The sequence below is a fragment of the Ochotona princeps genome, chromosome 11, assembly GCF_030435755.1.
Source record: "Ochotona princeps isolate mOchPri1 chromosome 11, mOchPri1.hap1, whole genome shotgun sequence".
In the NCBI taxonomy this organism is placed as follows: Eukaryota; Metazoa; Chordata; class Mammalia; order Lagomorpha; family Ochotonidae; genus Ochotona; species Ochotona princeps.
Window position 1 is genome coordinate 37,542,391 of NC_080842.1, and position 576,716 is coordinate 38,119,106.

The 576,716-nt window shown below is 41.6% G+C and overlaps 4 protein-coding genes and 1 non-coding gene across 5 annotated transcripts; 3 read left to right on the plus strand and 2 right to left on the minus strand.

Moving 5' to 3' along the window:
• Positions 1-50,416: 50,416 nt before the first annotated feature.
• DOCK5 (dedicator of cytokinesis 5) lies at positions 50,417-247,679 on the plus strand. Its single transcript, XM_058670037.1, has 52 exons — positions 50,417-50,712; positions 107,665-107,748; positions 123,920-123,960; positions 130,037-130,092; positions 135,081-135,177; positions 145,307-145,455; positions 148,113-148,248; positions 149,462-149,619; positions 150,704-150,785; positions 154,193-154,322; positions 156,389-156,461; positions 159,438-159,580; positions 160,625-160,750; positions 164,653-164,777; positions 166,163-166,261; positions 168,666-168,738; positions 171,010-171,113; positions 172,114-172,297; positions 178,362-178,459; positions 178,695-178,784; positions 180,403-180,503; positions 182,432-182,566; positions 186,312-186,423; positions 187,455-187,525; positions 188,091-188,197; positions 189,208-189,344; positions 193,997-194,092; positions 196,683-196,781; positions 200,216-200,310; positions 201,411-201,489; positions 203,326-203,426; positions 205,523-205,581; positions 205,932-206,086; positions 207,199-207,284; positions 209,221-209,377; positions 210,121-210,161; positions 210,793-210,883; positions 213,172-213,291; positions 216,763-216,852; positions 218,325-218,429; positions 224,683-224,824; positions 226,055-226,136; positions 226,676-226,760; positions 227,185-227,271; positions 229,522-229,698; positions 232,669-232,752; positions 234,028-234,165; positions 237,055-237,221; positions 243,018-243,186; positions 243,812-243,950; positions 245,046-245,149; positions 245,710-247,679. The coding sequence occupies exons 1-52, from the start codon at positions 50,670-50,672 to the stop codon at positions 245,812-245,814; spliced, it is 5,607 nt and encodes a 1,868-aa protein (XP_058526020.1). The 5' UTR covers positions 50,417-50,669; the 3' UTR covers positions 245,815-247,679.
• A 2,528-nt stretch (positions 247,680-250,207) lies between these two features.
• On the minus strand, positions 250,208-255,163 carry GNRH1 (gonadotropin releasing hormone 1). The gene is made up of 3 exons (XM_058670483.1): positions 254,955-255,163; positions 252,862-253,060; positions 250,208-250,278 (listed from the first exon to the last, which is right to left on the minus strand). The coding sequence occupies exons 1-3, from the start codon at positions 255,105-255,107 to the stop codon at positions 250,208-250,210; spliced, it is 423 nt and encodes a 140-aa protein (XP_058526466.1). The 5' UTR covers positions 255,108-255,163.
• A 5,449-nt stretch (positions 255,164-260,612) lies between these two features.
• KCTD9 (potassium channel tetramerization domain containing 9) lies at positions 260,613-282,122 on the minus strand. The gene is made up of 12 exons (XM_004579065.2): positions 281,814-282,122; positions 276,514-276,635; positions 274,725-274,768; positions 269,769-269,865; positions 269,104-269,162; positions 268,800-268,928; positions 266,925-266,992; positions 266,741-266,836; positions 265,902-266,051; positions 263,104-263,209; positions 262,285-262,418; positions 260,613-261,922 (listed from the first exon to the last, which is right to left on the minus strand). The coding sequence occupies exons 1-12, from the start codon at positions 281,859-281,861 to the stop codon at positions 261,806-261,808; spliced, it is 1,170 nt and encodes a 389-aa protein (XP_004579122.1). The 5' UTR covers positions 281,862-282,122; the 3' UTR covers positions 260,613-261,805.
• A 748-nt stretch (positions 282,123-282,870) lies between these two features.
• Positions 282,871-332,079, plus strand: CDCA2 (cell division cycle associated 2). The gene is made up of 15 exons (XM_058670038.1): positions 282,871-283,114; positions 283,436-283,499; positions 283,595-283,768; positions 285,740-285,897; positions 293,432-293,582; positions 302,737-302,924; positions 304,497-304,581; positions 308,233-308,441; positions 310,909-310,990; positions 311,417-311,658; positions 313,962-314,037; positions 315,448-315,530; positions 316,270-316,407; positions 327,904-328,078; positions 330,773-332,079. Exons 1-15 carry the CDS (start codon positions 283,058-283,060, stop codon positions 331,945-331,947), a joined length of 3,057 nt encoding a protein of 1,018 aa, XP_058526021.1. The 5' UTR covers positions 282,871-283,057; the 3' UTR covers positions 331,948-332,079.
• LOC131481498 (small nucleolar RNA SNORA61) lies at positions 315,978-316,106 on the plus strand. The gene has a single exon (XR_009246357.1). It is a non-coding gene; the product is annotated as a small nucleolar RNA SNORA61 (small nucleolar RNA).
• Positions 332,080-576,716: the final 244,637 nt, after the last annotated feature.

The window sequence follows — 576,716 nt, forward strand, 5'->3', positions numbered from 1 at the left end:
AAGTACTTCACCAGAAAGTGGACTGAGAATTATAAAATTCCATTTACACATAAGTGACAAAATGTGTTGCCATGGTGAAAGCAGGGTAATGTTCTGGCTCATTTGAAATTTATCAAAGCCATGATTATCTGATATGAAGGAAATAACTTCATTTTCATAGTCTGTGAGATCTCTGGAAAAATAGTGAAAAGAGCAGGTAATAACCTAAAATTCTGAATCACTCTTTTCCAGATGTGTGTGTGATGTCACCTGGAAACTTTTAAAATGTACCAAAGTTCAAGTTCTTTCTCCAGAGACCCTGGTTTCATTGGTGAGGGGAAGCCTGGCTATTGGGATATATATGTATATATACCTGGAATTGAGCTGATCCAAAGCCAAGAACCACATGGGTGCAGAGTCCCAAGGGTTTGGGCCATCCTCCACTGCTTCCCAGGCCACAAGCAGGGAACTGAATGGGAAATAGAGCAGCCAAGACACGAACTGGTGTCCATATGAGATCCTGGTGCATTCAAGGTGAGGACTTCAGCCAGTAGGGTGCCACACCAGCACCAATTGGGATTCTTAAAATGCTGCCAGGTGACTTTGCTTTCCCACAAGTTGGAAAAGCACTGTAGCTGATGACACATCCCTTCATCCAAAGAATAGAGTGACAGTGGAAACTTTAATCACAGACTTGTGACTTCACATCAATGGGCACTCTATTTTGGAGCTAATTGTATTAGTGTGTCTAAAGACAAGTGAAGAACAGATATGTAGAAACAGGATGGTGTTTAGTCTTTCAGTTCAGATACCCATGTCCCTTTTCCCACATCTCGCATCCCCTGTTTTAGGTCCTGGCTCCAGCATCCTGCTAAAGCAGACCTAAGGACCCTGTCCCAGGTCCTGGCTCCAGCATCCTGCTAATACAGACCTAAGGAGACAGCAGTGTCCAGGAACTCAATTCCTGCCACCCATGTGAAAGACCTGGCTTGTGTTGACACATTCTGGCTTCAGCCCAGCATAACTGCTGCTGTCATGAATATTTGTGGTATGAACCAGAGGACCGGAACTCTCCTGCTCCTTCTCTCAAATAAAGAGGAAGCCTTTTCATTTTTAAAAAGAAGGAAATATAGGAAAAGAACAGAAATAGAGCAACTACCACTATTATATGGTTTTTTATAATTTGAGTATTAATATAAGATATACTATATTTGTACGCTTATAATATTTGTTAATGGAATAATTAATGAACATAATGTAATAATAGATATAATCTAAGAGTTTACAAAGGTTTACATCCAACTAGATTTGATCAAGCCTATGTTAATACACAATGATAAATAAAAATTTTCCTGAGAAATATATGCATTTTAAATGCAACCAGTTTGCTTCCCTGGTAAAATCAGGCTGTAAGCAGGTAACACAGGTAGTTTTCGTACCAGTTGAGACAATAGATTCAGGTTCCTTTCTATATGAATTATTTAGTTTTATTGACTCTATGGAGTCAAACTATTATATAGATGTTAGCTCAAATTTTAGCCAGTTATCACCAGTGAGAAAACAGTTCAGTGGTATCAGATTTTATATACTCCTTCATAAAGCACTTACTATTTGCAAAGTAATGATGAGTTTTGTGCAAATGCAAGCATGAGAAGTCCAACTGTTTCTGTAAAGTTTGATTACTTCAGACAGATCTGAGTATCAGCCAGTCTTGCCATGTATCAGAATGGTGGGTGAATACATCTGCTATGATAGCCCTTATTCATATTAAATTATGGCATTTAATAAAAGTGAAGCATGGACTCTGAAGAACTCTGTAATCAAGGAGATAGAATAACAAAGTCATATAGATCAACTCAGCTCCAGCTGTTATGGCTGTTTGAGGAGTGAACCAGCAGATGGAAGATCTCTTTCTCTGTATAAATCAGATGGAAAGTTTCTCTTTCTCTCTATAAATCTGCCTTTCCAATAAAAAAAAAGCTTCCCCCATAAAAAAATTCATTGAATGACAACATTGTGAGCTTGAGAGTAATAGGTGGTACCTGGTAGAGCAGTGTATTTTTCCTTACAGAAACAGCACAAAGCAGGTGTTGAATGGTCAGCTTTCTACATGGTAGTCTCAGGACTTGTTCTGTCATCTCACAGGTCTGTCATTTCCTACAGCCCTTGGACCCTTCCTGATTCCTCAGGATCCAGCTGGAATTCTAGAACAGATTAGGAAATTACAGCAAAGGGTTTCTTATAAGCTACACTTAGACCCTCATGCATCATTTCTGCCACACTGTTTTCTTGAACCCAAACAGGTGGCCACTCCTCAGTGGAGGCCCCGGGGAGCACAGTTTAGCTCTTTGTCCAAGAATAATGAGAAAAGTGTTTACTGAACTAACTAGTTATGTTAATGTAGCATAAGAGAGAATAAATGAGGTGATGTGGATGCATAGAGCAAGGAAGCTGTTTAGAAATATGGCTGTTCAGAAATGCAGACAAGGGGTTACCTTGTACAGGCAGTAAAGCACCCACCTGCTATGCCAACACCCCATATGGGCCCTGCTGGACCACTTCCTGCCCTGCTCTCTGCTTGTCAATGTCCTAGGGGAAAAACAATGGAAGATGGCCAAGCTGCTTGGGTCCCTGTTCAGCAAGTGGGAGGCCCACATAAAACTCCTGGATGTAGGCGTGGCTTCAACTTGGCCCATCTTCAGTCATTGCAGTCATCTGGGGAGTGAATTCTCAGAAGAAAGATTCTTTCTCTCTCTCTTTCTCTCTCTCCCCTTCTCTCTGTAACTGACTTTCAAGCTGATCAAATAAATATTAATACATGCACAAATAAATTTTATTGTGGAGGGGCAAGAATTATGACAAAGGCAGCGTATAGAATATATGCAGCTCATAGGAGCCAAGAAGACAGAGCAAAGGGCAGAGTGTGGCTAGGCTGGACTACAGCCTGGCTGCATTTACAGGAGGGCTCTGCAAGATGCAGAGAACAAAGCACCTCTGTTGTCAGATGAAATGCCTGGCTGTCAGAAGCCACCAGTCCCAATGCCTTGGGGCCCATATGGCCATCCCAGCCACCAGCTTCCCTAGGCTTCCCCACTGTCTGGTTACCCAGGGACAGCTTCTAATGCCTCAGCACCGTGCCTCAGTTCTGATTCCCTGGTACTTGGATCTGACCAACTGCTGTGTATGTGAACATCATCTCTGAACACTGGATCACAAGAGGCACTCGCAGCAGGATTTGAAGGTGTGGGCTGAAGCCAGCTCACCATTGTTCTCAAACAATGCCTTAACTTGAAGTTCATATTTTACTCATTAAAAGGCAGGAATGTGATCATTAGAGACTTTCCTTAAGTAGGCAAGTAATATGACCAGAGCTCTGTCCAGAAAGATGATTCTTAGAGTGATATAAGGCGAGAAAAAGGACAAGCAAGGATTAAATGACTTTGTGAATGAATGACACCACATTATTAAAACTGCAGGAAGGCTACTAGTAAGTTAGTCATTACAGTTGTAAATAGAAGGTAAATATAGCCAACACACCAGATCTGACCTTGTTATTTCAAGTATCAAGATGTATAACTGTAAATACTATTATAATATGGAGGTGTTTATTATTCTGATATGTGTCCAAGGGCTTTAATATCAAAATCCTCTGTATACTGATCTTTCAATAACTTGCTTGTTCTTCTTACTATTTGAGAGAAATAACCAGGATTCCCTCCTGCCTTTCCAAACATACGGATATGAGCAGATGCATACATGCATACGGAGAAATACATATATATGAGCAAGAACACACACATGAACAAGTGGACAAGCATACACATGAATAAGCACACACATACAACCAGATCGGTACATGCATTTACACACAAATGCAGACATCAGAACACTGGCATCTATAAGAGGACTGAATACTTGCTGTGACCTCGTAATCGCAATCCACTTACTCAATATTCACCATTCCCACAATCCTAGATAGACACCATTTCCACTCTTTCTAGTTTGCAGACTGTTCATCTTGGATTTACAAATCAAAGCCCGTTTGTTCAGACCGCATCATTACACAATATTTCCCAGCGAGGCCACACATGGTTCATCCCTTATCATAGATGGGACTCACCCTCTTCTGTCCCTCCCACTCAAACGTTTGAATAAGCTGTGTTTCCCATGCCCTCGGTTGGGGTCCCTCCACATCCTCTCTGTCCCCATGAACTTGGTAAGCCGTCTATCCCAGCACACAGATGCATTAATTACTCTGGAAACTTTCCAGACTCCATAACTTTAGGAGGTTTCATTACAAAACATTCTATGAGAAAGTAACTCCAGTACTTTTCTTTTCTTTTTTTTTTTATTCTTTATTTTATGACACAATTTAAAAGGCATTGGGGTTTCCCTTCCCAACCCCAATACTTTTCAGACAATTCCAAAATATTGAACAGGATGGAACTCGGCCAAACTCTTTTTATGAGGCCAGCACTACTTTGATACCAAAGCCAAACAAACACAACACAAAAGATTTCATTACATGGTCATGGTTGATTCAGTCTTCAGGCTTCAGTGATTAACTCAGTTTCCAGTCTGTTTCCCTTCTTTGGAGGTCTGAGGTACAGTAACTGATTATTCCAATCCTTTAATCACACTGAGATCTTTCTGGGACCAGCCCCATCCTGAAGCTGTCCAGCAGCCCACCAGGAGTAGTCAACCTCATTAGAGCAAAATGTGGTGCTCCTGTAATCTAATAAATGCCAAAAGACTCTGGAGGTGTGTTCCAGGAGCCAGGGAACAAAAACCAAATGCATATTTTTCACACTTACTCTAATATCAATTAGTATAGGAAAATTGCCACTATTTATAAATATATAAATTGATATTGTAGCTGTGCTGGCTTTTAACAAAACCTACCGCTGGGTATAATAGTGTTACATACAACAAGGTGCAATCAAGAAATCAGAGACCATGTTAGATTTTTCAAATACAAAGGATTTAATTCGAGGAACTGGTTATACAGGTGTTGGAAGGTTGAGACATTAGTAACTACAGGGAATCTCACTTGCAGGGCTGTGGAAACCAACTTGAAGAAGAGCAGTGAGGGTAGTTGGTTAGATCTGTGGTGAGATTTCAGAAGGAGACAGAGACCTCAGAATGTCAGGTACCATGCAGCAGGTTCTGGCAGTACTTTTAAAAGCTTGGAGGTTGGTAAGATGCTCACAGGAGGCAGCAGCAGGCTGTCCATAACCTTCCCATTTCAGTATCTCCTACCAAAGGCCTGCTTGATGGCATGTCAGCAGGCAAAAAGACACCAGCACTTGTGGTTTGCTAAGTCCCAGCCCCAACAACAGAGAGTGGAGCACCACGGGACAAGTTTTGGGCCAAGATAGAACAAATGAACAACAGGCACAAACACATAATGCCACAAAGATAGCTGATGTCATTGTTACTTACACTGAAGCTTGACTGAAGGTGTCTGATTTGAAATTGTAAACACTGGGGAGGAAGAACCATAGAATAATGACGAACACACCTTTCAATTTGGCAATTAGGCTTCCCAGCCCCCAATTTTTCATTTCTTATGATGATCTGTTTCAACTTAGAGAGGAAATCAAATTGCATATAAACAGGTTTGACCTTAAAGTTTGTTATGTCCTTGCAAACAAGGGTATTGGGAAAATACCCTTGAGACTGAGTGTATTTCAGGGAAAATACGTAGTTTTCATTGCTGTATTAGAATGTCAAAAATGATACCGCTTTTGGCCCACTCCTTTGTTTTATAAGTATGCAAACTCTCCTACAGCACCTCTTTGTTTCAAACATTATTCATATGCAAAGAGTTTGGAACATGTTAAAACTTAACATAAATCCACATTCATTCTTTCAAAAGAACTCATTTCTGAGTCTAAAAAATGAAAAACAGATGGTACATATTTTCCCAAAGTGAAAAGAGACACAGTCCAAGAATCCCAAGTCTGGTCACTTTTGCTTTGGTTCATCAAATGGAATCTCTCAGAACTGCTCTTATTTTAGTGCCTTGATTCCACCGAGGGAACATTACTTAACCTTAGCATGTCAGGTCTTACGGTTCCAACATTCTGTACATCTATAAGAAATGTGACGTTTCTGGGCCCAGATCCACCTGGCTACTCTTTGTCCTTCGCTTCCACAGTACGTTTCTGTGCCAGTCTTCACAGTCAGTTCCTGGCGACACAGAGCTCAAGGAAGACCGAAAACTTCATAAATTTTGCACACCATACGAGCCTTATAAGTCATAGTATCTGTTTCTGAAAGCCAGTGTTAGCAGCCATGCTGATGGCAAGGCACTTGGAAAATCTTCTTGCTGTTGTTAGGAACTCAGGCAAATGAGTGTATAAAAGAAGGCCAAACTAAAATGAACAGAGATGGCTCAGAAGCAATGACAGTAAAATAACATACATGCATATTTGTCCTTTAAAATTGTCACCCTGAGAGACCATGCACAACAGTGAAGCCGTCATTATACCAGTGTTTAGGAGACCATCCCAAAGCTTTTGTTTTTGTTTGTTTGTTTTTTTCAGTACTACCTTAAGAGACACACACACACAATTTAGTCACTTTCTTATCAGGATTGTTTTGGGGGATCAAAGTACAGTGTGTTACAAGAGTTGGTCCTGATTTTTTATTATTGTCAACTTTTAACAGCTGTCCTGGAAGCTAAACATGTATTTATTGAGAATACCTCCTTAAAATAATGTTTTATTTTACTGACAATAAGCCAAAATATTTGCATCTTGGGTAGAATGCAAGTGTTTGGCGCCAAATGTTTCTAAATTTTTTCAAAAGGCCATTGGAGTGTTCAGATGATAGTATTTTATACAACACATGCTTTGTCTGAGCTTTAAGGGCCATTCAACAGTGTACACCAGCATTGCACTTCCATGACTGTTTTTATTAAATGAGAGATTCTTCCAAGACAAGATTTCCAGTAATTTTAGTAATTTTATTGCACCTACTTGCACTTCACAAGATTTAGAATGAATAAAACCTCACAGATTTTGAATAACTTTTATAATTGTTACATGAGCACTTGACTGTAATGTAAACTCTCTTATCCATTACTCTCAATGAAATAATTGCTCAACAAGCTAAGTACCCCCAGGGACACCAGTGGGCCAGGAAAGTGAAAATGCATCCTACAGATCCATTGTGCTAGTGGTAGCATGTGCACCACACCTCTGTATCAGTCAGTTTGGGCTGCCATAACAAACATCACCAACCGCATGGTGTCAGCAGCAGAAATGTACTTCTCACTCTTCTGGAGACTGAACACACACACACACACAAACACACACGCACCCCAGAGGGAGAGAGAGTCCCCATCTTCTAATTCATTCTTCAGATGCTGACAATACCCCCCGCCTTGCTGGAACCAGTTCAGGCATCCCACATGGCTGCCTCGGAGGATCCCATGAACAGGACACTGGAGTTGGAAGTGGAGCTGGAATTCCAATTTAGGCACCCCAATAAGAGATGGGGGCGTCTTAATCGGCTTCACCACTAGATCAAATGCTCATAACTGTCTTATAAGGCATTCACCCTTTTGCCTTCTTCATCTGCTCTCAAAGGTCCTACCTCTAAATACAATCACCTTAGAAGATAATAATTTGGGGGGAACCCAAATGTTCATATCACAGTGCCCTTGCTTTTCTACATTGAAGTCATTTTCCCTGGGATCAAGATGTAGGTTGAAGTGAAGATAAAGGGAAGGGTGAGACCACACTGACAAAGTGATCCACTAGAAGTGATGTTCTACTGGCCAGACGTAGGTCAGAACAAAAATCAGAATCCAAAAACAAAGTTGGAAGGCACACATAGGTGTCAAACTGCAACAGCGATGTTTAGGCTTGTACTTACTTGAAAGTGGATAAAGTTAGAGGGAGAATCCAAAAAGAATAAGTAAAGTGAGACTCAACTATCCACCACCCTGTCAGAGTCCAGCAAGCTTTTACTACCACCACTGGACTCTGTGTCCTGGAATTTTGGGATGTTGTCCTTGGCAACTGATTTAGTCTCCGCACCCCTCACCACAATCAGTCTCCTAGTCAAGGTCACTTTCATAGCCTCCCAAGGACCCTTCTGGTATAATACAAAAGTCAGGTCCATTTTGGAAATACTTGAAGACCAAGCCCTTTCTTCTATTTTCGCTCCCCCATCCTCAAAATATTTTTGTTGTTGCTGCTGCTTTTAGTTTTTGGATTGAATCTTTTTTTTTTTTTTTTTTTTTTTGAGTTTTATGACTTGTTTTTTTTTTTTTTTTTTTTGATAGGAAAGTGGGTAATGCTATTATGTCCATATTGTTTCCATCACGTATCTGAGGTAAAGGGGGATATTGAGGGAGAAGCCCCACCTGGTTTCCCGCCCACCCTAAGTCCCGGATGTGGGGCATGCTCTGAGATATGTGCTCGAGTGGTGTTAATAGTTCTGCAGTTATGAATCGCTGCCAGTTTCGCTCGATGAGGTCGTCCACCAATTGATATGGTCCATCATAAAGTCTCTGTTTGCCCCATAATTTGCTGCCAACATATAGCTGAGATGAATGATTGTCCTGTTCTGTCTTCTGTCTTTTCTTGGTTAGAGTTCTGAGTCCAGCAGTTCGATTGGGGAGATCTCCAAAGATACTTTGAGGTATTCCCAGACTAGATTCTTATATGTTCTAGCAAGCACAGGGCCCGGCACAGTCCATCACCCCGATCAGCTGGTGGTTGCAATTGCTGGGTTGGTTCTGTTTTCAGTCCCGAGTTGCACTGGAACCAATGGGTGTTGCAGTCCAGTCTGGTTCGGCCCTTACATCAGCCAGTGGGAGCTGCAGCCTAGTAGGGGCGACCCACAATAACCCCCACCAAGCCCGCCCCCTGCCCTGGTTTGCCAGTATGTATAGCAGAAGACCAGTCTGTCCCCCATCCCATTTGGCTCTGGTACTTGTCAATGGGTATTAAAGCTTAGTTCTATCTAACCAACTCAACCATCCAGCCCTCACAGATGTTGTTGAGTGCCTCTCTATCTAGCCATCCCAGCCCCCGTCCTAGTTTTCATGCCCTCCCACGGGAATAGTGACCCAAGAAGGGGGAACCCACTTTTCCCTCCCAGGTCTCTCTGTCCCGGTTTATGCACTCTTTAGGTGGTCCTGAGATTTGACTCGACAGAATTAGTCCCCAGTGCCAGCTTCTGCCAGCTGATGCTGCGGCCCTGATCTAGTCCACATGCAGCGCACAGGTGTTATAGCCTTGCTTGGTCGGGTCTGTCTCTATCCCAACCAAAACTCTCCAGTGGGAGTAGCTGACTGGTAAGGGGACCAGCCCCTTGATCCCCCCGCCAGCTCTGCCCCTTCCTTCCTGGATCTCACGTGTGCTGGTTGGGTGCTGCATTCACATCCAGTACAGGCAGCCACGCCCTGGCATTCCATAATGTGTACTGGTTGTGTCGCATCCAAACCCGGCCCATCCCACACTCTGTTCTGGCGATCGGATTTGCCAGTGGTTGACATGAACTGATTCAGCCTGGTCTGCTCCTGACCCATGCCGAATGTATGCCAGTGGGAAACTTTCCATGGCCTATTCTGGGCTGTTTCCTATCATGCTTCTTGCGCTTACCTGCAGGGACTGTGTCCTGCCAGAGGAGTTGCCCAGGCTCCTCCATCAGAACCCCTCCCAATGCCAGATTTTGCGCTTGCCAGGGGGTTCTTGAGCCAACCCTACTCAGTTCACCTCCTGTCCTAGCAGGAACAGTGGTTTTTCCTGGCTGGCTTTCACCCCATTCTGGTTCTTGATGTTGGATGTTTCAGCCCAGCCATGGCTCGTCCATACCCACAAACAGCTCACACATGGCTCAGAAGAGGAGTGAGACCCAGCCTAGTCAGTCCCACATCTACCCTGGTTCTCCATAACACCAGATGGTGTTGGGATCTGAACCGGCCTGGTGCATCCAATCCCAGCCCACACTAGTGCCTAGGGTGACTACAACTGTTTCCTAGATAGAACGCAGCCCCCATTCCAGCACATACACTCCTTGGTGGGAGCCTCATCCCAGTTGTGGTGTCCCCTTACCTCCCAGATTGGGCCTGTTCCTAGCCGTAAATCCCACACCTGCCCGTGGTTGTTCTGAGGAGCATTAGCTGCAAGCCTCAAGTTCATTTGGGATTCCCTCATTGCCAGCATTCTGTTTCCTCCATTTTGATTGAAGGGATCCCCAAAGAGACTTTGAGGTGTTCAGAGATCAGGTTACTAGCAAGCACAGTGCTTCATGCCCCAAGCACTATGGGTTCAGGAGGGAGCCTCCCAGGCAGCAGGTCAATGAACCAAAAGTCAAAAACTCTCTGGCCGGGCGGCCAGCAGGCGGAGCCTGGCGCCAAATGGCGCGCTGGCCACCCTGGAGCAGCTCCCCACGTGTACGTGGTAGCTACTGTGTGTTCCCAGGCTTGAGGCGAGGCCATCCCAAGGCCCCCCGGCAGGCAGCAAGGTAGCTGCCTGCCGGAAGTTCAAGTCCTTGGGCCCCAGTCCCACCCTTCCTGGCTCCTCCCCCCAGCTCAAGCCACATGGCGAGCAGTAGGGGAGGCCCAGACCCGCTACACAGACCCCCGGGACTCACCCAGAAAAGGGGTAGCCATCGAGGTTCCGGCAAATCTGGGAGCAGCTCCCCACGTGTACGTGGTAGCTACTGTGTGTTCCCAGGCTTGAGGCGAGGCCATCCCAAGGCCCCCCGGCAGGCAGCAAGGTAGCTGCCTGCAGTTTTTGGATTGAATCTTCATCACTTTCTGTGGTTGATGAGTCCATTGCATGACTCTTGGTGACTGGTAAGATTCATCTGACCATGGAAATCCAAATTTGGACATTCATTTTCTTGGACCAAGGTAGCTGTCACTTGGGCATGGACTAGGTTTCAGCCCATTAGATGTTCCCACCAGGATTAAGTGATACAAGAAACCAGCGCCCCCTAGTGGTGGTGCCAGCAGCAACCTGAACATGGCATTTCCTTCCTTTGGCTACAACAGTGTTGGATCAGGGCCTAGTCTCAGCAGCTCTGGCCTCTAACCCTTGTCTGTTTGGACTATTGCATGATTTCAGTTTTCTCCGGCCCTGCATCCTCCCTTCAAGCCGTCTGATAGCCTTCTAAAAAATTCCATTTTTGCCTCAGCTAATAAGATATGACCTCTGTGCACGACTAAGAAACCTCAACAATGTAGTGCCCCTGGCTGGGAGAGTTGGAATGGAAGTGAACTTTTCAGCCAGAAGAACTGAGCATAACAACAACCACTAAGTAATAAAGGCAGACACAAACTTGATTTGGAACCAATTAAAATACAAAAGCAAAACAACTCATAAATAATTCTTTTGTCCCTGGGGTTTTGTGAAGGTCAGCACACTTTTCAACAGTTTTTCAACAGCACTCCTTGAATCTGAATTTCCTTGTTTAAAAAAAAAAAGAATCCTTTCACTTGCTGCTTGGCTGATTCTTTAACCCAACTCTGCAGTGCCTCACAAAGGCTAAGCAAGTTTAAAAACTGTTACAAATTGCTTCTGAAGTGCAAAAGTTAGCCAAGTTTGCAGGAGTAATTTATTCACAGCCTGATGTGTTCCATCAAATAGGAGCCCAAGGGTCTCCTTCGGTGTCAAGGACAAATGGGCTTTGGTGGATTCCACAAAACAAAGACATTTTGGGAACGATTTTAGGGAAACATTCACAAACTTTCTAGCACCACAGGGCCTCATTTGCTACTGTATCCAATTTCAGCAATCCTAATTTGGAGAGTTTTACAACACCTGCTGGTAAAGCCATGAAACTCTCTCCTACTGAATTGATAAGTAGGTAAAACAGAATGTGCTATCAAGAGTTGAGTAATCAGAAAACTCAGGGAAACAAAGATCTATGGCCTTAGAAGCCCACGCAAAACAGCATGAGAGGTCTACATTCTCACATAGACTATTTAAAACTTCTTGGACCTTACCTCATTAGACTGATTGCATCTGAGCTAAGCGTTTTTGGAGACTCCTACAGTCAACATGATTAAAATACAGAATATGAGGCTTGAGTTATTGCCAGCTTAGGAGATGAGTGCCTCTTTGTGTAGTCAAGATTGGCAAATATGTGGTGAGCACATTCACGTTTCCTGCCTGACTCCACCACTGTTCATTATAAGGGGGTAGACCTGCTGGGTAGAAACAAGAAAAGCAGGCATGAGCTGGTCATAGTGTATGTACTGATGCTGCTGCCTTTAATTATCAATACAAATAAGAGTTCTGTCTGCAACTTTCCAAGCTTTTACTGCTTCCCTTTAGTCTTGATTTTAATCTCCATTTATTTTGTATAATAATTAAAATCAATAAGCTTCTTGGGGACTTGAGAGAGATTCCTACTGGAGTCTGACACACTCGATTTTTCTTTGAGATTTCTGTTTTATTTTCTCTCTCTTTTCTAGTGCCTAAAACAAAATGTCCCATTAGGTAACAGGAAATCTCGGGCTCAGTCAGGCTCTGCCCTGGAGTCTGATTCCCTGCGGCTTGCTGGTGGGCAGGAAGCCCACAGAGATTCCAGCCAACATCATGACCATCCCTATGAACACAGGGAACACTTCAAAGGGACCCTGGTGATGACCTCAGTGGCATCTTGAGGAGAGACAGAGCACAAATGACCAAGCAAAGTCAGTGCTGTAACACACTCTGCACCAAGAAGGGGACTGACCAGCCATGGCTGCTGGGTCACCCAAGGGTGGCAAGATTTGGGAGGAGAATGCAGTTTTGGAAGTGAAAAGCTGCATTATGAGAAGTAGAGGTCAGGTCATTACAAGAATTCTGTGTACAGTCAAGAAGAAAATAATAAAAGGCAAAATCCTGAAAGTGACTCAGAAAGTTTAAAAAAAAAAAAAAAAAGAACCCAGGTGCCCTGTTCTTATGTACAATGCAAGGCAGAACTCTACCCTCAAGGCGTTTCAGCCCAAGTACCAATTCTGGGCACCCAACCTGAGAGGACATGCTGAGGGTTTGGCCTCAACAAGGCTAAAGAGAGAGAAAAAGATGGCCCAACAATGTAAGAGCTCTCTCTCTCTCTCTCTCTCAAGATTTATTCTTCTTATTGGAAAGGCAGATTTCAGAGAGGAGGAGATACAGAAAGAAAGATCTTCCATCTACTGGTTCATTCCCCAAGTAGCTGCAAAAGCCGGAGCTGAGGTGATCCGTAGCCAGGAGGCAGGAGCTCCTTCTTCCAGGTCTCCCACGTGAGTGCAGGGTCCCAAGGCTTTGGACCATCCTCTACTGCTTTCCCAGGTCACAAGCAGGGAGCTGCAAGGGGAGTGGAGCAGACAGGACATGATCCAGCACCCATATGGGATCCCAGTGAGGGCAAGGCAAGGATTTAGCCACTGAGCCATCATGGTGGGCTCTATAAGAGCTTTCTTAAGATTTGGCCTAGCAGCTCACACAGCAGGAAGCATACGTGTTCACTACGCAGGAGTCATTGGAACACATTGCCATTCCAGGTACTAGGGCTGGGAATTTGTTGCCTGCCTTCTAGCTTACCATTGTTTTTCTTTTTGCTATTTAAGCTGCAATAATAATAAATAGGTAGGAATCTTGGGCAGCAAGCAATTGAAATAAAATCTGATTGACAGAATAAAAACTAATTGACTCAAAGGGCATTAAGTAGTTCACAGAATGACTAGGTGATTGCAGAACTAGACCAGAAAAAGTGTCCCAAATCCCCCAGCAGAACTGGCTCCCTCTTGTCACCTGTGTTCCCCTGCAGTATGTACTGCAGGCTGCCCATGTATTCCTGCTGCCATGGAATCTTGAGCTTGTAACAAACATCGGGCACCACCAGTCCTGCAGTCTGGCTGCTCAAAATACACCTGACTCAGGTTCTGTCCCCTGTGCTCTCTTCTGGTCCTTCTCCTGTAAATAATCCCACTTCTGAATGATGGCTATGCAGACCCAAATGATGAAGTGTTCTCCTGTACCTTAGGACCTTCGCTCTGTGAAATCACATAGTAGGACCTTATAGGTGATTAACTACTCATGGATTGAGCCCGTGTATATATGATCCCTGCCCAAGCTCATGTCTTAATGGATTATATTGAGCTAGATATACTGAATTATTTAACATATATTTTACTGAGTAGCAAAACCCCCAACCAGTCATCCTTCTTGAGCGTACCTAAATTTTCAATAACCTGAGTTAAGGTATTACTTTAGAATACTTGCCTCTTGAGTGCACTTTCATAAGAATTGCCATAGATCTGACAAGAAGCTTGAAGGAGGAAAAAGTGGTCATAGCAGCATATGCACAGTGAGGCCGGATGTTCCTTGATACAAGCCCTTGTTAGCCTAGTCCCCAGGCAGAGGCTCGGCAGCCCTGTGGCTAAATTTCTTCAGTACTGTGATACTGTGAAAATTCTAGTGACATACCTCAAAATGCAATTAAAAGAGACTGCTCAAGAATGTTTGCTAAGCCCTTTTGCTAAGCAAAATGCTGAGTAACAACCCAGAAGCATGTCCCCATTCAGAAGGCCAATAAACCCAGCATCAAGTCATTCTTAAAGATCAGGTATAGTTATCTGGTATCCGTTTTAGAAGCATTCCCTGCAGAGCCGCAGAACAAGCAAGGAGGTGGGTTCCCAGAGTGCAGAGCTATGGAGTGAACCCAGGACAGGAGAGCTATTCGATCTGTGGCCAGAACCAACTGATCAAGTGTCTCTGGGGACTTGGTAGGATGTCATCTTCCACCCCTCTGGCTGTGGGAGAACTCTGCACTGTGACCCTGCATTTGTGAGTCTGTCTTCTTGTGTGGGAAACTTTGCGTGCTGCTGTCTCGGAACCTCATGAGCACAATGTTTGGAAAGTAAAGAAATCTAGGAGACACAATGACAAATCATTCATCTCTAAAGAAGAATGGAATCCTGTTTTTTTGCAGGAATGCATGTGGAACTGGAGGCCATTTACTGGGTGAAACACACACACAGACACAGACAGATGTTTGTAGAAGCTGAAAAAGTAGGATCATAGAAGCAGAGAGTGGACTTAGGGACACTGGAAACTGGGAAGAGGGGTGGCAGAGCAGAAGGAGGTCAGATGACAGGTACCAACACTTCATTACACTGGAATACTATGGTAGAGTTCTGCAGCATGGCTGGATCAATGCCTGTCGTCCTGGTCGAGTTAGGTCCCCTCTCTGGACTTCTATTTCTGCGTTTCCCAGTGAACGCAATGGAGATGAGGAACTCTAAGGTGTCTTCAAGCACTCCCTTTCTGCCTACACTCTCCAGAGAGCTGTTTCCCTTCTCTGTGGTATCCAGTCTTGGCTGACATGTGAGACTTGGGAATGAAATACAAGAAAGCAAACCAAATACTTTTATCAATGTCTATAAATTATATGAGCTTATTTTGTATCACAAGAAAAACATAGGCATTTTTTGTGATATGTGGCATATTAATGGTGCTGAGAATATGAAGAGGCTCTGGCTATGTACCTGTGGTAATTTCACTACTCAGGATTAGGGTGAAAATTAGAGTTATTAATTCATTTCTACAAGCATTTTGAACACATATACATATGGATATATGTTTTTCTGGTAGAGTCTTCAAGCATGTTTCTGGCTGAAATTAACATTTGAATCCATGCATTGCAACTCCTTAGTATGGGTGGGCCACATCCAACCAATCTCCTTCTGCCTAGTTGCCTTCGCTCAACGATGTCAAGTATTCATTACTTGCCTTTGGACTCAAACTGAAGCATTGAGTCTGGCTACCATCAGCTTTCAGATTGGAACTCTGTTGTCTTTCCTGGGTCCCCACCTGCTGACTACACAGGTCTGGAGATAACATACCCACCTTTAAATGGGTATGATACATAATGGGTCTGTTTGTCTGAAGAATCTTGACCAATCCATGTTTTGGTATCAAAAATCACTCTAGAGAAATGATTTTAGCTATGCATTCTCTGAATTGGTTGTTGAGTTTCTAAAATTGATTTTCAGCTGAGTGTGCATAGAGGCACCAGTGACTGTTCCTTGAGGAAAGAGAACATTGATAAATGGATAGTCTTTGTCATCCTCTGGCAGCAGACAAACATAAAATTTCACCATTGGATATCACGCAACAATCCTTTAAACAGCTTCATAATTGGGTAGCTGTGCATATGATGTACTCAAACATTTTTGGAAACTAATGAGATTGGATGGCTACTCCTAATGTCTTTGTACAAAGAAAGTGATGTCAAGGGTGCCTGGAGAAAGAAATTGACCGTTATCCACAGAGTGGTTCATCCTACACACATGATTATTAAGTACTTCTCTGTGTAGGTCACTCTGATGGGATACAAATATTTTTACATCTTTTTTTAAAAAGATTTATTCATTTTATTACAGCCAGATATACAAAGAGGAGGAGAGACAGAGAGGAAGATCTTCCGTCCGATGATTCACTCCCCAAGTGAGCCGCAACAGGTCGGTGCACGCCGATCTGAAGCCAGGAACCAGGAACCTCTTCTGGGTCTCCCACGCAGGTGCAGTGTCCCAATGCATTGGGCCATCCTCAACTGCTTTCCCAGGCCACAAGCAGGGAGCTGGATGGGAAGTGGAGCTGCCGGGATTAGAACCGGCGTTCATATGGGATCCCGAGGCTTTCAAGGCGAGGACTTTAGCCGCTAGGCCACGCCGCCAGGCCCAATTTTTACATCTTTTACATGCAAACATTAAATATAAATATTTTCACATCTCAGATCTACACTCATAAATTTTCCCCAAATATCTTTGTCCACAGTTTTCTGATCATGTTCCTGACAAAACCCTTGGCTATAGCTCCTGCATCTGTGTATAATCTCACATCTGGTCAGTTCTCCTTCTGAGTAAAGTATGTTGCCCAAAGTTTTCCCATTGAAAGCTGCTTTCACCATTGTCCTCCAGGGATGTTCCAGAAAAGGGCCATAGTGTTATAGTTGCCCACATTGATGTGATAGATGGATAAATAAGGCCCTCATTGTCTTCTCTCTTTTTAAAAGATTAATTTTTAATTTACTCATTTATTTGAAAGGCAGAATGATAGAGACAGGAGGACAAGAGCTTTTCCAATCATTAGCTCATTCCCCAGATGATTACAACAGCTAGGTCTGGACCAGGTAGGATCCAGATACTGCATCCTGCTCTCTCACATGGGTGGCAGGGGCCCAAGCACTTCAGCCATCTTCCAGGAACATTAGCAGGAAATGGAATCAGAGAGGAAGTAGCTGGGACATGAAACAGCGTTCCGATATGGATTCCTTAACTCATGGCACAATGATACCGGCCCCAGTCCTATGAGCTGAACATAGGAACTCCCCACGAGTAATAGGTGCAGTCCTGGAGTGAGAAGACAATGAAATAGGAGTGAGAAAAGCAGGGATGTTTGGGCCTCCTCTGCATTAGCGCATGCCCAGCAGTATGGTTTAGAGAGTCAGATAACACCCAGTTCATGACAGGTGGCTCAGATCACATGATATCTTATTGGCCCATCTTGAATCATTGAGTTTTTATAAGGCCCAATATGTATGAGCCCTGAAGGGAATCACTGTTGCCTTGTCTGGCAATTGTCTCTGGGGAAACCAGGCCTTCTTCCTCAAGGATTGTAGCTAATCCCATCAGAGGTGAAAAAGTTGGTGTCACTTTTGGGGGAAGTTTTGAAGGATTCCATTGCTTTCTGGCCTGTGGAAATTCTGTTTTGCTACTTCAGAGAATGGGGAGGTTGGTTTGAGGAGCAGAGGAACCAAATCCACAGGCAAAGAACTGGGGGTCTACTGGCTCCAGGCTCATTCAGGTCCTCCCTCATGTTCCCATCCCATCTTACACAATCCCATTCTCATTTGGCCAGTGCTCCCACTTCAACAATAGACACCACACGTCTTGTGCTGTATTCCAGCCAACTGCATGATGGGGAATTGTGTCTGAAGTTTTGGCAGTCTGGAAAGAGTCTGACCCAGGACCCTGTAAGAAGCTGTTAGGACATTTATGCAGACGTGAAACTCAGAAATCTTATCCCTGGGCTCATATTTCCTTTCATTGCTTGTCCAATGGGGACAGGAGTAGCCAATGCATATTCTCCGTTTCTCAATGAGTATTCCAAAGTTCTGTGTCATTAAATTCTAGGCTTTACAGGGGCAGCGAATCAGAGAAATACAATATATTTATCTTGCAAATCTCTACAATATTTTATGCTATGAACTATCACCATTCTCTACTATTAGAAGGAGAGGCCATGGGCTAACAGTGTAGCACAGTGCATTAAACTGCCACCTGCAGTGCTGGTGTCTCGAATAAGCACTGGTCTGAGTCCCAGTTGCTCCATTTCCCTTCCAGCTTCCCACGAACACAAATAGGAAAGCAGCAGAAGATGGTGCAATTACTTGGGACCTTGTTCCTACATAGGAAACCCAGATGGAGTCTCAGGCTCCTGGCTTTGGTATGATCGGGTTCCAATAGTGCAGCCATTTGGGTAGTAAGCCAGAGGATAGAACACCTCTTTCTGACTCCACTTGTTTCTCTGTAATCCAACTTTCAAATGATAAAATCCATTTTTAAAATAGAAAATTAAAGATCTTAACATTTTTTAAAAATTTATTTTATTCATTTATTTATTTAGGAAAGTCAGTATACAGAGAAGCAGAGAGAAAGATCTTCTGTCTGCTGGTTCACTCCCCAAGTGACTGCAATAGCCAGAGCTGAGCCAATGCCAGGAGCCAGGAACTTCTTCCAGGTTTCCCACATGGGTGCAGGGTCCCAAGGCTTTGGGTCATCCTCTTCCACCTTCCTAGGTCACAAGCAGGGAGCTAGAAGAGAAATGGAGCAGAAAGGATACTAACCAGTGTCCATATGGGATCCTGGTGCATGCAAGGCAAGGACTTTAACCACTAGGCTACCGCACCAGGCCTGAGATCCTAGCATTTTTGTATCTAATCAAATTAAAATATTTCTAGAAGTTATCTGTTCTAGAAATCTTAGAATATCTAGGTTTCTAGATATCTTAGAACAGGTATCTTCCATTAAATTGAGCTATATTTACTGATCTCTTGTTATGACTCTAGATGCTAAGAATGCAGCAGTGATCAAGTCCCTTTGTTCATGGAATTTGTGCACTGAGAGAGAGATAAATAGCAACAGTGTTCCTATGGTATTAAACAAGTACATCGTAGTGTCATGGAGCAAATAAACAAGTTGAGAGACTAGAGGGACAAGAGCAATAGAGGCTTTTTGAGACAAGAAATGGGTTTTCCAAAGGTGACACTTGTATTTAAATGTGAATGACAGTAGGTGCATACTTTATGAACATCTGCGTGGTGGAGTAGCGTGCCTATGGGGAAAGACAAGATGAGAACCCTGGGCTGTAAAAGAGCTCGTGTGTAGGACAAACGGGGAGACTGAAGAGTGGGATTGGAGGGGAGAGTGGCAGGAGACATCACAGGGGCAGAAACGGAGCAGATCATGTGGACCCTTCTGAGCCACAGTGAGGGGTTCACCTTTCATTCTAAATATGGTAGCAGACCAATTAAAATGCTGAAATAGAAGAATGACATTAGTAGATTCTACTTCAAGGGAAACAATACATGCTGCATTTAGATATTATACAGCTGTGTTCATAGCAAGGTTACCCCAAAACTTCCTTTTCTCATATTGTCCTTGAATGACTTTATTGTCACGGTTGTAATAGTACCATGAAATGAACTAGAGAGAATTCCTTCATCTTTTGTTCTCAGGAACATTTTGTGTAAGACTAAAATTAGCTACCCCTTAGATAATTTACAGCTATTGCCTGTAAATCTGTCTGATCCTGATGTTAATTTATGCTTAGATTTCTGCTTCAGCTTACCTAGTGCCTGTGTCTTTCCCTATGTTCTGGTTGATTACTTGGATTTGGCAAGTTACATTTTTCTAAAAAAATGTACCCCTTTTCAGGCTTTTTTCAAATGTGTTTATATAACCTTGCACTTATAATCAGTGTGGAGTAAAAGAGCACCTAGAGCAACCTTCTCTTTGAACACAATGTATGACTCAAAGAATTGAACACTTTGAACATTAGATAACAGAGAAAAGTGGCTGCTGAGAAATGGAAAGCCAGCCAGTTACAACTCTGGTCCGCATGCTCACAGAGTTAGATAAAAGATCAAACATAATAAGCAGAGGTATAGACAACAAGAAAATACTCAAAACACTGAAATCAAATGGCCGCATTGAGGCACAGTGCTAACCAGAATGCCAGTTTGAGTCCAGAAGCTGGGCTGGTCCAAAGAGGATCCAGGAGCTTCCTCTGGGTCTCTGATGTGGATGCAACAGCCCAAGCCCTTGGGTTATCCTGTACTGCTTTCCCAGTCACATCTTCAGGAAACTAAATTATAAGTAAAACAGCTGGCACATGAACTGGTGCCCAGATGGGACAGTGGCAGTTTTACCCACTGTGTCACAGAACCAGCCCCACAGTGACATTATTTGAAAAAAAAAAAAAAAAAAGACACAAAACCCTATAAACAGCATGTTCCCTGAAAAAAAAAAAGCAAAACATTCAGATTAGGTTTTAACAGATCAGATTGAAGAGCATATGAGAATATGTCATGATCAAGTGGGCTTTATGTCAAGAATGTTAAGTTGGCTTAATAGAGAAAAACCAGTCAATAGAGGGGCAGCTACTCTATCGAAGAGAGGTGAACACTAGGACTGCCAGTTCGAGTCCTGGATGCTCCATCTCCAGTTTCCAGCTGATATGCCTGGGAAGTCAGCAGAAAACAGTGTAGGTCCCTGCCAAACACATGGGACACCAGATGGACTTCTTATCTCCTATCTGCAGCCTGGTCCAGTACCAGGCACTGTGGCCTTTTAGGGAGTGCAACCAGCAGACGGAAGATCTCTTTGCCCCCCTGTCTTTTCCTCTCTCTGGATTACCCTGCCTTGTAAATAAATACAGTAATTTTTTTTTTGAAAAATCAGCTAACAAAATTCATCATGTTAACAAGCTAGGAAAAAGAGACTTGTCTCAATTGAAACAGAAAAATATTTGAGAAAGTCACATTCATTCCTAATTTAAAACTCAGGGGGAGCATTTGGCACATCGCTACCTGGGCGCTTAGCTTGAGTCCCAGCTGCACCAATTCCTCTCAGATTTCCTGCTGTTGTGCACTGTGGGAGGTGGATGATGGTGGCTCAAGTACTTGGGTCCTTGCCATGCACATGGGAAACCCAGATTGAATTCCAGGCTTCTGGTGAGGTCACTTAGGGAGTAAACCAGCAAATGGAAATTGGATGTGTTTGTGTGTTTGTGTGTGTGTGTGTGTGTGTGTGTGTGTGTGTGTGAGAGAGAGAGAGAGAGAGAGAGAGAGAGAGAGAGAGAGAGAGAGAGAGAGATAGAGACTGATTCAAATTTGTGTATGAGAAAGGTTCAAATTAAAGAAATTTGAAAAATCTTTTTGCTAAGACAAAGAACAAGTCAAGGATGTGAACTATTGTCTCTCCCATCATACTTTGTGTTGGAAAATATAGCCAGTGCAATAAAAAGCAAAAAACGAACCAGATACCTATTGCTACCCACAGAAATAAGGCACTTTTCATTCAGATATGCACATAGGCTGGCTGAAAACTGTGGCTTCCACTCCCATCTGGTGGTAAGAAGGTGGCAGCTTCCTCCTTCCACTTTCAAAGTGGTATCTGAGGAAACCAGTTACATAAGAAAAAATATAGGTATATGTAAAGGATTTTTAGTGAGGGACCTTTGAACATTTCATTGAAATGCATACAATTCATATTACTAAAACTATACATAAATCTCCCCAAATTACACCAAAATTAATATTTTAATCCATTTTCTATGTATTTTTCAAAGCAGCCTCATATATATAGAATATATATATATATTATGGATATGTGTGTATGTATAACAGTTGTTGAAATAGCTCTGTAACTGTTATGCAAAGAGGCTGTTTTTTCTACATGTTAGAAAAAGAAAAACAAATTACTTTGAGTGCAGGCCCCGGTCTCCCAAGGATTAACTCCACAGCTTAGCTTGTTTCTCAGAGCATAACAGGATTGGCAATTTTGGCCTGATACATCTAGCCACTGGCTTAACCACAAGTTCCTGCTTCCTATTTGTCAAGTTATCTGCCAAGGGATTGGATAAAACTCAAGGGATTTAGGGTGGCCACAACAGGATTGGATAAACACTGGGAGGAACTCAAGGGATTTAGGGTGGCCACTACTGGGAGGAACTCGAGGATTTAGGGTGGCCCCTTGAGGACTGGATAAATACTGGGAGGAGCTAGGGAGAGTATAAAAGAAAGCCTGGAGTTGCAATAAAGATGAATCTCTCATCGATCGGCATTCGGTGTACTGCGTGTTGTGTTGTCTCTGTGCGTGGTCTTTTTTGTAACCCTAGTCCCTCCGCTCGGCTCGGGGTACTTGGCGACGCGGGCGTTGCCAACACTTGAGGAGACTGTTGGGAGACGTACAGAAGTTAGGATGTTTCTAAAGAATCTTTGGAAACAAATGAGGAATATGAAAACTGGAGGAAAGTCGGTCTTTTTTTTTTAGTGACAAAAATTTGGATGAATATGTTCTGGTGTTTTTGTAGAAAGAAGGTGGGAGACAAACTTGGATGTGGAGCTGAAAAGCCTCCAAAGGAAAGTGTTGTAAATACAGACTGGTTGCTCATAATTAGTTACAAAATACAAGAGAAGAGACAGATTGAGAAGGGAATTGCTAAGCAAAAAGTAATAACGAAGACTTGGAAAATTCTTGACCTTAGAGTGCTGGGGAGAGAACATCTAGGTTGTGGCTGGACAGTCATTTGATAAAGGGATTATAGCTGTAATGTATGGATCTGCTCAGCCATGCGTGCAAGCAGAAACCAGGAATGGAAATGACGACTGTAGTACCACTGCCAGCTTGGATGAACACAGCCAGAGACAGGCCAAAATGAGGAAGGCTGTCAAAATAATGGGATTCTAGAACAATCTGGCTGCGAATGGTAGAACTATGTATGTTCTCTTTCCAGAAGTAGGGACAGATCTCAAAGACAGGGCCATCTCATCCTTAATTCCAGGGGACTGTGCCGCATGTTGGGGAGTGAACCAGTGGATGGGGATCGCTGTGTGTCTTCATCTCCTCTCTAACTCTGCCTTTCAAACAAATATATCTTTACAACTAATGAAGGTAAATCATTTTTAAAAATGAGATCATTATATTGCATGTTCTTCCAACTGCAATTGAATATAGCTAGACATCAATAACTGAGTTATTAAAAATAACCCCCAGCCACTTTAAAAATAAACAACACATTTATCTATTCTCCTGGATTAAATAAAGTCTTAAAGGTAATTAGAAAGTGTAAAATTAACTTATTGAAAAATGAAAATCAGTTAACAAAGAATTGTTTCTTAGAAAATATCAATAAAATTGGGCCCGGTGTGGTAGCATAGCAGTTAAAGTCCTCACCTTGCACAAGCTGGGATTCCATATGGGAGCCAGTTCTAATCCCGGCGGCACCACTTCCCATCCAGGTCCCTGCTTGTGGCCTGGGAAAGCAGTCGAGGACGGCCCAATGCATTGGGACACTGCACCCATGCGGGAGACCCAGAAGAGGCTCCTGGCTTCAGATTGGTTCAACTCCGGTCGTTGCGGTCACTTGAGGAGTGAATCATCAGACAGAAAATCTTCCTTTCTGTCTCTTCTCCTCTCTGTATATCTGACTTTCCAATCAAAATAAAATAAATCTTTTTTTAAAAAGAAAATATCAATAAAATTAACAAAGTTCTAACAAGGCAGACAACGAAGGTATAAATTGCCGACATCAGGAATTAAATTTGGAATATCAAATAAATCTGGAAGATACCAAGAAGATTATAAGGACAGACCACAGGTGTTTTTACACACAAAAATGTGACAGCTTAGAAGAAATGAATCCATGTCCTAAAACGCACAAGTATCACAACGCAGTGTGGCTCAGTGAATAAAGCCTCCCCGTTGTCCACCTCCCTGCCCATGTGCCTGGAAGGCAGAGGATGACGCCCCAAGTGTTTGGGCCCTGCCGTCCATGTGGGAGACTCGGAGGTAGTCCCAGGGGCCCTGCCGTCCATGTGGGAGACTCGGAGGGAATTTCAGGCTGCTGGTGTCAGCCAGTCTCAGCCCAAGCCACTAGGACACGTGGGAACCAGCAGGTGGAAGATCTCTGTCTCTCTCTACCTCTCTCTCCCTATAATTCTGCCTTTCTAATAAGTCTTTTTGTAGAAGCATTTATAAAAATCCTGCAGCTAACATTGTCCTTGACCCTGAAAACTAGTCACTTTCTCCCTAAGATTGAGAACAAGGAAACGATGTTCTTTCTTGCCAGTCTTCCTCAACATAATGCTAAAAATTGTCTTCTTATAACAGGCAAGAAAAGGAGATAAAAGGCACTGAGGCTGGAAGAAAAATAAACAAGCTTGAGTTTCAGATGGCATGTGTTTACAGAATTCAAAGACTCAAAAAAATTACACTAGAACTAATGAGTTCAGCAAGTTCATGGAATGCAAAAATCTAATAGTGATATAAAGTGAAAAAAAATAATGCTCAGGTATAGCTCTGAGATATGCATCCAGACCTGTGTTCTGAAAACTATAAAACGCAATGAAGGAAACCCAAGGCTTTATTAAATGCAGAGATATACTGTGCACAAGCAGCGGACGAGTGTAGCAAGTTTGTCAATCTTTTTTTTTTCTGATGTATAGATGTAACACAATTCTTATCACATTCCTTTAAGTTATTTTTGTACTTATAACAAGATTATCCTAAAATGTATATAGAAATTCTTCCTCTCTGCTCTCATTCTGGTTGTTCTTTTCTTTCAAATAAACAATTGGTTAGTTAATTATTTGTTAAATCCGTAAAGAAAGTTTATTCTTGATGTCTTTGTCAGTAAACTTCAAATAATTTAAATCCTTTTTTATAAAAAATGAGCTTGTATTAATTCTTTTAGAGAACAAGAAAAAACCCACCATAATTCTCAGCTATAAGTGAATATAATTTTGATGCCAAAACTTGGTAGTGACATTACGATAAACAAATAACAGATTAATCGCTCTCATTATAGAGGAGTGAATATTCACAGGTAAATAAGCAACTGAAAGCCAGCGATGGATAAAAAGGAAAACAGATAACGCGCAAGCTGAGCCCATTCTAGAGATGAAAGATTCATCTAACTTTTGAGAATAAAACTATGAAGTGTAGCATATCAAAAGAATATAAAGGAAATATAATGTAATAATTGATAATCTGAACTTGCATTCATAGAACTAGAAAAGGAAAGTAACTTCTATAAGATGAATTAAAAAGATGTTTAAAATGAACAGTAACAGTTAATATTTTCCGTAATATTATATTTAAAATTTTCCTTTGAGTTTGGGAACAAATTAAGAAAAATATCCATTCTTGCCTACTATGATAAAGAGAAAGAAAATTTTAAAATACAAAAATTAAAAGTAAAAATGCTCATTTTTGTCAAAGGAAATGACCATTCTTTAAATTCCTGTCCAAAAATTGAAGATCTACTTTTGGAATTAATAAATTAATATGTATTGTTATTAATTTTGCTATTAGCCCATGACATAGGATAAAAGATTAACATATAAAACTTACTGTATTTAATATGAAAGCAGACAACGTTTAAAAACTGAATTCTTTAAGAGTATAAATGCAATTTTGAACAATGTCCAAAAAACCAAATACCTGTAGCTGACTTTGTTGGCAGTCATGTAAAATCACTATTGCAAAAAACCACAGAGCATTATCGAACAGAGCTAAATAAAGCTAAACAGTGGAAGGACTCAGTACTATACACATAGTACTTCTCCTGGGAATTCATCTATGACTTTAATACAATTGCAGCTTTGGAGGAAGTTGGAATATTGATAAAAAATTTTAAAGTAAACAATTAAGAAAAAGAAACTCTTAAAGACATTGCAGAACTTACACTGCTAGACTTAGAAAGCCACACACACGCAAAATGTCTGTGGCGTTGGTAAAAGAGTCAATGCAGAAACACCTCCGTGCTTAGATCCACTGGCTTTTCAAAGGGACTCAGAAAGTACAGGCTTGTGGAGAAGGGGTTAAATGCCAGGTGAGACACCAGCACCCCACATGGATGTGAATGAGTTCAATTCTGGGCCTGCTCCTGAGTCCAGCTTCCTGATAATGTATACTGTAGGAGGCAGTTGGGGATGACCCAAGTACCTGGCTTCCTGCAGCTGACATGGGACACCAGGCTGGAGTTCTGAGGTTCTGACTTTGGCCTAGTCCTGCCCTAGCTGTTGCTGGTTATTGAGGAGTGAAGTGAATCTGTCTGTCTGCCTTCCAAAGAAAGCAAAACATAAATAAATAAATGCAATGTTTTAAAAAGGACCCAAGAAACTTAAAGAAGCTTTCATTAGTCAAAATTGGACAGGGTGAACATTGGTAAGGGAAAAGAGAACACTAAAATATAATAAATGTGATCTTTTTAAGAAAGTATCTCTTTGAAAAAATAGTAAGACAATTTAGGAAATGCTGAAAAACAGTGCGCATTCTTATGTATGCCAGACAGCTTCTGCATCCCAATCAGCACTCATGCTGATGCTTTTAAAATTTGGCTGCTTTTGAAGGATGATAGGAGAGCAACAGATTATTTTTTAAAACTATCTAAAATTAAAGATTCATTGCTCTTTTATGCAAGAGACAGCAGAGCCAGGCATTCCCCCTGTTGCACAGAAGCTGACATGAGAATTGCTCATTGCACCTATGTCAGTATGGAACATGGCTGTACTATGTGATTCCTTGAAATTAGTATTTAATCAATTCAGTTTGAAATTTTGAGGCCAGATCACTTTCTGCTGGTAACAGCACCAGGACAAAGACTCATCTCCTTCTGCTAATACGCATGCAAGTGCACATACTTTGTTGTTCAGAAATACACCAGTGAGTGTAAATTCTAAAACAGCAGAGAAATGCTTTTCACGTAACTTAGATACGGGTCATTTCTAGTGGGCAGCTGAAGGCTTCTCTTGGACTGGCTGTGCAGGATGGATTAGCCTGCGGGTGCAGCCATCCCCAAATCCCACAGCCTGGGTGGCTTCAGCAACAGGCGTTCATTTTCTCACGCATCTGGTTGCTGGCGGTCCAAGACTAACACAGACCTGCTGGCTGCTGAGATCTCTGCATGGCTTGCAGATGGTCGGCTCCCCTCTTCCTCTCTGCACCAGAATCTCTGTGTTCTCCTCCCCTCTTACAGACATCAGTCACACACACGGGGTCAGAGCCCCTTCATTGTGACCTCACGTAACCTGAGTTACGTTTTCAATGACTCTGTCACCTGACGACAGAAGTCACATTGGTGGTGAGGGCTTCACCATGTGCATGGTCGGGGAGAACCAAATCAGTCCCTGACTGTGATGGGTCGGGTTGTAGTCCTTGAGGTAGGGGTTTAGTTCAAAGCATCCACATTCTAATAAAACTTGATTATGTACCATGTTTTCTATGGTTTATGGATCTATGCTATTCATCAAAATAATAGTATATGAAGTTAGGAAGTATTTGAGGAAGGGGGTTTAAAGAGGACTTGAAAGTTTGGACAACATGGTGGCGTTCTGATTTTTTTTATCTAACTGGTGGTTACATGGGTGTATATTAAAGTGTGCCAAAATATACCTCTTTGATTATTGACTCTTCCCTGTGTATTTAACTTTAGTAACAAAAACTATTTTAAAAGTAAAAGGAAGCCAGCCTAAGAGAGTCTTTCTTAGCCACTGCTTCATTTTGCCCTTCGTTTTTTATTTTAGGAAGTATTGCCTTTTGGTATCATCTGTGTCATGGGAGAAATACATAATTTCATACTCGATTTAGAAAGAGTCCAGATGCTGTTACATTATTTAGTTGGCGCTGTGTTGGAAGTGTTGCTTAAAGAGAGACTTTGCTGCCAGAAATTTCCTTGCAATATATCATGCTAAACACTGTTGATTTGTGTTCTAAATGCTGCCTAATGGTTTTTGTAGTATGTGAATTCTTACTGTAAACTATGAGGGCTATCTGCAGGGACTCCAGGCCTTTCCTGTGTCTCATTTCCTTCACTTTTGGAGATAACATCACAGTACAGAAAGAGGGGACCCAGTTCTTTCCAAATCCATAGATTCACTGGAGCTGGGTAATGTCAAATCAGCACCTGAATAAATAAAACATGAGCCCATTAGTGCAAGCTTATGTGACCTGTCAGCATCATTAGGCTGTGCTGTGCACAGGAAGCCAGCTGGGATCAGGCCTTTCGTAATGATGGCATCTCTCTCGAGAGCCTAACAAATCCAGGCTTTGCTTTTTGAATAAGCATGCTGGTGTTTACTTTCCAGGCAAGGGTCTCACTTCATTTTCAGGTTGCTGTAATTCAAACCCTACCCTCCCAGCCATCCTTCCACCCTGCTGTGAGTGGATGCAACCAACCAGGGTTTGTGGAAAATCAATTCTCCAAGCAGAAGTTGCATGTTCACCAGGCCTCGCTGATGTTGAGATTCTCAAAGGCCGTCTCTGCAAGGAACCCCTCCTATGATAAGATAAACTTGTTAGCTTTACAATTCCAAGTTCATGAGGGGCTGCAAATGTTTCAGAGAACAAAGTGTAGGAATGTAAATCTGGATGCAGTCTGTCTAGACTGAGACCCCAGCCTTGCTACTCAGCAGTTGGAAGACCCTGGGCAAGTTAGCAAACTGTTCTGGGCCCCAGTTACTCATCTGTAAATTATGCAGGTGATAGTATCTATTGCAGATTTGGGGTGAGAATCGAAGGTGCTGTATCTAATGCCCTTAGAAGATGCACATGAAGGATATGGCAGTCTATCGGAACCTGCAGAGGATACCTGGACCACAATTGAAGACAGAACAAATCAATCAACTACCCCGTTCATATGTTGGCAGTGGAAAACTGGGCAAACCGAGACTCTAAGGTGGACTATGTCCATCAGTGGATTCTGAATAGATTTCATTGTGTTTGGAATGGCAAGATTGACAGCAATTCATAACTGTTGAACTATCAAAACCACCTGAGCAAGACCCTCGGAGCATGCCCCACATCGGGAACCTGGGATGGGTGGGAGACTGGGTGGGGCTTCTCCCTTTATCTTCCCCTTTACCCCAGAAACAAGAAAAAAATGTGGAAATAATAGTCTTACCCACTTTCCTGTAGCCCCTGAACCTTTGTGCTCTAATTAACCATGTAAAGATTGTCAAAAATAAAAAAAAATCTTTCTAAAAAATGAGAAGAAGATGCGTATAATAAGCATTTGCTTCTGATTTTCATGCTTTTTGCTCTTATTTATTTGGAAGACACAGACATACAGATGGATACTCCCATCCGCTGGTTCACTCCCCAAATGCCTGTAACCCTTAGGGCTGGGCCAGGCTGAGGTCAGGAGGCCAGAACTCAGGGTGTCCCGTGTGGATGGCAGGCACCAGGTGCCTGAGCCATCAGCTGCTGCTTTGCAGGGGCACCTAAGCTAGAAGCTGGAATCGGGAGCAGAGCCAAGATGCAGGCTAGGCATGCTCAATGGGGGACGCAGGTGCCCCAAGGAGCATCTTACCAAATGGCCCTCCCCTGATGATTACGCTCATTAGTTATGTCAGATTGCACAATAACTTGAACTTCCTGGACTTTAGTTTCCTCACTTATAAAAAAGGAAACAACATAAGCAGTACCTTGTGTTGGGTAGGTTTGTTGTAAGTTCTGCTTTAAGTCATTCATGTACATTGTCTAGTAAATAGTATTCTATTGGCTTTTATTTTCTGAGCTCTTTCATTTTCTTATCTATGGAAGTGTAGGTAGGAAATTTGACTGAATTGATGCATCACATTCATCAATTTCCAGGAAAAAAAATGACTAGTTCCTTATGTTTTTCATATTATAACAAAATGCATTTTATGTAACATTTTAAAGGCACAAAAAATAAACTGTCACATCTGTATATGCATTTATACACTTTTGTATATTTTACAAATTTTTTTCAATCCCTTTTCTACCATGCACAAACTTAGAGCTCGGTAAAAGAAAATAATAGTTTTGACATTTAGTCCCTGATTTTCTGTTACAGGAGAACTGTCTCCCTTTAGCATTAATAATATCACTTAAGTGGAAAGTAAAACTTATGCATTAACAACACGGATACATGAAGCTCAGCCATTTAGTAGTCGGAATAAGATGTAATCTTGAAGCACAGAGCAGGCAAAGTTTGGAGAAAGCAGAGAGGAAGTTTAAAAAATCAAAGTGATCTGGCTGGTGTTATGGCCCAGTGGATTAAGCTGCTACTTGGAGCTCTCCCATCCCATAACTGGATGCTGGTTTGAACCCCAGCTGCTATACTTCTGCTCCGCATCCCTGCTAATGCTCCCAGGAAGCAGTAGATTACTTGAAATTTCAGTACACTTAAATATTTCAAAAGGAGATTTGATGATGAGTGTTCTTATCACATACACTCCTTACATACTCTTATTACATAACCTCCTTTCTTTTTGAATATAACTCTGTGAGACAAAAACTAGCCAAGGAAGCCATGGGCCTTTATAAGGAAAACAAAATGTGGACTTATTGTGAGTAGTTGCTGAAGATGAAACTATTCCATTGAATTTTGTGCTTGAGATCTTCCTTCAAGAAGTACGTGTTATCAATTTAAAAATAGTTATCTGTGGATTCCTTGATTTTAACACACTCATCTCCCTTCTCTTGTTCCTTCAGCGATGTAGGTCTAATCACCCTGCCTGATTCCTCAGTAATTAAGAGTTTCATAATAAGTATATTAACATTTCTATGTATACTCAATTTTGGGATGATTTATAGGCAAAATTCATACAAGATTTAATTATAATTATAGGAATATAATAATTGATTTTGAAAAACATCACAAAGCATAAAGAATAAAAACAAAAATTAATACCAATGAGCCAAGGATAGATGAGTAGGGTAAAGATGGAGAGAAGGTGTAGGGACAGCAAATTTTATTTCTGCTATTAGGGCAGTCAGTTGAGTGTGCCAGAGTGAATGTCACAAATTATCTAATGTGTAGTTAAAAGGCTGTAGCAGTGACAGGCAAGAGAAAGATGTGTGAAATTTAGCCTACCTATAGATACATTTTTTTCAGTGAATAAGAAATAGAAATAGAGAGTTATTTGGAATTTGGTGGCAAGCAGGTACTTGGGCCCCCAGCACCACATAGAGACCTGGATGAAGCTCCTGGCTTCAGCCTAACCCAGCCCTGGTCATTGTGGCTACTTCGGGAGTGAACCAGTGGATGGTAGATCTCTCTCTGTCTCTGTCTCTCTGTAAATAAATGCATAAATATTTCAGACAGTAAATGTGTTTCAAGCCACTGAATGTATGGCAATTTGTTACAACAACAAGAAGAAATGAATACATCCACACTGACCTGTACTCCTTTTTTTTTTTTTTAAAGATTTATTCATTTTTATTACAGCCAGATATACAGAGAGGAGCAGAGACAGAGAGGAAGATCTTCCGTCCGATGACTCACTCCCCAAGTGAGCCGCAACGGGCCGATGCGCGCCGATCCGAAGCCGGGAACCTGGAACCTCTTCCGGGTCTCCCGTGTGGGTGCAGTGTCCCAATGCATTGGGCCATCCTCAACTGCTTTCCCAGGCCACAAGCAGGGAGCTGGATGGGAAGTGGAGCTGCCGGGATTAGAACCGGCGCCCATACGGGATCCCGGTGCTTTCAAGGCGAGGACTTTAGCCGCTAGGCCACGCCAGCGGGCCCTGTACTCCTTTTAAAAAGAAAATAGAAACAACCAGAGAGAAATCTGCCAGTGGGTGAAAGGTAGGATGTGGATTGAAATCCCATTCTTTGTCCTTGGTGAAGGCAGGAAAGGCGCTGTGTTCATTTGGTACACATTAACCTAAAAAGCTATAAGCAGACTAGCACAACCTCAGGACAATGCTATTCCAGCCAGTGCTGCTGTATCATACACGTGTTGTGCTGAAAGAGTTGCAGTGGGGCAGAGCTCCTGTGTCCTAGCCTCGGATCACCTGGACTGACCCGGGCAGCAAAGCAGACAGAGATATCTGCAGGTCCTACTGCAGAGTGGCAGAGGGCAGCCCCACCACCTGACATGCCATTGCCGAAGAAGTCACACCAGTGACGAGGAGATGGGAGGCCACAGGAGGCATGGGGCAAGGCACTGCTGCAGGCAAGTAAGGGACACCCTTCTCTCTTTACAATTCTGCTCTACTGTGCCCTCGGTGGGTCGCGGGGAGGAGGTATGCCCACTTTGTGCGCTCCAGTGTCAGGACTTCACAGGAGTGCCCAACAGGGTGACTGTGCACTTCCAGCACCCACATCCTGTGATGTAGACAGCACCACAGCTCCTGGTCTCCCTGGCAAGGCTGCTCACCTCAGCCCCTCACTGATTAGCACAACTACATCCTTGGCAGTCTCAGCTCAGGAAATCTGCTCAGAGTAATTCAAAAGAACTGCAGGAAAGGAGGGTGGCCAGGAGGGAGCACTGAGATGTCGCATAGTTTTGGGTGGTGCAGCACTGAATAAGAGCACCACAGTTTCTTTTTCGAATCTCTTCCATCCAGACACCCAATGCCACTCCAAAGGAACTGTCTGCATAATGCCAATGCTTCCCCTGCACCCGCCAATCCACTCCCACAATGTCACTCTTCCTTTCAGACAATGGAATCATTCCATACAAAAGTGGAATGGGTGGGGCTTTGCACTGCTTTGGTTTGTGGAAGAAACATTCATTCTGGGTGGGGTCATGTTTATCAGGTTGTCCTGATAAATACATACCAGGACAAAGAGAAGTTTCCAATAAAGCGTGATGACAGGTGATGAGATCACCCTAAAAACAGACTTTTAAAAAATTTTTTTGTTTATGATACAGTTTACTAGGATTTCCCGTCCCCTTACCTAAGTTCTCTCCCCTCCCCTCTGTCCTTCCCTCTAGTCTTACAGTGGGTGACTTTCATGAATTTTCACAAGTTCACCATGCTGCCACTGAGGTGTCCCCCAACAATGAAGGAGACTATCGGTCATTTTGTTGTAAGTCCATGCATGAGGACTTACTTCTCTCCTTTTCCACCTATGAACATATTCATTTCTGCTACTTTTCTATAATGCATACCCTTTAGTAGAGTCCACCACAAGGAGAGAAGAAAATAATGAACCTTCATCCACATGAAGTTAACAAACATATAACAAAGATAACAATGTGATGCTAAGGTGGTGAAAAAGAGTGTACAGCCTTTTCACATGACCCAAGGCACTGGTGAAGGTACAGTGAGGACTAGATCCTCATTACTTACGGCCAGTAGCAATAAGAGTGATAAAAGGGGCATTGACAATCTCAGGTGATTACAAGCAATCAGTCTCTTATGGATAATTGATTAATGGGTTACATTGCAAGGTCTTATTTTGCAGGGTACAATAAGATAGAATTAATAAGGTAAAATCCCTACATTTTACATTATATTTTCTTATACTAGAGCAAACATATTATATCTGACCTTTTGTTGCTAATTCATTTCCCTTAGCATAATGGTCTCCAGTTCAGCCCATTTCACCACAAACAATTGCATTTTTTTTAATATAGCTGAGTAGTATTTCATAGTGTAGATGAACCACAGTTTCTTTATCCAGTCCTCTGTTAATGGGCATTTAGGTTGCTTCCATGTTTCTGCAATTATTGATTGTGCTGCGATGAATGTTGGGTACACATTGCTTTCTTGTGTAACAAGTCTTTTGTATATATTCCTAGAAGTGATATTGCTGGGTCATGTGGTAGGTGGATTTTCAGTTGTCTAGGTATTCTCTGTACTGGCTTCCATAGTGGTTGCACCAGCGTGCAATCCCATCAGTAGTGGAGTAGGGTTCCTTTTCCCCCACAACCTCTCCAGCAGGTGTTGTTGGTAGTTTTCTGTATGTGGGCTATTCTCACTGGCATTAAGTGGAACCTCAGTGTTGTTTTATTTGAATTTCCCCTATTGTCAGGGAGCTTGAGCATTTTTTCATATGTCAAAATAGGCATTTTGAAAAGGGTTGTTGGATAATCGATCCATGCTGTATGACAGTGGGATGAAACGATGCTGAGAAACCAGCATACGTCCATCACTAGAGCCTATTTCTTAATGAAGAAAGTTATGCTAAATGAAGCTTGAAACCTGACCTGACCCAAGGCCCATCAGGCACTAAGTCGAAGAGCCAGAAATTGAGTCCAAATTTCATGACTCCAAGCCCAGCACTTCATTCCTATCAGGAGGACACCAGTTCTCTTACCCATGGGTTATGATTTAGTTTGGATGTGGTGTGTACGCATCACTGCTGCTCATGTCTTATAAGCCAGAGCAAGCCACTTCTCAGTAAGCAGGATGTGGGATGCTCTGGCTGGGAAGACAGTGAAAGCTGCAGGCAGAAGCACAGTCTGCAGCACCTCTTCCCTGGTGCCCTCTGCCCAGCGGTGGCAGCAGCTGTTGGTCATCTCTAGGTGAGCTCACTGCCCTCCGCTCGGCTTCTGCGTCCACTGTGTAACCAATCTCCTGCATTGGTGTTTCTCTGTTGAAATCCCAAGTGGCTTCTGCTTCTGAGTTCAGCCAACAGTCACTGCCACATCCACATTTGAGTACTGTGTGTTCGGGTGAGCTGGGCAAGGAAAATAACAGGTGCTGAGAGTTTTTAAGTGGGAAATATAAACCCTCAGGTGAAGAATAAGCGTAAGGATCACCTTGTATCAACCAGGATTTGGATCCATTCTGAATGACACACAGTCCAAAGGCAATAAAAGAACTGTTGCTCTTGGACATGGCTGTGACCCAGAGACCCTGAGAGCTGATCTGACCACTGTGTGATCACTGGGTACCTGGCACTGTCTCTTAGCTGCCACTTCATACTCCGACATGCACTGCAGCAGTGACCACAGGTCAGGGGTTCAGTATTCCAGGAAATAGTCTCTGTATCTGCTCCTCAGTTATTTTGAATAAATTTCTTGTATTGATTTATTTTTTAATGTTTTGTTTAAAAAATACGTAGATACTGCTTCAGTTCTACAGCATGGCACTTGACTATATCCAGCTATCAGTGATAGACTGGTCTGTATTCCAGGAGCTTATGTATTCAGCTAAAAATCATTAGCTGTGTTATAGTGGAAGGGGGTGGGAGAATGGATATCCCGGAAAAACTCACTAACCCTGACACATCCCACAGATGTTCTTATCTGTTCACAGGCCTTGAGTAATCACTTCTGTGGTTTGTGGTAGCTATAAGCCTCAGACCAAAAACAGGCATTTTCCCCCAAAATTTAGTCTTCACAACCATTAAGGAGATCTGGTAAAGACACCTGCTGTCTCCAGAGTCATGGAGAGACAGAAAGAAGATAAAAAAAAAAAGTTGAAATAAAATTTGCTAGATTTACTACTCAGTGATCATCATGAAAACTAATGTAGTTAATATTTTTGTAGCACTTTTAAAAAAACCTTACAATCATTCTCATTAAATCCTCACCAAACACTTGCAATCTCTGTTAACACCCTGATTTGACAATGAAAAAGCTAAAATGAAAATGATGTAAATTATTAACCCCCACATTTTTAAAACTTTTAAAAGGCAGAGTTAACACACAAAGAGAGAGACAGAGGGAGATCTTTTATCTGCTGGTTGACTCCCTAAATGGCTGCAAAGGCTGGAGTTGGCTTGATCTGAAGCCAAGAGCCAGGAGCTTCTTCTAGGTCTCCCACATGGGTGTGGGTGCCCAAGAATTTGAGTTATCCTCTGCTGCTGCTTTTCCAGGCCATTGGCAGGAAGCTGGATGGGAAGTGGAGCAGTCAAGATAGAAACCATCACTCATTTGGGATGCTGGTACCATGGCAGAGAATTAGTCTGTTATGCCAGGGAGCCACCCCAGTTAATCCACATTTAAAAAAAGTTGGAATGTTAGGACTGACACTGAAGTCTTTGGGGCCAGAGTTTGGAATCTCTGCTCTTTCCTCCCCACTGGCACTTGGCCCTTTAACAAATTTGGAAGTGCACACATTTCATCATATTTTGAAGGTAAATGATAATATCCCTATTCTGAGTGGTCTTTGAGGACCCTGGAGAACTGAGTCCTGTGACTTGTGTGGGTCAGCGAGGGGAAAATCAAGCTCCTGTTGCAAGGCTGGATGCTGGAGTCCAAAGGCTGGCACATCTTCCGGAACACAAGTGCTGGAACCCACTTCCCAATGCGATGGTGTGAAGAAGTGGGCCGTTTAGAGGACTGATGATGTCTGGAGGGCACAGTTCTCATGCGTGGAATTCATAGCCTGACAAAAGAGTGTCCCTGTCCTGTCCCCTTGTGCCACGTGAGGACAGACATAAGGTGCCATCCTTGGAGAAGAGTCGGCCCTCAGCAGATACCAACTGTCCTCCTGGCACTGACGTCACCGCCTCCAGAAGTAGGAACAGTGAGTCTCTCCTGCTTGGAAATGATCCTAGTGAAGGTCCTTTGCTGCAGCAGCCAGACCAGACTTAGCCATGGCCATCCCATCAACCAGCAGTCAAGTAAGTAAGGTTTTCCAGAGAAGAACTCTGCCCCAAGAATCCATTGCTTGGAATGCCCATCTAAGTTGTAATCAGGTAACTAAACCATTGCTCTTGAGTGCACCATATTTAATAAGATTGGAACTGAACAACTGAACTTGTCAACTGTTTGCAACTAAACTGAATCACAAGCCATTAGTGCCACATTTATAAGGAGACCAGCAAAGAAAGAGATGAATTAGGACACATTATTGAGTACTCATTGCACACAACTGCTCAGGGCTTCTTATACCAAATGCACTGGATAAGTCATTACTCAATTTGAGTTGGTTGGACCGTAATACTATCTGGTGTTGACTCACTGGCCTTCAGAAAATTTCTCTTAAACAGTGCACACTGCCGGGGGACCCTGATCGCCTGTACTAGTTGGCCTCAACCCCAGAGGCCTTCAACAACTTGCATAGCTCAACATGTGATCTAAGACCCTTCTTCCTGCTCCCACTACTCCAGTAAGTGGACCCCGGCCAGGCTGTCTTCGTTTTGCTCCTGGAGTTGCCTGTGTTTACTTCTGGTTTGTCCCCTCTGCTCCACTGGACTCCAGCTATCACTCTACTTTTCCAACAACTCCATCTTCTTTGTGTTTTAGGTTTCCAAATTCTGGACACAAAATACCATTACATTTAACAACACTTCATAGGGTTCATGAAAACACAGTGGTAAGAACTTTAGCACCTGTATGCAATCAATAAAAGTTAGCAAGTCATATCTAGAAAGAACCAACAGTCCATTCCAATACAGAAATGCAATGATTATACAATCCTCAGTTTAACGTAATGCCTTTCAGAGAAAGTCTAATTCTTTGACAATATTTAAATAAGAGTGATTACTGTGAGCCATGAATATAAACACAAAGATTTATCAAGGCCTAACCTTGATAAGAACCTCATGTATTAAAACATGAAAGTGTGAAATAACCTGCAGTACCTCTTCTTGGTACTGATAGCATTTCCTAATATTTACTTCTACTACTAGATGAATCATTTTGAAGAGAGCAAACAGAGTGTGAAGCAATGGAGATTTGTATTTCTGAAGGATCTTCAAAAAGGGACATTGCAACATAAGACAATATGGCCTAGAAAGACTTGCAGGTTGGACTCCGTATCAGACAGCTCAAGTTCTGCCACTCACCTCCTGCATGTCCTGAATAGCAGATTTAATGATTCCCGAGCTACTTTCTGTTCATCCATACAACGAGATTACAAATAAATAAATAAATAGATAATAACTCACTCACTCACCTACCAAGAGAACTGTGACAATAAAATGAGAGAATATCTCTGAAACTCTTAGCACTGAAGTTCTTTGCACACAGTAAGGTAAGTGGACATAACAGAGGCAGCATAAAGCTCATAGTTTCAGCTGCAACTCAGCTAAGAGATAGATGCAATTTAAACATCCAACAGCAGGTGGCACTAGCACCATATCTATCTGGTACTGGTACTAGGGTGTTTTTTGCTTTGAGATTTTTTTTTTTTTTTTTTTGGTTTTGGTTTTGGCTTTTTGTTTCTGTTTTATTTTGTATTGGTCATTTTTAGCTTGCTTTTCCAGGAATAACAGCATTTCTTCCTTGCTCTTTTAATTTTTGTTATTCCTTCACAGTGTCATAAGCTATTTGAAGTAGTTCAAGGAAAATTATTGCTATTTTTAAAATGCAGACTAAATTTGCCATGGACTGACTTCATGAAATTTAGGAATTTTCTTTGGGGTTTTGCTTTCCCTCTCTAAAACATTGTGTAAATTCACTGGCATTCTACCATGGATCTTTGAAAGAAAAATAGTTTACGTTTGCAGTGTTATTTAATCTCAACGAAGGCCCAGCCACTTGCCTTGATGCCATAGAACATGTGTGTATCAAAAGGAATACTCAAAGGAAAGCCTGTGAGCCCTGCATGAGAACTGCCAGTGGTTCTGGAATTCCTGCTAAACGGCTTGATGGATTTGTTCGTGGTTAATTTAGTAGCAATCACAATTACACCTTCCAGTTAAAGTCCTGTTGCTCACACAAGTATCTCTGCATATTAGTCTCCTGTGCTGCTGCTTTTGTAACTAATGACAGTGCACTACCCGGCCCAGACACAGGTTTCATGCTAACTTGTGCACCCTGTGCTGTAGGTTTGGGGCGTCCCTAAAGCAGTGGATGAACTCTGTAGCTAAGGGCAAGATGCCGGCTCAGAGTTCACCTTAGGCAAACAGAAGCCCTGAGCAACATGTATCTTTGCAGCTACTGCCCCGACAGTGTCACTTGCAAGCAGACCTCTGTGGTTAGCTCAGCAAGGGTCATGCTGCCCGAGATAGAAACACCTCCCACCACAGTCAGGGCTGTCAGCACCTCTGGGCTGGGAGGGGAAGTGTGAGGTGCTGCAAGTGCCTTTTCTGGATGTCAGGGTACAGTCCTTCTGGAAGCATCTTGAGTGGCCCCCCCACCCCCACCCCCAGAATCCATTGCCAAGGCTCGTTCCACCTGGGAGAGTCCCTCAAGGAGCAGCTAAAGATCAACCCATTCAGATGTTTCCTAACAAATTAAGTGAGTTGAAAGCTAGGTTCCTTTCTGTTTGAGGATGCGCCCAGGATGGGTGGGAGAGCAGGGACAGACTGTGCAGCAACTGGAACATCACACTGTCTTAGTCTGTTTTCCATTGCTACAACCAGCAAACACAGAGTGGGTGATTTATGAAGAATAGAGCTTCCCGGCCTTGCTGTCCTGGGGGTTGGCAAGTGCAGGAAGGTGGAGCTGGCATCTGTTCAGCGTGTGGTAAGGGCCTTCCTCCTGGGTCCTGAGATGGCAGAGCGGGCATGCTGGGGAGAGCCATGTCCACAGATCCATTCATTCACAACGCGATTAGTTCATCTGCTATGGTCCAATCACTCCCCAACCGTCCCACCTCTCATCACAGTAGCCCTGGGGAGCAGGTTTCCAATGCATGAAATTTGGGGGACACATTCAAATCATGGCACACACATTAGTGCAGAAAAGCAAATTTGATGAAAGAAAAGAGTTAAATGTTACATGACAAAATCCCAATTCAGAGGTCAGTATTACGGCCAAGTGTGTGGCAGTCATGTGCAGTACCGGCATCTCCAAAGGGCACTGGGTTTAGTTCTGGCTGCTCCTTTTCCAGTTATGCTCCCTGCTAAAGGGCCTGGAAAAACAGCAGAAGATGACCTAAGTGTGAGGACCCTGGCATACAATTTGGAGACCCAAATGAGGCTTCTGGCTTCTGGCTTTGTCCTGGCCTAGCCCTGGGTATGGCAGCTCTTTGGGGGATGAACCAACAGATGGGAAATCTCTCTCTCTCTGTGTCTTTTTAATAAATGTAATAATTTTTTAAACATCTGAATCATTGCTGCCTCTGTTGTCAGTTATGTCAGCAGCTAATCTTTGTGGTCTCCTGCACTTCTCGCCTCTGGTTTCCTCCATTGAACAGAGCAGGTTCTGAGGAGAAAGGACGTTCATTTGTTATTTCTGATGATGAGCAAAACATGGCACTGTGATGCTAGATGCTGGCTTCTTGTAGCTACTCCTTTCGACACACAGGGCTATGATTTGTTCTGAATTTACCAAAGCCTTGGCTCAAGATGGAGTGTTAATTTCGTCAAACATAGTTCATACATCTAACCACATGATCATTATGGGCTTTTTGGCAACATGATTTCTGTTAATAACTTTCTTATATTTCTAGACTGAAATTTATTCTGTGTTCTTTGCATGCAGTGATCAAGTTTGTTTTGCATCTCTGTTAAATAGTTTTGTTTGCAATTGTACGTTCACTTACTATTTACATGTTTTGTAGGTTGAGTTTACAGTAAGGGTTATGCTGGTTGCATAGACTAAATTAGGAAGCATTCCATTTTATTTAATGAAATAATTTATAATGCATTTAATTGATCTATTTCTTGAAGATTCAGACTTTGGTCTGGATACAATATTTTGACTGTGTTGTCAATTCCTTTTACACTGCTGGGTCAGCTCAAGTTTCCAACATTTTGGCTCACTCTGTTCACTTACATTTTCCTGGTGAATTCTGCCTTTTCTTGTGATTTTTACAGGTTATTTGGTAAGGGCTACATATAATATTATTCAGTAAATTTACTTCTCTGTATCTATGATCCTGTCCCTTTTTTTTCATTCCAAATTGTATTTATATTTTCCTTCTATTCTTGAACAAATGAATGAGAATTCTATTCATTCTATTGTGTGTGTCTACTTAGAATATCTTATAGAATATTAAGTAACATATATGGCCATTTATAGTGCCATTCTTGCATTCTAGGTAAGCAGGTAGAATTCCATATATTCCAACAACGTGCTTTCCTAAGGAATACCTACATTTGTACCCAGATGCCAAATTACAACAATGGTACAAATACAGAGTTCAAGAGAGGCCTTTTCCAGTAAATTACAGGGTAAATCAAGACTGCTGAGGCGGGCTTGGTACTTCTGTGGACCAAGACCCAAGTTAGCAAGGCCAGACATTAGCAGTCAAATTATTTCTAACTGGAGCTTGTATCCAGAAAGAACCTAAGTGAATTTATTTCTCCTCCTCCTTTTCTGCATGTGCTATGAGTTGTCGTGGGGAACAAACTCTGAAGCATACTTTTATGGGAGGGAAGGGCTTGGTTAATGAAGAACATTATGCCAGGACTAAGAAATATGTCAGTGATGAACGGCAGGGCCCTGCTACCTGCTGTGGAGTATTTAGAGGTAGCTCATTATTCGGAAAGAAACAAATTCAAATGTGAAGCATAGCAACTTTGAGAAGGAAAACTAAGTTACTTTCGTAAGATTGCCAATCATTTAATATTAAAGATGTGTGATAAGATATGATTCGTGAGTTTGACAATCCCATAGTTGTTTTTCCCAAGTACCTTCTAACCATAATTCACACTCTTACATTCTGACTAACCACCCATTGCACTTGGAGCCACTTCTATTGTTCCTATCACTGGTTTACACTAAATGTAGTTTCTGCCAAAAAGATAAAAGGCTTACAGTCAAAAAACTAAATTCTGTGGTGAGCAGGTGCGACTAAATGTAATAAATAGCTGTGAAGATGAAAGTATTAAAGAATATTAGCTGGCTCTGCAATTTTGAGACCCTTAACTCACTATCATTTTCTCTCCAAGCTCCTCCGGACCATCTCAGGGTGTATACCCCAGTACTCACAAACCAATGTGGCTATTTTGTTTTATTTTCCTCTACCCTTTACTAAATCTTCACCAGTGTCCACCTGACTTTGAATGCTTTCTTGGATGTATTCTCACATTTCCTAGCACCATGTTATCTGTCAGGTATACCCTGTCTTCTCTTAGGATACCCTTCAGAACGCCCCTGTCCCCTCTTCTCCTTGTTCAGTGGGCACAGAGCAATGGCTTGTGTAATGCTGTCTTCCAGGTTGTTTTTTTCCCTCTAAGATCTGGTTTATTTTTATTGGAAAGTCGAATATACAGAGAGAAGATGAGAAAGAGAGGAAGATCTTCCGTCCGATAATTTACTCCCTAAATGGCCACAATAGCCAGAGCTGAGCTGATCCAAAGCCAGGAGCCAGGAGCTTCTATCAGGTCTCCCACATGGTACAGGGTTCCCATCCTTGGGTCTTTGGACTGTCCCCATCTGCTTTCTCAGGCTACAAGCCAGGAGCTGAATGGGAAGCAGGGCTCCCAGGATTAGAACCGGTGCCCATATGGGATGCTGGCGCATGCAAGGCAAGGACTTACCAGCGGGGCTACCATGTTAGGCCGCCGGGCCTGAGGGTTTTTGTTTGTTTTTTATATATAGCTGCTATCATTTGAAATAGACCTGAGAGGGGCAAGGGCAGCAGCCAGTTCCCACAGATACTGCTCTCAGAAGTGACACCCTCCCTTCTTTTCTTTTCTTCCAGATTTATTTATTTATTTATTTATTTATTTATTTGAAGGACAAGAGCACAGATGGGGAGTGGGAAGAGAAATCTTCTATGCCCTGGTTCACTCCCCAAATGACCACAACAACCAGGGCTGGGCCAGGTCAAAGCCAGGAGTCAGTACCTTCATCAGAGGTTTAAACACTTAAGCTGTCTTCCACTGTTCCGAGGCCTGTTAGCAGGAAGTGCAGAAGTAAGGACTTGAACTGCCACTCGTATGGGATGTTGGCCTCACAGGTGACAGTTTAACCTGCCAGCCACTACCCCCTAGCCCCATTTATTTTCTATGGTAACCTTTACTAACTGAGGTCTTTCTTTCCCAGTGACTTCTCCAAGAGTCCCTCCTATGCTCCAAGCAAATAGAGTTCCAGGAGAAAGTTGGTTCCATCATGGGGACTACTTCATTATCCTGTCCTTCCTCTGGAGTCCTTGAAATTCCCACTGCTTAAAAGAGATGGCAATCATAGCTTAGAACAGGAGTTGGAAAAAGAAGGTCCTTGGGCTAAATCAAGCCCACCGCCCATTTCTGCATAGCCTGAACGTTAGGAGCGTTCATTTTTTTTCAATGATGAATATTTCATGCAAGTGAAAAGATGCCAAATTCAAATGCCATGTCTTCAAATAAAGTTTTTATTATGTAAATCATTTATTATGTATTTCATCCATAAAATGCCTCTATCAGTGAATTATTACATCAAATGATAAGTGCATTTGCACATTTTATAATAAGGGTGTTTGTAAATTATATAAATATTACCAAGTTAACCTGATTTATTAGAATTTTGTTGATATTCCTTATCTTAGTTGTATTAAGTTTTATCAGATTTGTCCTTAGACTTCCTAATTTAATAACACTAGTTTATTTAAATTTTTTTTTAGTTTTAGTTTTTATTTTTAATTTTGAATTTTATGGTACAATTCCATAGAGTCTGGGATTCCCTTCCACCAAATTCCCACCTCTGACTGATTTTCCCCATATTATTACAATAGTATAGTCCTTCATAAGGAGTTCTATTTCTATCAGTCTGTTATTTAAGAGTACTCCAACATTGCTGGCACAGACAATGTCAGACAGTCCAGCATTGTCTAGATATGTCCAACAGTTCCATTTTGGAGCCAATCTTTGATTTGGAAGTAGGGATGCATATTGTATTGTATCTTCACATCTGGATATGGTAGTTTCTATTATTCCATTACTATACATATCCTTAAGTGAGAAGCCATGAAATAAGGTCAACAATAGGTATGAAGTTAAAACAACAACAACAACAACAGCAACAAAAAAATTACGCCATGGAGTCGAAAAAAAAACGCATCACTGAATAACCAACACATGGGTGATGAAAAGAAAACACAAAAGCCTGCTCTTTTTTTTTTTTTTTTTTAAAGATTTACTTATTTTATTACAAAGTCAGATATACAAACAGGAGGAGAGACAGAGAGGAAGACCCTCCGTCCGATGATTCACTCCCCACAGCCGGTGCTGTGCCGATCCGAAGCCAGGAACCAGGAACCTCTTCCGGGTCTCCCACGCAGGTGAAGGGTCCCAAAGCATTGGGCCGTCCTCGACTGCTTTCCCAGGCCACAAGCAGGGAGCTGGATGGGAAGTGGAGCTGCCGGGATTAGAACCGGCGCCCATATGGGATCCTGGGGCGTTCAAGGCGAGGATTTTATCCGCTAGGCCACACCGCTGGGCCCAAAAGCCTGTTCTTTTGAAAACTATCTGTTCATTACCTTTGCCCATTTTTTCCACAAGGTTGTTTTTTATTTTGTTTTTACTGTCCCTAGGTTTCTGAAGCTCTTTGTAAATCCTGAATATTAGTCCCCTATCACTTGTATAGTGTGGCAAAAATTTTCTACCATTCTGTTGGTTGCTTCTCCACTTTGTTAATTGTTTCCTTTGCGGCACAGAAGCTTTTTAGTTTGATGTAGTCCCATTTGTTTATTTTGTCTTTGACTGCCTATGCTGTTGGTATCTTTTCTAAGAAGTATTTCCCCATTCCCATTTCTTGGAGAGTGCTTCCTATGTTTTCCTTTAATAGTTTGATGGTTTCTGGGTGCGAATTTAAGTCCTTGAACCATTTAGAACTGATTTTTGTTTAATGTGATTGGTGTGGGTCTTGCTTCATAAATCTGCAAGCTGCTATCCAGTTGTCCCAACAGCATTTGTTGAAGAGACCAGGCTTTTTCCCTGGATTGTTTTCAATTTTCTTATCAAAGGCTAGTTGACTATACATGTGTGGACTCCCTCCTGGTGTTTCTATTCTGTTTTCATCGTAGAAGCCTTCCACATCTTTGGTTAGGCTAATTCCAGGGTATCTGAGATTCCTCTCCACTACTGTATTTACTTACAATTTCTTCCTCAGCCATGAAATTATTTGTGTACACTAGTGTGATCGATTTGTGTTCATTAACTTTGTATCCTGCTACCCTGCCAACGTCTCTTAGGAGTTCTAGTAGTCTCCTGACTGAGTCTTTTGTTTCTCCTATGTAGAGAATCATGTCATCTACAAATAGAGATATTTGTATATTGCTTTCTGAGTCTTTGTCCATTTAGAGAAGTTTTCATTTATTATTTTGTTGAATACTTTAATCCCAGCTTCTCTTTCTGTGCCTTTTGGAACTCCCATAATTTCTTATGTTGGACTTTTTAATCGTATCTTTCAATTCATGGATAGTTTTTTAGCTTTGCCTAGCTCCGCTTCCAGCTTTTTGTTTGTTTCCCTCCGGTGACAGAAAATATTTTCCCATTCTGAGATTCTTTCTTTTGCTTCATTCATTTTATTTTTGATACTCTCCACTGTACTTTTAATTTGCTTCGTTGTATTCTTAACTTCTGAAATATCAGCTTTCATTTGATTCATTTCCTGTGTGACATATTCTTTAAATTTCTTGATCTCCTATATTATTTGCTTCTCATTGTTGATCAGAAGCTTTATAATGAGTTTTCTGAAATCTTTGTCCCCAATTTTCTCAATGTCTTCCTCAGTTAACTTGAGGGTGGTAGAGGCTTTTTCTCCTTTGCAGGGGAGTCTTCAGTAACATTCATAGTGTCTCTGTCTGTTACTTTTTGTCATTGCAATTCTGGTTGGTGGTTCTTCTCCTTAGTGCAGGTTTCTAAGATGTATTACCTACAGATTACGAGTCAATTTTTGTGTTCGATCAGTAACCCAAATTAAGACGATGCCAGTTGTCCTAAATAACTGATTTGTTGGCAGCACTGATCTTGTCCACACGTGCTGGCCTTTAAGTCTGAGGGCTACCTGCATTATTTTGGGTGAAGTCTGTAGAGTGCCATGTTGGAGCTATTTTATTCTGAGGCTCCTGTGCGGTGTTCTAAGCTGGTAAGTGATTTTGGTCCCAGCTTAGCTCTTGCACAGCTCAGCTGTCCTCTCTTCAGTCTAACAATGCATGGTACTATGAAAATGGCATTTTAGCTCTACTGATTTAGTGCATGCGCAGTTTACCACTGCTCTTCCTGATCTCTGAGCCCTTGCCCCTCTGTGCAAAGTGGTGATCTGGGGCTGTCGGCTGTCAGATCTTGAGGCCGCACAGACCCTGCACAATGCAAGGCTGGCGCTGCTTTTCCTGTGAGGTTAGCTCATAGAAACAAGCCCACTCCAGACCATCCCTTGTAATCTGCACTCTCTGCCCCACTACACAAGATGGTGCCCAGCAGGGCACTACTGGAGCATCAGAACTGCTGACTTTCAGATCCAGGGACAGCACAGATCCTGCAGGATGTGAAACTGGCCCTGCCCTCCCCTTGGGATCAGCTCTCTGTGATTGGTCAGAAACCAACCCACTCTGGGCAGTCCCCTCTACTCTGCATGCACTGCCCCACCACACAAGATGGCGCCCAATCTCCCAGCTGTGAGTCCCCTCCTGCCACTGATCTGCCCCTTGAAGTCTGTGGCTCTTTGTTGTTGCTGGACCAAACTATTCAGCTGGATTGGCAGGTCTCAGACTGCATTTGCCTCCCGAGCTCTCTGCACAAACATAAGCTCCCACCTGGCTGCCACAAGAGCCGATTCACAGCTGCCTCTGGATGCCCAGCTGTTGCTGGTGTCTGGATCTCTGCTTGCAGGCTGCTGATGGGTTTTCTGTTCACTACAATACCACTTTGCTGTCGCTGCCGCTTTCCCTTGTCCAGGGGGTCTCCAGGTACCCTCCTGCCAGCTTCCTGACCCCTATCTTTTCCTGTAATCTGCTCCTTGTGCTTAACTGTAAAAGGACATTGTGATCCTAGAAAGCGAGCGAGCACAGGATTGCAATTGATTGGAAGAAAACAGGGCATTTTTTTTCTTTTTAAACAGAATCCATAACCTGTGCCAGAAGACCCACCAAGTCAGCCAGATTTGGCCAAATGAGCCTGAAAATCAGCAGAGACAGCAAAGCCTCTGCCAGTCCATCTATTCTGTTAGGCACTGTAAGGGGCTGTCACAACATTCATGTAAAACCAACCTCTGACTGACTTGTTCTCATTTCTCTGCCCAGGGCTTCTGCGAGCCAAGCGTGCCATGCGTGCGTGTGCATGCTGATGTTCGGGCTCTGGAGTTCAAGTGTCTCTGGACATGGAAGATATCTTTTGTGAAGATATCAGAGGAAAGAGAACAGGCTATTTCTGGGGGGAATGCCATGACTCCACCTCCCCATCTGGCTGACTCTTTAAAGCCTCATTTTAATAAAAGACTCTGGATGGCTCGGGTTTTTATCATTTCAGTGGAGTTTCAAGCTGTGATTGAACACTCCTGATACAACAAAGTGGGTGAATTTCAGTCCTCAGAGGGAAAAGAATAAACAGACTGAAAGCAGTAATTAAAATTTTCCATTTTCCTCCAACTCTTCTAAAGGAATTATTGCCATGCTGGAAACCTCTGAAGCTCAAATGTAGTCCTCTTATTTTGGACAAAGCCTGCCATGCACAAGTGCGGGGAGGCAGTTGGAATTAAGTTGGGGAAGAAAGGTGGCTCCGCTGGCTGAGAGAATGAACACAACGATGTGTCTCATGCTTTCAGTTGTACCTGTGCGGTTCCTGAATACAGGTTGGCGTAAGGAACTCCGTGTAGCCTCTGTAAGGAGGTTTCAATCCAGTCTTGAAAGAAAACTTCAAACAACTCGAGTATGCTAAGTGCATACCACAGAATCCCAGGAAAACAGCCACCCTTCTAACTGACCAGTGGTTCAAGCCCCAAACTTGCGTGTTACTGCGGACGCACTGTCTCACACTCCAGTGCAAGAGCCAGAAACATTGCTATGGCCTGAAGGTTATCCAAGTGAGAAGACAGGTGCTTAAAAGGATACAAATGTTTCATTTTGGGGAAAGAGGGCAAAGTTTCCAAAAACTTCAGCTGACAGAGCACCCTTGGGGCCACAGCCCTCTGTCCAGGCAGCATTTTTGCCAGCTCTCCCTTCAGTCTCTTGCAAGTACTCAGGCTCTTCTTCACCTCCTTCTCTGCCAGGCTGACCCAACCACCTGCATTTTGTGCCTGAGCCACTCGTATGGCACCCACACTGCACTTCCTTGCCCCTGTGCAGCCTAGTCATACCACAGCAAGCAAGTTGGGCCATGGCCCCAGGCAGTTAAGGCCGACCCAGGAGTATATGAAGTCCTTAGGCCAGTTAGCCCTACTCCATCCTGGCAAGCCTCCTGGGCGGGTCTTCCTTTCACCTGTTATTCAGCACTCACGGCAGGGGGGGATTTCTGGCTGGTCTGCAAACCTGCCTAACGTGCCTGGTGGCCCTTGCCTAGCCATACCTGCTGCCTAAATTACCATCCTGGGATCGTGTCCAGCTTCCCAGAGCACCCCCCACCATCTTCCCTGACATAGGACAGGGATTTTCTTTACTGTGGTGCACCCTCCCCTCTTAGAACAATGTCTGACTCTACTAGGCACTTGATTCAGATTTGTCACAAAAGAGAGAGAGAGAAATAAATAAATAAATTACCTTCCCTAGGACTCAGGTTAATTATGTTATTGATAGAGGGAAGTTAAATTTATTCTCAAGCAGACAGTGGAATTCCTTCTGATATCAAGACTATGATAAGGGAAGAATTTTTTAAAGAAGATTTATTTATTTTTATTGCGAAGTCAGATATACAGAGAGGAGAAGAGACAGAGAGGAAAATCTCCTGTCCAATGATTCACTCCCCAAGTGACCTCAACAGCAGGAGCTGCGCCAATACAAAGCCAGGAGCCAGGAGCTTCTTCCAGGTCTCCCACATGGGTGCAGGGTCCCAAGGCTTTGGGCCATCCTCAACTGCTTTCCTAGGCCACAGCAGGGAGCTGGAAGGGAAGTGGAGCTGCTGGGACTAGAACTGGCGCCCATATGGGATCCCAGCATGTGCAAGGCAGGACTTCAGCCATAGGTCACCCTGCCGGGCCCAAGGGAAGAATTTCTTAATTCATGATGCCATATGATTAAACATGAAATCCTTGATGGGAAGAACGTAAACTTCAGGATTTACTCACTAACGGGTCTTTTTTCTTTTCTTTTTAAAAAGATTCATTCATTTTTATTGGAGAGGTAGATTTACAGAGAAATAGACAGAAAGAGCTTCCATCTGCTGGTTCATTCCCCAAGTGGCCACAACTGCTGGAGCGGAGCCAATCCGAGCCAGGTGCCAGCAATTTCTTCTGAGTCTCCCATATGGCTGCAGGGTTCCAAGGCTTTGGGTCCTCCTCTACTGCTTTCCCAGGCCACAAGCAGAGAACTGAATGGGAAGTGGAGCAGCCAGGACACGAACCGGTGTCCATCTGAAATGCTGGCGCTTAGCAAGTCGAGCATTTAGCTGCTAGGCTATTGCGCCGTGCCCATGAACGGGACTTTAAATTAATTAAATTTCAGACTGGTGTTGCACAAAATCGCCCAAAACGCACTAATGCGCCCAACGAGCTTAACTGTATGTTTAACTTCCTTTCTTTTCGTGTTCTAAATAGGCAGGGAAACCTTGGAGATGCATTTGCTTAGCCGGTGACTATAGTTAAGCTGCTTATTCGCTCTGATTGCGATTTTCCTCTCAAGGGTGAGAGCCAGGGCGCGCTGCACGCCGATGCCTCACCTCCTACTTTGGCAGCCTAGGACTCCCCAGGAAAGTGAGTCCGAGTCGGGGCATCCGCCACGGCGCCGCCTGGAGCCCAAGCCAGCTTCCACGCGCCCCGCTCGTCTTTGCATTCTCTTCCACAAAATAGTCTGTGCGGGATCCTCTTCTCCGCAGGGATGCTTTCTGAGGCTGCTGACCAGTTGGAAAACGAACGTCTGAGGGTGGACTTTCCCCGAACTTCAGAGTCTGGGTTTCTTCAGAAAGGGGGCGGAGCCTCAGCGATTTGGGGCACAGGAGTTCCAAATTAGAGCTTGCTCAATCATCTCCCCACCGGGGCAACCTCCCGGAAGCGATCTGAAACTTCGGAGGAACCTGGTTCTACCTTGCGGGCTAACAGTCCGGGGCTTCGGGAGATCTCGCCTGGCAAGGAGTACGCCTTCCGGCTCTGGCGGTGCCGGTGGAGATTCTAAGGGAGGGGGGGGGAGCGAACGCAGTAGTCTACTTCTCATTCATTCAACAAATATTTACGGAGCGTCCTCTGGGTGCCAGGCACTGGCGGTGCCCGGGAGGCAAGAAACCACTCTTGCCAATTCCTTCTCCGCCCCTCGCGCCGCGGCGTGCAGAGTGGGAGCGCAGCCTTCAGGACACTGGCAGCGGTCCCAGCCTCCGAGAGTTTAACCTCAGTGGGAAAGGCGGGCCGAGAAGCAAGCCACAGAGAGGGGAGAGCCAGGGCTCAGTCGGCCTCGGGAAGCTGCTCCCGGGAAGCGCGCAAGGCGGAGCCGCAGCCAGTCCCAGCACTGAGGGAGGCCCGGCCGCTGCCGCCGCTCCGGGTTCTGAGGCGGCCTGGGCGGCCGGCTGAGGGCGCGGCCGGCGGGAGGGGCCGGGGCGGTGCCTGGAGGGGCGCGCACGGCGGCGCGGCCACCCGGTCCAGCAGGTGACCGCTGGCGCGGCCGTGGTCGGAGGGAAGCTTGGTGCCGGCGCTAGCTGCGCGGAGCCGAGACAGCCCAATAGTCTGAGGGAAGTTTGCCGGAACATGGCGGAAGAGCCCGGGGCGCCCTGCAGAGCGACGGGGCCACGGACGACGTCTGAGGAGCTGTAGCCGCCGCAGCAGCCACCGCTGTCGCCGCCGCCGCGGGGTGAGGTCGCCGCCATGGCCCGCTGGATCCCGACCAAGAGGCAGAAGTACGGGGTTGGTGAGTGCTCCTCCCCCCCCCCCCCGCCCGCCCCGACCCAGCCGCGGCGAAGTTCTCGGGGAGCGGCCCTGTTAGGGTTGCGCACAGTGGGGCGGCGGGCGCTCGGCCACCGGTGCGCGCCTGGTGCAGGGGCTCGGGGTGTCTCCAGACTGGCTGCCCTCGCGGGACAGTCTTGGGGCTCAGCTTCAGCTGCTGTGACTCGGGGAGCCCTCTCCAGGGAACGCCGTTGGAGTGTGTTTCGAAAACCGGAGTGACTAAAAGTGTAGTTGGGCTTCGGGACTGTTCTCCGCGGTTCCCGAGCCCCAGGCTCCGGTGCTGTGCAGATTAGGGGCGTACTCGGCTGAGGGAGCGCGCCTGTTGCACACTGGGGACCCCGAGTGTGTCGCGCGTCGCATCGCGCAGATGGTCTGCGGGTGGAAATCTTGCTCGCTGCGTCTGCTTTCTGGCTCCCCGCTTCCAGGGTTCTTTCTCTGAAGCCCTGAAATGAGGGGCTGCGGGTAGGAAACCTCCATCCCGCGTTCCTTCCAGGACCGGGGGCGTGCTTGAGGAAACAGTTATAAGTGGGGAGCTAACACGGTGCGGAGGTGATGGAGAGACAGGAAGTGAGTGAGGCGCGGAGGTGGCCGGCTGCTGGGGCTGTGGGTGCCGAGCCGGTCCCCCTAACGGAGCGTTTCTGGAGAAGGTGTAAGTCGGCCTTCCCAGAGCTGAGTGCTATCTGGGGTAAGATGAGGATACATGACCTGAAATTCGGTAGCAGGTCGCAACGGCGGGGCGGGTGCGCGGGTGACTGCGGCGGGGTTGTTCGTGCGGCTCCGGAGCCGACGCCAGAGATAGGCGGGATTGGGCCAGGTGAGGAGCCGTGGGCTTGATTAAGTCTTAGGGAAAGGTCTCTGCCCTTAGCGAGGGCTAAGGCCGTGGTCGGCTTCTGAGGGAGTCTCTAGAATAAACAGTTTTATCGCTTCCTCCCAGGCTCATTCATTTGGTCTACGTGCCATTTACTCTCGCCTCCCTTCCGCACCTCCTGGTTAGTGGGGCTGGGTCTCAACCACATTACTGAGTGCTTAAGTCAGTTTCAGGGACACTCAACACCTGTAAGTGCTGTTGCAACTTTTGTAGCCTGGAGCCACGTGTTTTTAACCCTGTTATTTGCGACATTTTTTCTTATACTGTATTCCATATTTAGTAATTGTATATGCTTCTGTCACAGAGGATTCTTTGTTTTCTGTCTCAGACTTTTTTTTAAAGCACATTGACAATTTTTACACAGCTCGTAATGGGTGGTTGATGTCTGCTCTGTCATTCCCAGGTCACCAGGTTGTGATCTGTTTAATGAGGCTTCAGACAGAGGTACTAGCTAGTGAGTAGTGGTGATGAAAGTGAAAAGTCCCAAAACAGATGAAACCCATTTATTCATTTTGGAGTATTACTGAGTACTCACCACTAAACGAAAGCATATTTAGTCATGCCTGCTCACTAATTGCTAACCACAAAACAGTAATCTGTTCTCATTTGAAGAGAATTAAAAGCTGTTTCCAAAGATACTATTACTTGGCGTAATTAATACAAGCATGCTCTAAGAACATGGCTTTTATTTGCATAGTCATTGGAGCAATTATGATATTTAAAAAAATTTTTTTTCCTGCTCTGTAGTCAGTTTACTGTGCTGCTTGTCATCAGTCAAGAAAATACTCATTGCATTTCTGGAGCTCAGGTATTAGCAGAATTGCCCCCAGGCTGTACCTTGGTAGCTCACTTCAGGAGACACATTAGAGTTGTTGGGCATGGGGTTTGATGTAGTTAGAACCTATGGCTGAAGCAGTGAAGGTCTGTTATCTGAAAATGCATTGTTGTTGAGCAGAGGTGCAAGGCAGCTTTCAGCAAACTCATAATCTGGTTCCTCCTGTCTTCCACACTGTCAGGGCTTCTTGCTTTTACCTTCCTGTGCTGACAACACACCCTCTGGCTCTTGTGCAATATGCCCTGGAGAGTCCCTCCTTGGGGACTTTGACCCGAGTTGTGTTTGTCTCCTGTCCAGGGTGCCTTCCAACCCTGTATTGGAGACTTAAGCTTTTACGTCAGGGTTCAAATCCTTTCCCACTGCTCCCTCCAATTTGCTATTTGCAAACACCCATAGTGGGTGCCTGAAACCCTGCAGGGTACTGAGGCCCATGGGAGTATATACTGTGCTTTTTCCTATTTATGCATACTCATGATAAAAGTTTATCAGAGCAAAGATAACACTGAAATAAATGTTATATGAATGTGGCCTCTGAAATAGTTTCCACTTCATATGGAACTTCAGAACATTGGCACTCAGGGTAAGTAAAACTGAGGAAAGTGAAGCCGTCATAAGGGAGATTACTGCCTAGGGATTCCAGGCCATAGCCTCTGGATTCCCTGAAACCAGCGACAAGGCATGAAGCAGTAAAATAAGGGATCTTGCAGGGAAGGTGAGTCAGGGGTGCAAAAATATGTGTGGGGAGGAAAGCTGTTGATTGTGTAACTTGTCCTTGATGTTGGGGTGTCCTAAAGTTAATTTCTCTGGTAATTTGATGTAGTTCTCTTACTAAACTTTAGAATTTCATCCCCTTCTTTGAGATTTATTTTGTTCAGTGAGAGCAAATAAGAACCCGTGCTCTGTATTGTTGAAGTAAAAATGAAATGCTCTTAACAGTTTTTTATTTTTGGAGGGAACAGGTGCCTCCTCACTTGCTGGCTCACTGTCCAGATGCCTGCAACAGCAGGGACTGGGCTGGACTGAAGCTGGGGCCAGGAACAGTCCATGTCTGCCATGAGGCACCAGTAACTCCACTACCAGAGATGTCATTGTTGCCTGCTGGTGTGTGCACATTAGCAGGGAGTTGGAGTAGGATCCAGAGCCAGATCTTGAACCATGTCCCTCTAATATGGGGCGTGAGTGTCTTAACCTCCAGTCTAAACCCCTATGTCCCCAAATGATAAGAAAACCAGGAACCTTGGACTAGACAGACTGGTCTGACTTTGGAAAATTGCCTTTGTTGGTTGGACATCTTTGGCATGGTGATCACTCTGTGTGACTAGGTCAGATTTGGCTCAGCTTGGAGGGGGAGGGGTAAGCAGAGAATAGCTGTTAGGATACATTGTGGTGACTCAGAGCCAAGGGTGATTAGGCCTGTTATCCCCCAGAGAGCCAGGCACTGGAGCTTTGGCTTCTGATTGGGGCCTGGTGAAGCTGGCAGGCTTGCCTCTCCTTTCCTCTGGGTGCCACCTTTGGCTGTTTCTGACCTAGCCCAGATTTTTCTGCCAGGACTGAAATTCAGTCAGTCTGGGTTTTTTTAGTTCTTAAACAGCAGTGTTGACTCAGTCTCTGGCACTAAGTGGACCTGAGTGGGCCACGTGTTACCAAGTGTTACCAGGTGAGAGGACTGATGGAGTGCCATCCTAAGGGAGGCCCAGTGCAAAGTGCTTAGGAACAAGCACTGGCCCCTGAAGCCTTGGAGAACTCTTTCCTTCCCTTCCCCTTCTTTTTCTTTCTTCTTCCTTATCTCCCCCCACCCCCATACTTATTTTTTTGTTGATCATGGAGGAGGATGTGAATGTGTATGACACTGTTGCTTAGATTTCAATCAAGTGTAAAAGGTGAATGTCTAGAAACTTCTGATTGTTGATGTACTTGTTTTTAAATCTGCTTCTATGCAAGCTATTAATTCAAGAGTAGCGCCAGAGATGCTGATGTATTTGCCAGGCAATTCATTACTGTACATTGAGATTAGTGTTCTATATTTTTATTATGTGAAAACAGTATTTATAGAAATTAACTTCATTATTAGCTCTGCAACTGGTTAGTGGTGCTAGGCCCATTTAAACCAAGAGACTTAACTTTGTTGGGTAGATCCTTGGGTGCTGATTTAGACTGAAAGCAGACTCTGCGGCTCTTTGTTAATGTGTTCGGGTGTGGTAGTTTTTCTTGGCCCCTAGCTTCATCACAGTGGGCACCATGTCCGGTGTGCTGTAGCAGGAGTGTTATGATGGGGAGCCTGGGAGAGCTGGTTCAATTTCCTTTTAAACAGAGGAGCATGGTGTCTGGAGAGGCAGTGACTTGCTTAACACAGGTGTTCCTACTTTCTTATTTTTAAAATTTAGTTTGTTTACTTATTTGAAAGGCAGAGGTACAGAGAGAGAGGGAGAGACAGAAAGAGAACTTCCATCTGCGAGTTCACTCTTCAAATGGCAGAAATGGCCGGAGCTGGACCAGTCTGAAGCCAGGAGTCTGGAGCTTCTTCAGGGTCTTCCACGTGAATACAGGGGCACAAAGGCTTGGGCTATCTTCTGCTTTGCCAGGCACAGTAGCAGGAAGCTGTACTGGAACAAGCCCCTACATGGGATGCACACCAAAACACCTGCCCTGACCCTCTTAGTTCTTGGCAGTCTGTTAATGCCACTGGACCTTTCCTCAAAGTAATGTGATTAATGCATAAAGTAAAATGCAGAGATTGAAAATGGAACCCATTGTGTTGAAATACAGTTGTCAAACAATCTTTAAAATGCTTTCATATTGAGCTACATAGACTTCTTTACTGGTGCATTCAATAGCAACATCTGGTGACTGATTTAATAATGGGCACGGTTTTGAATTTGTGGTGAGTGTATATGGTTTTTTGGGTTATGTGCATCATCATGATAAAAAAACAAAGCAATGGTATATGCACTACCAGTCCAACCATGGTCCAGTTGCCTATAGTCATAACTAAAGTAGATGGTGGCAGATTTCCTATTGGAGTTCATGGATCCTCTGAATTGAACAAAGTGAGGATATTTTCCTGACATCCTACATCCAGTTATAGAACTATCTGAGTGACAACCAGGTAACACTTATTGATGACCTCTGTACTGGTGACATTGCTGCCTATTTATTGAATTACGGTGACTTGAAGTTCCCGCCCTAATGTTTAAAACACTGAAGGTCAGAATAAGAGGAAAAGAGGTTGATAGCTATTAAGGATTTAGCTTGTAAGGGATTATTCCACACCTTTTCTGAACAAGTACTGTTGTGAACTTATTTGAGTACCTTCCAGGGGCGTGGGGGTATATTGGAGATAACTTTGGGCCATTTACATCATTGCTGTGAGAAGAATGTTGAGATACTTGGCTTTTTCCTGAGTATGTGGCAGTCATTTCAGAGGCTCTGAAGAGGTCAATAACAGCAGAGCTGAGAAACCAGCTGCCTTTTGTGAACCCAGACATAAATGAGATTCACAGATGGAGAAAACAGTACCGCTCATCTGAGTGTTTTTTGTTTGGAAAAATAGTTGCCTCAAAATGTGTATCTTTGCCAACATGTATTGGGTTTGTTATGTTTGTTTTTAAAACACACCTCATTGAACGTCAGTCTGCATTTCTGATATGGCAACTGGTGATAAGTATAGCTCACATACTCAGAGGCTCTTTGCAAGGCCTCAGTAACGGTTAAGCACTGAAAGGGGTGCTGAGACGAGAAAGTTTCAGTGGAGCTGCTGTCTATGTTACTGCATGAGCTCAGGTTGTGCCATGAATGCTGTTGTCACGCTAAAGGAAAGGGATTTATTGAAGATAAAGTTCTTAACCACAGTCACGGATAAGAACTCCTTCACCAAATGTCTTCCTGTTGTATTTCCCAAATTCCCAGTTGTTCATCTGTCACCTTAATCTTGGCCATGTCCACATGTCATTGTGTGTTTGTTTCCTGGCTAGTACCATTTGTATTATATTGTAGGTAGAATTTTCTTTAGCTTCTTTCATTTTCGCTTTTTTTTTAAACTTAAGCAATTATGGAGAAAGAAAGCCTCCCATTCCCACTGTCACTTGCCATGGAAAGAAGCGACTATAAAAATCAAGGCAGCAAAATATGAGACGAGAGATTTGGATTCTGGCTACCTACCATTGCCTGTCAAGGCTGGAGTCTGACTCTTCCTTGATTACAGATGGAGGAAGCTGGTGGCCAGCTAAGCCTTGCTCTTTGATGTATACTGCCATTTCTCCTTATTTGTGGTACAGGTTGGGTAGCCATAGCGGAAACATCTAAAATGTTCCAAAATCAAAAATAATTCTTAAAGATTTATCTCTTACTATTATTTGGAAAATATACACAGAGAAGTATAGAAGGACATTGTGACTCTAGAAGGTCAGCGAGCATAGGATTACAATTGACTGGATAACATTTGTATGAGAACAACTGAATGGATACCAAGTCCATCACTGCAGGATAGTGACAGAGGAGGAGGAAAGAGAGAGAGAGAGAGAGAGAGAGAGAGAGAGAGAGAGAGAGAGAGAGAGAGACACTCACTCTTCTATCTGCTTAGTTCACTTCCCAAATGGCTGCAATGACCCAGAGCTGGGCCAGTCCAAAGCCAGTGACTCTGAGCATCTGCTAGGTCTTCCACATGGCTGCAGGGGCCCAAGGACTTGGGCTGTCTTCTGCTTTCCTAGGCATTTTGGCAGGGAGCTGGATTGGAGGTGGAACAGCTGGTTTTCAAACCAGTGCATTTATGGGATGCCAGCCCTGCAGGCTGAGGATTAACTTACTTTGCTATGGCATTGGTTCCCCAAACCAAAAGGTTCTTGAGAGCCTAGATCAATCGCATTAAGTAGGAAACTCTACACCAGACCTCCTGTGAACAGTCACAGTTAGAGCCCAGGTGCACTGAAATAATTGTGTAAAACTATTTTCAGGCTATGTGTATAAAGTGTAGATGAAGCATAGATGAGTTTGGTGTTTAGACATGGGCCCCATCCCCCAAATGCCTTATGTACGTGGCCAAGTACTCCATGAACTTTGAAATCTGAAACACCCCTTGTCTTTGGGATAAGGGCTGCTTGGCCTGCTATTGGATTCTGTCAAGTTGTAGTAAATATTGAGTTGGTGCTGCCTGAAGAAAATTAAGTTCCTGTGAACCTATGGTGACAACCTTTGCATCAGGTGATCAGTACATAGCCTTATTTTATGTATTTCTGTTTAAAGACACTGTAAGATTGTATACATATATATTACAATACACACAACATAGATATTTATATCTAACACTGTAGTAATACATAGTTTATTCCTGACACTGAACTCATGGGAAGCAGCATTGTAACTCATACCTGAAAGTAGTTTATGTTGCCATGTGATTTCTTGGTCAGAGGTATCATAGCCTTTTTGTGCTTAGGATCACAAGACAGTACTGAAGCACTGCACTTGGGGGCAATTGTAAACAGCAAAATTAGGATCAAAAAGCGTATAAATGAGGACAATTTGGCAGCAGCTCCCCCATCCCCAAATGGCTGACTGCAGTATGAGAGCTAAACCATGGTGCAGTGTTACCTTGTTCAGTGTCAACTTGGAATGTGTGTGTCCTCCTGCACTGCTTTGCACATGTGTGCAAATGATAGCAAAGCTCAGAAATGTTAATCTGGAGTGTACAAATGCATTTTGGTGACAATTCATAAATACTCAGTGTACTAGTTATTAGGATCACATGAAGTTAGGTGAAAAGAATGAAAATGGAATCATTTCTTTTCCATGTATGTTTTGTGTTGACAGATTTGATGCCCTTGACTCTTTCCTGCTTGAAACACTTTGTTCTCTAGACTTCTGATGCTGCCTTTCTATGGTTTTCCTCCCTCGGTTCCAGCCTCCCTCTGTCTGCTGTCCCTGTGCTATCTCAGGTTGCTTGGTGTTGGCATGCCCCAGACTGGCTTTTGTGCCTTCTACCTCCCTGCCACGCAATTCCATCAGAGGCTGTGGGCTGTGGCTTAACATCTATTTCTTTCTGTTGCCTTCCAGGCTTCAGTCCCAGCCTAGCCTCTACCCTCTCTTCTCTGTGCTTGCTCAGTTGCGCACCAGGCTTTCTTTTTGGCACTGGGATATGCAATTCCTTCTATTCACCTTTTATTTATTCTATTTATTTTTCAATTGTTTTCAATTTAGTTGACAGGCAGAGAGAGAGAGAGGGGGGGAGACAGAGAAGGAGGGAGGGAGAGAGAGATGAAGAAACAGATGTTTCATCTCTTAGTTGACTTTCCAAATGCCCAGAATAGCTAGATGGAAGCCAAGAACTCAAATCTGTGTCTTCCATATAGATGGTAGGCACCATGTACTTAAGGCATCATCTAATGCCTACTAGATTATCAGTTAACAGAAAGTTGGTTCAAAAGTGGAAGATCCAGGACTTGAACCAAGGGCTGATGTGTACAAGCAGCATCCTAATCGCTGCTCCCAAAGACCACCTGACACATTCCCGTCCTAACAGTTCTCAAAGACTCGATTGTCTCTTAAGCCCTAGACCTGCCTGTTCTTCATTTCTGTCTTACCTTTTAGGGAGACAGGCCAAAGTTAGGAGTTGCCCCACGTTCAGTCTACCATTAACTTCTGTCTGTCCTAACACTCTACCATCACTTGTTACCCTTTGCTGTTTCTGTTGCAGTACAGGCCAGCACCATCTTCCCCATTGATACTGTTCTCACTTTCTACCTGGTCTCCTTGTTCTTACAGCTTTTTTTGGGTCATTTTCTAAACATCCAACTAAACTCTTTAAAGGCTTAAATCCTTCCACTGCAATTGGGATGATTTTGAAACTCTTGGCCATGGACTGCAAGGCCCTGCATGCTCAGGTCTGCTGTCCACCTGTTGATCTTCTCTCCCTCTCTGCATTCCAGCCCCTCTGGCTTTCTTTCTGTTTTTCAAACTCAAGCAGCACAGTTTGACTCAGGGCCCAGGCATGTACTCCTCCCTCTTATGGAATGAGCATCCCCATGTCTTTAAGTCACTGGTTCTCTGGTGTTAGATCTTTTCTCAAATAAACCTTAACTAGAAAGATCCTTTTCAGGGATCCTTGCCCTCATCTCTGGATACCCCACTCTTTCCTTTTAGTTGTTCATGTTGACCTTTGCCTGCTATACTGGAGTTGGAAGTTAAGAGGACTGGAACTCTGTCTTTTTTATCATGTTCCTTGACCCTGGGAAGAGCTCCTAGTTGAGAGTTGACACTTCAGAAATACATGCTAGGTGTTTGCCTTAGTGGGTAAGGCACCCATGTCCCTTTTCTGGATTTGATTCCAAATTCTGGCTGTTGAATCCAGCTTCCTTCTAATGCAGAGTCAGAATGGTAGTGATGCCTTGAAATCAAAGTGACTGGGTTCCTACCATCCACTGGGGAGACCTGAACTGGGGTCCTGGCTCCCAGCTTCTGCTTAGTGTTGCCCTGGCAGTTGCAGGATTTTGAGGAGGTAGAGCACTAGATAGAAGCGCTCCTTCTCTTGCTGTTTTTTTTGCCTCTCAAGTAAGATTTGAACGGTAAACAGACATGCTGAATAAATGGAGGGTGTGCTCATCATCTACTTAAACTCCTCTTCCCTATCCTAAGAGGGAGTTGCTCACACATTGGACAATCCTGCCCCATATGTGCTTGCTGTGAAATAAAATTATAACTTGTAAGAGCAGGTAGGTTTGATAAACTCTGTAAGCAAAGGATTGCATAAACAAAATGGAACGGGAGATTAAGTGTAAGTATTGATTATTAGGTAGGTAAAAAGGGATTTGCTTTTATCATATTTGTATAGGCTTCGTGGAAGAAGGTACATTTTAGGATTAGCTAGATGGATAGAATAAGTGTGCCCACAATGGTGAGTGGAATTTTCAAGACTCTGAGTCACTGGGTTGGTGCTGTGTGAAGCACATGAGTTGGAAAGGAAAGAAGGTACTGTCTAATGGCAGGTACAGGCCGTTAGATTTAGGTGTTTATTCCCACTGCCAAGGATGGAGTTGAGACATCTTGCAATAAACCATACAGGCTTATATACCCTAGACTAGTGAATTGAAGTTAACAGACGAAGTCACAAGCAATGGAAAGAAGGTAACTGATTTTGTGTACTGGTGCATGGCTTTGAAGTAAAGGTGGTAGTTATCCAGAACCCAGTTTGTGTGGTCATTGACATAATGTTGCTATCAGGTCGGCTAAAAATTTAATTTGTGCATAGTGGTTCAGATATCGATTTGAAACTTGACCCTGCACGGCTGGCACACACAAGATTCAACTCTGAGGTCACCCCAGGCAAGGTTTTTTGGGGGAACTCCCCAACTGGATAGCTGGAATCAGATTCTAGCCACAGGGAAAATCAGAGCTGTGGTCCAATCATGGAGGACATGTACTGGGATCAAGCTACTCGGTTGCAGTAGACAGTTGGCCAAATGCACACAGAGCACATGACAGCCAGCTCTCCTGGGCTAACAGAGGATATTGAGTGTCTTGGCAGAGGATGGAAAGCAGGAGTTTGGACAACTCCCCTGGCCAAGCTTTGCATGCAGGTGTCTGGATTGGTGAATGCATACTGAGTTGGACCTTGTCAGTCAGTAAACCTTGGGGAAGATTTTCTCAACCCTGGTGTGATGAAGCTGATGACGTCTCAGAATTATCAAAACCACTCAAGTAACACTCTCAGAACACTCCTCCCCCCACACTGGGGTCTCCAAAGCACCATCAAATAACTGCCCCCCATACTGGGTGCTGATGTAGTTTAACAGCAAGGAGCGGCCCCTCCCTTTACCTTCCAGCAGACAAAGGAGAAAACAAAAGAACTGAAACATTTGTCCCACCTTCCTTCCTCCATACCTCAGCCATTCCAGCCCTAATCAGAGGCCCACATGGATGTGCAGTCCGCTCAACTGTGTAAACAATGTTTAAAATAACTTGAAAAAATCCCAAAGAAAAGAAAAACAGCATAGTAGGAATGACAGTAAGGAATTAAAATCTCATGACAATGATTATTCCCTTAAAATTGTTTTCAGCTTCTGGATTATTTCTGTACATATTCAGTATAACAAAATTATAAATTCTGGGCTTATAAAATACTGTAGTACTTTCAAAAGAATGAAAAAACAATGATGCAATGGAAATCAGTTGTCAGGGACTTGACCTGTATGCTCTGAGTTTCCAGAACCTGACAAGATCATGTAGTTTGTTCTTTACTAAATATTTCAGTGCAGGAAAAAATAGCTTTATCCTTCATTGTATGGGTAAACTTGCCATGACCTGCTTCCTCTTCGTGGGCATTATAGGGTATAATGCATCCTTTGAGAAACCTTTGACATTGATTTTCATTTAGTCTATAGCGTACAGCAGGACTAGTGGGGGGGTTTACTGTTAAGCCTTTAAGAAGAGCTTTGGAGACATTAATTTGAGCCAGAGATGTGGATGAGTGAGGGAAGGCAGCGGATGAGCGTGTTGATTGTGTTTTTCCTGTGATGTCCAGGCCATGTCCTCTTGGAGCCTGGGCCGGTGTCAGCATTCACTCAAGCGATTGTCTGAGTTGCTGGCAGCCACTTTCCAGAAGGGACAATAGTGGGCCTTGTCTTTCTCTATGCCATCAAGCATCCCCTGTTGTTCAAATGGCCTCAAAATCATTACCCACTATTTTTTCGTTTGTGCTGTTCTCCCTCTCATTTCCACATGTCATGACCTCTGCGCACATCTAATGGCTACTGCATCCCCAACTCACCCTCCTTGGGAACCTGGATTTTCAGTCCTTGACCCTTGGAACAGGTTGGGGGAAGGAGATTGCAGTCAAGATGGGCTGATAGTAGCTCTTGTCTGACACAGCAAGGATGTGGCTCCTCATCTGTGTACCTGCAGCAGGGATAGCTGTACGTGGTTTGTACCTTGCATGAGCCTGGAACGGTTACTTTCACACTTCATTTGTTCTTGCCAGTGACCAGTTGTCAGATTCAGTTAGAAAAGTTTTTACAGTCAGGATGTGTCACTGACTGGCATCACTTCTTAATGAGTACTCTGATTTTATAGAAGGAAAAAAATATCCCCGGAGGGGCATGTACAGAAATCATGGAGCAAACTTCTGTTTCTACTTGCTGTCTTTTACCTGATCCCTTTTTGTTTATGCCCAAGGAAAGAGCATGTTTCTTTACTAGATCTCTTTAAAAGTTCTGAATAAGTTTGTACCCTTCCATCCTTAGGCAAAAAAAAAAAAAAAAAAAAAAAGACTGTCTCCTTGGATTTCTTGTACATAGAATTGGTATTACCATTGAGATTCAGCTCTGAAAACATCTTCCCTATTGTAAGAGTTCTGGGAAGGAAGTGTGTTTTGTGAGGCTTACGCCTGCAATGTGGAAGTTACCCTGTGGGTTCCATGGTTTGGCCCCTGACATTTCACGGGGGTGCAGGCCTGCGTGGGTCCTGGGGGGTCTTCAGTGTTGAAGCTATCTTGACCCACAACGCCAATATTACTCAGTCTTATCTCAGCCTGGTGCTATGGGCATGTTGTAAAATTAGTAAAATTAGTTGTGTACTGTGATCACCTCATCACATCAGAGGCACGCTTGAGAATGAGTTTGAATGTTTTCGCAAAATGTGGAGAGCTGAAGGAAGGGGTTCATATTGATACCAGGGGATTCTGATAGTGTTGCGGAAGTCAGAGAGCATTGTGTTTTCTCTAGACCTGAATATCAGGCACAAAAACTGTTGCCATAAAGTGCAAGATTAAGAAATGTTTGATTAAGGCTCTCCATTCTCCCTGGGGTTCAGCTTTTCCTGCTTAGTTTTCCCTGCTGGGAATAGTTAACATCACCCTGGTAGAGAAGATGCAACCACGTCTTGTGTGGAAACAGCCCCTTCCCTACCCTTGCCCGAGCAAACACGTCCTGGAGCAGGGGGTGGTGGCCATTGACCTGCCACCAGGGCCGTGCTTTCTATACCTTGAGTTTCCTTCAGAACAGAGAGAGTTGGCTGTGGCTGCGTGCAGTGGTAAGCAGAGAGCCCGGATAGCAAAGTGTGCTTGTTTTTATCTTACAGGAATTTAAGCTGCAGTTCCTGTGAACTTGATGTTTCTGCGTGTTTTCTCTATCAGAGGATATTAAAAGCATATTTACATATTGGTTGTCTTTGAGGAAGGGTTCTAAGACTTAAAATGCTTGGCATTTTAGAATAATTTGAAAGCTTAATTGCTGTAAATGGTAATAATACTAGTTGATAAGATCTGTTATTAAAATGTAAAATGATCAGAGCCCTTGATTTAGCACATTCATTTTTTTTAAAAAAATTATTTGTTTACTTGAAAGATAGTAAACAGGCAGTTCCTTCTCAAGTGGCCATAATAGCCAGAGCTAGGTCTGGTTGAAGCAAAGAACCTAAAATTCCGTCTGGGTCTTTCACGTTGGAGGCAGAGGCCCAAGCACTTGGGACGCTCTCTGCTGCTTTCCCAGGTGTGTTGCCAGGGGGTTGGATCGGAAGTGGAGCAGCCAGAACGACAATCATTGATCTCATATGGGATGCTGGTGTCCCAAGCAGTAGCTTCATCCTTTACCATTACTGTGCCATCTCAGTGATTTCTTTTCCATGAGTTTTGCCTACACATATAGTTTTGAAATCACAGCATTGTTTATAGTAAAAAGTTGCATGCTCGTGAGTCAATCAATTGGAGATGGGCTTCTTGAATAGTATACAGCCATGAAAAGAAATCGGGTTCAGTGACAAACAACCTGACAAAAATGACTCTGGCATGCAGTGGTTAAAGATTTTTTATTTGTTTTCAAAAAATAGTACTGAGTCAGTTGCTTATCTGTATGGGGGAGAAAGTGTACCCTTTTTGAAAACAGCAGGATCCCTACTTAATATTTTAGAAATTGACCCCAGATCTATAAAATGTAAAGCAAGGAATTCTCCTGGAAGAAAGCATATGAGCATTTTCTCATGAACTTGGAGTAGGCAAGAGATTTCTTTAGGAAATTTTAAAGATTTCTTTAGATTTCCTTTAGGTAATCTCAGGTTCTACTAACTTTAAAAGATAAAAAACTTATGACTAAAATTGATTTTAAAATTAAGAGCCTCTGTTATCCAAAAGTCACTGTTACAAGATTACTCAGAGTGGAGGAACGCATGCCTCATGCGCATGTCTCAGCAATGCCTATCACTGAGAATTAGAGTTACGAGTCAATAAGAAAAAAGCTGACAACCCTATGGGAAAATGTATAAAAGCTTAAAATATAAGCTTCACAAAAGATTTCCAGATTTCATGAAGCATGAGGAAGGGTGCTTATCTCCACTTGTCATTAGAGAGACGTCAACACAAACCCGGACTCTTAAAACCCCATCAGACACATTGAATTGAATAAAACAACAAAACGAAGAAGTAAAAACAAAAATACCAATTCTTTGAAGATGTGTGGCAGTGGGAAGTTTCATGCACTGGTTAAAGTGTGAATTGGTACAACCACTTTGGAAAACTGGGTAGTAGTTGCGAATACTGTTTACCATATGCCTGTGTAGCAGTTCCATCCTTATGGAAATGAAAATAGTTGTACAGGAATATCATGTTGGAGGCACTGGCCAACTGTTGGGGAAGCTTAGGAAAAGTCCATTGTCATCTCTGTGGTCCTCCCTTCTTGAAACTACTGTTACCAAGAAATGGTGCAGGGAAGAATTAGAAATAGATAAAAATTAGAAATAGATAAAATGAGCAGTGTATTCTGCCATTCGTGTATGTCTTTATCTCATTGCCTTTGGCACAGCCTTGAGTGACAAACTTGTATACTTTTGGAAAGTGAGGTTTGTTTTCTTATAGAAAATGTCATTCCATCTTTGTAACTATTCAGAAATCCTGAATCAGAAACCACTCATGTGCTGACAAACAGTTGAATGGATACATGCAGTGTAGTTTTCTCAACATAGTGGGTGAAACCAGGGGGCAGCGAGAATGAATGATTAACAGACACATGCAAAACCATTGCAAATCTCACAAACACAAGGCTGAGCAGGCAGACACAGAAGAGAACATACTGTATTATTTCATTTAAATGACAGTGCAGGCAAAGCTAATCCAGGTTTTTAGAAGTAAAGGTAATGGTTACTCTGATGTCTGCAGGGCAGGGCAGGGTAGTGGATATGTTGGAAAGGAGGCCCGAGGACATTTGCGTGATGGGTGATTGTCCTGTTTCTTCAGCTCATGTTGAATTTGTGAGCAGTTACTATATGATGTGTGAATGTGTTAAGCAATTTTAGGAAGAAAAGGAATGAGGCAGTTCACTATATACTGCTGTGGTTTCCCTGGAAGGTATAGTTGAGCAAAAAAGCAAGGTGTAGGGCTTGGCGCGTTAGCCTAGCAGCTAAATTCCTCGCCTTGCACGCAGCCAGATCCCATATGGGTGCCAGTTCTAATCTTGGCGGCCCTGCTTCCCATCCAGCTGCCTGCTTGTGGCCTGGGAAAGCAGTAGAGGATGACCTAAAGCCTTGGCACCCTGCACCTGCGTGGGAGACCTGGAAGAAGCTCCTGGCTTGTGATTTCAGATCAGCTCAATTCCGGCCATCGTGGCCACTTGGGGAGTGAATCATCGGACAGAAGATCTTCCTCTCTGTCTTTCCTCATCTCTGTATATCTGACTTTCCAATAAAAAGAAATAAATATTTTAAAAACAAATAAAAAAATAAAAAGCAAGGTGCAAAAATTGTAATAATACAGTATTCTTTCCATTCATGAGATTTTTGTTTAACAGTGCCTGCTATATGTCAGGCATGAATTCAGGCAAATAATGTAACAGGAAAAAGCATATATTTGTGTTTGCTTGTAATTTTTGGACAATTTCTGAAAGGATATGCAAGAAATTGCCCACTAATGATGAAAGTGAATGGGTGGTCAGGGGTCATAAGTAGAGCATTTTTATTGAACATTTTCCTACCAGTTTAAGTTTGAAAAAATCTGAAAGGATTACCAATCTAAACAAATAAGTAAATTGAACATAACAGTCTTGTTAAGGGTTTGGGACCCAGAGGAGACAGGTGTTACCACAGTGCTGTAGAGATGCACCAGTTGAAACACAGCACATTGATGGTGTGTCCCAGGTCTCACAGACTATCTTGGTTGTGTTTGGCAAGTAGATCTTCTGTGCTATGCTGACTCTTGCACATTCCAGCAAAAGCCTAACTTTAGTTGCTTGATGACCGTGTATAATTTAGTACACTTTGCCTTGTACCATGCAGTTAATTATTTATGACACACTCCATCTCTTTGTTTCTAATCAAAAGCCAAATCCAAGATTAATTTCCTTGCTTAATTCTGATCTCACCTCATTATCATCCTGAATTTTGAAACTTGGTAGAATCATACCTCATTAATTTTAATTTTAATTTGTTGGTCTTTTTAAGACTCTAAGTGGCTATCTTATGGTAGATAAACTATTAGTCTCAGGGTTTGACTTTGCTGTGTATGAAGGTAATAAAGTATGATGTAATGGTCATATTTTCATAGGCCATGGGTACAGAACACCTGGTCCTACATTTACTAAAGTCTATTAATAATAAAATAGCATTTGCATCTAAGTGAATTTCTGTAGTCCTACCAGAATCATCAGTACATGCCTTTAACCAAGTCTGAGTTCCTGAGGAAGATCAGGACACAGATGTTGATTTGGTCAGTGCCATATGTGAAGATGACATTAGAACCAGTAACAGCTTCTATTTCTGCAGACTGTGGAACCAGACAATGCTTGAAGTCAAAGTTGTGCAAGGAGTTGCAAGTGCAGTGAAGTTATTGGAAAGTGGCTTCTTGTGGCTGGGAATTTTTAAAGCCCTGCTCTATTACTTTCATTATTCTTTACCTTTGTGAAGTCATTTATAAGGTTCTAAGCCAAAAGAGAAGATACGAATAAGACTAGCACACTTCCTGGTACGGGGTGTGATCATTATCTCAGTTTGCTAGGCAGCAGCTGCCTGACAGTGTACAGTCCAGCAATCAGGTGGCTTTGTTTGTAAAGCTGATTCAATTACTAAGTGGTTAATATTGGGTGATTCTAAATCTGTTCTTATAGGTCCAGGCTAGATTTGAGTATATTTCTGACATTATAGACCATAGGCCAGAAATCTGATCTTGTAAAAATCTCCCTGGAAAATGTCTTAATTTTCAGGGTTCTCTGAGTGACAGGACTTTGCCTCTGTGGTCCTGTCTTTGTGGGATAGTAGTCACTCACTGACTGAAAAACTACCTGGGGTTCTAAAAGGGAGCAATGAAGGAATGGGCCTAGAGTGAATGAATCAACATGGAGATTTGGAGTCTTGCCGAGTGAAGTGTAGCTCAACCTGTTGACTCTCTTGTGTGGAAGTCCACATTCACTGAGCACTCTGCCAGTGATTGGGTTGTCATGAGGATTGTATAAGGTAAGGAGTATGTAGAAAGCATATATATCTGGTTTCTTCCCAATGGCTTGCCATGCGCCATAAAATACATCTCCAGCCTCTTGGGCTCATAGACATTTGTGACCCATTTTTGGCCCTGCCCCCAGATAACCATAGAATTGGAAGACTGTAATCAGTTGAGGACAGAATCCAAACAGTTATATGCCCATGAGCCTGCCTTAAAGAAGTCTGATGCTTGCTTGAGTCAGAGAGCCATCTATCTTTAGAATACCAGGCTCATTTTTCAGAAGACACTTTGAAGCCTGACAGAAGTCGGTATCCAGTTCCTCTTTGGCAGTTTTAGCATTGCTGCTCAAGATTATTTCCAAATTGTTTGATAGCTTCAGGGAGGTCTACTCGTATGCTCAGAAATTAAGAATGGTTTGAATCTATAAAAGAATTCTTTTCATGTTTGAGCTGTTATTTAAGCCAACAGTCCAGGAAATTTTGGATGTCTCTTAAGTTTTCTTTCCAGAATTAAATATGGATCTGCTTGCTCTGTTCAGATTTTGACAGTAAAAGTTGCTGCAAGCAAATGGCTCAGTCTGAAATGCCATATCCCTTGTCATTTTCTTCTTTGGTGGAATTTTGAGTCTAACTTAAGGCAAAATTTCAGACCATGAATGGACTGTTCCCTATTTGTTGTCCAAAAGTCTAAATTTTTGAAAAATCCCTGATGGTCTGTGTTAGGGAGGTTCATATGGATACCTTAGGTTTTTGTTTTCACTTTCTCACACTCTTTCTCCGCCTGGCTTCTTTATGTTTGACTTTTTCTTTTTTTTTTCTCCTTTTTAGATCCTGTAGGCAGAATACTATGTTTGGGAGGCAGTAGTTTATGGTTGGGGAACCTTAGGAATAGCCCATTGTTATGCGGTCCTGTCTTTCTGCAACTACTCTTAACAGGAAATGACACAGGGAGGAAATAAAAGTGCATAAAATGTAACATGTCATCCTCCATTCATATATGTCTTTGTATTCTGGCATATATCAAAACTCTAGAGTGACAGGCTTGTATACTTTTGAAGATTAGAAGGCTTATTTTCTTGCTGAAATAGTCATTACATCATACTCTTGTCTATTTTAATTTTTGAGAATTCTTTGCTAATTTATGAACAGCCAATGTTTGAACTAAGTAAGCTTCAAGAATTATCCATTTCATGAAGATTATTTGCTGTTTATATTCTTTGGCATTTGGGTTTAGAGTGTAATGGGAGGAGCCATACTAAAAGAGAAATATTAATACCAGGAATAGGAGGCAGGGCTTGTGTTTCAGTCTGTATTAGACACAATCTGGAGATTGATACTGTTTGGCTTGACTTTTCCATCTGTAAAACAGACATAGTATTTCCTGTTACTTTCTAGATTCTCAGCAAAGTAGTGCAGTAAAGGTTGCATTCACTGGCCACAAAGATACCAAGATCTAAAGTCACCATGCCGTTGATCTGACCACCTGAAGACTTACTTGGAACCTTTTTCTACGAACATCTTTGTTGCAAAAGCTGTTACTTTATTGCCAACTTTCTTGTCCTGCCAGTCACAATCCAATAGCTTTCCTTCTAACTTTTTAGCTAGCTTTGATATACTCATCAGTCTGATCCAGGACATGAATAATTACTTTTCTCCAGTTGACTAAACATGTCTTGTTCTTCTTGTGTCCAGTTCTGAGATTAGCCCAAACGTGCCAGTCATCTTCCCCAAGATATTTAGCCTGGTGTTAACAGCATGGTGTGGACTGAATTATTTCCCCTTACCCCTGAAATGCATATGTTGAAGCCCCCAGTGTGATGATATTTGGAGTGGAGCCATGGGGAGAAAGCAGGTTTAGATAATTCCCCGTGAAGAGACTAGAAATGGAGAACTTGTTTTATCTCTGCAAGAGCACAATCATTCTCATCCCAAGAAGAGAACCCTCGTCAGCAACTGACCATGCTGGCCCCCTTGGATTTGGACTTCTAGTCTCTAGAGCTATATGAAAATTAATTGCTAATTTTTTCAAGCCACCTATTCTGTGGTGTTCTGTAAAGAAAGACTGAGCTGACTGAGACAGTGGGTTAGGTGTGATTTGATGTTTAGCTCCATTACCAGATTGGAGTTTAATCATTGTGGTTCAATACCTGAGTTTCTCCACTTTTCCAGGCCATGGATCTAATGAAAGTAATTCATACAGACACATCAGGTACATGCCTTGAAACAGCCTTCCAGCCTAGTCTCCTGTGTTGTGGACTGAGTTGTCAGGACTCCCATCAGTATATCTGAAAGTATATCCATGAGTTAATACAGCTAGAATAGTATATACAGAAAAGTGAGGGAGAGATGTGTTCCTGGAAGCTTAAGAAGTAAATGCTCTGTGTTCATTTTCATACACATTCCAGGTTACTAATTGAGGACCAAGTTTGTGATGAGCAGAAAAGTGGATATAGATTCTGTTCCTGGGAAATTTAAAGTGAGTATGAACTTCACAGTCCATATGTGACTGTTGTAAAAGACTGAACCTGAAAGTGTTTCCAGAACAATACCACTGGGGTTATGGAAGTTTCAGAAAGCAGGCGTAATTCTGACTGGGAGAGTTGGGGAGACTTCAGGGAAGACCTTGAACTTCACAGAGACTGGCATTCAAGTGAGATAAGCTCCGTAGGAGCGTTTGACTCCACAGCAGTTGCTTGTGGCCAAGTGGAAAATGACAACATTTTCCATTCTAGCCAGGGCTAGGGGTGGGTGAATGAGTAAAGAGGGAAGTGATATTGGTTGTGTCAGATTGTGGGGAGACTTGTTTACCTTGAAATTTTCTTCCTCTTTATATATGTTACAGTGATCTGCTATTAGCTAGCTCTCCAAATACTTGTCCTCCCCCACCCGCCCACCCGAATCTCCAGATTTGTAGCAGTTGCCAGTGTCTATGGTGTAGATACTCCCATCATGGCCAATTGCAGACTGAATGAAAATCTAACAGCTGGCTCTTACAAACCAGCAGAAGTCCTAGCTACTAATGAAAAGCCTGGTTTAGTTCTTCTGACAGTTACCCTACCTGTCTGCCCACAGTCTCGGCAGAAGACTGAGGGGGGCCCTATGTAACCTTGTTTTGTGCCAGGTAAGCTTCCTACAGGCATTGCTGATTGGTGAACACACAACCCATGGGAGGCCATTTCATATCCTGACAATGACGTAAAGTTTGGCACAAAAAGAAGTAACAATCAGATTCCTCCTCTTAGGTGTTTGAATGAGGAAATCGGCAAGGTATGTTTTGCAACAAAGGCCAAGGCTAAAACAATGCTATTTGAGAGAATTAAGTCTGCGGTAACCTCAAACCAGGCAGCAGCCAGTTGTAAATGAAAGACATGAGGAAGCTGACTGACAGAGGGAAGGGAACAAGAGTGAAGACACCCTTCAGCCTAGGTGAAGGAACCTCCAGCCCTGGGACACCTCTGTTTTTAGCAGCAGGTCCAAAAATGTCCTCTCCCCTTAGGTAGCTTGAACAGGTCTGTGTTTCTCACACTAGGATGGCCAAACACTGAAAGTGTCAGTGGCCCTCAGAGAAGCTTCCTTTCAATGAGCACAGCAGATTTCTGAAGCATGTCGGACAAGTTACGTGCTTCTGCTGAGGATAGAAGCTGCCCCTCTCCTTGATTTCTTGGCCCCCTTCTCCCAATTGGCTTGTGAGTGTTGTTTTGTCTTTTTCTTCCCTGGCACGACTGGTTTGGAATCCACGATATTGAAAGAACAGCCAGTAGGACATGTGGTGGGTGATATTTTGTTGTACTTGCCATGAGAGGAAATCACAAGAAAATGAAAGACATGAGCAGCAGGAAAGGAAAATGAGTTCTTTATTTGCTGAGGGCCTCTGGTGAGGGAAGGTCTGTGATGACTATGCCTGGTATGCACTGCCTTGGTGTGAAACACCATTGGAAAGAGGCTTAGGGCAAATTTGCGCCTTTATCCTCTCTGATGTTCTCATGCATGCAGATTTGTGAATAATTAGATTGTTCGGCAGGGGAAAGTCGTGTTGGGTTGTTGGGCCTGAGGCCGAGTCATACACACAATGAGGTAGCCGCTGTGGGAGATGAGCAGTGCAGGACAGCAGTCTGGCAAGATCCAGGAAGGAACCTTGCTTTTTCATTAAGAAATGTTGCAGGGGAGTAGGGAGGAGGCAAGAGACCACGTCAGAATCCGCAACCGTGGATTCTGCTGGAAACTTGGTCATGTACCTGCAAGTCACCTTACATAAGTTGCTTCTTTGGGAAACTAGTTTCTTCATCTTTAATGATGGTTTTACTGGAAGGATTTCAGTGTTCTCTTTGAATTGAACAAAAACTATGAATTCCATGGAAAATTGTGCATGTGTGTAGGTGACGTTTCTTATATAATTTTATGAATTGTACAAACCTCTGGGGTCTCATGGTCACCAGCTAAAAGTCAGAGATTCAGTGATGTCTGAGTGGTGGTATTCCCTTGAAATTGCATTGTTCTAAGCCTTCGAGTCTTAGGAGGAACTTGGAAAATCAGCATGACCTCATTTTTGTTTCAGAAAAAGGCAGATCTATTCTCCAGGTACCTCAGAGACAAGACCAGCATGGGAAACTTTTCTTTTTCAAAGAATTTTTCAGAGAATCCAGAACCCAGAACCCCTTGAAGTGGACATTCGAGTAAGAAGAATCAGACAGCAAATCAGAAGCACATAGAACATAATGTCTGTGATAAGGGCTACACGTGGTAACACTTAGAGAAAGACAGTGTGGTCAGAGTGAGGATGACTGGAGATGTGTGTCACAAAGGGGTGACATTTGGGAAGAGATCCAGATAAAGAAGAACTGAGCCATAAGTATCTGAAGTTAGAAGGTTCCAGGCAGAGGCCTTGGAAGGAGCAGTTAGAAGGACCAGTGGGGCTGGACCTGAATAAGGGAGATTAGAATGGGGAGGGAAGGAGTGAGGATGGCATGAGAGGTTAGTGGAGTTGGGGTGGAGATAGTTCTGTGTCCATTAGAAAATAATTACCTGTATTTGAGTGATGTCCCATAATTGTGGTTACTGATCACACTATCCCTTTGGTAAGCTTGGTTTAAGGCAAGGAGCTAATTAATAAATAATGCTGTGATCCCTAAAGCTAGTAGTGCACCAGTAACACCTGGGTGACCCTTTAAAGACAAAGGCTCGGAGCCCCAGCCAAGAGCAGAAATCTTTAGGGTTGGAGACCCAGGCCACCGTGGGTTATGTTCTAACAATTCCCCAGCAGAGTCTAATATACAGTTTCTGGACCTCATTTTGGGAGTGCTTTGGGAATAAGATATTCCTAACTTCAGGGAGCTGAGCAGAATTATTCAGTGGAGATCAGAATTATTTGGTGTACATAAGAAGATAGGCTGTGTTTCTTAGGACAAGCAAGCAAAGTGCTAAATAGAGTTTCCAAAGAGGAAGTTTTGCCATTGGGGAGGTCAGGGCAGGCCCCAAGGTACAACTAAACCAGTTTTATCACTCAGAGTAATGGGGCTGCTATCAGACCCTATTAGAGAGTTGTGAGAACAGAAAGAATCAGTGCCTGCAAAGCTTTCAAGGCAGGGCCTGGCACCCTTTTGGTAAGTAAACATAGATGCAATCATTTGAGGCCTTAAAGGATGGTTAGAATTCCTGAAATATAAAATGCTATTATATCATTATTTAGTAAAGATATTTTTGAAAGTTATCACTTAAAATATCACCTCAGTGTAAACAACCATTCAGATAGAAATAACCAGTTACCTAATAATAATGAAAACTGATGATTTGGGGTTGGTATGATATAGCAGGCTAATCTTTCACCTTGTAGGCCAGCATCCCATATGGGCACTATTTGTGTTCTAGTGGCTTCAGTTCTGATCCATCTCCCTGCTATGATCTGGAAAAGCAGCACAGAATAACCCAGGTCCTTAGGACCTTGTACCCATGTGGGAGACCTGGAAGAAGCTTAAGGTTCCCAGCTTTAGATCAGCTCAGCTCTCTGTTGCTGGACTGTTTGGGGAGTAAACCAATGGATGGAAGACCTTTTCTCTCTGTGTGTACTTTTCTCTGTAGAAATCTCTTTTCCAATAAAAATAAATGCATCTTTTAAAGGATTCATTTATTTTTATTGAAAAGGCAGATTTACAAAGAGAAGGAGAGACAGAAAGATCTTGCATCCATTGGTTCACTCCATAAGTGGTTGCAACAGCCAGAGTTGAGCTAATCCAAAGCCAGGGACCAGGAGATTCTTTTGGTCTCCCATGTGAGAACAGAGTCCCAAAGCTTTGGGTCATCCTCCACTGCTTTCCTAGGCCATAAACAGGTGGGTGGGAAGTGGAACAGCTGGGACACCAACAGGCCCATATGGAATGCTGATGCTTGCAGGCCGAGTATTAGCCTCTGATCCATTGTGCCAGGCCCAAAAATAAAGAAGTTTTTAAAAAGAACTGAAAATTTGCTTTAATAGTTTTGATTAGCAAGAGGATCTAGACTTTCCAAATCTAAATCCATCTGTATGACCTTGTGCGGGAAACATTGTTCATGATATCAGTTGGTGAATTGCTTTAATTAAAAAAAGAGTATTACTTATTTGAAAGGCAGTAAAATGGAGAAACCTTCCCTTCACCAGTTTATTCCTGAAACGCTCCCCAAGGCCAGAGCTAGGCCAGCCAGAAGTCAAGAGTACCAAACCAAATCCTGATCTGCATGTGGGTGACTGGGAGCCAACTACTTGAGCCTTCATCTGCTGCCTTCCCAAGGTGTGCATTAGCAGGAAGCTGGAATCTGAAGAGAAGCCATTCTGATACAGCATGCTTGCATCCAAAATAATGACTTGCCTACTGCATTTAATCCAATAAATCTAAAGTCTCTTCATTGAATTTATTTATTTCATTTCTTAGACCCGCTTTTAAAGATCAACTGTGAGTCAAGAATCACTCCAAAAGTAGAGGGCAGACTTTGGGCTAAAGCCTAGAGCAGCTTGTGTTATAATAGGTGACCTAAGATACACAAGAGAGTCAAATCAGGTTGAGTCTGTATTTGGTGGGTACCACCTGGTGAAGGAACTGGATGTTTTGCCTGCAACATCTGGATTCCATTTCAGTTGGAAAGTGTTTTGAAAGGAAATACCCAAATTTGCCATGTGACTGTGACCAATTTATTTGAAGTGGGAGTGTCTGAATGATTGTGTTTGCAGCCATGTCTGTGAATGCTGAGGGTTAAAAAAATCCCTTTGTATTGGATTATAGGAAAAACAGGTCTGCATTTGATCTGTGGGATTCCCAACAAGGCTGATAGCCTTCTGTGCTCCCTCTAGACATTGCATGCAAACACTCAGGAAAGAGATGAAGGCAGTAGGGCTTGGCTTGCTTTGTTTGATTGTCCAAGCCCTGCACAGGGATGAAGCTGCAGCTATAAATAGTATTCCCAGGTGGATCCAGAGAAAATTTCTGGATTGCTAGGGGGGAAAAAAAGCACCATAGATAGTGAGCAGGAGTCTTGGAGATTGTTCACAATAGTTGTGGGTGGGTGAGTTTGTTTGCAAAGGCCCCCTGCCTGATTTCTTGGTGGAGCAGCAGGGTGTATGGGTTGGAAAGAAAGATGGAAAGTTAAACCCTGGGCTCAGTGGGAGTCTAATCAAGGGAGAACTTTGCTGTGGATCAGACCCAGACCCATAGGGCGGGGGAGGCCTTTGTGTTTCCGGCCTGAAATGACTTGGCAGGATGGCTGGCCAGGATGGGATCCAGTCACTTCCCTGGAGCCCCTCTGGTGTCCAGGGCTCTCCTGGCTTAGACAGCTTGGTTTCATACAGAGTCGGGAAGTCGGGAGCTGAGGGAAAAGCAAGCTTGAATGTAGCAACATAAAGCTGATAATCTCTAGGTCTCAACCCTCTTCTGGCTGTTGAAAGAGGTTTGTAACTTTTCCTTTGTGTTGTGGGTCTCTTAGTGCCTCTCTGTTCTGAAGGGTTTCAAGACAGAGAAACTGGAGACTCTGAGGTTTTTTTAAAAAAATTTTTATAAGTGCTAAATTTGAGTCTGCAATCTCCATTTTCCTCATGCTACATCAGGGCTTAATTAGCAAGGATTTTCAAGTAGCCTTCTGGGAGGAATAAACTTTCCTTGAGACTACATCCCCACCCCCAAAGAGCAGCAAGGATGCAAGCTAAATGCATATCCAGAGTTGCAGTCCTTGTAATCCTGACATCATCAATGCATTTCTGCTTGGCTGTGACTGCCGTGGAGTCACGGAGTTTGTGCTTCTCTCTGTGGCCAGGGCAGAATGTCCACTTCCAGCACATTCACAAAGAGTGGGAAGGTTATGCCTTGCTTAGTATCTGCTCTTTGTAAAAATTTTTAATTTTTTTAAGGATTTAATTATTTTCATGTAAGAGGAAGAATTACAGAAAGAGGATGAAAGAGATCTTGCATTTGTTGCTTCATTCCCCAAATGGCCATGGTGGCTGGAGCTTCCTTTGGGTCTCCTTTGTGTGTTCTTGGGCCCAAGGATTTGGGCTGTCATCAGTAGTTTTCCTAAGCCATTAGCAAGGAGCGGTGTAAGAAGTGGAGAAGCTGGAGCATGAATTGGCACTCATATGGGATACCAACTTCCCAGATAATAGCTTAGCTCTCTATGTATGCGACAATGCTGGCGCCACTGGTCCCAATTTCATTCTTAGGCTTATGTCTTCATCATCCCTGTGGATGACATACATTGTTAGTATCTCAAGTTATGCCCTTTGGCTGTCACTCTAGGAGTGTTTACAGAAAGGAAAGTACCCTCAGTATATGGCTTTGTCATTCACTATGCTTCCCCTTCTTGGGCAGTTTGCAAATGTGAAAGCAGGCCAGGAGGCACTGGCTGTGAGACTGACTTACAGGCTCCTCCTCCAAGCTGAGGGCACAGCACTGTGCACTAGATGGGAATGAGTGTTCCTACCCTCTTTGTTTTTATCCTGCAGTGCACAGCTGCAGAGTTCCTCTTGCCGACAGCAAGCTAGGAACTAGAATGGCCAATTTCACCTAAGTCTGGCCAGACATTCAGTTGGAACTTTTGTATCTGCAGGTTTCACATCTGTGGCCTAACCAATAGCTCAAAATGTGGTTAGGTCTGTGATGGGTGCTTCTCTACAGAACATACATAGGCGTATTTTTGTTGTCATTATTCCCTAAACACTTCAATATAATAACTTTTCATAGAGTGTTTCTGTGGAAGTAATTTAGAGATGTAAAAGTAGAGGGGAAGGTGTGTTCGGTTATTTGCAGACCAAAGACATTTCTCTCCTGGCTGTTGGTGTTTGTGGGGATTCTGGAACCAATTCCTCGTGGATGCTGAGCTGGGACTGTATTTCCCCAATGCATCAGCGGATGAGCCTTTTGACGGCTGCGGTCTGACCTGTGACTCGCACTCTGGAAAAACAGACTGGGCATCAAGACAGGGGAATTTGGGACTCTGTTTCAGAGAGCGAGTCATCCTGTTCACCATCAGGATATGGTTCTCCACACTAGGGAACGGCCTCACAATGGCTCGTCTGGGCCCTTTGTGTCAGTTTGAAAGGCGTGGAGGAATTGGGTGACCAGTTTGATTGCAGCTTTAAAGCTTGGATAAGCTAGAGTGACACTCATTGCTCTGTGCATATTCTGCAGGAACAGAGCACCTTTGAACAAGACTGTAGCACACTTTGGGGCCTGGCGTGGGAAGTGATATTCCTGCCAACTCCGTGGTCTGGATCCATAGGTGTTAAAGAGAGACAAGGACAGAATTTGGAGTTCTTCAGGTGCAGGAATTGCATCTTTCTTGCCTCCTGAACCCCAAAACTGAGACCGTTTTTTAGCAGGAGCAGAGTCAGGTCTCCATGACAGTGTGTATGGTGTAAACTGTGTCATTCATTGTGAAGAAGGGACGATGGATAGAGTGAAATGGATTGTCCTCTGCAGGCAGAGCATTTACAGTCTGTTCAGTGTCTTGCACTTCATGCTGTTTCTATGTCTGATTGCAGTGTACATCATTGTGATTTTTCCTTAGGCAATAAAAAGATTTTTATTAAAGCGTTATTAATAAAATACATTTTTTTAGAATAAAATTTAACTTGATTTTATTCATCACTTGACAGAGGTTAAAATTAAGAAAAAAATGGAAAAGATGGCAAGAGAGAATTAGTGCTACGAGAGAGATGGACTTCTGTTTATTTAACAAATATAGGAAGATGAACTCAGAATGTGCTTTACTGGAGAGGAAATTAAGACCAAAATAATGTGAAACAAATCCAGGAAAATTAGTATTAAAACAATTGGGGTATCAGATGTAGATTTAGAAGTAACAAATCAATTAAGTGTGACAATTTCAGAAGAATAAAATACATTTTTAAAAGAGGGAGGGATCCAGTTGTGGTGTAGTGATTTAAGACCCCGATCTGAGAAAGCAGCGTCCTGTATTGGAGTGCCAGTTTAGGTTTTGGCATCTCCTCTTCTGATCCAGCTCCCTGGCAGTGCACTTGGGAAAGCAGCAGAGGGTGGCCCTAGTAATTGAGCCCCTGCCGTCCACATGGGACATCCAGATGGAGTTTCAGGCTCTTATTTTCCACCTGGTGGAGTACTGCCTATTGCTGCCATTTAGGGAATAAAGCAATAGATGAAAGATCGCTTTGTCTCTGTCACACGTTTGTTTCAAATAAAATGTTTTAAAAAACAGCAGCATTCTGGTTTTAAAGACTACAGCACAGAAAGTGACAGCTATAAACTTTATCGCTTCTCAGAGTTTGGATGACAAAGAAGTTATTGATATTTCTTTATTACTCCTAATTAAAAATAACACATTATTAGATAATACTTATTAGATTTTTCTCTTAAGTGAATAATGGCCATCTTAGATTTCTAGCCCTGGAAGTAGATAGCTAGTTTGTATTATTGGGAGGGCATTTAAAAAAAGGTTTTTTTAAGTAAGTCATCATATTGATAATAGGTACCTTAGTAATGAGCATCTTAAAAAAGGAATTGACTTCAGAATTCAGTCTACTGAATTTACTTCTTGTAGGACTTGCCCTGGTGAAGTCCAAGTGAAGTTTGCTTATTTGAGAGTTTGAGGTTCTTCTCCCTGTGCCAACTGCTGTTAGTGTTGAATAGGCCAGATATCAGGCAAATATCCATGCCGCCTGTTTAGTACTTTCAGTTCTTATGCTCAAGAGTGTAACAGCCACTCTTGGGTGCTTGTTGGGTCAGATCTGCTGGTACAGAATAGGGATTCGAGGCATCACTTGGAGACAGATGCTATTGCCGTTGAGTTCAGAGAGCCCTTAGGTCATTTTAGAAGGTGCAAGATGCAGCTTTTCTCTAACATTGGATCATATAGTGAGGGACTGACTCTGTTAAACTTTTCACTCAGTGCTTCTGATTTCACCAACTGGGAAAGCTGGAGGGATTACTGGTAACACCTCCCAGGCCTGGGAACTACTGAGATTGTGCCTCTGTTCCAGGTACCTTTGATGTAAAAGTGGCAGCACTGGCTTTAAAACTGCAACCAGGGAATAAACTTGAACGAGTACTTTTCCACTGAACTCATAGGAAGACAGTAGAGAGAGTGGATGATATCACAAGCAATAGATTCATCACACTAAAATCTTGGAGGCAGTCCATGAAACAAAGCAGTTGGGGAGATTTTGATGGGTATGATTGGCATTTCTGGGATTTTAAGATGGATTTGATGTGCCTCCTAAGAAAGTAATACTATGGTAGGGCAGACTTTTCATGAATTAATTCAGTGACTCTATGGCCTGAGTTGACAGGAACAGTGAGTGGGATGGAGAGTAGAGCACCCAAGATGGGAGGTAAGCTGTTGTAAAGTTCCTGACTGTTCAAGGCAGCCTGGTAGGGCATGAGTAACTGGGAGTTGAATGGTGGCAGCTGCAGATCCCAGCTCTGGTGCTAAGCCACACGTGTGCAGCCATGGCCATGGTGCACTTGTGGTCCTTTGAGTGCCGTACTACTGCATTGCTTCCCTAGGAAATGTGGTTCTCACCACAATCCAGGGAAGGCTAACTCTCTGGTCATTTTCTGTGAGAAAAATACCTAAAGTTGCAGACTTTACAAAGGAAACAGCTTCATTGAGCCTATGGTTTTGAGGGCTGTAGGTCAAACTGTTGAACCCATTCTGTGTTCTAGTGAGAGCCCTCAGGCTGCATCATAAGGTAGCAGATACAGGAAAGGACCAGCCACATGTAGGAGAGCCAAGGAGTGGGGTGGCCTTGTTTTATAGCAGCTCATAAGGGCTGACTTGCTACAAGAGATCTTCTGATGTCAGAACCCCCAGTGGCTGAGTCACTTTCCACTAGGCCCCATAACTTTACTGTTCCTCCACCTTGGAGGAACACATTGGAGACGAGGATTCCAGCTCATCCACCCTTGGGGGATATACTTAAACTATGTCCAAACCACAGTATCTGGGTTGCTACAAGGGGGCTCAGCCATAGAACTCAGTGGCGGCATTGAGACATGTCATGTCCCTCATCAGTATGATTTCTTTTTAATCCTTCCAGTGGTATTTAGTTGTGATTCAAGTGTTGGCTGGGGACAGTGAAAAATCCAGGAGTTGATGATAGCAACATTTACTCTCCAGTTGTGAACATAACTCTGTGATCTTTTTAATCCATCCAGTGGTATTAATCCATCATTCAACTGTGGAGTGGGACAGTGGGAGGTTCAGGGGTAAAAGATAATAACATTTGCTTTCCAGTTGTGAGCCTAGATCTTCTGTAGGAGACAATACTGCTTATTCATCCCAGGTAAGGACTGTCTCTGTAGTGTTTTCCTGCCAATGCTGTAGCTCTTATAGGGAGATGCTTGCAGGCTGGTGCAGTCAGAGCAGTCCCTCTGCAGAGTGTGGGTGGCACAATTTGAAGTCCAGGTATTTGAAAAAAAATTTTTTTGACATGTAATATATGCATATTGTTTAAAAAATTCAAAGGGCCTATCACAGATTAAGTAATCCTTCCCCTCTTTCTTACCCAAATCCTACTTGATGCTTCTGTACCTCCTATTCTACAGAGGATTCTTTTGTTACTCCTATTGATAATTGTACAATATACCTATCTTGCTATACCTTGATTCATTGGCTTTAGCCATGGTCTTACTGTTTCCTGTGGCTGAAACAGTAACAGATTATATAGAGAACAGAAATGCATTTCTTAAAGTTAACGATGCTGGCCTATGTGAGGACCTTCATGCTGTATCATCTCATGGCGAAAGGTAGCAGGACAAGTCAGAACAAGAGTGAAAGCACAAAAAGGGCCAAGCTGTTGGGTAATGCTAATAATCCATGCAGCAGGCCAGAAATTTCGTCACTTCTCTTGAGGTCTGTATCTCAACACTGCTGCACGAACACATTCAGACCACATGAGGCATTAACTTAATGCCCTCCTTTATCCACTGCGAACAGAAGATTAGCTCTCCAGTATGGCCAATCATTCCCTGACCTCCTGTATGATTTTTTTTCTCATTAAATTCATATTCAAAGCTTACATTGTTGTGCCTATGTAGATGTTCTTGGCTGAATAAGATGTAGTAGTATGACCATGATTTTTTCCCAATACCTATTTTTTTTCTAGACTTAATAATGGCTTTCTTTCTGTATTTTCCAATATAGCCTGTCACATACTCTGTCAATAGCATGTCTTTTTAGAGACCTTAATCTTACTTTTTTAGTCTTGCTCCTGATACCTGGTGACAGCTGTTATTCAAGACCTCCTGTCCCTTCCATTTTTTTGACTTTTCGGTAGTAGATTTTGTCTTTGTCCTTCTTAACTTACTAATTTGTCTGAATCACATACTACAATAACTCCTTGGACAAACTTTCCACAGTAACCTTTTTGAGAACTTGTATATCTGAATATGTATTTTATAGATGACTGATAGTTTGATTGTAGAACTCTAGATGAAAATAATTTTCTTGCATAATCGTGTGAAGTAGTGTTTCAGTGTCTTCTGGCGTCTGCTTTCTTTGAAATGTGTGTAACCACTTTGAACTTTCTGTTCCTTTCAAAAGTTACCTGTAGGAGCCTCTAGAATCATCTGTGTTTCTCATTACCATGTGTTAGTGTGAGCCTTTTTAGTTGTGCTAGGTATCAAGTGATCTTGGTAACTTTTTGATATTGTTTAACTTTTTTTGGGTAACCATTTTGTACCTATTTTGAGAATTCCTTCTGAACTTTCTAATAGATTTTTCTGTTCTCTTTGTTTCATGGACGTGAAACTGTTGGGGTGCAGCCTGTGATAGCCAGCACCCATTGACAAGTGGACAAATGAAATTTGGCTGGGTCCCCCAACCTCTGTCCTAAAGGTGGATCCTAACAGCAATGGAATAGTAATTGCATCCTCAACCACTTCCCCCACATCCTAAATGAGCCAGGATACTGGAAGTCCAATTAGTCTAGGTATTTTTAGCTACCAGCCCTGTTCCTGTTCCTGTCCATCCTAACGAGCACTAGTCAACTCCTTAGCCCACAACACTTAAGTATTTGCTCCTGCCCACCTGTGACTCACCTATCAACTGAGAGGGGACGGTATTGTGTTGTGTGTAACCACTCCCCTCACAAGCCCCTTTAAAAAGGCCCATGAAGCAGGGGCTCTCTCTTTCTGGCTAGGTGCTTCCGTAACTCTGGCACCCTGACTCTTGGCTGACCCAGGACAGGTAATTCCCTGAGCATGGTCCCTGTGTGCTACTTAGATGGGACAATGGTTATTACAATGTTGTTTCTGGTTTGTGTGCTATCTGGAGTTCCAGGAGGGGTGAGGCCTAGTAGTAGTAGAATGTGGGCAGAGAAGCCAGGGAAAGGTGAATGTCTGCAGCTTTGTAAGTGTGTCCAGGTTCTTTGTGAGTGTGTCCAGGTTATTTGTTGCATGTCTCTTAGGATAACATGTATTGTTGGGGAAGCTGGGACATAGGTCTTCAGCTTAATGGATGGACTTAAGGATGATGACCATTTGTTTGGGGATTATGATTGGTTGGATTATGATTGGGTGGATCGCTGTATGGACTTGTGATTTCTACTGTGCTCTATTATCACCAAGCTTGGTTAATAAAGACTCCTTAATAAACCTTAGACATGTCTGGTGTGATCTCGCTCGCACCCTGCAACAAAACCTCATCTTATTTCTCTGGGGACATGAATGGTTTGTTATTATTGTGAGTTTAGTTTTTCTTCTGATGCTTGTAGTACCTCCCCCTCCTCCAGGACCCTTTTCTTTCTTTCTTCCTCCTTGTTTTGCTTTGTTATCTTTTTTCAATTTTTGTTCTCTTTCTTGCTGTAGTTTCGTGTTGTAGAATTTTTTTTGGTTGGTCATGCCTAAGGATGAGAAAACCAAAGTAAGTGTTGTGGCACAATGCTGGATTAAGCCACCTCTTGGGACACTGGCAGCTCATATCCAAATGTCTGGGATGAGTGGTGACCCTGCTTCTTGTTACGCCTGGGAGGCACCAGATGATGATTCAAGTGCTTGGGCTCCTGCCACTCATGGAAGGCCTGGGTAGATTTCCTGACTTCTGGCTTCCACATGAGCAAGCCCTGACTGTTATGTGTATTTGCGAAGTGCGCTAGTGAGTGGGAGAACTCTCTTTCCCTCTCTCATCTGCCTATCAAGTAGATAAGAAAATGTTAAAAATGAACGAGAAACTAAAAGCCAACTAGATATTCTGTGTGAGTCTTGTTGGGCCATGTTATGTTGTTGGGCTTTAAATTGCATTTGTATATTCTTTAAAGAAAGTCTAAGTGCCTTTGTCTATAGAATTTTGTCTGGACGAAGGTTTTCCAATCTCATGCCTAGGCGCAATCAGCCTTCTGCAAGGACTCTTGGCTTTCAGTGGGGAAAAGTCGGGCGTCATTGGTGCAGGTCAACATTTAAATTCCTTTGTCCTGATTGACCCCAGCACTTCATGCATGTCTGCTGCCAGGAGTCTGAATGCTCACGGTTAGTTTTTTCAGAGGATGCTTGCCCTGTCTGCTTGCCGGTAGAGGAGAGATTGTTATCTGGATGAACAGAAGGAGTAGATAGGCTTGGCATTAATTTACCTCTTCCCAAAATGTCCCTATTTCTTGATATCCTACCTCTCTAGTCTGTAATTAATCAGAATTGATCGACCTAAGTGGCTTTATTTTTATCATTTGTTTTTCAAAACCCCTGGTGTTTGGTAGTGAGCTTGTTTACTGTTTCTCCTTGTTTAAATCAACCCTCTTACCTGTTTATGCAAAGAAATATTTCCATCCATTGATGTTTTGGATCAAAGAGTGTTTGGATCAAATGAGTGTTTAAAATATTTGAAGTTTTTCAAAGTGCTAACTGAATTTTGCCAAATCTGAAATCCAACTTCCACTACTTGTCACCATTAGTTGGGCACTTTGAGGGGCTGTTTGAGTACTTTCTGTTCTCATCTTGTTCAGTCCTCACCACAGTCACGTGCAGAATGCATACAAAGTCCTGAGTTTGGCAGAGGAGAAATGGAGACTTAGAGAGATTGAAGAACCTGTCCACAGCCCCAGGGATAGTAGGTGGTGGAGCCGGGGGTTCATATGCAGACTCAGCCAACAGCACAGCTGTGCTGATCCCGTTATGGCCCGCTGGAGTGCTGTCCCTGCTGTTGTCCCCCATGGCTCCTCCTCCCGGCCTTTGGAAGTGAGGGAATGTGCTCCTGTCCTCCTCCTCCTAGCAGGGAGCATCGGCTTTTGCTGGGCTCTTTGCTGTTTTTGAGGACGCTGCCTTTTCTTTGAAGGAAAAACAATGAACTTTTCTTCAGGCAGAACTGTTCTGTGCCTTTATCATGTAGAAAAACTCCCAGGCTCTGCCATAGGATGGTGTTTGGTCTCTTTTCTAGATTAGACGTGGATTTTTCTTTGAATCATTACAATATTCAGTATTTTGAATAAGATGGTTCTATTCAAAAAGAGGAAAGCCAATTCTTATCACTTTTGAATAGTTCCCAAATCCCATCTTAAAAATACATGGAAATGTAATTTGGTCACCTTGTGTTCACTGTGGAGTTGGGGTTGGGAGGTCATGCTCACTCTCCTAGGAGACAAGTGGCCTGAATATGCCTGACTCAGACAGTCCTTTATATTCTCAAAGATAAATAAGAGCATGATATGCCTCATCTGTAGCTGTTTCACATAGTTCCATAAGAATGAGTAAGAGATATCTGTGCTCGTCTTTTAGCCTCTAATCAGATAGGACAGAGGCCAGGGATCATAATTACTGCTACATGAACATGGAGGTGGAGCTCATTAGAAGCCATTCCATTCTTCCCCTGTTCCCTTTCTTCCATCTGTGCTCGGCTTGCAGCACAGCCTCCTGGCAGCCTTGGAATGATGCCCCTGCTTATCTGGACCAAGCACACAGACTACATCAGCTAAAGAGGCTTTCATAAAGTCTGCAGGCCCTCTGTTTTGCCCTGGCTGGAAGCAGGCTTCCCATCAGCAAAATAGATGAAGTGTGTGAGAAAACTTGTATCTCCCACACTTGGTAGTCTTGACAGCTGCCTGCCCTGCAGACAGCATCCTCAATAACCCCATTCAGAGAAGACTTCTCATTCCACCTGGACTGGTTCTTCCTTAGCCCACGCTCTGTGTTTCCAGCTCTTTCTGTTGAAAGTCGTGGTCAACCTGAAGGGTATTATTTATTCATCCTTTCTCAAGCCTAATGACGTGCTTGTCAGGCAATTCCTAAATAGAGGTCCTTAATAGAAGCCATAATCCCTAAATAGAGGCCACAAGGTGGATTGTTTTACAACTGAGAAAATGAGCAAGTGAGGATTTTTAGTTTATTCAATACTGAGGCATAAACAGTAAAATAAGAGTAGATGGCAAGGATGACTTGCTGTTGTCAAGAGAAGTAACTTTAAAATTTTTTAAAATTTATTTATTTTGAAAGAGAGGGACACAGAGAGAAAAAGAGAGAGATTGATGTTGATCTTTTGTTCACTAGTTCATCCTCCAAGTGGCCACAACGGCTGGAGATGGCCCCGTCCAAAGCCAGGACAGCTCTCCCATATGGGTAAAAGGATCCAAGAACTTGGGCCCTTCTCTGCCTAGATATCAGTAGGGAGCTGAATTGGAGTGTAGCTGCCAGACTCAAAATGGCACACTCATATTTGATGCTGGTATTGCAGGTTGAGGACTAATATGCCATACTACAGCACCAGCCCCAAGAAGTAACATTTTTAAAAATTTTTATTTATTTGAAATACAGAATGACAAGAGTATGAAGAAGGAAGAAAAGAAAGGAAGGAAGGAAGGGAAAGAGAGAGAGAGAGAGAAAGAAAGAAAGAAAGAAAGAAAAAAAGAAAAGATTTTTCATCTGTTGGTTAATTGCCCAAATGGTTGGGACAACAAGGCTGGGCCAGGCTGAGGCCAGAAGCTAAGAACTCCATGCAGGTCTCTCACATGGGTGGCGGGAACTCAAGTAATCGAGCAGTCATCCGTTTCCAAGGTACATTAGCGGGAAGCAAAATCAGGTGCCAGACAGCCAGGTATTGAACCAGAACTCCCACAGGAGATGTCCGCCCCACCAGCAGCAGCCATGATGCCAACTCCTCCCAGCAGTCTTTCCACAGAATATGTTACCTTCTAACTTTTTCTTTTGTAACATTAATTGAAATAAGGCAAGGTTATATTCGGTTAATATTTGTTGAATGTATACATGAAGCATTGTTACTATAGCCTTTTCATGCTTTCTACATTTATATAAGCCTTGAGTTTCAATATTCTTGGTCATACCTACATATATATATATATATATACATATATATATATATTTAAAGGTTTATTTATTTTTATTACAAAGTCAGATATACAAAGGAGAGACAGAGGAAGATCTTCCGTCCAATGATTCACTCCCCAAGTGAGCACAATGGCTGGTGCTGCGCCGATCCAAAGTCAGGAGCCAGGAACCTCCTCCAGGTCTCCCACTCAGGTGCAGGGTCCCAAGGCTTTGGGCCGTCCTCGATTGCTTTCCCAGACCACAAGCAGGGAGCCGGATGGGAAGTGGAACATCTGGGATTACAACCAGTGCTCATATGGGATCCCGGGGCAGTCAAGGTGAGGACTTTAGCCGCTAGGCCACGCTGGCGGGCCCGGTCATACCTATATTAAAACACCTCATTTTCACCCTGTGGTCCATCTTATTATGACTTTTTATATTCATAAGAAAAAGAACAAAGGGCCTGTCATTCTGAATCTTATTTGTTTTTGGAAAAGGTACAAATGGAGGAAGAATAAAGCTGTCTTCAGTTAGGGGAGAGAAACTTTCATTTAAAATAAATGAGTTGGAAGGCAGGCTGAAACCCATTAGGGTTTGGCTTCAGTCAGTGTGTGTGTGTGTTTTAAGATTTATTTTTATTGCAAAGTCAGATATACAGAGAGAAGGAGAGACAGAGAAGAAGATCTTCCTTCCGATGATTCACTTCCCAGGTGACCTCAACGGCCAGTGCTGCGCCGATCCAAAGCTGGGAGCCAGGAACTTCCTCCAGGTCTCCCATGCGGGTGCAAGGTTCCAAGGCTTTGGGCCATCTTCGACTGTTTTCCCAGGCCACAAGCAGGGAGCTGGATGGGAAGTGGAGCTGCTGGGATTAGAGCTGCCATCCATATGGGATCCTAGCACATTCAAGGTGAGGACTTTAGCCGCTGGACCACCACACTGGGCCCAGTATGTGTGTTTTATAGCAAAGCAAATAAAATTAATGTATAAAGAAATAAGGCACAGCCTTCACCTGCCAAAGACTGACCCTGGGCCATGCTAGCTGCCTTCTTGGTTGACTGGTGTTAAGAAAGCCATCAGTCCTATAGCACAATCCAAACCTTAAGTAACCCAGGTAACACATGTGAAAAGGTTTTGAGTAGACATCTGTCTGAAGTAGACATACAGATGGGCAAGAAATACAGACATATTTCTTCATGTCATTGGTAAGAAGATTTCCATCAAAAGCACAGTGAAATGCCCCCTGCATACTTGTTGGAATGGCTGCTATCAAAGAAGTCAGAGAATAGGTGTTGACAAGGATGTGGGCAAATTGGAACCCTTCACCCTCTTGGTGGGAATGCACAATGGTGCAGCACCCTTGACAAACAGTATGGCACTTGCTCAGAAAATTAGAATTACCATGTGATTCAGTGTGTATCTCTATGTATAGACTGTATATACATATATGTATATATACATATATTTGAAATCTGAAAAGGATTTGCAAGCAAGACTTGAGGAAATATTTGTACACCTGTGTTCACAGCAACATTGTTAACAATAGCCAAAAGGAGACAGCAGCCCACGTGGTCCACCAATAGATGAACCAGTAAGCAAAATGTGGTATTACCCATATAATGAAATATTATTCAGCCTCAAAAAGGGAATAAGTTCTGCCTCATGCTACAATATGCATGAGCCTTAAGAATATTATGCTAAGCTAATAAGCCAGTTACAAAAATATAAATAATATTCCACCTTTGGGAGGTCTCCAGAGTGCTCAGATTCTTTGAGACAGAAGGAAGAATCTTGGACCAGTGTGTAGCACACGTGGTTAACCTTCCACTTGGGATACTAGTATCCCGTGTCAAAATACACACCTTAGTCCTGACTTCTCTGTTTCCAATCCAGCTTCCTGTCAACGTGCCGGAGAAGGCAGCGCATGATGGCCCAGGTGCTTGGGCCTCTGCCACGCATGTGGGAAATCCAGGTGACTTCTGCCTGGCCTAGAGCTGACTGTTGTGGTCACTTGAGGAATGAACCAGTGGAAGGTATCTGTCGCTCCTCTGTCCATCACTCTGCCTTTCAGAGAATCTGGAGGAGCAAGAAGGCAGAATGTTGATTGTCAAATGCTTATTGAGTTAGATTATCAGGATGGGAAAGTTCTGGAGAGTAATTATACAGCAGTATGAATTTGCTTCACGCAACTGCACTGTATGCTCACAGGTGTCGAAGATTATGTGTATTTGCCACATTTGGAAATTAAACAAAAGGTGACATAAAGTTTAAAAAGAAGGTAGTATGCCTGACTCAGTGGTCCTTTGAGCTAAATATGTGTGCATTAACTGTTTTTGCTTCCTGCTTGCTTTGTAAATGCAGAAAATAAAAATTAATCATATTACACACATTACTTAGCAGCTGTTCTTTTTTTCCTTTCTTTCTTTTTTTCTCCCTACCTACTTACCGACCTACCATGGCATCTTTCCAGATCAGCAGATAAGGAGGTGACTCACCTGCTTTCAGGGGTGACTAGTTCCCCACACTTGTTCCCCACGGGATGTGTGGACTGTGACTTCTTTCATATTTTCCTTTTTCTTTAGGTTACTCCAGTTCGTTGCCACTGTACAATACAGATTTATTCCTGTTTCCTTACATATGGATGCTCTGCTTTCTGCTGAATTTAAAAACTAGTTGCTAAGTCAGGAGGCTTGTCAGATTATTATCCAGAAAGCTTGGAGCAGCTCCTGTCCTCACCCACTTTCAGGAGAGGGCTGTTACTGACCGCTGGCTGGGCCACATGTTGTAGTAGGAAATGACCCCTGGGATTTGTCAAAGGTATTGTGTAGCGAGATTGTGTATCCTTTACAAATGCAATACTTGCGGTTTTTATACATAAGATAGGAAACTGAATTTTGTTCACATTTTAGCCTGGCTGTGTTTTTCACTTTTTGATGCCTGGCTGAATTTTGTTCACTGTTTGATGCCTAGCCAGTTATACCAGCACTATTTATGAAATCACTTTTTCCACTAAATTAAAATGCTGCGATCACTTGCATTTGATTATTTTTCCAGGTTTTTGATTTCAACTATTTGTTTTTCTGTTTCTGTGAGCACATTTGAGTTTTGAGTATATGGAAACTTTCTAGAAATTTTTAATGTTTTGAAAGCCTCCTAAAACATGCACTCAGATTATATAGAGTAAAAACAAGTAGTTTTAAAATACACATTATCTGTAGTATCAAGAGAATGGATACTTCTGAGGAGGAAGTTGAAAAAGTTGCAAGAATAAAGTTGCTAATGTGAGTAGCTATTATATGTGTATGCTCATTATTTAAAGTTAGCTTTTTAAAAAACATTTATTTTTATTAGAAAGGCAGATTTAGAAAGAGAAGGAGAAAAAGATTCTCCATCCATTGGTTCACTCCTCAGGTGACCACAGCAGTTGGAGCTGAGCCGATCTAAAGCCAGGAGCCAGGAGCTTGTTCTGGGTCTCCCACTTGGGTATGAGTTCCCAAGGCTTTGGAACATCCCCAGCTGCTTTCCCAGGCCACAAGCGGGGAGCTAGATGGGAGGTGGGGCCAGCGGGATTAGAACCGGTGCCCATATGGGATGCCAGGTTGCAAAGTATGGACTTCAGCCATTAGGCTGCTGATCTCCCATATGGGTACAGGATCCCAAGGCTTTGGGTGGTCCTCAACTGCTTTCCCAGGCCACAAACAGGGAGCTGGAAGGAAAGTGGAGCAGATGGGATTAGAAACTACGCCCATATGGGATCCTGGGTTGCAAGGTGAGGACTTTAGCCACTAGGCTACTGCGCCAGGTCATTGTTATTCTTTTTTTAATTCATGTTATTTGAATGACAGAAAAGAGAGATCTCCTCTCCACTGGCTTATTTTTTCATATGCCCACAGTAACTGAATCTGGGCAATGGCAAAGTCAGGAGTCAGAAATTCCATCCAGATCTCTCTTTCCTGGTGGAAGGGACCCAGCTCCATGAGTCACCACCTGCTGCCTTCCAGGGCCGGCTTTAGCAGGAAGCAGGAATCAGAAGCAGACTCAGAACTCCATCTCAGTCACATGTGGCATCTTAGCTGTTGTGCCAAATGGTATCTGAAGTATAAATGAAATATTTGTTTACAATATAATGCCTACTTCCAAAATGTTCTCCAAGCAGAGGCCTATCCATCTTCCCACAGCAGTCTTTGGCAATGCCGGCCTCCCACACCTGCCAGTACTGGGCATTGCTGTATTTTGAATTACTTCAGAAACCAATAGGAAAAATACTGTCACTTTATATTTTATGTTTTTATATTGGTGAGTATGAACTTTCTTGTACTATCATAAAGCATGTATATTTCTTCTGTGATTGGCCTATTTCTGTTCTTTGCTCTCTCAGATAAAAAAAAAAAAAAAACCTTCCCCTTCACTCATGAATAGTAACTTACATAGTGTATCACTTTCTTTTCTTTGTCATATCCATATGTTTTAATTTCTTTCCTGTTTGTGTTTTATTTCCTGTGTCATATAGAGCCTTTCATCCTATACAAGTTTTTATTTGACTAGTCCTGCTTTTTTTTTTCTTTTTGGTATATAACCAGGTATATAACCTGGTTATCAACTATGAAAACCCTTTTTTTTCCAAAGTTCTATTGTCCTATATTTTTCACATTAATACTTTTATGATTTGTTACTTTCAATACGTAGACTATCCAGATTTTTCCCATTTATTTCACATGAAACTTACTTTTATTCACGAAAATATCATGTGTTGAAAATTTATACAATTATATTTTGAGTTGCCAGTTTTATCACATTTGCCACTTTTCATAGTTCTGTGAGTTTTGCAAATTCATTCAGGAGTGTAACTGGTATCACAATCAAAATATAGAATACTTTCATCACCTTCTCTCCAGAATTGCCTCATGCCCCTTTGAAGTCATTGCCTTCCACTCTAGCCTTTGCCTTCTTCCCTCAACATAATTCTACACTTTCCAGAATATTTTGTAACTGGAATCAAGTGTGTCTATCATTTTGAGTTTTACTTTATTTAATAAAATGCATTTACAGTTCATTCATGTGTATATCCATAGTTGTATTTTTTTTATTGCTAAGTAGAATTCTAATGTATGGATATTCCATAACTTGATTTTCCATTTTCTCATTGAGGCTCATTTTGACAAATATGAATAAATCCTCTCTGTATAGAGAATGACCGTTTTCCTGTTACCACAAGAGGGAAAAGCAGAAAATCAAAGCAAGAGACAAAAAAAACAAAAGCTAAAAAAGAAATCACAGAAAACAAAAAGCAAAAATCAGATGGCAAGAATGAGATTTGAGTATTTGTAATACTATTTCTCAACTTTCTATTTAATGACAGAGTTGAAAGAGGAAATGGCTTTTAACTAAGACAACTAGTTTTTCCACTGTTTCTTTAAAGGATTAAAAAAAAAAACCTATTGAGAACTCCTAGCATCACCTCTCTTTCGGGGGAGGCACACCATGCATCTTCTTACCTTTAGCACATTTTCTGCCAATGAGGTGCAGCCAGGATCTGAAAAAAGATGCCATCTAGAATACTCTAAGCTTCCTTGGGAGAAGGTTCAGAAAGGGGGATAGAAATGAAGCTGCCTTTGACTGCTGAGCACTCCCTTCCAGAGAACCTGTCTGAGGAAGCCCATGAACTCACTGGGTCTTTGCAGACATAAGTCTTTGGTTGTGGGTCTCCCCTGGGCATGGAGCCTTAGATGAGACCAAGGCTCATCACCCTCCACCAGGGAGTTATGTTGACTGAGTCTTAAGTTTCAGGGACATGAACATTGTGATGCACCCAAAGCTGGGAGAACCAGGGAAAGCTTGTGGTTGCTTCGTTTTGTAGATGTAGTTTATGAACAATGTTTGGTCCAATGGAGTTAAATGAAGAACTATTCAAATTAGAGCATGATTATTAAAGACTTGGGAATGAGGTATCAAAGTAACAATTATCTGAATCTGGATACTTTGGGTTTGCAGTTTGGAAGGCTGAGTGTCCCGAATGTGTTTAACCTCTAGTGGGGCCCCTTTGGCTGAGTTGCATTGTGACAGATGACATCATGGCAGGAGCACAGTGGGAGGAAGAGATCACGTGATGAGATGGAAAATCCAGACAAATTCAAGGGACAGGTTTGCTCTTTTAATATCACAGCGTAATCTTTTTTTTTTCTTTAATATTCATTTATTCATTAATTACATTGCATTACATGACTGGGATTCCCCCCCCTTCACCCCAAACCCTTCCCCCATCATGAATTCCTTCACCTTGATGCATAACCACAGCTCAAGTTCCGTTGAGATTCCCTAATTAAAAGTTTACACCTTACAGAGTCCAGCATCCCACTTGTCCAGTTCAAGTTCAACGGCCTGTTAGGGAGGCCCTCTCAGGTTTGTAGGCAGAGCCAGCAGAGCGTCACCTCGATCAATTAGAAGCTCCAACATATCATCAGCAACAGTCCAGGTATGATGAGGCTGGTGCAGAGTCCACTGATTGACATAGTCCGTCTTAGGGTTTCCCCTTGTCCAGTTTTCCGCTGCAAACATAAAGCTGAGGTGGTTGATTCATCTACTCCATTTTCCATCTTTTTTTTTGATTAATGCTTTGATTCCTCCATTTTGTTCAGGGGAATCCCCCTAAAAAAAACTTTGAGGCATTCCCAGTCCAGGCTCCTACATGTACTACTAGTAAGCACAGTGCCCGCCACCGTCCATCACTCCGATCAGCTGATGGTTTTAACCCCTGGGTTGGTTCTCTTCTGAGCCCCGACCTCTATTGGAACCAATGAGTATCGCATCTCTCCCCGGCTCTGCCCATCGCACTCTCGTCCCTCACCTAAACCAGTGGGAGGAGTGCTGGTCGGGTGTTGCATTCCCTGCTAGCACAGGCCATTTCACCTTGGCATTTTGTGTTTTATACTGTTTTTTTTTTTTTTGTTTTTTTTTTTTTTATCGCAACCAAACCCGGCCAGGCCCCCACACAGTTTCAGCACTTGGGCTTGCCAGTGGATGACGTGAACCGACTCAGCCTGTCACAGCGTAATCTTATAGGACCTCATTTAGCCTGGAAGATCAGCATGAATCCCTTCCAGAGGCCACTTCCCCAGCGACCTAATTACCTCCTCCTGGACCCGCTGTTAAAGATTCCAACTCCTCTCAGTAATACCACACTGGGGACCAAGCTCCCAGCACTAGAACCTTTGAATAACAAGCCACATCGCAAGCATAGCAGCAGTGTTTGAGAGTGTTAAGAGAGACGGGTTATGTAAAATGGTGCTATACCAGCCGTAGCTAGTTTTTCCCAAGTGTTTTAGAAATGTTGTTTACCTCCATTACAGTGCTATGTTGTGGCTGGTGCTTGCCATTTGATATATGAGGACCAGAAGATACAGAATACGTGTTCTGATGGCTGAATGACTCCATTTGGGAAGCTGCCTTCACATTACCATCAGGCTTACAAGAAGCTCTCATGGAAACCAAGTTTTGTCACTTTTCATCTAAGGAACTTGAGTCAGGGTCACTAGTCAACACCCAGGAGTACTAATCTGAATTTTAGATGAGAAAGGAAAAGTGTCAGCTGGAAGGAGAGTAAACAGAGAAAGCTGGTACTGGATGTCAAGCTTTAGTTCTGTTCTTACCTGTACTGTACACAGACATGGGTTACTTCCTCGGGGGCAGTGGTGGATTGGGGATCTCAGTAGGGTGAGGAACGTGTGGATATGATAAACCTGATTTCATCATAAAGCCTGTTGTACAGGATTATCTTTCTCTGGTTTAGAGTAGAGACAGAAGTTGACACTGTTATACTTTCCATTTAGAACCCATGCAGTCACTGTAGGACATTGCTCGTGAGCTAATTCATTTTGCCAAGTAAAATATGGCATGCCCTTGTGGAAGACCAAAGTGTCATTTTCCATTGCTTTTATAGTTGATTTGTTTTCTAGATTTCTGCATGGGAAATGCTATTTCCCTGTTAACATTTAGATAGTATTGTAAGATGATTGTATTTTATAGATTGTATTTTTTATGAGCATTTGTACCTAAAATATTTTATTGCTTTATGGTAACTGAGAGGCATTTTGAAATTGCAAAACTTTTCCAATCTACTTTGGCTATTTTCAGATGTATTAAGAAGATGGAGTTCAGGCAAATGTTAAAAAATATGAAGTAATTATATTGACATAAAAATCCATGAGATTGAGATTTTTGTTTCTTTTAAAATTAAGTCACAGAGCAAATTAACTATTTGCTTTGCTTTGAATTGGGAAAAGAAATGAATTGGAGAAAAAAATTTTCATTATCATTGTGTTCAATTGACTCCAACTAATCTAATCTAATTATAACTAATAAAATTTTATTTGGTTGCAAAAATACATGCAGTTATGCTGCTCACAGCAAAGTGTTGGTCAGTGATGGCTGTGTATATGACAGTGGTCCCTTGAGAAGATATTGACTACTGATATCGGAGCCATCTTCTCTGAAAGTATATTTTATAGTGTTCATACAATCATAGAATTCTTTAATGAGCCATTATCAGAATGCACCCATGACTATGTATAAAGATGAATATATCAGAAAGTAGCACCTCATGTTATTAGATGATATTTACTTGAATGCTTGTTTGCTGGTTTCCTTAATGCATTCTTTGGATACATGGCAATTGGTCATTTGTTTGTATTCCTTCATTGTTCTCAGTGTTCAATTCAGAAATATAATTTAATAGAAGATGGATTTTATTATAGTGATCACTTAGTACAACCTTTGAAGATCTTGGCTCAGTGATCTTAAGTGAGCCACTTCATTTTGGGTCTTATTTGCCCCTACATAAAAAGAGTGATCAATTCTACAATGTACATCAAAGTCTTCTCATTTTCAAGGCTTCTACAGTACTATTTTTTTTTATTTAGAGTTTGTGTGACTCACCAAAAGTATATTTTGGTACAAAAAGACGTTTGTGTTGCTGATGATTGTGTCTCATTTAAAAACCCAATTCAGTTTGCAAGATTTCAGATTTTATCTAGTGGTATCATTGAGCATATATTTTTCCTATGACTCCCCACCCCCATTTTCTCAATATTTTTGTTAGCATTATGTACACATTTATTTCCTCTCATATAGCATTTTTGTATGGATATGCCATAATGTATTTTTTCATTTTCCTTTCAATTGACATTGAGTTGATTGACAAACACTGCCGTTTTCAATATGCATGTACATATTAGCTGTACATTGTGTTAGAGAGTTTCTGTTTGATACCTGTTTTCTGACTATTTCACCTGCAGTCCCATGCTTCCCACTTACCTTTGCAAATTCACATCCCATTGTAAATAGTTTCGGGTAGTTTTGTTGTAAAATAAATAAATGCAATGAACAGAAGAATATGGGCCTGAAACCTCTATAACCTTAATAATTATAATAACAATTTGTAAATGTCTTGAAATTTTTCTGCACAGAAAAATTAATAGTCATGCACATGGTCTTTATATTATTAACCCAACCAAGAATTTTATTCCTTTTTCATGTTGTATTTAACTGACTATCCCCACAGTTAAAATATGGACTGGAGGTGATTTGATATGACATGCCTGTCTTATTCCTGGCTCTAGCAGGAGATATTTAATATTTAACAGTTCAGCGTTAGGTTAGCCTTATGTCTGTCATGGATACTCTATTGGATTAAAGATATTCATACTTTTGTCAGATTATTATTAGTCAGTGTCAGATATTATTAAGTGCCGTTCCCACATTTGAAGATTTATTTTATTTGAAAATCAGATTTTATAGAGAAGGAGAGACAGAGAGAGAAGGTCTGCTGGTTCACTCCCCAAATGGCCACAACAGCCAGAGCAGAGCTGATACAAATCTAGGAGCTTCTTCTGGGACTCTCATTTGGGTGCAGGATCCCGAGGACTTGGGCCATCCTCCACTGCTTTCCTGGGCCATGCAAAAGGAGCTGAATCAGAAGTGGAGCAGGTGGAGCACAAACCAACACCCATGTGGTATAGCAGCGCCATAGGGTGGCAGGTTAGCTTGCCTTACTAGTATACCATTCCAGATTACATTTATCAGTGGCCCTTGGCTTATTTAGAGATGTTGTTTAGTTAGAAGCTTCTTTAAGTAACAAATATTTTTGGATTTTTCCAAGTACCTTTCTGTTAACTGATTTTTAATCGAATTCATTGCAGTCAAAGAGCATGCTTTGTATGATTTCAGTTGTTTGTTTTGATTATTTGGGACTTGTTCTGTTGCTTCATCTGTCATTTCTGGGCCCTTTTCAAAAATTCATTTTGCTTCTCAATGTGAATAATATTTTCCTACTTGGCATGTCCGGTAAACTTGAACCTGAATTTGATCCTTGCTATAGGAAGCATTTCTTAAGGATTCTGTTCTGTTCTGTTGAGATTTGCCCTTCAGCTTTGTTAGAAGGGTCTGTTACAGTTTTTAGTGCCTGGTCAGGTACGCATCTGGATGCTGTACGTGAGAATGCTTTAACAAAGGATTAATGACTCAGTGGATGATAAGCCATAGAATTATTTCTCATAATTCTGGAGGCAGGAAGTTCAGGTTCAGGGTTCCAGCATGGTCAGGCACTGTTGTGTGTCTCTTCTGGATTGCAGACAGCCCGCTCGTTACTGTGTCCTTGGCAGAAGGAGGGCAATAGAGCACCTCTCCCTTTTTCACCAGTCCCATGCCACTCCCATGACTGACTTTGATGCTGGAGAGGAGCCAGCAGGCAGTCCACAGCTTTGCACTGTTCAGTGCTCAGGACTTTTCTTGGCCCTCTTTCTGAGGATTCTCAGCCTAACACTCATGCATTGCAGTTTCTTGACTCTGGTTGTGGGGACTGTGAGCCGCCCTCAGCCCTCTGTAAGGTCTTTCTCTTGCCCTTCTCTGTATTCTTTCCTTGCCCTTGGACATTTCTTCACATGTATGTGCTGTCCAGTGTTCAGTGACAGTCTCAAAAAGAACCTTCCAGCACTCCACGCAGCGCATTGCACAGCTGCTTCTTCTATGGGTCTCTGGCCTGTATTTGCTTTCTACCATGACTTTCCTAAACTTTCAGCTCCCTTTCCTCATCCCAAGTAACTACTAGGTCCCCACGCTGTAGCCTGGACTCTCTGAGAAGAGTGGAGGCAGGCATAACTTAGCTCATATGTTTCTTTTCTCAGGCAATCCTCTTCTGATTGTCTACTGTTCAGTGTTTTAAAACAAGCGCACCATACACCTTCTTTTGCTTATTCTTCAGTTGCTTATACCAACTTATACCAACTTTTCTACCTTTCCTCCTGGCTACAGCCACGGACCTCTCTCTCCTCTTTTCAATTTCAATAGGATGAGACTTTGGTATTTATAATACTAACAGTGCTGAAGTCCTGATTTAAGAGCTTCCTGAGTGGGTTCCATGGAGTTAAGGGAGTCTGCCCAGAGTTTGTCCTAGAATAGGTGTTGAGCTACTAGCCCAGCCTGAGGTGTAAGCCCAGGTCAAAAGCTGCTGCTGTGGTCTTGGCATTTTCAGGTTGATGTTTTCAAATGAGTTAGATGCCACAGCATGATTGGGAATCATTCTTTTTCTCATTGAAATATATTTTATCCCTGATTCATGTTGATATGGAGAAAATTGTCACTGGTGATTTGACTGTCATTTCAAAGTGCTTTGTCCAGATTCCACAGCAGTCACTGGCCTGTGTCTTCAGCTTATGTCTTCCGCAATTGTGACTTCTGTGTTATAACGGAAGTGGTAAACCAACAGAATCTTAAATCTCACTGTTTTAATCTTAGCTGTGTTAAGTTTTTATGGAATGAGAACAGATACCATGATTGTGATGATGATACCTTTTATTATTAGGATTATGTGTTCTGGGATACTTGATAAGATGGTTTCTTCCTCATTATTAAAGTCCTGCCTTGGTCATTCTGAAATTTTAAAATTCTTATACTTTTCCAAGTTTGCTTCACTGATAAGACATCAGTAGGAAACAATAGAGGCTAGTAGAATTATAGGCATGCATGCCATGGCTTTAATAAAGATTTTTAAAATATAAATAAATATTGTTTTATTTGAAAGAATAGAGAGAAGGAGAGACAGGAAGAGAGAGAGAAAGATCTTCCATCTGCTGGTCACTTCTAACTGGCCCCAAAGGAGCTGAGCCAGTCTGAATCCAGGAGCTTGTTCCTTTAGGTCTCCCATGTGGATGCAGGGGCCCAAGGGGTTGTGCCATTTTTCTCAGCTTTCCCAGGTGCATTAGCAGGGAGCTCAATCACAAGTGGAGCATCCGTGTCTCTAATTGGCACCCATGTGGGATACTGGTGCTGTAGGCTAAGGCCTAGCTTGCTATGCAGAAGCATAACCTGAATGTATACTTTTAAAATGACGCATGGATTGAAAGTATGGTGTGAGTTCATGATCAAGGATATCAGTGTTGTGTTTTTTTTAAAGATTTATTTATTTTTATTACAAAGTCAGATATACAGAGAGGAGGAGAGACAGAGAGGAAGATCCTCCGTCCGATGGTTCACTCCCCAAGTGAGCCGCAACGGCCGGTGCTGCGCCGATCCGAAGCCAGGAACCAGGAACCTCCTCCAGGTCTCCCACGCGGGTGCAAGGTCCCAAATCTTTGGGCCGTCCTTGACTGCTTTCCCAGGCAAAACTGCTTTCCCAGGCCACAAGCAGGGAGCCGGATGGGAAGTGGAGCTGCTGGGATCAGAACCGGTGCCCACATGGGATCCCGGGGCACCCAAGGCGAGGACTTTAGCCTCTAGGCCACACCACCGGGCCCTATCAGTGTTGTTTTGAACAATACACCTATCTGTCATTTGAATCACTACAGAAATGCTTGACATGGTTGGCCAGGAAATGTTCAAAATCTTAAAATTCCATGCGAATTGAGGATCTGTTGCTTAGGTAAACTCTGATGAGCAGATGCAATGCAATGATTTTGCTCTCTTCGAGGATGCCTGCATTTCATTGTCAAGTAGCCTTTTTCTTGAAAAGGACCCTGGAGGCTACCTTGTGTTATGACCCCTGCAGTCCCTCCTGGTTCATGGTTTCATTCAGTTTACTCCCACTGGCTTATTGTGTGTTGATGGGAGTGGAAACATCTGTCTTTGGAAATGGAGGTCCACCATGCTCAAAGGGGGAAGCTGGACAGAGCAAGAAAGAGGAAGGAGTAGTGGGAAGGAGAGTGCTGTTTATTCAGTACCTGCAAGTTGGTTATAGGCCTAGGGGTTCTGCACAAATTCTCCTTTTTGGACTGTACAAAACCATATGGAGAATGCACTCTGACCTCCATTTCTTACAAGGGGAAGCTGTGGGGAAAAAAACGCAACTCCTCATGTTTGTAGAACGTGGACTTTTTGTTCTGTAATTTTGGATTGCCTTATTTCAATTTTACTTCTTGAAATTTTTAATGTAAATTTAGCTTCATTTCAACACAGTAGCTTGTAAATAATTATTTGGTAACAGTGAAGCAAATAACAAGTGCTAGTTGATTTTGTATCTAAGAAATACTACTTACTGATTTTATCCACAAATATACATATAATCCTTAAGATAATAATTTGTAAAGAATAAACAGTGCATTGATCATGATATCCTCTACTCTTCTGAAAGATGTAGAAAATGAAGCTAGGAATCATCTAAGAGCCTGCAGCTGTTGAGTTCTGCTGGTGAGAAGTATAGCTGATATCCCAGTCTGACAGCCACTGGCCTGGATTGGTCCAAGAAGCAGCAGCCATGATGGTTATCTCATTGAAGAAAGACTGATTGGAAACCTAATTGTGATTAGCAGCCTAAAGTCTCTTTACTTTTTACTGCTTGATGTCATACCTACTGGTAGATACAGTTCTGTGATCCTTATTTAAAATATAAGAGAAAGACAATCAAACTACTTGGCCTTCTAGGGTATTCCTGCATTAAGGTTAGGGTGAAGATTAAAGAGGAGTTATCCATCTTCAGGTTATATAAAACTAATGACTGTAGCTAGGCCAATTGCGATAAAAAGGAATAAGTTTGATCATATTTTTATTATTTTGAATAGTATACAACTCAAACTAGAACCTAATTGCATATTTTCTAGACTTTTTTGTGAATTATTGGATGACTAATAAAAATGTGATGTTTGACTTATTCTTCAGGACATTGTAATTTGAGTATTCATGAAAGAAGCTAATTCATTACTAGTAGCCCGCAGGCTTTTCATGGGCAGAACTGATCTGCAGTTGGTAGCAGATAAGTATATTCTGTTGGTTTCCTATTGCATAATTCCAAGAGTTCAATTTTCTTTTTCTTCTCTTGTATAAGCCTGGTTTAAAAGAAAAAGCCAAATCAAGGATTCAGTGAAATGAAACCCATTTTATATTTGTAGACATACTGTCTTGTCTACTTGGCTCTACAAAAATTACACTTTCCTGATATAAACAGTAAGCTGCTTAGGGAAGAATTCCAACAATTTTGTCTTTCCCAACCTTGCACACAGCAGCCAGAGAGGCAGTTTTTATACAGCGACTCCCTGTTCTTGTTTAATTTCCTCAGACAAAACAAGAGATTGTGGTGGTGCCGCTTGTTCAAAATAGCACAGCTTGTTTCTCTGGCTTCTTATTGTCACCTCATGAATCAGAGGACCGTAGGGCCACAGGAGCTTTTAGAGTCATCTGACCCAGTCTGTAATTCATCTCAGGCCATATAATTTACAAGTCATAAAACTCAATCTTGAATTGAGTTTTTTTCCTTCTGAGGTTTTGCCATGATTTCCCCTTTCTCTGGCTTTCTTTATAGTGATCATTTACTTTGGGGGAAAAGATGCGGTTACTATTGTTTTTCCTATTCTTTGTGTAGCCCCAGAGTAGCAGACAAATGATCATTAGTTACTAAGTTGTGTGATTAAAGCCTGTTTTTGGAACAAAGCTCATTTTTTTTTCAAAAGTTTTCTATTTATTTGAAAGGCAGAGCTATCGCTCCTCTCTGTCAGTATATCTTTTTAGAATGAGAGGATCTATATAAAGCTCTTTAGAATGTAATTCATAGAACAAAATAGGGTAAGTGGAGAGAGAGAGAGCATGAGTACTTCCATCTGCTGGCTTGCTCCCCAAACGGCTGCAACTGTCGGACGAAAGCCAGGATCCTGAAGCTCCATCCACCTCTCAAGTATTTGGTCTGTCTGCTGCTGCTTTCCAAAGCATGTGAGTAGGGAGCTGGAAGTGGAGCATCAGAAAACTTCAACTATCACCCATTGGGGATGCCTAGGTTGCAGGCCACAGGGTGGGCCCCAGTATTCTCAATTAAGTAGAGAATTACAGGTTCTTTTTATTCCTGAGCTGTTCTAGGATAAAGCTCAGACTTGTAGTCCAGCCCAGTCAAAGGTGTGGGTAGATCAGCGTTAGCAGCAGGTTAGTGTCTTGCTTGCTGGAACTACCATTTCTGGGGCTCAGCTTCCTTATGAAACAAGGTGTGTGTAGAGTCCACCCTGCACAATCACTGTGATATGCTATATGAAAGTGAAACTGTTAAGATTCAATAAAAACAGGCATGATAAGGTGAGGGATGTGGAGGATATGGCTTTTAAAAGAAGTAGCTGGAATGGGTAGATGATCTCTGTAAGTGATTGGAGGTTTTGTTTTTGCTTCTGCTCTGAGATGTGAAGAGTTGTGCAGACATTGTCTAGGCAGTAGCTTTTCACACTCTGGAAAGCATTGTAAGTCTTTCTGAAAGTTTTAGGTGAGAAAGGTAGACACTCTCAAGTGTCTCTGACAGAACGCAGCTACAGAGGTGATTTGATGTCCCTTTCTTGAATGATGGGAAGGTAGAGCTGTATCTTGGGAGAAAAGGGGAAGCCTGTTTGAGTCAGGAAAGAACTGGTGAATAACTAGAGGATTTTATAGAAAGAGTAAATGTGTAATTTTTTTAAAGTTCTTATGTCAAGTTATTACTATACTTAAGTACTTTCTTTAAGTCCAAAGATGCTGTTCCTTGTAATGAGAGAGACATAAAAATAATGCACCACTAAGTCTCTGTTCAAGAGGAGTTTACCTTCTGATTGGTGGAGGACAGTCACACAAGATTATCGGGTAGGAAGGAGAGATAGTTATAGGACCTCAGGACAGAAAGAGCTCATACATGATCATAGAGATTGGTTGAGTTGAATTGTGGATGTGAGATTTGGATTGCCATGAAGAAAAAGACTGCCGATAAGCCATGAGTTGATTATAGAATTTAGGGGAGAATAGAAGAGTCTTGGTTGGAGAAGTGGGTGGAATTTGGAAGATGCTAGAGGCATAGCTGGATAATTAAGGCTGTGACAATTTTGGGAACACTTCACTGTCAGACCTAGGAATCTAGGTTTTAAGGAGACGCCAGTTTTTGTTTCCTGTTTGTATGTGTTGTAGTCCTTGGTTGGCGTTTGTGCTTGGAGTTACCAGAGCAAGGTGTTGCTTTGAGAGTTTGTGCTTACTCTCGTAATGACTGAGAACCAGGAAGAGAAAAGGGTTTGGTCATTACACAACACATTGTGACACAGTGACCTCACTATTTCCTGTCTCCCTCTCAGAGGGGGGTTGGTAGAAGGAACCACTTTAGTGGAAGGCAATGAGTAGGCGATCAGGAGCCTTAAGAAAACCAGCCATATACTTAGTGGGCAAAGTGTCTGAAGTACAGTGGTGGGCAGATGGAGAGGTGAATTTCAGTGGGAAAATAGGCGTAACCCAGTGACTCGTGAATTTTTCTGGGAGCCAGAAACTAACTCCTACTTGAGAATCCTTTGCAGATGCTCCTAGCCAATTTCACCAGCCAGCCTTTGTTCTGAAATCATAGTCTATTCCAAAAGCCCAGTAATAAATGAATTCCAGCATAATTTTTCCAGGCTTTTGTACCAGGACTAGAAAAATACTGTTTCTTTTTTTTTAGGGGAGAATGCAAGATGTAACTTTCTTCATCAAAGAGTGGCCTTGAAGAGAAGTGACTGCTATGTGTTCCCTCCCATTCAGGCAGGTTGACCTTGATGGTACCAGGCTGCAGGTTAAGGAGGCACTGCAGGCTCAAGAAAGAATAGGCAGCCAGCGTGGTAGCCTAGTGCCTAAATCCTTAACTTGCATGTGCTGGGATCCCATATGGGCACTGGTTTGTGTCCCAGGTGCTCCAGTTCCCATTCAGCTTCCTATTTGTGGCCTGGGAAAGCAGTAGAGGATGGCCCAAAGCCTTGTAACCCTGGACTTGTGTGGGAGAGAGCCAGAGAAGTTTCCTGGCTACTGGCTTTGGAACAGATCAGTTTGACCATTGATTGAGACACACTTTCTCTCTGTATATCTGCCTTTCTAATAAAAATAAATAAATCTCAAAAAAATAGGAAGGGTTCACCACTGTCAGTGACCAACACACAGACTCTTTTCCTCCAATTATAAACAGTGTTTTCTTCAGATTTATTTATTTTCATTTGAGAGGTGTATTTACAGGGAAAAGGAAAGGCATGCATAAAGCGAGCAAGAAAAGATCTATCCACTGGTTCACTCCCCAAATAGCAACAACAGCCAAAGCTGAGCCAGTCCAAGCCAGGAGGAGCTTCTTCCAGGTTTCTCTTGTGCATGCAGGAGCCCATGGACTTGAGCTATCCTCCTGCTGCTTTTCCAGGTCAAAGGCAGTGAGCTGCATCAGAAGTGGACTAGCCAGGACAAGAACTGGCGTCCAAATGGGACATCAACACTGCAGGTGGAGTATTAGTGTGCTGTGCCAACGTACTGGCCCCAGGTAGTGTTTTAGTTGTTTATTTTTAAATTTTTTCATGATGCCCATGGGGCTTGTAGCTGCATTGGATCATTATTTTCATGTCCTCACCAGGCCTGTTAGGGATGGGCACTGTCACCAGATAAATGGCTGCAGCTGAGGCTCCAAGACAGTTTTCTGCCCTGGAACAATGCGTCACTCCGGAGAATGAAAGATGAAACTTAAATCTACTTAAACATTAAAAAGCCTTATGGGAGTATGTCTTATATATCATCAAATCTGCCTGTTGTAAGATCATAATTAAATGATTTTTTCACCATTTTACAGTGTCTTATACATATCATAATCTATTGTGGGATTATTTTCACTTCCCACATGCCTGTTGCGCAGTCAGCACTCCCATCCAAGCCACAGGCAACTGTTAAGCCAGTGTACCATCTGATAGATGTGCCTCTTCTGAATGTTTTGCGTCAATGAAAGCACACAGTTTTTTTCCATTTAACATAATGTTTTTGAGGTTCATTCCTGTTGTGACATGTGTTTATATTTCCCTTCTTTCTGTTGCGGAGTAGTATTCTATTGAGTGGATTAATGAGAATTTCCCATCTGTATCCATGGGTTCTGCATCCATAAATTCAATTAAAAATACTCCAAGGGACAGGTGTTGGTTGCAGCAGGCTCAGCTGCTTGGATGCACATATCCCAGATTGGAGTGCTAGCTGAAGTCCCAACAGCTCTGCTTCCCCTCCACTTTCCTGCAGATGCATCCTGGGAGACATCGGGTGATGGGTTGAGTGCTTAACGTCTATGCCATCCATATTGGAGACTCACCTGGGGTTTCAGTCTCCTGACTTTTCTCTGGCCCAGTCTGAATGTTGAGGGCAGTCGAGAAATGAACTCTCATGGAAGATACCTCTGTCTGTTGCTGTGTCTTTAAGACAAATAATAAACAAGTACAGAAACATTTTTTTACAATATTCAAACAAATTTTATCTGTACTAAGCATGCACAGACTTTGTTGACATTATTTTCTAAATATTTACATTGTATTTTCACTGTATGATGTAATTTAAATAATCCAAGGTGCTTATGTTGTATGTGACCACTACACTATTTTAGATAAAGGTCTGGTTAGCATAGATTTTTTAAAAATGCTGTAGTAATTTTAATTTTTGCTTTTAAAGATCAGATGCATTCCTAAGCACAGAGAGAGGCACATAGAGATCTCTCATCTCCTGTTCACACCCCAGTGCCTGCAATAACTAGGAGTAGGCTAGACTTAAGTCAGAAACCCCAGGCAAGATGGGTCTCCAGTGTAGGTGGCAGAGATCCATCTACTGGAGCCATCACCTGCTGGCTCCAGGGTATGTAGGGTGTATATTGGAAGGAAGCCGGAGCCCACAGCAGAGCAGGGCATTGAACCTAGGCACTTCAATAGCCAATGCAGGTGTGTGCCAAGCAGTATCTTTGTTGTTGTTGTTGTTAAGATTTATTTATTTTTATTGGGAAGACAGGTTTGCACAGAGAAGGAGAGACAGGAAGATCTTCTTTCTGCTAGTTCACTCCCTAAGATATTTGTATAGGTGGAGATGAGCTGATCCAAAGCTAGGAGCTTTGGGACTTATTCTGAGTCGCCCATGTAAATGTAGGATCCCAAGGGTTTGGGCCATCCTCTATTGCTTTCCCAGGCCATAAGCAGGGAGCTGAATGGAAAGTGGAACAGCTAGGACATGAACCAATGCCCATATGGGGCCCTGGTGCTTGAAAGGGTGGGGATTTAACCAATCGAACCATTGTGCTGTCCTCCCCTGCCCCAGACAGTGTTTTAAGTACTGTGCCAATCCAACAGATTTTGTAACTCTGGAAATCTGAGATACAAACCCCCATGAATCCCAAGTGACAACAGTACCATATATTATGTATTAACTTATCAGTTGGTGGATTGTTCCCACTTTGTGTTTGTGAGGTTTGTAGCTATGTTCATTTCCTGGGATTGCTATAAGAAATTCTCATTAGTTTGATGGAGTGAAACCCCAGCAGTTGATTCTCACAGTTCTGCAGACCCGAAATTCTGAGGTGCTGTTGTGCTGTGCTCTCTCTGGAGGCCCTCGGGGCAGTTCCATTCCTCCTCCGTCCAGCTCGTGTTGGTTTCTGCCAGTCCTTATCCTAAGGTCACATCACTCCAGTCTCGCTCCTCAAGGCTCAGACCTCTGTTTCTGAGACCTCTGTCTCACTCTTACAAAGTTAAGTATGCTTCCAGGTAGGGCCCATTCTGATAGTGTGAGGAAAAAGGATCTCTGTTTGCTGTCTAAGGTAGCATATACCTGTTTAGGGATTTGATGTGGCTGTCTTTTTTTTGGGGGGGTGGTATTGGGCATTCTTCAGCCTACCAGAGCTACTGTGAGGATTCATGTAAGAGTTTTGTGTAGACAAAAGGTTTCCTTTCTCTTTTTAAATACCTGGGTTGTATGGGAAATTTGTGTTCAACTTTTTAGGAAACTGCCAAATTGTCTCCCAAAGGGCCTGTATCATTGTCGATTTACACTGGCAGTATTTAAATTTCAGCTGTGCTACCTCCCTGCCAATTGTCTGTCCTTTTTTCTGTTTTATGATAACCATCCTAGTGTGAAGTGGTGCTTCATGTGGTTTCCATTTGTGTTTGTCTCCAGTGACTAAAAATGTTGAACTTCCTTTCATGCGGTTATTAGTCATTCATATATAATTTTTGGAGTACTGTTCATATTTCTTGCCCATCTTAACAGTGGATTGTGTTTTTCTAATTGGATTTAGAGTTTGTTTACTGTTTCCAACAAGCTGGCCACTGTAAGTCCCAAAATCTTTAAACTAAGGTCACCTTGATCAGGATGTGCTAGGACAACATGGTTCCCAAGGCTGTCCAGGTTTGGGGCAAGGCTCAGTCTCCGTCTAATGCCTTGTGTCCGTCTGTCATTGGAGGACAGACAGGACTCACTTATAGCCTTTTGGTCCTTAATATTTTATTAGAGAAGGTTAGGCATAATGAACTCAGCATTTATCCCAATGTTAATTGAATAGGTATTTCTGAGATTGTATATTCGGTGTCTTCCCTATGCACTTAGAATCATTAGAGTGCCCAGGCACCAGGACCTTGTGTGTGTGTTTTGTCACTCTAGCACCAGTTTCCAGTATAGTCTGTGATACATAAGCAACTGAGCAGTGCTTATTGGACTGGGGAAATGAGCCCTATGCTCTGTTTTACAATGGGTGAGTCACATGAAATCATTTAACAGAGGACTGTTTGCTGCATGAATAGTTCATACACCCCCGAATGTACCACGTAGTGACATGTTTTCTAATTTCCCCCTTTTCTTTTTCATTTTCAGCAATTTATAACTACAGTGCCTCTCAAGATGTGGAACTCTCCTTGCAGGTTGGTGACACAGTCCACATCCTGGAAATGTACGAGGGTAAGTCTGGATAGCAAACCAAGGCAAATGAGAACAGTGCAAGTTACTTACTGATACAGCTCCGAGTCAACATCGACATGTTTACTTCCTGAAGCAGTGCTAGTAAAAATCCAGGAAGTACTTAAGTGATACAATTTTGATGTCACAATAGCCTGGTGAATCTGTGCATGCAGACATGCCCAGACACCAAAGTCAAGGTGTGTGTGTTTGTGTGTGTTTGAAGTAAGCTGTAGTTGTGTCCCAGTCACAGGGTGCATCCAGATCACATGTATGCTGTGCTTACAGTGAGAAACCTGGGACATTGACTGGTGGTGGCATGAAAGAAGCAACATTGGCAATCCAATTTCTCTTTCTATTCAGCAATAAATGTTGCCAGGTTAACCAGGGAATGAGGGATAGTCTCTTGGGTGTTGTTGAAAATATTTCATTGAAATAAGTCAAGACTTAACAGGTCAAAAAACCAGCTCATGTGTTTGTTCCAACTAGGTCAGGCTAGTGTGGTGGTTCTTATTAACCTGTTAGAGAGCTTTCAGGCACTACTTTGGAGTGTCTGCATATACAGCACAGGTCATATCTTTGCATCTAGCTTCCACTCAGGCTTTCTCTGTCTCTCCATGTATCCACGTTGTAATCCCAACCCCTCAAATCAAGGATCAAGACTGAGAACAGCCTTTAAGTTCTAGTCGTTCACCAAATGTCTTGTTAGAGTTACAAGCCAGTCTAGATTATCCTAAAATCTGCCAAGATCAGCAAAATTATACTTCAACACAACAAATGGCTAAATACTAAAATGAAATAGACACAAGACAGCTGAATGGTACCTTATAGCCATTTTAAGGTATATAGCAACCAGTCCTGTATATAAACTAAAATTGAAATGTCAATGAGCTAATCATAGGTTGTGGTTAAGAACTTGCTTTTTGACTTTATGATGGACCATATCAATCAGTGGACGACCTCATCGAGCGAAACTGGCAGCGATTCATAACTGGAGAACTATTAACACCACTCGAGCACATATCTCAGAGCATGCCCCACATCCGGGACTCGGGGTGGGCGGGAAACCGGGTGGGGCTTCTCCCTCAATATCCTCCTTTACCTCAGATACAAGATGGAAACAATATGGACATAATAGTATTGCCCACTTCCCTATCCCCCTGAACCTTTTTTTTTTCTTTTTCTTTCTTTAACTGTAATTAACTATGAAAAGATTGTCAACAACAACACAATAAAATAGATTATAAAAAAAAAAGAACTTGCTTTTTTTTTTTTTTTTAACATACTGGTTACTCAAAACCATGTCAATTCCATAATGTTGCAAATTGCTGTTGATGTTATATTGGGACTCTTAATTGACTGGGATGATATTCTACCAGCTCTAACTTAGGACCAGAAATGGTCTCCCCAAGAAACTGTTCAACCCATCTAGACAATAAGTAGCTGGACTCTATGCTTGGTATACGTTTGCAAGGAAAGAATCTTGATTGAATTTGAACTGTAATACTGCATCAAGGTGGAGGAATCCACCAGAGGGGACGGGCGTGGGAGGGGTGGGGGGATTCCCAGAGCCTATGAAACTGTCACATAATGCAAAATAATTAATAAAAAAAAAGTTCTAGTCGTTCACGTGAAGATTGGGGTAGGAATGTAGTAGGAAGCCAAACAGGTTTTTCTCCCTGGATAATCCTTGTTAGAACAGGGACTTCGCAGGGCCCTGCATTTCCCCAGCCTGTTGTAATGGAGTAGCAAAGGAGGTCATCATCTAGAATTCTAGGCAGGTTCCAAGACAAGGCCACAATACAGGATGAAGGAGAGGGTAAGGGAAGCTGGGAGGAGAGCATTGGCCATAGAAAGCTGTCATCTGCCTGGTGATAGGCAGCAGTAACAGCAGTCTTTTCTCTCTTTAGTTTTTGGCGGAGGATTGAGGGTTTGCATTATCCTTTTCCTCGCATACAGTTTGGTGTAATCATATAGTTCCCAGGGGCAGTAGGAGACAGAGAAGGCTGTGTGGACTCCTCCCACGCCATTCTGCTGTGTCTCAGGAACACTGGGCATCCTCAGCTTATCTTTTAAGGACTCCCGTGCTTGCTGAAACTGTAGTCCCCTCAAGCTTCACGAGGTCATACCTCTTTGTCAGGGGAGCTCATGAATTCTCTTTGCCAGTCTCTGTGGACACATTTTTCCCATTGTACAGATAAAAAGCATATGTTGAATTTTATTTATTCTTCCATGTGGACTTGGAAAGAACTTACAGTTAAGAACCATTGGGTGTAAAGTTATATGTGTGGCCTTTCCATTTTAATTGCTTGGTTATTTTCTCAAATGAGCTGTATGCCATCACTTTCCAGTTTTTTCGATAGAAACGTGTGTTCTGCCGTGATCGTAATTTCTGTAAGTCTCTTTCCCATGATGTGAGTTGTTTGCTTTATTTATTCTGAGACCTGTTTCTAGGTACCTAACCAATTTAGAATTGTGTTCAACAGTACCAAGTTCTAAATCCTGCTTATTAAACATTTAATCATCTGCATTTGTTGTCATGCTTTATGCCATACTTTGTTTGCTCTGAAATCACACCTACTCTGTCTAAATTACAGTCCCAGTGTTCGTTCTCATTTTTGTCTTTCTGGCCCCTCAAGGCCATCAAAAGTACTGTTCAGCTTCTTGGCCTCTTGTGAACTTTTTCTTAAATCAGTAAATGTCCCAAGAGGCTATCTTCTGGATTTTGGTCTATTCAGAGCTTGCCCTGGTAATTCTTCAGTCCCATGTTAGCTTTGTGTGTGTCGGGGTGGGCCAGGGCAGGGTGGTTGTCCTGTTCTTCTAATTGAACAGCAGAATGTGTCAGGGAAGAGTGGAAATTTGATGTGCCCTAACATAGTTATATCTTTAAAAACATTCTTAGAATTCTTTTCCCACATTCAGATGACTAGCGTATTTTTTGAAACATTTAATTAAAGCATTTTGTCCCCACAGGATTCATGTTAATAGGAACTTTAAGTGTGCTCATTATTTATATTTGCCAGTCTCCCACTTGGCCAGTGCATACTGCAAGAGGCAGCGCCCCTACAGACCAAGCTGTGGAGGTCACTGAGGATAGTTCAACATATAATTTGAGTTTTCCTTATCTGAAATGCTTGGGATAATAAGTGTTTTGATTGTTTTACATTAAAAAAATTTGCAAATATATGTTGAGATATCTTAGTAATGAGACCCAAGTTTAAACAGAAACTCCATTACATAATAACCTGAAGATATTTGTATACAATAAATAATGGTGTGCAATTTTTCTGTAGTGCGTTGTGTTAACACTCAAAAAGTGACAACATTTGGAACATTTTAGATTTTGAATTTTTAGACTAGAGGTGGCCAACCTGTAGTAAATATAAATACAGACACACGCACATATTTGTTTTAGATGGCATAAACTTCTTCAGTTCAAAATGTCCACAACTCATTGTGTTTCGAGAGTATTGACTTTGACACACAAGGTGATTGCAGAAAGTGCTGGCCCAGTTGACAACTATGCAAAAAGCTTGAATTTATCAGTGTTATATCTTCAATGTGATGAGCTGGTACTGTAGGTCCTGCCAGCAAGAGGACCACAAAATTACCACAAAGTATTTGCTGCCTCAGCCATGGAACTCTTTCATTTCAAAGAAGGATTTAAGTGCCTGGTCTTTAGAAGTGGCCACATGTCAGTGTTTGAATGTGATTTAGCACATGAGCTTACTCAGTTGATTAACACCAAAGATCATGTCAGCTTTACACAGAGATTATTCTATTGAATTATGTCTTTCAATAGTGGTTATTTTTTGGGATTAATTTTGACATAGTGCTTGCTTTACCAGATGCCCAGGGATAGGTTCTTGTATCTGCTTAGGAACTTAGAGTTCTTGGCTGGCTTCTTGAATTCTTTTATTATTTCAGACAGCTCAGAACTAAGCAAGGGCAGGAGAGCTTTGCAAACATTAAGCACAATGGAAATGCTCAGTAATAATTTGTCCTGTCCCTCCTCCTCATCCCTCCTTTCCTTTCAGAAAATAGCATGGAAACACCCACAACCCTGCAGCTGAACAGCAGAGTGATGCTGGCACCAGCTCCTAGCTTTGGGGGTTTTATGTCTTGCAGCTTCCTGTCCAACTGACTCCCAGGCCCTGCCTCTGCATGCTGTGCTCCACCCTGCCTTTGAGATATGTGCTTTCTATATCTGTGTGTTGCCTTTCTGGTGTGGACACGAATCCCTCCAGACAGGAAAAATTTTCTCTGGCCACAGCCCATAGCCTACAGCAGAGTATCACATGCAACTGTCTTTTGCAGTGTCCTGCCCTGTGCTTGGAGGAGGGATGTTCTGAGAGTGGCAGCCTCTTGAAGGTAAAGCCTACTCCTCCATATCCCTGGGCAGCTATTATAGCTGCTGACATACAGCAGGCACTGGGCACAAATCTAGTCAATGAGTGAAATTTAGGGGGTTAGAGGAGAGTGATGGGGTCAGGGTCACTCCACAAGACACTTTGTATTACTTAGCTAGGACATCCTTCTTCCATGAGGGAGACACAGGGAATACCAATATCCCACACCCTGACAGACTTCAGCAAGATTTGATCATTGCTTTTGCTTTTGAATAGCAGCTTTGTTGAGATAAATTTATATACCGAACAGTTTACCCATTTAAATTGTATAATTTGGTAGACACTTACCAAGTATACTCTATACAAAAGTGACTATTAGCACTGTATACTTTAAAAGCATTTTCGTTACCCCAGAAGAAACTCCATACCCATTAGTAGCTATTCCCCCTACAGCCACAGATCTATTTTCTCTCCTGTAGATTTGCCTCTTACTGACATTGTACCTAAAAACAATCATAAAATCTGTGACACTGTTACTATACTGAGTCTCAAGGTACTTTTATGATGTTTTCAACATACCTATGTTTTGATTGTGATCTGGCATGTGGGAGCAGGTGTGGGAATTTCTCTTTGTGGCATTATGTTGGTACTGGAAAGCATTTTGAATTAGGGCTGATCAGACTGGAGTTGTTCAGCCTGCAAAATGAGAAAAAAAATTGGAAATGAATTATGTCTCAAGCTGTCTGTGTCTTTATTTTTATCTCTGCAAAACAGGGCTCTGTGGTTAGGTCAAGACAAAATCATGACTATGGTGTTTGTCTCCATAATAGACACATCTTTGTAGCAGAAATATTTCAAAACAGAAATATGAGGAATTTTTTTCAAAGAGACCTAATAATAATCTTCCTGAGATTTGGTCATAGAAACCCTGTCTTGGACCATAGTAAGGTATATCATTTTTTGAGAAACTGATTCAAGAAGATAGATTGTCACATTTACACTTCTTCTTGTATGAAAGTTAGTCCACCTGGTAGCTTTGAAATCTTATTGTTCCTCTATTCATTTCCTTCTTTGGTCAGCTATGCACAATGGTCATAAGCCAAATAATAGACAAAAATATCAGGATTAATTTTTAAAATTAGTTCTTAATAGCAGTCATTAAAGGAATACGGGGTATGAACTATGATAGGGCCTTCAGTTATTTGCAAGTTTCATTACATCTGTTGCCCGAGTAGTAATTGAAAGCTTATTGTAATTTGGAAACCTGTCGTGATGTAGTTTAAAAAGCAGCTATCTTTCACATGCGGAAGTGGCAGTAAGCCCAGCAGCTTACATTTTTATGACAAGTGCTGTATGCACAAATCTTTGCATTAGCTTATAAAGCAGATTTAGGCCATGTAGCATTTTCTTGAGTGTGTTTGGTCACTTCCCACATCTGTTTGACCTTTACCTTGAGTACAGCTTGTCAGCTTCTATTGCTGGGAACATACATCCCTGCAATAATGGCTTAAAAAACATGTGCATGGCAGTAGGAGTGTGTTTATGAGAAAAACTAATTTAAAAGAAGAGCTAATGAAAAGTCTTGATCAGGATTAATCTTATGAAAAGAGGGAATGCTGGGCTGGTGTTGTGGTACTATGGGTTTTGCTGCCGCCTGTGATACTGGGATCCCTTATTAGGACAAGCCCTGGCCACTCTGGTTTTAATCCAGCTTCTTGGTAATGGGTCTAAGAAAACAGCTGAAGATGACCCAGATGGCCCAACTGGTCTGTTGCCACCCACACAAAAGACTTGGATTGGCCTCACTAAATATATCTTCTTTGATTCCTCTCTCACACACTTATTTTTCTTGACTGTCTTCCAAAGCTTTGCAAACTCATGTTGATGGTAACAAAAGCAACGTAAAAATGAGTTGCTGGGCTGGTGCTGTGGTGCAGGCGCTACCTGCGGCACCTTATAAGTGTGCCAATTCAAGTCCTGGACTGTTCCACTTCCAAACCAGTTCACTGCTGTTGCACATAGGAGAGCAATGGCACATGGCCCAAGTGCTTGGATCCCTGCTGTCTCTTTGGGGGACTCGGATAAAGCTCTTGGTTCCTGGCTCCTGGCTTTGGTATGGCCTGGTACTGACTGTGTAGCCATTTGGAGAGTAAACTAGCAGATAGAGATTACTCTCCATTTCTGTCTGTCCTTCTCTTTCTATAACTCTTTCAAAAAATAAAAAATGAATGTTAGAAAAAGAGGAATGAACTGCTGCAAATTAATTGCTACCACTAATAAAATATACAGTACTTTCTGCCATGTCAGAGTTCTTGAGATAGTTGAGTTACTGAGAAGAATGCATCATAGAAGAGGGGAGTTACAATTTTAGTAAGATGGGCCGATTGCTGGCAGTTTACATTATTTTTAAAAAGAAAGAACAGAAAGCCACATCCGGAAAACATAAAGGAAACTGGCAAACCAACATAAAGTATGGAACAGACCAGAGGAAGTTCTGGTTCCTTTTTTGTGAATTCTGAGGTGTCTGAAGGCACAGAGAAAGGTTTCTTAGTTTTGCAATGGACATTTGGGGAAATCGTCTCTTCATTCTGCCAACTGGGGGTTGGTCCTGGCCAGTCTCCTCTCCCGCTGCAACACCACCCAATCCCTCTGCCTGGGCTCAGTCTCCCTGCTTTTCTGAAGTATTTGTGGGCTGAAAACAGGAGACTATGGCTACACCATGAGTGTAAGCGACCAGAAGACACCTTCTTGGCAGTTTTAGCTTAAGAGCTGGGTTCCATTAGGTAATGAGATTCTCTAAAAAATGGGATTTTTTTGGGAGGACATTTAAGATATTGAAGTCTTCATCAGCTTAAATTCACACCAGAGGAAATAATTCCCCCAGCTCTGGTTGGGAGCCTGGCATGATGGCCTAGTAGCTAAAGTCCTCGCCTTACACATGCTGGGAATCCCATAAGATCACCGGTTCTAATCCCGGAAACTCCACTTCGCATTCAGCTCCCTGCTTGTGGCCTGAGAAAACAGTCGAAGATGGCCCAAAGCCTTGGGACCCTGCACCCGCATGGGAGACCTGGAGGAAGTTCCTAGCTCCTGGCTTTGGATCGGCGCAGCATTGACTGTTGAGGTCACTTGGGGAGTGAATCATTGGATGGAAGATCTTCCTCTCTGTCTCTTCTCCTCTCTGTATATCTGACTTTGCAATAAATAAATTAAAAAAAAAAACAACTTTGGACAGTTAAACTAGCCTTTCGATTTTAGATGAGTTGTTACATAAGGAAGCAGTGCCTCTTCTGGGTACCATGGTCCCAAGACAACTGCTGTCTGACCCTGCCCAGCTCTGCCCAGGAAAAAGATGTACTTGTAGGCAGAACTGCTCAGTTGCAGGCATTCTGGGGCCGTGGTAGCGGGAGTCTGCAGCTGCAGTCGCTCAGGTCTGTGGGTCAGCCCCAAGAGCTGTGGCAGTTCCTTCTCTCAAAGTCATCAATAGCAGCACAGCTCTCCTCTCAGCCAGATTTATAGGGTTGTACCAACTACTAATGGGTTGCAGCTTCTCTGCTGGCTCTGTCGAGGAGTGTTGCTGCCTTCTGGGGTACAGCTTTGCTTTTTCCTCTCTACCAGGTTCTTGGTCTTAGAACCACAACAGATGAGGCACACAGACAAGGATGAGTTAGCCAAGGGAAGTACACTTATTGAAGAAGACAGAGAAGGTCTCCTGGCAGCTGGAAAGTGCCTGACAGGGCTGCCTTACCCAGGACGTTTATGTTTCTAATGCAGGAAGTTCTCCCTGATTTGTTGAGGTGTGTGCTGATTAGGTGTCCTGCGTGAACGCTCAGGGAACTGACATTGGAGCACCCCGTTTTGCAGTTTGCGGAGTGCTGCGTCAGGCCATTCTACAGACTTATCTACCTCTGAAGATTACACTGTGTGTGTTTCTCCCATCTCCTGCTTCTGCAGGCTCCTGGAGAGTTACATCATATGTTTTTCTTTCCTGTCCTTTTTTTACATTTCCTTTCTAGAGACTTCTCGGGTTCCTGTCAGTATCTCCCAGGTACAAATGTCATGGTACATTCCTTATAGGTGTTCAGTCTACACTTGGTTACCAGCCCAAAGGGACTATTTCTTCCTCATCACTACATTCGGAGAAAGGGTTTGGGGTGCTTGCTGTATACCAAGCATGCATAGGTCCTTATTCTTTAGAAAAGTTGAAGTCTTTACCATTTGGATTACAAGCTTACGAATATTGGTTCCGTGGCAAGCTCACCTCACTGAAAGATAGTACATTGGGAGAGTGACCCATTTGCTATCCCCCCTCCTCCTTGCCAGCTGCAGAGGCAGGTTAGTGCAGGGCAAGAACTCTGAGCTAGCAGATAGGAGACAAGTGGTTGTTTCCCCAGCCACTAGTTGTCTTTGGACAAGTAGTTTTCAGCTCCTTATCTGTTTTTTTTTTTTTTTAACATTAGATTTCAGTAAGTTCTAAGTTCCTTTGGACCTCAGACTTCCAATATGCAACATCTACCCAGCTGAAAGGCACCAAATTGATCTCAAATAATCTGATTTGCTTCACAAAAAACAAGTTAGGAAATGATAAAATTGGTCTTTACCTTCCTTCCATCCTTTGAGGTCCTGCCATTTGAACTTTAGTTCCTAAATCCCAGGGTGAGTAGCAGGAGGCCTAAGATTCCAGAAGACATTGAGTACACTGCCTATGGCTGAAGTGTAGCTCTCTTTAAGGAGGGATTCAGGCTGAACTGGTTTGCACCAAGGGAGAATAACTCAGTCAGGATGGCAAGGGCAGCTGTGATCGTGGAAATCTGACAGGTGTACCTGGCTCACAGGGCATACAACCTTTGACTTTGGCCTGACTGTGTTTTTTCCAGAAAGCTGCCAGTGACACTTACAGAAAACCAAACCAAACCAAAACAAGGTTCAGCACATGCTGCTCCCCTTTGGGGCCTTCTACCATCAACACACATGGTGTGTATGTATGTATGTATGTATGTATGTATGTATGTATATATATATATATATATATATATATATATATATATATATAAATTTGCTCTTTCTTTTTATAAAAAAAGATTATTTTCATTTTATTTGAGAGGTAAAGAGATTGCTGCCCAAATGCCCACAACTACCAGAGCTGAGATTGGCCAATGCCAGGAGCCAGACTCCCAATCCAAGGTTGTCAGGTGGGTGGCAGGGATCCAAGTGCTTGAGCCTGTTGCCTCCCAGATGCATAGGGCAGGAGGATGCGTAACATCCAAGGTCATCTCTTAACCACTGCATCCAATAGCTGCCCTCTGTATCTATTTCTTGCCTTTAAACGTAATTTATTGATGTTTTATATATTATTTGAATGATAACTAATCTTATGTTGTAATTGAAAATAAGGAGAGATGTTACTGAGAGACTATGCCTTATGCATCTAAATGATATGTCAGTGTTACCCTTTAGTGGTTGTGCCTGAGCTGTTGGCATATTCATAACCCTGTACTTGGTGTCCCTGTGTTTGCAAGCATTCTCCATTGAAGACCCTTTTGTATTTTGATAATGTGTGGAGCTATTCCCTTTTTCCTCAGACAGAATTATTCTGTCTGTTGAATGAGCAGCACATGTGTCTTTTGAATCTTCAGTTGCAGGTGGAACCTCAGAAACATTTTCCTAGCCACAGTGTCCATGCCAGTGGGGCAACCTGTGCTTCATCGTTGTCCTTCATTTTCTAATACTCTCTAGTGCTATGTGAAATTTCATTTTTTGTTTACGTGCTTCTGTGTTCACACACAACCAGCCTTCCATATCCACGTGGATTCAACCAACTGCAGGTGAAACACACATACACACACTACACTACACAACATTACATTATACTACACTACACAAAAACACACATACATGCATACCGAGACATTGTGGCACAGTGGATCAGTCATCACTGTGGTACCAGCTTTGCACATTGTATTGCTGGTTCAATTCCATTCTGCTCTGCATCTGATCCAGCTCCCTGCTAATGCACCCAGGAAAGTAGCAAAAGATGGCCAAAGTACATATGTCCTACCACCCACATGGATGGAGTTTCTGGCCCCTGGCTTGGGTTTGGCTTGGCCCTGGCTGTTGGGGCCATTTGGGGAGTGAAACAATACTCAGACAGTCTCTGTCTCTGCCCTCTACCTTTCAAGTAAGAATAGAAAATCATTCAAGAAATTTGTAAAAATTTAAGATACTGTGTCTGTAATGAATATGTACAGACTTTTTTTCTTGCATTATCCCTAAACAATTACAGTGTAACAATTGTTTCCATGGCATACATTGTGCTAGCTGTTATCAGTGCTCTAGAGATGGCTTAAGATATCTGGAGGATGTATATGTGTTACATGTAGCTACTATCATTTTATATAAGGAACTTAAACAGTCACAGATTTTGGTATCTGATGGGGGTTCTGGATCCAATCCCCTACTAATTGCAAAGCATTACTGTACATGTTTATTTGCACTGTAAAGTAAGATATAGGATGTGAATAAATTTGTATGTCTTACTCTGCCAGAACCTATTGTTGACTAGGTAAATGAATCTCCAATCTATAAAATAGTTATTTTGGAAATAGTTAACTCTTTCATGCTCAGTTTTGAAGCATGAATGTAAATAATGAAGATGAATAATATGTGTAAAGAGACATGGTATATAGTAAAGTAGTGGAGAAATAGTCCTGTGACTTTTCCACATGTGGCTTAAACTCGTTTCAGATAAAAATATTTAGTCCCAGTCATATTTGAACATGTTCAATTCTGTGTTACTCTGAGGTAGTTCCATGGCAGTCTGATAGTGTATAGTTTCACTTTTGTTAGAGATTGCAGGATTTATACGTAGCAAAGTGTACTCATCATAGGGACACAATTCAATGAGTTTTTATCAAATAAATGCATCCATGTATCTAACATGCCAGTCAAGATGTATGAGAGCATCTCCTCATTCCAGAAAATTCCATGGTGCTCCCTTCCACACATTGCTACCTTCAGTGATCAGCCACTGATCTGATGTGCCTAATTTTACCTGTTTGTCAGGTTTGTATAAATGAGATTATGCATGGCTCTTGTGTGTGGTTTCATCATTCATCATGGTGGTTTTTAGGAATGCTGTAGTGTGACTATGATTTGTTCTTCAAACTCCTGCAGGAGTTTAATCTCCAAAGTTTGGTATGTGGTAATGAAAACATGGACAGTTAATTGCGCTGTGGCATTTAGAAGTGTGATTTTTGAGAAGTGCCTAGACTCAAGCTAGATTGCAGTGATTAACCTGGGCCCCCGTGATTAAATGCTGCTGAACTGACAAGAGGAGAGACAGACCTCATGTGCCTGAGCAGACACCTGCTCTCCCTTTCTCTTGCCATGTGTGTCTTGTACTGCCTTGGACAATAATAGCATTAACACCTTCCTGATCTCAGACGGCAGAGCACCAGAACCCTGTACCAAAATGGAAACTCTTTAGTTTATAGTTAGTCTGCCTCAGGTATTTTGTTATATAGTTAAAAAGCTGATTAATCCAAACTTCATTCATGCTGTACCATATGTCAGTTTTTTCCTGTGTTTCTGTGTTATATCTTTTACATTAATATGCTGTGACTTATTTGTCGCTAATCCTATTGTATGCTTTTTCACCAGTTTCAGTTTTTTGACTACTAAGCATGAAGTTGTGGTAAGCATTCTTTTCAAACCTGTAGTCAAGATTTTAAGTTATTTTCTTCAGCATCTCAAATTCTCCCATGGTGCTTACTCAGCCACGTGACAGTCTCAGCGCTTTTCCATCACTGGTCTGGTTTCTATCCCCATGATTTTGTCTTCGTCTAGTTTTGGTTTGCCAGGATTTATTAGCAGAAGCTGTTTTTTCTTTTTAACTTTTAGCACTCAAATTATATAATAGCCAAATTATTTCTGTAAGTTTTATACTGCATAAAGCAGTGCATTCCTCATTCCTCTTTTTTTTTTTTTTTAAGATTTTATTATTATTGGAAAGCCGGATATACAGAGAGGAGGAGAGACAGAGAGGAAGATCTTCCATCCGATGATTCACTCCCCAAGTGAGCCGCAACGGGCCGGTGCGCGCCGATCCGAAGCCGGGAACCAGGAACCTCTTCCGGGTCTCCCACGTGGGTGCAGGGTCCCAAAGCCTTGGGCCGTCCTCACCTGCTTTCCCAGGCCACAAGCAGGGAGCTGGATGGGAAGTGGAGCTGCCGGGATTAGAACCGGCGCCCACATGGGATCCTGGGGCTTTCAAGGCGAGGACTTTAGCCGCTAGGCCACGCCGCCGGGCCCCCTCATTCCTCTTAATTTCAAAGGAGTTTCAACTTCCCCAGAAGTCTTTCAAAACCTCTTCATTTCAGAATTGTTGCTCCTTTAACTTGATACTTTCATTTTCAACTTTATTTCTTAACTTCCCATTCTGAAAGATAAGGATTTAACTGCTGCTTACTCCCTTCCAACCATACACCTTGCTGTTTTCTTAATGCAGTTAATCGAATAGAGAGTTTGCCATGGATAAAATTGGTTTTTTTTCTAGCAGTCATCATTTCAACTATTAAGCCTAGGTAGTGATGCAGCAGGGGTTGTGGGAAACACCTCTTTTGAACAGTGTGTTCTTTATTTTTATTTATTTATTTTTTTAAAGATTTATTTATTTTTATTGCAAAGTTAGATATACAGAGAGGAGGAGAGACAGAGAGAAAGAGCTTCCATCCGACAATTCACTCCCCAAGTGACCTCAACAGCTGATACAGCGCCGATCAGAAGCCGGGAGCCAGGAACTTCCTCCAGGTCTCCTACTCAGGTGCAGGGTCCCAAGGCTTTAGGCCGTCCTTGACTGCTTTCCCAGGCCACAAGCAGGGAGCTGGAAGTGGAGTTTCCGGAATTAGAACCGGTGACCATATGGGATTCTCAGCGCATGTAAGGTGAGGACTTTAGCCGCTAGGCCATCATGCCAGATCCTTGAATAATATGTTCTTGTAGCAATTTTTTTTTCTTGGTTCTCTGGATCTTCCTCTGTTATATACTCAGGTTGTTGACAGAAACGTTAGCCTCCCCTGGTTATATTCAAACAAATTAGGTACTTTCTCAGTTCAGTTGTTGCTTGGATTCGTTCCTCACAGAACCATCTGTCATCCTGCCTCATGTCGGATGGGGCACACAGGCCATATATGTTTCTTTCTCTATGAGCTCCCTCATCATCTGTCTCAGCGTGAGAAAAATAGGAATGGAAGGAGTTTAACAGAGTTCTGGATAAGAGGGATGCATAGATTAGTACCTTGGTTTGTTTATCCCACATATTGAAAATCATGAGTTCACGTAGACATCTTGGAATTCAACACCACGGCATTCGTTTCTGGCCTTTCTCTGCACTCGCTGTATTTGTAGTGTACGTATGTGTTTGAGCAGCTGCTGCGTGTGTAACCCATCTTCCCTCTTCTTTGCTACACTAACTCCATAGGGAGAGATCTTTCCACTGGACTTGATCTGCTGCTCCCTGCAATCTATCATCCCTTCCGCACATCCACTCTTTGGAAGTCTCCTCACCCAACGTGCGCTCTACCACCCTGCGGCTCTTTCCCTGTGGAGTGCTCCTTGTGCTGCTTGGGCTGTGATCTGCCATGCCATTGTGCTCCCTCCTCACAACCCCTCCTTGTCAATACCCCAATAGCCGTATGCTCCCCACCTCCCGACACACATACCTTTGTCTGCAGGGCTCAGCTCATTGAGAAGACCAGGCGACACCTCCCAGTCCCTTTGCCCATTCCCCAAGCTTTACTTTTATTTCAATCTTCTACACCCAAGACTAGTACTGGTAACCCATTATTTTTGCTTAAGCCCAGGAGCTCAGTTCCTTTGAGTGTCTGTGTTGCCCTCCTCATTGATGGCTGTTTCTAGTGAAACCAGCAGCCACTTCTGTGTCTTCCAGATGTATCCTGTGTCTTTTCTTTCTTTTTTTAAAAGATTTATTTATTTTTATTAGAAAGTCAGATATACAGAAAGGAGGAGAGATGGAGAGGAAGGTCTTCTGTCCGATGATTCACTCCCCAGTGGCCGCAGTGGCTGGAGCTGAGCCAATCCGAAGCCGGGAGCCAGGACTTTCTTCCGGGTCTCCCATGCGGGTGCAGGGTCCCAAGGCATTGGGCCGTCCTCAACTGCTTACCCAGGCCACAAGCAGGGAGCTGGATGGAAAGTAGGGCTGCCAGGATTAGAACTGGCGCCCGTATGGGATCCCAGGCATACAAGGCGAGGACTTTAACCACTATGCTATCCTGCCGGGTCCTCTTGTGTCTTTTCATCTCTCCTCATTAGCCCTGCATCAGTCTCCTCTTTATACGCTGTATCTCTGCTTCCTCAGGCCATTCTTATAAAGCAGCCAGCATGCTTTTTCCCGAGCCGCGGGTATAAAAATGTTTAAACCCATCAGTGCTGCCCACTGTACTTACCAAAAAAAAAAAAACCCCAATTCCTCCATGGCCTTTAAGACCAATATCTGTGGTAATGAATCCTGGCTGCAAATCAGCATTGGCACGGGAGCTTTTGAGAAGCACGAAGTCTGGGCCCCACCCAAGTCCAAGTTAAATAAGAGGATCCAGGATGTGGGCCAAGCCACAAGGGTTTTACAAGTTCCCTGCCTGGACTAATGAACATCCAGGGTTGAGAGCCATGCTTCCTTTACCACCACCTTTTTGCCTCCTCCCCTGTCCCTCTCTCACATTAAGCTCTAGCAGTTACGTCTTGCTACGTTTGAAGTTCAAGCAAACTCTTGCCTCCCAGCTTTCTCACTTAATTTGTTTCTGTTTGGAGGTTTCTTTCTACAGTTCTTTCCATGGGTGCTCCCCTTATCTAAAGGATAATGTTAGGTGACCCACCACCGTCAGTAAGGGAATTCTCCTTGATCATGTCTTTCTTTCTCCTAGCTGTTACTCTGATCATCTTGTTGGTGTGTGTGTGTGTGTGTATGATCTTCATGATATTGCTTGTTTTCTAGCATCATGGTGCTTGTATTAGCACTTAATAAGCATTTACTGAATGTCTGGTTATGGAGGGAAAAAAATCCAAGAAATAGGAACTGTTCAGTGGAAACCAAAACATGCATGGTAATAAGGGGGACATTTGGATGTGCAGGTGAAATGGAGCTGTGAGAGCCTTGCCTGACAGGGATTATTAGAAACCAGCTTGGGGTGAGTGTTGTGATGCAGCGAGTTAAGCTGCTACCTGTGACGCTGACACCCCATATGGGCACTGATTCATGTGCTGGTGCAGGGTCCCAAGGCTTTGGGCCATCCTTAACTGCTTTCCCAGGCCACAAGTAGGGGGAGCATGGCCGCTGGGATTAGAACCGGCATACACATGGGATCCCGGCATGTGCAAGGTGAGGACTTTAGCGCTAGGCTACCTACCGCAAGGGGCTCAAATAAATAAATTTTTAAAAAATGTGTACCTGTGGTAAAAATCCATATTCATTCATGTAAACACGTGTAATGAATGACTGCAAAATCAATGTTAAAATGTTGGGCTGCAGCTCGTCTTTTGGGAGGTGAGGGGCGATTCTTCACTTTCTCCCAAGGATTAGAAGCTGGGGTTGATTCTAAGTGATTGTTAAATTCTGCAGTTAAGACTTCAGTTCTAAGGTAGATCTGGATTTTTTGGTTATAGAATTGACTGTTTATTCTAACTCATCTTTGCTGATTTTCCCTTGGGCCTCATTGCAGTGTTGCTAACATGACATGAGAATGTATACTGCTGATACTGTTATAATAATCTAGAAAATCTAAAACATTTTGTCTTCTCTTTTGCCCTAACAGGTTGGTACAGAGGATATACCCTTCAAAATAAATCGAAAAAGGTATGGCTTTTGTTTTTTAGATTCCATTGGAAATCTGCCTCCTACTTCGGTATTTTCCTGTTCTCTAAGTGGCCTTATGTGGTCTCTGTACCTCATTTGTGCTCTCTTGAATGCTCTGCTTTGGAACTGAAGGCAACTGCTCTGACCTCAGTGCTTTAGTACAAGAATATAAATTCTGTCAAGGAGAAGGTCCCAGAGAACTTCTTGCTGTGTGTCCCTCAAGCTAGCCAAGGTGCTAACCCAGTCACACCACCCTGGTGGGATTCTGTGTGTCACCGAGGCTCTCCTTGTATCTATACTTTACCACCAATTCTGAAATCCCAGAACTACAGGGTCTCCCTCTTTGCACTTGATTCGTTCCTTCGTTGCAGAAATGGATATGCCAGAGTAGTGCTTTTCTTTTTTTTTTTAAACATATTTGTATTGCATTTCATTTTTTTAAATTAATTACATTGCATTATGTGATATATTTTTTATGCACTGGGATTCCCCCCGCCCCTCCCCACACCCTTCCCCCACGGCGGATTGCTCCACCTTGTTGCATTTCCATAGTTCAAATTCAGTTGACATTCTTTCATTGGAGGTATTTACCAAGCATAAAGTCCAGCATCTTATTGTCCTGGTAAGTTCAATGGTTTCTTGGTGAGACCATCTCTGGTCTGAAGGTAGAGCCGGCAGAGTATCATCCCAATCAATTAAAAGTCCCAACATAATATTTCCAACCATTTACAACATGGTGGCATTAATTGACATGGTATTGATTAACCAATATGTTAATAGGAAAATGCAGGTTCTCAACCACAACCTGTGACTTCTTCATAGACATTTCAATTTTGGTTTATATTCAGCCGTGTTCTATACACCTTAAAATGGCTTAGATTGCTATTCAGCTGTCTCATGCCTATTTTAATTTTAGTATTTAGCAGGTTATAGCATTGAAGCATGATTTCGCTGAACCTGGCTGTTTTTCAGGTGGTCTAACGCTATAATTCTATATGTCAACAGTTTAGGTGAGCATGTTTAGGAGGGGTGTGCAGAGAAATCTTCCATACCCCAGTGAGGAATAACTAATCTTTGTGTCTCACCCAGTGAGTTATAAGTGCATGCCCGCTGACCGTTTCCTGTCTGTTTCTAAGCTTTCCTTGTTGTTCTCTGTCCATCTATTCTAGTTTTGTTTGTTTGTTTGTTTGTTTGTTATGAGGGGTTTCTGGAGCGCTCCTGATGGTTATTACGAGAGGGGGTGGGGACCCAAAATTGGAAGCAGGCAAGGACCAGAGAAAGCTCCTCTCCCTAGTCCCGAAGGAAGTTTACTGTTCTTCTGTTTCTGCGGACCGCTCAGGGATCCTGGTTTTAGCAGGGTACTACAATTTGTTGTTGATGTTGTTGTTGTTGTTATTGTGATCGATGTGGCTGTTATGAAATGATGTCAGTCCGAAAAATAGTAATATTATCTCAACCCCAAACAGCCTGTATCTCATGCAATAAGATATTGTAAAGTAACCAATGATATGAAGCAGATTGCTTATGATCTGCATCAAAGAATTGTAACACCTAATGTACTTGTAAGACCCCATGATACCTGGAAATGGGAGGGGAGAGCAGAGAAATCTTACATCACCCTAGAAGGTGTGAGGAAGATGGGAAATATAACCTATCAGGATCATAACTGGTAACTCATAGACAACAGACTCGAATTAGCATTAGACAATAGCAAAACTACAAAGGCAAATGGGGGAATCAGGAGTAATCCTAACAACCTCTTAACAGGAGGTCATACGAATAGAGCAGGGAGGGGTCCCCAGAGTGGAGCAGGCGGACAGGAGGAGGCTTTTATCCCAAACCTGAAGACTCCTAGATCCTCACCGAGGACTACATCCCTACTGCCAAGGAGACCACGGGGAAATGGAGTGCCTTCGGAGACCAAGAACTCTGAGGTCACCCACTCCCAATTGGATCTACCACATGGGATGGAAGAAGCCCAATTCCTGCCTTGCAGGATCCAAGGTCATTGGAACAGAGTAGTGCTTTTCAAAGTGTGAGCCTCACTGCCCCAATAATAAATCATGAAATCAGCACCATGGGAGTATAACCAATGTGTTCCCCAAATCAAAGTTGAATGCTAAGGGAGAAAGTAGATGCAATGGGAATGATTGTTTGACAAAATGTTGTTTTAGAAATTTGTCTTTATATTTTATGTGTTTTCTGTGTGGTAAAGAGTTGTCTGAAAAACCTAACTCTTACTATTTGTTGTGGGCAGAGTTTGGAAAATATTGACCTAGATAGCTCTAGACAGTTCCTCTTCCCCAGTGTCAGAACTGCTAATCATCAAGCTAAAGGAAATCTATTAATTACGTTAACACCACCCACAGTTTATTTTAGGTCTCGCCAGCGCTTTTTCTTTGATAGTGCTCACTAGAGCAGCATGGCATGTCAGCACTTTCTTTTCAAAGTGCAGAGTTGATAGGACCTTATTATTTTGCAATTAGTTCACATGCCAAATAGTGCATTAGGGGAGGGGTGGGGTGGAAGGGAGAACATTTTAGAGCTTATCAAGAGGGGAGTGGAAAAAAAGAAGCCTGCAGTTTTATTCTTCAAACTCAGCATGAGCTAGAACCAATCCTATGTAAATGGGCTAATGTTGGACAGTCAGTTCTTAAGAGCACAGGACCCTATCTACAAGGGATAGGCTATTGAAAAGCAGAACTGTTTTCAGTAATTTATGCATATATGTGTATTCACCTGTTTTTTTTAACTGACAGTTTGATATTCCTGTAAAATAAATCAGTGTTTACATGTTATGCAGGTATCAGTTCCCAGAATTTTGGTCCCTTTTCCTTCTACAAACCCTCATATTGAATTTTATCTACCCATAATTTGTTTTTCTAACCACATAATACTTTCAGCTTAATAATTTTTTGTTTCATCTCTTGCTGATAGAGATTTCTCTGGGACTTCAGATAAAGACCTAAGATAGCAAACCTGCTAGAATGAATGAGAGCCTCTTCTAAAGCAAGGACTTTCTTTCTTTAGTGATATAGAACTTGGTGTGTAGCCACTTGGGTCTTCTAACCCTATCACTGTTGATTTTACCTCCAGTTGTAGAAATGGCAGTTATTTCAGAGCTCAATCATAGGTAATGAGTTTGATGGTCTTTATTTGTCGAAGAGATTACTTTCGTAAAATTAGTTTTCTATCCTTTCTTGTAAGAGTTATTTTTTAAGCACACAAAAGCCATTCTTTGCCAAATTATATGAATGTAAGGACAAATGAAATGCTTAATTTTTAGCTGGCAGTGTCAATCATTGGAACTGCATGTGAGCTGTGAATCTTCTTTTCAGAGCGTCTGCAGTGTGTAATGATCCTCTTAAGCATAGAGAAGCTGGTTACTGAGGCATCCTGTGATTTCCCAATATATCAAAATCCATCAAGTTAGTGATGCCTTTGTTGTCTGCTTTGAAAAGCTGATGAATAGGCTGCCCTGCTAGGATCTAAATGATAAGTTCCAGATGCATGTTAATTTTTTTGTTTCATTAAAGCATTATTAGAAACATTCTTAAACTTAAAACTTTATCCCTAAATGAGTTATTTAATTAAGAACGGCTCCTTAATCATGGTAATGAAGAAAAATGCTATAATCAATGAAGTGATGACACAGGCAAAAGCCAGATAGCTATTTGTTGATTTTTTAAATTTAAAGATCTTTGTTATGAATAAATAGGAGGAAAATTAGAGGAACTTGAGAGACATTTGCTCTGAACCGTGCTCAAGTTTTGACACCCCTTCATTAAGAGACCCAGCCCATTAGAAATGCTCTTCTAATACCAGTCCCCCATTTCGCAGTCTTTAGGGAAGGAGCTCCTTGAAAGGCCTATTGTTTTAATGGAAATGCTTGGTGTCAGTTATAAGCCAACGTAGCCATTTAGAGTGGTAATGAAAGGAGCCTGTGGCTTTACAAATTGAAGAAGCCAAGAGCTTTTAAAAAACTAATTATTGATCCTGACAGGATTGTGGGGGTGTGGATAAAGACAGCATCTAGAAAAATCATTAATTTTTTTTTAACTCAAGTGAGCAAAAAGGCAGAATTGAGAGGGAAACTATAAATCGGAATTATCTTACCGCAGTTTACTATGGCTGTCTGTGTTTCGTAGCAGCACGGAAAGTGCTCAGATTTACCAGCACAGTGAAATGGCTCTGTAAGGCCAGATGCTAGCCTGGAGAAACAGTGGTTAAAAGCGTCTGAGAGGTAATACAGTACAATAAAATAGATACTCCTTAATATGAAGTCATCATGTTAACCCAGTGTGCATAAGCTGTTTATTGATCTGCCCAGGTGTTGTAGAGTTTGCCACTTTGTTTATACTCCTGTCTTTGTTTATATTTCTGTCTTGGAGGTTAGTAGTTACTAGGTTATTAAGTGGGACATGACCAGATTAGAAATGCATCAAAATTCTAGTTGCTTCTTTACCTTCTTCCCTGGAAATGTCTCCTGCAAGAATATTCATTTGTGCAAACAGTGATACCTCTTGTATAGATCCCAAATATAGGTGCTAAAACTATGAATTTTTGACCCCAACGTCTCCCTTTTTAATTGTGAGAAGCAACACATCACATAGCATCTGTCCGCTTCACCAGTTCTAAATGTATAGTTCAGTGGCGTTAAGTACATTCACATCATCTTTCTCCCATCACCTTCCTGCATCTTCCCAAATTGAAACTCTGTAGTCTCAAAATAGTAATTCCTCGTACTTTTCTGCCCTCTGCCCCAGTAAGCCCCATTGTGCTTTGTGTCTGTGATTTTGATAATTCTATGAATCTTATATACGTAGAACCATTATCTGGCCTTTTGTGATTGACCTACTGTACTCAGGAGAATGTTTTCAAGGCAAATTCTCAATGGTTTTTCTTCTCTGCGAAATGACAATCAGCAGTTTATTGACTGAGCTCAGCAGGCAGAGGAGACTTGCACAGTTCCTTCAGTGCCCAGGAACCAGTGTGGAGCATTGGAACTCCAGAAATCAAGTCCAAATAGATTTACACACATTTTGAAGTTCATTTTTAACTGATTAGTTTTCTGTAATCCACTCCATCCCCGTGATGAAAGAGCTCCAGGTCCCCTTGTCTGTGTTTGTGTTCTTGGTTTTATCAGCCATGAATTTTGGATAGTGTACCGCAAGCCTATCCATGCCTCATAGTGAGAAGAAGTCATGTGCTTTCTTGGTTTCTTCTGCCTTCCCTTACAGGAAGCAACTTAATCTCAACTGTCTTTGGTGTTTCTTCTTTTATTGGCAAGGAATGAAAAGGGAGAAAAGATATTGTGTGCAAAACTATAATACATGAGCCTGGACACAAGAAGCACCCAAGTTGGCATTCATTTTGTGTCCCATCTCTGAGTGAATTAAGAATCACCAGGAATATAGGCATCTTGCACCACACTATTCCGGGTGCTGTGACACTCCCTCATACACTTCTGTCGTCAGTCACCCGAACATGTAATGTCCACGTGGTTCACACCAACTCCTCTGGCAGAAGGGTGGAGATCTATTGAACCCATGGTGCTTTTCCTGATTTTTCCAGTTTGACAGTCAGCATATCATAGGGCAAATATTGTCTTCGCAGGTGGCATCTCTTCTGTTGCTTGATAAACACATCATTCTGAAAACAGTTTCTGTCTACTCATTTGGTCTCCTTTTTTTTTTCATTCGTCTGAGCCTTAGCAAAAGTGCTCCTTAGGGAAGTAGAAGGGAGAGCGATAGGAGTCTATGATGTGTTAAAAACAAACAAGTAACTAATACTTGGTGATTTGGGGTACATTTGATATAAGTGAAAGTGCTGAGAAAAATTACTTGAGAAAATTAGCATATTTTCACTAGCTATTGAGTCCTCTACCTCCCTCTATCTCACTCATTAAATGAGACCTAAAGCCACAAATATCTTGTAGCAGATAGGAACTTAGAGAGTGTAGGGATTATTGCAAACCCAGACACACAGGTGTTCTCATTCATTCTGTGTCATGCATGGTCTTTATTTTGGACTGAGGCTTTTTATGTTCATATAACCAAAGTTCTTTTCTCTACAGGGTATCTTCCCTGAAACATATATCCATCTGAAAGAAGCAACTGTGGAAGACAGAGGGTAAGATCGCATGTAGGTAGACTCCTAGAAAATGATGAAGCTGTAAGATCATCATTAAACAATGCCACATATCCATTCATATTGCTCTCGCCTCATCAATTGCAGTTCTCCTCCTATGAGAGATGAATTAATAAAAAAATACTTTTCCTGATATAATTACTTCCTCAATCCGGTACTCTCTTTCTGTAATTGTTCCTCCCTGGCATCTTTCCCCAGAATGGTAATGACAGAAGTAATGACCTAAGGGCCTTGGCCTCCCTCTTGCATTTACAATTGCTCAGTGTGTGTGTGTGTGTGTGTGTATGTGCATGTAAACATTTTGTGGCTCTTGTGGTTAATCCTGAGCATTTTGTAGTTTGGGATCTTTGAGAATTAGATGAGTAGATTATGGCCTGCATTTATCATCTCTGAACAGTGGGCAGATCAGTTAGCCTCAAGGACACCATTGTGTTTCATATTGGTATGTGTTCACTGAACTAATGTGTATGAATGTACCCTGCAGATTTAAATCTGTTAAGTCTATGGTATTCTTATTTGTTGCTCCCATCTTGTGTGCTCTGGATAGTCTTTTCTTTAGGGTAGCTAGGAAAAATGAGTTATTCAGCTGAATAGGGAGAGAGGAGTTGTGGCGTTGATTAGTCTGTGGGTGGGAGGACTCAGGAGGCAACGAGGAGCATCTGGAGTAGGACTGCCTGCAGGAGTGACAGAGAGGGTAGAGGTAGGGCTGAGGGACAATCAACTGAACCCCGGAGTCACATAGAAATGGGAAGGCGCATCCTCAGCTTGCAGTGAGAGGTGGCAATGGTGCCTAAGTTAACACAAATCTTCAGTGGCACAGCCAGGACCAAAAACCAGGTTTGTATTGCACTGGCAGACAGGTGATGGAGAGGCCTCTTCCTATAAGGAGGCTTGCCCAATAAAATGCAGGATGCCCAGTTAAATTTGCAATCCAGATAATAAAGAAGTTCCTTAACTTCTAAAGGGTTACATCTCAATAAACCCATCCGAAGTGGGAAATTTAAGTTGAGTATGTATTTAATATACCTAACCTAACAAACAGTGGCTTAAACAGCTTGCTTTAAAAATTCTCAATATAGTTGCATTGGGCTCACTTAGAAAAACCATCTCACACAAAGCATATTTTAAGCAAAGTGTAATTTATTGAACACTATACTCACATTGTTGGCTATACCCTCAGAGAGTTGTAAAACTGAAAAATTGAAAGTTAAGCTACTATAAGTTGGAGACTGTAATTTTTCATTGTGTGTCCCAGATATCTTTGAGTCATACATGTTCTCCACAACTCTCTTAATCTGACTGAAACGTACCTTACTTGGGCAGTCGTACCATGGGTCCCCATGTGTTTTCTTGCTGTCTCATTTTGCTAATCATAAAAGTACTGGAGAAGACTTACGTGAATGAGTGTAGTACCTACCTTTTTGAAGTCTGTTGTAAGGAAGTAAGGATTTGGGTGAATGTACATTTTTACTGTACTTTGAAGCAGCAAATAAGATGGAAATCCAGGGCCATTCTAGAATGGAATACTACTCTGGAGCTACAAGCAGGTCCTGGGGTCTCACCTTTCCAGCCTGCCCTCTCCCACACCCCTTTTCCCAGTTAAAATAGTTGCTTGACAGATACAGCTTAAATGACAGAAATTTCTGCTCCCAATTCTGAGAATCACCAGAGTCATCCTGGCATGATAATTGAGGCAGCTGGAGAGAACCAAATTGGGAATCTAGGGGTGAGTGATTGTCCCAAGCGAAGAATATGCCACTTGAGAGCACACATATCCCGTCTTGGAGTGCCAGGTTTAGCTCTGCTCTTGGTTCCATGTTCTTGCCATGTGTGTTTTGGGGAGCAACAAAGGAATGGCTCAGTAAGTTATGTCCTGCCACTCTCATGAAGACTTTAATTGAATTCGGAGGTCCAGACTTGGCAGTTGTTTTTGCATCCCAAATAAGTAAGAAAACAAACAGATAAAAGTGGGGTAGAGGTTGAGCATGTACCCATCCAGTGCAGAAACTCAGTTCATTTGGGTGGGTGGGATGTGCTGTTCTCAGTTCTCTCCTTGATTGGATGCTTAGATACCACAAAGGCTCCCTTCCCCACCATGTGCAAGTTTCGGTTTGTTTTAAGGCTGAGCAGTCCCATTTCTGCCTTTGAGCTCTAGGGAATATCCTAAAAGCCTGATTAAGAATTGTAACTATGGGAGAATCAAGATGGCGGAATAGGGTAAAGACATGTTTAAACAGATGGAGAAATATTAGCCGGTGTGAAGCAGAGAGGGCACATTCCAGAAAATAGAGCACAGAGCAACAGCAGAGGAGTACCTGGAGACTGACAGACACAGGAAAGCAGCGAAAACAGTGGTGTGGTGTTGCAGTGACTCCAGCGGGATTCAGCTATCAGCAATCTGAACTTCACAGGCAGCCAGAACTCCACCAGCAACAAGGTGGGAAGGGACATTTACCAGGAGCTCCAGAGATGAACCCAGACAAAGACCTGCCCATCCTGATGGTCAGTTTGATTTGACCAGGAGCAGAGACAGAGCAGCAGGTCCCAGACAGGCAGTGCAGGAACAGGGTAGATTTCATGGCTCAGTCTGTCTCCTAGAGCCGTATTGAGTGCCATTTTGTTTAAGGAGGCAAGGGCTGTGGATAGTACTGCCCATGCACTGAGTTGGGAGTGAACTCATTTCTGACTTGGTGAACTGCAACAACATGGCATCCTATAGGTTCCACCCAAGACAGGCCCGGGTAGCCCTCAGACCTGATTTCCAGCAGATCAAGAATTCTTGTAGTGGCATATCAGGTGCCATTCCTTATAATGTGGCAAAGGCTTTAAGACTGGAAAGGACAACCGTGAGAAGCATATGCACTGAGCTGGGATTGAACTCACTGAACTCAATGCATTGCATTAGTCCCACACAGAAAATAATACTGACTTTGACATTGTATGGGTCAAAATAGGTCTGTGTGGCCCTCAGATATAACAGCCAACAGGTTCCAGCAAGATTACCACCAACAACAACCTAGCTGTATAGGACACCTGATATCTCTCTAATCCTGGGATCTGCTTCAACAGAAAGTGGGAGAAAGGTTGTATAGACAATGGTACAGCCTAAGCACAGTATCACAGGAGGTAGAGACTGGTGAGCCAGGAGCTGGGGCTACAGAGACCGTGGTGGAAACCTAACATAAAGAACCAAGACCTGGAACTCACTGGGGGGAGTGGCACAAGTGACTGCAAACAAAGAGCCTTGTACCAACTGCAATAAGTAAAATCGAACTGTAGACCTGTGGGTGACAGAGCTTAGAAACCTGCTCCAAGAACAATCTGCTAACCAGAAGTACAATCCAAGAGCAAAAGAAGAGACAGAGGCACAATGAATATTACTGAAGACTCCCCTGCAAAGGAACAAAATCCTTTGCCAATATCAGAGTTAACTAAGAAAGAAATCTAGAAAATGGGAGATACAGAATTCAAAACACATTATAAAACTTCTTATCAACAACAGGAAGCACATAAAACAGGCGTTCAAGGAATTCAAGGAGTATGTCACACTGGAAATGAACCAAATGAAAGCTGATTGTCAGAAATGAAGAACACAGTGGAGCAAATTAAAAGCACAGTGAAGAGTCTCTAAAATAGAATGAAGGAAGCAGAAAAAAGAATTTCAGAATTGGAAGATATTTCCTGTCACCAGGGGAGAAACAAACAAAAAGCTGGAAGCAGAGCTGGTCAGGCCAAAAAAAGTATTCAAGAATTGAAAGACACTATTAAGAGGCCTAATGTAAGAGTTATGGGAGTCGCAGGAGGTGCAGAAAGAGAAGCTGGGTTTACAAATGTATTAAATAAAATAATAAGAGAAAATTTCCCTAATCTGGAGAAAGAATTGGGACACAGCATCCAGGAGGGGCATAAGACTCCCAATAGGCTTGACCAAAAGTGATCTTCACCAAGACACATGATCATCAAGCTCTCTTCAATTGAACATAAGGAAAAGATCCTTAAATGTGTGCATGAACAAGATCAGTTGACATATAAAGGAATGCCAGTTAAATTCACAGGAGTCCTCTCACAGGAAACTATATAGGCCCAAAGAGAATGGAACATATTCCAGATTCTAGAAGAAAAAAAATTGTTGGCCCAGGATAACATACCTAACAAAACTTTCCTTTGTCTTTGAAAATGAAATAAAATTCTTCCACAGTAAAGAAAAGTCAAAAGAATATGTGTCTTCCAAACCTGCTGTACAAATGATACTTAAAAATGTTTTCTTGACAGAGAAAGGGAATAGCGCCCACCCAAAACCAAAGGCAAATGCAAAGAACATCCCAATAAAATAACAACAGAAGACTAAATCAATGAACAACCCATTGCTAAAATGACAGAACCAAGTTACCACCTATTTGTATTATCCCTGAATGTAGATGGCTTAAACTCCTCAATCAAATGTCATAGATTAGTAGACTGGACTTCAGTGTCTCATAGATCATACAGTAGCATCATTTTCTTCAAGAAGGTTCTTGGTTTTCCTTTTCATTTGTTCAGCAACACATTAGTCATTCAGTAGCATGTTATTTAACTTCATAGTATTGTAAATTTTTTTGTTCCTGTTGTTGATTTTGTATTGTGGCTTTTTATTTAAGGGAATGTATAATCACAGTGTAATGGAGACTATTATATTCACAGTGTAATGGAGACAATGAAACTGTTTACTGTATCTTGACAATAGGATGCTGAACACTGCCATTGTCCATGACCACAATGATGGACATATGACTGTGTATGAAGAACCATGGTATAGCAATCATATAGGGGAACTCAGTGAGGGGCGGGAATTGGGGAGAGAATAAGAGAAATCCCAGGGCCTATGTAACGGTATCATAAAATGATAGTAATAAAAATAAGTAAAATAAAAAAAAAGAGTTGTAACTTTGATCACCCCACAGAGAAATGAGTGTCTGCTTGGTTCACCATAGGCAGAATGAGACCGTGATTCCTGGCGAGCTGCCACTGGTGCAGGAGCTCACGTCCACTCTGCGAGAATGGGCCGTCATCTGGCGCAAGCTCTACGTGGTGAGTTTCCTCCTCGACTGAGAACCCGTGGCATCGTCTTGGGCTTTCTGCTTGTCTGTTGTGCTGCTGAGCCATCCTGTGCGTGAGAAACATTCTCGCTAGGACCACACAACGATGGTAACAAGGAGACACTCCCTTCCTCTGTTAGGTCATTGATATGAGAACATGGAAGAAGTGAGAATAATTGTGAGGTCAGTCTTTTCTCAACTGATACACATTCTGGCTGTGAATGTCATAATGAGAATAGTAACTGCAAAGGCTTAGGTATTCCTTCCTTAGTGCCAGAAATTGAATCCTCACAATATTCCTCTAAAGTAGGTACAATTCTTATGAATTTATTAATAGGAAGCTGGAGGGATCTTCCGTGCTCTTAGTTCTTCTGTGCATTTGAGTGAATGTAGCTCTGAGACTGTTTCCACTGTGAACTTCCTAAAGGTAGTACTTTTGATTCATCTCGGCCAGTGTGACCCACAGACACAGGAAATGCATTGAGGCTAAACCATGTCCTAAGAGTCTTCTCTTTGGCGCAGTCTTTTGAGTGTCCTTTTTTACTATAGTGGCTTGACCTCAGAATGCCACTCGAATATGTCAGTTCATTAGGCAACCACACACAACCAGTACATGCTCTCCACGATGAACCGTAATCATAGGCTGTATGTATGTTTGTATTCAGAATCCAGTAAATGTAACATTTGGTAGTATCAGACTGATAATTGCTAACTTGCAAGTGGCCCAGGATGTTCAAAGTCTGCTGACACTAAGCCTACCTCATCTGCAGTTCAGGAAGCTACTTTCTTAACTATGAAATCCACTAACACTGCTTTCTATAGTTATCTCTTTCCTGAAGACCTCCTGGTGAGTATTGCCGGATCTCACTTTGTTGTAAGCAGCTTCCCGGCTCCCATGGCTGACTGTGAATTTCTTTGATGCATGTCTGTTCTCTTGTTAGATGGGTGGATGAGTTCAATGAGGTTGTAGACTAGACAGAATCAGTGCCCTGATGCCCATTCTCTTTTCTTTATAAGGCTTAGTTGATTTAGGTTTCTGTTTAGTCATGTGTCAATCAACTGCGAAAATCTAAACTTTTTCTAAGAAGGTATCTTTCAAAGATGTATTTTTTATTTGAAAAGCAAAATTATATACAGAGGAGAGACAAGAGAAAGAGAGATCTCTCACTTGCTGGTTCACTTGCCAAATCACCACTGTGACCAGACCTGGGCCAGTCTGAAGCCAGGAGCATCTTGTGGGTCTCCCTCTTGAATGCAGGGACCCAAGGATCTGGGCACTCCTCCTCCTCTGTCTTCCCAGGCCATTAGCAGGAAGCTAGATTGGAAGTGGATTAGCCAGGACTTGAACCAGTGCCCATATGTGATGCTTCTGCTACAGATAGAGATTTAGCTTTCTATGCCATTTCACTGGCCACAAGAAGCCAATCTTAGAAATTTATCAAAACACCCCATTCTAGATCCTTGATACTAAAAGTAGTCATGAAAGGAAGGTCATTCTAGCACTACATCAGGAGTTCATTTTCATTCAGGGTTGTTTCCCATGATGTGTCACAGCAGTAGAAATCACCAGGACTTGTAGTAGGAAAACACATGTTCTTTGCTGCCTTCCCATGACCTTGAGGCCTTGTTGAAGTCTTTTTTCTTCATGATGTGTCTACTGAACACACCAATCCATATTATCTCCTCTGGACTGTGGGAGCACTCATGGCTGAACCTGTCATTGACTTGTGTGTGTACTACCTTGTAATGAAGACGATCTTTTGATCTCTGGATGTTAGGTGGAGGACCATGCTCTCAGTTCCTAAATCACCAGCTCTGGGAAGATAGAGCTGTCAGCTCTGTGGTCAGCATTGATCATCTTGCACTTACACCAAAAGCACTCTGCAGTTCTGGTGCATCGATTGCTCAGTGATAGATGTAACAGAGTTGATGGATGAGGAATTAGGTATTCATGAGTTGCTTCCTTAACATGCTCTTTCTACAAATTGGTGAGCAGTGAAATGCATATTCCTAAATACAGGTTGCACATCCCTAATTCAAAATTTGAAACTTTTGGAGTATACATGTACCACAAGTGGCAAATTCCTTCCCTGGTTTCTTATGAAGCTGTTTCAGGCACAAAATTATGTGAAGTGGTGCCTAATATTACCTCGGGCTCTGTATTTAAGTAGTCTATAAAGCATAAATCAATATGGACAAGTATTCCAAGACTCAAAAAACAACTCTGAAATCAAATCATTTGTGATCCCCGACATTTCAGAAAAGGAACCTATACTGGACAAGGAGGTTTTCCAGGTATGATGTATCAAAATGGAAGGTATGAACAGGGTGGATTGTTCTTTCTCAAACGTTACTGTTGTGCTGAGATTACTGCCTATATTTTTAGACATCTGTACATAAATCTACACATAGTTGTACCAGATCCATCTTTGACTAGAACAGAGATCAGTGAGTAGAGATGGAAAACAACTCATGTGTTTGTGCTGTCAGTGTCCCTTAGTAGTTAAATGGTGATACATGCTTGTGAAGGATTTCCTGTATGGGAAAATTTCACCGTTTAATAATAGAATTAGATTTTACATTGACAGGAGGATACCATTGGCAACAACACCCAAGCCCTCTAAGAGGGCAGCACATTTCTCATTGTATGTGAGTCTCTTATAAGATGGCTGTTGATGTGTATGTTTCTATAGCTGTTAAATAGTATGCCTCTATAGCTGTTAAAATTGAATAAAAAACATTCATGGTGGGATTTCTTAATTAGCAAGATTTCCAAAAGCAGTTTTTTGATACATGTGCATACATTAAGGAATAATACATTTAAAATGGGTTTGTCTTAATCAAGGAGTAGTTACTTGCTCTCTCTCTCTCCACCTCTCTCCCTTTCTCCTTCAGTCTTTTTCTCCACCCCTGCACCTTAACCCCATGATGCTTTTAAGGCATTCTACAACAGTTCATTTCAGGCAGAATTTCTGACTTCTCAAAAAATTTTCTTGTCAAAGTACCAAACCTCAAATATGTTCTACTGGGAAAAAGCACCCAGAAGTCTACTTTTCATGTCCTGTGCTCATATACTTCTCTTGGAGCATTTGTTTTCTGCTCTGGTGTATAAGTTCCTCTTAGTCTGTATAAAGACAAAAACATATTTTACTGTTATGCAATAGTATGTGGATTGTTCCTCTCCTGTTCTCTTCCCACAGATTCCCACCAGGTGTTCTGTTTTATGTTTTCAGAGGCACATTTTATCTCTAAAATGCATTTTCTGATTCTTTTTCCCAGTTCATCAGAAATTCATATTATGAATTCTGTTTTATGTGAGGGGAAAATGCCATCCACTCCCCAGATTAAACCCAGCCGTGTTAGCACTTGTTATTACTCAAGAAATGAATGGTATTTGTCCAGCTGGGATATATTTTCAGCAGAGAGCAGTAACTACATGAACTACCCCAAACAGAAAGGAACCCACTTAAGTAGAAAGAAGGGCAGATGGGTGGAAGGGCAAAGGTTGATGAACAGGCACTAAGTTATAACCAGATAGAAAAAAAAATTCTGGAGGGCAGTGGTGCTGTCCCATAAATATGTATGATTTGTTTAAGTCTGCTCAAATTTTAATTTTGAAGTGTATTTATTTTTATTATCTTATTTAGTTTATATTATTATTATTCTTTATATAGCTCCATAGGCTCTGGGATTTCCTTCTGCCCCTCCCCAAATGCCCACCCCCAACACTGATTTCCCCTTTGTTACTACAGAATATAGTCCTTCGTGGACAGTCATAAGTCCATCATTCTACTATCTAAGTGTATCCTGACATTATAGGATTGGACAATAACAAAGAGTCCAGCATCCTATTGTCAGGATATAGTAAAGAGTTTCAGTGGGTATCCATCTTCGATTTGGAAGTAGAGATGCATACTGTTGTATCTTCACATCTGAATATGATTATCTCTGTTACACAGTTACTATACAGTTCCTTTTTAAGCTATCAACAGCAGGAGGAAAACCAGAAAATTTACAGCAATATTAAGTTAAAATAACATGTTCAAGTTTTAATTTAAAAAAAAGTAATACATTAAACCATGACACACACCCCCACCCGCTACTGTCTCTTTTTCCTTTTTGTTGGATTAGTGTTAGGAGTATCATTTTCCACTGACTGTTCTTTCAGTCTGAGTGTTGACTGGGGAAGAAGCCGGCTCTAGGTGATGAACACTGGCCCAGATATTAGGAAGTGGGCTTCTTGTGCAGCTCCTGTTCTAACAAACTCTGTATGGCTTTAGGCAAGTCATCTGGGGTTGCCATGTCGCTGCTCAAGTTTGCTCCTCTGACGCAGTGATGCCGAAACAACCTTGTCGACCTTGTGAATGTGAGAATTACTGTTGCCTGTGAATGTCAGTCAGGCCATCAGCAACTGTGCCAGTGGGAGCATGTGACTCTTGATGGAACCAGCTGGAAACAGTAGCCAGTCTGGATATGCTTGCCTCTGGAGAGCCTTTGCTTAGCCTCCCTCTCAGCAGACTTTCGCCTTATCCAAGGCCACTTCTCTGTCTGCATAATCTCAGACACTACGGCCTTGAGCACTCAGCAGCAAGACTGTCACACCCTGGAGAATAAGCCCCTTTGGTTTAGGTTCATATGCAGGAAACATGCCCTTTCCAAATTCAGAGTGCAAATTCACAGCTGTTTCTTTTTAAGCTTTTATTTACTTATTTTCATTTTATTTAAAGGGTTAGAAAGCAAGCAAAGGATTCTGTCTACCTTTTCATCGCCCAAGTGCCTGCAGCAGCTTGGGTTAGGCCAAATTAAAGCTAGGAGCACAAAGTTCAAGTGGATCTCTCACGTGTGGGTGGTGGGAACCCAAATCCACCCCTCCCAGGGAGCATCTATCCTTCCACCTGCTCTGAACAGGTACACAGATAATGTCTGGCCCTTTTCCAGCCCTGTGGTTACTTCTCTGCCCCAGCTCAGTGGTTTGGAAGTTTTCTGTCTGTTCCTCTGCTGACTCTCAGGACCTGTGTTTTCTGCGTTGTGGAAAGTGGAACCAGTGAGCTGATCTCTGGGCCCTTTTCTGTTGTAGCATCAGCTCTTACTTCTTCCACGCTGTAATTCCTCGCTAGCTGGGAGAATGCCCAGGCATTGACTTAGACATGGTTACGTTCATGTCACATTGACCTTTGTTCAACATCAAGCCTCTGAAGGCTTTTAAGTGTGAGCATTTCTGTATCCCAAGTTGTAATGTCAGGTGTTGTCAACAAAAATTCCAATATGGAAATCAGTATTTATGAATACAGTGAGCAAGTGCATGAAAACAGGATATGTAACTGTACAGGTACTGGATACAGTCTTATTCTGATATTTTTTGAGAGAGAGCAGACAGAGGGTCCCCATCCACTGACTCACTCTGCAGATGTCCACATGGGCCAGGCCAAATCCGAGAACAAAAAGCTCAATCAAGTGTTCCCACCATGGGTGGTAGGGACCCAAATTATTTGAGCCTTTACTATTGCCTCACAGAAACTACATTAGCAAGAATCTAGATTCAGGAGTCAAAGCCAAGTGTCAAACCCAGGCACTCAAATGTGGGGTGCCAGTGTCTTAACCAATAAACCAAACACATGCTCATCACACTGATATTTATCTTCTCACTGTTTTTCTCACCTTCCAAGTGCAGAAAGGGTTCAGTGTTTTGGTCAGTGGCAGGTTGAGACCAGATCTCATTCTTTGTGCTAATGGGTACGAAACATGGGTATGAAAATAGGCAGATATAGAAGGTGGTTAATAATGGTTAATGCATAGTATGGAGTCACTGTATTCAATTGCTAATATGTAGTTCCTGGAAAGGATTGATCTCCTGTCATTAAAGGTTTCCATCAGAGTAGGACTCTGTGCCAGTCCATACTTGTGTATGGGAAGTGCCTGAGACCCAGAGGTGGGGGAGCAAAGTCTTGCAAAATACTCTGAGTTCTCCTTCTTCCCACCATTGTGTTTCCAGGCAGCTTAAAGTTGTGTAAGTCTTATCTTTTCGAATAATGTGGTTTTTACTAGTTGCTGGAGAACAAGCTCTGAAATGTAATTAAGCTGTTCCGTGGTTTAAAACCAGCCTCTGATCTCTTATTACCAGAACAGAAAACTTGAATAGCAAACTTTGTCATCTTGGCAGGACATTTTATCTGCATTGTGGGCTCTGTTTCCACACAGCTTGAAAGTGAGAGGCAAGTCATGATGTGGAAGTAACGGGAGATGACTGGAATAAGGCATGGGTGATGCCCTGCGTGTTGTTTTAGTTTTTATTTTCTCCGACTTAATTGCCTAGCTTTAAAGATTTTTTTTACTTTGGGAAGCAAAAACTATCTTTATCATAAATCTTGTCTTTAAAAGTCAGGGATCTGCTACGTAGGCAGAGCTTCTAACTGCAGACAATAAAGGCACTGGAATGGATAGAATGGCAGTGCAGGGACAAGGACACCGAAGCACCCAAGCTCCACGTCTGGGCCCTAAGAGTTGCATCTGCATGGAAAGCACATGTAACCAATCACTGTTCTCTGTTCCAGGGAAATCTGATAGAGAACCCACCTAGAGTACAGTGCAGGCGGAGTGTGGTAGTCAGAGGCTGATGTCGTCTAGCAGGAAGTTGCTGAGGATAATTGAGTTTAATGTCTCAGTAGCAGATTCAGAGATGCTTCTCCTTGGGAGTGCCTCTTAGTGCTGATCCCTTTATCTCACAATTGGACTCACACTAGAGGCAATAATTTACCTAATGTGACAGTAAGTTAATGATGGGATTGGAGCTAGACACCAAGTCTCCATTGCGTTTTGTCAGGTACTTTCCCATCTAAATCATTATCATCCACATGGCAGAGGAAAGCTTAATGAACAGCCAGCGTTGCTAGTGTCACATGTGGAGGAGCAAAGGACCCGAAAAACAGCTTTTGTCTGGAGTCTCTGGAACTTGACAAATCATCACTGTTTAACAGTATCTACATTGTTTTATTTTTTATAACTATCCTCAGATCAATCCAGAGCATTATTTGAAGTTAGTAGAACTCAGTTTTGAGGTTCTGTGGGTTCTCAGGACATTATTAACTTTGGTGAAGGGGATTGAAGAAATTATGAGAGGATATGGCGGTAGCCAAGAGTGCAAAAACAGCTGATGTTACCAAAGACTGGAGACGAAGGGACGGTCTCTGCAGGCTGCAGATATATGCCATGTAGGAGTTAGAAAAAAGAGGGCAAGAAGAGGAGCAAAGGAGAAAGATGCAGAGCAGCCAGTCATGGTCTTCCAGGGAGTGCTTGGTTTCCTCACCTGTCCTCATGTGCTTATCCAGAGCAAGTGCAGTCAAAGCCAGGGAGCAGCTATTCCACGGGACAGCTTCCTAGGAGAATCTGAGGAATGTAGCAGCGAGGTCCATTTCCTTGTTGTCAATGGGAAATACTTCCTTTGGTGTGTTCCAGCTTGTCTATTCAGAATTAATTTGGCACAGTGAATGAGAACAGAATAACTGTCCTCATCATTTCTTTCAGAACTTGGCAAATGGGGCTGATATAGACAGGCAATAATTACATTGCCATGGATAGTGTCTAATATAATTGAGACCAACAGTTTGTGAACATTTGCGCAAACAAAGCACTGTCTCCCATGACAGGTCCCGGTTGATTCCTTTCTTTCCTGTATTATGAAAAGCAGTAACTTCATTAAAAGTAGAAAACATGGAAGAAACCTAGGATTAGACAAATGAGTTGGAAGAAAAAATATTTCTTCCTAGAACTTATGAAATGCAGAATTTCAAAACCTTTATTTCTCACTCCCTTTTCCAGTATGTAAAATGGTGAAATAGAATCACATTATGTTGGATTGAATGACGAAGTTTTGACCTTTGCTTATAAAAATAGATTCTTTGAAAGTCTCACTGTTAAATTTTGATAAGGACTGGCTGTTGGGGAAGCAGTAGTTCAGAGCATGCTAGCAGTTCCACAGTTTGAGAGAGGCGTTGCTTCTGTTATCTGTATGTAAACATGTTACCATGTTTACAGAGCATGTTGCAGCTGCACAAAGATGGGCTGCCCGTCCCCTTCCTGTGGTTTGCTGGAACTCTGAACTTCTCTAGTGTCTTTAACCACATCCCGCTAATCCCATCACTGCCTTCCTCTCCACTCACTTCGAGGCCCACAGGCTTCTTCCACACTAAGTGAAAGTTCAGGAGTGGCTTTCCATGTTTCCATTCCTGCTGCTGATCATTGCCTTTTTGGAGAATCCATGTCCCCAGGACTCCTGTCAAAGCACATCCCTGAAGATATGCTTTCCAGTTATTGACAAGCTGCTGTACCTGTGCATTGTTATTAAGCCAGTGATAACAGTGTGTGTCTATGATGGCAGTGGTGGATGGCTATGTAACTCTATCATGACTTTTCTTCTATAAAAGAAGAAGAAGATTTCATGGTGCACACGAGTGAGTGGGACTGTACTAATTTTAATTTAACCAACCATATATCAAAAGTTTAACCAAAAGTATAATTTAACTAGCCATATGTCAGAAACCAACCATATTCCACAATTTTCACTGACCAGTTTCACTGGGGTCTCCTTTCGCCGTGTGTACAGTATCACATTATTCTGCTTGTTTTCTTCTTCCTTTCTCTTCATACTCTTAAATTAACTTGGGTTTATGTACAGGATGGATAGATCTATTTATATACATATGTATATCTACACAGCTTAGTTTCTGTTATCTTCACCTTCTGGAATGTTGCATCCATGAGGACAGGATATTTATTTCCAGCACATAGTAGATGTTCATTGGCTTTTTAAATAAAAATATCAGTCAGCCATCAACCATTTAGCTGGAAACCTAGTGTGATGGCTCAGACTCAAGCATTTGACTTTTAAAATGTTTCAGGCACAGATGATTAGTTGCTTATAAGTTAACTTATTTTAGTCAAGTGATTTACTAGTAAAGCCAGGAGAATAGTTCAGCGTGTGAATCATCAGAACTATTTTCTCTGGAAATGGGGATTTTTCAAATTGTATTTAAAATTATATTTTCCAATACTTCCCTGTCTCTGACATTGCAATTATTTCTCCATTCACAGTTGGTTCATTCATTTGACACACTGAGTCCTGTTTAGCAGCTGCTAAGGACACAGAAATGAGCATGCTCTTTGTCCCATGGAGCGTACCATGTAAGGCAGTCGAGCAAAGCAGTCCAGAGCTATAAGTGTTGAGATGAGAGTTGATTACCCACACCAACCCAGGGTTAGGGTGTCAGGGAGGACTAGCCAGAATTAGCCAATTGATGGAGAAAGGGATGACATTGGGATAGCTTTGAAGGAAGAAGAGTAAAGGTTTTCCAGGTAGAAAACATGGCCTATTGTGAGGATACGTAAAATTTGGGAGAGATAGATATAGCTTTACACGGAAAGAATAGAGATTGGTGTGAATGTGGCTGTGTAAGCAAGAACCTAGCTGTGAGGTGACTTCTAACATGAACTTCTCCATTTAGAGAGCAATGACAACCCTTCGAAGGAATGCATCAGAATTTTAGGTGCACATGAATCTTTTGATATATTCATGATTTAGGTCCGACTGGCCAGCCTACAGTTGCTTATCAATTTCTGAAGTTGGAATAGAAAAGAGCATGGGACTGGTTCAGGACAAAACAATCCCTGTTGATGTTTACAAAATCAAAATATACAATGTCTGACCCTGTTGACTACATTGAGTTCCCCCCACACTTTCAGTTACCTTTTTTTTTTTTAAGATTCATTTTATCTTTATTGGAAAGTCAGATATACAGAGAGGAAGAGAGCCAGAGAGGAGGATCTTCTGTCCATTGATTCATTCCCCAAGTGTATGCAATGGTCGGAGATGAGCCAGCCGATCCACATCCAGGAGCCAAGAGCCACTTCCGGGTCTCCCCCATGGGTGCAGAATCCCAAGGCTCTGGGCCGTCCTCTAATGCTTTCCCAGGCCACAAGCAGGGAGCTGGATGGGAAGCAGGGCTCCTGGGATTAGAACTGGTGCCCATATGGGATCTTAGCACATGCAAGGCAAGGACTTTAGCTTCTAGGCTGCTGTGCCATGCCCCCAGTTATGCTTTTTAATTCTACTTTATGCCCTATCTTAGGACAACAAGATCACACTATTCCGCCAGCTGCAGCAGATGACATACAGCCTGATTGAGTGGCGGTCCCAGATACTGTCTGGGACTCTCCCCAAGGATGAACTGGCAGAGCTCAAGAAGAAGGTCACAGCTAAAATTGATCATGGGAACAGGTAAATGGGTGTTGACTTTTCACAAAAACCCTGAGGGGGGACAGCAACCATGTTCATGCTGAGGAAATTGGTCACAGTGAACTTTTGCTCCTGTGGTTGTGGAAGAGTAATGCTTATTTGCCCTCTTTTTGTCTTGAGACCAGTTAATTTTGTTGAATAAAATTTACTGGTGCCTCTGTGGACCAGGTGCTATGCTGGATTCCCCGGAGGAGGCAACTTCTATAGGGGATATCTTCCAACGCCTGGGACTATATCTGTTTGAATCTAATGGTAGGTTTGATAGCAATACAGACTCTTTCTTATTTCTCTCCACCTTCCCTTAACTGGGCTCATTATTTAAGACATGTGAAAACGAAAATTTCCAAGATAGGAGTAAAACATGTTTATAACCTGTTAAGGACATCTACTTTGTAATTTTAAAAAATTAATCGTTTTTTGATGATCAAGTTGCCAATGTTTCTGCCTTTTGGAAAATGAGAAATTTGTCCTAATTTAAGGTAGCTTGGATTCAGACTTCCCAACTGGCAGTTTTCAGGAGATAGGTGTGTCCTCAGTTTTTGCTGCTGATTTTGTTTTTTAGTACTTAGTTTTATTTTCCACCTTTCTTCAACTTACACACATGTAGTTTTTTTCTTTCTCCTTTTTCTTTCCTTCTCCAAACTTGGACATTTCAGTGATATATTAAAATAAACCTCATTATCCTACTGATTTTTTTTTTAAAGATTTATTTACTTTATTACAGTCAGATATACAGAGAGGAGGAGAGACAGAGAGGAAGATCTTCCGTCCGATGATTCACTCCCCAAGTGAGCCGCAATGGGCCGGTGCTGCGCCGATCCGAAGCCGGGAACCAGGAACCTCTTCCGGGTCTCCCACGCCGGTGCAGGGTTCCAAAGCTTTGGGCCGTCCTCGACTGCCTTCCCAGGCCACAAGCAGGGAGCTGGATGGGAAGTGGAGCTGCCGGGATTAGAACTGGCACCCATATGGGATCCCGGGGCGTTCAAGGCGAGGACTTTAGCCGCTAGGCCATGCCGCCGGGCCCTATCCTGCTGATTTCAATGTTAACCTCTGAAACCTATATTTAGAAATAGCCGGAATAAATCGAGCATACGAGATTTAGATTCAACCAGTATTTATGAAACACCCCCTTTTACTGGTCTTGTCATTGCTTGATTATAGTCCTGTGAATTAGCTGTTATTATTATTGTTTTATGGATAAGAAGCAGAGCAAAGTGAGCCCAGGATTAAATTCCAACTCAATAGATAATGAATGGGAAAGCTTACATTTGAAACCAAAACTTTTTACTCTGGAAGTAATGCTGCTTCTTGAGCATTGAGAATTAACAATTCCCTCTCTGATACTTGTCCATAACTATAACAAGTTCAATTACATGGATTTAGAATACATTTTAAAATGCTAGCTGTGGTGCAGGAAGGCCAATACCTGTGATATATATGTAGCTTTTTTGGGGGGGAGGGGGAGGCGTGTGCCCATATACTGACCTGGAGATCCCCCTCATTTCTAACATTGGTCAGTAACAGGCAGAATGTGACTGAATTCCTCTCCCAGCCCTTGGAAGCAGATCAGGGAATGAAGTTACTCTGTCTATGCCAGTGTCTGAACAGCCGGCAGGCCAAGCTGCAAGAGTCTGGGTGGCCTGTGGGTCTGGCTACTGTGGAAAGGAAACTGTCAGATCAGATCAGTTGATGGAGATGCTGTGAAACAGGGAGGAGGGAAGTCAGTCATGTTTGGACTTGGCTCATTTGCTGTTATCCTGGAGCACTCTTGCTGTCTGGACATCCCCACTCCCAAATTGCTGGTGCCTAGAATGCATGCTGGTATGTGGATAACAGTGTCCTGTGTCAACTGTACTCCCCACGTTCTTGGAGCTCAGCAAACATTTTTCTATTGTGTGCCCACTGGGCACTGAAACCTTGGTGAGCAGGGATTGTGCTCATCACACAGCTCTGTTATTCCCATGCATGTGTTGGTGTTTGACTTGACACAGCCGGGTACGATACCAGTGTCTACAAGAAGAGTTAACATTTGTTGAGAGGCATGTTAGGTAGTATGTTAGTTGTTTTGCATGCATTAATCTCTTTAAATTCTCAACAGTCAGGTTTTGAAGAATTCAATAAACTACCTGGAGTTGCATGCTGTTAAGATTCAAATCCTAGTTTAAATGATACCAGAGCTTATACTCTGAAATGGATTACAGGGTAGCACCAACCAGGCCTTACTTCACTGATTTGCTTTGTATCAGCCTTAAATTTGTTAATCATGGAAAGCTCTAAAAGAATTGTGTCTTGGGTCTCTTGCATAGTTCCTAAATCAAGTCAGAGGAGTTGAGGAGGAAGAAGTAATGGACTTTGATCAGCATCTGAGCCAGTTTTGTTTTTTTTCTGTTTAGTTTCTGGGGACCACATTGCTCTATATACCTTTACAGAGTTAATGCTAACAGTATCCCACTAGTTTTCACACATTGCTGTTCTGTAGAAAGAAGGTGGAACCAAATGGAGAAAAGTCAATGAGCTTTCTTAACTTGACTGGTCCAACACTTGATCTTGCTGGGAATCCTCTGGGTTCCCTGATGAGGGTCCTTCTGGGAAGAGTTGCCCAAGTTGGGGAGAGTTAGCTGACCATCTTTTCTTTCTAGAATGCTGGGGTTAGATCTGGTGGTGCGAGATGACAATGGGAACATCTTGGATCCAGATGAAACCAGCACTATTGCTCTCTTCAGGGCCCATGAAGTGGCCTCCAAAAGGATTGAGGAAAAGATCCAAGAAGAAAAGGTATGTGACTTCCAGTGTGCTGATGTTGGCCACTACAGCAACTGTTTTTTTCCCCGTAATGAGAGAGAGTTGTTGACAATAGAAGTCACTATGTCCTCATTTTAAAAGTGGAACATTGTAAGAACATTGCGTGTGATGATGTGGAAGGATTGAAGATGCACCAGTGAGAAGAACAAGATGCAGAAGGATATAATGAAATACTTACTAAAAAATAATTCACATACATTGTTGCTTCTGTATGCACAAGCTGACTCTGAAATGATAGACAAGAGCTTGATAATTAATAGATGGCTCTGAGAAAGAATTGGGTGTGAGAGAAGCTTTTCATTATGTGCTCCTCTATATTTTGAACACATGTTATGATTTACAAATCAAGTACAGTAGCATGGTAAAATCTATTTATTTGAAAGGCAGAATTTGGAGGCTGGAACTCCGTATGAGTTCCTCGTGGGTTTCAGGAGCCAAAATACTTGATGATGATCTGCTGCTTCCCCATGCACATTAGCAGGGAGCTGGATTAGAAGTGGAACTGCCAGGACTTGAACCAGTGGTCAGATGGGATGCTGGGATCAAAAATAGTGGCTTAACTCACTGTGCCACAATGTTAGCCCTTAAAATAAGATGAAAAAATACTTGCTTTTGAAAGCAGTAAATGACAAAGTATTAGAAAGATATAGGAAAAAGAAAAAGCTGTGTATATTATAACTGCTCAGACCCAGCTGTGCTGATGTTTGGGTATATTTTCCTTCCATTTTCCTATTCTAATGTGAATAAGGATCTGATCATTTTCTTTTGTAAGTTCATTTGTAGTTTTAATTGTGTTAGTATAGCCGTAGTGATACTTGTGTTTCTGAATCTGTGGCAAACCATGACTGAAGGCAGAGCCTTTGCAAAGCAATCTTCTGTTCCCAGTAGCAGTTACCCCTGAGAGAAGGTTAACAGATATGGCTTTTGAGCTTTTTCCAAGAAGTACTATAACAGAAGTTCTTGTGAATACTAAAACAATGAGTTATCACGTATAGGCAGCATTTATCAAATTACCTGGGCCCAAGATCCTGCAAGGGATAGCCTTGGTCATCTAAATGATGATGGTTGTATTTCTTGTGCTCTGATCATTGGATGAACCCCTTTTCTGCCCTGTAGATGTATTTCTTTGCCAGATATCCTATTTGCTGGAATCAACATATGTTTGTCTCTTTCCCTCTTTGTTCAGTCCATTCTACAGAACCTGGACTTACGAGGTCAGGTCATCTTCACTACCGTGCACACGTATGGCCTCTATGTGAACTTCAAGAACTTTGTCTGCAACATTGGGGAAGACGCAGAGTTGTTCATGGCTCTCTATGACCCAGACCAGTCCACTTTCATCAGGTAGCCAAGACCTGGGTCACCTGTGGCTGACTTTGCAGGAATGCTCGGCCTTAACCCCCTGGCCCTTCTTTCCCTCCCCTGCAGTAGCTCTTGGCTGCCATGGGGAGGGAAGACATGGGGGAGGGGAGCACTGGTAGGCAGTCGAAAGTGGAAGCCTTTGGATCAGTAAAAGTTTACATATCACTGCAGGACAGTGTGGCCTCAGTCTGTGTACTCTTAGGGGTTTAAAGATCAAGTAAAACTTGTAATGATGTGGACAGATTCAGAAGACAAAAGGGAGGGCTTGAATAGAGTTGAATACACAGAGTACAGGGGGTTTGCAGGGTAGGGAAACCACTGTGTATGATAGTGTAATGGCAGAAATGTCCATTACAAATGTACAACATCCAGAGTGAAGCTAATGCAAACTGTGGGCTCTGGGGGACATGATGAATTCCTCATTGTAAGAAATGCACTGTTCTGCAAGAAGCAAGTGAAGGAGGCTGTATGTGTGTGTCGAGACAAAACACATGGGTAGTCTCTGCACTTTCAGCTCATCTGTGCCCCAACCCAAAACTGCTCTGAAGATACGTATGTGTGTGTGTATATTAAAGCAAGATCATAGGGAATGATAATGGTTGTTGTGTAGACTTAGAACAGCTAAGAAAGCATAGATTTATTTGGAGAAGCTGGATGAAAAAAATTCCTTAAGAAGTGCTTGTATTTAAAAATAGTATTTTGGAATATAGCAATGTGTATTGCAGGAGATGCACTGGAATGCTTATTCCAAAACCAAATTCTTGATGAAACAAAGTTGAAACTTTTACACAGAGAATTTGAGATGGAAGGAAGAACCCAGAGAGGTGAATCTGCTGTGCCTGTGCCTCTCTGGGGTGATATATGGGGAGTGCCCAGGATAGCTGCAGCACAAACTCCTGTCTAGAACCTGGAGACCCGTGTTGGTCCAGCCATGTGTGTGGTCCCAGTTCTGTCCTCTACCACCTGCCTGTGGGTGTCACTGAGCATCTCTGGTCCTGAGGTTAGCTTCTATTCCCAGGTGGCTTCTCATTGAGAATAATTTGTTGTTTCTTTTTTCCTTTACCAGTGAAAACTATCTTATTCGTTGGGGCAGTAATGGGATGCCGAAAGAAATAGAGAAGCTTAACAACCTTCAAGCAGTGTTTACTGTAAGTTCTACCTTCTTAGAAATAGTTTGTTTATGACATTAACAGTTATACATAACAAGTAAATGGAAAACAAAAAGACAATAGAAAGAGGAAAAGACAAATCAGGATTTCCCCTTACATCACATATCTTTTAGAAGATTATCTTCCTGTTTACAAAGCAGTTATTTATTTGAAAGAGAAAGAGAGAGATCTTCCATCTGCTACTTTACTCCCCAAATGGCCAAATGACCAGGACAAAGCCAAGAGCCAGGAACTCCATCTGTGTCTCTCCTGTGGGTGTCGGGGGCCCAAGTACACAGGCCATCATCCACTGCTTTCCCAGGTGCATCAGCTGAGAGCTGGATCAGAAACAAAGCAGCCAGGACTCAAAGTGTTGCTCCAATAAGAAATGTCAATGTTATAAACTGTGGCTTCACTTGAGTGCAACAGCACCAAACCCAACCCCCACTTATTTTTTTCAACAAATATTTACTGAGCACAAATATTTATTGTATTCTCTTCACTGGATGAACCCTTTTTCTGCTCTTTAGATGGATTTCTTTGCATCCATGAACAATCTGAGAGAAACATAGCTCCTCACCCTGCTTTGGTTGTGATGGAGAAGATGGGCCTCCCATCCAAGTACTACTAACCAAGGCCCGACTCTGCTTAGCATCCAAGATCAGACTAGATCAGTCACAATCAGAATGGTATAGCCATAGATGAGAAAATAGGTGGTAAGCAATAACCACATGAATATGTAGAGTATGTAGAATGGAGAGAACTTACTGTTCTAAAGGTGTTAGGATCATTGGGGCTGGTGGGAAGATGACCATTTTTATTTTTTTATTTTTTTTTTAAAGATTTATTATTATTGGAAAGCCGGATAAACAGAGTGGAGGAGAGACAGAGAGGAAGATCTTCCGTCCGATGATTCACTCCCCAAGTGAGCCGCAATGGGCTGGTGCGCGCCAATCTGAAGCCGGGAACCAGGAACCTCTTCCGGGTCTCCCATGCGGGTGCAGGGTCCCAGAGCTTTGGGCCGTCCTCGACTGCTTTCCCAGGCCACAAGCAGGGAGCTGGATGGGAAGTGGAGCTGCCAGGATTAGAACTGGCGCCCATATGGGATCCCCGGGCGTTCAAGGCGAGGACTTAAGCCACTAGGCCACGCTGCCGGGCCCCGGAAGATGACCGTTTTTAAAAGATGGGTCAGGTCAGGCATCTGTGGGAAGAAACAAACTAAGTGAGAACTTGAAGTTGATGAGCAAGGGGACTGTACAGATAACTGGGGAGGAGAGCATTCCTGATGAAGGTCACAGGGATCAAGGCAGGAGCTAAATGATTTTTTAAGAGTGAATTAGAAAGAGCTTCCCCTTACACAGAGATGAATCCGGCTGGAGTTTGGGGCATGGTCTCCATTTTTCTTTTCCTCTCTGTCTCCCCTAGGCTAGGAACTTGTTGGGGATTCTTCTACTTTTTTATGACTTTAGCACTTAAAATGCCCTCCACAGTGGCGATGCTTCCTGTGGGAAACCGTGGTGGGTGGGGATTACTAGATCCCATGGGGATCAAAGGAGAGGTTCTTCCCTTCTCTTCAAGTCCATTTGTGTGTGTTATCTCCTTGTTCTCTTAGCTGCTTATGGCAAGGAAAACAGAGGCAGGTAGTACTAAAGGAAGTGACAGGGAGCTGTAGTCTTGGGATAAGCTCTTTCTGTTCCTGCTGTTGATATTCCACCGTTAGGATGAGCCTGGACAGAGTCTGTCCTCACCATACCCCAGCCCAACTGTACAACTGGCCAGTACAGGCATAAAAGACCCAGAAACCTTCCTGAAACCCTCCTGATCCGTAACACACACAAAATATTTCCTCAGCTGTAAGATAGGAAGGGTTTTCTTATAAAATCAGAAATTATTTATCCATCCGTGCATATTTTAAAAAATCAAAAGCTGACTTACCACACATTGCATGTGCATGTATTGCCTTATCACATTGATAATAAAAAGAAACAGCATGAGAAAAAAAATTTAAATTCACTTAAAAATTATTATTGGGATAGGCATTGTGATGCAGCACATTAAACTGCCACTCGTGAGGCGCATATCCTATTGGAGTGCTTGGGTTGCACTGCCAAGCTAGCTGCTTGCTATCATCACCATAGGAGGCAGTAGGTGATGATTTGAGGGCTTTTAAAAATCCTTGTACTCATGTGGGAGACTGGATGGAGTTCCTGGCTTCTGACTGTTGGAGGCATTTGGGAAGTGAGTCAGCAAACAGAAGATACCTTCTCTCTGCCATTCAGTTAATTAATTAAACATCATTTTTGAAAAGTATTATTGAGTTTTTAGTCTATCTGCTAATCAATATCATTTTTAAATAGTTGCAGTTTATCTTTCCCCACTTTATTTCCTCAGAGTCATCTTTCATACAAATTTCAGTATCAGTTCTTTCCATTCAATAAAAGTACATGGACCATTTCCTTGGTCATTCTTCAAAAATTTCTGTTTTAAGTGATTATGCTATTTAGTAATATTAATGTGTCAAATTTTATATAACTGGCTAATGGTGTCTTTTTTTTTAGTAACTGAAGCCTTGCAGAGCCTAGAATAGAAATTGAGGGTGGTTATGGCAACTGATAAATATTCCTCTTTTGGTGACCCAAGTTAACTCAGTTACAGGGGATGAATTTGGAGTGATTATTTGAAAAGTCATTCTTGAGCAGCAGAAAGGCCTTGGGAACTGCTTCATGCAAAGAATTTGAGAAGTTGTGAGTGAATTTGCAAGCTCATTCCTGCGTTCACTCACCCTTCCTTGAGAATACAAACAAGTGTAGGACATCAGCCACAGAAATCGCAGATGTTCCAAATGCCCATCCCTGATGTTTCATACGTACTGAGAGGCCCTCTGTGGAGGCTCCTGTAAATGCCCTTAGGAACAAAGTGAATAATTTACAGAAATTTACATGTCTGTGCTCTGTAGTTCCTCCCAGGATTGTTCTGAAGAAGAAAGGAAATGTCACAGGCCTGTGTGGGGTCCCCGATAAATGTCAATGTCATGCAAATTTTTATTTCATTTGATACCGAAATGCATTCTTTCCTAAAACAGTATGAAGTAACAGTGGTGAGGGCCCTACTTTTTAAAATACCTGCTTACGTGGATTTGGTAGGGGTGTAGACTGTGATCTGGTTTGGAAAATTGAAATACAAACTGAAGGACAAAAAGTGTTTTTTGTTTTGTTTTAATGGAAATGAAATCACTTTCTGTAATGCCCATCAGTGTTCGGAGATGGTTATGGAGAAGAATCCTATTTCAGCATGGGGGAATGGCTCCTGGGCTGTGAACAGTGTGTGTGGTAGAGTTCAAAGAGAGGTAAAGATGACAAGGTGACCCAACCTGACCTCTCTAACATGTTCTCCTCTGGCCACTTCAGGACCTCAGCAGTACGGACCTCATCCGGCCACGCATTAGCCTTGTGTGCCAGATTGTCCGGGTAGGCCACATGGAGCTGAAGGAGGGCAAGAAACACACCTGTGGGCTGCGAAGGCCTTTCGGAGTGGCAGGTAAAAGACAGACTGAAACCGTTGTGGAGTGTGGAGCTGCTTGGTTCAAACCCCAGATCGTACCAAGAGGCCCTGAGGTCCTTCCTTTGTGTTTTGTTGAATTTGCATTAAGTAAATTGATTTGGGGTTTTATATTGACATTTTGGTCAGCACTAGTTTGAAAATCATCAGTGAAATGTCTTGGCACTCTTAAAGAAGATCCCAGATACTCCAGTTCTCAGAGTAGAGGTGTTGGGTTATGTGGGTATTGAGGCAACCTGTGTACCCCGCCTCCTGCTCAGAGGGGGCAGTGTTACTTTTTTTTTTTAATTTTTATTTTTGATGATTTTTACATAATTGATTTGGGTGGGTCAAGAGATAGAGGAAAGTGGGTGAGACCATTCTTTCCCCATTCTCTTTTTCCCTTTGTCTTTGTGTAGAAGGGGAGAGATAAGGGGAGAAGCCACACCCAGCCTCCCAACTGCCTCCATACCCTGGGATGGGGGACAGCCATCTGATGTGGGGCATGCTCTGAGGGTCCCGCTGAAGTGGTTTTTGGTAGTTCGACAGTTCTGAATGAATTGCTGTTGATCTTGCCACTCCAAGCACAATGAAATCTCTCCAAAATCTACTGGCTGACATAGTCCACCTGAGTCTCTATTTGGCCAGATATTCACTGCCAACACTTGGCTGGGGTAGTTGATCAATTTGTTCTGTCCTTCGTCTTCTGTTACGGTACCAGATGTCCTCGGCAGGCTTTAATGTGGCAGTGTTACTTCTTTATGGAGAAAAGTAAAACATACACCCAGGAAAAGGCATGGAGTCCTGTCCCAGGTGTATTTAGTCATTTATATGAGGCTTTATTCATTTATTGCTTTGTAAAAGAGGGCATATTTAAGGCTGTTTCATTCTGAATAGGTCAAAAAGACTCTATCTACAGGCTGAATGCTTTTGCGTACTTTTTTGTTTCAGGTGTGTGTATGAGTATGTGTGAGTACATGTGCCTGAGTGTGTGTACAGGTATATGTGTGTGTGCATAAAGGTGTATAAATATGTCAGGATGTTGAGTGTAACGGGAGTAGAGAGTAGACTAATTTACTCTGAGGCTGTTGATACCAAGTGTCAGCAGAGGTCCGGAATGATTAGATGATGGCATTGATGAAAACTGCCTATTTTTGGAGATCCAAAATTGCAGTATTTTGATACGATCTTTTTCAGGCTTCCATTATGGGCTGAGCACATTGAATGAGATGCCCTGCTTCCTATGCCTTCTTAGCTCCAACAACTATTACTTTAAATAGGGGGCATGTGGTACTTTAGAGAGAACATTTTAATCTCTGAGCTTATCATCTGGGGGAGTGTGTTATAAAATGGGTATTTTGTGGCCAAAAGGACCACCTCTTTCTGGGGACTTTGCCTAATTTCAGGAGCTTTGGAGTGTACCAATCAATTCCCTAGACACCTGAGCACAATGTGGTTGCGTAACCTGATGTTACCACTTAAACAACTGAGAACCAGATGCTTCATTTTCTGTGCCTCAATTTCCTCATCTCTCCAAATTGGGCAAATAATTCCTGTATACATGGAATGATACCTGCAGTACACTTAGGGCAGCGCTTATTCTGTGTTTTTATATGAGAAGGAACAAATCACTCCCTGCTACATTTTATGCTCCCGGTGCCTAGATTTATGTGGAAACCAGGTGAGCAGCTATCTCATCAGACAGTCAGCCATACCAGCTCCCAAGTTTCTGTCCTGCTGAAAATACGGTTCACTGAGTGTGAGCTTACTATAAGGTATTCTGAGCTCCAGTTTCTCAAGAATTTAGCAGCTCTGTCTTTACAGAAGTTTTAAAGGGTTTTCTGGGGGAAATCCAGGCCCTGTCCTGAACACCTCAGGAGTTGCTCTTGTGCAGAGCTGGGTACAGCAGGGAAGGACCATTGGTGAGGGCATGCAAGAACTGTCCCTGTTTGGTATCTTCCTTCCTCCAGGGTTCTGTACTTACTGATACCTGTTGGCCTCTTCCATAGTAACCTACTGAGACATGAAGCAAATAGTTTCTCTAATTATGTTTATCTTTTTCCTAGTGATGGACATTACTGATATCATACATGGGAAGGTGGATGATGAGGAAAAGCAGCATTTTATTCCCTTTCAGCAGTAAGTACTTTGGCATTTATCCCAGGTGACTGGAGAGCTGGACTCAACATTCCAATAGTGTGCTAATGTGGAAACAGGTGCCAGGACCCATTTTCCCACTTCAGGGAAAAAACTTCAGCTGGAAGAAACTCACCTTTGTGCTGGACAGAGGGCTTTATTTATGTAACAGGTTAAATAGAATATTCTCAATTCCATTGGCATCCCCAAAGAAATTTAAAACAAAAGGCAAGTGTGCACCTACACTGATGCTGTTTAGGAGGTGAGAGAGGGAAGGACTGATAGACCATGGGTTAGGCATTCAGCAAAGGGCTGTCCCCTAGAGAGCATTCATTAGCTTCCCATTATTGAACTGTGGGACTTGTAACTGTATTTGCACCAGTCAGGAACCTGAGGCCAGTACGTGTCAGTCCCAAGGAGGTATAGGGGTGACCTTCTTGCCCCCTGCACAAGTGGCAGTGATGCCATCCTGACTGGCTGCTTTCAGGAACTGCCTGCTGTGTAAATGCTGTATAAATGCTGTATGTGTGGGTGTGTATGAGTCTTCTAAGTATATGAAAATTGCATAGGTATACATAGAAATAGGCTAAAATATTTCTGAATAAGGTTTCATTTTGTCTTAACTAAGTTTTAAAATATAAGGAATACACAGTGGTTGGGTGGATATAAGGAGATGCATTATCTATTACTTATAGGAAGTTATTACAATGCATTAAAAGCCTTAGCATTTAGATACTTCAAAAAGTATGCTCCATAACTAACAATGACCATTTCTAACCTTGGATACTTTTGCCTTCTTCTATATGGTTTCTAGTTTTTATAAATAAGCATGTTTTATGAACAGTTTTAGTTTAATGTAGAAATCCTCATCTTCCCATTTGAAATCCAATCCCACTGGACTAGTTTCTAAGTATAATAGTACATATAGCTTCTGCTAAGTGGTACTTACCTCTTGTATTCTATGTAATTATTTTTATTTTTTAAATTTTTATTGGGTAATTATTTTTTGAGTATGCACTTAGCTGCTAGACCTATGTGCTGACTTTATAAGAATGTAGTGAGCCAAATACTATTACTTAGTGCCAATATAATTTTGAAGAAATTTTATGCCCATGAATACTGCACCTGTTAACACATTCACTGTCAACATACAGTGCTATGTATAAATATGGATTATGTAACATTTAACTATATTTAAATCACAGTGAATATGTAGATTGAATTTAAAACAGCATTAATTTGTTAACACATTAAGTTTGAGTTGTAAATATATTGAATCAAATTATTAAGACATTAATATGTGCTATAAAAATAAATTTTCATACAAGTCTTTCATGCATGAATGCTGCCCTATTTACATGTTTTGTATATTATGTGTATAGTCTGCATGTGTGTGTGAGTTGCTGCCCCTAATATATTTACATGCTTTGTACATTATTTTGCGTGTAGTCTGTGTGTGTAAGAGCGTGAGTTGCTGCCCCTAGTATATTTACATGCTTTGTATATTATTTTGCATGTACTCTGCTTGTGTGTGTGAGAGTGAGTTGACGTGGCATTCATGATTGTGAAAGTTACCTAAAATAGACATCCACATATTCATTTCCACCTTTGTGATGAACCACTTCTTGTCTGGTCTCATCAATGACTTGTCACAACAATGAGCCCTGCGATGATCTCCTCTGTACAATAATATGTGCTTGGAATTCCCAAGGAATCCAGCCCTAATTTGGTTACTACTCATTGTGCAGCCAACAGCCACTGTAAAATGTTAGTGCAAATCGTGGCTTCTGGTATTTAACTCCTAGGGTTTATGGAGAGTGCCTTCATAACCTATTTCAAATGCTGTGTGTTTTCCACTAGGAAGGTAGTGTGTACGTTCTACTGATCTGCCTAGGGTAGACAGCTCAGGTTAGAGCAGTGCCAGTCTCCTGCCACATACTGCTGTTTCATTAGAAAGCTGGTCTGCGTGGGAAGCAGAAAAGACACAGGCTAGATCCTCCTCCAGCAGCCCGATAGGAGCTGGTGATAGCATCTCCGTGGTCAGCAGCATGGGGTTATGTTGGCTTCCTGGAGCCCATTTTGTGTGCTCGGCCTAATGTGATCACACAAGTGGTGCTTGTATGCTGGAAGCTTGGGGTCACTCAGGGCCCACGGAGACTCTGAATGGACCACACAGTCTGGTGTGGTCGAACTTGCCCATTCTGCAGTCATTCAGTTCCTTCCCAGCAGCCAGCAGCCTCTTTCATCCAGGAAAGAACATAGATCTTTGGCTCTGATTTTCTTTAACATTTGGCTGTCTATTTTGTTTGTTCTTGGAATTTCTTCTCCTCTTTGCTTCAAGTGATTTGCAAGAGCAATTTACTATTTGGGATAGAGAAACAATAAGAAAATTAAGAAGAGATAGTTTCACAAGACAAAATCACAACAGTTTCATTTGAACATCTTAATGGTCTAATTTTTTTATTCTACAGTTGGGCAGTACTTCATTCCATGTATTCCAATGAGCGGCAAATAGAAGACTGAGTTTGATAGTCCAAAAACAATAATAGATCAGCCATTTTAAACTTGATTTTTTGGTGGGGCAGAAATAGGGATACAGAACAGTAGAAAAATAACTAATGAACCTCAGGTTACCTTTTTTGTGAAAAAAATTAGAAAACTTACTTTAATGCCACTTGAAACCGTCTGGAAAATTTGGCTACTACCTCTCTAATCCTGGTTTCTGAGGAAGTCAGATAAATGGCTTGGTTTCAGTTTGGTAACATGGAATTTAGCAGGAATGACTTCATTTTGATTTTTACCCTGTCAGTTAATGGGCTTGACCCCAAATTATTGTTCCCTATAATTTGTTTTTCGCAATAGAAAGAACCCTCTCCTAGGTTCCTTTTGAGTTTATGTTTCCAGATTATTCCTATCAAGGCACCACCGTTCAGGTTTATGCCCTCAAATATCCCTCCTTACCGCTTCTCTGTTTCTCAGAATTGCTATGGAAACCTACATCCGGCAGAGGCAGCTCATTATGTCACCCTTGATAACGTCACATGTGATTGGAGAGAATGAGCCACTCACGTCAGTCTTGAATAAGGTGATAGCAGCGAAGGAGGTGAATCACAAAGGACAAGGTACACAGCCCCATGTGCTGAATCAAGAGAGAACTTGGTGTTAGACTTGGTGTGTTCAGAGCCAGGTTCTTGGACTCCGGCCCTATCATTAATTTTCTCTGATACCAAACAGCCTCTGTTATGTTAGGGACTGCTGACCTCGGGGGTTAAATGCTAAAACTGAGAATGCACCGAAGAGTAAATTGGTTCACAATAAAAATTGACAGATGTATGGAACTGTTTTATTATTATTATTATTATTAAAGATTTATATCAGGTCTTGTGTGATGGCTCAGTGGCTAAATCTTCACCTCGCAAGGGCCAGGGTCCCGTATGGGCACTGGTTCATGTCCCGGCTGCTCCACTTCCTATCCAGCTCCCTGCTTGTGGCCTTGGGACCCTGCACCCTCTTGGGGGACCTGGAAGAAGTTCCTGGGTCCTGACTTTGGATTGGCTCAGGTCCTGCTATTGTGGCCACTTGGGATTGACCTAGTGGACAAAGGATCTTTCTCTCTGTTCTTCTCTCTGTAAATCTGCCTTTTTCTTTTTTAAAAGATTTATTTATTTTTGTTGGAAAGTCAGAGAGGAAGATCTGCCTGATTACCCTATTGCATTTGCGAAGACTGCTTGAGGCTTCTCTATGCATTGATGAGTTCCCTAAAGTTGCCCTTCTCAGATACCAAAAGCTGTTTATGAATGAATCACAGTAGTAATCATAGAGCATACATATTTTTTTTTCCATTTCTGGTTTGCCCAACATTTGTAAACTTGGCTTCTTTATGAATTAAATATATTCATGTCTTGTTATTTGTGGAGAACTTTTATTTTCTTCTAATGAGTTATTCATGATTTCTTAACAAGTATTTCACTATATTGTAGCATACTTTACATTTCCTGTTATTTTGGTGGTAGTATCATTAAAATTTTGTGTCAACAGGGAGTGAAATTATGCCTTATAATATGGTATCTTGCTATTATATAACTCATGTCTTTTTCTCAACATTGATGTGTGTGTTTTGTACAGTTAAGACAAAAATACCAAAAGTTTCTCCTCTCTCTTTAAAGGACTTTGGGTTTCCTTGAAGCTACTGCCAGGTGATCTCTCACAAATTCAGAAGAATTTTTCCCATTTGATTGATAGATCAACAGCAATAGCTCGGAAAATGGGCTTCCCTGAAATTATACTGCCAGGTAAACACTCTGCATGACTCACCTGTTTTCCTTTCCCCATCCAGCAGTTACTGCTCACTGAATGGTTGAGGACACTAGGATATGTAAAGCTGGTTACAGCAGCCATTTCTTCTCCACAGGGATATGTTACAAGACTAGCAAGGATGCCTGAAACAGCAGAACCAAACAATATATGTCCTTTGTTTTTTTGTTTTGTAAACTTGCACATTTTTCACTTCAAAGAAGCACTGTATGGCTTCTCCTTATTGTATCCCAGTTGCCAACACTCTTGCACTTTAAAGCTATGAGTGTGTCAGATAAGGGTTACTTAGCACAAGCCCGGAGATAGCACAACAGTCCGATAACAAAGATGCTGACAAGTGACTGACAGGCTGGTAAGTGTATATACAATTTGGAGATGCAGACAAAGGGATGATTAGCACACAAGGAGCGGGACAGTGTGAGATGTCACCACACTATTCAAATTGTTTATTTCTGAAGTTATGTGTCTAATGTTTTCAGAGCATGATGGCCTCAGGTAACTGAAAGCCAGAAAGCAGAACTGCAGTAAGGATTGACTGCAGTCCAGTGGCAACTGGTCCAAGGAAATACAAACAGGGCTGCCTATTTGTACCCTAAAAAGCTAGTCAGTGTGTAAGCTCAAAATGATGTTGGATAATGTAACACAACTTTGTACTTACTCTTCTTTGTCTCACCACAAACCCTTCCTGAGTGCTTCCTTAGCCTCTGTTAAGGAGAGCAAATGACAGCACAAAAATCTCAATCCAGGCAAGAAGAGGCGTTGTTAGCGTCCTGCTGCCCCCACACTGTGGGCTCCGTGCTCCGTTCCAAGTTCAGGAGAGCCTCTGCTCTGGCTTTCCCTGAGCTTGTGGTGACAGGGAAGTCAGTAGCAGTCTGTCCTCTCTTACTTTGAAGTCATGTTTTTTGCCACGGCATATTGGTGATCTGCAATTCCTGAAGTCACTGCCTTCACCATTTAATCTAATCTGCATGTAGTAAGGGGAAATCATTCCTTCAAGGAATTTATGAAATGGATTAACATAAACTAACTGAAATTATTAAAATATTAGCAAAGCACCCAGGCCCTTTTAGAAAAATTCTAGAAGACCAGCTTATTACTGCATAAAATTCAGAGTCTTTATTTTTTTTAGTATATTTGATTTATTTACTTTTAAAATTGATTATTAGAGTGGCTGGCCATGGTGGCTTGGCAACTAATCATCTACCTACAGCATATGATATATGTGCACTCGTTTGTGTCCTGGATGCTCTATATCCCAGCCAGCTCCCTGCTTATGGCCTAGGATAGCAGTGGAGTGTGACCCAAAGCCTTGGGACCCTGCACCCAGGTGGGAAACTTGAAGAAGCTCCTAGCTTCAGACCAATCCAACTCCCTTGTGACCATCTGGGGAGTGATCAAGTGGGTAGAAGATCTCTGTCTCCCTGTCTCTCCCTCTGGCTCACTCTCTGTAATTCTTCCAAGTAAAAACAAATAAATCTTAGAAATAGAGATTTTAAAAAATGGAAGGAAGGTAGGAAGAGGGAGAGAGACAGGGAGAGAACTCACTAGGTCACTCCTCAAATTCTTTCAAGATCTTAGCTAGTCCAGGCCAAAGCCAGGAGCCAAAAATTCCATCAGAGTCTCCCACTTGTGTGGCAAGAACCCAAGTACTTGGTCATCATCTGCTGCCTCCCAGGTACGCTAGCCAGAAGCCGGATCACAGGTGGAGACAGGACTTCAGTATGACCCTCTGACATAGGATGAAAGTTTCCCAAGTAGCTGTTTATCCTGCTGCTCCCAAAGTCAGGTTCTTTCAAAGTAATGTATGATCTTACTCGAAGGGTCGATCACAATTTGTTGCTGCATACATTGTTTTCACGTAACGTGTGTGAAATGGGATGATATATTCTGATTTTCTCATAAAGTCAAATAGTGCTTCATCTGCTTATTTCTTCCATTCCAAAGCTGCTTTAGTCCTAATGCATATTCATCAACATTCTAGGGAAATTTTCTCTTCTTTAAAAAAAAAAAGAGAAAAAAAATCCCATTGTAAAAGTCCCCACATAAAGGCAACTTTACTGTTAAGAGCAAGACAGGAATCTAAAAACAACAGAGAAATTTATTCCTTGAACAAGGCCAGTTTGGCTTTGAAGTGTGTCTTGAGAAAAGGAATTTAAGATTCTATCAATAGAATTGGCTCATAGAAAGCCCCAGTTGTAGCAGGCTTTAAAGTTCATCTCAGACAGTGGTTCCCAGTGCCAGTGTGTGGTTCACCTAGGTAGTCAGAATCACTTGGAAAACTGTAACAGAGATTCCCAAGTTCTTCCAGAGACTGATTGGGCTGCCTTAGTGTTTTGGTGATAAGCCAGGTCAGAGTAAACCCCCTCAGCTTGGCGCTCCCTCCCATCACTCTGCTCTGCATGCACCTGCCTCCTAGGCCAGGTATTCTGCTGTCATGGTCTCAGATCACTAGAAGTTATGTTTTTACTCTGCTTATGAAACAATAGTCTCTCCTGGTACTCCAGCCTCTGTAGAGTGGCTCAGGAGCTTCCCCTCTGCAGGGTACCCCTCACTTTGCCTTTTTTTTTCTGTTTCTCTGAGGCCACTGTTAGAATTCCCTTATCATCTTCTCTCTTGCCTCTCAATGAATTTTCTTGATATTGGATCTGGAAACTAAGTTCACTGTTAGTAGACTACCCTACCACTGCACCATAGATTGGATGACTTAAAAAGCATAAATATATCTTCTCATAGTCCTTGAGGCTGGAGGTGTGAGGACAAGGTGTGGCAGGGTAGGTTTCCCTTGAAGTAATAGCTGGTCTAGGGGGTAGGTGCCTATCACAATCAGATACCCGTTTTGGAGTCACTTTTGCAATACTTTGTATTCTCCTTAAGGAATTGGCTGTACCTCTCAATTATCCCACTTTTCCTGCTCATTCCTAGTAACGTTTATGTTTTTTTCTTCACTGCGGAAGATATATATTATTAATTTTATATGTTTTTCTGGTTATTCAGAAAAGCAGAAAAAACTTTTTTGACATCAATATAAATAGGCTTATTTAAATAAATACCAAGTACTCCCTAGGTGTTCGGAAATAGTGTTTTTCTCATGATGCTGTTCTGTGGCTGAACAAATTATTCTGTAATATGCTTAAGTGGTACATATAACACACTTTTTCCAGAGCCTGCTACATATTGAGTTCTCGCTAGTTTCCTTCATTATTCCAAGCTATGTTTAAAATTTCACATTCCTTCCAAGACACTATTGAAAAAACAATATGCCACTAGAAGACAAATATTATATGAACTTATTTTTGGCAGCAGCAATTCATACAACAGTGCTTTATTGCTGAAAAGAGTTAATTTGAGAAAAAAAAACTTACCTTGCAAAGACACACAAGAAAGGCAGAATGAGGCAAGTTGAAGAAACAAATTATGGCAGCTATAATCAGAAAATCCAAAATCCCTAAATGGCCTGAATCCAAAACTTTTTAACCGCTGATATAGTGCCCCAGGTAAAAAGTCCAAATTGTAAACTTTGGTTTCATGCACAAAATTATTTAAAATGTTGTATCAGGATGTCATTGGGATTTGTGCATAATGTGTGTATGCAACACAACATTTTGTGTTTATAGTTAGCTGTCATTTGCAAGAAATCTGATTATGTAGAAGTTTATATGCACGTATTTTAAAATACTAAATAACTCCAAAACATTTTGTGTTCCAAGCCTTTTGAATACGAGAAACTGAACCTGTTTCATATAAAAGATTTGTGGTCTATATAGTTCATTAAAAAGCCAGGCCATTTTATATCTTATTAATCTTTCATGTCTCATTGCATCCTGAATGTTAAAAATTACTCCTCTCAGCAGTACTCAAAGGATAGGCTGTCATGTTGCAGGAGATGTTCGGAATGACATTTACATCACCTTGATCCACGGGGAGTTTGACAAAGGGAAGAAGAAGACACCCAAGAATGTAGAGGTGACCATGTCTGTGTTCGATGAGGAAGGCAACCTCTTAGAGGTGAGTGGTGACTGTCAGGAACCCTTCTGTACAATTACAATTGATTTCTTGTCCAATCTGAATTCTCCACATCAGAGTGAGTTTGGTTGTAAATTGGACTCTTTCTTTCATATGTTCCCTGGGTTAAGAAATGGCTGTAACCCTTAATGATTGCAGGTGTGAGCTGCAGCTTCTTTGTGATGGTTAAGACATTTAACCACTTTCAAGCTTGATGAGTTGGGTTCTCTGGCACTTGAATGAAAATGTGGAAGTGCTTCTAGGGAGTTGAAAGGCTCATGGTCTTCGGCTGGGTGAACAGAACCAAAGGCAGCGTGCCCATCAGAGAATAGTTAAACCAAGATCCCTAAAGGGGAAGATATCTGCCACTACTCTTTAGTTTTAAGAATCCAAAGACTGGAAAACAAGTTGTGGCAGTGCTGTGTGTGGATCCAAGTATCCTGATGTCCAATCGAGAGGCCTTCTGTTTGACAACTTTGTGCCATATGCAGAAGCATACTTTCAGTCTGACGACAAAGAGAAGAAGTAGGGGTAGTTTTAAGAAGCCTCCATGCCAGGTGGAACCTAACTCCTCTTGGATGAGCCAGTGTTACCTGCTATGAAATCCAAGAATCACTTCTTGGTTCACTCAACTCACGGAGTGTCTACTGCATAACAGTTTGAGGGCACAATGAAGTAGTAGTATCTGTCACTCCCTAGGGATTTTACTATATATGAGTAGATGCCTGGTTTACTGGGTTAAGTCATAGTCCACGTCATGGGGAGCAATAGAATGTTATGGACCATGGTATGGGACTTATTTGTGCTGTTGATGGAGGCTGAATCTCTTATTCATTTCAAGTACATGTCTTATTCTGGTTAATTTCATGGCTTTACTAACCAGGTTGGAGGTGCTGCATCAAGGCCAGGTTCTACTAAATTAGATGGTTTATCACTAGGAAAAGATGCAAGATAGGCTTGAGTGTGAGTGAACCAATTGTACCAGTGTATCAGATCTCTAAGGCAGAATGTGGCCAACAAGGAGAAATCTCAAACAATGGTGCATCTGCCTGTGTGACCTAACTCCCTGTCACCATCACTTGGGCTCTGATTCTAGAGAGAGAAAATAAAAACAAAGATTAAAGAACCTGGGGATTTAAGACAGAATTAGTTACAACAAACAAGGTGTTCGTGTGGTTCTGGGTCCCTTAAATGCTATCAGATTTACACACAGACCCTTCAGTAAAGGGGTAGAAAATTAGCTTTCCTTTGCTGATTTTGCCTGAGATTAAGTCATTTTACAGATGCCAGTGTAAGGCATCAGTGAGACACATTAGTGAAAGGCCACATATGACTTCTGCTTTACTGGACAGTAATGTTGCTTCCTAATTTTTCTATACTATCCAAAGAAAGCAGTCCATCCTGGAGCTGGCTATGAAGGTGTTTCAGAATACAAATCAGTGGTGTATTACCAAGTGAAGCAGCCCTGTTGGTATGAGACTGTCAAGGTAAGAATTCACCATTTGCAACCCAGACATCTGTTAAACTTCATGGTAGATTCATTAATTAAAAACCATTCTTAATATGTATGGAAGTTTTTGATAACTTCTCCCTAGGGATACAATAGTTGTAATTCTTTTTTAAAATGTTACGTTTCATTAGAAGATAGAGTTATCGAATGAAAGAAGGAAGGAAGGAAAGAATGGGGGAGACAAGAGTGATTCACTCCCACAGTGGCTACAACAGTCAGGCAGACTGGGCTGGACCAAGCCAAAGCCAGGAGCCAGGAGATTCCTATGTCTTTTGTGTGGGTGTGGAAGCTAAAGGACTTGGTCCATCTTCCACTGGTTTCCCAGGTGTATTAACAGGGAGCTGGATTGGAAGTGGAGCAGCCAGTACCTGAACTGGGCTAACTTGGGATGCCAGTTTCTTAGGCAATTGCATTACTTCCTATGTCACAGCTGTAATACTGTATAAGAACATTGGTTTTTTTCAAATTAAAAGATTTATTTGAAAGGCAGAGTTCAGAGGGTGTGTGTGTGAGAGACAGATCTTTCATCCACTGGTTCACTCCTCAAATGGCGTGATGGTTCAGGTCTGGATCAAGACAAAACCAGGAGGCAAGATCTCCTCCTAGTCTCCACATAAGTAACAGGGTTGCAGGCAATGGAGTATCTTGCCCTGTTTTCCTTGACACATTAGTAGGGTGCTGGATCAGAAGTGAAATAGCTGGGATTCAAACCAATGTACATATGGTAGCTTAACCTGCTATTGCAGAACACCAACTTCAAGAACATTTATTTTTAATAAATTCATCATTCTTAACTTTCTCATTTATAAGCATATAGAAATTTGAATAGAGAAACTTGCAGTTATAATAATGCAGTTGGCTGCCAAGACAGTGCAAAACCTAACAGATTTTCACATTCTGCAAGTGGTTTCCTAGCATTTTCTCTCTTTGTTGCTTCCAGCCAAGTTTTTCAGGCCTCTTTTCAGTTTAAATGTACATATGACAGATTCTGAAGTGCTTTTCCAATCACTCATTTGCTTTGAGCTCCACATTAGCCCTGAGATAAAAACATATGAGTGTTGAAGGCTCTGTGTCTGACCAGGTTCTGGAATTTAAAGAAGCGACTTCTAAGATCTTAGACCTGTTTAGAGTCAGCACTGTACTAGAGCCCACTTCAGAGTTCCAGGTCCTGTTGGCTGTTTCTGATGGTCTACAACATACAAGCTGTTCCAAGAAAATTTGAAGAAAGATTGTGCTTCTATCTGACCGCAAAAGTAGTGATTTTTTTAAACAGTTCTGTGTAGTATATCATTTGAATGATGCTATTTATGCAAATCTGTGTAGTGCATGTTAAAACTACTTATCTCCACTTTGTTGTAAGTTCTTCAGAAACATTTTGATGCTTGCATAATGTTTCAGTGTGTAAAAATGCCATGATTTAACTACTCATCACAAATTCTCTGTTCTTTTCATTGCCTCACTGCTGTTTTCACTGTCCTTGTTTTGTGTTTAAGCAATAGAGGGCTTCCTTACCCCTAATTTATCTGATGTTGTAGACTCTTTTATACTACTCTATCAAGATGCAGGAGTACTTCAGAAGTTCATAGAAAATGGAATTTAAAGAAGTTTGTTACAGTTTAGAATTTTTGAAGTCCATGCCTATGAAGGATCTTAAAAAAGTAAATGGATTTTGCATACTATTAAAAAGCTGTGTGCATGGGGTTCAGACTTTTTCACACTAAAGAAAGCTTAGTTGCTAATACCACTTACCATTAACTCTGCTGGTCCTCTTGTAGATCTGTACTGCAAATTTAATACGCAAATTTCACTCTCTAGCATATTTACTTGAGAAAGTACTACAAATTGGTAACATATCCATACCCAGAATAACACAATGATCAATAGTGACATGATTGCCTCCTGAGAGTCTTTTGATGTGAAAATTGCTCAGTCCAGGGCCAGCTCAGTGGCTAAATCCTCACCTTACAAGTGCCATGATCCCATATGGGCACTGGTTCCCATCCAACTCCCTGCTAGTGGCCTGGAAAAGCAGTGGAGGGTGGGCCAAGTCCCTGGGACCCTGCACCCATGTGGAAGACCTGGAAGAAGCTCCTGGCTGTTGGTTTTGGATTGTCTCAGCTCCAGCTGTTGTGGCTACATTGGAAGTGAATCACTGGATGGAAGATCTTTTCTCTTTGTGTCTCCTTTCTGTAAATCTATATTTGCAATAAAAATAAATTAATATTAAAGGAAGGAAGAAAGAAAGGAAGAAAAATAGCTCAGTCCTGTTTGTATAAAAACCTATGCAAAGGTACTAAAATTGATAGTAAAAAATCTGTGAAATGAACTGTGAGTACCAAGTCCTGAGTCTTTGTGAACAATTACTCCTTACCGTTATGCAGGTGTCCATTGCAATAGAAGAGGTTACACGCTGTCACATAAGATTTACTTTCCGACATAGGTCATCTCAGGAATGTAAGTATTAGGAGGTTATTTTCACTAATATTTTTTCTCATGTTCTTTTGTGTATCTGGGGAAAGATAATTCAAAACCAGTGGGTACTTACAACTTTATTTCAGAGAATTGATGCTAAGGAAATCAGAATGATGACTTTAGCTGGACTTTTAAGGGCTGTGTTAATCATGCTGTATCAGAATTTCTCCAAAATATGTCCTGTGTATATTGATGCTCTGTAAGATGCTTATTGATGTAGTATGGCCAAAAAAAGGTTCCACACATATTGGTGTAAGAAATGCTGTAGGATATGTATCCCTCTTTGATATTCACTGTAAGTGTTGATATCCTGCTGGCAAACTATCGCAAGAAGACTGCATCATCTTTGTCTCCCAAATAGTTCTTTTCTAAACAGAAATATTTCAATGCTTAGATTACAGTTCATGAACCAGCTGTTGTAAAATATGAACAGAGGAGATAATTGATTCTCTTCAGAAGAGTCACAATTTCTAGAGGTGTCTTGTTGACATAGCACTGCATGAAAATGTCATGCTTATTTCCAAAGTAAGTGTAATGAACACCATGTTCATAATAACCAGCAGGCTCTCTATTCTGATAGCAGGATATTCATGGGAACAGGAAGTGATGCCTGCTACAAGGGTAGTCCAAGCATTACCAGGGAGCATATAGCACAGCACCTAATCATGTATGCATTTTATGTCCTGTATGTTAGCTAGGATTTGAAGATGAGTAAAACCAAGTGAACTTGGTTTAAGAAAAAAATGACAGAACAGAAATCTATTTTGCAAAATAAAATGAGTTCAGGATGAAAAAAAATAATAGGAATTATGATAACAATGGTGTTTGCAGGTTGAATCTTGTAAATCTGCCATTTTTGTAGATTAAGACAGTCTAATTAAAACAGGTAATTTCTTATGGTTCTACATAATGCAGGTATCCCTCAGTATATTTAGGGGAGAGTTCTAAAATCCTCAAGTTACCAATCTGAAGATACCCAAGACCCAGGTATAGAAAAGTACAGTGTTGCATATAACCTGTGTATATCCTACCATGTAATTTAAATCGTGTAAGTAAAGTTCTACAAAGCGTGTGGTTTTTTGTAAATATGCATTGCCAGGATTTTTTGAAAGCACCTCAGATACTTGGATCTTAAAGCATTTTGTTCCAAATGAACTTATCTTTCAATTCCATTTTCCACAAACTTTGGAAAGTACCCTCAGTTGAAACTTAATATAAAGGCTGTGTAAATAGCTATTAAACTATATTGTTTAAGAGCAAGAAAAAATCAGTGTGTCCTCAGTATAGCTGCTCCCTCGTTGGCTTCACCACCAAGTCCACATCAGCAACAGCAAGACATTTTTTTTTGTCTAGAGTTGGTTGGCTCCTGGGATCTAGCACTTATAAGTATAGAGACTGGTTCTACTAAACTAGCAAGTGTTGAGGTCCTAGTTTGTACCAGGTGTGAAGTGAAGCTCTAGTTTACTATCTACAGGAATCCAGTGAGGTGTATCTGAGCTTTGTCCATGTTTATATATGTTTATATATGAAAACACAAAGGCACTGCGGCTGATGGTTGCCCAGTCTAATGGCTGGAACATGCTGGAGCTATATTGATAGGGAGGCAGTCGGATTGCACATGGATTGGGGCCAGTTATGGCAGATAAAGATTTTTTTTTTTGAGTCATGATATGGATGACCCGTCAAAGGATGGTTTCTCTATCTCTCTTTTTGTTTTTGTTTTTGTTTTGGGTATGGCAGGGTTTGGCGTATGTTCCTACTAGCTTTATTCACAATTCCCTAGCATTAGAATAGCTCAAATGGCCATTGACAGGAGCCATCTTGAGCCATCTTTTTCTGCTTTCCTCAGCATATTAGCGAGGAGCTAGATGACAAGTGGAACAGTCAGAAGTTAGGTCAGCACTCATATGGGATGCAGGTACCACACAGAGAGACTTAACCCACTCTGCCACAATGCAGTCCCATCCAGAAGTATTTAGAACATGATATTAACATGGAATAGAATCTAAAGTAGCATTCACATATTTTTTTGCATGAACAAATGGGTACTAATCTTATACTAGGGAATATAGGAGGAGGAGCATACATGGGAGGGGGACCAGTTTGGGTCACACATTGTCTATGAACTGTGGACACTTACTCACTGTTGTAGAGTTCAGCATCACCAGTCAGAACAAACTGACATCTGCCATAGCCATCATGGTCTGTTGTCTTTTCATACTGCTTAGACACATCGTATTTCTGTCTTTTCAGCCAGAGATAAGTCAGAGCGCCCCTTTGGAGTGGCCTTTGTGAAGCTGATGAACCCGGATGGTACCACTCTGCAGGACGGGAGGCATGATCTGGTGGTTTATAAGGTGGTGCTAAGAGAACAAGGCTCAGAAAAAGACTGAGAAATATCTGTTCCCTCTGACAGTGGCTTTGAAGCCACCTTGCAGGTTGATTTGTACAAGTAGCTGGAACCTCTCCAGAGTTCAGTGTGCTATGCCCTTGGCAGTCTGTGGGTGTGATCACTAACTTCAGGGTTCTAATGGCCTTGTGGAGAGTTAATTGCTTTATTATTTAGTCTTTAAGAGTTTCCTCCTCCAACAAAGTGTGTTCAGGGCAGTGCATAGCAAAGCCGGCTGACTTTTAATCTGCTCTTTGCATCCTGCTTTAGGTGTATGGACAGTTGTGCTGTTGGGCTCAGTTGGAGTGTGGTAGTTGTGGTAGGATGTGGCTTTCGTATCACCCTGAACCAGATACCATTTCTGTATTCTAGGGACCTTATTTCTCTCCCTGGCAGTTTTGTTTCCATTCCTGCTCTCTAAGCATTGTTGAGCCATTGCTTTCTGCTGAGGTTTAGACAATGAAGTAGATTAGGGAAGACCCCATGTATCCAGCTGTGTCAAAGGGAATTTCTTACAATGGGTAACTCAGTAAGATATGTCTAAATGATCCGTAGTCTCCTTAACATCTCCTTAGCTTGTAAATCATTTTGGAAACCACAAACAACTATTTCATCTCCCATTAAGCTAGAGAAGTAAAACTATGACCATTTATAAGTTCAAGGAAATGAAATCCAACTTTAATCTATGATACATTTATTTCCTTCTAGCAGAAACTAGAAAGTATGGAGTTCTAGTCCCAAACATTCACACATCCATTCAGTGATGAGATTATCATCCTGTGTTCGTGATCAGATAGTTTCTGAGCTTCTACTGTGAAAGGGTAGCAGAGCTGAAAGAGATTGTCACCTTCATTTGATAAGTCTGTGCATCTCAAGCTGGCTGTGCATGTCCTCATGACAGCAATTCTTGGTTTGTGTGTAAGACATATTGCTAATTGTTTGGTGCTCCTAATAAGCTTCTTTTTCAGGGTGACAATAAGAAAATGGAAGATGCTAAATTCTATTTGACCTTGCCTGGAACCAAGGTGGAAATGGAAGAAAAAGAGCTTCAAGCATCCAAAAACCAGGTCACCTTTACCCCAAGCAAGGATAGCACAAAAGACAGCTTTCAGATTGCCACCCTCATTTGCTCCACAAAGCTCACCCAGAATGGTAGGTGGTGACCAGATGCAGATGAGTTTTCTCTTCCCAACTCTGGGTCCTTGGTTGGCCAGGTTCTGTGTGGTGGCATGCTGGGCAATTGATGGCCACTCTTTGCTCTTTACATGTTGTTCTGGGTCATATTAAATCACTTGCAGAGCTCCTAAGTTTTGTTTTCCATGTATAGAGGCATGATAAGTATTTTAATATTTTCTACTATGTTCAAAAACGTAACAATACATTCATTTACAGAGGCTATAAAGTTTGAATATCTTATGTTACTGTCTTTGAAGGCAGGAAAAAATATGTTCTTTATAGTATCTGCATCAAGAGATGTTGGTAATGAGGATGCTGGCAAAGAAATTGACTCATTGTCTCCCATCCAAGTAGGTAAAACAAAGAACAGGGCTTCCTGGGCAATTTCCATCTTTCCCCTGTAGAGCGTCCTCTCTCTTGTTTTGTTCTCCCAAGCAGTAAAGGATTTTTCCATGAAATTAGCTGAGGAGTTCAATTGAAGCTTTGTGATGTGTTTCTCCTTCACATCTCTAGTAGCTGTTGTGACTCACTGGACTCTCACATAGCATCGGATCATCTGTAACAGCTTGTTGTTTAAGCTGTTTGTCTAAGGAGACCTACTGAATACAATTACTGTGGGACTTGGGACGTGCTACATCCTCAGTGCTATCCAGATTAGTCCCTTTGGCTTTATATATGATTGGCTTGAGGAATGTGGTGAGAGATCTGACTTAAGCACAAAGACAGACTAAACAATGTAGATGGGAGATGGGTGCACTTCTAAGGATCAGATTCTGGGGCCAGAGTTAGGTTTGTTCTGTTGAATCACAATTGGCTGGGAGAATAAAGATTGTCCTGCAGCTTTGGACAAGTGACAGTACTAGCAGAGTGAAATTCAGAGTTGATTTGCATGGGACAGGAAAAGAGCACTCAACAAAAATTCAGCCAGAAAACATAATTAGACTTCATAGAAACTGTGACAAAATTGTGTCCATCATATGATAATCTTTGTTGTGAATAAAGCAACTATTATAAAGTTTCTAATAAGACATGTAGGGTGTGGCATTTATGGATGACATAAAAGGTGTATGACTTCAGATCCTTTGACCCAATAATCTCACTCCTGGAAATTGACTCTCAATAAACAAGGAGAGAAGTACACAAAGATTATCTGGTGAAGTTTCCTATGATTTATAGTAGGGTAGTACTGGAACCAACCCATATGTCCAATTGTCAGAACCAGCTTACATTCTATGATGTAATTAAATGGTGTACTATAGGCAGCTGCAAAATATCATATGTGAAAACATAGCCGAATGGATGGTGAACTTTTAACACTAGATCTATAGGTTTGTTTAAAAATATGTGAATATTTGTAGCCAGATTGGATGGGTTCATTGTTGCAGTGTGCTTTTTATTCCTAAATAAGAAATTCAGAAAAGCTTGTTGATGGGGCACAAACCTTGATTTAAACCCTTGATTTGCTAATATCTAATCCACTCAGATTTTAAATGGCTCTAAACCTGTACTGTTCCATGGCCACTAGACATGGGTAGCTTATAAAATTTGGATTAAGACAAGGGGATGAAAGAATTGAGAAGATGTTGGTCAAAGATGAGTTCAAGAGATCTGTGTGGGATGATGCGCTAGTTAATTGGCTATTGTATCCTTGAAAATCAGTAAGAGTAGATGCTAAATTTTCTCACAACAAAAACACAAGTATGTGAGGTGTTGCATGTTAGCTTTGTTCAGTCATTGCACAGTATGTAACCATAGCAAAACATCATGCAAGTCTAATTTGCCAATCAAAAGTAATGAAAAGGAAAATAGCTCAATAAAACTATGAATCAGCCCTTCAGTTAGACCAGTCACATTTCAGATGCCCAATGGGTTCATGTGACTGGTGACTTTCTCACTAAACTGCACAGATATGCCACATTCCCATCATCACAGAACACTTCATCGGATGGCACTGTATGCTTTGCTTTGTTGTCATTTCCATTCCTAGAGAGACAGCAAGTGCATCATGAGTGCCAGAGAAAGCAGGGCTTTGCAAGGCACAGTGAATTTTGAGCTGTTCATGGGTTTGTTTCCTTCTGATGAATACAAAGTAAAAAGAACCAATTTAATTTACCCCAAGAAAGGAGATGCTATTAATAAGCCATCATCAACTATCAGAGTGTTTGTTGTGTAAGAAAGGTTACTGTTCTCTTCTCACACTGAGATTCAGACCTGAGAAAGTTTTAAGTTTAAAACCATTGTGCTGTCTGACAAGCATGTGTTGTATGTCCCATTCTTTTTTAAATTTTTATTCGAAGGACAGAAATACAGAAAAGAGGAGAGACAGAAAGGAAGATCTTCCATTCATTGATTCATTCCCCAAGTGACCACAACGGCTGGATCTGCGCCGATCTGAAGCCAGGAGCCTGGAACCTCTTCCGGGTGTCCCACTCAGGTGCAGGGTCCCAAGGCTTTAGGCCGTCCTTGACTGCTTTCCCAGGTCACAAGCAGGGAGCTGGATGGGAAGCAGGGCCACCGGGTTTAGACCCAACCCCCATAAGGGATCCTGGTGCATGCAAGACGAAAACTTTAGCTGCTAAGCTACAGCGCAGGCCCAGTGGCCCACTTTTTAAAAGTAAAGATCTATTTGTCTTAAGCAGAAAGGTAGATTGACAGAGAGGAAATGCAGAAATATCTTGTATTTGCTGGTTGACTCCCTATTGGCTGTAGTGTTCAAAGCTGAGCTGATCTGAAGCCAGAAGCCAGAGAGATTTTTTTGCTTTCCAATGCAGATGCAGGGCCCGCAGGCTTTGGGCCATTCTCTATTGCTTTTCTAAGCTGTACGTAGTAGCTAGATCAGAAGTGGAACAGCCACACAAACCAGCACCTATATGGGATTCTAGCACTTGGAATGGGAGGAGCAGCCAATTGAGCTGTCTCTCTGTCTGTCTGTCTCTCTCTCTCTGTCACTCTCTCTCTCTCTCTCTCACACACACACTTTTTCGTGATTGGACTGTATTTGTGAGGAAGGCCATTTTAATGGGACCATTTGTGGCTCAGTCCAGGTAAAGACAGAATGGAGTCATTGTTCAGAAAAAAGGGAGGGAATTCGTGTCCCTTTGGGGCTGAAGCCATGTGTATGTCCCTTAACTTCCTCGTCTTGTTTTACCCTCCACACCCTGGGACTTGAGTGCCCTATCATTGCCATCATCACCCCCTCCCCAGTTTACTAACCATAAAACTCAGCTTTAAATTGGTTGGTGTGCTGTCTCGTTTCATAGTTAGCAGAATTTTGAAAGCAGGATATTGACCACGCCTAAGCTTATGAATTTTATGTCTTTTTTTTTAATCCTCTCCCAAAGGCAATTGCCAGCCTAAATTTGGGAATTTTCACTTTCTTGCTTTTCTTTATGGTTTTAACAAATTTATAACCTCCCCCCCAAAATACTGTTGAATTTTCACATTTCTATTTTGTATCAGTGCAGTCACTGGCATGAATGCTTGTATTTGTCTTTCAGCATTACTTGAGTTTTGGGAGTACCTGACTTGAACATTTTTGATGAGAGTATAAATTTGAAAATCTGGGTAACATCTGGATATGATGGAAGCTAGTTATGCCCAATTCTGTAGAAATTTTACTCTTGGCTTACACCCTAAGAAATCTGTTGCACCTGTTTGCAGGAGGCATATGAGGATGTTTATAGCAGACTTGCCTGTGATAGCAACAATTACTAAAAGCAATTCCAATGTTACTGACAGTAAAAAAGATAAACAAACTGTGATGCATAAATACATTTCATAGATGCTGTGCAGCCAGGAAACAAACTCCCATTACATGCAACAACCTGTTTAAGTCTCAGAAACACAGCAGTTCTAAGCTGTTTTATAACACAGTTACTGTACTTAACCCTGGGACTTGATTGTTAACCAGAAGCCAAAATGCATTCCTTTGTGTTAGGCAGGAGTCACAAGGAAATCAGCCTCCAGCTGATGGAGAGGTACTTAGAAGGTTAGAAAATGCAAGTGCTTCTTTAAGTGTCTTTTTTTTTAAGATTGTAACTTTCTGTAACTTTCTGTAACTCAGAGTTACAGAAAGAGATCTTTCATCTGTTGGCTCACTTCCCAAATGGCCACAGTAGCTGGAGCTAATCTGGTGCAAAGCCAGCAGCCAGGAGCTTCTTCCAGGACTGCCACATGGGTACAGGGGCCTAACCACTCAATCATCCTCCACTATCCATTCCCCAGGCATACTCACATGATGCTGGATCAGAAGGGCAGCCGGGACGTGAACTGGTGCCTATATGGGTTGCCAGCACCACAGACAGCAACCTTAATCATTACACAACAACACTGACCACAAGGTCAAAATCCATTATCCTAGATGGCAACCCTGGAATGAAGGAACTGGTGGTACAGTTGACTTGCCTGTGACAAAAGTAGAAAGTGGAGAAGGTAAAAGTAGTGCCTCAGTGGATAAGCCTAGCACAGTGCCTGTTATTAAATATTTGCTGAATGATTGAACACATTGGTGAATTGCGTTGAGTGCTATGCCAACCTCCACATGATTCCTTGTTTCTCTTCCTTTCATGTATTCATCAACAATGGGATAAAATGTAGATGCAGGCAGCTCAAATTCATGGGATAAGCCAGACACCCCACATTCCTGGTCATTTTACACAAAGGGAAGAATATATGCAAAGACACATAGGTATTCAGAATCTGCTTTGGTTTGAGAAATAGCAAGTTGATTGCTGACTAAATGAAAGAAAATAATGGGGATCCAGCACAATGACTCAGTGACTAAATCCTCACATTGCAAGTGTTGAGATCCCTGCTGGATGCCATTCATGTCCTGACTGCTCTGTTGCTGATCCAGCTCGCTGCTTATGGCCCGGCAAAGCAGTAGAGGATGGCCCAAAGCCTTGGAACTCTATACCCTTGTGGGAGACCAGGAAGAAGTTCCTGGCTCCTAGCTTCAGGTCTTCTCAGCTCCAGCTTGGCAGTCATAAATCCAAAAATAAATTTTTATTGCTATCCCAGACTTATGTTAAGGGCTATAGATTGGTTCACTTTCCTTTGAAATAGCAACCTGTGATTTGCTTATCTATTTCTTAGAAGAATTCTAGGGAGGTAAAATGATAGTGAAGACAAGTGTTTGGAATCAGATAAATCTACAATTGAATTTTACTTCTACCACTGCCTAGCAATTGCCTGACGTAAGGAAAGTAATGTAATTTCAGAAAACCTCAATTTCTTCATCTAAAAACTGGAAAAAAAAAAACTCCAATCCATTTGTGAACTCTTGCATAAATGTTCCTCTTCCCTTTTGAATATGCCCAGAGAATAATAGTAGCAAAGTACAGATTAAAGATGCAGCTAGTTAAAAATACCTAGGTTGAATAGAAATGTTTTTGTTTACTTTTTAAGACTTATCCAACATTAGTTGGGAAGTTTGAGTTCCAGCCAGATGTATTATTTTATTTTGGACATCTACAGTTAATTTCTTTTCTCTTTGAAGATGTTGAAGGACCACAAAATTTCCTATGGCATGGATAGGAGATTGTGCATTAGAAGAATATATCAGGAGCCCAGCGGCATGGCCTAGTGGCTAAAGTCCTCGCCTTGAACATGCCAGGATCCCATATGGGCGCCGGTTCTAATCCCGGCAGCTCCACTTCCCATCCAGCTCCCTGCTTGTGGCCTGGGAAAGCAGTCGAGGACGGCCCAAAGCTTTGGGACCCTGCACCCACGTGGGAGACCCGGAAGAGGTTCCTGGTTCCCGGCTTCGGATCGGTGCAGCACCGGCCGTTGCGGCTCACATGGGGAGTGAATCATCGGACGGAAGATCTTCCTCTCTGTCTCTCCTCCTCTCTGTATATCTGACTTTGTAATAAAAATAAATAAATCTTTAAAAAAAAGAATTTATCAGGCTGTTCTTGAAGAAGCTGCTACGAAGGGCAGTTATCTTCATTAGAGAATTCCAGAGATGTGTCCTAAACTGGTGTGGCTTGTTCCTTGTACTTGGCATCTAATGTTTTTGGTTTGTGATCCTTGTTCCTAGTTGACCTGTTAGGCTTGTTAAATTGGCGCTCCAACTCGCAGAACATTAAACACAACCTAAGGAAGTTAATGGAGGTGGATGGAGGAGAGATTGTGAAGGTATGTTCTATATTCATGGATAAAATTATAACTACTATGCTGTTAGTTAAATAGTTTAGATGAAGGTAGTTATATGATTAACTTCTTATCTGCATTGCTAAACAATTATGCCAGTGTCTGAGATAATAATTAAAAGCTACTCTATTGAAAACCTAATTGTTGCAAAATCTCTGCAAGATGGAGCTTTATCCAGTCATCATGGAAATGTCATAATAACCTCTCTTTTATTCTTCAGTTTTTGCAAGATACGCTAGATGCGCTTTTTAACATAATGATGGAAATGTCAGACAATGAAACGTATGACTTCCTTGTGTTTGATGCACTGGTAAGCAATTCAGCATATTATCTAGTGTCTATTCTTCAAGCTGTACAGGTTTCAGTAGTTCACTATTGTAAATAATTGCTATGAAGGTTGTCCTGCATAAATATTTGTAAGTATCTCTCTTATGATTTCCATAACTTCGATCCTCAGAAGTAAACTTAGAAACAAACCCAAACCCTTGTTTTCTTATTTTTTGTTATATTTTACTTTTGACATGCTGTCTTGTTCTCATTAAGGAAAGGAAGGAGTTTACATTAGAAATGAGGAACTACTTTAATTCAGCCTTTAAGGATTTATTTATTATTTGAAAGTCAGAGCTACAGAGAGAGAAAGTATTCCTTCTGATGTCTCCCTTACTTCCTTACTCCTTACTTCCCTAAATAGCTGTAGCAGGTGGGGCTGGATCAGGCTGAAGCTGGGAGCCAGGAATATTTTATGGGTCCTTTATGTGGGTACAGGGAGCTAAGGATATGAGAGTTATCTTCTACTATTTTCTCAGATTCATTAGCAGGGGCTAAATTGCAAATGAAGCCTCCAAAGCTTGAACCAGCGTGCAAATGGGATGCCAGCATTACAGGCAGTGGCTTAACTTAGTGCACTGCAATGCTGGTCCCTCTCCTGTATATTTATACAAGAGATTGAATTTACAGACCAGGGATGAAACTTTGCCCCATTAGGTCCTGTGTATAGATAATTTTGTCACACAAAGTATGTAAATATGCAATGTATTCCAGGCCTGAAATCAGCCCAGAGAAAAGTGTTTTGAAAATTTGAGGTCAGAGGTTGGAGTGGAGGGGTAAGAGCCAGATTGTCAAACCAAGCCTTGACTTCTCATTGTTGGGAAACAGGGCAGGGTTTTACCTAAATGTTGCAGCTAGGAAGGAAGGCAAATTTCAACTTTACATGATTCCCCAACTTGGAGAGGTTGACAGGTTCAAGAAGTGATCATCCCATTGAAATTATGGATGCAAAATAAAATGAATTCTGATCAGGTCAGGTTGATTGGAAAGAAGTTATTATTTTGGGTATCATGGGATAAGGTCTACAGACAGGTTTCTGTGGAACAGAGCGAAGAAGCTGTGAGTGGGCATTCTTGGAAGTCCCAAGTGCCTCTTTCTTGTCCTTTTCTGTCATGAGACAGGGCACTGTGGTGATTTGTAGATTATACCTGTGAGAGTGATGAGAGGTAACACAGAATGGGGAACTTGGAAGGCAAAGCTCAGGTGAAAGTCCATTTTGGAGGAATTGACATTGCACTCGGGAAGAGCATGTTATGAGATGTTTCCTAAGCAACATCCCTGGGTTAGAGTTTGTTCCTCTGGAAACCCCTTCTCTGGTCCTCCTTTTCCTCCTGTGTTTTCTTCCTGACTGATGATGTGACCTGTGCTCCAACTTCCCTTTTTCTGAGACTGGAAGTTCCCCAAGACAAAGCTTGATGGCTTGTATTGATTTATTCACAGCAGTTAGCACGGGGCCCAGCACTTAAGTTTCTGTATTGGTGTTAAACATAAATCCCTGGAATAGTAGGAGGAAAATGCTGCAAACATGATGCAGAAAAACAAGCAGGCACCTACATGTCAAAATGTACCTTGCTGCTACTCATATTTCTTACCGTTGGCAGGTGTTTATAATTTCACTGATTGGAGATATCAAGTTCCAGCATTTTAACCCTGTACTTGAAACCTACATTTACAAGCACTTCAGTGCCACGTTGGCCTATGTGTAAGTCTGACTCAGGGGAGGTGTGACTTGTTGAATCACTAAGTATGTTCTCTAACGATTCAGTCATTGAGAAACAAGAGGGGGTTTTTGCCTTTCTGTAAAAATTTTTTTTCTAAGAATCGTGATAGAATTATCTGGTTATTTTATCCTGAGAAAAGCTATCAAATTCATCTAACAATCCAGAGCATGTAAGTGAAGAATCAAAGTCAGGTAGGAGCAGAATGCAGGACACATGATTAGATTCAGCATCTTTGTAACTGGTTGTCGATAGGATTGGCACCAAGACACCAATGGGATTAAATGGTGAATTAAATAAAACAGTCTGATGGAAGAGCAGGCCATGCCCTACACTACCTGTGCCCAGTATGGCTTGTTACTTAAAGGGTGGGAGAATATTTGATTTTTGTTTTCTTTTTTCTGCATTAGAGGGAATTCGTCCTACCCTTTGCACAGTGTAGCCTTCTTTCTAAGGTTAATTTGTGAGCCCTTGACTAAAGAAAAGAGTGTGTGTTTATCTTGCACGTCTCCGCGAAGTGTACAACATACTAGGGCACTATGTGTAACACTCTCACTCCTTGTATTTTATCCCCTTGCACTCTAGTTTTTATGCAGAGTAATGTGATAAATAGTGGCAGTAGTACTATGTAGCTGGAATTTTAGGTAAATGCTCCTTTGGATTCTGATTTATGTCAGATCATGTCACCTGTTGCCAGTTGATATGTCAGGTTAGATCTTTGGTTTCTGGTGTCCTTTTCTAAGCTCGGGGAGCAACAAAGGTACAAGAACACAAGTTCCATACAAAAGGGGTCATGCGGCCATGGTGACCTGCCAACAGGATGGTTCTGAAGTCCTCTGGAGTGAAGAAGCTGATTCATGCCACCCAGCAGCTTCACTGACCCCATGGGCAGCAGCTAAAAATGAGGAAATTGTGTCACTGAGAATCTTAATCACAACAAGCCACATGTGACCCCCTACGTCATAGTAACCCGTGTATATTTTTTTAAGATTTTTTTTTAAATTTTCATTGGAAAATCAGATATACAGAGAGGAGAGATAGAGAGAAAGATCTTCCTTCTGATGATTCACCCCTCAAGCAACTGCAATGGCCACAAGGTCCAGAGCTGCACTGATCCAAAGCCAGGAGCCCGGAGCCTCTTCTGGGTCTCCCATGCAGGTGCAGGGTCCCAAGGCCTTTGGCCATCCTTGATTGCTTTCCCAGGCCACAAGCAGGGAGCTGGATGGGAGGCGGGGCCACCGGAATTAGAACTGGCACCCGCATGGGATCCCAGCGTGTGCAAGGCGAGGACTTTAGCTGCTAGGCTACCATGCTGGGCCCTGGGTGTATTTTCAGTAATCGTTAATCTTTCACAGAGTTCTGTGTGTTTGTGTACTTTTTGACTTTTTGCTGCGTTCTGGTAAAGCTGAGATACCCATAGAAAGAAAATTCATAGTATCAGTTAGTGCCTTGAAAAGTCTGAGTTAGGGACCAAGATCCTGTCTAGTCCACAGAATCTGGGAAGACCCAAAGAGCAACCTGAAATCCCACAAGAGGATTGTTAACAGAGATATTCAAAGCATGGTTGTTCTAGAGAGAAAGATTGTATTCTCAAACCATGCTAAGTGATGTTTCCACCTGGCTCCATATTTATAAATTCCAAAATGGGTAAAGGCGAGTGAATACATTAGTCAGGCATAACCCCTCCCTGACATGTGCATCTGCATTGTGCTCATAATTTGAGTCCCTTCTCAGCATTTCTAAACTACAAATGAGGAAACTGAGGGCTGAAGAGTTAATTCCCTCTCAATGGAGGTGTCTTTAGAATCATAACTTCTATCTCCCAGTTGCCAGCTTCCCTTCCTGTATCACTTACCCCAATCCTCAGTGCAGCATATTTCCCATGATTAATTTTCTTTCTCTCCCTTTCAAGGAAACTCTCCAAGGTACTGAACTTTTATGTGGCTAATGCAGAAGACTCCAGCAAGACGGAGTTACTTTTTGCTGCTTTGAAAGCCTTGAAGTACTTGTTTAGATTCATCATCCAATCGCGAGTGCTCTACTTGAGGTAATGGTAACTGCAGTAAGATATCCAGGCTGTCTGTGTCCTCTGCACATGGTTTCCCTTGCTCCTCAGGCTTGTGGTCAGTTTGGTGAGTGGTTGGGTTTGGAATCCTCAAATTTCAGATCATCTCTTTGCATGTAGTTTGCCTTGATGCTTATGCTTATGATCAACTTTGTGAGCAGTTGGATATGAAATCAAAAAATTTCAGAGCTTCCGCCTTGAAGATGGAGATGGGCTGGAAGCCCACTGATTAAGCTCCACATGAAATCATCAGACCCAGCAGTAATCCCATTGATGATTCAGTGGTTCAGATACTCTTTGAAATTATCAGGGTCCACATTTTAGGTGTCAGAATATCAACTATGGAAAATGAAACATTCAGTTCCCCTAAGTCTAAGAGAGTTGCCCTATTGTACTTCTTCCCTGATGGTTTGCTTCTGGTTATTTTTCCCACACAGCAGGATTTTCTTATTAGAGAAACTCATGCTCTGAGAAATTGATTGTACTATGCCACACATTTTCTGGTTGCTTAGATTTGATAGACTATTTGTGTAGGAGCCCTGTCTTTGAACTCTATGGATGGCACATGGTCAGCCTCCTCATACTGTCTTCATCAGAGTTTACATTCCTCTTCTGAGGTCACTAACTGGTTGCAGTTATCCTCAATTACCAGGATACAGGTAATTGTGGAATAATAAACAGTTATAACTGTGAATTACTTACAGGAGCACATTGAGAGGTTGCATCTACCCAAGTACCAGGTGTTGTCCAGTGTGGGTACTGGGATCTAGCAACCTACATGACTGAGCACCTGCTATGCTTGTGTGGTTGACATAACATGTGTGCTGCAATTGGAAGCTAAGAGGTATCCTCTGGAGATGCCAAGGCCAAGTAGTTCAAAGAGCAGGGCCTGCAGATTGCAAGGGCCCTATGGGCCAGAAAGTGTAATGTGTTATGAGAAGCTGTGTTGTTTGGGTGAAAAGAATAAAAGGAGAATAAAAGTAGGTAATAGCAAATGATGTAGGATTTTCTGACTGTTTAGATCTTTTTTTGTTGTTGTCAAGCTTTTATTTTGAATTTTTGAATTTTTATGGTACAATTTCATAGAGACTGGGATTTCCTGCCCCCCAGACTCCTACCCAGCTCCCAGACAGATTTCCCCATGTTGCTACAATAGTATAGTCCTGCATAAGAAGTCATGATTCCATCAGTCTATTATTTAAGTGTGCCCTAACATTGCTAATACAGACAATGTCAGACAGTCTAGCATTCCATTGTCTACACATTTCCAAGGGCATTTAGATCTTACTATAAGTGTAATGGGAAGCTATTGGTTATAAAAATAGAAACATCTAGATTGTATTTTTTTAAAGGTTTATTTGTTTTTATTGCAAAGTCAGATATACAGAGAGGAGGAGAGACAGAAAGAGCTTCTGTCCGATGATTCACTTCCCAAGTGACTGCAACGGCCAGTGCTGTGCCGATATGAAGCCAGGAGCCAGGAACTTCCTCCAGGTCTCCCACACGGGTGCAGTGTCCCAAGGCTTTGGGCTGTCCTTGACTGCCTTCCCAGGCCACAAGTAGGGAGCTGGATGGGAAGTGGAGCTGCCGGGACTAGAACCATTTCCCATATGGGATCCCGACACATTGAAGGTTAGGACTTCAGCCGCTAGGCCACAGCGCCGGGCCCTGGATTGTATTCATTTGAAAGAGTTACAGAAAGAGGGAGAAATTTTTCGTCAGTGTATTTACAATCCAGATGGCCAAAATGGCTAGTGCTGGGCTAGGGTAAAGCCAGTAGTTTTGTCTTGGTTTCCAGTGTGGGTGACAGAAGCACAAATACCCTAGCCATCTTCTGCTGCTTTTCCTAAGCTATTATCAGGGAGCTCTATTGGAAGTGGAATAGCCAGGACACCAGCTGGATCCCACATGAGATGCTAGTGTCACAGGCAGTGGCTTAACGTACTGCACCACAGTGGCATGCTTTTTTTTTTTTTAAGATTTGTTTATTTTTATTTGTAAGATTCACAGAGAGAAGGAGAGACAGGAAGATTTTTCATCCACTGGTTCATTCTACTCCCTAAGTAGCCATAACAACTGGGGCTAGGCTGATCTGAAGCCAGGAACTTCTTGCAGGTCTCCCACGTGGGTGCGGGGTGCCAAGGCTTTGGGTCATCCTCTACTGCTTTCCTAGGCAAAGAGCAGGGGACTGGAAGGAAAGTAGAGCAGCCAGGACATAAACCAGCACTTACATGGGATCCCGGCACATGCAAGGCAAGGACTTTAGCTGCCAGGCTACTGCACCAGGCCCAATAACTTGCATTTTAAAAGATCAGTACATATCCTATGTATAAAATGGATCATAGAAGGCAGAGGGAAAGGGATGACCTCCTAGTTAATGTTGTTCAAGTATGAGACATGGGGACTCTGCCTCAGTAGCAGAGGGAGAGAGTGCGCTGAAAGAAGAGCTCACAGCACCTACTGTTGGAGTTGACAAGGCAATGAGAGGAAGCAACATTTCATGGGTTGCATCGTGCTTTGATATGCTAAAACCTGCAATGTTGTGAACCAAGTAGGACAATCAGTAAGTTCTGCTTTGGCTGTGTGACTTTGTGATACTTTAGGGACGAAATTGCAGATAAAGTTCTAATTGTGTAAAATGGATGAGTTGAGAATTACCAATAACCCTCTGATTGAATAATTTTCTCAATTGAGTTAATACTCCCTGGATACCTGATAAAGGTGAATGTGAATAGAAGAGACTCATTTACATATACACACAAGGACACTTGAAAATGTGTAAGAAAATAAGTTTCTTTTTGGTGCAAAGAAAAAAAAGTGAAATCCATGCACAGTTTTTCTATAATAAACGTTTTCCGTGAACGTTTTGTGAAGAACCCTAAAATGTACCTTTGAGAGTGTGCTTAAAATTCTGACTTCAAACTATCCCTACTCTGATTTGTTTGTGGAGTTGCTCCTCAGTGCATCTGCTCATGCACTACCATTTGAGGTTTTTGAATTTCTGGAAAATTCACCAAAGACCTTTCAGCTGCCTCTTACGAGAAAGTACCACCTTTTGAGTTAGCTGGGTCGTGTGAAAGCAAACGGAGGAGTTTCCTGAAAGCCAGAACAGGCAGTGAAGGCGGAGGTCCCAGTAGCAGAGCAGCTCAGCCTCCGTGTGGGCAGCTGAGACATTCTGGGTTGAGGAGCTTCCTTACCTCAGCTCCAGTGACAGGGTTTGATTGGGTGAGACAATGGCAGAGGAAGAAAGAAGTGAGGCTGAAGAACAGAACCTGCCAGGTGTGCTCTTAGGGTGGTTTGCTGGGGACAAATCCTGCCTATTGCTAATCCCTGCAGTCAGCTGAGGAAGGCTGACTCACCAGCAAGTTCCAGCAACAAGACCTCCTGCTGTTCTCCCTCCCCACCCCCATGGGAGATGCCTGCAAATCCCTGGAGCAGAGGACACTGCTAAAGTGGAGCCTTCCATCAGGGGACTCCTCCTCCCTGGCAGATCAGAGCCAACCAACCGCAGAGTCCTATGACCTGCAGTTTTCTCACCTGCTCTTGTCTCAGACTGCAGCACTGATGCCTGGTGTCCTTGAAACCATCCCGGGGAGCTGTATGGCATGTCTCTGAAGTTGGGTGAAAGGCAAGGCGATGAGCCTCCCTCATTGTTACCTGAAGCTACACATCTGTCGTAAAATGTTTTCAAGGTGGAAAATCTGCTTTTTCTATTTTTCCTGTTAAGATTCTATGGCCAGAGCGAAGATGGAGATGAGTTTAATAATTCAATCCGCCAGTTATTCCTCTCTTTCAATATGCTAATGGACAGGCCTCTGGAGGAAGCTGTCAAGATCAAGGTGAACATGACATTCTCTTGGATAACTCTATTAAGGCCGTGGGTGAGGATGTTCTGTGGAACTTGCTGCAATGGTAGAGAACATGAATCATGACTCAAAGCTATCTTGTGATGTTTAGTGCAATTTGCAGGAAAAACACCTACATTTTTAAGTTTGGGGAACATCTGTATTTTTAAAAATATATATTTTTTTATTTGAAAGTCAGTCACAGAGAAAGGAGATTCAGAAAGGTTTTCTATCCACTGGTTCACTCCCCCAATGGCCACAACAACTGGAGCTGAGCCAATCCAAAACCAGGAGCCAGGAGTTTCTTCCAGGTTTCCTACGTGGGTGCAGGGGCCATTTTTCACTTCTCTCCCAGCTATTAGCAGGGAGCTGAATTGAAATTGGAGCAGCGTGACTCAGACCAGTGCCCATATGGCATGCTGGCATTGTGGCTAGAGGCTTATCCCATTAAGTGATGGTGCCAGCCTGAATTTGTATTTTTAAAGGTCACTTTGACCAAGATGAACTACCATTTTATGTATCCTTCTTGGACCCATTGATTTCAGAAAATTGGTTCTGGTTCTATTACAGATGACAATTTTGTTGGGGAAGGGAGGGTCTCCACTTCCTTCTGCTCCAAAATGGAAAACCACCACCTCCCTCATTGTCCATCTGTTCTTTGAAATGTGAAAGGTGTAATCTGTGAAGACACACCTTGGACTTTGTTTTTTATTTCTTGCTCTTTATGGATACTTTGTGAATCAGACTAAAAGAATTTAACTGCTTGCTTAGATTGAGAAATGAGATGCTAATGGATGTACCTGCCTGTAGTAGGAACAGGACGCCATACCTCCTGCATTTCCAGGAAAGAGGTGTTAGGACAGCCTCTGTACTGAGTCAGCTTCACTCTGCATTGCAAGGGCCTTCTCATCCAGCTTCCTGTGGAAGATTTGGGCCCAACCCTTTCTTCGTGGGATCAAGCCCTAAAGTTTTGTATTTGTCTTACTTGCAACTGAATTTGCCCTTGTGTTGTTTTTTCCCCCCAGGGGGCAGCTTTGAAGTACCTTCCTAGCATAATTAATGATGTCAAACTGGTGTTTGATCCCACAGAGCTCAGGTAAATAACAGGGGGGAAAGTGTGTTTCTTAAACAAAGAGGCTACTCCCAGCTTAGCTGGAGCTGGGCCTGCTGTGCCATCTCTCGTTCTGCTAATACACATGAAGTGAACACCTTTTGGTGCTCCATCCTGTGAAAGATAGAAAAACACACCCAAAGCCTGCCCTGGAGAGAGGCTCTCGAGCTTTCTCTGGGAAAGCAAGATCTGCACACATAAAATGAACTACCAAAGAAAGTATGTAACGATAGGCTTCCAGCCCTACGGCGAGGTGCTCTGGGTATGCAGAGATAGACTTCAGTGGGCCAAGAAAGACATGAGCCACAGCTAAGCCTCCAGGCAGGTCTGGATCGCAGGTGGAGCGGCATATGCCTTGGTGATGGAAGCTGTCAGTTCTAGGCAGAACCAGATACTGGGTGACGAATGTAAGCACTAGGAACAGAGATCTTGGGTCATCTGTAAGATTCCTAGGTCACTCTCTCCACACCCGGATCTCAGAGTGCAAGAGGATGTTTTTCCCTCTGCCTTCACATGAGCTGAAACACTGTTTCTGGGGTTTCTCTTGTAGTGTGCTCTTCTGCAAGTTCATTCAGAGCATTCCCGACAACCAGTTAGTTCGGCAGAAACTGAACTGCATGTCCAAGATCGTTGAGAGCAGTCTTTTTCAGCAGTCAGGTGAGTCACCCTCCAGAATGCTGCCCACTGTCATGCCAGTCCATCTTTGTCACCAGCCAGTACTTACTTTTTCTTTCTTTCTTTTTTTTTTTTTTTTTTTTGAATGTCAATTTGTGAGTAGTTAAGCAAACCCTGAGAGACGGACTTTAAGGAGAAACTTAAGTCATATTTTATTCCTGCATCCTTAAATACAATAATCAGCAGGTAGTTTGTCAGATAAAGAACTTAGTTCTCTGAAGGGGAACCCCAGAAAGTGGCAGACAGCTGGGAGAGGTGGTCCTTTTAGGCAAATGCATCTTTCACTGTGTGTGTGGCATAACGTTACAAACCACAGAACAGGTAGGGGGCAATGCTGTAGTGATGGACCAGATCTCAGTTGGATTGTCCTGAGTGGTGCTGGTTGTACTCTCCCAGCACTGTGGTCAGTGATGTGACATTAGTAGCTGGAAATTGATCCAGGTAGAAATGTTGACACCACAGAAATTGGCCAGCTCTGGAAATCAGGGCTCATTTTAGGAGGTAGGGTTGGGGAACCAGGTTGCCAGCACTTAACCTCTGAGATGGCAAAGAAGGAAGAGAATTCTTACAACAAAACACTTTTCATTCTGTCAGTAGAGTCAAACGTGCAGCCACCACTTCCAAATTACTGTGCTCCTGTCCCAAAGCCTAAGGCCTGGCCCTTTCCCATAAAAATATTTTGAAGATATTTGTTTTGTTCAGTTTTCATTAATTCCATGTGGCTTAGCTCTTCTGTATCAGGCTGTGAGGCAGAGCAGTGGTTACATATTTTAAACGTTGGCTATCCCCACATTTACCCGAGGGAGGAATCTTCTCAGTTTACCTAATTCAGTGACAAGACTGAAGTTCCAGGCCTAGAACCACCTGCTCCTCTATTTCCGGGGGGAAGCTCCTGCCGTGTAGGAGCAGAGGGCAGGTAGAGAGGACCAGCAGGAGATGGCCATGCAGGGGGTGACCCTGCGACACACGAGCCGCAATGTCTCCTTTCTCAGAGTGCAGAGATGTGCTGCTGCCACTGCTGACAGACCAGCTCAGCGGCCAGTTAGACGACAACTCCAGCAAGCCTGATTATGAGGCCAGCTCGCAGCTCCTGAGCAACATCCTAGAGGTGCTGGACAGGAAGGATGTGGTAAGTTGAATCATCATTGAGTTGGTATGTAGTGTGAGCCCTTTGTCCTGCACAGACGAGACCTGTGACCTGCCTCGTCTTGAACACTTAGGAACATGCATTTTAAAAGTGTGCAGAGGTCACAGTGTCTCCTTGGCACATCTGAGTCTACATAAAATCAGCTTAGTCGTTGAGACCTCCACTGGCTCATTTCCCTGGTTTGGCCAAATTGCTTATCGTTGGGATTCCTGTGAATAAATACCCTTGTAAGTACTCTTTTTAAGACCAACCCCCATTGCCAGGAGGCTTTCTGTTTTTATGTAGAAACCTCTACCCTGATCCTGTGGTGCTAGGCAGCACTACATAAATATTTCCAAGCTTCTCAGTTTTCACTTCAATTTTTTAAACTTTATTTGGTTTGAAAGACAGAGAGAGAACTCCCATCTGTTGCCTCACTCCACAAAGGCCTGTAACAGCCATGACTGAGCCAGGCCAAATCCAGGAGCCTGAAATTCGGTCTGGGTCTCCCACCTGGGTGTCAAACACCCAAGCCTTCATCACCTGCTGCCTCCAAGGGTCCACATTTGCAGGAAGCTGAAAATGGAAGGAAAGGCAGAGTTTGAACTTGGACTCTCCTACATGAGATGTAGATATCCCAGCCAGCATCTGTTCTCACCGCCTATCTCACACTGATGCTATGCTTCAACCTAGAACTTGCATTTTCCTATCTTTCCTCTTTCCTGTGATCTGTCTGCTCTTTTTCACCCAATGCTGCACCTGCCTGAATTTACCGTGTAGAGACAGCACAGTCCCCAGGCTTCCACAAATCCCCCTTGAGAGAACTAGAAAGTCTTGCAGATTGTTCAGTTGAGCACTAAGAGCTCAGAATAAAAAGTATCTTCTCCCTCAGCACACTGCCCCGTGGCAGTTGTGTGGTCAAGGTGTCCCTAACAGCCCAAGGAAACCACTCTGTCTAAATGCTCTCTTACCATTGCCTTTAGGTTCAGCTCTGCCAAAGGATGTGAGGAACCCTGGACCTTTTCTCATAGTAAAACTCTTCGTTCTCCTTCCAATGTCCACAGCAGCTTGGCCTGGGCCTACCTTCTCTCCTGTTTGTCATTCACACAGGTCCAGGGGCTTTACTGCTGACCACCCTCACTGCAGTCTCACAAGCACAGAGGACACCATTGCTGTCCCCGGCTACTCCTCTGCCCTGTCCCTCCACTCCCAGACCCCGTACTTGGTGTGTTATATGATGTTTGCTCATTACAGGGCCTTTCCCTCCCCCATTCTTAGTTTGCTTGAATGTGTTCCTAGAAACCGCATCATAATGTGGAATAAATATTCCCAAAGAGTGTTATGATTAGGGGTCTGGTTCCTGACCAAGGACCTTGCAGCAAATAAACACATGTGACTAATCATATCATAAACATGACATTTTAAAAAGTAACTCTTTTGACTCAGTAATTATTTGACATGTTAAAATCCAGCTCTAAACCCTTCATCAACAAAGTATGAAGTACTTTGGGTTAGCCAAGGTTCCAGTGCTTTAGAGAGTACAGATCTGTGATTTAAAGTTAATCTGAAATCTGGGAATCAGAATTGGTTCCTAGTCCTGATAAAACCAGTCCTCTAGGACCAGTGTTACAGTATACTGGGTAAAGCTACTGCCTGTGATGTATGTCAGCACCCTATATGGATGTTGGCTTGTACCCTGGCTGTCCACTTTGATCTAGCTCCCTGCTGATGGCCTGGGAAAGCAGGAGAAAGTGGTTTAAGTATTTGGGCCCTTGCCACGCACTTGGGAGACCCAGATGAAGCTCCTGACACAGCCTGGCCATACCTGGCCATTGTGGCTATCTGGGGAGTGAACCTGCGAATGAAAGATTCATCTCTCTTTCTCTTTCACTGCCTCCCTCCCTCCTCCTCTGTGGCTTTTCCTAATAAACAAGGCAGATTTACAGAGAGGAGAGACAAAGATCTTCCATTTGCTGATTCACTCCACCTAATGACCACAATGGCTGGAGTTGAGCCAATCCAAAGCCAGAAACGTCTGGCTCTCCCACATGGGTATGGGGTCCCGAGGTTTGGGCCATTCTCTGCTGCTTTCTCAGGCTCTAAGCAGGGAGCTGCATGAGAAATGGAGCAGCTCAGGTTCAAACTGATGCCCTGATGGGATCCTGACACTTTGAAGGGGAATTAGCCAATTGAGCCACCACGCTGGGCCTATAAATCTTTTTTAAACAGAAAAAAAGGGCCCAGCACAGTAGACTCATGGCTAAATCCTCGCCTTGAATGTGCCGAGATCCCATATGGGCACTGGTACATGTCCTGGCAGCTCCTGCTTCCTATCCACCTCCCTGCTTGTGGCCTAGGGAGGCAGTCAAGGACGGGCCCAAAGCCTTGGAACACTGCATCTGCATGGGAGACCCAGAAGAAGCTCCTGGCTCCTGGCTTAGGATCGGCTCAGTTCTGGCTGTTACAGCCACTCGAAGAGTGAATCAATGGACAGAAGATCTTTCTTTTTCTCCTCCTCTCCTTATATCTGACTTTCCAATCAAAATGAAAATAAATCTTAAAAAAAATAATAATTTTAAAAATTAAAGATAAAGAAAAAATTCACTCCACTGCATTTAACCTTTAGGCAAATCTCTCATTGCCTCAGTTTCCTATGTAATAATATGTAGGAATTGAGGGAATCTCAGCTGAACTTGAACTATGGTTATGCAACAGGGTGGAGGAATCCACCATGGGGGAAGGGTGTGGGGAAGTGTGGGGAGAATCCCAGTTCCTATGAAATTACACCACAATGTAATTAATGAATAAATTTAATAATAAAAAAATAATTAAAAAAATACTTTTAATAATATGTAGGAATCATTGCAAATGGCCTTGCAGTCTATTCCATGTCTGGTTCTGCTTTTTCATACACATTGCCTCCATATACCTTCTCAGCACACAGAAAGACTCCTTAGAAATAGCTTGATAGTATTTAAATCCCATGGAAATTTACTTGATTTTTTTTTTTTGGTGAGGCGAGTATTCTTTTTATCTTCCCAATAATGTTACTTGTAGTCTTTCAAGCTCTGTTCCTCTAGTAATTCCAGTAATCTTGTGTTGATAGTGGTACTTCTTTCTCACTCATAAGCATTTTTGTATGCATGAACTCTATATCTTCTGTTATCCTTTTCTGCCAACTAATTCAAGACTGACAGCTGACACTGGCTCTTGGTGCCTTTTGCATGGTCCAGGCATCCTTTCTCTTCCCAGCTGCTCCCTTGGAATCAGCATCATCCTTGAGGTCGGCTGCAGCAGCCACTCCATTGGGGTGTTCCTGTGGCTGTGCTCTCCCCGCTCCACACCCTGCTGTTTCCCTTCCTGTTCTCTTGTCTCTTCAGTGCTCTTACCAGTTTGTAGCTTGAATTACAAATTCAGCTCATAAACACCTGTGGAACTGCCACCCTGTATCGATGCTGGGAAAGGTGAGGATCATGGTTGTGAACCTAGGTGAGCACCCTGCCCTTGTGGCACCAACTTGCTAGTGGGAAACCTGGCTTCCTGTTTCAGATAACTAAATCACTGTTCTATGTACATTTTGCTTGTTAGCATTTTGTTTCCTTTTTCATTTTAAAATCTATAGAAGTGACATAATTGCATATATTCAATGTGTTCAACGTGACGACTTAATGTGTATAGACATTGTGTTGATGATTATCACAATCAAACTGGCACATCCGTCACCACTCATGCTGTTCAGAGACAGAGACACTGATTTGCTTTCAAATGCCTTCTGAAGTCAGAATCAGAAAGTTCATTCCAGATCTCCCATGTAAGTGATGAGAGGGACCCACGTATTTGAACCATCACTTGATGCCTGCTTTGGTTTGAATCAGCAGGAAGCTTATTAGGAGAAGAGCTGGGATTCAAACCCAGGCACTCCCATTTGGCTTGCAGGTGGACAGAGCAGTGGCTTAACCACTGTGCTAAACCACCACCCCAGATGTTTTATATCCTTGTGGTTTGGTGACTGGAGTTCAGGATCAGGACTAAGTTCTGGTGAGGACTGTTCCTGGCTTGTAGATAGCTGCCTTCTCCCTGTACACTCACATGGGGACTGAGAGGAGGCAGTCCCTTGGAACACTGTCAGACCAAGGCCTCATGCCTCTGACCTGAACTAAACCCCCATATCTTTGTGCTCTCCTATTTGGCAATTAAGGCTTCAAAACAAGGATTTATGGGAAATTGACCTATTGTTTTCATATCAGTCCCCTTGAGGTGAACATCCTGTCTTTTTTTTTTTCTTTGTGCGCAGAAAGTGTTAAGAACTTTGCATTTCTGCATTTCACTTTCCACACATTTGTTGACAAATTGTTCTGGCCCACCCTCATGCGCTCAAACAGAGCAAACTCTAACACTGGTGATGGCAGTAATAAGCTCTTGGTGAACCTGGTCAGCCTGGATTGTTAGGGTGTGCAGTGGGGCCCTGCATACCACTTATGTGTCTTCTAGATGCTAGAACCGATTCTGCTCATCTGATTTATGCCATGAAGGTAATGTATTTTGCTTCTGAACAAGAACTTGAACTGCAGGAAAACTCATCTATGAAATTTCCTTTAATGAAGGTGAAGCTAAGTGAAAACAAAAATCACGTCTTGCATTTCTCCTTCTCCTAGGGTCCCACAGCCTCACACATAACGATGATAATGGTGCGCCTGCTGCGGAGGATCAACCGGACGGTGATTGGGATGAACCGGCAGTCTCCCCACATTGTGAGTGTGTCTTTGGGGGGTAACTCTGGGCCCCATCTGCCTGTTGGCGGACCTGTAGAGCCTGCGGTTGGGGATGGAATGCACTTGCCCCTCCATCACAATTTACTGATGAAAATCCTCAGCAGATCCCTTTCTGACATGGATGGTCCTACTCCATATCAGACCATTTTCCCTGGCTAGGATGAGCCAAGGACAAAAACAGACATCATAAAGAAGTTGTGATTAATATGCTTGTAGAAAGAGCGGTGTTGCTTCAGCTTGTTAGTGTCCATCTACTACATAGAAACATATCCATGAGAAAAGTCTGAGACCAGTAGTAACTACTCAAAGTCGCATTAAAATGAGGCGTCTTCTAGTCACTCTCTTAAAAACAAGTTTTGTTCAGAAGACATAGGAAAAGAATTCTCTCAAATTGTTTTTGATAAAGAAAAACCCTGCCTACATTCATTGAATGAGTGTGTGTTAAGAAATTATGCCAACTGTTGTTCCAGACCCTGGAAAGAAACCGTGAACAGCACAAGAAAGTGCTTTCTACATGGAATTTACTTTCTAACAGGAAGAACAACAAGAAAATATGCTTCAAATGGTTGTTAGAAGGAGACATGTGTTATGGAGGATAAAAAATGAACAGAAAAAGGGAAGTCAGGCTTAGCATGTCAAAGTTTTAAGAAGGCAATACTTCACCCAAAAAGTAAATATTAGACAAAAACCTGAAGATAGTGATGGAGCGAACTGCACAGATTCCTGGGGAAGGGCCTCGCAGAAGGAGGGAGCAACCAGGGCAGAACCCAAGATGGTGCACCCGGAGAGAATCAACATGGGAATGAGCCAGCTGTTTCCGATATGAATTAGGAAACATAACTACAAGTGAAGCTGCTTTCTTTCTGGATTAAAACCTACACAAAACCAAAACATCTTACAAGACGATTCAGATCTCCATTATATGATTATTGTTCAACTAGGCTATTCCTGGATCTCTCTCTGCAGAAGAAAAGGTTCATAGAAAAAGGTCTGTAGAAACTGGAAGATTCCTATGTAAAGTCAAGGCTCTTGACCTACGGAGAAGTGGGGTTGTGGGCAATCATACTAACTTGTTCATCAATACAGAAGTAAGGAAAATGCAAAATCTGGCCTGGCTGCGTGGCCTAGTGCCTAAAGTCCTCGCCTTGAACACCTTGGGATCCCATATGGGCACCCGTTCTAATCCCGGCAGCTCCACTTCCCATCCAGCTCCCTGCTTGTGGCCTGGGAAAGCAGTGGAGGACGGCCCAATGCCTTGGGACCCTGCACCCGCGTGGGAGACCCGGAAGAGGTTCCTGGTTCCCAGCTTCAGATTGGCACAGCACCGGCCGTTGCGCTCACCTGGGGAGTGAATCATCGGACGGAAGATCTTGCTCTCTGTCTGTCCTCCTCTTTGTATATCTGACTTTGTAATAAAATAAGTAAATCTTAAAAAAAAAATGCAAAATCGACGAATCATGTGTTAGTCTTGAGCATTATGCTGTTTAGTGTGGTGACTTGACGGCTCTAGCTTTTCCACTACTGACTTTTTGAGAGTAAGAATGACTTGCAGAAAATTACTCAAGTTACTTATATACTTGCAAGTATAAGTTGAGGACATTTTAGCAGCATCGTTTCACTAATCCTTTCATAATTTATTAGAATTACTGGCAGACTTACTTGTCCAGTTTACCAGAATGAGAGCAAAATGAATAGCACTGGTAGCATTTCATAAATCTATGAAGCTTAAGAAAATGACACCAGATGTACCACTGACCACTGTCATCAAGCCATTTCTACCATGCATTTAAAGAACATATAAGGAAAGCCTGCTTACTATATTATTTAAGCAATTATATATTGGCTTATACCTAACACTGTGAGTTTAAATTTACCTATCCAGCTTCCATTAGTGGTTAAATCATGTTATCTTGCTCATTATTTAAATGAGCTTGAGAAATTTGAAAAAAAAGAGGTGAGAATTTCAATAGAAGTTACAGAAGGCACACTCCTATTAAAGTAAGAGAAAATATGTGTGCACACTAGGTCCTTGGAGAAATATACAAAAGAGAAATATGCAAAAGGAAATACACCTGGCATAATACATAGGGTTTATTTGATATTCAAGAACAGTTAAATATTGGAAGACCTAATAATTCATAAACTGTATCAGTTCATAGATGCCTAATCCTTGGCCCTACAACATCACCCGCCCTTCTCTCTCACTGCTCTCTCTCTACAACAGACTCAAAACTCTACAGGTTGTTTGTCTCACTGCTTCTTGGCCTTTTGGCTAAGATCAAGTGTTTTATCTACGGGAAACAAGTTGAGCTAGTTAGTGTCCCTGGACATTCAGGGATCTACAAGTCTTAGCTGTTAAGGATTTCAAATGCCGTCCAGGTTTCCTGGCTGAAACCCGGAAGTAGGTGATTTGTAGCTGAAACCTGATAGGTAGAATGTGGTGTGTTTCCAGTTTGGCAGGGTTCCTGCATACTTCATTGATTAGGAAGACCGAAGTCTGTGGAGCTCCAATCTTGTTTTGTCACCAGGTGCTTTGAGCCTTCAGCTTCTGTTTCTGTTTTCCTCCCAGGGGAGTTTTGTGGCTTGCATGATTGCCATCCTGCGGCAGATGGAAGACAGTCACTACAACCACTACATCAGCACCTTCAAAACCAGACAAGACATCATTGTAAGTAGTCTTTGCTGGATTCTGGTAACCTGAAGACTTTTTGATTCAGTTAAAAAACAGTAACTAAACAGTAACTAAAGCTGAGCATCCAGAGTTCAGTATTTCCTCCCTACCAACCTCAACTGCTCTGTGAAAGGGAAGGGTTGGCTCTGGGTTTGAAGTGGAAGACTATGTGTAGATACCAGAAGATTATCACACATCGTAGGTCTCTTGGATTTAGAGAGAGCTTTCAGAGATTCTCCCAAATGTTTAAAAACACTCTTCTCATGGGAGATTCTCTAAAAAAAAAGGAAAAAAAAAAGATTGTTTGCAGTGACCATAGTTGGTAATGTGTGATCACAAGGATTTTTTGAAGACAGGGATATGTAGAATTTCTGAGAAGTAATTTCTATCATCTTGGAGAGGGAAACAAGAAATTTAATGATGTCCTGCCTCTTATGTTTTAAAGGAGAAAATCATTCTCAGAGTTACTGGGAAGCATGAGGCTAGGAGACCAAGTTAGCCTTGAGATGCTGCTTCTAGCACAGCACTCAGGGGGTTGCTAGTGGCCATTGGGTTGTCCAGGGGACTGTTGGCTCATCTTGCAGAGCAGTGAACTGGACATGGAGTTGGATCTGCAAACTGATGCTCTGTGGCCCTGGTCTGTACTCTAGATGGCTTCCTGTCATCTACTCGTATTCCACTTTCCTTTGTGCTATGGATGAGCATGTGGCTTTCTGCCGGCATTACAGCCAGTGCACCCAAGGGCACGCAGCTCCTTCCTTGCTTTTGGTAATGGCCATCCACAATATGAGCGAACATACCAGGCTACTTCAAAATAATTATGGCAGATAGAACTAACAGATAATTTATTTTAGTACTCAAAATTTTGAACTCTGTGTATATATACACATGAGGTTTTCAAAAAGTTCTTGGAAAATACATATCATGAAAAAATGCATACATTTCAAATATCTTTTATACCAAAATAAGTTTGTTTTTAATTTTCATTTTTCCACATACTGAAGTGCCTTTTTGTAAGGGATTACAATAGCAAGTGCTACTTCCTATTAATTGATCCAATCATGTAGGCCTCAGAGTACTTTTTTGAACTGTGTGGCTCAAGCTGGAGACCTAATTCCCCTTAGGCTGTGCTCTGCTAAGATAGCATGGTCTCAGGACCACAACAATATGTGAGTGTACTTGTTGCAACAGGTACAAGAGAATCAGGATGAGCAGAGGAGCTGGGAGAGATGGAGACCAAAACAGCAATGCTTCTCCATGAGGAGATGGCATAGTGAACAAAAGCACAGATTTTAGAATACACCGCTTTGGGATTGGATTCCGGTTTTTCCAATTCTTATGTGAAATCTGAACAAGGTATTTAGCCTTACTGCACCTCAGTTTTCTCATCTCTAAGATGGTATCTTACTTTAAGGGTTACTAGGAATACCACAGTTACCCCTTACCTGTGCTTTTGCTTTCCTGTGATTTGTTGCCCACCATTAACATTGGTCCAGAACTATTAAATGAAAATGAGTAATTGATATGTTTTACATAAATTTTGTCAGTGTATTATAATTGTTCAGTTTTATTGACTAGTGCCTATTTCACCATGCCTATTTTACAGATTAAACTTTCTCATATAGGTTTGCATGTATAAGGAAAAGCATGTTTATGGGGTTTGGTGGTGTCTGCAGTTTTAGTCATTCACCTGATGGTCGTGGAGCATGTTGCTGTGGTCTGGGCTAAGGCTGCTGTCTTGACTGAATCCATGCATGGAAAATGCCTTGCTGTGAGCTTGGAATGTGGTTAATGACTGTGAAGATTAATGCTTAATAATAATAATAATAATCCTATTATTATAACTTGAAATTAACATAAAATAGTTTAGTGGGTTTTTTTTTCAAAGCCATTTGGAAAGCAAGTATTATATGACACCCTAAAGTCAACATTTGTTGGTTTGGCTCTACCACTAAGTAAGGGAGAAAACAAGCAGGTTTAACTCTTGTTTGCCAGAACAGTGGTGAGCTCTTCTGTTTGCATTATACAATTAAAAGATAATTTTTCCCGTGGGGAGCTAAGGCCTGAAGAAACAGACTGGCCACTTGCCCAAGCCCATCTTTAGTGTCAGAGCCTCCAGGTACAGCTGACTCCAAGCCTCCAGTAGGCAGTCCTGTGTCGCTGTTTGTGTCACCTCTGAGTTGGGCCCATGGAAGTGGTGGATGAAGTGAGGTGCTATTCTGCCCTCTTATTAACTCAGACTGTCTAGAGTTAGACATAAAGTCAGACACAGGTCCCTGACCACTGACATCTCATTATTCATTGTTTCCCAAACCGTGAGTTCTTGTTGATTTAAATGGTTGGTAAGTGGTTGGACACAAAGTGCTTGATTTAAAAAAACAAAACACTACAACCCCGTGGAACATGCATGACTTCACAATTAGAGGTAGAGAAGTGTGACTCACTATTGACCAAGAAGGATGAACTGAGGATAGTATACACCCCCTCATCAGAACCATGCCCATTACTGGGCTGTTAAGTATCCATAAACATACAAAGTCAGCAGACTTGAATAATGTCTCAGTAAAATACGCTGCACCAGGACCTGGGCCTCCTGCCCCTAAAGTACCATGTTCCTCCTGCAACACCATGTACTTCATGAGGTAGAACTGCCTGAGCAGCTGCCAGAGGCACAGGACTGGGGCTTCATTTCAGGAACCTGCAGAGAAAGGGCCAGTGACCCAATGAAAATGCTTTTAGAATGTCTTGGCTTTGATTTTTAGATTAATTGTTCTAATTCTGAATTATTTATTTTTTTCTCACATTTCCCCTTTGAAACAGCCTCCCTTCCTTTCTCTCCATGCTCTTGGTCAATGATTACAATCCCCACAAGCCACGGCTATAATTGGGTAGGGTCCACTTAGGATCCTTTTGCTCAGCTGCACGTGACAGCACTTTTGAGGCAGGAGGAATATGACTGCATTTGTGCATCTGGCATTTCTCCTCTAGCTCTAATGAGGGAAAATTAGACCCAAATATTTAATATTTAAAGTTCTCACAATTTTTGGTAAGTGTGACAGCCATATTTGGGCACTCCCTGGCAGGAGAGGACTAAAGAGAGGTCTGTCAATACCCAGGGACTAAAGTCCCAAACTCTTACCCAGCTGTCCTGCTTTTTAGTCTTCAACTGAAGCAAATCATTTCATTTTCTGCAGGCTTGAGTTCACTGTTTATTGCATAGGGACAATTTGTGTCCTGAATTTCCTTATAGGGACATGTGATGTGACAGTCAAAGGCTAGCTCGTTGCCAGGACATTACCTGTAATAGGTTTGTGGATGCTGAATTGTTAGTATGGCTTTAGGGACTCTTTTTCTCTGATCTAGTCCTGGTCAGTGTACTACAGAAATAGGCAATGAATGCAGTCTCAACTCTTCTTCCTTGTTCTCTGCAGGACTTCCTCATGGAAACTTTTATCATGTTTAAGGATCTGATTGGAAAGAATGTTTATGCCAAGGACTGGATGGTAATGAATATGACCCAGAGCAGGTGAGATAGCCCATGACCCCCTGTGGAACATGTGACTGCAAACTTGGGTCTGCTGTTCCATCCACCAGCTGTACAGTCATGCTCTTCTCAGTCTTGTGACCCTCACTGATGTGTGTGGGGCCCTGACTTCCCCTGGACTGTTCAGGTGCTCCAGTGTGGTCTTTCTGCTCCCTTGTCTAGTCTAGCCGTTCAGCACTCTCCTCTCAGCCCTCAGGATCACCTCCCGCTGGCCTCCTTCAACCTGCTCCTCAAAGCCATTGTTGCCTTTTGAGACTTCCTGTGCATACCATCTGTGCTGCCGGCAGATGTGCCTCTTCCCAATCCCTGCTCTGCCTCACTCCACTCCTTCCATTTGCAATGGCTTCCCCACAAACCTGGCTGCCTATTGGTCCTTCTCTCGGATGTCACCAAAGGAAACTTTCTGACCTTGTGTGATCTTGCTTTCATTTCCTGAACAATGCTGAAAACTTGTGGAGTTTTTGGTTTTGGTTTTTTTTTTTTTTTTTATACACTTAGGTCAGATTTTTAATTTGTGGACTTGGCAAAATAGAAACTGTCTTTCACAGCACTTACACCAGTGCTTTGCAGTGACTGGCCTACAACAAGTATGTGTTGAACGGAAGAGAAAGGGTTGAAATATTCGTTATGTTGAAAGGGCTTTAGAATTTTTAACTAAATAAAGCAAGTCATTATCACTAGCATTTTTATTCATTCTTTCTGAACCTGATACCTGAATGGAAAAACCTTCCAAACTATGTACATATTAGATTTTTAAAAATGCACCAGAAACCCTAGACTGCATGGTAGAAGCATCACAGTAGAGTGTCAGACGCCCTGATCTGAAGATTGACAGACCCTGTGTGGAGTCTGCACATAACATGCAGCTCAGAGCAGTTGTTCGGGTGAATTCCAAGAAGTGAACGGAAGAGCCGTTTCTATGCGTTGTGCTCTGTGTGCTTGATCTCAGAGGACTTGGCGTACTTCAGTTGAAGTTCTTAAGTTGCCCAGACAGACCAGGGTTCACTTTGGTGTCATTTTTCATATTGGTGGGGAAATGTTTGCAAGGACCTAAAACCACCACCCTTGTTTTCCATCTTCAGGGTTTTTCTCCGTGCCATCAATCAGTTTGCCGAGGTTCTCACGAGATCTTTCATGGATCAGGCAGGCTTTGAACTTCAGGTAGGCACCTGACTCAGCTGAGAATTCCTGCAGTTCTCTGTTACAGCAAAAGAGTTATTTCCACTGTTTTGGGGAAAGCTGCCTCTGATTTCACCATTGTCAACTGAAAAAAAAAACTATTATTTTTTTCCATTTCGTGCAGTGTGTATTCTTGTTACTCCATCCTCTGAGCATGATAAAGTGGTGTTTCCCCCTTCTTTCTGTAACTGCATGTAAAAAGTAATACATATAGTATAAAGTAAATGTTATGCTCCAGTAGAAATGATAGCTAAGCAAATTAGAAATTAAAAAGCCAACAGTTCTGCCCTTTGCTGTTGGCATTTAGTGTTGGTGTTGCTCCTGAGTGTGTCTAGTCAAATAATGCTTCCCAAGAGGCCCACAGGTAACTCCTCTACGACAGATGAATTTTCGCATACGCACATGTTTTCAGAGTCTTAACACAACTACCAGACAAGTGGCCACCAACTTCGGCTTCTTTCCCTCATTCTTCCAACAAATACTCACATATTTCTATGTCCAGGGAACCATTCTGCACCCTGTTGATAGTAAGACCACTGCTTTAGTGGAGCTTCTGTTCCATAGTACCTTTGTGGTAATGTCTTGTTTTGTGTCACATGGCTTTGTTTGTATCTGTGGAACTTAAAAGGTACTGTGTTCACGTACGTACGTATTTGTGTGTATAAAGGACTCCAGGGTGCCCTCACAGTATGTAATAAGGTACTAAAAAAAGTCAAGGAAAATGGAATAAAGTCACATATGCATTGATTGCCAAAAAATATAAATCCATGCATATGTATTACATAAAAAACTATGCACAAATTTAATTTGTTTTGTATCAAAATGAGGTTGCCTTCTGTTTAAATGTGCATTTTATTTATCTAAAAGGCAAACAGAGGCATTCAGACCAATCGAGAAGGATGTGTCTATAGGTTTACTTCCTAAATGCCAGCGATTGCTGGATATGGAATAGGCTGAAGCTAGGAGCCAGAAACTCCCTCCAGGTCTCCCACATGAGGGGCACAGACCATCATCCATGCCTCCCAAGGTGTGCACTAACAGGGAGCTGGTATTGGGAGTGGAGCCAATACTTGAACTCTAAAATGAGTGTTGTAGGCATACCAAGTAGTGTCTTAACCACTATGCCAAACACATATTCTTATTTATATTTTTATTCCATTTTTCCAAGAGCTTTAATAAATATCCTGGTACCTATAAGATATTATAAATATATTTGTGTATATTTATTTGTATGTATGCCAAAATCCAGTTGAGTTGTGCAATTCTTTGGTAATCTGTTCATCTATTTTCCATGTTTTTTCCATGATCCATGATTTTTTAAAAAAATATGTTTTTAATGGCTGAATACACTCTATTACATAGTAGGATCACATTTTAGCAACCAAATTCTTTTTATGAATATTTATGTTGTTTCCATTTTGTTACAATAAACACCATACTGAGCTCTTGTTTTAAATATTCAGGTTTTTTTTAATGTCCTGTATGTATTATTTGCTAGTTCAAAAGTTTGGCAGAATCTTAGGCTGTTGATGCAGGTTGCTAAACCATTTACTTGTAAGTAGACTTCTTGGCATCACTTTTCCTTTATCCCAGGAGCAAAGTATGAAGTTTGGGTTTTGAATTAAAAAAAAAAAGCTTAATATTCAGTCTCAGAACCTTCAGAACTGAGTAATTGAAATCCAAGAAAGAAAAGGATGTCTTTAGATTTTTTTTCCACTAACCATGGATAGTGACTTTACCAGATGGCACTGATTTATTATGGCCTGTATTCATGTTGTTTTTCCTTTTCTTTTTGCCCACACAATTAATTTTGAATAGCTCTGGAACAATTACTTCCATTTGGCAGTAGCATTTCTCACCCATGAGTCCCTTCAACTTGAAACCTTCTCACAAGCCAAACGCAGCAAAATTGTAAAAAAGTAAGTGTCCTTTTAATCTTGTTTAGGAATGGGAAGGTAATTCCTCTGTTTATGTTCAGGACAATATTTTTGCTATTGTGGGGATAACTTCTCAGGAACTGCTCAGTGTTGTTAATGAAGCAGATCTTAAAATAATCTTGTAGGAGGTTTCAAATTCCCCTGGAGTCACATCTCTTCCTTCAAGGTCCTGTCAGCCCTCTCTCAATCCTCCCGTGACTTTGTATCTACAAAAGAGGCTCCTGGGATGGCCAGCACTCTTGTCCTCAGGAACCCATACCACCTGCTGGTGGCTCCTTGAAATTGCAGGCATAGTACTTCCTTACTCAAACTTAACCAAAAGCCAGCTCCTTTAGCAGAGATGCCTAGATTCCAACAGAACCCAAGATTCCTGGCTTGGCATTCGAAATGCAGTTGTAAGCATGAGAGAATTGTAGACACTTCATGGTTTTTTTTTCCAGATCAGCTTCAGAATTAATTGAAAGCTTCGAAGCTCAAAGACTTTGAGTTTAAATAAGAACTTGAGAAATGTATGCTTCAGAGAACTTCAGAACTTGAGTTCTGTTTTGCTTGCTAGGTTGTCTTGGATTCTAGGCAATTTCCTTAGTATCCTTGCACCACCATCCCTTGCCTAAAAACTTGAGTTTGTAGCTAAGAGGCTGAGACTTATTAAGCTTTTAGATTGAAGTATAATCTGCTTATTTTTATTTAGATTTTCCTGAAGGGTGAATATTAAGAGATTTTCAATATGGTTACTTGGTTATTAGTCATTAGAAGATCTTAAGTGGCAATATAGCTTGTTTAAAGGATGAATTCAATTTCACTAACTATCCATAAGCAAAGTTAATTAATGCCAAGTCTGATAGTGGCTAAGTAGGATAAATGATAATGGTTTTTGTTGCACAGCAAGGTATGATTATGAATGAAATCTTTGTAAAAAAAAAACTATACATATGGGCAAAAATAATGATTATATTAAGGTTATAGAAATGTGAGTGAACTTTAAGCTTTCTTTTATTTTTAGTAGAAGTAGTATCAATAGCAGTCTTAACAAATAATAGTAGTTATCATTTATTATCTCTTATATAGCAAAGTTGAACCACGTATACGTATGGAATCCTAATACTAAAAGTGTGGTATTTTTGTTAAAATTGAATGATAAAAGAAAATTTTAAACGTATCTGTAAGCATTTCCAAAACAGAAGTTTGGTGGAGGATAATGTTTAGGGCATCAGTAGCATGACTAGGACAATGTAAACCATTGGTTGTGGGATAGACTGTAAGTGTATATTAGAGTTCCTTGGGAACATTGACTTGCAATGTCAATCTTTTAACTGTTTTTACTCTCTACCTTGCTCCAGCCTTTGGTGTAGTTGATGTTGTAGGGATAGCCTTAGGTGTATATGTTCCTTGGGAGATTTCCAGATATTTCTGATTGACCTACATCCTAAAATCACACTCGAGAATCAACATTCTTTCACTGTGTTTCTCATGATTAGCTCTGATAGGGAACCTTTTCATGACATTGTTTTCTTGTACACACTTTCCATGAACTGTTAATTCTACAGGTATATGTGATAGCCGTTGATGTGCTCTAGATATGTAAAACCAGTAAGTTTCCCCTCCCCTTGAAGCCAGTTTTCATAACTTTGGCAGTAATATCACCTCCAATGAGAATTCATGGTCCAGGGCTTTCCAATAGTGAGTACTTTGAAGAATGCAGTAATATCATTGTATGATGTCAGCCTGTGTCAGACATCAGTTCCATTACTGTATAAGTTATCCGCATCCATCTTCCTTTTTCATTTGTGTTTCTTACTAGTTGCTTATTTCTTCCTTTGCTTCACAACAACCGGAGTGTCTGTCTCCTTCCTTCAGTTGGTATGTTAATCTCGTAGTATCAGTTATTTTTCAGCACTTCCCCTGCCGCCTGTACATCTCAGTTCTCTTTTGGAGTTTAAGAATTGACTTCCTCTCTTGCAGTGACCTTATCTTTATGTGACCCAGAGGGACATGAGCTGTTTTATCCTCCTTTTTGTATTGTATTCAATGCCATTGCTACTGCAAACCCTTTTCTTGGTTTATGATCTCGTTCCTAGATATGGGGACATGAGAAAGGAAATCGGCTTTAGAATCCGGGACATGTGGTATAACCTGGGTGAGTGTGTGACCCTGACCAGACCCAAGCACAGCTCCTGTGTCTAAAGAATCCCATGATAAATCATCTTTCTATTTCATTCACATGGCACTGACATTGATTTCTTATATGTGCATATGGAAATGAAAGTTGGTTTTGGGGGTTTCACACCCTCATCTGCACTGGGTTGCAGACTGTGAACTGTTATTGTAGCATCCACACATCTTTAGGATGCGTTGTTTCACCACTCCTGCATGGAGCTGGGTGACACGTATGACCTTTTCTTTTCTTATGGGCTCTGTGGAGGAAGATAATTACTCATTACTTAGAGTGGGAATGATTTTTTTTTGTATCTTCACTTTTTTTTTCAGGTCCCCATAAAATCAAATTCATTCCATCTATGGTGGGTCCTATCCTGGAGGTCACTCTGACCCCTGAAGTAGAGCTCCGGAAAGCCACAATCCCCATTTTCTTTGATATGATGCAGTGTGAGTTCAATTTCAGTGGAAATGGCGATTTCCATATGGTAAGGAGTGGGAGAGCCTATAATCTGACAGAAGCACAGGGAGTCACCACTTCCTTCCTTTCTGCCTGGGAAACAGTCACCTGAGTAATAAATACTGAGTAACAAAAAATGAAAATTCAGTTTTACATTTGCTTTTGTTAAGGTTTCACTTAAATTTTTAAATTAGTCTATTTACTTGAAGGACATAGTATGAAGACAGAGAGCTGCTAGTTCACTCCTCAAATGCCCATGATAATGAAATTGGGGCCACCCTGAAGCCAGGAGCCAGGAATCATTGCAGGTCTCCTAGGTGGGTGGCACAGACCAAATACTTGAGCCATCATCTGCAAGAAATTAAAGTCAAAGCGCAGCCAAGACTTGAACCTAGATGATCCCAAATGGATTGTGAGTGTCTTAAACTGTGCCACAGACCCACACCTGTAGTATTTTTTCTGCATTGTTTTGTGTAAAGTAATTAGAGATAGAGGCTGGTATTCCAGCCCAAAACTGGAATAGTTCTTTTTTGCTACATGTCCTTCCTAAAGCAACAAACACTTCGCTTCTAGAAAATTAAAAGTTGGTTTCATTCATTTTAATTCTGTTTGTGGCAGCATAGATGAGCAAATAATGCAGTAAATTGAGGGAGGGAAAATATATCTGTGTGGCATAGCTGAAGGAATAATTGAATGCATTGAAATCTAATCCATTGCTGCGTAGTTTTGAGAACCCGATTTGCCTAACCTCTGTGTCTGTTTATCTATAAAGTATATCAGTAGTGATAGGCAGATTGTTTAGCTATCAAACTTCAAAGGTAGTCCCACTGCCAAGACTTAAACAAGTAATAAAAATAAAACCGAAAATTACAATCAATAAGCTATTTTTTTGCTTTCATAGTTGTAACAAAATGTTTGGAACTTTTTTTATGTTAAGGACAAGGTAATGGGGGACTACTTGAGAACATTTTGTTTGGATTTTGGCATTCTATTCATGAGTGACAGGAAGCAGGATCCTCCTTGTCTTATGTGAGATGTAGTTTGTGATTCAATAAGGGATTGGACCTGAGTTGGAATGGTTGGCCGGGTATCTCTTGTGAGGCCAAGACATTCTTCTGTGAAATTGTGCTCTGCTTTCAGTTTGAAAATGAGTTGATCACAAAGCTGGACCAAGAGGTAGAAGGAGGCAGAGGAGATGAACAATACAAGGTTCTTCTGGAAAAACTGTGAGTATTTCCAAAACAAATCCTCACGTTGGTAGTGTCGTGTAGTTAGGAAGATGGAGCTTCTGCTGCCGACAGTGAGTCAGTCGTCTCCTGTGCCCTCATGGTTGTCGTTGAGTCAGTCACCTTCCACTGTACCCCCATGGTTGTCGGCGGGATCAGAGGGCTTGACACCCTCCACAGCTGACATCATTTATCTGATGGGAGTCAGATGCGCATGTGTGTTGCTCCCCATCTTAGCCCTGGAGAACAGAGCAGATGGAGGAGCGGAGGAGGTGTACAAAGCAGTGGCATTTTGCCCAGGGTCTAAGTATCTGAACTTCAACCAAAGTGTTAGCACCTCTAATTATGGCTTCAAAGCAACAATTTAAAGGAAAAGCATTCCCAAGTCCAGTTTATATTTAAAAATACCGTATGTTCTGTAAAGGACCTCTGAAGAACAAAGTGCTTTTATCTCCAGGCAAGTTAGTCTTTTCATTGCTCCGTCCCCACTACATTAAAAAAAAACACGTTGAGCTTTAGGTTCTGTTTTTGCAACACAGTTTGGCCCTGGACAAGTGCATCAACTTATCCAATACCTCATTTTTTTCCCATCAACAAGAACATCATCTGTCTTTTGTGTGTTGTCGAGAGTGAGTGAGATGGTGCATGAATGTAGTGTCTGCTGTGGAGTTAGTGTTTCCTGCAGGTCAGCTGCTACAGCATTTGCTGCTGCTGTTAATGCTTACTAGTGTTCCCATCATCTCGAATACTGATTTTTTTATTTCTCTAAACTTTGAAAATAAGAAGCAGACTTGTTGCCCTTGAGTACTTACCCAAGTCATTTTGTTATTCACCTGTTTTGTGGGTGTTTGGGGAATTAGACTGAGCTTGAAAACAGAAACTCCCAAACTTTTCTGAGACTTCCTTAGGAGCCATCACAATGAATGCTAGAAATGACATTGAATTGTGATGAATAGTCTGTATTCTAATGAACTGGAAATCTTTCTTAGTTTTTTGAAGGATGTTGTTTCTTAGTGGTTGTTTTCTACTGTTTGCCCTGGTCTGCATTTGAGCTTCTGAATTTCCCAGAATTTTACATATTGCTTTTATGTTTCTAGTTTCACATGAAGTTAAAAGAAGCTGTATATATATACAAAAAAACGTGTGTACAATCTTTAGACGTGATGAGCTATTTTTTTCCTAAAATCCTGATGTTGATTATATAAATATCTTACCCTCATTTCTTCATTCTTTCTGGATCAATAACCCCAAAAAAACATGACCACAAAAATTTCCAGTATCTAAAAGTGCTTTGCACCCATTTCATTCTTTTTCCCCCTTCCCTTTCTAAATTTCATTTTAATTGTCTAATCTGTGAAGTCCACAAAGTTTGCGTTTAATGATTCTAAGACAAGGGGATGTAGATCAAAGGCATAGCATTGCATTGCTTATTTAGAATTCTGTGTTCTTATTTGAAAATAACACCTTTATCTATAAGAGCCACATATCTGGATATGTACCAGCTCTTTGAAACCTGGCTTTAATCCATGTCTTTCCAGAGTGCCTGTAGGATGTTTTGAGTGCCAAGCTGTAGGTAAACTAAAGGCATTGGGAAGGTGGTCTCATCAGCTTGATTACACTCATCAGTCAGCGTGCATGAGCTGTGAGCAAGGGTTCTTGTTTCTGTGATATTGGTTTTTAAGAAATAAAACCACACATTTGACCTTCACAAAATATCACAGACTAGCAAGCTAATTCCTAAAGAGAATGTGGAACGTGAGTGAACCAAGACACTGAGACTAGATGGGGTTCCACAAAGGATGTGTGTCAGCTTAATTGTCACTCTGTACCCACCTTGTCTTCACCACCTGCTGCTGGGGCCTGGGCCCCTGCTCACAAATAGTGCTGGAATGGCAACTCGGAACATGGGCATTTGCCTCTGCCTCCTCTTCTCCAGGCTGTTAGAACATTGCCGGAAGCATAAGTATCTCTCCAGCTCTGGGGAAGTCTTCGCGCTTCTGGTTAGCAGCCTCTTGGAGAATCTGTTGGACTACCGAACCATCATGCATGACGAGAGCAAGGAGAACCGCATGAGCTGTACTGTTAATGTGCTGGTATGTGCCAAGTCCATGGAGTGTCAGGAGGACACTGTCAGGCCACTGTGGCCCCACAGATCAACTGGGAGAGCTCCCAGACCTCTTAGACACAAAGGTCACCTTTGTGCTAAGATGAATGGGAAGGGCTGAGTCAGCTGTTGATTGACACAACAGCAGCCACAGACCCACAAACCTTGAGGATAAATTTGGAAACAACCGGGAAATGCAGTGTAAGCCTATTTCTTACTGCTGTTGCTGAAAGCCATCTTCAGCTTGTTTCAATCTTTCTTAAATATGGTGGTTTTGCTGTTGGAATGGCAGGAGCAGCTTACAGATACATACATACATCAAGAACAGATGGTCACGCACAGAATTAGGACATGAAAGCCTCAAAGGGATAGAGCTTTCTGGGGGCTGACTTTCCCTGGGCATATAGGAAATGGGACTACAGAAACTCAGCATTTCAGGTTACCATGCATCCCTTTGCTTAGTAGACACTAAGACCCTCCCTGATTCCCTGAGGCAGTAGTGTATCTGGCCAGTTGGGTATGACCTAGAAGTCTGCCTGGGTCCTTGACAGCATTTCCAGTTGACTGTGTCACTTTTTTTGGGGGGGGGTGGTATTGGCTAAAGGAAGACAGTGAACTCTTTTAGGAGAGTGACACTGTTGAAATCCAATAACCATGTTTTGACCATTGTCATGGCAGGCTCACCATCAGCCCTTGATTTACTTTGGTATTTTGTGACTCTTTTTCTTGCAGAACTTTTATAAAGAAAAGAAGAGAGAGGACATCTATATAAGGTAAGGTGAAGTGTACCTCCTGCTTTTTGGCACTTGTGTCGTGTCCTGGCTTCTTCAACAGACAAATAGTATGTCACAACCCCACACATGCTGCTTTGAGAGACCCCTAAAAAGTGCACAATATCCTGTTTGCTGCAAAAGGATAGAATGACTCTTTGGACAGATTCACAATATGAAGCAGTGCTTTAGGAGAAATGTGTCAGGATGCAAGGGACAATAGAAGCCTTTCACTGGGAACAGGCATGAGAATTAACTTATCCAGTACTCTTGGCCTGAGCTCATGAGACTCTGAACATGGAACAAACTTGTGTATCAACCAGATGCATGTTCTTGGGGAGAGATTCCATAGCTTTCACTAACTTCCCAAAGGGACCGAAGACCTGAAAATTAAAAGAGCTGATTTCAACCCCTGTCTTACAGAAAGAATAATGGATGGAATAGGAAACTCACAGAGGTAGGAAGTGGCACAATGGGTTGAAAAAAGAGTAAACAACCAGTTTCTGTACTTGAGAGAAAGAAAGAGTCTATATGCAGTGATGAGATGGGTGTGGGTAGGGCAGCAGGCTGGGGTGGAATGAGCCAAATGTTACACTAACTTTAGAGTGATATAGTGCCCCCTTCTTCTTGCCAGGTATTTGTACAAGCTTCGAGATTTGCACCGAGACTGTGAGAACTACACAGAAGCTGCCTACACGCTTCTCTTACATGCTGAGCTTCTGCAGGTAAATGGATCAAGGGAGCTTGTTTAAACTCTGCACTAACTTCTTTCTGTTTCATGCATGTCACGGGAAGAACCTGGTTCAAGTGCTAACCTTTTGTCCAAGGATATTTTTACACCTTTTAAGTGACAGCTTATCTCAGATTAAGGTTGGGTGCCTTCTACTAATATGAATTAAAGGTATGAAAACACATTGAAATGATTTGTTAAACTACAGAGAAATGACTAAATGCATGGAGTACCATCATTCTAAAGGTTTTATTGTGGCATAGATCCATCCATGTATCTTGAGTCCCTAGTAATTGGGTCTTGCTTGGACCACCTCTTTGGAGTTGGAATTTGTGTGAAAGTTCTTCTTCAGCCATCAATCTTTCAATGACTAATAGACAACTTACACTTAACACATCAGTGACAGAGCCTGTATTTACACTGTTAAGCCCCATTCCACTATGACCTTGTCACCATTTTGAATCGTTTTCACTGAGCGGCACCACCATCTTCTCAGGTGCTCAAATATCCCTTCAATTTTCTTGGCTTTCTCTCTTTCGTTCAGCATCTCCTACATTCTCCATGGGCAAGAGTCATGGGCCATGTGTCTTTTTTTTTAATATTTATTAATTTTATTTGAAAGGCAGTTATGGAAAGGAGAGACAGAGGGAAATCTTCTATCCACTATGCACCACATGGCTGCAACAGCTGGAGCTGAGCTGTTCAGGAGTCAGGAGACTCTTCCAGTTATCCTACGTGGGTGCAAGGACCCAGCGTCTTGCTCTGTGAGCAGGGAGCTGAGTTGAAAGTGGAGTAGTTGGGACTTGAACCCACGTCCATATGGGATGCTGCTGCCAAAGGCAGAAGCTTAGGCCACTACACCACGGTACTGACCCCAGGCCAGCTCCCAGGCCAGCTCCCAGGCCCTGTGTGTCTTTGACATGCCCACTATCTTTGTCTCACTTGCTGCCACTCAGGTCTAAGCCGTAAGTGTCTCACCTTGAACCCTGCAATAGCCTCCTGTTAGATCTCTTGGCCTCCATTCTTAACACTTAATTTTCTTTTTTAACTTTTTATTTGACACTGAGATAGTACACATCTGCTGTTCTAAGCTACTAATTAAAATGGAAGGACCCCTGCTGGGCCAATTCCCAAAGGAGATTAATCATTCACATCTAAGTTTGAGGCACTAAATAACTTAGTGTTTGGAGTTTTAGGGAGTTCGACTCATTAACTGTGGGTTTTCCTCGAAGATGACTAAAAGAAATCTCAGTGTATGTATTTGTGGGTCTCCTCTTTTGTGCTGAGAAAACAAACTCCTATCCTTGATGTAAGGTTCAAAGTGTGGACGTAGTTTTGGCCCAGATAGCTACTAAGTACAAATGCCATGTGCTCCTTCCAGCCATGTTTTCCTCATTGATGTGAGAACCCAGCCTTACCTTGTGCTGATTCCCTGTGTTGGTGGAGAGGCCTCCTCTTCCTACTTTTTATGTACTTTTACGTAGGTCTCTCTATTCATGTTACAGCACTCCACTGTTTTAGTTACTAATTCTTCTAAAATTTTCTGGCAGTTACTCTTTATTCATTTATTCATAACTTTCCTACCTATTCCTTTTGTTTTCTTTCTATATGAATTTTTGGAATCATGAAATTTAAGCATTAATTTTATGTGAATTTGTATGTGTATTTGTTATCTTAGCCAAGAACATGCACATTGATCCTTTTTTTTCAAAATCTGCATCTGTGTTCTTCTGTGGTGTGTTCAGATCTCCTCTATCTAAGCCTTGGGTGTTGCTTGTCATCTTGACTCTTGGATATCTGATATTTGGGGATTATTTTTATTTGGATCTTTTCTTCTGTTAACTTCTATTTGATTACTTTCTAAATGTTTAAAACTTAGTTTCAAGTGCATTTTTTTTTATCCTGCAACTTAATTCACTTTTTGTATTCTTTAGCCAGTTGCTCCCTGTTGTACATATTTGCCAATGTCTTGGCCTCCTCTGATTTTTTACATTCCTAATTTGTTTCTTTGTCTGACTGTGCCTTCAGTACCACAGTAATCAGGTTTGTTAACAGCTTCTCTGCTCCTGATTCGCTTAGGGGGATTTGCAAGTGTTGGTCCATTTAACTTGACACTTGTTTTACTGCTTGCATGTATATATGTGTCTACATTATTACTATGCTTAATTAAAGTTCCAAGATATAGTATCCATGAGTCCACTATAGATGTAGGTATTTCTAAAGACTTTTTTTCTGCTGAATTTGCTGCATGAATCTTATTTGTTGCCCATGTTTCCTTTTTAGTGGTCTGACAAGCCCTGTGTACCCCATTTGCTTCAGAGGGACAGCTACTATGTTTACACCCAGCAAGAGCTTAAAGAGAAGCTGTATCAAGAGATCATATCCTACTTTGACAAAGGCAAGGTGAGTGTTGTAGGGAACAAGGAAAATGGTTGCAGTATTGCAGCGCAGTTTTGTTACTCAACCCTTGTCACTCACGTAGACTGTGCAGGTTAAGGCATCAACCCCTCCAGGCACCAGCCAAAATTTTTGGGTCTCCAGACCATCTAACCGCTGACTGTTTGGGAATTCAGGTTTCATAATCTGCTAGAACAACTAGCGTAACTCACGAAAGTGCTGTATATAGTGGCTATAATTTTATTGTATGGGAAGTTAATGAGGCCCAGCCAATTCAGGAGGCAGAAGGGCTTGGGAAGGTCTCAGTCTCCAAATTTGCTGTGTTCCCTGGAGTCTGGGCTGATACTGTGTGGCTCAAAACCCTCTGGCTACACAGTTGGTCTCTGTGAGTGGCTAGTGCCTATCCTGAGACTGTAGAACACTCCATGAATGACTCCATAACCATAGATTAAAGTGGGGATTTACAGGGGCTGTTCACTGGAGTAACCAGAGTTACTTCAATCACTGGGGTCATTTCAAAGATTTTAGAAGCTCATTCCCTGGAATTCAAGGCAAAGATGAGAGATTTTTTGTTAGGTAGCAGTGACTCATGATTCACTGCTATTTTCTGTGATAAGTCTTTGGATTCTGGTATTTTTATTCATTTTAGAGAAAAAAATGAAGAAATTTAGGTATTAAAGTCAGTTAAGATGACTTTTTAGGACACTTATTCCAGTGAAGTATAAAATGAGCTGTCCAGAGCCACACTCTCTGAAACAATAATTTCTCCTGCTAAGTATTCCTGGAAGCCAGGAGCTGGCATTATTTTTTCCTGCCCATTCTATTGGTGAACATATGGTATGCCATGCACACACCCAAATTTTTTTAGGGATGAGAAGACACACATATGAAGAATATGCTTATGAACTGGGCCAAAAAGTTGTAACTTCTGAGATCGTTGGAGAAAGTGTGTCCAGCTGAAAGACCTCCTAAAGTAGAAATGGAGAGAATGTGTGAGAGGGACAGGGACAGAGGAGTTTAGGGGAAAACACAAAAATGCTTTATTTTATCCAAACAACAGAAAAAGATCTAGATTCAGCCAGTTGCTGCCACTGTATTGTTTTTGTCAACAGAACCTGTAACTTAAATTACTAATAAATAAACCAAATAATCATTGTGATGAAATACCTATCACACTCTACTGCTTAGATGTCACACTCTACTATCTTGGATGATTTTTCAGCTTCTTTTTCTAATTCAGTTCTTTCTAAAGGTAGGTCTACCTTCTGTCTTACAGGTGAAGAACTTGAGGTCCAAATAGCAAATATATTGTTCATACTGTTTTGTTTGCCATCTTAAAAATTAGTGAAGACCCCAAAAGCATTTCTGTTCATATAGGTTATATTTTTTGAGATTAGTACTCTCAGAAATTAAAACACAACAATTTTAAATACCTTTGAGTTTGTTCTTTTGATAATAGGACCTAGTACCTGTTAACATAAATCACATGTATTCATGGAGAATTACTGCAATTATCAAAAATTGGTGCTATATATGGCATTGTTTTGGCAAATCCCTTTTACATCTGGGTTAATAGAAAACAGCAAAATTCTATCTGTTTTACATTCATTCTGTGTGACTCCACACATCAGGTAGTAAAACTAGAGTTTTGGTCTCATGTATCCCCTGAGAGGCCCCTGGGGACTCTAAGTGGCCAGGGACCACTCTTGGGTTATTGGGCTAAATAATATCTTTTGTTCTGTAAATTAGCACGTAGCAAGGAAAGAGGGGATGCAGTAGGGTGTCTTATTAGGCTCCATTGCTGCTGTGGCTACCTTCTTTCACCATGCTCCGCTGATCTGGAATGGTTTCTAAATGACACCTGTCAGAATCTTTTCAGGGGACCGGGCTGTAAAATTTCACACAGCATTGCTTCTCAGCCTTTTGGCTAAGATCAAGTGAAATTTCACACAGAAAATTTGGAATGTTCTGATTTTTAAAAGGTTAAATTTTTACAGTTGTTTGTAGGCTGAATAGAATTTCTGCATCCAGAAACAATTGAATGTATGTTGACAATTGAATATATATGTTGAAAAGAATGAAGCAAGAAATGACCAGATGCTATGTTTGAATGATATGCATCTCGGATACATTGCATGAAATAACAAACTACGAAGTATGCTCTGTGTGGCATAGTAACTTCAGACACTAGGCATGTCCATTGGGCTGTGACTCGCATGGTCGTTAATGCTCTCAGGCATTTCCCAAAACTCTTTCACTAAACAGGTCATTAAGGTAGAGCTAGCTCATCAGTACTCTGGAAAAACTTGGCTGAGTCCCATGCAGAAGTACTGTTAGCCTCTTTTCTAGCCTGCAGACTACTCACCGCCCCCCCGCTACCCAACCTCCCCACACACAGCAGAAACAGTTTTCCGCATTCAGTTTCTTTTTATCCCAAATATGACATTCATGATGCTGTCAGAGTCTAAACTTTGAAAATGATTCCTCACTAGTTGCAGTTGTCATTAGTGTTTTGCCCTTTAGCTCAATATTGCTTTGTTTTGGGAGAGAACACATGGTGTTTTTTGTGTTCTTACAAACAGAATTTCAGAGAATGGCTCCTGGCAAAATAGTCAAGATACTCAAACGATTCAAGAATCCAAAGCTGTTTTTTTTTTCCAAGCCAAACTGTATCCAGCTTTATTAAATATTCTTTTCATAAACAATCATGGTATTTCAGGCAGGACACGGGCAGACAGTCGTGAACAGTATACAACCACTTTCAACTCCCTCCTCAATGGACTACCAAAATCAGAAAGCCACTATAAAACCCAATGAAGTCTTCATTTGATGCTCTGAAAAGGGGAAGTTTAGAGTGAGGGTTGACATTTCACATTGAGCATGTTGTTTAACAACTTGTCACAAGTCGACCCTGACTTTCGGGAAATGAAAATGGCATTATGCTCAATCAGAAGATCCACGATCTAGAAAAGGAACCGTTGCGCTTTTGAGGGACACCAGCTCAGTGGGGCCTCCTTCAAGTCCAGATTGCCTGTCATGCTGGTAACAAATTTTTGGGGTCAGGTCCCAACAGGTCTCTGGGTGTAAGGGAGTGAAGTCTATGCTGAAGGCAGACAGGAAGGCGGAAGAAGACATAAAACCCAATTTAGATTAAGTAGTTCCATGGTGCTCAAGAAGTTTTGGATTCAGGGTGCCCAACAGATAGTCAACACAGATATTTCAAAACCCAACAAGCTCCAAAATCTGAAACACCTGTGGTCTCAAGTATTTTAGAGAAAGGATATTCCAGCATCCTTATGATGTCGTGCAGAAAGGGTTCAGTTGATTGAAGAGATGAAGCCTTTCTTCAGGGACCTCTGCAGGCATGCAGTCCACCAGAGTACTGGCCCCAGCCCAGTGCCTCTACAGGAGCCTGGGCAGGTGGATCAATGACTACTCTGTCCTCTGCTTTTAATCCTACTTTTCTTTTTGTTGAAGATGTGGGAGAAGGCCATCAAACTGAGCAAAGAGCTGGCCGAGACCTACGAGAGCAAAGTATTTGACTACGAGGGCCTTGGCAATCTCCTGGTGAGTGTGGGTCAGAATATATTAATCTTCTCCAGTAGGTTGCTGAAATGAGTGCTGCTGAAAAGGTTTCTAAGTTAAAGAGTTTCGAAGTTAGATCACAGGTGCCCTTTACAATGAAAAGTAAAACTTGTTCAAAAGCAAAGGGAACAAAGATGTGGTTCAAAAGCTTGGATCTTTGACCTTCCTTGGAAAGGCTCAGCATTGTGGAGTAGTTTCTGTGAAGGCATGGCCAAAGCCTGAGTCTCTCATAGCCGACCTGGAACAGCTTTCCTTGGTTTACCTCCTAATCCTCATCCCCAGTATCTCTCATGTAGTGCCATTTGTTCCCTATGCAATTTCTGTATTCTTGGCCTAGCTGACTCGTTCTGCCTCCATGTACACAGTCCAGGGGTCAGATGTTCCAGAAGTCTTCTGCTCATCAGAAATTACTTGTACTAGGTCCTCAAGGCCCTGCTAAGTAAAAGAGCTGCTCACCTTCAAGGCTTATTTTTCCAGGAGTTCCATTGCATACATCTTGGGGAGCTGTAAAATGCTTTGATGGATCCCAACTCTGTCACCTTTCTTCCCAGTCATGTCCCTGGATCGTTCAACTTTTGTGGATCCTGGAACATGCGCATTAAGCCTGCATGTAGATTCAGTTCAGCTGTTTAAAAACCAAAACAGTGATAGCCTTCTGAATGTTACTTGGAAGGCAAACACAGTAGTATACGTGATTGGTTTTAGTAGAGGAATCACAAAAGGTCAGGCCACCCACATTGTCCTGGAAAGATAATTTATTTGAAGAGCTGTTTTGTATGATCACTGTATAAAAAAAGAACCAGTATACTGTACCAGCATCTGTTATTGCACATGAAAAATTCATTTATGAACCTAAATGGACTTAAACCAAAATGTTAGCAACATATAGTATAGTTCCTTCATCCACAAGAGCATTATTTTGATGGTTCCCCATAGGAATGGAGTCATAATGGAGGTATGCTGACCATGTGGGTGTGGGGGGCAGAAGTCCATCAGAGCCTTCATGTGTGACTGCCTGGTGTGTATTCTTTTAGCCTAGCTGGGAAGCCACTCCCTGATGAAGAATCAAAGATAAGGGTGGGAGTAGGAACTAAAAACAGAGCATCATCACCACCTTCTGGGCACTTGCAGTTGAACTAGGCTGGGAAATTCTTTATCTTACTTTGTTACCTGGCTCTGCATCTCACAAAGTGTTCCTTAACGATCAGGGGGTCTTGAGCTGCCTGAGCCATCCTCAGCATCGCTCACAGACGAATGCACAGGGACCCCAGCCTTTTGAGGCCGGCTCCTGGACCTCCTCTCCAGAAGAGGAGCACCCTGCTTGCCAGAGGCTGCTTTCCAAAGGCCAGTCAGTCCTCTGTTATGTGGGAAACAAAAGTACAAATAGTCCCATCTTTCTGTTCCCTAACCATGTCCTTCTAACCTCCAGTGGAATTTCGTGTTTTCTTTTCCAGAAAAAAAGAGCATCATTTTATGAGAATATCATTAAGGCCATGAGGCCTCAGCCAGAATATTTTGCAGTGGGATACTACGGACAGGGCTTCCCTTCTTTCCTTCGGGTAAGCAGCCCCTGGGTGGTCTCCAAGCCTTGGGCCATGTCATCTGGAGGAGGGAAGGGAGGCCATTCTTTTCCAGATGGGCAGCCGTGTGCAAGCAGCTGCCGACCTGTGTTCCCACTGTGGGAGGTCGGGAGGGAAACCGCTTCCTGAGTGTGGCCCCTTCACCCCACGCCCCCGGGTGCTGCTGGCATTCTGGCAGATCTTTTGTTCTATGACTTCCCCCAGGTGGAATGAGAAAGGGAAAAACAGAATCATTCCCTCCACTGGCCTGCTGGTCAGGCTGGGGATAAGTGTCGATTGATGTGTTTAGCCATTTGTTTTCTTTCTAGTTGTAGCTGGTTGAAAAACAGGGATCCTAAGAACAGGACAACCGAAATTTCCCAAAACTAAAAGAGGTTTGGCTGTGATAGGGACAAAGGCAGCATTTTTCTTCCTTCTCAAAGTGATGTACACCGTGGTATTGAGCTCACAATTGAAAAACCAAAAGCCTAAGCATCTCCTACAAAAGGGAACCCTCTTTTGGAGCTGAGCTTTGTTTAAACATGTGTACTATCTGTCTCCCTTCCTCTAATAAAAAGGGGAAAGTAATTAAAGAAAGCAATTTCCATGCCTAGCACTTCGAAGGAGGAGGCAGTGTACTGTTCATTCAATAACTATTTACTGAGCCACACATCCAAGAGGCCGTCAAGCCCCTCTGCTGATGAAAATTCCACATGGCCCTTAACCTCAAGGCTTCAGGAGCCACCTAGGCAACGTGTGCAAAAGCATACAATGAAAGTGAACATTTTTCCAAGGAAGAATTTTTTTTGTAAAGATGATGATGATGATAATGATGATTAGGACGTATGTATAGAGAGAATGAGAGACAGAGAGAAATATCTGTCTGCTGCTTCATTCCCCAACTGGCCACAATGGTCGGAATTGAGCTGATCTAAAGCCAGGAGCCAGGAGCTTCTTCTGAGCCTCCCACACAGGTGCTGGGTCCCAAGGCTTTGAGCTGTCCTCTATTGTCTTCCCAGGCCACAAGCAGGGAGCTGGATGGGAAATGGAGCAGCCTGGACATGAACCAGTGCCCATATGGGATCCTGGTAGATGCAAGGCAAGGAATTAGCCACTGGGCTGTTGTGCCTGACTTGCCAAGAAAGAATACTTTTAATTTATATTAACTGATTTGATAAGTACAGAACTGGAAAGGGAAGGATCTTGTCTGCATGTTTACTCCTCAAATGCCTGTGATGGACAAGGCTGGATGGAAGCCAAAGCCAGGAACTGGAAACCAAATCCAGGTCTCCCACACGGGTGGCAAAGACCCAGTTACTTGAGCTTTCACCTCCCACCCCCACCAGGGTTTGCATTAGTGGAAAATCCGAGTCAGGAGCTGGAGGCGGACTTAAACCCCAGCACTCCCTTATGTGCTGTGAGTGTCTTAACTGCTAGACCAGACACCTACTGCTGAATGTAAAATTTAAGCTGTCACCAACAAAGCATGTCCTGTGCTATGTCTATACTCAGAAAGTATCACACAAGTGAAGTAAAAACTTGTCTTTTTACAACAGTTGCACAGGAACGTTTATAACAGCCTTAATGCTAGTCACAGACTGGAGCATTCTACTATATGGCTATACTACAGGCTCTTTACCTCCTAGCCAGTCAAGGAAATCCATTGGAACATTACTGAACACTACTCAGTAAGAAAAAAGTGAATTCCTCAGACCCACAGCAATCTGGATGCATCAAAGTACATTATGGAACGGAAAGGATGTTAAAAGACTCCAAGATTTTACTCACAAGATGCTCTTACCAGGGCATCACTTCCTACAAGGACTGAAAACATATCAATACTTGTCTGGTGATAAAAAGCCACGGGAAGTTTCTAGGGATAATGAAACTGTTCCACGTCTTGATAGAGGTTGTGGTTACATTTGTCAAACCACATAGGATGTTATACTTTAAAAAAAAAAAGTCCATTTTCCTGTGTGTGAACTATTCCTGATTTCTTGAAACTACTCAGGAAAAACTTCATTGGAAATTGCATTTTATCTACTCTCTGAAAGGTGAGCTAAGAGTGGAAAAAGTAACAGATGGGAGCAGCATGCTCTAGGCAGGTGAGAGAGTGGCCATGCTGAGGAATGATAGATAGCCAGTGCCACAGCTTGGGGACCAGCTCGGGGCCCGAGGCAAGTGTGGGAAGTGTGCAGGCCCTTGGGTATTGGAGAGGGAGAATGGCCCAAACCCTTGAGATCCTGCACCCATGAGGGAGACCCAAAAAAGCTCCTGGTCCCTGGCTTTGGTTTGGCTCAGCTCCAACCATTGTGGCCGCTTGGGCATTGAGCCAACAGATAGAAGATCTTTCTCTTTCCTCCTCTCTGTAAATTTGACTTTTTAATAAAAATAAATAAATCTTGAAGGAAGGAAGAGAGGGATGGAGGGGAGAGAGAGAGAAAAGGGAGGGAAAGAGGGAGGAAGGAAGGAAGGGAGGGAGGGAGGGAAGGAAGGAAGAAAAGGAAGGAAGGGAGAGAGAGAGAGAGAAAAAAGAAAAGAGGAGCAGAAAGAAGAGGGGAGGGAAGAGGTGGGGAGGGGAGCAGTCAGGACTAGAACTGGCTCCTTTATGGGATGCCAGTACCACAAGGCAGATTAGCCTACTGTGCCACCATGCCAGCCCCTGAAAGGCAGATTTTCTTCTGCTGGTTCATTCTCCAAATGGCCACAATGGCCAGAGCTGGGCCAGTCCAAAGTCAGGAGCCTAAAGCTTCTTCCAGGTCATCCACATGCGTGCAGGGTCCCAAGGACTCGGACCATCCTCCACTGCTTTCCCAGGCCATAAACGGAGTTGGATGGGAAGTGTAACTACCCAGACTCCAAACGACACCCTTATGGGATGATGGCATACAGATGAGGAGACTTAATGTACTATATTACTGTAGCGCCAGTCCCAGACTTGCCATTTTGAGGCGAGCAAAGTGAATAAGCAAGACTTCAGTAAGAACATGACATTTGAGGGGAAAAAAAACCTTGAAAACAGTAAAAAGGATAAGCCAGGAAGCTGTTCAGGAAGATGAGCAGAGGGTTCTGGACAGTGAGAGCAGCAGGCTGAGAAGCATGAGGCTGGAGAAGCATGACTGAGGAGTTGGTAGAACAGGATCAGAAGGCTGTGGGTATCAGAGTGCAGAGATCTACGCACACTAGTTGTGAGGGTTTGGTTTCAGATAGCTTCAAAGTGGGTAAACTTGGAGCGTCAAAAAGACATGAGATAGCCATTTGTTTTCTAGATCTGAAACTCATGGTAAACTTCTAGGTGAGAGAAAAAAAATTAGTTATTTACAGTTAGGACCATGGTTGTAGATGAGGTGACCTAGGGCAAGAATGGAGTGAGAAGGTCTGGCAGGGAGCCTCGGAGCGTGTTCTAGACTTAGCTTTGCTGTTAGTCAAGACGAGCACAATGCCTGTCCTACTTGAGGTATATTCTCTTGTGTCACGTGAAACAAAGAAAGAGAAGTGAGAAACAGTAGTGATTCAATCAAAACATGGATCCTGACTTTCAAGTTCAAAGTGTCAGAGTCCGAGTTGTTTCCTGAGTAATTCTGGTCACATAAACACCAAATCGGAGGTGTAAACTAGGAAAAGTAAGGTTCACATCACAGCATGTAAGTTATATAAGCTTGCTTTGTAAACTATACATTGTAGATGTTAATGCACTGCCAAACCCTTATACATAATAAAACAAACTCTCTTCCATATTGTGGAGTATCTCCCCAAACTCAGAGTATATAAAATTATATTAATCTCTTGTCCCCCAGCCCAATCAGATCTCTTCTGCCAAGAGCACCAGTGTGCTTCCTTCTCCAAGATGAGTAAATGAACTGTCACTGGCTCCCCCGACCCACCCACCCCAGCTCCTTGCTATTTGCCTAAACATCAGGGAATCAGATACCTGTTACTCTTTCTTCCTCATATTACTTTTAAATCTTCATGGATTTAGAAAGAGAGAGAGAGGAGAGAATGCTCCGCTATCCTCTGGTTCAGTCCTGACAAGCTTCCAAAGGCCACAAGCCAGAAATGATCCAGATCTCCCATGTGGGTGGAAGGAAGCTACATATTTGAGCCTTTATCTGTTGATTTCCAGCGTACACAGAAGCAGGAAGTTATGTCAGCAGCCAAGCTGTGACTCTGCTCAGGCATTCTGGTAGAGTGCAGGTGTCCCACCTTGTTTCTTAACTGCTAGGCCAAGTGTCTACCCCTCCCTCTCCTTCCTAGTCCTGCTCAGAGCCTTCAGGGGGACATGTGCTCCTTGGTCAGGTTTGATTATCTCAACTTCTTCCTCGTGTTGCTTCGCCTTTCCAGAGTCTCCCTCCTGAATATGGTGCGAGCTTTGATATCTCTGCCTCCCTTTCTAAACTTCTTTTTCTGGCTCTTTTCATCAGCTCTAGTTCATTCCTCCTTCCTGAACACACTGCCCCAGGCCTCACCCGTCTTTTCACTTTCAAACCCTGTTGTTCTTTGCTCCTCTCTTGATCACCCCACCTTAGCTTAGTCATCACCTAAGTCCAGCCAAGCCCCACATCTTTCTGAAGCCGTCTTTTTTTTTTTTTGCAGCAAAGCTGATTCTTCCTGATCTTCAGTTTCTCTGACTCCTTTTATGGTTATTGCCTGTGTCAAATGACTAGTGTTTTCATTGCACCCTGATTCCTTTTCTACCACAGTTCTGCCTTCATAAATCATGCAGTTATTTAATGTATGAACCACTCATAGAACCTTCCCATGACTGAAGAAATGTTATGTGTTCCAAAAGATTTAGCAGTGTTTACTGCATGCACTGTTCAACCTGTGATACTTGCACTGTCAGAAATCGTTGTCTACCTGTTTGCTTATTTATTTCTTCTTCCCTCTATTGGAAGGAAAGCTTTGTGGGAGGAAGATGACCACTATTTCCCTCATGTATAGCTTAGCAAATAAATGTGTTGGATGATTGGCTGAGTGACTTTCAAAGATACTTTGCAAGACAACATGGGTCCAAGTTTTGGTTTAAAATGAATCATCTGCAGGCTGCCACTGTAAATTAGTCATCTAAGGTGACAGATAAGGAAGACACCTGTAAAACTCAGCCACATATGCACTTGCACGGGCAGCAACTTAGAGAAATTGCTTCCGAGCCTGAGGCATCAGGAATTTCTTTAGGGAAAAAAAATCCAATTATGTTAAAGAAAAACACATCTGCCATTGAAAATGGGAAAATAGTATTTAATACAGTTGTGTTCTATGAAGCTCAGGCTCAGCTGGAGCCTGCTCTAAGTTACTCTTGTCCTCCGTTGTCTGTGCCACACTGGGTCATCATGACAGAAGTGATACTGGAGTTTTGATACATGTCATGGTGCTCCCTGAGGCAGTGCCATTTAAAGTGCTGGTTTGTAAGTTCTTACAGGGTCTTATTGAACTAGATAAGGGGATTGTATCTGATTATGAATTTGTGTACTCTCTCCACTGAGAATACCCTGCAATGGAAAATACCAACTACATTAAGCAACTTGCCCAATGAGACTGTACATTTATATCAGAGCAAAAGCACATTTTCTGGCAGATCCAGAGTCTATTCACAGACTGATTGTGGTCCTTGGGCCACACTGTGAGCAGAACTATGCTAGTATTTTTTTAATGATTTTTAATTCCTTAAACAAACCTTCTGAGCTTTTGTCAGATATTGTTGTTGGAAAATGTATTAGTCTGCTTTCAGTTATTAAGGAAGAATGCCCAAGGAAAGCTGCTTTACAAAGAAAAGCTTATTTAGTTTGCAGTTCTGGGGATTCGAGGATGTGATATCATGTATCAGCTCAGGTCTGGTGAGGACCCTGTGGTGTGTGACTTCACACTGACTGGAACAGACTGCATGGTGAAACAGGAAGCTGCTGAGATGGGAAAGGCCACAGGCTTGCTTTTCTATGAACTCACCAGCATCCATGAGAGCTGTATCAATTGCTTCTGAAGGCCAAGCCCTCAATGACTTTACCACTCTTCCTGTGTCTACCTCTTAAAGGTACCATCTGCTTCCGGTGCCACCACAGTGAGGATTTAGATACCGGCATGTGAACCACCCACTGAAATCAAGCCCATGCCAAGTAGCATATAATAGATAATTCAGTGGCTATTTGGTGGTGGATTGAACTTTGGCTGGAGAGTGCAGTGGCTTGCCCAGTAGCCAGCACTCTCATTTCCCTCACTCTCGTGTTTACTAATTTCCCTTGCTGTCTGTATCCTACAGAATAAAATCTTCATCTACCGGGGGAAGGAGTATGAGAGACGAGAAGACTTCAGCCTGAGGTTGTTGACCCAGTTCCCCAACGCTGAGAAGATGACCAGTACCACACCCCCTGGGGAGGACATCAAGTCATCTCCCAAGCAGTGCATCCTGGCCCAGTGGCTCTTTAATGTGGGGCAGCCCCAGCTAAGTGAAAGAAACAAAAATATTACAGCTCCTCTGCAGGCAAATTGTTGGAGGGCCTATGTCCTAAGACTAATCATCTGACCACTCTGAAGCAGTTTTCCATTCTGTGTATATCTTGGGGATCCTGAATATCTTTAGTAATTAAAGAGGAGAGGTAGCAATTGAGTATGAGAGGATATATGTTTTTTAAAGTGTTTATTATTTATTAGAAAAACAGACCTCCCTAAGGTTTCCTCACTCTTCAAGTGCCTGCAGAAGCTCAGACTAGGCTGAGGGTGACAGAAGGAGCTAGAATCTCAATCCAGGCGTCTCTCTCCCAAATGGATAGCAGGGGCACAACTACTTGAGCCATCACCTGCTGCCCCTCAGGATGCACCCAATTGCAGGAAAACAGAGTCAGGGGACAGGGTCCAGGATGAACCCAGGTACTCTGATGTGGGATAGGGTGTCTTAACCCCTTGGCAGGTGCCTGTCCTGCAGAATATCCTTTAAAATCGAATTGAGGAGTTTGAGAAGGATACAGACTTCTTATTCTGAATCCTGGATTCTGTTCCAGATTTTAAAAACAGTGGTGGGGACAGCAGAGGGCAGCTTTTACTATGAACAAATTCTAGGAACAGACAGAACCCTTATTCCTTCACTGGTTCTGAAGACTGCCTCTCTTCCCAGTTGTACAGTCTTGGGTTTTAACCTCCCATCTTCATAATCTTCATGTGCATAAGGAGAATAGTAATATCTGCCTTCTAGAGCCATTGTGTAATTAGGGATGGCATATTATCACAACACCTGGGGGCAGCACCTAGCCCTGCTACTTACTCAGTAAATAGATGGTGTCCAAAGATAGAAGCAGACCCTACTGCATAGGCTTTGGAGTCTGGCTATTTCAGAATGATGCTTGTCTGAAAGAAGCTCTGGAAAACCATTTCTAACCACCCATTTCCTGGTATTTCACTGATGCTTGTTTTCCTGTGGCAAGGCTGTTTGCCAGGTGTCTAACCACAAGAACTGCCCTGGGGCTCATCACTTAGGAAGAGAATTCATTGATGCCCCAAGCAGCCCTGTTTTCCAGTGAAGTCCTGGCATTGAAGTTAAAGGAGTGGTTGGCACCCGTGCCATTTCTGGCTGTAAAGCAGGAGGGACAGGTTCCCAGCCCAGCTTTTCCCTTTGCCTTCCTTAACGATCTCCTCAGACATGCAGTGCTTCACCGTGAAGCCAGTGATGAGCCTGCCTCCCAATTACAAGGATAAACCAGTTCCAGAGCAGATCTTAAAGTAAGTGTCCTTAAGAATAACGGTCTGTCAGACGTCATTTGGAGTGTATCAGAACAGAAGCCTTGAATTCATGTGCACTTGGACACACCTACTGTCCACTCTGCTTCAAGCATAAGATCAGAGTATGGTAATTCTGAGGGACATAGAAGCTTGGCTTTTAGATTGGGAGAAATCAGGAATTGCACTCCTTCGTATCAGACCTCTTCACTCTTTCATTCACAAGCATCACTGTGAGGATTGGCTGGTTCCTGCCAAATCCTTCGTCTTGAGAAACTTGTGTGCTAATGGGGCTGGGGAAATGTTGTACAGCTGTACAAATGAGATTGCGTATGTGGGTGATTATGGAATGTGACATTAATTCATGCCTAATGAAAGTAAGATGTGCACGGCCTCAAGTCTTTGGTGTGGACTCAATGTTGTTTGTGAGAGAGCTTAGTGGATAATACTCAAACTGTGTCCAGTGCACCATGAGTTTTGTTGAAATCAAACCAAGAAGTACCTGTTCTAAGAAAATCTGGCCCTGCTGTGCCCTGCTGCAGCTATTACAGAGCCAATGAAGTCCAGCAGTTCAGATATTCCCGGCCGTTCTGGAAAGGAGAAAAGGATCCAGACAATGAATTTGCTGTGAGTCCACCCCATTTGCCCACTAAAATGGAATAAAATTGACATCCAAACAAAAGGTCTTCCTACTAACTAACATCCACAGCAAAAGTGATGGTGCCAGTGGAAGGAGGGCGCAGCACTAATTAGCTAGCCAGCAGCTGTTGTCTCAGTGGACCAGCTTACTCTGAGGATCCATAAACAGCCTGCGTACCTGGACCTTCAACAAGTTACTTCTCTAATTGATGGAGAGGTGGGGTGGGGTGGAAGTGCATCTGAGTGGATGATCCTGTTCAGCCTTCAGACATCCCCAAATCCCTCAGTTATATGAGAAAATAGAGCCCATTCGCTAGGATGCATTTGGGAGTGAATCTCACTTCACCATGGAATTTTGCATTTTGCCGTGGGAACTAAATGGTGTTTTTATTGTTTTCATTTCTGCCACCAGACTATGTGGATTGAACGGACCACATATACAACTGCATATACCTTCCCTGGGATTCTCAAGTGGTTCGAAGTGAAACAGATTTCAACAGTGAGTCATTTCAGATGGGAACTCAGAATTTAGGAAAAAAAAAAAAAACTTGCCATCTCCAGATATAATAACAGTCTTTGTTAACCTCCCTTGCAGTTTGCACCAGTTTGGCTCTGGCAAACTTTGCTTCTCAAAAGAGCAGTAAAAGGCCTGCTTGTGTAATAGAGCCCCTTTGTCAAGCTGATATCACAACAGCAACCCTAAAGGTTACTCTTACTGAATGACTCTTTGAGGGCCAGAGGAGTGTTGTCTCCTCCAGCATCCTCCCAGTACCCTGAAACATTCCTGGAATGCCACTTTGTGGTTGCCTGTCAATCACAGCTTCTCTCCTAAAGCTTTTTCTCTCTCTAGATTCCCAGTTTATGATATCACCAGTCACCCTAAGTTCCTTTGCCTGGTCTCACCCCAAATCTGCCTGTTTATGTTTCTGATAGTTATTCTGTTTCATTGTTGGTCTTCCTCCTGCTGCCCCATTTCTAGTCAGATATATAGATTGATGCCCTTGAAAAAGGTCCTAATTGGCCTCCTGGCCTTGGCTTTGTCGGTCCCTTTTTCTGCACTGCCCCCAAGTGTGTACTCTACTCTGTAAACCCACTGTCTTCATGCTTCCTCATGCTAATGACCTCACAGGGCTTAAGACTTCTTAGCATACACATGCAAAGCCTTTGAAACTTGGGTCTTCTATTTCATCCCCTAGGGAATCTTTGGGAACTAGGTGTGCATTCCTTGTTATTCTGTGCAAGTGTGTCCTTTTCCCTGCCTGAAATGTCCTCTTCCTGTTCGCTCCCCTGGGGATTCTGTTGAAGCACCACCTTGCTCCCAGACTCTTCTCTGTGTCACTCTGGGGTAGCCTGATGCTGTTAATGCTCCCCACCCCCACCTGCAGGTTACACCTCCCACCTGTACAACTCTTGAAACCCCACTGAAAGCTTAGCTGCCCCCCATCATGAACTTGCCTTCTACATTCTGCACCCACAGATTCCCCATCCACAGAGTGAACAACTAAGAATGAGATATTCTGCCTAAGATGATCGCCTCTGTACTGAACACACAGATTTTCCCTGAGCCATAAAGTGTAGCAATTATTCACATAGCGTTTACATCGTGCTAGGTATTGTAAATAATCCAGGGGAGATTTAAAGTAGGTGGGAAGGTGTGTGTGGATTGTACACAGAACTCTACCATTTTATTGAAAGGATTTAAGCATCACAAACAGCAGTTCCTGGAACCAGTTTCCTATAAATAGGAGAATATATTATGTATCTTAATCACTTTTGAGTCTGTGATGCATAGTATAATAGTTAATATAAGCTAGATGTTCATGAAGTAGTTCTTGAACAAGTTTGTTATATTCATTGTCTGGAAGATAAATAATTTTTCTTTGTGTGGATGTGATTTATGGAAAGAGAACTTTGAAATCACGCCTGGACTAGGAGGTCAGACCAGGTGATAAGGAAGAAAATGACAAAGGACTGCTTCTCCTTGAAACCTGGTTTGCAGCACGTTTCAATCAGGGCGTTCCCTCTGAACCTGTATTGCACATCTGTCATTGTCATCTGATATTCTTAGGCGTGGCCTCCATGTCTTTGTACTGCTTCCAAGGTCACCTGGCTTTTTCTCAGGGAAAACACATAGACTTTGGCCAGTGGGCATTTATGGAGAAATGCCTCAGATCCCATATCCTGCTATTCTGTCATCTCTGATCCTCTCAAAGATCACCGAGAAAGTTTGCCCTCAGAAATAATTCTGGCTACCATGCCCATTATATTTCTTCTCAAATTTTCTGTAGACACTTTATCATCAGGATTGGTTAACATGAGCAAAGCCCTGATTTTTAAAGTTATCATTCAGGCCTGGGTTGTAGAAGGCCTGCAAAATCATTTGGTCTGGCCCTGCTAACTCTGAGTAAGCCTATACCAGGCTAGGTTTTTAGTAAGCCTATACCAGGCTAGGTTTTTAAGTTGATAATTTTATATGTCCTACATATGATGTTATGAACATGGCCCTTGGCAGAAAAAAAAGATTCCCTACACCTGTTTAAGGAAATTTTTAGCAGCTTTAGTTTCCATCAAACCAGTACCACTTAAAAAAAAATTGTGTTGCCCTAACTGAAACATTGATAATCAAAACTTTGCTCTTCTGTGACTTGTGGGTGTCTTATAACTTGTGTGGGGATACATAGTTAACTTTTCTTTAGTCCTCTTCACGGAGCTCACATGGTGTCCTTCTCCCATGTCCTCTGTCACCCAGGAAGAAATCAGCCCACTGGAGAATGCCATAGAAACCATGGAGCTGACCAACGAGAGGATCAGCAACTGTGTTCAGCAGCATGCGTGGGACCGTTCGCTGTCTGTGCACCCACTCTCCATGCTGCTCAGCGGCATCGTGGACCCAGCTGTCATGGGGGGATACTCCAACTACGAAAAGGTATGCTGGGTCCTAGGTCCCCACAGGAGTCTCCAGCCTCCCTCTATGCCACAGTCAGCTGGCAGCTTCCTTTCCTGCCATGTCTTTGGGAGGCTGTCACTCTCCCATGTAACTGATTGGACAAATGAGTGAAAAAATTGTCCCAGATCTTATTCCTCCTAGAGACCTTTAACAGGGATAGACCACTACCTGGTAAAGCCTGGCTGAAAGAGCATCAGTCTCATATACATGTGGTCCATTCACCAGCTTCTCTCTCATCGCCCACCATGGGGTGGACCCCAGAACCCAGCATGCTTTGGCAGTAAAGCTGCTTCTGTGGGGAAGAGAAAGACTTTACATAGAATTAGCTTCCAGGAAGCCCCACCCTGGCTGGTGTGCCATAAGTTCTATGGATAAAAGTCAACTCTGGCTCTCTATTTAAATCAGTTGGCCCAAGTGTTAATGTTTGTTACTCTAAAAAAGGAAAGAACTACTCAGAACACTTGAGCCTGTTGTGTAGGGTTTGAATGCAGCAGCATTTAGAAAGGGAGCCAGGCATTCAGGACATGTTAAAAACAATCATTGGAAGCGGACTCCTTCATTGTTAGGACACATTTTCGTGACCAAATATTTTCAGAGTTCACTTCTTGAATATGAATAAACATTTGGCAAGGAAACAGGGAGGTGCTCTTGTCTCCTTTTATGCACCATACATATCCTGTTGTGTCACGAGCAGGGACTGTGGAGTGCATCCCTCTTGTAACCCAGTTTTGATTTCCCACTTGCCATTATGTGTTTTTGATCATCCAAACCTTACTTCTCCAAGCTCCAGGTGTCTGTAAATTAACAGTGAGGTAGCCACTTAACTGATGCAATCAGTTTGAGGATTAAGGAAGACATCATACATTTTATATTGTGGCTGGCATATGGTTGGGGCTTCATCCTTGTTGACTTTTATCCTGCCTCCTGCCTGCTTGGAGAGGAATGAACAATTGAAATGCAACTCCTGGGCAGTGCCACTAGTGCTTTGTAGCTACAGCTGCCTCACTCTTCATTTCTCCTCCAACTTTCAGCCTTTATTCTCTCACCGGTGGTGACTGAGAAAGATGCAACACCCGGGATACATACATTCTGTTTTCTTACATGAGGTTTCAGTCAGGATTCCCAGTATTAAATGGAAGTCATTACAAAAGTGCCACCAAAACATAGTGTTTGCATAAAACCATAATATTTTTACTGCATACTTTTGCATATGTGCTCTCTGGTGCTAATGATCTCGTATTTTCTCCAAGTATTAATTTGTACAGCATGTCCCTAATGCACAGATTGCTATACTCCTGTTCTGTTTGCCTTATACTATGGATTTATTCACTTTTATATGCCTGTGCTCCCTCAAGGAGCTCTCGGATTTGTATGCTGGCGGCAGAGAAGAAAGGTGAAGGGGAAGCTCGGGACTTTAGTCTGTGAAAGTTCTTTCAACTTTTTCAGAACTGTGGTTAACGTTTCATACCCGTAGTGTTCTCCCGCAAGTGGTGAATGCCTCCAACATGCTAAAACCCTGGAGACTTTTTGTAAGAAGTATAGTGAACCCTACAAAGGGACAGAGTAGAAGAGTGGCCTGAGTCCTCTCTATGCCCAAAGAAGGCAGGATACAGCAGGGAACAGGGGGCAGGCTGGCTGATTTTCCAGAAAGTGTCTCAAAGTGCAAAGCTTGAGTGTATCGAGCCTATCCATAGAGCTCAGAGTAGATTGCCTCCTAAGAGATGTGCAGGTCTTCAACTGGGAAGAGATACAAGAAAGGGCCAAGTGGTCCAGCTCTGAGCTCCAGCTTTTGTTTTGTTAGAAAGACAAGAAAATTTCTTGCTCAAGGTTATTTCCAAAAAAAGAAATGAACGTGAATTTCTGCAGATAAAGTAGGACTCCTTTTTGGACTCTATGGGAAATGTTGGCTGAAATTTTCCATTACTCTTTCCTGATGAATTCTGTCTTAAAAATTATCATGTTTGTAAGGCCTGTGTTTGGGTTTTATTTCTCCATCATATAGGAACTTAACCTGGGGAAGCAGGGTGCATTCATGTTTATTGATAAATGATACATTAAAAAAGGGAACTACTATTTACTATTTTCAAAACATTCTCAAAGCCATGTCATTTTATTTTCAAAGTAGCCTTTTGGAAAGGTGATCTGCAAGAAAGTACAGATACTAATCTGCACCCCAAATAAGGAAAGAAGTATGGTACAACCTGTATCACTTAAAAAAGGCAAGAAAATTGCCAGACACATCTCTTGTCTTGTTAATTTTTAAAAAATTCTTGATACCTGTGTACTTAAAATAATTAGTTTTATAGTTTTACTGATTTTATTTTCTGCGAGAGAGACAGAACACCCCAAATATCCACACTGGGCCACCATTAGGAACTGGATATTAAAATTCAGGTCTCCCGTGTGCCTGGCCCACACACATTTCTTAGCTAACACTGCTGCCTTGTGGGAGCTGCATTGTGCGTCAGCAGGAAGCTGGAGTCAGACGCTGGTTACTGCAGTAGGATCTTGAACCCATGAACTGCCATGTGCGACAGGCATCTTCATCAGGAGACTGAACACATAGCACTGACTTCATTGTTAAACATATACAGGCTGCAGGTGGCCTTTGCTTCACTCTCAGGAAAGTTACTGTAATGAGTGGTACCTTCGCTGCTGCTGATTGCCTGAGATGTCTATGTATGCGGTGTATGGTGATTGTGTAGAGTGTACTTCTGCAAGGAATTTTCGTGGCTGCTCCAGAAAGAACAGAGAACACCACATAATTATTAAAGCTACCCGTTATGGCATAAGAACTCTCATAGGAAAGAAATGAATTTTTTAGTTAGACACACCAGGTTTATCACAAGACATTTTTTTCATGTATCTAGGTGCTCTCCCTCCGTTTTAGAGTCAAGTGCACAGTTAGGACTGTATTGTAATAAATACTTGCGTGTTTTCTGCTTTTAGGCATTTTTTACAGAAAAATACGCTCAGGAGCATCCTGAAGACCAAGAGAAGGTTGAGTTGCTGAAGCGCCTAATAGCTATACAGGTATGCAGCAAAGCAGGGAGTAAAACCAGGCAGCTTCCCACTGCATGGTGATAACTACAGTGCGTGACTGAAGGATATTCCTGGGGGTTAAGTCTAGAGCCCACTTTCAGGATGGTTGTACTTAAAATGATTAATTAATAATGACCTGTAAAAAAATGTGTGTAGAGAGAGAGGGAAAGTAGGTGAAGAGAGCAAGAGATCCATTCCATCCACTGGTTCCCTCCTGTCTGCCTGAAGCCATCTCCTTCTGGGGTGAATCTTAGAGCTGTGAACTCAGTCCAGGTTTCTAAACAGGGGCAGCAGGAACTCAACTGCTTGAGCCATTGCTGATCCATTTGGAAGTCTGCAGAGTTAGGAAACTGGAAGCAGCCACAGAGCCAGATGGGGGATCTTGCAAGCTTTGACACCAAGTGTGAGCTTCCAACTGAGTGTTGAACCACTAGGTGAAAGGTTCACCCATCAGAGTGGAGCCCAGCACGATGACTCAATTGGTTAATCCTCCACCACAATCACCTGGATCCCATATTTGGCACTTGTTCATATTCTAGGTGCTCCACTCCCCATCCAGCTCCCTGCTTGTGGCCTAGGAAAGCAGCAGAGGATGGCCCAAAGTCTTGGGACACTCTACCCACTTGAGAGACTTGGAAGAACCTCCTGGCTCCTGGCTTCGAATTGGCTCAGCTCCAGCTGTTGCAGCCATTTGTGGGGGTAAATCAGCGGATGAAAGATCTTTCTGCCTCTCCTCTCTGTGAATCTGCCTTTCTGATGAAGATAAATAAATCTTTTTAAAAATGAAAGATAGAATGACAGAGAAGGAGGAGGAGAGGTCTTCCATCCACTGGTTCACTCCCCAAATGGTCACAGTAACAGAGGCTGGGCCACAGAGGGGAAGGGCTGGTGCATAAGGCCAACCCAGCTCATCCTGGGTACAGGTTCGTGGATGTTCAACTAGCAGGCTCAAGCTACAGCCTGCATCTCAGGGCTGCATTTTCTGCCTGAAGTGGTGAGAGATAAAAATTTGACCAAGGATGAGCTGAGTTGGCCTTGTGCACCAGCCCTTCCCCACTGTGGGGTCTTTTTTCTTTACTGGTGTGTAAATTTGTGAATTTCTCTGCTGAAATGACAAAAGTAAGTGGAGTCGGCAAACACTGAGAAGTACGATCTCATTCAACAGTGCTGTACCTATCCGTTTGCCTGCATCTCCATCCAGGCTCCAAATCTGAATCCTCTGACTTCCTAATTCCTACATCGTTCCTCATATGCCCTTCTTTCCAGATGCCTTTGCTGACAGAAGGGATCCGCATTCATGGAGAGAAGTTGACGGAGCAACTCAAACCACTGCATGACCGGTTGTCGTCTTGTTTCCGGGAACTCAAGGAAAAAGTGGAAAAGCTATATGGGGTTATAACACTGGTAAGTTTTGGTAACCTTCAAGCTTTTTCTAGACTCTTTGACATTTTAGGACATTAATCAGTTTTTCAAAGGCCAAATGAGTCTTAATAATTACATGTAGCATGAAAACATTGGTAACAGGTGTAAGAGAGTGTGTTTTGCTTTTTCATGGCCTTGAACTGCCCTTGTGCTAGATGAATAGATGTTCTCAAATCTGCATTAAGAATCAAAATACCCACAGGCCTGTGCAAACTGCTGGCTGGACCACCTGCCTAGAATCTCTTACTCCCTGGAGCTGGGGTGGGGCCCAGGAATTTTCTAGCAAATGATGAGATGTTTCTGGTCATAAATACAACACTTTGATCATCTCTATTCTATAAATGAGACTTTCCTTAAAGCCAGTCACTGGCTGTTCCCAGCCTGCCTAGCCTTATTCTTACAGTTCTCTACAGCTTTGTTTTCTGTTTTGATGAAAGTCGATGATATTCACACCTTTAAAGGAGAGAAGGAGAATCACAGGTTACAATGCAAGGAGGTGACTTCATTATTTTTGACTGTTATAGCGCGTTCCTCACAGCTCCCATTTGCTTGACGCTCCTGAGAGAGGAGAGGAGAGTGCAGGTGCTAACATTTTTGTTGCGACAGTTGATTGCATAATTACATCTAGCTTCATTTGCATGTGCTTTTTTTTTTCTTACTCTAACACTCATTCTTGAATCACTGATTTTCAAATTTTTTCCTGAAATCAAAGCTTTGAGTTTCTTTTTATAGTCTCTTCTCCTACATTCCCATATATCTACGTGCACTACAGTGTTTTCCAGAGTCTCCTTTTTTTAAGATTTATTTATTTTTATTACAAAGTCAGATATACAGAGAAGAGGAGAGACAGAGAGGAAGATCTTCCGTCTGATGATTCACTCCCCAAGTGAGCCGCAACGGGTCGTTGCGCACCGATCTGAAGCCGGGAACCTGGAACCTCTTCTTCCGGGTCTCCCACGCGAGTGCAGGGTCCCAAGGCTTTGGGCCATCCTCGACTGCTTTCCCAGGCCACAAGCAGGGAGCTGGATGGGAAGTGGAGCTTCCGGGACTAGAACTGGCGCCCATATTGGATCCCGGTGTGTTCAAGGCGAGGACTTTAAGTCGCTAGGCCACGCTGCCGGGCCCCAGAGTCTCCTTTTAAGTTTTGTTTTGTTTCGTTTTTGAAAAGCAAACAGAGTGCTCCCATTAACTGATTCATTCCCCCAAATGCCTGCAGTGGCTGGGACTCCACCACCCTGAATCTGGGAGCTGGCAGTTCAGTGCAGGTCTACCGAAAGAGTGTCACGGACACAAGTGCTTGAGCCATCATTGCTACTTTCCTGGATGTGCAGTAGCAGAAAGCTACAATCCAGATTAGGCACCACTGGTCCTGGGCACTTTAATACCAGAGGTGACATCTGATCAAATGCCTTCCCCTCAACATCTTTTTGACTCTCTTTTTTTTTAAAAAAAGATTTGGGTTTTTTTGTTGTTGTTGCAAAGTCAGATATACAGAGAGAAGGAGAGACAGAGAGGAAGATCTTCTATCTGATGATTCACTCCCCAAGTGACCACAATGGCCGGTACTGTTCTGATCCGAAGCCAGGAGCCAGGAACTTCCTGCAGGTCTCCCACACGAGTGCATGGTCCCAAGGCTTTGGGCCATCCTCTACTGCTTTCCCAGGCCACAAGCAGGGAGCTGGATGGGAAGTGGAGCTGCCGGGGTAGAACCGGCATCCTTATGGGATTCTCGGCGCGTTCAAGGTTACGACTTTAGCCACTAGACCACCACGCCGGGCTCTTAACTGTCTTTTTTAACCATCTTAGGTTTACCCTAAGAATCTGTTTCTAGTTGGGCTTTCTTTTAGGAACGTTTGTCTTTGGCAAACAGATTCCTGGTCAGCAAAGACTGACTTAGACCACCTGAGCTTCCTCACGATGAGAATCAGACTAATGCTAGCAAGTAAATGCAGTGTGGTGCCACAAAGGAGAAAAGCCTGGTGACGTCATGAGAATGTAGGGTACTGTCCTGTACTTGTAAGCTTCAGCAGGTTGAGCCTCAGGTCCAGAGCTTCAGTCCAACATATATGCCAGTTTTCAAAAGGCTGGAAGTAACTGAACTGGAAAACCCAACAGAAAATGTTGCTATTTTATTGGTGTATAAGACAACAATCTTTAGTTTTTGCTCTCTCATATCTCATAGAAAATTATGCTTTCTTCTCCCTAATCTTAGATGCAGGACTTAACTTGTGTCATATGATTAAAAATGTAAGTACAGTCACATATCACCTAACAATAAGGGCATATTTGAGAAATGCATTTAAGCTCTTTTGTTCTGGAGCAAATTTCACAGTGAGTGCTTCTATAGCACTCACTTATTGGTGGTACTGTGCTGATCCGAAGCCAGGGGCCAGGAACATCAGTCCATCCACATAATGTCTAGATGCAGTCAGGAGACATGATAAACACATGATGAGGTAAACATGTATATGTGTTGGACAACTGCAACACTACCAGGTCTTCTGACACAGTGTGGCATACTGTGATACAGCAAGCTTTTCCTTAATTATTGGGTACTCTACACAGTTTATGTGTCACACTTTCATACCACTGGTAGTGCGGTAGATTAGTTTTACATCTACAGCAGCACAAATACTTGAACAGTGTGTTACAGTATGGTACAGTGGCACATGTCTCAACAATACGAATTTTTAGCTTTGTGATCCTAACAATTGAGGTAGCACAGGTACCAAGCACTCAGTACAGGGTGCCAGCCAATCCACAGTAGACGGGAGTGAGCCACAGACAGGCTGGCTGCGCTGGCTCATGGAGTGTGACTTCTAGACCAGCTAACCTGGAGTGGGGGTGGGGGTGGTGTGATGTGTTTTTCAGCCACCCAACTTGACCGAACGGAAGCAAAGCCGCACGGGGTCCATTGTGCTACCGTACATCATGTCCTCCACTCTGCGGAGGCTGTCTGTCACCTCAGTGACTTCTTCTGTGATTTCAACCTCTTCCAACTCATCTGACACGGCTCCTTCCAGACCAGCATCTGATGGGTAAGATCTTAATTCCCCATGAAGGATAGAATAACACCTTACTCATGCCTGCCTTTGATCACCAAAGTATAAGTGTGTGTCTCCTGCGAGATTGATTATAGTATGTGGATTACTAACCTTTGGGTCATATTTTCGTCCTCATGAAGAATATCTTTATTAACAAGATGAAAATAACCACTTACAATGAAAAATGAAATAAAAAGACAGTATTCCTTATCTCCTTACCACCAACTCTTACTTGTGGTCTCTGGCTAATTTCTTTCATTGTTTTAAGCTTTGTGTTTACCTTATGAGTAAGTCATATTATTACATGCTGGTGAATTCCTAAGACAGAAGCATCTGTATCATGAAGAACCCCTCTTCGATCCCTGAGTCCAACTTCTGTATACTCTGCAGTGTCATCCCGTGTGACCATCCGGTTCTTGGATTCTTCTAGCAGCTCTTACAGGCACACAAGATGATCCTAAATGCATATTCTTCTCCTCATCTTTTTATGTGAATATCAGCCTCTTAGCTCTTCTGTAACTTAATAATCTTTATAGTCATTCTGGTTTGGCATAGAAACAGTCTCCTCTTAACACTTTCTTCAGCTACAGGCAGCTCAGCATATGTCTGTGTCATCACATCAGTGCCAACTGAGGAACATTTAACTGGCTTCCGTCTTTGTTTGTCACTGTAGAATGGCAGTGAATGGCCTTCCGTGAGGTTTGCACATACAGAGCTCTGTCAACATGAGGAAAATCCAGTGAGTGCCAGTGAGTGAGATTTCTGTGCCAGAGGGATGTGTTTGCAGTTTTCAGAAATTAGCCAAGGCCAGTGTCCATAGAGGTGACATCAATTTACACTCCCTGCAGGAACACAACAGAATGCTCAGTTACCCACATGCCACCAAACCATTACCAGTTTTAATATTTGCAATTCTGATGATGGGAAAGCATTTTTTGTAGTTTTTTCTTTGGTTTTGTTTTGTTTTCCTTTCTCTTGGTTTATGTGAAGTTGAGTATCTCTGTCCGTTGTCTTGAAGGTGTTCACATTTTAATTTCCATGAGCTATAGATAGATACATTGGGTATATTATTCTGTAGAGCTGCTGGCTCTTTGTAAAGTGATGTGGAGTAAAATCCCCTGGTTTCTGGTCTTTAACTGTTGATGTTGAGCTTCTATTTTTATTGATTCAGTTGGGCCAATTTTTTTGTGATTGTATAAATCAATATTTTATGACCTCTTAATTCTTATACTTCTAGAGTGAGAAAGGGGTCTAAAAACAGGTATTAATTTGTTTCTTTGACTTTTAGGATTTCACCACTCATAATTTAAACTGTTAATGTCTGGAATTTAATATACATATAGAGCCAACTTCTTTTTTTCTTTTCCCTAAGAGGCTACTGTGTTCTCTCTATAGTATTTAGTGAGAAGATTATCTTGTCTGTATTGATATGAAATATAAATTTTTGTCAACAATTGGATTTCTGGGTTTTTTTTTAATCTTTTTTCTGGAGTCTCTCTCCTATTTCTTTGTTGTATCTACTCATGTCCAAATGCTAAGCAGTTTTAATGGCTGTGGCTTTAAAATGCTTTCACGTTCAGGTATTCAATTTCAGATTTCGTCTGCTGATATGAGTCATGGCTCACTTTTGACTTAACTAGTCCAAAACCTTATTGCTATAGCTTGTAGGATTATGCTAATTCGTGAACTAACTTTGGAAAGGTAGATGACGTTCTGGTGTTCAGTCATCTTTGCCAAAAAATAGGATTTTCCAGTTGTTCATCTTTAAAATATTTGAGAGTAATTAATTTATAGTTGTATTCTTTCTGCTTAAAGTTATTATTTTTAAACAATTCTTTTGTAAAGAAAGATTTATTTTTATTTGAAGTGCAGAGCCACCAAAGGGAGAGACAGACCCATCTTCCATCTACTGGTTCATTGCCTGAACATTGGCTGTAATTGCCAGACCTGAACTCATCTGAAGCCAGGGCCCTGGAACCTCTTCTGCATTTCCCACATGGGTGCAGGGCCCTGAGGACTTGAATGATCTTCCACTGCTTTGCCAGGCTGTAAGCAAAGAGTTGGGTCAGAAGTTGAGGAGCTTGGACATAAACCAGTACTCATATGGGATGCAGACCGCACAGGCTGAGGCTTAGACTACTGCACCACAACACCATCCCCAACAATTCATTGCTAATTATAAAATATATATATATATATACATGTACAAAGCAAAGTAGTGTTGTTTAACAAAATAAAAACATTATATTTTGCTACTGAGAAAAAAATACAATATAGTTTACTTATTATAAAAATACACATGCTTTTTACATAAGTAGAAAAGTTTTGTGGCCTATTGATTAATTTAACAGATGATTAGTATTGTAGATAAGTATCTAAAACTACATTTTTGATACATTTTTAACTCCTTATTTTAATAATTATATCATAGAAATTAGCTGCCCAAATTGCCTGCACCTTACCTGAATATCAAGTATTTATTATTTCCTAAATTATTTATCTCCCATTGATACAGATATCTTTACAGAGTTCCAGTTACATCACCTAGTATCATACTTTCCTCATCTTTATTTTGACATTTTCCATATTACTGTGTAATCTTTATTATCAATTTTTACTGTTTTTAATGGCAATATAGTTTTTATCATACAAATGTGCTATGATTAACCCTCCTCTCACACAAAAATATTTAAGCCAAGTCATTTCTAAACTATTGATCTAAAAGTGAATTATTGGGGCCGGTGTTGGGGTGCAGTAGATTAGGTCATAGCCAGCATTCCATTTGAGTTTCATTTCTGATCCAGCTCCCATGCTGGGCCTCCTTGCAGCCATTGTGGCCATCTGGGTAGTAAAGCAATAGATGGAAGATCTCTTTGTCTCTCCCACTCTCTCTCTGTAACTCTGCCTTTCAAATAAACAGATCTTCAAACTTTTTTTTAAAATGGGAAAAACATAGATTAAAAACTCAGTATAAAATTTTTAAAAAACAGTTTTGAGAGACAAAGAACAGAAAGAGATTAGCAGAGAAAATGCTCTTCTGCTGGTCCCCTTCCCAAATGCTTGCCACAACTAGTGCTGCCCCAGGCCAGAGCCAGGTTTAGGAACTCAGTCTAGGTCTTGCACATTGGCTAGGAAGGACCCAGGCACTTGAACTATCACATGTTGTTTCCCAAGGTATGCACTGGTGGGAAGCTGGAATCAAACTCAGAGCTGCGACTCCAATCTAGGCTGATATGGAATGTGGCCTTTCCAACCAGGGTCTTAACTGTGATGCTGAAAGAAGGAGGCCAAGTAATGGCACATTAGGGCACCTCAAAAGCATTTTCCAGACAAAAATATGTGATATTGGTCACAAAATACAACCTTTGAGCTACAAAATCAGTAAATTCTGGAAATTGAGCAGCAGAATGACTATTTTTTTTCACACTTAATCTAAAACATTTTATTGAATTTATTTCCACAGTTATATTTCTTTGGCTTGCTTCCACAAAGTCTTGCCAAAAGAAAACAGTATTTAGCTAACATACATTCAATCCAATCTCATTAATGCATGCACATGATCTTGTATTTCTTTCCATTGATGGATTATGGAATAGAGGTGGAGGACAAAGAAACTGATTTTCAAAAGGTAATGATTTTTTTTTCTGTGACCACCTCATTGACATTTCAGTCTTAGTTTATACACAACATATAACATAACATTTTTAACATAACATGTTTTACATAACATCATATCATCTTAAATTAAGGCAAACATGTGGTATCTAACCTTTTTTAATTTCTTTATTTTATCGGAAAGTCAGATTTACAGAGTGAAAGAGAGAAGGACAAAAAGATCTTCCATCTGCTGGTTCACTTCCCAAGTAGCTGTAACAGCCAGAGCTGAGACAATCCAAAGCCAGGATTCCGGGTCTCCTACATGGGAACAGGGTGCCAAGGCTTTGGGCCGTCCTCGACTGCTTTCCCAGGCCACAAGCAGGGAGCTAGAAGGGAAGTGGAGCAGTCTGGATTAGAACTGACACCCCATGGAATCTCGGCCCATGCAAGGCAAGCAGTTTAGCTAGGGCAGAATGACTATTGTTAATAATGCCTTAGAGTAGGGTCAAGCGTTTGGCATAGCAGTTGACTCTGCCTGGGTAGTTGCATCCCATGTCAGGTCCATGCTTGGAGTGTTGGCTTCTCCATGTTTGATCCAGGTTCTTGCTGATACGTACCCTGGGAATGATGAAGGCTCAAGTAATGGGTCCCTGCCACCTGGCTGGGAGACCCAGGTGGGGTCTCAGACTGGCCCAGCCCTGGGAGTTGCAGACATTTGGAAAGCCAACCTGTGGATCGAAGATTCCCTTTCTCTTTATTCCTCTCTCTTTCTCACTCACTGTGACTCTGCCTCCACCCCATTTGAAGTAAAATGGAAAGGTATAGTTTATAAGATACTGTAATGCATGCTTGAAATTTACTGTTATTATTCCCACATATACACACAAAAAATGATAATTATGTGAGTGATATGTAACAGAGAAAACAGAAAGAACAAGATTGCCCATGAGTTGGAATTGTGATCGTCAGCTAAGTGATACGTTTGTAGCCTATTATATTCTATTGTATAAACTCTAAAATTTCTGTAATAATTTTTAAAGTGTCTTTGCCTGCTTATTCCTTCTCAGATACCTTATTTTAATTTTCATATACTTATTCATCAAAGCAGTAGACTTTTCTTCTTGAAATACCTGTTTGTATCATTCACTAACATTTTTAAAGTGAACAACTCACTTTTCATTAGCAAAATTCCTTCCATTTTTAAGGTATTTGACCACCATCTAAAATACGTACATCTAATATTTTAAGTTTACTGGTGTTGCTTTCTGCCAAATAGAAAATTTTAATTTTAAATAGTAAGGATTAATTTGATAGCTACTTTGTATTATTTCATTTTCAAGCAAAGTTTTAATTTTTTGGACTTCATTTTTAGAGTAATTTTTGATTCAGAAAAAAATTGAGCTAAATGTTTAGAAAATTCCCTTATGTCCCAAACTGTATCCCCATACCCAGCATCCCACAGCAGAGTGGTTTTTTGCTGCAGGGAATCTGCATCAACACATCATTATCACATAAGGCCCTAGTTTACATTCATGTTCACTCTACTCAGGCTGCCTTCCTGTAACACATCAGCAGGGAGACTAGTTGGAAGCAGAGTAACAAGACTACAGCTGGCACTCTAGTATGTAATGCCTGTGTCCTAGGTGTTGACCTAACCTACCATGCTGCAGTGCCATTACCATCCCTCCAAGCTTCTGATTTTCATGGAGCAAAATCTAGCTTAATCAAACCTAGGCTTGTTAAACACTCATTTTACAGATAAGGAGCAACACCACTTCCTGCCCAGCCTGCTTTCCAGCTTCCTCCTGCTCCACCTTACTCTACCATTTGAGAGCAGTTACATGCATCACACTATGATATTAAGAAAATGCTATCTTGTACAAGTACAGTTAAAGCTGCAGGAAATGTTAGATTGAATACTTTAAGCAAGAGTAACTATTCCAGTTTGATTTTTGGAGTTTTATCTTTGCTTATTAAAGCCTGTTCTTCCTAGCATCAGATAAACACTAATACTTACGGTTGTGTACATTTTTGAGATATTTCATTGTCGATCAGAAATTCAGATTTAAACTTTGAGAGTGACATCGGATCATGATGAGGCTGAGGGGTCATAACCCTGAGTCCTTCGGGTGTGAATGTCAACTGTTGCTGGATCAATGTTGGGTTCTTTTTGTCTTTGTTTCTGGCTAATAGGTCAGTCCTAGAGCCGCTTCTAGAGCGTAGGGCATCATCAGGTGCCAGAGTTGAAGATCTGTCCCTCAGAGAGGACAGTGAGAACCGGATCAGCAAGTTCAAGAGGAAAGACTGGAGTCTAAGCAAGTCCCAGGTCATTGCAGAGAAAACTCCAGAACCTGATCTGCTGGTAAGTAGAAACTGTTTGCCACAACCTGCCCCCAGTGTAGACAGGCACATCACCATCCATGCCATAGTGGTGCATCAACAGGACAAGCCTGGATGTGTCTTGTTCTGGGACACAGCAGCCTATGCTCCTATTGGGCCAGAAAAACACATCCTGAGAATACTGTGGCTCCAAGTCAGTATTGGCAGGAGCTCGTGTGACATGTGGGTTGACACTTGGAGTTGTGGTTCTCACCATCATACTCTATGAGTCAGTGCAAACACAGTCATTTCTTTTAACTTAAAAAATAAAGCTGCTTTTCTTCCTGAACCACATGAAGCTGTTGTTACATATGGCAAGACCAGATTTCCTTGATAATCAGAGTACTTCTCTGCCAACAGAAAGGACACTGTCCAACAGTGGTCAACAGGAAGGCACTGGCCAGCCAGAGGATAATCTGTGGTTCCAAGATTCCCAGTTAGTGTCTACCATGGTACCCAGTGCATGGCAGTGGGGTGGGCTTGCCTTCCTCCTCTGGAATTAGGTCCTTCTTCATGTTTCTGCTCAGCACACAGGACTGTTCAGAGCCCCTCTGAGGTCTACCCTCCTCACCATGAACTCATGCATTACTTTCCCCCCGTGGTTCTAGAGCCCAACCAGAAAAACACAAAGGCCAAAGAGCCTGCAACTAATGGACAATCGACTAACCCCATTCCAGGGGTCTTCCCCTCCTCAGTCAACACCGTTGAGCCCACCACCACTCACTCCTAAAGCTGCCAGGACTCAGAGTAAGTACTGCTTACATTCTTTGGGCTAGGAAGTAGATTATGTTTTTGAAAGCGGGCAGTCTATTCAGACTTATCAAGTAAATGAGACTAGAAGAATGCTCCAATTCAATAGTGGTGGATATAACACAACTAACGTGGAATTGGCAAGGAACCTTAGATTGCTATTATTATAACTTTGTGGGAACAGGCATTTAGCCTAGCTAAAACATTGGTTGAAATGACACATCGGAGTGCTTACATCTGCACCCCAACTCTGGCTCCTGATTCCAACTTCCTGCCAACACAGACCCTAGGAGAGAGTCATGATGATTCAAGTAACGGGATTCCTGTCACCCGTGTGGGAAACCTCAGACTCCCAAGTCCTGGCCTGGACCTACCCTGGACCCAGCTGAGGAAGGCTTTTGGAGAATGGCCCAGCAGATAGGACCTCACTTTCCCTCTGCTCCCAAATTATTTTGTAAAACTTCTGAATGCCTAGCTGTCCCTTTTCCAAAGGCAAAGATTTGAAGGAGGTACATATGGATTAGGCAGGAAGTAAGGGACTTATGAAGTAACCATCGGGTGCATAGACCCATAGAGGGACAAGGAATAGCTCCATTCCCTTTATTGCTTACAGCCTGGCCTGGAGAATCAGAGATCTGGAACACTTGAAAAGAGTGGATCCCCATAGTACTAAAGCCTAGAAAAGGTATAAATCCACCCAGGCCACAGAGGAGGCCATAGCTAACCAAGAGCTAGATATATAAGATAGGGTTTCTTGGAGGAATTGGTATTTAGCTTAGCACATGGACTGCATCAGAGAACAGGGCAATACCCTTAGTTCTAAAAACTGTGCTCATATTTAGCTTAATAGTTTAAAAAAAAATCCCTGAACAAAAAAAAAAAATCAGAACTTCTACTTCTCAGCTGCTTGTGAAGCCTGTTTAGCCTTGTGGAGAAGAAAGGTGCAACTTTGGTCAGATGAAACGAGAGGTCTTAGCAACATAGTTGACCAGGTTGGATTAGATGTGATAATGGTTCACCCCCATACAGAACACTGTTTGAATGAGACTCTACTAAATTGCTCTCTCTGCCCTCATCTCCTTCATATCCCAGGCTCCCCATCTTTGCAGACAGATGGACTGATGACTGCTTCTGTCCCGCCTCCGCCTCCCCCCAAAAGCAAGCCCTATGACAGCAGCCAGAGGAACTCTGCAGAGGTAGGGAAATGATGGCTGATGCTTATGCTCGGGAAGCACCAGTCCTGGGAACATAGCTGTTTTCCAGTGTGTCAGGCGGCAAGTTTTCCCATGGATTTATCACTGCAGCTCATTTCTTGGTTCCTTCTTGAAACCTTTTCACATAAGATTAAACATAGAATCATTGGCTCCGCCTTTCCTGGGTACAGGGAGGTAAGTCCCTGTTCCCATTTGAAGAGCTTCCTTCTTCTGAATGAGGACCAGTCATTCTGGAAAGGCCTTGGACAGATTTTCTTCATCATTCAACAGATGTTGAGTTCCTTCTGTATATATATGCCAGGGGCAAGAGTGCCAGGGATATAGTATTGATTTGGTGTGTGTGTGTGTGTACACGTGCTTGATTAGCTCAAGAGGAACAAGCAATGACAAGCCAGTCTCCTTTCCCCTTGCACCTTACACAGGCTGTATAGACAAACTCAGACCAATTAAAAACTGCAGCAATATGTGGCCAACGGGAGGAGGAGACAGGATTGATGGCAAAGCTAAACGTCATCTCTGATTTTGTGTGTCTTGCCCTCTAGGTTGCTCCCCCTCTGCCTGTCCGAAGAGAAGCCAAAGCCCCACCCCCGCCACCCCCCAAAGCTCGGAAGTCTGGCGTCCTTTCCTCAGAGCCTGGACCTCAGTGAGCGTCCAGCCCTCTCTGGGTGCCTTGGTCAGATGCTGCCTGGGAACCCGCCTCCAGGAAGCACTGTCCTCATTTCCTGGGGCTCCATGCTGACTGCCTTTCCTGATGGTTCAGCGGGCTTTGTTCCTTCAAAAGCTTCCCTCTGATGCATGCAGGAGGCCAGGTCACATCCCGTCCAGTACATTTGGGATTCCAGAGCTGGCCGTGTCCTGTGTGTTTCAGAGGAGAGCTCTCCTTCCCTGTAGGGCTGAGTCTCAGCCTATACTGAGGAACCACCAAGTCTTTAGATGCCCAGACCCATTCTCCCACAGCAGGGCAGCAGCCCAAGCCCCTGCTCTGCAGAGGAATGTCTTGCTTCACTTCTGAAGAGCTGTGCTGGAGACGTAGCTGGTTTTTTCTCATCTGGACATACCTCTTTCATCTAGAGTTTTGAAATAGTTGGATATCAAATATATCTTAGTAGCTAAAATAATCTTGTCTTTCTAATGTCTACCATGTCCCTTGAGAGGAAGAAAACACACATGTTTAATGCAGATTGGCTGTTTTCAGGTGTGAGTGGCCACCCTCCTTGAGAACAGACTTACATGTAAGCCCTGAGCCCTGGGTCTCCCCACCCCTACTTACTGAGGCACAGGGAAGCCTTCCTGCCAACCCACAGCCCCCAATGGAATGCCACCATCCTCCCAGCCAATGGCCTTGCTGCATGGCTGTCCCTCCTCATCTCAGATCCTTGAAAGTTCTTACTTTTGCACTCACAGTTTTTCTCCTGTTACGTCTCTAATGCTCTGATCACTGGCCATAATGGACTAAGGCATGTGGGTTCAACAGCTACTCTCCCACATTCCCTCTGGATGACTCAGTGGCCCCAGCCTGCTTCTTGACTTTACCCTGGAGAATACAGTGCAATATTTCTCTTTATTTATTCCTCTTGATGGTAGAGTTAATTTGATTTCTTGTGAATGGTACTAATGTCAGTGCTCCTTTCAGAAGAAAGAAAATAGGGTGCTTGGGCTGGCCAACTATTCCTCACACAGCAAGCCACACGAAGTCACAAGTGTCAGGAGCAGGAAAGGCCTTAAAGTTCATCCAGACAACCCCCTCCTTGTGTAGATAAGGAAGCTGAGACTTCGCACAGACAGTTGGACTACAAATGTTTACTAATAATCCAGCATGCTTCGGGCTACTTTCAGATCCAGAAAACACCTTGGACAGACTCATCTTTGAAATATCCCAGAGATTTGTGAACTACTGAGGTATCTGTGGCAAAGCCAGAAGCTTTGGACTGACTGCTGCAGGGAAGCTCACCTGTGCCGGCCTCACCACCTTGCAGAGAGCAGGGAAAGGGAGTTCACCTGTGAGAATTTGCATTCCCCTCTTTGATTGTGTGCCTTGTTCACCATCCCCCTTTTAGGAGGGACCTGCAGGTTCCTCGCAGGAATCGAGGGAGCAGAACCTCTGAGACATGTGGCGAATGCTGGTCAAGAAAGCCAACCGCATATTCTAAAGGCACGGTGGAGAAGGTCATTCTTCATCTTGCCCTGGGGAGGCTTCACCATGGTGTCACAGGAAAGGCCTGCGCCTTGGACTTGAACCCCTCTGGTTTCCTATTCCAGCCATGACACTCTGCATGCTACCAGAAAGTATTTGAAATTGAAAGTTTTCATCTTCTCACGCTCCAGAAGTGGAGATGATAACTCCCACACAGATTGTTCTAAGGTGCAAATGAGATGGAATATATGAAGGAGTGTTTGTCCTTTGTTCTGTACGAGACCTGAGCAAGATCTGGAGTTCTGGACCAATGATCCTCTTTTCTGTGTTGATTCAAAGTTATTTGCAATGTGAATGCAGGTACAGGTTAGTTCTGCACACAAAACCTTTTTCTGAAAGAGACCATCTTTTGTATCATTATCTATGACAGAGTCAAAGTGTTAATAAGAACTGAAGAGGGTTTTAAGTGGAAAGAGTTCAGCCCTGCAGGCAGGGCTTTCAAATGGCAGAGACAACAGAATGGTTATGAGGAGCCTGGGGGAATTCCTGAGATTTCACCTGGCCCACTGGCAAGAGAGGTTTGGATGCCTCAACCTATCTTTAAGATGCCGTGAAAATAGAAAGAGGCGAACTGAGTCAGAAACCCCAAACTTCAAGGCTGTCCTTCCAAAGTAGAAGTGACTCTGAGCAGAGGCTGGGGGCCTGTGTCTCTCAGGTCGCATGATCTGTTAGTGGCCGCGTACCTGCTCTTTTTCAGTGGAACATGTTTTTCATTCCACCTTACTGAACATGAAACATAGTGGATAACAAAAGTCATCAGAAAGTCCATTTCTTTGGGAAGCCATTGGATAGGAAAGAGTTGCCTGGACAAAAATTCATAATGTTTGGCTTGGAGTCGAAGAGAAGACTGGCAAGAAATGCCTTATGATTAGATTACATAGGTGCAGGGAGGAAAGAGAACGAACTGATCTTTATTTTCATTGCTGAAAATCTACAATATAGGCAGACAGTGAAATTAGCCCCAAAGTAGCCACAACCTTTGTAAAGCTTGTGGGTTGGTGTGCTGTGGTTTAAAATTTTTGTTTTTCATTGTTGTCTTGTTCTGGGTGTTTTTTGTTTGTTTGTTTTTTGTTTTATTGTTTCCATATGAAGTTCTTACTGAATGGCAGACATGTTGCTAGTCCCTGAGAACAAGACAACTTGATATGTTTAGTGCCAACACCTCCAATATACAGAAACTGTTGACTCCGGTATGCAGTAGGGTTGGAAAGTGAATGGCATTAGGTAACAAAATCTTAAACAAGGCTGCTGGGCCTTCATCTCTTTAGTCCTGCATTGTAACCATGGTCTCCTGCCAAGGAAGCTCATTGAAAACCGCAACCACACTTCAAACCTAAAAAATAAAACAAGATAGATACCAGGATTTCCAGTAACCCTCTGCTTGTTAACTCTTCCCCAGCTGGAAGAGTTCAATCCCTCTAGCACTCCCAGTTCATAGGGCTGGTGTCTCACCTGAAACACAAGATGAAACTGACATAGATGCCACAAGTCTTAGGTGTGCAGATGGGTGAATTTTCACATAGCTTTACGCCTATGCCACTATCAGATACCAAAATGGGCTGTTTCCAGATCCCCCAAGAAAGGTGTTTGCAAGGCTGTTACGGTTTGTGCCCACTTTACTCACACTCCTCAGGTATCATGGAAAAGGAAAAAAGCCTCACCATCATGAAGTAAGACTATAAATATGTATCCTTTTTAGCAAGTCAATTTATAGTCACTCCACTCCATTCCCTCATCTGTTAAAATGTATACATATGAGGCCTCATAGTCTTTAAAATCCTTTCAGCCCCAACTTCTTTCATTTTAAGTGAAAAGTGTTAGAAGGAAACTAAATTTCCGTACAAAGGCTTCTAGATCCATTTCCCAGACTTCCCAGTTTTGGTGCTTTGATATTGGCATATCAGGCTATTAAAGATCAAAAGATTTGTATACATTGATGAGTCTGCCTATAATACCCCAGCACACCCCGAAACTTTAACATAAATCATTATAATTCTTCATAATTATGTGTAAGCCATGTCATTTTCACAGTAGTCTCTAGACTTAACCTTATCCACACTATATTTTCATAATTATGATTTCCTTCCCTGGTAATATTTGGGAAATTGGCAAATATCACTTCCTTGGGAACTCATTCAGCTGTAAGTCACTTCTCGAAATTAAATCGGGAAAGGTAATTTTTTCCTTGGATAGGTTGAGTCGAGCCATCAATTCTAATCTTACAAAAGAAAAAAAATACGGCTTTATTCTCCAATTGATGATTCCAGGCAGATTCTTCAGATCCAACCAAAGTTTGTCTCTCATACACACTACCCAAATCCACATTTTGGAGCTTGTGTGTTGTCCACCTAAAGTTTGTCAGAAGTTCCTTTGTCATGATTCTATAACTAATACAGTTTCAGATATGGGTGGTTAGGATGTGTGCATTGAAGTAGAAGAATTTTGTCAGATTTGCTGTTATTTATTTTTTAAATTAAAAGTGAAAATGTCTTTTGAAGTTTATTGTGTGTTTTGTTTGTTGTTGCCTTGATAATTACAAAATCAAGCCATTCCTGAATTTTGTAACTTTTTCCTTATCGACTCGTTTTTTAAGACATATCCCCAAAGCCCCCTCTGGGTTTTTTCATTATAGAGCCTGTTAGTTGAAACATGTGCTTGTGGGAACCTGTTATCTTTGCTCTAAAGTAATTAAAAATGCAAACCATTTGGTTCTTTTCACCCTTCCATCCATCCGTTTGGTGTCCGAGCTTACAACTTTCTGACAGAAGTTCACTTAATGTATCAGTAGCTCTTCTATTTCTTTACTGATTCACTACATACAGTTAAGCAAAGGTGAGTAGAGAAAATTAAAAAGGAATATCAAGTAGGATGGCATGCAATTCTGCAATTCTTAAACTAGTTGAACCTTGGTTGTTACCTGAAAAGAAACCACACCCAAGTCTAATTACATGAGAATTTCTGAGCATGGGAAATCTATCAATCAATAAATCTCTCCATATGTGTGTGTGTGTATACACATACATATACATGCATACATATATAGTAAGATTTATTTTTATTGGAAAAGAGGCAGATCAGATTTGCAGAGAGAAGGAAAGCCAGAAAGATCTTCCGTCTGCTAGTTCACTCCCCAAATAGCTGCAACAACCAGAACAGGGTTGATCCGAAGCTAAAAGCCAAGAACTGCTTTGGGTTTCCCACATGGGTACAGGTTCCCAAGGTTTTGAGCTGTTATCTACTGCTTTCTGTGGCCATGGTGGAGGGCTGGATGGTAAGTAGAGCTACCAGGACACAAACCTGCCCATATGGGTTCCCAGCACTTGCAAGGTAAGGATTGAACCATTGTGCCAGACCCCACATCTGTATATATTTTTTTACATCTCTCCATGCTTCACTTGTATTCCAGTTAGTTTTCACTTGAAGGAAGGATCTTTCTGTGGAAGAGGAAACTTTAGTCATGTCCCCACCTTGATTTCTGTAGAGTATCGTCAAAATAAAATTACAAGTCCATGGAAACTTGCTGGGTTAGTGTTTACAGACCTGGATTAATCAGTGGCCATTTTCCAGCTGTATGGATGGAAGGCAGGGGTGGATGAGAGTTAGAAGATTCCTTTAGTAAACAGTAGACAAGTTATATCATTCCCCTTCTCATGGAGCCTGAGCCCCTATCCCTAACACCTTTAGTGTAGACTTATTTAAGTACTATTCTCCTTAGTTTGTAGTTCCTGTCTTCACAGTGGTGATTACAAGTCAGCTGCTTTCTAGGATTAACTCTTAACTCAGTGTTACAAGAGGTCCGGCATGCCCTGCAGGATTCTGGGTTGCAAGACCTAGCATTCAGTTATCTCTGTGCCTGACATCCTACCACTAGACTCTAGTTCAAGATACTTTGCAAGAACATCAAGCCCTGAGTAAATAAGCAATAACCAACCCACCCATAGATAGGCTGGGGTCACAGCATCTTCAGAAGAGTATACTGCCCTCTTGTCGTTGGCCACTCCAAGGGAGCCCACAAGCATAGAGAGGTCTTTCCACGAGCTGATCATACACTTTCCAACCTCTACTTTAATCCATAAAATTTCATTCTCTCATCTCCCTGGAAGTCTGAGGATTGAGCAATAGCTGCCCAACTTCCTGTTCTAGCCACTGACAATAAACTGTTGCTTCTTCCACCACACTAGTGTCATTAGTGGCTTGCTATATGCCAAGCAAGCAGACTTAGTCTGAGGATTCTATTGTACTTCCTCCAACCTGATTTGGCAATTATTTTCTAACATCATCTGCCACCTGTAACCACACATGCAGGATGCTCCTTGACAGGTTTATTGCAATGTCTTTTCTCCTGGAGTTCTGAGTTAAGGATGTAATATTTACACCATACTGTTTGTAACACAGTTCTTTATTGTGAAATATGTGTACAACTTAAAGAATTTCTGAATCACACACGATTTTGTCTGGGGTTACAAATGTCATTGTCAGGATTATACTTAAGTGTTGTCAGTCCTTTTGGCCAGGTGAACTTAAATCTTCCTCTGTCCAGATTCCTCTTCAATCAGACTTTCCTGAAAAACGTGAGTAAAAATATATGAATGTCTACTAGTAGAATTTCATTGCATTTTTGCTAAAATGTAATTTGAGAAGAAACATCCATTTTCTTGTATTAGAAGATGCCAGAGAGATTGCAGGGATTGGCTCTTTTTAAGCTTCTTAATAAAGTCAACATGAACAATTTGAAATGAAAAAGATGAGAAAAAAATCTGATCTGTCAGTTTGCTGTTAGACCAGGCTCTGCTCCAGTCCCCTCATACATTTCCCTGGAAAGTATCATTGCCTGTTGTTATCTTTGCCATGTAGTAAGCAAAATTAGAAAATGAAAATAAAAATGTATGTTCATTTTTCCTTTGTGTTGTGGGTATGAAAGAGAAAGTCACTAGAGAAAATAAAAATTATAGCTTATCTTTATATATGACTTATTCAGGCTTTCCCTGCTCCTGGGTATAATGAATAATTAACCTTGGGTGTCATGACTGCAGCACGTTAAGTGGACTATAAAGCTCAGAAAAAATCCACTGAATTCAACACTTGACTTCTGTGCTCAGCTCTCTTCATACTTCCGTCATCAAACCTGAAATTAGATTTCCATTCTTAGTGGGAATTAGAGAATCCTAGTCATCATAAAACTGGACATCAAGCCTTTGGCTCTGGATTATAAATTTATCAGTTTGAAATTTTTAAATATGTATTTTAAAGAGAAAAGGTCTGAAATAGGACACAATATCCCAGGTTTCAGGAAAAGCATGAACAATTACAGCCTCAGATGCAGGGCTGTGACAGCCTGGAGCAGAGTCCCCAAGAGGGATTGATGGTTATTCTTGAAGGCTTGAAATATTACAGTGTGAAGAAACTTGATTCATTGCCCCCAAGACTGGAGCCAGGATTAGGGAATGAAGAAGGTTCCAGGAAAGGCAGGCACCAGCAAGTGCCTTGTTACAGGAGGTACCCAGCTGTTGGGAAGCAGCAGTCAGCCCTATGGTGACTTGCAGGTGTTCATCAAAGGGCCTTTCCACTATTACAGCTCCCCACATTGCAGTCACCTTACTCACCAGAGCTTCCTGCAGGCCCCTGAGGGCAGAGTGTGACTGGTGGATGGTGCATTCAAAGCGCTGGGGTTCTATCAGCTGATCAAGCTCTTTGGCTCTCTGGAGAAAAAGAATGTACTTGTTGGAGTTGCAACAATAGAATGATTTTTTATTTCCACCAAAAACTGTTCCTGTATCAAGAAGTCAAGGGGGTCGTGGAACAGAGTGGGGGATGTGAGGAGACAAATTTGTCATCAGGAAGAGAGGACCTTGGGAATGAAGGGAGAGAAGTGCCTCAACCTTATAAGGAGACGGTGCATACACCCACAATACAAGAATCAGGATAGGGGACTGATGTTACAGCAGAGCAAGTTGAGCTACCAGCAGTTTAAATCCTGGCTGCTCCATTTCTGATGCAACTCTGCCATTGTGCCTAAGAAAGCAGCAAAAGATGACCCAAGTTCTTGGTGCCCCCACCACCCAGGAGGGTGAGCTGGATGGAGTTCTTTGCCCCCAGCTTCCACTGGACTTAGCCCTGACTGTTAGAGTTGTTTCAGGGAATGATCCAAGGATGAAAAAAAATCTCTCTCTCTCTCTCTCTCTCACTGCCTTCCCAATTAAAAAGTGCTAACAAAAACAAGAGGGGTGGTATGCAGCTTGTAGCTTTTACTGAAGATGCTGGAGTTGAATGAGATTAATTTCCTATAAAATCTGTGGAGAAGAGACTTCAAATTCTGGAACTTCTGTGCTTCATAGTAAATTAACTATTTCTCTTTAAAAAGATTCATTTACAGTCAAAATTAAACATGTTTATGTTTTTCTAGCTAAATCTCCCATTTTTGGTCCTATTTTTGTTTTCACTAATCAGTCAACAATACTGGCACCTCCTGTGTACGTTTTACCCAATTCTGTGAAATCACATTTTATAGTTTAAGAAAAAAAAAAGCCCAAGTGTTAATGTTGGTGTTAGTCCTTAAGTGCTAAGTAGTCTATCAGAAATTAAACCTAGGATGTTTCCCACTAAAAGGGTACTTCAAGACACTTGCAGTAAAATGGAGTTAAAAGTTAAATTTATTTGGTTGAAAAAAATTTAAGTCTATATGCAGTTTTTCTTGCATAATATGCATGTTATGTGAAAACCCTTAACATACGGTTTTCAAAAATTTTTTGCATCAAAATTAAAATCATCTCCTAATTTTATGTATGTTTTGAGGAATCCTAATTATCTAGTTTTGTGTTTGCTAACTCCTGAAGTCTCTCAGTGTCCTGCTTTTTTATTTAAGTATCCCTATCAGAAGAGATGGCGGGGCTTGCATCCTTGATAAGGATACACACAAACTACAGACAAGTTCTACTGGCCTACTCTCACACATATGTTAATGGTTACTTATTTTTATACTTGAAATGTGGAGAGTCAGGCAGATAATCTGTTGCTGGTTCACTTCCCCAACAGCCATGATGGTCAGGGCTGGGCCGTACTGAAGACAAGAGCTAGAAGCTCAATCTAAAACACTTGGGCTGTCACTTGCTCTCAGAATATGCACTAATCCGAAGCTGGGCTTGGAGCTGGAGCCACGAGTTGAGTTCAGGCGCTTTGTATGGGATGTAGGCAACCCAAGCAGCATCAGCTGCACATCCCATAGGTATTTTTAAAGATGAGTTGGAAAGCAATACACTGGAGTCCTAGGCGTTTCTTTCCAAATCTCAAAGAATCATTTTCTGCCACATATCTTGGTTCTATCCCCTTCCACTTATTTTTTGGTAGTATCTTTGGCATTCCATTTACTGAGAGTGCAACGCACCTTCATACACTTGTTGCTGTATTATTTTGGATGCTGTTCTGCTTAGATTCCTTAGTCCCTGACTGAACTGAAAGTAGGAATGGGCTGCTGCTTTGCAAGTATCTTACCTTGACTAAGCATGCAGAGAGCTGTTAGGGCCCATGCCGAAGGCTTTATAAAGTTAAATGGAATCAATATACTGAATCTTATTTTTGAAGTCAAGAGGAGCTTACCTCTTGGAAAGAATCAATCAAATTTTCAGCATTTCTCTTTCCTCCAGGGCGCAGCCCATAGGACCAGTGTTGGCTGGAGCAGCCCTCCACACACAAAGTCAGTAGCAGCAGTCCAGTGAGCAGTTTGGGAATTGGCTCCATTCTAAGGAACATCCGTGCACAATCAAAACAGACTCAGACCGCGGTGAGTGAAACATAAAAGCCTCTTTAGTTAAGAGGTCAGTATTTTGATCATTAACCTTAAAGATGAAATTTGGAATTACACAGTTTTCAGACAGACACTAAACTACAGAGATGTCTATACATTTGCTACCAGAGTTTTCTAGCCACTGTGGATAAAATTAGTATAGCTTGAGCATTCCTAGTTTGAAAATCCAAAATCCAAAATGCTCCAAAATCTGAAGTTCTTACTGTTGATGTGACAACACAAATGGAAAATCATACTCCATGAAATTTTGTTCCATGTGCATTTAAAATACTGTATATAATCTTCAGGCTGTATTGTAAGGTATATATGAAACAGAAATGAACTTTGTTTTCATTCACTTCCACAAGCTATTTTGTATAGAAAATCTTCCAAAATAAAAACGGCCAGATGAAACACAAAATCTGAAACATTTCCGGTCCCAGTTATTTTGGATATGGGGTATTCAGTCAGTGTTTTAAACTCACATTTCAGAAGTTTTAAGAACTAAAGTTTTTTTTTTATTTATCCAAGCACCATGATTCATTGCTTATCACATTCTCTTTTATGCTCACCATGTCCCACTGTGTGAACTGGTTTTTAACCCATTAAGACTGAGATAAGAGAGAGCTGGTCCATCTGCTTCTACTGAGAAGTGGCTTCTAGAGGCACCTCTGGCTAATCCAAAGTTGCTTAACATTAAATGGCTATGCGATGGTTCTAGTGACATTCGGCTGACTATTGTTCCTCTTGCTTTCCAGTCAGTGCTGCTGGCTGAACCATCTGTGAGAATGAGAGGACTTGAGTCTCAAAGCAGGGAGTCCCAGATCAGCTGCCTTCTTGGCCAAGGGGGCCTCTAGTGATCTAATCAAATGATTCTCCATAGGACTTGTCATTTGATGGGAAGAGGCTAAAGATAAGGTGAAATACTGGTCAGCCAACTATAGGATTTCCCAAAAGTTGGATCTCTTTTGTTTGGTAGCACCAAGAGCAGTAAAGGACAAGACATCATTACACAGGAACTTAGCCTTTGATACACAAAATGCTCCCTAGATATATAGTAGCAAGCAATCTAAACAAACAGAAATAAAGTGGTTTTTTTGGTTTTTTACCTGTTTAGATGCAAACAGTCAGAAGATCTCACGTCTCCTTTGGGCTGTGTTGAGTACTGTGAGTTCTAGAATTCCAGCTTTTTTATATGAAAATTTTTTAGGGCATTGAAATCTTTCCTGCTGGTAAATTATACTACATATGCACTGTGTAGTTTTTTCATAGTAATTTTCCTAATCCTCACATAAAACCCTTTAATGGTGTATGTAATCGGAATCCCCACTGGTGTTATCGGTTAAATTTACTTAAGTCCAGCCATTAAAATCTCAGTTAAAACTTTTATAGCCGAAGCAATGATTTAAAAAGATTAAACTCCAGCTTGTTTGGATTCCCTTGAGGAAACTTGCAGACCTATCAAGAGTTCAAGGAAAATAGATATCTTAGATAAAAGGAAGTTAAAGACACACATAAAAACTTGGGAGACTACAATAAAAATACTGATAGAAAATAGAGTCAGGATGCCTGGGAATCAGGTTCAGATTTTAGGTTCCTCGTTTATAAAAACAGAAATTTAAACCAGATTTTCATAAAGCTGCTCCTGGTTTAAACACTTTTTGATACTATGCAACATCCATCTAGGATTCCAAATTAGGTGTTATAAAGTTTGAAAATCTACCTACCCTCCTATCTGCTGGATTCCCTCCTTAGTTTCTTGAAAGCTTTTGGTAGTATTAAAAATTTTAGAAAGAAACAGAGTCATTAGAATGTACAAAAGGGGTGGGGGGTGCTGACGCCGTGGTTAACGGGCTAATCTTCCCATATGGGCATCAGTTCATGTCCTGGCTGCTCCACTTCCCATCCAGCTCCCTGCTTGTGGCCTGAGAAAGCAGTAAAGGATGGCTCAAAGCCTTGGGACCCATGTGGGAGATCTAGAGGTGGCTCCTGGCTCCTGACTCTGGATCAGTTCAGCTTCGGACATTGTGGCCATTTGGGTTGTGACCCAAAGCCGGAAGATCTTTCTGTCTCTCCTTCTCTCTCTGAAAATCTGCCTTTCCGATAAAAATACATACATTTTAAAAATGCACTAAAGGCAATATCATGCTGAGCAAACTAGATTGCAGTGCAATTCATTTCCATAGATAGTTATTGGGTTAACATATGCAAACCAGTGTGCTAACACAGTAAGCACAAAGATGTGAAATGATAGTTACAGGTTGTGTAAGAACAACCTCATTCACTGATGTTCCACCCTAGTGGCATGACCTTGGACATGCTAGTTACACAAGCATTTACTGAAGACACAAAACCATTACTCTTTATTACATTCATTTGGATATAAGATCGCCTTCCCCTAATTTACCTTTGGGCTATAATCCATAATAGTCAAAGATGACATCCTAATTTGATTTGTCTGTTAATAACTCCCTGGCATCTAGCCTGCATAGGTTCGAATGAATGAAATGACTCAGTGACTGGATAGAGAAAGCAAGTATGTTTAACCAGATTAGGCCTAATGCTTCCTTTATTTCTGCATCAAGGATGTTTTAACTGATACAGAATTAAATCTTCATGTTCAGTGGACTAGATGGCCTGCTACATTAGCTAAGCCAGAAAATGGTTTAAATACAACTAGATCTTGTTCATTTTAGAGATCAGATTGGCAGTTTCCCTTCAGGTAGGAAGGAAACCAATCAGGCATTGCACAGCGTCCTCTGGAATAATTACATTTGTGAGGATTGCAGAGGAAAGAAAAATGGTGTCTTGCCAATAGACTCTCAGCCATCTCTTGTGGAGGCTGGTCAGTGCTTATGATAGTGTCAACAAGAGGTTAAATGTTGAAGTATGGCTGGCTGCAAATAGAAAAAAATATGAAATTGAAACATTTGATTCACTCTATTTCATTCGAACACTGACAAGTATTAAATGACATTTTACTGTGAACAAGTATTATCTCACTATTTAGGTGATGAGAGACTGTTTTCGAACAAGAGTTCATTATGTTTGCACAGTTGTTCAATTCATTTCTGCTTTGGTGAGATCTGCTGTTAAGTGTTGCTGATGGTTTTGTTAGGACTCACTCAAAGCGGGTTAGGAATGTCTGGTCTCTATTGTTAGGTGGACATGCATTTCTGAGTAAAAACACTGGATTTCCTATAGTTGTTGGTGTTAAATTTTCGACGTTTTCAAAGTTTCAAGATGAACACAACAAAATGGCCTATGAGTTCATTCCATATGGTGTGCATTTTTTAAGGCTTAGGTCACAGCTCTCCAGCGTAGAAGCCAAATTTGTTTTGTCTTACTTTCTGTAGCACCAACTAGGTTATCAAATGATTATAATTTTTGATGGTTAGTGACAAATTGTGAACCCTTTCATGACTCCATGGTCAATTTACAAACAGCCGAATAAATAGAGTGGGTTTTAAATAATCAGATTTTGTATCGTCATGTTTTGTTTTTCCCTAGATTTCAAAGAATGACTTTAGATGGAACACTGCTTCATTTTCAGCATTAATTCAGAAGTATTACAGTAATGATTTTGTGATCTTGCAGAATGACAAATGGAAGGCGCTTTTTTTTGCCCTAATGTAAAATCTCAGCAGGTGAAATGCAAGGTTAACTCCTGCTGATAAATCTAATCGGGTTGTGAAAAGGTTTCAGAGAATTAGTTCTTGAGTAAGTACTTCACATTGAAGTAATATGAGCACTTTTCTTTGTAGTAGTAAATCTTTTAATTTCAAATATAATACTTCCTTGGGGAGTTAATAAAACTTGGCTATTCTTCTATTAAAGGTAATTTAAAGTTGACTCAGGGTTGGATTTACAGTATAAACAGACTTATAAAATAGACTGGAGAAAATATTCCAAGTCTTGATTTATAATGGAAACCTTTGCAGGATAATGAATTCCAAAATTTCCTACAGTTTCCTTGGAACTGTATTTGAAGAAACTAAATTTGTATTAAAATAATATGTATTGCTTTAGGTAATTATTCGAGTACTGAATTTTATCAATCTAAATAGTCTCATTTAGGTTGAAACTGTTTTGTCTGGCCCTCCTTCCAACCACTATTGTATCATTTTATCATTATGGTTAAGGGAAGTTTTACTACTTTGAAACATTTTTCCTCTAAAATACTCTCTCCTGTGAGGTGAAACATCTTGAGGTAATTCTTTTTTAAAAAAAATGATTTGTTTATCTATTTATTTAGTTGAAAGGCAGAATTAGAGGGAGAGGATGACAGAGGTCTTTTGCCTGCTGGTTATTTCCACAAAATGTTGCAATATCCAGGGCTGGGCCAGGTTGAAGCCAGGAACTTCATTAGGGTTCCCAAGTGGGGGCAGGGACCCAAGTCCTGGGGCCATCTTCAGCTGGAACCTGGATGGTAGGTGGAGCAGCTGGGCCTCAAACTGCAGCGACATGGCATGATGGTGGTGTGGGTGAAGGTTTAACTCACTAAGCCACAGCACCGACCATGGTAGATATTATTTATCCACCTTAATAATTCTTACTGGTAACCGTTCATTGGCTTAAGAGTAACAAAATGAAATACTGGAAGGCAGTCTTTCCTTTTAGGAGAATGAGTCAAGTTACCTCAGTTATTTAGCATAGCAGATAAATACTGTTTTAAAAGACATATATTGATTTTTATGGCACTTCCCAAGAGGCTAATCCGTAACACATGTTATGCTATATTTCCTTGTCCATTCAGTCTGTCACTCCTGGTCACCAACACATATTTTAGAAATGAATTCAAAGACACATGAAGTGCTGACTTTCAAAAGCAAGAGAAGAAACTCTTTTCGACATTTCATATTGTTTATTAATGCAGTATACATTAACTCCAACATCTGCAGTTTCTAAGCACACTGTGTGTAGATCTTTCAGCTCCTTGTGCACTTGTGCAGTTTTAGGTTTGTCTACAGAGGTACCCTTAAATGAATGAACAACACATTCTATAATTATTGAAAATATAGTACTGAGTAAAATGATTTAAATATAATTTAGGCACATACTGATTATGAAAATAGATATCTCTCAATACAATACTTCTCTGTCTTGGTAAAAATAATAAAGCAAAGAAAATATTTCATTTCTAAAGTTGCTTTCCTTCCCTGGTAAAGGTCTGATTTCCTCCCACTATGCATATGTACCCTTTACTGTTCAGGAAAGCTTTGCATATGTAGATATAGAAGAATAAGCTACTCAAATACTAAAGATATGTCATTCTCCCAAAGGAGACAAAAGTGGTTTTTAATGATTCATTGCCTCCAAGTGATGAGTCTGTAGATTTCAGAGCCCATTTGGATCCAGCTGTATTCCTACTCTTGGGGCAGACCTAAGGATATAACATTATTGGTGGGCAGGTACAGTCCCCATTTCTGTTGCTGCAGAGAATGATTAAAAAAACAGGTCTAAAATTTGTGTAAAAAAAATCCATGAGATATAAGTAAAACAACCACAGGTGCTCACTGGAGTCACTAGCATTACATTATGGGCCAGCGAAAAGCCTTTACTTTCAATGATTAAATTTGGAGAAGTAGCTCTAATGCAGCTCATAGTTTGGAAAACGGCATTCCCTACTGCTGACTTTAGGCTTCTGCCTGCTCAAAGATGACTTTGCAATATCCATTCATATTTTATAGCTTTGACTGTAGTATATTTAGAATTACCACCTAGTACTAAGCTGATTCTGTTTAAACTATTTTCTATTTGAATTAAATGAATATTAATGATGCATCTTGGCTTTTTAAAAGCTTTGAAGTATCTTCTTCCTCTGTGTTGACTGTGAAACTATCAGACCAGTTATGTAACTGGGATTGCATGGTGTAGTGTAGAATGGAACCTGTCTGGGATGAAATTCCGAGGAATGCTTATTTCAAAGCTGAGGCCAACAATAAATACTTTCTTCACCTGGGGAATTCCAATATACCTTCAGAATGTTAACGATGCACAATGGTGTCTTTCCTTTCACTGTCTCAACCAGTAAGAATGGGATATACCTTTAATTTAGCTAATATTTTGCTCCAGAAAGTAAACATCATAAAAATGAACCTGAAAAGAGAAAGCCTTAGGCAATCTGATCTCACCATATTCATATGCTGTGACAAGTATTTAAAAGAGGGAGGCGTCACTAAAGCTATTTATAAACCTGAACAACCTTTTCAAAGTTTTCATAAAGTTTAACAATTTAAATATCCATACTGCATCTACATATTCAATAAATATAATTGCATATGTTGTGCTTTTCATAAATTAAAATCCTCAAATGCATCTCAAATCAAGATGGCATTTCCATACCATGCCTGTTTAAAAGTAAATATAATAGACACTATTCCTGCTCATATAGCCAGGCAGCTTTCCCATCGCACTCAAAAGGCAGCAATGCAATCTAATTTTCCTACTTCTATTAAAGGAGTGCTTTTCTGTTAAATCAGAATGTGGAAAAAGAGTCCATTTTTTCCCTTTATGCACCACTGAGAACAAGCACAACCATTAAAATGGTTTTAAAATTCCTTTACAGTGCTATTTCTTCTAGATAGCTGAGTGGGTGGAGAAATAAAAATGATAAGAAAAACGTTTTTGATCTAGGACATCTTCTTGCATTCCCTCAGATTTCTCATCTAACACTCTGTGACATGTGTAGTGGTGTCAGCATCTCCTCAAATATAGCTCCCTTCACGTTGGAGCCTCGCAGGTTGGCTTCTTGAAGGTCGCACCCAGACAAGTCACAGTTCTGTAAAACAAAACAGTACTCGCATGACTAAATGAAGACTATGCTACTTGCTTCCTCCCCAAACCACGTCTGGGTCAGATTAAGAACAATCTTTTATAATTCTGAGAAAGAACCCCCCCCCCCAAAAAAAAAACACAGAGAAATTAAATCAAATTCAGGATTGGTATCTGTGATTTGGGTACCTGAATCTTGCTCTAGAATGCCAATCAGTTTAAACAAGCAACTGAAAGGAGAACAGCCCTCTAGCTGTTGGCATGTTACCTGGCAGTTTTATCATCCAACTTCATTATGATTCCCATAGCTTTTACATTAGATACTCAGGATTTTCACCGAACCAGAAGCTTTCATTGTTGGGAACTCACCTCTAAGTCAGTTCCTGCCAGAGTTGCTCCTCTGAGGTTGCAGTTCTTCAACTTCGCATTTTTCAACGTAGCAACTCTCAGGTTAATTCCTGTCATTTGACTTCCTTCCATGTCCACACCTTTCAGGTTAGCACCTATAGCAAACACATTTTGGGAATAGTTTAACTGAAAAATATTTAGTTATCTGCTCTCAACAAATTGAAAGATAACAATGCAGGTCTTCTTTAACTTTTGGAAATCTAAGTCTCTCAGCCAACTTACAGATAAAGAACCCAATATTAGGGAATGGTTTGATTATGCAATCATTAGAATGTTTTCATCAATACTTTTGAGTGGAGGAATCAATTGCCTTAGGATAGTCAGTACTTCTAAAGCCCCTTTAAGTTTATAGCAATGGAGATAAACACTATGTCTCAAAAAACATACAACAAAGTGACCAATTCATAGGTATAACAATGTAATGAGTTAATAAAATGTTAAAATATGACACAAAGAACTCCTTTCTGGTTTTGTGCAGACTGAAATGTTTCCTTTTAATCAATATGAGAATATCTGCTCTCCAAAGTTTAAGATATAGACATTCAATTCTTCAACTCAAGCTTCATCAAATTTTCAAAGTCTGATTTCTTGAATTCTTAGTTCTGATTATTATGTGAATGAGGCAAGTAGAGGCATCTTACTCTGTGATTACCTGAATATGACAGGAGATCTATGTTCTTACAGCTGTCGTGTGTGACCCTTCACACTCACATTGCTGAGATTTTAACATTATGATCTGGTTTTACCAAAGAACATGTAATCACAGAGGGGGAATCTCACCTTCTAAATTGGCTTTAAGACCAGAAGGGTCCTCAAAATTACACAGCTTCAGGGATGCTCCTTCTGCATTCGAACAGAGCATCTTAACTCCCTGGAGATTTGCACACTGCAAAGAGAGAAGTTCTGGCTTTACGGGCCACAATTTTCTCAAGAATTGGCTCAAACAGTTACAGACTGAGAGGGAGGGTAACCTCAATTAAATAAATTTACAATCAATGATTTTTTTTTTAAAAAAGACTTTCTAATTGACTCTAATAAGAAATGTGAATATTTTACAGAAAGAGCTCTTTCATAGAACTGTCTTAACAACAACAACAAAAACCCCACAAAAAAAAACCAAATGCCAAATTAATAGCATGCCCAGTTCACATGGAACATAAAATGTTTAGATTAAAACCTATGAGGAGGTATTTTTTTATATATTCTTTGTTTATATGATTAGTTGCACCTTGCAATTTCTCATATTTTATGCTAGTTGGTATTCTTCTTCCCCATTTTTCAAAACTAGGTTAAGATAGGTTATTTTCCCAGAAATGAGTGTTAATTTATGACATTAATATACTTATTTTGCTACATTAAAATACTGTTTAGCCTGTCAATTGCTTGCCTCTAATTTACTTTAACATTTTAAGGTTTTTGAATGGTTTTGCCCTCATGAAATTACACCAACCTGTTCATAAAAAGATTATACTTTTTTAAGATTATTTTTAAGTGGCCCTCACCTATATGACACAAATAAAAATAATTACAGATGAAATAATCAATTGCTTCAACAGAACCTGTGTCGAGATATGGGCCAAACAAACTACATGTTGTCAGTGCTTAGTAATGAGGCATGAGAGGGCTTCATCACTATTTTATTTCTGTGTATGTTTGACATTTTCTGAGTGGAAAAGTCATTAAAAATAAAATACAGACTTTTGGGTCTAGTTTCAACTCTGCATAAAAAGCAGCCTCTTGGTATTACAGAAGTCTCCAGGTTTAATTTTTTCAAAACAACAGGTTATACTAAATAACCATTCCAGTTTTCAACAATTTCTAGGCCATGACTGTTTTCTTACTCCCTTCTAGCTCCAATTGTTCCATAGCTCTTAGACTGGCGATTCAGTTAAGAAGCAAAAGCTGAATGATTGTATCAGCTTCCATGTGGTAGGCAAAGTCAGCAAAGGAAGGCACACCATGTAAGGAGAAACGCTTTACAGGCCGGGGCTGCTCAACAGTGACAGCAGCTGACATCGTCTCAGTCATAGCTGACTGGAGGCTTCCAATGGCAATGTTTCCGAGCTCGTAAGGGAAAGCAGCAACTCCACAAACTGGATGAGGAGCTCAAGACCAGCATGCTTCGTGTGTCCTAGTGGGAGATGAAGGCACCACATGCCTCATAGACTACAGCGCAAATTACTACTCATCAGCAGCTGCCTTCAAGTGCAAATGACAATTAGAAATTAGTTTTTCCTCAATATACCTTATACACTCTGGACAATGGCTTTCAACATAAGCCGTTTTATCATTATGATAAAACACCATTTCAGTTTATCAAATACTTATATACATGCATACACATACATATTTTGGCCTTCTCATTGGTTTATGATACAGATAGAAGTACTATGAGTCCCACGTTACAGGGAAGAAAATGATGACTTACATTCATAGTAATACTGTACCTAAACTCAAGCTTGATTGCATTAAATGATCCAGGCTCTTTTTGTCTTTAACAAACCTGAGCTGCCTCTCAGTATTTAACTATTTCAAAAAAATCTAAGTCCTTCAAAACTTTTCTTTGTGTTTTTAGTCTTCTATTTTGCATGTGACAGTTCATCATACTATGAAAGTTATTCAAATATATATTAGACCAGATCTGGTATAAAACTTGACAGGAAGATAGATTTTTAAGGAATATAAACAAAATTATATTTAAATAAATGACTATCAAAAGCAGGATGTTCTATTAAGTATTCTTAATTCAAAAGGCCCACACATGGACGCCAGCTCAGATCCTGGCTGTTCCACTTCTGATCCAGCTCCCTACTAATGCATCAGGGAGAGCAGCAGAAGACGGTCCAAGTGCTAGGAGCCCTGCACCCGCCAGGGAGACTTGGAAGAGGCTCCTGGCTTCAGTCTGGTATGGCCCTTGTCATTGCGATCATCTGCAGGACAAACTAGCAGATGGAGGTCTCTCTCTCCCCACCTCCCTGTAATTTTGCCTTTCAAATAAATAAAACAATTCTTAAAAAGAATGTGAAAAGACATACACATATGGATTCAGGGATTAAGAAGCAAAATTTCTAGGTTTCACTATTGTATCTACATTTATCTGCCAACTCCAAATTCACACAGGTAATTATTGTATAAATACCCACACATACACAAAAATAAGTTCGTACTGGCATACACAGCCATTTTGACAAACATGTAGAAAAAGGAAAAGCATCACTGAGATGTATCCATGTTTATTTCAAAATATCTCTCCCAAGTAGCTCTACGCCATAACATTTTCCCATGTTCAAAATCAGGCTGAATAGAAGATTTCAAAGGTTCTTTTCAGTTGTATTGTTATAATTCACAGAAAATCTGAGTCCTGGATTTCATGATTAAATCTCTTATTAGTTTAAACCTGGCAGGTCTTTGCTTAATGAAAGATTATCAAAGTTGTAAAGCCAACTCATTTCATTTTCAGAGCCCCTCGTTTTATTACCAACAGAGCAAATGATCTATTTTCAATTAAAAGCTCTTTGAGACTTATATCATTCCTGCTATAAGACTACTTAATGCCCACAAAATTTTATTTTTCTTACGTCAAGCACTGATCCAGAAAGATCAGCTCGCTCAAGATTTGCACAGCAAAGATTTGCATGTGCAAGGTTGCAGCGGCTTAGGTTGGCCATTTTGAAGTTAATGTATCGAAGGTCCAAACGTGAAAGATCAGCACCACTGAAGTTTAAACCCTGAAATAAAAAACACAAATGGCCACATGTTTAAACCATCTGTTTCTACTGAGTTTAATTGCTGTAGTTACCCACCAAGTTTTTAGAAGCAACTGGCGGGTCAGACTTTTGAGGTTTATTACACAACATGATCAAATGGAACTTAGATACATGAAGTTTCTTTCATGGATTCCTCTTTAAAAAAAACTATATTTATATTATACTATAGCAGGGCTATTTTAAGTTTCTAAAGAGAGATCTCTGTTTCATATACCGGCTGATATGTATGTATTGTTTTAGTAAATTTTAATATACTTGAGTTGTTTTATTCAATAATTCAAGACCATTTTATTAAGAATAGAAATGGTGCTTTTTTTCAAATTTATAAGGCTTTAATGCACAAAAATAAAAAAGTGGTTGCTATTGACTAACCATGCCTAGCAACTGTGCAAATACTTTACTAACCTTTCTTTATAGCTACAATTTCCGTGCATTACTCAGAAACTGCTACAGAAAGCACAGCTGAGCAATAAGAAAGGCAGCTGCATCGCTTCGGTTAATCATTTCAGGACTAAACCAAAGCTTTGACCCACAGTTAAACTGTACCTTATATGAACAAGGTAAAGCAAGTTCAGCCCCTAGAAGAATATAAAGCTTTGTTTATACATCTGCTGGCACAAACAACTTGAGTAAAAATGTGCTGTAATTACCTGGCAACGCAGTTCTGATTTGGTAGGAGTTGCTAGCAGGAACCGGACAAATTCTTTTCGGGATATTGGTGAATGATCCTCTGGTGGTTGAGAATTCTTAAAAAAAAGATAGTAAGAAATTATTAGTGGGTCATTTTGGGAAATAAAGTACAAAAAGTATAATACTGGTTCAAAAGAGCCTTACCTTTATTGCTACTTCCAGGTGCTCAATCAGTGAATCAATACCAAAAAATCTGGCTTCTTCCAACACACCTATCAGAACAAAAGTGATGTGACTTTCACAGAGAACTATGCATTGTGATACTTGTAGAAATTTTTATGTTAAATTCTCATGATGGAATGTGGGCAGTCTATATGGAAGAAAGCAACTAGTGTTCAGATTTACACATAGAATACTGATAAATATTTATTACAGGTTTTTCTGTACAAGAAAAACCAGAAAAGTAATATATGAGACTATCTTCCATATCGCAAGATTATTACTGGTAATTATCTTACACATACCACTGAAAAATCTTAAACCACATATTTCTTTTTTTTTTTTTTTTAAGATTTATTTTATTTTTATTACAAAGTCAGATATACTGAGAGGAGGAGAGATAGAGAGGAAGTGGAGCCGCTGGGACTAGAACCAGTGACCATATGGGATCAAGGCGAGGACCTTAGCCACTAGGCCATGCCGCCAAGCCCTTAAACCACATATTTCTAAGACAACCAATTCAATGTTGTTTTGTGAACTAATAAAATGATTAGTTTTCTTAATTCACATTTACTTTTTAATGGAGCAAATCTGATTAGGTTTGCTACATGTATCTTTTACTTAATCAGAAAATGATAGAAATGAAGCAAAGTTTAAGCTGGCCTTACAATAAAAGCCAAAATGTAATTTAGAAACTTTTCTACCCAAAAATAAATATTTTAAAAATGTTTCTAAGTTATAAAAGGAATTTCATGTACAGTTTCCTTGACTGAATTTTTTTAAAACTTGGTAAAGAACAATAACCATACATTCTTCACATTAATTGATATGTTTACTTTTTCTATCTGTGAATAAACATCATGAGATGAGAGTATGTAGAAATTGATTTGGCATCCATTATTCTTCAAATGAAAACTTCAGTCACTCAATTTGCTGAGTTTATTGGGCAAGGAACTATTCTGGGATTAAGAATTACAAAAATGGAAAGAGACTGATCCTTCCCTTTATACAGTTTTAAGCCAGTGTCACCAGATATATAGAAAACCACAGCAGTTATTTGGGAAAAATATGATCCTTGTTGCAAAATTCAAACTGTACTTCCAATAATTCTCTCGTGAAACAACATTCTCTTCAGGGAGCTCCTCTGCACACCTGCCAGTGCAGCTGGTACCAGCTCATCCCTCGGCTCCTCCTGGCTTTCTGGTAAGAGGTCTAGGAGCAAGCATTTAGCCTGTTAGTTGAAGAAGGCCATATCTCATTATGAGTGCCTGGGCTGAAGCCTCAATGCTGGCTGCTGCCAACGCAGGTTCTAGGAGGCAGCCAATGTATGCCTCGGGGAGATGGGTTCTCGCCATTCAGTCCTGGACTGAATTCCTCACTGCAGCTCCAGAATGGCCAGTTGAATGGGGGGGAGGGGATTGAACAAGTACCTGGGAGCACCTGTGCTATTGCCCTCCTGGCTCTTGCAAATTCAAAAAAAAAAAAAAAAATGGTGAGCCTTATTGTCCATTTTCCAACTCTTCTGAGTGAAGCAGGGTCTCTGAGTGTGGTAAAGATGCTTTTCTAAGAAAACTAGGTTTAGAAATTAAGCCTTAAAAGCTTCTAAAAAATTTATACATATAAAAACAAAAACAAAAAAAAGAAAGAAAAGAAAAAATTCTACAGCGTAATTCAAGAAAGGAGATAATGTTTAGTGCATTTCCTATAAGTACCAATGGGACCAATGGGACTTTTTTAAATGTTCCTTTTTAAAAATGGAAAAGATACACTTTTACTCCCTGAGAATATTTACTGCTAAATTAAAATAAAATAAAAACCTTAAACTTAAAAAAAATGTGAAGAATTATGTTGAAAACTCACCCAGCAAATTAATACCATCATTTACAATGAGCTGTCCATGACGCAAGTAGTTCAGAATAGGTTCAAAGTACTCAGGACTTCGGTCAATTAAGAAAGCCCCTCTATGATCTTGCTTGTTTCCCCAAACACCTGCATGTTCAGGATAAGGGAGAAATTGGTAGAAGATAAATTACATATTAGCAAATTTTACTCTAGGAAAAATTATTGGCATCACTGAAAAGTACAAAAGATCATGAATTAGTTACAAAGTCAAAATAGGTACAAATATACCACACAAAAGGTGAAGACAATGACTTAGGCTCACCTTTGTCCTTGAACATGTGGGCCAGCATACTGTCGGGTTCTTTATTCACTAAAGTGCTCCTAAGAATTCAGGAAAAAAATTGATTTCTCCATTTGTCTTTATAAACAAACATATTTAACTCAAGAGTATATTCATTCAATCTCAGGTGCTCTCTCAAAAAACTGCATGCTACAACCTGGTAGGAGATGCTGGGAAACAGATGTGCAGTAAGTTGCCATTTATCAAGATCCCTTCCAATCTGGTACTTCCTTTGATTTAAAAATTATTTTAGTTTCTTCTACTGTAAATATTAGTTTCTTTCACTGTAACTACCAACCTATCCTTCTGGTAAGCTATTAGAGTTTACCAGTTATCATCTGAACTTACTTTCTGATTTCTTTAGGGTAAACTATAATTTCTAAAAATTTCAGGATGTTAGTTTTTACTTGTATTATATATATATATATATTATTCAATATCTGAAAAGCATGTTCTAAAACATTGAATTCACACTTTTAAGCCTTTATAGATAACTTAAAAATTTTTTTCTCAAAATGGTTCAGATTATGTATTACATTTAAGCAGCATCTAAATATCTTAAGGAAATCAGCAAATTGAAATGTGTAACAAATGGGCATGCACAGTACCGCTTTTACGTGCACACACACACACACACACACCCCTACCGTGTAGTTGTAAAGTACCGTCCTCCGACATTTAACGTTAGCCAGTCTGTGTGGGATCCTAACAATCCTTCAGCTGGTCTAGAATCGGTCTGAGGATCTAGAGGCAACATGTAGGAAAAGAAAAACTAAGATGTGGAATTCTGTAAATTTGGTAATAGTATAATTCTTGAAACATAATTTGGGTACACGTAAAAGTGTTCCAGAGCTACTGGACAGCAAAAATCCAAACTCATAGAAACATTTAAAGAAAAATTACATGATAAGCTATTCTCACCAACACTGACAGCTCAAAGAACAGCATGCTGTCAGCATCAGTGAAGGAAAAAGCAGAGAGAAGCAACAGGGTGTGTGATGAACACGATAACGCCAAAGCAATCCATATGTACTAATAGTTCCCCGTGTCTACCTGAGATCAGTTAGCTGAAAGGGGGAGGTCTATGTCTAGCCCCAAAATGGGGGATGGAAGTTATCTGCACAGCATCTGAAGAATGGGAATGTACTCTCAAACCAACCACAAAACTCCCTTCGAAGGATAAAGTTCTATTCTGATGATGAGATGCTACGAGACAAAACAAAACTGAACAAAATAAAAATAAAAGGCAAAATAGTCCAGATAAAAGAGGTCTATTAGGCCAAAATAGATCAGAAAGTGAATCCCACTCATTAGGACACCTTACAAAACCTCTAAATATCCAAAAATAAGTCTTTCCTTTTCAGAGGAAGGAAAACTAATTTCATATAAAGATGAGCAACAGGAAAGCACTTATATCAAATTCCATGTAAAAGTTTTTGTAGCAAAGAAAGATGAAAAGAATTATGACCCCAGAACCAATAAAGACATTCTAGAAACAAATACAAAACAATCAGTTATAACTTAGTATACTAACACATGCTAAAAATAGCAAATAATACAAAATAGGAAAGAACAGCATAAATCAGAATAATTATAAAATTCAGAAATGAGATAACTCAGGACAGAACCACAAACAAGAAAAGCCATTTCAGAAATGAAGACCAGTGAACAAGAAAACAGAAGTCGGATCAATGGAAAAAATAGTGAAAAAGAAAAGTTTTTAAAATAAATCAAAAATAAATGAGAAAAGGATGAAAAAGGATGTTAACAGAAAGCTTCAAATACAGAAGATTTAATATCCCCAAAATGAGAATCGTGGGGGGGAAAAACATAGCAAAGAGACAAAATTAATGTCAAGTTCAAGAAAACTTTATTGAATTAAAAAAATACATCGAAACTACATATTGAAAGGATCCACTATATACCAGAGAAAATCAACATAAAAAAAGGAAAAATATTGTATTAAAATTACTGTACTTTGAAGAACAACAAAAAGTCTTTGTATGATGTAAGAAAGATAATCATTTAAGAAAGAACTTATTTTTTTTCTAAGATTTATTTATTTTTATTGGAAAGTCAGATAGATATACAGAGAGGAGGAGAGACAGAGAAGAAGATCCTCCATCTGATGATTTACTCCCCAAGTGACCGCAATGGCTGGTGCTGGGCCGATCTGGATCCAGGAGCCAGGAACTTCATCCAGGTCTCCCACATGGATGCAGGAATCCAAGGCTTTGGGCCTTCATCGACTGCTTTCCCAGGCCACAAGCAGGGAGCTGGATGGGAAGTGGAGCTGCCGAGATTAGAACCGGCGCCCACATGGGATCCCGGGTGTTCTGGGCGAGGACTTTAGCCACTAGGCCATGCCGCCAGGCCCAAGAAAGATCTTATTTTTTTTATACCAATACTTTATGCCAGAATAAAATACAAGGGAACTTTACAAAGTTCATGGAAAATGCATATGAAAAAACATGTAAAAATTTCAATAATTTTGCACCAAAATAAGCATTTTTCAATTTTAGTCTTTCATTAATGTTTTGAAAGACTTGTATTTTCAAAAAAGTACGACCAAGAGTTTTTCAAATGTTTCACTGAGAATGAGAGAAAATAAGGTTTAAAGTTTATAATCTGATAAACTTGGACATGATCCCATATTCAGCAGACATTATTTTTTTTAAAGGAACTTTCAGGTTTTTCTTTCTCTTTCCTCCTTTTCTTTCTCTCTTTCTTTCTAGCTTTCAATTTATTTATCCTTATGCAAAAGGCAAATATACAGAGGAGAGACAGAAAAGTCTTCCATCTGCTGATTCACTCCTTAAGTGGCTGCAATGGCTAGAGCTAAGCCAATCCAAAATTAAGAACCAGGAACCCCTCCAGGTCTTCCACATGGGCGCAGGATCCCAAGGCATTGAGCCATCCTCTACTGCTTTCCTAGGAGAGAAGCAGGAAGCTGGAAGGGAAGTGAACAGTCAGGAAATGAACCTGCACCCATATGGGATCTCAGTTCTAGCAAGGCAAGGACCTAGCCACTTGGCTGTTGTGTCTGGCCAGGAAATGATTTCAAGTACTGAGCCACACAACTGCTAAAACGTGCAAGACGCCAGAGAATACTTTCCTTACAGGTTCTTTTTAAGTAATGCATCAGAGGAAATGTTTTAGATGAAAACTGGACATAACAAAAGATGAGCATATAACACTTCAAAAAGTTTGTGGAACATTAAGAGATACACATTTTCTATGAACCTTTTGAAGATTCTTTGTATCATATGAGGATCTTTTAGGGGGAGAGTACAGTATTTTGATGCTTACATATTCTTATGATAAATAATGCAATTATATTGTCAAGAGAAATGAGTATGGGCAAAAAAATCTAACTGCTTTCATTAACCACACTAGGATTGAAAATGTCAGGATTATCACTCTCACACTTTTATGTATTATTTTGTGTGAGTTGAAGTAAATGAGCAATTATTTGGTATAGCTCTATCATTCTCTCTGTCCCTAAAAATCAAGACTATTGATACAAAAGGAAGAAGAAACAAGGCAGAAGAGGCTAAATAAAACCACTATAGGGGGCTCGGCAGCGTGGCCTAGTGGCTAAGGTCCTTGCCTTGATCCCATGTGGCCGCTGGTTCTAATCCCGGCAGCTCCACTTCCTCTCTGTCTCTCCTCCTCTCAGTACATCTGACTTTGTAATAAAAATAAAATAAATCCTTAAAAAAAAAACACTATAGGGCCCGGCGGCGTGGCCTAGCGGCTAAAGTCCTCGCCTTAAAAGCCCCGGGATCCCATATGGGCGCCGGTTCTAATCCCGGCAGCTCCACTTCCCATCCAGCTCCCTGCTTGTGGCCTGGGAAAGCAGTTGAGGACGGCCCAATGCATTGGGACACTGCACCCGTGTGGGAGACCCGGAAGAGGTTCCAGGTTCCCGGCATCGGATTGGCGCGCATTGGCCCGTTGCAGCTCACTTGGGGAGTGAATCATCGGATGGAAGATCTTCCTCTCTGTCTCTCCTCCTTTCTGTATATCTGGCTGTAATAAGATGAATAAATCTTTAAAAAAAAAAACAACCAAAAAACACTATAGTTGTGAATATAGTTCATGAGTTATTATATCTACCTAAATCATATATAGCCTGCACTATCAAGTAGTAATATTATAAATCAATTTTATCTCAAGTTAGATACAGATTTCCAATTTTAACCCTAGAAGGACTCAGTAAGAATTATGAATTCAGTAGCAAAGAATCTGCTTAGCATCCATATCATGTCTTGAAGTGATGCTGACCACACTGAACATTGATGTAGGTCTGACACAGCGATGAATACCTTTTTTTTCTTTTTTCCAAAGTAGGCAGTCTTGTCAATCTAATTCTCCACCTGAAGTGCCAGCATCCCATATGGACGCCAATTCGACCTGGCTGCTCCACTTCCTATCCAGCTCACTGCATATGACCTGGGAAATCAGTGAAGCATGGCTCAGGTCCTTTGGTTCCTGCACTCACATGGGAGACCTGGAACAAACTCCTGGCTTCAGATCAGCTCAACTCTGGCTGTTGCAGCCATTTGGGGAGCGAATCAGTGGATGGTAGATCTCTCTTTCACTTTAACTTTTTCTGTAAATCTGCCTCTCAAAATGAATACTTTTTTAAAAAAAGAAACTGTAAAACACTAAGGTGATACTTTTAAAAGGACTTGAAGTGGTCTATTTGTATTGGCTAAAACAATCTGAGTGTCAATAAATGCACAATTTATAATCACAAACAAATTAAAAACCAATATTATCATTTTAATAATCTTTATTTTGTAGTTTGCAATGAACCAACTACATGACCACTCTATGAGGGAGATGCATGAAAAAGACAAAGAATAGGTTTTGCTCAGTTTTAAGACATAACACAGTTGATAAACATGTACTCTGTCTATGTTGGCAAGTGCCTGAACAAAGGTTCTGACAACCACCTCTATTCACCAAGCTCAGTCACTGGAATGCTTTTTAAAAATACCTAAGCAAATATTTGGGGTGTGATTGCATAAACCTTAAATAAACCAAACTTTCATTTAAAAAATATTTGCCTTAAGATTCGGGTTTTTATTTTTGAGTTATACAACTGTTAAAGATATATTCCAAATCAAGGAGTAGTACATGTGTTTTCTTGTTGGTGTGGATGACACCAAGTCTTTTTATGAGTGATTTGATGTGTTTTGATCTCTGTAGAGGATTTTCAAACACTTCTCAGGCAAATAATAGAGATTTACAAGTATGTGATATAACACTCAGAAATTTTGAAAATTGCTATCAAAGAGAAAACTTCAAAACAGCTGTAATCTCTAAAATAAAAATTACCCTATCATGTCATAGTTAACATCAGAGCTTCTTAAAAGTATGTAGAAGAGAGGTATCCATATTAAAATATGATTATATAAATTTACAGTAGACTCTAACACACACACACACTCAGTACAGAATCAGAGAGTATGAAGACCTGAATATAATCACAATAGCATTTTAAGTGTTAAGCTTCACAAGTCCCTATAAAATCTCTGCCATTTCATCTTTTTTATTTTGGAAGAAAAAATTGACTTTTTCAGGAAGTCACTTACCAATAAATGGCTCTCCTTCACATACAAACAAAACATCATCATCCCTGGGGAAATCAAGATTTAAAAAAAGCCAAAATCAAAATCTAGACATCACATTCATAATCTGCTGATTATAGGAACTATTCCTCAAATTATAGACTACAGACTTTGTCACAAGGAAGCTAAATTTCCAGCGCTTTGCTTAACCTGTGACTTTACTGTCTGCAGACTTAAATTCAAGTAAGAGCTTGATATGAAAATACTTTGATGTAAAAAAACCAACAAACCAAAAACCCATTATATATAAATTATGGTAATTTGTCCTTTTATTTGTGGAATGATGAGTCGTATTAATATGATCAAAGGACAGAATGAAAAGCCAGAATCAATTTTCCTGTTTTCATTAAAGTTCATGTTTTAATTTTCTTCCCTTAAATAAATGATTAAGGCTCGCTCCCAAATCATTAGCTTCTCTGTGCCCTAGAAGAATAAAATTTCATATTAAATGCAGGACGTAAAGAATCTGAACTAACTCTGTCACAGATAGGCTAATTCACCAAACACCCACCACTAACCACATCTAAATAACTGTGCATAATTTACAATTCTGGGTTATCAGTGTATCCTCCTCCCCTACCCCACCTCTTCCCACCATGACAGTAAATAATGAAGCTACTATGAACCAGAAACTATCAAACAGGTACACATCTTAGAACTCAGAAGGCTTCAGTTATGACTGTATACTGTAGGTGTTATTTCCTGACATCGCAGGAACACACTAAATTCTTCTTAGAAGGGAGATCTGTGCTTTCTAAGTAGAAAACTAAGCTGATGTAGATCATTCAGTAATACTACTCAATTATAGGAACTGAAAGGAGCTGGGAGATGGATATTGGTGAATTATGAAATTCTCATTTATTTGGATTTGAAATGCAACTTATAAGATGTTCTACTTGTTTACTATTTCAGTTAACTGTTTTAGACTACTACTAAAACTTTTCCTTTTATTACCAAAAATCAACTACTAATCTATATGATTGGGGCAAATCACTTCTCAGCTACTCAGTGTCCTTGTTTGTATGTGGGAAGGTCATTCTGACCTAGAATCAAATAGAGGTAAAAGTTTGTACACAGGTGTAATTCAGAGCATCATTATCTTCATCAATTAAAAAAATCCCATGCTTTGTTAATTAAATGACTCAGGCAAAGCAATGACAACATAAATGATGCAGTTAGTATTTGATTTGTGCTCCCTTCACTATCTTATTTAAGTCACTTCCTGATCCAAAACTCTCTAACCTTATGAGGCTGAAGTAAGGAAAACAAAAACACTTATTTTATAGAGACTAATACACCTAAAATAATTAAAAACAACAAAAGATTACTGGTGATTCATTGGTGGTATACCACACTAGCAAGCTTTCACAAGTGTAGATCTCTGTAATGTTTGTAACATTCAAAGTATTCATAGAAAATGCATTTAACATTAAACAGTTGAAAATAAGAGGCCAATTAGATTTTAATGTTTAAAAAATTGCAGATCCAACTTCTAGGGCTAAAAGAATTTTTCATAGCTGTGTATGAACTAAGCAGAGAAAGTATTAATATACCAGAGTGTAATAAAGCTTTTCTACTTCATCCTTACAGCCAAACTCGAAAGAATTTAAATCCCAAAGACAAAAATTTAAGTGTGCTCACTTGCCAAAATCTACTTTTCTTAATCATGACGAGACCACTGCTAAAGGGAAACAACACAGCACCAGGGAGTTGAGGGCACAGTGTGGACAGCTTATACAAAGGTGAAGGTTACCTGATCAAAGCAATATCATCAATCAGTCCACCTTTCCCATTATACACACTGGTGGCTTTTATGCCGAGTTTACTGCTGGCCACAGAAAGCAAGTCAGACAAAGTTCCATATACAGCAACCACCTGTAAACACACCAGATTAATTTGAATAACTTATATAATATATATTGAATTTTATTATCCATAAATTACAACTCTTCAACTACAAAGAGGGCTTAAAAAATAACTTCTAAGGAAAAAAAAACTCCATTGTAGAAAGGCCATTCTCTTCTACAATGATTCCAAGTCATTTTTACTGGTGTCCCTTTTTCTTGTGGGACTTACATGTTTACTTAGGGACTAATACTGCAAAAATAAAAAACTAGAGGCTAAGAAATCATCTCTGACAGCAAAAATATACAATCTTTTTTTGGCTATTAATTTTTAAAATTTTATTTTTGCTGATGTTTACACAGTCGATAAGGGATAGGAGGGTCAAGGATTAGGAAAAAGCGGGTGAAACCATTGTTTGCAAATTTTCTTTTTCTACCTCCTGGATCTAGGGGAAGGGTGGAGAGAAGGGGAGAAGCTGCACCCAGCCTCCCAACTACCTCAGTACCCGGGGGTTGAGAACGGCCACCCGATGTCATCCCAGGGTCCCCAGTGTGGCGCATGCTCCGAGGGTTCTGTTTAAGTGGATTAGATAGTTCTGAAATGCATTTCATCTCGCCGACAACAAATATCTGGGTGACTGGAGATTCTGACTATGTCAGCCAATGAACCCGGGAACAATATACGATCTTAAGACAGGTGAAATAGTGTTCCCATTCTGAAGTAAGATAGACCTTCACTGAAATCTAGATTCTGAGCAAACAACTCTTTATGCGCCTGTTGCTTTAAATAAACAATAGCATCTACCCCAGGTCATTATGAGGAGAAAGTGAGTTAAAGCATGATGACAACTCAGCAAAGTACGTAAGAACTTATGTCATCCTTATATTTCTGTGTCATAAAAAGCATTCGCTTCTAGAATAGGATTAATTTAGTGCTTTGTATTGTATCATTTACTGAATCAGCTTTCATAGAAGTTTCAACTTTCCATCTCATTAATTCTGCAACAACTACTTGTTTTCTAAAAGCCAGATTTTAGTATCTAACATTGTAAATACGCCGTAGAGCTGGAAGCAATGTCCCGATCTGCCCTGCCTGAGTAAAGCACAATCTAGAATATATAAAAGGTATACACAGCTGCTTAAGTTGGAGGTTGAGAATCCATATGTAAATTAACTCATCATTAACTATGGGTTCCCAGTGGCTGAGGTGCACTCTTGTACCGCCATCAGTTATGACCTCCCAGTCATGAACAAAACACAGGTAAGGAGTTGCATATGATGCACCAACTGCTGACTTCCCAGGGACATTATATACAGATGCCATGTAAATGAGAAGTGGGGTTGGAGCCCTGCTCACCAGTGACAGAATGCCTTAGCTTGATATCACTATCATGGAATACTTGAGCTCACCAACTTTGCAAGGAAATGGGTTTAGAGATGCAAGATCCAGTGGTCCCATCTGGTGATGGCTTTCTGGGTGGCAGAGCATTGTGAGACACAAACCTGTCTGTGGACTCTTATAAAGCCAGGATTTGATGACAGGGGCTCCCATCCTAATGATCCAATCAAAACATGAGATGTGTTCTGCTTCTTGATTTATTAATGTCATCTTATTTTGTTTTCCAAAATACTATAGTAAAGATGTATTATTATACAAAAAACAAGATGCAGATTTAATCTCTATTGCTTTACTGATGAAATGTGTTTAAATCTGGTACCTCATAACCAAGACATTTGTGACCTAATTATCAAAGCCAGAAGAAAACATTATTTCATGGATCAGGAAGATAGACATTAGTGCAGAATGAAAATGTTTCCCATTCCCCGTTTGTGATGTTTGGCACAGTGCCTCACACTCAGAAGGCACTTGGTAAACATTAGTAGAACCAGTTAATAAGATATATAAAAGACCCGTATTTGCATAGCTCATGATTATTCTGAAGTTTTAAGAAAGACTTGTGTACAGAAAATTTACATTGACATCAGGGAGGTCAGAAGCTGCCTCGATGTTCAGATGTCTGAGGACTTATTTAGATTTCTGTAATGCCAACCCTTATGGGGGAATATTAAAAAAAAAGAGCAACAACAGGAATTGTGAGGCAAAGAGAAGGGATGAAAAGTACATGCAAAACTGTCCTTTGGGGGAAATGAGCACACACACACAAATCAAGTTACTCTAATTTACAGTTATAGTCCTCAAATATTTTTGACTGCCTATCCCATCGGTAAAGCATTTTTAGGCATGTGCTCAAATATTCCTATATTTATTTACAAAGTATATGCCACTTTTGGAAAGAGTCAACTTTTCACAGGAAATTGTTAGGGCTTTTACAAACTTGGACTTGAGTAGGCCATTAAAGACCCCTAAGTATTTATCATTAAAATGTGAAGTACTGCTATAACATTCTGAAATGTCTTATCACTAGCATGCTCACCCCCTACTGGGTAACGCATCAAAGAACAATATACACTTTAGGACAGTTAATGTTAATAGAAGTTACTCTGAACAATTTCAAATCATCTTCTTTAAAACTTGGTACTTTCCCACTTCTGAGATCTAAGATTTCTTTTTAATCTTGGCATTCTAGTAGCAGCTGTAGCTCTGCCAACTTATTGTTGTTTGCTTGGGATGAGGGAATTGTCTTCGATCAGCGCTTTCTTGGAAGGAATCCTTTCCTGTCACTCAGCATTTCTGTGAGGGTTAATTTGTTTAAAGCTGGATGGTAAGAATCTTAATGTGGTCCTTGCATGCTTCCAAATATAGTTTGTTACAAGGAACCAATCAGTGAGACGGACAGGGACACTCCTAGGAACATGTTCACAGGGACGACCCTCCCTTCTCACACAGACCAGCTGACTGCTTCGTGGCTGAAGGCACCTGCATCTTTCCAGATTAGAAAAACTACATTTTCTTATCACTTTATATATTTCTTATATAAATAACATACACAAAGGTATAATGTTTCTTTCTCAACCTCAATGGATCATCTTCCACATCCTGTGGTATGCTATCTGGCTGGGGAAACTAGTGCTAAAATGCATAGCCCTCTCTTTGACATTAAAAAGTCACCAGGTACATTTACTCCATGTACAAAAAAAATGCACTGTGTGCACATGATGTAAGCCTGGCTTGCAGAGTCTGGCCACTACCAAGTCAACTAGAAGAGAATGTTTGAAAGAGCAGAGACGATTCTTAGGATCAGGAAGCAAAAAACAGAACCGAGGGTGAACAAGCAGGCAATGCAGGTGCCCTATGTAGGAAATCAAATCTTTTTGGAGTAGCATTCCGTTTCAGCATATTCTCAACATGAACAATGTTGTCTGTGATCAGGTGAACCTGGACTAAATATGGTCAGTTTTTATATATACATAACTGTGGGTTGCTATATATTACTTGTACTCTGCTTGTGTCAAGGCTAATTATGCCTGTCCTTTTTAATCAACTGAGAGAAAACACAACTCGGAAGCGTTTGTCCCCAGCTAGGCAGCAAGATCTGTGGCAGGGTTTCTTTTAAATGTTGAAGCATACTACTGTTCTCCAGTTGGATCTGTGTGATCTTTGCACCCAAGCATTTCTTTTTAATTACTTGAAGTATATTTTTTCCAACTTTCTGAGATTCTGTAGCAAAATATTTCAAAAGGAAATAATATTTAAAACCCCAAATCTATCCTATTTAAAATTAGTGTAGCTGAAAAAAAAAAAACCAAAATAATAAAATTGCTTTTAAAAGCATAGCTTTTAAAGACAGGTTTTTAAAAATAGTATTAAAAGTAATATGGAAAAGGCCAATGTAGTAGATCCCAAATTGATGAAATTTTATGTATTCCAAAGACATTTTAGAACGTAGTTAAATATTTACAACTTGTTCTAACCATTTTGTCTTTGTTGGAATTCTCCAGCAAAGATGTTGGATAAAAAGGTCAACTGGAGGTTTTAGAGGACATTTATAGTTTTAACCTTGAACTCTCTTCTAGTAATAACGTAAGTTGTAGGGTATGAAGAGTCAATAACTACAAAAGGATTAATTAATAATAGGAATAATATTAACTTTGTGAGGCATGCTTTTAAAAGCACTCACAAAAATGCAACAGCATGAAATACTGCCACTCCTGCTTTTGTCTGAGTACTAAATTCCCAAGACCGAACACACAATCCTGGTCAGCAATCCACACTTGGGGCTCACATTTTCAGAAGTATGTTTACTCAAAACTGCAGAGTAGTTGGAAAACCAACTTTATGCCATTGGGTAAGAGTGGTACTTAAAAACGTACAACTTTTCCAGAACGTGCAGGAAGCGAAAGTACTGTGACACATCTCAGCAAGAGGCCAATCCACCTTTTAGTTTAAGACTGTAAAGGCTGAGGTACTTCTGGGGATCATTTAGTCATACAGTGCACGCCTGTCTTAACACAGAGAGAATTTTCCAGAGAAGCCCAACAACTTTCATGGGTGGGGCAAAAGGCCGAGAAGGAACAGGATTCATTTTGGCTTGCTCCAGCGATGCAGAAATATTTTTGCACCACACCCTCAACCAAGGCCTAACCCAGACAGGGATACTGTCAAGTCAATCCAGTTTGCTCTGTGGTCACAGTCCCCGAAAGAACCAATATAAGGCGACATTATAAAAGCAGCACAGAAGTTTGGCAGCGGCAGGGTTTTGGGGGGATTGGGACACCTAAAAGAGAGGGAGGAAAAATCATCAAGAAAATGGTCCGACCTGGCAAATTATCTATTTGACCTGGTGTTAAGACTATTTTAGGTCTCCACTGGGAGTTTTACGCTGTTTAATGATCAAGGGGACCACGTCCCCCTTTCTCCTGCAAACCATCACTCTGCCCCAAGGGGGCCGCAGGAGGGTGGCTCCCCGCAGCCCGGGCCGGGGCCGGCGGGGTCTCCGTGTGAAGTGGACCCTCGGCCAGGGCGCTCCACGGAGCCCTCCGTCCCTTCCGACCCACACCCTGGATTGGGGAACCTACGCCAGAGCCCAAGGCAAGCCGAGGAGTTGAAGGGCAGGTTCGGGCACAGCACCCCGCGGAGGGCGAGCACCCAGCGCTGTCCTGCCGGGCGCCCCCTCAGCCCCAGCGCACGCCCACCTCTTACCTCCCAGCCCCTCTGCCCAACTTGTGCCCCAGTGCCCTGCCCCCGGTCGGGGATCGGCCGCTCTGGCCCCCACAGCGGGCCCGCCGCGCCTCCTCCAGACCCCCTTACCTTTCCATTCTTGGGGCTGCCGTTCAAGAACAGGGTCACCCGCCGCATCGCGCAGTCCCCGCCGGGTCCTGAGGGAGCCGCCACCCTCCCACTCCCAGCCTGTCCTCCTCCCACCTTCTTTTCCTCCCGCCCGACCCCTCCCTCCACCCACTCGGGATCTCCTCCCTTCGCCACCTTCCTTCTTTTGCGGACACACCACACACACACACTCACACACGCACGCACGCCCCGTCCCACACCCCGGGCTTGGCCGGTCCTCCTTCCCACCCCGCCCCTAGGCGCCTCAGCCTGCCTCGGGCCCTTCCCCCACTGCTCCCAGACTGACCGGGAACTACACCAATCAAGCCCCGTCTCCGGCCAGAACTCCTCCAATGAGCAGCCCGCGATGGGTGGGTTCTGACCAACCCAACTCGGATAGAGGGAGGGAAGAGAAGCCGAAAGCGAGTAGACGGGAAGCGGTTTCAGCCAATCAGAGAAGAAGCTAGAATGGAGTGGCGGCTCTAAACATTAGTGAGCAGGCGCACTACCTAGACTAGGTAGGTGTCATCTGCATAAGAAGGCGTGGTTTGAGGAAAAGAGGTGGAGCACTGGGAGGAACCCAAACATCGGTCAGCACCTCCCCCGCCCATTAACCCGCCCATATTTCAGGTTACGTAGGAAACGGCTGTTCTCGGGATTGGCTAATTGAGTCAGAGCCGGCCCGTCGTCCTATCGGGACTGGTCAATGATTCTTTTTAAAGTTTGCGTTCTCCAATCGCAGGGTAGAGGGCGGAGTTTAAGGCTAACTGAAGCTTCATCCGCAGGGCTGTCACAGAAAGTAGTCCCCGGAGACCCTGGTTCGCCCGTGGCGTCTCCGGAGTGCGTGACCCGAGGCGGTCAGTGGCTCCTAACGGGGTTCGGCAGGCCCTTCCGCGGGGGACGGCGAGAGAGGCCGTAAGAACTCGGGGGACAGGAGGACACGGGTGAGGGGGAGGGACGCGGCGTAGAGATTCTCAGTATCGCCGGCCTCGGGAGGCGGGGCCGACGATTTGAATCGGTGGCGGGGCCGGCTGGGCACCGGCGTGGACGGCGCGGGCCGCGGGTCGCTATCCTCCCGGCCAGGCTGGAGTAGCCACTCGGTCGCTGGGCAGACAGCTCCGGATCGAGGCTCCGGGCCGGAAGGTCACAGCCTCGACGCCGCTCGTCTTCTCCCGAGCCGGGCGGCGGGAGGGCACCGAGGTCATGGACTCCCGGATCCGGTGTCCATGAGGGAATCACGAAGCTGTTGTTCCCGAAGCTTCTGGATTTCTGTCCCGCTGAAGGTAGTGCTGGGTCACCTGGGGCGTTCTTTAAAATGTAGGTTCCGGGTGAGAGTAGGGCGCGCAGACCCCTGAATTCGAATTTCTTGCCGGGTCCTGGCCAGCGTCTGGCTTGTGAGCTGCCCAGGTGATTCTGATCTTCCTGAAGGTTGAAGAGCCGCGGCCTGTGTAATGCCGGGGCGGCTTTGTTTCTCCCTCAGCCGTTTCTCACACTTGTTAATTGATCCTCTCTGGAGTACTCTCTTGATAATCAAGATCGAAATTCTTCATCGATTCACGTTGATATCCTGACGGAGTTCGTTTTTATTTCTCCTCATTCCTTAGATGGATACTGATTCGAAAGACAGGGAGCCCCTTGCAGCCACGGAGTCTGCCCCCGCTCCAGCTGGTATGTGGAAACCTGTTGCTTTTTGATGGAACTCGAGAGTTAGCTATTTCCCTTGGCAAAGATACTCAGCTCCCACAACATACTGTTCCTTTCAGAAAATGCCTCTTTTCCTTGGGAAACTGGGAAGTTGATGACCCCTCCGAAGCATGTCGCTGAAGTGGTTCCTTCTCTTTGCACACCTGAGGCTTCTAAGACACCTTTGAACTTCTCCACGGTCACGATGGAGCAGCTGGGCATTACACCTGAGAGCTTCGTGCAGCGCTCTGCAGGTGAGGAACCCTAAGCTTTGGCTGTTTATTAGAACTCGGTTTTATTTGTCTACCCTGCTTTGCGGTGTTAGGTGTGTAAACTGGGCACATTTGTTTGGGCAGGGCACCTCTCCGCATGCACACTCTGTTCACCTGGCAGGGCTGGCAGGGTTCTGGGACACTCAACATGGTGCTGGAAAAGGGTGTGTGTGTCTGAGTCCCTAGCTCACCTGACCCAAAGTATTCCAGAGGGTGTATTGTGTACCTTTCAAGGCTTTATGTTACATATTGAGGAACCTTTGAGACTAAGTAATAGCATTGAAAGATTTTGCCCCCTTCACGAGCCACAGTTAACACAGCAACCCAGGGAGAGGGTTCCTCACGCTGTAGAAGTGAATTGGAATTCAGCTGTGAAATCTGGCTTAGGTGAAGAGGGAAGACACATGGGGGTGGACCTGGGTTAAGGAACAGCGTTGAGTGGGCCTGTCCCCAGATAGCGTATGAAAAGATTTGTTTGTTTTTATTTGAAAGGTGAGGTTACAGAAACCGAATGCCCCCCACCTACTCCCCAAATGAGGTGTGAGAGTTCTCGCCTTTGCACAATTCTATGACTTTGGTTCCGGGGCCATTCCAAAGCCAGGAACCAGGAGCTTCCCCTGGGACTCCCACATCAAGGCAGGAGCCCAAGCGCTTGGGCCATGCTTTACTGTCTTCCCCAGGCACATTAGCAAGGAGCTAGATTGAAAGTAGAACAGGCAGGTCTGAAACTGGCACTCATGGGATGGCAGCACAGCAGGGAGAGGCTCAGTCCATTGTGCCACAACATCAGCTCCGACTCGCAGAACTTCAGAAAGCTGAATTTGCTTGTTTTGTTAATGCATGTGGTCAAATTTCAGGGTGGTGAAGTAAAGGGCAGAAAGATATCTACAGGAAGCAAAAATTGTCTTGAAGAGTTAATATGAGTTGTATATGCCTAGGTGAACATCTTCAGGCCTTGGGGGTGAAACGCATTAAAAGTAAGATATTTTTGCTCAAGTAGGGAAAGCCTAGAACAGACAGCTTGGCTCCCATATACCTTACTAGGTAGGACACAAAGATTAGTTACTCCTCACTAAGGTATTGAAGATTTCTCTGCACACCCCTCCTAAAATTGTTCTCAATTGTTAATATTTGGCATGTTTGACTTATAAGCCTATTTGGACTAGCCTAAAATTTATGAAGTTTAGTAGAAATCACGCTTAAATACTATAAGCTACTAAATTAAAAAAGTGAAATAGACACGAGACAGCTGAATAGTACCCTATATCCATTTTAAGGTGTATAGCAGCTGGTTGTGTATAAACTAAAATTAAAATGTCAGTGAAGTAGTCACAGGATGTAGTTAAGAAGTTGCATTTTCTAACATATTGGTCACTCAGTACCATGTCAATTAACTTCATGATGTTGTAAATCGTTGTTGAAGTTGTGTAGTGGCTTTTCATTGGAGGGAATGATATTTTGCCAGCTCTGCTTTCAGACCAGGGATGAAAACTTGAATTTATCTGGACAATAAGATGCTGGACTTTCTACATGGTCCATGCCCGCAATGAAGGAATCAGGACTAGATATAAACTGTACTATTGAAAGAATGTGGAGGAATTCAATATGAAGGGGACACAAGGGGAGGGGTTGGAGGAATCCCAGAGCCTATGAAACTGTCATAAAATGAAATAAAAAAAAAAAAATTTTTGTCAGCAGCTAACCATCAGCCACCTCTATGTGCAGGAGAACAAAAATGATAACTGTTCCATTAGGATGTGTTCGTGCATGCAACTGCTATTGGATAAATGCTTTGTTGTATGGGATGCCGTTCTAGAAGCATGGGATCTAGAATCAGTGAACAGCCTGGGAGTGTGTTTATCAGTTTCCACCCAGGCTCATTCGTCATGGGCGTTGGACATGATGACTGAGGGTTGTCTTGCTTTGTTGTGATTGACAAGAGTTTTCTCACAGGGAAGTCGGCATCATCATGCCTGAAGAAATGCAGGCGGCGTTCTGCATTCGGTACTCGGGGCTCCCCTGAAACAAACCACCTGATTCGTTTCATTGCGCAGCAGCGGAGTTTAAAGAGTGCTGGGAAATCTCCCTTGGCACAGGATACCCTTTTTCAGGTTGGATTTTCCTTCTGATTTCTGTTATGAATTCTTCTGGAGAAAGGGTGTTGCTCAGTGATGGGGCTTTTGCACAAGGCTCTCTGCAGACAGCGTGTTTTCTCTGTGCCTTGCAAGGACTAGGCCTTTAGTCTACATGAGGATGTTGAGAATTGTGACCCTAGGTAGCGAGGGGTTTCTGCAGGAGTTGTCTTACTGCATTGAGCAGTGGTATAAGGAGTCTTATGAAAGACGCATACCTCAGCTTCTTTGTTGAAACACAATCACTTTTGACTGTTGGTGTTGGCCTTCCTATTTTAAAATAATTATATTGCTACTTCATTTTTGTGTGTCTGAAGTGAGAAGCATTTTGAAACAGCTATTCTCAAAGGTTGCAAGGAAACCAGGTGGTCCCTGGGGTTTTCTGAGTCCCCTGGCAGGAGGTTAATGAAGTCAGAACAGTATTTATAATAGTACTAAGCTGACTTTTGCCCTTTTTTATCTTTTGGTCTGTGCAAGACCTATGGTGAGTAAAATTATTAATGCCTCAGCATGAGTTAAGGTAGGGACCCCTGTTTTTTATGTTGCTGTAGGCATTTATGGGAGACAATAATGCAAATTTCCCCATATGTTGTGGAAGTACTAAAAATGATCAGTTTTATTAAATCTTTTCCCTTAAGTGTTACATGGTATGAAATGGGAGGGACACATTAGGCTCTCCAAAGGTCCCTATAAAAGTGTTGTAGGTGTTTCTAGAAAACTCAGTTGCATGATTGAGCTTTGGGTCAAATGGGCATTTTTTTTTGATAGGATATCATTTTTACTTGAAAGCACAATTCAGCAAAATTTGGTTAGTTAGACTTGGAAATGTGGCCATTTGCTCAAAAATGAATGATCAGTCTGGCTACAAAAACTCAAAATATTACCAGTGGGAAGAGTTTATTCATTTTTTTTGACAGAAAAATGATATTTTGGAAGTATATGCTAGACAACTGCTCCATAGTTACTTGCTGATTGATAAGTATATTAATGTGACCTGTTGCTATTGCTTATTAATATGTTTGGAAGATATGTATAGATCTTTGAACTAGTATTTTCCAAATGACAAGTGCAGAGTGTTATAAAATCATGCATGGGTACTTGATGCTCTCACAATACGGAGCAGATCGATGGATTTTAAACTCATTTACAGGCTCCTATTTGACACTGCAGTTAACCTCTGAGAAAACAAATTTTTAATATTTGTTTATTTGAAAGGCAGAGTGCCATATACATCTTCCATCTGCTGGTTCAGTGCCCAGATGATTGCAAAAACTGGTGTGGGCCAGGCCCAATGTAGGAGACAGGAACTGCTCTCGGGTCTCTCCTGCGTGGCTGGCAGAAACTCAGCCGTTGGCTGCTTCTGAGGCACATCAGCAAGGAGCTGGATTGGAAGTGGAGTAGCTGAGCTCAGCGTGGCCCAGTATGATGCGGGTGTCTCAAGCATTGGCTTTGTTGGCTGTGCCACAGTGCTGTTGAGTTTTGTTCTTAACAGATGTCCACAATTCTTGCAAGGCTGTTAAGGAATTTCTGATCTGTGTAAATATAAGCAAAGAGCCTGGGTCCTCAATAATTTTTAGGAGCAGAAAGAGGGTAGACAAGGCTGTTGGGACTGTTGAGTTCCTGATCTGAATATGAATGTCTTGAGATCCAACTTCCTGCTGATGTGTGGCCTGGCAGCAAACATGTGACTGCTTGACTGGTTGGGCCCCTGCTACTGATTTGGGAGGCTTAGATGAGGTTTTTGGCTCCTGGTTGAGGCCTGGCTCAGGCCCAGCTATTGTGGGAATTTAGGGGAGATCTGGTGTTTTTGTTGTTGTTTTTCACAAGACAAAGTAACAATAATGGTAAAAAGCCTGAGAATTGCTGTTGTAGAAGGTAAGAGCATGGAATTTGGAGTAATATTGCTTAGGTTTGATTCTTTATTGTGAGTTAGTTAAAAACTTGGTCAGATTAATTAAATTCTCTTAGTATCCTCTGTCGCGGCTAGCTGAGCCAGCATAGTAGGCACGGAGAATGTCCGAGCGAAAAGCACCGACACACGGAGACCATGATGGTGTTAGAAGTGCTGGGAGCCGTCTCCGAGCCGTCTCTTCCCAAGCCTCTTTATTACCATATTATCTCCTCTTTCCCTCAAGCCCATCAACAGGACAATAGGACGCCAATGAGTCTGCAAAGGCCAGGTGCTACTGCTTAGTCCCGATTCCTGAGTGCTCAGCTTAAGGAATGTAAATCAACTCCTCAGCCCACAACAATCCTCAGTTATAGTGAGGGTTTCATGAGAATGACTAAGACATAACTGCTTGGAACATATGTGCTTCAGATTTTTTATGGTTATCATTTCTATTAAAAATGGAGAGTTTGTTCTCATACCTGTCCCTACCCTATCCATGCCTGTCCCAACACTTCCCTTTTCCCTATCCTTGTGATAGTTATAATTTTTTTAAATTTAGAGTTTGCATTATTAAGCCATGTAGATACTTTTACAAAGTGCCATCTGCTCTGCTATGACATCCTCTGTTGTAACAACTTTAGTTTTCCTACAGTTAATGACTATGTCTGTTTATTATTTTGTTATATACTCTTATCCTCAAATTTTGACATGAGACTAAACCTCTCGTTTCTTTTCCTTCTTAATCTATTTAATCATTTCTCTGGAGACTTGGCATGTTGTTTTTTTGTAAGATTTATTTATTTATTTGAAAGACTTACAGAGAGAGAGGTTTGGGAGGAAAGAGATCCTCCATCTGCTCGTTCACTTGCTGAATAAACACAGTGGCCAGATCTGGGCCAGGCAGAAGCCAGGAGCTTCATCTGGGCCTTCCACACGGGTGCTGTGGGCTCCAGCCCTTGACTCATTTGTTGTCCTCTCAAGCTGCTTAGCAGGAAGCTGGATTCAAAGTGGAGAAGTCAAACCTACATGGGATGCTTGAGTCACAGCCAGTGGCTTAACTTGCTTATGTTACAACACTGGCCCCAAGACTGCATTTCTGAGGAAGTTTGATATGCCAGCACATCTATTGGTGTAGAAATATAGATCGAATTTTTTTTCTGTCAAAATCTTGAATACGTTTCTCCATTGTAGTTTAGCTTGCAAAATGTAGGAGTCTTCATCATTCATGCAGCAAATGTTTTCATTTCTGATTCCTTGTGTTACCTGCTTTTTCATTCTGGAAGTTCTTTTGGTGGCATTAGAACACTGAGTGATGAAATTTGTTTTTTGTCATGGATTATTGAGTGTATTATAGTTCCAAGATTTTTCTCTCTCGATATCTTTTCACTTTTGCTTGTTTTATTTTAGAACTCTTGTCATGCACAAATGCCTGCTGATTCTTGACTGTAAGAAACTGCTTGGGAGCTCCATGTACACAGCCGGGGCTGTTGATCCATACATTTCTGTGTAGGGCAACCGAGCCACGTTTTCAGTGACAGCGCTTGCAAATGCCAGCATCTAAGGTTGTGTTCCACTTGGCTGATCTGTCCTAGAGAGTTTCCTGGGGAAACACAGCTGAGTCCTAGGACTCTGACAGTTATTGTGCAAATAATGATGGAAACAGTATGGTTCATTGCGAAGGTGTGGACAGCTCTGTCCCTGGTCCTCCTGGCAGCCACCAGCTGTCTCCATGGTCTCCCAAGGCTACTTGGGGAGGATTCTGGAGGGGTCAAGATCTCCTGGTGCAGTTTCAGCCTTCCCCCTGCTTGCAGTCCTGCACTTCACCTTTGTTTCACAAGGGCCTGATGCCCGGGGTCTGCAGCAGTCACTCTGTTTCCTGTTCCAACTTTTCACTAGTTAAAGTTGAATTTTGTTGGCATTTCATGTCAGCTGCTGTTTTTTTCAGTTTTCCTCGGTGTATATGTACATATGTTGTGAACATACGTATACAGTCATAAGCATGCACAATATGACTGTACACTCATTTAAAATTCACTTAAATATGTACTTCTAGCACTGTTAAATGAGGGCCTTTTTGATGAATGTGTCTTATAGATAAACATAATTCTGTAAGAGATGTAGTCTTTACAAATTTAATTATAATTTTCCTAATTTTATATTTCATTGGATTTAAAATGAAGACTTACATATGAGAAAACATTTTTTTTTTAAATTAGGGTAAATTTTATGAGTGCGTCCATGATGACTTTTGACCTTCTGGAATGTGCCTCTGTTGTAAATAACTAGGGATGCTCTACTCTTCTTCCTGTTTTTTGTCCTTCTCTCCTTCCATTGAAAGTTCCAGCCATTGATCTTACTGCGTGTTTGTCTTCCATACACACTTTGTGTCCTCTTATGCTATACCCAGTCTTGTTCCCGTGGGCTAGCGGTATCAGATTGTCTTACGTTTAGAAATTTGTGTAATTGAATATATTGTATATTCATATACCTTAAAGAAGCAACTAGTATTGTAGGATTCTTTTTTTTGAAAAGGCAGTGTGCCTGCTGTCTGCTTCCGTTTCTCCTTTCTCAAGGCTTTTACTTTCATCTGGCTATTTTGATGGCATTTAGTTCCCAATTACTAATTAATGTGTTTTATTTTTTTTAAGATTTATTTTGTTTGAAAGAGTTACTTGCAGTAGGGTAAGTTGCCCAGTGAATCCCGTTTTGAGTCTTTACTGCTTCACTTGCAGTCCTTCTGCTACTGGGCTTAGGGGAGTGGTTTTCTGGCACTCCTGTGAGAATTGAGGCTGGAGCTGGAGTTCCTGGCTCAAGGTTCCAGTCTTGCTAGACCTGGGTCTTGAAGCCATTTGAGGAATGAACGAATGGGTGGAAGGTTTATCTAGTTCTGGCTCTCTATTCTTCCTTTCAAATAATACATAAATATGTCTTAAATCTTAATAAAAAAAATCTAAATCTTTGTCTTTAAAGGGAATTTCTTTGCTGTCCACACCCTACCCCACCCCATCCCTGACTTCTTCCACATTTTAATGTCTTCCCCTAGTAGCAGAACTTCTCTGAGCCCTTGCCTGCCCTGGCTGGCTCTGCGCTGCTCCTCGCGTGTTACTGCTAAGTGCTCCAGTTGGCTTTTTTTTCCACCACTTTTCTGAGAAGACTAGTCACCATCACATTTCACCTGTCCCTTGACAACTATAAGCAATGAATTCTCAGCTTTAGCTGTTCTTAACCTTTCAGCAGCTTTTTATAGTTCAACCTCCTTGAGGCATTTTCTTGATTTGGTTTATGGGATTCCACACAGACCTGATTTTTGTTTTTCGTGTATCACACTGGTTATTCCTTCTAAACTTCGTTTGCTAATTCTTCTCCTTCAGGGCTGTGCTTTACTTCTGTCATCGTTGTAGACCAGGGATTCTGGCATGTCTGAGTGCAGCCCAGAGGCCTGAGAGCTCCGGCTCTAGGGCACCACCTCTCCATTTCAGTCCACGGCACCATCGTCCAGCCCTCCAGCTGTATCCCTGTTGGTCTTCCTTGCTTCTCTTCTTTGCTTTCCTCATACAACTCACACAAACAACTTTAGACAACTTTCAAAAATATGTCAGCCATTTCTCCACTTCTACAACATTCGTGGGATTTTTGCCAAGACCCCTCAACCACTTGTTCCTGATTGGTCTCCCTCCTTTTTCCCCGACTCCCTCTACAGTAGCACAGAGAAGTCAGAGATGGGCTTTGAGTGTACACCCTGGCAGCATCTCCTGCTGTCCTTCCATGCACTGGGCAACCTGGCCGCTTGATGCCCCCACCCTGCTGCTTACCAAGGCTAGGCTCTTGTTACACCTCCCTCCCCTAATGACTTCCCTTTAGCCACCTTTCTGCTCAGATGTCGCTTTAAATGGAGTTTTGTTCTGACTATAAAGTCACACTCCTAGTGACTCTTTCACGTCAGTGCTTGATCTCTGTAGTGCCTCTTGCACCTGGACCTGCATTCTCTGGAGTCACTACAGAATGTAGTTGCCTCCTTAGATCCCCAGCTGCTAGAACAGCTCTCTAGTGTGTGGAAGCAGTGTTGGCAACTGTTCGGGACTGTTTATTAGACAACAGCATCCAGAAAGCAGGATGGTTGGACTCTGATCTACTTAGCATGTCAATGTTGATCTTTTTCTTCAGTAGAAATTAGAGAAAAGAGTTTCACAGGGCAAATTTTAAATTTATTTTAAAGGGTTTTCAAAGGATTCTGAGTTCCCAGGATATTAAACCTAGCACTGCTGTGGTCTAATGTGTTCAAATATGAGTTTAAAATAATTTTTCAAATTGTATAACCCTAGATAACCTTGTCCTAGTCTCCCATCCAGATAAGCTGGGCATGAGCCTTTTATGCCTCATAGGTGCTCTTTATGCCATAAGGGTCTACATCATCAGCACATTTGAATGTAAGGCATTCTAGTCTGTGTCACAGAGGGTTTGCTTTATGAGTGTGTTTTGCTGTGTGATCAATTCACCATCAAACATGGCTTCAGGATGTTAACTGTGTTTTCTCCATGCAATATCTTCAAAGAAGGTAACTGTTGCTTTACTTTTGCCCACTGCATTGTTTTCTTAAATTGCCACTAGTTCTTTATCACTGGAAATAGGCTAGTCATTAATAAAGGAGGGAGAACACAGAATAACTTAGTCACTCTAAATTATTATCCCACTACCAAAAATTTTATTTTCTCCATCATTGGACCCAATAGCGGGATTCCTAGAGAACTCGTGAGCAAGTACCTTGTAACTTGGTATACCGGTGAAGGGCTGGCCCATAGGAGCTGGGCCTCCTCCAGGTCCCATGAAATCAGGACAGTTTTGGCTAGGAAGAGTAGTACATGAGTTGGGTGAGCACTGGTGTGGGGCCTGCGTGTCCCCTTCTGGCCTCCTGGACTGGAGGACTGGTGTGGGCTGGAGGCGAGGACGCCAGCCTGGTTAGAAGGAGCTTTAATGAGGTTGACTCCCAGTGGATGTTGTCAGAACAACTTATGGGAAAATATCCAGATAAGTACATTCGTCCTCTCACTTCTTCTGGCCCCAGCTCTGGGATTCAGGCTTTCCTTGTGTCTTCAAATAGTCTTGTAGATTGTTCTGTTTAAAACATCTTTGAGCTGAATTTCTTTCCCTTTCAGATTTGTGTTGCTGAGAGTGGTCTTAGGTAATGAATGCTTAAGTATCAATGAAAGCCTTTATCGCTGAGAGTCTGTCTAAAAGTTGCATACGCTCCACATTAAGTTGTTTATGCCCCCCCCATGTAATCGGTATACATTTTGTCTGGTTGCGTTTTCAAAGCATTTATTCCTGGTGCCAGACTTGTGGGTGTGATGCATGGACCCAGAAGTATCCGTGTTCACCAACATGTCACCAGCCAGCTCTGCTGCACTCCTAAACACTGGGGGAGTAACAGAAGGGAGATGGCAGTAATTCTAGCATGTCTGCTGTTCACGAATTCACACTGGCTGCAGGAGCAAGAGCCTTGGCTTCCCTGTTCAGTGCTTCTAATCTTGAAAAGCTCTTGTGTGCATAGTTTTTGATTCAGTGGCTTTAGACCTAGGCTATCGAAACCCATTCATGTCATGCTCTGGTTTTGTACTTTAATAGGGCAGCCCTGGACTGTATGGAAATGGTATTTCATTGCGAGAGCGAATATCTGCCTTCCAGTCAGCTTTTCACTCCATAAAGGAACACGAACAAATGCCTGGCTGTCCAGACTTCTCAGAGGTGCCGAGAAAGATGGAGGCAGCAAATCTGAGTGAGTAGAAATCATTTACTCAATTTTACTTCTGTGCTTATGGAGATGCGCTTCTCCCATGTCAGGAAGATAGAGTTCCATGGTTTAAAAAGAATCTTTTTAGGACACTGTTATATATTTTTATAAACCTAACATGTAAATTTTGGAATACTTCATATAAAAAATATTTTATTTTCTGATTTTTGGTTTCTTAAAAGAACCTGATACTAAATATTGATAACACTTCATTTTCACATGGTTGTATTCAGTTTCTGGTTTTGAGAAGATCAACTAATTGTTGATTTCAGCTTATGAATAGAGTATGTGGCAAGTTTTAGTTGACAAACTTCAAGTTTTATGACATCACTGAATATGGCAAGCATTTATATGAATTCCAAATACCTAACCCTCATGTTAAATAATATACCCAGCCTGGAATCTTTTATTAGCCTGCCATATTTTTACTGTAGAGTGGTTATTTGTTTGTTATAAAGCATTTAGTCAGTAGAATTCTGCAAACTCTGGGCCTTACTGTAATCACAACCATTTTTCTAGTATTTTACACTTTTAGGTTCCAAATAATTTTTTAAAATTTTAAATTGTTTGTACAAAGAAAACCAAATTTATGCATTTCGTGTTACAGATTTAGGAGTACAGTGATACCTCCACCCTGTCCTCCTTCCTGTGATACCCACCCTCCTTGCTTCTTTTTCTTTTATTTTTATAATAGGCTGCCTTAGGTTCTCTTCACAATTTCAGGCTTAACATTCCATTAGATAAAGAATTCAAATAGCAACTGGGGAAAAAATTTGTTCCACAACAGTTTAAACAAAAGCTGTAAATAATAAATCTCAAAATAAAAATTTTGCTCATATAGATTACATTTTTGTGTGTATTTTTCTGTGTTTAGTTACCACAGATCAGGGAAAACATGACGTTTGTCTTACTGGGACTGGCTTATTTAGCTAAGCATAATGATTTCCGGTTGAGCCATTTTGTTTCAAAAGACAGGATTTCATTCTTTTATGCCTGAATAGTATTCCATAGTTTGTATATACCATATTTTCTTTTTTTTTTTTTTTTTAAGATTTATTTTATTTTTATTACAAAGTCAGATATACTAAGAGGAGGAGAGACAGAGAGGAAGTGGAGCTGCTGGGATTAGAACCAGCGGCCAAATGGGATCAAGGCGAGGACCTTAGCCACTAGGCCACGCTGTCGAGCCCCATATTTTCTTTATCCAGAAATTTGTTGATGAACACCTGGGTGGATTTCATATCTTGGTTATTGTGACTTGAAGAGAAGGGTGCACAAGGCTCTTCTCATGCTGATTTCATTTTGTTTGGCTAAATTCTCAGGCATGAGGTGGCTGGCTCCTAACGGTCGACCTGTATTTAAATCTGAATTGTCTCTACTGTACTCCATGGAAAATGGATGTACTAGTTTATATTCCCACTAATAATGGATTCGAGTAGCTTTTTCCTCACATCCTTGCCAGCATGTATTGTTTTTGATTTTTGAACGATAGCCATTCTATCCAGGGTGAAGTTAAACCTCATTGTAATTTTTATTTGCATTTCCCTGTGACAGTGAATTCGAGAATTTTTTTTTTTCTGCATTTGTTAGCGATTTGTATTTCATCCTTTGAAAATTGCCTTATATGTCTTTTGCCTGTTTCTTAACTGTATTTATTTTGTTGTTGATTTTCTTAGGCGATTGATCTTGGATATTAATCCTTTGTTTATTACATGAATTGCAGATATTTCTTTCCATTCTGTTGGCTGCCTCTCCACTGTGTTCAGTGTTTCATTTGTAGTGCAGAAGCTTTGTAACTTGTAATCAAATTTGGTTATTTTTGTTTTCATTGTTTGTGCTTTTGGGATCTTTTCCAAGAAATCTTTGCCTACGCTTATGTGTTGCAGGATTTCCCCAATGTTTTGTAGTAGTTTGATGTTATAAGGTTATAGATGTAGATCCTTGATCCGTTTCGAGTTGATTGTTTAAAATGAGGTGTTGAATATTTCTGCACATGGAGATTCCATTTTCCAAGTACCATTTGTTGAGACTGTCCTTTGTGCCTGGATTGATTTCTGTTTGACTGTTAAAAATCAGTTGGCTGTAGATGTGTGGGTTAATATATGGGATTTCTGTTCTGTCGTGTTGATCTACGTGTTGATTTTAATGCCACTAGCAGGCTGTTTTGGTTACAGGTGCACTGTAGCCTGTCTTGAAGTCTAGTGTTGTGTTGCCTCAAGCTTTGTTTTTGATATTTAAGGTTGCTGTAACTATTTGGGATTTCTTGTTTCCATATGAGTTTTAGCATCATAAGAAGAATGCTGTACGTATTTAGATTGGGGTCACGTTGAATCTGTGAACTGCTTTCAGAAGTATGGGCATATTGATGATACCACTTCTAATCTACAAACATGAAAGCTTTTTCTATATTTTAGTGTTTTCTTATATTTCATTAATGTTTTATAATTTTTATTGTAGAGATTCCCTCACATCCTAGGTAAATTGATTCCAAGATATTTAAATGTTTTTGCAGCTACTGTGAATGAGACTGATCTTACAAGTTTTTTCTTAGCCATGGAATTTTTTTATAATACAAAGGCTGTTGTGTCAGCTTTATATTCTGCAACTTTATCAAACTCTTATGAATTCCAGTAGTTTCTTAGACTCTTTTGTTTCCTGTATATAGCTAACCGACTTCCTTCTTTTCGATTTGCATCACTTTGATTTTATTTTTTTCTTGCCTAATGACTAGCTGAAACTTCCAGGACGATACTGAATATGAATAGTAAATGGTAAGAGTGAACATCCTTGTCTGATTCCAGATCCTAGTGGTAATGCTGTAACTTTTTCCTGTTCAGTATGATGCTGCTAGGGGTTTGCCATATATTGCCTTACTTGTGTTGAGAGATGTTCCTTTTATTGCCAACTTGCATAGGGTATGGGTCATGATAAGATACTATATTTTATTAAATGTTTTCTCTACAATTATTGGAATAATCATTTTTTAAATGCCTTAGATTGTTAATGTGCTGTATCACATTTATTGATTTGTGAATATTGTACCATCCTTGCGATACCAGGGGTAAATCCTACTTGGTCCGGGTGAATGATCTTTCTGATGTATTTTGGCTTTTATAAGCTACTATTGGTTTAGGATTTTTGCATCCATTTGTTCTTCAGGAATATTGGTCTATGAGAGTTTTCTTATGTATCTTTTGCTGGTTTTGCCTCAAAGAGCTTGGGAGGATTCCTTCTGTTTCAAAGTGTTTTGAATAGTTTGAGAAGAATTAGAATTAGTTCTTGAAAGTTTGATAGAATTCAGCAATGAAGCCATCTGGTCTTGGGCTTTGCTTTGCTGCTAGAGTCTTTAATTTTCATCTTAGTTATTTCTCTGTTTAGGTTGTCTCTTGTCATCCTAACTCAATCTAGGTAGGTTGTATGTGTCCTTTTCCCTATTTCCCTTAGATTTTCTAATTTGTTTATGTGTATCTGTTTGTAGTAATTATCAGCCATTCTTTGAATATCTGTTACATTCATTGTTTTATATCCTTTTTCATCTGTGATTATATTGATCTGAGTCTTTTTTTTTTTGTTTTTTTGGTCAGGGTCATGGTTTAATTGGGCCGGTGGTATAGTTTTGAGATTTTTTTTCCCCCCCCAGAAAATCAGCTCTTGAATTCACTGGTCTTGTGTGTCTTTTACTTTTTGTGTGTTTTCAATTTTATTTTCCCTCTAAGTTGAATTATTTCTTTCTTTCTACTAACTTTGGGTTTGGTTTGTTGTTTTTGTAGGTCCTTGAGATATGTCTGTAGATCATTTATTTGATGCCGTTCTGATTTCTTAATATAGGCACTAATTACTATGATCTTCCATCTTAACATTATTTTTGTGATAAGCCCTAAGTTTTGATATATGTGCTGTCATCTCATTTGTTTCCAGGAATTTTGTCCTCCTCTTGATTTCTTCTATGACCTGCTTTTTAGGTAGTAATATCTTGTTCAGTCTCCACAGGTTTGCATATTGTATAGAATTTCTTGAGTTGCTGATTTCCAACTTCATTCTTTGGTATTTAGAAAAGATACATGACATTATTTTTTCTGTTCTTTCTTTTTCTTTTTTCTTTTTAATCTACTGAGGTCTACTTTATGGCATAGCATGTAGTCTATCCTGGAGTAGGTTCCATGAACTGATGAAAAGAATGCTTATTCTGCGACTCTTAGATAAAATATTCTGTAGATGTAAGTCAGGTCCATAATCCTTTGTATAGATTAGCTTTGTTGTTTTGTTTTGTTTTAATTGATTTTCCTTCTAGTAGTCTGTCCATTGATGAAAGTGGGGTTTTGAAGTCCCCATTATTATTGTATTGGAGTCTGTGTCCCCCTTTAGCACCCTTAGCAATTGTTTTAAGTAACCAGGTGCCCTGGTATTGGGTGCATATATGTTTACTACACTCATTTGTTCTTGTTGAATTGATCGTCTAATCATTGTGTAATGCCCTTCATCATCTCTTAGTAGTTTTTGTATTGAAGTCTCTTTTGTCATATTAGGATGGCTACATCTGCTTGTGTTTTCAGTTGGCATGGAATACCTTTCTTCTTTCATTTTCAGTCTGTGTATATCTTTATTGGTGACATATACTTCTTTTAGGAAGCCAGTAGGTGGGCTGCTTTTTAATCCATTCAGCCAGCCTATATCTTTTTGAAGAATTTGGGCCATTTGCATTCACTTGTTACTAAAATGTGATGACTTGGCAGGCTGAACCAGTTCACATCACCCACTGGCAAAACCAAGCATCAAAACAGAGTGTGGGTCAAGCCAGGTTCGGTTGCAACACATGTCAGTGCACATTACGGCTGGAATTGGATGCCTACTGGGCTGGGTTAGACCGTAACCCTCACCAGCATCAGCTGGAATTGAGAGTGGGTCAGGCCGGGCCAGGCTACAACACCCACTGGCAAATGTCAAGGTGAGGTAGGCCGTACCAGACTGAGCTGCGGTGCCCAACCAGCTCATATGAGAAACAGGGAGGGAGGGAGCAAAGCTGGCAGGGGGAATGTGGACAGCCACTCCCACTGGAGAGTGGGAGCTAGAATAGGGGCAGACCAGACCAGGCAGGGCTACAACACCTGTGGGCCAGGCTGGCCTGATTGTTCCTATTGGTGCAAGCATAAATTAGAGTGGGTGAGGGTTGGTTGAGCTTTGCTACAGAGGCAGAGGCTGGCACTGGGGCTAATTCTATTGAGTTAAACTGCAGAACCACCTGGAAAGTGCATAACCTGGGAGTGGCCTACTAGGGAAATAGTGGGCGCCTCCCTCTTGGGTTACCACTCCCACTGGAGAGCATGAAAACCAGGACTGTGGCAGGGGTGGCTAAACAGAAAGGCACCCGCCAGTATGTGTGTGGGCTGGATAGTTGGGTGGGTTGGGTTGAACTAGGCTTCAATGCCCATGGACATGTATGAGAGCTAAATAGGATGTGGGACAGACCGAACAAGTCTGTGGTACATAGTGGCAAGCATGGGAATCAGGGTAGGGGCAGGCCTGGTGGTTATTGTGGGTTGCCCTGACTAGCCTGCAGCTCCCACAGGTTTGCGTGAGGGCCAAGTATGAAGTGGGCAAGATCAGGCTGGACTGCAACACCCATCAGTTCATGTGGAAGACAGGGCTGGAAACACAATTGACACAGCAATTGCAACCACCAGCATGTGCATAAGCTGATTGGGGCGACGGACTGTGCTGGACCCTGTACTGGCAAGTACACACAAGAGGTCTGGGATCACCTCAGATGCAGTTTCTTTGGAGATCCCTCCAACTGAACTGCTGATCTCAGAACCCCAACCTGAAGAGACTATGTCAGCTAGTGGATTCTGAAGAGATTTCATCACCTTGGAGCAGCAAGAATGGCATCAATTCAGAACTGTTGAACTATCCAAACTGCATGAGCAGGACCCTCAGAGCATGCCTCACATCGGGGACCTGGGATGGGAGGGAGGCTAGGTGGGGCTCTTCCCTTTATCTCTTCCCTTACCCTGGATACAGAAAAAAAAGTATTAATGTGGAAACAATGGTCTTGTCCACTTTCCTGTAGTCCTTGACCCTTTGTGCCTTAATCAACTATGTAAAGATTAGCAAAGTCAAAGAATTAAAAAAAAAAAAGTAATGACTTGGTCCTACCGTCTTTTTCCATGAATGTTCTCATTGTTTTAAATTTCCTTTGTACCTTTCTGGTGAAATTTTCTCCTTTCACATTCTTTTTTATGGTGATTATCACCCTCTCTTTCTATGTATAGCACATCCTTAAGCATCAGTTGCAGGCTCTGTGGGTGGTGGCCAATTCTTTCAGTTTCATTTTTTTTTAAAGGACTTTATTTCACCTTCAGGTAGAGCGTTCTGCTGTGTATAGTAATCTGGGTTGAAATCAGCTGTTAATCTGTTGGGGAGCTGCTAAAGATAACCTGGCATTTTTTGAGTGCATGTTTTAGAATCCTTTTTTATGTTTTATCATTGAAAGCTTGCATTGTTACATGGTATGAGCGAGATCACACCAGACATATCGAAAGTTTATCAAGGAGTCTTTATTCACCAAGCTTAGTGATACCAAGACCCACTACAAATAGAAAATCACAAGTCCATATGGCAGTCTAGTCAATCAAAACCCCAAGAGGAACAAATGGTCATTGCCCTGAAGTCTGTCCATTAAGCTGAAGACCTAAGTCCCAGCTTCTGCAACAATGTAAGTTATCCAAAGAGACATGCAAGGAATAACCTGGACACACAAAGCTGTAGACATTCACCCCTCCCTGGTCCCCTGCCAGCATTCCACTGTTATTAGGCCTCTCCTCTCCTGGAACTCCTGACAGCACACAAACCAGGAATACAAAGCATCTTAACATTGCTCTTTTCATTGTCCCACCCAAGCAGTAAACAGAGGATGAGTAATATAGACACGGAGGCCATGCTCAGGGGACACCTGTCCTCAGAGGTACTGGGGAGGCCAAGAGTCAGAGTGTCAGAGCAGCGGAAGCACATGACCAAGAGAGAGCCCCTCCTCCTCTTGGGCCTTTCTAGAGGCCTGTGAGGGGAGTGGTTACACAACATTACAATACCACCCCCTCTCAGATGATCCATGAGAGTCAACACCCAGGTGGTTTGGAGGAGTGGCTTCCAAACTGGGCCCCGATGTGGTTCATTACCTCACTACAGAATGTGATGTGTACATTATTCCTGATCAGACCTTTAGTAGTTCTTTGTCCTCCTTGTACTTAAAATTTTTTTCCCTATTTTTTCTTGTTTTTGATCAGACTTAGCTATTTCTAAGGATTTAGCTTCTGGAGCAAATATTCTTTGTGCTTCCCTAGTCCTGTTGCTGAAGGGTTTCACTGTACTTTCTGTTTGGCTTGTTGAATTCTTTATTGCTACTATTTCAGTTTGATTTCCTTTCAGTATCTGAATCTGTTTGCAAAATTCCTCGTCTATGACATGTATAGTTTATCTCAATAATTTGTTTTTGTGTAATGCCATTAAAGCAAAGAACAAGGACTTTAGCCATCCCCTGCAACTTTCTGAAAAGGCCATAAACAGGGAGCTGGGTCAGAAGTGGGGCAGCCAGGGCACAAAACAGCATCCAAATAGAATGTTGGCATCACAAAGGTTTAGTGTGTTATGCTACTGTTTTGTTTTTTTTTTTTTTTTAAAAATCATTTACACTCAAAGCAGAACAGTGTTAGAAAATAAACATCCCTCAGGCCAGCTCTGTGGCATGTTTGTGAAACTTGTGCTTGTGATGCAAGTGGGTATTGTGTCCTGGTTGCTCTACTTTCTGATAGAGTTCTCTGCTAATGGCTTGGGAAAAGCAGCAAGAAGTTTTGGTGGGTTTTTTTTTTTTAAGATTTTATTTATTTATTTTTTTAAAGATTTATTCATTTTACTACAGCCAGATATACACAGAGGAGGAGAGACAGAGAGGAAGATCTTCCGTCCGATGATTCACTCCCCAAGTGAGCCGTAACTGGCCAGAACGCGCCGACCTGAAGCCAGGAACCTAGAACCTCTTCCGGGTCTCCCACGTGGGTGCAGTGTCTCAATGCATTGGGCCGTCCTCAACTGCTTTCCCAGGCCACAAGCAGGGAGCTGGATGGGAAGTAGAGCTGCCGGGATTAGAACCGGCGCCCATATGGGATCCCGGGGCTTTTAAGGCGAGGACTTTAGCCGCTAGGCCACACCGCTGGGCCCAAGATTTTATTTATTTTTATTGAAAGTCAGATGTACAGAGAGGTGGAGAAACAGAGAGGAAGATCTTCCATCCAGTGGTTCACTCCCCAAGCAGCTGCCATGGCTAGAGTTGAGCCAATCTGAAGCCAAGAACCAGGAACTTCTTCCAGGTCTCCCACGCAGGTGCAGGGTCCCAAGAATTTGGGCCATCCTCGACTGCTTTCCCAGGCCACAAGCAGGGAGCCGGATGGGAAGCGGGGCTGCCAGGATTAGAACCGGCGCCTATATGTTCAAGGCGAGGACATTAACCTCTATGCTATCGCACCAGGCCCAGCAGGAAATTTCCTTAATGATTGGGACTCTGCCAATCCTATGGAAAACCCAGAAGATGCTCCTGGTTTCAGGCTGTCCCGTTGCAACCATCTGTGGAATGAGCCAGCAGACAGATTATCTCTTCTCTTAACTCTGAATCTCAGGAAAAGCTACTTAAGTAGTAGGTTTCTTCAAGTATTTTTTTTTTTTTTTAAAGATTTATTTTATTTTTATTACAAAGTCAGATATACTGAGAGGAGGAGAGATAGAGAGGAAGTGGAGCTGCCGGGATTAGAACCAGTGGCCATATGGGATCAAGGCGAGGACCTTAGCCACTAGGCCACACTGCCGAGCCCAGGTTTCTTCAAGTATTTTAAAAGAGATACTGTATCTGAAATGCAAATTTGTTTCATTTTGAATTTACTGTTTAATTATCATGGTCTCTCTCCTTACATTTTTTTTTTTTTTAAATCTATGCTAGGCTTCCCCTGAGTAGACAGCAATGTTTTTTTGTTTTGTTTTGTTTTTTGTTTTTTTTGGAATAATCTTATGAACAAAATTTTAAAATCATACAGCAAAAGAAAACATTTTCCCTTGTGTCTGCCATTTTTATGTTGTGTTGTATGTACTGCCGCAGAAGAAAATGTTGAATGTCAGCAGCTGGAGTTTCCTGCAGAGAGGCCATCCAAACGTCGAAGACTATCCTCGCAGAATGTCTCTGATGAAGAACTAACTGAGGCCGAAGACCGAGTCATGGCTCTCCATATTTTCAACATTGACACAGGCAGAGTATGTACACTTGAAACTTCTACAGGTTTCTCCAAAGTAATTTTCTTTGCATGTAGAAACATGAAGCTTGGGTTTTCTGTGTAGGCAATTTAATGATTCTCAGGGCCTTTATTCTGCTCTGTAGTAACTGGTACTGTAAGTTGCACACACATGTATTTGCATACATGGGTTGGTTTATTGCTTATTAGAGTTTTCATAAATAAGTTGCTTTTGACTACTAAGTCAAAAAAAGATTGAGTTGTGGTGCCTTTTGCCTGTTACTGTTGACTTTAGAAGGTAATGGTTTAATTGAGGGGAAGTTGCAGTCTTAACCCTCAAACAGTTTTTGACCTTTTGGGCAAGATGGACTTGTGAACATGTGACTTCATCCCAATGGTAACTAGGATGCAGATTATAAATGCCATGTGCTCCTAAGGTGTAGAAGGCTTTGCCTGCCGGTTGCTGCCTGTGGCTGGTGGAGCAACTACCTGGGCTGCGGGGTGCTTTTTAAAAGCACTTGTTCTTTTGCTTTTGTCACTTCTTTCACATAGCTTTTCAGATTTTGTGACTTAAAATACTTACATTGTCAAAATTACCTAACATAAGAACCAATATGAATTTTGGTTCATGTTAGGAGACAAATATCTTAAAGATGTGTTTCCTTTCTTGCCATGTGAAAGGGGAAGAGGAGAATTGGTGTTATGACTGACTTTTCTTCTTACTCTAGTTCTGGTTGGATATGGAGGTCCTCCTTGTCTTCCTGAGAGTAGGTACCTGTCACCATTAGAGTTAGAGCTTTTCTCAGGGCTCAGTGGGCTCCATTTATACCTGTGCCATCTATAATCTTTTTTTTTTTAAAAGATTTATTTATTTTTATTGAAAAGGCAGATTTAGAAAAGGAAAAACAGGGAAGGAAGACCTTCCAACTGCTGGTTCACTCTGAAAATGGCCACAACGGCCAGAGCTGAGCCGATCCAAAGTCAGTAGCTTTTTCTGGGTCTCTCACATGGATGCAGGGTCCCAAAGACCTGGGCCATCTTCGACTGCTTTCCCAGCCTTTAAGCAGGGAGCTGGATGGGAAGTGAGCAGCTGGAACACAAATTGTTGCCCAGGAAGGATCCTGGTACATGCAAGGTGAGGATTAGCAATTGAGCCAACACATTAGGCCTGCCATCTATACCCTTATAAAGAACTTAATTGTTCGTACCTGCATCACTATTGAAAAATGATTTCTCAAATTATTTTCTCCCTTACATTTTTTGTTACCTTTAGCCATTGTTTGATAGTTCTTTTAACACTTTCATTTTGAGAATTCTGTAAAATATATATATATTAAAAGATAAAAAATAAATTTAAAAATATATAGCAGATTTTTCAGTTTACAGGTTTCAATAGGGAATAAAAATGTGCCCTTTAAACTCTTTCTTGGGGATTGAAAGTTATTTTGTGAAAAATAATGAGAATGAGTACTTTTGTTGAATTCCTGTATATTTTTGAATTTGACAAAGGGTGACTAAATCCTAGATTTATAAGTGATCCATAAAGCTTACTTGACTCTTCATAAAGGTATCAGTAATACTATAAATATTAAGATGTAATACTTACTTACTTCTTTAAATGTTTCCCCAGAAATCATCTGAAGTTGACCCAGCACATCCTGGATGTTTAGTTAAAGAGCCTGTTCCCCTTTTAGAACTCACAAAGGCTTCACATGGCAAGTGTTTAATTTTCCCTGGTATCTGTGTCTGTTATCCAGTTTGTAGATATTTATGATTAGTGTGCCTGGACTGTATGCTGCACTTGGGGGAAACTAAAATAGTTGTGCCTTTTAGAACCTTGTAGCCTTATAGAGATGTTTTAGAATTCTTATAAGATATATTAACTTTTAAAAACTGCTATCAATATGTTAGTGACGTTTCAAAATAGATATAATCTAAACTATAGATCTCTAAATATATTAAGCAGAGTATCTTTTCAGATACCACACATAATTTCTGTATTTTTAAATGTGTAGAAAGGAGTAAAAAGGGTAAAAAACATTTCAAAGCTTTTTACCTTTCCTACAAATTAGTGTGCTTGTGTTGAGTGAAAGTGTTAGGATTATGTTAATCCTACTTAATGTCTTTATTTTTGAAGTGAAACTTACAGCCGTGTAGCTAGAGCTCTTCATGCATTCTGATAACTTCTGCCTTCTGGTTGGCGTGTTAATGCCCTGATGGGTCAAGTACTCCTGTGGTACCGTTCACTTAGGACATCCGAGCAGATGCGCTCATCTTGCTTTTGTATGCCTGTTGCTCTGTTCTTGCCTTCTTTGTATTTTTATTTTTATTTTTAGAATTCCACTCAATTACATTTTGCATTTTGAAACCATACCTCCACACTCTTTTTAAATTGCTTCTCTAGTGATAATAGCATATGTTCTTTTCAGAGTCTACTTTGAGTTAATATTGTATAACTTTATGTTAAATACAGAAACTTTACAAACTATTTGTCACTTTCTAAGTGGCTTTTGTGAGTTTCAAATTATATGTATAGTTCGTATAATTCATGTTACCTTTTAATTTCATTATAAACCCCAAAAGATGTTACTGTTTTTACTTTAGACAGTTATGTGAGGGGAATTAAAAAACATTTGTGGGGCAAAGTGAAATTAAAAGTTTCTTTTGGCCCAAAACAACAACAACAAAAAAAATGAAATCCATGCATAGTGTTTTTTGATCACATGCATTTCCACGAGCCTTTTAAGACTTCATATGTGCATGAATTTCCAAATTTTGCATGAAGATGAAATCTAGTGCCATTTTCCACAAACTTTTTTAAAGTGCCTCCTCTGTGCTTGGAGGAGGGAGAAATCACCTGTTACATTTCCCAAGGCACAGGCCATCTCTGATGTTCTTTATTTCTTTCTAAGGGTCTCAGTTTGATTCTGGTACTTTCCTTCAGAATATTACAAAACCTTCTGAGCATCCCACTGAGCTCTCCGCGGAAAGGCTGCAGTGAGATGAGACGGACTGGCAGATGATCGTAACGATGGGCTCGACTCCTCTCCTGCCGGTTGCTTGGTTGCCCCTCACAGTTGTACTGTATCTCAGTGCACCTTTAGGAAACATAAAATCTTGTGAAAGGGCATAGATACTAAGGTTAAATTAAGTAGGGGGCTAGGCTATTGTGGAAACTTAGATCTAAATTTGTGGTAAATTTCCACAATAGCCCAGCCCCCTACTTAATTTAACCTCAATAGTTTTTGACTAAAAGGGAACTGCATTATTCTTTTAAAAAAATTCCTATTGAAATGCGTAATTCTTTTTTTTTTATTATTTATTATTTAACTTCAGTAATTACATTGTATTATGTGACACAGTTACATAGATACTTGGGTTCTCCCCACCCCTCCCCAAACCCTCCCACCATGGTGGATTCCTCCACCTTGTTGCATAACCACAGCTCAAGTTCAGTTGAGATTCCCCCATTGCAAGCGTATACCAAACATAGAGTCCAGCATCTTATTGTCCCATCAAGTTCAACGGCTTCTTAGGTATACCCTCTCTGGTCTGAAGACAGAGCCAGCAGAGTATCATCCCAGTCAATTGAAAGCTCCAACATACCATCAGCAAAAATTTACATCATTATGGAATTAATTGACATAATAATGAGTAACCAATATGTTAAAAGTAAATGCGAGGTCCCAGCCACCTTCTGTGACCACCTCACCTATACTTCAATTTTAGTTTATACACAACATATAACATTCAAAACATAGCATGTTATACATAACATCATATCATCTTAAATTAAGGCAAACATGTGGTATTTAACCTTTTGGGATTGGCTCATTTCCCTTAGCATTATGGTTTCCAGTTTGGCCCATTTGGCCACAAAGAACTGCATTTTGTTTTTTTTAATAGCTGAGTAGTATTCCATGGAGTAGATGAACCATAGCTTTCTTATCCAATCCTCTGTTGATGGGCATTTTGGCTGCTTCCATGTTTTTGCAATTGCTGATTGTGCTGCTATGAACATAGGAGTGCATGTTGGTTTCTCATAGAACAAGTGTTCTGGATATATTCCTAGGAGTGCTATTGCTGGATCATACGGTATGTTGAATTTGAGTTGTTTGAATATTCTCCATACTGATTTCCATAGAGGCTGTACCAGCCTGCAGCCCCACCAGCAGTGGAGTAGGGTTCCCTTTTCCCCGCAACCTCGCCAACAAGTGTTGTTGGTGCTTTTATTCATGTGGGCCAGTCTTACTGGTGTTAGGTGGTACCTCATTGATGTTTTAATTTGGATTTCCCTTATTGCCAGGGAACTTGAGCATTTTTTCATATGTTTATTTGCCATTTGGGTTTGTTCCTTTGTGAAGTGTTTGCCCATTTCCCGTGCCCATTTCTTGAGTGGCTTGTTTGTTTTGACATTTTGGTTGTTTTGTAGCTCTTTGTATATTCTGGAGATCAGCCCTCTATCACCTATGTCGTGTGCGAAGATCTTCTCCCATTCTGTGGGTTGCCTTTTTACTTTGTTGATTGTTTCTCTAGCTGTACAGAAGCTTAAAAAAATTTCCTAATGAAATGCCAAATTTTTTTTTTAAATTTTTATTTATTCTTATTGAAAGTCAGATATACAAAGAGGAGAGAGACAGAGAGGAAAATCTTCCATCCGATGGTTCACTCCCCAAGCAGCTGCCATGGCTGGAACTGAGCCAATCTGAAACCAGGAGCCAGGAGCTCTTCCAGGTCTCCCACATGGGTGCAGGGTCCCAAGGCTTTGGGCTGTCCTCGACTGCTTTCCCAGGCCACAAGCAGGGAGCCGGATGGGAAGCGGGGCTGCCAGGATTAGAACCAGTACCCATATGGGATCCTGGCGCGTGCAAGGCGAGGAGTTTAACCACTTTGCTATCACGCTGGGCCCGAAATGCCAAATGTTACTCCATGAGCAGAATCTACAAGAATAAAATATTTTTTTTTTTTAAGGTTATTTATTTGTTTAGGTAGTTGAAAGGCAGGCTGATTAAGAGAGCTGTTTCATCTGTAGTTTCTCTTCCCAAATGCCTTCAACAACAAGGAATGCGCCAGGCCAAGGCATATAAGCCAGGAACTTGATTCCAGTCTCACGTAAGGATGACAGCAACCCAAATCCCTTAAACAGGAAGCTGCATTGAAAGCAGAAAAGCTGAAACTCGCACTGGCACTCTAGTATGGGATGCCGGGTCCCAAGGGTCATCTTAACCAGCTGTATCAAAATGCACACTCTTAAATTTCTTAAGAGTCTGTTACTGTCTGCAAATACATAAACTTTGGATATTTTTGGTCTAGAGCCTAAAGATATGGACATCTTCTGCCTCTCACATTTATTTATTTACCTTAAGGACTCAAGGCTGCTGATTGTGTGGAGGGCAAACGGTGGGAGGACACAGCGTTTGACACACTGACGGCAGAAATGAACTTGCAAACAGTCCCTGACGTCAGGTCACCAGCCTGTCCTGCATACAAGAGGGACTTCCCATCCACTGAGACGTTTGTACTTCGTTCTGTCCTGAAGAAACCCTCTGTTAAGCTGTATCTGGAGAGCTTACAGGTAAGCAGAGTTGGATTTCCTAAAGCAAATGATTTAATTCTAGTCCTGACTCAGTTTTGCTAGACAAAGTATTTATCCTTCTTATGTCCATCTTTTCCTATTTTATAAAATGATAGTGGTAACTACCTTGGAGAATAACTTCAACTATTTAACATCTTTATTTGAAAGGCAGTGACAGAGATCTTCCATTCATTTATATAATCCGCAAAAGGCCACAGCAGCTAGGGCTGAGCTAGGCTGAAGCCAGGAACTTGGAACTCCATCTGAGTTTTCTAAGTAGGTGTCAAGGGCCCAAGCACTTGGGCCATCTTCTGCAGCCTTCCCAGGCATGTTGGCAAGGGGCTAAATTGGAGGTGTGAAGCATTGGGGCTGGAAACAGCACTCCAACATGAGATGCCACCATCACAGGTAACAGGTTAGCCTGCTGCACCTAGTCATTCCCCAGTCTCCGCAGTAAGTGGGAATGTGCAGGTCTTTTCTTCAGACTATAAACTTTAACATATTGTCTGTACATTTGTTTTGAAAGCTTAAATGAACCAAATTACCATGTATTTATGTAGATAATTAATCAGCTGCTGTCATTTCTTTAAAAAATTTATTCATTTGTTTGAAAGGCTGCTTGTTCACTTCCCTAATTACTGTAATAGTGGGGGCTTGGCAAGCCAAAGCTTTAAGACTAGAACCCCAACCAAGTCTCCCATGTGGGTGTGGCAGAGACCCAAGGGGCAAATTTGCAAGAAGTTGAATTGGAAACAGAACAACCAGACTTCATTCCAGGCACACCAGTACGGGATATAGGCGTGTTGGATGGTATCTTAACCCACTGTGCTACATCATGTATCACTCAATTGCCATTTTAAATGCTTCAATGACTTTTTCAGTTAAAGAGCTGATTTTGAGGTCAGTGCTATAGTGCATTGAGTAAATTTCAGCATCCCGTATGGACAGCTGTTAGAGTCTTGACTGCTCCATTTCCACTTCAGCTCTCTGCTTATAGCTTGGGAAAACATCCAAGCATGATGCAAGTTCTTAGGCCCCTGCACCTATGTAGGAAACAAGGAAGAAGCTCCAGTTTGTTGCAGTCATTTTGGGAGTGAACCATTTGATGGAAAGCGTCTCTCTGTCCCTTTATCACCACCTGTCCATTACTGCTACACATATATAATACTGCTTATTCATGTCTTGTGTTTATCTTCTGAAAGAACTTAATATCTTATTAACAATTTGACACAGCAACCATTAAGTACTGACACTAGCAGCCTAAGATATTTACATCCAGCGATCTTTTTACTAAGCTGGCCAAAGTTGATAGGCAAATGAAATTTGAGTTGTTTGCTTACTTTTGTGGTTTTAATTAAAAATTCAAGGTTAGTGTACCTTAATTCAAGCTATTAGTGTATGCATTTTCCTAGTCAGGAAAATGAACTGGCTTGGGAAAGAGTAAGAAGGGTTGTTTGGGGTAAGCCTGTTACTGAGAGCAGATGCTGTTGTTGGAGTGGATGTAATAGGGAAAAGGAGGGACCAGCGTTGTGGTGTGGCATGTTCAGCTGACTCTTGCACTGCTGGCATCCCTTGTGGGCATCAGTTCACATCCTGGCTACTCCACTTATCTGGCTCCTTGCTAATGTGTCTGGGAAAGGCTTCTCCTGTTTTTTTCCTGGCCTAACCTTGGCATTTACAACTGAGAAATGGACCACTTAATGGAAGATCTGTGTCTCCTCCCTCTCTGTAACTTTAATTTTCAAATAAATAAATAAACCATTATTTTTCAAAAATAACAGCTCCCAGAAACAAGGATAATCCGAGGGATGTAGGTTGAGGCTGGAAAAGTAGGTGATGATTAAGGTGAGACTTGGAACGACTCCTAGACCTGACTCTATCCTGTCAAAGTCCTGTCATGCTCTGCTGAGCTGTGCCCTTGTCACAGGGTTACAGTATCCCTTTCCTACTAACTTGCATGCCCGTAATCTTCATTTGGGTAAACACAGAGGAACGAATGCTTGTTGCCTTCTCAAGAATGTAATAATGTGGACAGGAGTTTTAAACATTTATAAAATAGATAGTTCCCATATTTAAAAGACAAAACACCCTATTATACTTTCATGTTTGCATTTTTCTTGTTTATGAATTCTTACACCTCAGACTATTTGTATGGTCTGTCTCATCGAATATCACATACAGACATATAGTTTGCTGTAATTCTAGTCACTGGCATGTTTCATGCCTTCATTTGCTAGATTAAAGATGGGATGAATCTAACCCACTATTAATTTCTGTTCCTTTAATTTTTGCTGAAATGCCATTTGCTAAAGTAATATCTAGGGATCCTAGTTTATGAAAATAATGGTAGTCTTCATTTCTAGAGTATTTGTCATTGACAGAAAAGAAAGTTGAAATTGCCATTCTTAATGACTATGTGTATATACTTATGTACATAGAATTATTGATTGACACTTATTTTGCTTAGGAACACCATGACAACCTCTGTGATGATGGGACACCAAGTATAATTCCACATCTTGCAAACTGTTGCAAAGAACAAAAAGCAGGTAAGAAATTTATTTGTTCTTATGCTTGGGATATAATTCTCTTGCTAATAAAATTTGCCATGTATATGGAATTTTTAGTGAATTATTGATGCCTTGATTCTTCTGAATTGTCATTAGCACAGGTAAGAGGAATGGAATCCCATTGGAGAGCATCAGACATGTCCTATCCATTTTTACTTGTGCAACTGACAAAAGACATATCTGTCCTGGTTTGATAAACTTTAAGGATAGTCATGCTAAATTCTACTTTTTAATCTATTACCAGTTTTTAGCTAGAAATTTTCTTATCTTTTCTATTTTGAATTTGCTGTACAGACTGTGCCTTTTACAGCTGAATACTATAGTTAAAAACAAGTCTAGTGTATGCCATTTAGGCGAGTAATAGAGCTAAATTTTTTAAAGTATATTTCCATTTATTCTCTGTAGAAGATCCAAATTACAAAGCATCAGCCTTTCTAAATATGAGGAAGAGGAAGAGAGTCACTTTCGGAGAGGAGCTAAGCCCTGAGGTGTTTGATGAATCTTTGCCTGCAAACACTCCGTTGCGGAAAGGAGGAACACCTGTTCGTAAAACGGACTTGAGCGGCGGTAGTCCCTTGCTACTTGAGCGGTCACCTATTCTGCAACAGTTATCACAACCAAACTTTGATGAGAAGGGGGAGAATCTTGTAAGTGGAAATGCAACAAACATGCTATATTATTCTCAGGTCTTGTTTTGTCATGAGCAATAACTGCTTTGAAGCTCTAAGGCCGACTAAATGATATATCATGGTTTAATCTATTTTCCATGTAGGTGCTAACCAATTCTTCACTATTTTTTTGAAGTATTTTATTTTTTTTATTGGAAAGTCAGATATACAGAGGAGGAGAAACAGAGAAGATCTTTTGTCCACTGATTCACTTTCCAAGTGACTGCAATGACCAGAGCTCAGGCAATCTGAAACCAGGAGCCTTGAGCCCCCTCTCGATCTCCCACGCAGGTGCAGGGTCCCAAGGCTTTGGGCCATCCTCGACTGCTTTCCCAGGCCACAAGCAGGGAGCCGGATGGGAAGTGGAGCTGCTGGGATTAGAACCAGCGCCCATATGGGATCCCCATCACATTCAAGGAGAGGACTCTAGCTGCTAGGCTACCGTGCTGGGCCCTGTTACCTGATTTTATATCATGACAATTATTTATTCACTCTGTTGCTGTCACACTAAAAATAAGATAGTTCTGCTCCTGGCCAAGAAGAATAGCAGGGGCTTAATTTGTGCTCCAAAATAAAACAATTGAAAAAAAAATCAGAGACAATAAAAACAGTAGTTCAGTGTCCAGACATTGACCATTGGGAAGCACAGGACAGAATTTCTGAGAGAAGGGCAGCACATGACATGAACCCTATGCTAGAGAATGGACCGAGTTTAACAACAGCATCACACGGAGCAGCTTCTCAGTAGAGCCTGACACTTCCCACGTGTTGGAAGGATAGACTGCTGGAGTTCCCAGGACCAAATGCTAGAGAGGAAACTTCCAAGACGGGCAGAATCCTGCTGGAGTTCCCAGCTGAGTTCAGGTCAGCACATGTGAGCAAACTACCCAGGCCAGGGCAAGACTACCCTGAGCAACAAGAGTGGACAGTCATCAAAGGAAAGGAGATAGCAGAGAAACAGAAAAAAAAATTGAAGATAAAGAAAAATTTCCAAGTTTGTTTTAAAAAATTTATCAGGCCTGGCACAATAGCCTAGTGCCCCAAGTCCTCGCCTTGCATGTGCCAGGATACCATATGGACACCGGTTCTAATCCTGGCGGCTCCACTTCCATTCCACTTCCCTGCTTGCTCCCTGGGAAAGCAGTCGAGGATGGCCCAAAGCCTTGGGACCCCGTGCCCACATGGGAGACCCAGAAGGAGCTCCTGGCTCTCAGCTTCAGATTGGTTCAGATTCAGCTGTTACTGTCACTTGGGAAGTGAAGCAGTGTATGGAAGAGTTTTCAGTCTGTTTCTCCTTCTCTGTAAGTTGGACTTTCCAATAAAAAAAAAAAAATACATCTTAAAAATAAATAAGGAATTATAACCTGTAGATCTTAAATGAATCCCAAGAACAAGAAATTTGAAAATAATATCACTGCATGCCACTGCTTATATAATCAGTTATTTTTTAACTTGTTTTTATTATCATTTTATGATACAGTTTTATAGACCCTGCGATTTTCTTTTTCCCCTCCCCAATACCCTCCCCCCTCAAAGAGTTCCCCTGTTTCATTACTGTAGTATAGTTCTTCACACACAGTGATATGTTCATCATTGTGGGCATGGACAATGACAGTCATATATGAAAAGATAATACACCATAACCATCTGAGAGTTATCCCAGCAATGCAAAGCCAGTTTCATGTTTGAAGAAGAATCAGAATAATTCATCAATAGTCTGAGAATAAAAACAAAATAGTCATCTAAAAAGCATTTATTTAACAAAATGCAGCATTCGTTTCTGGTTTTAATAAAACATCTGTTAAGCAAACTGGTGATAAAAGGAGCTTCTTTCAATATCACAAGTTTTGTCTATGAAAAATCAAGTTACTGACTTACTGGTGATAATGTGAGGACATTTGATAAGTATATTTGTTTATAAGTGCCATTTTACATTGGAGTTCCCTTAATATCACAACATTAGCTTGTGATTATTAATAAATTATCTTTTAGCAGTTATGTAAGATTTGAAGTAAACCAAAATGCAACTTAACCATTATGGCTGCTTTCACTTAATATTTACATTTGTTTCATGGATTATGGTTTTAATGCACATGTTTTCATTGTAAATATGATTAGTAAATATTGTTGCATATTTTCATATGTAAGGAATTTTTTAATTGACATTAAAGTTTATTTCTCTTTATGACTATTACAATTCTTTCTATCAGTAGATTTCAGTCCTTTTTCTTTTGGGCACATTATGTTTTAAAATGCCTGATTTCTATTCTGTCTTTGTTTAGGAAAACATAGAACCATTGGACATCACATTTACAAGCGGGACTGCTACTAAGTCTCCAATCCCTGAGACTCTTTCAGGTAGTAACTTTTGTTATTTATAGTCATAAATGTAATTTTCAGTATGTGAAGCCTAATCACCTTATTTTCTGTTTTGAAATTTTGTATTTGTTAGAGCAGTTTAAACTTGAGTTTTAAAAACCAAGTAATAGAGAAAATTTAGTAAGGAGTCACCTGCTGGTTGCTTTCCCTTCCAGATCCTTTGCTTCATAAGCCCCCATGTGTGACTTCTTTAAATCAGTACTCCATTTTCAAGTTGCTGTAAGCAGTAGAGCTAGCCTCTTGATGCTTTCAGTGTCAGAAGCAAGCTGTACATGGCTTGCACAATTGAAATGATCTGGATTAAAAAGATCCTTCTCATATATTCAAAAATGTTTAACCAATATTAATATGACGTTTTTGTGACATCTATCCATACTTCTTAAGATCTTTGTTTGATTTTAATGATTGTGACAGAATGAAAAGATTTTCCCACAGTATCATGGAAGGAACATTTAGGATGGGGATCTTTATTTGTGTGTATTCCCTGATAAAAATTTTTATTTTTCTTAGATTTGTTTTATTTGTTTAAAAGGCAGAGTGACAGAGAGAAAGAGATCTTCTGTCTATTGGTTCACCCCCACCAAATTGCCACAATGGTCAGGACTTTGTCAGGCCGAAGCCAGGAGCCAGGAACCCCATCTGGGTCTTGCACTTGGGTGGCAGGGATCCAAGCACTTGGGCCATCTTCTTCTGCTTTCCCAGGGGCATCAGCAGGGTGAATCGGAAGTGGAGCCACCAGGACTTGAACCAGGCTCTGATAATGGGATCTGGCATCACAGGCAGTGGCCCAACGCACTGCACCATCATGCTGGCCCTGATCAAAATTATTCTAATGACTTTTCATTGATATAATCCAAGCTTACTAGCATGTAGTCCAAGCCATGTGTTTAAAGTAGATCGATGTTTGAACTAGACCGTCACATCCCAAAGTCTGTGCTCTTAAACGTTATTGCTGCCTTTACACTTATACTACTAAAAGCAACACATTAAATTTTTCCTGAACTTTGTGAAAGTAAATAAAATGTTTTAATGATTATATTAATGCCCTTACTGCAGTTTTGTCATATATAATTAATCCTGGAATAAATGAGCATAAGTGAAAATATTTGCTTTTGTTGTAATGTGATTTGGTCCATTATCTTTGCATGGTAATACATTAAGCAGAGTCTGGGGAGAGTGGTGAAAGTTTCTGAGAGTTCAGTAAAGGTAACATGCTTTCTTAAAAAAAAAGTCTGGATCATAAATTTATTCCTATTGGTAATTATTTAATGTTTAGATATAGCATTGAAAGAAAATTGATCATCCAAGACTATGCAGTGCTGCCAAGAGGTGATGCATGTGTTAGTTTTTTGTTAGCCTCCCTAAATTTGCTTGTGTCTTGCTTGTCAGGCACTGATACCTTTAGCTCTTCAAATAACCACGAGAAACTGTCCTGTAATGTTAGACCAACACGGACTTCTAACAGAAAGAAGGTGAGTGTATTTAACACAGTGTTTCTGGTTTTAAATCTTGTAAAACATTGTTTCCTCTTTTTGATCAAATTATAGTGGGTTAAATTTGAGCAGAATCATTAAAAACGAATACCATATCGTATCTCATATGTAATTCAGAATAATGATGCTTTACTGATTTGATTTTAATTAATCTTTTTAGAGAGTAAAAATCCAGTAAAATAAGCCATGTTCATGTGGAAGATAACCTATTTGAAAGTTGTTTGGAATATGTATAATCTTATTAAGTTCATTGAAGTATAACAAAGTATAACAAGGTCAGAATGTAAATAATATCTGGTGCATTTATATATATTCCATAATTTCATTATAATTGAGAGTATGTGTGTACTTCTGGATCTGTGTTTGATAAGTCAGAAATTGGTGACTTTCTTTCCCATTTGAATTGTGATTAAAATTATTTCAGTGACCCTCCAGCTCCCTTTCCCATCGGATCTGAACACTGGTCTTGGTGGTCGTTCAAGGAGGAAGAGTGAACCTGGAGCTGGCCTGGCACTGGCGCACCTGCTGCACAGCACGGCCCGGTTTCAGACAGGGAAAAAAAAAAAAAAAAAAATTATTTCAGTGAAAGTCGTGAATTAAGAAGGAATAGGATGTAAAACAGTGGAAGCATTGTGGCAAGAAAAATAAAAGTGAAAGTGAATATTAAGATGTTATTGCTTGTACCCTATCATGTCCTTACTTTGATTTTTATTTGTAGCAATTGACCAGTTTTGTAGAAGAGAATGTTTGCCACTTGCTTAATACAGAAACTCAGCCTTGTAAAGAAAAAAAAATTGATCGGAGAAAGCCACAGGAAAGCAAGCACACAAGCAGAGCACTCCCTAAAAAGAGCCGGGTGAGTGTGCTTAAAGGTAAAACAAGGAGTAAAGGGGCTGCACTTCTTCGTCATGTGATTTGAAAATTGTAGGACCGAAACTTTTTCCAATTACATTGGACCAAGATTGTTAAGATTATCTTTTCCTGAAGTGCAGTGGGCCATAAAAGGTTATATGCTCAACTATACCTGAGGGACATTTTTGTTTCTATATTAACCCTTTATGTATGGCCAGTACAATAAATAATAATCATCTGTATGAGATTGATGGACATTTAAAAAATTTTCACATCTTACCATATGGAGATTAAAGATTTTTTTTCTTCTTCCTTAAAAAAAGTATTTAATGAGCAAGAAGTGAAACAGTAACTACCAAATATCACTTAAATTAGCTTTTTGGTTGTAATTTTGTGACCCTGGTTTTTGCATAACACTACAGTTATGCAAAATTGTGCATAGGTGCTTTCATCAGCCACTGGGGATTTGTCCGAGTGTGACCATCTTTACATTGTCCGGAAAGAAAGACAGCTGTCGTACTGGGCAGGCTTCGTTCTCGGATCTCAAGATTGGGCTTCAGTCCTTGTCAGGAGTGAAAGGAATACAGTGGTAAAGTTGACCTGCTTTCACTTAGGTGGCCTTTGACAGTTTCCTCAGGTTTGGCTCACCCAGCCAGTTTGTCTCTTAACACATTGGCCAAGTTTTTCTGATCTTAGCAGCTTTGACAAAATATAAGTAACTGCAGGTTAGAATATTATATATTCTGTTAAAGGCTCTGCACTCTGGGGCCTTATTCTGCTTCCTGCACTTTTCGTTCCTCCAGAGTGTTCCATCACCATCCTTGGCTGGTGATGGAAGCCCTGAGCAGTCGTCCTCAGTTAGGTCACCCACGTCTTGTTGAACTCTTCCATCACCATGCGCCAGGGCTGCACATGGCCTGCACTGCACTGACTTGTTAGAGATGAGTGTAGCATCCGTTCATCTGATACTTATTGGACTTCTCTTCCATTCACAGAATCACTCCACAAATGTTAAAATGTTAGGAACTAGCACTTAGTCTTCAACACTTGTAAGCATCTACAACCTTTGGCAGCCATGCACTAATCCAGTCTAGCTAGCATCTTCACACAGTTTTTGTTTTCTGCCTTTACGTCATTTAGATTTCATTTTCTGCAGTTACCCCATGCTCTTCTGCCAAGCCTAGCAATTTATTGCCACCCACTTCTAAGAATATACATTTCCGTTGTTCGTTCTCTCACTCCAGCTCCCTGCGGTCCTGCTTACTGTTTACTTCTCAAATCAGTCTACTAATAGTCTCCTCCTCCTTTTAACACAGGGCTTCAGGTGCCCTTTTTTTCTGTTTCCCTCTTTGCCTTAATGAGTGAACTGTTCTCAACCATTGTCAGGAATCTGTTCTGTTTGCTTTTACTTCCACTTTATCCATCCACCAAAATTTCACCTCTGAATTCATTGTCCCATCCCGCATTTAGCACTACCATTGGAGAGACTATTACAGATTGAGAGTAATACTAATAGATAATTTTATTTCAGATTTTTGTCTCTGAATTCTAGTCTCATTCTTTGCCAATTTGTCACTTGACTTTATTTTTTAAGATCCTAAATGGCTTAGTTTCTAAAATCCAGTGCAAACTTAGCAGGCATTTGACAGCTTAGCACTTGAGCTGACTGAACTCTTTCTTAGTCTCCATTGAAAGGGATTTTCTTTCTGCCTGTCCTGAAATGTTCGCATTACCCTGGACTTCTGCTCTTGTCCTTTGTGATCTGTTCATTCCCTGGTAGATATTACATGCAGCATGGTTGATTTCCAAATTTGAATATTAAATTTTCTTAATGATTAAATACATATCCAACCATTTCATCTTAAATTACCCCATTAGAACTTCAGAATTAACTTTTTAGGTTTTTTTTTTTATTTTATTTTTATCGTAAAGTCAGATATACAGAGAGGAGGAGAGAAAGAGAGGAAGATCTTCCATCTGATAATTCACTCCCCAAGTGAGCGCAATGGCTGGTGCTGTGCCGATCAGAAGCCAGGATCCAGGAACTTCTTCCAGGTCTCCCATGCAGGTGCAGGGTCCCAAGACTTTGGGCCGTCCTTGACTGCTTTCCCAGGCCACAACCAGGGAGCTGGATGGGAAGTGGAGCTGTATAATGCTGGGTTAGTAAAATTTGTGTAATAAGTAGACTTAGAATAGCAGTGAGAAGAGGAAGGGAATGAGGAGGCAAGTTATGCAATAGGTGACAGCCTTCAGGAACCTTCTAAAAGACAAAGCAAATGGGAACATGTTGACAGATGAAAGATGCAGAAAGGTTTACAACTCAGGATGTACTAGGAGGTGGCTAGAAAGCAGCCAGGATCCAGCCTGTTTGTGGGACCATGAGGAGGCTCTGGACCCAGATTGGCATGTTCCATGTGCAGAGAGAGTTAGGAAGTGGTTCTGCAAAACAGTCAAAGTCCTGTGTAAGAAACAGTTTACACCAGCTGGCACACTGTCCCTCTCTTCCTCCCTCATATTCATAATAGGTGATGTCATCTAGGTTAAAGCCTGCATTCTGGTATTTGCAAAGTCCCCCAGCTTGCTAGCCCATCCTTTCCTATCTCAGGCAGTTTTCCTAGATGCTATCCATCCAGGAAAGCGACTGAGATGGGGAACAGCTGTGTGTTCAGCGTCCATTCATTCTTTTCTCGTAATTATCAGCAGACTGGGTGGAACCAGTAACTCAAAAGAAAAAAGGTCAATACTGAGCTAAAAACTAAGTATTCTTCAAAAATCTCCAAGATGGTAGAGCAAAAGATTGATGATGATGTCTAGAAGATTGACTAGGAGGCCTTCTAAGGGTCTCAAAAAGACAAAGGAGAAAACAGAAAGCAAAGCAAGTGTGTTTTCCCGGACCTGAAGAAAGGAATCATCAAGAATGGCCTGGTATAGCCAGAAAAGACCAGATCTTAGACATGGTAGCATGAAACTAAATGAGTAAAATAATGAGAGAAGTGGAGTTTTCCTGTAACAAAGCAAGAGTCAGTGTGCCGTCAGGATCAGCAGCAGCCTGCATGCTGGGAGATTATCCAACAGGACTTTTAAAATTTAAAAGTGAATGCCATGTTAGCTCTATTCCATACTGCCAAACTTTTCAGAAAAACTCTAGGAGCTGTTATTTTCCTTTCTTTGGGTGGTGTAGAAATTATCATGGGGAAACCAGCTTAAAAATTTAAAACACAGTGGGTATCAATATAGGAGAGTAAGTAAAGAGAAATGATTGATTATTATTTTTTATCTTGTTCAGGAAATCAGCCAGTCCATATTTGAACAGTAGGAAAAAAATATACTAGGGGAGAAATGGTAGGTATGTCACATGGCAAAAAAGGGAATCCTGCAAAATAAATGTCTCTAGTAAAGTTGTTAATATGAAGCAAACGTTAGCTAGTGTGATTTCAAGCAACAGTGTGGTGTGAGGCAGGCTTATAACACAGTACTAAGAATCATCTGCAGAGAAAGGAAGGAAATTATGAGATCTGTACTTGGAAGAATGATGAGAAGTGCTTGCATTTATAATGTGAAATGTGATTTGTTTTCTACTAAAGACAGAGCTTTAACTAACTTGGTTTCTTTGCAGGACAATGTAAATGTTGCCCTTCTAATAGAAACTAGCTAATAACAGAAGGTAAAGAGAGGCTTCAAAAGTGGCAAGAAAGGACATAACTCCTGACTGTATAGTGGGTCAGAATATAGGCTTAAGTCAGGCCGCCCAAGTTCTGAATTCACCAATGGAAATTTTGTAAAACGACAGTAGTAACAGTACTTCTGTTAAAAGCTTGCTGTGAATATTAATGAGTTAATGCATGTGTATACTACAACTTCTAATACTGTCTAGCTACAGTACACATTGTGACTTGTATCATAATCATCTTGCAAATTAAGTATTTGAGATACAGTTCAATGTTTGTTTAAAATAAAAATATAAATTTAAAGTTAACTAGTAGAAGAACCAGACTAACAGGAGTTTGAAAGGGGCAGGTATAGTCTAAATGAGCAATATACTAATCTTTTGACCAAAGATATGTAAAATTGTAGGTTTATAAGTTTAGAATCTGTTGAGGTAATTCCTTTGTAACCTAATACACAAAACTTGCAAAACACACCTTGAGAAACCAGAAAAAATAAAAACAAATCTGGTAGATTAATATACCAAACCATATATATCATGTTTGGGAGGAAAAATTCTTGTTAAAAAATTTAACAGACAAATGAGGAACTTGGAAAAAGCATTTGCAGCTCATATCAATTCCAAATGATTAATATCATTAATACTTAATGAGTTTCTAAATGAGAAAGCTATAGAACAATCTTTACAAGATATGAAAAGTTTGGGCCCGGCGGCGTGGCCTAGCGGCTAAAGTCCTCGCCTTGAACGCCCCGGGATCCCATATGGGCGCCGGTTCTAATCCCGGCAGCTCCACTTCCCATCCAGCTCCCTGCTTGTGGCCTGGGAAAGCAGTCCAGGACGGCCCAATGCATTGGGACCCTGCACCTGTGTGGGAGACCCGGAAGAGGTTCCAGGTTCCCGGCATCGGATCGGTGCACACCGGCCTGTTGTGGCTCACTTGGGGAGTGAATCATCAGATGGAAGATCTTCCTCTCTGTCTCTGCTCCTCTTTGTATATCTCCTTTCCAATAATAATAAAATCTTAAAAAACAACAACAACAAAAAAAAAGATATGAAAAGTTTGACCAGATAAATGAAAATGACCTTTGAATATATGAGCAAAAATTCAGGTTTGCTTTTTGGTAAACCAGATTCACTGAAAAATACAAAAAAAAAATGAGCAAAGTTATTTGCCTCAGCATTCATATTAAAAAACCAAATGCCTGTTAGTTTGAGGCTTGTTGAATCGACTATTTTGTGTCCCCAAAGTATGGTGCAGCTACAGAAAGTAGCAGAGAAGCTGCTGTTTTATTTTAGAGTGTTACCAAAGTAGGCTTACTGTTAAGTGACAAAAGTCATAAAATGATGTATGAGTAACTGGTGAGCTACTGGTGATACGCCAAATTGTGTCTTCTCTCAACCTCATTACATATTGAAGTCCTAACCCTAATGTCTCAAAAATGTGACTATATTGGAAGATAGAATCTTTAAAATTGTGATTAGGTTAGAATGAGTTTCCACCCTCCTGGCACTTTTTAAGGGTGGGCCCTGAGCTCGATCTTCATAGGCCATTTGTAAACAGAAAGGATGCCAGATGCATGGGCAGACAGTGAGAAAGTGGCCATCTGTAAACCAAGGAGGGAGGCCTCAGGAGAAACCTATGGACTGTGGACACTTTGGTCTTGGACTTTGATCCTCCAATTGTGAGAAGATAAATTTGTTTAAAATACATTATAGACTGTTGGAGTAGGTGTGTGGTGTAGCAGTAGCTAAGACCGCTTAAGGACAGACAACTGCATCCCATATCCCTAGGTTCAAGTCCTGCCTCAATGGCAATTACATCCTGTGAATGTGCACACTGGGTGGCAACAGGTGATGCTAAGTGCCTGGGTCCTTGCCCTGTCCCTGTGCTGGCATTGTAGATATTGGGGAGTGAAGCAACAGATAGATTTGTCTGTCTCTGGTGCCCTGCCTTTAAAATAATTTAAAAGTAAATATTTAAACTGTTTGAAGTGATATTTTATTATAATACTACCAAATAAATATTTTTATATTTGTCTTGAGAAAATAGAGAACATAAGAAAAACATTTATGTACATTCAAAGCAAAGCATTTTAATGTTTTTAAAGTAAAGGAGTAAGTAAAAACTAGTGGATAGGTAAAAACTAGTGGAAAGAGAACAGAAGAAGTAGTGAAAGCTAGACCTTATTAAGTGTGCACTGCTTTTGGTGTTCGCTTTGGAGCCATGTAAATGTTTTGGATGACTGTGTAATAAAGTTAAGTAAAGAACAGGAAAAAGGAAACAATTCCTAAAATTGAAACCAAAATAAAACAAATCTTAACATCACTAAGAATTTTCAGGCCTAGAAATTTGAATATATTGTTTTGGATTAATGTTAACGATAAAAAGGAACTTCAAGAGACATTATAAATGGCATAAAATTCAAATTAATATAATTTAATTTTTTTAAAGATTTATTTTTATTGTAAAGTCATATATACAGAGAGGAGGAGAGACTGAGAGGAAGATCTTCCATCCGATGGTTCATTCCCCAAGTGGCCGCAATGGCTGGAGCTGAGCCAATCCAAAGCCAGGAGCTCTTCCAGGTCTCCCACGCAGGTGCAGTGTCCCAAGGCTTTGGGCCGTCCTCGACTGCTTTCCCAGGCCACAAGCAGGGAGCTGGATGGGAAGTGGAGCTGCCAGGATTAGAACTGGCGCCCATATGGGATTCTCGGTGCGTTCAAGGCGAGGACTTTAACCACTACACTATCGTGCCGGGCCCAATATAATTTAATTTTTAAAAAAGCATAAAGTTTTTTTCACCATCATTAAAAGTTAAAACTTTTCATTGTCAGAGGTTAAATTTTAAATGTAAATTAAAAAATTTGTAAGACTACATTTTAATTAGAAATAATGTGAACTCATGTTATTTTCTGTTTAAAAGAATTTTCATACTCTGTTTATTGTTAAGATTTAGAATGAATTGGTATGCTTGGTCCCAAGATTGTTACTTTTGTGTTCTTATTAAAAGACATCCAGGCCCCTTGGTAAAATGGCTGCTTCCAGATTATAACAGCAAATGTATAAATTAAGCCTAGTTCTGTACCAGAGGGCTGGAAAGGAACCGCTGGACCCAAAGCTGTTGTTGTGGGGCTCCCAAGGACCAAAGATGAAACAGTTTTACTGTGGGGGAAAAGTGGTTGCAATGCACTGAAACACTAACATGAAATAGGAAGTAATTCATACAGTTTTGAGAAGTAAAAATGCCTGGAGCTCGTGTTTAGCCTAGTAATTAAGGTGGTGTGTCCCACAGTGAAGTACCTGAGTGCACGTCCCAAATCTGGCTGCTGGTCCAGCTTCCTGCAAATGCTGTGTTATGATTGACCTCCTGCCACCCACATGGGAAACCTGAATGAAGTTCCCAACTTTGTCCCAGCCCAGCCCCAACTGTTGCAGTTTGGGGAGTTAATCACTGGATGGGAGGAAATGCTCTTTTTGTCTGTCTCTACCTCTCACAATTTTTGAATGAGTAATTGCCACATTGGAAACTTTCTAGGATTGGTTCGTTTTTCTTAAAACTGGCAAGTTTGAGCTCTATTTCAGGTAAACAGTTGGTGAGGGAAACGTTCTTTTAGGAGGAGGTATCTATAGAGAAACGGATAAAGGGTTAATATTCAAAGTATTTAAGGAAGTCAGACAAATAATTAGCACAAAACAGCCATGTTTTTTTAAAAAGGACTTGAAAAGAGTTTTCAAAAGAAGACATGCAAATGAATAGTATTTATAAAATAATGCCCAGCAAACCACCATGACATTTTGTAACTGTTAGAATAATTGTTTTCCGATAGACAAAAGGTAGCTACTGGTGAGGATGGGATGAGAAAGAAACTTTTGCAAAAATAAATTAAATCAGGAAAGTTTGGAGGTTCTTTAAAAAAAAAAAACCCAAAAACAGAACTACCGTGTGGTTCTCTGGTCCTACCTCTGGGTATTTATATCCAGACAAAATGAAATCAGTATGTGTGCTGTGTTGCTTTTGTAGCAGCACTCACAATGCTCAAAGTGAATCAACTTAGGTTTTCCACTAATGTATGAACTGGTAAAGAAAATGTGTGTATATTCCATGGAATCGTATCCACCCATAAAGAAGGAAAAATCCTCGGGGGAATCAACAGAGTAGATGAATCTGGATATCACACTAAGTGAAACTTCAAGTATTTGAATAAAACTAAGATGGGCGTTTATTTCTTTTTCATGACTGACTTCACTATTGAGCAGTATTCATAATTCTGGAGTAAATAGGATCACTTTGGGGCAGTACCTTCAGGTGTCCTTTGCTCTAAGTCATAAAGCCACTAACTATTTCTGGATTATGTGGCTTCTTTCATTAGTCTTTAAGCAGGACGTCCATGCTGTGTTCAGTTCAGATTGTTTGAGAAGTGTTAGCCTCTGTTGATGGAATCACCTCATAGATAGAACTGCTAGATGCAACACAAGGTGCTTTATTTACTTATCGGGAGGAGGCAGAGATGTATACTCACAACAGAACAAAACAGAATTTTTAGTCTCAAAGATGTTTACCAAACTTTGTTAGCTTTATCATACTTACTCCTTGTCACTCAATAAATGAATTTCTCTTTTTGTAGTAGCTACTATATGCAAACACTCCTGTAGCTCCTGGGGGCATCTTATATAGACAAAAATTTCTGATGACATACTAGAAGGGGATTTTTTAAAAAATCTTATGTAAAAACCAGAAACTTCTAGGAGCTATAACCATAATATGTTAGTGCACCCTAGAGGGCTTGGATCCTACCCCATTTATCCATTTTCTGTTACCAGAATATTTGAGAGCTAAATACTTTACAGCCCTGCCCTTTGGTTCAGCCTCAGGTGAGGACACTCTTAGCTGTGTTACCTCACGGTGGGTGATGGCACAGCAGGAAGACCTGTGAGAAGGAGAAATCACACGATGACTCGAAGTCAGTGGGCAGGCACCAGGCTTATTCTATTTTTGTACTTCCATTTTTGTTTATTTTTGCTTCATTGGTATAACAGAGATTCTCATACAACAAATAGTTAGCTGGAACAGGTCAGAATCAGGAAACCAAAACTCAATCTGTAAATCCCATGTGAGTAGCATGCACCCAAGTGCTTGAGTCATCCTTTGCTACCTCTCAAGGTGTTTGTATCAGGAAGCTGGAATTAAAAATGGAGTCAAGCACTCCAGTATGGGATGTGGTCCTCCCACGTGGCAACCTAACCTTTTGCTGCAAAAGCCTACCCTTTGTTCTTTTTATAACAACCCCTGCTCTCAGGAACTCGAAGACTCCTGGAAATCAGCATTGCTGTGTCCCTTGGGTGGTGGCTCAAGTACCTAATCAACTTGTACTAAGTTCCACTTAAACAGTTCACTAGGAACCAAGACTCCACCCCATGAATCTTTGAAGGAAAAACTACATTCAAACTAAAGCATTCAATATAATAGTAGTAGTATTTGATATTAAAAATTAGATGTTAATTAGCTCGGTTTAACCATTTCATAGTTTATGCATGTATCACAACTTTATGTTGAACATTATTATCTATTAAAATGTTTCCTTTTCCCCCTACCAATTCTCAGTAATATTAACATACTGTTTTACAGTGTGTCAGTTGTTAACTCATTTTGTATGTATCCCAGCTTTGTTTGGAATGTGCTGTTTTGATTCCGTAAGCAGGAAAATGAGGTTCAGAGAGTTGGGGTGGCTTGGCTTATGACTGGAAGTGAAATGGAATAGGCTAGATCTGCTCAGCACAAGAGCTCAGATGCTTCTCTCTTGGAGCTCATCTATGAATCCCAAGAGCTCAGATGCTTCTCTCTTGGAGCTCATCTATGAATCCCAAGTGAAATTTTTTTCTTTTCTCTTGGCTTCTGCATTCATTCACAAGCCGATGTTTCTCCAGCTTTTCCATGGAATTCAGTAGATGTTTGATGAAAAAATAGGTATATATTTTTTCTTTAACCCAGCATGCTCCTAATGTGTAGAAATTATTTATACAGAGTACTTCTCAGAGGATTTAATGTTAAATGTGTATTATAAATCACCAAGAGGAACATTCCTCTTATGTAGTTCTAAAATTATTTTTTTCCATGGAATGTTGTGTTTTTAGAGGGTTTCTATAGATATCTCAAAGAACAAACAGTTCACTGCCATTTCTGTACTCTTGGATCCTATCCCTCTTTCACACCATTAGTCACATCAGATTTTTGTATGCTGTCAACCAAATGCTCTTTCTTCAATGTAGACACGAATGTAGTTATTCCAGGAGTCACTGTGTACTGAGCCCTCACTGTACTCATCACACACCAGGGCCCTTCATCCGTTAGCTTCCAGCGTTCGTACGTGAATCCAGTGGCTGTAACCTGCACAGGGTTTGCGCTGTGCTGCCCTCACTCTGAACTCATGCATTTGGCATTTCTTACCCTTCAAGAACCTTCTGCCTCAGTCCAGGAATCAGCCACAGCAATTTGCACTAGTTTGAGATTTGGCTTGGACCTTAAGTTGTCTGTGGAACCTAGCTTAAGCACCTTTCTTGGACCAAGTACCCATCTTCTCAGTCCACACAGATTTCCAAGAAATATATTACAGATGTTTGCCATGAAACCAGAGCTTCTTAAAGACAGCATTTTGTTGGTTTTCAACCCCACACCTAGCTTGTTATTTCTGAAAAAGCGCAATTCAGCGATACTTCAGAGCGTTTGTAGAAGAGGAAATTAAAAGGATGTGTCATAGCATACATTATTCATGGACATTTTAAAGGCCTCTCATGTGTAAACAATTTTTTTTACACCAAAATAAATGTATTTGTGAACTCCATTTCTTTAAGATATTCATTTGTTCCTTCTGGTCTATCCTCCTAGTATTTCAGTCAGCATTTTACCTCTCCTGGAGTCTTTTCTTAAGGAAAAACAAGCAAACAAACAAACAAAAAACCCAAGCATTGTGTCTCAGTTGTGTGTCTTGCAGGCATAATTGAATCTCACCCTGCATGCCTTTTTGTTCCCTGGGAGTTGATTCCAGGAAGCCTCCTCCTGTCCCTGCCACCCCGTCCCCCCAGCAATATCCACGAATGCTCAGATCCCTGACATAAAATGGCATCATGTTTGCATAGGAGAGTGCTTCACAGAACTCTGAGCTATGTTGTTTTGAAAGATAAATTTGTTCTGGTATATAAATTCGGTTTTGAAATCTTTATGTGTGGGTTTATTGTACATTTTCATGGGCTTTTGGAAGATCCCTTAACCTGTACACATCCTCTTACATACTTTGAACCGTCACTCAGTGACTTAAAATACCCAGCACCATGTAAATGCTGTGTAAATGTTACAATGTGTTGTTTTGGAAATGAGAAGTCTATACATGTTCAGTACAGATAGAACCAGTGGGTTCCTACCTGCAATCTCTTGGCCTGATGTATGAGCAGTACTAGGTTTATCTTGAGTGCCTGGTCCAGATCTGGTAACAAATATGTTTTTGAGCCTGGTCAGCTTTTGGTTTGTTTTTGTTTTCTGCTTATCCAGCACTAATTTTGGTAAATACTTTGTGGGAAAGCACTGTAAAATTTACAATTAACTTTGCTTCGTATTTTATTAAGCTTTGTCTAAACTACCAGTCTCCTAACCCTTGCCTAAAATACTCAAATGTTTAAATGTAACAACTGAGCCTAATATTTTCTATAAAAGCTAGGTTTTAGAAAGACAGTGCTATATGAAAGGTAATAGAGATATTATGGAAATTAAAGGATCACAGTTGTACATGATGCTCTTTTTTGTTTTTCATTTACAATGCTTTAATAATGCATTTTCTCAGGTTACTGTAAAGAGTTGCAGGAAGAAGAAAGGAAGGGGAAAGAAGGGTGTTCAGAAATCTTTATATGGGAAGAGAGACATTGCTTCTAAGAAGCCCCTGCTAAGTCCGATTCCTGAGCTGCCTGAGGTCTCTGACATGACGCCCTCCGCTCCAGGCCCCTGGAGGATGTGGTCAGGTACCTGCCCTTCCCTGCATTTCATTCCTGCATTCCTCCTGCCTGCCGGTGTTCCCTCACTCCTTCCTTCTGTTTCTCCTATTTGCTACTTACTGTGCATACGTCAAAATGGTAGCATTTCTTAATACAGACTTGGCATCTCTAAGTTAGTTTAGATTTTTAAAATTTTGTATATTTGAGAGGCACAGTCAGAGAGGGGGAGAGAGAGCACGCTCACAAGAACACTCTCTTGTCTCCCCCAACTAGTAGTTTAATCCCAAATGCCTGCAAAGACCCTTAGCTGGGGACAAAGCTGGAGATCAGGAATTTAGTCTGGGCCCAATCACCTGAGCCATCCTGGCTACCTTTAATAATGTTAAAGGATCTGTGTTAGCAGAAAACTGGAGTCAGGGGTAGAGCCAGGCACAGATAGCGTAACCACCAGGCCATACACCTGCTCCCTCTCCTGACTCTTATTGAGCCAAAAGTGAAAAATTTCACATGATGAAACTTGGTTTCATGTACAAAATTATTTAAAATACTGCATATGGATAATAAGGTACATATAAAGTATAATTTCATGTTTAGACTGGATGCCAGTCCCAAGATATCTGCAGTGTCTGTGCGAGTATCCTAGCTGAAAATGCCTGAACTGTGAAGCACTGCTAGTCCCAAGAATTTTAGAGGGGCACTCATCATTAACTATCATTTGTTAAAGAAGGTAGCTTAGACATTTTAGGAAATCTCTGTGTCTTCTCTCCAGTGAAATAGAGATACAAGATTTTGTGAGTATTTTTAGGGGAAATAAATTCTATCTGTTCAGCTTCAGCATTTTATTAAAATGAGTCCAGTCTGATAGTGTAGTCAATCATTAAATGAGCAAGGTGTTGTCTTGGTGATTGATTTGTCTCATCTAACTTACATAGTTAAGGACAGAAGCAACAAGGCTTCTTAAACAAAAACCTGTCTTGTGTTGTTGACTTATGTTGGTACTATGAACCATCAGTACTTATAAATTGAGCTTGATTACCTTAAAAACTTTGTTCATAAGTAAGATCAAGTCAGTTGATATCCTAGTAGGCTTAAAAAAATGTATTGGAGTTTCTCTTGGTTTATAATGTCCAAGTTCAAATGAAATCAGCCTTGCTGAAAATAATGAGAATATATCCACTTGGTGCACTGATACTATGGTAGAGTAATTTTCAAAATATTTACCTTTGTCAGTACTAGCTTGCCTTCTGATTGCAATATATGGAGTATCATTTATAATGTGTAGGATTTTGAGGGAAAATAAAATATATACCACTGTAGACTTTGTTTCTTTGTACTGCTTAAACTCAGGACAGAACGAGAAGAATTAACATAAACAAGAAGAATTGCATGATCACACACAAACAGGATCCCACCCTTCTCTTGCCCCTTGCTTTTCGTGTGGAATATCTTGGCACAGGAGGCCTGCTAAACCACCTCTTTTTAGTCTGGCTTAATACTGCCTCTCTTTGTTTGCATTGAACCTTTATCACCTGGTTTTATAGTCATTTATCTTCTGTGCATTCCCTTTTCTCACCCATGCTGTAGCCTCCTGGAGAGTGGAAACCAAGGTCTGTTTCTGTCATATTCGTAATCCTTAAATTATTCAAAAGATGATTAAATACTGGGTTTATATAATTTTTCCATCTTGTATCCTATAAGAGAATTTATTTTCAAAAATATCTGAAGTACCTTTATAAGCAATATATCACCTGCTACAAGGGTATAAAACCATCTATTCTATTCCTCCATTTTTCTTTTTTCCTGAACTCTTTTTTTTCTTTTCTTCCTCCCTCTTCCATTATGTTATTCTTTAATATGCTGAATTTTATAAAAGAAATATATAAATGCAAATTTGAAGCTTCGTGAAGGTTCCAAACGGATTTGGTGGGCCTGAGCTGTTTTTCTCTGGCTTTGTATGTTTTTTTAAGCCATCTAATTTTTTACATTTTCAAGCTAAAACACTTGTTTTTCTAGACTTTGAGCTCAGCTTTATGTTTTGTATATCCTGCAATTGGGTTTTGTTTAAAAATCTTTTATATTGATTTGCTGAATTAAAAATGTTAAAAATCTGAGATCGGAGATGGCATATGACAGTACTGAGATCTGACAACTCATGTATTCTACTCCGTGACAATCTCAAAATCCTTCATAGTGGTTTTTGTTTTTTCATCTATGATGTGCCAGATAGATATGAAAATGCTGCACAATGCATACCATTCTGGAAGATTAAGGATAGTCTGAGGAATAAGGAGCAAATTTTTGGAAAACAAGCTGACTGACTTTGAGAATGCAGTATACTTGAGGGAATACATGGATTGGAGAGCTTCAGAAGCCCGACGTTGCCTATTTTCAATAATTCATTCTGCCGCATGCTAATGGACCTTGTAGTGTGGGAACACCCTGGATTGGAGGAAGAATTAGGATGCCTTCTCATTTTCGTGATCTGAGTTTGTGTGCTTTATTAATTCATGCGTTAAACGTCTGCTTTCTTAATTTGTGGATTGAGGAAGAACTACAGGGGAGGATAGTGACAGATGGAGACAAGTACAGTTTAACATTTGTAGATCTGTGATTTTTTGAAAGCTTTTAAGACATAGATTATAGGGTGCCTGTTTAATGCATTTAAAGTTTATTTTCATTGTTGCTTTTTAATTGGATTTGAACTTATTTACATACCCATAGATGATTTCAACTCAAATGATAAATTTGAAGAAATGAAGCTTCCTAAAAATCCTGTTACAAGAGAGAACCTTTTGCCTCAGACCCCAGAAGATTTGCATATGAATCAAAGCCTTAATAAATGTGATATGTCTGAATTCTACCGCTCTTACATGAAAAATCCCTCATCATTTGGTGCAAATACCATGGACATTAATAAAATTAAAAATGCTCCAAAAGTAGAAAATAATTTGAAAAGTGAAATGGAATTGAACACTGGGAATGAAAATGAAATTAGTCATATTTACTGTTCATCTGTAACTGAAGCACATGTTATGTCAGATAATTCCAAGCCTGATCTTTTCCTACAGTGCCAAGAACTTTCTGCTTCTGGTCAAAATGCAGAAAGTCTTTGTCGAATCTTTAAAATTCCAGAAGACATAAAGTGTGAAAAACAGGATGACATCCTAGTAGCCACAAAGGGAAAACCACAATGCAATCACTTCATGTCTGACTCACAAACTGAATATAACTATGTGGAAAATGTCTTAATTGAAAATCAAAAATGTGAAAGCTCAGGAGAGGATGTGGGAAAAGAAATCACGGAGCAGAGCAGTGTTACAATTTGCAGTTCAAGGAAACAGAGAAGGCGCTCGGTGCATTGTTCCCACCGTCAGAGTTTACCTTTGGAAGGAAACAGCAATCACAAGTCACCAGACAGCAGCGACAGCTCTGTAGGGATCAGTATAGAGAATTCCGAGCTGTATGAAGATTTATCAAACGCCATAGAGCAAAGCTTCCAGAGAACAAATGGTGACATAAAGGTGCGACGCAGCACACGGCTGCAGAAAGATTCAGATAAGAATGAAGGGCTTGTGTGGATTTCAGTTCCTCTCGCTTCCCAAAAAACCAGAAGGAGAACAGTCTGCGGCGCTGACAGCAGAGGGCTGGAAGATAGGTCTCCCAGAAGAGAAACTGTATCCCCTGGCTCGGGCAGTGAGAACCCCCAGGGCCCAGCTGCCAATTCTTCTAACCCACCTGAGAAGAGGAGGAGAAGGAGCTTTTGTGCATCCACAGTGGCAAATACTGAAACTCCTGGCCAGCCTAAATGCTGCCGAAGAAGCACCTTCCTCAAGAAAGGCAAAGGCGCTCTCACTGGCCTGGAACGGGTTGGGCCCAGTGGAGAACTGAAGCAGTAATGGACACTTCCTGCGGAGCCGCTAAGAGGGAACCCAGGCATCCCTGCTTGACAATCTGTCCTCCTGCTTCCCCTCCTTTGTTCAACTTCACTGTTTAAAAAGTTCCAGATAAATAAAATCATTTGAATTGAATCTTTTGTTCAGTAGAAATAATTGAATTTCTTCCATCATTCAAAAAGAAAGCATTCCATTTCATCGATTTCCGGCTCTTAAGTGGTAAATGCTGTTGTGCTAGAAGGATTATTTTTAGAGCCGACAGTGTCTATATAGAGTTTGATTTCATGTAAGTACTCACTTATATAGAAGACTAGTTGTTAGAACAAGTGTCCTGTAGAATTGAGTGGTTATATCTGGATAAGAGGGTGTGTTTGTGTTTTAACAAAATAAATTGAATGGGACCTTCTGGAAAAATTAATGAAAATTTGATGGCTTAAAGAAAGGACTTTTAATGTAGCTCCAAAACTTGAACAGAAGAAAAGGAAATTACAAATCTTGCCTTCCCTTTGGGTTAAGTTTAAGCGTTGGTGATTCACTGCCTCAAGTGAAATTGTTTATAGTTAAAAATCAAATTCTTAAAGTAAAATTTCAAAAAAAACATTTCTTTTGCAATAGCCAGAATTTAAAAAAATCTGGCTTTGTAAATGGCTATATAATCTAGAAATAATTCATATTAGGCCATTCTTCAAATCAGATTTCAAATGCTCTATTGGGTAGAGTAGGGATTAATTTTGGTAAAAACAAAAAACAAAACAAAACAAAAACCAGCAGTTTTCTAAAGCCTGGACTTTGTAAAGTCAGTTTCTTCAAATAAGTGATCATAGACAATTCAGAATGTAATTAATGGCTTTCTACTCAAAATATTTTCTGGAAACCAAAGTTCACTTGTGGGGATCCCAGAAAATCAGTTTAATCATTGCTTACTGCAGTATTTTCCCCTAGTTCTGTTTGTTCCATAATATCAGGTAATATCACTTGTCTTGTTCCTGTTAATTTTTTTTTTTAGTATCTCCTGTGGCTATTTTGTTGAGCAGTTTGAAAATCTAAATCGCTGTATATCTGGAATTTATGAATGCACATAAATCATTGTATCATTAAACAATTGTCTTTGAAATCCTTTAAATCATTAAACTCTCCCTGGCCGTGATAGCAGAAACATGTTAACAAATAGTGCTCTCTCTAAATACCGCGACAGGGAAGAGGGCTCCCGCTGAGCTGCCCATTTCCCCTGGCTGATGGAGACTATTTGTTACCTTCTTGGCACCAGCAGGTCTGGATCTCCTGCTGCTAAAGACTAATGTATTTTACATTAACACTCAAAGTGATCCCCAATTTCTCCTGCTCAAGGGTTGAATGTTTCAAGCATTCTTTTATCTCTACATGTAAGTTATAGAAAGGCTTATTTTCTATTTATCGTTTGCTAAGGTTGGCAGATCAATACCATTGGGGAAGAACCAAAAGCAAGAAAAAAGAAACTAACTTGTTCTGTAGTTTAGGTCATTTTAAAAGAAGAAAAGCTTTCAAATACTTAAGCTGTGTTAAGAGTTTTGAGGAGGGGGTGGTTTTAAAAACATTTTGTTTCTCCAGTATTTAATTCGAATTGGCTTTGTTCCTAACTGCCTACCCCTCATTGCCATTGTCCAGTTGCATTTGAATTCTTACAGTTGTAAAATGCTATTAACATGCAGGCCTGAGGACAAGGAAACCATTTGAGCTTTCTCTTTGAAAAGTAAAATTATTCTCATTTAGTGGCACTTACAGTTTATAAATATAAGCATTGTTAATAGGGCCTGTAGATTACAGAATAATTCATATGCTGTTGATATTTTAAAATCACAAAAAGTGATTTTCCTAAAAAGAATAAGGAGGAATAATCAAAACAATTTACATGCAGTTCTACTCACCAAGTCTTGTTTGCACATGATTTGTGAGATGTTAATTCCTGTATTTGATTACAATTGCTTATTTTTTCCCATTTTTAACGCTATTTCTTCTCATTAATGCTTAAATCAACTTGGCTTCAAAATGGTTTTTCTGTGTTTTCATACTGTTTGGCCTTCCGAGATCAGCACACAGGGTACTCCTGTTCCTGCAGGTTCTGGATTTTCCCAGAAGGTGGCAGCATGACATCTCAAGTGTGTCCTTCACTGTGGAGCGCCTGTACGCCTGGGCAATGCCTGATTGCTTTGACCTGTGCTTCTTTTTATTATTTATTTGTTTTGGTTTTAAAGGTTTTTTTTTAAGAGTTATAGAGAGGGAAAGACAGTGAAAGCTCTTCCATCTCCTTGTTGATTCCTCAGATGGCCATAATGAAGCCAGGGACTAGGAGCTTCATCCTAGTCTACATGAGTGACAGGGACCCAGACTTGGGCCATCTTCCACTGTTTTTTTCCCAGGCCATTAGCAGGGACCTGGATTGGCAGTGGAACAGCCATGACTTGAATCATTGGCTTTACCTGTTGTGCTGTAACACCAGCTTCCTTACTCATCCTTTTTACAAGAATTTTGAAAATCTTTTTTTTTTAATATATATTATTTTTATTGGAAAGTCAGATATACAGAGAGGAGGAAGATCTTCTGTCTGTTGATTCACTCCCCAGGTGACTGCAATGGCCGGAGCTAAGCCAGGAGCCTCCTTTGGGTCTCCTACGAGGGTGCAGGGTCCCAAGGCTTTGGGCCATCCTCAACTGCTTTCCCAGGCCACAAGCAGGGAGCTGGATGCGAAGTGGGGCCACCGGAATTAGAACCTGTGCCTATATGGGATCCCGGAGCGTTCAAGGCGAGGACTAGACTACTATGGCCCAAAAATTTTGAAAATCTTAAGCTACAACTGTGCCTAATTTACAAGTCCAAATATTGATAACTCTTTTTTCTACCCTCCTCCCCAGGCAAACACGCACAACTGTATGCAACCAAACCTTCCTTTTTCCAGCTTTCCACATGTGTACACTGTTAGCTGATATAACATCTTGTAGACTTCCTGTAGAAATGCAGGCTTAGTTCTGTTGTTTTCTAATGGGATCGCTGTATGTATCTGCCACTCTTTTTTTTTTTTTGTCCAGTGAAATTCCATGTCATTCAGTCTTAGTATGGACAGCCCTACTACTATGTCGTGTTTTAAACCCCTGTATAGAATTTATGTATATGATGTCTGTAGCCATATCATTATTCATGGATATGAATTGTTTCCTGCTTTTGCTATGGAGAATTATGCCACATTGGGCTTGCATGGAAATGTCTAGAAGGAAAAGTCCTTAAAATGGTTCTGGAGTTGTCTTCTGTATATCATAGACAAATTTCATTTTCATTGCTTTCATTCCCTCTCATTCTCTCCTGCCATTTAAGGCCACATGTGACCATTTTCTCCTTGACTCACTTCTGCGGAATCTGTGGAGCTGAGAATGAAACTTAAGCAAATGCTTAACAATGCTGCATTCATGCTTTAGTCTGAAGAACTAATGTATAAAATTCAGGTTTGAGATAAAATTGTCATAAAGTAAAACTTACTGTTTTTAAATGTAGTTTGAATGTGGGCAAAATTTTACCACTACGTAGTTGAGTAACAGAACATTTCCTTTATCCCTGTCAATCTTTTCTCCCCCGATCCAGCCCTTCACAGATGTAGAATTGATCGCTGCTGTTCTACCTTGCCCAGAATGTCAATAAGTGGGGATCATATATTTTATGTTTCTGTTGATATTTTTTATTGTTTGTTTTTACTATTATGAATAAAGATGCGATAAGCATTCTCACATACAGTTCTTTTCTATGAAAACATTTCCCTTATCATGAGTATACATCTGGAGGTGGGTTCCTGGACTACATGGCTAGTACATGCTTGTCTCTTAGAAGCTGCACCGTCAGGCATTAGCCTTATGCACTCCACGTCTTCACCAGTGTTTGGAATATTGTCAGGCTTCTCATTGTATTCATTCTCACTGTAGGCATGTGCGGCAGCATTTCATTGTGATTTGAGTTATATTTCCATGAGTGATGATACGGAGAGCATCTTTCCTATACCTATTTGTCATTATGTCTCTTCAGATCCTTGGCCCATGTTTTTGTTATTTTTGTTGTCTTGTTATGAAATTTTATGTCAATTTATGTAAATAAATTTTATGAAATTTATTTTAGGTACAAAGCCATTATTGGGTGTTTGTTAAACATGTATTTTCCCAGTCCGTATATTGTCTGTTAGCACTGTTCTTTTTTTTAAGAAGATAAAATTTTCGTTTTAGCAAAGTGTAATTTGCCAATTTTTTCCTGAATGGTTTGTACTTCTTTTTTTCCTGTCTAGAATATAGAAAAATCTTGGTCTGACTGAAAGGCACAAAGATTTTCTTCTGTGTTTTAGAAGTCTTAGATCCACTTTGAGTTCATTTTGGTGTGTTGCGTAAGCTGAAAATCTGTGGTTTTGTTTTTAATGGAAATCGTCCAGCACCATTCATTAAAAAGATTGTCCTTTCTTGAGCTTACATTGGCACCTTCGGTGAATCATTTGATCCTTACATGTATAGGTTTGTTTCTGAACTTTGTTCCATTGATCTTTATGTCTATTCTCATGTCGATGTTATTCCATTTTGATCACATGAATCTTCATAAAGTTTTTTGGGGGGAGAAGGGTGAGTGGTAGAGATGGGGTCTCTAGGACCAAAAGGTATTACCACCCATGTTTATGGTCGTATGGAGATGTTCTCTACCTTTTGAGGATCAGGAGTCAAGTCAGTAAGTTCTCAGAGGTATGGTAAGAAAGCTGACTTCCCTGGAAACATCCAGTGTTCTGTATAGTAGCTTGCTGCGTGATGATTTTAAATTGTGAAGCTGAATCCCTGGCATCAAGTGACCTTGGGATAAAGTCATCAAATAATGGTCAAATTTTTGGAAGTTTGTTTACTAAGCAGCACTAAGAAAATGAAGTAAATTAAAGTTAAATTTTTCTTTAAAACTATGTGATAAGCCTGAATGTTTTCATAAACTGTGGTTTTTATAATGGCATGGTATAATATGGAAATTGTCAGGAAGTAGCCTTAAGACTTGAGAATTTTTTTTTTCTTTTCTTGAAATCAGTTAATTTTTAAAATATTGTTTCCATAGTTGAGAGCGATGCATACCCATGTGGGCCTCTGATTAGGGTGGGACAAATGTTTCAGTTCCTTTTTTTACTTGAGAAGTTTTTTTTTCTTTAATTTCTCTGCATCATGTTATCCTAGGCAGATGGGTTATGAATTTATTAATACATTTACAAGGCATTTATTCAAGAATGATGGACTGGGCACTAATTTAAAGATGCCTCATTTTCCCTAAGGGAGCAGAATAGCGGTGTATGGTGTAGTTGTAAAGGAATGCCCAAGACTAATGACTTTGCCACTGGCATGAGCCTCAGAGCAAGAAAGTTTGTTTCTGAAAGAAGTGATCCTTGAATCACTTTTACTGATAGCAGTTTTAGAGGAAGGCACTCAAAAGGCATGTTTCTTTCTTCCTTGTTAATTACCCAGACTGGGCAATGTAGGCTGGCTTGGTCTCAAATATTTTTCTTGTAAATCTTTTCGTTCCATTATATTCTAAGTTGTGAATACTTCTGGATGAGGCATGAATTTGAACATAGATTATAAATTACACACAAAAACTTTATTCTGTTGAATGCTTACAGTTTTTTAATTTGAACATAAATTATAAATTATACACAAGAAAAACTTCTGTTGAATGCTTACGCATTTCTTTTTAAAACTATCATATTTCTTTGTAATATGTCAGGAGAGAGATTAACTCTTGATTTGGAGTCCCTACTCAACTGAGTAGAATTAGCACTAAATTGCAATAAATGTATACATATAAAAAAGATTTTTGTAGTTCTAAATTTATTTGAAAATTATTGTATAACCCTGGTTTAATAAGTCTAGTGTGAACTAATTACTAGTATACTCTGAGCTAATAATTTAAAGAGTGTCAAATAGCATGTGGTGTGTTTAATTCTGCGTATTCTTTGATGCTTCTTTGTTGTGTGTGTGTGTTTTAATACAATTGTGACAGACTACAGGTAACATAGCTTAGATGAGAAGATGAATATTTACTGCCTGATTCATGTCACTGATTTTTATTCTGTAAGCTTCAGCTGACATCGTTCTCAATCTGATTGTAACCTTAAAGATTCATTATTGCTTACTATTTTTTTATAAAGACTTTTGAAAAATTTATGAAGTTGAGAAGCAAGTGTTTTCTGAAACTGCTGTGTTTTTATATTTTAAGCTTTATATCACTTATATGAAGAGTAAAGATAAATGACTATGCACATTAATGGAAAACATGAGTTTACATTGCAAAATTTCCAAAAACTAATGAAAGCACTGATTTTTCATTCCTTTTGCCACTTGTCCACAACACACAAATTGTGTTCAGTGATAAAAGTGGTCTGCAGGGATGTAGGCAGCTGAAATTTTGGTTTTAGATATAATAGAATTGAGTTTTATACACTTTTCAAGTTCTTGTTTGAGTTCAGCTCTCAAACAAGAATTTAGTTTGACAATTCTTAGATATGTGTGTTTGTGAACTTTTAAGCTTTGATTTTGAAAGTATCATGTCTGTTTACTACTTTTTTCTCATAGCTCTAATCATAACTTAAAATTCACTTTGAAAGAATTCTTTCACTTTGATAAGTTTCATAATGCTAAACACAAAAATGTTTCATAATGTTAAATATAATAGGGTTTGGAGAGTAATATTTCTGTTTTGCCATTTAACAACCAGCTTTCTCTGGTTTTCCAGTATTCCAGGTGCCCACTGATAAACAAGTAGGAACCAATTTCTTTCCTGTTTAGACACATGAAATAACTGCCAAGTAGCATGAGGTGTTAGCAGAAAAAAGTTCTTCCAAATGTCTGATTCAAACAGTGGAATAAGTTTTTCAATGTAAAGTTTATGTCAAACAGTAGAAACTTTGTTGTGAAAATTAGTAAAACAATTTTTTTTATTCAGGTCAGTTTAGTTTAGATGCCAGGCTTTGGAATACAGTAATATATGATTTTATGCCTCACAATTGAACAAACATATGAACTTTTTAATTGTTCCTAACAGAGCAATAATCCAACACAGCTTGTCTTGTCTTTTCTTATTTTGAGTTGATGTTGGGAACGAAGATTTCAGAAGTATTCCCCAACTCAAACCTGGAAAACCTGGTGTTAATCTTGGGTGATTTCCAGTGACCCTCCAACTCCCTTCTTCCTGCCCCCTGTGTAGATTTGGAACTGGACAGCCATTTTTGTTTTTGGAAGGGGAAGGAGACAGATATAATGAATAGCTTTTATTGTGCAATATTTCAAACTCTCTTGAACGCATTCGAATGGGATGGAAAGTGTTCTGCCCTATGTCATAGCCAAAACAAACAAAACATATTCCCTAAACCTGGATGTGCGTTCCCCTCAAACTGGCAGTAGAGTTCAACTCTCAAACAAGAGTTTAGTTTGACAATTTTTAGCCCTTGTTCAGCTGACTATTAGGATAGGTCACAGCCAAAGCAAATACAGTGGGGAAAAATTAGTGCATATATTTACAGCTTGCAGGTGATGGTTTCTTTTTTTTTTTTCTCTTAAAAGTTGGGGGATTTTAGTGAGAAATTGCTTTTGTGATAATACTTTTAAATGGACTACTTTTTGCTGATATTTTTTGAATGAACTCTGATAATGGCAACTCCAAATGTAAAAAAATTCTACAGAGGTCCCTGAAGAGTGATCAGTGCTTGAGTTGAAGTATTTAAACATTTCAAGATTGCTAAGAATCTGAGAATTCTAGGAATATCAGCCAGCAAACATACACCAATGCTCCCTTGAGAGTCACCTCCTTTGGTCCCTAAAGAACCAGTCCTGGGAAGTATCAATGGCTCCTTTATGGTGCAGCTCCCAACACTGTTGACTGACTCCAGCCACCCCCCACTTAGGCTGTTAAGTATCCCCCTCTGGAACTGTGGGAAGAAAGTATTCTGCACAACCAAGATAATTCATGTTGTAATGTGCCATTGTGCTTCATGACCCTGACAAAATATATTTATTGCTAGTCACAATAATAACTTTGAATTTATGGTTACCTATGACCAATAGGCTTTCTATTTGTGTCTTAACCAAGAAATACTGGGAAAAATTTGTGAGCCTAGCAGTCTGTCTCTTCTAGTGGTGACAAAAGCTTCAGCTTACCTTCCAGGTCCTCCTTTTGAAGCATGACATTCCAACATTGATTGGATGTTGAATGGTATAGTGTCAGACATCTGGATAGAAATAAGCCATTGGATAATTCTAGTGTATATAGCAGAAATGACAGAAGGAACAGTGCCAACCTTGTGCATTTCAATTGGAAGTGCATGTTGATGCGAATAGATCTGCTTGCTATGCACTGTTTTTCCTGGGAACTAGCTAACCTGGCATGCTCTGCATACAGACTTCATTGTCAGGGTGGGGAGTTTTGAGATTGGTCATGGATGGGTAAGCAGTTACCGCAGATGCCTAAGAATCTTACACTGTGAAGAAGCAAATGTGAGACTGAAAAGTCAAGAAGAGGCCCCAGAAACCTTTTTGGAGACAGACTTATAAATCAGTACCTGTTACTTTAAGCTCTTGATATTCAAAGTTAAATTCAACCTTTAAATGCATGGAATTCATCCTTATGGTAACAAGAATAACTGATTTATGCAAGTTCTCACTGTAAAAAAAAAATCCTGTGTTACTGAAGGGTACGCTTCTAACAACCTAAGAAAACTTTATGGATTTAAAGGCAATTGATATAACTGCAATCCAGTCAAAGCCTCTTAACAATTGCCACTGTGGTTTCCTTTCCCTCAGAAACAACCCAGCTTTCCTTAGACAAGCCAAACCCATCTCTGCACAACCTTTCATCTAACCTTTTTCCTTCAATATCTCTTTTGCAACCCATGCTGTCATAAAACCTACACAACAGTCTTCTAAGGGGCTGCCATGTATCCTGTGCAGATGTTCAGAGCAAGGGGTTCTCTTGTTCCTATGTTGTAAATACAATCAGAGGGAAGTGACTGGAACAGAAAGCAATGGTCATGCCTGGAGAAGGCTGAAGGCCTGATACTCGACCTGTTACTTCTTCAGCTGCAGCCACCATTAACTGTTCTTATAAAAATTGTGTTTGGTAAATGGCAGCATTGTGGCATAGCAAATAAAGTCTTTGCAAAGCTGAGGTCCCTTGTGGGCACCAGTTCATGTCCCAGCTGCTCTAGTTTGAGTCTTGCTCCCTACTAGGAGCCTGGGAAAGCAGTGGAAGATGACCCAAGTCCTGGGGCCCCTTGCCACCCCTATGGAAGATTTTAATGAAGGTTCCTGGCTTCAGCTTTGTCCAGCCCAGCCATCCTGGCTACTTGGGGAGTGAACCAGTGGATGGGAAAACTGTATCTCTGCCTTTCAACTAAATCCTTTAAAAGAAAAGTTGGTTTGAAATCAATCACTAATGAGATTTGTTGTAAAAGACTTTTTTCTTCAGTATTTTATTAGTATTATTAATTACATTGCATTATGTGACACAGCTTTATAGTTACTGGGATGTTGTAAAAGATTTAATGGAAAGGCACAGTAACAGAGCCAGAGAGACAGGTCCTCCATCCACTGGTACACTCCCGAGACGGCCAAAGCCGGGCCACTGTGAAGTCAGGATTTAGAAGCATCCTCCATGTCTCCCATGTGGATGCAGGGGGCCTAGACCTTGGGCTAGCCTCTAGAGTTCTCCAGGCCAACAGCAGGGAGCTGGATTGGAAGTGGAGCACCCGGGACTCAAACTGGTGCCTATGTCAGATGCTAGCACCCCAGGCAGAGGCTTAGCCAGCTGAGCTCCAATGAGGTTTTTGAAGCCATTGGGATTGCTCAGAAATTTTTGCACCTGTTTTCCAAAAATTAGCTGAATGGTGAATGTTGAGTGACTTTTGCTAATGTTTGGGAAGCCAAGGGGTAGAGGCGAAGAAGTGGAAACAGGGAAGAAGCCAGAGAAGCTTAGTTTCAGTTGGAGGACTGCTTCTGCCTTCAGGTGCCTTGGCTAGAAGCAGCAGCCTCCCCAGCCCTGTGTCCTCAGTGGGGATCCAGGGCCCTGTTGCTATGTGTGTGAGAGTGCAATTAGAGTTCGCAGGACCAAGGAAATCATTCTAGGCATCTCCCAAACACTTGGGAGGGATCCTGTCCTTGGGACATTGCATCATGGCTCTGCTCCCCTCCACTGCCATCCACAGGCAGAGAGCTTTTACCACCATGCCAAAAGCTGTAACAGTATTAAGATGTTTTCCTCAACCTTGTCCCCAGAAAGATACTCTGTTTCCAAAAGATTGTTCTCCCCTGGGTATTACATCATGAATTGATTCAGTTCTTGGAGGAAGAAATTGGACAAAATATAATAGATTACCTCCCGTGGAAACATACTTAGGTTGTTAAGTATTCCCACCAGAAAACTAAGAAACTGCTTATATATTACTGCTCTGGCCACATTTAACCTTTCACCTTACTGCAGCTGAGCAGGGAGCTTTGTTGCTGTAAGGGTTTGCGTTTTAGTGAGGGTCAGAAAGAACTTTTCTCCTTTATTTTCTTAAGGAATACAAGTGTTCTTTGTGTTTGCCGTCACCTACACTCTTGTCTGTTTTGGGGGCTCCTTCAGTGTGGCACCGGCCCCTGGGCAGCCTGGGATGCAGCGTATGAGAAACGATGTCCTTTCCTTGCAGAATGTTGTTTTCCAGTGAGTGGGAAGGGAGCAGCTGTTGTGGGGCTACTTGCCTGATACATGTAATTTTCCTGATCTTGGCCAAAAGCAATACATGTAATTTTCTTAAAGAACTTATTATTTGGCCTCTGGACATCTCAGCCAACAGGAAAGAAGGCAACACTTGTCAGGCTTTTGGAAGACACTGCCATGGCCGTGTGGACAGTACCGTCTTGTTAGCAGTACTCCATCAGAATCCCATGCCTGAGGAAAGGATCAAGTTTCCTCTTTCTTGGGAACTGGTTCTCAGAGAAAGATTTTAGTGATTGATGAAATAATGCTCATGCAATAAGCGGTGCAGTGAGGAATGTGGGAGCTATTTTCTCATCCAAGTTCATAAGTAGGAGTGGAGAAGGGACAGAGTAGAATTGGCCATACACCTCTGCTGGCCGCAGAGAGTGACAACTTGGATCAGTCACTATGATGCAGGGAGTTGGCTGATGAACCTGAAGGACTGGTGATAACAGAAAGCCTTTCGTCACCAAATGCCCAGCTGGTGACAGGAAGCTTGTCCGTGTCCAGAGCCTAGTTATCGCATTGTAGGGCAGTGCAGTGAGTTGGCTGGCTCTGCTGGCAGGATCATGGAAAACTGAATGGACAGAGCTGGTTTTCTTTCTTAAGGCAGAAACATTCTCACTATGTCAGCAACTCAGTTACTGTCTTGTTTCATAAATCTCCAATCAGAAAATTAACACAGCTATCCCAGGCACCAGAATATGGATACACTGCGTTCTTCCTTTATCCCAGAGGGAAAACAAACAAAAAACACCCACCAATGGCTCCAGTCAGGCTCCTGACTCTGCTGTCGGAGGGTTCAGCTCCAATTCTCAGATATATACCTGCAAAAATGGCAAAGACCTCTTTGGGCCTGTTCCTACCCCAAAGCTCTCCATGGAAGAAACAGGCAGGGGAATTGGTACATTTAGCTATTTTTTGTAACATTCTGTGTATAATTGAAAATTTTAAAAGGAACATGCTTAAAACAAGTATAAAACCCTCTGTTAGCGTGTTACCTTTACAGTCCAGTAGGAACCTTAGATACATGTCCTTGATATGGCTGCTCTAAGAGCTGAATATCATACACCTTGTTACAGATGCCTTATCCCATGGACACAGGGCACTTATAAAAAAATTCCCTATATTTATCTTATGGTGGTTATTGTAATTGGTATTTTTTTGCATGTCCGTATTACAGACAAGCGAGCGTGGGTGACTTGCCTGAGATCATACAGCTAGTTAGTGGCAGAGCAGGCATTAGAAATCAGTATTCACTCAAGTCCATTTTCCTTTGATGGAAATGCTGTAACTGTGAAGATGAAGATTTGGTGCTTGTGAAATAAGAATGAAAGTCATGTAGGAAGGAATAACATCTGCCCTCTGCAGTATAATTGGAGATACAACATATCCTTTTCTCCATTCTGGGGGCAACTTTCCACTTGAAGCTTGTTTGCATGCCCTTAGGCCATTGCCTGTTTCTACACTTCAAGGATATCATTGCCGATAGTGCATATGTGGCAGCTACTGCACTGTCCTTTGCCCTTTTCTTTCCTACTTTGTTTTTTTTTTTTAAATCAAACTATAAGCAAGTTAAATATAACCAATGAGCTTGTTGATTGTGATTATTTCTTTTAATTTGTTTATTTTTATTGGAAAGTCAAATATACAGAGAAGAGAGACAGAGAGGAAGATCCTCTGTCTGATGGTTCACTCCCTCAGTGACCACAACGGTTGGAGCTGAGACAGTCCGAAGCCAGGGGTCTCCTCTGGGTCTCCCACAGGGGTGCAGGATCCCAAAGCTTTGGGCCATTAACTGCATTCCCAGGCCACAGTCAGGGAACTGGATGGAAAGCAGGGCTGCCAGGATCAAAACCAGTGCCTATATGGGATCCCAGTGCGTTCAAGGCTCCAATCGCTACGCTATTGCATCAGGCCCGTTGTGATGATTTTACTGAATGCATCTGACTTTGACTACTTTTTTTTTTTTTTTAAAGATTTTATTATTATTGGAAAGCCGGATATACAAAGAGGAGGAGAGACAGATAGGAAGATCTTCCATCCGATGTTTCACTCCCTAAGTGAGCCGCAACGGGCCGGTGTGCGCCAATCCGATGCCGGGAACCAGGAACCTCTTCCGGGTCTCCCACACAGGTGCAGTGTCCCAAAGGTTTGGGCCGTCCTCGACTGCTTTCCCAGGCCACAAGCAGGGAGCTGGATGGGAAGTGGAGCTGCCGGGATTAGAACCGGTGCCCATATGGGATCCCGGGGCTTTCAAGGCGAGGACTTTAGCCACTAGGCCACGCCGCCGGGCCCATTTGACTACTTTTTATACCATCTATTCAAAACTGATAACTCTAGTACCTACCACATAAATCAAATACCTGAATCTTCTCATCACCCAAAATGGGTGCACCTGTAATATAGCAAAGGCTTGGTCTGTGTTTTTGCCTGGAAGAATAGATGATTTCTGGGAGGTTTTTACTAGACTCTGGTAAAAGTACATTCTCCTTGGGAGTCTTCTTACCCAGCTCTCAGGACGGTTGTGGAGGTGGCTGCAGGGCACTGCCCGCTCTGGGAGGAGATCTATGTGAGCTGTAGGCAGCTGGTGCCATTTCTGTTGGGAGGCCCAGGAGGTGAAACTGGCACAGAGACTGGATGGAAGCTGGCACAGATCCGACTCTGAGGGCTTAGGACAGCAAGTGCCAAAGGAAATGTTTATTAAGTGCTAATTAATTACTAGGCAGTGAGTAGGACATAATTTAGGTTGGCAGGCCTGTGTTCAGTAGAGAGGCTTATTAAGTGAAGGGGTCTTGCCAGCTTGCTGGTCTGGCTTGAACAGTGGTACCAAGAAATTCTGGGAAGAGAGAAGGAGTGCCCTCCAACCATGATGTGAATAGTTTTGTCCCCCGCTTACCCCACCCCCCAATTTGGCAATTTAATCCGCAAAGTCCTATGTTAATGACACTTAGAGGATGAGAAACTTAATCCAATCATGGCATTCAGAGGTTGGGCCTTTGGGGTGTGATTGAGTTGGGTCATTAGGGTGGAGGCCCCGTGATTTGAATCTCAGTGGTTCCTTCATAAAAGACATAGACACATGACTCGCTAATGCTGGCCATAGGATTCCCTGAAACACCTTGAGACTCTGCCAGCAAGAGGCTGAACAAATCCCACTCCCCCAGTTTTAGACTTTGAACCTACAGAACTGTGAGCCAAAATAAACCTCTTCTTTATAAAGTTGGCCTTCCTCAGGTATTTCATTACAGTAATGAAAAACAGACTCTCATATCTCCTAAAGGAATTAGCTTCCAAAGTTGGGGAAAGCTACCTTCCTTTTCCTGGTGGCTTCTCCAAAGAGCATTAGGACTTGATCCTTTTCAAAATTTATGTTATGCTTCATTTTTCAAATACCTCATTTCACCTACAACAAGGCCCTGTGCTGTGAACGCCAACACAGTAAAAATGTAGTGACACAATTTGGGATATATTATTCCATACATATTTGAAATATTGCAATATATACTCCTGACGTATGAAATCGCAAAATTGTTGAAATGAAAGAACAAAAAATCATGGAGTTTTCCCCATACATCTTCCTCTGCTGATGAAGAAACAGACAAGCAGAGCTGGAGGTTCGCCAGAGGTCACACAGCTTCTGATGGCAAGGCTGGAGCCAGCTCTTCTTTTCGCAGGGTGTGGGCTGTCCAGCGTATTGCTTGTGTGCAGTATGATAATTTATCACCTAACCAGCTTGCCTTCATGTGGAAATGGAAGCCAACTAAACTTGCTGCCCAGTGCCATGCACAGCAAGCAGCTCATCGCTGAACATGGGACACGTTTAGTGAATGCTGCCTGAGAAGTGGGGATGATGTACCTGGGACTGTGACAATAATTTCTATTTTAGTAACTTGATCCAAATGTTTTCTATTCCTTGGGACAGTCACCAGTGTGCTTGTGTTGGGGGGTGGGGAGAAACTGGATAAGGGGTTTCAATATCATGCCAGTATTTTTCACATATGATCCACTCTGAACAGGGGACTTATATAAACAAAAATGAACATGTGCTTGACCTGTTCTGAGGTTAGCATTCTACCTGAGGAACCAGACACATAGATTACAAGCTTTTTAAGATCTCTGCTTCCTAATCCTTATCAACTTTACTGAGTCTGTTTGACAGCAGTATAACTCACAAGACTTCTAAAGTTGAGTCCAGAATATAGAATTTGAGATTGAACCAAAGTTGAACTTTAGTGCCAGTTACTGTATTGTTTGATAAATAACTTAGCTCTGGATACCAGTTGCCACCTCCGCAAAATAATGATATTCTTGGTATTTTTCTCCTACAATTATTATTAAGGGTTAAACTACAAGGAGATAATATATTTGAAATACCTTGGTTTTTAGTGTTTTTCATATGATAGGGATTCAATAAGACCATTAATTTTTACCTTGTATTTGACATAACTTTATACTCAAACATTATAAAGATACAAATAATATTAAGATTCACCAAACATTACCATTTTACTCTATTTGCTTTCTCTCCATGTTACATCCATCTTTAGATATGTTTTATATGTATTTATATTGTTATATGTGATTTTTCCAGAACCATTTAACTATGAAGTTGCAGACACCTTTGCAGACTCGTTACCTCTAAATATCTCTTTGTGTATTTTCTGGAAACATGAGATATCTTAAATTGTGTAATTGTAGTAAAGGAAGTACTTGAAGCAATTCTACAATGTTTATTCTCAGATTTCGGATCATGCTACAAACCACGGAACTAAATACTTTGAAAAACATTCCATTGGATTTTCTGCTCAGTATCATGAAGCAGATGGTAGTTCCCTCTTCCAGATTATGATGACTGACTCAAGGAAGTTAATTCCCTAGACGATCTCTGGAGTGATACTGTTCGTATTTGGACCCAGTTCTTGGGAGCTTAATTCCTGCTTTTATCTTTAAAACTAGGGTAGCAGTGCCCTTCAGCAGCCGATAATATTGACAGTCACATTCTAAAATAAAAATGAGCAATCTGCTTAGAGAATACAAGAAATGCCTCTTGATGTACGCCCCAGACAGTGTGTGTCAGGCTCCACGGAACAGTCACACACTTCATCACCTGAGCTTAGGGATCTTGTTTTCACAGCCTTTCCTCCTCCTGATGAGCGCTCCAGAACTTTATTCCAAAATAATTGTAATTTTTCTGCACAATTTTGTTGCTGGCTGGAAACCAAGTCTTTCATCTCCAGATGCCTTCAGTAAAGTTTGCTTTTGAAGTGAAGATTCATTTTCGCAAGGAGTGCAGGTGATATTGTGGATGTGCTGGCCAGGTGGACTTCACTGGAGAACCTGGAGATGTCATCTGTTCTCTATGTGTGGGTCTGCCAGAGAGTCAAGAGACAGGACTGTCAGTCTGCCCTCTCATTTCCCAGTTAAATGTAGCTGATGGTCTGGGTCAGTGCTCTTAGACCTAAACATGGAGAACGAGAATGGCAAAACCGTGTGTTGGGGTAATCACCCTTCAGAGATTTTTTTATACTGAGAAATTCTGGAAGGACCTTATAGGTATGAGTTAATTCTGTAGAAATAGAACCTTTTGCTTGGATCAGCAACAGCACTCTTGCATTAAAATCCAATTGGCAAATAATCCTCGTCATAGACCTTTGATAAAGAACTTTAAGTAGCTTGGAAGTGCTGGTTAGCATTGTTTGGCAGTCGCAAGGTGGTTTCTGGGAATAGTTGGGATCCCTGCCTGCAGAGCTTGGCAATGGGAAATTTCCCCATTTCCTCCAGAGGCTCCGAATTTGAGATCTAGGCTTCAGACTGCTCTGGATTCAGATCCCACCACTTTGTTGTTACCTTAAGCAAGTTAATCTCAAATTCTCAGTTGAAAGCATTATTAACGCTTTAGTTTCAAATTTGTGCATGTGTATAAAGCAATCAAGGCGTAGCAAGCTCTTCAAAAGTTCTCATAGGATGGCGGCTATTTTAATAAGTGAATGAGGCAAAACTGATTTTGTTTTCTTTACCCTCTTATTTTCTCTGTGTCCATTTTTTCCTGCCTGCCTTTTCATTCTTTTTCTCTCCCCATATCTCCTTCATTCCATGACCCCAGCACACAATCCTGCTCTTGTTAAAGGACATTTGGTTCCTATGATTCTGTACAGAAGAAATCACTCACGTGGATGACTCTTCAGAGTATCACAGATTTCACAAAGGCCTGAGGAAAGTCAACAATCCTAGGGAAGCTTTCCCTCCTGCATCATTAAATTCTCTTGTTCCTGAACATCTGGGCTGAGAGGAGGATGGCCTTAATTCAGGCCTCTTCAAAATCTGGCCTCCTAGGATGTAGCTGTGGCTGTGTTCATGCCTCATTTGGAGCATAAGCCATCATTCCAGGATTCTCTTGCTGGAACTGCCACTAACTATGTGTGTGAATTACTTCCTGACTTTGAATTTCAGTTTTTGCAATGGAATATGTCAGATGAGACTTTCTATAATCATTGAAAGTCGATGAAAATACAAGTCAACTTTTAATCATATACTCTTGTGTCATTTCCTGTGTATCCATCTCAGCTTGACAGCCACTCTTCAAGCCGGGGAGCTGTGTCACTCTTCGTAAGAAAGAATATAAAATGTAGAAGACCCAGCTCTACTACCTTGTCAGCCCATGTGACCATCAGTTAGTTACTTCCTCTGCCTTCCGTGGTTTCACTGCTGTGGAGTGGGGTTTGATAAACCCACAGTCCAGGTGTGCAGTGACAACCAAATAGGTCAGCAGTACAACACGTGGCAGATTTCAATAAGCCTGTCATTCTTGTTACTGCCTAGAGAGCCTACCAACACAGTGTTCAGTAAGTTTTTGTTAAAACCTCTATATGAGGAGCAAACCTAAGGTTTTTGTTACTATTGAGTTAAAAAACACTAACAAAGTACAGTATTGGTATTAAGACTGATTTCATTTCTGATGCAAATATTTTCGGCACCCCCCAAAATACTTTCAGAAACAGCAATGGTTTTGAGTGATGTTATATAAATAGTAACTAGTGTTAATATTTTCTAAATGACTTTAGGAATAAATATAAAATATAAACCTGGAATGAAATATGAGTTGTCTCAGTAGGATTCATTCTGTTTTTCAGGTGTTCTTTGTGAGGTGCATGAGTCTTCTAAAATTTAAATAATTTATAGAAATAATTGTATCATTGTAGATATGCAAAATGTAAAACTAGGTTTTTAGAGTCCACTGGAGAAGCAGACTTAGTAATAGATCACACACATCTTCAGATGTTTATGAAAATGCATATTATGAAAGAGACTGCCTGGATTTAAAAAATGTTTTGCACCAAAATAAACTCATGTTGTAATTCCATTTTCTATGAACTCTTTGAGGCTCCCCACCACACCCCTATTTGTATGTGTGTGAAGAGATTTGTAGTAGGAAACTGGCTCATGTAATTAAGGAAGCTGAGAAGTTCCAGCATCTGTACTGGGCAAGCCAGAGACCCAGAAGGGCGGGTGGGATGAACTCTAGTATGAGTCAAAAGGCAGGAGAAGATTGATTGCTCAGCTTGAGGAATGTCAAACACAGAGACTCTCTTCCCTCTCTCACTCTTTGTTTTACTCAGGCTTTCAACTGATTTGATGAGGCCCTCCCATACCAGCCTGCCTTCACGTGTTCATCTCATACAAGACATAGCCAGAAAAATGGTCCATCAATATCTAGGCATCCAGTAACTCAGTCAAGTTGGCATAAAGTTAACTGTTCCGCTAATGTGATAGAATATTCGGGAAATATAGGAAAGATGCTGAAATCCTCAGATTCTCCCACTTATAGAACATATTTCCTTCTAATGTTTTCTTGTTATTTTTTAAAAAATACATCAGATTTTTAAACACTCATTCTGTTTGATGGATGATTTAATGTTTTTTGTTTGTTTTTTCCTTACTTTGGAAACTCATAAAGATTTCTACCTCTCATTTTGCACTCATTAAATGATGACGCTTGAGTATGTAAAAAAATACTCTCACTATAAACAAACTGAATAAATATGTTCTACAACTCCATGTCTCTCTCCAAGGAAGAAGTGCTTTTCTTCCATTGTTTTTAAGATGTATAATTAGTTTGAAGGGTAGAGCGACAGAGGGAGGGAGATCTTCCATCTGCTGGTTCATTCCCTCATTGTGTCCAATAGCTGGGGTTGGGCCAGCCTGAAGCCAGGAGTTCATAGCTCCATCTGAATCTGCCACATGGGTAGTTGGAACCCATGTCCCTGAACTATTGTCTGTTTTCTCCCAAGTATATTAGAAGGAAGCAGGATTGGAAGCAGAGCTGGTACTCTGATGAGAGAGGGTGAATTGGCTGGATGCCAGCAATTTCCCCAGAGACACCAGGGAAAATGCCCAGTCGCCCAGCCTATTGTTTTTCTTGACCCAGCACTTATCATGTTAATAGTCCTTCTCACCTTCCCTGTGTTCCAAAACTGGAGGTGTGACTGGCTTAGGAAACCCTCAATAAATTAAGGGTTGCAGCCTCTCTGAGGGGGAAAGGCGGCTTGTTCAGCATTTTAAGCCTTTTAGCTGATGTCTTTTATCACTGATTGATTTATTCGCTATTTATGTAGTGGGCAGGGGGATTTGAAATATAACATAAGCACTTCCTGAGATGTCAGTACTCTAATGTTAGTGGTCTGAACAAGGGTGTAATTCATATCTGCAGGTGCTTACTCTAGTATCAAATACTTCAATAACATCATGCTGATGGAATCCACTGTTCCCAAGAGTCCTATTTGTATCTTGATATGCCCACGTCTTTTCCTATGTGTGTTTTTCTTTCTTAAGGAGCTCTCATTTCCTTCAATAGGATATGTTTTATTTCATCCCTTTTCCTGCATTTACTCATATTAATGTCACCACATTCACTAGTAATAGCTGAGCCTGGAAATAACCTGCATAGTCACGTAAATATTAGCCTGAAATGCAACGCCTGGGGTGCATTATTAAGAAAGAATGGAATGGAACAGGGTGGAAGCAATGGTTTCTTTTTGAGTTCTCACTAAATGTAGCCCAGTGAGAAAACACAAGAGGGGGCTTGTCAAGAGAACATGGTGGTCTCTCATCAGCTCTGGCAAGATCGGGGGTCAGGAAGGAGAATTTAGAGTTTGGGATACTGCATTCCCAGCTAGCATGTTCTGAGTTGATTGATAGAGCACAGTTGAAACATCCCTTTGGGTTTTGTGTTTCCTTTATTCCTCTGTTGTAGCCTGGTAACTGAATGTTAGCAAGTGGCCAAAAACAGAGGTCTTATAAAGTTAAGATTCCTCACTCGGCAGGGCCAGATGGTGATAAAGTGCTGTGTTTTGGGCAAGATTCCCTCCTCTTCTTTTCTCTCTGTTTTTCTCCTTGCTTGCTGTGCTCTACTTATTTATCTGGGAGAGTGGCTTGTGCTGGCAAAGCAGCGTTGTTTAGTAGGAGGAGAATCTGCTCTGAGCCTCAGGAGAATTTTTGTTTCATTGGCTTTCTATCCTCCACATTTTTTCATCATGGAGCTAGCAATGTGCCTGCTGTTTATCTCATAGGAAAGCATAGAGAAGAAAACCTGTTTTTCAGAATATTCCAGGATGCAGTATATTTTAGGCATATATAAAGAAAGTTAAGAACTGTGTTAGTATTGCTTACTTGGAACATGAAATGAATTTTCCCTAGAAGCTATTTTATAGTATGAGGTGCATATAGTTACTACTTCCTTTGAGTATTAATAAGCTGGTAGAGTTATCCACACTTTATAGATGGATATTTTCCTATATCTGTATATGGATATTTTCCTATATCTAGTATAAACGCTGTCACACTATTAGGAATGTGGATTCTGGGGGAAAGTATTAGGAGAACAGTACGACAGGCCAGCCAGGCATCTATAAGACTAGGCTGTTAATATTTCAGCTGCTGAGCGAGTCATTTGGCTTAGTAGTTAAGATGATGGCCACAATATACACATCCCACAAGCCACACAGAAGACCTGAGTTCAACACTAGCTCTAGCTCTGGATTCTAGTTTCCTGCTAATGCAGATTCTGGGAGACAGGAATGATGCTCTAATAATTGCAATCACTGCTACCCATGTGAGAGGCCTGGATGGAGTTCCCAGCTCCTGGCTTCAGTTCAGTCTATTCTCAGCTTCTACAGGTATGTGGGGAGTGAAGGAACAGATAGGAGCTCTCTCTGGCTTTCTGTGTCTTTCTCTCCTTTTGTCTCTTAGTCAGAAAACTTGATGTATAGTGTTCTGTATTACATATAATGTGTGTTTAGGATGTTATTTATATTTGTATATTACATAGCACGATATGGACTATCATCCCTGGGCGTTGCTGTGGGTGGGCAGCTTCCCATCTTAAGCTGCTGGTGTGGAAATATTTCTTACTTTCTTGTAGAAATATTTCCACACTGCTACAGTGTGGGTTGGGAAAAAGACAAGTACAGATACTGTGAACTTGAGCCGTGCCAAAGGATTAGTCCTGGGATCTTGGAAACTTTGGGAAAAATTAATTTTAAAATGAGGTCTTGAATATTTCTTGGTTGTGGGAAGACCAGCTCAGTGGAAGCTTCATTTTGCAAACAGAGTCTAAAGGTTTTTTTCTTCTGGGAAACTATCATTTTCTTAAGTGACAGAGACTAGGAAGCTAAACTTCTGTGCTAAAAAACATAAAACCAGTGTTACAGGCAAAGCTATATCTTCACCGATTTTCTCCTTTAGGAAACAAAATGATCTTTTTCTGTATTGTTCAGTGGCTCTTTTTCTAAAGATATATTTATTTGAAAGGCAGAGCATGAGAAAGAGAGAAAAAGAGAGAGAAAGAGAGATACAGGGTGTGGGAAACCTTTTTCATCTACTGGTTCACTCCCTAAATGGTCACAACAACAGAGGCCGGACCATTCTGACACCAGGAGCCAGGAACTCCATCCTGGTTTCCCATGTGTGTGGCAAGGGCCCAAGTGCTTGGGCAATCTTCTGCCTTGCGAGCTGCATCAGCAGGTAGCTGGATTGGAATTGGGGCACCTGGGACTTGAGCTGGTGCTTTGATAAGGGGCACTGCTATCACCAGGATCTGACTTTCCCTGAGAGTGAAAAACCCCTCCAGTCAAACATCCAGCCATTTCCAGGATGGAAATGAAAGATGGATATTGTACTGGGATGTAAGAGAGATGGGATTGTGAAGACATGCATTTGCTTGGAAAGGAGGAATATTTAAAGTCCCTCTAGTACCTGTGGTGGGAGAGGAAGTGGCAAGCCCAGTTAAGTAAGCTAAATCCAGATTGCTGGGCATGTTGCAAGCAACGGCTAAGAGCAGCTAGATCTGTAGGTTCTGAGTGGGAGATGTAAACAGAACCCATTTTCATCTCCTCTGTGTTGTGATACATGTTCTTGATCCTCCAGGCTTTAGTTGAATTTGGGTGAACCTTGCAACTCGATCTTAGCAAAGCCCAGTGACTCCAAGCTCTAGACTCAAACCAAGGATACAATGTCATAGAAAAGTATGACACCCCCTCCTCCATCCCACTTGCAGTACTGTTGTGGAGATTGTCTAGTACAGAGTATTGGAGTGCCTGGGTGTCAGTGATAGATAAGAGAGTGCTGATGAGGAAGGCCAAGGCCAGAGGCAGGGGCTGGGGGAGGTGAGAGCTGGATGCCTTTGGGGCTTGTGCCAACATGTGCCCCCTGCTTCCCTCCTGGACTGTGCTGTGAGGAAGGATGCCCAGCTGCTAGCATCCAACCTGCCAGCATCTCCCCTTCTGGTATGACACAGGCAGGGCTGCCAAACCAGCAGATTTGGAGCTGTTGCCAAAGTGATTTTTTGTTTCCTTCCAGTGAGGCCAGTTCAGAGTCCAAGACTCCTGAGTTTGGTTTCTGAGGCTCATCAGTATGTGGCCCTGCTCAACCCTGCCCAGCCCTATCCAGCCAGAACATGTGTACTGTTTTAGCTCACACCATATGCCTGCTGTTCCAGGGACATAACAAGTTCCTACCCTTCAAACTCTGCGTCTCAGCCATACTCATCACCTTCAGTTCCTGCTCATACAACCTCTTGTTTTCTCAACATTGCTCATATTGTTCCCTCCTTTAGGAACATTCTGTCCTCCTTTCATGCCAGCTGCTGCTGCTGCTGCCCCTTGCTTGTCTCTAGGTTGTCTCTCAGGGCTTGCCTTAGACAGAAAGCTGCCTCATGCCATTTTACCTTGGTACCCTTGGCATAGGTCCAACTGTGTCCCTCCAATAAGTGAAAGCCAGCACTTCAGTACTTGAGAAAGGCTCTTCTTTGGAAATAAGGTCATTGCAGATATAGTGAGTAAACAGGAGATCTGTCTCGATCAGTTGAGGTTGCTGTTATAAAGTTTCAGGCCTGGGTGGCTTAAGTGGGAGATGTTTGTTTCTTTTGGTTCTTAAAGGTGAAAGGTGCAAGATCAGCCGGGGCAGATCTGGTGTCTGGTGAGGGCTGGCTCCCTGACTTGCAAACAGCTGCCTTCTTGATCAGTCCCCACATGATGGAGCGGGATCAAGTTCTCCCGATTCTTGTGAGTCTGGCGTTAATGCCATTGTGAGGGCTTCACCCTTCAAATCCAGTGACCTCCCAAAGGCCTCATCACACGTGAATGCTGGGCAAACACAAGTGCTTGCACTGTAGCAAGGTCATATTGGAGTAATGTGAGACAGCCACAAGGACAGAGACACACGGGAAGAGCACCACGGGAGATGAAGGCAGAGATTGGCATGACACAGAGACAGGTCACAGAATGCCACAAGCCAGCCAGCCAACCACCAGAGGCCAAAAGAGACACATGGTAGCATTTCCTTACAGGTTGTAGAGAAAGCAAGGCCCCACCACATCTTAGATTCAGACGCTATCTCCACAACTGTGAGAAAACAGTATTGTTAATTTTAAGCCACTGAGTGTGTGGTAGCAGCCCCTGGAAACAAATGCAGGTTTCCTGCCATATATTTCCACTTGCCTTGTGCTTCCTGTGTCCGAAAGCACTCACCACAGTGCTTGCTGATGGTCACAGCCACAACAACAGCAGTAATAAATAGCAGCCCTTGTGTAGCACTAATCATGCATAAGCCAGGCACAACTACAAATGCTTGGATTTTACATAGCTTGTTTGATCATCACCTCAGCTCCAGCGATCAAATCTATTATCATTTTCACCTTACAGGTGAGAAAACAGAAACCAAGTTAGGCAACTTGCCCAAACTCCATGCCCAGTGAGTGGCTTAACCGGGGCTCAAGGGCGGCAGTTTGACTTTGGAGTCCCTGCTGCCAACCACAAGATGGTCGATGTACCCAGGGTCCTTAGGCTGAGCATGATGTGTGCTGTTGTATCTCAGCCCCAGCACTTAGCCCTGTGCCCAGCAGCTAAAGGAGACTCAGTAAAGAATTTTGACTGCCAATGGCATGCATCAAATATTGGTTGAATCCTTCTGTGTGTCTAATGTAAGAAAGTATTGGTGGCAGGACCAAGAAATGTAACCAGAGCCCAGGAACTCAGAGTCTCAGCTTTGCAGAACATGGTAACTAGAAAGGGAGAATTGAACGATAATTCAGTTTGTCTGTTGGATCTTACAGATAAAGAAAGTAAATCTCAATGAGTCATCCCAGGCCCTAGCAGGCTTGTGTATTCAGTGAATTGGTGTGGGTGGAAGAACCTGCTCTGCGTCCAGCTCACTCTGAGGCTCTTGTTCACTGCACCTGTCTAAGTTGGCTCAGGGCTTATAACAGCTGTTAAGGTGTTCGATCACATCTCCTTCCAAGAGAGAACTTGCCAAGGAACTGATGGTTTCTGGCTGCCACACCCTAACTTGGAAGGTAAGACTGACTGGGTAATGGAATGTCTCAAATGTCTAGGGGGAAATGAGATATTCTTAATCAAGGGAAAAATGAAAATGCTGCTTTTTCAATGCCAAAACTGAGGTCTGAATGCTTTGTGGGTTTAGTATTTAGTGACTGCAAGATCTATTTCCCTAACTGGAGGTACATCTTTATTTTAATTGATTCCTAAAGTACTTTTTATGCATTAAAGGAGGACTGTTCAACTACTTATGCATCTTAGGTGATTATACTATGGTGGGATGTTTTCTCTCATCTCATCTACCTCCTTCAGAGTCTGGAAATACAAGACATGAAAGAAGCCCTTAGGACTGTATCTCAAAGCTACAGGGAAGACTGCATTATCTAACACAAATAGATAAAGCTAGAAAAGGCTAATTTTTACAACCTTAAAAGGTGTCATTATGTCTCTTTTGAAGATTTATTTATTTTTACTTGAAAGGCAGGTTTTGTAGAGAGAAGGAGAGACAAAGATCTTCCATCTGCTGGTTCACTCCCCAAATGACTTGCAAAGGTGGAGCTGGGCCAGTCTGAAGCCAGGAGCCTGAAGCTTCTTCTGTTTCCCATGGGAGTGCAGGGACCTAGGGACTTGATCTGTCTTTACTGCTTTTCCAGGCACATTAACAGAGAGTTCCATTGGAAGTAGAGGATCTGGGACTCAAACTGGCATTCATATGAGATGCCAGCTCTGTAGGCTGAGGCTTAACTTACTGCACTATGGTGCTTGCTCCATGGTCATGTTTTAGACATCTGAGTCAGGTGCAGAGATGTCATCTTCTAGACACCAATGCCAGAGCTTGATCTAAATCCAAGTCTGATCTAAAAAAATGTGGGCTCTCTGGACGGTCTTCAGATAGGGGGACAAGAGGTGATACTGGAAAGAGACAAAAGGCCTAGTTAGATTAGACTGCAAGGAGAGGTGAGGGAGAACCAGAGTGATCTGCTTTGCTGATTGACATTTGGTTAGCGACTCTTATGAGAATTTTTTCTCTCTACAAGTCTTGATTTTGACAGGTTTATACGCAAGTTTTATAATTTTGCTATTGTAGATGTTCTTGTCTTTTAATTTCACTTTCAATTATTCATTGCTACTAAATAGAACTGCAATTGATTTTTGTGTATTCATTTTTCATCCTGAAGTTTACCAAAAGTATGTATTTTGTTATATTATTTGTTTGCTATATTTGTTTCATGGCTATCTCACTTTGGTGTTCTTAAAATATCTTCCATGTCCCCATATAGCTTATTCCATATCTCCTCTAGCATCTTGAATATATAGAATATAATTATAGAAATGTTTATTGTTGCTCTCTATGGATGCTATTATCTGTGTCAGATATAAGTCCTTTTCAATGGATTTTCCCTTCTCATTATGGGTTGCATGTTTCTTCTTCACATGCCTGGTAATTTTTTATTGAATAGTAGATGTTGTGAATTTTACATTGCTAGGGATTTGACTGTTTTGTATTCCACCACATAGTCTTAAATTTTTTTCTGCAATACGATTAAGTTAGTTAAAAATGGCCCTTCCTTATAAATCTCACTTTTAACTTTGTTTATATGTGGCCAACACAATGCTTATTCTAAAAGTAGTACTTCTCTAGTATTGAGTTAAGAGCCTGGTTAGTAGTATGCTGCTGAAGTGTTGTGAGGTTTTCCCCTCTGGCTGTGAGAAGCAGGCACTATTCCTTATCCTGTGTGAGCCACGGCACTCTTCCCTCTAATCCTTTTGTGTGGTTCTTTTCCTGGCCTCATGAAGTTTAATCATACAAGCAACAAAATACTCCACAGCAACCTTCTGCCAGCCTCGAGCATTCTCTCTCCATGCATCACTCTTCTCTCCAGTACTCTGCCTTGGGAACTCCAGCTAGCTTGATTTTTTTGGACTCTGAACTCTGTTTGATCAACTGTGGACTGTTGGGATATGTAGGATCCCTACCCAAGGTGCTGTCGATCAGAAACTCCCTTCAGGCAACAGGGTTGGATTAACAATTGCTTCACCTCATTTGTTTCTAAGCATTCTGGGATCAACATCTTTGCTAGGTCTTCAGAAGTATTGCTTCATGAAACAATTCTGATGTCTTAATCGTTTTCTGCACGAGGTTAAGCCAAGTCCCTATTAGTCTGTCTTAGCCACAAGGAGGTGTATGCCACACTTTCAAGACTTTAACTCACACAATTCTGTTCTTTTTCTCTTAGGGAAAGCGAGTATGGTTCCACTTGGATATAAATGGGGGTATCATCTGGGCTGAATGGCTGCTTTTGAGCAACAGTTCTACACTAGAGAGGGAAATCATGATTTTGTTGGCCTGCCGCCTCTGTCTTGAAGTTCTCATCCTTATTTTACAAATGTGCAAACTGAGGCATGGTAGAGAAGAAAGAAACCTCAACAGGAAAACTAGCATGGTGGTGATGATGGCAGAGTTTGCAGTTGTAGCTCCTACAACCTTCAGCCTCCAGACTCAGGTTTCTGTTCCGGAGGTTCTGAAACAGGACCAGAAAACCAGTCTCCCACACTGTCTGTTAACTGCATAAACTACTGACAAGGATTTCTGATTGTGAAAACAATTCTCTTGGTATTCCATGTGGAATTAGATATGTGATGTGAGGAAATGTTAAAGCAAAATGGGATTCAGTTTCTAGGGAACGGAGTTTTGTTTTCTTTGTTCCACTAAAACCTCAAGCAAGAGAAGGGAATGTAATGGGAATAATTAGCCACAACGGGTGGTATAAATCCAAAGAGAAAAATAATTCATCAACATGAAAGCAACTCATTTAAAACTGTAAATGTGGTTTATTTGACCTGCATTTGGGAGCAAATATTAATGAAGAAGTAAAGGCAACTTATGGTTTTTTTCCAGTTCCTTTCATTTCCCACTAGATGTCTTTGATAGAAACTAATTATCAATGCTCTTGATTTAATTTGGAAAAAAATTGGATGAAGGTTTTTCTTAAGTCCCATGTCAGTGTTCATAACCCAGGAGAACTGAAATTAACCCCTGAACCTTTCTCAGTAACCGTTCTAGCCAGTGGAGCCCAAGGAGTCCATTTCAGAAAACAAGAAAAAATTTTTTATTATCATGGTGATTATTTTTTAAATAAAAATTTCTTTTGGGAATGCAGAAAGACTAGAGGAAAATTTCCCAGTGCTAAACTTGCTTTTATTAATCCACTAAGCAGATAGCACAAACCTTTCATCAATTGAAAACCAACTAAATGGAACTCATTTTCCTCCCATATTCTACTTTCAAGGAAAGAAGAGTAAAGGGCAAGAAATCAAGATGCTGTCAGGAATTATCCCAAAATCAACTTTCAGGTGTGTGTGAGGGTGCACTACGTGTGTAACCCGGTCATATTCTCAATTGTTGATGTTCTTCAAGGCAGTAAGTAGCTTCAGTTCTCTTTTTTGGAGGGAGTGTAGTCTAGATTAAGAGTACAGGTTCTAGGTTTGGATCCTAGCACTATCACTTGTAAATCTGATAATATCACCTATAAAAATGAAAAAATATTAATACCTGGTATTTAAATTAGCTGAGGTAATGCTAGAGCAGTGTCTGGCATAGAGGAAAAGCTCAATAAGTATCACTAATGGCCTACATGATATCCCTTCCTTTGTATCTGTGTTCTCAATTGCTACTTATATCCTCATGCTGATAGCATCCAGAAGACATGCAAATATGTGCCAGTGTGTCAGTAACCGTGGCATTTCCTCCCACCCCTCCCCTGCCCCATGATTTAACTCTACTGAATCTTCCTTCCCATTTCCCCTCCCTTCTTAGGGCTTACAAATTCATTTCCAATTAGTCAGCCACATATGGGGTTCCCTGACTCCTTAAATTCCATTATTCAGGACATGTAATTCTGCCGGACTGGAGCCAGTGTCTTCTCAGTTCTTACTATTTGTGACTTCTTCTCATGAGGCCAGAGTCTACTCATTGATGTGACAAGGTCTCCCTCACAAGATGTAAGGCTTGAGTGTCCCCCTCCTCAATCACAAGGAAACTGCTGTAATTACTTTTTTATTTATTTGTGTTTTAATTATTTTAGATTTATTAGAAAGTGAGTGTTAGAGAAGGAGAGACAGAGAGATCTTCCATCTGCTGGTTCACTTCCCAGATGGCCACAACGGCCAGTGCTTTGCCAGGCTCAAGCCAGGAATCAGGAGTTCCATCTCTGGGAGGATTTGGGTGCAGCGGCTCAAGGACTTGTGCTGTCTTTCACTGCATTTCCAGAGGCATTCACAGGGAGCTGGGTTGGCAGTGGAGCTACCAGGATTTGTATCAGTGGCTTTATATGGGAAGCCAATGTCATAGGCAGTGACTTTTCCATTATGCCATGATGCCAGCTCCACATAAACGGATTTTTTAAGAAAGATCCATTCACTTTTTTTATGGGACAATCCAGAGTTTGAAACAGCCAGGGCTGCTCCAGGTGAAAGCCAGGAGCCAGGAATTCCATTAGGTCTTTCACAGTTTCTGCTTTTTCACCATGGTGCTGCTTGGGCCATCCTCCAATGTGTGTTAGCAGGAGGCAAGAGGAGAAGCAGAGGAGCTGAGGCTTCAGTTGGCACTGTAAAGTGGAATGCAGGCATCCCAAGCCGTGGTTTAACACACTTATCATAGTGCTTGCCCAAGACTTTTTTTTTTGCTGAGTAATGTTTCATTGTGAAGCAGAATAGATAGCTGGCTTGGTGAGACAAGATAGGTTAATAATGGACTTATTTGGGTGACCCTGTGTGCAGTAAGCATTACTGAAGTCCTCACCACCTCTTAAGAGTTCCTTGTCATCAATCAATGATTAAGCAGCCAGATCCCAAAGACATCCTTACAAATGACAGACAGCAGGAACTTGTGTTTAATCAAATCAGGTGACCATCATGACTGTGACGAACCTGATTTTTCATGTCTGTGTGGTGTGGTGGGGTATCTATTTGTTCTTTGTCCATAAATCTTTTATTATTTTTAAGATTTTTTTTTATTTTTATTGGAAAGTCGTATTTACAGAGAGAAGAAGAGACAGAAAGATCTGTCTGCTAATTCACTCCCCAAGTGGTTGCAATGGTAGAAACTGAGCCAACCCAAATCCAGGAGCCCCAAGACTTTGGACCATGCTTAACTGCTTTCCCAAGCCACAAGCAGGGAGCTGGATGGGAACTGGAGCAACCAGGACATAAACCGGAGCCCATGTGGGATCCTGGCAATTGCAAGGCAAGAATTTAACCACTAGGCCACCATGCTGGGCCCCATAAATCTTTTTCATATGAAATAAATTAAGAAATGAGTTATGTAGGAGTACATAAAGCTGAAAGCTGGTAGCCCTGCTCTGTACCTCCACCCCTTACTCATCAATCCTTTATGCCCACTTTCCCATGATGTACCTCTGTCTCATCCAGGACTAGCAAATAGCAGAGGGCATGACTGCCACGTAATAGTTAAGCTCCACCTAAAGCTGTCATGAAAATTCCAGAAAACCTCACACATACTAAACTCTACCCTGATGTGTTTTAAATTAGGGCCCCACCCCCTATCTCATAGAAGAGATTGCTAAGGTGGGAAGAGCCCTTCTTTTGTTCTTGACTTCTGAACCATGTTTATGGGTTCTTCTCTGGCATACTCCCTTTCTTCTCATGGGTAACTCTAGTCCAGTCATGACCAGATAACTTCATGTGGGGTGGTCCACATTTACATATGGATATAAAGCCTGCTCTCACTTGTATATTGTATTTGTGTCCTATATTTATGCTTTTAATTCTTATCTCTGTGGGGACAAGAACTTGGAAAAAAGATGAAGGTGCATAGGCCCATAGCACTTTGCTCTAATTGGCGCTTGTCCTGAAATTCTTATTTGTTTTGGTGAAAAGAACCAGGACCCCTAGACTCCCCTTGAATCTCCAGTATCTGTTACAGTCGTGTGTGTGTGTGTATTTTTTCAGTCCATTCATGTATCTATGGATGTATTGGTTGATTCCATATCTTCGCTATTATGAGTAGTGCTGCAGTAAACATGTTATTGGAAGTATCTCTGATATGCTAATTGTATTTTTTTATATATATACCAAGAAGTGAGACAGCTCTGCCACCTGGTAGTTCACTTTTAGCTGTTTGATGCCCCTCTAAAATGTTCTCCACTAAGGACTGTTCTTATATCCCACCCCAAGTGTGTACTGGTCCCCTCTTCGGGACATCCTTACCAACATGCGTCACTCTGCGTCTAACTAGGGTAAAAGGATACCTCATTGTGTTTTTGTTGTTGTTGTTTAAAGATTTATTTATTTTTATTACAAAGTTGGAAATACAGAGAGGAGGAGAGACAGAGAGGAAGATCTTCTATCCGATGATTCACTCCCCAAGTGACCGCAACAGCTGGTGCTGCGCCGATCCGAAGCCAGGAACCAGGAACCTCTTCCGCGTCTCCCGTGTGGGTGCAGGATCCCAAAGCATTGGGCCGTCCTCACCTGCTTTCCCAGGCCACAAGCAGGGAGCTGGATGGGAAGTGGGGCCGCCGGGATTAGAACCGGCGACCATATGGGATCCCAGTGTGTTCAAGGCGAGGACTTTAGCCGCTAGGCCACACCGCCGGGCCCTCTTATTGTGTTTTTGATTTGTATTTCCCTGATGATCAAGATACTGTCTTAGTCTATTCTTTTTTCAATAGAACAGCAACTCCCTTTCTTACTCAAAACTACCACTCCCATCTATTCAGGCAAATATAAATGATCCACTTTCCCATATTATTATTCTTTATCTCTTTCTGCCCTTCCCATTCAATTTTTAAACATGTTTAAATCTTTCTCAGTGTTAAAACAATATTCTCTTGACCCCTGTCCTCTACAAAAATTTCTCTGTGTTACTTCATAGTCATAGCCAAACAAGCATCTTGAGTCATTATATTCCATGACATCCATTCAATTTTTCAGCCCACTGCCATCTGGCTTCCACCCACAATTCCTCACTGAAATTGCTCATGCTGATATATAGGATGATCTCGGTTGCTAAATTTAAGAGATGCAGTTTTCTTATCTTCGATGAAGTCTTGGCAGTATCAGGCAGTGTTCACCACACCCTCACTGTTGAAACTGACTCTTTCTTTTTTGCAGGAAAAGCTACTCTCCCAGTTATCCTTCTGCTTCTCTAGTTGTACTTTCTCAGTTACCTCTTGGGGCTTTTTGTGCACCTTATATGTCCCTGTTTCGCAGTGTTTGACTGAGACTGTCTTCATTTTGCACCACACTTGCTTTGAAGTCCATGGATTCAAATACCATTAATGCAACAAATACATAATACAACAATATTATTGCTTCAGACAGCCAGCACCTCAGAGCTGTGAACAATGCATAAGATGTGTGTATTCTCATAGAATTGTAGTTGATATGTAAAGACAAAGATTAAGACAAAAATTTAATGGAATGTCAAAATCATTAAGAATAATAGATTTGTTATTAAAACTAATTCGGGATAATTGAAGAGAAGGGAATTGGGTAAGGCAGGATTGGAAGGCTACTGGGTAAAGGGGTCAGGAAAGTCCTCTTTAAGGGGGGGGGTCTTTAATTTGAGCATAGGAGACTAGATGAAATTAGTTGAGTACAGAATTTAATGGGGGCAGTAAAATATTGGTAATATATTAGGTGCACTTTAAATTTATAAAGGTGCTACTTTAAAACAATGATTTTATTTTTAGTATGTATTTGGAGAGCAATAGAGAGAGATAGTGAGAACTTCTATCTGCAGTTTCACTCACTGTGTTCCCACAGTAACTGGGGCTAGGACTGGCCTGAAGTCAGGAGCTAGGAACTCAACCTTGGTTTCCCATTGAGCCACTCAGACACAGCTGACCCATCACTGCTGTCTCCCAGGATTAGTAGCAAATTGACATGGAGGCAGAACCAAGGCAGTGTGTTAATGGGCTTGTTACTGCTAAACCAAGCAACCATCTCTAAAGCGTTAATTTTAAACAGAAAAATTAATGCTCAAGACAATACAAACATGAAGATGAAAATTCTTATGAAAAGGATCAGTAAGATGGAAGTAAATAAAAATTGTTTAAGGGGGTCCAGCACTGTAATCTAAAGGCTAAAGTCCTCACCTTACATATGCTAAATCCCATATGGGCACTGGTTCGTGTCCCAGCAGCCCGCTTCCCATCCAGCTTCCTGCTCATGTCTGGGAAAGCAGTTGAAGATGGCCCAAAGCCTTGGGATCCTGCACCCACATGGGGGACCTGGAAGAAGCTCCTGGCTCCTGGCTTTGGATTGGCTCAGCTCTGGCTGTTGCAGCTACTTGAGGTGTGAACCAGCAGATGGAAGATTTTTTATCTGTCTCTTCACTCTGAAAATCTGACTTTCCAATAAAAACAAATCTTTTAAAAATTATTTAAGACCAACCTGTTGTAAAATAAATTATTCATATAATTGAAAATTAAATAAGTGAAATGATAGATTTTGAAAATATTATTGGTGAGTTTATTCCTATTGGTGGCAGGAAAGTACAATTACAGTAAGTTCTTGTTTTGATATAAATAAAATTTTAAACTTAAATTTATGCTCTGAGTTTTAATATACTTTTCAAATTTTCAACATTTTCAACTAGTATTCTAGAAAAATAAACTATGTATAAGATAAATATGGAGGAATGTATTTATCCTTTTCCTTCAGATTCCTGTATGGTTTTCTCCTGCTCTGGGACTGATAAGGTGTCAGCCACATGGTTATTATTTGGAAGCCCCTTTTGGACAGAGGGAACCCTTGTGAGCGCCTGAGGCTAGAAGGGACCTGGCATGCTTAAGGAAGTGACCCTTGAGGAAATGAAGGAAAGGATGTGTGAGATAAGGTTCGAGACAGGCAGGGCCCATATCTGTAGTGTGCACACCCTTATGGAAGAGAAAGTGTGAATCTTTTTCTTAATTTTTTAATTTTTTGCATTAGTGGATCATAGGTTTAAACAGCAAGTGATCTAATTTGATTTGGATTTGTAAAAGTATCAGGGAAAGACTGGAAGTCCTGGGATTAGTAGGAGGTGATTACGATAGTCCAACTGAGAGAAGAGAATGTTGAGTTTCCAACCGCAGCTCAAACATCTGTACCCAGTCTGAGACCCAGGTGACATTATTTCCTGGACAGCGCCATCTGGGTGTCTCATAGGCACCTTCAGTCAACCAGCCTGATCTGAGTTCACTGTCTGTTCTCTAGCACCTGTTGCACCTTGCTCTCTCCTCAGTGAAGGGCTCACTGTCCATCTTGTTACTGAATCTGGGAACCTGATGCTTGGCTTCCCCTCACCTCTGGCTTCAGAATCCACTCAGCCATGAACTACTTTGGAATGCAGCTCCTTTCCAGGCCATCTCTGCCTCCCTTGCTCTGGACCCATTGCCACCTCCCAACTTTAAGTTGTCATCTTCCATATTTTTGCAAAAATTTTTCAGTGTGCTTCTAGATTCCCTTTAGTCTACAACTTTGTCTTTCTCAATATTTGAGGGGATTTCAAAAGGTTTGGGGAAAATGGAATTAAATGGTAAGTTTATTGCAAAAAAATTTAAATCCATGCATTTTTTATTATTTTATTTAAAGATTTATTTTATTTTTATCGCAAAGTTAGATATACAGAGAGGAGGAGAGACAAAGAGGAAAATCTTTCTTCCGATAATTCACTCCCCAAAGACTGCAACGGCCGGTGCTGTGCTGATCTGAAGCCAGGAGCCAGGAACTTCCTCCAGGTTTCCCGTGTGGGTGCAGGGTCCCGAGGCTTTGGGCTGTCCTCGACTGCCTTTCCAGGTCACAAACAGGGAGCTGGATGGGAAGTGGAGCTGTCGGGATTAGAACCGGTGCCCACATGGGATCCTGGTGTGTTCAAGGTTAGGACTTTAGCCACTAGGCCACCGCGCTGGGCTCCATCCATTGCTTTTTTAAAAACCTATACTTCACATGAAATTTTTAATGACCTCTGCTAAATTAATCAATTTACTTCTCTGCTTTAAACTTTCCAGTGGTTTCTCTTTTCCCTCAGGGAAAAGGCTATACTCAAAGTGCTAACAAGGCTTTGCATTTCTTTAGCCCCACTTCTTATTTTCCCTGAAGATTCTTTACTTTCCTACTCTAATTTTGTGTTGTTTAATTTGCTAACTTTGTCCTGGTGCTGGTCCTATTCCCATGATTTTCTTTGCCTTCGCACATTTTTTTCTTCATTCTACTTGTATTCTAGCTTTCAGCTTAGACATCACCCCTTGCCAAAGTGTTTCCCAAACAAACCCAGATTTGTGTTTTCCTAGCACCTTCTTTTTATTTATTACAGCATATATTACATAATTGAATGGCACTTGTGCTCATTTGCATTCATTTTCCTGAAAAGCCAGTTTCTGTCTTTGTAAAAACTTACTTACATTTATATATTTTTACTTTATTTGAAATAGAGAGCAAGCTCCTGTCTGCTGAATTCAATTCCCCAAATGCTTGTAACAGCTGGGCTGGGCTAGACCAAAATCAGGAGCTCATAAATGAACCGGCATCTCTCCTTTGGAGGTGACCGGGACTACTTAAGCCATCTGCTGCTTCCTGCAGTGCACATTAGTGGGAAGCTCAACTGAAGACAGAGTGGGACCTTGAAGCTCAATATGGAGTGTTGTTATCCCATGTGGATAAGACATCAAATCGTGTCTTAGCCACTAACTCAAATACAAGTCCTAAACAACACTTCTCTGTAAGCGCTAAGAAGGCAGGGAGTATATCCTACTTGGTATGTGTTCAAAATACACTGATTGGATCTCTACATGCAAATTTCCTAGGCAAGTTCTGATTGGGAGAGAAAGGTTGACCTTGCTAATCACTCATTTGCAGAATATTTTATGCCAGACCACCTCACTTGTTTGTGATCAACTTGTTTATGTTTGAGATTGGCCAACTTGGATCAAGTGCCGTATTCTGGTCCAGCTAAACGCTATCATGCTCAAGAGACATCTTCTATCACTTGGGGCTGTAGGTGATGAAGCCCTTTAAAAGAGCATGTGGGCTTGGTAAGCCTCCTAAATGGCAAATCCAGTATCAGTGGCAACTTTGGAGTGGTGAGCTGAAATTGATTAGCCTGGCTACTGTGTACCTAGCAGTATTTACTCTTCCCCAAGGAGAGATTTATTTGAGTCAGGTGAAACACTTCCATTGAGCATGTTCACCTCCCAGTCCACCTCAGAGGCACTGTGCTTCCTTATTCCTGGGGGATGGTTACCCTGTGATTTGCATTGATCTCCACTCTTGTTTGACCCATGGGGGTTGAAGGTAAAGGAATGAACCAGATCTTCCTTTTCCAGATGAAAGATGTGTGTTTTTGGACAGAGATTGCTATAGGTACAGACAGGATGGAGGCTTGGGAAGGATGGTCCAAAGAGAGCCAAGGAAATCACCTTGAGGCAGTTTGACCAGAGAAACAGGTCCAGGATTGGAAGGAAGTACACCAATGGAACAACCATAGGCTGACAAAGGAAAATGGATGACCTCGTTTGCATCATCCATGCTATCCCTCCCTAGTTCCTCTCTTTCTTTGTCATCCTGGGATAAGCCAAAGGCAGTCAGGTCATTGTTAAGGATTTCAGTGACTGAAGAAGTGAGACTCCCTCCACCAAGCTTGGCCAAAGGGTCTTGGAGTAGTTCCCATCTGTGAAGAGGAGGGCTTGGGAGAGAAACTGACCTGTTGACCAGAATCTGATAATAGGAATGCACTAAAGTAATATTTCAAGGAACCCAAGGGAATGAGGGCAGGGCAAGGACTGTTACAAATGATAGGGAGAGTTTTGGAGACCCCAGCAGACACTTACCAGCTGTAACTTCAAAGAAGTGTTAATCTTGTTATTCCCCAATTTTCCTTTATCTACTCTTGCAAACTTAAAAAGAGGGAGTAAATATCTTTTCTACAATATGATATTGGAATAGTAGATGAGAATTATGAAAAAAAATAGCCCCCAAGTAAAGTTAAATATATAGTTAGAAACTTAGGGGTTTAGGTTAAGTGCCTTGAATATGGTTTTTGGTTTTGGTTGACCACATACTGGCTAATGCTTTCCAACCATAACATGACAGATAACCATTTCAATTTTATTTGCACTTACTGGTATATTATGACATATTATAAAGAATGTCACAAAGGATTAAAATGAAGTGACATCTTGATCCAGGAGTGGGAGGACAGGTGTGGAAACTTCCATGCATCTTCAGCTGCTCCATACCCTAGGAACTTCCAGGTGCTCAGACATAGAAGTTCTGGTAGCCATCTATTCTTGAATTCAGAACATCCTAAGTGTGAAAGTTGTCAGAATCAAAATGGAGTTGCACATGTCAACTCCTACAAAATTATTAAATAGATAAAGCTGGAAGATTATGAAGAAAGGATTCTTAGAACTGTCTGATAGGAGTTATCACAGCGGCCTGCCAGAACCACAACATTAAACAGAGGTCACCACAACCTTCTGCAATGAGTCCTTCCTCGCAGACTTCTGCCCAGCAGCTGTCTGTGCCTCCTCACACTGTTACTCCGGTTATGAGTCATCACACGGAGATGATTGTTTCAAAACAACTCATGTAACCCTCTTCATTTTTTGCCTTTTAAAACTCTTCTAGGGAAAGCCTAATAGTTAAGATAGTGGTCGGGAGAACCCAAAATCCAGTGCTTGGCTCTGCATTCAATTTCAGATTCCTGGAAATGCATACCCGAGGCGACAGTAGTGAGGTCCCAGTGGTAAGAGCCCTGGTGCCCACATGGGCGTCTTGGGTTGTGTTCCCAAAACTTGACTTCAGCCTACTCATTGAGGTATCTTCCTGTCCGTCAGTCTATCAGATCAAATAAATAAATAATTTTTAAAAATTATCTTTCACTCATCTCACAGCTTCAATATGTCATAGTTTACTATATCATGTGTATCACCAGTACATTACTCTGCTGTTCCTATATAAACATCATTCTGTTTAGAGAGTTTTTCTTTGATGTTTGTCATTTGTTTTTGTTTACATTGACTTCAAGTAGCCTTAGCCAGTCCTGGACAGTTCTTAGATATTATTGTAAGACAGTTGGATCCCCTGTAGCTTTCATATACTGCTGTTCACTTTGTCTTATAGAATAACTCCAATCCTTCTTCACACGCCAAAACTAAAAGCTGTGGGTTGATATTACAAACTTCTCAAAGCTAAAAATCCAGGCTTTTCAACATTTGCTTCATTTCATTGATTTGGACTCTGTTAACTCTGTGGGCCATTCTTTTCCAAGGAAATTTATGTTTTTTAAGATTTATCCATGTGGAGCAGGGGCAAAAAAACAAAAAGGATTTATCCATGTGGTAATCAGCATTGTCCAATCAACATGGGGGAGTGCAGAATAATCACTTTCTTTTCACAGACTCACTAGTCATGACAGAAAACCTTAAGATCCCATTGGATGTGGGTTTTGTAATCACCTGTACAAAAGCTGCTGCCAATTCTACTTTGTCATATCTCAGAGGAGCATTAGTATTGAAGCGTTAAAGGGCTAATGTTGGCTTGGATCTGCAGATAGTATCAGAAGTAAAGCAAAGCCTGGCAGAAAGGGGCTAATGCAGCATCTCCCAGCAGACATGGATGGACGCTAAGGACAGAAGTCCTCTTCAGCTCTGTTGCAAGGCAAGTGGCTAGAACTAGCCTTGAGGGTGCCTCACCAGGAAGGGAAGCCAAACTTGGATATCATTAGGGCTGGAAACTTGGAAACTCTTTCCTAGAGAAAAAGTGTGAAGATAAGAGACTGAGGAGTCATCCTGGGTGTCATTCCTAACAAGAGCCAAGGGATGAGGTCAAAGACATTGTGTTATACTGAGCACTCAGCACAAGGCTGCAAAGCAAATTGTTTTTAGTGGTCTGATGATGGGAAAAATTGAGGAGGGGTAGTGGTTCTTAAATCACTCAGGCAGTTTTCCTGGCATTACTACATCCTGAGTTTTCAAGGACCTAAAGAGGTGTTTGGTGTTGTTAACTGCTCCTTACCTTGAGAATTTGTGCAATTTGGCCTATTTTGTGAGACTCTTTGAAAGACTTGGGGCCTAGAATTTCTTATCTCTCCCCCCTGGTTTGCTGTCGTCTGATGATTTAATAACCCTAACATTGTCCTCATCAAAGACACTGCAGGCATTTAGCAAAGGAGGCCAAGGACAGATAGTTCTATGGTGCCATATGCAAACCTCCCTTCAGGCGGACAGTCATCCATTCATTTTAGCCTTTTGAGGATAGCCATCCAAATGCTTACTAGTCTATCTAGTGATACAGTTTAGCTCAAATTTCCAAATCTTTTCCAGAAGTATCTAATGAGACTCTGCCACATGTTTTGATGAAGTGTAGTTTGTTGCGTCTCTCACAATTCTTTGTGCCAAAACTGAAACAGAGGTTAAACTGGCATGATTTATTCTTAGCAAGCTCATTATTCTTGGTGATCACTGATTTCCTTTCAACCATCACTTTAAAAGCTCACTTTTTGCTACAGTGGTGTAGCAAACTAGTTCTCCACCTGAAAGTGTTGACTTTTTAAATGAGTGCTGGTTTATGTCCCAGCTGCTTTATGGTCTGAGAAACCAGTGGAAGAGAGCATAAGGCCTTGGGTCCCTGTGCTCACATGAGAGGCCTGGAAGAAACTCCTGGCTCCCAGCTTTTGATTAAACTTAGCTAAGCTCTGGCCATTGTGTCCATTTTTGGGGAATGAAATAGCCAATGGAAGACCCCTCCTTCTCTTCATCTCTCATTTCTCTTAAAAATCTTCCTTTCAAATAAAAATAAAATCTTTTTAAAAAAACCTCTTTACCAACCTACTGTGTGTGTGTGTATTATGAGTTTTAAAAAATGTATTGTTTTCCACAATAGCAATTTTGTAGGTATAGGGTTTCTTTTCCCCACACACTCCTTCTTCCCTCTCCATTTTCTTCTTTCCCAATTTGTTCCCATGTTATTGCAACAGCATAGTCCCTTAGTACAAGTTACAAGTTTAACTTCATGATATTTAAATGTATCATGACATGATAAACTTAGACAAAGATGGAAAATCTAGAATTATAATGTAAAGGTTTATTTATAAGTTTCACTGGAAATCTGGCTTTCATTTGGGAATAGAGACAGTCACTGTATGGTACTTTTACTTCCTGGTGTGTTAGTCTCCCTTGTATAATTTGTATGTATAAATAGTTCTGTCAGTATAGGCTGTCTTAGAATAAAGAGAATGTGTGATACTTGTCATTTTGGGACAGGCGTACTTCATTCACTAAACATGATCGTTTCAGCTGGGACTATTTTCATCCCCCCCGAAAAGTAAGATTAGATTCATTTTTATGGCTGAGTAGTATTCCATAGAGTAGATACACCACAATTTCTTTATTCATTCCTTTTTTGACAGGGATGTGGGTGGTTTCCAAGTCTTTGCTATGGTGAATCGTGCTGCTGTAAACATAGGGTTGCAGGTTGCTCTCTTGAATGCAGACTTCATTTCATTTGGCTACTTTCCCAGGAATGAGCACCCTCAGACTGACTTCCAAAGTGGTGGTTGTAGTTTACATTCCCACCAACAGTGGGTAACAGTACTCTTTTTCCTCACATCCTTGCTGGCAGTTATTTCTTTATTGATATCTGTACACAGGCCATTCTCACTGGAGTTAGGCAGAATCTCAGTGTGGTTTTTATTTGCATTTCCCTAATAGCTAGGAAATCTGAGCATTTTTTCATGTAGCTCTTAACCTTTTGATTTCATCTTTTGAAAAATATCCATTCATATCCTTTTCTCATTCTTTAACAGGGTGGTTTATTTTGCTATTGAATTCCTGGAGCTCTTTGTGTAGATCTTTGATTTTAGTCCCCTATCTGTTGTGTGGTGAGCAAAGATTTTCTCCCATTCTGTTGGTTGGTTGTTTTGTTGATAGTTTCCTTTGCTGTAAAAAAGCTTGTTAGTTTGATGTAGTCCTTTCATTTATTTTGGATTTAATTGTCTGTGCTTTTTGTGACTTTCCTAAGTCTTTGCCTAGGCCTTGTACAGTGTTCCCTGTGTTTTCCTCTAGTAATTTGGTGGTGTCTGGGTATAGATTTAGATCCTTGAGCTATTTAAAGCTGACTTTTGTGTAACGTGAAAGGTCGGTATCTTGCTTGTTACTTCTGCAAGTAGATGACAAGTTTTCCCAGCATCATTTGTGGAAGAGTCTGTCCTTTCTCCCTGGATTGTTTTCAGTTCTCCTGTCGAAGATGTGTTGCTTTAGATGTGTGAGTTGTTATGTTCCATTGATGTTTTTCTCTATTTTTGCTAATTGATGTTTTTCTCTATTCTTTTGTACTAGTACCAGGCTGTTTTGATTGCCACTTACCTGTAATATTTTTTAAAATCTGATATTATAATTCCTCCAGCTTTGGTTTTATTATATAAAGTAGTGTTGACTATTTGGGGGTTTTGTGTTTCCGTATGAATTTTTTGTCCCCTTTTCTGGCTCTGAGAAGAATGCTGTTGGGGCTTTGACGGGGTCACATTGAATCTGTAAATTACTTTCAGTAATATGAGCATTTTGATGATGTTGATTCTGCTAATCCACGAGTATGGCAGATCCAAGCTGATTACAAATAAAATTGGAAATGCAAACAAAACTAAAGTCCTCACTTTGAAATTGTTCTAGGCTCAAGCAATAACTGATCTTTACAGAGGTTTTGTTTCCTAACATTTGTTGAAAGCCTGGAAAATGTTGGCCCCTTTGTATACCCCTCAGTCTTCTATGACTGTTCAGATTAGTAGCATCTCAGGGCTCTTCCCTTCTGAAAGTCTCTGGTGCTGCAATTCATGTCAACTTAGGGACCTGAGTTCACTGAGATCTATAATAACCAACTTGCACTTTTGTCTTTTTAATGTTTATCTTTTCTATAAGGAAGATCATTGCTTTGAGATAATATAGAAGGGGAAAAAAATAAACTAGGGCTGAGTAGTTCTATTTCCACCCCTGATCGACCGCCATTCAACCTCTGCCTCCAGCACATGACTTTCTTATTTTTTTTGTCCTAGATGTACCTTTGAAATAACCAAGCTTTTGTTGGTTATTGTTAGTACACAGAGAAGTGCTTATAGGGTTTTTACCAGCTTCTGATATCACATTACCTTTTACTTTTTGATAGCACGTAATTGTAAATAAATCTCAGGACAACCTCGTGTCTGTGGGACCTTCTATTTAGATCCTGATTTTAGAGAGCCACACTGTCTCACCCCGTTTTGAGCAAGGATAGCTCTTCTGTAACTGCCTCCATAATTTGCATAAACTACCAGGGGTAGTCTTTGTTCTTCATGATAATCAAATGAACTTGCTCAGAGCAACAGGAGCCAACAAAGTTATGGAGAATGATTCCTTGCCAGGCGTTCCTGAAGCCTGCCAAGAATCAGAGCCTTTGCTGCTTTTTGTTTCTTTTCTTTTTCCCTTTTCCTTTCCTTTCTTTTTCTCTCTTTCCTGTTTTTTTCTTTTTTGCATTTTCTTTCTGAAAAATCCTGTGATTCAGTGTTTGATTGCCCCATGTCCCAAGTACTTAATGCAATATTACTTTATTCCCATTTTACATAATGTGTTTTGTTCTATCTAGAAGTTCTATGCCCTTTTTACATGATTTCTAATCTTCTCTATCTATATGATAGCCACTAGCCATCTGTAGCCGTCCGTAGCCCCATAACTGAACCAGAATACAATGAAAAGTCCAGTTCCTCACACGTTCTAGCGACATTCAAATGCTCAGCTACTATGTGACTTGTAGCTTTCTGGTAAGGCATGGTAGATATTGAACAAATCCATGGTCACAGCAAACTCTGTTGACAAGCACTGGTGTTGGTGGTCCTCTAAGCATCTGAAATTCAACTTAAGGAAGGAGGAGGAAGTCATGTGACACATATATTGACTTGACCTTTGATGACTGTCATTGTAAACCACTGAGAGCATTCTTTTAAGTCTTCTGTGGCTGACAAGTTTCCCTGCAGTATTGTTGCTGTAAGGAGTTATTCCAATAGCCTTCCCTGGACCCGGCGCCATTCCTTCTTCCTCACAGCTCATGAAGTTCGCGCCGGCCTAGCTATCCACCAATCGGATGTAACCTGGCTTTCCACCTGAATCCCACCTCCCAATCTTCCAGCCCCCTCCCCAACTCCACCCACTTGTCAATCATCCCTAGGCATTCACCTGCAGGCGCCAATCCCCTGGGGGCCTGCCCTCAATCCCTCCCAATCCCCACCCCCTATACCTGGCCGACAAAAGGCGCCCCCAGGTGCGGCCCGCTCTCTTACCTCTCTTTTCCCGACTCTTATCCCTCCCCCTCTTACCCCGCTCTTACCCCTCTCTTCTCTCTCTCTCTTCTCTCTTGCTTTTCTTTGCTCTCCCGTTCCCCTCTATCCATTCTTGCTCCGTTGGAATAAAACCTCCAAAAGATACCTCGTTGCGTCTGGTGTTTCAGCTCACGGTAAAGAACCAGGTTGTGGGAATTAGCTGCGCGTAATAATATCGTAATATCGTATGAACTAGAACTCTCCAAATCTTTTTAAAATAACTAACATTTGGTGCCGTGACTGGTCGGTTTCCCCCGGCACTTGGCCGCGTGGCCTTCGGGCCTTCGGCCATTACCGGGACCCGAGCCGTGAGAACTGTGATCTGTGTTAACTGCCACCGAGACTCGTCAGCAGCCGTCAGAATCCATCTCCATCCACCCGCTGGTTCGTGAATTCATCTCCAACGGCCTGTTCCTGCTTTCGTCTTCTTCGGCCTGTTCCCGATTTCGCCTTCTTCGCCTGCCAGTTCCAGAGTTCTCTACCTCCACGTGGCCGTTCCTGAGTTCATCTGACGTGACGGTGCTAGCATCTGCCTCCATCCAGCAACGACATAGCCCAGACGCGTACTCCCCGGTACTCCATCTCCACGTGGAGCACACGAGGTATTCCCCATCTTTCCGAATGCTGTTGTTGCATGCATACACTGTTGTAGGTAGGGTTCCCTCTCAGCCCTTGAAGTTTTGGGTGCGGCTCAGCACATTTGTGCTCCTCTAACCGGGTCTGATTTTCCACTTCTGGGAGTTTTTGGGAGACCGGTTCTGTAAACCCCGGCCGGGTGCCGTGTCTCTTAGCCACTGGGCTGGAAGTCCCCCGACCACTGGGTCACTACGGGGGCCCCCTGTACCTCCGAGTTGGGCCACTGGGCTGGACCACTGGGTCGTTTTTAACAACTTCGGGTACAGGCGGTGTTTTGGGACCTGGCTTGTCCCTTACGTAGAGGGTGACGACCTTCTACGAGAGCCATTTTTCTTGACCACTGGGTCGGACCACTGGGTCGTTTTCATGGACCACCGGGTCCACTGTGGTAATCAGTCCTGAGTCTTAATCATGGGAGCTATTTTTCATCGTCAGCGCCTCCTAACACTCCCTTGGGCTGTCTTCTGGCAAATTTAGAAACCCTTTAATTGGCTCGTTACCTAAAACGTAAAACTCTAATACGCCTCTGTAATGTGGATTGGCCTCAGTATTCCCTAGCTAACTCCTCCAAGTGGCCGGTTAATGGCACTCTGGATCCGGACATTCTTCGGAATCTAGCTGACTAGTGTGTGCATTCGGAAAAATGGGCGGGAGGTCTCATTCCCTCTTCACTCAGCTTTCTGTCTGTCTTTTCCATAGTTTTCTAGCCATGAAGTAGGAAACCCCAGTGCCCTCTTCCAGGGCTCTGGTGCCACGTGCTTTCCCCATCTCTTTTGTCATCTAAGAAACCGCCATCTTATCCTCCATCTGCAGTCAGCCCCACCCCATCCCTCTGTCCGCCATCTTGCTTTTCTCTCCCTTCCATCCCCCTCTGTCTGAAGGTCTCTCCTCACTGGGTAGCAAAGATTTCCTGTTTAAAACTTTTTTTTCTGTTTTAACCTTTGGCCTAACTTAACTTTTGACTTGACCACACCCAGCTACCCTAAGGGCCTAAATTTCTCTAACTTTCCCTCCTACCCCTTAGCTGAGAGGGGTGGAGTAAGAGATAAGTCAATTAGCCTTTCTTTAAAAAAAGAGGAAAAAGAAAAAATGCAACTTGTTCTGTAACTAAATGTAATGTAACAGTTATATATAAAATACATTGGTATAAATTATGTATACTGGTGCTTATGTGCATTGGTCAAAATGTTTTCTTATTGTGGAGTTGTTCCAAGTTGTGGGATTATTTGGGTTCAACAATCAATTGATCAACCAGACGTTTTAAGTTTACTTGACACCCTTCACAGTCATTTAACAGTCATTTAAAAACTCAAACATTTCAAACTTACTGATTTTTGATATTCCCATGAGGCCTCATGGGAATGTCAAAAAGAACTTATCTCTCATTTTGTAGAGATGACCACTAATTAGGCTGTTTGGAATTTGTCAAAAGGTGCTGTTAAGATGTGAAGTGGTATAAACTTTATATTAAAGTAATGAAATGTTAACAAACTGCTATTATATTTTATGTATCATTTATACATGATATTTTGCTATAATTGTCAAAATATCACTAAAGTCTAATGAATTTGTTGCATTATTAATCACAATTGTTATCCTAATGAGCAAGGCCTAGAGGCCTAAACAGTTCAAGTGTGTAGTAAATAGATGTTTACATTTGTCGATATTATAATTCTAACAATGAATGCTTCATCTTCTAGTTCCAACAGATACTATTGCATCCACTGCAGATAGAGCTAAAGTTAAACAGTAAGCTACAGGTTCCAACTGAAAGCATCTTTAATTCGGGTTGCTGAAAGCAAGATATAATTCTAAATAACTGGTAACTTTAAAGCATCTAAGAGATTTTTCAAAAGCTGTTACAAAACCTGTTTTGTTTTATAATGTATGTTAGCTGGTATGCATGTACATGTTTATGTGGCAAACTATGTAGTCTGTTTTAATTGACTTATAGATGAGAATTACTAAGCTAAATCTTTTAATTTTGCTTTAAACAATTCCTTGAGATTAGGGCCACAGAGTAATCCTCTAGCTTCCTATATTCCATTAGATTCTATAGATAGCAGACTCTTAACTGCCCTGGACATTAGGAAAGAACTTTAGAAACTTACAAATGGGACCTGAAAGCACCCTGATATCCTCTTAAAGGGGTCACTATGGTCTTTTACCTCAGAGACCAGGAGGGGATCCCATGGCAGAGCAGGATGAGAGGTGTGTGCTTCTAGTTCCAGTGAGACCCCCGGAGGCCTCCCAAGTGCTCTTCATTGCAGAAGCAATGGACACTTCGCCAAGGATCATCAGAAAGGACACCCAGGACCATGTCCCAACTGCCAAGGAGGTCATTGGTGATGTGACTGCCCCTGAAGGCCAAGTACTTCAGGTCAGTCATTTCCCATTGGATCTCCCACATGGGACTGAAGCAGCTCGGGAACCTGCACAGGCTCAAGGCCATCCACGGACTTCGGTGACACCTCGGAACAGCACCCAAGAGCCCCGGGTGGTTCTCATAGTGGAAGGGAAACTGTAAGTTTCCATCTGGACACTGCCTTCTCTGTCCTAGCTAGCTTTGGCTTCTTCCCTCTCTTACAGTGACCTTCAGGGTCTCTCAGGAGCCCCAGATTAGCTTAGGTGACAGTCTAATCTAGAAGCTCAGAAAAGAAGCATTCCTAGGGAAAATTTAGTTAACCTGTAATTGTTCAGCCTGCCTCTATGACCAGGCACCTGATAGGCATGTTTGCCATCTCCCGCTTCAGTTTTTGCTAGACTTCACTGAGGTAGGATACCCTCACTGCCCTAAGGCAGATTTCATGTCTTGTTCATGATTTGCCAAGTTATTTGGGATTTCTTAGCTCATCTACTTAAGATTCTTGTGTTCAATTGCCAGTACATGACTTGTTAGCCTATAAGTTAGTAGATTGCTTGCCTCGGCCTTAAAGTGTATAAAGTTCTGTAAAATCTTGTTGGAATATTATAAACTGCTGAGTTCTTGTAAATGAAAACTAGTTAAAATCTTGTGCCATCTACAATGTGACTAGTAGTCTTGTAACAGAATGTTTTAAGTACTGTGCTTTATGTTCCAGGCTGTCTTCCTGAAACTCTTAGGGCTTGCAACGATTGGTAAAGTATAATTATTAAATCTAGCACTTGCCTGCTTCCTAGCTAGATTCAAAGTTACTATAAACATCAAATGCAATAATTGTTAAGTTACTCAAGGAGTCAGCTTGCATTTACCTGTCCTGTGATGGGTTTGTATTCTGATGCCATACACTAATCCTTTCATTGTTTCAGATAACAATTTCATGCAACCCAAAAGGTTTAATGTGTTCCATTGCACTCAATGGGTATGTTTCAAAATTTGGGATTTGAAGTAATTATAAATCTAGTCCATCATTTTAAACTAATGTTTACTCTGACAAAGTATGAAACCTGACAATTCTTTTATATCTAAGCTTGAAAGCCCAAGTACTCCAGCTGGGTTTCTAACTGAACTCATGACTTGCTAGGTTGGGAAAGATTATAATTATGATTTGTTTTGTTATCTAGACTTCAAGAAAGAGAAACCTTCACGTGCCAGGCAGTACTTCAGACATCTGATGACTTCTACTTCTACCAGGAACCTCTAGAACCCCCTACTCCTGCAGTTACTCAACAACGCCCCCTTTCAGCTCGAAGAAGTTAGAGCGGTCGTCATCCTTTATCCCTGTTCACGTAGTCAGGGTCTCTGGTTCCTGGTGAAGCTACCCTGTCTATGCTGACCATTCAGGAGTAATGCAGAATCAAGTACAAGAAGGCCTGGCTAAGAGAAAATCAAGCCAGCTTTTCAATAAGGACTCTTAATAACCCTTCCCTCCATTCCCAGCCACTGAAATGTAAAATTTTTTTTTAATCAAACCATTAACCAGTTTCTTTTGCAGGACTAGAATCGTCCCTCCGTCTCCAATTCTTCCCACCAGGCTGCAACCACTGCCAAGAGAGACCAGCTCCTAGAAGCCATAGAGAACAATGCCCCTCTTCCTTTATATATAACAAAAGGGAGGAATGTAAGGAGTTATTCCAATAGCCTTCCCTGGACCCGGCGCCATTCCTTCTTCCTCACAGCTCATGAAGTTCGCGCCGGCCTAGCTATCCACCAATCGGATGTAACCTGGCTTTCCACCTGAATCCCACCTCCCAATCTTCCAGCCCCCTCCCCAACTCCACCCACTTGTCAATCATCCCTAGGCATTCACCTGCAGGCGCCAATCCCCTGGGGGCCTGCCCTCAATCCCTCCCAATCCCCACCCCCTATACCTGGCCGACAAAAGGCGCCCCCAGGTGCGGCCCGCTCTCTTACCTCTCTTTTCCCGACTCTTATCCCTCCCCCTCTTACCCCGCTCTTACCCCTCTCTTCTCTCTCTCTCTTCTCTCTTGCTTTTCTTTGCTCTCCCGTTCCCCTCTATCCATTCTTGCTCCGTTGGAATAAAACCTCCAAAAGATACCTCGTTGCGTCTGGTGTTTCAGCTCACGGTAAAGAACCAGGTTGTGGGAATTAGCTGCGCGTAATAATATCGTAATATCGTATGAACTAGAACTCTACCATCTTTTTAAATAACTAACAGTTGCCGTGGCTCCTTTTGTAACTATGATTATGAAGATTGTTCTTGGATTGGTTTAACCCTCCTTGCTGAAGTTCTTTAGTTTCCCCAACAAGCTATCGCTTACCAAACAGTGTGTGAACCAGTATTTCCCAGCTTTCAATGGTGATCATTATAATTGTAAATGTACCTATAAAAATGCTGATGCTTGCAAACTATTAAAATGCTTGCTTGAGTGAAGGTATGTACGGAAGAGAGAAGAGAGAGCTTTGAGATGAATGAAGACAGGTGCCCTTAGAGTCCCCTCTCTGGCTTCCAGCAAGGCTTTCTCAGGGGTCAAAGTGCCATGGGGCTAGGCAGAGGAAATTAGGGAAGAAACAATGGGAGGAAAGAAGAAAAGTGGACAGGCAAGCAGGACAGGGGAGGAGAGAAGAAGAGAGATATATTCTAAATAACTATGAATTTTTCTCATTTTCATCATTGTTTCTCCACTTCCATGTCAGAGAGAGACCTAGAGGCAAGCTGGAACAAAGGTCCCAGAAGAGGGAAGGAAATTAGAGCAAAGAGGCATATACTAACGGTGTTCACTGCATTTAAAATGTAGAAAGAACTGTAGAGTTCATTTGGCCTAACCCGTACATGTCATGGATGAAATATGAGCATTTGGCATTTAATACAAATCTGTTCCCAAAAAATGAAGCAATTGAGGTCGAAAGACATAGGTTAAACAACTTATCTAAGGTTACAGATCTAGTGAGTGTCAGAGCCAGGGCTGGGAGCCAGCCCACCTATCCTGTGGGTACCCAGCACGTGGCTCTGCTTCCTCCCCCTCTGTAGGGTGGCTGGAGAGAGACAGGCCATGGGAGAGGAATGTGGGGCCAGCCAAGAGGGGGCGTGGGTGGGGGGAGCAAAAGGAACTGTGTGTTGGCTGTTTGCCTCCCTTGCAACTTTATTTTCTCTAAGCAGAAGAAAGTTTGCAGCTATTTCACCTACTGAATCTGAACTGCACGGTTTCCTCATCTCAACACGAAGCTCCAGTTGGCAGGGGATCTGAGCTAGCTTGCACTGTGGTCCTCCTACTGCATGGCCCTGGGCAAGTCCTGGCTTGATGAACTCACACTGATGTGGGCCTCAGTTGTTCTGTGGTCTTCATAAATTTGGCCCAGAGGCAAAGCATTCTCTGCAGCAGCCCAGCATTCTTAAAATGTTACATGTCCCAGGATAGAGCAGTACTTAGAAACGGGATTTGACAAAAGCTTCATGGCAAAGCCAATATTGACTTCTTCACACACCCTATTGTCACTCCTAATCCTAGACAGTCAAGAACTGGAATGTGTCCTTAAAAAACGGTTCCCATCCCTTTTTCCTAGACAATTATCCAAGTCAAGGATTTTGACATTGGAATATAGGACTTGAGGCCACACCAATTTGATTTCAAATGCAAATGGTCATGTGGTAGTATTACTGAGCGGAGGAAACTTGTCTCCTCTGATACAGCTTTGTAATGCAAAGCATAGACACTTCTTATTACGTGGCACCACGGTGCCTTGGAAGCTCACAGGGTCTATCCATGTTGATTACATATGTGACTGTGAATGACATCACGAAAATTTGAATCATTACTTCCCATCAATTTTTTTGTATCTTAGTTTTCTTATCTATGCCAAAGAGATGCTTATTAGAAGTGCCTCTAGAAAGGAGGATAAATTAAGATAATGTATGTACCATGCTAAGCATGGGACCTGACCCACACTGAACAGTAGTTGTCATTCTGATTTTCCTTATGTATACCACAGTGTCCTCCAGGGCACTGAGCAGAAGGGTTTGAAATCCTTGATCTAACCTTCTGCCAAAGGGCAGCATTGGCACTGCATGTACAATAATGTCCTCACTCCACACAGCCTCAGCTGGGCCAGCGGCAGAATCAGGCATCAGGTTTTATGGGGCTGACGAAGATGTTTGAAATATTGTAAGAGACTGTCAAAGAATACTTATACCCAGTCTGAAAAAAGGCCGTTCTTAATTTTCATCTTTCCTGTAAGTCAGAAAGATATATACTCTCCAAATAATGGCAGTTTCCTCATCCTGAAGTTATGGCAGCTTGGTGATACAATAAACAGCACCCTGTCATAAGGACCGCATAAAACATGGCCTGACATTTCTTTAAAAGTAAAAAGAAACACGACTACAGCAGATGACCTCGCCTCCGAGGGCACAGCTGTTTTGTATGGTTAGAGGGACCCATGGTTTCATACTTAGGGACTACGATATATGACTGGCTTTTCACAAAGTGTTTCCATGAGAAATTACAGTACGTTCCAAAGGGGCGCACCAGTTCCGCTGCCTTCACATTAGGCAGGGAGAACTTTTTTCCCCTCTTGATGCTTTCCAAATGATATTGCACTAAATATTTGTTACTAGACCCTTCTTTGGTGTGCAGAGTCTGTGTGGCCTCAAGAACACTGGGGATCTCTTCCTTCTGGGGAAGTCTAACAACCAGCTTCTGTTGGGTTGGTGTGGCAGCATCTCACAGGACCTTTAAGCTTTTGGGGACTTACTCAAAATATAGTGTTTCCATGGGCCAGAGCTGGAAGCTTCTGGTGGGAAATTCAGTCACTTTCTTAGAGATGGCAAGAGATTTTCATTTTCTCTAAAAATGTTTGTTTTTGTAAGGTGTTTTTTGTGTAATGTGTTAAACTGGTTTTGAAAATGTTCTAAGTCCAACAAAAAGTATTTCTACTTATGTATGTGACAAGTGTTGGTGAAACTGATATTTTCTTCCTTGTTTTTGTTTGTTTCACCCATGAGTTTTAAGATGTTTTTATTTGCTTCATGACAAAGTTTAAAAGAAGTGTAATAGCTCCATTTAATGTTTTGATTGAGTTTGCCTAGGCATCGATGGTAACTGAAATCGTTCCTGTTAAGGCATTGGATGCCACCCTCCCACTGTCTATCCTCTAATTAGGATAATAAGCCCTTTGAGATGGGAGCTTGGCAGCCCATCCACAGGATGGGATGGAGTAGATGCCAGTTACTGATGGCTCTAGTGCCAATATGAAAATGTGCTCTTGTTGCTCAGACCTAATCCTACCACTGACCTGCCAACAACAGGGATAGCATGTACCTCTCAGCATAGAAGGAGCTTTGTTCTGATTTATCTTTGCACTCACCCTTTCCCACATGTGACCAAAGCTGGGCATGGGCAAAATGGTTGCTATGGTTTATAAGTACAAGGCGAAGCTCTGAAACAGTTGACTTCTTGGTAATTAGACCACACTGGTATTGAACCTATGACCTCAGCCTCATTAGAGTGGCATTGGGGCCAACCAAGTTGACCAGAAACAGATTCCCAACAGCGAATGAGAGAAGGTCTTTGATGCAGGGTCAAAGACCTATTTACATTGCCCAATAGTATATGTGGGTTTTTATTCCACCCTGTTCATGTACAGGAGTAGCTGGACAGAATGACCGGGTGCTTAGGTCACTACCCTCTGCTTCATGTATGTGGATTATGTAGCATTGTTTTCTGGCCAAATCCCACCTTCTTTGAATTGGCTTTCCTTGTGACTGAAGTGTTAATGAAGAGGGAGACAGTGTTGTAACAGGAAGGGAAGTTTTTTTTTTTTCCCGTTGCGAATGGCTAAGAGTAAGGACAGAAGAATTAAAGCCCGTTACTCAGGAAAGGAGTTACTTTGGAATGACATAGTTTGATTTAAAAATATCTAGATCTTAGAGCATGTCTAGAGTTATTCAGTATTTTACTCTTACTTTTCCAGGAAATCTAAAAACAGGTGCATTTTGTGTAGAAAAGGAATAGATTTCCCAGTGGTAGAATAGGATACACAGAGAAGGAATGATCCAGAAAGAAAAAAGGCCCCATGTGTTGCATTAAGGAAATGGAGTAGAAGTAGATAAAAAAATATGATAGAGTTTTTTTGTGAAAATGTTGGCATTTCAATCTAGGAGCAGGGAAATGATTAGCCAGTCAAGCTCATCCATTTTAAAGAGGTAGATTTCTACTTCAAATCACATGCAAAGTAAAGGTTTAAATATGAAAGTGAAAGTATACTCTTAAAGATGATTAAATAATTATAGAAATAATTATGAAAGGTCCCTCTAGGTGTGCATGCAAATACAAAAGCGTAAAGAAAAAGGGGAATAATTTAAATCCATAGAAACTTACCATGCAAACTTGTATATACAGCAAATACTAAATAATATTAAATGGTGAACTGGGAGATAATATTTTTGGTGCCTGTGATACAGTGAACCCCAAGATGTTTATAACTCATGGAAGATTTAATAAGAAAGCATTTAAAAATCAGCAAGAAAAAGATGAACAACTTAATAGAAAACAGATGAAAGAAATGGACATCATTTTATATGAGAAGAAATTTAAAGGGACAGTGAATCCATGAAAAATATATTTACTCTCCCTAGAATATATCAAAAATTAAATAGTTCAACAACTGAAAGTTAAATTTTCTTCCAAAAAGTTGTGAAGGATAAAATAAAAACAGTGTTCCAGGGAAATTAGTATTTTTAAATGTCACTCACGCCATGTGAACTGCTATCACTTTTCTGGAGAAGCTTTTGGCAATGCAGAAGACACCTTAGACGTTACTTGTGCTATGACCCAGAGTTCTGCATGTAAGAACCGATCTGAGCAGAAGAGTCAGAGATATCTGCCAAGAGTTTACTATTAGAATGTTGGTCAAAGCATTTTTTTTCTTTTTTTTTTTTAAGATTTATTTTATTTTTATTGTAAGTCAGATATACAGTGAGGAGGAGAGACAGAGAAAAAGATCTTCCCTCGGATGATTCATCAATGGTTGGTGCTGCGTCGATCCAAAGCCAGGAGCCAGGAACTTCCACCAGGTCTCCCATGCAGGTGCAGGGACCCAAGGCTTTGGGCCATCTTTGACTGCTTTCTCAGGGAGCTGGATGGGAAGTGGAACTGCCGAGGTTAGAACCGGCATCCATATGGGATCCCGGCGCATTCAAGGAGAGGACTTTAGCCGCTAGGCCATCGTCCTGGGCCTGGTCAAAGCATTTTATAATGACTAAAAATTGGAAACATCTAAGTCTCCTACAATAAGGGATTGGTTAATTCTATCATGCTACATGGCATATGGTGGAATTTCTTGCAACCATAGCATAATGTAGATAAAATGATATTTCTTATTATAGGGAAATATTCAATATTGTCTTGCTAAGAAAAAAAATAGTATAATTATAATAATTTAAACCACATATGCATAGGGAAATATATAGCTACATGTAAACTATTCCTCTAAGTAAAGGCATTATAGATATGTTTTAGTGCTTATTCTATTTTGTGATGAATACATATTACTTGAAAAACTAAAGATAAAGCATTGTATTTTTATAGTTCTCATAGTTGTCCCAAATTAATCATGAATATTAAATAGAACAATGCATAAGAAAGTTCTTAATACAGGATTGAAAGATAAAAGGACCTTGGTTCCAAATATTAAATTGGAATGTAAAGTTTCTATGTTCTGGGCATTTTAACACTCTTAGATCTCCTATGGGGCTGGCCTTGAGGCTTAGTGAGTGAAGCCATTGCCTGTAGTGCCAGCATTCATGTGTGTGTGTGTTTGAGTCCCAACTGTTCCAGTTCTGATCCAGCTTCCTGTTAATGGCCAGGGAAAGCAGCATAGGATTGCCCAAATGCTTAGGCCCCTCTACTCATGTGGGAGACCTAGAAGAAGTTCTTGCTTTCTCGCTTCAACCTGACTAAGCCCTGGCTGTTATGGCCTTTCAAATACATAAATAAATCTTTAAAATAAAAGTCTGCTGTAAGGACTGACATCCATAGTTGGTGGGGTATATGAGCCCCAATTCACTATTTTTATATTTTATTTTGTCATTAGATTTTGTATTTTAAATTTTTAAAAAGTTAATTTAAAGAGAGAGAAAAAGAAATCCCATCCTCATCTCCATCCCCTGCCCCTCCCCTGCCCCGCCCCATGCTTACATTGCTTGCAGCAAGGATCAAACAGGATTCAGGAGCCAGAAGCCAGGGGCTAGGGACAGAAGCTGGGTTTCCCACATGGCTGGTAGGCTTTCTCTTGTAATGGCTTAACTCCATCAGATGGCAAGCAAGGAGAGAAGTCATTCCCATCTCATTGTCCTTCACTGGACTTTGAAGTACACTTAGTATGGTTCCTTCTTCAAGGCAAACTAGACTTTTCCACAGCTATTGCTGGGGCCAATAGCAACTGAATATTACCCATTATGCTATGCAAAAATAAATAAGCAAGTACATGCAAACAAAACATCAAAGAAGAGCTTGAGGCTTGTGACACGCGTAGAGAACTCCAGGAGAAGCAGTGGCTGGCAGCAAGGGAAACAATGTTGGACAGGTGAGGTATGAGCTCAGGTAGTAACAGCTGGAGGAAAAGAGGCACAGACCTGGAGAACAATGCTGAGGCTGCTTGGAGCCTGCCTGGTTCCCTGTAGGTGCCGAAGGTTCATATCTGGGCCCATAGGAAATAAAAAGAAAGGTACTACATATGGCAATGGAAGAATGATCCGGCAAACATTAAGGGCATCACAGTCTTGGGGTATCACTTGAAGAAGCATATGCATCTTTGGGATCACACAACAGATCTTGTCATACTAATGATGTGTATATTTCTGTGTGTCTATGTAAGTACACGTATGTATATGTATGTATGCCTCTGTGTGAGTGTGCACATGTGCGTTTGTTCCCAGGATACTGTGCTTGTGGCTGGGGGCTTCCTGTAGGCAGGTGTCAGGAATTCCAGGAAAACTTTTCCTTCTGCCTGTGGAGTGTGATGTTGGCACAGTGCTGGCAGTTGAAGGACACAAAGGCAGTTCTTCTCCATTATGGTAAAGGGACAGTGAAATGGAGGATAAAAGCAAGAGATAGATACTACACTCTGATTGTCGCTTTTGTGCCTTGTCAAAACCCCTAAGAATTTCCAAGATATAAATGGGAAACTTATTAAATAGTGGGATATTCTGTTACAGCAAGTAAAGTGGACAGATAACAAGATCTGGGTAACTGTTCATGTAATTTCCCCTTAAAGCTTGAGTTAAGTGTCCTGGGAACATGTGTATGATGGAGACAAGTGCTACTTTCTATAATGATTGATTCAGTTGGCCAGAGATTGGTGCCAAGGCCATCAGCTCTATCCCTTTGGGAGCAGTTAGTGTCTCCTGGCACCAAATCTGGGATGAGACCCTTTACCCTTGCACACAGTGGGGATTGGGTGAGAGAGTATGGTGTCTGACTCCAACTTGCAGCACCCTTGCTTTCCCCTCTAACACAATACCACTGCTCTGAGTACACCGTAGCCAGACTTTTGAAACAGGACAAATGGATGAATGACATTGTCTCCAGAGTCACTTACATGTGGAAAGCAGAGACTGCCTGCATGAGGGAGAGTGTGGGTTTCTAGTTACTTTAGTGGCCACAGGTTGTCTTTCAAATTGATTTTCTTTTCTAAAAGAAGTAATGTATTTATTTGAAAGGTATTTATAGTGAAAGAGATCGAGAGAGAGAGAGAAAGAGAGAGACCGACCAACCTTCCATCTGCTGGTTCTCCATACAGCTGGAGAAGTGTGAAACCAGGGGCCACAAGCCCTTTCCAAGTCTCCTGCAGGGTCCCAAGGCTTTGGGCCATCCTTTAATGCGTTCCCAGGCTACAGGTAGGGAGCTAGAAGGGAAGTGGAACAGCCAGGACACAAACTGACACCTGCATGGGATCCTGGTGCATACAAGGCAAGGATTTAGCCACTGAGCCATTACGATGGGCCCTGCAATGAGCCTCATTCATGGACTCACTTGGGGGAGGGTATCCAGGCTGCTCATGGAATCTAAATAAGAGTTGCAGGGGTTTGAGTCTTAGAAATTGGAACAGGGACACATTCCTACCAGAAATCTCCCACTCTTCCCCCTCTTCTTTCTTTGCCTTATCTGTGTTGTACAGATAATTTTTCTCCATATATGGCCAGCAGCTTCGAATATACATTCTCCTGCCTAGTAATTCTGTAGGAAAACTGCCTTATCCAGAATCCTAATAATCAATGACAGGTTCCCTATGTCCAGTTCTCAGACTAAACAACATTTGTTGGGAGAGTAGTAAGATTGGTCAGATCTCAATTATGTGTCCATGCCTATATATAGCCAGTGTTTATGTAAATGGGGGCAGAGGAGGAAGGAATACTGTGTCAGAGAAAAAAGAAGAAGAAGAAGAAGAAGAAGAAGAAGGAGGAGGAGGAGGAGGAGGGGGAAAAGGAAAAGAAGAAGAAGGAGGAGGAGGAGGAGAAGGTGGTGGAGGAGGAGAAGGAGGAGAAGGAGGAGAAGGAGGAGAAGGAGGAGAAGGAGGAGAAGGAGGAGGAGGAGGAGAAGGAGGAGAAGGAGGAGAAGGAGGAGAAGGAGGAGAAGAAGGAGAAGGAGAAGAAGGAGGAGGAGAAGGAGGAGAAGAAGGTGGTGGAGGAGGAGAAGGAGGAGAAGGAGAAGGAGGAGGAGGAGAAGGAGGAGAAGGAGGAGAAGGAGGAGGAGAAGGAGGAGAAGGAGGAGGAGAAGGAGGAGAAGAAGGTGGTGGAGGAGGAGAAGGAGGAGAAGGAGAAGGAGGAGGAGGAGAAGGAGGAGAAGGAGGAGAAGGAGGAGGAGAAGGAGGAGAAGGAGGAGGAGAAGGAGGAGAAGAAGGTGGTGGAGGAGGAGAAGGAGGAGAAGGAGGAGGAGGAGAAGGAGGAGAAGGAGGAGAATAAGGAGGAGGAGGAGAAGAAGGAGGAGGAGAAGGAGGAGGAGGAGAAGGAGGAGAAGGAGGAGGAGGAGAATGGGAAGTGTATAGATAAAAAGTAATGGCTACTGCAGCTCTCCTTAACTCTCCCCATGACAAAACTGTAGAGTTCCTCTTCTTTTGTGATCCCAGTTAAGGATGGAATCTTCAGAAGGATGTTGAAGCAACATATGTGCAAATCAGGGGGAAAAAGGGTCTCTGATAAGTTAAATTTGAACATGAATATTTATAGTATCATATGAGGCAAGCAAACTGTTACTTGAAGTGAGTAGTCCAAGACACACCTTTGGTGAGTAATGGGGCAGAAACTCAAATCTCATCACTCCAAGTTGGCCCTGCATGGGCCTGCCTTTAATGCATCTGTTATTGAATGCATTCCTGACTTTAAGTTGTAGGAACTTCATGTGGTTGATGAGATGTTTTAGCAAGATAGTTCTTAACAGTGTTCAAATTCACTGCTAACCCAATCTGCTTCTCTTGCCTATCAGCAGGCACGTCTGTTTTTAGGGTCAATAAGCATGAGCCTGAGATTCACAGAGAAAATCTGGGCCTCTTGGCCTCACTCCTATGAGCTCTCTGGGATTTGGATCACAGCATCAGATTGATTAGAGGAAAAGGAAGGGAGATATTCAAATTCAAACTCAGTTTGGGACTCTGCTTCCACCTATGTTGTGAAAAGTAACAAGAGAACATTCCTTCTGCTGTATCAATAGGTGAAGGAGGACTAAACTACAAAATCTTATCGTTGAGTTCATGAGGACTCACAAGGCAATGGAAACTAAATTCCAGTGGGAGTACAGTCTTTCCCCTCTAAAGGAACACCTGATGCAAGAACTGTTATGCTTTTGCAGACTATTGAAAAAAGAGTTAGCAGCCATAGTAAGTGAAGTTTTGGCAAATTTCTCAAAGGTCAAGAATTGGCTAAGGTGCCTTTCCCTGTGGCTGTCTTAGCACAGCTCTCAATGAGGCAGCTGATCTCCCAGAGGGACTAGTGAGTAAGTGAGCTGGAGAGAGGGCCCAAGAGCAAAGCTACTGGTCTATGGTCATCTAATCCCAGGAATGGCTCCCACTGCTTCTGTTGTGTTCTGTTCATTGGTAGAACATCAGCAGATCCCAAGAACTTACTCAATGGAAGGTGCTTAGTAAGGTCTTGCTAGGGATCAGTGAGAATAGAAACTATTGGAGAAGCTGTCTGCCACAGATGGGAGGGAAGCTTGTGTCCAGGGATCTAGAGCTAACTATTTTATCCTCAGTCTGGGAGTGGCAATCAAGAGGCAGGAATTTATCCCTGCCAAAGAAAGTCAGAGCCAGCAATCCTCAAGGATTAGAGACTGAACTGGGTTAGAGTGGATGGGTTCCAAGTCATGAGAGTAATGGAAGAAGGAAGGAAACTGTGTGTCCCAAGCTTTAGATTGTATCACTAAAGCAAATTCAGAGCAAATTCAATCCCTGAGCCTCAGGAACTGTACCATGAAAAATAAAAATAATAATAATAAAAGTTATTAGCCCCATTGAACAGATGAAGAATTCAAGGCCCAGAGAATATCTTCCTTAAGATATACATGTATTATGATAATGATTGCACAACTCTGCAAATAAATTCAAAACCTATTTGCACTCAGAAAACAGAGAAATTTCATGATATGTAAGTTGTACCTCGATAAGCTGTTTTTTAAAAGGACGTTTGCAGATAGCATAGGAAATCTCAGAGCTAGAGATTTTGACTATGTGTTACTTTGCCCAGGCTGCTATGACATAATACTACAGACTGGCTGGCCTGGAGAACAGGAGTTTATTTCTACTGGTTTCAAAAGGTGGAGTTCTGAGATTGAGGTGTTGGCTGATTTGGTTTCCTCTGAGTTCTCTTTTTTCAATCTAATAGATGCTGTTTTCTTTTCCCTGTGTCTTCATGTTTTATGCCTGTGGGAGTCCTGTCCACTTCCTGTCAGGTTCTGATCATTTTACGTGAGGGCACTCAAAAGGACTTATTTTAACTTATTCCCATCTTCCAGCTGCTGTTGTGGCACAGTGGGCTAAACTGAGTGTTAGGATTTCAAAATATGAATTTTGAGGTAAGACAATTCACCCCATACCAGATTCCAGTGTTTAAGCTTTTTAATATATATTTTTAGACATTAGAAACCAACTGTGCTTTTTTATAAAAATTGCTGATAAATATCAACATATGAAAAAGAATTTCTTATTCTGGGATTATTAGCATACTATTTGTTCTCATAGAATAGTATTAGGAAAATTCTCTTTTGGAAAAGTATTTGCAAAAGCTAACAGTTTAAAATAAATAACCTGTATTACAATCTCTGGATACTCTTCAAATACCTTGGTGCAGAGCCCAAAACAGGACTGGTTAAATTTTAAAAATTTTAGATTGAACTACTACCAATATTTAACATCTGTTAATATTCTTTATCACTAAGAGATAAGCAAAATAGAAAGCATCCAAATATACATAACGAATGTTAATGCTATTTGGCATGTGGTGCTATCACAAGTTTTGCATGCCTGTCCTGGTTAGTATACAACTGACATATGCTGAAAGAGCATGTCCTCTGAGAAAAGCCGTGTGTGAGCACGGCCAGCTCATGCTAACAGAACAGACACATGTAGTCCTACGGGAGGAGTCAGGCAGAGACCTGGGCTTGAGAGGAAAGCCTTATTGTCCTGATCTGATGAATATACATAGTATTCTGTTACTGAAATATCATACTGTGCCCCATCAATATGAGCAATTATTAAGTGTCACTCAAACATTTTTTATTTTAAAAGAATGTTGAAGGAGCTGGTGTCATGGTGCAGTGGATTAAACCACTTCCTATGATGTCAGCATCCTATATTAGAATGTTGGTTTGAGTCCCAGCTACACTGTTTTCAATACAGCTCCCTGCTAATGTGCCTGGGAAAGCAGTAGATGAGAGCCCAAGTAGCTGGGCCCTGCCATCCATGTGGGAGACCCAGATGACCTTCAAGCTCCTGGCTTTGGTGTGACCCAGTCCCTCCAAATTACAGCCATTTGGGAAGACACTCCACGGAAGGAAAATTTCTTTCTCTCTCTCCTCCTCCTCTTTCTCTTCCATATTCTGTCTCTGTGCCTCTCAAATAAACAAACCTTAAAAAATAAGGAGATATGAAAATGCTAACTAATCCAGTTTTATTGTTACACATTGAATACATGTATTGAAGTATCACAATGTATCCTATACATGTACAGTTAAAATAATAATTTAAAATAAGAGAATTCCAGAGACATAGCTTGAATTAAGGGTTTCCTGAAATGTGCTAAAAATTTAATATACAAGACATATGATAGTATATTTATATTTTTTTGTAAAAGTGTAATGAATTTGTTAAGACATTTGGACTAAGCACTGTGGAGTGCGTCTATAACCTGGCAGAGGGGTACAGTTTGAAATGGCCTGCGATTTCTCCTGGAGCTCCCCACATCTCCTGAATCCTTAACAGGTAATCAGTTTGGCTTAGAGACTGTACCATGTATCATTTGTCTGCAGTTTAGATAGGAAAACCTCAGGCTCCCAGGTTTATGTCCAGTTGCACAAGAGAATAAACTGAGCTTGCCTGAAAGAAAAATTCTGGGGCAATTTGCACTAAACTCTTCCTATGAGTTAACTAACTCAGGGTCTTAAAGGGCAGCAGGAGACCACCCCTTATCGGATCCAGATCAGCCACAGACCTTAGCATTCCTCAGAAAGAATTGTCACTTACAACTGTCTTTTTGTCGGCTTCCTCCCTCAATTAGAGAAGCCTTTGTAGCACTGAGACCAAAGGAGTCAATAAAAGGGGCTTATGTCCCATTTGGCCAGCTCCGCTCACTCTCTCCCTGCTTCTCATTTATTCTCTTTCCCATCTTTTAAACTAATTAAGGGAAATGTAGATGTGGTCCTAGTGCCACAAAAGCTATTCTTTTTCATTGAGTTTTTCAGTCAACAAGCAGAGGCCAGCCAAGATCCCTTTATCTCAAAGACAAATAAGGGAGCTAATGAGGTAGGTTGGGAGGCCTGAGGCCAGGCCTTTCTGGAAGCCTTAGCAAATCTTCAGAAGAGATAACACTCCTGTATGTGGACTGCAAGTCATTTCTTGCTATCATGCCATGTTAATCCACTGGATGGCAACAGAGAGCCACTGATGCCTCTGCTCTCCTTCCCTGGAGTAACTTCCCTGTTATTGATGTTATTTATTTGTTTGTTTGTTTGTTTGTTTGTTTATGAGGCAGAAGGACAAAGACAGTGAGAGAAACAGACAGACATATGGAGTCTGGCCACCCTCCACCCTGCTCTCCCACAATCCACTGACTCACTCTCTGAATGCCTGCAATGTTTGAGGCTTGGGAACCCAGGATGCAATCTGGGAATCCCACACAGTGGCATGGCCCCAAGTATTTGAGCTGTCATTCCCGAGGTACACCTTAGCAGGTAGTTGGAATCCGGAGGCAGGACTCCAAGCCAGTCACTCCTATGTGGGATGTGGATGTCTTGGCTGCTAGGCTAAATGCTCACACGGCTCCTATTTAAAATGGCCTTTATTGAATTGAAATGATAGCAACAATTTTATTCATGAAGCTTAGATACTTGTTCTTGTTTAGATACATTCTCTCATCATCTTTGTCCTTATTGTGTATTTTCACATCCAACTGTGGCCTCATTTGTGTTTGTCATCATTAGAAGGTCTGAGTATATATAATCCATCCCTGTTATTCACTGATGCTACACTGGCCGATGCAACTCACTGTGGATCAATAATATTTGGAAAAATAAATTGCATCTGTACTGAACACCATAGACCCCTTTCTTTGTCAATATTCCCAAAACAATGGAGTATAACAGTTACACAGCATCTGCACTGTATTAGCATTGTAAGTAACTTAGAGATGATGTCAGGTACACAGGAAGATGTGCAGGGGTTCTGTGCAAACACCGCACCATTTTATATCTTGAGCATTTGGGACTTGAGCAGCTGTAGCTTTCGGTATCCTCAAGGGTACAGAATCTAGGCTTACTGTGCATTCTCAATCATGACTACACTGTCACACATGTTTCAACTTCCTGGGGAAGTTGCCAAATAAAGTTTTCCCTTGTAGGCAAGAAGATGTTTTGCTTTTTGGGGGGTTGGATTTTGTTTTTGAGAATTAAGAACTAAGTAGCCAGCTTTGCTGGGTATGAAATTGTTTACATGTTCCTCACAGACAACAGTTTATTTCTGGCTTCTGCCAGACCTCAGGTTGTCTCTGGCTCTGGGCAAGTCACTGCCTACTGACCTGATCTGACCCCATGATGGCCACAGGGGGTTTGTAGAAAGTGGAAGAGAAGAGAAAGGAGACTCACGTGACTTCTAGCACTCAGGAGAGAACCCCTGGGTCACAGAGTGAACCCCAAGGCCTGGCGGGGAGGTGGCATTCAAGCTGTCCTGTGACATAATTGATGGTATTGCTCTAAAACACAAAGACTGAGCATGATGGGTTGGAGAAAGGCAGGGAATTAGGGAAAGCAGAGAAGTTCTTGTGTCCATCTTATGAGTTTGAAAGAGCCACTATTCTCTGTGGCTCTGCATGCAGTTGGTACTATGTAGGCTTCATTGGGTGTCCTATCACTTTGGAAAGGAGAAAAGGGGAAAAGATTTAAAGAAGGGAGGACGTAAGAGCAGAGGAAAAGAGGGAGGTTGATGGAATGTTTTTAGGATGGAGATCACCCACCAGATGCTTATGACAGACAGCCCCAGCCGGAATTCTTTTAGATCATGTGTCTTGTACAGTAGCCATTCATCTGGTTTTCTGGCCAGTTCGTGTGTAGGACACACTAAGAGCCAGATTCTGCCCCTTTGGAAGTTAGGAAGGCCATGGGCCTGGCAGGAGGGAGTCAAATGGCTAAATGATATACTGCCTGGGAATGCCCTGCCAGTCTTTGGGCTTGCAATGGGAGTCCAGCAACAGTTCACATCACTGTGTGTGTAGCAGAAAACTCAGGTAGTATTGTGCACATTCCCCTGGGATCTGAGACCTCCTCACACTGTGTCAGCAGTTGATTGTCCCTGCACCTTGGAGCTCCATGGCCAGCCAGAGAGGCAGTGTGTCTGAGAAGGCATGCATACACAGCAAAAGAAAGGGAGAAAGAGGGTGTCTACAAATGTATGCTCTCTGAATTCTGGGGTGTTAACATGCAGAATGTCCAGAAGAAGTTGAAATCAAGGAAAGAATTTTGCTGGTTGAGCTTTCCAATCAACCTGAACAGAACCTCATTTTGAGTCAAATAACATTACTTTGTATTTATATAACCTTATATAATAAACAAAACAGAAGAGGAGCATTCTTGGCTAACAGTATATTGGAAAGAAAAGGAAGAGAATTTCTCTGGAGAGATGACAGAGTTTGGTTATGCTTTTGGATCGAAAAAGAGACTGTTTATATATTTAAAAGTCAGTTCCTACTCATTGATTATGCTTGAAGCATTTACAATTTCCTGCATGTTTCATCCCTGGCAACACTGAGGTCAGAGGAAGATATAAACTGCATTTTTCAGATCATTTGATATTTCTGACTCAGCTGTTGAATTTTTGTTTGCTTGAATCTGTAGTTAAAATATACTAAATATTTATCAAAGACTTAACACATTTCAAGTCATGGTCATACCCAGTACTTGCTTTGATTCATGTAGAAACTATGATATAGGAAGTCCATTCTTAGTAGAACTGAATGAACATATCAGACCATTTTCTGTTGCCATAATAAAATATTTGAGGCTAGGTACTTGACAAAGAAAAGAGGAGGTTTATTTAACTCTTAGTTGATGAGGTCCAAGAATGTGACAGCAATGTCTGCTTGGCTCCGGTGAGGGCCTCCTGGTGTATGGGCTCACCACACAGGAGCACATGCAGAGGGATCAACTGTTGAGTCAGGAATTCAGAGGGACACAGAACTTCAGGCTCCCTCTTTGCGTAACAACTCATTCTTGAGGGAATTCACTCCAACATTAATTGAGAGGCCAGCATCAATCCCTTCTGAAGGATGCATACCTGATGACCTAATCAATCACTATTAGGTTCCCCTTCTTAAAGATTCTACCTCCTGCCACATACATGAATCTTTGGGTGACAAACCCATGTCCTATCCAAAACCACAAAGATGACTTGCCTAAAATCACCTGTAAGATGTTGGGCAGAAATCTCATTCTCTTGAATTTACCTTTTAGTTTGACAGTTATTTTTGTATATTTTCACAATATCATATTTATGCTTGTAAGTTGTTTTATAAAATATTTCCTATTTTAATGTTATGTTTTGGTTCTGTAGTTACTCTCAACTCTCTTTATGAAGTGACACTAGAAAATATGACATCAAGAAAAATGTCATGATGTCTCATTACCACACTTGTTGGGTGTGTGAAGCAGGATATAGTTAGGGAAAACTGTAGTCTAATTTTGTCATCCCTGTCTCTGGTACTGGAGCAAGCACCTAGCATCACAGTCTTGGCCAGTACTTACTGTTGCACTTCTATAACAATTGCCCCATGCATGTAAGAAACAGTCTTCTGCATCTTGATATGCATAGACAGCAAATTAAATATTTTTTTCTTAAGCAATGAAACTTGGTTTCTGAAAGTCAAAGGTTTATACCTTGCTATTAGAAGGAGTCTTTTTTTTTTAAGTGAAGACATATGAAGTATTATCCTGATGGAAATTTTGAATACATTTTGATAATTTTTAATATAATGAGTTTGGGAACTCTCTGAAGCCATTGGAAACCAGTAAAATGGTTTTTAAACTCTTCTCCAGGTTATCCACTTTTTGGTTGCTCTCTGTATTCTAAATCACCCAGTTCTCCAGCGGGATTTAGAATTGGCCCTGATGGAACCTACAGCAGCAAGACTTCATTAGACTCTCCCCCATTTAATCTTCTCCTGTAAAATATCCCTAATGCCGGGTCCCTTGGCAAATGCCCCAAAGAAGTTTAATTTCAATAATATTGCTTTGTATTTATATAACCTCTATATCTAAGGAGTTTAAAAACACTGATGGCCCATGCTTCATTACTTCGTTTAACCCAAAAGAAAATCAACCCATTTCCTATGAACAAATCTAAGCTTTCCCTTTGGAGATAAGTAATGAGAACATTAGCCATTTAATGGCATGACACGTTTCTCAGCCAAGAATCTCAAAGAAAGTTGGACAATGAAATTACTGGATAATATAAAAAAGAGACACAGCAAATGTTCATTCCAAGGTAACATAGTATAGTGGGGGCAGAGCAGAAATCAGGGAGAACTTCAGACTCTCCCATTACTGTGCCATTAACAGTAGTTGCAAGCTTGGTGAGAGTAAATTAAAGAGAAAAAGAGAAAAATGTCTTCCTTGGTTGTTTCTTGTTACAGATCCTGTTTCACTTTTTTAACCAAAGGGAAGAATCTCCCTCTACAATCTCTGCTTCCAGAGGCTGTATCCTTATCTTTATGTCCTGGCTAGTTCTCTCTAGCTGTTGACAGAAAAAACACAGAACAGTGTCCATGGTCAAGTTCCAATTAACCCAGTTCTCAGGGAGCAAGGCATTGCATTGCTTTGAATTAACTAGTAACTGAAGGTTGCATAGAAACCCTTCTGGCTTCAGTGCTTATTACATGTCTAGAGACCTTCTTGAGTGCCCCCTGGTGATTCAGGCTCTCTGAGTTCTCCATCTGGATCAGCTCTTTTATCTCCTGCTCTAGCAGGTTTTTGGATGTTTTGGTCTTTGGATGTAGCCCTGGCTCATCCTGGCTCTAGATCCTGGCAAGCCAGCCACCCCTGGGTGCTTCCCATTGGCCCATGCTTGAGCTCTGTTTCTTTCCCTAAATCTGTTCTTTCTGAGTGTGGACTTGGTGACTTGTAGGTCCCCAAAGGTTCACCGCAGTGAAAAGGCATGTAGATGGCCGATGGTGTGAGTGCCGATGGTCATGGCATACTGTGCACATGGGCTTTTGGTCCTCTATCTATCTCCCTTTGGTATTTGCCTGGGCAAAACTCAGAGGGTGCCGAGTGGGGAAGGCAGAACCTCTACTGCCCTTTCTTTCTGCACATCGCATTGCTAAACGTTGCCCTTGATCCCTGATCTTGCAACGCTATTCCTGTGGTTCATATATTTATCACTAAATTTAGGAGGAAAATAATTTTTCAGTTTCCCATGAAGTACTCTGATGCTCCTAAGAGAATCCATGTTTCCCTGTCCCTTCAACGACATGAGCCGGGGCCACAAAGAGCAACACTGAACTCCTTGGGGGCACACGGGGCAGCTGCACACTCCCATGATCTAAGGGTGATTTTTCTTGTCCCAAAAAAGTCTGACTTGAACTGCAGGGAAATACAAGTTGAGGGATCAATTGTCTAGAGACTACAGGCTTCTCTGAGAAAATATTCCGTAGCAAGGGACCCCTGGGCTGCTTGGTGTAGATATGGCAACCTTCCCTTGGCCCCCATCGCAGAGCACATATGGTATTCCAAGTCAGGATCACACACAGCAATCTAACATACTGTGCACGGGGAAAATATTTATGGGATAAAAAAATGTGAGTAAAGCATGTTTGTGCTCTGTGCATAATTGGCAGTACAGTGTGCAAATGAACTGGTTGCTTGTAGTCCCCTTTAATGGCTGTGGCCAGATGCCCCGAGACAGACCCGAGAACACAAACAGTCCTGGACTCTAGGACAAGGAGTAAGGCCAGGGCAAGAGGGTGCCATTGACTGGGGTAGGATATAGAATGTAGGCACTTTCCTGGGTGATCTGGCTGGACAATGGATTCACACTTCACTCCCCTGAAAGTGGATTACATTTTTCTAAATACATAGAATGTGGATCAACCCTGTGGAATAAACTTTGTGTAGAAGATGAAACGAATAAAGAAGAAAGCACATCATGACCATTGTCAGGGCAGACAGAGGCACAAAAACATCACCTCCTCAGGCCAACTTCTCTGAGATCACAGTATCATTATTTAAGGATTTTTAAACAAAGGATTTAAACCATACAAGTGTACTAGATGCAGTATGAGCAATCCAATATTGCTGTGATGTTACTGAATAGTTACTGTATCTATTTTTGAAGAACCCATAGACTGAGCAGTAAGAAGTCTCAAAAAACAAATTCCAAAATTTAAACAGATTTTTAAAATTCCGTTTTTAGTGACTTGTTATGCAAGTATATTAGCAGAGGATCAGATTCATTGAATGAAAAAACTAGGGTTCAAGGATAATGTGTACGATTGTCAGGGCACATTTTAAAATAAACTTTATAATGGGAGTTGCATTTCTTTTCAAGAAAGAAACCTCTTGTAATTTTCCTGCCTGCTTGCTATTGTTATGTAGTGGGTAGATTTCTCTTCACATTCCTTTTGCATTATTATAACAGACAAGTCTAAGACACTGTCTAATGTTAATTCTACACACTGCTGCCAATTATAATCAGAGCTAGTCAAAATAAACAAATTAAACAAATAAACATGTCAAAACATCTCTGATTTAGGGAAAATAAGCCAAGTCTGAACTCTCCCAGCATTTCGGCATAAATGATGGGCTGTGGGCTGTAAAACGCTCCATAACATTTTTTCACCTTTGCTAGGGGGAAGGTGGGTCAGTTTAGAATTACAGCACAGCTCAACTTTGAGAAAGGGGTCTGCGACTGCAACCAAATCAAACCCAAATGTTGCTGGCTTCACCCTGGCTAGTAATGATCTGCCGCATGCTCTAAATGCTTTCAAATGAAAGAAAGAAAAAAAGAAAGAAAAACGCGATTGATTATTTGCTGACGTGATGCCAGAACCCCTAAATCACTGGAGAGGCTGAACACAATGCAGGTGAAAATATACCAAAGGCGGATGTGCATTTCAATATGAAACATACTGTCACTGTTACATTTCCCAATCAGCACGTTGAAAATACTAGGCAATTAAGTTCGAAAGCTCTGCTGGCTTTCTAAAGGAATATAAAACATGACTTTGCTACCCTAGTAGGATATCTTGGCTTGAGCTACGTTTCAGTGAGGAGAGGGGTACGAGGTAGAAGGGGGGTGCGGGGTGTGTGTGTAGCGGTATGTTAACCTAGAAAAATATGGAGAGAGGTTAGGGGAGAAGGATGTCATTCTTGCAGGTGGTTCTTGTAAAAAGGTGATCTCTTGAAGCTCAAGCAATTTAAGGAGCTCCACACCCACCACGGGGCAAGCAAGCCGCGAAGCCGGGGATTTGTGTAGGTTCACTCGGCATTCTCCAGTCAAGCAGCCCTGCTCTGGCTCCAACTCAATGCCAGGCCCAAGCCACGAAGGTGAGCGGGACTCCCTGAGTCCCTGTCTTCGAGGACTCTTATTTCCTACTGGGAGGTTTCAGTGTTGAGTTTGAGACTAGGACGAGGCGGAGAGGCAGCCAGGAGAAGCTGGGAAACCATGCTCTCTGACTTGTCTGGTCGTTCCAATTTCACCTTTCGCTTGTCAGGAAACGGACTTGGGTAAGAGTAGGCTTCGAGGAGAGGGGCTTTGCACCGGAGCCAGAGGGGTGACATTTGCCACATTTGCCAGCAGAAGGCAGTGAGCTTGATTATTTCTTGCATCTCCCATGGCTTTATTTTTAATGTGCACTGTGTGGAGAAGGGAAGGGGGTGGGGTGGAAATCATTGTGCCTTTGAAATGTTGTTTTCTGAGGACAGTATATAGAATCTTGGTTATTAACAACCTCTCACAAGACAGTTATTTTTGGAGTGGCCTCTTAGGAGGCAACCTCTTGGAAGTGAACTCATTTATTTTGCGTCTCACTGTCCTGCCATTTCCTGCAGAGAGAGGGGAAAAGTGAAACCACATGTTTTGAGGAGCGAATGGAGGAAATCCCTTCGAAGACAAATGACGACTCCTCTCCCCTGGCAATTAGTCAAACCTGGGCTTCAGGCCAGCCCAGGTGTTCCCGACTGTGTATAAATTTGCCAAAGAACAATGAAAATAGCAGCTGATCGTGCTGACAGATTCTTCTGGTAATTTCCTGTTGTTTGGCATCTTCAGGTTACTTTCCCACAATTACGGCTGCTGATGAAGTCTGGGTCCCTTCGAAGTAATTTTCTAACTCTCTCCTTGCCCCTTTCTGTCATCTCACCAACGAGCTGCCTCTTACAACCAACTTGAAAGCAATGAAACAATCAAAATCTGAAACCAACTTAGATTTTGAGTTGTGGATTTTTTTTCTCCCTTTCCCAGATGTTTGAATTTAATCCCTTTGCAAAAATATATATTTTAATGGGTCTGAATTTAAAAGAGGAAGAAAAAAATAATTTGCACCTGCATCATATAGAATTTCTTGGCAACCACCAGCTGGGATTCAGGTTCCTTCTGATTCTCCAACAAGCTGGAAGGTTTCCTTGTGTTGTCCACTATTATCCAATCTAAAGAGGGCTGGGTCAGATTGGACTCAAACTGACTGCTGACCAAAAGGGCAGCTTGGAACAGGCTTGGGTGTCGTTTTGATGTTGTTCCTAGCTGAAGCAAGGGACTTCGCTTCACTGCTGCGTCCTCTCCTCCCCGCTCTTCAGTTAAAGAAAATGAAGCTACTATCATTATGTGTGGGTGGAGGTTATGGTTGCACCCAAAGCATTTGGGGGGTGAAATAGAAACAAGGAGAATTGCACAATTTTCTCAAATCTCCACATTATCCAATCTGTCAGGAAGCTATGCATACTTTCTTGGTTAGAGCAACTATGTTCGGGATTTCTTTTTCCTTTGGAGGGGGTGGGGGCGGGAGCAATTGTTGAGAAGCTGCCAAGACTGGTTTTTTTCTCTCCTCTTTTCCCTTCTCTGGCCCCTCAACCCCCAGAGGAGAGAGGCAGTGTGAATGCTGCAATGCGAGCTTGCAAAAGAGCGGCTTAGGGTATACTAGACCCAAGTATAACGTATTGAATTTTTCTGAACAGGGCTCCATGTCCCCTATTAATCAGAACTTTTAGTCAGGAGAATTGCAAATGAAATAAGAAAAATTCGAGGATAATCCACAGCACTTGAAAACAGCATAGATCTTAGAACCTATTACATCTGAAAAATAATGAGATAGACTTTGGATAATTGTTACGGTACTCGGCTCTAGGTGGATTTTTGGTAGAAAGATTATTTTTTGTGTGTTCTGGTGAGAACCGTGTATATGAGGGGGTGGAGCAGGAAAACTCATTAAAAGCAACTGAAAGGCATTTTTCTAGATTCTTGGCTCCCTTTACGAAAACAAATTCAGGTGGATGTAAGTTTGGGAAGATGTGGAAAATAGCCCAGAACATGGAAATGTGTGACCTGTCAATAACCCTCCCGCATTCATGCTCAGACCGAGTGTCATACGCTTGGGGAAGGGGTGCTAATAAAGAGAGCTAGTTAAGTTTTTTAGAAAATTGCTTCCAATTCATGTTACATATCATGTGCTTTTGATAGAAAGGTACCAATGGACTGATTTTTAAAAATTCATTAATGTGTTCATTAATTTACTTACCATTGATTGAACGTCTTCCATGTGCCAAGTAGAAATGAAGTTATGAGATCTGCCCCTCTGCTATGGGCCATAATTTAATCTCTTCTCGTCCTTTTTAGGATCATACTTGCCCTTAAAAGTTCAAATGAGGTAGTGCCTCCTCACAAGCCTCCTTCCTTTGCATTCTGGCCCTTATTAATGTTCTCTCTTCTTTACCCATAGCCTATATTTTTTTCATTCAAATATATTGAAGGAACATTTAAAATGTGCATTGTGCACATTCTGTTAACTAAGGCTGTCATTGTTTCTGACCTCATGGATCTGAAAGTATAACGGTAGCAACAGCAGCTAAGCAAATTACTTCAAAATAATATGCCAAGTGCTGTGATGTGGAAGGATGGGGCTGTGGGAACAGAGTGAGGCCCCAGCTGAGGCTTGTTGGATGAGCTGTTGTGAGCAGGAGGGATGGTGTGGAGCTTCCCTGGGAAAGGGAGCTAGAGAACAAAGGTGTGAAGAGACATGCATGCTGGGAAAGAAATGTGTTTCTGTCCCGTGGGAGGGTGGAGTGATGTCTCATTGCTAAATGCTTTGAAAAACGTACACAATTCTGGGCACACAAGGAGGACCATGAGATGAAAGACAAGAAAAGAGAATAAAGAGAGAAGCAGGAGCCCAGTCACTAACAGCTTTCGTGGAGAGGAATGCAGGCTTTGGAAGTAGAGTTGTGCACAATATTCTAAGTAAGGAATTAGCATAATCAATTTGTTTTTGGAAAGTGAAAGAATGGATCGGAAGAGCAGAGAATGGATTGGGATGAGCCAGTGAGAGTGAAATTTGTTTTAAATGGCAATGGTAGAAATCACCAACATTGTGCAATGTCTATAGGAATGGGTTCCAAAGTGTCTGGATGACAGTGTCCTCAGATGTTTCTGTATGCAAAATGGTTGAGTATTTGTATATAACCTGTACACATCCTTCTGTGTATGTTAAATAATATTTACCTCATGCAATGTACAAGTTACACAAGTAGTTACACTTTAGGGGATAATAAGAAAATCTGGTGTATGTTGAGTACTATTGCAACCTTATTGTATCTCATCTGGCTGAATCTGTAGATGTAGAACTTGGACACACAGAGAGCTGACTGTACATGGTTACCTTGCCTTATTGTGTGGGATATCAGCCTTTTTTCCTTAGCTGAGTTACAAGCATCTTGAGACTGGAAGTCATAATTTATACTTTTGTGGATAAATCACACTAGGTGCGCTGGAAATACTTTGGGTTATGTGGCTTGAATTGTATGCCGCTTGCTTTACTGTGGGCCATTCTAACACTTTGGGGCAGGGCAATTGCCTTTCAGTTGAGGAGAATGTAGGGCCTTTCTCTGGTTGAGTTCATAAATAGAGTAACTGAACCTCAGTTTACAAGACAAAGATCCATCTCCCATCATAATTCTTGAGAGACTAGAGTGATGCCATGTGCAGTTCCCAGCATGGAAAATGGAAATGTGTTTGCCCAAGGGCTGGGTAAATTCCAGTGGAAGGCAAGTGGGACTTGTAGATTTGGTCACAAAGAAAGTGTTGGTGGTGTTTGTGAGGCTGCAGAGATACAGCTTGTAGGTTGATTCCCCTGGATGCCCCTAGAAAAATAGCTGCCCTCCACCACCCACCAGGCACATTCCTCAATGTCCACTAGGGACTCTGACCCCGTTAGCACTTAATATTTATGACCAACATTTGCCAGTGATTATATTAACAGTTAAATGATTATAATCCTGACTGTATATGTATATGTGTTAGTGTCAGGGGGAGATTTGCTTAGGGAAGTGAGAATATTTTTGGAGCAAATGTCTCTTTTAAATTGTCCCTGTCGTGCCAAATTGGAAATTTTGCTCACATTATTAAAGGACATAGAGCTAAAGATCATAGTAACTGGAGAGGATGTTTTACAGGTGTGCAAATTGAAGCCAGAAAGAGTGAGCATTTGTCTTGGGCCACACAGTTAGAGACAGCAGGGTTAGAACTAAAACTAGGCCTCCAGCCTCCCAGTTCAGGGCTCTCCCCATGGTGCCACAGGGCTTTCTTTCCAAGTGTTTATTGCTGTCACACAATGCTTGTTGGGAACCAAGCCTCAGGCCTTTTGTTTTTATTGAGATTTTTCATGTTCTCTCCACTTCATGACCATCTTCTTGGGCACCTGAGGCTTTTGGGCTCCCTGAAGGATTGCAGTGAGTCTTCCCTCTGGTTTTCCCTTCTCTAATCACTTGACTGGGAGCTCAAACCCTGGAAGCCCAGGGCCCAGCCCTGTTACCCTGTAAGCTTTGTTTCTACCTTTCCTGACCTGCTCTCTAGCCCCTGCTCTCTGGGCTGCTTAGCTCCTTGTGCCACCTGTGTTCACTTCTGTCTGTCTTCATAGGCAGTAGATTGAGATCCTCAGTCTTCATTCAATAATTTATCACTTTCACAATTTCTGCCAGAGCTTCGTGAGCCTAGATTCAGCATTAGTTCTCTTTAACTACTTTCCAAAGAATATTTGGAGAACCAGTGTTGCTGGCCAACATAGAAAGCGATAATGCAAACAACGAAAAGGCAGGCAAGTGTGAGTACAGTGGGTGAAGTCCTTTCATGGGGGTACTCCATCAGAGTGATGGCTCCAGGGTCTGCTCCTTTGCTGCTGATCCAGTCCTCATTGGAGAAGGCAGCATTTGATGGCCCACGTAGTTGGGTCTCTGCCATGCCTGCGTGTGGGAGATCTGGATTGAATTCCAGGGTTCCTGACCTTGGCCTGACCCAGCCCCAACTGTTGTGGACATTTGGCAACTGAAAAAGTAGATGGAAGCATTCTCTCTCTCTCTCTCTCTCTCTCTCTCTCTCTCTCTCTCTCTCTCTCTGTGTGTGTGTGTGTGTGTGTGTGTGTGTTTGCACATGTCTTTCACTCTCTCAGCCACCTGACCTTTCAAATAATTTTTAAAAAGAAGGCAAGGGGCACTGGTACTAAATTGTAGCTAGATTCCCAAGCATGTTGGAGGCTCTTGAGGTAAGCTCTGCTCTTTTAAAAAATGTGGTGAGTAAATGGAGAGATAACATAGGCTGACTCTGCCCTTGTTTAGTGAGAACAGTTGAAAGCTAACTGCCAGATCATTTTCTACCACCACAAGCCACAGTGGTTTTAAGGCTCACAAACAGTACCTAAAAGCTTCTCATTGGTGGGTGTACTCTTGGGCTCATCCTTAGCCATAGGGTGAAATTAATAATTAGAGGGATGGTGAGCATTGTTATCCCTGGGTGCTTGGCCAGTGGTAACACGGAATATCATGGTCTCCCATTACCAACCTGCTGATGTCGGTAGAGTATTCTAACCATTGCAGGGTGTAAGGTCACTGCCTGATTTAGACTCTTGATAATACCGATGCAAAATAAGACAACCAAATTAGGTAAATTTGTGAATAAAAGTCAATGATCAAATGTTCTTGATCAACAGAATGTTTTTAATGTTTATTTAAAAGACAGGGTGATAGAAAGAGGGAGAGGCAGAGAAAATGGACTTTCATCTCCTAATTCACTTTCCGGTGGCTGGGGCTGGACCACATTGAAGCTAGGTGCCTGGAACTCCACCTGGGTCTCCCACATGGGTGATAGGGTCTAAGTATTCAGGACATCATTCACTCGCTTCATAGGCATATCAGCAGGAAACTGTATCAGAAGTGCTTGAGCCTGTACTGATACAGGATGCCAGTCTTGTGACAGCTTATTCTGTTGTGCCACAACACCTGCCCCAGCACAGAGCTTACTTTTAATCACAAGATAAAGTGTTCAAGGCTATAAAGATTCCCACATCACATTGAAACACTTTCAGATATTGAAAATGTGAAGTAGATAAGCACCGCCTTTCCTATAGTACATATTCATTGAACACTGAGACATAAAAGCTATGCACAATCGTAAAGTGTCTGAACAGCTTCTCAAGGGTTGTGCAGGGTGTGATTCCTGTCATTGTGGGCTGTAATTTTTGAGGGGAAAGGGTACATGTGGATGTTTTTCAGTAGAAACTGAATGACTCCACTGTATCAACTATCTTTTCAACATGTTGTAATTCTCAAGGCCTTCTCTGGGAAGTACATGGGAGCAAATTTTAGTAGCTATGCTTTTCGCTTTGGGGAATTTTGTACTCCGGCAATATGCACCATGAAAGATGAAGAGTAAGATCATGAACTGCATGTTAAAGGGATTCAAATTGAGACAAAAATCATCAAGGATTGGGCTGAGGGAGAAAATGCTCATACCGTTTGTTCATTTCCAGCATGCTTGCTTTCTTTCCCAAGATCTTAAGCCCTCCTCCGCTGCTTTCACAGGCCAGAGCACAGAGCTATATTGGAAGTAGAGCAGTCGGGACTAGAACTGACTGGTGACTATATGGGTTACTGGCACTGCAGGTAGAGGATTAACCTGATAAATCATGGCACTGGCTCCTACTTTTTTCCTCCTCTTCTTCCTTCCATATTCCTTCCTTATTTTCCTCCCTTCTTTCTTTTTTTATAATTAATTTTTTTTGGTAAAATACTTTCTTAGTAGTTAATAACTGCTATATTAAAATCTACATAAAGAACTTTGGATGAAGTGGAGCAAATTTGTACTCCTGGTTATTCAACCTAATGTGGAAAACAGCAGGGAACCCTGAGACCCTATATGATGCTATCCTGTGGCAGGTGCTTCCATCTGAATCCCAGTTCTGAGTCCACAGATCTCTCCTCTGTTTTAGGCGTTGCCATTCTCAGGTAATGGGGAAGTAAACTTTCAAGAGGTCCCATGACTTGCCCTTTCAGTGTTATTGTGAGCGAGTATACAATGAGTGGTGGGGTCAGAGATTGAAATTAGGTCTGCCTGACTCTTTGCATCCCATCTTCTTTTGGCTAAGTTACTTTTTTCTTATGTGCATTTATTTATGAGGCAGAGAGAGATGGAGAAAAAATGAGAGCTCCCATCTTCTGGTCTATTCCACAGATACCCATAGTAGCTGGGACAGGGCTAGGCTGAAGCCAGGAGCCAGGAACTCAATCTAGTTCTTCCTTGTGGGTGACAGGACCCCAACTACTTGAGCAATCACTACTCCCTCCTAGGGTGTATGTGAGCAGGATGCTGGGATAAGGACAGGAACATGAGACTGAAACCTGGCACTCTGAAGTGGGGTGTTGGTGCCTTAACAGTTAAACTGAATAGCTACCATTTCATTGGTTTCTAAATTAAACATTAACCCTGACCAGACTTTGTGTTACAGAAGGGAAGGATTAGGAGAGAAAGGGGAGTATGCCATTTCAGATACCAGTGGGTCACTGTCAGTCTTGGGATCTGGTAACACTTCTCTCACTGGTAGCAGGAGCTGCTCCAAAGGACACAGGGCTAAGATCAGGCAGAACATTTCAGGTTAGAGGTCTGAATGAGGTGCTCAGCTGATTCTCGTGAGGCAATGCCTTCTGCCCTCCTTCCTGGCCCAGTCACACTATGCTGTCCCTCTCCAACCAGCTTTAATCTCCCCTAAGATGAAGATGCTGTTTACTTTCCATCCTAAATGACTACGATGCTGTGAGCTGTTATGAAGCCAGACTGTTCCAGGCTCCCATGTTAATGGTATGGGAGTAAAAGCAAGCAAAGCAAGCAAGCATTTGACAATAAAGTGAGTGAAAGTGAGTGGTGAACACAGAACCATGTGTTTCTTGCTTGTGTATTGGCTCCTGTACTTGAGACCAATCTCTAAAGCTTGTCTTGCCTGCACTGTGACTTGTATAAAATGGGAGATACTGGTAGCATGCATCTCTTAACACTCAGAGGTGGTGAAAGGCTAATGACTTCATGCCTCAAAAATTCTTCAGGCTCTATGCCCAGCAACAGACATTGGGAGGGTTTTCATCCCAAACCTTATCAGAATCTTCTCCTGCTTGCTGCAGCTCAAATCTGAGTAGGAAGTTGGAAGAACGGAGAAAAAAAAAAGATTGGGAAGTAGGGGTGGCAGGAGGAAGTGACATCCTCTCCCCCAGTTAACAAAGTGTCCAAAAGAAGATACTCAAAGGTTTAGAGTTCACATCCCTGTCCAGACACGAAAAGAAAGAAGGAAGATGATGATACTGCTTGGCAAGCTTCTGCTCTTGATGAATTGCTTTTTGGTCTTAGGCATGTAAACTGTGAATGTTTTTCAGATACAAGCCTTTTCCGTGATTGGGTTGAACAATGACCTTTTATCTATAGAGCTTTGAGTAGTGGGACTAAATCTTGCAGCTGTTTTTTTTCTCCTTTGCTTTTTTCCTTTTTATTTATTTTCACCTTATGAGGGAGAGAGGAGGGGAGAAAGGAGAAGAAATTTTTTGACTCTTGTGGCACTCCCCAAATGCCCACAAGTACCAGGACTGGGCCGGGTTGAAGCCACGAACCCGAAGGTTTCCTTTTCTCCCATTCAGGTATCAGGTACATCAACCACTTGAGCCATCACTGGCTGCCTCTCAGGGTATACATTGGCAAAAATGCTGAATTAGAAGCAGAAATGAACTAGGCGCACTGATACAGGATGCAGGTGAGACATTTTAGCTACTGGACTGAAAGCTCACTCGTCATGTTTTTCTCTCTTCTCTCTGCTTCTGGCTTGCCACCTGTCACTTCCTGCCATACTTTAGAATAGGGCTGCACATGGAGGAACATCAGTCCCCTGGGCGGGAGCCTCAGTGCTTTAGAGAGTGCTTGAAGCATGTTCCAGGGGGCACTGTTCTCATTGGAGATAGTTAAACCTCCTGCCAGAGATTCCTGAAGCTGAGTTCTTGAGATCCTCCATGTTTGTCCTCAGTTTCCCATCGAACCTGGTCTTTATAGGCATAAGGCATAAAACAGTGGAATGTATGAGCTTTTCTCATCAGTGGGATGTTTTTGGTTTAGTTTTGTTCTTGTTTGTTTTTGTTTTTTGACAGCATTAATTTTTTTTTATCATGAAACCCTAGGAATTCCTTTTTCCCCATTTTGATTTCTTGCACAAAACATTCTACTCAAGCCTTGCTTTCTGATAAACTACCTGCATACTTAATCTCACCTCAATATTACCAAGATGCTAAATATATTCTGAATGAAGATATGTCAGGAAAGTAAGTTCCATCTCTCTTATTTTATCAAATGAAAATTAATGTTGCCAGGTGCTGGGTTTTTACTGATGACCAGGAATATTCTCTTTATGTCCCTCTGTGGAACCACATATGCAGTATGACACATTGGGTTTCAAGGGGGTGTGACACATTGGGTTGCAAAGGGGTGGGGTGTTCCATGGGGCTGACTCACTGCAGCCTTCTCGGGTTCCCATCATGATTGGGAAATAGGGTTCTTTCTGAAAGCCAGGGAATGAAAGGTTTTCTTCCTGGCATAAGGCTAGGTTCATTAAACTCGTACTAGCATAGGCACCCTACCATCTGCTCTGTGATGTCAGAGCAATTCATGGATTCCGTGACAGGTCTCCCTGTTACCCGAAGCCGTGAGATAACTGGCAGCCAAGAGCATCTGTGTGCTGAGGTTACCAGAGAAATAGTCAGTTGACCTCTGGTGTTTGTTTTACAGCTAACAAAGACCTAGAGGAAGATTTTCTGCATGGTTTCTCCAGAGTGTAGCTGCTGGTTTCTCTGAGCAGATCGTTCAGTGGAGATCAGAAACCGGTTCCCTTGGAATGTTGGCAATTGAGTGATGGTCTGCCCAGGCCGAGTAAATACCGGGCTTCCCCACCCGCAGGAGGTGGCAGCTCGCTGGCAGGGATGACACAGCAGGCCTGGCTGGGAGTCAGAGCAGGGCTTTCCCAGCTGCAGGAAGGGAGAATGCAATGACTTGGGCAGTGGAGACACTGCACCAAAGTGGCTGAAATGCCCAAGACTCTTGATATGTTTATTTCTCACAAAAGGTTGATCTAGAAGAAGATTTTTATAAAGTTTAGAATACCTTTCAAGCACTTATTTTATTTGAAAGAGAGAGAGAATGAATGAATATTAGATACACAGCAAGAGCCCCTAGAGAGCCATCCTCACCTCAATATTACTTTGGTGCTGTGTATCCTCTGATGAGGATATGTCGGGAAAACAAGCTATATGCTTATTTTTACCTTTACCTGTTAAGGGTGAGTTAGGAAGAAGAATTTTAATGGAAACTGTAGACAAGTGTAGTTAGATTACATCAGCAGAGTAATTAAGGAACACTGAAAATGTAGCCACATTCTATCTGCTGATTAACTTACTTGGCATCACTTCACATTAAGCCTTCCCTTAAAACACTGTTCTTCAGCATGGCTATGTTGAACAGCTCTAGTATTGGGTGGAAGTAAGAACTGCTGGGATGAAGAGTGCGTGGGTATTTTCGTGTCAAGTGACCCACACCTACAGCGAATGTGCCATCCAGAGGATAGGACAGTGATGGGAACTGTGCGTGGCGGCACATACCTCAGAGGAAACGGTTTCTTCAGTCCCAAAGCCACACAGATAATAAAGAGCAATGGTGGAGACCCACAGTTCAGGCTTATTGCCCTGCTAAAACTTCTAGAATTAGACAACTCAGAACAGAATCCCGCACCTGGTTCTTTCTGTAGGCTGTTCCTGGGATTTCTGCCTCTAACTGTGCATGTGAGAGTGTCTTGACCTTTCCTGTAGAGTTGGTGCAGCCTGGGGACATTACAGGGTGTGTGTGAGTAAGGTGGCCAGCTCGCTGGGAATGCTGCTCAAGCTGGTGAGTGGGATGAGTCCCACTCAGAAGGAAGGGTGAAATAGAAAGGGGGCATCTCCCTTCATGTTTCCAGAGAGCTTTGCTGTTTCTGCCTTGGCAAGTGAGTTAGTATGGTGTTCTGTAGCTGCACAGTACAGCCCCAACAGACTTTTGAAGTACTCAGTACCCACAGTGACAGTAGGTGACTGCGCCCCAGGAAATACCTTGATGATAAACCTCATTTAGGAAAAAATTGAGAGCACATCTAGCCATCTCTGAAGTGTTGATATGTAAATCCCAGCATACTGTTCTGTTGTTATTTCTTTCGATTCCTACTTGGATAGACTCCAATGATATGCAGGGAGCATGTAGTCCTACTGCTTATTCATTAGAGACCTTAGGAGCCCAGGGGACAAGCAGGCCCTGTGAAGGGGCCATGTCTTTTGGGCAGCCACTGGATTGAAGCCACTTGTGCTGCAACAGAGAGAGGGGAAGAGTGGGCTGTTTTGCCTTTTAAAAGTACAATGAAGAAAATTATTCAGCTGCATGTATAAACATGTACATCTGTGCATCCTTACATGGTCTTGTTTCTGGGTGTATCAGTATGTATTTGTGATTTGACACATGCCTGTTTAACTTGGGAAAATAGTGAGTGCAACTTGAGATAGAAAGTCCCCAAATCTTGGAGTCTGTTGCAAGCTCTTATTGACTTTACAAAATGGCCTTGTGCTGGACACTGACATGCTGTTTGCCGGCTGCTCCAGCATGTTATGAGTAAAGGCTAATAAAGTATAATCACAACGTCCTAAAAATGTCAAGTCCTTGCCCCTTGGGCCCCCCATAACTATTCTCGTCTGCAAAATGGAGCTGGTAACTCTGCACCCTGCCTTCCCTGCACAGATGTTAGAAAGCTGGGCTAAAGAACATCTGTAAAGCAGTTTGAGATTTTGGAACATGGGAACAATAAATGACCGTAACAGCTATTTATCATACAACAGGAGATGACGAGATTTTCTATATTTCAAGCCCCACTTCTGTCATCTACTTGAAAATAGTTTTCCTTATGATTGAGGCCATCAGTTAAGGAGGGATGAGTATGAAGTGCAGAGTGAGGGGAGAGGGGTCTACCTATAACCATGTTACCCTGGGTAAAAATTAGGTCTGTGAATGGATGTGGAAGTGCATATTCATGAGCTGGAAGTGTCAGTGTAGCTTACACAGAAGAAGAGAATTCTCTTGAGTGATACAGGAAGTAGCGAGGGATGGCAGGTGCCAAAAATCAGGGGCCTTATATTGGCAGTGACCCAAGTCAGCCTGACTGGGCAACTGCTTTGGTACCCTTAGTAGGTCATGGATGACTTAGCAGGGAAGGTTTAAGGAGATGAAAATATGTCCTGAGTAAATATCACAGAATTCAACAAAGGTTACATCCTGGAGGATCGTGGAAAATATCTGTGTAGACCAACTGGCTAATATTTTGATTAAACACTTTGTGTGTCCATCCAAGGAGAAGCAAAAACAATTATTTTCAAAGACAAATGAACAACATTTGGGCATAGCTCATGTTGAAAGTGGTTAAATAAATCATTGCATCCCTCTGGGGTGCATGATCTCATTTATTTCGTCCTCAAATAGATTCAAAATAAAAAAAATACTTAATGTACTCCACTCAGCAGCTTGTTGTACCCAACGCACTGAGTTGCAAATGGTCTCTGCCCTCCAGGAGCTTGTAACTTAGTAGGGAATTCAAGACTCTTGATCATCTGCTAATTTTTCCGATGAAATTAAAGTCACGTCCTGCCCTTCCCTCCCACCTGCCAGCAGCTTTATCAAACTACTATGTCACCCTTTGAAGTCCACCTCCCTCTTTCTCCAGAACCATCCAACTCTTCCAGAACCAAGGGGATTCTTTGGAGCTTCCTGTTGACAGAGCTCCAGTCTGTCCTGGCTGCAGCTGTCCCTGCCCTGCATTGCTCTTCACTGCCACATGGTGCCACTGTTGAATACTGGCACAGGCCAGAGTGACTTTTTTCAGGGAGGTAAATCTTATCCAATCCACTTGCTATGAGTTGTGTCTTGTGGCTTGCTTTCCTCGCTGGGTTTCTAGATGAGTTTTCTAGGGCCCATTCTCTGGGGATATATATGCATCCTCCTCCTCTTGAACTCGGGGAGCTGTTCAAGGTAGGGCCCAGGTCAGTTCCTGCAGGGCTCACGAGGCATTCATTCAACTCCAGACATGCTGGATCTTCTTTCTTCTCTTTCCATCTACTCTCGCCCTCCCTTTGAAACATGTCTTGTCAACTGTATTAAAGAAAAATCTATCCAATGGGTACGTGGATAGCAGGATGGCTAGATCACTATACACTAAAATAATAAACTGTTTAGAGATGATTAGAACATCAAAATTAATACAACTATTTCATAGACAAAGGTACCACTCAATAAGGCATTTCTTTCAATAACTGATGTCCTAATAAACTTATACTTAATGAAAAACAAACAAAAAAACCTCACCTCTGTGATGATCCTAGACTTTACAAAGCAGATGAGATATCTTTTTCGGTGGGACAAGCATTCCAAAGAACGAGCAAGAATCATCTCCAGATCATCTCCGGTGCAGGGGGAAAAGAACTACAGCATAGGTCGGGACATTGCTCTGCATGTAAAGACATCCTTGAACTAGGCAGAATGTGATAGCTGATGGGAAAATTACAAGGATATAGTGATGGGAACACACACTAAGGAACATGGACATCCATTTGGAGTTATTTGGGAAGGCCAGATGGGGAAACACTTTTTCTGATCCTGGAAAAGAAATAGGATTCTGATAGGTGGATGCGGTAAGGGGGGAGGTTTGCAAACAGGGTAGAATAAGGCAAAGCACAGAGGCAGGGACAGCATAGGGTTCCTTGAATGGCTGTTGGTAGGGATAGGGGAAGGTGAGCTTTGTGCACTATAGTATGGAGACCACGAAGGTGAGAGATGAGAGCTGAAGGTTGGAGCTTGGAATTCATAGAGTAGTCCCTCCTCATCCATGTAGGTAGGATGTGTTTCAAGGCTCTCAGTGGACACTGGAAACCCTCGATAATAGCAGACTCTCTCTTTTTTTTTTATTGGGTGTGAAATTTTTTTATTAATTATTTTGCATTATGTGACAGTTTCATAGGCTCTGGGAATCCCCCCACCCCTCCCCCTTCCCCTCCCCTCCCCCCTGGTGGATTCCTCCACCTTGATGCAGTATTACAGTTCAAATTCAATCAAGATTCTTTCCTTGCAAACATATACCAAGCATGGAGTCCAGCTACTTATTGTCCAGATGGGTTGAACAGTTTCTTGGGGAGACCATTTCTGGTCTGAAGTTAGAGCTGGTAGAATATCATCACAGTCAATTAAGAGTCCCAATATAACATCAACAGCAATTTGCAATATTATGGAATTGACATGGTTTTGAGTAACCAGTATGTTAAAAAAAAAAGGCAAGTCCTAACCACAACCTATGATTAGCTCATTGACATTTCGATTTTAGTTTATATACAGGACCGGACCGGCTGCTATATACCTTAAAATGGCTATAAGGTACCATTCAGCTGTCTCGTGTCTATTTCATTTTAGTATTTAGCCATTTGTTGTGTTGAAGTATAATTTTACTGATCTTGGCAGATTTTAGGATAATCTAGACTGGCTTGTAACTCTAACAAGATATTTGTCGACATTTAAGGTGCAGAACATTTATTTTGGGGGGGGGGGTTGTGCAGGAAAATCCTCAACTCCATGGTGAGGAGTAACTAATCTTTGTGTCCCACCCAGCGAGGCATGAGCCAATCCACACCAGCTCTTTCCTGTCAGATTTCAAGCTCTACTTTCTGTTGTTTATTTATTTTAGTTTTTTTTTAGTTTGTATGATTGTTTGTTTGCTGTGAGGGGTTTTCGAAGCGATCCCGATGGTCATTGCGAGGGAGGGCGGGCGGGGGTCCAGAGGTGGAGCCAGGCTCTCGGACCAGAGAAAGCTCTGCTCCCTGGTCCCGAAGGACATTTATTGTTCTTCTGTTTCTGCGGACCGCTCAGGGCTTCTGGTTGTCTTTCCGATGATGTTGGTTTCTGCGCGGTAGTGTTTGGACTTCTTCCATCCCCTGCGGAAGCTCCGGTTGGGGGTGGGTGACCTCAGAGTACTCGGTCTCGGAGGGCATCCAATTCCCTGTGGCCTCCTTGGCAGTTGGGATATAGTCCTTGTTGCTCGTATTAATAGTTTCTGGTGAAGGTCTGGGAGTCTTCATGGTTGGGATCCAAGCTTCCTCCCTACCACCTGCTCCACTCTGGAGTGCCCCCCTGTTCCACGCACATGACCTCCTGTTAAGAGGTTTTATAACACAACTTTTGCACTTTGGGTTTCTTTCTGTAGTGAGATAAGGGTTACTTGAATACAGCACCACAATACACCTACGGTTGATCTGATAATGGAAAGGGCTACTGAGTGACTAAAGGGTGAGTGGTAGATAGGCTGGACCTGATTCGTATCCCAGGTGGAATGGAGCAGGGCAGCATGATATTCAATTACATCAGTCTGATCAACATGTGACTTAAAGTGTATGAACTGTTGATTTCTGGAATTTTCCACGTGCATTTGTGAACTGTGATTGACTTTGGGAAAGTGGAAGTGCAGACAAAGGAGAGAGCAATGTACAACTCAGAACTGGCCTTCAGTCTGGTTTTCTTCAATATTGCTATATTTCCTGTTTGGTTCAAATCCAGAACATAGCAATTAAAGCAGTGCATAAGTCAACACAGCCTAAAACAGAAGTTGAAATTAAGTTATCTTTATGTGCCCAAACTCCTGAGTTTATATTTAAAAGGAAATAAGCACAAACATTTCTAAAGGAGAAATTTGAGTTTGTAGATTGTAAGTAAGGGAACATAGAATGTCTGGGGACTTTCAATAAGACGCTTAAATAATAAGTCTATCTTTTTTCCCCATTTCCAAACCAGTTTTTGAGTTGTATAAACAGTCAATACTTCACTGTTATGTCCTTGAACTAAATCTTTTTAGTTTTCAGAGGGAGAAACATCTAGAAGAAAATGACACAAAAAATTTCTTCCTCAAACCACCTTGCTGAAGTTTCTCCAGGGACCGAAGTAGATGATTTGTAAATTCCTTTACTCTTAAAATAAAAGACATTTTCATAAAAGAAAAGGTGATGGCCAAAGACAGAAACTGTTACAAACATTGACACCTACTCAGCAGGGAAAACAGTCACGAGCAGAATGTCATTCAGTCTCTCAGCACAGGACTCAGCTGTATTTGCAAAAGCTTCCTGAGAGGGAGATGTCATTCAGAGGGAAACATACAGACCCTTTGATTGCCATTTATTATTATTATTATTATTATTATTATGAGACACAGAGAGGGAAAGGAAAGAGAAAGTTGTTTCATCTGCTGGTTCATTTCCTAAAATTCAACTACATCCATGGCTGGGCCAGGAGCCAGGAACTCCATCCAGGTCTCCCATGTGGGTGGCAGAACCCAAGTACTTGAGCCATCACCTACTGCTTTCCACTGTGTGCATTATTAAAAATCAGAGATTGGGAGCCGAACCAGGACTGAACCCAGGCACTATGAGACTGGATGTGAATGTTCCAAGCAGTGTTTTTAATAGCTGCACAAATGCCTGAGATGCAAGAGTCAGGACTTTCACAGTGATCATGGCCCCATCTCACATTTGCATACCTGTACTTTTTTCAGGGTACTTTACCATTATGAGTCTAAATTGTTCCTCACAGCAGTCCCATGGAGGCAAATTGGGCAAGGATCCCTAATTCTAGTTTCTAGTTGACACAGTCAGAGCCTAGTGCCATAACAGGACTGGTTCCATGTGCCTTGGTGGAAAACCAGAAGAGATTTGGGAACTACATCTCTGCAAGCTCACTTGGACTTACTCTTCTTCACACTCCCCAGCTGTTCTACCAGACTGTGGCCTCGAAAATTAAGTAGTTTTTGAGAATGGGGATTGTGTTTAAAACCATCTTTCTATTCTTCTACAACATCTTCTACATAACAGGTGTTCAACAAATGTTAATAAATACTCTAAGTTTTGAAGTCTAAATTAGATTTGCAAAGCTTTTTAAGCCTCACACTTTAACAAATTGAAAGTTTTATTTTTTTAATGTAGCAATTAAGAAAAAGTATTAGTTCATTTCAATCCTTGGGATATTCAGAAATGAATATTGAGGACTACTTGGAAGCTGAGGGCTACTTGTAGGATAAACAGCAATAATGAATGGATCTAAAATACAATTCAGTCTCTTGTTTATGTATGTCTGTTCCCCTCTGGCTCATGGGTTTTAAAATGACCTTTCCTAGCAAGATCTGGATATGAATAGTCTTTTCTTTTTTTGCAACCAGTTCCTGTATTTCCTGAAGTCAGTCACCATGTATCCTTTGACAAATGAGTTGCAGGAATGTTGACCTTACCTTGAAGACTACATTCTCATGTATATTTTACTCTTACCCATATGACCATATTTTTATTCTTTGCACAGTTGAGTGTAAATAAGACCCATCATCTAATTGTAAAGTGGGTAAGTTTCTTGAAACTATGATGTTAAAAATTTATTTATCTGCTTTTTTCATTTGAGAGGTGGAGGGATCTGGAGAGGTAGAGGGGGAAAAAGAGAGAGAGAGAGAGAGAGAGAAAAGTTCCTCATTTGCTGGTTCACTCCCCGAATACCTAAAACAGCTGGAGCTGGGCTCAATCCAGGATCCAGGAACTCAGTCCCGGTCTCCCACAAGGGTGGCAGACACCCAACCCCTTGAGCTGCCACCTGCTGATGCTCGGATTATGCATCTACAGGAAACTGGACCTGTGAATGGAGCCGGGTTTCAAACCCAGACATTGATGTGGGCTGTGGGCACCCCAAGTGGTGTTTTAATTGCTATACCCAATGCCTGCCCTACAGATGGAACTTTGTTTTCTGTGAAAGGTTGTGCAGGAGGGCACAAGGTAAATGGTGAGGAAAGAGCTCATCCTAGGGATGGGATAAACTATGTGGTTGGCCAGATCTCAGCAGGTTGGGCTGGCTTTAGCAACAGTGATCAAGCCTGTTGGTGACTAATTAGAACTTCTTTTTACTGCTTCCCTGGCTATTTGTCTCTAAGTATGGTCTTAAACTAAGCATCAACATGAATTCCACAAGTTCTCTACTCATGTATTCCTTTTAAGTAGAAATTATGCACATCATAAAAAATTTGCAAAAAAAAAAAAAAGATAACATTTGTCAGCCTTGCCATTCAAAGCATCCATCTGAAACTACTTTGTGTTCTATCTCTCCTTGCCCCTCCCATTTCTCTTCCCTTTCTCTCTTTTTCCCTCTAGGCATAGATATTGAGAGATTTCATATTTGGTTGTTATTCTGTGTGAATAATTGAGAAAACTGCTGTTAGATGCGTGCATTTGGAGATAAACTCATAAACAAAATCAAGACCTTGTTAGCCCTGCTCCTAGTGTGTAAATCTGCCTTTCTGGAAGCAAATTCCTAGGGAAAATGTTATGGGACCAAAGAGTAGTCGTAAAGAAAAGGTAACTTTAAACTGTTAGGGTGCTGAGAAAAATTTCCTTTTTAACAGATAGGTTTTGATTTTTAGCAGTAGCTGTATATATTTACAGGACACAGTGGTATGCTGTGCTATTTCAACACATGTACAATGTGTAATGATTGAATCAGGGTCATTTGCATACTCTGCCTCAAAGTTTTATCATTTTTTTGTGCTGGGAAGATTCAAAATCCTATGGCTTAGTTATTTTGAAATATATGCTTAATGATTTTAAGCATATTTGCCTTTGTGTGCTAAGGAACACTAGAAATTATTGTTCCTATCAGCTACGCCCCTGGATCCATTAACCATCCTATCTCCATCTCCCTTCTGCCTCTCTACCCTCTCCCAGCCTCTGGTAACAATTCCTCTACCCTCTACTTCTATGAGATCTAGGAGTTTCCTTTTGATCTACCTACCTTGCAGTTAGTTCATCACTTAGTTTGCTCATTGGTAGTTTTGGCCACTGCCATGCTGTGAATACCAAGTCTAGGCATACACAGCCCAGGGTAGCTGCTGGGACACATTTGGCTTGGCCAGACAAGTCCAGGTGTGCAGGAGTCACCTTGAACATTTGGCTTGCCTCAAGGCAAGCCACTCAGGAGCACAGGGCAGTTGAGAAGGACAGAGAGCCCCAGCTGTTGGAGTTTGGTTGGGAGATTTCAAATACCTGGTCTTGGCACCTCATGTCTATGAAGCTCAGTGTCACTGCTCTTGTTGCTTTGGTTTCATCACCAAATTTCTCTAATTCCCTCAACTACTCCTTTCCCATGTGCCACATGCCACACAAATAATTCCTTCAACTGCCTTGCACCGTAATCAGTGGACACCTGCTATCCTTTGTCCCTGTCATGAAACTTTACAGACTCATGAGGAAGTCACACATGAAGCAGTCACAAGCAGATATACGTATTTCTCTAGACTGTCACTTCCATTCAGGTGTCGGGGATGAAAAGGACAGGGTGCCATAAACACATGAAATAAGGACACGTCTTTGATCCTGAGGTGGAGTGGGTTAGGAAGGTTTCCCCCCTGGACATTATCCTTGACAGGTTGTGTAGAGCAGTGGGGCAGCGAGGGTGTGCGTGAAACTCAGGTGAATGTAGTGGGGAGGAGGACTTCACAGGTATTGTAGCCAAGTCACAAGGATGAGCAGCTTCTTATCAGTGCCAGTTACCCAAGTATGGCTAGTTTCACTAATAGCTATAGTGTATGTCAAGAAAGTAGGTGACTGTTATCCTGGGTTTAGGATTGAAAATTCTGTGTACCAGTAACCCCCCAAATCTTGTATAAACTGGATAATTGCTTAATCCGAAAGTATCTTCTATCTAAACTAACCAGTCTTCTGAGTATCAGAGTTTGGTTGAACGTTGTCTTGCTCTATGTGTGGACTGCTAGTAGGGATGTAAACCCTTGAGAAAGAAGAGAATACTAATGGTTGCTTTTTTCCCCCCTAAGTATAAATAACCTTATTTCAAGTCTAAATGCTATATCTGCTTGACTCTGGTTTGTGAGATTTCATTGAGACCAGAAAAGCAATGGGAATGTCGATAAGATTTTTTTTTCAAGATTTGTTTACTTGAAAGAGTGAGATAGAGAGACAGACACCAAGACCTTCCATCCACTGATTCATTCCCCAATGCTTGCTGCTGCCAAGCAGAAGCCAGGTAGCAGGAACTCCAACTGAGTTTGCCAGATTGGGGGCAGGAACGTAAGTCCTTGGACCATTGTCCACTGCCTTCCCAGACATGTTAGCTGGAAGTTAGATTGGGAGTGGAGGAGCAGGGACATGAACTGGTATTTTGCTATAGGATGCAGGTGTCCCAAAAAGCAACTTAATGGCTTGTAATGTAACACTTATCCCATAGAAAGTATTTTTGACACCCAGAGAAAAAATTGGGAAGTCATTAATACATGAATGGTCCTTGTCATTATTTTCCTGTGATGATGTTATCTCTATAGTAATAATTCTTGTTCAGATAAGAAGTCACAAAGATAATAGTCCTGTGGCACTTGTGGCCAAAGCCACATGACAGCAAGGGCCTTTATTTTCTGTTATCAATTCCAGGGAAACTTCCCTTTCTAAGTTGTAAGACACAAATTCCAGGATCATCTTGCATTTTCTTTTAAAGGTTTATTTACTTTTCTTGGAAAGGTAAATTTACAGAGAGAAGGAGAGACACAGAGAAAATCTTCCATCTGCTGGTTCACCCTCCAAATGGCCATAGCGGCCAGAACTGAGCCGATCCGAAACCAGGGGTTTCCTCCGAGTCTCCCATGTGGGTTCAGGATCCCAAGGCTTTGGGCCATCCTCTGCATCTTTCTGAGGCCACAAGCAGGGTGGGAAGTGGAGTAGCTGGTACATAAACAGCACCCAAATGGGATGCTGCTGCTTGTAAGGTGCTTGCAGTCCCCTTCTTCCATTTTCTAAAAACCAATGAGCCTAACTTGTAGTAAGCCTCCAGATGTGGAGGAGCAGGACCTGTTTTTGTACAGTGCCGTCAATGCATAATTGATTCTTACAGCACTATAAAAATTCAAGGGAAAATTACAATAGCTAACATTTTTTCACACTTTCTGTGTGACATGTTCAACCCTAATGCTTTATTTGAATCATGTCATTTTATCCTCAAAATAACCTGCTCTGGTAGGTACTGTGGTGGTTCCATTTTGCGTATGAGAAAGTTAAGGATGGAAAGCATGAGTAATTGCTCACAGTTATTAAGTGTTGCAGCTAGGAGCCGAATCCAGGCACAGTGATGCTGGAAGCAGCTGCAGTGGGTGTTCCACCTTACAGTGGGGGACCCCAGCATACCTGTGGTGCCTAGGAAACTGAGTGCTAAAAACAGTACAAACTATAAAAAAAAAAAAAAACAGCACAAACTGCAGAAGCCTCTGAGCCCTCATGGCACAAAAGCACCCTGATTTTCCCAACAGCCCTTTGCACCAGGTATATCATTTTTTTATATATACAGAAGTAGTCAGCTGCCTTGCTTCAGGGAAATCCAGAAAGATCTTGGAAAAAGACAAGTGGGACAGGACAGTCTTTGTTTTTGCAAATGGGGCATCATAGACTCGATACAGGGAAGGCAGAGTAAGGTTGGCCTTTGGCCACATAGTAAAGAGAATGTTTTTGGGATGGGGACTATGAACTTGAAGAAGAACATGGAGCAGAGACATGTGCTCACCTATTTCATGCTATGTTGTGGGAATAGTTCAGTTGATACAGGTTCCCTTCTTCCCCTTGGCTGACTGGTTCATCAGAGAAAGACGTCCAGTGAGCACTGTTTAGATATTGGCCTTGATTCTGACATCTTTATCTCTCAATGCACCAGATTGGATCCCTGAGTTTGTGGGAGCTGGGGAATGGTGAGGAGGGATACTTGCTTAGATAGAACAGTCTGGAGCAACCAATTCCAATCTCAATCCCAATCCCTGGAAACCTTGAGAGTTTACCCTGTAAAACTTGTCAGTCAGATGTTCCTGCCTGAACAATGTTTGGGGAATTCAGGATTCCAGCTGGGCCTCGGTGTTACCAGCAGGTTCTCTGGTGCCTCTCTCCACCTGAGCTTTTGTCAATGCTAACACTTAGCAATCTCAAAAGCTAACCTAGATCAATTTAATTAAGGTGATTACACAGAGAAAGAGATGTTGTGTAGTAATGAATTTTAAAATGTGGAGGGTATAACTTAGAGATCCATTGCTCTAATATGTTAGGCCATTTTCATAGAAAATTAGTAGGAGAGTGTTTGGCTATTCAGAGAGTTTTGGTGGATAAATATTTGGTTCTTTTTTGGATGTAATATTTTGAAACAGTGATACAGATGGAGAAAGATTCCATCCTCTAGTTCTCCCTCAAAATAACTGCCTAGAACTCCATCTGGGTCTCTCATTTTGGGCAGCGCCCGAGGTTTTGGGCCATCTTCCATTGCCTTTCCAGGTCCCTTAGCAGGAAATTGGATAGCAAGTGAAGCAGCCAGGACTCAACCCTAGGTTCTGATAAGGGATGCCAGTGCTGCAGGCAGCAGCTTCACTTACTGCTCTAAGACACAGGCTGCACTTTGGTTCTCTTACAGTGGCTAGCTCTATGAGTGGATGAATGCTTGACTTACTGCTCCGTTTATTCATTTGTAGATTGGGTATTAAAGCTCTGTTTTCAGAAGTAAATCTTCCTCCCATGAAGTTACACTTATTTATCCAAAGTAAGCCCTCAGAAGCTCAGCAAAATGCTGTGCTGCAGGTCTGAAGGACCTCAGAGAGCATTTGGTTTGTTCCAGGAGATGCCAAGAAGAGCTGCCCAAGTGTTTTCTGGGAAGAAATGCCTCATCATTTAGGGAGATGCCCCATTAGATTCTATGACCTTTGCTCCTCTCATTCGTTTTTCTTTTCTTACTGGAAAGGAGCTAAATGCAAATTCTCACGTTTTTCTGTAGTGCTGTGTACCTGCACAAGTGGGCAGGAAGGGGAGAGAGGTGGAGAGGTGGGGGCAGCTTAAGTGAAAACAAATGTGAAGGTGACTGTTTGCTGGTGCTGTGAGAGGAAATTCCAGCAGGCTGACTGGTGGTGCATCCAGGGACAGACAAATTGTCAAGGACCAGCAAGCGCATTGGCTCTGGCATTCGAATGAAGAATGGTCAGGAGCTGCTTTTCTATTTTTCACTCTTGTGGCAGAAATGTGTTAGTGCTTTCATTCTGCATTAAGCCTTGACTGGCTACCTGTGGCCAGTGCGAGGCCATGTTGTAGGCACCGCAGGGGGCCTTGTCTTCCCCCAACCCAAGTTTTAGTATAGTTCAGGGTTTGATTTTCTCTTTCTGAAAGAGTGCTGTGTGGTCTGGAGACAGAGTGAATAGTTCAGCTAATAAATTCCCGAGACCTTCAGCACAGAGGTGAGGGCTGTGCTGCTCACAGGAACCTCCAACTCTTGACCTCTTGAGCTCTTTGCCACACTGTAGCAGAGCCTTTTCATATTAGTACCAATTTATCATTATTCCATCTAAATGCCCTCCCTCTTTTTTTGACAGAGAGAAAGAGACAGAAAACATCTGCATATCGAGTAATATTAGCTACAGTTGGTGTCTCAAGTGAGAATGAATCTGACAGCCCCATTTATTATATCTGGGTAAGCTTTATTATGGAGACTCTTGCATTTGAACTTTCCCTCTGCTAGATATGAAAGAGTCTCTGATGCATTCGCATCTTGCTTTAAAAACAACATTTTGAAATACAGGGAGAAATAGCAACTATAGATAAGATTTCAGTTATAACAAGAGAGGCCACATGTTAGCCAGATTTAAAACAATAACAGTAATAAAGACAGCAGGGAGTGTTATTAGCTATTATGCCTTCAGGTTCATGTTTATGGCTCTGTTCTTTTGTTCCCTGTGCTGTCAGCACGTGTGATTGTTTTTGATTCCTCGTGTCTAGTGCATCACCCTTCTCAATGTATTAGGCTACTAATTCAGGTCTTTTTAAGAGCAATGTCACGATCCATTTCCCTTTGGGTAGGACTGGTCATTGATGTTGAAACGTGCCATTGTTAAAGCAAACCAAATTACCATCATCACCATGGAAAACCATTCCATCTATTTGGAAATCAGCCATCTGAGGCTTAGCTGGGTACACTAGAGTAGGGATGGCACATGCTCAAAGAATGGGCTTATCAGGGAACTTAGTTCATTGTAAGTTAATTAAGAAGGTGAATTGTTACAAGCCGGAGGTTCCCATGTTGGTGGATAGGTTACATTGGTTTTCTGGATGGCAGTGATGTTTAGACACAATCCTTTCCGTATGCCTCCTTGATGAAGAACAAGCCTGAATCTGTTTTTCTCAAACCTCCTGGAGTCAGATCCCTCTGGAACTGCTCTTGGTGGCCCTGAGCCCTGGGACACAATCTCTTCACAGAGGCCTGACTGACAAGCAAGCAAGCTGTACACTGGGTGCTTTCTCCTCGCCTTCCCTCATCACTTGTATTATTTCTTAAATGAATCTCAGTACTCAACGCCAGGAAATAGGATATAAAACCTGGCTCCCGTTCAGTGGATTGGTGGTCAGTGTGCAACTGTTTATGCAAATCTGTGAAAGTTCATTATGTTTATTTTTTTATGTCAATGTGACTCGAACATTTCCCATGTGAGCCATTTTTTTAGAAAATGATTTGCATGTTATAGACTTGATTTTTAAAGCACTCTAGAGCCGCAGTCCTCATATTTCCATGCCAATTAAAATGAAAATGTGTAGAGAACACTTATGAGCCTTCCAGTACTCACAGGCTTTGTCACTAGCAAGCTAGAACAGTGGGTTTTCCTACTGTATGGTGAACCTCTTCCAGATTTCCCTGGGTCCTCTATCATCTTTCTTTAGGCCTTCTGACTTAACAGTTCTTGACTGTCAAATTACTTTATTCTTTTGTTTATGCTCTTTTCTGTGGCTGGAGCACCCACTTTTCTCAATGTGTTGCCTTCCTTCACTTGTTATGTCAAAATTCTTCCCTTTGTTTTATTTGTGTGCACGTGTGTGCCTAACCAAGAAATTAACACAAGTTAAAGGGCAGAATGGTATAAATACAGGAAAGATCAAAGCCACGTGCCTTGAAAGTGAAAAGGTAGAGAATATCCATTGAATAGGCAAAAACTTAGGAAATACAGCATTTTGTTCTTTCTATAAAAATAGCACCTATTCAGAGTGACATCTGGAAAATGGCAGGCTGGGCAGCTCCAAGCCCTTGTTCTCCACAGAGACACAAGTTCACAATTGTATGGACAGGGATACTTTTGTGAGAACTCTAGAGGTCAGTTGAGAAGTCCTAGAATTGGGGAAAATATAAATCAAGAAACAATTTCAGCTAAAATGATAGGAAACTCACAATATTGTTCATGCTTATATCCCTCCTTCAACCTCCTACAATAAGAATCTTCTGTTTGAATGGAGACAAATGAGGGAACCATGTATCCAGCAGGCTGGCTGGTCTGCAGGTTGCCTAAGGGATTGGTATCCACAGACTCAAAAAAGTGGGAAGGGCCTGGTGACCTTATTTGGAAGCCACTGAAACCACCTTGGTGCATTCGGGTTGAAGTTCCACAGGCAGATACCAGAGGGAGCAAGAGATTGCAGGCTTCTGAGAACAAACAGAGACTAAAAGCAGAGGACCAAAGGTACTTACAAACGCCCAGAGAAGACAGTCTCAGGGTTTGAGAGGTCCTAGAATCTCTAGCTAGGCTGATAGATCAGGCTTAGTTCACATGACAGTGGTACATAGAATTGGAAAGAGGTGGTTGGTTGCTTTTTCACCTGTTCAAGTGCCAGTTGAAATCGTAAGGCAAACCAAGGAACAGGGAAACATAGCCTAATCAAAACATATAATTGAAACTCTGGAAACTGACCCTGAAAACATGCAGGCATAGGAACCGATAAAGAATGAAAAATACTGTTCTAAAGATGCTCAACAAGCTAAAAGAAAATGAAGGTAGAGAATGAAATGAAATTAGATATGTGACATATGAACAAATGAAAAGATCAGTAAATATATCACTGAAAAATTTTGACATAAAACTTGATCAAGTAGAAAAGAGGAAATTGCCGAGTCAAAGAAGAGAAAACAGTGAAGAAAGTCTAAGGGACTTAGAGGATACTGTCAGTCAGTCCAATGATCCCATTAGGAAGGTCTAGAAGAAAAGGTTCAGAAACCTTATTTGAGGGAATAATACTCCAATTTTCCCAAATTGAAGTACAAGTTGAACGTATAAATTTAAGACACCAGTGAGAATAAATCTAAAGTAATCCATGACTTGACACGTAATTCAACTGTCAAGTTGAAGAGGAAAACCGTAACAGAAAAACAACTCATCATGTACGAGGGAGATTAGGTAAGAGGGGACATGTTAGCAGAAGTCTTGAAGGCAAGAAAGAGTAGAATGTTATATTTAAAGTGCTAAACACAGTGAAAGAAACCCAAAAGTGTTTTAAAAGAAACCCTATGAACCAGTATTACTGTTCCCAGATGTTTCATTCTTTAAAAATAAAGGAAAAATTAAGACTTATCCAGGTAAGCAAAAACTCCTGGCATTCATTACCAGTAAACCTACCCATTAAGTAGGAAAAGGATTTGCCTAACATCTAATGATGAAATATAAATGATCAAAAAGCACATGGAAAGATGAATACCATTACATTCTTAGAATTTAGTGTACAAATCACAACGAATCTGCTAAAAATGAATTAAAAATTAAGATGCCATCATCAGAAGTGGAAATTGTAATAAATGAGATATTTCATACCTGTTAGGTTGGCTTTTTTTTTTTTAAGAAGAAAGCAAATGTTAGGTTTTGATGAAAGTATGGAGAAAATAGAACTCTTAGTATACTGTTAGTAGGACTACAAAATAGTTGAATTGCTATGGAAGGCCGTGTAGTGGGTCCTCAAAAACACTAGAGTTGCCACACAATCCAGCAATGCCAATTCTGGATAAATACAATAATTGAACACAAAGACTTGAAAAGATATTTTTCACACTCATGTTTGTAATAGCACTATTTCCAATAGCCAGGAGATGAAAGCAACCCAGGAGTCCATTGATATAGGAATACATGAGCAAAATGAGCTTTGTACACCCAGTGAAATAATATGAAGAGACTTTTAAAAGTTCATGGAAAAGTGGAATTAAAAATGGGTTTATTTTGGTATAAACCATCTTTGAAATCTTAATTTTTAATAATAACATGTGTTTTACATAAACTTCTTAAATATTCCCCATATTCAGTCTTAAGAAAAGGAAATTCTAGATGATAATATGGATGGATCTTGATAACAATTATACTAAGTGAAATAAGCCAGTCACAAAAGAGTAAGTGCTGTGGTCATTGCACTTGGATGAGATATTTGAAGTCACTCAATTCATGGATAGAAGAGTAGAGCAGTAATTGCTAGAAGTGTGGGGGTGAGGGCCAAGACGTCTGTTTCGTGGGTTCTACAAGATGAGCAAATACCATGGCTGTGTTTCACAATTTAAATATATTTTACTGAACCCAAAAAAATGTTGAAGGTGGTAAATTACATGATAGGAGATTTTTCTAAAATAAAATTATACTGAACAAATGCTTGTTCTAAAAATCTTTGAAAGTACACAAAACAGAAGATCAAAGTAACTAGTCTTTCTACAACTCAGATGTTAGGATTTTGGCAAATGTAGTCCTCAGTATTTTTATTGTTTCATCATTTTCAAAAAAGTTGAAGTTCCATTTAACATTGATGACATCTTATGTTTCTAAAATTTGACAAATGAATTCACTTTTGGAAGAGTCTCTTTTTTGCTGGAGAGAACACAAAATCATATGGTAAAAAAAATTGTCTATCAAGTATTACTGTATGATTTTTTTTAAAGATTTATTATTATTGGAAAGCCGGATATACAGAGAGGAAGAGAGACAGAGAGGAAGATCTTCCAACCGATGTTTCACTCCCCAAGTGAGCCGCAACGGGCCGGTGTGCACAATCCGATGCCGGGAACCAGGAACCTCTTCCAGGTCTCCCACACGGGTGCAGGGTCCCAAAGCTTTGGGCCATCCTCACCTGCTTTCCCAGGCCACAAGCAGGGAGCTGGATGGGAAGTGGAGCTGCCGGGATTAGAACCGGCGCCCATATGGGATCCCGGTGCGTTCACAGCAGCTGAAAGGTGGAAGCAACCCAAAGCCTAGCAACAGGCCATTGGATAAACACAATGCGGTACAATGAAATGCTATCCAGCTATAAAAAGGAAAGAAATATGCTGGAAAATGTTACAATGTGGGAGGACTTTCAAATTGTGCTAAAGTCAGTCAGATATTAAAAGATAGATTTTCATTGATTCTCCTTGCATGAAGTACCTAGAATAAGCAAATTCATAGACACAGGAAGCAGAATGGAGGTTGCCAGGAACTGGGGGCTGGTGGTTAAGCTGATGAAGATTTCTAGAGAAAAATAAGGTGCTGTTTGTGCTATGATGTGAATACTAACATTGAAGGACAGACTAAAAAGTGATAACAATGGTAAATGTTATGACCTAAGTGTTTCATCACATTAAAACAAACAAAATCCCTCCCACCTTATTTAATCCACAAACTGGCTGGAGCCTTCTTAGAAGTCTCAGAAAGCAGGCATAGGGAGCTAACATAACCTAAATATAATGTGCATGAAACATTGACCACATTAGTAAGACAGAAACCTGCATTTCTTTTTCTAAGGCTGACCTTGCCTAAAAGGATGCTCCAAAGATCAAATCATTGAGACGCAAAATGAACTGACCTGGTGCTGTGTGCTCAACTGTCTGTCTGTGATGAAGGGGTGGCCTGGCATAGAAGTTAGGAGGGACAGCTTGGAGCCAGGTTGGGTGTGCACCCTGGCTCTAATACATACAAGCTCTTGTAGAAGTATTTATCCTCACCCTGTTTAATTTCCTTATCTGTAAAATCTAGATAACATTACCCACCTTAAGATTTGTGATAAAGATGAAATGAGTTAGCATTATAAAGCATCTGTGATAGTGTCTGGCAGTACAGGTTGGTAACTTACTTGGCACCCATATTATGAGGGATGTGGAATTACAAGAGGCCTGCTTTCCAAGAACTTGTTTCTGATTGAGGAGCATTAAGCCTAAGACTGAAACTGTTACAAACACAGTAAAACAGTAGCTGGCATGAAAATAAAAAGGATCAAGCACTTAGTGCTTCACAGAATTCTCTCATGCACACAGATTTGTTTAATCTTTTCAACATATCCAATAAATATTATTCCGTGGATTTCACATAATAGAAAACAGAAACTCTGAATCCTGGCCTTGCTTAAGGATTCCCAGTGTGAAGCAGTAGAAAGAATAAAGCTCAGTCTAGACCCCTTATGAAAATGTGACTTGAAAATATCTTCAATCAAGAGAGGACAGTAAGAACAGCATCTTGGGCTGGTATGAGGATTTGAATAATCTGTAGTTACACAGTGCAGTCTGTGGGCAGACAGGACAGCTCTGCCAGCAGGCAGAATGGCATGGGACAGAGTGAAGAAACTGCAGCACATTTGGTGGAGTAAAGTTCTGTGTGATCATAATTCTGTTTTTATGTTTGCATCATGTTGCTGGATGTGAGGAATTTCATACAGTGGAAGGAGCTCTGGGTGAGAAATCTGAATTGCCACTTCCAAACCCCATCAACGATGTGACCCTGGGTATATTACTTCAACTCCCTGGACTCCAATTAGTCCATCAGTATATTAAAAGTAGTGAGTGGGGTGACTGTAGTATATTTTCTGTCTATTAAGAAACTAGGAATATCTATTTTTTTTTTGCATGGTGGATCAAATATATACATGTGCTCTCATAGAGGAACTGTATGATGGAGACTAGTATACCGGGAGATGAAGATATATTGCAGTATGCATCTCTATTCACTAATAAAAGGAGGATTCCCAATGAAACAGCTAATTACACCTTGGTAGTGTGATGCTAGATGTTTTATCTTTGCCTATACCTACAATGCTATCTATTTCACATTCTTACTTTTAAAACCAGAATGGGATAGAGATACCTTTTGCTTTTCTGAGTCAAATTCTCTCCTTTCTTTTTCATTCATGGGTCAGCTGGCCCAAATATTTTATATTTCTGTTATCTCATCATTTCTTCCTGATCTCAGAATTTTCTCCTGATGCTAGTTCCTGGCCTTTCTTTGTCATCAAAAGTGATAGGAATGCATTCCATGTTTAGTCTGTAGTTCTTATGGCTTTTTATAGCCAGGGAGCGTGTCTGGCTTGATGACGTGAATGAAATATGCAAAGAGGTGAGATGTTTATCATCTCTCAGGTGAGGAAACTTAAGCCAACCACGGGGGAGTGACTGACTTAACATGCAGCCTGGAGGCCAGGTATGTGACAGAATTGGAGGGGTCTGTTTGACAGTCCTGCCTGTTAGCCATGTGAGGCTGATGAGAGCCCCATGTGCAGTCATTGCCAGGGCCAGCAGATGGGTCTGGAAGCCAAGTAGAAGGAAGGCATTCTGCGCTCCACATGTCATCGGCATTTACCGCCATTTGCTTACAACAAGAAACATTAAACAATTTTCCACATTTCCTCTAAATGAATGGGACTCCACAGGAAAACCCTAAAGGGAAGTGTTTGAGAAATCGGTGGCAGAGGAATTTAACTATGAGAGTGAGCCAGTTCATTCTGTTTGCTTATTAATAGGTTCTGTGTCACAGGCTCCAGGGGGAAAGGCCTCTTGAATAGCTGGCGGGGAAGAGCATTCAAGGGCTCCGCTTGATGAAAATAGGGAATAACAGGACGGGAAAAGAAGGGAAATAACTTTAGAAAAGGTTGGGAAGCTTGTCTTCCAGAATGAAAACAAGCTGCTGCTAATTTGATTAAGTTACTGCTGTGGGTGGTGTGGTGTGAATCACAAAAAAAGCTGGGTCTTGTCCCTTATGTGCCTCATTGGCTGTTTAAACATGCTACATCAAATTCTGTGAGCTAGGGCTGCATTGAAAGTCTGCCATATTTCAAAAGGCACCCGATTAAAGTTGGGTGTGGATGAAGCCAGGTGAGTGTGGAGATTGTCACTCGTAGTGAAAGAATAAATATGAAAGAAGCAAGTATTTGCTTCTAGAAATGTCCATATCAGGGTCACTCTCAAGGAGCACTCATTTGGTCAACTGGTCAACAACTGTTTATGTCTGCTGTGCTGGGGACATGAAATCAAGTAAGTTAGGCCCCTGTTCTTGCGGATCACAAACAAAGCAATGTGTTGTGTACTGTGCAGATTTGTTAAAGTTTTAAGGATAAGGTGCCTATGTCGTGCTGGGTAGGATGGAGAGACTGGAGTAAGGAACAACTGCCAGGGAGACAGAGTTCCTTAAGAGAATTAGAAAGAAGTTGGCAAGTATTGATTCTCTCCGTAGACTTACATGTATGTTACATATATCTTCCCATTTCTGGAGAGATGCATAAATCTCATCAGGTTCTTAGATCTCTAAGACCTTCACTTCCAGTTAATTAGATGAACTGAATTGCCCTTCTGAATATGGTGCCAATGTCCTCACCAATAGATGTCCTGTTTGCACATATGTGTGTGCTTATTTTCATAAATGTATATGTGAAACGACAGTACCAATGTAGCCTTTATGCACATGCAAGTTATTTTCTTGAAGTCTTAGAAGAGTTATTGCTTCATCAAAGGATCTAAGTATTTTGAAAACATTAGTTACATGTTGCCACAGTTCTCCATCAAAATTTGTACAGGTTTATCAGGGTAAGGAGAGGCAATGGAGGTGTCATCTCCCTGAACTTTGGTTTTCCTAAGATTTATTTATTTTTATTGAAAGGCATATATACAGAGAGGAAGCTCTTCCGTCCACTGATTCACTCCCTGAGCAGCCGCAATGGCTGGAGTTGAGCCAATCCGAAGCCAGGAACCTGGAACTTCATCTGGGTCTCCCACATGGGTTCAAGAACCCAAGACTTTGGGCTGTCCTTGATTGCTTTCCCAGGATGCAAGCAGGAAGCTGGATAGGAAACAGGGCCGCCAGGATTAGAACCAGCACCCATATGGGTTCCTGGTACATGCAAGGCGAGGACTTTAGCAACTAGGTTATTGTGCCAGGCCCATCTCCCTGAATTCTTACCAGATATTTTATGATTTTTAAGAAATATTTTAATATAAAATGGTACAGAAAACAAACATATGGGGTCCTATGCAATGTCTCAATTGGCTAGTCCTCTCCCTGAAAGTACCAGGATCCTATATGAGTGCCAGTTTGTGCCCTGGCTGTTCCACTTCCCATCCAGCTCCCTGCTTGTGCCCTGGAAAAGTAGCAGAGGATGGCCCAAAGCCTTGGGACCTTGCACCCATGTGGGAGACCTTGAAGAATCTCCTGGCTTCTGGCTTCAGATTAGCTTAGCTCAACTCCTGCCACTGTGGCCATTTGGGAAGTGAACCAATGGATGGAAGATCTTTGTCTCTCCTTCTCTCTATAAATTTGCCTTTCCAATAAAAAATAATCTTTTTCAAAAATAGAAACATGGACTTATTTATTCAGAATTAATAATTGATACCAATTTGCTGTATTGTTTCCATCCTTTTAATGAAGAGCTAAAGCATGAGTGATAGATACAGCAAAACCTCACTCCTTATGTCTTTGCTTCATTCGTTCCCTGGTCTCCTTCCCTCCCCACCTAGTTAGTCCCTGGCTTGATTTTTGCAAGCTTTAATCTTTCTTCTGAAGGTATAATTAGCCACTTATGAAATATATATTTTCCAACAGTTCTCATATGAACTCAAATGTTATGTTTTTGGTAGTGAAATAATCTAATCCATTTTCAAGATTTTTCCCGAGTTGTAAAATTTCTCTCCATGCTTTCTTCCAGTATTCTGTCTTGATTATGATAATCAGGAAAGCAGAAAATACAAGGACATTTTCCCCCTCACATTTGTAGTCCAACGTAATTTTTAAGTGGAGAAATTTTAAAATGTGTTTTTTATTTGAAAGAGTTAGAAGCAGTCAAGAGCAAGCAAGCGAGGGAGTGAGTGAATGCACTTCTGTCTGCTGGTTCACTCCCCAAACGGCTGCAGCAGCCAGGGTTGGACAGGCAGGAGCCACGAGCTCCAGGGAATTGGATTAGAAGTGGAGCAGCCAGGACTGCATCCAGGGCCCATATACGTCAGGGATGCCACATCATTGTAGGTGACAGCTTTACCTGCTCTGCTACAATGCTGGCCCCCAGTGGAGATTTTTATAATTTGCCACTCAGAGATCTCCAGTGATGTATAATAATAATTGTGCTTTTAAGCATGCATATTAATGGATCATAGTAAACATAGGTACTATAATTTTCTTCTTGCATTTACTTCTAATTTTTTTGTTTGCTTGTCCCTTCTTTTTGTATGATTTCTTGAACTGAAGAGTTATTGTTAATTCCCTCTTCCACTGGTTTAGAAATGGCAAGATAATCTCTTTCAACTCCCATTTACGTGGAAGCGAAGGCTCCTGTAAGTCCGGGTTTGATTCTTGGCTGTGGCTGCTGGCTCCACCTTCCTGCCAGGACAAATCCTCTGAGGCAGCAGTCCTGGCTCCTGGAATTGTGGTCCTGCCTCCTCCCTGGGAGACCTGGACGGAGGTCCCAGGCCCTGGCTGTTATGGACATTTTGAAGAGTAAGCCAGTGGAAGGAGAGCTGCCCCCACATCTCTCTTGATATTTTGATGTGTCAGACAGTTTTTTTTTAATGAAAGTATATTTTAACAGTATTAAGATACAGTTTTTTCTTAAATGAAAGTATATTTTAGCTGTATTAAGAGACAGTCCACATGTTATGCAAGTTGATGCAGTTAGTGTATATAATCCCATAACTTTGAATGTTTTCAGAGAGTGGAGCAACCATCACCACAATCTATGTTTGCAACAGTTTTTATCATCCCAAAAGAAACCTCCAAACCATTAGCAATCACTCTGTTCCCCCTCCCCCTCTGCCCTTGGAAACCACTAATCTATTTTTCGTCTCTGAGGGCTTGTCCGTCCTGGACATTTCATATAAATAGAATCACACAGTAAGTGTTCTATTGTGACTGACTTCTTTCAGTTAACATAATGTTTTTAAGATTCATACGAGTTGTACCACATATTCATACTTGGTTTTTTCTTGAAGTTGAATAATGACGTGTTATATTGACAGGGTGTATTTATTTATCCATTCAAGATGATGAATATTTGGGTTATTTCCGCTTTTTTGGCATTGTGGATACTACTGCAAAGAGCATTTAAGTACACATTTTTTATGTAGACTTTTGAGAATATGCAGAGTATATGCAGAGAAGTAAGGCTGCTATGTGATGTGGCTTATCAGTGTTTAACTTTTAGAAGAACTGACAAGCTGTTTTCCAAAGTGACTGTATCATGTTATATCACTCCCAGCAATTATCACTTACACTTGCAATTATCCCTTTGTTTTAATATGTCTTAATGGGTCTGAAGTGGTATCTATTGAAGTTTTACTTTGCATTTCCCCAATGACTAATACTATTGATCATCTTTTCGTATGCTTTTTTGTCATTTCTTTATGGACAAATGTCTATTCTTTGGAAAAACATCTATTCAGATGTTTGACCCATTTTCATATTGGGTCATTTATCTCTCTATCACTGAGCTGTGGAAGTTTTCTAGCTTTTGGATACAGTTTGCGTATCAGATATATGATATACAGTATTTTCTCCCCTTTTATGAATAGTCTTTGACTTCTTGATGGTATCACATGTGGCACAGAATGTTCCCCTTGGTGTACCCTTATTTGTCTAGTTCCTTTGTTACTTGTGCTTTTTTGCAGCATTTCTAGAGAGCCTTTACCAACTCCAGTTCAATCAGATTTATTACTGTGTTTCCTTCTCAGTTTTCTCACTTGTACCCCCTGTGTATTTTGAGTTAATTTTTGTCCATGCTGTAAGGCAGGGTCCAAATTCATTCTTTTTCATGTGGCCATCACATTTTTCAGCACCAACTCTTGAATTTGAAGAAAATCACAAGCATATTGGCATGTATCTTTCCCCTTCAGGACACCAAGGCTCACAGACCACTTTAACTGTGATGTTCTGTACCGCTTTCATGGATTGAGCCTGGGAATTGCACCTCTACCTAATTTTTGAGACTTGGACATTTCTATTGACATGACATTCTTCCATAGGTCACATCACTTCTTACCTAGTGCCTGTTGATCACTGCTTTTGGCTGCCACGCGTCTTTCATTCTTCTTTTCCATCTTGATGAAGTGTATCCATAGGCTCCTATTACAATCGTGCTGAGAGACTAGTACACTCTCCTTAAAAGTCAGTAGTAGGCTCTTATTTCCTGTGCATATTTATTTGGATATCTCACTTTGAGGACATTCTGTTGTCATCTAACTTCTGACATTGCTGTTGAAAGTTGAGTCTAATTGGTCTTTTATTATGAATTGGTTTTAGGATTTTTAAGTCACTATTTTACTATGTAGATTTATTCTACTTTGTCCTGCTTAGAATTCACTGTATTTTGTGAAAGGTAGTGCTCTTCAAATCTCTGTCCGAATGTAATTCCTCCTCTTCTGTGATTATTGAGGAATTTTTTGAGATCCTCTCTTGGGTTGCTCTCATACACTAGTTGTCACTCTCCTTGATGACTCCACAGCATGTTCCTGTCAATTCCCTTACATATCAGTTTTCATCTCTCTCCCAGATTTTCTCATCATTATAAGTCTATTCCATCTTAATAACACAAACACCTCTCTCCCTTGGCCTCAGTTGCTTTCCATTTGCAATGCCATTCTTCTCTCTCTTCAGCAGAATTCCTGAAAGAATTGTCTATAATCCCCAGTGTTCACAACTTTTCTCCCATTTTTCCTTGTAAACACTGTAATCAGATGATCAATGACCTCCATGTTGCTAAATCTAGTAGTCAGTTCTCAGTATCTTACTCAGTCCATCAGCAGCATTTGGCTCAGATAATCATTGTTGCTAATTGAAAAACCACCCTTTCTGGTGTTTTCATAACATCACATTCTAGTACTTTATGCCTTACTAGTCATTTCTTGGTCCATTTTTTTTTTCTAGTCATTTCCTTAACTGACTTTGAAGTGTCCTAAATTCAGTATATGTATACCTTGTCTTTTCCATTTGTACTAAATCGGAGGGTGTTTCTATTAAAATTCAGGCTCTTAAATATGCTCTATAACATCTTAAAATGTGATCTGTGGATCTAATGTAATTTGCCACAGTGAGCTAAAGATGGTTTTTATAAGAGTATGCACCACACAACATTTGTGACTTGCAAAACCAATGATGATTGCTATATGCCCCTTCATAGAAAGAAAAATTGTTGTCTTCTAATTTAATCCATGGGAATGATTTCTAAATTTATACCTGAAATCTTCACCTCTGCCTGAACTGCAGATGGGCATACCCACCGCTGAGTGTCTCCACATGAATGATGTACATCCACCTCAAATCTGGCATCTTAAACACAGCCCACCTGCTCATGCTAGAGTCTTGCTGTGGACAGTGACAACATAATTTTTGTAGTTGTCCTTCTCCCACACCCAAGCATCATTCCTGATTCCTCTGGCCCTTTTCCTTTCTTTTCTTTCCTTTTCTCTTCTATCTTCTTTTCTTTTCTCCTCTTTTCTTTTACCTCCCTCCCAGATTTATTTTTTCTTGGAAAGGCAGATTTGCAAAAAGACAGACAGACAGATCTTCTGGCTGCTGGTTCACTCCCCAAATGGCCACAACAGATAGAGCTGAGCCAATCTGGAACCAGGAACTTCTGGGTCTCCCACATGGGTGCAGGTCCCAAGACCTTGGTCATCCTCTACTGCTCTCTCAGGCCACAAGCAGGGGCTTGGAAAGGAAGTGGAGCAGCCAGGACACAAACCAGTGCCCATATGGAATCTTGGTGCTTGCAAGAAGAGTATTTAACCCCTGAGCCATGATGCTGGCCTCCTCTCCTACCACCCCGTAGTTCTTTTGTATCATGCTATCTTTTTCAGAAAATAATTTTCAAAAAGATTTATTTATTTTTATTGGAAAGTCAGATATACAGGGAGGATGAGAGATGGAAAGAGCTTCCATCGCAATATTCACTCCCCAAGTGGCCGCAATGGCTGCAACTGAGCTGATCCAAAGCCAGGATCCAGGAGCACCCACATGGTGCAGCGTCCCAAGGCTTTGGGCCATCCTCAACTGCCTCTCCAGGCCACAAGCAGGGAGCTGAGTGGGAAGTGGGGCTGCCAGGACAGGAACTGGTACCCATATGGGATCCCGGTGTGTGCAAGGTGCTACCTGACTGGGCCCCAGAAAGTAATTTTAACTAGATTCCTGAGAAACGGTGACCTTTCTCCTTTCTATTTGAATTCTTTATTTAGTGGAGGATTAAACCTGTGACTATAGATTGAATGTACTTTTTTGGATAAGAATTAAAAATAAGAAAGAAAGCAGGGAGTGATTGTGATTTGTAACAACTGTATATCTGGAGGAAAAGAGGGTGGGCTCATGGAATGCTTAGAAGCAGATTTTGAAAGCAGTTTTCTTCAAAATATATTTTTATACCAGCTGATAAGCAGAATCTTCATACACCATAGCGGCAAAATGGGCAGCATTAAAGTACTATCTGAAACATTTACCTCTAACCCAAAATGGAGCTTTATACACAATGCTCCTCTACATACGCTCCTTGCCATCTACATATGTTCCTCTTCAGGACAAGTGTAATTGGCAAATTTGCTGTGACATCATCTGACAGGACAAAGTATACTAGCACTCTTCTGTGGACATTGCATATGAACATGTAAAATCTACCCCTCGACCAGATCCTCTGTTTAGAAAAGAAGAAATGCATGATCAAGTGCTTGAAAGCCAGCTTGAAAGAAAACAGTGAACATCTGGAGCAAGGACTCAGGGAGAAATCACGTACTAAAATGTTTTTATTAATAAGAAGGTTGGTGTCTGCATGGATATTGTCGTAGATGTCTTAAGAAACCAGATTCTCCAAAGGACACGTGTCTGAAGTTCTCTGAATCAGAAGGGTGTTATCCTGGCCTCTTTTTCCATTTGGGAAAATGTAATCTGGTATCTCCACCTTGTATGTTAAGCACTACAGTTAAACATAGACTCCTGCCTCCCAAAAGAAGACCCAGCTGAAGCTCCTGGCTCCTGGATTCATCCTGGCCCAGTACTGGCCAGTGCAGCCTTGGGGGGACTGAGCCAGCAGATGGAAAATCGTGTGTGTGTGTGTGTAATGCTTTCAAAATTGAACAAAACAAAACAAAACCATAATACTTCTCAGTTTCCCTTCCTCTTTTCCAGACTCCTATAACCACCATTCTGTTTTCTACACCTATAAGTTGACTTAAGAAATATTTATTTGAAATGCAGACTTTACAGAGATAAAGGTAAAGATATCTGCTGGTTCATTCCCAAAGCTACAATAACTGGTGCTAGTCTAGTCTAATGCTAAGAGCCTGGAGCTGCTTCTGGGTCTCCCACAGGAATGCAGGAACCCAAGGACTTGGACCATCTTCCTCTGCTTTCTCAGGTGGGTGAGTAGGCAGCTGTATGGGAAGTGGAGCAGCTGGGGCATGAACCCTTATGAGATGTTGGTATCACAGGTGATAGCGACTCCACTGCTATAGAACAGTACTGGCCCTGATGGATCAACTTTCTAAGGACTCCACATGGAAGTCAGAACATGTGGTATTTGTCTAGTGTTGTGGCATAGCATGCAAAGCCTCAGCCTGCTATACTGGCATCCCGTAGAGCTCTATCCTGGCTGCTCCACTTCTGTTTCAGTTCCTTATTGTGAAATTCAGCACATGGATTACCTTCTTTACCAATATTTCAAAGTGCATTAATGGGTTTGCTGGTATTGAAAGTCTGAGTGAGGGCTGCTTTATGAAGTTCCATCTTCCCCTCTTTGTAATGAATGGCTGTCTGGACTGATGGAGTACGTGGCTGCACTGCTCCTAGGTACATGATCATTTTGCTTGTTTTTACCTCGACTCCTACCCAAAGAGATGTTTTAGTGATGTTTAAAGTGGGATACATAATGTTACATGTTTTCTTCATATTTCATTTCTGGGTATTTGTGAGAATCATGTGTGGATGATCATAAAGAAAATGTTGATAAGTGTGTGACAAAGGAGAACCTTGTTTTGTTAGGACCAGAAGGCATCACCTGTTTGGTGGAGGGCCTGCCCTTAGTTTTATGGGTCTTATAATTTCTGGATCCCTGTATCAGGAGATACGGGTATGGGACAAGGGATTTAATTTTCTCTCTCACACCTTGTTTTCCCCTCTTACTTCAAATGGTTTCCATTTAATAAGCAAAGGCTGACACTCATAAGGCAATATTTGGTCAGATTTACCAAAGCTCCATTTGTCTGTATTTTCTGGAGATTCTTGTGGACTTCGGCATTGCTTTGTCTGAAAGAATTTCTTGTCTTTTGTTTAATTGTTGTTTTGCTGCTATTATTGGCTTTTGTCTCACAACTTCCTTCTAGGTGTTTTCATGGGGAATCAGAAAAGAGTGAATCAAGATTAATAAATGCCAGCTTAAACTAGAAGTCTAATGTCATCTTCTGTGTGCATTTTAATCAGGAGAAGATGTGCAGATTTATATTAAAGGGGAAATAAGAGAGGAAAGCATGGAGTTTAGTAAGGAGCTGTGATACCTTAAACTTTTGGGAAACATTTTAATGGAACATAAATTGAGTTACTGATATGCACTTAACAAGTTCGCTGATCTTTCTATTATGTTATCGAGAGAACTGTGCCTTAATCCAGCTCTGACTGACTAACCAGTTGTGCCCACTTGGATAATTCTCTCAACTTTTTGAAATTTTGACTTAATGCTGGTGGCTACTTTTGTGCGTCAACCAAAATTCTTGGGCTAAGAGATGTGCGGGGAGCTGGTAAAGCGATGTTTATGGGGGTGTCCATGGGCTGTTTCCAGAGAAAGGTTAGCCCTAGAATCAGGCTGAGTTCAGAAGATCTGCCCTCACTAAAGTGGGTGTGTGTCACTCCGTTTGTTGAGCATTTAAGGAACAAGAAGGCAGAAGAGGGGAGTAAGTTGGTTCTCTAGCTGGAATTGGGGCAGCCGTCTTTTTCTGCCCCTAGACCCTATGCTTCCTGGTCTGGGACCTTTGATTTTTAGACTGGGAGTTTCATCACTGACTTCTCGACTCTCTGTTCTTCAGACTCAGTGCATGTTACCTACCACTGGCTTTCCTGGGCTGTCCGGATGGCAGATTGTAGGACTTGGACATAATGATGTGAAGCAATTCTCACAATAAAACCTCTCATTCATATCTATATAAGCATATAGATAAACATACACATATATAAAAATACATATATATGTATATATGAGTATAAATTTCCATTGGTGCTGTATTCTGAGAAAACTCCAATACACCATATGAGAGAAGGTAGAGAATGATCTTGAACTTTTGGCACTGTTAATCATTTTAGCTTTTGATGGTTCCACTTAAAAAAAAAGGTTTGTTTCCAGAAAAAAGGACAGAGAATGAATTTTTAAAATTTCTAGTCTTGTTTATTCTTTTTGAAAGATGTTTATTCATTTGGAAGTCAGAGTTATAGAGACAGAGAGGGATCTTCCATCCATTGGTTCACTCCTCAAATGACCAAGTGATATTGGTCTAAAGCCAGGAGCTTCTTCTGGGTCTTCCATGGGGTACAGAGGCCCATGTATGTAGCCCATACTCTGCTGCCTTTCCCAGGCATCTTATCGAGGAGCTGGACTAGAAGTGGAGCAGCTGGGATACAATGTGATGCCCATATGGGATGCCAGCACCACAGGCTGCAGCTTTATACACTACGCCACAGCACTGGCCCCTTGTTTGTTCTTTTCTGTGTGGGCACTGTTTGCAACAATTTATCAGAATTTTCCTACATAAAGCATAGTTTTCATATGTACAATAAAATTTCCAAAAAGTTTATTTAAGGGCATGTTTATTTTGCTGTAAACATTTGAAGCCCATGCATAGTTTGTCAGTAGAGATTTTCCATAAGCTATTGAAGGTCCCCCTTATGTATCACAGGAAGGAGGCAGATCTCATGAAGCCATGGTGAGGTTAAGTAACGACAACAAGCCTGCGCAGATTGGGAACAGGCAGGCTTGGGATCCTAGCTCCATCTGTGTGACTTTGAAGCCTGTGATTTCCCCCTGAGCTCAGCTGTCCGAACTCATGGGTCCTCTGGCTGCGATTGTGTTATTGACAGTAGAATCAAGGAAATCTGATCTGTTTTGTGGGCTGGTTAAGAAACTGTGAGCTCCTTGAGGTCAGTGGCTGTGTTTTATCAACCTTCTAAACCCACTGACTGGCACAATTACTGGACCATATAGTAGACATGCCATAAATATAGTTAAGTGGAATTGAATTACACACAATACCAAATGGAGCTAGAATGCTCTCACTCGGCTTCTCCTGACACTCCATCTGAATATGTCCTGGAGTCTTGGCCTGAATTTTCCCCTCCAGGTGCCTGTCAGGGAGTGTGCAGACTTGAAGTATTTGCTTACAAGTTAATTTGGAGATCAGCAAGACTGAATCTCAGCACAGGGGGACAGAGAATGATGCCTTCGGGCTGGCATTTTGAAACCAAACAATTAAGTTCATTAACAGTAATGAAACACAGGGAAGATGAGCAGCAGGGAAAAGTGAAGTGCAAAATGAGCAATAGCTCCCCTTCATACACCCCCTCCCGCACCCCGTTTCTTTTTCACTCTCTTCCTCCCCATATGTAACTTGCTGACCCCTGCACTTTGTTTTTCTCTGTCAACTGTGGAAGAACAGACTTTTCTGAATAACAGACTGATTACTGGGCAGAAATGCCCTGTAAAGGCCTATTTTAAAGCAGCTTGGTGCCAAAAGGCAGAGCTTGTATTTGGAAATGATAAATGGATTAGCGCAGATTCCAAGTTCCCTGGGGACCAGCACCAATCATATTGGGTTGGTATGTGTGTGTATGGTCAGTGTGGTGCAATGTGTGGCACCTAACAGGTGCCCACATTGTTTGTTGGGTTGCACTGAAGGAACAGGTCTTGAGCTGCAGTTGGAACTGACTGCCCTGGTGGAGCTCCTTCGCTGTTCCTACAGTCGGGGTAGGGTTAGCCTACCATGGAACTGATCCTACATCTCTCAAACAAAACAGACCGGTGAGAGGATAGCAGCAAGGCAAATGCAGAGCTCTGGACAGGGCCCGAGGGGTACGTGGGAGGGGCTCCAGAGAAGCTGAGCTAGTCTCTGTGTGCTTCTAATAGGAGAAATAAAATTGTAGTCACTGCTGTAAAAGACTTCTGCTGCAATTTATTAATCAGGGTCTAGGGAGATCGATGACACTGAATGATTATGTAGCATTAGGCGAAGCACTCCCCCCATCCCCCTTCCTTTGGCAGAGCAGCTCCCTGGATGGGGTACAGATGCTCACATCTGCTTTTGTTAGAGACCCAAACTCCAGTATCCTGGTGTGAAGTTAATGAAGGCCTCTGCATTATTCCCCACATTCCTGGAGCAAAGTGAACGGTATCTGGTCAACCTGGAAATCCAATGAGTTAATTAAGGGAGAATTGTCTATGATTTCCTTTTACATTATAACTGCCCCCCTCAACCCTTACCCACCCCCACTCGGACTTGGTGCCCCTCCTCCCTGCAACCTAAGCAGTGAAACTGCCTCTTGCCCCATGTGCCAGAATGATTAATGGAGGGACTACAATGAGGTCAATTAGCTAGGGTCGGCTTGAAGCTGAAAGGTGGAGTGTGTTTCTTTATTGAACACTGCATTCACACTCCAAACGGTGACCCGCACCACAGTGATTTATTACGAGGGCAGTCCTCTGATCACTTACCTTCAGTGCTCGTACCTTGGCTTTGAAAACTGGGTTTTCACTGTCAATTAACACTAGACAAGGAGATCCATTCAAAATCTGAAATGCATACCTAATAACAGTGGGGGCAGGGGCAGCAGAGGGAGGCAGCCCCAGACAGTGGCTCGATCGCCTGCAGGACCCCCAAGCTGTGGACAGGCCGGGCAGGCATGCACTGGGCTGTCACTTGAGGACTGACATGCTTTGGGTTACTCTGCTTAGCAACAGAATCTCAAAAGTGGTTGCTTTGTCAGCCCCGAAGGGCACCTCTTCCACTCAGTTTTGCAGACATCAGAGGGTTGAGGGGGAACTGAGCAGCTTCTATGTATTCCTAGAGCAGTGTTTATTTTTTTATGTAGGCCTCTGAAATAGGACTCCTATGTGAATCACTTGCATTGGTGGGCTTTTCAGGCAAGGATGATTAACCTCTCTGCAACATGCTGGGTTGCTGCCTGTATTAAAATACCAGGGCAAGGGGGCTGGCTTGTGGCACAGTGTGTTCAGCTACCACTTGGGAGGCTGGTATCTGATGTCAGAACATGGTGGGAATCCTGGCTGATCTGATTCAAGTCTAGCTCCTACGTGCCAGGAAGCAGTAGGTGATGACCCAAGTACTTGGGCGCTTAACACCCACGTGAGACCAGATGGCATTCTGGGCTTCTGGCTTTGAGCTGACCCAGCCCTGGCCTTGTGGCTACTTGGGGACTGAACCAGTGGATGGAAGATCTCTTTCTGTGTCTCTATCATTATCACTCTGCTTTCCAAGTGAAATACATACTTTTTTACCTAAATATGTGTGTGTGTGTAAGAACTGGATTTTCCAGGGATGACCACAGCTATTTGTGAGTAAACTGATTTTCTTCCTGCTACAAATTTCAGGATCTTACTCCTTATCTCTGTGGTCCTATTGCTGGGGAAGTCCACCAGAACCTAATGGTGGACCCTAATGAGCTTGAATGACATTGTCTAGAAGGTTCTTCCCTCAGTATCAGCATTGGTCATCCTTTGTCCCTTAAAGCTTTGCTCAGGTGAACCTTCTTAGCGAGACCTTCCTTGAGCATGCAGTTAACCTGCAATTCCTAGCTGGACTTCCCAGTTTTATTTTTCTCCTTAGTTTTCATCACCAGCTGACAGACTCTGCTTTTAGTGTTATTGTTACAATGTACTCGTTCACCATGTCTACCACAGGAATGTTAAGTTCCACAATAGCAGAGAAATTTGGGGCCCTTCATTAACATTTGAATCTTAGTGCCAAAAGTATGAAAATGAATTCAGGAAACCTTCCTCATTTCTGAAAATCTTTCTCCAAAGGCTGTAAGCCCTGTGGGGTAGCACCTCTGGGTAGATTGGCGGAGAGGGAGTATGTCTGGCATCTAACCCATAGCAGGTGCTTATTATTTTGCATCTGAGCATGAGAATGATCTCCCTCACCACATACGGAGAAGGCTAATAAATGTGCCCTCTCTTCTTTCTGAAATAACTGTAATCAGAGGAATTGAGTGACTTCTAAGGTCATCAGGGACTCATGAGTGAAGGGACTCTGAACTAGTGTCTATGTTTCTTGGCCAGAGGGACATGGTACTCTTGGTTTTTCTTCCTTTTTTTTTTTTAAAGATTTGTTTAATTTTCATTGGAAAATCAGATATATGGAGAGGAGGGGAGAGAGAGAGATCTTTCATCTGCCGATTCACTCCCCAAGTGGCTGCAATGGCCAGAGCTGAGCTGATCTGAAGTTAGAAGCCAGGAGCTTTTTTCAGGCTTCCCATGCAGGTGCAGGGTCCCAAGGCTTTGAGCCATCCTCGACTGCTTTTCCAGGCTACAAACAGGGAGCTGGATGGGAAGCAGGGTTGCCGGGATATGAACTGGCAGTCATATGGGATCCCAGCGCATGCAAAATAAGGACTTCAGCCACTAGGCTACCACCCTGGGCCCTGGTTTTTATTACTTTAGGATTACAGAAGTTAGCCCTACTAGTAAATTTTGTTTATTCATAGAAAACTTAGCAGTAGGCTCTATTGATAATAGGGCAAAGGTGTGGTTTTAGGAATATACCCCAAATATTTTTGTTTCTGGACAGAAATTTTTTTATTTTACTTTATTTTTTTTAATAATCTTAGTTACGTAGGGTACAAAAGGTCAAGGGTTACAGGAAAGTGGGTCATACCGTTGTTTTCATAGTAATATCATTTTTCCCCCTGTATCTGGGTCAGGGGAGAAATAAAGGGAAAAGCCCCACTCAGCCTTCCACCCCAGGTCCCCAATGTGAGGCACGCTCCGAGGGTCCTGCTTAAGCAGTTTTGATAGTTCAACAGTTCTGAGTTGCTGCCAATCTTGCTGTTCCAATTGCAATGAAATCTATTCAGAATCTACTGACTGACATAGTCCCTTCATGGTTGGGTTCTGAGATCAGCAGTTCAGTTGGAGGGATCTCCAAAGAAACTTCGTCTGAGGTGATCCCAGACCTCATTCTTGTGCGTGCTTGCCAGTACAGTGTTTGCCACAGTCCATTGCCCCAATCAGCTTATGCACGTGCTGGTCATTTCAATTGCTGGTCAGTTCTGTTTCCAGCCCTGTCTTCCACATGAACCGATGGTTGTTGCAGTCCAGCCTGATCCTATCCACTTCATACTCGACCCTCACACAAACCAGTGGGAGCTGCAGCCTAGTTGGGGAGACTCCCCATAACCCCCACCAGGCCTGCCCCTACCCTGATTCCCATGCTTGACACCATGTACCGCAGACTTGTTTGGTCTGTCCCACATCCCATTTAGCTCTTGAGCATGTCAATGGGCATTGAAGCCTAGTTTGACCCAACCAACCCTACTATCTATGTGCTCTCCAGGTGGTTCTGGAGTTTAGTTTGACAGATTAAGCTCCCAATGCCAGCCTCTGCCAGCTGATGCTGCAGCAAAGCTCAACCAACCCTCACCCACTCTAATTTTTGCTTGCACCAAAACAGTCCAATCTGGCTCTCCGCTGATCTAGCTCACCTAGGTATTGTAGCCCGGCCTGGTCTGGTATGCCCCCATCCCAACTCAGGCTTTCCAGTGGGAGTGGTTGTTTCTGGACAGAAATAGTATACTCACATTCTTATAACATGGCCATGGTCAAAACTGAATATTTCCCTTGACACTGACCTTTACTCTATTCCTTCCTATCATTTTTTTCTTTTGTATTTATTTATTTGAAAGTCAAAGTTACAGAGAGAAGGAGAGAGAGAGAAAGAGATCGATGCCTTCCATTTGCTTGTTTGTTTCCCCAGAAGGCCACAATGGCTAGAGCTGAGTCTCATGTATGTGTAGCAGAGATTCAAGTACTTGGACCATCTTCTGCTGTTCTCAAGGCTTATTAGCGGGGAGCTAAACTGGAAGTGCAATAGCCAGGACTCAAACCAGTACCCATATAGGATGCTGGCATTGCAGGAGGCAGCTTAACCCACTACACAACAAAGCTGACCTTCTGTGGTACTTAAAAAAAAAGATTAATTTATTTTTATTGGAAAGGCAGATGAGATTTACAGAGAAAAGGAGAGACAAAGATCTTCCATCTCCTGGTCTGTCACCCTGCAACAGATGGAGCTGAGCCGATCTGGATTCAGGAACCAGGAGTTGATTCTGGCTTTCCCACGTGGGCGCAGGGTCCCATGACTTTGGCCCATCCTCTACTGTTTTCACAGGCCACAAGCAGGGAGTTGGAAGGTAAGTGAAACAGCTAGGACACAAACTGGCACCCATCTGGGATCCCAATGCTTGCAAGGTGAGGATTTAGGCATTGAGCCATCACGCCCGATCACTCTGCTGCTCTTAAGAGCCTATTAGAGTGAGACTTTGCAGCAGTTTTTCAATTACTTGTAATGTGCAGGAAAAATAATTTGCAAACCTTCCTGAATGATAACCGATACACCAATGTGAACCAGTGTCTGAGAGCACATTTGAGAGCAGGGATCTAGTCCAGGGACTAGGCAACCCCCTTTTCATTCTCTGGGCTTGCAAAGTCGTCCTCACCTTGAATTTCCTCTGTGAAATTGACATGTGGAAGGGGCAGCACCGTGGTGAACAAGTTCCTGTACTGGCAATTAACAGTAGTATCTCTCCACTGACTTAGAACAAGACAACTTCAATAATGAGGAAATAAAAAGAATTAGACCAACCTTTCCCCAAATCTGTCCTGGTTTTTCTACCCCTCTTCCCCCAGGAGAAACTTAATGACAGCCATGTGAGTTTGGAAAGACAATTTTGGATGTTTCTTTCTTTCCCGATCACAAATGTGTTCCCTTGGAATGCTTTTGGAAGGCTGAGCTCACCCTGCTTTAAATGCACAAGTCAGTGGGACTTCCTGGGATTTCTCTTGGGAAGTCAATCTGCCAGCTTGAGGGTCTCTCATGAGCAGCAGACAGTAGCTCCCTCTGCGTAGAATTATCCTAGAAATAGGAAGCATGGGAATGTGGTGCTCTGTACCTGTGGTGCATTTGGCACTTGGGAACCCCAACCTCCAAGGCCCTATCACAAGCAGATGTCTTGCTCACTGCCACTTAGTGTTATGGCATGAACCAGAGTCTGGACTTGAATATACTTGTGTCCCTAACCACCCCTGTGTCTGAACATATTCTGTCTTGAATTTTCTTAACTATACAGTGGGTACAGTGGGGTTGCAATCCCCCCTCTTTGGGGGAGTTGGGGTGGCCTTAGGAATGAGTGACATATGCAAAAGCATCTTGATGGCAGTGTCAGATGTCAAAAAGGGGGGGGGGTAGGTAGGATTTACTAACCTATGCTAAACATTAGCACAGAATGCCACCTGTGCTATGTGAACCTCCAAATCACACTGAATCCTGAGAAAGATGGGAGGGACTGTGATGAAGGGCTTGCTGGGAGCCCCTGGGAAGCAGGGTGCATTGAGCTGGGAGTTTTGCCAGCAGCTCCTTGACTGTGGTTCTGTTGCCTGTGAGTGACGGCACTGTGAGGCCAAATGAAGTGCTTGTGGACAAAGGATGGGGAATGTACTGCTGATTGTCACAGCCATAAGCAGGCACTTCTGGAAGATATGTAGCTCCCACCTGTGTGGGATCTCCTAGAATGTCAGAGAGGAGCCAGCTTAGGGGAAGGTGAACTTTTGAGCTGGTGACCAAAACTGGCATCCCACTTGATGTCAGGGCTGTGCAGAGCTTATTTCCTACAGCAGTGGGGTTCTGGGATCCTTGGAGTGCAAAGTAGGATTGGCCTTTGCCTATCGTGAGTGGTACAAAGAGAAATGGGATTGGATCCTGGCTTATAGGGCCCTAGGGAGATTCAGAACATCAAATCCCAGGTGAGAGATGTAGATCTGCAGTAAAAGGGCGGCAGGATTCAGGAACAAAGCCCAGAAACAGACGTTGTGGAGCTTACTGTGGCAAGAAAGAGGATTCAGGGGAGAAGAGCACAGAGGAAGCTGCCTGAAGAGGGAAGGGACCGTGCAGCTGCTGGCTTGGTCACACAGGAGTCATGGGGTTAGGAGCAGACTAAAGAAGGGACATTCTCTTTATTTGATCGCTTTCCCATTTTCCTGTCTCTTCTCTCTTCTCCCTTAATGTGTGTTCATAAGCAACTTCTGCTGACAAAATCTTTGCCTTTAGAAAACCAAGTGACAACGAAGATGGGATCTGGGGTAGCTTTTCCCCATTGGTGTGCATTGGATGTTAAGTGAAATAAAAGAAGGAAGTATTAGACCATGCCAAGGCATAGGCATATTTGCCTGTAGTAGGCTTTTTTCAGGCTCTTACAATTGCTATAGCAAATGTACAGAGCCCTTGTCTTACTCTTTGCCGCAGTACCTACAATAGGCCATGGCACATCACTGATAGAATAAATCTATTTTGAATACACGACTCAGAAGAAGAAAATCAATTTTTCTGGTCTTGCTTGACAACAAACCATTTTTCCAGTAAAATTTCACAGAACTGGTGTTTTAGTAAATGCCGGCCTGATGGATGGTGACATGGGACAGACCTTTAAGGGGTAACTCACCTCAGATCCAAGTTCAAATCAACTTTACATCATTGTACTATGTATGAAGAATTTAGGGCCCAAACCTTAGTTTTAATGACTGAATGTGCTGGATGATGTATATTCCTGGAGAGCCATCAGGGAAGCAGCCACCTTGAGACTCATCTGTTGGAGGTTGGGGCATATGGACCCCACTGAGCACGTAACTGAGACCTTAAACCATCTCTTGTGGCATTTCCCTGTATCCTCTGGCTGGGTTTTTTGCTAAGATACTGCAGAGACCCTGATCCAAAATTTGTACAAATGTGTTTCTGCTGCGGTTCACTCTTGATCAGGCTGTGCTGATCTTTTTCTTCTCTGAGTGACCTGATGGCTCCCTGTTGCTCTGCCAGGGTATTAAAGTCACCACTGCAGAGTCTGCCTGAGCGTGATCCACAGGGACCTAGACCTAGACTAAGGGATGCTCCAAAGGGAGGCAGTGCTGCTGACCAATATTCATGCTCGCAAACATGATGTTTGAGCCTAGAGACGGTCCTGTGGGCTAGTGCAGGGCAGGGACTCTTACCCTTTAGCAGGGAGGTGGAGAGGCACTCATGGGTTGTGTTAGCTACTCACGTTCACTCAGTGAGCACAAGTGGCACAAGCCAGAATCCAGACAGGTTTGTGGCCATGGATAAACTGAACTCTGGAAAGTTCTGACTACTCACAGGTTGTCTTTTTTTTTTTTTTTTGAAGATTTATTTTTAATTGAAAGGCAAATTTACAGAAAAGGGGATAGAGTGCATGAGTGAGCAAGTGCAAACGCACTTCCATCTGCTGGTTTGCTCTCTAAATGGCCACAATGGCTGGAGCAGAGCTGCTCTGAATCCAGGAGTCAGAAGCCTCTTCTGCATCTCCCATGTGGGTGTAGGGGCCGAAAGACTTAGGGCTACTTGGCTATCTTTGTCCTGATACACACAAAATGAATATAGGTGCCGCCATTCCATCTTCCTAAAGTCAGTAAAGAGCGATAGTTCAATAATGTGGTTTGTAAATACAGAAGCAGCCCGTAACAATATTTAAAAAGCAGTCCTATTGTTCATCAGAAAATGTTTTCTGAAGAACTTGACAAAATGAAAAAAATATAAAGATTGTAGACCAAAATGAAGCTAATCTCAGAACAAAAGCCCATATAGCAATGATGGGCAAAAAACCCGCTGTTTATTACAGGATTGATGGCAGATTTTTTTCTAATGTAGATGTTACTTAAACATTAAAAATTAGAAATACATTGTGGGAAGAGAAGTAGACAGAATCCACAGACCTACATTTTCAGCCCAGCTTTCTGACTAATTAGCTGGGTGGCCTTGTCCAGTAACCTAATGTCTCTGAGTTTCTGTTTATTTCATTGGAAGGCAGCAGGGATGGAGGTAAGCTTTCAGTTCAGGGGTTAAGTTACTGACCAGGACACCTGAGTCCCGGCATCACATGGGTTTAATTCCCGACTCTGCCTCTGACTCCAGCTTCCTACCAGTGTGCACTGGTGGAGGCTACATGTGCTGACTCAAGTACTTGGGTGTCCTCTACCCACATGGGGGGTGTGAATTGAGTTCCCTACTCTTTACTTTGACCTTAACAAGTTCTGGCAATTACACACATCTGGGGAATAACCAATAGAAGGTATCTCTGTCTCTCTTTCAAATAAACTTTAAAAAAAACCCAGGTATTTATTTACTTTATTTGAGGAGGGAAAGAGAGGTCTTCCATCCTCTGTTTCACTCCCCATATAGTTACAATGGCTGGAGCTGAGCTAATCCAAAGCCAGGAACATCTGAGTGTCTCACATGGGTGCCAGGGCCCAAGGACTTGAGCCAATCTCTGCTGATTTCTCAGACATACTAGCAGGGAACTGGAACAGAAATGGAGAAGCCAGGACTTGATCCAGCATCCATTTGGAATGCTGGTGCCACAGGTGCGGGATTAACTTGCTACACCACTGTACTAACTCCCAAATTTTTTTTAAAGAAGGGAAATATCCCATAAAATTCAAAATTAAAAAAAATTTAAAACTATATGAATTATGTGCATACATAATATTTGCTAATGAACAAATAAGTTACTGGTCTGTGTATTATTCTATGCTTTTCATAGTTATTGTGGAATGTATTCTACTTATTAATAAATGACTGTAAAATAGAAAATGGGAATATCCAATATTTGTTGTGCTAAAGGCTTGTGAAAATTTGAAATTAAATGAGTTCTATAGGAGAATTATTGTGGATGTCAAGAAATGTATGTTTTTATCTTCACCATCTCCCTAAGCACTTACTGGTGGTTTGTTTGCATATGTCACTATAAGTGTTAGCATATACACTTGCCTTTAAGGAAGGGTTACTGCTGTTAGGCCCGCCTTAGTCACATCCCTAGGTCCAGTTCCCTTTTGCTTTCACTAACCTACTCTTTTGAGACCTGGATTCTACCCGCAACCTCAGACCTGCAGCAAAGTAGGTCTCCCAGCTCCTGCATGTTCTGCCGGGACCTGTAGAGGCTGTTGCCCCAGCATTTCTCCTGGTTGTGCTCTTTCTTGACTGAGAGCCTGTGTGTCACCTGTGCGGGGCTTGCATGCTCACCTCCCTGGCCTGCCCATTCTGCCCTTGCTCTCCTTACCCTTCCCATTGAACCAGCTGCTGTGAGTTCCTGGGTTTTAGCAAATCTTCTGACAGGAGTGAAGCTTGCCCTGGTGACATATGTTAGCGTGGCAAGGCGCAGTTAGACAGGGAGAGGGAGATGAAGACCAAAGATAAAGACCTTTTTGTCTTCTGTGAGGAAACAAGACTTGTCTAGTCCTCACCAAAATCCATTAACTTTTACAGACTTTCACGGGCTTTGTACTTTCTTGGCTCCATGGGCCACTAGTACCCAAAATGCCTTCCATAGCCCATCTCCCTTGCGCAGCCCTCCAGCAGCTGCTTCAAATCTTTTCTCCATCTTCCAGTATAACGAAGTTAAGTACACTGCTCGTCTCTATGAAGCAGCTACTTCAGTCTTCCCCAGAACAGATTCTTCATATCCTCTGACCACTCTAGATCTCAGCAAAAAGTCCTTTCTTTTGTCAGGAAGCCTTTCCTAATGAAAAACATTAGATTCTTCTGTGATAAATGGTCACGACTCCCTGTAATTGATGTTTCCTCCCACTAAATTGGTGGGTTATCTTTGTTTTCCAATGTTCTTACCCATGATAAAAGGCTGTGGTTCATTCTATATCACTGTATTCCCCAAGGTCCGGTATTCACTGCTGTCCATTTTACTCTCAAGATTTTACACAAATCTTAATTATTTATTCAAAGATCTTTTCTGTTTAACTAGTGTACAACCTCTTTGGAGAAGAACTTTTTTGCCCTGTATCTTCAAAGTCCCCAACATGTTCTTAATCAGTATGTATTGATGTAATGTTTCATCTTTGCAAGACATTATTAATCTTGAGTTTACAACCTATGTCCATGTATTCATATGGAAAGGACTTCTTCCCAAATTTTCTGTGCAGGAATAATGTTATCAAGGGTCAGCATTGGAAATAAACATGGAAGGAGAAGTAAGAAGGAAAAGGCTTACCCTGACGTAATGCTACAGGAGGGTCCCCAAACAGGATGGTGATTGGAAGCAGCATTGGGGACCAAAGGGTTTGCACTGGAATTTGACTGCGTTCCACATGTCTGCATTCCATGGAGGGCCACTTGGTCTCCTAAGCCCGAGTCATTCTCTTTCAATATGATGTGAAAGCTATGATAGTACTTGGCAAACTCTGGGACACTCTACACAGGTGGATGGCGGTCACCTTTAAAGAGTCTGATAATATTCAGTTCCTGCTGGGGGCCAGGACTAAGGCTTTCATTGCCGGGGGACAGGTGCTTGGACCAAATCAATCTCTTCTTGTGTGTCTTTTCACTGTAAAAGATGCTGGAGGGGCAGGGACAGAGGTAAACAAAACTAGCTGCCTCCCCTTTGCCCTAGCTTGTGGAGGCCTCAACTGGGATGATGTGTATGGTGATGCTATGAAGTGAGAATGTCTATGTAAGAGCGAGTGTTTTTTTACAGTATGAAAATGAAGTCTACTCAGCTTTGTTTGCCTGCTTTTAGCACATTCTGCAGAAACAGTGGGGACTAGAAGGATGAAAGAATGTGATTATCAAATTCTGAAACTGTCCTCCTAGATCTGTTTTGGTTGGCCATTGCCTTGGTACAGTTGTCTCGTTTCAGAGGGAGGAGGCCTTATGGATGGGCTGTGAGAAGGAAGTGTGTCAGGGCTAGTGGCAGGCTGTGCCTGTGTAGGGGGGAGCCCATTTGGTGAATCTCATTACCTGACTCCTTGTCTGTTACAGAGACAAGAGTGGCCAAGCACCCAGACTGCTCCCAGCTAAAGAGTGGTGTGGGACTGTGCACAAGAGGAAAGCTGTGTTTTGCTGGATGCAAAGGAACAGGACAGACGAGGAGGAAGAATGTTCACACCACATCACAGATTTGTTCTAAAGCATCCGCCCAGCACACACACGATGTCCAAGATTACTTCAAGAAGTTCAGGAAGCTGGAGTTAAGAGGTAAGTCTATTCTGTCTCAAAATGCTTTTAAATTCCTATGTATCTACTTCATAATCTTCATTTCACATGACCCTTTCGAAGATTCCTATAGTCTTATGGAAAGCCCTAAAGCCTGGGGATAAACATGTAGATTTTGTAGTTAGGCAGGTCCAAGTTCAAATCCTGCATTTACCTGGAACCAGGGAATCCTTTTCCTTTGTTTGCCTCAGTTTCCTTGTCTATGTGAGGATAAAGAAGTACTTGTCTCCACAGATTATTGTGAGGATCAGATGAAACCTATATGAGTGTTATTAATGTGGGCTTTGTGTGTGTTCAGTACATCTTGAGTGTTCTGTGCATGGTAACTCTTTTGTCAGTTCAGTCCTCAGTTGCTGAAAATAACTGGTACTTTCTAACGCAATCAGTGATCTCAGAAGGAATGTGGCAGATTGAGAATGAATCATGAAGAGACCAGGGACTGGGGTTCCAGTGGATGTGACAACAGCTCTGTGATCTTAGGCAAGTCAATTACCTTCTCTGGCCATGTTTTCCTAGTCTGGGAAATCAAACATGCTGCTCTCAGCCAATACTTGCGGAACTTTCAGGATGGTCGAGGTTTGTCAGTGTAGCAGTGGCAAAAGTGATGGGCAGTGGGAATACATCCATGCTGCCTAAGCGTGGGGCCAAGATGGGGAGCTGTGCATATCCGCTTCTGTGGCATGGGAGGGAATGGAGGATGCATGGTGGGCACAGGGTTAAAGGGTGGGTGCAACATGAACACCTGAATGACTAAAGCGATTATAGGAAAGTCTGTAAGCCAGGATCCAGACCAAGACAATGGACTCAGGCTAGAGGTGGACAAGAGACTACCATTCCCTTAACTCCAAGGACACCCATAGTGCCTGCAGCTCAGATGCTTGAAGCTGCTCAGCAGGCAGTGAGCTGAAAGGCCTGCAAGGCCTGTGGGTTGGGTGGGTGGGGGCGGGGCATCTGCTGTACTCCCTGATTGGCTAACCACAAGGGCAGGTGCAAGGGGTGGCTGGGCCTCCAGAGCCCAAGGGGTGGGATTAGAGGGGCGGGGCTGCCCTTTGTGGGGCAGGTTGTTCATCTTACTCAGGCTAATTTCCTTAGCAGGAAGCTGATCCAGCTCGCCCCCTTCTCTGTCTGAGGCGGGCTCTCGGCTTTAGTTTCTGACTGGCAATCGGTGATCCAACAAAGCTTGCCACATGTTCCTTCTCTGGGCAGAACGTAGATAGAAATCCGTTCTCACCCTCTGCATCTCTGCCTCAACTCTCTCAGCTGCCACTGCTCCTCCTGTACTCCCTGCTGTCCCACCTCCACCTCAGCCCACTCCCTCTTTGACATACACAGCCTGATTTTTTATTTGTCTGAAGGAAGGCATTCTCTCTGTTGAAATTTTGGCAGGAAGAGGCTGTGTTTGACCTTCCCTGGTTCCCATGGTGTGGATTGCGCTGGTGTGAGTGGGAAGGCTTTCACACTTTCTTCGTTCACTCTCTTCAAAAAATTATCCACCTCCTCTTTCAAATAAAAAAAAAAAAAAGAGGAGAGCGCGAGACAGGGAGAGAGAATTTGACATTATTGTATAATTTAAAATCGCACAGCCTAGAGCCCCCAAACCCGAGCATGTAATTACACACTTACTAGAGGTAACAGCAGTGCTGATAATTATTCTTTACACAGGAGAGACCCTGCTGATATCCCACAGTCAGAAAGTGGGAACTACAATATCTGTAATACCATCCTCAGAGACTCTCCCGAGCAGGAGAGAAGTATGAGAAGGCTCGCAGGGTCCACAGCAATATCTTTATCGCGCCGCGCTGGCAGGGGCTTTAGTACAACAGAAATCAATAGTTTCTAGTACATCTTTTGGAACGATTTTTTTTAATATATAACTCAACCTGAGAAAGTACAGAAAAAAGCAGAAATGAAGTACAGTGGGTAAACAAACCCTTCTTCACCGAGGGCTTGTCTGTTTAGACATGTCATGCAATGTCAGTGTATGACAGACGCCTTCCTGATCAGAACAAGGAAACGGCAGCTGCACTGAGAGCCTGGCTCTGGGCTGATGAAGTCGCCCCTTCTCCCTGTGCTGCCCCAGTGAACACAGCAGCTGCACTTACTGTTGGTGAGAAAGTCATGTAGGATTAAATCTCCGTGGCAGGGCACTAGATACGCGGGTGTGCCTTTCTACTCACCTGCAGCTTTTCTCTTTTCTCCCTTGGGGCAGGAAATGAGTTGATTGCTTAAAGAAAAACATCAGACCAGCCATTAGCTGTAATGTCATAAAAATTCAAAGCAATAGTCAATGATCACAATTCATGAGATGAAGAATTTTTGGTTAAAGAAATCAGATTTCCATGTTACATTTGTTTTAAAAGGGAAACCATTTTGGTTTTGGCATCTCTCTGCTAACCATAGAAGCTGAGAAAAAGTTACCTATTGCTGCTATTCTATAATCATAGCCAAGTTCTTAAGTGTGTAGCTTATTCTTTAAAAAGATGCTTCTTGATGATTTGTAGGTTGTGCTGATACTCTGACTCGGCAAGTTACATTGCTTCAGGTGGGTTCACAGGTCATATCTACTGTGTCTATTCAGTAGGTGTGGCAGCCTGTTTTTGCTTGGCCAGTGGAAGAAAGACACTCAAATCGATTATTTACTGTGGCCCAACTGAGTGATAGATGCATTTCTATCTTTTGGCTATTGAAGACTCTGTGGGCTTTATAGGATCTCCCCATTTTATTTATTAATTTTTTCATGTTATAGTTCCATTGTTTCCCTGCCCCCTCCCCCTACTGCTTCCCCCCATTATCACAGTAGTATAGCCCTTCAGCAACAGTCACAGGTGCAACATTCTGCTATTACAGTGTATCATGGCATTGTAGACATTGACAATGGTAGAGAGTCTAGCATTCTATTGTCAAGATATATTTACTAGTTTCATTGGGAGTCCTCATTTTATTCAGGAGTAGGGCTGCATATTGCCACATATCTTCACTCACCAGTATGCTACTCTCCATTTGTACAGTGCCTGTAAGTTGATACACGTATATACATGTTTACCTACATATCTACTGATCTTGTATTTTTCCATGAAGGTTGCCTTAGAACAGAAAGAATATAGGATATTTGTCCTTTTGAGATTGAACATAATGGTCTCCACTTGGGACTATTTTGTTGCAAATAGCAGAATTTCATTTTTAAAATGGGCTTAGTAGGTTTGTGTGAAGTAGATGTATCACAGAGTCTTTATTCATTTCCCTTTGGAAAAGGAGCCCCCCATTTTAAAGACAAGAGGACAGAGGCTTACATGGATGAATATGTTCAGGGTCACATGAGGCTGAAGTCTATCTATGTCAGTCAGAGAGCCTTTTATGTTTCAGTCTGTGAGTTAAAGGAGTGGGCCTGAGAGCAGGGTGGTCCTTGGAAATGCTGTTCTAAAATGTCTTTCGCAACAACCCCAGACACCCAATGGCAGCAGGATCCCCAGGGAGAAGGAGGATGACTGAGGCAAAAACCCATGGAAAGTGGCAGTTAGGCACTGGGGGACCTGAGAAAAGGAGATGATGGACAGGCAGGCGTATGCTTGGGTGACCAGAAAGGGGCTCCTAGTTCAGAGCACTGAGAAGCAGCAAACGGAAGAAATGCAGTGGAAGAGCTAAGTTGCCTCCTTAGGAGCAGGATGAAGGCAGGGCCTGGTTCCTGGCTTTTAGTGTGAACCAAGTGCAGCACGGACCCTGAGGCCCCTGACCCTACTGATATAAAGGGGCTGTATTAGCAGATGGAGGGGAAAGGAGCCACAAGTGTTTGAGCATTTAACCAATGGCAGTCACAGATCTTTGCTCTGCACCTCCCATGGTGGCTGGCTTTGCACACTCTAATTGCCACGATGACTGAGAAGGGTGTGGGATACTGATGAGGGCTCATGCTTGGACCTTAGAGGACAGTCATCAGCAGGATGAGCTTCACCCATGTTTGTGAGAAAATCAGAATCTGCTTTCAGCCCTTCAGCGATCCCAGCTGAAGCCGAGTGACCCAAGAGCTTGGATGAAAAGCTATGGCAGGATCCAGCCCGCAGCTGTATTTGTATTGGCATAAAGCAGTCCTGGCTAGTACCCAGGGTTTCTAGTCTCCAACTCATGGAATGAGACAGTCTGGATGATGTCTGGGGACAGGAGATCTCGTTTGTTCTCTCCAAATATCAGTATGGATGGTTCACTTGGTTTTTGTAAATCACTGCCTAATGCCTTTCAAATACACAGATTTCCAGAGGGGAAAGGCAAAACGTAATGGAGGGAGTCTGTGTGAGGACCTAGTGCAGGCAGAAGACCCGGAGCCTGTGCATCCAGCAAGGCAGGAGGACTGGCCCTGGTGAACAGAAGAGTTGGGGATGCAGTTGCTTCTGAGGCTGTGGCTGTCTGGATCTGGACATTAAAACAAATAGGTTTATTTACTTTTATTGGAAAGGCAGATTTATAGAGAGAAGGAGATGCAGAGATAGAGAGAAAAATCCTGTATCCACTGGTTTGCTCCCCAAGTGGCTGCAATGGAGTTGAGCCCGGCCAATCTGAAACCAGGAGCCTGTAGTCTCCATCAGGTCTCATGTGGATGCAGGGTTCCAAGGCTTTGTACCATCCTTGACTGCTTTCCCAGGTCACAAGCATGGAGCTGGATGGGAAGTAGAACAACTGGGATACAAACCAGTGTCCATATAGGATCCTGGGCGTGCAAGACAAGAATTTAGCCACTAAACTATCATGCCAGGCCCAGATTTGAACTTTCACAGCCCTTTTCCCAAAAAAGGCAGTGACCTTAGGAGATAGTGACAGGAACTAAAGAAAGTGAGCAAGATGAGTTCATGTTGGAAACACACACACCTGGAATTTCTTTGGTTTGCCATAGGGGAGTGTTCACTGGAAATAAGGATGTTTATGAGCCTTGAATTAGGCTACGGACTCACTTATACAGATCCTATTTCTGTGAATATGTAGAAGATTAACCATTCTACAGTACAGGCTTTGGAGTTAGACACATGGGATTGTTTCAGCTGGGCCATTTATCAGCTCCACAACATGGGACACATTATTCTGAGACACATTTTTTTTTGCCCTGTAAAATGGAAGTTAAACTCATACCTGGGTAACCCTGTGTGTCACTGTTTCTCACACAGTAATGTACACAGTTGTGACAACAGCAGTTCCTTTTGCCTCTTCTTTCCATCTATGTCCCTCATTTGTCTTTAAATTCTGAGCTTTCAAGAATTCAGGCGGGGAAGGAACAGGACCAAGTGAATGGAACCCTGCGGAAGGGGCAGTGAGTCTTTGCTGCCATTGCTCTCTGCAGACATGGCTCCATTGATGGACAGGATCATGGCTGCCTCGTTTCTAACCCATGGGCACATGGAAGCCTTGGTGAAGTGAGAAACGATGTATGGATTAGGAATATATATCCAAAGAAAGTGAACTGTTGATATGTGTTTGCCATCTCCATGATGGAGGGGGTACATGGGCAGTGGGCAGGGAGTGTCATTCTTTGTTGTGCTTATTGCTGGGCAGAGCTATGGGTATTCCAAAGCTATAGGGGCATTGTTGCCCAAGTCATTAGGTCGTCTGAGGCTGCAGGATACTCACCACAGAGGGAAGGAGGTGAGTTTTTTAATAACCAGAATTGCCCTAGAGTGAAGGGCCCCCTTTTCCCCATTCTTACATTTCCGTGTGAGAGTGATCAGCCTGGAGAACTGGGTAAAACATTGACTTTGCTGTGTCACCAGGTCCTTTTATCCTCTGTCCACCTCCTGCCCCTTCATCCCTCCAAACTTTCCCTCCTTTGTGCAAATCTGTTTTCACCACAGGAGCACATGCTGTCTCCTCTAGCTACAACACTACTTGCTAATTCAACGATTCATCTTTAATGAGGCCCCCTGCCAATGTTTAAATAGCATCCAGAACAAAGAAAAGACAGTTTTTCCAAAACAGCTGCTTCTACTGCATCCTCATAGCTCATCTCTTCAGAAAATCAAGTGAACTATGTCGATAGAGATGAATGATGGCAAAACACATGGTATCATGGACAGAGACTATATACCTATAGATGGGATGGGTATAGTGATAAAATACTTGCTGTAATGATACCGTAGATTTTATGCATGAGAACTCCAAGGACTTCTGTTGGCTTCAGATAGTGTTACTCTAGAGAGAATTTTTTTATATGGTTTTTATTGATTCATTTTCAGAATTGTCTGGGAAATATAAGTGGTAGAGGAAAGAGAGGAATTCGAATCAGACAAGAATATGCCTACCTTTTAGCTCTCTTACCTAATAGCTGTGTATGTGGGTAGACCATTAGACTCTCTGCCTGTGTATTCTTTCACTGGTAAAGTAGAGACAAATGTTGTCTTCCTTTCTGAGGACATGCAGTGTGACTAAGACAATGTGTGCCAAACAGTAGATCTGCAGTCTGTGTTCCTTCCTTCCTTTTTCTCTCCCTCCCTTACTCCTTCTCTCCATCCTTTTTCCTCCCTCCCTTCTGCCCCCCTCTCTTCTTCCACCCTCCCTCTTCCCCAGCCTTTTTCCCTCCAATCTTCTTACCTCCCATCTTCCTTCTTTCCTCCACTTTCTCCATTTCTCTCTCACTGCCTTTGCTCCTTCTCTTCATTCCTCCCTCCTTTCCTTCCTCCCTCAATTCTCCCCATTTTCTCTCTCACACACAGGTCGGAGTCACTTTTAGAGAAAGTGGAGGAAAGAATGTCATGAGAAGGTGCGTGGTGGAAGTTCACACATGCCTTTTATTGTTTTTAAAAGGAATGTGAACAGGGCTCGGCGGTGTGGCCTAGTGGCTAAGGTCCTCGCCTTGATCCCATGTGGCCGCTGGTTCTTGTCCCGGCAGCTCCACTTCCTCTCTATCTCTCCTCCTCTCAGTGTATCTGACTTTGTAATAAAAATAAAAAAAATAAATCTTTAAAAAAAAAAAAAAAAAAAAAAAAAAAAAAAGGAATGTGAACAGAAACAGAATAAGAAAACAATAGTAAAATGAACTCAAGAAAAGTAGAAGGAAGGACAGGAAGGACAGGATGCATTGTAATGAGTTTATGAGGTTAAACTAGAAAAATGGTTGAATTGATTTTAAATCACCCAAGAGATGGCACTTTCAAAGAGGGAGAAAAACTTAAGGGAAAAGTGAGTTAAGAAAAAAATTTCCATCAGTTTTGTGCTGTGAAATACAAACACAGAAAAGGAAGGGAACAAATGTGCAGAGAGGTGTTGGGGAGACCAGGAAGGCACCAGCAGAGTGGGAGACAGGAAGAGGCCAGGTCCTCCTCTTCCTCATTTGCTCTTCGAGCCTAGCTGTTGAATTCCTCCTTGAGTCCCCTCTGATGCTTTACCTTTCTTTTTGCTTTACCCATTTTTCAGTTGATTTCTATTACCTGCCATTAAGTAGAGCATTGCTAACATAAGTGTGAAATTGCGAAGTAATGTCTTTAGCAAGATTCTGTTTTTGTTAAGGAAATGTGTATAAATGTCTATTTAAAAGGACCTGGAAGCCTCCACCTTAGCAATGACTGTGTTTGGGCAGTGGGACTATGAGTACATTTTCTTTTCTGTTTCTATAATTACTTATGTCTGTACTATCAGAGGAAGAGGGCTGTTTGGCCTCCAGTAGTGGGGTGGATGATTTAACCAATCCAGCTGGTGAGACATCTCTGCTGTACCCTTGGCCTTTGGAGGGGAGGACTGCTTCAATGGCCTGGCTATGGTAACCACCAAGTACCCCCAGGGGTAGATCAGTGGGTAATGTAGACACCAAGGAAGGGTGGAGAGAGCCAATTAGAAGAGTTGCAAGATCAAGAGAGAGGAACACATAGGCCAATCCAGCCTTCTGTAAGAAATCCTGCTGGCAGATGAGATCTTGGTGTCTGACTGCCAAGGAGCAAGATGCTTGCAGATTTGTGTGATCAGGAATCGTTGCACTGCACGGAACAGAAAACTCTGTGGTTTACAGTTTATAAAGAAGGTGTTATCAAGGGACATAGGTATGTCTCATAGACCACTGCCTGTGTAATTACAGCCTCTTCTTTCTCTCTGGTTTCTTGTCCCTTGTTTCTGTTTTTTATACACATATACATATATGTATACATATGTATATGTGTATATGTATATATGATTTACACATGTATATATGTATTGTGTGTGTATATATAATTTATTTATATCCCCTCCAATATTTATTTACTTATTTAAAAGGCAGAGCTACAGAGAGAAGAAGGAAAAGCAAAGAGCTCTTGCATCTGCTGGTTCCCTCCCCAAATGATGGCTGAGTTGGGCTGAAGTCAGGATTTGGGTCTTTCACATAGTGATGGGATCCTAAACAATGCTTTCCCAGGTGTGTTAGCAGGGAACAGGATTGAAAGTGGAGCACGAGGGCAGGAACCAGTGCCCTTGTGGGATGCCAGCATCAAACGTGGTGGCTTAACCTGTTATGCTATAGCACTGGCCCTCCCTTGCTGGCCCTCCTGTTACCACTGCCGCTCAGAGGCTACATTTCTGAGGCAGCCAGGAAGAGGCAGATGCTGTATTCTTGAATTGCCTCACATTGTGTTGCAGCGTTTCCCTGCTTTTCTCATCTCTGTGATCTTTTTTGGTGGTATGAAGACACTTTTTCCATTGTTTTGCCAATCACCAGAAAGCTACTCAATAGATAAGCATTTGTTTGAGCAATAACTACAGCAGTGTGACTGAGAGCCCTTTCTGAACTGAGATGCATAGACTCAAACTGATTTGGTTACATTCACTCAAGGGGTGCTTTCTGGGTTCCTGCTGGGTTCCTACCCCAGTCTTGTTCTTGGTTCCTCTTTAGGTGAACCAGTGGTACAACTCAAAGTGATTTCACCAACTCCTGCTGGGTCCCCAGAAACAGGAGAAGAACGATGGGAAAGTACCTGTTCCCTTCTGGACAGAGCAGCTTCTTAAACTGGAGTAAATCTCTGAAGAGAGCCCAGTGACGAGATGCACAAAGCAATTCAGTGCTCCTGCCATCTTCTGTTGGCCCTGGAAGTTTTAACGAGCAGATGTGGCCTCTGTAGTGTGCCTCAGGCTTCATTGCATGCCCTCTTTTATTTATTTGACCTTTAAAAGTATTTTCCCGAGGTCCCACTCCTTTATGTGTAGAGACTATAGCTAAACCTTTTCTTGATGCTTGACCTTCCCCTGGGAATGGCTCATGCTTATTGACTTCCTATACTAACCTGTGTCATGGTTGTACTTCTATCTTGTGAGGTGATTCTATCTTGTTTTCATCTGAAATTGCCTTATTTTTGTGTTGCTCTGATCATGTGATGTAATTTCAAATCTTTCAGAAGCAAAATTAAGGTAGAAACAGAGCTCCCTTTCCATAGCTATTTCATCCCAGGAGCATTCTGTGTTCGGTGAGTCTAATTCTGGTCATCAGAATTTTAGGATCCCATTTCCCATAATTCCTCCCATAATGCATTAATTCAAAAAATGTTTGTGGAACATAACATATGCCAGGTCTCTGGTGGTTTTTAAAAAAAGATTTATTTATTCATTTCAAAGGTAATATGACAGAGAAAAAAGACCAAGAGAGAAAGATCTTCCATGTTCTAGTTCATTGTCCTAATGGCTGCAATGGGCAGGGCTGAACCAGGCCACAGAGAGGAGCCTGGATCACCACCGGGGTCTCATGTGGGGGATAGGGACCAGGGCACTTGGACTGCTTTCCCAGAAACAGTGGGGAACTGGATCCAAAGTGATAGCAGAGCAGCTAAGACCTGAGCTAGTACTGTGATGAGAGGTACTGGCATCACAGGTAGTACTTAACCTGTTTCACCACAGCAAAGAACCTTATTTGTCTTGTGATTACTGCATCAGAACCCTACATTCAAGGAACTTAGAGGGAAGACTAGCAACTCTTCAGTGAGTTTCCCATCATGTGGAGTCTGATCTGGGAGGATAATTCATTCCCAGTTCACTGTGCATTTAACTTTTTCGGAAATCAAATCTATAAGTCTGCAAAGGAGTTTTCTAAGTTCCATAGCTGCCAGCAACTGTCCTGGCTATAGCTGTGGCCAATGAAAGGTTAAATGTGAGATTTCGGGCCTGGTGCAGTGGGCTACTGGCTAAATCCTTGCGTTGAAACTGCTGGGATCCCATGCGCTGCTGGTTCATACCCTGGCTGCTCCGCTTCCTATCTAGCTCCCTGCATGTGGTCTAAGAAAGCAGTTGAGGATGGCCCAGAGCCTTGGGATCCTGCACCCGCGTGGGAAACCCAGAAGAAGATTCTAACTCCTGGCTTCAGATCAGCTCAGCTCCAGCCATTGACGCCACTTGAGGAGTGAACAAGCCGTTGGAACATCTTTCTCTCCATCTCTCCTTCTCTCTGTAGATCTGCCTTTCCAATTATGATGAATAAACCTTAAAAAAAAAAGCAAGTGAGGCCTTTCCCCTTCTCCCTCCTTTCTTTTGGGAGCCAGTGAAGGATGGAGGCCTGGCAGCCATCTCCAAAATTGCAAAGGGAGTAAGTCTGAACCACAAGGGTAATACCAGTCTGGTTCAAGCATCTATCAAAAGTTTTTAGTTTGATCTCCACTCAAGTGGCAGGTCCAAATCTCTCCCTGCATGGACTAATAAATTATAGTTGTAGAGAGAGCTATTATGAACAGCACGATTCATACAGAACATTGTCTAACAGCGTACTAGTCAGGGATGAGCGCTATTTCACAATCGGTGGGCACCCAACAGATTCCTTTCTCACTAATACATTTCTACTTTTTATTTCCTTCTGGCTTTCAGAATGAAATTCAGCAGAAATGGCCTATCTTAACCCCAGAGTCCTGAACCCTTTTCTGTTCTCTTCTTACCTGCCCTAACAATTCTCTTCCTTTGCCAGTGCTTGCTTACCTTCTAGAAGGAACTTTTGGCTTTTTCTGAGGCACTCATCCAGGCCTCTTCAGGAATTGTCTCCTCACTGCTGTTCTCATGACTCTATTCACATTAGTGCTGATCAGAAGGAACAAGGCCTATGACTTTCACAGAAATGTTTATTTGAGTACAGGAAAACAGTTAAGAAGTAATGTTTTATTTCTGGGAATGGGAATATTGGATTGGAAAAAGCTTTCCAAAGACTTAATGGTTACATTGAGAGATTGAGGGTAAGGAGAGAATATTTTATTCCCCAGAGAAGGTGGTAGAAAGAATGCATCCAAATGTAAGGGTACTTTTAAAAAATCTTTGAAAAATGGAATTAAGAGGCAAATTTATTTTGTCACAAAATAATTGAAATTCATTCATAGTGCTTTCATATGACACATTTCCACAAACTCTTTAAAGGCCCCTTGTGCATGGGGGTAGCATATTTGGAGAATACTGAGTAATCTACAGACAGGGATGATGTGACAGTCCCTAGGCGTGAGACTGGATAGAGTTACATATTTGGTCCAGAGTTTGAAAAATAAATGGTGGGAGCTCTGTAGAATTTTACAGGCAAGTAGTAACCAATCGAAGTCTGGGAAGAAAACTAGACAGTATATTAAATGGAGGAAGAGGGACTTATTATAAGTCCCAGCTGCCTGACAATACTATACTGTCTTTAAAGTTCATAAATTCTATCACTTCTTACAGTGGATCTTGGTAAAAAAAAAAAAAATAATACACACACACACACACATACACATACACATATATTTTTTTCCTAGCTGGATGAGGAAGACCAGGCAGGTAGTATGCAAATGATCTCCACTAGGCTAATTCAGGGCAGAAGCAATGAAAATGGAGAAGAGGAAGCAAGATGAGCCTTGAGAATAGAGCTGATAACGGTTGCATCAATAGGCTAAGCAAGAGGGGTGGTGAAGAGAGTCAAACATGGAACCTGAGCAGCATTTCTGCAATAGAATCTGTAGGACAGAGATATATAGACACAATCAGCAGGACTGAAGAGAATGGTAGGATACAGAACCAATCACATTAGCTAGAATGATGGTCAAGTGCAACAGGAAGGTCAAGGGAAAGCAGCACACTTAGTGAAGAGATCACATGATCTTCATAAGATGGTTTACCCTAAAAATGGGTGCAGAAGCCAATTAAAGCTATAGAGCGAATGGGAGGTGAGAATGTAGATAGGCAATGTGCCAGCTTGCTCCTGGGATGTTGGACCTGAAAGAAGAAACTGCGTGATCCATTAAGGGTGTGGGAGGTGGGGTTAAGATTGAAGAAAGATCCTTCAGGGCATAGGGGACATGAGCGTGTTGAGAAATTAAGTTACTAGAAGGTGAAGTTGTGAGAAGAGGCTTTAGGTACAAGTGAGGAGAAAGCGAATTTAATTATTTGTCAAGCGCTCTTTTTGTCCAGTGTCGTCTCTGGGGGAATATGGAATCAACATCACCATATTTGCTAAATGGGCACACTGATCCTCAGTGAAAGCAAATGGCTTTATTAAAGAAGACAGAGACATGAACTCAGGTCACCTGAAACTGGCTGAGCTGTTGACTTGTGTTTCTGTTCTTTGTTTTCCATTTGTGGGAGAAGAGGGTTTAAAGAGTCACTGAAGTACAACACAATATTTGGGAGAGAAACACATTCATTGCGTAATTTGAATTTTAATTCGCTACCACAATGATCCCCTTAGGTGGCAGAAACAATGGCCTCCCATTCCGTTGACTAGCAAACTGAGCCCTAGTGGGGCCAAGTGACTTCCATAATGAAATGCAGATAGGTCTTGGTTGACAAGAGTTTCAAATTCTTGCCTCCTGTTAGTCCAGTGCTCTTCACAGAGCCTTCTGATGACCACACACCTTCCCTTTTGCACTTGGACATGAGAACCAAGCTCAGGAGAGCTGTGGCAGGTGAATAGTGCTTCTCTCCAATTTCCCGATTTTTTGCTTTTCTGAAAACAAAGAAAATTGTGCACTGCTGTCCCTTTGAGTGAAATCTGACTACGTGGCTTGCATTGGACAATGCAATATGAGCTGGTGTGTGGTTTTCTACATTCTTTCTTCCTTGGTTGGACTATCTTGGAAGAAAAAGGGCTGTCAGAAGGTGCTAGAACATTGAGTAAACATAAGGTTAGCAGCCTAAACAGTCACCTGACCCTATAGTAGACTTTGAGTGAATCAGAAATAAGCTTAAATATCTGATTTTAGGATTGTGACAGCAGATCATCTAGTTTATACAGTTGAAAACCAATGAAAATTTCCTGAATGGAAAAGAAATTCCAATGTCTCATAGACAGCCCCATCAAAAACAGGGAAGCGTCTTCCCACAACAATTAGGAAATAAACATCACCAAGTCCCTCTAGCAGTTAAAATGCCATCAGGACTTTTTGAAAGCTATATTGGATGGTGAGTTTTTATTATGAGGTTCAGTTGTGGGCTTGAGGAGAAATTGTTTTTACAGATGTTCAGGGTGTGTTAGGAGGAAATAGCCTTGTACGGGGGTTCAGATTGATGGGGTCTCTAGGGACCTCCTCTGACTACACAGAGGAAGTTGGGAGGGGTCCAAAAAGGCACAAGAGGACACAGTGGCGTTGGAGGAAGACTATGAAGAAGAGGCAGCAAAAGCAATGAAGTGGAACCTGATCTGGTGTTCCATAGACTTGGAGTTGAGTCCTGGTCCAGTCATTGATTAGCCAAATCACTTAACCTCTCTGTTTTAGCTTGATGTTTTATGAAATAGAACTAATGATACTCATCTTCAAGAATTTCAGAGCATTTAGTCAGAGCACCGCAGTTCTTACCATTCCTTTGTTGTTACTCTGAATACCTCACTATGGGAAATGGAGATGGTCCAGTTCTTCTCCTTGACTGCACAGACTAAGCGAAGACATTTTGGTACAGAAGCCTGAGCTCTTACTTGTGGGGAGGGAGTTGAGGGAGGAGGTCACAATCTTCTGCTTCCTTACTACTTCTATTTCCTCTTTTGGGACAAGGTTTTGTGGGTGGTGAGACTTTGGGATGTGTCTTCTGGGGTTGCGCACACCTCCTGTTTTAAAGTTACGTCTGTGACTTTAATGCAGAGCACTGCCAAGGTGAGGCTGCCGAGAAAGCAGCACATGCTGGCTTCTTAGAACTGGCTAAGTGAACACACTAAAAGGCCTTGCAACTACTGGCCTTCAGCCTGATTGGCCAGGAAAGCTGGGCTCTGTTTGGATTCTGGTCAGTGTGAAAGACAACTCAATGGACAGAGACTCCCATCTAACTCAGCTCTTGGGAACTTCAGCAAAGTGCCTATTGTTGGCATCGGAACCCATACACACTGGCTCCAAGGGAAAGTTATCTTGTGGGGTTCCCTATCTAGAGCCCCAATCTTGTCCCTATGCCACTTCAGGGATTTTCCTTTTGCTTGGAATGTTGAACAGCCCTAAGACGGGATGTTGTAATCTTTGCTTAAACATTGCTTTTCCAGCTTCTATTTATACCATGCAGTTTCCCACTTCTTTTGTGAGTCATATCCATGAAATTTTTACCCTGTTACTTACTTAATAACTCCTTAAATGGACTTACTTAAAACTTCCTTTACTTGTATGCTCAACAATAATATCCTCAATATCATTTTTTCTATTGGTTTAGTATACAATTTGAGAGATATGTAACTTGCAACTTTTAAAGACATCCCTCAGCTCATCTTGTATGTTATTATACGTGACCCATATTTGGGTACAGTCACTTGAGAAGCTGAGGGAAGCAAGGGGCATGCCACAGACCGAGAGTGGGATGAGGGGGCATTTGCATAGAGCATGACGTGTTCTCTCTCCTCCAGCCCCATGGGTGGCCTCTAGCTTGGTTTAGGCTCTGTCTCAGCACCACCATCTGCTCTGAATGAGCAGCCTTTTGTGAAAAGCTGTGGGAGGATCAGCCTGGCTGATTGGCTGGAGCTGTGCCCAGAATGCCCAGATGTACATTTGCCCCAAAAGAGGAGGCACAGCTGGGGTTCACTGGGTCTCTAGAGGTTAGGTTTTCCTGGTGAAGCCCAATGCTGCCCCCCACTTTCCTGCGGTACATACTGGGAGGGAGAAGGCCCACTGTGGCCCTGGAAGCGCCCTGACTGCTGTCTGCCTGCCATTTGCTGCCACTGGGGACGTGTGCTTGCTTCCATGGAAACAGAACCACGGACTGTTTTTCCAGAAAATGTCTCAATCTAATTTGTGTGGAGCTGGGGTGTATGTGTGTGTGTGGGGGGGGGGAGTGTAGTTCTGCACAGTGTTTCAAAGAAGGCCAGGATGGTGGGGGGGAGGTTAGTCAGGAAGTGGAAAAAGTAAATTTTTTAAGAACCCCCGGTTGCTATGATTCCTGGGGAGCTGATTGTTTCAGGTGAGTCTTAGGCATCTGGGGAAACGGAATCTGATTGGGTTGTGCTAGGAAGCAGTTGTCATTACATTTGCCCTAAGATACTCAGAGATATTTGCATTCAGCCCTGGTCTACATGTCCTTTCTTTTGTTAAGTTCTCTTTCAAAAGAAGGCAATACACAGGGAGTCAAGGGCCATAGGAGGGGTATGAGGACTTCTGAGCATTTCTCTCCAAACTCTGGTATAGGGTCTCTTCCTCACTGCTCACTCTCACCATGTATGAAATGCACTGGAAATACTGTAGTCACTGAATGCACTGGGCTCACCATGTACTACATTCTTCTCAACACACTACATGCCCCACACAGGCAGTGATGAACATACTTCACACTGGGAGCATGCCCTGGGAACTGCCACTTTTCCAAAGCTGAGTGTCAATCCTAATGGATCTGAATGTGCTGTAGAGTAGTATGAGCTCTACACCCTGTTCTCACAGCAGTGTTGCTGGCCCTGAGCTCACTGCAAACACTGCACTCAAGTTCCCCATGTACTGCAGTCACTTTCACTGCAGACTGCATGCACTGCACTCCATGCAGACACAGTTCTGGATGCAGGCTTTACATACTATGCACTAAGGCTACATTGTCCTCACCTCACTTCCATGCACGGCATTGATTGTACTCACCGCAGGCATCATATTCACTGCACATATTTCCAGTGCTTTACTGACTGTGCACTGCAAACACTGGGCTCAGTGCACACACTACCTGTGGCTTACATAGGACAGAACAAGTAAATCAGATCTGTAAATGTCTTTGGTTTCCTTGCAGTAGCTAACTAAAAGTCTGGGATATTGAGCCTGCAGTTGAACAGATTGGACTCTCAGCTAAAGAGGCCAAGTTAAGGGCTTAGTGATGAGAGTGGAATAGGCCTATGCTGCTTTCCCAAGATCTTACTGAGTTAATGCCTTACTGAATGAGAGTTAGTATCTAAATGAGGAAAGAAAATAGCTGGAATTGTTCAAAGTAGTGTAAGGATTCTTACCATGGTGAGTTGGATGGATGTGCAAGACAAAAGATGGATAACCTTGGACCTGTGATTGGTATTGAGATACAATATTTATGTGTTCTGCAACTTTTTGTTCCATCCTCTGTAACAGAATAGTGATCCAATAAAAATGTTCTGGAACTCGAACAATCTACACTAAAATCTCTTCTTCTAGAATGTTTTGGCTACTCTACAGGGAAGAGGAAATTCAGAAAGAAGAGATGTTGTAGCTGTCCATCTCCGTACTCCCTCTGGGAAGAGAGATGCAAAACCCTGGGTCACCATGGGTACGAACAGAAATAATCTCAGTTGACAAGAATGAGTTTCCTAGAACTTTCTCCACAGCCCTTGCTTTGTCTCTTGCAGAGCAGTCCACACATACCTATGATGTACAGTGAAGTCAGGTGGCAGTCAGTCTACAGTTCCATGTTACATTTTCAGAGGCCAGAACCAGGTACTTCAGCCTCTTTTAGGAGTCTGAGCTGTTAGAAATGTGTAGACACAGTCTATGTGCCTTGGGGTGCTTGGTCTAAGGAGGCAAGCAAATAATTGCTGAATGAATTGTTTTATTTTCTTATCATTATGTTTTATAGTTAGAATTCCTTTTAAATGAAAAAAGACTTGAGCAAAAAAGCTTTCAGTGCTGAATCCTGTCATTTTGGATGATCAAAATATCCTCAAAGACAATGAAGTTGTGAGTGGTATTTATGGGCTCTAACAGGGCAAGTGTCATCTTAGTTCCTAATCTCTGTTCCAGTTGCTCCCTTCTCTCTTGAGTCTTCGTCTTCTTTCAAGTTCCCTCTCCACACTGATGTATTCCATCATCCTTTATTACCCCTTTTAAATCTCTTATATAAAATGGCATAGTACATGAATATAACCCACACAATCTTTCCATATACACTAAATCATTTCTAAATGATTTGTAATATTGAATGCAAATGTATACTATTATGTAAAGAATGATGACCAAAAAGGTGTGTGTACAAGTTTAATATAGACACAATTTAACTTTCCCCAAGTATTTTGGGTCTGTTTTGGTTGAATCCATGAATGATGACCCATGAATACAGAGGGCCAGCAGTGCCAGTTTTTCTCTCCCCTGAAGCCTGGCTGATCTCTCTCTGTTCACATCCATACAACTATTCCTTCCTGACCTATCAGTTTGACACTTTACACCTGCTGGGTTGTATCATTTGCTTTGTGATCTTTGCTTTCTGAATTACATTTAAGGACTGTGTTTTATATTTGAGACAAGTTCCTTCCATAGATTGGGACTTAATTCAAAGCTTGATGCTTTGCAACCATTCCTGGGAATATCCTTCCAAGCAAAAGGAGGACAATACTAAAATCTGTCTGCAAATGGTTTTATGAGGACCAGATGAGATACTGCTGTAAAGTGCCTAAACCCTGGCATGGAGTAGGTCCTCTGTCTTTCCTGGCAAAAAGTCCAGCTTGGACTTATTACTGACTTGTAGACAAGTCATTTGTTGACTCCTGTGGGAGAAAAGATGGTATTCCTTCCTTGGTTTAACTGTGGTTTGGGGAAGACTCGAGCTGTGCTTTGCTACAGCCATCTCTCTGCATCGGATTTCCTGTCTTGTCAGAGCTGCAGTTCTTTATATTCTATTTTTGCCTCCCCCAGCCCCTAGTGCTGCATGGCATGTGTTCACTTCTAAAATTAAGCACGTTTCCATTTTGTTTCAAGAATTTCAGCATATCTCTGTACATCTCTGGAGACTTATGGGATGGCCCCGAGCCCCAGCTTGCAGTTATTGCTGTGCAACATCAACCATCATCCAATCCCAGCTCCATGGAGCTGTCGCCTTGGATCGTGTCTGCATTTCCGATTGGCACTGCCTGCCTGGCGCTCACCCAGGCTGGTCTGACACTTGCTGCTGAGGATGGGGAGGGGACCCAGGCAGGCTTCCAATTCTTTCCTGAGCTGGGTACTGCCTGTAGCTAGCAGCTTGTGAAGCCCTCTTCCAAAGGCTTCAGAGGACCCCGATATGATGGGGTGACATGGAGACAGAACCACAGGAAGTGTGTAAGCAGAAAGGAAATTCCCTCCTGGCCTTGAGTCCTGCTGGTAGAAGCTCTTCATTCCCTCCCACTCCCCCGCCCCCTGCCCGCTACTCAAGTACCACTTCAGTCCCAGTGCTTCCTCACAAACAATAGAGCACACTGTTCATTTGTCTGCTTGGAACCAGTTGGGCTTTCCCCACCGGCAGTTCCAAAGGCTTGAAGTGCTCAGCTGTCCTCTTTCCAGAAGCCTGCCCCCCCTTGGCTTTAGTGTCTTCTGTACTTAATTGCAAATTATTGATTTGAAGGGAATTAATTTTTAGCTCTTGCCAGTTTCAGTCGCTCCTGGGTCGGGGCTCCTCAGCAGGACACCCTGGGGATCCCAGCTGTGGATGGCTGGGGGTTGGCTAGGCGGGGGAGGGGTGCAGGAGCACTACTCATTAGGAACTGCTCTGGGCCAGTGGTACATGCGTCTACTCACAGACAGATTGGATGCCCAGGCTGGGGCTGTCTAATCCAACATTCTATTTCAGTGCAAAGGAAACTGAAACCCCAAGATTGTCACTTTTTATACAACTAAAGGGGGTGGAACTCTGGTATCCTAAGTGGGAGTGCCTATGACAACAGGGTTTCCTAATCCCAGGTGATTCAGTAGAGAATATTTTCTGGCTAGTCCTGACCCTTGCTAAACTGTGCACAACTAGGCGCTCATTTGTACAGGAGTGGCCTCGTCGGCACCTGTGGGTGCTTACACTTCACAGCAGAAGAGGTTCTATTTCCAGAGGAGTCAAATCACAGTCACAGCAAACTATGAAATTTTCCTGTGCATCTGCTTTATTACTTAAGACAAAGAACCTAGATTCCTGGCACTTGACATGTGTGACTCCATGTATGTGTCACAAACCCCTGCCAAGCAGGTGATGCTCTAATGCTGAAAGGTCATCGACTGCAGTCCCCAGTTTCCAATCAGGTTTCTGCCATTGAGCTCATAATATTTATGAGGCAGCGGATACTTACAGCTCCTCATTCCCCTGTGTCCTGTAGGGCTAATGCCAACTCAGGCTGAGCAGGAGGTGCTGACTTTATTTTGTGATTAGCAAATGAAGCTTCTGGGGAGTGGTGCGATGAGGCACAGTGGGAACCCAAATGGCAATGGCCGGAGGAAGCAGCTGTGGAAATAGAAGGCAGGAATGTAGCAAGCAAGTCACGGGATGGTGACCCAATTCCTGGATATGAATTTCCTGGTCACAAACTCAGTTGTGCAAAATAGAGCCTTTTACTCTGCCACTGAGTGGGACTCTGCCCTTAAGCTCCCTCTCATACCCCTTGTAAAACCTCCCCTATGTACTGCTAGCCCTTTACCTTGGTGTCTCTGGTGTGATCAGTTGACCAGACTACTTTTCCTCTGCTTCTCCTTCCCTTGTACATGTGTGGCTGGGTGAGGAGTGGGCTTATGGCCTGAACAGTGTGTATGCATGTCAGGTCACCTGCTTGGCTTATTTCAATGTCCCTGGAAGTGGCCCCCACCCTGTTCATCTGTGAGGTTTTCAATTGCTCAACCACTCTGAAACATGTGCAGATGGTTCCTGGCTTGTGGTACAACCTAAACTTTTCTTTGCTTTACAGTGATGCCAAGTGAAAGGAATTTGGTAGAAGCTGTACTCAGGGCATTGGATTTGTTTTTTTCACCCTGGTGTAGCTATAGGTGGTATGATCCTCTCTCAAGATGCCAGGCAGCAGCAATGCACAGCAGCTCATGTCAGCTAGGTGATGGCGAGGGAAAGCAGCAGATCTGCCATGGTGCACCTACTGGATCCACTGTATTTCCTGAGGCATTCTACCTTTTACTGTTAGATAGGCCTTGTGCTAGGTGATTGTTGCCCAATTGTAGGCTAATGCAACTGCTCCAAGCACAACTGACACAGGCTAGGCAGAGCTATAAGATTTGCTATATTAAGCATGTTTCTATTTGTGTTGGCTGTTTTCAGTTGACAATGGGTTTACCATTACGTAATCCCAGGAGACGTTGGCAAGTACCTGTACACAGACGGGTAGCACTTGCCTTGTGTAGAATCAATGCCTTACATGTATGGACTTACTTAGTTTTCATGGAAAACCTGAGATGGGCATCATTATCACCCCATTTTACAGGTGAGGACAGTGAGATACCAAGAGGGCAAGGAACTTTCCCATAGTCGCACAGTGGATCTGTGACTCCAAGCAATACTTTAGTTTCAGGACTTGCTCTCTTACTGAGCCAGTTATATCTTAGAGATGACTTCCCTAGTAAAAGGATTGGATTACAGGACTTCTAAATACTTTAAAAACAGATTTTGTTTACTTTATTTACTTTTATTGAAAAGCATTACAGAGAGAAAGAGTGAATCTGCTGATTCACTTCCCAAGTGGCTGTAACAGTTAGAGCTGAGCTGACTGGAAGCCAGGAGCTTCTTCCAAGTCTCCTATGTGGTTACAGTGTCCTAAAGCTTTGGGCCACCCTCTGCTGCTTTCCCAGGCTGCAAGCAGGGAGCTGGATGGAAAGTAGAGCAGCCAGGATACGAACTGATGCCCACATGGGATCCCGTGCATGCAAGGTGAAGACTCCAGCTACTAGACTACCGTGTCGGGTCCTCTGAATACTTTTCAAGTCTAATTTTACCTCCTAATGCTCTGTGGATCAGTAGTGCCAGCGATGTGTCTTCCAGGATCCAACGCTGGTCACTAACAGCATTCCTTCTCATTCCTTGTACCACTGGCGCCACGGGTGTGACACATGTCCGTCTTCCCTGGATCATGTCTCCTGTGAGAGCAAACGATCTTGTTTCTCTTAATGGAACTCTAACACCTAACAGGGCTGTAATGCACTGAAACAAATCTAAGGGAACTTGAATGGTGCTGAGTTGAGATGTAACCCAAACAATAAGTTTTACTAATGGCAGGAAATGGAGAAGGATGAGAATTGGAAAAGATTCCAAGATTACATTCAGTGCCTTTCTTCTATTAGGATCGGATTAGCCTTCTGATCTAGAGTGGTTTGGAAGCAGATCCCTATGAAGGCATATTGTAGATTCCTCTATTTGTTACAGCAATGATAGGAGCTTCTACATCCACCTGCTCTTTTTCTTTCAATATTCCGAAATAAGAGTGCAGGGCTCTGTACTCATCAGGTCCTGAGCAAAGGAACGATTCATTTTACAGAGTTCTCCATATCCATAATTAACACCTCAGGGAGAGAATTTAAAATTGAGTGCTTTTTTTTTCAATTACCACTTAGAAAACTGTGTAATAAAACACCACGGCAAGCCTGCTTGCTCTTTTTGAAAGTCTAATTAATTCATTTGCAGAGGTTGCATCTTGCCTGGCACTGTGTCACTTGCTCATTTAAAAAGGTGCTAAAACTTTGAATCTCTGGGTTACCACTTGAACAAATCCATTTTTGTGTTCCAGGTTTGGAGGCTGTCAGAATAGCCTTATAAGCTGAGGTTGCTCGGAGGCTCAGAGACAACATAAATGTTCTTGGACCCAAACAGGAGAGCCTGCTCTGGGCTTTGCTAGCCTCATCTTGCACCCAAGGGGGACAGGAGGCCAGGTCTAGGCCAGGCTTTGCCACTAAGTGGTGTGTGATCAGCTATGCTTCTGTCTTCTAAGTCTTGGTTTCTTTGCCTAGAAAATCTTTGCCCCTCACTGCAATATTCTAAATCAGATCCACCTCCAGGTATCAATTTTTCCCCAAACATACTGTTATCTTCAAGCTGATTAACCTGAAACAAATTGAATTCTTGCATTTCATTTGCAATGTGCCTGCTTGACAAGTTTTTGGTGAAAGAGTGTATGAGGATAAAGGTTAAGAGAAGTCAACTGTCTTACAACATTGAGTCTCCAACTCTCCAAAATAGCTTGTATGAATTGACAGAACATCAGTCCAGGACGTATTATTCTAGATGGACTTCTTTTAAGAGGTTATTTTTTTTAACCCAGCCCTCCTATTGCAATATAAAAAAAAGCATGTAAGAGGGCAATTGTTTAATTCCTTCTAACAATATCTCATTAAAATTCTCCCAGATTCCCAAACAGGCTGAATGGTGTGGATGTTATGGTCACACCATGAAATTCATAGAGCTAGCTGGGGCGTGTGGAGTGGATCAGGAGTACTTGAAGGAGGAAGTGAAGTCAGAACGTCCAGGAAGTCCATCTGAGCAGATCTTGCACAGGTGTAGTGCAAGCTTGGCAACTGGCAAAATTCAACCAAGATGAAACTGACTCAGTGAGCCATGGATGCATGGAGAACAATCCAGAGTAGGAAACAGGAATCCAAGGATGAGACAGAGTACGGGATTCAGCAACAAAGCAAAAGGAACTCGTGTGTCTATGTTTATAATAGGCCAAACAAACAGCAGCCCAACAGGCAGGAACTGTTTGAAGACTTTGAGTTGTTCTTTCAATTCCTACTGCCCCAGGTGCCCCAAGCATGGCTTTAGATACTTTTCCATCAATGTCTTTGTCTTGAGAATGACAACTGACCTGAGCCTTGGACTGTCAGAATCACATCATAGTTCTAACATAGCCTGAACTGCTCACAAAGCATATCATGATGCACAGTTTCTGTGGAGCTGCCTTGTTGGGGAGATGGGCTTGGGGTGTGCAGTCCCAGGGCTGAGAGACTGAGAGAAAAATAGAGATGAGACTGGAGGAGAGGAATGAAAATTGCTTTGCTATGTGATCAGCTTGGCCCAGGATATCCCAAATATTGTCTCTCTGAAATGCTTTTTTAAAAATGGTTTTTATTGATTTGAAAGGAGTTACAGAGATAGGACAGCTAAATTTTCCATCTGCCAATTCACTCTGCAAATAGCTTCAGTGGATGGAGCTGGGTTGGTCTGAAGCCAGGAGCCTGGAGCTTCTCCTGGGTCTCCCACTTGACTGTGGAAATCCAAGTACTTTGGCTATCCTCTGCTGCTTTTGCAGGTATACCTTCAGGGAGCTGGATTAGAAATAAAGCCACTGGGTCTTGAATTGGCACCCATGTAGGATGCTGGCAATACAGGTAGTGGCTTTATCCATTATGCCAAAGCACTGACCATAGAATCTTTGGTCCAATGAAAGAAGGGAGAGACATTTATCTGCTGAATCTGATGCGATCTCTTGTTGACAATAACTCAAGGCTTTGTTGACCGACCCCTTTCAGTTCTGGGAAAGTAGATTCTGTGCCCAGTGGTACAGCTCAAGTTTAGGGGTGAAAAAAAGCCAGTGTCTGTGAAGTTACAGAAGTAAAATCTGCATATTGGAGTTTTGTGGCTCCCGCTGTGGCAGTCACCATGGAGGTCACGCTGAAGCCTCTGAGGTGATGCTGAGGGATGAGGCATTAGGTCCTGGTCACAGTGGAAGTTGAGTGAATGTGAAGGGGCAATCAGTTAGGCTCCATGCATTGATTTAGTAGGACACCAACATGGTTTGACACAAAGGGGTGAATTGATCTTCAGAAATCTTAGATATCTGTCTTCCAAAGGGCAGTAGAATTCTGGAGATGAACTGCCCTCAGTTTTTCATCCAAGTACGGTCTTTTAGATTCTGCCCTAGCACTGGGATGATTCTCTGTTAGGAGGTCGGCAATGGCTGGCCTGTTTTTGGGAGAACACACACACACACGCGCGCGCATGCACACACATGAGTGTTCTGGTAGTTAATGTAGAAAATCCTTGTTGAAATGGAGCCTCTGTAAGACTGATTTCCTGAGCAATTAAAATGAGCAAAGTCATGCAGCTACCATGTAGGGTATGTGATAAGAACGCACACATTTTCTGAGATTTTGGAGATTTTTGTTGCCATAGCATAATGTAGCTTATCCTGATTGATATATGTGATTACATTATATTTTGACAAATTGAACTTTTAAATGTAGCTTGTGGCGAATGTTCTGTCTTTTATGTTAACTATTTTCAGAAACTTTCAAGGTTAGAGGAGATATGTCAGACATTACAGTGCCCTAAAATCATTTACCTGGATATATTAGTGGATTGCATGAAGGGAGATAGGTTTAACTTGCAAAGTCAACTTCATAAACGTTTTATCCATCAGTGTTTTGAGGGACATAAGTAGGTAAACAAATTTTACTCCAGAAATAGTAATGCTAGTAAATTATCTCCAAGTGTTCATTGTAGACTAATGAGAAAATCATTCTTTTAAAAAATATTTAATTTTAGGATATTTTATCCACTGATTCACTCCCCAAATGGCTGCAATGCCCAGAGCTGAGCCAATCTAAAGCCAGGAGCCAGAAGCTACTTCTGAGTCTCCCATGTTGGTGCATTGGATCTGAGTCAACCTCTCTGCCTCCCCAGCCCACAAACAGGGAGATGGATGGGAAGTGGAGCAGCTGGGGCATGAACCAGTACCCGTGTGGAATGCCAGTGCTTGCAAGTTGAGGGATAACCAACAGAGCCATTGTACCAGGAAAAATATTCTGGCTTTATTGGTGCTTTCCTCTACAGATTTTGAAATATTTTTTCACTTATTCTGGGAACCAGATGCTTTAAACATAAGAAATCCTGAATTTGTCGACAGTCTGTATGCTCTGCTTGTCTTAAATAATGGAGCAAATAAAGCTCAATTTTTTTGCTATTTTCCCCAGAATTCACAACTGTCAGCAGAATTTGTAACTGTCAGATCTTTTACGGAACATACCTGTGTGTGTGTTCCTGAGTAGTTAAAGTATTTTGAAGTTATGTATAGAAACTTAACTTTGCAAGGACTTGCCATTTCATAACACAATTAGAATTTTTCATGATAAGTGCTAAAAAAAAAAAAGCCACCAATTTCTAAACCTTCCTGCCAGAAATCAAACTTTTAAGTCTCCTTTCAAACTCCTGCATGGGATACTTCTTTCAGGGCACTGAATTGGTTTTGGTTCTTTCATAGCTATCTGATAGAAAGCAAGAAATTAACGTGTTTCTGAACATTTTACTTCCTCTCACCCCGATATTTTCTAATTGGTTTTGGGTAAACAAAAAAATCTCAACATGTCTAGTGCTTGCAAAATATTTTCTATAACGTCATATTGTGCTTGAAGTTGTGAAGAAACAGAAGGCTTGGTGATGGCGTGAGACACACTGACAGGACACAGCTAGTGCCTAATAAGGGAAAAAAACCAAATGTCCAGCAGAATGCTGGAGATTGGGAGCCAGGAAGGAGCAGGAGACTGGGCAATGGACTAGGGGGTAGGAGACAAGCTCTTGTCCTAACTGTGCCAACATCATGGCAATACCATGGTATGAATTGGTGAACTAAATAAAGATCTTGACACGTTAGCTCATTTAGGCCTCATAACACCAAGAAACTAGTAATATGATCCTCACTTGACATTTTGGAGTACTGATGCTCTAATGGTGTCTTGGCTACTCCATTAAAACATGTAATGAGAAGGCAGCCACAGAGTTCCAACTGAGCAATACCCCAAGCCTGCAACTCTTCCATTCCTGCACAGTTGCTGCATCACCACAGACAGGCTCTAGACCTGGATGGAGCTTAGTAATGTAATTTCAGAAAATGAGAGGATTGACCTAACTCAGCATTTTCTTGGGTGAGTAGCAGAAAACTTACTAATTGTGCACAATCAGTCACAAATATGTTCCAGAAATTGGCAATTCAAGCACAATTTAAGGAATTCAGAATTCAGTAATGATTAATTTATTTGCTAATAGTTTAGTCCTTCTGTATTTACTTAATATATGTGTACAATGTATTTCTGCCATTTATAATCATCCTTTTTATATTAAGTAGAATTTTGTAGGAAACTCTGAGAAATTTCAACATGTTAGTGAACTCAGTGTTAATAGCCAAGAGATTGTAACACAAGTAGAAACTTCCTGACCACAGGAGAGACAAAGAATCTTTTTTTTAATTAATTATTTTGCATTATGTGACAGTTTCATAGGCTCTGGGAATCCCCCCACTCCTCCCCCTCCCCCTCCCCTCCCCCGTGGTGGATTCCTCCACCTTAATGCAGCATTACAGTTCAAATTCAATCAAGATTCTTTCCTTGCAAATATATACCAAGCATGGAGTCCAGCTACTTATTGTCCAGATGGGTTGAACAGTTTCTTGGGGAGACCATTTCTGGTCTGAAGTTAGAGCTGGTATAATATCATCACAGTCAATTAAGAGTCCCAATATAACATCAACAGCAATTTGCAATATTATGGAATTGACATGGTTTTGAGTAACCAGTATGTTAAAACAAAAACAAAAACAAAAACAAAAACAAAAACAAAAACAAAAACAAGTCCTAACCACAACCCATGATTAGCTCATTGACATCTCAACCCTAGTTTATATACAGGACCGGACCGGCTGCTATATACCTTAAAATGGCTACAGGGCACCATTCAGCGAGACAAAGCATCTTAAAGGATTGATTTATATCCTCATTAAGGAAATGTTGAGCCAAGTTATTTTTTAGTATTTGTTTTCAATTTATTTTCATCTACTCAAAAGGCAGAGAGATCTACCTGTGGTTCTTCCTCCTAAAGACTGGAATAACCAGGGCTGGGCCAGGTCAAAGCCAGGAGCCCAGAACTCCTCCGGCTCTCACCTGTTGTAGTAGTGGTCCAAGCACTTGTACCATCCCCTGCTGCCTCCCTGGGTGCAGTAACAGGCTGGGGTAGAAGCTGAGGAACCTGGACTAGAATTAGCTCAGTATGGATGTGGGCATTGCAAGCAGATACTCATTGTATCATAACACCTAGGTCTACCCAAGTTATTTTAGAGGTGCTTCCGTATTTCAAATATTAAGAGTCCATGTTTGTGAATGATATTTGAGGTGAAAGCAGAAGTAAATGCCAGTGTGTGGGAGTCATAAAGGGGAGTTTCCCTGAGAGGTAGGGTACGGCCAGAGTGGGCGGTCAGAAGCTAGGAGAAACAGCATTAGCAAACATGAAACTCAGCTTCTAGAAGGATGAGTAGGAGACTAGGAGGAGAGCAGGTTGGATCTTTGGGTTGGAAGAGAGCATGACATTATGACCCTGAATGACAAGCTCATTGGCATTGTGGTTGTGACAGATAAACATTTTGAGGACCAGGCCTTAGCCCAATGAGTGTGCCTGCTTGGTATAAGTTTAATATCCATCCACTGCTGATAGCTCAGGAATAGGTAGGCACAAGACTCAATCTGGGCTAGGGCATTATGGCAGGCCTATTAGTACTTGCAATACTCACTGCCCTTTTCTGTGGCCCCCTCTGATGCCAGGTTTGAAGTCAGCGTGACTCACTGTGGCCAAGAAAGCCAGCCTCAATGGGATTCTGGCAGTGTCTCAGAGATGAGCTATTCCTTCCTTAGGGATCCAGGGATATGGTGCTAGGAAACAACTACAGCCAACTCACATCACACTTGTACCATGAGTAAGAAGTAAGTCCTTGTTGTAAACCGCACTGTCATTAACCTGATAGAAAAGGAAAGGTCTACTGAATTTTGAAAGCTTGCAATGCCTGAGACCACTGTTAGGTAAACTGAGTCAAAAGAGAGCTCAGCCTTCATATGAAGCCAATACTGGAGAGAAGGAAAGAGACTAAATCCTTACTATGCCTTGGCCACCAATCATACTTTTGGATGTCCTCTTATACAAGGTGTCTTCAAAAAGTTAGTGAAAATGCATAGTATTAAAAACTATGCATATCGGGCTCGGCAGCGTGGCCTAGTGGCTAGGGTCCTCGCCTTGATCCCATATGGCCGCTGGTTCTAATCCCGGCAACTCCACTTCCTCTCTATCTCTCCTTCTCTCAGGACATCTGACTTTGTATTATAAATAAATTAAAAAAAACTAAGCATATCATAAACATTTCACTTTTTTTTTAAAGATTTATTTATTTTATTACAAAGTCAGATATACAGAGAGGAGGAGAGACAGAGAGGAAGATCTTCCGTCCAATGATTCACTCCCCAAGTGAGCCGCAATGACTGGTGCTGTACCAATCCGAAGCTGGGAACCAGGAACCTCTTCTAGGTCTCCCACACGGGTTCAGGGTCCCAATGCATTGGGCCGTCCTCAACTGCTTTCTCAGGCCACAAGCAGGGAGCTGGATGGGAAGTGGAGCTGCACCCATATTGGATCCCGGGGCGTTCAAGGCAAGGACTTTAGCCACTAGGCCACGCCGCCGGGCCCCATAAACATTTTTCTACCAATATAAGCTGATCTCTTATTTCCATTGTTCTGTGAACTTTTTGAAATCCCTTTGTATGAAACAGAGAGTCCCTTGTTTAAGCTTGTATAGGTTTAATTTTCATGTCCTAGTGGATCCACGTAACTAAGCAGCTAGATGTGACCCTGGGCTCACAGGGCACTGAAGAATTTTTGAAAGGGCAGTGATGAGATTAAAGGCAATGTATGAAAGAAGGGTCATGGTCCCTTAGTGTTGCTATGTAACAAAAATGCCATATCAGGTAGCTCATAAACAGAAGTTTCTTGTTATATTTCTGAAGTCTGGGAAGTCCAAGATCAAGCTTCCACCAGATTCAGGGTCCTGTAGAGGTCTGTTTCCTGGTTTCAGAATGGTACATTCAAGCTATGTCATCATGGTTTAGAAGCGGTTTGGGGTGCTCTGGGCCTTAGAAGAGCACTAATCCTGACCATGTGGGTTCAGCTCCCATGGCTCTGTGACCTCCCAAAGGCCCAACCATCACTTTGGGAATTAATTTTAGGGGTGTGCAAACATTCAGCTCATAGCAAAAGGTTGGCATGTACAGATGCATGTTCAAAGTGGGTGAGAAGAAAAAAATCAGGAAGGCCAGTTCTAGGAAAATGACAGTGATGAGAGCCGAGATGTAGGACTATAATGGACGTGTGAAAGCTGGGGGCATCTTGAAGGGGCAGGACTCAGGACCAGAGGGAGATACAGGTGTTCCATGCTACCAAGTCAGCAGGATTGCAAGACTGGTGAAGTTCTTAGAAGAGAAAAAAGAACAGGGGTTTGATTCCTCTATGTGTGTGTTTCTTGAGGATAGTGGGATAGTGGGCTAATCCTCTGCCTGTGTCACTAACATCCCATATGAACACCAGTTCAATTCCTGACTGCTCCATTTCTGATCCAGCACCCCTGCTTAGGTTGGAGAAAGCAATGGATGTTGGCTGAAATCCTTGGGCTCTTATACCCATATGGGAGACCTGGGAGAAGCACATGGCTTCGGTTCAGCTCTGGCTGTTGTGGCCATTTGGAAAGTGAACCAGCTAAGGGAAGATCTCTCTTTCTTTATGTATTTCCTCTCTCTATCTCTATAAAATCTGCCTTTCAACAAAAAATGAATAAATATTTTTAAAAGAAGAGAGAAGAGGACAGGAAGAGCTAGTAAGGAGGGAGGGACATGACGAGAGATTTTTGGGGGGCCATAACAGGCTGTGATGCAAAGAAGAAAATAGTGCAAACAGTGGTGAAGAATCTGCTGTGTGTGGAGTCCCAGAGATTTTAACGGTTAAAAGCTAATACATTTCTTATGTGACATGCATATTCTGGAAGGGAGCTAGTGGCAAACAAATGAGTCACAGGGCAGTGATAAGAGCTGGAAGGTTTAGAAGGAGCACAGTGATGGCAAACCCAAGGAACCTGTTACCTCTATTTTTAGAGGTATCAGGACAGAGCTAGTGAGAAATTGGAAGTCCAAACAGATGTAGGCATCATTTTTAGAGGGGCTGTTAGAAGTGACTGTTTAAGGGAAGCAAGAGACAAAAGGGTGTGGGACAGAGCAAGAGTGAAGGCAGGTCTGGCTGGTGGCTCATTGCTACTACGTGCTGGCTGGAGGAACTTGAACTTACTTGTTACATGAGGTTTATTTTTCCAAACAGGGAGAATGATATGAGTGCCTTACCTTCTTGATTTGTTGTGAAATCTAGACAATACGGTTCATGTGCAGCACTTGTACCATGTCTGGAACTTGATAGAAATTCCCAAAATGTTCGCTTTATCACCTTCATTATTGTCTTTTCTACTAGTTTATGACTATTGACCCATGTAAAACCTTTGCCATACAACCCATTATTCACTAATCTGCAATCAGGTCCAGGGTTGATGAGACAGGCCAGAGTAGCTGAAATGGGAGTCCCTTCCAAGGAGGCATACTCCCATGAGCGACAAGGTGGAGTAGGGTCTGGTGGAGGTTTGGCTAGTTTTGACTGGAGGAGCCTTTATTCCTCTACATGTATGTTTCTTGGGGAGGCTCTTCTTTTAAAATTTTATTTATTATTTGAAAGGCAACTTTACAGAAAGGAGAGACAAAGACAGAGATTGGAAGAAAGATCTTCCATCTGCTGGTTCACTTCCCCAAACAGCCACAACAGCCAGAGCTGAGTCAATCTGAAGCTAGTTGCCAGGAGCTTCCTTTGGGTCTCTTTTGCAGGATCCCAAGGACTTGAGCCGTTCTTTACTTCTTTCCAAGGCCATAAGCAAGGAGGTGGATCAGAAGTGGAGCTGTCAGGACTAGAACTGGCATCCATATGGGATGCCAACAGTATAGGGGGAGAATTAGCCTGTTACACCAATTAGCCATTACACCAAGCCCTGGGAGGTTCGTTTGAGTTTCTCTCAGCATAATGGATGAATTTTTGGAGAAAAGAAGTGGAAGTTTTGTTTTGTTTTTGAGGCCAAGACTCATCAACAGCATTGTTTCTGCCATGGTTTATTGGTCAAACTGTCATGAGCCCACTAGATTTAAGAGCAGAGAATAGGCCCCATGTCTCAGTCAAGACAGCTCTGGCCATCTGTCATCTGCCACATCACAGACTCAAAAAGGACAAACTTAGGCAACCCCACCATCAGGAGCAGAAACAGAGTTGAAGATATATTCCTTTGAAAAAGTGTTTGATTAAGACATTAAAAAATAACTCATTCATAGCATACATTTAAAAACTCTGCCATAACATTCTATTAATAAGGCTCAAATCTGATCAAACGTAGAAGCAGATGACTACTATCTTTTAAGTTTTGACAGAAAAGCTTGGAGGTCTGAAGGAGCACTTGAAATGACAGAACCAGACATGCTTAGATCTGCAAGGACCCAATGCTGGAGTCCTCGGGAGGAGAACACCCTTTGGGAGAAACACTGGTTAGAGACCTTGCCACTAGGGATGCCCCATTTGTTTTAAGATGAGCACTTGTATTTCCTTAGATAATCATCTTTATGAGCAGAGCAGTCATTCACAGGTTATTCCTTCATGATTGTCATAAGAAAGAAATAGCTGGCAAGTATTTTCTTAAATGCAGACAGCAACATTCATCTGAACTTATCCATATCTATGCTCCTTTATGTGACGCACAGTATTTCCACAATGACTTACTGATTCAATGAGGGAAGAACTTTTTAATTAATTTTTGAATGAGATGAGACAGAGCATAAGCATGCTCCCGTCTGCTGATTCTCTTCACAACGTTCATGGTGGTGGGAGCCTGAGCCAGGAGGTAGGAGCTCTACCTGCCGCGTTAGTGGTAGGAATCCAGTCACTTGAGTCATTACTACTGCCTCTGAAGGTCCACAATAATGGGAAGCTAGGACAGGGCACAGAACAGAGCATCAAACCCAGGCACACTAATATAGAATGTGGGTCTCTTCAAGGCTCATCCAAAGACCCACTCCAAGGGCAGTCCTCTTGGATCTGGCTTGTCCGAGCCCCAGGATGTTACATCGCAGTGATAAGTAACTCTGTCCTTTAGTTCTGATCTGACTTTCTAGCCCAGGTCAAAAGTAAGGTGTGATTTTTGATGGACCATTTTATTGACAGCCCTTGAGTTGGTAGTCAGAGACCAAAGTTCTGATCTGAGTTGTAGCCCATGTCTTTGGTGTAGGCCCCCCTCTCTCTCTGAAACTCAGTGTCCGTAGCAACCAAAGAGTTTTCTTACAAAGCTCTTGGAGGTTCTTCCAAATGCTTGGGCTCAAGGCCTGTGCAGTTGAGGTTGCTGGGTGTCAGTGAAGAATTCCAATGGACCTTTTGTTGACTTTCTGATAAACCCCGGCACAGGAGGGCACTTGGACTGAAGCCCAGGATGTCCAGGTTCCTAAACTTTCAGAAACTCCTTCTCAGGGCAGAGTATGTGTGTTATTTCCTTGATTCCACTTAGCAGCAGCAAGGTTACTGCAACCCAGTTCAGTAAAATGAAAGGCATCCCAGTGGCTCCTCAAGCAGTCTAGGTCTTTGTTATTTTTCAAGTAATGTGCTGCTGACTCATGTTTGCCTTGTGCCCTGCTGTGACCCCTAGATATTCATGCGCCTAATCACATTCCGCATTATTATTAATAATCAGTGCCTACAAAATTATACTACACTCTGGCTTGTTATCAAGTCCTGGAAGTATGCAAATAGATTAATCAACCAGCTCCCACGCTTGAAACATTGAATGGAACACTAAGTCTGGCGGAGGTGTTGGCCTGGGTGCTCTCTTGTCTCCTCCAATCAAGCCTGAGGTGTGTTTTCCTCCTAACTTTTAATTGCATGACCTCTGAGAACCTAATTTCCAGAAAACCCATTTATTATTTTAATGCTCATTTGGCATTATTATTTTCCCAAAGCAATCTTTTTGTCTCTGAATCTCTTAGGAGAGTTGAGAAGCAAGCTAAGAAAAGCTTCATTTTCTTTTTCTGGCCCTCCAAGGAAGCAGAAATGAAACATTCAAAATCCTGGTTTCTACTTGGGGCTGGTGGGGGAAGGAGCAGGGAAGGCAGGGAGGGGGGAAGGAGAGAGCTCGGAGGGCACTTACTTGCTTTGGTCCCAGATGGAAAGCAATCCCGCAAATTGCCTTTAAACAGCAGTGTCCCTGCAAATAGGGCACTCTCGCTGTTTGGTGTCACTTAAAAGCATCTTGTTGATATTTTTATAGATTTTATGATACATTCTAAAGCATGCGTCAGGAGCCGCCACTTGCAGTGCTGGCAGTAATGAACATTGTTATACTCACAGCCTGGTTCGTCTTTACTTCAAAGAGAGGCGTTGATCTGATCTTTCATCTTCTCAGCTGCTGCTTACCAGCTCCCTTCAAATACTGTTTGAACTGAAACCCCATGTTTCCTGGTTTGAGTGAGTGATTCCCCTGACACTTCTAATCTTCTCACTTGGAAGCTACTAAACTGTGATTGAATGATGCCATTAACAAGAGGAAGGTAAATACATTGCAACATACATTCAGAGGCTTTACCCACATGGTAACTAGCTTTTGTCTTCAAGAGTGTTGCTGGTTTACTGAAACTGGGGTGTTGTGAGCTGGAGAAAGGAAAAATAAATGTTGAATGGATGAAGGAATACCATAAACAGGCCACTTGGTTTTGTGGTTGGAAAAAGGTTCCCACACCACTCTGAGTAGAATCACAAAAGAAGAAAAGAAACTGCATATTCTCTTTGGGGAGTTGTGAACTGGACTTTCCTTAAGATGAGCAACTTTGGTTTTTGATCAGTCTTACTTTTGGCCATTTGGCATTAGCAATCATTTATTTAAGCCTGGTCAACCTGCTCACTGATGTTTGAATGTTGTTCGTGCCATGTGACTATTTAAATTGAAATATTAGTTCATAGGAAATGCCATTGAAAATTTAGTTTGTCAGTTGCACCAGCAACCGAGTGAGTGTTCAGCATGGGCTCGGGCCACCGTGTTGGAAGCAGCATGTGTAGGGTATCCCTGGGGAACTCTAGGGTGGAGCTGCTCCAGGGACACAGGGAGTGCTGGTTGCTCTGCCCTAATCAAGAGTAAATGGATGGGGCCCAGCAGCCCGGTGGCGTGGCCTAGCTGCCAAAGTCCGCGCTGGGATCCTATATGGGTGCCGGTTCTAATCCCGGCAGCTCCACTTCCCATCCAGCTCCCTGCTTGTGGCCTGAGAAAGCAGTCGAGGATGGCCCAAGTCTTTGGGACCCTGCACCCATGTGGGAGACCCGGGTCACTTGGGGAGTGAATCATCAGAGGGAAGATCTTCCTCTCTGTCTCTCCTCCTCTCTGTATATCTGACTTTGTAATAAAATAAATAAACCTTTAAAAAAAAGAGTAAATGGATCGATCTCTCTAGTTCATGACACAGTCACCGCACTGATCCAGGTTTGGCTTTGTATGCACTTATTTATTTCCATTAGTGGTAAACTTCTAGGAAGCCATAACTGAGATTTAAAGTCAAGATCTTAAATTAACCTCCGTATCTGCCTGGGTCCCTCTCCACATTTCGTTCTGGTGTCGTGTCCTGGCTCCTGAGGTGATGGGCATTGCATTGACCCATGATCCTGCTTTCCCTTTCTTGTTTGTTCAGAACAAGTCATGTGTGTACATACAGCCCTCCATGTAGCTATCTACTTGTGTATGCACAGTTTTGTTTGTTTTGACTTTAAAGATGATATCCTAAATGGAATTCGGCAGGAGATTGGGAACTTAGCCCAATATTGCAGCCTGTTGCAGTAGTTTGTTTTTTCAGACATGCAATATGAGATTCATTGTGTGAACATATTACAATGTAGTCATCCACTCTCCTGGTGTTACTTTAGGTTTTTGATATTGTGCACAGTGTTCCAGTGAACATTCTGTCATATATTTCCTGTTGCAAATGTGTAGCAATTTTTCTTGGGTATGTGCCAATAGTAGAATTATTGATTATAAGATGCATAAATACTTAAGAGATGAGGAGAAACTATATTCCAAAGTGGTTTTGCAAATTTAGCTCTACATGCAATATAAAAGACGTCCTATGAAACAGCAGCCTTTTCAACACTGGTTTTACCATTTGGGATATAAAATGATGTCTCTGTGGGCCGTGACTTACACTTCCTAGACTCACCATATCTGCAAATGTTTTCCATTCAAAACCTATTTGTATCTTTTCCCACTCTGCTCCATTTATTGAACTTGTTAGTTTTCTTCACTGGTGAGATATTTTACTTTTGTGCTAATCCAAAGTTCTGTATTTCATGGATCTATTTCTAGTTCTTGTCTTTTCCATCCATCAATGTGTCTATCCCTGTATTCATTCCACATTATTTACCACAGTTTCATGATAAATCCTGATAACTAAATGAAGCCTGTGCCCATTCCTTATAATTCTTCAGAAATATTCTGGTCATTTGTAGCTTTCTACTTTTTAATATGTGTTATTATCAAATTTTATCACAAAAAGTCAGCTCAGCCTTTTGGTCATTTTAATTGGAACTGCATTGCTTCTATAGTTTCAGGACAGTCATTTGTCTTGTTAAAAAAAAAACAACATTTATTTGGCAGGCATAGTTAGAGATTGGGTGTGTGAGGGAAAAAGGGAAGGAGGATGTGAGGGAGAGAACGAAAAAAGGGGGTGGAAAGTAGGTAGGGAGGGAGAGATAGAGATTTTGTGATCTTCAATCTGCTGATTCACTCCCCATGAGCTTCATCTGGGTCACCCACTTGGGTACAAGGCCTCAGTCACTTGTTAAAGGGAGCTGGATCAAAAGTGGAGCAGTTGGAATATTAACCAGTTTCCCACAGTATGTCAGCATTGCAGACAGAGGCTACACCCAGTATGCCACACCAGCCCAGAACAGTCATTTCTACAGTAAATGTTTCTAAGAACTTCTTATATCTCTGTTTTCCATAATAATTCTCGTCTTTCATGCATTTTGTTGGCATTAATGCTTGCTACTTAGTATTCTGAGTTTAGCCCACATTCTTTTAGGTTGTTTTTTTGTTATTGCTATCTAGAAATACAACTAATACTTGAATATGTTACATATTCAAGCATCCAAAGTCACAATTGTATATCAGTTTTTAAGCCTTTCTGCCCTATTGAGTAACTTGTTATTTTGTTTTTTATTGATAAATTATCATGTAATATGTAAGTAATTGTAATTTTTACTTCCTTCTTTCTCACCCTTATGACTGCAATTACTTTTCATGTCTTATTACAGTGGCTAAAATTACCTACTCAGTATTGCATAAAATTACACTAAAATTACTCCTAATTTTTAATGAAACAATTTTAATGTTTACAAATGTAGTGTGATGTTTGCTGTGAAGCATTCAAAATGAATCTCTTTATTGGCTTTTGTATTTCTGATTTATGAAGACTATTTGAGGTAGATATTGAATTTCATTACTTTTCCAGAACTTATCATATGATACAATCATTTTTTTCTAATATGGCTGTACATCATTAGGGATTATTTATTAAAATCATATGCTTTAATATGATAATGTTACATATAAATGTGTCTAATTTTTAATATAGTTGAATTCAGTTTGCAAATGTTATGTTTATGATTTCTGCATCAATCAGTCATATTTGTTTTTATACAATTTATTAATCTGAGTTTGCAATGACAATTTTGCTGTCCCCCTAGGATAATGTGAAAAATACTTGTCTTTATTATTTACTGTGAGGATGGATTAAGTATGTGTGGGATACGTTCTTCCTGAACAGTTTTATGAAACTTAACCATATAAATTATCTGACCCTGATACTTTCATTCTGGATAATTTTCAATCTCATACATTTCTTCCAGAAATGTAGCATTTTTCATACTTCTTCATTTACTCTTCAGTTAATTTTGGTAAAGTAGATTTTTCTATGAATGTGGTTTATGCATACTTCAAGATATTGTTACATTGTGCTGATAGCATTATTGTTTTGCGGTTAGATACTTTAGGTCGTTGTGTACTTTTTCTCATTGATGCTATTGCTAGTGTTCTTCAGTTTATTAACAATTTTGAAAAATATTTTTCTTTTTAGTTTTAGAGAGTCAACTTTTTGTTTTACTTTTTGTGTGGATGGCTGCTTCATTAATTTCTACTGCTGGTCAGTTTCTGCTTTGTGTTCTGTTAATTTACAGTACTTCTGAAGCTTAAACGCCTAAAGCATGAATCTTAATGTTTTCTTCATATCTAATGAAATTCGTTTAAAAATTTAGTTGTGGGACCAGTGCAGTAATATACCAGACTATTTCTCTGCTCGCAGCACCCACATTCGCTGTGGGCACTGGTTCTAGTCCCAGCTGCTCCATTTCCAATCCATCTCCTGCTGATGGCCTGGGAAAGCAGCAGCAGATGACCCATGTGGAAGATCCAGAAACTCCTAGTTCCCAGCTTCTGAGTGGCTCAGTTATGGTCATTGCAGTCATTGGAGGTGTGAGCCTGGGGTGGGATATTTGTGTTCTGTCTCTCCCTGTCTGTAGCCCTTTCAAGTAAAATAAATAAATATTTTAAAAATGTTTATTTGGTTATTTGCCTACGGTTGGTTGTTTTAGTTGTTTGAGAGGCAGGGGGGAAGGGATCGAGTGAGTGAGAACGAACAACAACACACTCCCATCTTTTCGTTCACTCCCCAAATGCCCACACCAAGTCAAGCTGGACAATGTTGCAGCCAGGAGCCAGAACTGGAATCTAAGTCTCCCAAATGGGTTGCAGGAACCCAGGCACTTGAACCATCACAGCTGCCTCACAGGATGTGCATTAGCAAAAAACTGAAATAGGAAAGCCAGAGTTAGAAATCAAGTCAGATACATCGTAGCTGGTTCGCGAAATACTTACCCCAATCAGAGAAATTATTATGGCTATAACTTTACCTTGAAGATTCATGGAGTTATCTCTTGACCCATGTAATCCAATTATGCCCACCCTCTTCAAGTACAGGTTAAAAAATTGTTTTTGAGATTCATTTATTGTCATTGGAAAGGCAGATCAGATTTACAGAGAGGGAGAGACAGAAAGATCTTCCATCCGCTGGTTCACTCCCCAAAAGACCACAATGGCCACAGCTGAGCCGATCTGAAGCCAGGAGTCAGGAGGTTTGTTGTTGTTTGTTTGTTTGTTTCTTGGTTTTTCCATGCAGGGGCAGGGTCCCAAGGCCTTGGGCCATCCTCCACTTCTTCCTCAGGGCTCAAACAGGGAGCTGCGTGGGAAGTGAAGCAGCCTGGACAAAATGACACTGCATGCATATGGGATCCCATGTGAGGATTTAGCCACTAAGCCATTGCACTGGGCCCAAGGTTCAGGTCATATTTTACTTTATGAAGTTTCACTATCCAAACCAATCCATAGTCATTGATTTAGTTTTACAGCTGCTTATTGTAATAAAGCAGAATAAACACAGGTTTTGAAGCCACATAGATCCAGGTTGAATTCTGGTTCTACCACTTAATAACTGTTTAAGCTTAAGAATGCAGGTCATTTTTCATTTCAAAAATTGAGAACATAGAAACTCAATTGTTTTCTGTAAAATGTAAATGTGAGTTAATCTATATGAAACTGACTACCACATATCAGTTCCTAGCATGCATTTAAGCACTTATCAATTTCCTTTTTTCTCTCGTATCTTTCCTGTCTCTCTCCTTCCTTAGATTTATAAGTCTAAGGTTATTTTTCCCTCTGATAGGGGTTGAAAGTCGTTTCTCCATAAAAGCTACAAGTAAGTTCACTTAGCTGGTTTCCTTTTATTTTTCTCTTGTGGATATTCCCTACTCCACTTTCTCCTTAAAGAGGAGAAAGAGCAGAATGGCAGGTGAGACGTTCTACCCCACTTGAAACTCCCCGCCCTACTCCTTTGCTACTGCTGTGGGTTCCTTAAGGTCCACCATGGAGGCTTCACATGGCTGCATATGAACCTAATGCATCAACTCCTCATGCTCACTTGACTTTCTGCCTATGCAACTTATTTACCCCAGAAAGACTTTATTACTGAAGGATCACATTCACCAATTCAGTTTTATATTAAGTTCAAACCTGTTGATTTTCTTCTACCAGAATTATCTCCACATTATCTTATGTAAGTCAAGGGGGAGAAGTTATGCTGGCTAAATGCATTCACTTAACAGTGATACTTGTCTCTCAGGAGTTGCCAATCAAATGGGCCAATTCTTAATCTTCGACAGTGGGGCAAATGACTGTCTCAACAATTTCAGGTTGCCAGCCAACATGGTCACTTGCATCATCACCCTTAATGGAGATTTTTCTTTTATCCACTGTTCTTTCATTTTCATGAATCCTTCTATGTGCTCCAACACTTGTTCCTCATTCCAGGTGCAAAGAAGGCTAGGTTAGACAGGGAGAGTTAAATAGTGACTCATTCACCAGTGGAGAGTAACCAAGTTAATTTGGCAAGGAGCTGGTGGGGCACACCAATCAGCATCCACAGCCATTCTTGCATCACCTTGTCATGAATCAAAATGACACCTGTTCCTCCAAAGCTGTGGATATTTATGCTATGTCAGAAATATTTCCCATAAACAATGTGGATATTTCCTTGCCAGTGCAACCTGGATCTTGATAAAAACATTAACACCTAGGAATCTTAGCTTCATTCCCTAAAATCCAAATGTTCTACCTTCCAAGTCTCAGGATGTACTAATGACAATTGTTTTGGTTCATCATAAAAACCAGCAAATGAACCTGTTGTGAATTTTTCCATCTATCACCTCCAAGGCAGGCCCAGATTGAATAAGACTTTAGGGATACAATTACGCTCCTTGATATGTGTCTTCACTTCAAGTTACGAAGTCATTTCTACGAGAGTGGAGATAGGATAGGCCTTATAAACAGAATGGCAGCAAAATACCCAGTGTAGTAACTACAAAAACTCAAAACATATGATGCCACACACATGCTAAGACATAATAAACCTCAAAGATGAACTAGTAAATGTTTGTAGAAGAACAGAACAGCACACCCTAGCCAGCCGCAGCCAGGAGACCTGACACCCTCAGTTTTTTTAGGCCCTTTTGAAAATACCTGTATGGGTGGGTGTTGTGGCACGCCTGGCTTAGCCACCACTTGGAATCCCCTCATCCCTTATGCAAGAGTCTGAGGTGGAGAAGTTCCATCCCTGCTTCTGATCCCACTTCCTTCTAGCGCACTTAGAAGGCAGATGATGGCTTAAGTATTTGGGTTCCTACCACCCATGTGGGAGACAAAGTTAATTGATTCTGTGATTGGCCTGGCTCAAGGCTGTCTTTTCTGGGCATTTGGATGAGTCCATCTGCAGGTGGAAGAACCTTTTCTCTCCATCTCTCTGCCTTTCAAATAAGCAAATCTAACAAAATAAAGCAAAACAAAAACACAAGAAAACCACGCATGCATTTCTTTCTGCTCATGCACTCCAAATAAGACCAATCTAGGTAAGATTTTCAGAATTTGCCTCACTGTTCCTTAAGTCAGGAATTCATGCATAGGAGGGATTACTGGCTGTCTGCTAAAACTCCTCCTTTAAGGTTTGTGAACTAGCCACCACATTTTGTGCTTTAGCAACCTTTGCATTTTTGTTCCCTAGGTTCTGAGAATGCTAACTGCTTCCTTCAGTTATGGTTGTTTCAAGTCTGTTAAGGAAACGTGGATCTTTGTAATCTGCGTTCTCTTTTACTCTTTAAATTTCCTAGTACAGTAGTAATCACTTCTCTAATAGAAAAAGTTCTGTGTATTTGAAATTCCTTGACTGACTCTGTTTTCCTTTCTGAATCCTGACTAATTACCTATCTTCTATCAAAGCCCTTCTCATTTCTGTCTATATTACAGTATGTAGGCATGATATAGTTTGCATAATTAATGAATGTATCCAACATAAGTTATTTGCTTCATTTATTATAATATTATTTACTTAATATTGAAATACGTGCCCATGTGTCCAATTATTTCTTTAAGGCAAATTCTTAGCATGAGAATTGCTGATCTGAAGGTGAAGGCTTTTATTAAATATCATGAAATTGTCCTCCAAAAAGGAAGTACAAATACATAAGTTCAGGAATGCGGTATGTCAAGTCTGTTGGCCAACAACGCTCATCCCAGGGATTTTCATTAAAACAAGCATAAAAAAATTTCAGTATGACTGGCTGAAAGCTTGTGTTCTAATCAATAATCTTAAGAACTGTATGACTCCCAGTCCAGTTCAATGATGGGGGTGTTTTAGTTTTCCATGAGGACCCAATTTTTTTTTAAGACAAAAAGAAAAAAATACACCTTTCGTCTTCACACTGAGATAATACAGGAACTTCTTCCAGTCCATTCCCCTAGTATAGTACATTGGTATCCCCTACACAGTGGTTTGATGCACTATACAGAATTTTGTGATTGTTAGCTTTACTTGAAATACATAATCAATGGTTATCTATGGCAAAAAAAATAAACTATAACATTCTTAGAAATTCTTAGAAGAATAAAGATTTTTATTTCATCAAGTTGCATATTTAGTATTTTTAGTTGGCAGAGAGACAGAGAGGGAAAGCTTCCATTCATTTGTTTGTTCTTTAAATGCCCTGACATGATAGGGATTGGGCCGAAGCTGAAGTTGGCATCCATGAACTCAGTCTGCTCAGTCTAGGTTGCTCCTGTAGATGACAGGAACCTGGCTGCTTGAGCCATCACCACTGCCTCCCAGGAGGAGGAGTAGCAGCAAGCCAGGCACCCTCACATGGCACAAATGCCTCTCCCTGATAGCTATATATTTAAATTACATTTCCATGATGGGTGTTTGAAATAAGTGGTTAAAATGCTGCTGAGTAAAACTGCATCTTATTTCAGAGTAGCTTATTTGAGTCCCAGAGATACTTCTGATACAACTTCTTGCTAATGGGAACCCTAAAAACATAGAAGACGTTCCAAGCTGTTGAGTCCCGATATTGGCATTGTGGTACAGTGGGTTAGAATGAGGACTTTAATAACAGCATCCCCTATGGGTGCCAGGTTGAGTCCTGGATGCTCTGTTTCTGGTACAGCTTCCTGACACTGCATCAGGGAAAGCAGCAAAGGATAACCCAAGTGCTTGGGGACCCTGGTAGAATCTTATGCCCCTGGCTTTGACCTGATCCAGCTCTTGCTGTTATAATCTTTTTGGGGAATGAACTTGCTATGGAATATCTCTGTCTGCCTGTCTTTCTAATGAAATAAAAGTGAGTAAAAATGTGGAAAATAAATATTTCCTTTAGAAAGCATCTCACTTAGAAAAAATTGAGAGTGTCTCATTGAATTGGTGTTTTTAGGACATTTATATTTAAGTAATTACATGTATTAATGAAAATCTAACATATTTTCTTTGCTGTAGCTATTACATTTTCTTTGGAGAAATTACAAGATTTTTTGAGTTTTAATTGTAACTATTTCTGGAGAACTATATTTCTTTGTTCAAGATCAGATTTTCTTTTTTATATTTTTCTTTGTTCAAGTATAAGTTTTCTGTGAAGATGGATATTTTTGTAATTCTCATGATTTTGTCTGAGAAGAGGTCTTTAATTCTTTTATTAATGAAAACTATGGTAGGTGTATAATTCTACAATGAAAGTCTTTTTTGTTTTTGTTGTCTCTTGGTTTGCTTATTTTATGATAAGAAATTTACTATAGTTGTTTCATTTGTGTGAGTATATAACATACCCTTTTCTGTTGAAGCTGCCATGACTTTTAAATGGAGCTTTTAAAGGTTTGAATGTAATTTTTCTTTGAGAACTAGGTAAAAAGAGTAGCCCAGCTTGAGGTTTTCTAAGTTTCTTGAATCTCTGATTGATGTCATTATTCTTGTGTAATTGTTACATGTCTTCTTAAAATTTTCTTTCTAAATCTCTTTCTTCCTGAAATAAAAACTTTGACTTTTTGTTATTGTCCTACAGTTGTTTGCAGTCTTTTATGTTTCTTTTTATTTTGTATTACAGTTTGGGTAATTACTTTTTATTTTAAGAAACTGTATTTCGGAACAGTTTTTAATTTATAAAACAAATTATGAACTAGAACAAGGAGTTCTACATAACCTGTGCACAGCTTCTCTTTTTGTTAATGTTAATAAAACGTATTCATCACAGTTAATTGGCCACATCCAGTTTGTTTTTTTAATCCAAACTATATCCCTCCTGCTTTTGCCAATCTTTAGTGGTGATTTCAATTGATCTATCTACAAGTTCACTTATCCTTTCTCACCTATATGGAATCTACTGGTGAGTTTTCAGTGCTATTGCTTGCATTACTGTGTGTGTCTTCACTTCTAGTATGTATATTTACCTGTGATAGTTGTATCTCTTTGCTGAAACTTTCCGCCAGAAATACATTTTATTTCTGTATTTATTCATGTCTTTCTTTTATGTTTGACCAAAGACCACCTCTTTATCAAAGTTTACAAATTTCTCCCTAAATTTGTCTCTTGGTATCATGAACGTGCCTATATCTCTCTTTCTTATTCTTGCTCTAGTTCTAATTTTTAAAATGAGAGCTTATTTATCTACATTTTTTGGTAGATTTTTATTTTTAATTGGTAAACCTTAGTTGTATACAATTATGGGGTACAAACTGATGTTATGATTTGTGAATATGCTGTGTAATAGGCACCAAGCTGTGCAATAAATGTCAGAGGAAAAACAAAACATTCACCTCCCATCTAACTGAGGCTTTGTACCCTTTGGCCTTCACCTCTCCATTCTCCACCATCTCCCCAGATTCTGGTACAGCCATCCTGCTCGCCAGGTCGTGGAGCTTGCTTGTTTTATTTTCCACAGCTAAGTGGGGATTTGCCCTATTTACCTTTCTGTGTCTGGCTTATTGTATCAACGTAATGTTGTCCAACTCTATTCATGTATTCTAGGGGGACAAAAATAAATCTTTTTTAAGGTTGAGTAATATTCCATTTGGTGTGTGTATATATATGTATGTATATGAAAATTTCCTCTTATCTGTTGGTAGACACTTAGGCTCATTGTATAATTTGGCTATTGTGAATCATACTGCAGTAAACAATAATGTGCAAAAAAACCCTTTATACTTTATGTCTATCTGTATGTAAGAACAAACTTGGCTTTGCCATATTAGAATTATTTTAATTTTAGAGACTGAGAGAGAGTAAGAGATGGGTAGACACAGCTTGCATCTAATGGTAAACTCCTGAGATGCCGACTTTGAGCAGGGCTGGTCTGAGGCAGAGCTAGTTTCTCTCGTGGGCAGCAAGAACCCAATTATTTGAGTAACCATTCCTGCTTCCAGAGGTGTGCATTAGCCAGAGAAGTCAAGGCACTGAACCCAAGTTTTTTTCAGGAGGGATATGAGTATCTATATTGGAGTCTTTACCACCATTAAAACAACTTGTTGGTGTTTGTCATCTTAATTTTTGATCCAAGACCTTTTTGATCCAAGAGCTTTCTTTTTAGTTTTAACATTCAGTTGATACTCTTGTGTTTTTCAGTTATACCATCATTACATTTCCAAATTATAGTTTACCTCTTTTTCAGTCTATTGAAGATTAGATTGATTTTCTTGTTTTCCTTTCTGTATGCTTTTATTTTTATGATATGTATTTGTAGTTAGGCCAAATTAAACATATGTTTTATTTATCACTATTTTGATCCTATTTTGCATTTACTTATCATTTTGTGTGTTGTCTTCTGATTCCTTTTGTTAATGTTCCAGTTTTTTATTAGGTATATGTCTTATTTTTATTCAGAACATTGTAACGTTAATTCTAATTACTACTATGATGATAGCTATTTATTGGAAACTTTTATATACCTAATCATTTAAATGTATCTATGTACTTATTTTCATCCACTTGAAATGCAGCATGATGGAGACAGTGAGAGAGAGAGAGAGAGAGAAGGAGATATTACATCTGCCTGTTTATTTGCCCAGGCCCCTGCCGCCACCAGGGATGGGCCAGGTTCAAATGAAAGTACAAGCATTCAATCCAGGTCTCGTATGTGGATGAACGGGGTCCATGGCATTCAGCCATTATCCACTGCCTCTTTGGATGCATTAGCAGGAAGCTAGATCAGAAGCTGAAGATCCGGGACTTGAGTTTGCACTCTAGTATGGGATTGCAGGCACCCCAAGTGGTGGCTTAATCCACTGTCCCACAAAGCCTGCTCTGTGTCACACATTTTATATGCCTTTTCAAAAATACCAGTGTGGCTGTCAGTACCAACAATAAAAGGAGCAAGAATAATTGCTAACAGTGCCAAGCATTTTCTTTGTACTAAATATGACTCATTTCTGATAATATCTATGAAATAGTTGGTGATATTATCCTAAAAATTTTGTGAGTTATGAGAAATTATCTCTGTTTTTCAGATGAAAATGTGTGATTCTTGCACATGATATTGATACCCAGCTAGAACACATAATTTCTCATATTTACCTTTAATAGCATAAAAATTATTGTTCTGTCTTCACTATTTTTGTTTTTCCTTCTGTCTGCCTCCCCACCTCTGTCCACCTCCTCATTTCTCATCTCTGGCTACTTTATCTGTCTGTCTTCCTCTTTGTGATAAGCAGCTCTGCTCTACGTCTTTCCCCTTCTTCAAAGACCAAGAGTGCAGCATTGATTACTACTTTCACACATGAGCCACGGGGAAGCAGGGAGAGGGAGGAGAAGTCTGTTTTTCAAGTCTGTGATTCCAGATTTCCTGTGACCATCTTCTTCCTTATTCTTGCCAGAGCCCTGAGAGAAGGCAGTGGAGCCAGCATGCATTCAGTACCCAGGGTGGAATGGTTGCCACCCAGGGTGGCTCCTCCTCGGGTTCAGGTGCACAGGAGCAGCCACAGATGGTCCAGGCCATTACTCAGTCCCCTAAGGCAGCACAGCCCATCGCCCATTGTTCCCGGAGATAAAGTGCTGAGATCCAGGCAGTGACAAAGAGATTCTCTCTGAGCACTAATTAGCCTCTGAGTAATTTCTAATCTAACTCCAATTTCAACCATATGTATGTACAGATGCAGTTTACTCTATGCTGCTCATCTTTTCACCATCCTTTTTACACCCTTTCACCAGCCACCCCATTCCTGCACCCTTTGTATTCTACTTACCAGTTCCCATCCACAAAATATTTGCACATCCATCTGGAACTTCAAGACTGACTTCTGGGATCCCACATCTTCTCTCTCACCATTATAGGAAGCTCTCAGCAACCTATTACCAAAGTGAGGTTCAAAACCTGGCATTTCTTTCTAGAATGACAGCACACACATACAGAGACAACTGAGACAGGTGCTGTAATAGTCCGCTGGTGAGTTATTTTTTAAAAGTTTGTCCTTTATTTGATTAACAAAAATAATTTCCCAAAGTGACTTGCATGAACACACTTGTTATCCTGAGAGCTTGATTTTATCAAAAGTGGTCTGCTCTTGGTTTGGGGGCACGGGGTGAGGGGAGGGGATGCTTTTCCCCTCCTTGTGCCTGCTTTTACTGGTATCAGAATCTTTCTTGGGTTATGGGTTTCTCTAGATAACTTCACACATCTCTCTTTGACATTAGCTATGACCCTATGTTTGTCAGAATTGTACTCTGAAAATACTGAGTTCTTTTTCTTCTCTGTTCATGAGTTGATTTTTCTGTTTTCCATTTCCAATAAGTTTTTTTTTTCCCTCAAATTGCACGGCATGTATTATCCATCCTCATCTGAGTTAACATGAATTGCAAGAAGACAGCAGCAGTGATCTCCCACAGCTTCTCCTTGCTTTATATCCACTGCCAATTTGTATTAATTAAGGCCGGGGTGATCATTATCTCTGCTGGGAGACAGCATGAGGTCATGAAGAGCAATGGCTTTGGAGGGCTGTAGGCCAAGGTTAAACCCTTGGCTCTGCTTCCTACCAGCTGTGAAGCTCCCTAAACTTTAGTCTCCTCAGGTTTAAAAACCGAGGGACTAACACCTACCTTGTAGCATTAGTGTGTGGTTTAGAGGTCATTCGGTAAACTACCTGGCATATGATAGGAATACAGCTAACGAAATGATTTTCTTTTTAAAGCAATAAAATATGGGATGCAAATACCAGTTTTCCCGCTCATTAGGATTTTTAAAATGCAAGTTGCCACTCTTTGACTCTCAACTTTTCTAGCTGCAAAATGGGAACCAGTCTCTATCCTACACGATTCCTAGGGAGATTGTGGCATTTGGCTTGGAACAGAACAGCTGCGCATGCTCTCCACAGATGCTTTTCCTCTAACACCTTGAAGAGAGGTCCTGCGGTTGGATGTGAGACTTGCCTCACACAGCTGCTGGTTTACAGAATGAAACTCCCGACTCCGAGTTGGTATTTCACAGTTTGGAAGTCTTTCATTCACCTCCATAAAGTTCTTTTTTTCTATCATAGGAGAGCAACTTAATTTCTCCTTGTGATCAACAGAAATATGCTTCTGTAGAAACATGACTTCTGATTTCCCCTTTCTACAAAGAAATGAACAGTACCCCAGAGTACCTTTCAAATCTAGAGAAAGAAAGACAAGGGGATGAGAGGACAGAGAAGAACTTATTGAAGGTGACATTTTTCAGGTAGTCTGGAACTTAAGAAGTGTCCCCTTTCAACTAAGGAGTTTTTACACAATTGATAAACTCATTTTCATAGTCAACTAGGAGAAGGATGTTTAGTTTTTCAAGAGTATGGAGAATGTTAAAAAGGAGCAACCTCATTAGACTATAAATGGGCTCTGAAGAAAAGAATGCTCTCTTTTTAAAAAGATTTATTTTTATTGAAAAGTTAGATATACAGGGAGGAGGAAAAATAAAAGAAGATCTTCTGTCCAAAGATTTATTCCCCAAGTGACTGCAATGGCCAGAGCTGTGCCTATCCGAAGCTGGGAGCCAGGAGCTCTTCTGAGGTCTTCCACGTGGGTGCAGGGTCTCAAGGCTTTAGGCCGTCTTTGACTGCTTTCCCAGGCCACAAGCAGGGAGCTGGATGGGAAGTGGGACTGCCAGGATTAGGACCGGTGCCCATATGGGATCCCGGCGCATTCAAGGTGAGGACTTAGTCACTAGACCATCATGCCGGGCCCGCTGCGTTACAGGGACAGACAGACATTCATCCTCAGATTCACTCACCCAAAGCCCACTAAGAGCTGGAACTGGACTAGATGGGGACCAGGAGCCTGAAACTCTCCTGCGTGGTGGCAGTTTCAAATACTTGAGCCACTCTCTGCTACCTCCCGGGAGGCTCATGACAGGAAGCTAAAATGAGAGCAGCACTTGGACTCAATCCCAGGCACTCCTATATGGGTTGTTGGTGGCCCAAATGGTTTCTTAACTGAAGTACAAGATGCTTGTCCCTGACATACCCTGATCTAAGCATTGCTGTTTATGGTTAACAATGCATTCAACCTCTGAATGCCTCAGTTTCTTTAAGCATTGAGAAATTGTAGCTAGTTTTCCCCTCAAATAGCTTTTAGTACTAAGGCATAATTGGTGTGTGTTCAAGCAATTAGCACAGGGCCTTGCATAGATGAGGTCATCAATGTTAGCAATCCTTCTCTTTATCCTGTATGTCTATCCAATAGTGTGGACTTGATAATCATAGATGATCAATACAAGTAAATAATGGGATCTGTTGGAGAATGTATCAGAGGAATTAATCTCGTTCTTGTTAGTACAGGTCAATTTGAAGAAGCATTTGCTCTTGAGAGAAGCTCAAATGAGTGTTTAGATTCATGATGTAACTTGATTTTACTTTTAATGAGTGAAATAGGATCCCTTTTGTGTTATATTTATTGATAAAAATAACTGCGAGTATCTATTGACTTCATATGAACCACGTGCTTTCCCTTTAGGAAGGGCCTTATCCATGAGGAAATAAAGCTCCGAATGGAGAAATTTTCTCAAGGTTATGCAAATAATGAGTGGAAAAATCAAGGTTTGGATGTAGATTTTCTATTCCCATGTTAGAGGTTTTGTGCTGATGACAAAGACCATTGCTACAAATGTGGGCCTTATTTTTCTCACAATATAAATCGACAATAGTATTTAAAAGTATTACTTTTATATATTCTCTGGAAAACAGTAGTAAATATGGTATGGAAGAAACTTCGTATTTGTTCCTGTTGGGTGTGTAACTCCTTTAAGACTGGGGTCAAGTAGATGCACTATTTTCTTTTGGAGGGTTTTTTGTATTTTTATTGTTATTTTCATTTTTAATGATATGATTTTATAAGTATAGGGATTTCCTCTCTCCAACTCCCCAATCTCCCCTGCCACCATTTTCCCATTGGGAGTCTTGCTTTTATTCTCAAGTAGAGATGCATACTACAATACATTGTCACTTCCCAGCATGCTAGTCTTCATTCTACAGTTCATCTATGAGAATATATGTCTAGACATATATATGTCTACACATGAATTATCTATTGATCCTGCATTTTGCATGAAGGTTGCCTTCTGTGGGGAGGATTGACTTATTTCACTGAGCATAATGGTCTCCAGTTGGCACCATTTTGTTGCAAATGGTAGAATTTCATTCTTTGTAATGGCTGAGTAGTATTCCATGAAGTAGATTACCACAGCTTCTCTATCCATTTCCCTTCGGCAGGCATCTGGTTTGTTTTCATGTCTTTACTATTGCTGATTGTGCTACTATAAATATAGGGCCCAGCTTTAAATGGATCAAGCTTTTCTCATATGCAGATTTCACTTCTTTTGGATATATTCCCAGGAGTGGGATAGCTGGGTCATATGGTAGATCAATTTTCAGTTGTCTTAGCACTCACCATACTAACTTCTGTAGTGGCTGTACTAGGCTATATTCCCATCATCAATGGAGTAGGACACCTTTTCCCCCACATTCATGCCAACATGTGTTAGTAGATTTCTGAATTTAGGCCAGTATCACTGGAGTTAAGCAGAATCTCAGAGTGGTTTTAATTTGTATTTCCCTTATAGTTAGGGGGCTTGAGCATTTTTTCATATGCCTATTAACCATCTGAATTTGTTCTTTTGAAAAATGTGTTCATTTCCTTTGGCCATTTCTTCACAAGGTTGGTTGTTTTGCTGTCATTGAGTTTCTGAAGCTCTTTGTAAATCCTGTATATTAATCCACTATCTGTTGTGTCATGTGCATTTTTTTTATTCCATTGGTTGCTTCTTCACTTTGTTGATCCTTTCCTTTGCTGTACAGATGCCTCTTAGTTTAACATAGTCCATTTGTTTATTTTGGCTTTGACTGCCTGTGCAGTGTGACTTTTCCAAGAAGTCTCTCCCAGTGCCTATATTTTGTAGAGTGCTTACGGTTTTTCTCTAATAATTTGATGGATTCTGGGTGCAGATTTAGGTCCTTGATCCATTTAAAGCTGAATTTTGTATAACACTTACTACTGATGCTCAAAAAGTGTATAGGAAGCAGATGTTTGGCACAATGGTTAAGATGCTGTCTGGGACATCTGCAGAGTTCCTGCTTCGAGTCTAGGCTCTGTTTCCAGACCAGTTTCCTACTGGAAGAGCAAGGGACAATGGCCCAGGTAGCTGAGTCCCTACTATCCACATGGGAGATCCAATAGAATTCCCAACTCCTGGCTGGGCCCTGACTTCTGCAGATTTTAGGGGGGCATGAACTAGCAGATGACAGATTGCTGTCTGTCCCTGTCTCACTGCCTTTCAGATCAACATGAAAATAAGTAAATAGCTTAAAACATTTTTAAAAATCCATGTTGACACAAAATTGTACCTGCAGTGTGACAGGAAGTGTAGGAAAGACCTTAAATGCATTCTCTTTTAATATAACAATGCATGAGATAAGACATCATTATCTTCATGTGTTTAAGAAATGTAGGCTGTGAGAGGGGTCATGTAACTTCTGGAAGGTTGGAAACACATGTAGATTTGGAGCTCTGAGGAGATAAACTTGCATGAAGGAGCTCATTCCATGCTGATGCTGGTAAATGAAGTGCTGAAGTTCCTTGATCTAATATCTTAGTCACCATACTCAGTGCACACATTCCTCGCTTTTCCCGGAGGCACCTTAGCCCAACTCAGGGTCCAGCTGTCTTTCAATTAAGGCCTAGAGAGAATTTGAGAAGCAGGCCTGGCAGGAGCCTCTTCAGCTGAACTTGGAGTTGTCAAACTCGGTGGGATAAAGGAGATGATGTATGGGAATAATACAAAATGATGTGGCATGGTGGAAATTTAGATTTGGAAAAGATTGTTAATAGAGTCCAACCAGCAAAGCCTTGTACCAGGTGTCAACAAGATGTAATCAATGACCAATGCCTTCAGCCCTCTTGTCTCTATTGTGATTTTCTTGAACACAGGTTTAGTTGGGCTGAAAAAACACCCATTTGTTTGGAAAACTGTGCACTGCCAACAAAGCAGTTTCCTCTGTTCTTGCCATGGGATGGGGGTGGTGGTGTGGGGAGTTTGCTGGACTATCTCACGAGATCATTTCCAACAGTAGAAAACTATTAGGTCGCCATGTTGCAAATGCTTTAGAAGCATTTTGTTAGTGAAATAAGGTAGAAAATGCAGTAAGGATTTCCTTGTACTGAGCTCACTTATTCCAGTGACTAAACTGAGTTGGAGCCCAGGAAAGGACTCTGCTGCCTTTGAGCTGCAGAGAAACCCAAAGGGACCAACTGAGACTGGAAATATCTGCCTCTTCTGACATTATACAAGGACAATGAGATCCATCAGGATCCTAACAGGGAATAGACATGTGGTTGAACTTATTTTTTTTATAGAACTCAGGCTATGCATGTTGCCTCCATGTATGTTTTTCGCATTTGTTTTATTTAAAGTTTCAAATATATCATGATTTCTTGATGGTATCTTTTTCTTTTAGCCTCCATGTATTTTGATTTTAACATCTGTAAAATAAAAAGATGTCTTCTTAGGATGATATGGACTTTTGAAGCTTGAACAAGTTAATGAAAGTTAGCCAATGACTTCCCATTGGCCAAATTCTTCTCTTATATGCTTAATAATATATTTTGGTGGCCTGAAAACATCGATCTTGAGCCCTCCATTTCTTATAAACACAGTGAGATTCTTGAGCTAGATTACTGCTGACATCTTTCCCAATCCCAATGTCAGGTAGCTGCTTTTGCACCAACCCCTAAGAACAAGGCAGCCCTGAATTTGTGACATGTTCTCAGACCCGGGTAATTGCTTCAGACAATGCCTACTGCATGAGGGAATGACTCTGAGTTTGCTCTGGATTCCTGTCTAACTTCAGTCATAGCTTTCCCCCTGATACTCAAATGTCTATATCTGAAAAGTGAGGATAGTGAGTGGTATGATAGTGTTATGTTAAACTGGTGCCTACAGTCCTGGCAACACACATGAGTGCCAATTCAAGTCCCAGTTGCTCTACTTCTGATCCAGCTGCCTTGATAATATGCCTAGGAAAGCAGCAGATGATGGCCCAGGAACGGGGGTCTCTACACTCATGTGGGCGACTTGGGCAGAGTTCCAGGTTCCTGATTTGGGCCTGGCTCAAATCTTGGCTGTTGTAGCCATTTGGAGCATTAACCCGCAGATAAAAGAACTCTTTTTCCCTCTTTTGCCAAGTCACTTCTCTCTGTAACTCTGCCTTTTAAAGAAATAAAAATAAATCTGTTTTTAAAAATAAGGATGATATGGTCCAAAGCAATAGCCTAGTGGTTAAATCCTCGCTTTATATCTGCTGGGATCCCATATGGGCAATGGCTTGTGTCTCGGCTGTTCCACTTCCCATCCAGCTCCCTGCTTGTGGCCTGGGAAAGATGGTAAGGATGGCCCAAAACCTTGGGACCATGCACCTGCATGGGAGACCTGGAAGAGCTCCTGGCTCCTGGCTTCACATCAGCTCAGCTTTGGCTATTGTGGCCACTTGGGGGTATGAACCAGTAAGTGGAAGATCTTTCTGTCTCTCCTCTCTGTAAATCTGCCTTTCCAATAAAAAAAAAATTTTAAGTACGGATGAAAATAAGCTCCCACACAGAGAGATTGGCGGATTTTTGTTACACTATGTAGGTGGAGGGACTTTTTCACCTACAAATCTTGCACATATTTAATTTTGATGATCATCTAGTACAACTCGTTCTTTTTTTTTTCTTGGAATAGAGTTTGAACCCAGACTCTGAAAACAAATGTGTCCTTTTTCTTTTAGAAGGTTATGTGTGTTCATACCTTGAGGATCAACTACTTCTAGAGAACTAACCCTGAAAGACCAGGTTTCTGGCCTCTCTGTTGTCACTGATACCTTGTTTGCTACAAGCATTAACTTCCAACATAGCGTATTTGTTTTTGTTTTTAAGTACTTACCTCTGTATTAGTTCATTATTTTTTTTAATTTAAAAGGCAGGGTTACAGAGATGAGAGACAGAGACAAATATCTTTCAACCAATGGTTCACTCCCCAAATGGCTGTAGTGACCAGAGCTGAGTTCCGTAACCAGGGGCCAGAAGCTTTTTTTGGTCTCCCACGTGGGTGCAGGGTTCCAAGGACCTGAGCCAACCTCCATGCTTCCCCAGGCCATAAGCAGAGAGCTAGATTGGAAGTGGAACAGCTGGGACATGAACCAGCCACCCATATGGGATGCCAGCACCACAGGTAGGAGATTGGCTTGCTACACCACTGTACTAGTTCCAGTATTCATTTTTTGTGTTTGCTTGTTTTGCTATACTCACGCGCTCTGCTGATAGATCTGAAGCTTGGTACAAAATCCAAAAACAGATGGACCCATCGGTTTGGCCTCTCATAAAGGCCTCATGGCAGATGGCATCACCATTGTGGGAGCTGTGTGGCAGGAGGAAAGCACATCTCTTCTATATCAGGAGGACAGAGTGATTGAAGGGTCAGGCTGGCCCTTACAGCAACTGGCTCACAGATCCCAGAACAACTACCTTAATTCCCTCTAATATGACACCCACAGTTGACCTGATAGCCTCCCACTAGCCCCACCTCTAATGTCCCATCACTTCTCATGTTGTCACAGTGAGGACCAAGCTTCTGCACGTGAATCCTTGGGGACAAACCACATACCACATCCAGTCCATAGGAACCTCCGTGTATCTGTATTTGCCGTGGACCACTGGTAAATGAGGATTTAGTCAATTTGCATCCTCATCATTCTACCACCTGCGAACACATCACAGCATTCACATTTCCATTCTTACCCTATAAATCATGACATGCACTTAGGTGAACTCTTTCATCTGTGCCTTACATAATCTGAGTCCATAAATACTATTCACAGCTGAGCTACATATAATGCAGTACTTTTTCTTATACATTGATTATTTTTCATAAGTGCATTTTTAAAATCTATTTGCTATGTTTTCTGTGATCTTATCACTTAATCAGCGTCAAATCCTCTCCTGACAGGTCTTGATGTATTACATGTTTCCATCAGTTTTGTCTTTTGGGAAACATTACCGCTGAAGCCTTCCTATCTATTTCATGTGGACTTGTTGGTTGTAAGCCTACTGTCTGTCTGTTTGAAGTCATACCCTGGGAATGTCTTATCACTCTCATGGTATATTCCTAATGACTTGGGCCATCCTTTCCATATAGCCTTCCTTGGCATAGCAGTATAGATCTAGGATTCCTCCATGTTTTTGCCAGGTTTGATAACACCTTTAAAATCTTTGAATAATACTGTTGTATAAGTGTACCAGTTTTTTTATTCATTTACCTCTACAAAAGTATCTTGGTTGCTTTTAATTTTGACTAATTGTGAATAAACTGTTATAATGTTCATGTGCAAGTTTTTGAACAGTTTTCCAATTCATTTGACTAAATATATAGGAACACAATTGCCAAGTTGTAAGTTTCCCAATTTGTTCTGGGAAATATACACAATTGCTGAATTGCAGAATAAAGCTGTGTTTAATTTTGTAAGAAATTGCCAGACTGTGTTCCAGAGGGCTGTGTATAATTTTGCATTCCTATAAGAAATGAATGAGAGCTGCTGTCAACTGACCTTTTAAGTAAAGAATATGTGTTATTTAAACAAACAGAATAAGCCAAATAAGTTCTGTAAGAAGTATGCTCCCATCAGGATGTGGCAGACCAGGTTGCATTTAGAATTCTGGGATTTCCTAGCAGCTAGGAGAGAACCAGCCATCAGTCATGAGCTTGTCTCTTTTAGCTTCTCCCCTTAAATCAGACCTGTCTTGTATTCGTGGTGCTATACATATATATACACCAGCCAACCAGCCAGCCAGCCATATGGCCAAGCTTTATTCATGTGCCCTCAAGGTAACTGTCCTTTGGTTTTCCCTTGAGGAAGGGCTCAGCACACTGGTGGCTCAGTCAACTCTTGGAAAGAGAGACTTGGCAGTGGGGGGTGCTGGGAAGGGAATCCCAGAATCCTATGGAGAGAGGTCTGCAGACAGTGACCAGAAGTGGGGTAGGCTTGTCTCTTAACTTTGCAGACTCTACACCTGTGGGAAGGATCAGAAAGGCATCACCTAGCATAGGTGAGGATTGCTCTGCCGGTGGGCCATAGAATGCCCGCAAAAGCCCTGCTAAGGCAACTTGTGATAGGAATTGAAATTCAATAAATCTGTAGCAGGCTATTTTTTAAGTCAACAATTCTGTATGGTCCCTGAATGATCTCATGAATATGCAAATTATTCTTGGCAGACTAAAGGTTCCCCACCCTATAAATGCGCAATACAGGGAGGAGTCTTCCTGACTGAGGCTCCCAGGGGTATGAGGAATTTCCCCGTGACCATTTGGTCAGCCAATGGCCAATCTGAGAAGGAAGCACAGGTTGTTCTAGATCTTTGGCCCCTTACCCCCTGCTTCCCGGTAGTAATTCTGTTAATCAAACAGGAAAGAAGTGAGCAAATACAGCCATTTCATTTTTATTTTACATTTGAAAAAAAAGGTGATGAAACATGAGACGTCTCAATAGCTTATGCTGGTCTGGCTGAGCTCATGAACTGGAATTTGAATGTCTCACGTTTTGAGGTAGAGCTGAGGCCAAGGTAACCCTGCCCTTTATGAAGCCTTGGAGGCCCACAAACCCAGGTTTAGGCTTGGTGCTTTGGATATTAAAAAACTGGCTCTTTTCCCCTTGGTTTTATGTTACCCAGTCAAATGCTTCTCAACAAGAAATAAGAGATCTGGTGGGTCATGGAGTGTGCCTGCCCAGGCCACACTGAGAAACATGGAAGCTCCAAACACTTTTGCTCCTGAGGGGCTGGCTCTTGGACCTGGAGGAAGCTTCATTTCAGATGTCAAAAGCCATATAAGTAACGGATGGCATTAAAAAATTTCAAGTCCTTCCTTCCCTAACCTCCCCATCCCATCTTCCACTGCCTTTGTTTTGTTTTAATATTTTAAAGTACCTGTCATTATTTTTCCTTGTTTACTTTTTTGCCAGGCTATAGGAATTCAAAGGGTAAACAAATCCAAATAGACAAGCCTTGGGGTAATTTTCAAACATGGGTTGACCGTTGGGCTTATAGTTGTGTGGGTTTTTTAATGTTTATGTGAAAGGCAGACTGATAGAAATGAGAGAGAAACAGATCTGTCATCTTCTGGTTCACCTCCCAAATGGTCATAATATCCAGGTCCAGAGCAGTCAGGAACCAGGAACCCGTCTAAGTCTTCCACATAGGCAGGAAGGGCCTAAACACTTGGACCATCTTCTGTTGCCTTCCCACAAATAAAGCTGTTGGCTAAGGTAGTTTCACAAGTGAATTAAATCAAATATTTAAGAAAAGTATTGCCAATACTACACAATTCTTTTGTCAAGTAGAGAACACTTTTTTATAAGGCTGCCATAAATCTGATAGCAAATCTGACGAAAGTTTTAAGATAAACGTTAGCTTCATGAACACAGATACAAATCCTAAAAGTAAAATCGGCAAATTTAAAAATTCCAGTAAATACAAAGGATATCTCATAACCAAGTGAGATGAGTTTTAGGAATGCAAGGCTGGTTCAACAGTTTTTAAAAACTCAGGAAATATGATAAACCTTTTCCCCCAAAGAAAAACCATATGGTCATGTCAGTAGATGCATGTGTTAGTTACTTTTTCCTGCAAATAAATTGCTCCTAGAACATAGTGGCTTAAAATTATAAGCATTTATTTTCTCTCAATTGTTGTATATCAAGAATGCGTATGCAGCTTGGCTGCCTGTCCTAGTTCAGGGTCTCTCCCAGTTGGAAACATACACTGATGTTTCTCTCATCTTTGGCCATGATGTGGGAATGGGTCTACCCACTTCTGATCTTACATGGTTTTTACAAGGACTCACTTCCTTGGGTTGTTTAAGAACCTCCATTCATTACTGGATCCATTCCTGGTCACATAGACCTCTCCAAAGTAACTGATAGCCTGGCAGCTTGCTTCCAGGAGTGTACTCATGCGATGGCCAGTGGAAGCGTGCAGCAGGAGGGTTAGTCCTTCCTAACCTCGCTTCAAAAGTGATGGCTTCATCAGCACCCTGACTTCCTCTATCAGCAGCCAGCCTCTAGGGTTAGCTCACACCCAGGAGGGTTGACCAGAGCATGTGACTATCAAGAGGTCTCGGGAGAGGTTTTCTAAGCAGCCTGTGTCAGTGCCTGAAAAGCATTTGCCTGAATTCAAACTAATTTAGAGTCCTAAAAATCTCATTAAGGAAGTAGAGAGGAATTCTCTCACTCTGATAAAGGGCCTCTGTTAAGAAACCAGAGCTAGTATTATGCTCTGTTATGATGTGTTAAATACTTTCCCCGTAAGATCAATAAAGAAAGGCCAGAACTTAACCACCACTTTTCCTCAGTGTGGTACTAGAGGGTTAGCCAATAAGATAAATGACAAAAAATGTTTTAAAATACATAATGTCCTTTGAGGAAAGAAAGAAGTAGAGCTTTTCATTCACAAGTAGCATGATTGTTCAAGTGTGAAATCCTAAGGAGTATACTGAAAAAAAACACACACTCTGACAGGATTACTAAGTAGGTTTACCACAGTACCTGGAGGTAAGGCTTAAAACAAAAATCAGTTCTATATATAGGCAACACACAGTTAGTAATTACTACTTTTAAACATAACTTACAAATGGCATTCCAAATATGGACTATTTCAGAATAAAATTCATATGTGACACTCTTTAGGTTTGTTTGTAAGAGTTCAGAGACAGAGAGATCCTCTCTCTACTTGTTCACTACCGAAATGGCCATAACAGCCTACACATTATTCCTAAGAATAATTTCAAAAGATCCACTTCATCAAGAACCATACTGCATTCATGAGTTGGAAGACTTGGCATTGTTAAGGTTATGACATTGTTAAGATCAATTGAAGTTGGTCTGTAGGTTTAACACTGTCGGCCAGATTCCAGCAGTCTTTTTCACAGATACTGATTCTAAAACTTATGTGAAAATATAAGTGATCTAGAATATGCAAAACAAATTTGTAAAAAAAGTCAAGTATCACTGTTCTTAACAATTGCTATAAAGCTACAGTAATCAGTATGCTATTAAAATAATGATTAAAACAAAGCCATATAAATAGAACAAAATGGAGAGTTTGGAAATACATCCATAACTTTATGGCCAATTTATTTGTAGCAGCTATATCAAGATAATTATTTGAAGAAATAAAGAGCTTTCAATAAATGATGCTGGATGAATTGAATACGCATATGAAAGAAATGCTTTTGACTCCAACATCCTGCTATCAAAAAAAAAACTTTGAAATTAAATAAATGCATAAACATAAAGTTAGATACTAGGAAACTTTTAAAAGAAAGCATAGAAAAAATCTTCGAACTTAAATTTGACAGTCATTTCTTAGGGCTCATAGTCATAAAAGTAATAACTTCTTTTCAAACAACGTAGCTAAGGAAATGAAATGTAAGGCATATACCAGTAGAAAATATCCTCAAATGGTATATCTGACAAAAGACTTGTATCTATAATATATAAAGTTTTCCCATCATTCAATAAGGAAAAGCACAATGGAAACAATGTTGTAAAAATACTCCAGCAAACCCTCACAGAAGTTTTACTAAGTTGGTGGACACATGAAGAATGTATAATGTCTTTGTGAGAGAAACACAAATTCAACCAAAATAAGATTACTTCTTACCCAGCAGATTGAAGTTGTGAGTGATGTGAAACAAAGGGAATATAGATAGGTGATCGATATCTAGATAGGTAATGGACAGATAGATGTCATAAACAGATATAGTTATGTAGTCGATACTTGACAGAGGCGATAGATATAAGATAGGCAATACATACATAAAGATGTTACTTGTGAGAGTATAATATATCCATTTTAGGAAATAATTGCATACACACTTACCTAATGACCCAGAATTTTTAAACCTAAGTATTTTTCCTAAAGATAAAGCAAACCTGCATAAAGTCTTAAACACTAATTTTCTAAGCAACATTATTTATAATAGCCCCAAACTGGAAAAAACTTAAATGTTAAGCAAGAGAATAGATAAATATCTTGCAGTATATGTACATAGTGGAAAATTACTAAACAATGTCTCATACTTTCCTCCTGAATTAATGTTTAAATTAGTCTTTTTCACTTAATATAAGTTATATATATATTCACTTAATATTTGGATATTAAATGAAAAAAGATTGCCACAGAAGAACAAATAACATTCCAGTGTTATGAAGATTTAGAGTAGGCATATCTAAATTGTGAGCAATAAAGATCAGACCAGATACCTAGAACTTGTGTTGAAAGGTGACTTCAGTGGAAGTGTTGAAAATACTCTACATCTTAACTGGGATGGTAACTATATGGGAGAATGTAAGTTTAATTCATTTGGTTTTACTTGTTATGCCTTAAATTCATTTTTAAAAGGAATTCTTCCCCTTTCTGGCATTAGTTATTTTGTCTCCTGTAAGGTGGTTTCTGCAGCTTCCAATCTGGTAACTGGCTCTCTAATCAGATGGCATCAATGTTCTAATTGCATATCAAAGGAATATTTTATTATTTCCAAGTTCTGCTTGAATTTTTTTGGCATGTTTCACACTGTTGATTCCTTTCATTTTCTTAAAACTCTTCTCTCAGCCTGATATTGCAAATCTTCTGTATCTGGTTCTCTAAAGAATCTTTCCTTGATCCCTTCTTTATTTTTTCATTTGCTCATAAATAAACAGAGCCCTTGGCCATTTTCTAGCCTCCCTCTATATTTATTCCCTGGGAACATTATGCTAATGTTTTATCTTTCAATATCATTTCTATGTAGAAATTTTACATATAGAGCTTTACACCATGCCTAAATTCAGAATTCCAGTTCTACCAGTTATTGCTTCTGGATTGGTAAATCTCCCCTTTCAAGTTCAACTCATTTACTGAAACTTTTGTATCTTATGCACCAGTACGTCTTTTAAGTTTAACAGTGTCAAACATGACGTCTAAATTACAGTTGGTCTGAAATTTAGAATTTGAGTGGGTGTTGGGAACAATTAGGTGGTGTGAGAATGATCCTTAATTTAGATGAGTTCCTGCCAAGATCATGGTTGTTAACAGAGAGAGGAAGTTGAAAAGAAGAGAATCTAGAAGATGAGAAGGGGGAGAAAAAGGAAATTAAGTACAATTTTGAGCATGTTGAGGTCAAGGACCCAACTGTGTATTGCTGCCAGAGTAAATTTCTGAAAGCACAGTTTGATCATGGTATGCCTTCTTTAATTCTCTAGTTCCTCACTGTTGACCAATTCAAACTCCGTTGTTGGAATTGAAGAGTCCCATAATTTGACCTCTACCCAGTTTTCCAAAAGAGTTGGAAATCTTTTCCTTCTCCAAAACACGTACTCTTATTCTCCTGGGTGTCGGTCAGCCAGTGCCAACTACTGAACCACTCCTTTATTTGAAAAACAAAGCTCACTGACCAAATTCCTTTCTGTGCTTGAAGGCAACTAATGTGGCATCTATACAGTTTTCTTCCACTGCATCCGACTTGAGGGCTGTTACCTCTGCAGGTCTATCAGTCTTGTTACCATTTGCAGGTCAAATTACAGTGACATTCTTTCCCATGTGCAGTCATTTGCATGCAGTAGTCCCTTAGTATCAGAATCCCTAAGGATGCCATAATTGTTCATTGCTCAAGTCCTTTGGATAAAATGGCAAAGCATTTGCATAGCATCTACATACATCTTCTCATAAATTTCAAATCATCTCTAGGCTACTTGTAACTGTCAATACAGTATAAAAGCTATATAAGTAGTTACTACCTTATATTGTTGTCTTTTAACTGTATTGGCATTTATTTGCTTAATTAATTTGAAAGCAAAACAAGAAGGAGTTCTGTCATTAAGTGGTTTTACTCCTTCGGTATCTGCAGCAACAGAGTCTGGGCCAAGCTTATGTTTCTAAAATGGGAGGCAGGGAGACAACTACTTGAGCCATGACTTGCTGCCTCCCAAGGTGTGCACTAGCAGAAACCATAGGCTCTGCTATGGGATACAGGTTTCTTCAACATTGCCTTAACTGCTGTACCAATTGCCTTTCCTGTATCATTTGTTATTAGGGATTTCTCAATTATTTCTGATCCACAGTTAGCTGGATCCATGGGTGCCCAACCTGCCAAAACTGAGGAATCAACTGTATTTGTGTGTTTTTACATGTATATGACTTGAAATGGTATAGTATAGAAATTGTACTTTTTTGGTATGTTTAATACCTCTAAGTAGCCCATTATGTGACATCTACTAAGTGCTTAATCAGTGATTATGAAATTGAAAACTAAGATGAAAGAATAATTGAAAGCATGAAGGAATGAATGGAGGAAGTAGTTGAGTGTAATTACTTCCCAGTTGTTTTTACCTACATATTCTTGAGCAAGTTCTTAATAATTGCCCTGGATGTACCAATACTGAATTAAGTATAGGTTCATAGGAAAACAAGATGCTAAGAAAGCTTGTTTGAATGACTTTCAAACTTTGAGCTAATTGATCTAAGGATTGAAGTGTGTGGCTGTTGATTCCAGGTGAAACACCTGTGCCAATTAGAAGAGCAGACAGAATAAAAATAAAAGCCAAGTGAAATGTTTATACTTCTCCAGGCTCACTCTATATAAATTATTAATGCTTCCTGATACTCATTTTCCTTGAATATATTTAAATGTGAATACATTGTTGGCAACAGAAAATAAATTTGTATTTCCATTATTCTAAAGCAATTTATAAAACTAACATTTGTATGTTTTTGGTTATAAACTATACATGGGTTCATTGTAGAAAACTTGTCAAGTATATGGAAGTGTAAAGATGAAATTTAAATAACCTGTAAGATTCTCTCCATTATATAAATCGTGGTATATAATAGTTAGGTTTCCCCCTCAAACTTGAGATAATAGCATCTTCCAACTTTCTTTCCTTTACTATCTTGAGATATTTTCTCAACAATGTCAATTAGGTAATTCATTCTTTTAATACCAATTTGTGTTACTACTTTCTTGAAACACCAACAGTACACATAAAGGAGTTCAGTTTTGAACTGTTTATTATTTTCTACTGATTGTTACTGCTATTTGCTTTTGTATCTAATAGGGTGAATTCTCTCATCATCCCTTATTTGTTCAAAATTGATTTAGCCATTGAAGACCTGTGATTTTTACATAAAAGTTTTAAAACTGGTTTGAGTTTCCAAAAACAATCTGTTGGAACTTCCATTGGTCTTAGATATGATATGTGGACTAATTTGGTAATATTAAAATCTTTGTGTCATGAGATGCTATTCTCTTTTGAACATGTTAAGTCTTCATTGTATTCAACTCTTACATTCTTTGAGTTGTAAAAACATCTATAAAAACATTGTGCATTTCAGATAATTCATAAAATGTGTTGTAGATAATTATTTTCTAATTTACTTTGAATTATTTTTGTTGTCATTGAGGAATTCTGTAAATCTAGCTGAACTGCTGGCTGATTTTAACAGCTCCTGTTTCCTTAATAGATGTTCAGCAAATAATTATAGTCTTGATTTTTTCCCATCTAGTCTTCAACCTTTTATGTTCAACACGGTTAGAAGTAGCAATGACAGAGAAAATGCTTGCTCTATTTCTGTTCTTAAAGGAATGTGCTCCTAAAATTCTCCTTTCCATCTGATATTTTCTTGAGATTTTGCTATAAAATCTTTCTCAAGAAGTTCCCTCTTTGTTTCCAGCTGTCAAAGAGGGGAAAATGTAACATACAGGAATGAAATCGACATTTTCTGGTTTATTCACTGCGCTTGTCTATATTCCTGAAGAATAGTGGTTTTTTAACTTAGTATGTGTTGAATTCTTCAGTTAGTGGAGGATTCAGAGTGTGGTTATAAAGCAAGATTCAAAGTATGTTATTGTTAAAATTAAAAATAAAGGAAAGGGGGAGTGGGGGCAGAGAGGGAAGGTAGAGTGGGAGCATCGTTATGCTCTTTAAGGTGTATAGATGAAATACTTAAAATGTGTTGTTTAAATAATTTTTAAAAGTTAAAAAATAGAGTGTTTTAACTTTATAAAGTCCCTGCTTTGCATCTACCCTTAATATGGTGAATTATCTCATGCTACATTACCTATCACAGGATAAATTCTACAGGTCAGCAAACACAATGAGTTTAGTTAGTTAATACTTTCCTTAGAATTTATTACACCTAGGATCGCGCATCAAATTGCTTTAATTTTATTTTTGCCTCATACTGTTTCCATCTTTGTCTCTTTGGTATTTTCTAAAATGTTTAACTTTGGGTCATAATAGATGTAAAAAGCTAAACTATAGTATACAAAAATCCTTTTAGGTTGTATTTTCTTGCTGGGATACTAAGTATTTACACACTTATTCATAGCCCCTCCACTGTCTTCATTTTTAAGTGCTGGATCTCTTGGTCTCACACTTGATATGGCCTGAATGGATCCAACAAGTTCTCCTTCCTTTTGGCTCTCCCACGGCGTGCTTCCTCCAGTGGAGGGAATGGGGGTGCAGTGGAAACCAATGATCTTTCTTTCAGATTGGCTTCTGATCACTGTCCTACATGAACTGCAGGAAGTTATCTCTGCTCTAGTAGTGCTTAAAATGCTCCAAACACATGTTAATTCTCTAGACAAGCATCTCCGCCATGTTCGCTTACAGCAGTGCCGACAGTGAGCTGAATAAATACCTCCGGTTTTGTTGAAGCATGTGTGAGTTATTCCTTTTCGAACGGTTTTATTGCTTTGATGGTCACAGCACCATCTTGCTTGTAAATTCACGGGAAAGGCCAAACGGACAGGTACATGTTTTCTAAATGACAGAGAGCATGTGTTGGGTGCCTCTCTTTCCCATTGTTACTTATGTTGGCAAATCACTGGAAGATGTGATTCTGGCTGAAGATTATGGCAAACTCTTCTATGTAAAAAAGATCTTTATTTGTGTCTGTCTAAATGGTAATTTCTATAAATATAGAAATGCCAGGCTTGAAGATAATTTCCTTCAACAGTTTGAAAGGGTTTTTTTTTCCCCCTTAAGTCAATGCTGCACTTAAGAAATCTAGTGTAGGGCCCAGCGGCGTGGCCTAGCAGCTAAAGTCCTCGCCTTGACCGCCCGGGATCCCATATAGGCGCCGGTTCTAATCCCGGCAGCTCCACTTCCCATCCAGCTCCCTGCCTGTGGCCTGGGAAAGCAGTCGAGGACGGCCCAAAGCTTTGAGACCCTGCACCCGTGAGGGAGACCCGGAAGAGGTTCCTGGTTCCCAGCTTCGGATTGGCGCGCACCGGCCCTTTGAGGCTCACTTGGGGAGTGAATCATTGGACGGAAGATCTTCCTCTCTGTCTCTCCTCCTCTCTGTGTATCTGAGTTTGTAACAAAATAAATAAATTTGTAAAAAGAAAAGAAAAGAAAAGAAAAGAAAAGAAAAGAAAAGAAAAGAAAAGAAATCTAGTATAAAACTGATTTTTGCTCCTTACTTGGTCTGTTTCTTTCTTTTTTTTTTCCTTAGTGATGCTTGGAGATAGTGGTTGGCTGGATCTCTGGTTTTGATCTCCTTAAAATTTAAAACCTAAAATGTGAATGTTTAGTGAGAGAGTGGTTTTGTTTGTTTTTTGTTTTGTTTTTTGTTTTTTTTTCTGCTTTTTTTTTTTTTTTTTTTTTTTTTTACTTTGCATTACTTTTTTAAATCCGAAAGTTAGATTTTTAAAAAAAATATTTGGCTAATTCAGTTATTAAAATTTTTTTTATTAATTGTGTTGCATTATGTGACAGTTTCATAGACTCTGGGAGTCCCCCAAACCCTCCCCGTATCTTCCCCCATGGTGGGTTCCTCCACCTTGTTGCAGTATTACAGTACAAATTCAATCAAGATTCTTTCTTTGCAAACAAATACCAAGCATAGAGTCCAGCATCTTATTGTCCAGGCAAATTCAACAGTTTCTTGGAGAGACCGTCTCTGGTCTGAAGGTAGAGCTGGCAGAATATCATCCTAATCAATTAAAAGCTGCCAACATAACATGTTGAGTAACCAATATGTTAAAAAAATGTGAGTTCTTAACCACATCCTGTGACTATTTCATTGACATTTCAATTTTAGTTTATATACAACCAGCTGCTGCAGACCTTAAAATGGTTGTAGGGTACTATTCAGCTGTCTCGTGTCTATTTTCATTATAGTATTTAGCAGTTTATAGTGTTGAAGCATAATTTTTACTGAACTTGGTGAATTTTAGGATAGTCTAAACTGGCTTATAACTCTAACAAGGCATATGTCAACTCTTGAGGTGCAGAACAGTTTTAGGAGGCGTGTGCAGAGAAATCTTCACTACCCTAGTCAGGAGTAACTAATCTTTGTGTCCCACCTAGTAAGGTATAAGTGAATCCACACTGACCATTTCCTGTCTGGTTCTGAGCTTTCTGTCATTCTCTATCTATTCTAATTTTTTTTTTTTTTTGCTTTTTTTTGGTGGGGAGGGGCCCTCCGGAGCGACCCTGATGGTCATTGCAAGAGAGGGTGGAGGCCCAAAGTTGGAACTAAGTAAGAACCAGAGCAAGCTCCTCTCCCTAGTCCTGAAGGAAGTTTACTGTTCTTCTGTTTCTGTGGACCGCAGAAGGGCTCCTGGCTGTTGTTCCAATGACCTTGGATTCTGCAAGGAAGGATTTGGGCTTCTTCCATCCCATGTGGTAGATCCTAATTCAGTTATTTAATTACTTCTCATCTGTATTTTGTTTTTCAAATTGAATTAAGAGACAAGTTTATCTCTCTTTTTTTTAAAGGTTTATTTATTTTTATTGGAAAGACAGATATACAAAGAGGAGAAGAGACAGAGAGGAAGATCTTCCCTCTGATGGGTCACTCCCCAGGTGACTGCAATGGCTGGAGCTGAGCCAATCCAAAGCCAGGAACCTCCCACGTGGGTGCAGGGTCCCAAAGCTTTGGGCTGTCCTCGACTGCTTTCCCAGGCCACAGGCAGGGAGCTGGATGGGAAGCGGGGCCTCCAGGATTAGAACCATTGCCCATATGGGATCCCAGCGCATGCAATGCAAGGACTTTAGCCGCTACTCTATCATGTCGGACCCTCAACTGTATTTTGTGCTTACTCACTTCTGCTCCCTTCCGGCATTTCTAAAAACATCTTTGGCGTTTTCTTAATTTTTTTGGTATATTCTGTGAAAGTTATTTAAACCAGTGTGAACTTCTTGATATGACTATGTATTTGCATTTAATGTATTAGCTGAATTCTCATGTTCAATTTTATTTTTTATGCCTGGTATGTCCAGATAATTTTCTTTATAACTTTTTCCTTCTTCAGTGTTGAAAATACCCCTCCTTTCTGCTGCTCTTTTGTATTTTGAATAACCTTCCTACTCTCACTGATGATAGTCAAAATGTTTGTTTTAAATTTGTGCTGTGTTCTATCACTTTCTCTTTGCTGGGTTTCACTTTTTTAGGTTCTGGTCTTTCTTAGAAACTTTCTGAAGAAAGTTGGTCCTGGGGGCTTTGGACCACCCCACATTGTTACCTACACTCACTCTAAATAAGCTGGTTAATGTACTACTAGGTTTTAATCTCTCTTCCCTTTATTGAGGCCAATATTCAATTGATATTGCTATGGTTCTTTTGTGTGTGACACTCTGCCTTGTGGCAGTAGAAGCACTAATCCTAGAAAGAGAAAAAACACATTAAGAACTTTCGTTCATCTTCCCTGTGGTTCCCAGCCTTCTCTTCATGTTGATCAACCATACCTGCCAGAACCCCAATCACACACTATTTTCCTGGAGCATCAGCAAATTGATTCCTTTGTTTCTTTCCTACTCTGATGCACCAGTCTCTCAGCTTCTATGGCATACATTACATATTTATATTTGGATCTTGTTGTTACTTTCTGTGTTATGACTTCTATATTTTGAGTTTTAATACATTATTCTTGCTAAATATTATCTCTTATTTTGTTCATATATCAGATAATCTATACAGAAAATTATCTTTTGGGTACAGGTATTTAGTGCCTATGTTTGAGTTCTTACTCTGCTTCCAATTCTAGTTTCCTACTGATATGTACCATGGGAAGCAATAGCTGATGGCTCAGATAGTGAGATTACTGCCAGCTGCATGAGAAGCCCAAATGGAGTTTGCAGCCCCTGGCTTCAGCCTGGCTTGGCCCCAGCTGTCACCGGTGGTTGGGAACATCAGTGGATGGCAGGTCTCTGTGTAGGTCTCTCTCAAGCAAAAATTATATTTTCTGCAAATAGCATGTGATAGGTCTTCCTTTGCAATGCCTAAGCTTCTTTTTCTCACTCTTGTGTTAGGATTTCTTGGGATTCCCAGTACTGGATATAATAGTAAAATTTATATTGAGAGCCATTATCTTGTTCTTGGCTTAATAAGAATAATATTTACCTTAGTTTTGGGCAAAAGTCTTTCTTTTGTGAGTTTCTATCCTTAGTTTAGAAGGAGCATATATTGTCTTGAGACACAAACACTAAACTTTTCCTCGATTCTGTATCTAGGAGAGGAATTACTTATTTGTAGGGTGTAATAATCTTCAAATTCACATGGTGATTATGTAAAATTTACATTCCCAATAGATACATAATAAATCACATTTGACACACATTTTTGTCAAAACTCAATATCTGATTTATTTAATCTTTACAAAACAAATTGATAAAAAAGTGACTTCTTTTTCTTAATTTGAATTTCTTTGATTACTAGTACATATGGACATCTTTTACTTCTTTTTAGCTCTATGTATTTTTTCTTCTATGTTTTCCCCAATTGGATAGTTTTTTTCTTGACATATAAATTTTAAAATATTTTCTCAAATAATTTATAGGTTACATGAGGTTTTTTCTTTCAGTTTGTAATTTTGATTTTTTGACTTTTTGATAATGCCTATTTTATTAAGCAGGATCTTTTTTTTTAAAGATTTATTTATTTTTATTACAAAGTCAGATATACACAGAGGAGGAGATATAGAGAGGAAGATCTTCCATCCGATGATTCACTCCCCAAGTGAGCGCAGTGGCCGGTGCTGTGTCGATCTGAAGCTAGGAGCCAGGAACTTCTTCCAGGTCTTCCACACGGGTTCAGGATCCTAAGGCATTGGGTTGTCCTCAACTGCTTTCCCAGGCCACAGGCAGGGAGCTCGATGGGAAGTGGAGCTGCCGGGACTAGAACCAGCGCCATATGGGATCCCGGGGCGTTCAAGGCAAGGACTTTAGCTGCTAGGCCACGCCGCTGGGCTCTAAGCAGGATCTTTAGATGTCTATTTTTTTTTTTAAGATTTACTGATTTTCATTGGATAGGCAGATTCACAGAGAAGGAAAGGTGGAGAGAAAGATCTTCTATCTGCTTGTTCACTCTGCAAATTGCCACAATGGCTGGAGCTGAGCTGATCCAAAGTCATGTGCTTTGCTTTGGTTTGTTTTCTTTTGCTTTTCCTAGCCCAAAAAGCCTTTGGCAGCAACCTCTAGGAGACTTGCAAATCAACCCCATTGCACATTTTATTCTAAAGTTTTCTGGTAGTTAAAATCAAGGGTGAAACATTATCTTCTGTCTCCTACTTCAGATGAGGAATTCAGCATGTAAATTCCCCTCTTATTTCTTGGTTTTGCTAATGTGGGATTTTAAATCAGGATTATTGCCCTCAATTTATTATTTTAAATGGCCAACTTCCCTCTCAAAATTGGAAGTTTTCCAATATAGCTCAAAATTGGAATACCCATGATTTTCTAGACATTCCAAAATAGATCACTAATGATTGGAATGAAGCTATTTTGGGAGAGTGCCAAGTTTCTTCTACCTGTGACGACTGCAAAAGTTAAAAATAAAGTAATATAGCTAAAACAGGTGATTAAGAATGTTTCTGGTAGCTTTCCTTATTTCAGTGCAGCTTTTAGTTTATAACCTGATTATAAATGGCTTGCCCACTAGGTGCTGAAAATACTTATGAGGATGTGGAGGCTGTTAAATGTCAAATAGTTTCAGGCACTGGGTAACAGCAAAAAACAAAATCTTGATGGTTTATATCATAATATAATTTATGGTCTTGTAAAGCATATAAGCTATCCATGTTTCTTCTTCAAGTTTACCTTCAATGAACTCATTCTATCTTCCTATCTCGAAGACACCACTAAAGACAAGAACTATCATGGACTCCACGTTACTGAATCTAATAGAATTTTCACTGGATTTGGATTTTTGGCAACATGGTGAAATTTGGCTCCTCTTATTTCTTTTCAGTTTGTAAGGAAACTTAAAGAAATCATTTATTTAATTTGGAAGGCAGAGAGACAGAGAGTAAGAGGTCCCATGCCCTGGTTTATTCTTGAAATGCCCACAACAGCAAGAGTTATGCTAGGCCCAAGTCAGGAGCTGGGGACATAATCTAGATCTCCAAAGCAGGTGGCAGGGATCCCACTTCCCTGAGCCATCCCATCACTTTCCATGGGGATATACATTCCAAGGAATCAGACACAGAGCCTGGACTGGAACCCATGCACTTGGAGGTGTGGTGTGGGCATCCCGTGTGGCATCTTGGCCACTACACAAAGTGCCTATCCTGCCTCTAGTTCTTCTTTTTTAAGATTTATGTATTTTTATTGGAAAGGCAGATGTACAGAGAGAAGGAGAGACAGAGAAGAAGATCTTCTGCCCACTTGTTCACTCCCCAAATGGCTGCAATGGTCAGAGCTGAGCCAATTTGAAGCCAGGAGCCAAGAGTTTCTTCTGGGCCTCCCACACACATGCAGGATCTCAAGGCTTTGGGGCATCTTCTGCTGCTTTCCAGGTTGCAAGCATAGAGCTGGATAGGAAGTGGAGCAGCTAGGACATGCGCCAGCACTCATGTAGGCTCCTGGAGCGTGCAGGGCGAGGATTTATCCATTGAGCCATCATGGTGGACCACCTATAGTTCTTAAAACACTTTCCCATTTGTTTTGCTGAGAGCAAATTCTTAATGTTCTCTCTCTTTTTTTTTTTTCTGCACCTTTACTAATTGCCTGATATCAGAGCTCCAAGGGCTTTTTCCTAAACCTTTGTTTCTAGCAATACTGTCTCCTTATGAAATTGTTTCTAGTCTCAAAGACTTACCTAGTACATGGTGAGTGTTATTAAAGTTAATCTGAGGTCTAAATCTTTTATAAGCTCCATACTCATGGATATCATTGCCTACTTTGCTACACAGGGGTAGAACATGTATCTTAACATGTTTGAAAAATAAAAAACATAACATGGATTGTCACCCACCAAACTGTCCCCTTCCAGTTCTTCCCTCACCTCAGTAGATGATTCTACAAGCCAGTGGCTAAGCCAAGAAATCTGCTAAATCTTTCATCACATTTCTTTTTCCCTTACATCCAGTCCAGCAGAGTACCTCAAAATATGTCTTGGATCCATCCACGTCTTTCCATGACCACCACAAATGCTACGCTGCTACCATCTCTTGTTTTGATCACTGGCTGGTCTTCTTCCACAAGCAGAGTGATCATTTTAGAACATGAACTGCTGTGTATGGCAAGTCATCTTGAGACTGCCTGGTGATTGCCCAGTGCCTTTAGAGAAGGGCAACGTCCCATCACATGGCACCTTCACCAACCCCACCTCATCCCAGCTTCCTCCTCTTTTCTATTCCTCTAACATGACACTTTTTGTTCTGCCTTAGATTCTTTGTATTTCCTGTTTCCTCTGCCCAAGAGATTTCTTTTCTGGCTCTTTGCAAGGTTTTGATGCAAATATGACATCCTCAAAGGCATTTCCTCTGGCTACACCATCTGAAGTGTCTCCCAGATTGTGTAGTTCAGCTAACATCCTTTTTTTCCTTTCATAATTCTACATACAATTCTTACTTGTTTTCTGTCTCTACCCAATGAAATATAAATTCCATAAGTGTCTTATTTACTGATAGGTTGTCACATCCTACAGCTAGGGCGCCAATGTAATTTATTCAAAATCAGGCACATTTATTTATGCTGAAATACTATGATGTTCAACGTGCAAGGAAAGCCGGTGACAGGAGCTACCACAGGCAATATCAGCTGACACCTATTTAGCTCTCAGTAGCGATCTGTTAAAAGCAATTACAGAATCATTCACTACTAAGTGAAAAAAGCCAGTATGTAAAGGCTGACTTCTGTGTGGTTCCAGTAACATGAAATTCCAGAAAAGACAGAATTCTAGAGACAGTAAACATCTGGTGGTTACAGGAGGCCTGGGGGAAGTGTTGATTAGGTGAAACATGGGTGTCCTGTGTGATACTGTAGTAAAGACTGACACATCAAATTTGTTAGAAATCCTCAGAACTTTACAACAGTGAGCCTTAGTGTATGTACATTTAAAAAAACTCGCTTAGTGCTCTGGGGATCCTGGAATGAGATTCAGGCTGGGGCAAAATGGTTTAGCAATATTAAAAATAGGTACAATGGAGATTAGCCTTTTGTCACAGTGGTTTTAAGTAGCTGCCTACAGTGCTGGCTTCCCATATTGGAGCACTGGTTTGAGTCCCAGCTGCTCCATTTCTGCCCAGCTTTTTGTTAATGCACGTGGAAAGACAGAAAATTACCACTCATGTGAGAGCAGGATGGTGTTTCTGGTTCTGAGCCTTTGGCCGGCCCGGATCTGCCTGTTGTGGTCACTTGCAGAGAAGTGAATCGGTACATGAAACTCTGTCTCTCTCTGTGTCTGTCTTTCTCTCTTCCTCTCTCCCATCCTCCTCCTCTTTCAGTCTGTCTGTTGTTCTGCCTCTGAAATGAATGATGAATTTTGTGAATTTTAAAGACTATGTATGATAACTCCCCTGCATGAAATAGATTGCTTATCTAAGTAACTTTGCAAATGAGTGAAGATTATGCTACCAAAAGCATAGGCTGTGAATGTGTTCTAATCTGGTGAAATTGTTTCCCATGGCAATGAGTTAACCACTCTGAAACACACATAGACCATACTTGAGTAATTTAGTATAATTGGAAGGTGAATAGCATGAGCCAAGTTCTCACAGTTGACATGGAAGAGTATGGTAAACAAGCCAGGAAGAGAAACTAGAATGGCTCTTGGACTACAGAATTACAGATGGAGATATCAGCATACACTCATGCTTAGTTTAATAGAGACATAGGAATATTCATTGTTTACACATGAGTCAGTCTGTACACATCCACCTTGTTCTTTTAGCTCTAAGAATGCTCCAATAGCAACAACAAACGCTTGGCACATGGATGATGTTTTTAAAGTATTTTTATTTGAAAGACAGAGTTAAAGAGAGAAGAAAGACAGCGAGATATCTTCCACTCACTAATGGACTTTCTAAATGGCTGCAACAGCCATAGCTGGGCTGATCTGAAACCACAATCCAAGAGCTTCCTCCAGGTCCCCCATGTGGGTGCAGGGGCCCAGCACCTGAGTCATCCTCTGCTGCTCTCCCAAGCACATTACCAGAGAGCTGGGTTGAAAGTGCAACAGGTAGAGCTCAAAATTGCACTCAAATAGAATGTTGGCACCACAGGCATCAGCCTTACCCACTACACCGCAGTATCAGTAGTTTCTCTAACAGAAGTCACAGCTCTTAGGAAAAATGGGTAGTTCTAGAACTCAGACATAGAATGCACAAGATAAGCCTGGGTCATCTAATAGTGCCAGAAAATACCAAAATGTATACCATATACATACATACTCTTGCTCCCTTCTCTCTCTTTCTCTCTCTCTTTCTCTCTCTCTCTCTCTCTCTCTCTCTCTCTCTCTCTCTCTCTCTAACACACACATACACACGGGTTTGGTGCAGGAAGACAGGAACCAACAAGAAAGAAAGACTAGTGGCAACTTGAAGAAGCTCTCTGTAGCCCAGGCTGGAACAATCTACACAGCAGTGAATGCCTGGGTGGATCATTAACAGAGAAGAAGAAATAATCCTCTATGGATGAGTTTATGAAACTATGCAGACACACCCTATTCCAGAAGTGGATCATGACTCCTCATTCCTTAAGTGAGGGTTTCTCACATGGTGACATTTGCCCCAAGAGTAAGTAACTTAGAGGAGAAGCTGGAAAGACCAGCTCAGCCAGATGACCAAGTCACCATCAATAGTGACGTCATGTTGTTAATAGGTATCTTTGAGAAAACGTGAGAATTCCTCCCCAACCCACAGCCTCAGTCTGCCATAAAGAACATGTCACACACACAAGGTGAAGGAGAGTTAGAACTAGTACACCTCAAAGATGTCAAAATTATGAGAAGCAAGTCCGAGTGAATATCACAGAGAGAACTAAGGAATCGTGATGATGAAATGTCACCCTGGATGGGATCCTGCAACAGAAACAGGACATTCGGTAAGAATTGTGAAATCTGGATGAAAATACAAAAATATTCAGAAATACAAAAAGGGAGATTTGAAGGATTGGATAGGGATTCTTGGATGAAGCAACATGTGTATGAAAACCTGAAAGTGATTGGGGACTGGCAGGTGCGAGGATGGTTTCTGAGTTGGCAAGCTGCAGAATGTTCTAGGGAGAGAACTTTTTGTCACACAAAAAAAATAAATAAATAAACACATCTCAGATCCAATATTTTATATCCATTATCCTTTGTTTTCTTCAGATCATAACAGGGCTATTATTACTCAACAGATGAAGAAATCTAGAGGCAAGGCGTAGCGTTTTCTCAAAGGCCCAGACCCATTAGTGGGACACAGGAACTGGGACTCAGGTTCATCAGACTTTAAAATCATATCCATTTGTCTGTTAGTCTTTTTTTTTTTTTGCCTAAGCTCAGGGACATTGCGGTGCACTGCTTATGACGTTGGCAGCCCAAACTGGAGTATCGGTTCATGACCCAGCTGCTTCACTTGAGATTCAGCTTCCTGCTAATGCTCCTGGGAAAGCAATGGAAATGGCCCTTACCACCTATGTGGGAAACCCATAGAGAGATCCTGGCTCCTGGTTTTGTCGCCCAGATATGCTTATTATGGACACTTCGAGAATGAACCGGGGGTAGAAGATTTCTCTCTTTCTCTCCTTCCAAGTAAATAAGCAAAAAATTTTAAAGAATCTCAGACTGTGGCCATGCAGTTTCTCACTTCAACAAGTGAGTAAAATTCAGTCTGTGAGGAGCGAGCAGTGCAGACCGGCGTGGGTGACGGGAATGGCTGGCCACGGTAATCATCAATTCTCATGAAGCTGCTCTCCCAAGAAGTGTTCGCTTACTTGCCAGGAACCCGAGCTCTGTGAAACCAGAGGTCAAATTCCAACCTGTGAACCCAAGGGAAATTATGTATCATGAAAATGTGGCCTGCAGCAGCAAACAGACTTTAAAAAAAAAAGTATTGTGGAGATGAGAATTAGGAAAGATGGGGTTGAAGGCTGCGCTGGGATGGTGAAGAGGCCAAAGTAAAGAGTCTTGTCTCCACTAAGAAGGTGCCACCAAAAAGAATCCAAGTGAGCTCAATACTCTCTTTTTTATTGGAAAGGCAGATATACAGAGAGGAGGAGACAGAGAGGAAGATCTTCCCTCTGATGATTCACTCCCTAAGCAGCCGCAATGGCTGGAGCTGAGCCAATCCAAAGCCAGGAGCGTGGAACCTCCTCCAGGTCTCCCACATGGGTACAGGATCCCAAGGCTTTGGGCCATCCTCAACTGCTTTCCCAGGCCACAAGCAGGGAGCTGGATGGGAAGCAGGGCTGCTGGGATTAGAATCGATGCCCATATGGGATCCCAGGGCATTCAAGGTGAGGACTTTGGCAGTTAGGCTATTGCACCGGGCCCTGAGCTTAATACTCTTAATTCAAAGGCTCCGTTCCCTGCTCCACCTCCCATTGTGGATCTCCTCGCTGCATCACCACCCCATAGCAAGCCAAGAGAACCGTTCAAACCTAGCATCTGCTCTCTACCAAATGGGCCTGGAAACAGGGAGCAGCATTTCCTAAACAGTAGGAAACGGAATACCTTAGACAGCAATTGCTTCAGGTGCTGGGTTGAAGCATGCTAGCACTGACAACAGAGCCCTTAAAACACCAAAAATGGTGACTAAAATAAATTGTAGTGCACCCATACCAATGTGCTCAGGCATCCAAAGAGATTGACGATTTGGCAAACGAGTCACAAAAGGAAAGGGGCATGTTTGCTAATGAACAGAGATGGCAAATACAGTATGGTCTGATACTGTCTGCCAAAAGCATGTGGGGATTTGCAGAGAGGGTCGGGGGAAATGCTGTCATCCATTTGGCCCATCTGTGTCCATTTCCAGGTGAAAACCTGGAGAGGGTGACCCTTCTGTTCAGCACTGTGGCATTCTTTGTCTCTCTGGAGCCTTCCAGTTTGTTCTGGGTCCCACCCACCTACAGGATGGCCTTTTCAGAGGTTGACCCGTTGTTTCTGTGGTTGTTTGGTAGGTGGCCAGCCTTCTCCCCAGGGGGAACTATCTTCCAGGGATCCAGGTTTGGGGCACGCCTAGCATCTCCCGATCAGTCAGCTCAGACTCAGTGTTACCACACAGATGGAGTCAGGCATGTTGTTCTCTTTCCAGGCAAGCCTGAATCAAAGGGAGGTGTGGTACAGATTCAGAACTTTGAAGCTGGAAGCAATTGACATTTGGATCCTGGAGGAGGAAGGGGAAGTATTTGTGGTTCGGTGTTTACATTGGCTCAGATAACAAGGCTCCAACAGTTGTGGTCTTACTTTCTCATCATCACGCCCTTCTGCATCAGCCACTCAGAGCTGGCTAAGTAGGATCCTAGGGACATTCCTCACCAGCTGACCTTTGTCCAGGCTGTCTCTAACACAAGCACCATTAGCTGTCCTGGAGTGCAGGATATTAAATGTCGAGGAGTGGGGGTGGGGTGGGGGTGTACCAGGTCAGTTTGCTGCTCTGATGGCAAGTACAGCAGCTTGTCAAATGTGGCCCACACGTTCAGTACAGGAGGGTGGGCCCACTCAGAATCATTAACCCAGAAGTAGGCTACTAGTGGAGAAATATATGTGGTGTCTATATTAAGTACTACGGATTCTTTTTGAAAAATCATGCCAGAAGGTAACACGTTGGAAAGAGCACTGCCAACTTGAGTGCACTTGTGCAGTTCACTGAGGTCATCCCTGAAACTGGTCCATCTTGATTTTAACCAGAAGAAACTTATTTTTGGAACTTGCCTTTGAATGATCTTAAGGACTTGTCCCATTCCTCTACAATAATAATATCAGTGGGGAGATTTTTTTTCCTTGGTGGATACATTTGAGGAAAGAGTTAAGTTCACAAAGACTTCAATATAAAGAGATAGATGATTTAAGTTATTGTTTTTAGTAAAAATAATTTGAAAATCTTTTTCTTTTCCTCTCTAACATCATTTTTCTGATTGACATCATAGAATCTCATATTTCTAGTTTTGGAAGGGTTAGGAGAAACAATGTAAGGCATTCCAAAGAAACTTGGTGCTGAGTGCCATTTGGACAGTCCAAACTCAGTTCTGAATTCAGAGTATCAATATCATCTATTCAGGGACTATTAAAAAGGAATGGCATTTCAAGCCAATACAATTAGTAACACTAACATTTGTGCAATACTTTTAACTTTTCAGAGCTCTTGGAGCATGTATTAAGTGGTTACCAAGTTTCAGTAAGGCAATATTGGGTCATGGAGTTATTTTTTTTTTTTCTTAACTCTTTCAAGTACACTTACAGAAAGGAGGTTAAACTAATCTTGTAGCTATTTTCCAGGTTTCTGTATTAAGTGGAAATTTTAGTTTTTTATATATACTAACATATCTGATGGTAAAGCAGTTAAGAGCATGGACTTAGTAGTCACTTGCTGGCTCTAAGTCTTATCTCTGTTGGTTATTTTACTCAAGTGGAGCAGCCGGGACCAGAGCTGGCACCCATAGAGGATGTCAGCACTGAAAAGCAGGGGATTAGCTCTTACAACTTCTTTTATTATTTAGTTTATTATTTTGTTATTCAGGAGGGAGAGTGGAGAAGGGAAAGACTGTATATCTTCCAGCTCACTCCTCAGATATCTATAACAGCCAGGGCTGAGCCATGCCAAAGCCAGGAGACAGGAAAGCAATCCAGGTCTCCCATGTGAATGGCAGGAACCCAAGTACTTGCACCCTCACCTGCTGGCTCCCAGGTGCACAGAAGCAAGGAGCTGCAAGTGGGAGCACAGCCAGGACTGGCTCCCAGGCACTGTGCTATGGGATGTAGAGGCCAAGCAACATCTTAACTGCCAGACCAAAGGTTTAGACCATAAGCTGGGAATACCACAACTACCTAGCTCGTAGTGGTTTAGTTGCATGTTAAATGAATTTACAATTTAAGCACTACACATGGAAAGTACTCACTGAATGTTAATTATGCTATTATTGATATTATTTCCCAATCACATGCTGAAATACATAGTATCTGTATCTCAATTACATTTGGTTAGCACAATAATTTTGATGTTGCATATAAAAATGCTCAAAGAATAAAGTGTCCATATTTAAAATTTTATGAGACTTCCCATATACAAGCCAGATTGTAACAATATTTGGCTTTCTTATCTGTTGTTCTACTGTACAATAAGCTCAGTTTTAGAATACCATGATTAAAGTCTTGTGCTACTATTTTCCCAATCAAGCCATCGCTGCAAAAAAAAACACCTAACTTACTATGTATGTAAGGGCTTTTAAAAAATGATTATGAAGGGCCCGGCACGGTAGCCTAGTGGCTAAAGTCCTCGGTTTGAATGCTCCAGGATCCCATAAGAGTGCTGGTTCTAATCCTGGCAGAACTGCTTCCCATCCAACTCCCTGCTTGTGGCTGAGAAAAGCAGTTGAGGATGGACCAAAGCCTTGTGACCCTGCACCCTTGTAGGAGACCTAGAAGAAGCTCCTGGCTCCTGGCTTTGGATTGGCTCAGCTCTGGCCATTGCGGTCACTTGGAGAATGAATCATTGGACAGAAGATCTTTCTCTCTCTCCTCCTCCTCTCTGTACATCTGACTTTCCAATAAAAATTAATCTTTTGAAAAAATGATCACGAGGGGGCCGGGGTATTGGCTTAACAGTCTAATACTCCATTTTGCAATGCCAGCATACCATAGGCAGTGGCTAGTCGCTCTGCTTCCTGTCTAATTCCTTCAGAATGCACCTAAGAGCAGAGCAGAGGATGGCTCAAAGCCTTGGGCCTCTGTACCCGTGGGAGACCCCGAAGGAGCTCCTGGCTCCTAGCTTTGGGTCACCTCAGGTCTGGCTGTTGTGGCCATGTGGGGAGTGAACCAGGGGATGAAAGATCTCTCTCTCTGTCTTTCCTTCTCTTCATAAAATCTGATCTGTTTTTCCAATAAAAATAAATTAATTAATTTAAAAGGAAATGCCACTGCTTTCTGAGGGTTTATTTTGTATCCTGCAACTTTGCCGAATGTGTGTGTTAGTATACCAACGTTTTATTGTTCATGTGAAATCCTTAAATCTTAGAAATCCTTTTCTAGTTAGAAGATAACTTTGTCTGAGAACACAGATAATTTTACTTCTTTTTTAATCTAGATTTTTTTCCATTTCATTTTCTTACCTAATTACTTTATCTAGGACTTCCAGTTCTGTGTTGAGTAAAAGTGACAAGAATGACATCCTCTCTTATTCCCAATCTTGGAGAAAAAAACATTCAGTTTCACTGTTGTGTATGGTGTCAACTATGGCTTTTTTGTATGTGACTTTCATTATGTTGAACTAGCTTCATTCTCATTCTAGTTTGTTGAATTTCTTTTTAATCATAAAAAGATGTTGAATTTCATGAAATGCTTTTTATGCGTCAGTTGAGATGATCTTTTTTTTTTTTTTTTTCATTTGTTTAATGTGGTGTAGCATATTGGTTGATTTTCTTCTGTTAAATCATTCTTGCTTTCCAAGAGTAAATCTCACTTGGTCATGGTGTATAATCCTTTTAATATGCTGTTGAATATGCTGGCTATATTTTGTTGGGGATTTTCAGATCAATGTTCACTAGGGATGCTGGGTTGTGGGTTTTCTTGCTGCATTGCCCTTGCCTGGCTTTGGTATCAGTGTGATCTTGGACTCATGAAATGAGTTTGGAAGTGGTTCCTTCCATTCCCAGGTTTGAAAGAGTTTGCTGAGGCTCGGTGCTAATTCTTTGATTAAGAGAATTTACCAGTGAAGCCATTTAGTCCAGGGCTTTTCTTTGTTGGGAGCTTTACTGATTCAATCTCTTAAAGTGGCTATAGGTCAGTTTAGATTTTCTTTGAGTCCATCTTAGTAAATCTGTGCTTTAAATAATTTTGTTCATTTCATCTAGGTTGTCCCATTTGTTGAATTCTAGTGGTTTATAGTACTCTTTGATACAAAGCTTTATTTCTATAAAATTGGTTGCAATAGCTACTCTCATTCTGTTTTTATATTCAGCTTATCTGATGCTTACATCTGTTGAGATACTCATACCTGCTTATTGATGTAAGTATAAAAAGAGAAAAAGCATGGGACCCCTTTGGTCATGTGGGCAATTTCTCCTGGGAAGCTTCACTAAAGGATGGATGCTGGATGGAAGGAGTCTTCAGGTCAGAATTTAAGCCATCCCTGCAGGTTCCCAGGGCCAACCTTCTATGCTGATTGGTGACACCCTGTTCTGATATGGTGTGGACCAGGGAAGCCCAGTATTCCTGTCCATCCAGTCAGCTCAGAGCTTACAGAGTGGGACTTAATTTGTCCACAGCGAGGGGTCAGATGCGTTGGAGCCCATCCAAGCAGTTGTGGAAGTAGGTCAAGGTGCCATGGATCACACCAAAGGGAAGGTTTTCTAGGGGAAAGAACCCTGCTATCAGGGGCTTTCAGAGAAGGACTGCCAGGAGTCCTTCAGCAGCTCCCACTCAGCCAATGTGGAGTCATTCCCATTTTTTGCCTTTTCACAGCTGTGATCAGCAAGAGGCCATAAGGAGCTACAGGAAGTATGTGTATGTCAGTAGGGGGATGACCCACCTTTGTCCCATGGTTAACCTCCACATCACCATTTCTGATAAAATGGTGCATCCAACTCCTTCCCTTGTCCCCCTCTCTCTGGCCATGGAATGGCACAGCAAGCAGGCCCTCACACTATGTGGGCCCATTGATCTTGGACTTCCCAGCCTGGACCTGTAAGGCATGAAACTCTATTCTTTATAAATCCCCCAGACTTGAGTATCCCATTAGAACAGAACCGAGTAGACTGGATGTTGGATGCTGAATTTTTTTTCTATTATTGTGGTTTTTCTAGGGTGTGCTGGTTGAGAAAAGATGGAGAAACGAATTCCTTGCTGCTATTATAGAAGACTAAGAGGAGATTTTGTGTGTGTGTGTGTGTGTGTGTGTGTGTGTGAATAAGTTTTTCCTGTTTCATTCTTTTCATTTTTATTCAGTTACCTAGAGACCAGTCATTCTCATTTGAGGCCTTTCGAGAAGGAAGCAAACAGGCAGATGACAGGCAATGCCAGTTTGCATTTTCCCCCCTCCAAAGCAGGTTAGCAGGTTCAAATAAAATACATGGAGGAGGAATTACATGAAACTAAAACGGAAACTGTGAAGTGCAAGCCGATATTTTTAGAAGTTTGTGTAATGACAGGTCAGATTCCTGAAGATTAGCCAAAGTGGCAAATCTCACACCACTTACTCAAAAACAGGGCAAAAGATACAGCAGGCAATTACAGTTTAGCAGCAATTGTGGGGGAAAATCAACTTTTCCTGAACTTATTGAGGGAACAGCTTGAAAAGGGTAATTTGAATATAGAAAACCAACCAGAAGGGGTTCTACAAGGAGGGGGTATGACGCTGGCAGAGAGGGGAGGAGGGCTAGCCAGGGTTCGTTATTTTTGTATTTTAAAGCCCTGAATAGTTTGAAAGGATGATTGCCAGAGGGGACCAGGAAAATTAGTGGTCGTTTGATTCAGGATCAATTTTCAAATCTGCCCAGTTTATAATTGTGCGACTCTCGCTGTCATCACTCATGCGATTCTGGCTCCAGATGTTCAGGGTTGAAATGTCCCCAGGGCTCACCACCTCCCTCGTATGCCCCGGAGCCTCTCTTTCTTCCCCCACCAAACATTTTTCCCTGGATTTATTTATTAATATTTGAAATGCTTGCACGGAGGCTTACAAATAAAAGAGACGAAATACACTTAAAACCGCAGGGCTCAGGCTTCCTGTGCACAGCCTTGGGAAAAAGTGATGCGATGCCCTCTGCCCTGGACTTGCACAGCCAGGAGGCTATTGGACGCCAAGAACAGGTTTTCATGAGCACAGAGTCCTGAGCTTTGAGGCAATGAGGAAGATATAGGCAAGAAGCAGGAAAGGAAAGGCGAAGAGACGGCAAATGCAGGCAACCTGCAAGCCTTTGTGTTTGATTCTCATTGCTCCTTTGGAATAATGGAAAGGACCTTTAAGGATCTTCTGGCCTCGCTTTTCTCAAATGGCTTAGCTGACTCCTGGGGATCCACAAACACAACTGTAGGCAAACAGAACAGCATTCACAAACAGAACTGTGCTCTTTGTTGTTTTGAGATAGAGCCCTCATCCATGGGCTAATTGCTTAAATGCCTACAATGGCTGGGCCAGGCTAAAGCTGGAAGCTGGCAACTCAGTCCAGCTCTCCCAAGTGGGTGGCAGGAATTCAGCACTTGGCCATCACTTGTTGCCTCTCAGGGTGCTCATTAGCAGGAAGCTGGAGTGGGCACACACCTAGAGCTTCCCAGGCATTCAGATAAAGAATGCAAGCATCCCAATTGGCAGTATTACCAATATGCCAAAGATTCAGCTTTTTCTGAGGTTTGTAACTTCTTCTATAATCTTCTTTTGGTGATATCATTATATTACTAGAATATTCAGGATATCTGAATGAAGACCCAGAGCCATGTGATCCTGGGATTGTTTTTGCTGGATACCATCCAAAGAGGACTTGGCCTTGGACTTGCCTGTGAACAGGCTGACAGGTCCTGCTGGCATCATGATGACTACCAACCACAGTCCTCTTTGTATTCTCATAAAATCTTTACTAGTCTCAAACACAGACTTATTTCCCAATGGTAATTTACAGTTTGAAAGATACTTTCATAGGTTCTGATATTTGTTTCTAAAATTCTTTAATAAAGACTTTGACTTCATAAAAAGTGATATACTGTAACAAAAAGCCAAAAGAAAAGAGTCAGGCTGAATAGGTGAATTTAGTATTTCCTAGCATGAAGATTAAATTTATACATGCTGTATGACTGAATTTCCAGTCGTTATAAAATCATGTATTAATTTCTTTGCGAGGCCAAGAGATCCCATCAGCTGTTTCACTCCCCAGATGCCTGCAACAGCTGGGGCTGGGTTGAGACTGAAGTGAAAGGTGGGCTGCAGCACACAGCCTAAGTCTTCTACATGGGTGGCGGGAGCCCAGGTACTTAAACTATAACTGTGATGGCTAGAATCTGGAGTCGGGAGCTAGAGCCAGCTAGCAATCAAACCCAGCTACTTTGGCGTGGAACACAAGCAGCTTAACTTTGAGTTAAACACACACACACGCACATGCACACACACACTCTTCCTGTGGTTTTGAAAGACAAAAAGTTGTAAGAGAAATTAGCTATCGTGTAACACAGAGATGTATAGCCATATCAAACTCCAGCACAATCAGGTTACAGCCCTCAACACCCTATTCATATTGGGGATAGCAATTTAGTGTCTGCGAAGTGATTTATTATTTTACATTAATGAACTTTATTGTCTTGTGAGTTTCCTTTCCACATACTTGATCAATATAACTTTATGACTGTTTGATGCTTATAAGACATTACACCAAGTTTTACTTTTGCACAAAACAATATAAAAATGTATTAACACTATGAATGTGCCAAGTTTTTTTTTTTTGTTGTTGTTGTTGTTGTTTTGCGTTAAAAGGAGCTTTTTTCTAACTAACCTTTAAGGAACACTAACTTAGTCCATTGTTCTGTTTTAAAGAAGTGATCCTCTCGAGTGCTATGGGTATGTCTTGGTGCTGGAACCTCCACAATCTTACCAAGAAAAAATCAACAATCTTGTCTACTCGAATGTGGGCTGTTCTATAATCTATTTATTGTATTATACTTTCTCCGCCCTTATGTTTGCTTCTGCTCATCATATAGCAATTATCTACTCATGTTCTGAAGCAAGCTGATGAAACCAAATTGCCTCTTTGGTGAAGGTCCCTTTCCCCCTGGTTGCTTCTTTTGTCCTACAGCTTGTGTGTGTCCATTACTCATGGAACAATCCCCATGTAAGATGGAAACATTTACTTACTCCTTAAATGTGTCCATGTGAATTTCTCAAGGGTGTGGACCTCATCTTACTCAGTCTCTTTTCCAATTCATGGCACAGCATCAATAACTCCTAAAAGTTTATTAAGTTAGTAAGATCTCTCTATACCAATGTAATACTTCCTAATAAATCATCACCAGACCTTTCTTTGCCAGACAGTCTCTAATGTCATCCTTGCAAGGTATCCAAGAGACACTTATTAAGAAGCTAGAATTAGTTTTACTGAATTAGAGCACAGGAGGAATAAAACAGAAGCAGAGGAATTCACCAGCAGGATGTAAGAAAGATCTGTGAAATTTACATGCAGAAGTGGGCCTGGGGCGTCTCTAGGGTCAGCTTTTGACCTTTCTGTCTATGTTTGAGGACAAAGGCTTGGAAGTTAATTCTTGTATGACTCGGGCCTTGCGATTGGTTGCAAATGAAAAGACCTCTCTCTGCAGGAAATGATGCCATCCCAATGAGAAGCTGGCTTTTTGGACTGGCACATGGAAAATGTTCATAATAAAAACACAGAATAATCAGTCTGAGCATGGGGGAGAAGCACTGGGAGGGAAAACGAGAAAGAATCCATATTAACTAGATGTGCCTACCAGCATACTGATGAGGAAAGGGACTTGGAGGTTATTGTAGGGGGAACAAGCTCTTCAAGTTATTATCCTAATGCTTTGCTGTAGCTTAAAAAGTGAATATATGGAATGTGTCACAAGTGAAAGGAACATGCCAATCAAAATTTTTTTTAAGTGAGAGCTATGTTTGTCACTTCCTAGAGCCATTTCAGGGTCAAATATTCTGGGCTATCACTCAACTCAAACCCCAAATTCACCATTACTTGCCTATTATTCAGATTTTTGTGTGGAAAAATACAGTTATCAAGGAATCAGTCAGAGGTAATGGAAAGCACAGTGGTCTCCATTTATGAAGCTCAGATACATTAAGAGTTTCCCGTATTGTAACTCATTTAATCTTCCCTATACTACTTTTAGGTAGGTAATAATATTTCGCCCATTTTACTTAAAGACATGAAGTCAGTGGGTCCATGGCCACCTTGCCAATGTGTGGTTTAATTGGTCCACAGTACCACACAGCCTTGCTCTGGAGCCCTGCACTCCAGCCCGATACCTTAATGGGAATTTTACCCCACTACTGTGAAAAGAGAGGGGGCTTTGGGATTACAAAATCTGTAGGCAAACCCTGACCTTTGCCCTTGATACAGGACATGTGATTTCATGTTTTTGAACCTCTATTTTGTCATCTACAAAATGGGATAATGGTATTTAAGTGAGTGGATTTTGTGCAGTGAGAAAATGCACTTAAGGGTATTGGGACACTACACAAAAGAAGAGTTTGTAGAAATAAGAGTGTTAAGGTTTAGGGAATGAAATATGATGTCTAAGACCTGGTTTCTGGGCTAGTGGCACAGACAGTGTGTACTCCTTTGTGCTGAGAACCCAGTGATATCACGGCCAGGTGCATGGTGGGCTCAGACTATTGAGATGGTTCCCCTGCCATTAGGTGTTCCTAGAAATTATATTTTCTAGAAGCATCTCAATAGCAGAATAAACAACTACCATCAGGCTGGACCAGAAAAGATTTGGTTTATGTAACAGACCCTGCCTGGAGCATCTTCCGGCATCATATATGGAGTCTGCTTGGTTATTTTATTAACCTTGGACTACAGAGAGGATGCATGCTATACAACACAACTGAGTATGTTGGACACTGCCCACTGTGGTACTGTGGGCTTCATCAAATATGAGCATCTGCTATTAAAGGCCATAAGCTACCTCCTAGGAATTTAGAAACAAAAAATACGGGTCCTATCTTCTACTAGCCCATGGTTCAGTGAGGGGCTGGGAGGCAGTCAAGCAAGCCATTGCAATAGTGTCCTTGGTAGGGCACAAGGAACGCTTTGAGACTGCATGGAGAGGCGGGAGCATCTGAATTGTTTTCCCAAGAGATGCAGGAGGGAAGGAGAGAGTAGCTGGAGGACAGTGCAGCTTGTGGCCTGGCACAGAGCACGTGGTTGGTTCCAGGAATGTGAAAATGAGGTAGAAGGCCAGGCCAAGTCATCACGGGCCCCAAATGCCACAATAAGTTGCTTGAGTTTCATGCCATATATGAATAATTCTTAAACTTTCCTGGGATTCGAAACATAGTGGAATTCATGGTCCCTTTATCAGGAACAAATAATACAGCACCATACAAACACACACTCAGGTATTTTTGCATTTTCAACTTCAGGAAGAATTGTGGAACCTCTGCCATTCATTATATCTAAACCCCAGGTTAAAATCTCTCCTGAAGGGGAGAGGGCTAGGAGGTATCAGTCTTAGCAGAGATCTGTGAAAGATGTAAAGGTTGAGCACACTGTGCCCAGAAAATGGGCACATTACAACTCAGTAGCAGGAATGATGGAGGAGAGGAAGTGAGTTTAAAGGGGTGTGGGACCCTAGTCTGGAGACTGATATAACTAATGGTTTAGGCCAAACTGCAGCTTCCTGCAACCACAATCTCCAAAATTTCTGTTAAGCGATGCATCTGATGCCCACTCACTTGGTAAACTCAAAACATTTTCTGGCCCAGTCTCCTTCCTTTCCTTTTGTGGCCCATGGGGGCCAGCTGTAAGAGAAGATAGGCCAGCATAACAGGTGTTGCCTCCTACAGGAGGTGTCAGCCATCCCTGGGGACAGATTGTGTGCCATTGTACCCTGGAAGTTCATCTCTGATGATGAGCTCCCAGAGCACTTTGCTTCCAACAACTACGTGGCCTCTCCTTAGGGAAAGGGGACATATTTAGGCAATGGGGCCTTCAGATTGTTTTGCATGTTAGGGGAAGGGTCAGGGATGTGCAGAAGGACAAAGGCATGGGTTTAGCATTGGACTAGAGGTTTAGAGACCTGCACACAAAGCTGACTCCTTCACTGAGACCCCGGGCAAGGGTCTGTGTGCTGCTCAGCTAATCTGTTCTGGAAGGAGAAGCAAGGAGGGGATTATAAAGCACTTTGTAAGTATCATTTGAAGGTGATGCACCAGTGATGGATGCTTGTATTGACTGAAAGAAACAGCAGAATTGCAGCCATCACTGACTTTTTGGCTGACTTTCGATTTCTTCCATCTGAAAAGGCCCTCCCAGAAGTTCTGGGAAGCAAAGGGGCTCCTGGTACTTTTCTGGTTGCGTTTTGACCCTCTGCTGCCCTATGGCAGCACTACTTGGGAGATCAGAGAAGGGAAGGAGAGGAGGGGGCGGTGCTGACCCAGCCTCACCTTCTCCGCAGAAGCAGTGGAAGTCAGAGTTGGCAAGGTTACAAATGTTTCAAGCAATGTCTCCAATAATGGAATCTCACTGATGCCAAGAGGCTATGGTGCTTTTATGTCCCTCTGCCCTGTAAAGTGGCCATGAGCTGCCCATGAAGGCCCCAGCCCCCCTAAGTCATGTTGCAGAGGATGGATTTGCCCATCCATTCAATTCCATGCCTGCTGTTTTCTCTTTAGGATCATGCTTATAACTGAATAATGTGGAAATGACAAGCCCTGTTAGAATGCAAACCAACCCAACATCCATTTCACACTCCCAAATGTTTGCTCCACAGAGGGATGCCTGATTGGCTTGGGGTTTTGAGAGAGATGGGTTTGTCACCCTCTCTGCTGGTTCCTCTGGAAATAAGAGGAGGGGTAGCTACAGGTAACAGATTATTTTTAATTCTGCCTTGTTATTTGGAACTGATTTCCCATATGTTGTTGTTGTTCAGTTCCTTGCATGAATTTTCTCAAATATTTGTAACATATGTCATATCTATATGCAGATTTTAAATTATGGATGCCTTCATCCAATCATTTTCCAAGAGGGAAAAAATCCAAGTCTCCTGCTCTCCAGCAGGACCAGGATCCCCTGGGCTTGCGCTTGCATTCAGGTAGACACATCTGGTGAAAGGCATCACATCAAATTAGTATCAAGGGGATTGAGACTCCGAGACAGCAGGCAGACAATCCCCTTCTAATGTACTGCTTTTTAGATGGTCGGGGAAACTTGAATCCCAATTCTCCTGTGAAATGAGTGATACTAACATGCCTGTTCAAATGCTCAAAGTGAAGATCAAAGCCACAGTGTCCAAATTGGCCTTGCAAACAAAGCAGCCCTTGCTTCCCCCCCAGGGGATAATGTGCTAATTCTATCAACTCTCTCTGGCTCTTCTGCTGTTAAATAGCAATAAATAAATGTGTTTTATTTTTTCCTTGAGTTTGCCAGTGGCTTATTTGCCTGACAACCAAGCTCGTTTCCTTTTAAGTATGAGGTTTTAGTGTAACTAATAGAATTAATCTATTTTTAATGAAAATGTGAAGGGCTTTTACTTAGGAATATACCTACCCACCTCTATCTCTAGGCACCAGGCCCCACCCCCAGCACCTTCTCTGAACACATACATCCAGCCATGAATATTTCAATACATCTCAGGCTTTCAGATCAATAATAGGCAACTCTCAAGCCCTATTGATTTTCAGAGGTTTGACTCGCAAGAGTGATAAAATATTTCACGACTTATGAAATCTGAGTCAAAGAGATTTTGCTGCCCCTTAACTTTTACCAGATATCTTGTCTCCTTTTGTGTGTTCCCCCCCTCCTTCGACCTGTTCCTCTGTACTTCTCCCAGCCCCAAGGTGGAGATTTATGACAAAGCAGTAAGTCCTGGGGAGCAAGGCACTATTTCTCCACTGGGTCCATCCCATGCCAGGGGGAGAACAGGCTGAAGGAAGAGAGCTGTGCTGAGCACGATCCAGCCCCCATCCATCTCGCCTGCAGGGGCCCTGCCAGTTTTCCTCCTGTCTCTCTGATTCATTTATCAGCACAGCCGACTCCTCCTCCTGCACACCTCTGAAGATGTAATCCCAGAAGGCGACCCTAGCAACATACGAGGAATTCCCCACTGAGGCACAGGAGCTGCGCTGCTCCATATGGGTAGGAAATAAGCTAATTATACAGTCAGCCATGTCCGATGCCAGCATGTATGTTGTTATAAGTTTATCCATCCTAGTTACGAAGCAGTGAGTCCCAGATTCTCAGATAACTGTAGGAACGCTTTGGTGGTCATTTTACTGTGATATGCAACAGATTTAATATTCAGAGACCTGGGTTTGGGTTTCTCTGGCTAACCCTGTTGCTCAAGCCAGATTGCCTCTTTTCTTTGGCCTCTGTTTCTTCCTCCTGTCATCCTGTCATCTGCTTCTTTAGCAAATCTGTTGAATTTATTGCCAAGGACAGGGGATAGATGGTATTCAGCACAAAGCAACGTCTCAGCTCTTCCAGAGCTTTTTGTCAGACCAGCACTAGCTAGGAACAAATAAATGGGTCTCTCTCCTCTCAACTCCTATATTGTCTGCCTCTGAATATTGTAACACGTGCTGGATGTAAGCATGTCATTATAACTCTTAGAACCGATTCCCTTGCTGTGCTGCCTGTTGCTTGTTATTGTGCATGGTGCCTAGAACTCCAGATATACTTGTTTCCTGGGTATTAGTGGGATAAGTCAGCTCTTCATGTTTTGTCTCCTGGCCAACATCAAATTGGACTGAGTAAGCAATCAAATTTGTTGGGGCTCAGGGGAAACACATTCAACTGTCAAGGACCCTGCTGCAATAGCTATGTGTTCCAAGGCTTTGGTCAAGAAAAGCATACCCAAGGACTCCCAGAGTGCTTGTTGTAAAATGGCAGTGACTTGCTGCTGTTCCTGTGATGCAATGTTCGAGAACAAAAAGATTGTATTACAAACCTTGAAGCACTATCACGTACCAAATGAAAGTGTGGTAGGGTATGTGGGTGAGAACACAGCCCATTTCTTCTGATGCCAGGCTGATAAACTTGCAGTTGACCCTTTTCGTTGAAAACAATGTTGCTGCTCTGTAGAGCTAACAGCTATGTAACTTTGAACTGATTTCTGCCTTGTCAGATTAGAAGACATGTGCTAGGCTCCTTCCAGCCTTGCCATTGCTTGGTTCTACATGGCTTTGAGGACAGCCAATGTGATTTAGAAACAAGTATTCTCCCTTTGGTCTCCCACAAACCTGTAGGCCACATGGTGTGGATCTCTCTTTCTCCAGGAAGCGCTCTCTGGGTGACAAAGGCTGGCAGACTGCTTCTGTCTGCTTCCTCCCACCATGTCATTATGAGACATTTGCCCCTCTGTCTCTGCCACTAAACCGGGAGTTCTCTGGGAGGGTAGAAACTTTTACTCACTGTCATGGTTATCATACCATTTTAGCATATGGCTAGGCTTTTGTACAAAGAGCTGTGTTCTCTATGTTGAATGACTGCCAAGTAGTCCAGTTACAATGAGTCTGGAAAGGTGTGCAGTGGGGGAATGTGTGTTGCAGGGAGAGGGGGGCGATGCACGTGTTGTTCTTTGTATGAACCCTGAGTAAACAGGTAGGAGAGGCATCAGAGCATCTTTCTGTTGGCTTCACTGGAAGCAAACAGTGACCGGGCAGATGGCCTCTGATGTTTGCTTCTTGAATGAAGGACCCTCTCACTCCATCACCCTCCATAGAGAGGCAGGCAGCCTTGCGGCTAGATGGATGTTACCTATGAGGGGCGATGGGAGCAGCATGCAGAAGAGGGTTGGTGAACATGTCTGTGGAAGGGATGGGCTCTGATGCCTCCCCTTGTGCTATGAACATCCACAGACCCAAGACCCTGCCCCAGGGACAGCCCTTTCCAGCCATAAAAACAGACACTCAGCAGTGGCCAGAGCAGCAGAGAGGCTGGGGTGGGGATGTCGGGGAGGTGGGGGTAGTGACATGGGCATGGTTTTCAGGATGCTTTCTGGGGTTGTTTTCCTGTGTCTCTTTTAACCACAAACCCTTACTGTAGATAAATGACTAATGCTTCACATTCAATTAGGAAGCCAGTTTTGAAACTATCAGTCATGAAGGCTGATATTCCAAGCTGTGTGTGTGGCTCGTAGATGGGTTCAACAGAGCACGGTGTGGCCGCAACTTTTTTCAGAGTGGTTTTTTGGGAAGGCAGGTGGGGGGTTAACATTAATAAAGTATATGCAACACTTGTTAAATTATTGACAGATGAATGGTGCATATGACAGGGAAGGGTGCAGGTGTCAGGCCTGTTCCCAATACCCCTCAGTAGGGTCAGAGTTCTGGATGGAAAATTTGGAAACCCAGGACTGCCAGGTTATCCAAGTCTCACAGCTGGCTAGAATGGAGCCCCTAAAGATGATGGTGAAGACTCTTTACACACATTAATCTCAAACTGTAACCTCCTTCTGTGGCCTCCACTGCCCCTATCACTCACTGCAAATTAGATTTCAGCTGGAATTACAGCCATCCCTCCATGTCTGAAGTTTGAATCTAGGGATCCAACCCAACAAGAAGAAAAAATACCTTTTTTTTTTCAAGACTTTTAAAAAGAGATTTTAAGAATTCATTTGAATGACAAAGTTACAGAAAGAGGAGAGAGAGAGAGCAAATTCTTCCACCTGCTGGTGTGCTCTCAAGATAGCTGAAACAGTCAAGACTGTGCCTGGCCAAATCCAGGAGCCTCTTCTAGATCTCCCATGTGGGTGGCAAGGTCCCAGACACTTGGACCATGTTCTCTGCTTCTCCCACACCTTAGCAGGGAGCTGCATTGGAAATAGAGTAGTAGGGACATGAATTGGTGTCCATATGGGAAGCTGGGGTTGAAGGTAATGGTTTCACCTGCTATACCACGTCAGTCCCATGGAAAATAATTTTGAAGAGTGACAACATCCATACTGAACTTGTACATACCTCCTCACACTATTCTTTTAGCAACAGAGAACCATACCAACCACAACACTGACATTGCATTAGGTATTGTAGGTGATTGAGAAGTGACTTAAAGAAAGCAAATGCTATAGCATTTTATCTAAGACACTTGAGCAAAAGCAGATTCTGGTATCTAGGAGTTGTGGGGCAGGGTGGAGCCTAGAACCAATCCTTTGCTGATAACAAGGAATAACTGCACATCATGTATCAAGACTTAGATGAGTTTTTTTTGTTTTGTTTTCCTAATTTTGAGGGCATAAGTAGGGTGGTCTGATTAAAAACAATGGCCATATAAACTGTGTGGAATTTACTCCTGAGAACTCAAGAACCTCAAAGAAAAGGTCAGATGGCCTCCAGACCATCTGAAACTGAGTTCACCTGAGATACATTGTGTCTTCTGATTGGCTTGTTACAAGACCCAAGAAAAGCAGGGAGCTCCATTGCAAATGTGACCCCTACATTAGAAGTTTTGAGGCAGATGCTCTTAACTGTTTGGCTTGGGGAAGGGGGGTCTGTGGCTGCTTCCTGCTGCATGGGTAGTTACACCTGGTGAGGCTGGCGTGTTACTGAACAGACTCTGGTTCTTCTGACTAATGCCGTGCTTAGGGATGGCTGGTATGAATATACTCATTTCTCCCACTGAATAGAATCCTCTTCCATCTCTTCCTTTACTTTGGATTGTCCTCCAATCAGCAAGTATGAAATGATGATAACCTCAGTTCAGGCCCTGAATATCTTGTTGAACATAGACACTTAAAAGGTTATCTACCCCAGAGTAGATTTAAGGCTGAGAGTTGCTGTGAGTGACACCTGCTGGAACCCCCTCTGACTTTAATAGTGAAGGAGCTGAGGGCTGGAGCAGCACCGTGGCTGGCTGCAGGTCATAGGATAAGTTGATGGCAAAAACGGACCAAGGACAGCGTTCACCTGACTCTTGAGCTTATGCTCTGTCTGACATTTCAAGTAACACCTCACCTTCTCCAGGATACCATGGTGGAACAAGCGCTATAGCAACAATGAAAGAGTTCAGCCTATTTGGTCATTTTTTCCTCAGAAAGTAGGAAAAGCTCACGACTTTATGCTACAAACTAAGGAGTTGAGAATAGTTTCCCTTAAGGTCATGACTGTTGAGAAAACACTCTCCTCTACCTCGCCCACTGTGAGAGGAGCATCTTCTTCCCCACCTTTTGAGGGCTAAGCATGAGACCTATTTGCCTAGAGAGATGTGAGCATACAGGAAAGCCTCACATCTGAGTGGTCATGGGTTGGACTTCTGTCCTGCTTCAGCTTCCCTACCTTACCCTGGGGCATAAAATACACGCTGTGTGTGATGGTGGTAAGCCCAGCCAGCAGCACTGACTTGTAGTGCTGATCTACAGACCCAAAGGCAAGGCGGGGTTTATGGTGGGGAACCACGGAGATGGGGGAGGGTGGGTTGTTCGTTATACAGCATCATCAGAGCAAAGGCAAACACAGTGAAGTACAAGCTCCTTATATATCCCTCTCAACCTTACTTTCAAATTGAAATGTACAATTTTAGTTGTCAATCTATGTTTCTAAGTGGAGCAAATGGCATGTTGGTCAGAGTCAGTGCTTTATATAAATATATGGTCCTACTGGGAAAACAGAAGCAGAACCCAGGTTAAGATGCATACATCCTTTCTGACTTCCAAATTCAGTTTTCTATGATTGCTGAGTACAAGATACTCGTTGCTGTTGTGATGGAAACAAGCAAAGGTAATTTGGTTTGCTTTCTGTTCTGTATCAATCATTTATCTTATACCTATCATCAACCCATCTATCTAGCTACCTATTACCTATGTCTATCCATCTATTTACCAGTCATCTCTATTCCAACCATTCATTCATCCAACAGAGTATTTGTATGAACTGGAATGTATAGTCTGAAAGTCCCATCGTGTTTACTGCTGGGAGTTGACATTTTAGTTACTAAAAAAAATCAGCTTAGTTGATAATGCTTAGGTTGGTCTGCCTGCATCTGATTATGCTCCTTCCCAGATCTAAGCAGTTGTTAATGAAACAGTTGCTGTTTTGTTGACAGAACATTAATTACTTGATCTTAGGACTCAATAATTGCACAAGCCCCCTCTGTATACATTACTAATTACATTAGCAATTATATGGCATTTTAAAGACAAAGAAATGACTGAGGCAATTGCAGTGTCACAGGTAACCTGCTGTTAGATTTCAATCACATTCCTAATGTTTCTGTGGTGTTCTGAAATAAGTCCAAGCAGCTCTGACATTGACTGGAAAAAATTGCCAAAGACTTTCTGCTTTGCAACCTACTATCCAGTGATAAGCCCGTCCTCTGAGCAGAGAGAATGTGGGCAAATCTCTTTACCTCCTTAAGCCCTATCTTTTTCTCTATTAAAGAAAAACAGAATGGTTGAAAAAGTATTTATTTTAAAAATTCCTTGAATATTTCAGATGCTAAGGCTATAGACCTAGTTCTTGACTCTTGATGTTTATGACCTACAGAGGAGAAAAGTGATACCCAGTAAAACTTCAAATAAATGCCTGCAGTGGTTGGGGTAGTGCTTCTGCTGTGCTGCACAACCCTGTAAATCTCAGCGCATCACTACTGGAAACATGGTGTTTCTGGAACACAGGCTGGGCAGTTCTTCCCAAGTGGTGACAAAAGGATCTCTTCCATAGTTGGCCTCATTATTTTGGATTCTTTAGTTCCCAACTGTATGAATGGAAGAATCAGTCAAGGACCTTGTGAATGTTGTTTTCAAAGATTAATTATCTATTTGAGAAGCAGAGAGAGAGAGGAACACATGAGGGAAAATGAAATTTTCTATCCATTGGTTCATTCCCTCAAATAACCAACTGCAATGGCCACAATTAGGCCTGGTTGAAACAAGGAGCCAGGAACTCCATCTGGGTTTCCCACATGGGTAACAGTGGCCTAAGTACTTGGACCATCTTCTGCTGTTTTCCCATGTGCACAGCAGATCTGGACCGGAAGCAGAGCAGCCGTGTCTTGACCCAGCGCTCCTAAATGGGTTGCCAATATTGGAAACAGAGATTTATCCTACTGTGTCACAATGATGGCCCCAAGTGCTTGTGTGTATTTTAGAGAACAGACCTAGAAAGGGCATGTAGCATTGTCTCTACATTCCATTGGCCAAAGCTAGACACAGAGCTTACTTCCAGTATTCATGTCTCCCTTCCCTTGGCCTCAGGGAAATAAGAATCTTTTGTGGGGTTATCCAAGTTCTCTACCTTCTCATCTTGCTCTCATCAGATGTGGCACACAGTATGAGCTAGGCCAGTCATGTACCATAGCTTTCAGTGGAGTGGTGCAAAGAAAAGATGAATGTGGTTGGAGAGTTCTGTAAGCATGGCAGTTCTGTTTGCTTGGACCCTGGATCTCTGCCCTTGCCCTTCCAGAGCCTGAATCTTTGTGTTATCTCATACTGTTCCAGTTCATTTCTTTCCTTCTAGGTATTTGGCTTCTGTGCTAAAAGCAAAAAACTCTAATTGATACAGTGGTATAATTAAAATGATGAGGTTTAGGGAAGGCCTTTATGAAGAAACAGTATCGTTGCTCATGAATGAAGCAAGGCTTGGATTTAACTAGGCAAAGAAAGGAGACAATGATTTCCAAGGTAGAGAATGTTACATGTGCAAAGGCCTTAATGAGAAAGCTCTAAGTGTTTGAGATGTGTAAAGTGTGCATAGCAGGAGGTTGTGGAGTGACAGAAATGTTGTGAGATGAGGCTGGAAAAGGAACAGATTTCTAGCACTTTGAAAATCACGTTAATGATTTTGGCTTTTATCTTAAATGCAATGGGAAGCTACTGAAGATTTGGGAATGGAGAAAGATATTTCCACTGTTAGAATGTCACTCAAGGGACAGGTGTTTATTACAATGGTTAAGACACTGAGATGTCCATGTCTTACATCACAGTGCCTGTGTTCAATTCCCAGCTTCAGCTGCACTTCGTATTCTAGCTTCCTGTTAATACACACTCTTAGAAGGCAGCAGCTGAGGGGTCAGCACTTGGGTCTTTGATCCTCACATGGATGGAAGATCTTGGTTGAATTTTAGACTCCTGGCTTTAGCCTGGTCCAACCCTGGCTATTGCTGGCATGTGGCAAGTGAACCTGCAGATGGTAGATCTCTCTCTCTCTCTCTGTAAATATATATATATATATATATATATGTGTGTGTGTGTATACATATATATTCTGCTTTTCAAATGGCATAAATGACATTTTAAATAGCAGCTCAAACTAATCTGTGGGAGGGGGATAGGAAAGGTTGGGAGTGGAAGCAGGAAGATGACTCAGAGTTCATGGGGAGAAATGCCTACTGGCTATGGTTTGTCACAGTGATTGGCTGAGAAAATTGACAGAGGAAGGCAGCCTTCAGACATGGTTCTTTGGGGTAAAACCGATCTGCCTTGGTACTGAGCAATTCCGTGAGGAGGGGAAAGGAGGAAGCAAGGATAACTTCCGCATGTAGAGTTCATAATTATTTGGAATTTCCAGTGTAACTGAAGGAGGAGTAGATGAGAGTGGAAGAGCTAAATGCTCTACATAGACAAGTTTGAATCATTTCGAAATCACAAGTGATGGCCAGTGTTGATACATAGATCTGACATTCAGATGGGAAGTATTGGCTGAAGTCGGAAGTTTCAACATTCCTGCATAGACAGTGTTCACAGCTGCAATAAGGGTACACTATCATTAATGTACTCCAGCTGTCAGAACTCCTCAACCTATTAGCCTGTTGAACAGACATCAGAACTACCCCATGTACAAATAGGAAGGAAGGAAGAAGAGCAAAGAAGGAAGAAGAGGGGGCGAGTAGCATTATGTGCTTAAAATTGGATACATGAAATACATGAGATCTACTCACATGCATTAAAAAGATAATGGGGACGAGGGGGTGGGACTCCACCATCTGTCCACTCACCTTCCTAGGTAGACTGCCTGTGTCCCTCTAAGCTCTATGTCACTGGGCTAGCCACAGTCTTTTGCAGAGTAGGGTCCTGCCCTACTCTGCTACAACATGGCTCCTAGGATTCTCTCACCTCCGGAACTTGGTTAAAGCCTTGCTCCCAAATAATTTCTCGGTGAGCATCCTCCCAATCCTTGACCTTATTTTCTTCATGATGTGATTCTCTTGCCTTCCAACCTGAAGTTGACAGGTGTTCTTCTAATGTGGTACCTAGCGCTGCCTATCCTCCCCTCCACCCCTCCCCTATTCCCACCCCTTGCCTGCGGCTCACACTGCTCTCCTCTGCAGCTTCCCCTCTGCATTCCTGGCTTGATGCAGCCTGGGTCTCAGAAATGGGCTCTGATCTAATTTCAGCTTTTGAGAAATGGTATGAGGCTCCTGTGCACCTTCCCTCTGTCCTGTCAGCTGGCCTAACTCCAGCTGTGAAGGGATGAGGGACGGGGTAAAGCAAGTGGACAGAATAGCTCATGTTGGTCCCTGGGACCCCAGGCCTGGTGACCTGAAACTGGAGACGTGCCCCAGACAGTGTGAGGGGTCCTGCTGACCTCTCACCTCCCTGCAGCCCTGGGTCATCATCCTCTGTTTGCTGAGAACACGCATGTGAGAAAAACTGGGCCTGCCTGGGCCAGGGAGTTGTGTATGAGGGAGTTTGAACTTTATCAGTCCTGACATTTCTGCCATGGTATGTGCGACAGTTGTTACACATATGGATTGGATCAAATGAGATAATTTATGCGCAAGCACTTCGAAACTTCTAGAGGGCTATCCAGTGTATTGCTTGTTGTTATTACTGCCCTTTTCCAGGAAAGGTTTTCCTCTCTAACATACCCGAATATTTGATTAAAACTAACTGGCAAATCCATAAAATGCTTTCTTGTGCAGCTTGTCACCTTCATCTATGGTGACCACACTGTGGTCTATAAGTCCTAGGGTAGTCTGGAGTTTATCTGATTTCATTCTTTATAGAAAATGTGATTTGTTGAATTCTTAACCTAGCTGCAATTTAATTAAGCCTCTGTATAATTTTTCCCAAAAATTAATTCAGGAGTCAGAATAAACATTTTTGACGGTGTGGAGAGGTGAACACTTCCATGCAATAGATGTCCTTATAAGATGGGAAGTATTCTAAGAATTCAGAGCACCCCTCTTCTTTTGGGCATGCCATTTGCATGGGAAGGAAAGTAAGAGAATAATTTATTATCCTCTGGACTAAAGCTAGAGGGGTCATGGTAGTATAAAATGATTACTCTGGGCTTCAGTTGGATTTTATTACAAGGAGAGAAGAAAGGGGATTGGTCATCTCTCTCTCTGAAGCACTGTCTGCTTTGTCATTCAACACTTTGAAAAGGGCAACTCTATTGCAGATGAGGGATCACAACCCTCTACTCCTAGATGTGGCTCAGTAAACAGCCTGATTGTCACATAGACATCAAGTTTTTAGGGCAGAGAAGGAGGCTCGGGTCCTTGCTGTAGAACATCACTTCTTAGTCTTTTGCAGTGTAGCTCCCCACCACAGTCCTGAAATGTGCTTTACAAATGGCAGTCCCCCTTGCCTTTTTAGAAAGTTTTCACCAATATGTCAGGCATGTGTTGGTTGGTATTGCCCCTCAAAGTTCATGGAAGTGCTCCTTGCTTAAGATCACTCAATTCAGGGTTTCCTACCTGGTGGTACAACTTCAAGATGAATGTTTTCCCCAATATAATCACACACACATGTTTAAAACTTAAGCTCAAATCTAAAACTCTCTCAAACACATACACACACACTCACAACCCAATTAAAATACTATCCAGCAAATCACAAATCTTCTAAAATTAAAAAGGTTATAGGAAAAGTCAGTTTGAAAGTGATTCAACATAGCTCTTGGCCAGGAAAACCTCTGGAAGCAAGTAACCAAGAAGTGATCGCCATCTGATTTATGAGAATAATAGAGATTATTTTACTTCAAACAAAAGAAGTTTGAAGTTTTTTCAGTATCCAGGTTGACTTGGAAGCATTTCTGATGCAGATTTTGCAGAAATAAACTGCCCCAGGCAAGTGTTGGTACTGACTATCTGGGCAAATGGAGATGCTAAGATGGCTATATCAGCCAGTGGATCCTGGAGGGATTTCATTGTGCTTGGAGTGGTGAGATTGATGTCAATCAGAACTATTGAACTATCAAGACCGCTTGATCAGATCCCCACAGAGCATGCCCCTTTTCGGGGTTCTCGGGATGACATCAGGTGGTCACCCCCCATCCCAGGGTACAGAGGCAGTTGGGAGGCTGTGTGTGACTTTTCTCCTTATCTCCCCCTTCCCACAGATACAGGAAGGAAAAAAAATGTGGCAACAATGGGCTCAAGCACTTTTCCTCTAACCTTTTACCCTTCACACCCTAGTCAAATATGTAAACATCAAAAATAAAATTTTAAAAAGTTTAAAGATCAGTAAAAGTCACTCTATAACTTAACAATCCTTAGGAAAAAAATATATTGTCAGACCTGCAGTGTATTTTACATTAAGGCAAGAACTAAAAATACGTTAGATTGTGTAGGAGCAACTCTGCTTCCTATGATTGATAACCAAGACCTCGTCTCTCAGACTAGCAGCTGAGAGAAAATGGAAGATGGCAAAACACCATCATGCAGCACTTCATCCCTGGAAAGGGATGCAGAATGATGCCCAGGAGGAGAGTGAGACACACTCAAATGGCTCCGCCGACGTGTCCACCTGGCAGACAGAAGGATGGGGGTCCTTCCTGCTCATGGGTGAGTGAACAGCAATTGACAACACAATCATGCTTGTTCTGAAATGGAAAGGCTCGGGGACCTAGAACTCAGAGACAAAGAGCACGTTGCTTTGAAAAAACAGTTTCTAAATGAAAGCAAATTTCATGTGATGTCTTCATTGTGGTGCATTGGATTAAGCTGCAGTTTGTGACAACACCCCATATAAGAGTACTGGTTCACGTCCTGGCTGCTTCACTTCTGATTCAGCTCCCTGCCAATGTGCTTGGGAAGGTGGGAAGATGACAGATGATGAATCAGCTGTTTGGGCACCTGCCACCCAAATGGGATCAGGGTCGAATTCTCCTGGCTTCTGGCTTCAGTCTGGCTTAGCCTCCATTGTGAATCCCCTGGGGGAGTGAGCCATAAGATTAGTGTTCTCATCTTTGTGCTTTCTCTCTTTCTCTGCCCTCTGAATAAATAATTACATAATATAAAGGAAGTGATTTAGCCAAAAAGGGATAACTGGTAGCAGGATAGTCATACTGCTTTGGCCAAAAAAAAAAAAAAAAAAAAAAAAAGGATACAACAATCTGAAATCACCTATTCTAGACATTAGAAACAAGCAGAGCAATACTGGAATACTGAAAGAAAAAGAATGAACCTCCGTTTGCCAAGGCATCTGTCGGGATTTATGCCGAGGGGGAATCCAGGCAGAGCCCAGTGGTTTTCCTGAGATCAGAGTGATAAGAGTTCAGATGGTCTAGGGCAACTGGGAGTGTGGACAGATGATTGAAGTTACAAAAGCTATGGAGAAACAGAAAAACACATACAGGGAGAGAGAAAAATCTGCAAAACTTTACAGATGTGTCTAAGAGTCTGATGCTAAACTGAATATTAAACTGCATTTAATCATTTATAGGATATAATTCCGTCAAAAGCTGTTAGAACTGTAGAGATGGAAAATTGGGAGTTTGGGAAAACCCAGTGAACATTTGAGTTCCAACTGGCCAAAGTTTAGAGACAAAGCAAACAAATTTGGTACTCAGTAGTGATCTCATAAAAGTCATCTAAGGAACCAGCATGGTGTCCCAGTGGGTTAAGCCACTGATTGTAATGTTAGCATCTCATACTTGAGTGCTAGGACTTGGTTCAGGTCTTTGTTGTATTGCTTCCAATCCAGTTACATGATATTGCACCTGAGAAAGCAGCAAAAGATGGCCCCACATACATGAACACTGACTTGCATATGCAAGTCTTGGCTTCTGCCAGTTCAACTCTGTTGCAGCCATTTGGGGAGTAAACCAACAGATGGAAGATTCTCTTTCTCTCTGTCTCTCTCTGTGTATATAGTTCTGACTTCCATATAAAATAATTGTCAATTATTAAAAGTCAGATCTTGGTGATAAAATTATCTCTGGAGCCAAGGTTATCCTAAATTCCTCAACAAATAATTTAACATTTTCAAAACAACAACAAAAAAACACTCTTTAAAGGAAGATCATCAAATATAAACACTGGGTGATATTACATTCACAATAGTCAGGATCCAACAGCAAATTACTAGACAAGCACAGAAGTAGGAATGTGACTTACGAGTTGAAACATCATTTGGCCAAAAATCCATGAATTATAAACATTATTGGAGCAGCAGGAAAGGGATTTATTTATTTATTTATTTATTTATTTATTTATTTATTTATTGCTTGCCCGCCCTGGGCAGAGGGGTAGTGGCTTTTATTATCTTTTTAAATTTTGCTTCTTTTTATTATTATCATTTTATGATACCATTCAATAGGCTTTGAGTTTTCCCTTACCCCCTCCCTAAGTCCCTCCCTCCTCACCAAGTTCTCTGTATCATGACTATAGTATAGTTCTTCCTACACAGTCATATGTCATTCATTGCGGGCATGGACAAAGGGCTTTAAAACTTCATTAAACATAGTTCAAGGATTTAGAGGGAAAAGAAAGGAAAGATATTTAAAAAGAAAAGAATCAACTGGAAAATTTGGAATTTTTCCAAAGATTTACTTATTTGAGAGACCAAGTAACAGAAGGAGGGTGAGACAGAGATTATCCATCTATTGGTTTACTCCCCAAATGGTTGTAACAAATGAGACTGGGCCACGATGAAGACAGGAGACAGGCCTCCTTTGTGGGTTGTAAGGGCCCAATTGGGCCATTCTTTACACTGCTTTTCTAGAGGTGATAGCAGAGAGCTAGATCAGAATTTGGGCATCTGGGATTTGAACCATTGCCTATATGGGGTGCTGGGGCTGCAGGCAGCAGCTTAACTTGCTGTGTCACAACACCATCCCAGTATATTTGGAGTTTAAAATTGCTTTATCTGAAATGGAGAAATTGGATGAATGGACTCAATAGTATATTATGTACCTAAGTATATACATACAACAAAAAAGCAGTGAACTTGAAGGCACAGAAATAGGAATTATTTAAATTGAAGCAGAGACAGTAGAAGGCTGAAAAAATCAACAAAGCTGTTATTAGTGGACAGTATCAAATGGCCATGTTGAGGCTGAAAACTATAAAGTGTTGCTGAGAAACTTTTTAAAGGAGCTGAATACATTAAGACATATACAGTCACTAGGTGATTTTGTAGTTGTATGACATCTTTGAATGTCCTTAAGAAAACTAGAACATCTGTGACATCATTATTTGACATAATTGTATGAGACTACCATGATGTTTGTGATCCATTGTTGGCTAAAATGCTTATGCAGCATGTGACTGTAGCATTAATCTATAATTTAAAAAAAAAATGCTTAAAGGAGATTCCATTAGGAACATGAAAAAGCAGGACATGTTCAGAAGATAGTTCTGACAATGGACTTGTATCTCTATATAAACACTTTTAAACACAGTAATGATGGGGTTCGGCGGTGTGGCCTAGTGGCTAAGGTCCTCGCCTTGATCTCATATGGCTGCTGGTTCTGGTCCCGGCAGCTCCACTTCCTCTCTGTCTCTCCTCCTCTCAGTGTATCTGACTTTGTAATAAAAATAGAATAAATCTTTAAAAAAAAAAAACTCAGTAATGAAATTTGCAAGTGGCTTTCATGGCCAGTATGCCAAAAAAGATAAACAGATGAATACTACATGCTTTTTGAGAATATGCTGAATATCTTTTTTTTAATCAGGAAAATATGTTTTAAAATCACAGGATGTACTACACAGCTATTAGAATGGCTAAACTCAGAAACTATCCATTCTAAGTGTTAAGAAAGGAGAGTGATTGCAAATCTTGGACTTTGCTGTGTAAATGAAAATGCTAAAACAACTTTAGAGGAAAATTAAATTTTTTTAAATTAAATACATGTCTACTGTATGATTCCGAGTTTTCATGGCATGAGTTTTGCCCTAGAGAAATGAAAAAAGAAAACCCAGAAGACTTTGTAAGCATAAGAGAAACAAGTCTGCAATCTACCCATAGGTTGAAAATAAAAGGAAAATAAAGGAATGGCAGTCTGAGATAAACTGAGTAGTATGAAATTCAGCAATGACAATCACATTCTAAGGAAAGAACAAATGGAGATTACACAGCAATTTAAAACAAAATAGCAGGAAAGATAGCAAGAAGATAAATATAGAGAAATAAAGATCATAGATAGAATCACACATTATAAAGTTAATAATGACCTGAGTAACTTCTCAGTGTCAGAGAAAAAGAACATGTGGTGCTCAGAGACACATTTAACTTAAAAAACAAACCTCAAAACATAAAATATAGAAAATGCTGTATCTAACTTATTAAAACTATCATTTATAACATTAGACATAAATGGGTTAAAAAGATATTCTCAACTAATTAATAACAATCTAAATATAACTACTTGATTTCTCTCCCATTTGTAACTGAAATGATGAGAGGAATATAGACCAGAGGAAAGTAGAAGAAAATCTTTACCATTCCTAGATGATAGGAGAAAAAATAGTGCAATTCCCTTAAGCTTTGAAGAATCTATGGCAGATATACACAAATTAGGATCAAATTAAGGAAAGATAGCACAAATATAGTTGTAATTTGCTGTCTAAGAAAGCTTTCCAAGAGGAAATTTTGCATCTTAATACATTCCTTAATTCTTACAAGTGATGGCTCAGCTTAAGGACAAATTCCAGGGTAGATATATAATTTTCCCATTACAATCTCCTTAGTCACTCCTGCTCAGTGATGTTCAGTGGCAACCACTGCAGGAGAAACAAGGAGCTAAATACTGCCAGACCAAAGCCAGCACTGAGAGTAAAGTAGGTATATTCTAATAGGCAACAGGGCTTTTCTCTAATGTGGGAAACAGCAGCACCAGAAAGGCAGCTGAAAAAAAAAAATGGGAAAGCATAGTGTTTGGTGCTTAACATTACCAATTAGCAAAAAACTAAGCAAACAATAAGCAAAAACAAAATCAAAACATGTAAAGCTGGAGAAGATAGTGTAATGTTGAACTGATAGTCCTCTTGGTGCCTTAAACCTTTACTTTCTATTTTAATATAGTGAGGAGATAATATTAGGAGATGGGGTTCAGGAGAGGTGATTAGGTCATGAGAGCAGAATGTCATGATTGGGATTGGTGCCCTTACAAAAAGACCTGAGATTGCTGCACTGTCTCTTCTACAGAGTGCAGACACAAGGAAAAGACACCATTCATGAACAAGAATGTAGGCCCTGCCTGTACACCAAGTCTGTTGGTGCCTTAATCTATTTTTCCAGCCTCCAGGACTGGGATGAATAAATTTCTGTTGTTTGTTATTCTAGAGATTAAATATAAATGCATTAATGTAATCTGTGGCATTTTTTTTTGAAGCATCATGAATGGACTTACCCACATCCCTAAATCTAAAATGTTAGAAGAAAAATAGAAATTATTTACTAGATTAAAAATCCCCATTGTTTAGAAATCAAAATTAAAAAGCTGCTGACTAACAAATGGGTCAAAAAGACACAAAAGAAAATTAAGAGTATTATAAATAATTCTGTGGTTAAGCAACAAAAACTTGTCACATTAAACAAAAGAGAATGATGCACTAAAAGAATCCAGATACAACACAAGAATTTAAAAGAGTGGTAAACAAAGAAATTTAGACCAGGGTTGTCCCAAGATGCTTGGTGATGGGAGCTAGGGGTGCCTCATTTAGGGATGTCACTAAACTGGGTACAGATTTGGTAGAGAAAAAGCAAAACTACTACAAGTTTGCAGAAAAAAAATTAATTTCAATTTAAAGCCATTAGGTTGATATCAAATCTGTAATGAGAAATAATATGAAGTCATTTCATTCATAATAAATGAAAAATAAACAAATTTCAGTTAAGAAAAATCACCTCGACATTTCCAACCTCCCTCCCCTCAATAAAAACAGCAAGAAATAATAAAAGCAAATTTTTGAATTAGTCATAAACCCAAGAAGTGGTTCCTTGGGGTAAAACAAGTACCAAATTACTAAATGTCTAACCAAAAACCTATACCAAGTAAGAGAACAGCCAAATAAAATAACTATATCCAATTCTGTGCAAATCAATTAAAAATTCACAATTCAAAAGGCATTCGTGAAGAAAAGTTTAAAGTAACACAATTGACCTAAAATGAAATAAGTTTATATCAATAATAGTGAGTAAAACAGAAAAAGTTGTAGCAAATTATCTGTGAAAAAGGCTCCAAACCCAGATGTTTTATGAACAAAAAGTTGAAATGTTTTTCAAGAAAAATAATTCTCTCCTGTTATGAAAGTTGGAAAAAACATCGTTCCACTTTATCTTATGATTCTACATGTCTCTTAAGAAAACTCACTTAATACCACTACAGTATGAAAAATATGAACCACTCTTACTTTTGACCTGACAAGCAAATCAAATCCAACAGCTTATTTAGCTAATCAGCAGAATCAGAGAAGCAAAATGATTTGATGACAGAAAACCTATTGATACAATTCATCATCTGTAGAGATCAAAGACTGAGTCCCATGATAATCTTACTAGATTTCAAAATGTTTGATAATTTTTAATATAATTCCTGACTTCTATTAAAACTTTAAAACCTCTTAGCAACAAAGACTAGAAAATTTCTTTAGCAAGAAATATTTATGTTAAATTGGCCAGCAATCATATTGAATGGGGAAAACCTAGATATTAAAATCAGACTAAGCCATGAGAACCTGCCATCATCTCTTTTTTAATATTTTCCTGGCACTCTTAGTCAACAGTGCATCAGCAAAAAGAAATATGAAGTATGAATATTGGAAAGAAGAGAAAAACTATTTGCCTCAAAGCTGACAAGGATAATATCCTTGATGGGTTTGGATTTTTTGGGAACTCAACCAACTCTCCTTTATTTTCTAATTTTTCTCCTATCTCATGTCTCCCCTGAGGAATTGAGCACATGGTCTTCTATCTGCTAGAAGGAGGGAGATAAAGAAAAAGGAAATGTGTTCAAAAGAAGGAAAATGGAGATACACTAGGAAGAAACAAAAACTGGGAATAGCTCAAAAATGCTGTTTACATTTATAACACATACAGAAGGCAAATCTGGAGAAAATATATATCAAAATGTTAACACTGATTTCTCAGAAATAAAAATGGGATTGTTTTTATTTCTTTATACCTTGCTACCATTTCCAAATTTTGTCCAATGATCATTTGTTACAAGTGTAGTAGAAGAATACCCATTTTCAAAAACCAAACGAAAATAAAGGAAGGCAAGATATTCAAATGCATAGGTTGGTAAGGAGTTAGGTAGAAGACTCCTGAAAGAACAGGTCATTGGGATCCATTAAAAGAAACATGGCTTTGGACTTAGAAAACTTGAATTCAATCTTTCTGTTGCATCTCTTAGCAGTGTGTTCACTTTTGACAAATCACTTGACTCTCTGAGTTGATTTCCTTTAGGGCAGACTCCTACTCCCCACTCCCCAAGTTCCCACATGGAAAAGGTTCCCTAGAGAAAGAGTTTTCTCCTTGCGTGACACTGCAGCTGATGGCTCACCCACCCATGCATCACAAACTTCCCAGGACAGTAAATGCTTTTACCATACAGTGTGTATTCCTTTCTTCCCTTTTCACTGTCAAAAGTGTGTTATTTTCAACAAACCATTAAAGTGGTCTCACCACTCATGGGAACTTAGCTCATGACAAAATGAATGTTTTTCTTACAGTTTTAAATAAATATGGACTTTTGCAAACTCTGGTATATAAGCTTGAGCAAGCAAGCTATTGGGATCTGAGATTAGTTCATGGTCACGGTGGCTGTTGCAAGCTTCACTTAGTACTATCTGGGCTTACCGCCGCATGGTGGTTCTTTAGGCATTGGTGGGCAGAACTGCACTGGCAGTGTTGGCCATGGATCTTAGTCAAGGCTGAAAGCCAAGCATATAAATGATGCCATCAGCATGTGATCCACAGAACACAGAGGTGCCTTGTGCCAGCCATAGGTCGGCAGGGCTAGATTGGAGTTCTTGAAAGTCATCCCTCTTGATGTTGCTTCAAGTCTCAACTAGGGCAGAGTGAGAGGACTGGCAAGGAATTAAAAATGTGATTGGATTCACATGGCTTGTTCACGCATTTGAGACTTTGCCTCCAATTTGGCGCTAAATTTGTTAAATACCATAAGCATTGACTAAGATTTTCGATTTCAGTCCCTAAATTGTGGCTTAACCCACAGATTTTTTTTTCTCCTTCTCCAAATATTGCTGGGCCTCTGACAAGACTAAATACTAGAATCTGAAAAAACAATTTTGCTTGGATAACTTCTCTGATGGCTGGGGACTTTTTGTGGTTCTAAATCTTGTGGACTATGAGGCTGATGCTATAATAATCTTATGTGTTCTATTAACTCTTTGAACTTTTTTAAAAAATGGGACTCAGGAGAGATTGTGAAGGCACCACACCCCTTCCCCTGGAAGGCAGCCCAGGCTGCAACTATTCAAGATGCCAGATCAAGACCCTCTGGTTGAGAATGAGCAGGGTTGGAAATTGGGAAATGAAATTTTGGACATTAATTTCTTTGCATGTCAAGTCACAGGGAAAATAAAAAATTTGAATTGGACTTTAACTTCTTTGGACTTTTCCTCTGACATGTTAAAGAAATTTAACTTTGGATTTGAATTCATTTGGAATTAAACTTCTTTGGACTTTCCTAGGAGCAGGGTTTAATTTTTTGGACTTCAGTATCTCACTTGGAATCTCTGAGTGGGAAGGAGTTTAGGTTCAAATTTGGTCCTTTCTAGGTCAATGGAATTATGTTATTGAACCTCATTAGATTGTTTTTTAATCCCATTGTGAACTTGTACCTCAGGTAAATCAATGTACTCTTTGAATCCATTCAGAGTATTCTGATGACAGAGTCCCAACTCCAGCCCTTTGATCCCAGCAGGATTCCCCCCAAGGAACTGTGGTTTTCACTGTGGGAAACTGGCTTTGGAAAGGTAGAAATAGCACTGTTAAGAAAGAAGGTTTCCTCAGGGAAAATAGCCACAACTTCGGGTGACCACGTGTCTCACGGTTCAGCTGGTGGCTTAGAGGCACACAGAGGGAGATATGTTAGGAGCCGTGGCTTTTCCTCTCCATGTTTCCAGGATGACTCCTGTGACTTTCCTGGCCTCTAACCCCATCTTCTCCATGAGGAGGAGGGACCTAGAGCCTGTGGGGGATGCGTCCCACCAGGTAGAGCTCATATCTCCAAATGGCAGGATGCACCGGGATTTGCCCTCCTTCTATTAGCCAGAAGTCTTGGTTTTGCAGTCCTAGAGTTGCACTCGGACAAGCTGCCCCAGGGTCTCCGCTAGGATGTGTCGTGTGGACCAGTGGGGACACCACAGAGAATGTTAGCAGGCTCCTTGCACGCCTGTGCCTCGAGCACCAAAACCTTTGATCATTAATAAAGCTGACATTTTCCTTTTCACCTGCCTGGCTCCTGTTCTAGCCCTTAATAGATTCCGACTTTGAGGGAGAAGTTCTTAGTATTTGTTGAATTCAAAGAACCCTCTAATAAAACTCGCTGCTGAAGCCTGGGGTAAGAAGCTCCATATTACAAATGTTGTATTTGAAGGTTAAGTAGGAAATGACAGTGAAATGTCTGAATAATTAGCTAATCATTAAGCAACTGGGCCAGTCACTGTTACCTTTATAGTTCTTGTATAACTATTACTTACTCTACAAGTCAGAATTTAAAAGGGCAGGACTCACCTTGGTATATTAATATTGGGATTTCCTTCTGTGTAAGGCACTCAAGATCATTTCTTATCCTGAGTGTTCCTGCTTTATTCAAATCACATGTCCATCAGAATGTTGTGGCACAGAAGATGTTCACGGGAGTGTGCCAACAGGAGGGCCTGCTAACTGTTGTTAGCAAGCATTGTTCTGAGGTCCAGACAAGGGCAGTCATCGTTACTGTTAGCTAGTGTAGGAAGAGCCGAGGGAAGGGACTGCTGCCCCTTGATGATCGTCCTCAGGGTTAAAGCAGGGCACTTCTCTCTTCCAAGTAGCTGTGCTCCAGTGTGTCCACTTCCCTGGAGCTAGGCTGTGGGCAGCCCTGTGCAGCGCAGCTGCTGGGTGGAATGCCAGCGCCCAAGCCGAGCTAATGAGACAGTGCTACTTATATAACCTGGTCTGATTAGAGTCTCAGATCTTTGCACCTCAACAGCTGTGTGTTGTCACCAGTGGAAATTTTTAACTCATCTGCCAATTCCCTGATCGCCCACATAAGTGGCTGACAGAGTGGCTGCTGTTTCATCGTTGATTAGAACAGAATTTAGGTTCTGATAAACTCTAATGCTCAAAATTAGCTCCGAGGAAACTGTTTCTATACTTCCCAGTCTTGGGCTGACAGGAACGAGTAGAATGTATTCAGGTGGGTTTTTTATCCTGTAGCCAGTTCAGCACACAAATTACTTCAGAGCTATTTTTAACAACGTAATAGGACCAATACTTAGGAGAGCCAGACACAGTTGTGAGGAGGATCAGAAAACGTCTATTACCGGCCCGGCATTCACTCCCGGACAAAGACTCGAAGATATTGGAAAGGTTCTCCGTTATCTTCCAGGGGCGCGTAGCCACGTCCTTGGAATCCTCTGGGTGCCCGCCGAGTTTGCTGTGGGTGGAGAAGTCATTTCAGACTGAGAAGCTGTGTTCGAATTAGCCTCTTGGAACTGGGTAAAGGTGTCGATTCTTTGGTGTCCTCGCTGAGAGTTGTGGAGAGGCCATCCCCAGGACGGCAGGCATGCTAACTACTCCTTCCGAATTTTGCCCTGAACAGACATTTTTGACATCTCCAAAGAGAGAGCTTGCAGCCTTGGTGATTTATGCAAGTGTCTCATACCCAACTTTAGACAAAAGAAAAAGTTAACTTTGTATAGGCATTCTAGAACTTTCCTTCTTGTTCGGACATTATCCCCCTGATTCCTTTACATGTGGTTTCTGGAGGCTGTCGGGATTTGCTCCACCCCTGAGTGTGTTTCAGTCTAAAATAGTCTCAGCAATGTCACCCAGAATCCAGGAGGTTCCCTGCTGGGAAGTAGAGTGACAGGGGCAGTCACTGAGCAAAGTCTTAATTAACATGCAGGTCCTGGGCTCCTTGGGAAATGCCATCTCCCAAAGATTCCTTTATTTCCCTACTCCTCCCCCCGCCAACACACAACCTCAGGACAAGATTTCTCTCCCCCCCCCAAACTGTTGTTCTTTTTGGCTGTTTTCTTCCCAAAGTTCTGTCCAGGTCCTTTTGATTCTTTCCTCACTTTCAAGCCCTCCAATACAGGAAAACAATCATTTTATTTTAAAGGATTTTTACATTTTAAACCACATACTATCTTTCTTTATTGTTTTAAGATTCCAGTGGGAAATCGGGGGAGTTAGGGGCAGGGTTAGGTTCTGACTCTGGTGGCTTGACTCCTCAGCTTCTGACGAAGGCCCTACATGATGTCAGGTGAGGCAGGTCACTTGCAGAACATGGAGAGGGAGAGCTGCTCACAGGCTTCCTGGGAATGTAAGAGACTGAGTATGTGAAGCGCCTTGGACTGTTTTTTCCTTTTTTAAAGTAAAAAATCAGGGGAGCCTGCTGCTGTGGTGCAGGCGGTTATGCTGCTGCCTGTGACATCAGCATCAGCATCCCATATTGGAGCACTGGTTCGAATCCTGACTCTTCTGCTCCCAACTCAGCTTCCTGTCAATAAACCTTGGAAAGCAGTAGGAGACCCAAGTGATTGGGCTCCCGCCAACCATGTGGGGGACCAGGTGGAGTTCTGGGCTCTTGGCACTGGCCTGGCCCAAATCTGGACATTGCAGCCACTTAGGGGTGAACCAGAAGATGGAAAATCAACTCTCCCTTTCAAGGAAATAAATATTAAATATGCTAAAAAAAAGGTAAAAATTAAAATATTTAAATCTAGTTATGAATTAAAATAAGAGAGGCCAAAAGTTCTCAAAAATCTCAGTGCTGTATCCAGCACTTTTTCTGTGATACTATTGCTAGGCAAGAGGAGACTTGCCCTGTTGTCCCTCAGCCTGGGTTCATGTCTGTTCTGCCCCAGGGCCCATCTTGTAGCTGTGTGCTCACACACCTGCTTCTCCTGGGAACAGGGAGGACTCTGGGGTCTAACCAAGGATGCCCCATCTGTGCTTCCCAGCACATTTGTAATGACCTCACAGCTGCCAGGTCCCATGTACTGTTCATCATTTTATTTCATCCTTGCAACAGTGGCCTGGGCTACTTGGTTAGGCTCATTTTCTAGTGATAGAATGTGCTAGAAAAACTCAAGACAGCTATTTGGAACAACAGGTATGATCCCACTTGGGGTGTCCACATGAACTAACAGAGAGCCTGGATCTCAGTCCTGGCTCCTCTTCCCATTTCCTGCTGATGTGGAGGCAGCAGAAGGTGGGACAGAATGAGAGGCAGCCATCTGTGAGCTAAGGGCTTGCGGAGACAGAGAAAAGCTCCTGCTACCCTGATCTGACTGTGAACCTCCAGAACAGGGGACAAAGAAAATTTCTAATGTCTGTGCCTCAGAAAAAATCATTCCAGGGAGATGGGAGACTCAGCAGTGCCTGAATTTATAAATTCCAGGAGCACTGCTGCTCTCCAACAGAGGAATCTTGTCACTGACCTGCCCAGAGGCCACCAGGGAGCCCAGGTAGCTTGCGCAGCCTCCCTTGTTGGCTTGCTCAGGGCACCAGAATCCTATCTAAAATAATGGTGTTTTATCCACAAAACATCCCCACTGGCTTTAAACTCCTGGACATCATGTGGACAAGTGTTCCAAAGAGTGGATGAAGCCACATCATTGAGCGTGCACCAATGGCTATCACTATGGTAGGGTGACTTCTGACATCAAATTCTACTTCCTCTTTGCCACAACTGTTAGCAAGTATACAGAGAGGGTGGTCTCTAGGTTCTTCCACATCAACTTTCCTTTGCTGGGTTATTGTGCTGTTGAATCTTTGCTGGCCTCCCTGTCGATCCGGAGCCATGCCTATGTGTGTTTCTAATGCAGTTGCCCCATTTGTTCTACATGACAATGTAGTCGCCTAAGGCACACTGTCTGAGCAGAACTTTGGTGGATCCCACATGGGGGCCAAACGCTGTCATATCTCTTGTGCAGAGAGGGAAATGGTTCTGTTTCCTTGGCCATAGAGTTGGTTCTGGAAGCTGTGTCCTCTGGTCAGTCTGCTGCTTCTTGCAGTGAGAAGTTAGATGCTCTACCTTCCATTGCTCTGGGACAAAGCCTTGGTTCCAAGATGGAAACTGATTCTCTGGTGTAGCTATCATCCTGTGTCTATTGACATCCTTTCTGACTTTAGAATTCTGGACCTACAGCTTTCCTCCCATCACAAAAGCCACTTTTCTAAGAGGATGATTCTATACAGAGAAGTTTCTCTTTGGTTTTCCTGCAAACCCAGGTAGGTTTCCCAGAAAAGTTGCTTGATTTCTGTATCCCCATCTTGTAAACTCAGGAAATTCAGGCACATGGTCGATTCCTGAGATTACACACACACATAAAAATATAGGAACTAGGAAGACAAAAGCCACAAGAATTGCTGTCAATTCTCAAAAAACAAGGAAGAAAAGACACCAGAGATCTGATTACTAGGTGATTTGTGTGACCTTACAAAATGAATTTTCTGGAACAAGGCCAATTTCAGGTGTATTTGTGAGGTCACAAGTTCTGATTGTTGGTTTACAAAATATGAGGTTAATGTAGTAACTGATTCTTTTGTTTTTAGATATTCATTTGTTTAAAAGGCAGAGTGATGCATAACGAAGAGTGGCAGCCATCTGGTTTATTCCAAATGGCGGCAATGGTAGGGGCTGCTCTGGGTCAAAGCCAAGGAGCTCTATCAGGGTCTCCCATATGGGAGGGTAGGCCAAGTGTGTGAGTTATCTTCCACTCCCTCCCAGATGTGTAAGAAGTGGACCGATGGGACTTAACTAGCACTTTGATACAGGATGTCAGCATTACAGCTAATAGCTTCACTGACTGCACCCCAGTACCAGTCCCGGTAACTGATTCTCCTGGATGGCATCAGACATGGCTGTATTCTAACAAATTGTGTATAAAGTGAGTCATGTTACTGAGACAATGCAGTGCAGTTACAAGGTGGTTCTGCTGGCAATTAGAAATACATTTTTATATTTCATAGGACCAAGAAAAGGAAAATAACACCAAGAAAAAAAATATGTGTAGGGATAGTTACTCAATAAGCAAGAGTGTGTGTATATGGAACCTCATTCATTCAGATTTAGAGATTTCTTTTATTGCTGCAAAATTACAGAACATAGGAATTAGCATTAAGCTGAGTCTTTCTTATTCAAGATTTTGCAGACTTATAGATTATAAATTATAGATTGATAATTTATAGATTATAACCTGTAATTTATAATCTGTAAGTTATATACTTAAACATGCTTATATAAGCATATACAAATGAATGTTATATAATACAGAAATTTATATAATTATCTACAAATTACATATAATCTATAAATTACAAATTTGTAGGTTATAAAGACTCTTCCTCTCCTTTCTCATGATGAGAAATCAAGAATTTAGAATTCAGAGAAAATAAGGCATCCTTGAAAGGCAAGAGTGTCTTTAAAATAAAGTATACTATTATTGCATTAGAATATGCATTAAAGGGCCTGGCGCAGTGGTCTAGCAGCTAAAGTCCTTGCCTTGAACGCGCCAAGATCCGATATGGGTGCCAATTCTAATCCCGTTAGCCCCACTTCCCATCCAGGTCCCTGCTTGTGGCCTGGAAAAGCAGTCGAGGACAGCCCAAAGCCTTGGGACCCTGCACCCGCGTGGGGAGACCCAGAAGAGGCTTCTGGCTCCTGACTTCGGATCGTTGCAGCTCCAGTCGTTACAGTCACTTGGGGAGTGAAGCATTGGACAGAAGATCTCCCTCTCTGTCTCTCCTCCTCCTCTATATATATATCTGACTTTGCAATAAAAAAAAGAATACGTATTAAAGCTAATATGTATTAAAGCTAATAATTAAATTATAGTTGCTTGTTTTATATAAAGATAATTCAGAGTAAAAAACAAAGGCACAAAAATCAATGTTAACATACAGTGATGGATGATGATGTTTTCCTGAAACTACCCGGGAAAGTTCAATATTTCCATGTGACTGGGAGCCGAGGAGAATTAAACAGTGCAAGTCAGTAATGGAGACCCACAGCTTCCGACTGCCACGATGCAGCATCACAGCCCTCGTCCAGGGATCTGGGAAGAATAGTTGAGAAGCATTTCTTCTGTCTATGTGACGTTGATTGTTGTCCTCCATTCCTATACTACAAGATTTACCAGGGCAAGAAGACAATGTGACCCAGAAGTAGGTCAGATATCCTTGTTGATATAAGTTGTTGCTCCAGGGAACATTCGTTATCTGTTGTCTCAATTAGATAAATAGAGCTGTATTTTACAAATATTTATTTGAAAGGCAGAGTGATGAGACAAGAGAAAGAGAGGAGTGGGAGGAGGTCTTCCATCTGCTTAGTCACCCCTCAAAAGGCCACAATGGCCAGAGCTGGGCCAGGCTTAAACCTGGAGCCTGGAGCCCCGGCTGAGCCTCCCAGGTAGGCGGCGGGGTCCCAAGCATTGGGGCCATCTCTGTAAGGCACATTAATAGGGGACTGGGTCAGAAACAGAGCACCCAGGACTCAAACTGGCACTCTGATATGGGATGCTGACAATACAGTCAGCAGCTTAACCTGCCATTACAGCTGGTCTTTCAATCAACTTTCATGTAACTTATTATTTTCCACAAGACAGTTTTGTAGGTATAGGGATTCTTCCCTCCGCCTCTCCTTTGTCACTCCCCAATTTCCCCTCCCACTATTTGTCCCCATATTATCACACTAGTATGTTCCCTTAGTACAAGTTACAAATTTAAATTTCTGATAAAGTTTTCATGACACAGTAAATACAGGGAAAGGTAGAAAGCCTAGTAGTGTAATGTGAAGGTGTGTGCGTGCGTGTGTGTGTGTGTGTGTGTGTGTACATACATAAAGCTTCATTGGGAGACCTTTTATTCAAGAGTAGAGGTACATACTGTCCAGTGCCTTTACTTTCTGGTATGTGCGTCACCCCTGTTTTGAATTGCCTTTTCCTGACTTCTCCTTGTCATGACTACTAGAGTTTTATCTATGATATTGCCTCACCAGATGCTTGCCTGTTGAGGGGATGAGCTGTCGCCTGGCAGGCAGACACATGCCTTTTCTGGAGACTCCCGCATTGATTACTGGATGTCAGGAACACGTCTACTAGGATCCACTTGCACGTGGATGCCGTAGAAGGAGCAGGCAGCTCGGATATTGTGATGTAAATGATGCTGATTCACTGGGTGCTTTCATTTTCTGTGTGTTTCACTGACGCGGACAAATGAATCATCCTCTTTTCAACACTGGAGGAGCTGTAAGGAGAGAGTGATGGTGCTTCCCAGAGAAGCACAAGTTAGTTGTTATCCACCACTAAGGGGAAACAAACAAAACTGTATAGAGCTACCTTCTTGCAGATCTGCCATTTTGACATTCATTATTTTATTTATACCTCCTAATGCTTGGTAGAATATTGACATGAAGTTATCTTTATTTCTGATTTCTATTTTCTATTTTCCAAATAGAGAAGTTGTAGCTCGTAAGATGATTTTCTGATAACCATAGGGGGAGGTGGCATATGAAGTCAGGCCTGTGGGGCCAATGCTCATTCATTGTGCTGTTCCAGAGTGTGAAGAAGGGAATTTTAGTATTTCCAATGTACCGGTCATTATCATCATCATTGTCAAGAACAAGCCTTATTAATATTTTATGGCCATAATATTTCAAACTTACGTAGTCTTCTTCTTCGAAGCACTTAGAGTTCTTTTTTTTTTTTTTTTTTTTTACAATTTAAATATATATATATATTTTTTTTAATTGTTTATTATTTAACTTCAGTAATTACATTGTATTATGTGACACAGTTACATAGATACTTGGGTTCTCCCCACCCCTCCCCAAACCCTCCCACCATGGTGGATTCCTCCACCTTATTGCATAACCACAGCTCAAGTTCAGTTGAGATTTCCCCATTGCAAGCGTATACCAAACATAGAGTCCAGCATCTTATTGTCCCGTCAAGTTCAACGGTTTCTTAGGTATACCCTCTCTGGTCTGATGACAGAGCCAGCAGAGTATCATCCCAGTCAATTGAAAGCTCCAACATACCATCAGCAAAAATTTACATCATTATGGAATTAATTGACATAGTAATGAGTAACCAATATGTTAAAAGTAAATGCGGGTTCCCAGCCACCTTCTGTGACCACCTCACCTATACTTCAATTTTAGTTTATACACAACATATAACATTCAAAACATAACATGTTATACATAACATCATATCATCTTAAATTAAGGCAAACATGTGGTATTTAACCTTTTGGGATTGGCTCATTTCCCTTAGCATTATGGTTTCCAGTTTGGCCCATTTGGCCACAAAGAACTGCATTTTGTTTTTTTTAATAGCTGAGTAGTATTCCATGGAGTAGATGAACCATAGCTTTCTTATCCAATCCTCTGTTGATGGGCATTTTGGTTGTTTCCATGTTTTTGCAATTACTGATTGTGCTGCTATGAACATAGGAGTACATGTTGGTTTCTCATAGAACAAGTGTTCTGGATATATTCCTAGGAGTGCTATTGCTGGATCATACGGTATGTTGAATTTGAGTTGTTTGAATATTCTCCATACTGATTTCCATAGAGGCTGTACCAGCCTGCAGCCCCACCAGCAGTGGAGTAGGGTTCCCTTTTCCCCGCAACCTCGCCAACAAGTGTCGTTGGTGCTTTTATTCATGTGGGCCAGTCTTACTGGCGTTAGGTGGTACCTCATTGATGTTTTAATTTGGATTTCCCTTATTGCCAGGGAACTTGAGCATTTTTTCATATGTTTATTTGCCATTTGGGTTTGTTCCTTTGTGAAGTGTCTGCCCATTTCCCGTGCCCATTTCTTGAGTGGCTTGTTTGTTTTGACATTTTGGTTGTTTTGTAGCTCTTTGTATATTCTGGATATTAGCCCTCTATCACCTATGTCGTGTGCGAAGATCTTCTCCCATTCTGTGGGTTGCCTTTTTACTTTGTTGATTGTTTCTCTAGCTGTACAGAAGCTTCTTAGTTTGATGAGGTCCCAATTGTTTATTTTGGTCTTGATTTCTACTGCATCTGGAGTCTTTTTTAGGAAGTGAGGGCCTACCCCTAAGTGTTCCAGTGTGTTTCCAACTTTTTCTTCCAAAAGTTTGAAGGTTTCTGGATGTAGGTTTAGATCTGTTATCCATTTAGATCTGATCTTAGTGTATGGTGAGAGATGTGGATCTATTTTTTTGTTTCTGCAGGCTATCAACCAGTTGTCCCAGCAGCATTTATTGAACAGACTTCCCATTTGCCTGGGTTGTCGTTTGTCTTTTTGTCAAAGATTATTTGGCTGTATCTGTGTGGGTTTCCTTCTGGCGTTTCTATTCTGCTCCATTGATCTTCCTCTCTATCTTTGTGCCAGTACCACGCTGTTTTGATAACCACTGCCCTATAGTATGTCCAGAGGTCCGGAACTGTGATTCCCCCTGCTAACTTCCTGTTCTTCAGGATAGTTCTAGCTATCCGTGGTTTTTTGTGCTTCCAGATGAACCTTTGGATCATTGTTTCCAGTTCCATGAAGAATATTTTGGGCAATTTGATTGGGATTGCGTTGAATGTATATATTGCTTTTGGCAGTATAGACATTTTAATGATATTGATTTTACCTATCCAGGAGCATGGGATATTACTCCATCTTTTGAGGTCTTGTTCAATTTCTTTTTTAAGCAGATTGTAGTTTTCTTCAAATAAGTCTTCTACATTTTTGGTTAGATTTATTCCCAGATATTTCATACTTTTCTCTGTTATTTTGAATGGTATCTTGCTGGTTAAGTCTTTTTCCATCTTGGGGCTGTTCGCATACACTATGGCTGTTGATTTTTGTTCATTAATTTTGTACCCTGCCACTCTACCAAACTCTCGTACAAGTTCTAGCAGTCTCTGTATTGAGTCTCTTGGCTCTTCTACATAAAGAATCATATCATCTGCGTATAGTGAGAGCTTGACTTCTTCGTTTCCCATTTGGATTCCTCTGATTTTTTTTTCTTGTCTTATGGCCTCAGCGAGTACCTCTAGGACTATGTTGAATAGTAGTGGAGAAAGTGGACATCCCTGTCTTGTTCCAGATCTCAGTGGGAAGGGTTCCAGCTTTTCTCCATTCAGTATGATGCTGGCGTTGGGTTTTTCGTATATTGCTTTAATTATGTTGTGGATTTTTCCATCTATGCCTACCTTGGTTAGGGTTTTTAGTAGGAAGTGATGTTGGATTTTGTCGAAAGCTTTTTCAGCATCTATTGATACTATCATGTGATTCTTGTTTTTCAGTTTTTGGATGTGGTGTATCACATTTATAGATTTTCGAATGTTGAACCATCCCTGCATTCCAGGGATGAATCCTACTTGATCTGGATGAATGATCTGTCTGATGTGTTTTTGAATTCTGTTGGCTAGGATTTTGTTGAGAATCTTAGCATCAATGTTCATCAAAGAGATAGGTCTGTAGTTTTCCTTCTCTGTTAGTTCTCTGTCTGGTTTTGGGATTAAGGTAATGTTGGCTTCATAGAATGAGTTTGGAAGGGTTGCCTCTTTTTCTATTGTTTTGAAGAGTTTGTAGAGGATTGGGGTCAGCTCTGTTCGGAATGTTTTGTAGAATTCTGGAGTGAAGCCGTCTGGGCCTGGGCTTTTCCTTGTTGGGAGGTCTTTAATCACTGATTCAATCTCTACTTCAGTTATGGGTTTGTTCAGGTCGTTTGTTGCCTCTGGGCTAAGTTTTGGCAAGTGGTAGAAGTCTAAGAACTTTTCCATTTCTTGGTGATCTTCTGATTTGTTGGAGTACAGTGCTTTGTAGTAATTTCTGATTATGGCCTTAATGGATGCGGTGTCTGTTGTTATGTTGCCTTTTTCATCTTTGATGCTGTTAATTCTTGCCTTCTCTTGTTTTTTCTTTGTCAGTCGGGCCAGTGGAGTGTCTATCTTGTTTATCTTCTCAAAAAACCAGCTTTTTGATTCATTGATTTTGTGTATGGTTTTTTTTATTTCTATCTGGTTGATTTCCTCCCTTGTTTTGATGATTTCTTGTTTCCTATTGTGTGTGGGGCTCTTCTGCTGTTGTTTTTCCAGTTCCTGGAGGTGTGTGTTTAGTTCCTGTATTTGGCGCCTCTCTTGGGCCTTGACATGAGCTCCAATTGCGATGAGTTTACCCCGTAGCACTGCTTTGGCAGTGTCCCACAAATTTTGGAATGTTGTGTCAGAGTTTTCATTGGTTTCCATAAATTTTTTGATCTCATCTTTAATTTCTTCTCTGATCCATTGTTCGTTTAGTAGCATATTGTTCAGCCTCCAAGAGTTTCTGTATTTCCTGGGGCATTTTGAATTGCTGATTTCCAGCTTCATTCCGTGGTGGTCTGAGAGGGTACATGGTATGATTCCTATCTTTTTGAAGTTATTTAGGTTTGCTTTGTGTCCTATCATGTGGTCGATCCTGGAGAAGGTGCCATGTACTGCTGAAAAAAATGTATAATCTGTGGACTTAGGGTAAAAAATTCTATAAATGTCAACCAAGTCCAGTTGTTCTATTGTTTGTATGAGTTCTGTTGTTTCTTTGTTGAGTTTTTGTTTTGTTGATCTGTCTATAGTTGTTAGTGGGGTGTTAAGATCACCCACTATTATTGTGTGCATATCTATGTCTCCCCTTAAGTCCGTGAGTAATTGCTTCACGTAGCTAGGTGCGTTTGAATTTGGTGCATATATGTTCACAATGGTAATTACTTCCTGATGGATCAGTCCCTTCACCAATATATAATGTCCTTCCCTGTCCTTTTTGATGTGTGTCAGATTGAAGTCCACATCATCTGAAATTAAGACAGCTACCCCAGCCTTTTTTTCTCGTCCATTGGCATGAAATATGTTTCCAACCTTTCACTTTCAGCTTCTTCGAATCTCTTCTGGTTAGATGTGTCTCTTGTAGGCAACAGATAGTTGGGTGCTGTTTGATAATCCATTCTGTTAATCTATGCCTTTTGATTGGTGAGTTCAGGCCATTTGTGTTGAGAGTTAAAATTGAGAGGTTGTGATTTTGCCCTGCCATACTTGTTTTTGTGGGTGTTGATATCTGTGTTATTGCCCTTCCTTGTGTGGACTTTAGTGGGGAGACCTTCCTGTTTGCCATCTTTGCTTATGATTCACCTCCTTTTTTTCTGGAATTAGTGCATTTCTAAGGAGATTTTGTAGAGCTGGTTTTGTGCTGGCATATTCTTCTAATTTCTCTTTGCTGTGGAAGTATTTGATTTCGTTCTCAAATACGAATGAGATCTTTGCTGGGTACAATATTCTTGGTTGACAGTTGTTCTGATTCAGGATTTGGAAGATCTTTGTCCATTCTCTTCTTGCTTGTAAGGTCTCTTCAGAAAAGTCAGCCGTGATCCTGATTGGTTTTCCCCGGTATGTGATCTTTTCTCTGCTTCGTACTTGTCTCAGGATTCTTTCTTTGTCTTCGTTGGAGTGGAACTTGAGCACCATATGTCTGGGTGAAGATCGCTTTGGGTCATATCTGCTGGGAGTCCTCTGACCGTCCTGGATTTGAGCTGGATTCATGTTCCAAGTGTTTTGAAAGTTTTCCTGTATAATTTCGTCGAGCACCATTTGCATTCCTGATTCTTTTTCCGCTCCTTCAGGAAGGCCAATAATCCTAATATTTGATTTTCTGAGGTTGTCTTTCATTTCTTGTATGGTCTTATTGGCTTTGTTCAGACTTGTCTCCAGCTGTTTCATGAACTGGGTGTGTTCGTTTTGTGTGTCTTCCATTTCAGAGATCCTCTCTTCTGCTGTATTTGTTCTGTTGGTTAGGCTCTCAATTTTGTGCTCTAAGTCAAGGATTTTACTTTTCATTTGTTGTATTTCTGAGGCTATGTGGTTCTTGAATTCCTTGAAGTCCTCCCAATTCTTCTCATTGTCTCTGACATATTTTAACATTATTTTTTTGAATTCCTTGTCTGGTAGATCTTCTATGTCTTCATCTCGCATCTCCGAAATAGACATTGGCTTTCGATCCTTTATTGGTAGGGTGTTGGCACTCTCATCTGGATCATTACCTTTTCTGGTATTTCTTCCCATTGTGTTAGTGTTTCTTTTTTGAGAGACCTAGGCACCAGTGTGCTGAGGGGTCTCCAAGCACTATCCTGTAGAGATCGGAGTCTGCAGGCGTGGAGTAGCAGGGTGTGGGAATTTTCAAGGCACTTTTGGTGCGTCTCCAGAACACTGGACCTCAGGGCGCCTCTTCCAGGGCCCAGAGGATTCAAAGCGCACTCTCAGCTCGTCCCCTACAGGTATGCTACCACAGGGCGTGGGGGAGTGAAGGCACTCTCTGTGCGCGCACCCTGTTTACTGGATCACAGGGCTCGGAGCAAGGGACTATAGGGCGTGTTCCAGGTGCTCTCTGGAAACGCCTCCTGCGCAGGTCCGCCCACCCCAGCACTTGCAGGGGACCGACCACCCCTGCGCTAGCAGGGAACTGCCCAGCCCAGAGGCGTGCTTGGGTTCCTGTGGGATAGCACCGCCCAGCTGAGTGCCACACCGCAAAGGCACAGGGGAGTATCCAGTGTGCCTTTTGCCTTTCTCCCAGACACAGTTTAGGCAGTCTCAAGGCACTCGCCCTGTGTCTCTAGAGGCTGGAGCCTGGGGGGGGGGAGGGGCGGGGAGGCCAATTGTGTTCAGGCTCTGTCCGTGCCCCTGGGGGGCCAACTCCCGAAGCCTCCAACCCACCACTGTCCCCACCCAACTCACTCAAACCTCAGGTTCTTGCAGTCTGCCTCTTCCTCTGGTGGGAATCCTGGCCGCCAGTGCGTCTCCCGACTGCTGCGTCCGTTGCTGGTCTCCGCGCGGGTCGCGATGGAGCCTGGAGGCTGCGGCTGGTGCAGGTCCCGGGGGTTGGCGACCAGGGTGGGCAGATGCCGGCGGGTCCCGGTGATTCAGGGTCCTGGTGTCCGCAGCGGGGCAGGTCCTGGCGAGTCCTGGTGACCAGGGTGAGCAGATGCCAGCGGGTCCCAATCACCTCCGGTCCTCACGGCCACAGCGTCTTCAGGTCGGTCTTTGGGTGGGTTCGGCGGCTTTCAGCGTCTGCACTCAGAGGTGACTCAGCAGGTCAGGAGCGGAAAGTCGTCTTCCCTGTCCTTTGCTTTGTTTTTCCCTGGTTGCTCTTCCGAGTTGTGTTGATTTTTTTGGCTCCACACTTTCCAGGGAACTTCACGTTCTTCTCCCTGTAGTTCTATGCTGCTCCACTTACGCTTTTGTCGCGTTCTAGCCCTCTCTGTCTGTGAGCTCTCTCACAGTCTTCCTCCTATGTCGGCCATCTTGCGAGTCCTCGAAGCACTTAGAGTTCTGTGTGACTATTTCTACTTTCAGTTCAGAAGAGGTAAATATTTTGATTTGGTATTAGAAATCATTTTGGTCTCATTCCTGTTTTAAAAGCAATTTTTCATGGGTTCACTCTTGGGAAATGTGGAACTGAAAACAATGCAAACTTTGTCCTCCAGAATCCTAACCATTGCGCCAGATGTTCTAGCCTATGATGTTTAAAAAGCTTACTTTCAATGGAAGAAAACGTAGATTGGTGGTTAGGATACATGTTTGACTCTTTCGCTCACATATAAAGACCTGGGGCTGTGGCATTTCCTAGGTGTGACCACTGGTTTCCAAGCACGTTAATGTTGAGAATCACTTCCTGGGATTTTCTGGGGTCAAATAAGGATCCTATTGCTATTTACTCTCTTGTCTGTAAACCAAGTGGATTGAACTCTTCCTTGTACTGTTGAATACACAGTACGGGCCGTTGAGAGGAAGGTGTTAACTGACCCTGTGATGGGACGAGATGCTGAAGTTCTGTTTTTCCAAATGAGCTAAGGAACTTAGGTTGCAGTGCTTGTTTCGTCCTTGTATTAGCAAATTGGAAAGCTGGGATCCCAATGGGAGTGAGTGGGACTCCAACAGACCATACTGAGGTGGTGGTTGTTGAATGAACCGAGTTTGTGTCTCATATAAGAACTTTACGTATCTGTTCAGTTGTTAATTGCTGTGTGCAGGCTCTTGCCAGGTATGACTGTAGGCACTGAGAATATAACAGTGAAGTCAACTACCAAAAACATCAACTTTCACTGAACTTGCATTCTCTAAGGGACACATTTTTAGATCTAATATTGAATACAGCACACATATCCACACTCACACAGGTGCTTCAAAAGTTCACAGGAAAGGTACATTATGCGAAAGCTACATGCACATTTCAAAAATTTTGCACAAAAATACTTATCTCTTAAATTCATTTTGTGTGAGCATTTTGAAGTACTTTTACATACATACATATTGG

Bases quoted from the DNA above. Each gene is read 5' to 3' on its own strand.
- GNRH1 (XM_058670483.1), bottom strand. From the start codon at position 255,107: ATGTTCCTTAGAATGGAGCCAATTCCCAAACTGCTCACTGGACTGCTG. The intron at 253,061-254,954 runs GTAAGCTCCTCT...CTTTTTCTCCAG, and splicing joins TGATTGATTCTTTCCAAGAG to AGAGCCAAAGAGCTTGATCA. The intron at 250,279-252,861 runs GTACCTCCTGTA...GTTTCTTTTCAG, and splicing joins TGCTGCTTCCCAACAGCTGG to GTAACAACCAAGGTTCAACT.
- KCTD9 (XM_004579065.2), bottom strand. From the start codon at position 281,861: ATGCGGCGGGTGACCCTGTTCTTGAACGGCAGCCCCAAGAATGGAAAG. The intron at 269,866-274,724 runs GTAAGTGACTTC...TGTTGCCTCTAG, and splicing joins TGAAGGAGAGCCATTTATTG to ATCCTCAGACCGATTCTAGA. The intron at 266,993-268,799 runs GTGAGTTTTCAA...TTGTTCTGATAG, and splicing joins TGATGGTATTAATTTGCTGG to GTGTGTTGGAAGAAGCCAGA.
- DOCK5 (XM_058670037.1), top strand. From the start codon at position 50,670: ATGGCCCGCTGGATCCCGACCAAGAGGCAGAAGTACGGGGTTG. The intron at 107,749-123,919 runs GTAAGTCTGGAT...TTGCCCTAACAG, and splicing joins CATCCTGGAAATGTACGAGG to GTTGGTACAGAGGATATACC. The intron at 224,825-226,054 runs GCATCCTGGCCC...CGATCTCCTCAG, and splicing joins CAAGTCATCTCCCAAGCAGT to ACATGCAGTGCTTCACCGTG.
- CDCA2 (XM_058670038.1), top strand. From the start codon at position 283,058: ATGAGGGAATCACGAAGCTGTTGTTCCCGAAGCTTCTGGATTTCTGTC. The intron at 302,925-304,496 runs GTAATTTTCTTT...ATGTTTCCCCAG, and splicing joins CTTCTACAGGTTTCTCCAAA to AAATCATCTGAAGTTGACCC. The intron at 328,079-330,772 runs GTACCTGCCCTT...ACATACCCATAG, and splicing joins CCCCTGGAGGATGTGGTCAG to ATGATTTCAACTCAAATGAT.